This window comes from Rhinatrema bivittatum, chromosome 9 (genome assembly GCF_901001135.1).
Source record: "Rhinatrema bivittatum chromosome 9, aRhiBiv1.1, whole genome shotgun sequence".
NCBI lineage: Eukaryota > Metazoa > Chordata > Amphibia > Gymnophiona > Rhinatrematidae > Rhinatrema > Rhinatrema bivittatum.
In genome coordinates this window covers 32,736,479-33,313,194 of record NC_042623.1, presented here as the reverse complement: position 1 = coordinate 33,313,194, position 576,716 = coordinate 32,736,479, and the positions used below count along the sequence as shown (strand labels likewise).

Here is a 576,716-nt window from a genome sequence, read left to right as displayed (position 1 = left end):
ATGCCGCCGCTCAGCAGATTTCGATGGGAGACAGCATTCTAGCTTCCGCCCACAAGACTGCCTGAGCCCTAGTGGAATGAGCTTTAACCTGAGAAGGTAATGGCTTTCCTGCCTCCACATAGGCTCCTGTGACCACCTCCTTAATTCAACGAGCTGTTGGTAGCCCACGAAGCTGGTTCGCCCTGCTTCCTTCCACTGTGAAGGACAAACAGGCGGTCCGTCCTTCAGACTGTTCTGAAACTTCCAGATACGGAACCAAAAGCCGACTGACATTCAAATGGTGGAGGAGGCGGTATCTAGGAATGGCAACGAAATGGATTGATTCAGATTAAACTTTGAGACTACCTTGGGCAAGAAGGATGGAATGGTATGAAGCTGTAACGCTCCTGGAGTCATCCGGAGGAGCGGTTCCTGACACGACAATGCCTGTAGTTCAGAGATGTGACATGCTGAGCATACATCTACCACGGACACCATTTTGAGTTAATAAACACAAGGAAAGACTGCGCAGCGGCCGAGAAGAAGGGCCTGCCAAAAACTCCAATACTATATTAAGATTACACAAGGGAACCAGCCACCATAGGGGTGACCATAGGTGCTTCAACCCTTTCTGAAAATGGGCCATGTCCAGATTAGACAACAGGTGGGTTCCATTCACCTCGACCCTGAAACAGGAGAGAGCCACTACCTGGACTTTCAAGGAGTTAAGGGTCAAACCTTTATTCAAGCCGTCCTGCAAAAATTCCAGAATTGACCGTCCGAGGGGAAACGCACGTTCCTCACACCAGGCCTCAAATACCCTCCAGACCCACACATACGCTAGGGACATAGAGAACTTCCGCGATTGGAGTAAGGTGGCAATTACTGCCGCCGAATATCCTTGCTTCATCAGGCGAGCCCTCTCAAGGGTCAGACTGTAAGACAGAATCGAATCCTCGTGAAGAAACAGTCCCTGCTGTAGCAGGTCCCTGTGTGGTGGGGGTACAGGGGGGTCTCCACCAGGAGTCTCCGCATACCACGGATGACTAGGCCAATCTGGAGCTACTAGTAGGACTAATCCCCTGTAGTGCTCGATTCTGCGAATGATCCTGCCCAGGAGGGGTCACGAAGGGAAGGCATGTAGCAGCTCCTCTTCCGGCCAGGTCTGAACAAGCACGTCAGTCCCCAGGTTCAACCAATCTCTTCTGCGACTGAAGAATTGGGGAACCTTCGCATTGTGAGATGAAGCCAGCAGGTTGATGGATGGGAGACCCCAGCGACCTACTACTAGCTGAAAGACTTTGGCCAACAACACTTACTCTCTTGGATCCAGACTACAATGCTTAGAAAGTCTGCTCTGATATCTTTTCCTGTGATGTGGGAGGCTGAGATCATTGTATTTCCGCCCATTCCATAAGGAGATCTATCTCCTGTGACACTTGCTGGCTTTTGGTTCCACCCTGGTGGTTGATGTAAGCTACCATTGTTGCGTTGACTGACATTACACAGACCCCTTGACCCTGGAGTATGTGGCTGAATTGTAGACACGCCAATCTGACTGCCCGGGCTTCCAGGCAGTTTATGTTCCAGAGGGCCTCTTCCTTGGTCCAACACCCCTGGGCCATCAGTTCCTGACATGGAGCTCCCCAGCCCCAGAGGCTCATGTCAGGACCAGCCAGTTCGGAAGGGACAGGGATAACCCCCGCGCAAATGAACTTCCTGCAGCCACTTCTGGAGCCAAGAGCAAAATTTCATCAGAAAATGGAGGCAAATCGAATAGTCTTGAGACAGCGGATTCCAACGTGACAGCAGGGAGCGTTGAAATGGTTGCATGTGTGCCCTCACCCACGGCACTACTTCCAGGGTCACTGCCATCAAACTGAGGATTTAAAGATAGCTCCACAGCGTCAGGCATATCGGGTTCATCAACAGACACACTTGGGACATAAACTTCCTTACCTGCGTGGTCTGGAGGAAGACCTTACCCTGTTTGGTGTCGAGCTGGACTCCCAGATATTCCAAGGACTAGGAGGGTTTGAGACTGCTTTTGTCCAGCTTTACAACCCGACCGAGTTCCTGTTGGTCACCCGGAGACTCTCTTCCACGGATTTTGCCCGGATCAATCAGTTGTCCAAGTACGAGTGTACTAGGATTCCCTCTTTTTTTCAACGCTGCTGCTACGACCACCATAATCTTGGAAAATTTTCTGGGATTGGTGGCCAGACCAAAGGGCAGTGCCCGGAATTGATAATGGAGACCCAGTACCACAAAGCGTAGAAAACGTTGATGTTCTTGCCGGATTGGAATATGTAGGTAGGCCTTGGATAGGTCCGGGGAGGTTAAAAACTCTCCTGATTGAACAGCCATTATCATAGAGTGAAGGGTTTCCATGTGGAAATGAATCACTTGTAGATGTCGGTTGACGCTCTTGAGGTCCAGGATGGGACGAAAGGAACCTTCCTTCTTGGGTACAATGAAATAGATGGAATAATGCCCCGTATTTTCCTGAGGTGCAGGAACTGGGATTATAGCTGTCATCCTGAGGAGCCTTAACAGAGTAGTCTCCACTGCCTGCTTCTTGTGCTGGGAGTGACAAGGGGATATGAACTGGAGAAGGAGGGCTTACCGGCTGAAGTTCCATCCAGACAGGAGCAAGTGAGGTAGCAGACTGTGCCTGTATGAAGGCTTGAAGGCCTTGAAAGATTTATACCTAAGAGAAGGCAGCCGGGTCCATGCCTTGCCCAGGAGATACTGGAGTAGGTACCGCTAAATTTCCCTCTCTTGGATGACCCAGTTCTGGGATTACTAAGATCTGGGGTACTTCTGGTTAAGGCTGTGGCTGACCCATCCTCTGAATGGGAGGAGCCAGGCTTAGCAAAGTCCTGGGAAGGGAGGCCAATTCTCCCTGGGCTTCCTCACAGTGCTGACATAAGCAAGAATCTAGATCAGACTGTGCAGTCCTAATATGACAAGCAGTGCAGAGAGAAAGGCACTTATGTTTCTTTGCTGCTGGAGCCATTGGCAACAGTAACTTAGTGCTCAAATGGCTCGCACTTAAAATTCTATGTGCACAGATTTCAGGCACTTACACGGGCCTCAGTGAGGTGCACACACAGCCCATGTGAACGGCTTTACTTGTATTCTGTGCCTAGTAAGTTGTGCGTGTATGTACACATGTGTTGTTATGCGCACAGCCTGCACGTGGCGTTATGTGCACAGAGCCGACATGCACTACACATACTGAAGTTCTATGGTGGGTAATACAGGCACAAAAACACATGCAAGGTGGCTCCGCCGTGGCCTACTATGCGGTGTGCCAACCAAGCTTTAAGCGTGGCCTAGTCAACCGGGGGGGGGGGGGGGCGCTCAACTATCTCGGAAGCCCACTTCCCCCTTACCACAACAGGATCGGGAATGATGTCGGGTTTTTTTTTGTTTTTTTTTATAACTTACTGGGCTCGGCGCTTATCGGCTGAGTACAGAGACTGTCTCCGGCTAAGTGGGGAGAGGGCTTTGGCCATCACTGCTGCACTCGGCTTCCTGTACCCACTGCCTTTCAACTGCTTCAGCTGCAAAGTCCATGCTGGGAACCGGCTACTGGACCAAGACACACCTCTGAGGGATCTCTGTAATCACCTCAGGAATGCTCAACTGGGGAAGGGACCTTTAAGTATCACCGTAGGAGAGTGGGGCTCAATCTTTTCTCCAATTTAAAAGTAGAATCTCTTCTTCCGAAAGGTACAGCAATCCCCATAGGGAAGGCATGTCCGCATCTGCTGGAGATGGAGAAATACTGAAGGGCTGAGCTCACTGCAGGGGTGTGTCTAGAGTGAGGTCAGCTTTGAAACCTGACTCTTTATCTCCATCTGCTTGCAGGGGAGCATAAACCCACTGGTCCTGAGTCCATCTGGCTACAATCTAGGAAACCTTAGTTGTATATTAGCTTTAGTACATTGGCCATTAAGCCTGGTGTTAATGCTCATGTTAAAATTGGTACTTTGACAGCCAATTTTAATACGGTTTAGGACATAGACTCCTTGGGGTTTATAGTGGATCAGATAGAGGGTCCTGTGCATGAAAAGACTTGTCTGATCTGGAAGAAATGTTTCATAAAGTTGTTTTAAAAATTCTTATTACTGTTATCTTAATGTTAATTCAAAATTTCACATTAATTAGGAAATTGTGTACCAGCTCTGTCCATATGTGTCCAAGGTTAAGGAGCAAGAACTGCATGTTTAGATGTTAAGCATTTAAACCTGTTCTAATGTGCCTTCTGCCTTTCCTCTCTCACTCATGGTGACAATATGGCAAGAATAAGAAGTCTTGTCTGCGCCTGCTAGTCTAGCAATACTCTAGAAAGTCTTTCTTTGCCGAAAAGGTGATGAATGCATGGAAAAGCCTCCCCATGGAAATGGTGGAGGTTAAAACCATAGCAGAATTCAAGAAAGCATATGGGACAAACGGAAGATTATTTATTTTATTTAATTAATTTTATATACCGACAACCGTTTGCACATCGTGCCGGTTTACAGATAACTTACAATCAAAGGATATATAAGCAAAGCCTTTACAAGGAACAGTGTGTAACATAAACGCAGTAACAGAGCAAATAACTAGATAACTTAGGAGGGAGGGGTAGGGGTGGTCGAGACAAAGGAGGGGGCAGGGGGAGGGTGAAAACAGATACATAAGGAAAAAAGATGACGTCAAAAAGATGACGTTGGAAATCAAGTGGGGTCTGTTACTGCAATGGGGAAGGAAAACAGACTGGATGGGCCGTGTGTGGGTCTTTATCTGATGTTATATTTAGTATGTCAGTTTTATTGCACATAACCAAAGGCTTTAGAAAATCTGTATTTGTTTTGTGTGGAATGTGAAAAAGATCCACATTTGAATCTCCCATTTCAAAATGACTCAGAAGTAAGGCAGCACAGGAGGTGTGGCTAAACTGATGTATGAGGGTTTTGATGCTATTCAAATGGGAGCGGTTATTGATCTGTCTGGAGAAGTTAGAAGACCCCTGCCTTATGGGCTAATTTGGTATTTAATGAAAAAGGAATGAGTAAAAAAAAATATAAAATCTGGTTTCAAATGAATTTCCTTTTTTCTGTGGAGGAGTTACAGAAGGGGTTTTATAAAAGCAGTAGGAATACCTGGCTGTAGACTGAATAGGACGTCACCCATTAGGACAGCTGACGTGGACGCTACGTGGGGCATTGTACAGTAGGAGGAATTTCACTGCCTGGCACTGGGAGTAATTTGCCTTTGGGAAAGGAATATGGGGGGAAGGGAGGCAGACGGGTTCCGAGTGAAGTCTAAGCATGTTCTCTCTGTTTATAACTCAGTTCTCAGCAGGTGAATGACATGTTCCATGGCCTGGCAGCGGGAGTTATTTCTCTTGGGCAGCTCGGCCATTCTACCACGTAAGCGAGCCTTTCCCTCACAGCTCCTGTGCAAGGTGTGGTGGCACTTGCTCGGGCTGAGATTCTCACCGCTTAGGATGGGATGCTTTATCTGCCCTTTTCCAGACTTGGTCCCTGAAGCAGGTGGCCACAGTGTCTGCACTCTGCATGCTCTCAAGGCTTGGGGTACAGTCACTGCAGCACTATTCTAATGAGCCTGTTAAAGCAATGTTACTGGCTGGATTACCCCAAATATCAAATATCTATCTTTGCTTGGTTGCTTCCTCTTTTGACTTTAATACTAGATCATCTTCTTTCCTTTTTGGCTAATATATTCTTATGACTTTTTTTTTCCCAAATAAAAATATGCAAGCATTATGCCCATAACCTGTGTTGTAGTAAGAACTGTAGACAGCTCACCATGGCCTGAAACAACCATTGCTGGAATCTTATTTAGCTTAGTTAGTCATGGCTCATGTGAAAAAGACCAATAGCAAAGCCACTTACTCTGAAAGCTCAGGATGTAAAGTAGAACCTGGCCCAGCATCACTTCTGCACGCGAACTTTACATGTGCATCAAGTGAGGAAAGGATCATTTCTAGCACTATAGTGGCTGGTACAACCGTGCACTTGGTGTGGTGTGTGTTACACAAAGTATTTTGGTTCTATTGAACTGCTGTCTTAAGATTCCTTTGTTAGGTCTCATGATCTTGCTGACGTAATAAAAGGAATAGAAAGAAAAAGAAGTTAAACCCCGTGCTGCATGCTAGCAGCTGCTGCACTACAGGATGCCTAAAACCAACCAACTTTTGAATAAGCCTGAATCTGCTTGCATGAGAGCTTCACCAAGCATCAGGAGTGTGATGACAAATAAAAGGGTTAGGACAGGTCAGAGGCCAGACACCTGTTGCTTAGCCTCCTGAAATCATGGGAAATCTTCCTAGCTGCAGCAGAATCCTTTACCAGCTCATGCACTGTTAGTGGAAATGTGGCAGCCATGGCATGACACCTTCAGTGAGCACTGCAAAATGGGAGTGCTGAGGAGGACTGAACCATGTGGAGGTCTTTCAAGAACTTTTGAACAAGTCTGGACAGGTCAAAAGACAACATGCAGAAGGGTGCCTTCTCTGACGCAACGGAGCACTTGTTAGCGTGCCAGTGCCTGGAGGAATCTTGTACCATGAAAGAGCTTACTGGGGTCACGTGCTGAATACTAGAAAACCTTGTGATTAGGGTGGCAGAGCATGAGAAGACACATATCCCCTGTTAAAATTTAATGGAAATTCCTGTTCTTTGCCCAGGTTAAAGGATGCCCCACGAGTCCGAAAGGTTAAAATAAGTCTGTGTAGACAATGTAAAAAATAGTGATAGCATACAATTAGTTTTATGCACATACTGAGAATATCCAGGAGCTTAATGTTTTTTGTTTAAATGATGAAAGCTTCTTGTTATACAAAGTTAGGGGATATGAGAAGGCTGACCTGCTTGCCTCGTTCCCCAGCCAGCCCTGAGTTTCTGCACCCCTCCCTTTTTCACATTGACTTGCTGCAGATGGTGCGCATCTTTCCCTATCCACGCCTGAGGAGCTATGGAAGGCCTGCCTTTCTCTTTGTCCAGCTCTGAGAAGTTGCAGGTGGCCTGCTTGTCTACCTGTCTGTCCCCAAGAGCCATGGGAAGGCTGTGAGGAGCTCAGGGAAGGCCTGCTTCTTCTCCTACTCTTCTCGCCCCCAATGTATTCCATCCAGGAGCCAAGGCTGTCAGTCGTGACCCACTTATGATAACCAGGTGGCATTTAATAATTTAGATGAATTTAGCATAGACAGTAGATAGATATAAGTAAACACAAAGGTCCATATTCAAAAGATTTTGTCTGGTTAATTTTGGGAGTCCGTCAGACAGATGTTCAGGGTTTATATTATCCCTCACCCCACCCCGATGAGCGGATACATTTTGTGTAGGCAGATTATTGCTTACCAGCTCGGAGGAGTTTTCACGATGGCCCTCACACACTTTGTTTTATATATAGATATGCTTCTCTGATTCCCTTCTAGAGCTGATCTTACTATATTCTTCACCTGTGCTGCCTGCATGGGGTTCTGGTGAAGATCAGTATATCAGCCCTTCAATTTATTTTGATTCATAATGGTGAGAGCAGCTAAGTCTGAGAAGCGTTTAAAATGTTCATGTTTAAACATCTCATCGAGAGTGAAATAAATCAAGAGCAAAAAAAGAATCTTATGATTTTATGCTAACTCCCAACTGAATCATTTTTAATTTTTTTTTTTTTAACTTCCTAGTCCTGCTGTTTAACAGTGACCTTATATTGTAAAACTGGGTTTGAGACACTGAATAGTTCTCAGCCCTGAAGGTCAATGATACTGTTGATCTGGAAGAAGCAGAGATAAGTGACTCGGCTCGGGGACTGAATACCAGAGACCTGCTCATTGAGTGCTCTCCTGTTCTTTCCCTTCATCGCCCTTTCACTTCTGCCTCTTCCTTCTCTCCCCTTCCTTTTCCAATTCCCCCTCCTCCTGCCTCTCTTCTCTTGCAGGTCTTCCTGCCTCCCCCTCCCCTTCTTTTCTTTCATTGTCTGTTCTGTTTCCTTTTCTTCTTCTGTTAGTGGATTTCTGTCTCTCCAATGATTAGAGTGCTCGGGTGGAGTGAGAGTCTTTGTTGCAGGTGTAGTCCTGTTGTGTACGTGATTCAGGAGCAGGGGCCACGGGTCAGACTCCTAATGATGTGAATAGGCTTTCCAAACATTGCAGACAGCAGTGAAAATGTTATTTGGTAACATACACATCTATCCAGCAGGGAAGTATGCAGGAGACAAGTGTATCATTCACTACCTTTCAGACTGCTGTGCTTCTGTCTCTCTGCTTTATCCTTACTGCTTCACTTTAATAAGGAATGCTTATTGTTAACTTCTTAACCCTCTATTAGTCAATCAAATGGGACTGAAATTAATTTTGGAGGCAGAGGGACAATGGGAGTGTCTAAGATGTAGCCAACATGCCTCCTATGGCTGGGAAGAGAGGGGAGCTACCCAAAAACCTAGGTATGATTTGAGGGGGAGATAGGGGAAAGATCAGCTGTGAAAGCTGGGCGTTGGACAAGGATGCTGCTGCTGCTCTTAACAGCTGGAGGTCAGTCCTAAACCGTGTTCAGGAAGCATGCTGTTCTGATGGTGTCCTTTCTGGTGGTGGGAAGGTGATGGATGAGCAGTCACTGGCCTTGGAAGTACAGCTGAAGGCAATACATTTTTAATGGCAACCATGATTCTCCCAATTCTGGTGGTGGGAGTGTGATAACTGTAGGCCTGGTATTCTCACCCCTGTTCTTCTCTATAGAACTCTTTCCCGGAACCTGGTGAAGAATGCCAAGAAGACAATTGGTCGTCAGTATGTGACGAGGAAGAAGTACACAGCCCCCACATGGGAGTATCGTGGCAGTCAGCAGTCCCTAGAGGATAAAGAAGATGAGATTTCAGGTTAGAAAGGGCTAGAGGCCCTGGAACATGCATCTAATATATATATATATTAGTATAGGCTGTCAGGTTGCCTGCTAATAAGATCATTTATTTATTAAACATTTATAGGCTGTACTAAACTTTCTCTTTTTAGGTGGCTTACATCATAACATTTGAAAACTTAAAACAATATAGAAAAACACAGACCTGCTGTAATTGACAAGCTAATACCATGTCCTTCTATTTATGGTTCTCAAAAAGTGAATCCAGCTGCTTGGTTGAAAGTAGATGATATAGGAACATATAACATGATAGAGGACAGTTGGCCTACTATAAGTAATGATACAATGTCAACAAAATAACTCGCCTTACATGAAATAATACAATTAAGAAAATCCAGTTAAGACCAAATTCTGGCATCAATTCTCACTCTGCAACAATCGAGTAGAGTAGAAAAATACCTGTGAACTCATATTTTCAGTAGGATAATGTCCAAAGACTTCCATAAAAAAGGTCTTCAACTACTTAAAAGTGATAAATCTCTGTTCCTTTTGAAGTTGCTGGGTAATGAATTCCAGATCTGGGGGACCACCACAGTAAAGATTTTCTTGCAGTACACAAAGTTTAATTGATTGTATTGATGCATTTCTTAGCATGTAGCCAGATGGACTCAAAACCAATGGATTATGCAATCCTGCCAGCAAATGGAGACAGAGTAAGATTGCAAAGCTGATGTCACCCTACATATACCCTTGCAGTGACCTCAGCCGTCCAGTATTCTCAGTCTCCAGCAGTTGCGGACATGCTTTCCCTATGAGGATCGCTGTACCTTTTGGAAGAAGAAATTCTGCTTTTAAATTGGAGAAAAGATTGAGCCCCGCTCTCCTGCAGTGATACCTAAAGGTCCCTCCTCCAGATGAGAATTCCTGAGGTGATTTCCAAGATCCCTCAGAGGTGTGCCTTGGTCTGGTAGCTGGTTCCCAATGTGGACTTTGCTGCAGAAGCAGCTTTAAAGGCAGCAGATGCAGGAAGCTGAGCGCGGCAGTGACAGCCAAAGCCCTCTCTCCTCATAGCTGGAGACCGTCTCTATACTTAGTTGGTAAGCACTGAGCCCAGGTAATTAAAAAAAAAAAAAAAAAAAAAAAAAGAGAGAGAGAGAGGAGGATTTCCTCCCGATTCAGAGACGTTGGAAGGATTTTGGTAAGACTTCCTCCAGTCTCCTTGCTCAGCGTGCCATACAGACGTCGTTCCCGATCCCGTTGGGGTATTGGGAAGTGGGCTTCCGAGTGGTTGAGTGGCCCCCTGGTGGGCTAGGTCCCGCTTTAGGCTTGGTCAGCACACCATGTGGTAGGCCGCAGTGGCACCATCTTGCGCGCATTTTTGTGCCTGTATTGCCTAACATAGAGCTTCAGTACGCGCACAACTTTCTAGGTGCAGAATATAAGTAAAGCCGGGTGCACAGGCTGTGCGGGAATCTCACTGCAGCCTGCATAGGGGCCTGAAATTTGTGCGCATAGAATTTTAAGCGTGAGGGGGAGAGTTGGCCTCCCTGGACTTTGCTAAGCCCAGCTCCTCCCATTCAGAGGATGGGTCAGCCACAGCTTTAATCAGAAGTACCCTGGATCTGATTAACCCCAGGACTGGGTCATCCATGGGAGAGGGAAATTTAGCGGCACCTACCCCAGTACCTCAGAGACTAGGCATGGACCCGGCCGCCTTCTCTTGGGTGGAATTCTTTCAAGGCCTTCATACTGGCGCAGTCTGCTACCTCACTTGTCCCTGTCCGGACCGAACCTCAGCTGGTAAGCCCTCCCTCTCCCAATCCTATTGGCAGACCTCGAGACATGCTTCGACTTACCAAGTGTATTTCTGGCAGAGACCCGGATGGCATATGGACGAAGGAGAGGTACCAGATTCCTTGGAAGATGGGGAAATCCCCCCCTGTTTAGAACCATATCAGACCATGTTACGGTTTTTCCATAGAGATGAATTGCCGGCCTGGTTTCCCAGACCCTGAAAATGCTGGAAGATCCTGGGGCAGAGTCTATGATGGAACCAAAGAAGAATCCCATTCTGATTTCCCTACGGAAAGTCTATTGCTGTTTTCCAGTACTGGAAGCCGTCCAGGAGTTGACTGACCTGGAATGCAATGCCCCAGAAGCAAGTTTTAAAAATGGATGAGCGTTAGCTCTATACCCACTGGATCAGGCAGCGAGAGGATGTTTGCATTTCCCTGAAGTGGATGCGCTGGTCTGTGCCGTCTCTAAAGTGAACTACCCCAGTGGAGGGAGAAGTGCCCTTAAAGGATGTGCACGAAAGGGGAATGGAGTCCATCCTTAAACAGGCCTTGATGTAATAGCAATGACCTTACAGGTTGCTTCTTATTGTACCCTCGTAGCTCGTTCATGCCAGCTCCTCTCTCAGAAGGTGGATGACTTGGGGGCGAATTCCAGAGCAGTTATGGAACCCATCACCACTTTTTTAGCTGACGTGGACTCGGACCTAGACCATAACCTCGGCCAGAGGAGTGGCCTCAGTGGTGGCGGTCAGAAGACAGCTATGCCTGCGGAATTAGTCAGCAGATGCAGCCTCCAAGGCAAATTGCACAAAGATGCCCTTTAAAGGATTACTCATCTTTGGAAACGAATTGAAAAAGCTGGCCAGTAAATGGGGTGAATCTCCGGTACCCCAGCTACCAGAAGATAAGAGAAAGCAGTTACAGCACCCCTTGCCCATGAGGGTTGATCCCGGGGCTCCCAATGCTTTTGCCCCTAGAGAAACTCAACATTTCAGAGGTCTCGGTCCTTTGGAAGGTCTCAGTCCTTTCGAAGTCGGCAGCCCAAGAGAGGGTCAGGCCTGGATTCAGGTTCGTCCCAAACAACCCAATGATATTTTATGGACCCACCCTCGGAACGAGGAGATAGAGGGCCGACTGTCCCTCTTTTACCAGTGGTAGGTTGAGATCACTTCAGACAAATGCGTACTGGAGGTCATATGAGAAGGATTATGCACTGGAATTTCACAGCACTCCTCAAGACATATTCACGATGTCTCCTTGCCACTCCCAACACAAGAAGCAGGCACTGGAGATTACTCTTTTAAGGCTCCTCAGGATGAGGGCTGTAATCCCAGTACCTGCACCCCAGGAGAATATGGGGCGTTATTCCATCTATTTCATCGTACCCAAGAAGGAAGGTTCCTTTCTCCCCATTCTGGACCTCAAGAGTGACAACAGACATCTATGAGTGAATCATTTCCGCATGGCAATCTTACACTCCGTGATAATGGTTGTACAATTGGAAAAGTTCTTAACCTTCCTGGCCCTATCCGAGGCCTACCTACATATTCCAATCCATCAAGAACACCACCGTTTCCTACGCTTTGCAGTACTGGGCTGCCATTATCAGTTCCAGTGCAGGTAGCAGCGCTCTCCTGTTTCAGGAGTGAGGTGAATGGGGCCTCCCTGTCAACTTATCCTGACGTGGCCTATGGAGGCAGGAGGCTTCTCAGGCTAAAGCTCATTCCACCAAGGCTCAGGTGGTCTCATGGGTGGAAGTTAGACTGCTGTCTTCAGTTGATATCTGCTGAGCCACGAAGTGGTCCTCCTTGCACACCTTCTCCAAGTTTTATCGCCTGGACGTTACAAGTCTGAGAGGACCCAGCCTTTGCGCGGGCAGCCTCCTGCCCCAATCAGGAGCAGCTCTTGTACATCTCATTGGTCCTTAGTCTATCTGGCTACATGCTAGGAAATGGAGAAATTACCTGATAATTTTGTTTTCCTTAGTGTAGACAGATGCACTCAGCATACCGCCCTCAGCTGCCCGAGAACTGTGCCAAAGATTCGCCTGTGAGTGGGTCTCGAATCCCAGAAATTACAAGTAAGTGTTCATCCAGTCCCTAGATCAGGTCACCTATATTCTTACTGGAGTTCAGTGTTTATGGTTGCCTGTTAGTCATCCGTTTTTAATCATATTTTTAATCAAGTTTTTTTTTACTAGTATGTCCCCAGTGGCTTTTGAAGAGAATACTGAAGGGTTGAGGTCACTGCAGGGGTGTAGGTAGGGTGATATTAGCTTTGCAATCTGACTCCGTCTACATCTGCTGGCAGGGGAGCATAACCCATTGGTCCCGAGTCCATCTGTCTACACTAAGGAAAACAAAATTATCAAGCAAGTAATTCTCCAATATCAAAGAGACAGGGCCCAACTGATCTTAAGTCCTTAGTGATTCTGTAAATCTTCAGAAGTGAACTAATACATGACGGGGTATCATTTCAGAGGAGTTTGTGTGTTAAGGTTAGGTTTTGAACTTTATTCTCCATTGAGCAGGGAGCCACTGGAGGCTCTGCAAAACAGGTTCATTGGGGGCATTACCATTTAGGGTTCTGAACTGTTTGCAGTGCTCCTAGTACTGATATAGGGAGACCCAGACAGAGTAATCTAGCTTTGATAGTACAAGTTATTCTGGAATCTGACAAATTGAAGTAAGACTTTAGCTTACGGAGAAATCTTAATTTGAAAAAAAGTACTTTTTAAAACATTTAATTTGCACTTGAACATGATTCCCAGATTGCCGATCCAATTCACAATTGGAATCGAATTGGAAGCTGGTTGGAAGATTTTATTTTGGGAATCTACTCAGAATAATAACTTCAGTTTTGGGATGTCGGGCAGACAGTTTATTCCTCTTTAGCCAATATTTGATGATGGTCAAGTTAATTGCAAGTACATTAGACAGAGTTGAGGTGATAGGAAAAAAGGACTGTATGTTGTCTGCATATATTCTATAATAAAGGTTCAGATGTGATACTGAGTGTTGTGCTATGACATGCAGCACCCTTCCCTTGCAGTGGGCACTGAGATGCACTATGACAACATGAAGGATACTCAGTACCTCTCCTCTTGGTTGTGCAATGCCATGCTCCATTCCTGTTTGTATGTTCTGTGAGATACAGATTGTCATAATATCATAGTCTGAAGCCTACAGTGTAAGAGAGAGATGGTTCTGCTGATCTCTCAATCGAGGCTCTGCAACATGACAAAGATCAACATGACAATCCCCAAGTCTGGGCTTGGTTGTATGAGTTAGAGACTGTCTTACTGATCCAAGTCTGGGTTTTGCTGTTTGCAGTATCTGAGGAGCTGGACAGAAGCACTTTGACCTCCTCCAATACCATCAGACCAGTAGAGAAGATGACAACGAGCCATGTGGTGGAACGAGCTTGTTGCCGTGATTATCAAAGAATGGGACTGGGCACGCTTAGTAACAGCTTGACCAGGTCGAAGAATGAGCCATTTCGGATTTCCACGGTGAACCGCATGTATGCCATCTGCAGGAGGTAGGTTCCCCTGGCAGGGGGCATGTGAACAGTTTGGCCTACAGGCCATTCAGGTTTACTTATTTTTATGTATTTATTTAGATTTCGCTCATGCCTTTTCATTGGGATCTCATTTTGTCCTGGAATGAGGCTTGTGGCAATGTTTTGGAGTAGTGTAGTCTGCTTCTATTAATAGAGGGACTGAATGGATCAAGGGAACTGCCACAGCTATACAGATCCTCTCACCTCTAAGTCACCAATTCAAATCTAGTTCAGGCCAGTAGGGACTGAAGAAGGTAGTGTGTGTGAAATGAGTTGCTGATCTTAGTCCAGCTCAAGAGGGCCTTCACAAGGACACGAATAGAATGTTTGATCTGACTTTATGTAATTACATTGTATTTCTGTATTATGCATCACCTTGTAGCACAGTGGAAAAGAGGTGGTTTATAAATCTGAAATAAAGAAAAATAAAGGCAGGTCAGGTGACTGTTTCCAAAGACAAGCTTGCAAAGGGAAGATGCCTCAGTATGCAGGAAGCATATACACAAACAATTGGTCACCAGATGGGTGGGTGACTGTTCAGACTGCCAAGTGCTCACATGCCAGCCGCTGCTTCTAAAGTGTCTTGTGTAGGTGTGCAGTGATAACCAGAAATGAGGATATGGTGAAACATTCTCTCCTTGGCTGCATGCCCAAGCATTTATTCCCTGTACATACCCGGATCAGTCCAGACTGTGGTTATGCCTCCCTTCCAGCAGATGGAGACAGAGAAAAACTTGAAGGATACCCTCTCTTAACCCGAGGTGCCTTCTGTATTCCTTCAATCTTTCTCTGTCTCCAGCAGATGGAGGTGGTGCAAATCCTTGCTAATCCAGAGTGTGTGCAGACTGGATGTGTAATTTTGCTCTCTGCCCCCTGCAGTTATCCTGGACTGCTGATTGTCCCTCAGAGCATTCAGGATAACACCATTCAGAGGATATCCCGGTGCTACCGTCAGAACCGCTTCCCTGTGATCTGCTGGAGAAACTCCCGCACAAAAGCTGTGCTCCTGAGGTCAGGGGGTCTGCATGGCAAGGGTGTTGTGGGGCTCTTCAAGTCACAGAATGCACCTTCACCAGGTATGTAATGCCCTTCTTTCCTTGAACCCACCTCACAGGATATGTATTGCTCTTCTGTTTCAGAAAAATTGCTCTACTTGTTGTCTGTATGCATCTCAAGAAAATTTGCTAATGGAATATGTATTAACATTTACTTTCCAACTCAAGAACTATCACTGTGGACTCAGACTTAAAGTTGTATGTGATCACCTTTAGAAATCCTTTCTATCTCCCTTTTGTCACCGCTGAGTAAGACATGGAGCAGACCCAGGGTAGCATGCAGCTAGACTGAGATGTGGGATTTTGAATGTCTCTCCTTTTATGCTTGATTTGTAGGTCCTTCTCAGACAGACTCTATCAGTCTGGAGCAGGAGAAGTACCTTCAAGCCATTATTAACTCCATGCCTCGCTGCGCAGAGATGAGTGGACGAAATACTCTCAGTGGCTTCACGTCTGCACACATGAACAGCTCAGGTAGGCTGTACTCATTGGTGACTACCAGTAGTGCACATGATTCACACTTACTTTACTTCTCATCTCCTGTCCTGCTGGCTTTCCTCCTTTCCTTTCACCTTATGTTTCCTCTCTCCTCTACCCTCTGGATTAGCTTCATAAAATACCAGTTTTCCCTGACAGCCAGGCTGCTGTTTCTAAAGAACTGAATTGTAGCTTCTGCAAAACTTTATGAAGATGGCATTCTCATTAGGTGGTAGGAACTAGCAGTTCCTGTTCATACCCGGATCATTCGACTCTTGGGTTTTGCCTCCCTTCTAGCAGATGGAGTCTGAGAAAGTTTCACTGACACTGGCATGTAACTTGGTGTGCCACCTGCAGTCCCTCAGTATTTCTCTGTCTCCAGCAAATAGTACAGGTGTAATTCCTACAATATGAAAAAAAAACCCCCAAAAAAGATAGACAGGAATTTGAATAATCCTCCCAGGAGATTGCTAGGCCTGGTGGAGCTGTCCCTCCTGGAAGAACGAGTAGGGGTCGGGGACCCTTGCCTGGCTCAGTCTTTGGCCGGTGGGGTTGTGTAGCTGGTGGGGCCAACACCCCCCCTCTCCCCACCCCCCAGGAGAACAGTTTGAGTCCCGCAGCTCTTCAACCTCAGGGACGTACCCTTGGTTTTTGATTAATTAAAAAAAAAAAAAAAAAAAAAAAGGAACTGAAGGAGAGCGGCAGGGTTTGTAGCAAGCAGGTCGGGCCCTTGTGTTCGCTAGCAGCTGGGGAGGGAGTTCTTGGGCTGCAGAGCAGGTCTCCCACACAGCACAGCGACACTTGGCTTTCCACACGGTCAGGCCTTGTTTTAGTTGGCACGGTGTTTGTGGAGTTAGCGTGTGGAAGTGTATGACACTTGTTCAGCGATGCGTGCAGATTTTCTGCTGTGGGCTGTGCTCCCGATGCGACTCTAGTGGAAAGGGAGGATTGGGGCTGGCAGAAGTCATGTCGGAGCGGCTGCCTAAATAAAGCACAGACGTGGGAGTGCCTTTGAATTTAGCCGCCACTCCCCTGCCGAGTGCGGGGCTGTTTCAACCAGAGGACGCCCAATTCTGACAATGAGGAGGATCCTTCCAGGGATGCTTTGGAGGACCCCACAATGTTTTCTTTGGAGTTCATCGTCCTCATGGATGAAGGTGTATTTGGTGCAAAAGGTGGCTGGGAGGCAGTCAGACTGGGCTCGGGGGGGGGGGGGGGGGTCTCTGGTCCGCGTCCTGGAAAAAGGCTTGGCTGCTCCAAGGGTCTGGTTCTGCGGTGAGCGCCAAGGGTCCTCAGGATGACGGCCCCATGCAGTCCAGCTGTCTACTCTTGACAATTCAGACAGAACTCATCAGGTTTCTGACTCTCCCGATCCAGCTGTGCCTGACACTGCCCCAAATGTACCGGATCTGGACAGAGTTGAACCAGGTTGCCAGTGGCTGAAGGGAATGATTTGAATGTGGTGTGTCTTTTCTGTAAGGAAGAGTTGTGGCCCTTAATCCCGCATGTTCTCGAGTTGCTGGAGTTCCAGGTTCCTTAGGAGGAGTCTGATCAGAAGCTAAGGTGGCCGGCAAAAATATTCCCTTTTCACAAATTGATGAAAAGGTTGGTGGTTAGGGAGTGGGATACTCCAGAGACGGACCTGAAGGTGGGTTGGGCGATGGCAAAGTTATATCCGTTGTCTGAGGCCACGCTCGAGCTGTCTGCGGTCACTAAGAAGAACCCCATTTCTGTGGCTGGTTCAGCAGCGCTGAAGGATATCCAGGACAAGAAGTTGGAAATTCATCTGAAGAAGGTATTTGAGGTTTTTGTGCTTGGCATTCAGACTGCTGTGTGCAATAGCTTTATGCAGAGGGACAGTTTGTGCTGGGTTCAGCAATTGCAAGCTGCGAGAACACTATTGACGTCCAAAGCTAAGTAGGCGGACTGTCTTGAGGCGGCTGCTGGTTATGTTGCGGATTACCTGTATGATCTCATTAGAACTTCTTCGAGAATTATGATGTCTGTGGTCTCAGCCAGATGGCTCCTTTGGTTGAGGAACTGGTTGGAGGATGTGTGGTCTGTCTCGTTTAGGAGTGTTGCCTTTCAAGGGAAAGCTTCTGTTTGAAGAAGACTTAGAGGAGTTCGTGAGGCACCTTGGTGAGACCAAAGGTGCATAGGCTGCCAGAAGATAAGCTGAAAGGAAACAAAGGCTCCTTTTGCGGGGGCGTTCCCAGTTTCAAACAAATAGAAGGTTTCATCCAAGTTAGACCCTCAGCAGGGACGCAGAGACAAGGTACTGGAAGGCAGCAACCCTGGAACTAGCCCTTTAGAGAGGAAAGAAATCCAGGCAGGGAGGGTGTCAGCCATGGGTCTGGCGGAGCAAAGTCCTTACAATGAAATGAGGCTTGTCCACTCCTCTCTTCCTCCTGTTGGAGGGTGTCTGACTTTTTTTTTTTTTTTTTTTTTTTTTTTTTTTTACGAGTGGACCAAAATCACGACAGACCAGTGGGTCCTCAGCGTGATAAGAGACTGTTACTCATTAGAATTCTCTCACCCATTGCAGGACTTGTTTATGGTCTCCCACTGTGCTCCGATCAGCAAGAGAAAGGTGTACAAGGCACTGTGGAGCAGTTGCAAGAGCTGGGGGCCATAGTTCCCATTCCTATGTGGGAACAGTGGATGGGACGGTATTCCATATATTTTGTAGTGCCAAAGAGGGAAGGATCATTCTGCCCAGTTTTGGATTTAAAGAAGGTGCATATGTCTCTCAAGGTTCCCTGTTTTCGAATGGAAACTCTGAGTTCGGTGATTGCATCAGTGCGCAAAGGAGAGTTGACTGAGGCATACCTGCAGATACCAATCCACCCAGATCATCAGTGGTTTCTGCATTTCATGGTCCTAGGGAGACATTTTCAGTTTCTTACCCTGCCATTTGATCTGGCAACAGCACCACGTACATTTACCAAGGTGATGGTGGTTGTGGCAGCAATGCTCAGGAAGAAGGGCATCTTGGTTCATCTGTATCTAGATGATTGGCTCATTCGGGCAAAACCAGAAGCCCTCTGTTCTCAAACAGTGACTCAGATTATACAGCAATTGAGGTCTCTAGGCTGGGTGGTGAATTTGGCGAAGTCATCACACCCTGTTGCAGGTTCTGGAGTTCTTGGAAGTGCGCTTCGACACCAGGTTATGAAAGGTTTTTCTTAGAGAATGTCACATTCTCAAACTGCAGAAGCAGGGTACACAGGCTGTTGGATACAGTGGTGCCCAGTGTTGGGCTACATGCAAATGTTGGGCTCTATGCTCTCCCTTGGGCCTTTGCACATCTGAGGCCTCTGCAGAGGTCTCTCCTTTCCCGTTGGGATCCTTTGTTGGAACAGTTTCATCTTCTGCTGTCTCTGGAGGAGCCTGCCAGGTCCAGTCTTTCATGGTGGCTTGGTCAGGATCATCTGAGTTGCAGAGTGGACTTGGAGGTCCCAGACTGGTGGTAGTTACCTCTGATGCCAGTATTTCCAGCTGGGGGGCAGTGTTGCCAGAATCAGTTGGCCCAGGAGCAATGGTCCAAGGAAGAGGCATCCTGGTCTATTAGTTGTTTGGAGACGAGGGCGGTGCGGTTCATGTTACTTGCCTTTCTGCCTCTGTTAAGCGGCCGCTCAGTGCACATCTTGTTAGACAGTGTGACCACAGTGGCTTATATCAACCAACAGGGGGGGACCAGGAATCAGGTGGTGGTCCAGGAAGCTCAGGAGTTGTTTCTCTGGGTGGAATTGTATCTAGCGTCACTAGCAGCGTCTCATATAGCCAGAGTGGACAATGTTCAAGCGGATTTTCTCAGTTATCTGAAGCTAGACCCCAGGGAGTGGGAGCTGTCAGAGGAGGTGATGACTCTTCTGTGTCACAGGCGGGGTACTTCCCGCCTGGACTTGATGGCATTGTAGCGGAATGCCACCCTAAAGCTATTGATGACCTTGAGGTCAGTCGCAGAGGAGAGCACGGAGCTGAAGGAGTCAATGCCGTAGTCCTACCTTGGCCCCAAGGGATTGTTCTTTGTGTTTCCATTGTGGCCTCTGGTGGGAAAAGTGATATGGCGAATAGAAGGATGTCCCAGACTGTCCACGGTGGCTTGCCCATTTGCCAAAGCTTCATCACCAGGGTCCACTATTTTTGGATTGGGCAGTGCACTTTTGTCTCGCAGCTTGGCTTGGCTTTTGAGAGGAGACATTTGAGAGAGAGAGGATATCAGGAGGATGTCATTTCCACTTTGTTGCAGGCTAGAAGGACTTCTACTTTCTTGTCCTATGTGAGGATTTTTATTCAGGCATTTTTTTTTATATATAAACATTTTTTATTATCAGACCAAACAAAATGCATACATTCCATGAAATCCGTAATATACAGAAAACTCAAGGACATGATACAGTGTACAATATACCAAAGGCGCCTCGAGATAATGTGCTACGGATAACATACCCATACAGAACAATAGCAATAAGCATCTGTCTGCCCCAGTGCATGTTTTTATATGCAATAAATCCAAGAAGGATGAATTGCCCTCTCCCCCCGCCCACCTGCTGACAGCTAGAGCTCCTGCTGACACCTGCTGACAGCTAGAGCAAATCATTGTGTTCCCGACCCAATATGGTTTCCGAAAATCTTTAAGTACTGAATCACTACTCATATCATTTACAAACTATGTTACCGACCCTAAATTGGCACCTATGTAACTTAAGATACGTTAGACTCATTTTATGTGCCTTGATGTAAACCGTTGTGAAGGTTCCCACCAAACGACGGTATAGAAAATTGTTAAATAAAATAAAATAAAATATCCCTGACAGACTTACCTCATCATGGGCCTCGATAAAGGTCATGCTTACTTACTAATCCTCCTAGACCTCTCAGCTGCTTTTGATACGGTTAACCATTCCACCCTATTAAATCAATTAGCGAACATTGGAATAACAGGAACAGCCCTGTCTTGGTTCAAATCATTCCTTGGGAACAGAGGCTACAAAGTCAAAATACACAACAAAGAATCTCAGCATTATCCTTCCTCTTCAGGAGTACCGCAGGGCTCCTCCCTCTCACCCACGCTATTTAATATTTATCTGCTCCCCCTCTGCCAACTGTTAACCAAATTAAACCTTAAACACTTTTTATACGCGGATGATGTCCAGATCGTCATCCCCCTCAAAGAATCCTACAAAAAAACTCTAGAATACTGGGAAACTTGTCTGCTAGAAATCGACGGACTCCTCTCCAGTCTAAACCTAATCCTAAATTCCTCAAAAAGCGAACTCCTCCTAATTTCCTCGGAAAGCAGTAACTCCTACACAAACCCTCCACCCAACTTACATTCTTCACAAGTTAGAGACTTAGGAGCTATCATTGATAACAGGCTAAACCTAAAAGCATTTATAAAACAAACTACCAAAGAATGCTTCCATAAACTCCGTCTTAAAAAGAATAAAACCACTTTTCCACTTCCACACTACAGAACAGTTTTGCAATCAATAATCTTCGCTAAATTAGATTATTGTAACTCTATTCTATTAGGTCTCCCGTCATCTCACACTAAACCCCTTCAGATGGTTCAAAACTCAGCAGCGAGAATATTAACAAACACTTGGAAAAGAGACCACATATCGCCAATCCTCAAAGACCTTCACTGGCTGCCAATTCACCACAGAATCATATATAAGTCCATAACTACTATTTACAAAGCCATCCATCAATACTCTCCGCTTAACCTTCACATTCCATTCAAAAAATATACTTCCTCCAGACCCATCAGAGAATCCTACAGAGAATCTCTACAAGTTCCACACGCCAAATCCACTCAGCACATAACCGCAAGAGACAGAGCTTTCTCCACGGCAGGACAGACATTATGGAATTCCATCCCACCAGACTTGCGACAGGAACCCTGCCTTCCTACTTTTAGGAAACGTCTCAAAACGTGGCTATTTATAAAAGCCTTTCCAGACACCAACTGAACCCTAATCTCACCATTAACTATCGCTTAGACTTTTCTCAATATGATATTTAATAAACGCCTTAACAGAACAATTCATTAATATTGCAACTGCTGTAACTTAGTTCACAACATTAATTGGCAATTTTGTTCCTGTGTTTAAATCCTAGCTACTTTTCACTGCTCCAAGTTGTGTAATCTCCCTTGTTTTATTGTAACTGCAACCTCCTGTCAGCACCTTGTTAATGTATTATTATTATCTCATTTGTACTTTGTTCCTTCAACTTTTGTTAATTGTAAACCGGTATGATGCGATTTCCATCGCGAATGCCGGTATAGAAAAACTTAAAATAAATAAAATAAATAAATAAATTGTGTGAAGCAAATAACATCAATATGGACTAAGTATGGGTCAAATAAGAGAGGAGTAAAAAGGAACACACATTGGCCGCCGCTGCCCTACATTATAGGGCACCCAGTTGTGGGACAAACTGAGCATTACTGGTCTGCTAACCAAGTCTGATAGGGGGACCAAATCCTGAGGAAAGCTGGCAGACTATCATGATGAGTGCTTGTCAGGCGAGCCATTTGATACAGAAAATGTAGTTTATGTTGCATCATGGCAAGGCTGGGTGGCTTGTTATCTTTCCAATGCATAGCCAGAACTAGCCTCGCTGCAATAAAAAGCTGCTGAATAAAACGCTGGTTGTCTTTATTTATATTGTCTAGAGGTAGATTCAACAGCACATGCCATGGTTCTGCCTTAATATACAACTTAAGAATAGTAGACGCCCAAGACAGGACTGAGGACCAGTAGGCTTGTATCTTCGAACATTGCCACCACATGTGGTAGTACGTGCCGACCTCACCGCACGCTCTCCAGCATTGGTCAGAAGACCTTGGGGCAAATTTGTGAACCTGACTTGGGGAATAATGCCATCTGTATAAAAGTTTGTAGCAGTTTTCTTGTATATTCACCGAGATGGAGCACTTGAATGCCGCAAAAAATATCAAGTCCCAGTCCTTTTCGGATAGCTGTTGCGCAAAATCGTCTGCCTACATTGTTTGCTGCCTAAACAACATAGTACTTTTACCACATAATAGAATGTAAATTTTGGATATGACACCTCTAACACATTGGGCATTTATACATATAGTCTCAAACATTGTTGTGGTTAGGCGAAGATCGCCTCCCCTAGACCTTCGCGTTATAGCATGATATACACTAGAATGCAGTAAGAAGTCCACCTGCATTAGGCGATATCGAGTCCCTACTTCTTCCCTGGTCATAATAGAGTCTTGCCTTAGAATATCCTTTACACGCATAACACCAGCCCTCTGCCACTGCGATACCAAGTCATCCCGTGACGGAGATGAAATGAGTGCATTGCTGAATAGATGAGTTAGTGGTGTAAATTGTGCTGGGCCTATTAAGGCTACTTTCCACCGAGACCATACCTGCATGGTAGTTTCTAGAGCATAAGGCATGTAATCGGTCCCTTTCCAGGTGGATCTAGGTTGCCAGGGGAGGGCCAACAGAGATAGAGACCCAAAAAAAATTGCTCAAATATCGCCCATTGAGGTAAGGCAGTAGATTTATGCAGGGTTACTAGGGCTCTAAGTTGCACTGCTCCAAAGTACTTTGCTAGATCTGGTACACTCAGTCCCCCTGCACCTTTGATAAATAAAGGGTCAACCTACTAACACTAGGCGGTCGCTTCCTCCGAATAAATCCAAAAATGAGTTTCTGCCATTTTTTCAATAGTGTAGAAGGGAGAAATATTGGAATGGTGGTAAAAAAAAAAAAATATAACAGCCTAGGCAAAACATTCATCTTAATGATGGCTATACGACCCAACCATGAAAATGTTCCCCTAGCTCATCCTCCCATTTCCCTCTGAAGGGACTGAATTAGTGGGGTATAATTAAGAGCGAGGAGCTGGCTGGCCCTATTTCCAATGCGCACGCCCAAATATTTCAAGGCCGTGGCCGCCCATTTAAACTGAAAGTGCTTCGCTATGTCTACAGCCTTGGCCTGCGGTAGATTAATATTAAGAATCTCTGATTTGTCATAATTCACCCGCAATCCGGACACTCTACTGAAAGAGATCAGTTCTGTCGTGACACCCTGTAAGGAAAGAGGATGGTTCCGTTAATGTAAGCATGATATCATCTGCAAATAGGGATATCTTAAAGTGATGTTGATCTCTCACCACTCCCTGCACTGCAGTGGCGGCTCGGATGCGAGTCGAGAATGGCTCTAGAAAAATTGTGAACAAGAGGGGGGGGACAGTGGGCAACCTTGTCGTGTACCACGCCCTATGGGGAAAGCATCTCCATAGCTGCCATTGATTTTTACCCTGGCAGACGGGTGGTCATATAATTTCATAATCCATTGTACAAAATAAGACCCAAACCCCATCCTTTTGAGTGTAGCAAACAAAAAAGGCCATTGAACCAAATCAAATGCCTTTTCTGCATCCAGAGACAAAAGGACTGAAGGGATATCACGTTGCTGTACATATTCAATTAAGTCCATGATCCTACAGACATCAGCAGCTGGTCGACCAGGCACAAATCCCACTTGGTCAGGATGCACCAACTCAGGGAGCACCATGTTCAGCGTAGCTGCCAGGATTCTAGTCAAGATTTTTAAATCCAGGTTAATTAACTATATTGGCCTGTAAGAGCCACACTGTTCTGGATTGCAGCCAAGCTTTGCTATAACAGAAATTCCCGCCGTGTTTGCTTGACTATCCAACCAACCCTCCTTCCTTAAAGAATTAAACATGTCCATCAAGGGCCCCGTGAGGTTCTGCTGAAATTTTTTGTAATAAGCGGCAGTAAACCCATCTAAGCCTGGCGCTTTCCCCATTTTCAGCTTCTTAATAGCATCCTCTACTTCTAGAGTAGTAATGGGCTTATCTAGTAGGGTGGACTGCTCAGAAGAGAGCACTGGCAGGGTTACAGAATCCAAGTACTCAGTTATATTAGATTCTGCCACCGCTCCCCCCGAAGAGTACAAGGTAGCGTAAAAGTCTGTAAATGCCTTACGAATGTCCGTGGATGAAGTGACAAGTTTCCCTTGTGAGTCGCACACCTTAGCTACCATGGTTTGTGCCTGAGTCACCCTCAATTTATTAGCCAGATATCTCCCCGCTTTATTGCCACCTTCATAGTATTGTTGCTTTAAAATGTTTAGAGAGTGGCTGATGACAGTGTCATCAATTGCCCTAATGGAATCCCTGACCTTGAGTATTTTATGATAATCTGTCGAGGACAAAGATAACTGGTGTTGCCGGGTCAGAGAGTCCAATTCGTGCAAGAGGGACCTGCGAGCGTGTTCCCTTTCCTTATTGCAGTAGGCTGCCCTTGCTATAAATATTCCTCTCATTACAGGCTTAGAGCACTCCCACACCGTTGTAGAAGGCATGTCCTCAGTGCTGTTATTCTCAAAATAGGATTTGATTTGTGTACCCAAGTGACTCTCAAATGTCTTGTCAGTCAACAAGCTGTCATGGAGTCACCACGAGCGAAGCCCTCTATCAGGGTCCTGCAACTTTACTTCCACCCAAATGGGTGCATGGTCAGACCAGTTTATACTGTCTATGCCAACTTTGCCAACTGCATTTTGTGGGGTGGGATTAAGAAATAAATAATCTATACGAGAATAAGTGCAATGTGGCATAGAGAAAAAAGTATAGGCGTGCAACCTGGGATGCCTTTGGCGCCAAATATCTATTAAGCTCCAGTGCTCCAAAAAGGCTGACCACTCCCGCTGCATGCCGCGCACGGCTGTGCTAACATTAGAGGAATCGAGCTTGGGGTCTCGAACTGCATTAAAGTCACCCCCTATAATTAGTTCACCGAATGCATGTTGCTGCAATAATTTATCAATGGTGTTTAAAAAAAACCCTTGATTAGTATTTGGGAAGTATACATTGAGAAAGGTGAAGACCCTGGAGCCTATCCGAACATGGAGAAGCATAAAGCGGCCATTATCTGCCAGTTTAAACAGAACCTCGTGCACCAAAGCATTCGCTATAAGTATTCCCACCCCGGCATATCGGGATCCCTTTGTACTGGCCACCCAATGAGCACTTTGGAATTGGGTATTCTTAAGTAAGCGCTTGTGTCTCTTTCTTATGTGCGTCTCCTGTACAAAGGCCACCAAAGCCCTCTGAGATTGCAGATCTTTTTTAAGCAACAATCGTTTCCTGGATGAATTCAGTCCCTTTACATTAAGAGATATTATGCACGTGTCCATTATAAAAATATGCTGTAATAGGAAAGACCCATTGCTAAAGCCTCACCCCTATTGGAAATATGGGTATCCCTCATCCTCACCTGCGCTGCATCATACATCATGTGGCCCTCCAACTGTAATCTCGTTAATGACTTTATCATGTTTTACTGTTCAATGTAAAGCGCCATGCCGTGCGTTTGTTTTGCGTTACAATGTGAACCGATATGATATCCTGGATGAATGTCGGTATATAAAAATTTTAAATAAATAAATAAATAATCCCCTCCCCCAACAATGCCCATACACAGATAAAAAGAGCCCAAGCTGTCAGCATGAAAAAATGAATACCAAACACTCCTGTGTTACCGGGATTAGTTAATCTGGGTGCGCCCCGTACTCCTCCACAAGAACAGACATCTCCCCCCCCCTCCCCCCAGGCCGCATTTACTTATGGCAATATACAGATATACTATCATAGAGTGAACTAAGTAACAGTATACTGACATTTGAACAACCGTCAACCAACGTAACAAAGAACTCTCAACCTTCCAGGTATCTCAGCTTCATGAAATTCAAATAGGAGAAAAGTATTCTCCCTGCAGCGTTTATAATAACTTCAGGTTCCCAGGACCAAAACCAGGTCAAGCCTATCATACTGGCCAGCACTTAGATCCGGAATCTTCAGCCCTTGTCACTGGCCGTGGGTTGAGGAGCATCCGATTGACGCCGCAAGCGTTTACCTCCCTTCCCTGCCCTCTGCCACCTAGGATGCATGTCCATTTTAGTTGGGGCAGCCGCCATTTTAGGGGCCTGGAAGGATGTAGGCAATTGGGCCTGCTGGAATGCCTCCGCAGCTTCTTCAATCATTTGGATTTTGTATGTAATGCCCTTCACCTGGAACTGCAGGCTAAACGGAAATGTCCAGCGATAACGAATGGAGCACTCGCGTAGATTAGCTGTGACTTCACGTAAAGCATATCTTTTTTTTTTTTTTTTAATTCTTTATTTATAATTTTCAAATTTACAAAATAAAAAGAATCTATATGAGTAAAGACTTATAAGAAAAAAAGAGAGAAAAGTATATCGCAAATACATATTAGATAACAATGTCAGTAGTTAATTACTATAAGCTTGCCTCATATTATCTTAATTGAAATTCCAAAATGTACAAACTAATCGAAGTACTTTACTTTTATATAATTGTATATAATCATCCCTCAGCAATAATACAGAGGAGGGCAAGTGAAATCAAACTGAGAGACTCTATAGAAATTCCTTATCTTAACAGTGGCATATAACATGGACTAAAGTGGAACCTAATACAATTAACCCTCAATATTGACCGGGGAAGAGGTGGTTGGTCTTCTGGCCTCTATAAATTGGCGAAGTTGTTCTGATTGAAAAAAAATAAAACAGTCATCCCCTTTCTTGATTAAACATTTACATGGATATCTAAGCGTGAAAGCAAAACCAAGGGATACAACATCTTGTCTCAAAGTTAGAAATTCTCTGCGTCTTATTTGAGTGACTGGAGCTAAATCTGGGTATATTCTTATTGTTTGACCATAGAAATTCAAGGGAAATTTTCTAAAGAAATTACGCATAACATTATTTAGATCATACACAGAAATAAATGCTACCAGTAATGTTTTCCTTTCCAATACATCTGTTTCAGAGTTTTCCAGGAAACTAGTTAAATTTAAGGGAATAGCAGGTGTTGGCAAAGGCCCTGCAACAGCAGGTCTATTACTACTATTTAAGAACCTACAAAAATTTATAGACGGCATATTCTCTTCCGTAAATTCCAGTCCTTCTCTAAAAAGTCTTTTCAGAGTGGTAAAAGGGATTTCCCCAGCAATTTTTGGAAAATTCATAATGCGTAGGTTTAAATGTCGGATGTTGTTTTCCAAATTTTCCAAATGTTTAGAACAGGCCATTTGTTCTTTTATTACCGCTACATTGACAGCTTGCAGAGAGTGAATTTTATTTTCATTCTCTGCCATTTTATTTGATGTCTCATTTGCCTGTTCTTGTATTCCAGTGATTTTTTGTTGGACATTATAATTCAGGGAGTCCATTTTTTTCTCAAGCCGTTTTATAGCTTGGCCTTGACCAGCTACCAAATCCCAGAGTGACTCGAGTGTCACTACCCCCGGCTTAGATGTCGAAGTCGAAGGTATGTCTCCCACACCAATAGTTGTTAAAGACTGACCTCGGTCCACCGAAGCTCCCTCGATATCCTCTGCGAGGTTTGCCTCCGGAATCGAGGCCCCTGAGGCTCCAGCTCCCGCTGATGCCTCCGTTTCAAGGCAGGGAGCCCTCTCCAGCGTTTGCCCGCTTTCTGGATCGACCTCCACCTCCCCGGTCGCTTCTGCCGCGTCATCGACCTGCGACCAGGAAGTCTCTCCATCCGGGTCTCGCTGAGCCGGGGGTGGTCTAAAGTCCGGGCTGAGAGAAGCCTCGTCCGCAGGAGCTCCCCGTTCTCCCCCACGGGTGCTCACACCGGGTTCACCGGCGCTCTCTACTTGTTCCAATTGGCTAAGAAAGCGGATGATGTCCAATTGCCCGGTGGAAGGTAAGGTCTCCGGTGGGAAGATTCTTACCTTCCCCTTTCTTTTCGAAGGCATATTGAAGAAAGGGAAAAAAAAATCTTTCAAGAGAAATAACCGAGCACCGCCGTTCAGAGCCACGTCTATGCCGCCATCTTGCCCCCAAGCATATCTTTTAAAGAGGGTGAGTGGCGCCAAATCCTGGAAAATGGCCAGTTTATTATTTTGCCAATTAATCTCCTTCATTTTTTGTGATTGCTCATGTACCCTCATTTTTTGCGTGTAATTATGGAAACATATAATAATGTCTCTGGCTCCTGTGTCCCTTCGTGAGCCGAGAGCGCAGTGCGCCCTATCCAGTTTAATATCCTCCGGTGATACTTCCCCATCTTCCTGAGCTGATTCAGTCTGATTTAATATGAAGGCGCATACTTGCTGCGCCACTACAGCCGCATTAGAAAAAGTTTGTCAGGGGCACCTCGAATATGTAGATTGCTCCTCCTATTTCTATTTTCTAGGTCCTCTAATTTATCGGAGAGAGCCGAGACATCTTTACGGAGTATCGCTTGTTCAGTGCTCAGGTGATTAATGGAGTCACCGTGTTGGTCTGCTCGGAGGTCCAACTCATCTACCCTGTGGCCCAGTACGCCAAAATCTTCTTTTAGCTCCGCCATGACCACCATGAGGTCCGATTTTTGTTGACGCAGTTCGGACCTCAACTCCATAAACCAGCCCCTTATTTCATCCCGGGTCGGGAAGTTAAGGTGAGTATCGTCCCCTATCAGGGTTTCTCTCGGGAGCTCCGTTGTGAGTTCATCGGTGTTACTTGCTGCATTGGGCTGTGAGGCGGCCATGTTGGCGTCCATGTCCGCTAGCACCTTGCCATATGAAAACTGCTTCAAATCGGTTGTCTTTCGTTTAGAAGCCATGAATGGATCGCAGTTCGGTGTCTTCCAAGAAAAATAGCCAAACCTGGGGAGACTGAGGTCGTTAAATGCGCAATTTAGACAGTTGTTAGGCCTCAAGGGGACGGAGCTCCGCTCTCAGACGTCTGCTCTCATCGGCTCCCTAGAGCGCCCCCCCCCCCTTATTTAGGCATTTTATATATCATTCCAAAATAAAATCACAACGGTTTACAAAAGCAACATTCATGGAAAGTCTTCGAGTCCTGATATACAGGTCAAGGAGTAAGATCTACCTGGGCCTCAATAGCTCACAACTTAGCCTTTTTGCAGAAAGGATTGGTGAAAGGCTTGGCCTTTATCTCCCTTGCAGCCTGGGCTGTCTTAAGGGCAAGGTACATGGAATTTCTTTGGCTGCTCATCCGGATGTGGTTCGCTTCCCTTGGGGGGGGGGGGGGGACACACAAAACATCTACGTCCTCCAGTGCGGAAAATGTCCCCATGGAATCTTAATTTAGTCCTCGGAGGGATGTGTGTGGCACCTTTTGAGCCTTTGAAAAGGGCAACAGTAAAGGATCTCACTTTGAAGGTAGTTTTTCTGATTGCAATTTGTTTGGCCAGAAGAATTTTGGAGCTACAAGCATTGTCATATAGAGAGCTTTTTCTGAACATCTCTGATTCCTGGATCTCCTTGCGGACTATGCTCTCTTTTCTACCGAAGGTTGTCAGGTTTCCATCTGAATCAGACTGTAGAACTCCCAGCTTTTCCAGAATGCGTCGACTCCGCATGCTAGAGACCTGGGATGTTTGGATGTGAAGTGGGCTTTGTAGCATTACCTCAAGGTCATAAATAGCTTTAGGGTGTCTGACCATCTTTTTGTGCTATGGAATGGGCCTAAGAAAGGGCAGAAGGCTTCAAAGTCCATGATAGCAAGGTGGTTGAAGGAGGCAATAAGCTAGGCTTATAACTGTAAGGGGCGTCCTATCTCGGTGAGATTGAGGGCTCACTTGATTCAGTTACAGGCGGCTTCTTGGGCTAAGTGCCAGCATGTGTCGCCACAGGAAATTTGTCGGGTGGCTACTTAGAAGTCGATGTCCAGGCCCGAGAGGCCAGGAGTTTAGATGAGTGTTCTTCCAGTGGGACTCTCGCAGTCCCACTCTAAGAGAAGCTTGGTTACACCCCAGGATCTGGACTAATCCGGGTGTGAACAGGAAAGGAAAACTAGTTCTTACTTGCTAAATTTAATTCCTGAGTCCCATCCTGTGTGAGAGAGAATCCGCTTGTTTTTCTTTTGGATTCCTATTGTATATAGGCTGCAGAGCTGCTCAGGATTTCAGGTTTGTTCTCTTAGTTTGGAGTTGCAAAGGAAAGATTTTTCCAGGGCGAGGTACCGCCTTTACTCCTGCTTGTTGTGGGAGGTTGTTTATTTCGTTAAAATTGTTATAGGATGAATCTTGGCTTGGGTACAGGTCAATACTGAGGGACTGCAGGTGGCACACCAGGTTATATGCCAGTGTCCGTGAAACTTTCTCTGTCTCCATCTGCTGGAAAGGAGGCAAAACCCAGGAGTCTGGACTGATCCGTGATATTCCAGGAATGAAAATTAGCAAGTAAAAATCAATTTTCCTATCATGTGGTTGGTACTCTAGTGAATACTGGGCAAATTCCTGAAAGACTGAAACTAGAAGATGCACACTCAAACATACTGATGTGTACACTACTTCCACTGTCTGAAGGGTTACCTGATGAGATATGTTTGTTTAAAATTGTGATTTCAGGATTCACTCATACACATTATCATGGTTTTTAGTGTCATCTGATGGTAGACTTGTATCTCGGTTGCTAGGATACACAGAGCGAGAACACCTGGGAATAGTGTTGTGATGCATTATTTGTGGACAAACAGGATAAAATCAGCCACACAAGTGGGTGACGTTTTCTGACTGCACTGAGATGAAAAAAGCTCTCTCAGAGCTTAGAAAGACAGATATTTCTGAGCATTCATAGACCTTCATGCACAGCTGCCCACCGCATGAGTCATCTCAATCTTTTTTCTTCCGCTCATGCAAACAGATGTTTATTTTCTTTACCACTTGTCAAAATATTTTCCTCCATTCTCACTGTTTATTTTGTGTTTCTTTTTCATTTAAATTTTTTCCCCTATCACAAGTCTCCTTTAAAAAAAAAAAAAAAAAAAGAGTAGCTGAGTTAAATTTTTTTGGTCAAAATTGAGTTCGACCTAGATTCGGTCTTCAAAATGTTGGAGAAACCGCACTTCAAGTGATGTCCTTGGCTGCACCTGGAAAATGTTCGTAACAGACCGACATGACTGATCTGTTGGATGCCAAATTGTGCTGCTTGCCCTCTATTTTCCTCAAAGTCAGAAGGCTGAGGAAGATTTCAAGAATTTTTGGAGTCTCCAAGTTTTTATTTCAGGGATCAAGAGAACCAATTTTGACTGAGTGCCCTTCAAAATTAAAAAAGGCAGAGTTCTTGTATGGTTGGTGCCATGATTTGGCACAGACCATACCTAGGCATCATTTCCCCTCCAGTAAAGTAGCAGTCTTCAGACTTGAAGGATACTGGGGCCATATTGACATCGTCGCAGACAGTGGCGAAAAGTCGTCTATTCTGCATGGTAAGAGATTGACATGGAGTCCAACGCTGTCAACTGAAAATCTCTTCAGTGCACCATCCACTTGTATAGCACTGGAGTCTTGTTGGCGCGCCCATTCACATCTTTTGATACCAAAAAAAACAAAACAGATGGAAACTTTGCTGCAAAATGGAAAATCCCTTTGCCTATCCAGTTCTGGTCCCTGAATCAGATAGTTCTTCCCTGGCAATTCCTGTAGCAGGAGCAGATAATCATTCTTTTGCAGGAAGAATGTGGGTGGAACTTGTAAACAAGTACTTATTGATATGCCAAGCTTGCCTCCTCCATTGGAACAAATGTCTCTAATTCTGGGCATGATAGCTTTCAAATTGGACTGCCAGCCCACTATTTTGCCTTATCAATGTAGAGAGGAAAAATGTGAATCTCAGAGCCATGCTCAATCTCAGGACTCACCAAAAGATAGGACATCTCCAGTAGACTCCCCCCCCCCCCCCCCCCCCCATTGTCTGATTCACAGGAAGGCTCAGCGTCCTCTTACATCTTTCTGTCATACCATTCAGATGATGAGTTCACAGATCTACCTTCTGATCCATCCCCTCAGCATCCTTAGAATACTTCTCCTCCTGAGGACATGACATATACCCTGCATTCATACAAAGAATTGCTGAAGAAATTGCATTAAATTTACAAGAAAAGACAGATACTAGGGAGGATGTGTTCTGATTACTCAAATACATTCAATCACCTAAACAAGTATTTATTATTTAAAATCTTTTCTATACCGTCGTTTACTAATGCACCATCACAACGGTTTACATAGAGGCACATATATTTAGTTTGGTTACAAAAAGTATCTATGAAAGTGCCATTACAGAGTCATTACATGTTTATATAATATAAGGTATAAGATAGGTGGCATGGATCTAGTCCATTTATATGATTAATTAGAGTAATCATACAAGAATTGTAGAGCAGTTCTGCTGCACAGAATCCTTCAGGAGTTTCAAGCAAGAATGTGGCAAATGCCTTTGTCTAACCTTCCAGTGGCAACAAAGTTAGATCTCAAATACAGAGTTCAGCCATGTTCCAGACATTATAAGGACCAGTTCCCTGTACGTACCAGGATCAGTCCAGACACCTGGGTTGTGCCTCCGCACCAGCAGATGGAGACAGAGCAAAACTTGTCGGGCCCCCTACATTTAGTAAGGCGCCACCCACAGCCCGTCAGTCTTTCTCTGTCTCCAGCAGATGGGGCAGGTCCACCCACAGTCTTGATTGATCCTGGTTAGGGAATTAGCTAGTCAGGGGATTTTGATTTGAAAAAAAAAAAAAAAAAGAGTAGAAGATCAAGAAAAGAAGTCTTCAGAAAGCAGCGGAAGCCCGAGTCCTGTACGCCTCCCAGGGGGGTTGGAAGGTCCTGAGGGGACCATCCCCCTCTGGTTGAGGCCGCTGCTGGGGTTGAGAACCCGGCCAGGACTGGCAGCAGCATCAGGGGTGACACCGGGGAGCCCAGTTCACTCACCCCCGCTGGAGAGGAGGAATCAGGACCAGGGCCAGCGGCGAGTACAAGTAAAATAAATAAATAAATAAAAAATTAAGGTTTTGTGTTTGACTGTGTGGCTTGTCCTCTCGCTCCGTTTTCGTCGCGGGGGGGGGGGGGGGGGGAGTGGGGCCGTTCAGGGGCTGTCCGAATCGCGGAATTCGTTTTCTTTTGCCCTCCTTCCTCCCTCCCGTCCGCGGGCCTTAGGCAGACCGCCGCATGCCTAGGGGCGCTTTGTGCCGCGCGCGTCTCTAGGGAGGGGGTCTGTTCGAATTGTGTCTCGGGCGGCGAGGGGCCGTCCGAGGTCGGTCGGGGGGTTCGTCCCCGGCCGGCGCGATCAGCCTGTTACAGGGGGCAGTGCTGAGCCGTTCCTGCTGAGCGCGGGAACGGCGGCCATTTTGGCTTCGGTACGAGAAGCCACGAGGAAGGCCGTGGGGGATGCCAGATTGCCCCCCCCACTTTCCCCGCAGCAGCGACCCCCCGGGAGTTTCCAGTCAATATATGACATCTATGATACCTCTTTCAGAACTACTGAAGTTGCTACTGGGGCAAGGCTGTGCGCTTCAGGACACTGAAGATGTGATGGTGCAATTGCAAGTATTGAGCCCGTGAAGTCAGATCAATATCAAAGTCCTCCACTAAAGTTTGAAAGGATGCTATCCCATCCTCCTTCCCCTCCCATTGCCCCAAAGTTGTGCCAGTGTAATCAAACCATGCTCTCTCCAATCTTTAAACACAGGCAAAAAAGTGCAACTAGATATAAGTGAATTACAGAATATGGGAGATCAGGGAGAAGGTTCCTCTCAGCCACCTTATGAAATCAGGCCACCCTATGCCAGACCCACAAAGTGTGCACCAGAATGGGGCTACCCCTACACGTGACCACCAACCTAAATGTAGTTTTTGATCAGCTCATGAAGCTGCCATTCAAGTCTTTGGTTCTAGCAGATCTCAGATTCCTTTCTTGGAAAGTTTTATTTTTATTGGCAGCTATTTCTGCCTGAAGAGCAAGTGAATTGCAAATTCTGGTCTTATAATTCTCCTCTTCTTCAGTTCTATCACAACAAGAGTTATGAAAACTCAAATTTCTCACAAAAGTAGTTTCCCCAATTTAATTTAAATCAATCCATTGTATTGCCACCATTTGTTCCGAGACCACACGCATAAAGGTGAACTTGCTGTTCACACACGATATTGTAGAAGAGCATTACTCTTCTGTTTCTGAAGGAACAAAATCCCACAAGAAATCCCTACAGCTATTTCTTTTAATCCAATTAAGAGGGGTTTTTCAGTTACAAAGCAAACTCATTCAATTTGACATTCTGCATCTCTTACTGCTACATTTAGTTAGGACAATATCTTAAAGGTTAGGTAAAAGCTCATCAGGTTAAGGCTACAGCAGCTTCCTTAGCACATCTTTGCTCACTTCGATAGAAGATACCTGCAAGACTGCTACTTAGTCTTCTAGTTATACTTTCACTGTTCATTACTGCCTAGAAAATGCTTCCTGGCAAAGACAGCAATTTTGGACAGGCAGTTCTGTGAAGCTTGTTTAATTATTCCAACAGTATCTTCCATCCTCTGGCTGTAAATATGGGTTGCAATGATCTGTTACTGACATGCAAAACAAACTAATTGCATACAACCCTCATTTGTGTGGCTGACTTTATCTTGTTTGTCCACGGAAAAATCTAAGTTGCTCACTTGTAACGGGTGTTCTCTGTAGACAAGGTAAAACAGCCACACAGTCCCTCACACCTACCTGAGAGTTGAAGCTTAGCTTGCTAATGGCACATGGCTGCCCAGGAAATTCTGTACATACTTGGAAAGACCACCTTGGTCTGTCTCAGTTCTGAGAGCGCTTTTTCTGTCTCGGCACCATCAGATGATGATATTTGTTTGCATAGCTGATTTATCCAGCTGTCTATGGGGAGCACATGTTACAGGTGAGGAACTTAGCTTTCCCTACAGTACCGCCAGCTGGGAGACCCTGGAACTGGTGTTGTAAAGTACTCTGACAGTATTCTTACAGTTGCACTAGCTGGAAGAAACTGGGCCTGGTGGATGAGATGCTAATGTACTAATCCTACAGCAGTAGCTGCTGGAGAACTTTGTACTTATTCATGCTCTCCCCAGACAGTTTGTGCTTCTGCTTCTGGCAGAGGAGCTTTTTCCTTTCCTGTCCTTTGCTTATTTTTTCCTCTTCCTCCCTTTTTCTCTTGGGACTGGGGGGAGGAAGGGAATTAAATCTGAAGTGAGAAGAAAGCCAAAAGCTGCTGTTTTTGTGGTGCTGCAGATTCTTCCGACAAGCGACAACCCAAGCTGGGATCTCTCATGAAGCAGGTGATGGGAGGGAAGGAGGAAAGCCGAGGAGGTGAGGAAAGTTTTCACAACAGGGGGGGGGGAGGGTGCAGAACAGCACCGCCCATCCAGGATGATAGACCACATGAGTTAAGAGGATGCAGAGCACCAGCCATCCAGTCTGAATGAGGAGGGAGGAGAATCAGAGTACCACCCTGATAAAATGACATGAGTTGGGAAAATGGACAGCACCACACCCATCCATGTTCACACTGCTTAAATGAGGAACACAGCACCAGTCATCCAAAGTCTATCTGTATGAGTAGGAAACGTGCAGGGCACCACCAGTCCAAGGTTCAAACTACATGAATGGGGGAATGCGGAAATCACTTAACCAGGGTCAGACTGCATGAATGGGGGGATGCGGAGCACCACTTGTCCAGGGTCAGACTGCATGAGTGGGGGGATGCGGAGTACCACCCGTCCAGGGTCAGACTGTGTGATTGGGAGGAATGCGGAGCAACACTTGTCCAGGGTCAGACTGTGTGATTGGGGGGGATGTGGAGCAATACTTGTCCAGGGTCAGACTGCATGAGTGGGGGGATGCGGAGCACCACTTGTCCAGGGTCAGACTGCATGAGTGGGGGGATGCGGAGTACCACCCGTCCAGGGTCAGACTGTGTGATTGGGAGGAATGCGGAGCAACACTTGTCCAGGGTCAGACTGCATGAGTGGGGGGATGCGGAGCACCACCCGTCCAGGGTCAGCTGCGTGATTGGGGGGGATGTGGAGCACCACTTGTCCAGGGTCAGACTGTATGAGGGGGGGGGGGGGGGATGCAGAGCACCACTTGCCCAGGGTCAGACTGCATGAGTGGGGGAATATGGAGCACCACTTGCCCAGGGTCAGACTGCATGAGTGGGAGAATGTGGAGCACTCTTGCCCAGGGTCAGACTGCATGAGTGGGGGAATGTGGAGCACCACTTGCCCAGGGTCAGACTGCATGAGTGGGAGAATGTGGAGCACCACTTGTCCAGGGTCAGACTGCATGAGTGGGGGGATGGGGAACATCATTTAACCAGGGTCAGACTGCGTGATTGGGGGGGGGGATGCAGAGCACCGCCTATCCAGGGTCAGATTGCGTGATTGGGGGGGGGGGGGATGCAGAGCACCGCCTGTCCAGGGTCAGATTGCGTGATTGGGGGGGGGGGATGCAGAGCACCGCCTGTCCAGGGTCAGACTGCGTGATTGGGGGGGGATGTGGAGCACCGCCTGTCCAGGGTCAAATTGCGTGATTGGGGGGGATGCGGAGCACCGCCTGTCCAGGGTCAGACTGCATGAGGGGGAGATGCAGAGCACAAACCCTTAAGAGTACACCTGCATGAGTGGAGAGTGTGCAGGGAACCATTCAGCCAGAGTCAGTTTGCATGAATTGGGGTGGTACTACCCCCCACTTCCAACCCCAACCACATACTTACTGCATGAGAGGTGGGGGTTGTGTAGGACACTTCCAATCTAGGGTCAGACTTGCATGAGTTAGGAGGGAGCACGGCATCTCCCATCCAAAGTCAGACTGGGATTAGAACATACTTTTCTTATTGGAATTAGAGGCAACTGCCCATCTGGATTTAGCTGCACAAGGAGGCAGACTGCAGATGCTTATGAGGGTTATAATAGAGGGGTGTGTGTGTTTTTTTTTTTTGTTTAATTTCAATTTTGAATGCAATTAGATACTTACAGTGAAGACATATTTTAGGTAATTTGGGCCTCTCTCAGCCTCATGTCCTAATGATTGTGCATTAGTGTGTACTGAGTGTTCATAAAACTGATGCAGAGAAGTAAGAACTGTTCTTTGGACACACACACACACACACACACACACACACACAAAACTACCTGCACAATGTGTCACAGGTCAGTTCCTCTCCCACTTCTGGATCCCTACCAAATGTGCACACATCCCCCCCTGTCCCCACTTCCAAACCAACATACATGGCATTGCAGCCTCCATCTCCCTCATCCTCCAGAATCCTGCCAAAGGCACACATGGTATCTTGTTCTCTGTCCCTTCGAAAGCCCTGTCAAACTCACACATGGTGTCCAAGCAGCTCTTCTCACTCCTGCCCCTCTTCCCCACTTATCATCCCAACAAACCTGGCTTCTGTCCCTTCGGAGAACTTATTTTAGCCTTTATCCTACTTTGGGACCCACCAACACGTGCACAGAACATTCTAGCTTTGGTTCCTTCTGGGATCCCTGTCAAACACATGGCATACTAATCTTCAAACCCTCCTTCCATCTCCAACTCCTTACAAGGAACCCTGACAAAAACACATTGTGTTCCAGCTTCTTTCCCCCTTGGAGACTCTTGTCAGCAGTCCAGATATCTCCACAGTGGTGGGCTGTCATCATTTTCCTCCTCCCTCTCAAATCAAATGCTATTAATTTGCATTTTCTCAGACTGTATTAAGGTTTTGTTTTCCTAGCGTATAGCCAGATGGACTCAGGACCAGTGGGTTATGTGCTCTTTTGCTAGCAGATGGGAGACTGAGTCAGATTTCAAAGCTGACATCACTCTAGATATACCCCTGCAGTAACCTCAGCTCTTCAGTATCTCTCCGTCTCCTAGCAGATGCGGACATTATCCCACACACTAAAATGGTATTAAGAATTACAGCAAAGAAGAATCAAATTTTACCTTAAAGAAGATCGAGCCCCGCTCTCCTGCGGTGAAACCTAAAGGTCCTTCCCCCAGTTGAGAATTCCTGAGGTGATTCCGATATCCCTCATGGATGTGTCTTGGTCTGGTAGCCAGTTCCCGGCGTGGACTTAGCCCCCAGAGTGGCTGAAAGGCAGCGCCCTCTTCCCTCGCAGCTGGAGACCGTCCCAGCACACGATCGGTAAGCTCCGAGACCAGGTAAGCAGAAAACCTTAAATTCAGGTCTATGAGGCTCAGATTGCTGTAACGATTCTGGTTTTTCCTTCCGGCAAGGATAAAAAAAAAAAAAAAGGGAGCATTGACAGGTTGAGCAGACCTGGTTGGGCTAGGTCCCGACCCGGTGCAGGGGTCCACATGGAGACCCTCAGGGGCGCCATCTTATGCATGGGGGGTGTCTGCGCCATCTTCCCTTCTCGACTGGCAGTACACACGGGGCAGTCCAGGCGGCTGATGCGCCTAGCTTGTGCACGTCCAATACAGACACTTGCACAACTGAGCGCACCGCGCACACTGAAGCTCATTACCTGTGAGCCTAGACATAGAGGCTATGGCACCGCGTCCAAGAAGGCCAGAAAGCACTCTTTGCACAGCCTGCCACATAAGAGCCGCGCAGCCTGAACTGGAGTCCTGCCTGTGTCAGCATTGCGAAGAAGCCCAGGAGGAACCAAAGCCTGGACCCTTACTGTCGGGGGATGGGTCTGGAACTGCTGCCGACGATAGCTCCCCGGATCTATGCATCTCCAAGATGGCTTCTCCACAAAAGGGCACCTCTGGGGTCCCTACTGCGACTTCCCCTAGGATTAACAATGACCCAGGGACCTTCTCCTGGTTATAATTTTTCCAAGGGCTGCAAGCCTTCGTTCAAGCGCAATCAGCCTCGGCTGCGTCCCGGGCACAACCCCTGCCAGAAGCACAAGATCCTCCCTGCCCTGCTTGGATGCCTCGAGACATGCCTCCCCTAACCAAGAATTTCCCTGACAGGGACCCAGACACTTCAGATGATGATGGCGACTCCCTAGAAGAAGGAGAAATCCCTCCAGGACTGGAACCATGCTTCGCTTCTTCCACAAGGATGAATTACCAGCCCTTGTTTCCCAGACTCTGAAGACTCTGGATATTCCAGGTACAGATCCTATGGCAGAACCAAAGAAGAACCCCATCCTGGTGTCCCTTCGTAAAGCCTCATGCTACTTCCCAATAATGGAAGCCATCCAGGAACTGATTGACCTGGAGTGGGATGCCCTGGAGGCCAGCTTCAAAGGGGTCGGGCCTTGGAAGCCCTATACCCTCTGGAAACAGCGACCAAGGAATGCCTGCGTTTCCCGAAAGTGGACACCATGATCTGTGCCATCTCAAAGCGAACAACCATTCCTGTTGAGGGAGGGGCTGCATTGAAGGATACTCAGGGTAGATGATTGGAATCCATTCTTAAGCAGGCCTTCGACGCAAAAGCAGTGCAGATTGCTTCCTGCTGTGCACTGGTGGCATGTTCCTGCTTGCTCCTCTTGAGAGAGGCAAATAACTCCGGAACATATACTGGTAAGATGATGGAGCCTGCAGCAGCCTTCCTGACGGACGCAAGCTCAGATCTGGTGCGAACCTCAGCTAGAGGCATAGCCTCTGTAGTGGCAGCCAGAAGACAACTATGGCTACGGAATTGGTCTGCTGACGTGACCTCTAAAGCGAATCTCACAAGAATGCCCTTTCAAAGATTTCTCTTGTTTGGAAGCAAATTGAAGAAGTTAGCCAGCAAATGGGGCGAATCCCCAGTGCCTCTGCTACCGGAAGACAGGAGTAAAAGATCTCAGCGCCCCTCCCCCAGAAGAACCAAGGGCAGAGGCTCGCAATGCTTTAGACCCTAGAGGAACTCGCAGTTCCAGACACCTTGTCCCTCCGGAAGGTCCCAACACTTTGGAACCAACAGACCAAGAGAGGAACAGGCCCGGGGGGCAGGCTCCAGCAGTGCTCCCCAATGAGAATGAGCCGACCCATCCACAGGAAGAGGAAATAGGGGGTCGACTTGCCCTCTTCTACCAAAGATGGGTCGAGATCACGTCGGACAAATGGGTATTAAACATCATTCGAGAAGGTTACTTGTTGGAGTTCCGCAGCATCCCTCGAGACAAATTTATGATGTCACCCTGCCATTCCCACACCAAGAGACTGGCAGTGGAAGCCACTCTGACAAGACTACTCAGTCTGAAGGCAATAACGCCGGTTCCCACGCCCCAACAAAATACGGAACGCTATTCCATCTATTTTGTCGTCTCCAAAAAGGAAGGAAGGATCATTCCGACCCATCTTGGATCTCAAGAAGGTCAACAGTCATCTGCGGATACTACATTTCCGCATGGAGACTCTTTGCTCTGTCATAATGGCAGTACAGCCAGAAGAGTTTCTAACCTCTCTGGACCTCTCCGAAGCCTACCTTCACATTCCAGTCCATCAAGATCACCAGCGTTTTCTACGCTTTGTGATACTGGGTCACCATTACCAGTTCCGAACGCTACCTTTCGGTCTAGCAACCGCCCCCAGGGCATTCTCCAAAATTATGGTGGGTATGGCAGCAACACTGAGGAAGGAAGGGATCTTGGTACACCCTTACCTGGACCGACTGGCTGATCAGGGCAAAGTCTTCGGAAGAGAGCAGGCAGGTGACCAGAAGAGCCTACTGCAGGAACTTGGTTGGGTCATGAACACGAGCAAGAGCAGTCTGCAGCCCTCTCAATCTCTAGAGTACCTGGGGGCCCATTTTGACACCAAACAGAATAGTCTTCCTCCCACCCCCGAGGAGAAGGAAACTACTGGAACAATTACGACGATTGATGACCAATGCATGCCTCATGGCATCAACCCTGGAGGTCGTCCCGTGGGCAAGGGCCCACATGTTACCACTCCAGCGCTCCTTACTGTCACAATGGAACCCACTGTCCCAGGACTACTCAATTCACATCCAACTACCAGCAGAGGTACGTTCTCAGCTTCAGTGGTGGCTACAGGAAGACCACCTAAGCAGAGGAGTAAGCCTATCCCCACCAAACTGGATCTTGCTCATCATGGATGCGAGCCTGTGAGGGTAGGGAGCCCACTGTCAGGAACTGACGGCCTAGGGACAATGGAACAAGGAAGAGGCGGAATGGAACAAAAACCGCCTGGAAGCTCGAGCAGTCAGACTAGCATGTCTGCAATTCAGCCACAGACTCCGAAGCAAAGCGATTTGAATAATGTTGGACAACGCTACAATAGTTGCTTACATCAACCGCCAGGGAGGAACCAGGAGCCAGATAGTCTATCTCTGGAGATAGACTATCTCATGGCATGGGTGGAGATAATCCTACAAGGGATCTCAGCCTCCCACATTGCAGGAAAAGACAACGTCTCAGCAGACTTCCTCAGCAGAGAGAGGCCTGGACCCAGGGGAATGGACGCTGTTGACCACAGCCTTCCAACTGATAGTAAACCACTGGGGTCGTCTCCCAGCCATGGATCTACTGGCCACCTATCTCAGTGCCCAAGCCCCCAGGTTCTTCAGCCACAGACGAGAGCCATACTCCCAAGGGATCGACGCTCTCGTCCAGACTTGGCCAGAGGAAGACTTACTGTACGCCTTCCCCCCATTGGCCACTACTGGTCATCCGCAAGATAGAACATCACAGGGAACTAGTTGTACTAGTGGCCCTGGATTTGCCAAGACGCCCATGGTGCACAGACATGTAAAGACTCCTTGCGGAGAACCCTCTGTGCTTACTTCCAAACAGGGACCTTCTCCGGCAGGGCCTGATTCTTCACGAAAATCCATCTCTATTCTCTCTTACGGTCTGACCCTTGAGAGGACTTGCCTAAAGAAGCGCAGTTACTTGAAGGCCGTGATTGACACCCTACTCCGCGCATCCACGTTTTCAACATCCCTGTCATACGGATCTGGAGAGTATTCAAAGCCTGGTGCGAGGACCGCGGGATACTCCTGCGGATGGCCAAGATCCCCATGATTCTGGAGTTCCTATAGGATGATATGAAGGAGGTGTTGTCACTCAACTCCCTCAAGGTCCAAGTAGCCGCACTGTCCTGCTTCAGAGCCGAAGTGGACGGTATCCGGCTATCAACTCATCCAGATTTGTCCCGTTTCCTAAAAGGGTTAAACAACTCCAGCCACCCCTAAAATGGCCGGTGCTCCTATGGAATCTCAATCTAGTATTAGACTTCCTAGCAGGGGCTTCAGATCAACGCGTGGTCTGTCACTACGCCTCTTAACATTTAAGACTGTATTCCTGGGGGCAATATGTACATCTCGTCACATCTCCAAACTGCAGGCACTATCCTGTCGGGAACCGTTCCTTAGGTTCACTCCTGGAACCATACAGCTGCGCACCGTCCCCTCCTTCCTACTGAAAGTGGTCTCCTAGTTTCATTTGAACTAGGCCATCTCCGGATGAACATAAGGACTCGGAAGACTCCCGCCTTCTTCGTCATCTAAATATCAGCAGACTCCTGGTGCGATACCTGGAAAGATCAGAACCGGTGCGCAAAACAGGTCGCTTGTTCGTTCTTCACAGCAGGAAGAAGCAAGAAGTGGCCTCGCGGGTGACCATAGCCCGCTGAATCAAAGAAGTAATCAAGGCTGCCTACATAGAGGCAGGAAAGCCCTTACCACTACAGGTTAAGGTTCGTTCTACGAGGGCCCAGGCAGTTTTTTGGGCAGAAACCAAGCTTCTGTCGGACGGCGACGTGGTCCTCCCTACACACCTTCAGGTTCTACCGCCTGGATGTTCAGGCCCGAGAAGACACAGCCTTCACGAGGGCAGTACTAAGTGAGCCACGGGCAGCCTCCCACCCTGTCCAGGAGTAGCTTTTGTACATCCCACTGGTCCTGAGTCCATCTGACTACACACTAGGAAATGGAGAAATTACTTACCTGATAATTTCGTTTTCCTTAGTGTAGACAGATGGACTCAGCATCGTGTCCACGGCTGCCCCAGAGGAGCAGGATCTCAGAAAACGAACCTCGAGACTAAGCAAATACAGGTAATGTGCTGCCTACCCCTTGTTCAAGACACCCACAGTTTGTCCAGTGTCAGCGTGAATTGGTTGAGTGCAGAGTAGTTAAATCACAAGCGGACTGTGATACATTACAGGAGGACCTTACAAGATTGGAAGATTGGGCATCCAAATGGCAGATGAAATTTAATGTGGACAAGTGCAAGGTGTTGCATATAGGGAAAAATAACCCTTGCTGTAGTTACACGATGTTAGGTTCCGTATTAGGAGCTACCACCCAGGAAAAGGATCTAGGCATCATAGTGGATAATACTTTAAAATCGTCGGCTCAGTGTGCTGCAGCTGTCAAAAAAGAAAACAGAATGTTAGGAATTATTAGGAAGGGAATGGTTAATAAAACGGAAAATGTCATAATGCCTCTATTTCGCTCCATGGTGAGACCGCACCTTGAATACTGTGTACAATTCTGGTTGCCGCATCTCAAAAAAGATATAGTTGCGATGGAGAAGGTACAGAGAAGGGCAACCAAAATGATAAAGGGGATGGAACAGCTCCCCTATGAGGAAAGGCTGAAGAGGTTGGGGCTGTTCAGCTTGGAGAAGAGATGGCTGAGGTGGTATATGATAGAGGTCTTTAAGATCATGAGAGGTCTTGAACGAGTAGATGTGACTCGGTTATTTACACTTTCTAATAATAGAAGGACTAGGGAGCAAATTATTTTTCACTCAATGCACAATAAAGCTCTGGAATTTGTTGCCAGAGGATGTGGTTAGTGCAGTTAGTCTAGCTGGGTTCAAAAAAGGTTTGGATAAGTTCTTGGAGGAGAGAAGTCCATTAACAGCTATTAATCAAGTTTACTTAGGGAATAGCCACTGCTATTAATTGCATCAGTAGCATGGGATCTTCTTAGTGTTTGGGTAATTGCCAAGTTCTTGTGGCCTGGTTTGGCCTCTGGAGACAGGATGCTGGGCTTGATGGACCCTTGGTCTGAGCCAGCATGGCCAATTTCTTATGTTCTTATGCACTGGCGGTCTCCAGTTTTGAAATCAGTTGAACCAGTTCAATCAAGTTTTAATCAAGTTTAACCAAGTTATTTAAGCAAAGATATATCCACAATGGCTTTTCGAAGAGCATACTGAAGAGCTGAGATTACTGCAGGGGTATATCTAGAGTGACGTCTGCTTTGAAATCTGACTCTGTCTCTCATCTGCTAGCAGAAGAGCACATAACCCACTGGTCCTGTGTCCATCTGTGTACACTAAGGAAAACAAAATTATCAGGTAAGTAATTTCTCCATTATTTTGGACCATATATTGTAGTAATTTGACTCTGCTGATAGCATGAGTAGTGCTGTTCTCTCTGTGTAAGGTGGTGGCTCTTTATTGCCCTCTGGAGGGAAGGCAGTTCTTGGCCTTGAGACATCAACGCTCCAGGACTGGCAGCTGGTTGTGGTTTGTGGGGATTCTGACAGACCTAAGTGTATGCTTGATGCCCAGTGTAGCACCCTCTTTGGGTACTTACTATATAGCTAAGCACTTCATTCTGTGCTGTGAGCACACACTGGCACCCATGTTCTCCAGGAGATCCAAACCTCTGGCCAGGCAAAGGATCCATGCTGGTAGCATGCTATCTTGCAAATATTGCTTGATCAGTGCCTAATGCTGCACAGCATATTTAGCTTTGCTGGCATGAAAATGTAATGGGACAACCAGTGCCCTCTGGCTCACAGAAAGCTGGGCTCTCCTCCTCCTCTTTGTGAGAGAGTCCCTGAGATGCATACTATATTCTTACACCCCTCATTCTCCACTACCCCGCACTTGGTTCATGGAGCAGTAGCTTTGAGACTCTTTTCTGTCCTGTCCCCTCCCAGTACTAGGTCACAGAGCTAGGGTCATCACTCTGTCCAACACTAAATCCCCATCGGTGAAGGGCCGCGAGACAACACGAGGTACGGTACTGCAGCACGTCTGCTTGCTCTTAACCCCACTGAGTGCGCTTCCGCGAATGCTAACCATGAGCATCCTAATACTTACAATAACAGGAATCTTAACAATAATACACTTGGCGAAATGTGATTCTGGGATTCCATTGACTCCTACCTCTCACGTTAACTCTCTAGCCCACCACTAACTCTGATGCCTCCTTCACGTTAACAATGTTCCTTGTCAGGTTCTGAGTTTATGGTTTCCTGCAGCAGCTACCACCTCTTGATTTTTGCTCCTTCCCCTCCCACCCCTGTTTCTTCTGTTCTCTGGAGCTTTTCGGTAAGTAATATTCATAAAGCAGAGACATGGTCTAAGGTGAATTCCTTAGAATGAAAATGTAATTGATTCATTTACTGGTTTTGAGATCAGTCTGCATCATGGGATGTTCTCCCAACGTTTGTCCTTCAACCTTTGCCCTATTCATCTTGGTTCATAACAGCCATATGACAAGTCTTCTGATAGGCAGCAGTAAGTAAGTGTCTGTAGACATCCTGCAGGATGGTTTTGGCAAGTCAGTCTAGCCAGCAAAATATCTGGACTTTGAAGAGAGGAGAAGAGGATGAGGCAATAGAACAGACAATGATGATTCTGATGAGAGAGGGATGGAACTCGAATGGAGGACAGCATTAATGAAGGGAGGGGAAAAAGATGGAGATATGGTGATGGAATGCCTTACATGGAGTGTAAGACAGTGGAAAGGACATTATCTCCTGACTTAGTGTCGTATATAGTGTTTATAGTGATTGAGAGGGACCAATACTGCCTCTTGTGTGCAGTGTATAATGAGGTCCAGCACATTCACTAAATATAATGATGGGGTGAGTGAAGGGGGTCCAATTCCTAAGTGTCTCCTCTCCCCCAACCCCCAAAAGTACCCCCCCCCCTCCTTTTGTGGTGCCTTCCGTGCCTCTGCTTTGATTACCCTGCTTCTTTCCTCACAGGTAAGTGGGGAAGCATGCGTGGTGGTGGCGGCGGCAGCCGCATGAATTCCTGTGCACTGAATATGGAAATTGGAAGCCGCCTGGCAGGGAAGGAACTCCTAACTCCCCCACATAATGGGGGCCATTCAGAAGTCAACTTTCTGCGCCAGCAGAGGGCATCACTCTATATCATTGGAGATAAATCACAGCTCAAGGTAAAGGCAAGAGGATATACTTTTTTCTTTCATTGCCTACCAGCTTGCATCCCTTTGCCTTCCCCCAACTCCTTCTCATCCAGCCTGTGCTCTTCTTCCATCCCAGACTCCTCCCACTGGTTCTCCTCTGCCTTGCTTTTCCTCCTTCCAACCTGTTGACCGCCACCTTTCCCAAAGTGCTGCTGCCAGCTGCCCCCACTCCTACTTCAGCTACCTCTTCCTCCCCAACCCCTCTTCCCATGTGCCCCTTCTTAACCTTCTACCCACTTCCTACTCCACACAGTTTTTTCTTTGACTCCCTTTACTTGACTGTTGTCCCGTGCTGCCCAGTAACTATAGGATGACTGTAGCTTGTTTGACTTACTGAGACCACACAGTGGCTGTACCATGTGTATTTCCTCAAGGCCCATTTTCTCTCTCTCTCCCCTCTGGGGCTGATCTTTCTTCCCCTCAAGGCTATGTGTGTGGTGTTAGTCTCTTTCTCTCTCTCTCTTTGAGATATGGGTGGGTGGGACTGTAGTGTGTTGTAGGTATCTGTCTGGGATTGTGCACAGTGGCTGTAGTGTGACTAGCATATATTTCTTCCTAGAGCTGTCTGTGTCGCTCGCTTTCCCTGCTGTTTCTCATGGAGACTATAGTGTGCATGTATCTCCTCAGAGCTCTGCAAAGTGATTGTATAATTGTAGCAGTCCTGCTCTTGCTTTTCCCCTCTCAGGGTGTGAAGCAGGACCCTCTCCAGCTCTGGGAAGTGGTTCCTATTGAGGTATTTGACGTGCGGCAAGTGAAGGCTAGCTTTAAAAAACTTATGAAGGCGTGTGTTCCTAGCTGTCTTTCAACAGACCCCAACATGGCCTACCTGCGCTCCCTGGAGGAGTCAGAGTGGCTCTCTCAGGTGAGTCGTGTGTATCTCCTTGATATGTAAGCTGCCTGTACTTTGGGATAACTCTGTGTGCCTTGTACAGCTCTCAGCATTGGGACAGCTCAGGTTCTCATGTAAAATCCTCAGCCCATAAGCTGTTTCTGCTTTGAGATAGCTCACTCTGTCTTGTATGTTGCCGCTCTCACTGCATTGGGATAGCTCAGTGTCTCATGTATGTCCTTGGCAGATAAGCTGTGACTGCTTTGTGATATAACTCTGTGTACCTCTGTTGGAATATTAAGGCGCCTTCGCTCTTCTCTGTCTCAAAGTTTTAAGGCTTCACTTTGTTCCCTCTTGACTGTCTGTACTTGGCTAGTTAATCCTCGGTTTTTCACAGTTGCACAAGATCCTGCAGATCTCTGTTCTGGTGGTGGAGTTATTGGACACTGGCTCCTCTGTGTTGGTGAGCCTGGAGGATGGCTGGGACATCACCACCCAGGTTAGTGACAACAGTATGCCTGACTCTCCCCTTCAGCTGTCTGACCCGCAGCGCCCTTGCCCTCCTCACTGTTGGCCATCTTCTTGCAGGTGGTGTCCCTTGTGCAGCTGCTGTCGGACCCCTACTACCGGACGATGGAAGGTTTCCGGCTCTTGGTGGAGAAAGAGTGGCTTTCCTTTGGGCACCGCTTTAGCCATCGTGGGGCCCAAACGCTGAGCAGCCAGAGCAGTGGCCTTACCCCAGTCTTCCTGCAGTTCCTGGACTGTGTACATCAGGTGAGTGCCCTGGGGGGGAAGAGTTGTCTTGCCACCCAGTGTTGGACCTGATGAGAGATGACTGTTCAAGCTAAACCCCAATCGAAAGAAGAACGTTTGCAGTCAATGTTAAGGGTGCAGGATTATGACAAGAACATTAACAACTAGGCTAAAGGACGGTCACAATCTGCCCTGGTGGGGTTATTATAGTGCTTGTTCCATCCCCCAATGCTCTGTGTCTTGGGGGGCGGATGGGGGCAAGGTTTAATATGCTCCTGGTCCTTCCTTACCCTTTCTCTCAGGGACTAAGGAAGAGGTGCTTAATGTGACTCCCAGCCATTTTTACTCTTGATCCCTGTGTATCGGGTGGCGCAGGTGCGACTTGTACTGCAACAGGAACCCACCCGGTGTGCTCTGAGATGGCTTATTCTGATTTATTGAAAGTGTTTAAGTAACTCTCTTGTAGGCAGACTACTTAATTGTTACTCATGACCTCTTTTAACGGTGAGGTCTGCTGTGACACTTGCCAGGAAGTCTTCTGCCTTGAGTCTCAGAGTTGAAGAAAGGTAGGCATGCATGGAAAAGTAACCCCCCTTCTGTCTCATTGCAGATTCATCTGCAGTTTCCCATGGAGTTTGAGTTCAGCCAGTACTACCTGAAGTTCCTGGCCTATCACTACGTCTCCAATCGTTTTCGCACTTTCCTGCTGGACTCGGACTATGAAAGGATAGAGCTGGGTATGATTAGTGTAGAAATGGGGCAGTCCCAGGGGAGGGAGGATATGCAGGAAATGGGAGGGAGAGGCTGTCTTGTGGTTGAGAGTTGGCAGAGTGGTTTACCAGGAATGAAGTTGCCTTGGGCTTGAGAGTTGGCATACATATTCACTGGAATGAGGTGGTCTGGAGTTCAGCATATAGTCTAGGAAGGAGGTTTGTTTGTGAGTTCCTGTTGATTTCTGTACCTCTGGCTTGCTGTGTGAGACTCCTGTGCACACAGGTGCTGACTCCATGCTGTTTCTCTGTGCAGGTATCCTGTATGAAGAGAAAGGTGAGCGCAAGACCCAGCAGGTGTACAAGTCCATCTGGGATTATATTGAGCGGCTAAACAAGAAAACTCCCGTCTTCTTTAACTATATGTATGCTCCTGAGGATGGTGAGGTGAGAGCCACTATATGGATCAGATCTGGCACTGCGCTGAGCTTTCAAGCTCAGCGCAATGATAATGTCTTTGAATGAACAAACAGGAGATGCTGCCATTTGACCTGTTGGAGAAGTGTTTAGTAACTAAGCTTGAAATGAGGCTGGGCCTTTGGACCCTGGTGTATATTGAGCACTGGAAATACAGCAGGGCACTCTGTTCTAAGACACTCTGTACTCAACAAACTTTTTATGTTACTTTCTCTTTATCAGCTTCTAGAGCCCTGCATGCCTGTAGTTGTACTTAGCAGCTCTGGTACAATTATTTTTTTGAACATGCAGCAGAAAGTTGGTGTGTGCCAGTTTCTGGACCCTGTGGATGTTGGATCACATTCATTCCATGCTAGGGACTTGCTAGGCATATAACTGTTCCCTGTTCGTACCCGGATCAGTCCAGACTGTGGGTTATGCCTCCCTTCCAGAAGATGGAGACAGAGAAAAACTTGAAGGGCCCTGTGTCCTCCTCCCGTTTATTTGCTCTGAAGAAGAGGGGATAGTGATATTACCAGAGGGACTGACTGTGTCTGCAAACTGGTACATGCCAGCCTTGTTAAAATTATTTTCTCCATCAGAGATTTACCATAGAACAATGTAAAACCTGCTGCCAGCCTCCCCAAAGGTCACAAATACCTGTCAGGGTCCCAAAGAATAGATTCAATCCTTCTTGCTTATAACCAGTGGCTTTCCCAAGTCTATATGGCTAATAATGATTCCCTGTATGTACCCAGATCAGTCCAGACCATGGGTTGAGCCTCCTGTCCAGCAGATGGAGACAGACCAAAACTGAAAGGGTATCCTATATCAGGACAGAGCCTACCCTGTAGCCCTTCAGTATTTGTCTGTCTCCAGCAGGTGGAACAGCTCACCCTGTGGTTCCCTGTTAACTTCTGCTTGTCCCTTCTGGGCGTTTTTTCCTTCTATGTGTCGATCGTGTTTGGATCAAGCAAGTATTTGAGTTATTGTTTAAAAAAAAAAAAAGTGTGAACTCTGTGGATCCTTCACAGGAGACAGTCCCTGTCTTCTCACTCTTGCGGGGGCTAGGGGTTCTTGGCCCCTTGTTTTATATAGCCTAGGCTCCCTTTTCCCGGTGGTCTTTGGCTGCAGGGGTGAAAATTGGTGGTGCAAGTCACTCCCCTCTGTTCAGCTCTCTCTCTCCCTCTCTTCTGTACTGCTCTCCCTTCATTGGGATCCATGGTTTTGTAGCTGCTGACAGGGACCATTTAAAAAAAAAAACAAAAAAAAAACCGAAGACTAAATAAATGGGGATTTTACCCAAGAGGAGTCCCTGACAGGATTAATAGAAGGCTCCTGCCTTCCCTACTTACTTTTGCAGTTTAAGAGAGTTAATTGGGAGCGTGCACAGTTCATTCTGTGCCTCCGCTCCTTCAGCACCGGCAGCTCAGCTTATTTTATTGCTGCCCCTCCCCCACCTGGCAGCCATGCCACAATATCAGATGTGTTTAGCCTGTGGGGATTCCTCTGTCAGGCTTTCGCGGGAGGGGCTCTGTTCACACTGCCTACCGAATTGGGGGGGGGGGGGGGGGGGAAGGTACCTCCGAGGTCCCGATGCCCTCCAGGACCCTGACCAAGCTGCCAAAACATTTTTCCCCGCCATTCCCAGGCTGTCAAACCGCAGGAACGGCTGACATTTTGGGTTTTTCTCCGGTTTTTTTATCGGAGCTCCCTGAAGCCCCGACCCAATTTTTTTCGGTGCCCCCCCCCCTCGATTTGAGCCCCGCACACTCTCCTCTCCCGGACCCTGACACCCCCCCCCCCCCCCCCCGGGGGGCGTTAGGACCCGTTTTACCACTGATTTTGTGCTTTTGCTGCACAAATCCTATTTAGCAAGTTTCAGGAAGAAGCGCGCCCCCTCCCCCCCGCCCCTCCGGCCAAGGTTCCTCGTCTCTCTCTCCCTCTCTTCCCTGCGGCTCCTGACGTGCATGGGGCGACCCGGGTCCGCGTCGTTCAGGGGGCCCCTCCCCCCGTCTCCCCCACTGGCTCCTGCGGCTCCCCCACCTGCCCAGGATCCAGACCAGGACCCAGATTCGGCTGATGCTCCCCCCCTCCCCCCCACCCGAGGGGGATGACCCCCGGGTTCTCCGTCTCTTCGGCAAGGAGGAATTGAAGCCTCTTCCCCTTCGTCTCCCAGGAATTGGGGATTGACTGTCCCTCAGTGGACGAGTTCTCAGCAGCGATGCCAGCTTCCTCGGACCTGGTCCTGGTGGGGCTCAGGGCCCTGCCGTGCTATTTTCCCTTCCATCCCATGCACAAATTAATGCTTCTCAGGGAATGGCAGGCCCCCAAGGTGGGAGGCTCGGGACCTGGACTGTTAAAAAAAAAAAAAAAAAAAAAAAAAAAAAAAATATATATATATATATATATATATATATATATATATATATATATATATATATATTGCTTCAGAGACTTGTTATATTATATTATATATTATGTTATACTTTTTTTACTGTAATTGTTAACTATGTTATGATGCCTCAAAACTTCCATGATAAAATTGTCCACTTTGTAAACCGTTATGATGGCTGGAGAGCCCCTGGCGGGAGAGATCGCTTCTGGCGGGGGGAGGGAAGGGATTCAAGAGCGGTTCGTCTGGCGCTGAAGCGCTTTCTGCCTCTAGTCCAAGGCCAAGCAATCCGAATCCTCTCCGACGCAACGACAGTGGCATACATCAACCGTCAGGGAGGGACAAGGAGTCTCCATGTCACTCAGGAGACGAACAAGCTAATGCCGTGGGCGGAACTCCATTTGTCCAATCTGGCGGCGTCTCACATTGCAGGTGTAGACAATGTTCAAGCGGATTTCTTACGTCGCCAGCACTTAGATCCAGGGGAGAGAGAGCTGTCCCAGGAGGCAGGGTCACTCCTCTTCACGCGATGGGGACTCCCCATCTCGATCTGATGGCCACTCAAAAGAATGCAAAGGCTCCGAGCTTCTTCAGTCGCAGAAGAACAAGGTGCAGAGGGCATCAATGCCTTAGTCCTCCCATGGCCATGGGACCTCCTGCTCTATGTCTTTCTACCTTGGCCCTTAGTGGGAAAGGTGCTCCGAAGAATAGAGAGTCACCAGGGGCCCATGATCCTGGTAGCTGCAGAATGGCCTCGACGGCCGTAGTTTGCAGACTTGGTCAACCTAGAGGTAGATGGCCCGCTTCGACTGGGACATCAGCTGAACCTTCTCCGACAGGGCCCAGTATTTTTTGACCAGGTAGATCGCTTCTGACTAGCGGCCTGGCTTTTGAGCGGTGCTGGCTGAGAAGACAAGGGTACCCAGAGGCTGTTATCTCCACTCTTCTCAAGGCTAGGAAGTCTTCCACCTCCATGTCCTATGTCCGGGTCTGGAAAGTTTTGGAGTCTTGGTGCCAGTTCACACAACTTTCTCCACGTCATGCGACAATACCCCAGATCTTATCTTTCTTGCAGCGAGGTCTGGAGATGGGATTAGCCTACAATTGCCTCAGAGTACAGGTGGCAGCCCTTGGTGCCCTCCATCATCAGGATGGAACTACTCTTTCATCGAACCCTAACATAGTCCTGTCCTTAAAAGGAGTAAAGCATGTGAAGCCACCGATACGCAATTTAGGCCCTTCGTGGAGCTTGAATTTGGTCCTTCGAATTCTAGACGGTCCACCGGTTGAACCTCTGAAGAGAGCTACCCTCAAGGACTTCACTCTCAGGACAGTATTCCTGGTGTCTTATCTGTTCTGCTCGCAGAATTTGGGAGACCAGAGTCCCTGTGCCACTTGAGCCTGACACACAGCCCCCCAACCATATAGACTGGCATCGGTTGTGACCACTATCCAACTCGGAACCTCCAAGGCCATGCCACGGCTCAAATTGTCCTGACACAGCCAACAATTCAGACTCGATATGGCGCTTTTCGTAAAAGGCAGCAGTAGGTGAAATTGCGCTGATACTGGATCCTACCTGGACAGCAAAGCCGACTGAATTGGCTGCATATGAGCGATTGCCCAAGGGACCAATTCCAAGGTGGAAGCCATAGACCCAAGGACCTGCAGATAATCCCAGATCCTGGGAACTGCACTCTTAGCAAACTGCCGATCTGACTCTGGCTCTTGACAATCTGCTCTTTGATAAGAAAAACTCTCCTGAGCCCAGTGTCAAAACGCGCTCCCAGAAATTCCAGAATTTGAGACGTTATTACCTGGTTCTTGTGCAAATTCACAACCCAGCCCAAGAACCATAAGTGCTGCAACACTACCGCTGCTGCCCAGTGACAGAGGTCCTCTGACTTTGCGCAGATCAACCAGTCCAAATACGGATGAACCAGGACGCCCTCCTGCCGAAGAACTGTCACTACGACCATCACTTTGTAAAGGTCTTTGGCACCATTGCTAACCCAAAAGGTAGGTCGCAAAACTGAAAATGATCTCAGAGGATTATGATCCTGAGAAACCTTTGATGGTCTGGGCGAATTGGGATGTTGGAGATATGCCTCGGTCAAATCTAGAGAAGCCAAATACTCCCCTTTGCGCTCTGCAGCGATCACCGACCTAAACGTTTCCATCCAAAAACTAGGTACTTTGAGTGGCAGATTCACCTTCTTTAAATCCAGAATTGGATGAAAAGTGTCGTCCTCCTTTGGGACTACCAAATAAATGGAATACTTTCCTGTTCCCCGTTCTTCAACCGATACTGGAACGATAGCCCCCCAACAGAAGTAGACGATTGACAATTTCTCGAACGACCCGCCTTTTCTGTTCATAAGTGCAAGGGGACCTTACGAATAAATCTTTTAACTGCTGAGCAAATTCTAAAGCACTTTAGGACCTGCTGATTCTGCTTTATCTTGGCCCACTCCTCGAGAGAGGATGTTAACCGATCTCCGATTCTCGGAATGGAGGAGTGAGCCAGCCTCGTTTCATTGGGTGGACTTGGACCTGGAGGCTCCCTGACTGGAACCATTTTTGACCGGTCTACGACCTCGAAAGGATTGACTCCAAGACTGCTGCCTCCCGGCACCTTGTCTGTGACCTCTTCCTGAAGAACAAGTCTGCCAGGGATGCCGGTTGGACCGGAAACGAGCCCGTGTTGAAGAGAAACCTCTGCCAATCTTTGGCTTGTCTTCTGTCAGCTTTTATACATCTCATTTGTCCTGAGTCCATCTGGCTACATGCTAGGAAATGGAGAAATTACTTAACTGATAATTTCACTTTCCTTAGTGTAGACAGATGGACTCGGCATCCGGCCCACATATGCCCAAGAACAGTGCCAAAGATTCACCCGTGGAGTGGATATCTATTCCAAGAGATTATGGGAAAGCCATCAACCAATCCCTAGGTCAGGGCATCTATATTCTTACTGGGGTTCAGTGTTTGGTTGAGTACAGTTACAGTTATTCATTTTAAATCCTATTTTAATCCTATTTTAAATCGTTTTTTTCAATAATATGTCCACAGTGGCTTTTGAAGAGAATACTGAAGGGTTGAGGTCACTGCAGGGGTGTATCTAGGCCGATGTTAGCATTGAAATCTGACTCCATCTCCATCTGCTGGCATTGGAGCATAACCCATTATTGGTCCTGAGTCCATCTGTCAACACTAAGGAAATTAAAATTATCAGGTAAGTAATTTCTCCATTCACCATGGTGATACAAATAGGAGATATTCTGTCATTCTTACAGAAGAGTCTCGACAAGATCTTGGCCTTGAATTCTTTAAAGATACAGGTTGCAACAATTTTTTGTATTAAGGGAAAAGTTTAATGGGACATCTATATTGTTCTCACAAGGAGGTGTCACGCTTTTCGACAAGGAGTTAAACACCTTAATCCTACATTGTGGTCTATGATAAGGTTATGAAATTTGAATTTGGTAGTAAGTGCATTAGCGAGCCCTTCTTATGAGCCATTAGAATAAGCAATTCGGAAGGACTTGACATTTAAAACTGCATCAATTACCTCAGCAAGATGCATTTTGAAATTCCAGTTTTTGGTTTGCAAGGCTCCCTTTTTAAGGTTTAATAAGGATTTTGTAATGCTGAGACCTATTACATAAGATAGCTTCAGTGTTCCATTTAAATCAGTGCATAACATATATATTTAGCATGTTTTATATTCTGCAGTCTCTACAACAAGATAGATGCTGAGAACAGTATTATAGACACAAAACAGTAATAAAAACATTAAAACAATGCATATTTTGATGACTGCAGGGGCCTACAATATTTTAAGTTCTTAGATGTCAGGAAATGTGTAAGAATATTTAAAGATGACAAGTGAATTTCTTATTTCTGATAGATTGTGTTAAGTGGTGCACATAAAGGGGAGATGGCCTCAAAGGCAACCATCTCAAGATGAATTAAGAAAGCCATAGTGTTGGCATATTTGCTACAGGGGCTGGCACAGCCATAGATATCGAAGGACATCGAGCCGATGCCTAAGCGAGTCCGGGTACTGGAAACAACACGCCCTACTGTACCCGCAGAACCAAGGCGCTCTCCACTGGGCTCGGTGTTAGAGACTGTGCCACCACGCTGATAAGAACATAAGAAATTGCCATGCTGGGTCAGACCAAGGGTCCATCAAGCCCAGCACCCTGTTTCCAACAGAGGCCAAACCAGGCCACAAGAACCTGGCAATTATCCAAACACTAAGAAGATCCCATGCTACTGATGCAATTAATAGCAGTGGCTATTCCCTAAGTAAACTTGATTAATAGCCATTAATGGACTTCTCCTCCAAGAACTTATCCAAACCTTTTTTGAACCCAGCTACACTAACTGCACTAACCACATCCTCTGGCAACAAATTCCAGAGCTTTATTGTGCGTTGAGTGAAAAAGAATTTTCTCCGATTAGTCTTAAATGCGCTACTTGCTAACTTCATAGAATGCCCCCTACTCATTCAAGACCTCTCATGATCTTAAAGACCTCTATCATATCCCTCCTCAGCCGTCTCTTCTCCAAGCTGAACAGCCCTAACCTCTTCAGCCTTTCCTCATAGGGGAGTTGTTCCATCCCCTTTATCATTTTGGTTGCCCTTCTCTGTACCTTCTCCATCGCAACTATATCTTTTTTGAGATGCAGCGACCAGAATTGTACACAGATTCAAGGTGCAGTCTCACCATGGAGCGATTATAGAGGCATTATGACATTTTCCGTTTTATTAATAACCATTCCCTTCCTAATAATTCCTAACATTCTGTTTGCTTTTTTGAACTGCTGCAGCACACTGAGCCGACGATTTAAAGTATTATCCACTATGATGCCTAGATCTTTTTCCTGGCTGGTAGCTCCTAATATGGAACCTAACATCGTGTAACTACAGCAAGGGTTATTTATCCCTATATGCAACACCTTACACTTGTCCACATTAAATTTCATCTGCCATTTGGATGCCAAATCTTCCAGTCTTGCAAGGTCCTCCTGTAATGTATCACAGTCCGCAAATTTGATAACCTCACTCGTCGTATTCTTTTCCAGATCATTTATATATATATATATATATATATATATATATATATATATATATTTAAATTCTTTTATATACCGAAGTATAGCCGAAAGCCTTCACCCCGGTTTACATTGTAACAATTCATACATGTAACAGCGATTAAACTTGAAAGTAAGTACATAGAAATGTGAGAACAACTCAGAGAGTAACAATTTAGAAGTATACAATTTACATATAATATTACATTTACAACTTAATTATGAGAAATAAGTTTATTACAGAGGTATTGAAGTTCAAAATGAGTAGTGAGGTTATTCGAATCAGTCAGTGAATGATTGTCTAAACAACCATGTTTTTAATTCTTTTTTGAAGGATTTGGAATCACTGATGGAGCTTAGGTGATTTGGAATAGAGTTCCATTCTATGGGTCCTGCTATTGAGAAGGCTCTATTTCTAGTAGTGGATAATTTTGCAGATGACAGTGGGGGAATTACTAGTTGTAATTTTTCAGAGGACCTTGAGGAACGTGGAGATTTGAGAATTGCGATCATATTGTTTAGAGATGAGTCTTTGTAGATTTCATTATGTAGTAAAGTTAAAGTCTTGTATTTAATCCTTTGTGAGATTGGTAGCCAGTGAAGGTTTTTTAATGTAGGAGAGATATGATCAAACTTCCTTTTGCCAGAGAGAATTCGTGCAGCTGCATTCTGCAGTAATTGCAGTGGTCTTAGCGTGGATTGCGGAAGCCCTAGAAAGATTGCGTTGCAATAATCTAGACTCGAGAAAATAAGGGATTGTAGAATCGTTCTGAAGTCATTCGGGTAAAGAAGGGGTTTGAGGTGTTTTAGAATTTGTAGTTTGTAAAAACCTTCTTTCGTTTTTATGGCTATACAGTTTTTAAAGCTTATATATTGATAGATATATATATATAAGATATATATATATATATAAGATATATATATATAAGATCAAATAAAAGAGCCTTCTCCACAGCCGGCCCGAACCATTGGAACTCTCTCCCTTCAGACCTTAGGCTCGAACAATGCCCAATTACATTCAAAAAAAGACTCAAGACTTGGCTTTTCACCCTAGCCTTCGCCTAACTTTGACTTTAATCTTTCCTACCCACCCTGGTCAATTCATTATGTCTCCCACTGCTTAACAACCACAGATGCAATAACAAATCACTCAAGCCAAAGAATGTTCGCTTGTTACATGTTTGATTACTAATCTCTTGTATTTTTTTGTTTTCTGTTATTTAAATGAACTATTTCATATTGAGTTTTAAATGAGTTACATCCCAGTTCTCCTTTTCCCTGTTCTCTGTAAGACTCACATTCAGTCATTTCAATTGTTGTATGTAAACCGAAGTGTTTAGTAACTCTGTCACTAGAACCTCGGTATATAAAAATGTTAAATAAATAAATAAATAAATATATTGAAAAGCACCAGTCCAAGTACAGATCCCTGAGGGACTCCACTGTTTACCCTTTTCCACTGAGAAAATTGACCATTTAATCCTACTCTGCTTCCTGTCTTTTAACCAGTTGTAATCCACGAAAGGACATCGCCTCCTATCCCATGACTTTTTAGTTTTCGTAGAAGCCTCTGAGGGACTTTGTCAAACGCATTCTGAAAATCCAAATACACTACATCTACCGGTTCACCTTTATCCACATGTTTATTAACCCCTTCAAAAAAATGAAGCAGATTTGTTAGGCAAGACTTCCCTTGGGTAAATCTATGTTGACTGTTCCATTAAACCATGTCTTTCTATATGCTCTACAATTTTGATCTTGAGAATAGTTTCCACTATTTTTCCCGGCACTGAATTCAGGCTCATTGGTCTATAGTTACCCGGATCGCCTCTGGAGCCTTTTTTAAATATTGGGGTTACATTGGCCATTGATCAGAAATTTCATTTTTTAGTTCCTTCAGTACCCTAGGATGCATACCATCCGGTCCAGGTGATTAGCTATTTTTTAGTTTGTCAATCTGGCCTACTACATCTTCCAGGTTCACAGTGATTTTGTTCAGTTCATCTGACTCATCGCCCCTGAAAACCATCTCCGGAACTGGTATCTCCCCAACATCCTCATTAGTAAACATGGAAGCAAAGAATTCATTTAGTCTTTCTGCAATGGTCTTATCTTCCCTAAGAGCCCCTTTAACCCCTCTGTCATCTAATGGTCCAACCGACTCCCTCACAGGTTTCTTGCTTCGGCTATATTTAAAAATGTTTTTATTATGAATTTTTGCCTCTATGGCCAACTTCATTTCAAATTCTCTCTTCACCTGTCTTATCAATGTTTTACACTTAACTTGACAATGCTTATGTTTTATCATGGAAGTGCCAGTAGCGCCAGTCTTACCTTCCCCAGTGACAGTGGACCCAGTCCCAGTTTCCAGGGAAGAGGTGACTACCATGGTTCAGCAGGCCATTGTCGAGGCTTTTCGAAACTTCCAGCCTCCTTCCGTACCACCATACCGACACGACCCCAGCATCGACATCGGATCCGTTGATATTTCAGCCTTTGCTGAACAAAATCGACGCCTTGATCGGTATATTTTCTCCCCCTGCACCGACGACGCCGTTACCTCCAGTGCAACCATTGATGCCGGTGCATCCACCGGTGATTCCTTCCATTCCAATCCCAGGTTCATCGGAGGAAGATGACAGGGACTCAGATTCCATCCCAGGGCCATCGGGCCTTCCTCATCATCGAATACCGGCAAAACCATCAATGCCAGTAAAAGATCCTTCGATGCCAATGTGTCCCGGTCCATCAGGTGATACCTGGCAAACAAGGGTACAGGCAGCTTGTGATTATTTTGAAACATCTACTCGCCTATCAGCATCAGCAATTAATGCAAAGAGGTGGGCTTTGCTTAAGCCATCGGACCATCCAAGAAGTCCAGGAAAGACTGGCAGATCTCCCTTGTACTGGAGAGAATCTCTTCGGAGAAAAGATTCAGGCTACCGTCTCTCAGTTAAAAGATCACCACGAGACACTCTGCCAACTCTCCAAACTACCATTGGATCAGCCATCCTCCCTAAGAAAATCAACTAGAAGGGACACCAGGAGACCCTTCTATAGACCTAGAAGATATTATCCACCTGCTTCTTCAGCGCGTTCAAACCGTCCACCTCAAAGGGGACGTGCACGCCAATCAAAACAACAAAAAACCCAACCACCACCACAAACTGGTCCAGCAGCGGGTTTTTGAAGTCAAGAGAAACAGAGATCTTTCCATCAACCCTATGCCCCATTTACCAGTAGGAGGTTGACTCCATCATTTCAGATACCAGTGGGGTCTTATTACGAAGGACCAGTGGGTATTAGCCATACTAAATCGGGGATACCGTCTAATTTCAAAACAATACCCCCACATTCTCCACCCATTCCACTTTGGACAAGCATGGTCATCACACCTCAACTCCAAGTAGAACTCTCTACTTTGCTGACTGCCAGGGCTATCAAACCAGTTCCCTGGTCAACAAGGAAAAGGGTTCTAGTCCCGCTATTTCCTAATTCCAAAGAAAACAGGCAGCCTTCGCCCTATCTTAGACCTCCGCAATCTCAACAAATTTCTTCACAAAGAAAAATTTCGGATGGTATCTCTGGGAACCATCCTTCCATTGTTTCAACGGGGAGATTGGCTCTGTTCTCTAGATCTTCAAGACGCTTATGCATACATATCAATTTCCACACCACATCTCAAGTATCTACGATTCGTAGTGGGAAGAAATCATTATCAGTATCGAGTCCTACCATTTGGACTTGCCTCTGTTCCTCGAGTATTCACAAAATGTCTAGCAGTAGTTGCTGCACATCTAAGGAAAAACAGCATTCATGTTTTTCCATACCTAGACGATTGGCTAATCAGAAGTCCATCCAGGCAGGGAGCTCTGTCTATCTTAAGCACAATAATACTATTACACTCCCTGGGATTTCTCATCAACCATCAAAAATCCCACATCGACCCGTCTCAACTCACATTCATCGGAGCAGACCTTGACACCACAGTGGCAAAAGCTTTTCTTCCAAACGACCGTGCCAACAATCTAGTACGTTTGGCGAACTCTATAACCCAATACCTTTGGACTCCTGCACGTGAAACGTGGAGCATTTCTGAGAATGCTACCTCAAAGTTTCTGAATTTCAACTTCCTACTTAAAGCTTAAATTAGGCTTCCAGAGCTTCCCTCCCTCACTATGACTGTCATCTCCTCTCTAGCACTGTCTAAAATCCTAAGTAACACATGAGATCTTCCACCTTCACACAACACCTTGGATCCTCACACCCCCAGCAGCTCAGCTGTCTTTATTCAGGGACTGTAACTTTGAAACAGCCTTGTGGGCGCACATGTATGCGCATTTGCTGGCTTGTGCCAAAGGACGGGGCCATTTTCTAACATACAATCATACATGTGCACACAATTTTAAATGGACATGCACATGTGCACGCAAATGCTGCCTGGACCGCGTAAGTGGGGGGAATTTTATAAGGGGAGCGCACCAATGCAATTACGTTTCCCCGGTTTGCCCAGATAATTGATAGGGCTTCCTAACTCCCCCCCCCAGTTAAATAGCCTCCCTTTTACCCTGCTAGCACCAACTCTTAAAACCCTGCTCACTAGCCTATATTTTTTTATTTTATTACTTACACGCCATCCTTAGCAATAGTAAAGTTACGCAACAGGGAACCATGGCGTGCGTTTGTGCGTGTAAATACTTATGCACACGGTTCACTTTAAATGTCCCGGAACACCCCTGTCCTGCCCATGCTCTGCCCCTTTCAACTTCTTATTTGTATGCATACTGGGAGATACGTGCATACATGGGTGCCTTTTAAAATCCATGCGGCACGTGCTGGCCCGACTTCTGCGCATATCTTCTGGCTTTGGCGCAAGCCGGGTTTTAAACATTCACCCCCTAATGACTGAATCGCCAACTACAATGGATGTCCTAACCTTTCCCTCCTGAGCACGCACCCCGGATACACATTCTTGGTGCAAGAGGATATTGCATCACTTGGAGGATGGGTCCTAACTACTTCCTACCACACCAAGGTGATGCTCTCATTCCAGGTGACATTGCTGCACCAGAGCAGCACAGGGGCTGCTAGATTGGAGGTGGGTCCACTTTACTGTGTCTCTGACAGTCACCTCTGTATATTTCTGCCTCGGCTCCTTCAGGTCTTCCACTCTCTTCCAGAGATCAGACTTGTTCTCTGAGAGTCAGGAGCTCTTTATATTCAGTGTGAACATTCAGTTTCTCACCAGCTAATAGATAACCATATCTGTGATACTCTGTGAAAAAGACTGGGTAGTTTCCATCTCACTGTTGTCTGCATATTAATATTGTGGAGTTGTTAGTTATTTAACATTGCTAAGAGAGTAGGGATGCTTAATCTAATGCAAAAAATGTATTTGTATTTTGTTACTTGGGTAATCACCTGCAAAGGGGCAACAGTTAATCTGTAAAGGCAGGGTTACTCCCTTGTTCTGTCTAAATCCATGATTGACTCTTATTGTGAAAAATTTCCCTCTTTTCTTCTTAATTGGATAACATATTATATATCAAAGAATGTGCTTGGGGTAGGTGAGAGAGAGGGAGAATAGGGGGAAAAAGTCACAGAAATTAATCTAGCTTTCTCTTAAATCAAGCACACACAGAAATTAACCTAGTTCTTTTTTTTTTTTTTTTTTTATTAAGAATCCCATACAGAATTAATTTACCCTGCAATCTCTTCTCTTCCAAGCGTTGTCATAAAATTTCCCAGCAAGGCAATACTCTCAAATTCTGATCACTCACCAGTAGGACAGCTTCTACTCTCAGTTAAGAGCATATTGAGTATGTGGACAGTGTAAAATGCCAACTTGGGCTTTATCTTGCAGTGCCTGTGTAATTGCATTGTTTCATCATATTCATTCCCCTCACCCACCAGTCTACCTTTCATGTCTTTCTCTGTGTTCTACACATTCTAGGTTCTCAGGCCCTACAGTAACATTTCTAACCTGAAGGTGTGGGATTACTATATCTGGGAAACTCTCTCTGAAGTGCCGTCCTATGATTGGGAGCTGGTGCACGGCTATTACCAGCAGGTGGAAGATGCAGAGCGCCAAGACACTGGTGCACCACAGTCCAAGCGCAAGATCATCTGGCCATGCTATGATAATCGGAGCAAGGTGGAGCCTGATGCCATCACACGGCTTCTAGAGGTAAGAGCATGGTGGAGGTTTCGGCCCAGTGGAGGAGGCCACCAGAGCAGAGTGGTTCCATTACAAGGGTCTTGAAAGATACCGCAAGCCAGGCGGTCCAGTTCAGAGGCTGCACCAAGGGAGGTGGTATTCTATAGTAGTCTGAAGTTTGAGTATAAGTGTCAGGATACAGTATATGATACCACCATATGAGGCAAGAGACCAACAATGGGCCAAAAATTCTTCTTACCTCTTACTGTTACCACACTGCGGGGAGTTGGTCTGCAACGGGAGAGTAGAATCATAAGTTCTTCCTGCATTTTTTGTCCCTTTCACTCACACAGTCTTTATTATGTGCAGGTCATGGTAGCTTGAAATCAAGGCTCCTCCCCATTCAGAGCTCAAAATATTTCCACCTACTGATGCAAACACAGCTAGTGAGTGATGTCAGCCAATGGGAATGTCCCACTAGTTTTGTCAACAGCGATCACTCCCTTGCAGAAAATAACCTGTGAAATCTGAGCTAAAGCTGTTAGCAGCTTTCTAGGAAAAAACAGCAGGCTCAAGATTCTGAGCTTTTGCAGTTCCCTAGTAAAAAGTAGGCAAACCACTCAAAGGAAATAGCTACTTAAGAGAGGCTTTTTTTTTGGTAAGCAGCACCATCTAAGGTCATTTTCAGAGTAAATTGACTAGAAAAACACAAATCTTGTGTGCTGTTGCTGTTCTCCTGATGCTGTGATGTGTGCCAAAGGAGATGGAAAGCTATGCATCAGTCTGGGCATCCTCGCTTAGCCCTTCTACATTACTGAGCCACTGCGGAAAGGTCATTTTTAAACAGTCAAAATATGTTATGCTAGGTAAGGCCAGATCTGAGAGATGCCAAATGTCCTGCTTATTTGCAGGCTGCTGAAGCTTGGGTGCATTGCATTCTGTGTGAAGAAGAAACCACTCAAAGACCACTTTGGGCCATAATTTTATCTAGTTGCATAAATCAAATGATGCGTAGAAAGTCAGTCACCTTCAAAATTTGGTTGAACATCCATTAAGCATTCAAGCAATAAAACCATTTTATCGCCACATTTCTGATGACCTATTTCTTTCAGTGTCCCAAAGATGATTGTAGACTGGTGTTGGCCTTCAAAAGATTAAACAGATTTGTAGTCAGGAAGGTTTCAGAATGAATCTCTTCAAGCTATAAAACCAGATGACCCTGTTTGTTTCCTGAATTTACAAGAAACCTATCTACACATTCAATTAGGGTTGCCGATTTTCAATAGAAGATTCTGAACACTTGGAGGTGCCGAGGAAAACTTTTGCTATTTCCTTCGACATCCACACACGACTGTTATTGCCACCCCACTGTTAGTAAAATAGTAAATAACAGCAGATAAAGAGCAATCATTCAGTATCATCGTTCAGTCAATCCTCTTATTTGAGAGTGAGATCTGGGATCTATCATTAACCCCAAACTATACAGAATAGATCTGCAAGGAGCTTTGTTCAAACAAATGGTAATGGAACCCACAAGAGAGGGAGCTATACTCGATTTAGTGCTCACTAATGGAGATAATGTCTCTGAAGTCCCAGGTGGGTGCCCACCTCAGCACCAGTGATTATCAAACGGTATGGTTTAATATCACAAAAAGGATACGGAAAAGAAGCACACGGACCCAAGTTTTGCAGTTCAAAAACACAGACTGATGAAATGGGGAAGTACCTGGAGGAAGAACTAGTAGGCTGGGAGAACGAGAGATGTGGAACAACAGTGGACCTAAAAGGAGCAATTACCAAGGCAACTAATCTATATGTTAGAAAAGTAAAGAAAAGCAAAAGAAAAATGAAACCTATCTGGTTCTCCAGGGAGGTGGCTGACAAAATAAAGGCTAAAAGAACAGCGTTCAAGAAATATAAAGGGTACCAAAGGGAGGAGCACAAAGAAGAATATCTGGTAGAACTGAGGGAGACAAAGAAAGTAATCGAGACAGCAAAAAGTCAAGCGGAAGAAAGGACTGCCAAAGAGGTAAAGAGAGGTGACAAAACATTTTTCAGATACATCAGTGAAAGGAGAAAAGTTCAAAGTGGTATAGTGAAATTGAAAGGTGAAAAGGATCAATGTGTGGAGAGAGACGAAGAAATGGCAGAAATATTACACGAATACTTCAGTTCTGTGTTCACTAAAGAAGACCCTGGAAAAGGACCATCGCTAGTTAACAAGAAACTGGAGGGGAATGGAGTAGATGTAACTCCATTTACAGTAGAGAATGTATGGGAAGAGCTGGGGAAACTGAAAGTGGACAAAGCCATGGGGCCTGATGAGGTTCATCCCAGGATACTGAGGGAGCTCAGAGGTGTGCTGGCGGGTCTGCTGTGTGACCTGTTCAATAGATCCCTAGAAACGGGAGTGGTGCCGAGTGATTGGAGAAGAGCGGTGGTGGTTCCACTTCACAAGAGTGGGAACAGAGAAGAGGCTGGTAACTACAGACCAGTTAGCCTCACCTCGGTGGTGGGAAAAGTAATGGAGTCGCTGTTGAAAGAAAGAACTATCTACAGTCGGGAGAATTGCTGGACCAGAGGCAGCATGGATTCACAAGGGAAAGATCCTGTCAGACAAATCTGATTGACTTTTTTGACTGGGTAACCAAGGAATTGGATCAAGGAAGAGCACTCTGTCATCTACTTGGACTTCAGCAAAGCTTTTGATACGGTTCCGCACAGGAGACTGGTGAATAAAATAAGCTTAGGAGTGAGTGCCAAGGTGGTGGCCTGGATTGCAAACTGGTTGACGGACAGAAGACAGTGTGATGGTAAATGGAACTTACTCTGAAGAGAGAGCGGTGTTGAGCGGAGTGCCGCAAGAGTCGGTGTTGGGACCGGTCCTGTTCAATATCTTTGTGAGCGACATTGCGGACGGGATAGAAGGTAAAGTTTGTCTTTTTGCGGATGACACTAAGATCTGCAACAGAGTGGACACGCCGGAAGGAGTGGAGAGAATGAGACTGGATTTAAAGAAACTGGAAGAGTGGTCGAAGATATGGAAGCTGAGATTCAATGCCAAGAAGGTGCAGTGTCATGCATATGGGGTGTGGAAATCCGAATGAACTATATTTGATGGGGAGAGAAGGGCTGATGTGCACGGGGCAGGAGAGAGACCTTGGGGTGATAGTGTCTAATGATCTGAAGTCGGCGAAACAATGTGACAAGGTGATAGCTAAAGCCAGAAGAATGCTGGGCTGCATAGAGAGAAGAATATTGAGTAAGAAAAGGGAAGTGATTATCCCCTTGTACAGGTCCTTGGTGAGGCCTCACCTGGAGTACTGTGTTCAGTTCTGGAGACCGTATCGCCGAAGGGACAGAGACAGGATGTAGGTGGTCCAGAGAAGGGCAACCAAAAAGGTGGAGGATCTTCATCAAATGACTTATGAGGAGAGATTGAAGAATCTAAATATGTACACCCTGGAGGAAAGGAGGAGCAGGGGGTGATATGATACAGACTTTCAGATACTTGAAAGGTTTTAATGATCCAAAGACAACTACAAACCTTTTCCGTTGCAAAAAAATCAGCAGAACCAGGGGTCACGATTTAAAACTCCAGGGAGGAAGACTCAGAACCAATGTCAGGAATTATTTCTTCACGGAGAAGGTGATGGATGCCTGGAACGCCCTTCCGGAGGAAGTGGTGAAGACCAAAACTGTGAAGGATTTCAAAGGGGCGTGGGATAAATACTGTGGATCAATAAAGTCTAGAGGATGTGAATGAAGAGAAGAGGCAAGGGGGTGGCTTGCGGGAATGATGGCTACTACCTGGAGATGAATATCCTTATTCAATAAACATACACACGGTTAATGCAACTCCAACATTGCTCTATGCTTCAATGGCAAGAGGAAATGTGGAAAAAAGGATTTGCATCCACATAAAAGCAAGGGAGTAGCTTGCTTGTTACGGCGGTTACTACCCCAAACCACAAATACCTGATGCTTCACTTTCAATGCATATCCAGCATAGCTCTCTGCTTCAACAGCAGAGGGAATGAAGAAAAGATGTTTTATATTCAGACATCTACCAACAAGGACTGAATTACATAGTCTGGGTAAAACAAGCATTGGTGTAGCTTGCTTGCTACAGCGGTTACTACCCCAAATCAAGCCTGATACTTAAGTTAGAATACATATCCAGCGCAGCTCACTGCTTCAACGGCAGGGGGAATGAAAGGAGGATTTATATTCAAACAACCAACAAAGACTGAATTCACAGGCTGGATAAACAAGAGTGGGGACTAGCTGGCTTATTACAGCAGTTACTACCCCAAACCAATTAGCTGGATACTTCACTCATATGCAGCTCCAACACTGCTATCTACGATGGCGGGGGTGGAAGGGAAATAGAACCAAAAATGTATTTAAAGGGACAAGAGTAACAGAAAAGTATGAAAACAAAAAGTGTGAAAGCTTGCTGGGCAGACTGGATGGACCATTTGGTCTTCTTCTGCCATCATTTCTATGTTTCTGTAGAAATCCTGCACTAACAGTTCTGCAAACAAATATTCTGTGTCCATAGAAATACCTCTAATAAGAGTGCAGAGCAGAACTAGGATGTTTCTCCATCATACAAAAAAACAAAAATCAAATTTTGGCATTTTATTAACAGTGAGATGCCAGGCATTCTGTGAAGCAACACAAAATCTTGCAAAAAGTGCACTAAGCACAAATGTAGCAAACCTGCCATCCCCAAACAGCACTAACATCCAGAACTCAAACAGCAATAACCCTACCTATAAAAAAGTACTGCAAATATACAATATGCTCTAGAACCATCAATATAGCTCCTCCTAGGAAAACAGAAGAAAGACACCTATTTATCCCTACACAAAAACTACATATATATAGTATAGTTTCTCCTAGGACAAGCAGGATGGTAGTCCTCACAGATGGATGACATCATCAGATGGATCCTGGCACGGAAAACTTTTCAGTTTCTAGAAGCTTTGACTGGCACAGTGAGCATGCCCAGAATGCCTCGCGACCATGCGAGGTCTCCTTCAGTCTCTTTTTCCACAGTGCAGTTCTTCGCGGTTTGTTGGAGCTCTGCTTCATTCTCTTTTTTTCTGCTCATTTCGGGATTTTTTCCTTGTTCCATCAACGGGTCCCCCTTCGTGGTTGGAGCCTCTCCTCAGTGTGTGGTAGGAAAAACATTTCCCTGTACGTACCAGGATCAGTCCAGACTGCTGGTTATGCCTCTCTTCCAGCAGATGGAGTCAGAGAAAAACTGAAAAGCACCCCCATATAACCCGATGTGCCACCTGTGATCCTCCAGTATACTCTGACTCCAGCAGATGAGGATGGCATAACCTGCGGACCTGATCCTTTTAGAAAATTGTTTTTGATTACTTAGTTGTAGTCAGTTTATTTTCATTCTACCTTTGGCTAATCAACATTCTGTAAGTTACAAAAAAAAATAAAAATCTGAGCACTATTTAAGGGCAGGCAAGGCTGGGCAGTGCCCTAAAGCCTTTATACCCGGAGTTTTGCCCCTTTCCCAATGAGTTTAGAGGGGGAGATTTACCGGTGGGCTGGTCCCTCTCCCTTTCTCCATCCCCTCCTATACAGTTCCAGAGACGGCTCATTCCTCTGGGTGCTAGTGCTGTGTAGTGACAGCAGAGAAGTGATTCCCCTGCTTGGTGGCTGACAAAAATAAATAAATAAAAAGTAAAAGCAGTTTTTAAGACTTTGACGGGTAAAATTTTAAGTGCTCTCTACCTTTTCTTGTCAGCCCCAGCCTGCCAATTTTCTCCCGGGCCTCCGGAAGGGGTGGATTTTTCACCTGATTCGGGTTGCATTTTCGCGTGCTTTTTGCTGCCGCGCGGATCACATTGTGCAGCCTGTGGGGAGCTGGCACTCCGGGTCTCCCGCGAAGGCCTCTGCTCCCGATGCATTCCTGGGGGCGAGGGGCCTTCGCCACGGCAGATTTCGGGGCAAAAACTGTCTGTGCTGCGATTGCACTGCTCGGGGAGCAGGAAGGCAGCCAGGGGACAGGGCATTGCTCCGTGCCTGATTGCATCGGGAGCGGCGGCCATTTTGCCTGACCACGATGTGCAGGAATTGGAGGGAGGAGATACCCTCTGCTTTCCCCGCCCTCACTCAGTTCTCAAAGGCATCGGGTGTTGCAGCCTGACGTAGCTCCTCCTTCAGCATTACCTCAGGACTCCGCTCCTTCCGCAGGGTGGCCCTTAAAGCGACAGCACCCATTTTCTTCACAGTTTGTCTTGCTGATGCATAAAGCATATTTATAAGCGGAAGGTGTTTGGGAGGAGCAGCTCCCTCCGGCTAAGGTTTTAGGCCAGCTGAGGGACAGAGCGGGGCTGGTCTATGGCTTCCCCGTCCGGTTCCAGATATAGGGCTCCCAATACCCTCCTATCCTCTGGATCCCGTCGTCCCACACCCTCCCTTAGGGGATCGGGGTACCAATGTAGATGGGGCCGCTCCGCTAGAGGGGGATGATCCACAGGTGCTCCGTTTGTTCCGTAAAGAGGAACTGGACCCGTTAATCTCTAACGTGCTTCAGGAGCTGCAGATTTCAGCTCCGCAACAGGTGACTGATTCTTCTCTGGGAGACTCGGTTTTATCGGGACTTCGTGGTCAGCCTCAGACTTTTATCCCAGATTGATAGTCCTCACATATGGGTGACATCATCAGATGGAGCCCTGGTACGGAAAACTTCTGTCAAGAGTTTCTAGAAACTTTTGACTGGCACACTGAACCTGCTGAGCATGCCCAGCATGCCATGATATTCTCAGCCACAGGTATCTCCCTTCAGTCTCTTTTTTTCCGCCTTGCTGTAAGCAAAGCAGATCAAGAGCTCTGGGAAATTTTCCCTCACTTTTTCCTTAAGGGAAGAAAACTTTTTTCAGTCACATTTTCATCATTATCGGTTCTCCCTTCGACATAGTCTCGGTGAGTACATTTTTTGCTTAGTTTTCGGTCGATTCCGGTTACCTCACTAACGGTCCCCGCCGGTCATCGACCGTTATTAGGCCAAATTTTTTATCATGGCCTCCAGCTTCAAAAAATGACTGGATTGTAACCGGACTATGTCGATTACCAACCCACATTATGTCTGCGTTCTGTGTCTGGGATCAGGCCACGATGTCCGGGCTTGTTCAACCTGTGCCCAGATGACACTGAAGGGCAGGCTTGCCCGTTTGGACAAGATGGAAGAATTGTTTTAAAAAATCCCATTGTCATTGTCGACATCGTCCCCAAGAATAACACCTCCTTCGGTAACTAAACATCGAGGCGAAAAAAGGCCCGATGACCTTCCGTCACAGTCTATATCCTCGATAGCGTCTTCTTCGGCATCGAAGGATCATCGAGAGAAAAAACGACATCGCCATTGATCCATCGACCCATTGGATGGTAAGGCATCGACATTGAAGAACATCGAACCGATGCCAAAGAAAGTCCGTGTACTGGAGCCAACTCCACTGGTTGTACACGAACCGAGGTGCTCTCCACCGGGCTCGGTGTCAGAGGATGTGCCACCACGAGTAATCGTGGAAGTGCCAATAGCGCCAGCCGTACTTTCCCCAGTGACAGTGGACACAGTCCCAGTTTCCTGGGAAGAGGTGACTAGTATAGTCCAACAAGCCGTCGTCGAGGCTTTACGGAAATTCTAGCCTCCGACAGTACCATCGGTACCGGCACCGACTCCGGCATCGGACCAATCGATATTTCAGCCTTTGCTGAACAAACTTGACGCCTTAATAGGAATCTTTCCTCCGGCACCGATTCCACCGATGCAGCCATCGACTCCATCGATGCCGATGCACCCACCGATGACTCCTACCATCCCGATTCCAGGTTCATCGGATGAAGACGATAGGGATTCGGATGCTGTCCCAGGGCCATCGGACCTTCACCGACATCGAGTGCCGAAGGAATCCTTGATGCCACTCAAAGATCCTTCGATGCCAATGCGTCCAGGTCCATCAAGTGACACCCGGCATCAATTCCCACCGATGCCATCGAGGCCCATCGATTCTCCATCCATGCCCTCATTACCAATGAAGCCAAAACAGATTCCATCAAAATCTGCTTTTAAATCAAAGCATCATATACAGCCAGAGGACCCCGACTCGCCTTATCATCCTCAGTATACTCCATGGAAGGATGTCGATACCGATACAGAGTCAGAGGAATTGCAATCTGAGCCCTCTATACCAGAGGAAAGAAAAAAATCCCCTCCTGAAGATTTGTCCTTTACAAATTTCATTAAAGAAATGGCGGACACAATTCCCTTTGAATTGATAACGGAGGAAGATGCCAGACATAAGGCCCTAGAAGTCCTTCAAGTCGTGGATGCACCAAAGGAAATAATGGCAATTCCGATCCATGAAGTCCTTTTGGAACTACAACAATGAATGTGGGAACATCCCTGCTCAGTACAAGCAGTGAATCGCAGAACAGATGCCACTTATTTAGTGCAACATGCTCCAGGGTACCAAAAGCCCAAACTGCTTCATCATTCGGTAGTCGTGGAATCGGCTCAGAAAAAAGCCCGAAAACAAAAACCTCACTCATCTGCTCCACCAGGAAAAGAGCAACGGTTCTTAGATACCTTAGGAAGGAAAGTTTATCAAGGCTCCATGCATTACGGCATACCAGCTTTATATGACACAATACCAAAGAAACTTGTGGAAGCAAGTACAGGGTATTGTTGATGACCTTCCTCAGCAACAACAACTAGCTTTGAGTACACTAGTTGCAAAGGGATTGGAATCTGGGAAACAGGAGGTGCGAGCAGCTTATAACATAAGAACATAAGAAATTGCCATGCTGGGTCAGACTAAGGTCCATCAAGCCCAGCATCCTGTTTCCAACAGAGGCCAAATCCAAGCCACAAGAACCTGGCAATTACCCAAACACTAAGAAGAACCCATGCTACTGATGCAATTAATAGCAGTGGCTATTCCCTAAGTATAATTGATTAATAGCCATTAATGGACTTCTCCTCCAAGAACTTATCCAAACCTTTTTTGAACCCAGCTACACTAACTGCACTAACCACATCCTCTGGCAACAAATTCTAGAGCTTTATTGTGCATTAAGTGAAAAAGAATTTTCTCCGATTAGTCTTAAATGTGCTACTTGCTAACTTCACGAATGCCCCTTAGTCCTTCTATTATTCGAAAGTGTAAATAACTGAGTCACTTCTACTCGTTCAAGACCTCTCAGCTTCTCGAGCAGTCTGAGCCTGTGAAGAAAAGGAAGCAGCCAGACACAAAGCTGTCCTTGAAACGTAGGAAAGGAACCCCATCCGAAAGGATAACCAGATGAAGGCTGCCACACACCCTGACTGGAGGAGCCAAACGGGATCCCCATATCAAAACCAGACGACCAAGAACCAGCCGGGCTGCTCCAGCTACCCCCCAACTGGAGAAGGCAGCCTCCTTGGGAAACAAGCCCCTGACCAAGGCACCGTGGGACCTCCTCAGGAAGATAATGACCCAAAGCATCCCAAAAACCCCTTCTATTCACACTGCCTGATTTCCCCAATCGGCAGCTGCATCAGGAAAGATGGCCCACCTTTCCCCCATCATTGCCTCAGCACTGGGGCGCGAAGGCACCCACACTGGCCATAAGCTGCTCAACCTCCCTTGTCCCGCATCAGCAGTAGCACCCACACAAGCCCCTGAAGCCCGACCCTCTGCAGGAGTCAGCAAAGAGACACACGGTACAGCAGGAAAAGGTAATCCTGTCTGACCTGCAGCAGAGGCAGCAACCACAGGATGCTGAGACTCTACTGCCACATCACCCAATCCCTCATCAACACCTCCTCCCCCCCCCCCCCCCATGAGGCGAAAAAGAGCAGACCCGGACATAGCCCGTGCCACTTCAGCAGCCGCAGTCTTTCCCCCCCCGAAGTAGTCAATCCAGGGCTACGAGCTCGAGAACACGCTCCACATCCTCCCGATATGCCGCAGTAACTCCCACCCTCACCATTCGAATGCGCCGGCAGAACCAATTCTCCTCCCCCTCTGGACGCGCCAGCTGGCACACTCATCAAGAAAATTGCAGAGTCATCGGTAGGCCCCAGCGGACCACTCACGCCAACACTCATCAGACCGCTCCCACCAAAATCATCCGCTGCTGCAACTATGTTCATGCTGACCTCCGGCTCTGCCAACTCAGCCTCCTCTGACTCCATGGCTCAGCACAAGTAGGAAAAAAAAGACCTCCGATTAGAAAACAAAGCAACAAGGGCAAAAAAGATGCAGCGGCAGCACAGTGATGGCAGGCAAGGATGCTTGACTGTCGCGACTGACCAGAAAACCGCCCGACTCCTCCCCTTCCCTGAAAGCTCTGCACCCTGGGAGCCAATCAGCTCCCACCCCTGACTGGTTTGAATCCAAACCACAATAGCACACTATCCTAACGGACTGGAAATTCCAGTCCGCCATCCCCCAATAGCCCCCCCCCCCCCCGGCTTGCTCATAAAGTGAACCTGGCCCCCATATTACTACGGGCAAGCAGGTACAAGAACTGCCTGCCCATCCTAGACGGCTAACACATCAATACTGGACTTGTTCCAAGTTTGTATCTTTTGTAAAGCACTACAGATATTTGAGCTTTTTAGAGGAAGAGTTCTGTGTATCATAGTAAAATACGCTTCTGATTGTGGTTAATGCAGTTCATGTAGCTGGGATTAAAAAAAGATTAGTATAAGTTCTTGGAGGAGAAGTCCATTACCTGCTATTAATCGAGTTGATTTAGAAAATAGCCACTGCTATTACTAGCAACAGTAACATGGGATAGACTTAGTTTTTGGGTACTTGCCAGGTACTTATAGCTTGGATTGGCCACTGTTGGAAATAGGATGCTAGGCTTGATGGACTCTTGGTCTGACCCAGTATGGCATGTTCTTATGTTCTTATCTTTCCCCATGTCTACTTGGGAATGCTGACAATTTAGAATGGAAGAATTTCTTACCAAGTTAATTTTGGTTCTGTTTCTTTATCCACTATTTTGGTGTTTGGGTAATTTCCAGGTTCTTGTGGCCTGGTTTGGCCTCTGTTCGAAACAGGATGCTGGGCTTGATGGACCCTTGGTCTGACCCAGCATGGCAATTTCTTAAGTTCTTATGGACCAGCCTATCCATTTCTTTCATTGTAATTAAACTTGTCATGTTGGAGAAGACCTCAGTTTAACTGGCACAATGAGCAACAACATGTGCAATGCAGATTTAAAAAAAGAGAGAGGCTTATGGTGCTCTAAAATAATCTGTGGAACTTCTGTCTCCTCCCTCTGGTGGAAAGAATAAAGCCCTCTAATTCAAAATATGTGAAGACTTGCAGGACCAGAGTTAATAGCTAATTTTTGCTGTAAACCTCTTCTGCCACTGGCTGCTTAATTTGATCATTTGTGACTTACTTAAAAAGTTTAACTGAGATTGGCAATAGTATTCATAACAGATCTACCCTCTAACCAGTCAGATTTCATGCTGATTTTGTGTTTGCCCAATAGGAATTGCAGAATTTAGAAATGGAGCTGGGTCATGTTACAGACCGATGGAAGGACATTTGGGACAAGATCAAGGCTACGCAGCGTACAGAGTCAAAACAGGAGAGCAGGGTATGTTTTTGGTAACTGTATCTATATCGTGAAAGGACAGTAGGGCATGTTCTCATAATATAGTAACAAAATGGATGTCAGTAGATAAAAACTAATTGGCCCATCCAGTCAGCCAAGTTATTTCAGGCCACACTAGGGATGTGCATTCATTTAAAATGAAATAGGAAATATCATAATTTCCTATTTTGTTTTTTTTTTTTTTTAAGATAGAAAAAAATCACAATTTCATGGGTTTTTCTAATTTTTTTGTGCCCAAAAAAGCAACATAGAAAAAAAAAAAGCTAACAGGCCCCTCCCCCAACCTTTCCCATTTGTTAAAATTTTCACGCTCTTGACCCCCCCCAGACTCATAAAAATAAATGATCTAGTGGGAGCCCGGAAGAGGAGCGCTTCCGGCCCTGGCAGCAGCCATCATTCAAAATGATGCAAGCTGTCCTTTGCCCCTGTTATGTGACAGGGGTTATCATGTCACATGATAGGGGCAGCGGATGGTGAGTCCATTTTTCAGAATTATCTGTGGTTTAAGGAAGTACTGCATGCTATTTGCAAATAGTACACAATTTCTTCCTAAACCAAAAAACGAAACGAAAAAAACTTTTACAGGGGAAACCTGAAATGACACTCATGAAATGAAAAGCTAGACGAAACAAACATTTTTTTTTGTGCACACCTAATCTGCACTGCTAAGGAAATATCCCAGAAACAGCGGGTGCGTTCTGGGTAACAGTATCTACACCATAAGTGGAACATTGACCTTCCCTCATACTGCCTTATTGCTACATAGGTAGCTGTAATTGAAGCCAGACACCAAGTTCCTCTGTATACCATAGGTACAAAGAGATATGGCCAATAGTGGAAAGAGAACATAGACTGTACGCTGTCAACAAAACCTGTTTCTTCTTTTGTCACTACCTGTACAGCAGACATCCTCTTCCCTGCTTATGTCCTCTAATGTATCCCACCACCGACGTTCTTTGGGGGTTTACCTGCAAGAGAGTGGTGTGGGCTCCACTATTAACCTCAGCTTGGACAGTGACAATAGTACCAGTTCAACCCCAGCCAGTGGGAAGCTGGGAGGTAGAAAGAGCACCAGCACCCTCTACAGTCAGTTCCAGATGTCAGAGAGTGAGAACAGGTGAGAAGGCTGATTGTGTTGTGATACTGGTACAGTGTGTGTATGTATATATGTATATACTGTTACTGTGACACTGATTCCTTATAACATGAGTGGTACTGTGTGTGAATATATACTGTCAGGCTGTCAATGAACTCTTATATAGTGGGAGATACCAAGAATCTTGTAAACCTGATTTCCTGTACATACCCAGACTCCTGGGTTTTGCCTCCCTTCCAGCAGATGGAGACAGAGAAAGATTTGCAGGCACCACTTTTTTACTTAGTGTGCCTCCTGTAGCTCCTCAGTATTTCTGTGTCTTCAGCAGATGGAGGAAGTACAAACCTGCAGTTCTGTACCTAAGGGTTAACAAAAAAAAAAGGAAATTGGGGAAAAAGAGAGGATAGTATAGGAGGAATTCCCTCCCAAGACATTGGCAGGTTCTGGTGGGACCTTCCCTCCTGGTTTTAGAGGAGGATGAGCAGGGACCCTTGATTGCTCGCTGATCCATGCCTAAAAGTCTTGGGAGAAGCCTTTGCTACCCTTCAGATAAGCTATTGGGTTTGCTGTTTTTCTGTGCTGTAAAGTTTTTACAAAAAAAAAAGGAAAAAGGCAGTGAGTATTTTTTCTTGTTTGTGTTCATCGGTGGCAGAAGGGCTCCTGTTAAGTGGTGAACTCTTGTTGCGGCTCCCAGCATATTCTCCTGTTCTGGCATGTGCCACGTGGTCAAAATCTGGCTGGGCCATGCTGCATGCCTGCTGATGTGCCACATGTGGAGAGAGTGCTGCATGCCTCTCTCGAGCCAGCCGCTGTCACCAATGCCCTTCTGGTGGGGAGGACATGGGGGGACTGCAATGGTATCTTCATCGCAGCGCAGGTCTGGTGGGCCTACAGGTGCAATCACAGATAACAAAGAGCAGTGCTGCGAACCTATTCGCTCAAAACGCCAAAAAATCACAAAAGGTATCGCCAAATTTTCTTTCAGAATGCTCTTCACCTTTAGCCAGACTGATCATATGAAATACATTTTAGTGGAAAAACGGGACCGCATCAACAAGCCTTTGACGAAGTGCTCAGTGCCTCACCAAGCCGTCCGGTCTTTTCAATCATTTGCAGCCCGTCAGAAAATATTTTACCAAAGATGATACACCATCCGGTGCTCTTCAACACAGAAACATAATAATAATTATATGGATATTTGTATCAATGTTTAAATATGCCCTTTCAATAAATCTTATGTTAGTTGGGAAGATGACTCTTATGATTTCAATATAGATGACTCGACAGTGGCCGTGTTTCGCAGCCACTCGGCTGCTTCATCAGGAGTCAGATGTCACAAAGAGAGTCTATGAAAAAACCAAAATTATTTCACAATCTATTAGTAGAATAGAATTGTGAAATATTTTTTGTTTTTTCATAGACTCTGTTTGTGACATCTTTGACTCCTGAGGGGCTGCAAATGATTAAAAAGACCGGACGGCTTGGTGAGGCACTGAGCACGTCAAAGGTTTGCTGATGTGGTCCCGTTTTTCCACTAAAATTTATTTCATATGATCAGTCTGGCTAAAGGTGAAGAGCATTCTGAAAGAAAATTTGGCGATACCTTTTGTGATTTTTTGGGCCTACAGATGCAACATGGGAGACTTGATCCATTCCCGTTCGACACAGGAACGGCGGCCATTTTGGAGACCTTCGCGGCAATGGCACAGACAGCAGCAGGGGGAGGGGATCTCCCGCCTGCGCTTTCTCCGGTTGATCTTTCCGTGGAGGAGGCTCGGGGGCCCATGGTGGCCAGTCAGAGGAGGAACAAGATCCTCTGGAAGAGGATTGGGAGGGTTCCTCCCCTTTTTCGCGGGAATTTGTTTTGTTGCTGCACAAAGCCTTCTTGGCCTGCAAGGCAGTGGAGTGACCCTGTCCTAAATGGAGAATGGCAGAACCTCCCCCCAGAAAGAAGTCCAGATATTCAGGGGCTTCAGAGGCAAAAAAGATTCAGGGTGTCCTTGGTCCTTCTGGGTCAGTGGTCACTGAGGAGGTTTCCTCGGAGGAGTCTGATCAGGGCCTGCCATCTGGGGATGGTTCTCCTGATGCTGATCCTTCTCACTTTCCACAGGATCCGGAAAAGGACACAGGAAAGGTCCCAACAATGCAGGGTGATGATCGCAATGTAGTTTGCCTGTTTCAATGGGAGGAGCTTGGGGCCCCTGATCCCACTGGTCCTGGCAGAACAGGAGCAGGCTGACCTAGAGGAGATGGATCTGGTCATGACTGGCTTGAGGGGTCCAGCCAAGACTTTCCCCTTTCACAGGTCGGTTAAAGAGTTGGTGGTCAGGGAGTGGGAAGCTCTGGAGACTGGCCTTAAGGTTAGCAGGGCCATGGATAGGCTTTATCCTTTGCCTAAAGACACTCTGGCGCTCTCAAGGATGCCGAAAGTGGATGCTTCGATCTCTGCCATTACAAAAAGGACCACCATTCTGGTAGCTGGTGCAGCAGCTCTTAAGGATTTGTAGGACAAGGAAGCTCAAGGTGCATCTCAAGACTTTTGAGGTGTCTGCTCTTGGCATCCGTGCAGCAGCTTTATGCTCTGGGCTAGTTTGAGATGGGTGCAGCAGTTGCAGAATGACAGTTATGTCACCCTAGGAGTCCAAACAGATGGAACAATTGGAGGCTGCAGTGTTTTTGGTGCGGACGCATGTCTTTCAGGACTATGATGTTCACAGTCTCAGCTAGGAGGCTTCTTTGGTTATGACACTGGTCAGCAAAAGTTTCGTCAAATACTCAACTGGGAGTATTGCCTTTTAAGGGCAAACTTCTGTTCGGGGAAGACTTGGAGCAGCTGATAAAGCATCTGGGAGATAAAGTGCACAAGCTACCTGAGGACAAGCCAAAAGAATCCAAAGGATTTCTCCCTGTGTGCTATTGTTTTCGGGGGCAAAGGCGTTTCCGTCAGAGCAGGGCTCCAGCTGTTGGCGAACAGCAGTACTTAGGGAGGTCGCAGTCCTGGAATTTGCCATTTTGTTGGGTGCACGATGGCTCCGGCCAAGGTAGTGACGGAGCCAAGCTTGCGCAGTGAGGCGAGGCCGGCACCCTACTCAGTCCCTGTCATCAGGGGACTCTTGAGTCATTTTTACAAGGAGAGGGTCAAAATCATGTCAGACCAGTGAGTTCTAAGCATGATAGGACAAGGCTACGCTTTAGAATTTGCTCGGCCACTCAAAAACCTGTTTATGGTATCCCCTTGTGCCTTGGAGAAGAAGCTAATTGTTCAGCAGACCATACAGCGGCTGTGGATGCTGGGGGCCATTATTCCCATCCCCCCAGGACGAGCAGGGGATGGGGCGTTATTCCATTTATTTTGTGGTGCCAAAAAAGGAAGGATTTTTTTCGTCCAGTTCTAGATGTAAGGTGAATGTAGCTGTCCAGATTTCCCATTTTCGGATGGGAGAGTCTGAGGTCCATCATAGTGCGGTGAGAAGTGGGGAGGCCTGAGTGCCCAGGGTCTGGGATTATTTGCATGTTTTCGCTTCAATGGCCTCGACTTGGAGTTGGTCCCTTGAGTGTTTGCTCATATGAGACCTCTACAGAAAGCGTTGCTATCCCAGTGGGATCCGATTTCAGAGCAGTTTCATCTTCCACTATCGCTTACAGTGTCTGCCAGGTCCAGTCTTTTGTGGTGGCTTGGCCGGGACCATTTGTGCCATGGGGTGGACTTCAAGGTGCCTCAGTGGATGGTAGTGACTACCGATGGCAGGCTCTTTGGTTGGGGGGCTTTGTGTCAGTCCCAGTTGGTGCAAGGCTAGTGGTTGGCGAAGGAAGCGGCCTGGTCCATCAGTCGTCTAGAGACTAGAGTGGTGCAATTGGCTCTGAAGGAGTTTCTTCCTCTCTTGCACAATTGTTCAGTCAGTCTTGTCAGACAATGCAATGACGGTGGCCTACATCAACCACCAGGGAGATACCAAGAGTCTAGTGGCAGCTCTTGAAGCGGAGACACAGATGTCCTGGGCAGAGTGGCACCTGGCCTCAATAGCGGCCTTGCATATAGGGAGTCCAACAATGTGCAAGTGTATTTTCTCGACAGTTGTATCCCTGAGAACTGGAGCAATTGGAGAAAGCAGTGACCCTGGTTTCTTGCAGATGGGGCATGCTTCATGTGGATCTGATAACTCGGAGGAATGCCAAAGCACCGCATTTCTTCAGTCACAGAAGAGATCGCGGAGCGGAAGGTGTTGATGCCCTGGTGCTTCCCTTGCCACACGACGTTCTGATCTATGTATTTCCTCCCTAGCCTCTGGTGGGCAAGGATGCAAGGAGAATAGAGGCCCACCCAGGAAAGGTGGTTCTCATGGCTGCAGGATGGCCACGAAGCCCTTTGTTTGCAGATCTGGTCAGTCTAGCAGTGGACAGCCCCTTGAGGCTGGGCCATCTACCAAATCTTCTACGGCAGGGTCCTATATTTTGAGATCAAGTGGATCACTTTTGTCTAGTGGCTTGGCTTTTGAAAGGAGGCATTTAAGAAAGAATATCCTGAGGATGTTATTCCTACTCTGTTGCGGGCTTGTAAGACCTCTACTTCCTTGGCATATGTCTGGGTTTGGAGGGTCTTCGAGTCTTTGTGTACGAAGCAAGTGGTTGATCCTTGGCGAGCATCTGTGGTGCAGTTACTGGCCTTTTTGCAGAGATAACTGTCGAAAGGTTTGTCCTTTAGTTCCCTGCTGGTGCAGGTATTGGCCCTGGCCTGCTTGTGGGGCAAGGTTCATGGAACAACTCTGGTTGCGCATCCAGATGTGGTTCGTTTCTTTCGAGGGGCAAAGCATTTGCACCCCCTTATTCGTAAGGTGTGCCCTGCTTGGAGCCTTAACTTCGTCCTCAAGGAAATGTGTGAGGCACTGTTTGAGCCTCTTAAGAGGGCCACCATAAAAGATCGGACTTTGAAGGTGGTTTTCTTGGTGACAATTTGTTCAGCCAGTAGAGTATCTGAACTTCAAGCCCTGTCATGTAGGGAACCCTTTTTTATGGATTCCAGAGTCTCTCTGAGGACTGTTCATCTTTTCTGCCAAAGGTAGTTTCAGCGTTCCACTTAAGTTAGCCAGTGGAGCTTCTGGCCTTTACAAATCTGCAGTTTGGTGTGCCTCATGCAAAGGAGCTAAGATGTCTGGATGTCAGAAGGGCTTTGTTGTGGTATCTAGAGGTCACTAACAGTTTGATTGTCAGAAAGCGTCAAAGGCCACGATAGCACATTGGTTGAAGGAGTCTATTGGTTCCGCATATATCTGTCCTGGTCGCCCTATCCTGAAGGGGTTAAGGGCTCATTCTACCCATTCCTAAGTGGCCTCCTGGGTAGAGTGCCTACTGGTTTTGCTGCAAGAGATTTGCGGGGCGTCTACTTGGAAATCTTTACATACCTTTGCCAGACACAACCGATTGGATGTTCAGGCCCCAGACATCTGCAATTTTGGTGAAAGTGTTTTTCGAGCGGGACTCAGTCTCACCCCGGTTAGGGAAGCTTTGGTACATCCCAGGACTCTGGACTGATCTGGGTACGTACAGAGAAAGGAAAATTTGTTCTTACCTGCTAATTTTCATTCCTGTAAGTACCACAGATCAGTCCAGAATCCCACCCGGTGGTGGAGAGGACGTTTGGAGAGTCTGCTAGATCTGTTTTTTTTTTTTCTCTGATTCTGAAGAATGGCACAGGTTTCTCATTAGTCTTTTCAAGAAAGGTTCCAAATTTGGTTATAGTTCTCAGTTATGAATTTTCCTCTTTCCTCTGCTCATTCCGGGGAATATTATAGCGTTGATTTATTAGAAGTTTTGTTAACTATTGTATGCTTGGGTACTTAGTAATACTGAGGAGCTGTGGGTGGCACACTGGGTTAAGAGGCGGTGCCTGTGAAACTTTCTCTGTCTCCATCTGCTAAAAGGGAGTTAAAACCAAGGAGTCTGGACTGATCTGTGGTTCTACAGGAACAAAAATTAGCTGGTAAGAACCAATTTTCCTGTACTTTTCATAGGTCGTATGAAGGAACTTTGTACAAGAAGGGAGCCTTCATGAAGCCCTGGAAACCTCGGTGGTTCGTCCTCGATAAAACCAAACATCAGGTGAGTTAAACTGAGAAGTCAAAATTACTGGAGAGTTCTGTGATTTTGCATGGAAGAACTTCTGGTTTGTGCTCCCCTCCTTTTTGTAGGTGGGGGAGATGGAGAGGGTGGGCCTTCGTCCATTGACTCTCCAGAGGAGACTGCAGCTATTCCCTGACTCCTGGCAACAATACCATGGGGGTCCTAGCATGAAGTGAGGTGATGAAACTCCTTTACCAATGCTCATCTGGGCAGTAACGTAATGCTGTTAGTTGGAACTTGATTTCAGAAAATCCCTAGTCCTAAATCCCCCCCAACTAGTGAGACATCTTGAATTTGGTGGGTTGTAGGATCTGAGGCCACATGTCTTTGCCAGAAGAAAATGTTTTCAGAATATTCTGACCATTTCCTTTGACTAAGTGACTAGAGAATTGGATTGGGGGCAGGTGCTGGATGTGTGGTGTATATGAATTTCAGAAAAGCTTTTAATACTGTTCCACATAGGAGGCACATAAATAAACAGAGTAGTCTAGGAGTCAGACATAAAGAGGAAAACTGAATTAAAAACTGGTTGAGGATTAGACTACAGAGTGTTGGAGTAAGTAAAGTTTACTTTGAGGAAAGAAAGGTGCTTAGTGAAGTGCCTTAGGGATCCATCATGGTGTTGGTTGTGTTCATCTTTGTGAAGTGATATTGTGGAATGGTGAGGAGATAACACTGAAGCTGTGGTGGGCTATCAGAATAGAATTTGCAGACTGAGAAGCAATCAGAGAGATCTCTTGAGAAGTGGTTGACTACTTGATAGCTAAGTGTCTGTACTGAAAAAAATGCAGAGTGAGGCATTTAAATGCAGGAATCCAAGGAAGCAAAGCATAATGGGCTGTGAGATAGTGTTGTGATTAATCTAATTACTGGCCAGTGCACCCTGTCAAACGTGTTTTCAGCATCTACCGCAAGCAAGACTGAGGAAATATGGTTATATTGGGCCAACCAAATTTAATTTAGTGTACCCTATGGACATTATCGGATGCTAACCTCCCTGGCACAAATCCTGATTGGTCAGGGTGAATTAATGCTGGGGCTACCTTCCCCAATCTTAAAGCGAGCACTTTCATTAGAAATTTTAGATCTGCATTAATAGATATTGGGCAGTAAGAACTACATAGGGAAGCATGTGTACCCCTTTTGTGATAACCGCTCTATTAGTCGGGTGCAAGATGCCCAGCAGCTAATAAAGACTTAAACATGGATATCTGTGATTTTGAAATGACGGGGCTCAGAACTTTATAAAGTTTAGTTGAGAATCCGTCTATTCCAAGTGCCTTACCCAACTTGAGTTCTTTTGTCACATGGTCAATCTCAATTTCTGTAACCTCCCCATTTAGCATAGCTCGCCCCTCTTCTGACAACACTAGAACAGTTGCCTTCTCTGCGTAGACTTCTATCATGTCCCCTGATATGAACTCAGCAGGTGCACACAATTTTTCTTAGTAATGGATAAAACGATCACTTATATGCTGAGCATCATACACCAGTTTTTACCCTATCTTTAATTTTTAAGATTTGGTTTTGTCATTTTCTCTTTCAGCGATAGGATGGCTAGCTCTAAGTTATTCAATTCAGCCTGCAATATAACTAGCTTATCCAATACCAAAGGTATCTGAGACCTCTTATGTCTTAATTCCAGCTGGGCTATCTGTTGTAATTACTGTAACCTCAAAATCTTCCTCTTTCTTAATGAATGTGGCCCGAGAGATGAGTTTACCCCTAACAACCACCTTCAGACAATCTCATAGAGTAGCTAGAGAAACCTCCTCTCTCTCATTAATTTGCAAGTAATCCCATACCTTGGCTTGTAATTGCTCAGAGAAATCTTTATCATTCAATAGACTAGTAAGCTTCTGATATCACTTCCCCACAGGAACACCCGTGCATCCCACAGAGACACATATAGGGGCATAATCTGACCAGGTTTATTTAGCTATGTTTTGCTTTTCGTCACTTTGTCAGCCTTTGTCAGCATCTGTAACTTGTGAGACCAAAAATTTATTGACTAGAAAATAATCAGATCTAGAGTATGATGAGTGCACTTTGGAGAAAAAAGTATAGTTACAGGATGACTGATTAAGTAATCTCCAGATATCTATCAGACTCCATTCAGAGATTCGACTCTAACAAATCCTATGTTGTTGAGAGGGCCACTCTCAATCCACTGGAATTATCCAGGTAAGAGAATGTTGTTAAATTAAAATTACCCCCTATAATAAGATGCCCCTCCACCCACTCAGATAATACTTTCAAAAGAGAATGTTGGGTGCAAATAGATTTACCAGGGTGTATGTCTCACTATGCCACCCAGTTTTCACCGTTATATAGCATCCTTCTTGATCCCAAATTACAGATGTAATGCCTACCATCAAATTTTTAGAAAAAGAATGCCCACCTCGCAATATTTATTCTTGACAGAGGAAGAAGCAAAATTGCTGCAAAAAAGACCCAGACATAAACATCCTTTCATTTCTTTTACGCAAATGTGTTTCTTGGCAAAATAAGACATTCACCTTCAATGATCTGCTTCCTGAAGTGCCGACCACAGTAAATAAAAATTTCAACTTTAGCCCTAACCGAATGCATCATAAAATGGAACTGGGACACCTCACTGAAACCATCACAGGAAGAGAAAACTATGGAAATCGCCAGAGAACATTAAACACAAGCAAAGAAAGAATGAAAACCTGATCCCATCCCAAGATAAGTAACAACTCTCCTGTAATTTCTCCCTGCCTAATGTTAACTCTACTATTACTAAACGTCCAATCACTATAAAAAAAAAATCCCACTGATAAATGATCTACTAGAGGAACTAAATCCCACTATCTTCTGCATTTCTGAAACACGGCTGAAAGACAATGATAGTGTCCTCCTAAACCAAATGGATCACCCTAACTATGATATTTTTCACTTGCCTAGATAAAAATGAAAAGGTCTGTTAATCTGTTAAAAAAAAACAAAAAAAACCAACTTAAACTTAAGCCCTACAGAATTGAAATAAACCCTCCCTACGAGGTTGCAATACTAAAATCAACACTGCAAAATATTGGTTTGACCTACTGCCCTCCAGGAACACTCCAAAAAGACTGCTCACCTCTAATCGAAATCTTCACCAAAGTGTTTCCAGCTCCTGAATCAACTAAAATAGTAGAGGACTTTAACCTATATGTAGACAGCATACCTAAATCTACAGCATGTGAAATCTTTCTAGAAACTATGGAAGCGATAGGCTGGTCAGAATTTGTAACAAACCCCACCCATAATGCAAGATACATCCTTGACCTAATTTTCACGAATCGCAATAACTGTGTAACAACTCTCACAACATATTACCATGGTCTGACCACCAGCTAATTTATTTATTTACTAGCTGTACCCGGCCACGCGTTGCCGTGGCTCAGTCTGGTTTAATTTCACAATGCGCATTAGCTCTGCTCCGGCTGTCCCAACTCCCTCCCCCCTTCCCCAGCCCCTTCTTCTGCTAGCGAGTGGTTTATTATGGTTGTGATTATTGGGAGTTACAATGCTTTTTAGTGTTTTTAGGGCACTAGCAGGTATTGGGTCCAGTGGGTGGATAGCAGGTTTGAATTTAGTGATGAATTGGTTAATTTCAAATTTGGATACTGGGTTGAATGAGTTGCATTTCGCTTGACCAGAATTTTCTTTTGGCTCTTTTGTTGGTAAGCAAGTGAAGAATTGTGTTTTTAGATTATTGATTTTGTTTAACAATGAGGTAGTATATTCGTTGCATGAGTTCTTCCCCGGTCCCTGCTAGGGCAAAATAAGTTGTGTTTAAACCAATCCTAAAAAATAAAACTGGCAGAATTGATGATTGGGACAATTACTGACCAATATACAACCTAACTTTCATTGCTAAAGTCCTCAAAAAAGCAGTGTTATCACAACTAGAAAACCACCTAGAAGACAATAATATACTTTATCCAAACCAATTCGGATTCAGAAAAAATCACCAGACAGAAACCTTACTTATTTCCTTAGCCAACCCTGTACCACAAGGGTTTGACGACAATGAATATTATATCCTGGTACTAATTGATCTAACAGCAGCATTCGACACAGTTGACCATACCTTGCTATGTCACCAGCTGAGAGAAATTGGAATAGATGGAAAAGTTAACAAACTGCTCTCCTTCCTAAAAGAGAGAACATCCCAAGTCAAACTGATCAATCAAATTTCTGATACCTTCCCAATCGATATAGGTGTCCCCCAAGGATCAGCGCACTCGGCCACTCTATTCAACATCTGTTTGCTGCCTATATGCTCATTATAGCAAATCTAGGAATCAACTTCTTCCTATATGCAGATGACATACAGTTCTACATCCCTTTCGACAAAACATTTCAAAAAAACTGCATTGTCTTTATCAACACATATGAAGGCAATACAAAAAAGCTTTCTCAACTATAACTAGCTCTAAACCCAAAAAAACCTGAAATTGTGTGGTTAAGGAGGGGTACACGATAATCAAACCTCTAACCCTAGACCTAGGAGTCATTAACATTATGCCCTCAGATCAAGTACAGGACCTAGGAATACAGATCGATGAGAACTTCACTATGAAAAAAGCATATAAGCAAATTAATCAAAACTGGATACTCCAAGCTGAGAATATTACATCAGCTGAAACCTCTAACAACAACACAGGACTTGCGCACTGTCTTTCAAACTCTAATATTTTCTAGCTTAGACTACTACAACTCCCTATTACTAGGCCTACCCTCAGGACTTCTAAAGCCACTACAATTACTTCAAAATGCCTCTGCTAGACTCTTACTAGGGACAAAGAAATTTGACCACATCGCTGATAGTACTGCATTGGTTTTCTGTACAATCCAGAATTCATTACAAAGTATTAACTCTAATTTTCACTATCATCAACAATAACAACCCATGCTTATTAGGAGTGTCACTTCAACATTACACACCACAGAGAACCTTAAGATCACAAAACAAAGGACTTCCTTTTTTTTTTTTTTTTTTGTAATTAAAGATTTTTATTGAGCAAACAGTGAATCCAACATGATACATAAAATAGAACATAATAAAAAGAACACAATGTCATAATGATATAACTACTGTCACTTTAGTTGTAGAAACTTAATCCCATATTATCATGGTTAGTAAATGGGGATAGATTCACTCTTTTAAGATGCAATTGAGCAATATTTTTATGTCCCTCGCCCCCCCCCCCCCCCCCCAATGCCTCATGTATACAGCATAGATATCAGAACATTCGTGATATGTATGGGAGCAACCACGGAAGCCTGGGATCACAATAAATTCCAATCCCAGCAATGAAAGATAGCAAAAAGCCAGTGATAATTATCTACAGAGTGGGAATAGGTGCTAGCTACGAAGATTTCCATAATTGATAAGCTTGCCAAGTCTTTTCAAATCTTGGGATGTTATTATGCTTGTAAGCTGTGATATGGGACACTAATATATTTTATCCACCTTTTGTTATATGACTGCTTTTGTTGGTACTATAGATGATTTCCATGCCCTAGCTATTTCACATCTATTGGCTGTCAGAATAAAATGTACTAAACGATTCTGATCGTCTGTGATCCCTGGAATTTTGACACCTAACAGTGTTTGAGCTGGAGTGAGAACAGTTAGTCCCGGGATCATTGCCTTCAGCCATTGGAGTATTTCTTGCCACATCTTTTGTATGTAGGGGCAACCCCACCACATATGTAAAAACAAACCCACCTCTGCACAGGCCCACCAGCAATGTTCTGAAATGTGTGGAGAATGTATGTAGTTGAAGAGGACATACGTACCACCGATATACCAGTTTGTAAGAGTTTTCAATAAGAGAGGTAGCGATGTACCCTTTGCCCAAATTCTGAAAGATGGATTTCCAGAGTCTGGGTGACCAATCAATCTGTAGGTCCTTTTCCCAGGCCTTCTGAAAAGCAGAAATAGCCTCCTCCTGAGGTGCCAAAAGCCGTTATATCACGGAAAGGACCTTTTTAGAATTATTTGCTTTAAGGCAACCTTCTCAAATTCAGACATGCCCAAATTAATATGCAACGCTAGCATGCTGGCCCGTGCGAAGTGAGCAAACTGTGCAAAGGAGTAGGCAGCAGACTCAGGTAAGTCATACTTTTTGTTGCAGATCAGTAAATGAACGCAATCTCGGTGGTCCCCAAATATGCTCCCATTTTCTGATTCCCCGCTGTCTCCACACCCGAAATGCCGCACTTTCATAACCAGGCGGAAATGCTTTATTTGCATATAAACAGGTACTGGCATGATATTCCCGCCCCCCCTACTAGACTTGGCCTACGTTGGTGCCACAAATTTAAGGAGAGGAGGGAAGATGGAAGTGTTCTGCTAGGATGTACCAGCCAAGTCCCTTTAGGTTGCCACAAGAGACTACATAGTGGAACCTGTCCCAGCAATACTTGTGTGTTTAGTATCCATTGCTTAGGTTGTCTCGTAATATGCCAATCTATCAAGTTTTTAAATTGGGCAGTCCAGTAATATCTAGAAATACCTGAGTCTTAGATAGGAATAATACTCGTCGGGCCACCCGGGGCCTTCGCCCAGCCCAAATAAAGGCCATGCACTTCCTCTGCCATTGCTTTAAAAGTGTTGTAGGGATTAGAATCGGGAGAGTCTGAAATAAATATAAAAGTTTGGGAAGTATTGTCATTTTAAATACAGCCATTCGGCCCATCCAAGAAATATAACGACTCCATTCTTCCATATCTTTATTTAATTTGTGCCATAGGGGCATATAGTTTATGGAGAGCAAGTCCTGGGTAGCACTTAAGTAAACTCCCAGATATTTTATCTGTGAATACGCCCATTTAAATCTGAACAGCCCTTGTAAATGAGAGACCTCAGTGGGGGGGGGAATTAACATTCAAAATTTCTGATTTTTCCCAGTTAACACAGAAACCCAAATCTCGACTAAAAGTCTCCATTTCGCTAGTCATATGCCTAAGGGAGGATTCAGGATTAGTGAGCGTTAGGAGAATATCATCGGCATACATGGAGAGTTTGGAAGATGTCACACCCAAGCGTAACCCAGTTACCTCAGCATTCCATCGGGTATTGACCGCAAAGGGTTCAAGGAAAAGGGCGAAAAGCAGTGGGGACAGAGGGCATCCCTGCCTTGTCCCTCTGCCAACTGTAAACATAGGTGAATAGCCTCCATTTATCTTGAGGCACGCCTTGGGGGCACTGTATAACTGCCGAAGCCACTGAAGATAGGGAGCCCCAAATCCCATTCTTTCCATGGTATGAAAAAGATAAGGCCAGTGCACCATGTCAAATGCTTTTTCAGCATCTATGGATAGAGCTATAGCAGGGATCTTGTGACATTTCGAATACCAGAGAATGTCAAGAATCTTATGGACAATTATCAGCCATGGTTCTCCCAGGAATAAACCCCGCCTGTTCTGAGTGGACCAGCTGAGCAATAAAACAGTTCAAGCGGTTAGCAAGGATTTTTGCCAGCAACTTGACATCAATATTCAGGAGAGAAATGGGGCGATATGATCCGCAAAGTGTCTGATCTCTACCTGGTTTTACCAAAATGGTGATACCTGCGAATTGGCCTGTGATGAGAGAGTAGTCCCCTTTTGTAGCAAATTAAAGAACTTTTGGAGTACAGGCGCTAATGCAGTGGTGAAATGTTTATAGAACTTCAGGATATAACCATCGATGCCCGGTGATTTGCCAGATTTTAATGACTTAATGGCGTCATGGATTTCCCCCAACGTGATATCTTTATCCAAAAATTGCCACTGGGAAGTAGTCAACTCGGGGAGTGGTGTGTCAGATAAATATTCTATAATATTTCTGTCCTGAATATTCGGGTCCCCACTATATAACTTAGTGTAGAACTGGAGAAATTGTTATCTAATGGATGTATTGTTGGTGAGGAGTTGGCCTTCTGAATTTTTGATTTTAGGGATGGTGGCCAGTGCCTGCTGCATTTGCGCCAGGTACTTCCCGGCCTTGTTCCCCCCTTCAAAGAATTTCTGTTGAACCAGTTTCATCTGATGGGCGATTCGTGCCGAATCAAGTGCCGCTATTTTATTCCGGGTCTCCTGTATATCCTGCCATAGGTGGGGACTATCCTGTATATCCTGCCGTAGGTGGGGCCCACATATGAGCCAGTTCAAGCTGGCGCAATGTGGTCAGCAAACGAAGCCTATCCTTTTCCCTCTGTTTGTTAACAAAAGTGGCTCTTGCAATAAAGGAACCTTGCAACATACTCTTCAAACATTCCCAAACAGTCCCCGGGTTAACATCCCCTGTGTCGTTAATTCGGAGGTATTCCTGTATGTCCTTAGTTATCTGTTTTTGAAACATACTTTCCTCCAGCAGAGAGTCATTAAGTCTCCAGTATTGTTGGCTGGTGTCATAATTTTTTAGTTGTATTTGAAATCAAACCGGGGGGTTCAATTTCTACCGCCCGCACCATATTAATCCTAGTTTTATCTATTAAAAACATGTCTAAGCGGGAGTATGAATTGTGCGGATGAGAGTAAAATGAGTAGCATCTAGAGGTGGGAAAACGAGATCTCTATACATCAATCCAGCAATAAGTGTGATTATCTTTTTGAGGCCTTTCTGGTCACTGACTAATCTGAACTGTTCCCGGTGGAATTATCTATGTGCAGATTAAGAGTGACATTAAGTCCCCACCCAGAAGCACACTCCCTTCCGCCTTGTCACCTAAATAGTATATAGGGTGTCATAAAAGGCCTCTTTATGAGAGGTTGGGCCATAGATGGCACACAATGTCAGAGATTCCCCCCTGTCACATTCAATAAAAGATAGCGACCCTGAGGATCACAGTGCGAGTTCAGTAGTTCAAAATGCAAATCCTTATGAATTGATACCCACCCCAGAATATTTAGTATCTTTTGTCGCTGCTGCCCAATATTGATACAGATATTTGTCAAATTTCATGAGATCCTCGTACCGCTTCCGGAGATGTCTCCTGTAGATAAGTCACATCAGCATTTAAGCGACCTATTTCCTGGAAGAGTAACCTTTGTTTGTGGCCCAAATTCAAACCCTTAACATTAAGAGTCACAAATTTAACAGTAGTCATCATGACCATGATCATACACCCTCCGCAGCTTAGATCTCCAAATAATTATGGACCTCCAAAGCCGTTGTAGCCTATGATGACCCCCATTCCAAAACTGAGAGACATAATCACCCCATGTCACCCAGCTGGAAAGACTGCACAGATGGGTGATAAAGCTCCAAAAGCTCCCCAGTATGAAAGTGTGCATATATACGATGAGGCAAAATACCCATCTCTCCCCCCCCCCCCCCCCGACCCCACTGCAATCCCTTGGAAAGATTCCATCGTTCCCAATATCTACTGGAGAAAGAACCCATACTAGTACTAGGAGCCTCCCGCTCCCCAGGGCATTCAATAGCAAGTCATCATTGGTAAGTGAGATAAACTCTACCAATGATTACTCAAGTATCCGAAACATCCAACCTGGAAACAGTAATTATGGTGAACACAATTTGGCCAACTGACACTCCCCCAATCAGGGTATAGACCAAGAACTCTACAAAGGAGCTCTAACTAACATTCAATTCAGGTATGAGCATCAGCTTGTGCACTGTCACTGGTGCTCCGCCGGAGTCTGCGACCCTCCCCTTGTTTACTCGCTGCCACCGTGGCATCTCATATCTGGTGCTAGCAGAGACGGTAGCATTGGAAGCAGGGATCTCCACTGAGAGGCCCACTTCTTTCATGGCGTGCACTGCTTCATCTAGCATGCGATCCTTGTGGGATTTCCCGTCAATCTGGAACCACAGTCCGAAGGGGAATAACCATCTGTAGCGAACTTTCGCTGATGCCAACGCAGATGTGATGAGTTTAAAATCCAGATGTTTGCACAAGGTGGTAGTGGCGAGGTCTGTGTAGATGGTAACTTCATTCTCCTCCCAACTCCATAGCCGCCATTGTCTTGCTACTGTCGCAATCCGTTCCTTGTATGCATAAGAGTGGAAGCAGGCAATAATGTCCCGTGGCTTGTTCCCTGTCTTGGGTCCCAATGATCTGTGTGCTCTTTCAATTTGCAAGTTGTCTTGGGATACCATGCCATCAGTAGTTGCCTCGTTCAAAATCATGGTACAAATTTTCTGAATGACCACTGTACAATTAGTGTATTCTTCTCTTTTGGGTATGCCTTTAAAGCGTAAATTACAGCGCCTAGATCTGTTTTCCAGATCTTCAAGCTTATCTGCCAAGTCTGCCTGGGTAGAGTGCAGGTAAGTTAGGTCCTTTTGCTGCTGCTTCCAGTTTTCCTCGTGGTCCTCCAACCTGATGTCCGCTTCATCGATCCTCCGGCCCAGTTCTGCGTGATCGTCGCGCATTTCCTGGAAAGTGGCAGCGATTTCTTTTTTTTTTAAGTTTTTATATCCTGCCTTATCTCCATAAACCAGGAGCGCATTTCTGAGCGGGAGGGAGGTTCCGCATCCATTCTCCGCGGGTCACTACCTTCATTCCCAGGCTCTTCTATGCCATCCTCCTCCGCCATTTTGAGTGCCTCCGGATCCAATTCTTCTTCCCCTTTAGAGTAGGAGAATTTTTTTTAAATCCACTGCTTTTTTTTTTTTTTTTGTTCGCCATGCGCGCTGTGCATTCCACCATCGGGTGCAAGACAGGGCTCAAATTCTCTTGAGTATTCGCTCTTTTTTTCCCCAAATTAAGCCCCAAGAGAGGAGCCCCAGGAGACGAGGAGCCCATCTCAGAACTTCTAAAGGTACTGTCTATTTGGAACACACACCAAAAGCAAATAAGAGAACGAATGTTTTCCGTAGCAGGCCCCCAAGTTATGGAACTGTCTTCCACAGTCATTACATCAAATAACAGAAATAGTTTCAAGCATGAGCTAAAAACGTGGCTCTTTTGAATGCATACAATTTAATGTAAAATCCAGAAATAACTTCATTGTCAGTACCAGAGATTGTTAGCGGAATGAGCAATAAGGACCAGATGATGTTAACTGTATTGTTAGAATCAGAATCTGTAGTTGCTGATGTCAATCTAGAAAATGTATGAAAATGTACTAGATTATATATTTGCTGATACAGTGACCTAAAAGATGTATGGATATGAATGAGAATATGCTTTTGCTATTATGTTGACCTAGAATATGAAAGCTGATAAAGATGTGAATGCTGACGTTGTAAACCGTTGTGATCTTCTTTTGGAGCGATGGTATATAAAACACCTAAATAAATAAATAAATAAATAAATCTCCTCTTATAGGGAAAGTTCAAACCTTTAACATTTAAGGATACCATTTTCAACCGAACCATCCCAGTCCTTAAGTAAACATGGTATGGCACTCCATTTCATGAATCCCACACCACTCCCAACAGGTTTTCTCAGGCATCTTCTGATTTATCAGTAGAGCCTCCATTTCGTAAACCCATTAAACTCATGCCACTTACCAAGCAAGCTCCATTCCACCTGTTCCCCCATCTCCTGCCTTCCCCTCCCATATCTTCTTCCCATTCAGCTATCCAACACTGCATCCAGTGGACACACTCCATCTCAGGGAATGGTGTCAAGCCCAGTGCCCCCAAACCCAAGGAATCTAAGCCCCCCTATTGATGATAAACCGAAGATAAATTGTTCTTTAATATATTTCTTTCTAATTTAATGAATGTCAGCATAATACAAACACTCAACCTTTTAACTCTAAGCTCCTTAAAACTGTTGAGTATAAAGCCCCTCATTTATAAGCTTATCACTAAACTCCAGTGTCACACGGGTTAACCTTACTCCAACCCTCATGAGAGTGTATCCTTTGAGGATCCACCCAATTATCTTATTAGCCGCCTTCTTCCATTAGATACTAGTTGCCATTTATCTGGACCCTCCCTCATCATTGTTGGTGAAGTTCCCTTATCCTAGGCCTGCTTCTGGGATGAAAGTCTCACTGCATATAATATCTTGCCAGCCTCTTCCACCATGCTGACAAGTAATGAGATCTCATTGATAATGAAGTAAAGACCAAATGCTGTTTTATATTGCCCTTGCACAGGATTGCTATGATTTCTTTAAAGTCCCTGAGTTTCTGAATCGTTTCGGGTGACAGATCTTGAAACACCTCAATTTAATTTCCTTTCCATGTGAATGGCCCATCCTCCTGGCTTAATGTAAGATTTTTATTTCTTTTACAGGCCAATGCAATATTGGCTTGCGTAAAACGGGCACTCATGATTGAGCACCCACTCTCCTGACGCACGCCCAGCCACATCTCCTGGGTACGTGAAGCATTTAAATAAGGGGTTGCGCTAAAAGGATGTGCTAGGGATAAATTGTGTGTCCCTAGCATGTCCATGGCATTGGGTGCCCAGGAGAAGTAGCTGTATGTCAATAGGAAAACGGATGTTCAATTAATGAGCATACGTTTCCCTAACCTGACAGCCAGCAAGATTTTCTTTTTCATGCTGCTTCCTTTGGTTCCTCCTACTTAGTATCGGGACGATAATAAGGAGGAGCCACAGAAAAGCAGTATTTTGAGTGTTTTTGTGGCTTTGTGGGGGGGGGGGGGGGGGGGTTTCAGACGGTTCTGAGTGCATAAAGACTTGACATCAGCCCCAGGGCTAGCGTTAAATTTTCCATGTTAAAACATGCGCATTGGGCGCACGGTGATTTTTTTCATCGGCGGTAATAACTAATAACCATCTACATGTATTTACATGTGATGAGCGCAATTAGCTATGTGCTGGTTTGGACGCATGTTTTGGACACGTTAATCCCCTTATTGCATCGGGTATTATCCTAGCACGTCCAAAAGCTCGTCAGCCTGTGCGCTAGGCTCAACGCATGATATAGCATCAGCCTGTTAGTGAGAATTTATGAAAACAATATATAGTGCTGGATTTCCTCTAGTTGGATCAAGTGATCTGTGAGCTGTATCCAGCTCAATGCTGGGAAACTCTGCCAACTCTTCATTAGAGCCCAAAATCACTGGTCAGCACTTGCATACAATCCCTATTCTAAGGGTCTTCAAGGACCCCACAGAAATGAAAGTTCCTGCACCGAGACCTGTTCTTGAGGTCTTCTAGGCGCTTGCTTAAGACCATATTAGTCTTCACTAAAGCAATGGACTCCTTATGCCAGCGCACAAAGGCAGTGTCATGCTCATCTAGCCACGATTTGGCCTCTTCCACTCAGCTACTGAGATCTGTGATACTGCTCCTGAGCTCTGTAACCATGTTCAGGATTTCTTTTTTTGTTCCCAACATATCCTGTCTGAGTTCCTGACCCCACTTCTGGAAATCCACATGAGCAAGCGTCTCCAAGCTTGACATATTAAGTGCATCATTTTTATCATTGCAGCCTCTCCCCTATGCTCCTGCCGCCACTGAGCTTCTGCATCAGCACGGCCGCATTTGCATAAGAAAATTGCTTCAAGTCCACAGATTTCTTCCTTACAGACATTACTGGGGAGTTATTTATTATTCGAATGTCTGCTTTATGGGGTAAGCCTGCACTCTTTAGCTAAGGATGCCACTAGATTAATTCAGGAGCCTTGTTCCTAAGCGGCTTTTTGGCAGGATGACTTCACTTTCTGCCAGGCGCGTGAGTTTGTGTTTAGTATTCCCTATTTAAAAGAATTCAGTAACGAGTGTTGAGGCTTCCGGAATGAATGGCAAATTGGGTAATATGAAATCTTAGGAGTCCTAACAGAAAACCAGTCCGTCCCGTGGCTGTGTCTGGCAGGCTGTGATGACAGTTACATCTAACAGCTGGGTCCGTCTGGCAGACTATATAAGTACAGTAAAAATTGAAGTCGTACTGGGTCAATCTGGCAGGCTACAGGCTGTTGGTAGTGGGATACCATCAGGAAAGGCCATAGTTACCTGGGTGATTGGTTGTCTGGGCAACAGCCACAGTAGTCTTAGCAGCTATTGCAAGCTTTGTACATAGAAATGGGAGGGGGAGTACTGGATGTGATTTAAACAGAGGATGTTGTATATTCATCTATCCGAGAGAGTTGAGAACAATCCAAGGAGGAAGTCAATGAAATAATGTCTTGGATAAGGAGTGTTGTGCTGGGAGTGATTGTACTTCATGGCTGGTAGTTAGTCGGGTCAGTTGATTTTTTTTCTGCTGTTTTCTACTCTTACTGTTTGCTCAGACTTCTTTGTAAGATGTTCTAAAGACGACAGGTAAGGGAGTGCTTTGGTTCTCATCCCCGCTCTGCCACTGACTGCCTTGTTTTAACCACAACAGATGGTGATGTATCCTCTTTGCAGCAGAGGGAATGCATTATAATAAATAAGATCATGTATTCATTATAATAAATACAATCAATCATTTCTGATCTCTGGTCATTTCTTACAGCTGAGATACTATGATAACAGAATGGACACTGAGTGTAAGGGAGTCATTGACCTGGCTGAGGTGGAATCCATCACCCCAGGGACACCCACCATGGGGGCTCCCAAAACTGTAGAGGAAAAAGCCTTCTTTGATGTAAGTGCATCTCTGTTCTTTATAAGAGCCCTGACTGGATTCACAGGCAATAAGAGGCAGAACAAAACTTTCACTGTCCTGCCCTTTCACCCACTCTGTGCTGGGCAGGGGGAAGGGAGCAGAGGAGGAAAGCCAAGGAGGAGTTTAAAAGGGAATAGGCGATAGGAAAAAGGTATTGGGTGGAGATGGGAAGAACTGCAGCAGAGGTGGAAAAGGGATAGGCAGGGCCAGCAGGAAAGGGGATAAGAGCAGGCTGCCAGGGTGGGGGGAGGGGGGGCTGTAAGAGAATGGAGGTGGAGGATATGATACTAGGCATGTATGTATTATTTATTGCAATTGCCTATCATTTTAAATGATATTTTCTTGTCCTTTTTTCAGTTCACTTAGTATAGTAATATATCTCAATGCTTTTTATGGTAAAAATGAGGTAGGATCCTTGGGGAGAGGGTGGAGGAATTACCAGTATATTTTTATGGGGGTTATATATGTTCTAGCCAATCGCTTTGCAGGATTTCCCCTATCAATTCCATAATAAAACCTATGAAATAGTGTTAAAGAATTAGTACACCATCAGTCAGGTCTGTGACTGTTTGCTGAAGGTTCAGAGGGGCTCTCTCTATCCCAGTAGGGCATTATGAGTCAGGTGCACTTTTAAACTGCTAATAAGGACTGGCCACTGCTTGTTACCAGCAATAGTACCTTGGGATGTGTTTAATGTTTGGGTACTTGTGGCTTGGGTTGGCCCCTGTTGGAAACAGGATACTGGGCTTGATGGTCTGACCCAATTTGGCATCTATTATGTTCTTAAGCAAGATAACGGGATATCAGCATTTCTCAAATGGCCTCAGCAAACTCCAGCCTGCTGCTCTCTTACTGCTGAGTACCATCCGGGAGGGGTGTGGGATACCCTGCAGAGGGCTGGATCTTTCTCCCGCAAGGCTTTTGATGTAGGAAGTATGTTTATTCTGAGAAGAAGCAGTTTCTAAATGAATGATTTAGTTTTAGTTTAGCCAGGAAACCACAGAAGGTGGTCTTGGTGGATTGTTGCTTCCACACTTGACTGCTTGCCACCAAGGTATTAATTGCTAGAAAATGCCCTCTGGATTCTTAATTTTCTTAATTCCTGCCGAATTGTCATCTGGGAGAAGCAGCAACCTTCTGATTATTGTCCCTCTTCTGATGTGTTGCTGTGTCTTGCATCAAGGTATCTGGTTTCCTGTAGTGGTAATCTTGTTTCTCTATCCACAGCTGAAGACGACAAAACGAGTTTATAACTTTTGTGCCCAGGATGTACTGCATGCTCAGCAGTGGATTGACAGAATCCAAGGCTGCCTGTCGGACGCATGACTCTCACCCCTGCTGAAGGCCACCAGTCGCTTCCCATGGAGCCTGGGGAAAGCGGACACCAGTGACATACAGCGAGAGTCGGTGAAGAAATGTTTGGCATCACTGGTTGTTACAGTCATTTCATGGCTGCCGTGGTTAGAGACTGACACAGGAGGAGGAAGAGCCTGGGACAAGGCTCCCCTCGAGAAGCACCTAGCTGTTACACTGAGAGGCTGGTGGGCTTCGGTGTCAGCCCACTAGATTGTCTGGATTCTCTGTAAGCTTCTGCCTCCCCTACCATTTGCTCATGTCCTGGGACTGTTTTCGCCCGTGTGAGTCGCCCTGTGCAGTTTCCAGGCTCCCCCACCCCCATTGTATTCTCACCTCTGCATGCACCATAACTGTGGCAAGGCCGCTGGATGGGGCTGTGGGCCGCCTTCCCCCCCCCCCCCCCCCCCCCCCCCCCCCCCCCCATTGCAGAGGTCGAAGGTGGGAACAGCATTCAGTACGAGGCTAAAGCTGGGGAAACAGGGGCAGAGGCAAGAAGAGTTCAGAAACGTTTGTATGAACTGCAGCTACTTTAGGAATGCAGTACTCTGTTTAAAACCACTACGGACGCAGCTTGCACTGTGCCTGCCCCCACATCCACTCCCACTCCCTAAGTCACTTTGACAGCAGTGGTCCCTAGGAGTTACCTCTGCTGTCCACGGCCACTCACCCCAGGCTCGTCATCGGAGGCAGAGAAGGGCTGGCAGCGGGGAATCTGCCCTCATGGTTCATGGTGAAACACACCTCTACCATAGGACCTTTGGAAAGAAGTGGAAGGGGTGAAATAACACCATCATGTGTTCAACATTTAACTTATGCGAGAATGAGAAGTTTATATTTGAGATTTATTATTTCTGTGATCTGTGAGATACACTCACAGAACCTATGGAAGGGACCGTCTGGTTTAACTATTGCAGTCTAACCTTGTTTACAGTACGCAGCCGGGGTGGCTACCAACAGCTAGGATCAGTTGAGGCAGAATGGGCTGCTCCTTGCCCTCCCAAACCAGTGCCACCAGACCAGGCCATCCCTGCGGGACTGGGGAGGGTTAGATTCCCTTCTGCTGAGTTTGCTTGGTAGGACTTAGTGAGCACGTTCCTTGCTGTCACTTTCTTCCCCTGTTTTGGGAGGTTTTGTAAGTGCTGCCGTTGCAGCCCCGGCTGTGGGGGAAGGGGGAAATTCTGTCTCTTAGCAGTATTGCAGTTCTGTGGAGCTCATAGTCTATTTTTTATATAAACTTGTATATAATAAACTGTGTAGTACTGGGGAGAAGAATCATCAATAGGAAAGACGTGGAGAGAGGGCACTGGAGTTCCACCTGAGGACTGGAGGGGGCGTACCAGCACTTCCAGAGAGAGATTAAGGTAGCACTGGTAGGACAGAGGAACACCTTCAGGGTGTACAGCACCTGCTCCCTGCTTCCTGCATAGATCAAAACAGGTGGGCAGTGTTATCAGAACTCTTGGCACAAACTGAGTGCTCTTCGTGCTGGTTGCGGGTAGTTGCATAGGTCTTGTCAATACTATGCAGCACATGCAGCGAATGTTTGAAATCTGTTAGTTTTCCATTGAAACCATTTCTTGCTGACGTTGAAGTGGCAGGAGCATTGTTCAGGGCTTTGAGTTGGGCTCAAGGAATGAAAAGATTCCCTATGAAGGCAGAAAGCTGCTGCCTGTGTATTTGCACAGTACTATAAAACTTCCAGTATGGGATTACCTGGAAGGCTGCTCGTGCTACGGTTCTTGGAGTCCTGAAACAATCTTGCTGGTGGTAACCTGTGCCTCTCGCCATATTGTCATAGGAGCAGCAAAGATGTCTGTGAGAAGGGGAAGTGCACTAGTGTCTCTGTCCATGGTTGCAGCACTCACAGCCCCTGCATCTGGGATTGCATTTCTTGTTTCAGGGGACACTGGAAAGGAGGTGTGGAAGACTGCAGGAGGCCCCACCCACTAAGCTCAGCACCTCTCAAACACTCCCACCATCCATCCCTCATTGCTCTTGACACAATTCCCATGACATGATTTTAGCTGAACAAATGCATTGTGTGTAACTGCAAGTCTTTAGCTCACAGCACTCAGGGGAAGGACATGCCAGTAACTTATTGCTCTCCAAGCTCATATGAGCATCATGGTCAACCTTATTCATTGTGTAAAGGAACAAATGAACTTGATTTGTACTTCTCTCGCTCAGGAGAAGCGACCTCCCTTTTTAACAGCAAGAGAGAGCCATACATGCTCAACATGTCATCTAGCGATTCCAAAGATGTGTCAGAAGAACCAGAACCTCTTGCATCTCTCAAAGCAAAATTATACCAGTTCATAGAAAGACCTAGACCTGTGCATGTTATGCGCACTGTTAACTTTCAACTCTGAGACCCCCCCCCCCACACACAGCCATGCCTTCCACTCCCAAGCAGTTTAATTTCAGTCTAGACATTTAGACACGTCCCCTGCGCACACACTTTGTAATTTAGAGTCTAGAGAAAGAGACCATGAGGCTAGAAAAAGAGCGCGTCCTCCCCGCAACCCAGAAACAAATTAATCTCACAGCTAGGGGAGGACGGAGGATGTAAAGGTGACTACCTCCCCCCCCCCCCCAAACACACCCACACATTAATTTCTGATGTATACACGGATCCTGGTTCGGACGCAGTCGGGTTATTGGCAGGTGACACATGGGATGGAATTTTGTCAGATTTGGAGGGAAGGCTCCCCTTCCCCTTCCTTCTGTTGGACTGTGAATTTTGCACCTCTTTTTTGCAGACTGTCATGGCAACTGTTGGGATTGCGACCTCTGCCCTCCCCTGGGTTGCCATAACAGCTGTGACCTGTATTAATGTTCTACCTGTCTTGTTTTTAAGAGCTAAATGTTTTATTTCAGTATAAAGTATTTTTTGTACATAATCCTAATTACCTGGGTTTTTTTTTGTCCCCTTGTATAATATTAATTATAAGAGGATCCCTTTGCTGTGGCCATAGTTGGTGTAACATGGAGGGGTTGGTTATTTTTTTTAAACTTACCTGAGCAGTTGTAGATTCTTGAAGTTCTTGTACATTGTGTCAAATATACAAGTCATTGTCTTGTGCCTAGAGATAAAAACCAAACAAATTATATAAAGAGAAATAACTAACTTGTGTTTATTAATAATAAAATTCCATAGCTGTAAGCATGAAGTGTCTGTCACATCAGAAATTGGTGTGAAGGAGGACATGTTTACTGCCCATTCGTTCTCCAAAGTGCGTAGTCAATTGAATTATATTGCTTGATCCAATGCCTAGCCCTGACAGCGTAACTCAGCTTGCATCTTCTGCTACAGTTTCTCTTGGTTCCTTACAACAAACTGCCTGTTCTTTTGATTACCACTTTGCCCATAGGAGATCCAAACTGCCTCGTTTTCTGTTTGAGCTGTTATAAACAGAAAACAGACTACTTTTCGTGTCTCTGCTTTCTTGATGACCTTAGTCTGTTCGCTGAGCATTTTCTCTTACTCTCCCACTGCCTATTTTTTTTGACAGCAGTGTCACCAAGGCTCGTCGTCATAGTGGACAATACTTTGAAATCCTCTGTTCAGTGTGTGGTGGTGGTCAAAAAAGCAAACAATGTTAGGAATTATTAGGAAAGGAATAGAAAATATCACAGCGAATGTCATAATACCTCTGTATCACTCCATGGTGAGGCCACAGTGTGCAGTACTGGTCAGCACATCTCAAAAAAGATATAGTTGCATTGGAAAAGGTACAGAGGCAAATTAAAATGGTAAAGAGGATGGAATGGCTCTCCTTGAGAAAACACTAAAGAAGTTGGAGAAGGGATGACTGAGAGGGTCATTTTTCAAAGCGATCACACGCAAAAAGGGACTTTTTGCACGTGATCACTAAAAAGGGGCAGCGTCAAGACCGGAACAGGAGGAGTCGGGGCGAAGACAGTGAAAAGGTAAGGAGCCTTTAAACTTCCAATTTGGCACCCAATAGCACCACCTTTTATGAAGGCGCTATTGGGTGCAAAAGCCGGCAGCGATTGCAGGGCCCCCCCCCCCGGGTACCACGCAATTCACGCCACCGCGGTGTCTTAGAAAATCTAGGCCTGAGTGGGTATATGATAGAGGTCTATAAAATCATGAGTGGCATAGAACGGGTAAATGTAAATCTTTCAAAAAATACAAAGACTAAGGGCACTCCATGAAGTTAGTAAATAGCACATTCAAAACAAAATGGAGAAAATTCTTTCACTCAATGCACAATCTCTTAAATTCATTACTGGAGGATGTGGTTAAGGAAGTTAGTATACCTGGGTTTAAATTAGGTTTGAACAAATTCCTGGAGAAGTAGTCAATAAACTGTTCTCTGTACATACCCGGTTCAGTCCGGACAGTTCCCTGTATGTACCCAGTCCTGTCCAGCAGATGGAGACAGAGAAAAACTCGAAGGGTGTCCACTAATAACCTGGAGCGCCCTCTGTGTCCCTTCAGTATTTTTCTGTCTCCAGCGGATGAAGGTGGCAGAACCTGCGGTTCCCCAATAAAGTTTTGAGAAAAAGCAAAATTGCTTACCTTGTAATAGGTGTTATCCCAGGACAGCAGGATGTAGTCCTCACATATGGGTGACATCGGTAATGGAGCCCTATGTACGGAAAAACTTCTTTAAAAGTTTCCCTGAAACTTTTGAATGGCACCAGAGTGCCTACTGAGCATGCCCAGCATGCCATGATATTCCCTGCCACAGGGGTCTCCCTTCAGTCTTGTTTGTGCAGCAATAAGCGTTAGCCAAAAATAAAATAATAAAACGTATGAGGCCCAACTCCGCGGGGTGGCGGGTGGGTTTCGTGAGGACTACATCCTGCTGTCCTGGGATAACACCTATTACAAGGTAAGCAATTTTGCTTTATCCCAGGACAAGTAGGATGCTAGTCCTCACATATGGGTGATTAGCAAGCTAGAGGCTGAATCATTTTGAGGTGAGCAACACATGTATTGTTGTTGAAATGAATCAGCCGAAGTCACAGCAGGTTGGATGTAGAAGGAGTTGGGGTTACACTGGAAACAAGTTCTTTAAGACAGATTGTCCATATGCTGAATCTTGTCTTCCCTCTTTATATAAACAGTAGTGAGCTGCAAAGATATGAAGAGAACTCCATGTTGCTGCTTTGCAAATGTCCAGAATAGGTACAGAGCGAAGGTGTGCTACTGAGGTTGACATTGCTCTGACTGAGTGTGCTTTTACTCGCCCTTAAAGAGTAAGGCCTGCTTTTTCATAATAAAATTGTATGCAATCTGCTAGCCAGTTTGACAGAGTATGCTTACCCACTGCTTTACCTGGTTTGTTTGGGTCATAGGATACAAACAGCTGACTGGATTTTCTTTGGGCTGTAGTGCGGTTTAAATAGGACAACGCACGCTTACAGTCCAAAGTGTGTAAGGCTCTTTCTCCCTGGTGAGAGTGAGGCCTAGGAAAGAATGTAGGTAAAACTATTGATTGGTTCAAGTGAAATTCCGTGACAACCTTAGGAAGGAATTTTGGATGTGTCTGGAGGACTACCCTGTCATGGAGGAACTTTGTAAAAGGTTCGAATGTGACTAGCGCTTGTAATTCACTGACCCTTCTGGCTGATGTAATGGCTATGAGAAATACCGTTTTCCAAGTAAGGTACTTAAGGTCACAAGTATTTATGGGTTCAAAAGGAGAACGCATAAGTCTAGTTAATACGACATTCAGGTCCCATTGTATGCTTGGGGAATGAACTGGAGGTTTAATGTGAGTTAGGCCTCTCATGAATTTACTGACGAGAGGCTGTGTGGAGATAGGTGTATCTTCCAGCTTATTATGGTAAGCGGAGATTGCACTTAAGTGTACCCTTACAGATGATGTCTTAAGACCAGAGTCTGAGAGATGATAAAGGTAATCTAGTAGCGAGGTAGTGGGGCAAGTGAAAGGATCTAAATCTTTCTGAGTGCACCACAATGTAAACCGTTTCCATTTGTAGGAATAATTCTTTCTAGTGGAAGGTTTACGTGCAGCTATAAGAACTTGAGATATAGCGGATGGAAGGTTGAGAGGTTGTAAGATCAAGCTTTCAACATCCATGCTGTCAGGGACAGGGATTGAAGGTTGGGATGGCGCAACTGACCCTGTTCCTGAGTTATGAGATTGGGAGCTACTCCCAGGCGAATTGGATCCCTGACTGAGAGATCTAGCAGTGTGGGGAACCATACTTGTCGAGGCCAATATGGGGCTATGAGTATCATGGTCCCTTTGTCCTGTTGTAGCTTCACTAACGTTTTGGTTATGAGTGGTATTGGCGGATACGCGTATAACAGGCCTGAATTCCACCGGCGAGCAAACGCGTCCTTTGGTATGTTGCTCTGCTGTCTGAGTAGAGAGCAGTAATTGTTCACTTTGTAGTTGAGCTGGGATGCAAAGAGATCTATCGTCGGATGACCCCAGCGTTGGAAGATCTTGGATGCTATTGTTGGATCCAAGGACCATTCGTGTGGTTGGAACTGACGACTGAGGCGATCCGCTACTGTGTTGTGGATGCCTGCTAGGTAGGTGGCCCGTAGAAGAATTGAGTGTGTTAGGGCCCAGTCTCAAATCTGTGCTGCTTCTTGACAAAGAAGGTAAGAACCTGTCCTCCCTTGTTTGTTGATGTACCACATGGCTACTGTGTTGTCCGTTTGGATCAGAACAGTCTTGTGTGATAGGTAGTCCTTGAATGCATGCAGCGCATAGCGTATAGCTCGAAGCTCCAGGAAGTTTATTTGAAAAGAGGCTTCGAGCTGTGTCCACTTGCCATGTGTCTTTAGATGACCAATATGTGCTCCCCACCCTAAGGTGGATGCATCTGTAGTCAAAGTCACTTGTGGAACTGGTTGCTGGAAAGGTAGGCCTTTGAGCAGGTTGTTCATTGACGTCCACCAGAGGAGTGCAGATCTGAGCTCTGGTGTGATGTGAATAGGAGTGGACATTGGTTGAGTGACTTGTATCCACTGTGCTTTGAGTGTCCATTGTAGAAGTCGCATGGTCAATCTGGCCATGGGAGTTACATGAACCGTGGAAGCCATGTGCCCTAGAAGAATGAGGCACTGGTGAGCTGTTACCTGGAATTGGTTGCGAAGATTGTGAGTCAACAGGATAAGTGTTTGAGCACGGTCTCTTGGAAGAAAAGCTGTTGCTATGGTAGTGTTTAGTTCTGCACCTATGAACTGTATCAGATGAGTTGGTGACAGATGGGATTTCTGGTAGTTGATGAGAAATCCCAAGGAGTGAAGCACTTGGATGGTGAGCTTGAGAGAAGTGAGAGCTCCTTCTTTTGATTGACTTTTGATGAGCCAATCGTCCAGATAAGGGAACACGTGCACTCTTTGCTTGTGGAGGTGTGCCACTGCTGCAGCCATGCACTTTGTGAATACTCATGGTGCTGATGCAAGGCCGAATGGCAGCACTCTGTATTGAAAGTGCTGATCCAGTACCCGAAAGCGCAGGTATTGGCGATGAGGAGGAAAGATGGGAATGTGAGCGTATGCATCTTGAAGATCCAGAGAGCAGAGCCAATCTCCCTTTTGAAGAAGAGGCAGAATGGTGCCTAGGGATACCATTCTGAATTTTTCTTTTTTGAGGAATTTGTTGAGATTTCTGAGGTCTAGAATGGGTCGAAGGCCTCCTGTTTTCTTTGGAATGAGGAAATATCTGGAGTAGAATCCTCTGCCCTTTTGAGGCCCAGGAACTGGTTCTATGGCCCTGGCTCTCAGAAGGGTGGATAAGAATTATGGAGTGTTGATTTATTGTGCAAGAGTGAAGTGGATTTTCTATTGGGATAGTTAAGAAATCCAGCCTGTAACCGTGAGTTGTGATGGATAACACCCACTGGTCGGTGGTGATGGAGGTCCAATTGTTGTGGAAGTAATGTATTCAACCTCCTACTGGTGTTTCTGGGAATGGGTTGATCTGGCTGCTGCTCTCTGGGGCTTTTCAGAAACCAGATGTAGTGGCCGTTTGTGGAGGTGGTTGAGCCCTTGCAGGCCTTTGTCTAGGCTGCTGGCGTTGCGTTGGGCGGCTAGCTCTTGGCCTACCTGCTGGGGGGTAATATCGATGTGGGCGATAATAAGGCCGTCGAGTGTCACGCCTTGGAAATTTTCTGGCAGAAGGCTGAGTCTCTTGTGGTTGAGAAGACAACTGTTTCAAGGTTTCAGTGTGGTCCTTTAGGGTTGCCACAGCTTCTTTTATTTTCTCACCAAAGAGATTGTCCCCTAAGCAAGGTAGATCTGCCAAATGTTCTTGAACCTCTGGGCGCAGATCAGAGGCTTTGAGCCATGCCCATCTTCTTGCTGCAATACCTGATGCTGGTAGCCTTGCAGCAGTTTCTAAACAATCGTAGGTTGCTCGTACCTCGTGTTTACCAGAGTCAAGGCCTTTATGAACTATGTCCTGTAAGGATTCCTGATATTGCTCAGGAAGAGAGAGAGAGAGTTCCTAAACCTGTTTCCAAAGGTTCCTTTGGTACTGGTTCATATATAATTGATAGGATGAAATTTTGAAACCAGCATTGAACCTTGAAAGATTTTCCTTCCCAGGTTATCCAGAAGCCTACTCTCTCTTTCCCAGGTGGTACAGAGGAGTGGGATTTTTGCCGCTTTGCTTTCTTCTGCGCGGATTCAACGACCACTGATTGGTGGGGCAACTGTATTTTCTGGAACCCTGGAATGGGTTGCACTAGGTACGTTGATTCTGCTCTTTTATTAACTGCAGACACCGAACCCGGATGCTCCCAAATCCTATATTGCAGTTCCTGGAACACCTCATGGACCGGGACTGCTAGCATCTCCTTGGGAGGGTCCACAAACTGGAGGACTTCCAAGGTCTTCTGACGTGCATCCACCTCTGTTTGGATGGGAAAGGGAATGGTGTCAGCCATCTCTTTAACAAAGTTGGTAAAAGAGAGGTCCTCAGGAGGCGATTTCCTGTGGTCATCTGGCGGAGAAGGCTCTGAAAATATTTCCTCATCAGAAGAAAATTCAGAGCTGGTGTCTACAGGAATCTCATGTGTGTGATGAGGGATTGGCTGCATAGGACGAGATGGTAAGACTGGAGAACGAGGCCTTGGGGGTCTTGGCACTCCAGATGGGCCTGGAATCGGTTCCATTGGAATTTTCTTAGTGAGGATGTCCAGTAATGTGTCCAGTTTGGTGAAAACTGGATGTAATCCGGATACATCCTCCTTTGGCACCGGTGTTGGTATCGGAGATATCTGTGTGGGCACCGATGGAGGAATCGGTGGTACCGATGGAGGTATTGATGGAGGTACCTGTGGCATCGGTGGAGGTACCGGAGTAGGCATCGATACCGGTGTCCGTACCCTCGTCGGTGTCTGCGGCATCGATGGTGCTGGCTCTCTCAGTGATGGAACGGGCATCGGTGGAGTTGTCGCATCGCGCAGAGCCTGTTGCACTGCTTGACGAATAAAGGAGTCAAGTTCCACTCTCACAGCTGGTGATGATAGAGCAGCTGTGGAGGGAGGCGGTGTTGGCGATGCCAATACCTCCTCAGAGCCCTGAGGAGGTATGGAGCCCGTCACCGATATCGGAGCCTCAGTCCCCGTCCGGGGTTTCTTTGCTGGCGAGGCCGTGGCTTCCAATGGATTCTCGGTCATCGTTACCTGGCGTCTCCGATGCCGGTGGTGGTGCTTTTCTTTCTGCTTTTCGCTCCCCGAGGTCGATGCTTTTGAAGACACCGAAGGGGACGGCGTTGAGGCATCTCCCGCCTCCGAACGTTTCTGCTTCAGGATTAGTTGACGGTCTGAAGCGGATGGAGAAGATTGCGCTGAGGTCGAGGGCCTTGGAAGCAATTGGATGTTGAATAACTGCTCCATCTTTTCGGCCCAAAGACGATGACCTTTTGGTGTCATTTCCGCACATGATTTACATGTTTGGATAATGTGGTCTTTGCCTAGGCAAAGAACACATTCGAAGTGAGGGTCGGTAATCGACATAGTGCCCAAACTGTGTGAGGACTTTTTGAAGCCCGAGGCCATGGCGCCGGACAGCCGTTGACGGCGATAAGCCCAAAAATATCGTTCCCGGCTGGGAATCGAAAACGGAAAAAATTATAGGAAGGGAAACCCCTGCGGACGGAGTAATTTTTTTCTGAAAATACGAATTTTTTTTGCTAGGTGAAATTCACCTCAGGACTCCAATTATCCCGTGATGCTAACGGCTTCGCGGCAAAAAGAAGACTGAAGGGAGACCCCTGTGGCAGGGAATATCATGGCATGCTGGGCATGCTCAGTAGGCACGCCGGTACCATTCAAAAGTTTCAGGGAAACTTTTAAAGAAGTTTTTCCGTACATAGGGCTCCATTACCACTGTCACCCATATGTGAGGACTAGCATCCTGCTTGTCCTGGGATAAAAATGATTAGATTTATTTCTACTTATGTTACCTAGCTAAGGGTTATACAGAAGTGGATTTCAACAATTTGCTTTTTTTTAGTTCACATTTGGGACTAGGATTACAAATGAATGAGGTTTTTCTGAGGAAGACTAGTTGCCAGAGTTTTTTTTTTCCTCCTATGATGTCCCCTATAAGAGCACTGCTTAGTGATATGTTTCAGTAACTTATACTATTGCTTGTGTCTTTTCAAGAATGTTTGTATCGTGTAGAGGTTGTTTTACTTCACACAAATTTGTGTGAATAGGCATTGCTAAACTATTCCACACAACTGTACATTCTAAGGAACATATTACAAAGGTAATACACTATCCAAGTTAAAACAAATAATTGTCTTGGACATATTTCTACAGATAGTTGATCTGTATCTTTTGACTCATTTAGCACACCTGTTAAGCCAAATCTATTTTTAACATAAACCTATAGCAAATGTCATTATGTTTATCCCTCTTCTGGCCACAGTTTCATTTAAGGTTGGGTCATGTTTTTAAATATACTAGTAGTTTTTTTAAAATTCATTGTTTCAACCTTCTAAGTATATTGAAAGTTGTGGTAAGTACTGGGCCCCAGTCTCATAGCACCAACACAACCAGGAAGCTGTAGCACTGAGTGTCACAACAAAACTCCCAAGGAGGAAGATTCAGGAAAGATTTCATCAAGGAAAGTGTGGTGGATGCACGGAAGGCCCCTTCTAGCAAAGGTGGTGAAGACAGGCATGGTAGCAGAATTCAAAAGGGCATGGGATGAGCATAGTGGATCCTTGCTGGCTAGAGAATAGAAATGAAGAAACGGGGTAACTTTTCTATTACAGCCCTAGTTTACATTCAGGCTTGGGGCAACCTGCACAGAGCAGTAGTTGCTACTACCCTTAACAGACAGTCAGGCATGGAAGTTGGTACCACCCTCAAATAAATAATAAAAATGGGGGGGGGGGGGGGGCGCAGACTGGATGGACCATAGTTGTCTTTGGCTGCTGTCATTCCCTATGTTATTGTGTTAGCCTCTCGGCACATAATTTTGGCTCTTGCTCAGTCACGTCATCTTCACTGTGTTGTGAATTGTCCAGCTGAAATCCCTGTGTAATCTGAACACAGACTCATGTTCCCTGATGTCTGGTTTCTATATTTTCATTTGAATGTTGCAGCTTTCTAACAGAGACAACAGCTAGGAAATATCTTTTTGCATGATGAGGGTCACACTTATTTAAATATAAAACCCTTTCCCCTCTAACCTCAATGCTTCCTCACATCAACAATAAACTTTTCCAGAATACTACCTTTGCTCTAAAGAGGGCAAGACTGTTTACCCACTTGTCAAATCCTCTCATAGACCAAGAGATAAATATCCCTGAAAGGTCAAAACCATCATCCAAGTTGCTTTATGTCTCTGCAATACAATTTTCAAAAACTCTGGTTTTTCAGTCTAGCCCTCAGTAATATGCATGTCTGCTTATATTATTCTAACCAGATTTGCATTCTTTTTCCAAACAAAAAACAGGAACTGTTTGGGGAACCACTAGACAATGCAATTACCTAAATATGCTGTTGTTGAAATAGTCTCTTTTTCAAAATATTTCAGTTTCTAAGCTGAATTGGTTCTATAGAAATATTATGAAGGCATTCTATCCATTGTTACCTAATGATAGTATATTCTTCATTGAATTTATTATCGTCAATTAAATGCTAGAGCTTGGATGGCTTGCAGTAAAGCATATCTAGTGCAGGAGCTCAGCTTTTCTCTTCCTTTCTGCCAAAGCCTACCTTCAACCTCCCCCTAAAAAAACAAAACAGGATATTTGCCAATGGAAATTATACCACAAAAAAATTGACACTATATAAGGTAACAATGTACACAGTATGGCCTTTACACTTATCCCATACAGTTTTGCACACAGAACCATGAGCCGATTGTTGCATCCACAAGAGATAAAACTGAAGACGGGAACTGAGCCAGAAGGTGGGTATCTGACGGTGTGCCACATCTGAACTCTACATCTTGATAAGCAAACACAAAAGAACCCTAGTCCTGAGCAATATGGTGTTGTGCAGTGACTATTTATATATGGCCTTCCTATTCCTACAATCAGGGGGTATAGCATGCCACTTAAAGAGCAGATCTGCCAATGTGGGCTAAGGCAGAGCTATTCATTGTTTTATAGTGGAGGTTACCTAACAAAATGTAATTGGATCAGGCTTGTGTGTCTGTTGGTTGTATTTCATGCACACTTGTCGACAACAAAGTGATCCTAATGCAGTGATTGTACACCCGACCAATCACAGAAGCCATGATTCAAGGTGCCATCTCTTTTAAAATGGCTGCTGCAGTTCTGGGCTGGTGTTGGATTTGGCCTCTTCTAACTCAGATCAAACCCAGGATGATTTCTTCCTGGCCTTTTGGCTGACTGAAAACCTGTCAACTAATGGGAGTTATTCTGCCACAGCAACTACACTGGCACCATTAAACATTTTTTTAATTAGCCACACCAGTATTACACTGCCTGTTAAAAATAAAAAAGTCGGCTGAAGGTTTGAGGCTTGCTGGAGCCGGAACACCTCCCCCAACCTGAACGCCACCATGCAGCAGGGAGGAGCCCCAAGGCGACAGAAAAACCGGCGGAGAAGCGGCGCGCCGCCAAAGCCGCGCGCGCCTAAGGGGCGCGTGCGGCTTTGTCCGGCTTCGTCCGGAGAAGAGACGCAGCCCCAAACCCGAACCTTCAGCCATTGAGGGGGTGAAATAAGAAAAACATCCTGAGAGGTAACGTCCTTGAACTGTTTCTTTTTTTTCCAATCTTTTGAAGTTAAAGTTCTCTAGTAACCATGCCCCATAAGAGGAAAGGGAAGGTCCGAGTATTTCCACCTGACTCGGACCTTTCAATAGGACAGCGTTTAATATCTGACTTTGCCTCTTCTCTACCCATATTGAGTGTCTCAACCCCCGCTGGAGAACAGGCGAGAGGAGCGCTTTACTCCCCAGGGGAACTCTCGTTGAGCCCTCCTACTCCTAAAACATCGCTGAGAGCTTTGCCACAGGACTTAGTCGGAGGAGCCGCGGCTGAACCAGGAAATACAGGTAACGCCGGGCTAGGTGGCCCAGATGACCTAGTCCTGTCTAAAGATGATTTTCTGACCCAGAAATTTGCTTCTCTGCAAAGCGAAGTAGATACAGCAGGAGACACAACCCCTATAATAGATGGGGGGGAAGGTCGGTCTGCTGGAAGTGGGGCAAGGATGTCACTCTTACCGCAATGTATCAAACCAGCGGTAGTTACCCTAGATACCATCTGGGATTTCATGGTGAGGATGTCTAGCCAACTTGACAATCAGGCTCAGAAGTTGGATGAGATTGTTGCCAAATCTGGTATACAAGAACGGGAAAATCTAAAAAGATTCCAGGAACATGAAGAGTCACTAAAGAAAGTAAACGCTGAAATAAGTAGCCTCCGATCTACTAATGCCAATATGCTACTTGAAAGGACTAATATGTCAAGGAGATTAGAATCCATTGAAAACTTTATGAGGCACAATAATATAAGATTACTAAATTTTCCAATCATTATGGGAGAAATCCCTATAGTGACTTTTAAGAAATATGTATTGGAGACTTTAAAGATTCCACAGGATGAAATACCAGCGGTTAAAAAACAGTTTTTTCTACCAAAAAGAAACAACTCAGTCTCTGGGATACAAAATCCTCAAAGGTTGGATTTACAAAATCTAACAGATTACCTAGAAAATTCATCTCTTGAAATAATAGACAGAGCTGTACTTTTTGTTTCTTTATATGATGAAGCAAGTGTTTCAAAGATAATGAGAAGTTATTTTAGAAATATTAGCGAATTATATTATGGGGGCCCTGTTCAAGTCTATCCAGATTTAGCAAAAGCTACGCAGCAGCGTAGAAAAGCTTTTTTATTAATGAGAACTGAGACCCAAGCACTAGGAGCCAGTTTTTTACTGAGATATCCGTGTAAGTGCATAGTAAAACTGTCCAGGAATACTTATATTTTCTTTTTTCCTGACCAACTTAGGACCTTTTTGGATGGGAGGAGTCAACCTAGTGCAACATGAAAGGAGTAATTAGTTAGATAAAGGGTATGATCAGGACGATATTGAATTGTTAAATGGAATTTCCTTTGACTCCTTTATATTATAAATCCCCCTCATTGTTTCCTATGTAACAGGAGAATATCCTTCTTTTTGATATTTCTTTGTTTTGAAGAGTAAGTTACTCATTTTTTCTTTCTAAGCTCTGTATTTCAATGCAAAAGTTTATTCTTTTTGTATGTTATAAAAATTTGAATAAATATATAAATGAAAAAAAAAAAAATAAAAAAAAAATAAAAAAGTCATAATTTGTATGGGGGCAATAACGAAAAGTTTTTACATGGCTAAACAAATGTTTACTTGCATAAAACATGCTTTATCTCCCTCTCTCCCCTGCGGGTAAATGTGTGGGTGCTGTGAATAAAAATGTGGGTAGACTCAGGGTGGAGGAGTCTATTAACTTTTATGTATTTTTTTAAATTACAAATTGCTTTGATTTATATGGAGAAATATGATTAATCAAATGAAATAACTAAAAGCATGCACAGAGATTCCATTTTCAAATTTCTGCATGGACTTTCACATATGTACCTATATTATATACACCGGCCCCATTTTTAAAAGGAAACTCTACAAGGAGCTTCCTTTTGAACATGAGCTTGCAGTTCTAGGCTGCAACTTCTGCAGGGAGTCTGAATATTGCTCTCTGTGGGACCAACAAAAGTTAATATAGGACATGAGCTGTCAAGAACACACAAGTCCCCTTCTGACGTTGTATATTTCATACACTCGTTTAACGAAATGACTGTATCCCTGCCATGCTGGAACCATCACCCAGCCACTCAAAGGCTGAACCTTCTCTGTTATATCATGGCATTCCCTTCTTTGCTTTCAGTTCTCCAGGCTCTCTGGCCACCATGCAATGTTGCTTACCTGTAATAGGTGTTCTTCAAGTTTAATAGGATACCAATCCCTCAAGTGGGTGACATCAACAGAGTCCAGGACAGATCTAGAGCTTTCTTTTCTGTTCTACTGAGAATGTGCTGGATTGTCTCACATCATCATTTTGCAGAGCCCTCTTCAGTCCTTTGTGCACAGTTGTCAATAGGAAAATTGGTTCTCACCTGCTAATTTTCTTTCCTGTACCACCCCAGATCAGTCCAGACTCCTGGGTTTTGCAACCCTGCCAGCAGATGGAGACATAAAATTTTACTGACACTCTACATAACCTCGTGTGCCACCTGTGGTCCCTCAGTACTGGCCTGCACCCAAGCCAAGACAACCTTATCACTAAAAATCCTAAATGCAAACTCCCCCAACGAGCAGGGGAGTGGTGGTAGAAAGTTAAAGGTGAAGCTGCAGCCCAATGGAAACTCGGAAAATCATGTAAGTAAATAGCTTTGAAAAACCCCAATATCTCTGGATTACACATTACATACCAGTACGAGCATAATTCTCCTATGAGTGGGGCACCTGACCAATCTGTAGTACTACAGAACTACAATTAGCAGGTAAGAACCAATTTTCCTTTCCTGTTCTCAGATCAGTCTAGATTCCTGGGATGTACCCAAGCTCCCCTAAACTGGGTGGGACTTGGTCCTGCTTGCAGAGCACTCTCCTCAAAGCACATGGAAGCCGGAGCCCAGACATCCAAGAAATGTCTGGCAAAAGTGTGTAGCAGCTTCCACTAGCTACCATGTAAATCTATGAAACCAGTTATGATTCAGCCCATGAGGTCGCCTGAGAATGCATAAAGTGAGCCCTTAAGCCCTCAGGCACAGGACTACCCTGAGATATAAGGACTCCATTGCCTCCTTAAGCCACTGCACAATGGAAGCATTAGAAGCCTTACACGCCTTCTTTGGACCAGTCAACAGAGTAAAAAGGTGGTCAGATCTACGAAAATCAATGGTGATTTTCAGATACCCCAAGAAAACACACCTTACAACCAAGAGGTTAAATTATCTCATGTGAAGCATGGAGGTAACCAAATCCAGAAAGGCTGGAAGTTCCACAGTCTGACCACAATGGAATGTCGAAACCAACCAAAATTAAGATTCCAAGATGAATAGATCTTTTGCTCTGGAGGATGCAAATTTGTAGCCCAATGAAAAACTCATAACATCTGGATGTGCTGACAAAGGATATCCCTGAACCTTACCCCAGAGACAGCACAAGACCGTACTTGAGACAGTACTTTAACTCATTGCCTGGACTCTCAATGAGTTAAAGGCCAGACCCTTGCACAAACACTCCTGTAAAAAGACCAAAATATGCAACACCATAGCCAAAGTAGGCTGTATTCCATTGACTGTACAGCAGGCCTTGAAGATCCCCCAAATCTTCACGTATGCCAAGGATGTGGAAAGTTGCCTGGCCTGCAATAAAGTGGTAAAAACCGCCTCAGAATATCCCTTCTGCTCACAGCCATCGCCTCTGAAAAGCCAGGGCACGAAACAGAGTGAGCTGCCTGATCCAAAAATACTGAGCCCTGCTGAAGATTTGACAGATGGATGACCCCAGCAATCAGTCTATGGCCATGCTGACCAGATCTGCGAACCATGGATGACAGGGCCACTCTGGAGCCACCAAATCATGCCTGCCTGGATACTTCTCTATACAGAAGAATGTCTCAAGGCCATGGCAGAACTAGAGCATCAATGCCTTCTGCCCCATGTCCTCTCTGATGGCTGTAAAAATGAGATACCTTGGCGATCTGCCTGGTCTTGACGATCTACCTGGTAGACATCAAGTCAATGAGGATATCTCCATGTTCTGTGGATGAGACGCATCACTATCTCTGACAGCTCCCACTCCCCAGGGTCTAATTTTCTTTGACTGTGAAAAATTGCCTAAACATTGTCTACCTCGGTGATGGAGAAGGTAATGGGGTCTCACAAGTGCTGTTCCGCCCAAAGAATCAACTCCTGGGCCACTTGGTTACTCCCTGCCTGTTGAGATAGGTCAATATCCATGCATTGTCTGATAGGAATCACACAGGATGGCTGCATAAGCGAGGCAGAAAGGCAAGCAAAGCATCATGCACCACTCTCATCTCTAACTGATTTATAGACCATGAAGCCTCCTGCTTTGACCAATGGCCCTGTGCCTACTGATTCTGACATGCTGCTCCTCAACCGGAAAAGCTGGTATCGGTGGCATCACTCAATCCGGAACTTCCAATTCCACACCATGCTCCAGACTGGCCCGAATAAGCCACCGCGAAAGACTGTCACTGCTTTCCCTCTGGAGAGGAAAGGGGAGTAGAAACTCCTTTGATAATGGATTCCAGCAGGAGAGAAGATCCCTCTGAAGAGGCTGCATATGTGTGAACACCCAATGCACTAGCTCCAATGTTGATGCTATTGAATCTAGGACGTGTAAATAGTCCCAGACCTTGGATATCAAAACAATGTAACAGGTGTCTAACTTGTCCTTGACACTTCAGCAACCTCACTTCTGTGAGAAACACTCTCCCCTCCAAATGTGTCGAATCAAGCTCCCAGAAAATGCAATGTCTGAGAGGAAACGAGATGGCTCTTCACTCAATATGCTACCCAGCCCAGAGACATCAACAGCATCAGTTCTTTCTGAACTGATGCCAACAGAGGTCCTCTGATTTCTGAGAAACACCTTGGCTAGCCTGGTATCGAATTGGATTGCTAGGCATACCAGCGACTGGGCTGGACTCTAGTTGCCCATGCCAGATTTTCCCCACAACCCAGGGTCCATAAACCCTGCATGATTAGAGGAACAGCCTGCTGACCTAGTACCTTTGAAATCGCCTGAATTAGCCAAGCGTCCATAGAAGGATGCACTAAAAGGCCTTTCTTTCATCGTGCTGCAGTCAGGAACTCCATTACTTAGGTGAATGCCTGTGGTGCTGGCCTAAAGTAAACAAGAGTGTGAGAAACTAACACCCTCTCACAGCCACATGAAGTGAAGGAATCCCTGATGCACCTTCCTGAAGGGAATAAGTATTTATGCTTCTGTGAGAACTAGAACAAGAAACTCTCTCCTTTGTGGATGGCTGCAACCATCAAGCAGAGAGACTTCATCTGGAAATGTGGCACTCACAGAGCCACCCGCATGCACCTCCTCAGACATAGAAAGTCTTCTGCCTTCAGGCCTCGAATTGAAATACCATCCCCTGCCCTGCTCCTCCAGGTAGTTGAGCAAACTACCTCTAGTTTGGAGAGGCAGCGCATGGAAAGCTCATGTAGGCTCCACAGACCTCCTGAGAAAATTCTACAACATAGCACCTCCGATGAGCATAAGGACCCACTGGTCCGCTGCTATCCAGATCCCCGCCTCAGAAAAGTGGACCAACTGCCCAGCCATGCTGCCTTGAGCAGCCTTACTCTAAGCTGCCACAGGAATCTGGAAAGCATAGCAGACGCTTCCCTCCAAGAGGAGGATCCTGTGTCTAGCCGATATGGAAGTTCTAATCAGTCCTCTTGGATCACTTCAGCTTTTCCCCGCCAGCATTCACCAAACCAAGGCCTGCTCATGAAGGGAAGACTGCCAAATTGTGACTTGGAACCAAAGAGACTTCTGTTGAAAGCAGCGAACATTATGTCCCTTGTCGACATATGCAGCTGAATATCCAAAGTATCCGCAATGTATGCCACTCTGGCCTGCACTCTCTCTGACTGTTGCATATCCATGGATGGTGCTGTCTGTGAACCCTGGAGCTATTGCACCCCGCACAGACGTCCAGTATGAATTGAGACATCAAACATCTTTGGAGGATGGATTCCCACAACCAGTCCTGGGTATTCTTCAGCACTGTTGACCCTAACACCGGAATGAAATTGATGCATCTTCCTTAGGAAGGTTGAGCAGCTCTAGAATCCTTAATTGCAGATAAAACTTAGCTATGGCCCTGCCAACCTTTCCTCCTCAAATGATCATCTCAATTGGCCAGTAGCAAAGAGATGTTCTAGCCAGGCAATGGGGACCCTCTATGTATGCCACCTTCCATAAGAGCTAAGTCTCCTGGAGGACATTCCCATTGGACTCCCATTGACCTCTGAACCATTGCAGCCTTACAATGACCCTGCCATTTAGGGAAAATCCTGGATTTATCCTGCATCTGAGAACTGTGTGGCATCCCTTGTGCCAGAGAAGGCATTGTGCAATACCAGCAAACTCTGCAGATAAAAATCCTCCCAGGATCAGAGCCCCTTTCTGGTGACTCATTCTTTCCTGGAATCTGCCTGTGGAGCTAAACGGACACAGTGAAGTCGGGTCCTTCCCATATCCTCCAGCAACGCAGGAGCTGCATCTAAGATGGCCCTCGTTCCCATGCTGCAGGAAAGGCCCTGCTAGCTGCCGTCACTAATTCTCTCTCTGTTGGCATGGTCCCTGTGGCTGCTGCCACTTTTCAATTCTCTCTCTCAGCATGGTCCCTGCAGCCCTGTCTGTGCCACCCAACCAGCACCTGCCACATCGGCCACCTGCAGACAAGCCTGATGATTCTACCGGCATGGTAATGCTTGACGCAGACCCCGAATACCATGCCACTTTTGTCGCACAATGGTCCTCCCCGCACCCATGGCACCACCAGCACCTCAATGAAAAGCAGCCCTTGATGCCACGGAGCCAACATCCAGTCTCCTCTGCAGGCAGAAAAGCTACTGAAAACCCTCATCATTGAGCTACCCAAACTGGTATGGTAGCTCCTGCCCTCCGGAACCCCAATGCTGCACAGATTCCTCTAACTAGTTCCATGTTCTCTCTTTTTTTTTTTTACTCTGAGAACAAAAAGATACACAGAAGCCAAGAGGTTCCAGTTTCAGGAGCACAGGCCACATGGCAGATCAGAAGAGAGCCAGACCACTGGCTATATTTGTCTCCACTCCTTTGGACAAACTTTAGCAACCCAGCCCAGGACAAACTGTATAAAAGAAATACTTGCCCGCTCCACTGGACTTGCAGTGCAGAACCATCAGCAGGTTCCATGTCTTGTGGGGAATGAAGGATCTGGACCACCAGATGTCCACCCCATGGACCTCTAGACTGAGTTATCAGAAGAATCACCAACTCCTTGCTCGTCTGCCTCAAATCAGGGGGGATGGCCCCACGAGGACCTCACAACCCCCTGGGGGGGGGGGGGGGGGAACTAGAATTTTTCTTTTATTCTTTTTTTTTTCTCTCCAGTCTGCAGATTTTACACCATCTATCAGCTGCTGGAGACAGAGAAATACTGAGGGACTGCAGGTGGCACACTGGGTTATGTACAGTGTCAGTGAAACTTTCTCTGTCTCCATCTGCTGGCAGGGAGGCAAAACCCAGGAGTCTGGACTGATCTGGGAACGAACAGATTTCTCATCTCTTCAATGTTTTTGCGCCTTTTCTGTTGTCTTTTCATTATGGGTCTCCTTCAGTCATCGTCTCCGGACTGTAACAGTACCACTAGTTAGACTTTTCAGCGTGTTAAGTCTTCCTTATTTTTGTGTGGCCATGAGGGACAGCAATGGTAGCATCATTTAGATTTTACTTTTTAAGGCTTGTGTTTGATTTCACCTTGATTATCCTTAACAGAAGATCTGTCCTGGACTTTTCTGATGACATCACCTACTTGAGAGGACTAGTTCTTCTGCCTGTCCTTGGAAAAAGTGAAGATCCTATTGGTGAGACTAGGATCCAGCAAAGAGGTAGGGTGTAACAATTGCAACCTAAAGCATAATACGTCAGAGAACTTCTGAACAAAAGGAGCAAAGTAAATACCCACAGATCCGTGCTTTCCCAGTGACTTTTCATGGCACACTTACAGGGGTAAGGATAGAGGCGCTGTCACTCAAACTATTTTCCTCTTTTATTGATAGTTTGAATTTTACAGCCTAAAATTGACAACAGTTAAAGAGATGCAGACTTGTTTTTACAAAAAAAAATAAAATAAAATAAAAGATTAAAATAAGGGAAAACAAAATCCACCAGCATCAGTTTTACAATATAAAATGTTCTGATGGGAAAGAAACAAAGGAACACATCTGGCATTAATCAGGAGAAAGAAAGCATGATGCACAAAATTAAAGAAAAATAAAGGAGGAACGGCAGTATCATCTGCTATATATACACACACATAAATAGCCATACATTGCTTACAAAGACTCTGGTTCAACAATGAAGAAAAGTGGCACTGCAGGAGACCAGGTTCCATGTCGTGTTTGTGCTGAATGCCTCCTCTCTGACTCCTTTCACTAGAAAGAGAGCAGTGCTATACTGGATTCTAGAGGTCCGTGCTAATGTTTTATTAACCCTATACTGTCCCAAGATGAAAGTTCCCAACTGCAACAGCATATTCACACTAATAGAAGGAATGCCGAAGCTGCAAATCCAAGTCTGGCCCTAGTGGGGGGAGGGGCATTCCGACTAGTAGCTTTAAGTCTCCTCTCCATGTATGCAACCTTCTAGGATGTTTGAAGGCAATGCATGTACCGTGTGAGGAGCTGGAGTGGAGTAGTCGTCTAGGGGTTAAGCGCAGCAGACCGTGAAGCCAGGGTTCAAATCTTGCTGACAAACACTGTGACTTTGGGCAAGTCAATTCATTCTCCACTACCCTCAGGGGAATTTTCAAAAGATGTGTATATTTGTCTTATTCGATTATAAGCTCTATTGAGCAGGGACTAGCTTGATTCACTAAAGCTTTTCTCTCATTCTGTGGCTATGGGAAAAGACCTTGATGAATCAGGCCCTTATTTACTAACCTTTTTTTCCCCCCTAGACATAGGAGGGGGAAAAGCTTTAGTAAAGGAAGCCCTCAGATTGTAAACCTTCTAGGGACAGGGAAATACTTACAGTACCTGAATGTAATCCACTTTGAAGTGGCTGACCTGTCACAAAAGGTGGAATATAAATATAAGAAAGAGCCTGGGGCACATGTGACTGAAGAAAACCAAGTGCTTCTACTCCCCAAGAATATGAGGCACCCAAGATGCACCCTGGGAGCACAGAAAACAGGCTTACTAGCTTTAACCTTTTTACACTTCCAGGCAACTTGTACCTACATCCCAGTCTCTAAACACAAGAAAGCCTCACATCTCTAACTTCCAGAGCTAACGTTATTGGAATTAGGATTATTTCAACCGTATTCCTTCCTTCTTACTATGCACTGCTGCACTGCACAAGGCACCACTTTGGATACCATTCTGGAAGACAAGGTCAGCAGACCATGCACAGTCTGAACGTGTCCTTATACTCTGCAATACCATTGAAAATTATGCAAGATTTCAGCATAGTGGGCGAGTTATAAGCAGCACAGAATTCATGTACTGGTTAACTCTGTTCCATTAATGGCTGACTGGAGACAGTTTCTGTACTTCTAAGTAACGAGAGAGTCACTTTACCTTGATAGTTATATCACCAACGAGGACCCCGTATTAGTCCTTGGCTAACCTCTCAATCCACTCCCCTTAAAAAATAAAAAAAAAAATACAGAACTACAACAGAAGCAATACTAGGCTCTAGCTTGTTCTCCCATGGCCACAGCTGCCCCTTCTTAAAGTACCACTGGCTAGGTATATTCTCACCCATGTACATATTAAGGCAGATACTGCCAGGCAATGCCAGTTCCGCTATGACCAGAATCAAAGTTAAAAAAATAAACAATCTATATGTACATTAACATACAGGACAAAGGATTTTGGCCTGCCCATTCTTTTCCTTTCCTCGGATAAGTGGAAGTTAAAAAGGGGAGAATAAGAGATTACACACTGGAATCACGGGCAAGCTGGCATGCAGTATGGCTAAATAAAATGATGCACTTTGGGAATAACATCTGTAGAGTCCTTTCATTTTAAGTTTAAACCAATCTTTACGGAAAAGGTCCTGGGTTTTACCAATTTTCACTTTTTTTGTAGCAGCATGCAGAATTTTGTTTTCATCTTGCTGAATTTATGATTGGCTCAGGCTCCCTCCCCACTAATATCAATCTGTCCACCCACACCCCCAAGCATGATTCCTGGTCTTTATCCCCTTCCACCAGCACAGGAGGAGAGGCTGAGCAGTGTTTTGTACATCTGTCCACCAAAATAAACCCTATTTTTGCGATAATATTTTTCTTGTTCTTATAAACAGTGACATTTCTGGGGGGAAAAAAAAAATCCAAAACGAAATAGATCCGGTAAGACCTCTCTCAGCATTCTGAATGACTAGTTACTGGTGTCAACATGCAGCAAGCAAGCCATCAAGCATATCTAGCTGCAGAGAAAGAGGAATTACATGCAGGGACTGTGCGCTGCTGTTCCCTGTACATACCCGGATCAGTCCACACTCCTGGGTTTTGCTCCCCCTCTAGCAGATGGGAGACAGAAGTTTATCAAACAAAACTCCGCCTTAACTAGGCTGGTGCCACCTACAGTCTGGCAGTATTCTTCTGTCTCCAGCAGATGGTAGGGGTGCCAAACCTACAGTCTGTGTTAGGGCCTAATAGAGATTTAAGACATGTTAGTTTTAGGATATTAAAAAAAAAAAAAAAAAAAAAAAAAGAAGAAATTCTAGGAGCAGGACCGCAGTGACTTCCTGTAGGTCGAAGGTTCCCGCCTCCCAGGGGGTTGTGAGGTCCTGAGGGGGCCATCCCCCCTGGTTTCAGAGGCAACTGAGGTACAGGGTGGAAAGCCCATTTTATCAGCTCATTCTTCTACTGGGGGTGATACCGGAGAGCCCGGCTCACTCCTCCTAGTAGGTCCAGGACCCAGAGGCTGTCGGGCAAGCATTGCTTATACTTTTAAAACTTTTTTTTTTTTTTAATTTGATTGTACCTCGACTCTCCCTTCCCTTCCGATCGCGGTGGGTGTTCGTTCGCGCCGTTTTGCCGCGTTTTTCAGGGGGGAGGGGAGGGGAATGGCCACAGTTTAGTTAGATGTTATCTGCTGCAATGCCACATTGGGTGTGCCTGTCGCGAGATGGGCTGTGTGCCCATCTTGCACACAGCGGAGGATTGTTCGAGTGCAGATGGTCGCCGGAGCTTTTGGGGACCTCCCACCCTCGGTCTTCTGGTCCGTTCCCGCAAAATGCAGGAACGGCCGCCATTTTGGATCTGCTGGGGTAGGCAGCTTCTGGAGCGGGTGCCATTTTGGCACCGCTGATGATAGCAGCCTCGGTAGCACGTTTAGCGCAGAGGGAGGAGGAACCCCCACCGAGTTTATCGCCCCAGCGGAGAGTCTCTGAGGGGGACAGACCTGCAAGTATGGACAATGTCAAAACTGGAGAAGTCCCTGCAGGGGATACAGACGATTCGTCCTCTGACTCTTTTTCTTCTGACTTTGTCCTTTTAATGCATAAGGCCCGGAAGTCGGGAAAAAAAGAGACCTCTTAATTTGGACTCCCAATCCAGGCCCCAGAAGAGGGCCAGAACCGCTCAGGACCCGGGTCCTTCATCCGGACCCCTTTGGTGGATACGGATTCTTCCACAGACTCGGATACCTAGGATGACCAGGAATTGCCTTCACAACCCCCGAGGGGGTTTGAGGGGGGAGTATGATCCTCTGCAGCACAGTATTTGGGGGTCCCACTGGGCGGAAGGTGATGACCAGAAGGTGGTCCGTCTTTTTTGAAGGGACGAACTGGGTCCCCTCATTCCAGCTATTTTGGGGGGAGTTAGGAAGCGAGACTTCTGGAGGCAGTGATTGCCTATAGTGCGGAATCTTTTTATGATTTGCTTCGCACATCGGCCAGGACCATGGTTATCAGCTGTTTCAGCCAGATGTCTGCTATGGTTACGCAATTGGTCGGCGGACGTGTCGTCTAAATCCCAACTGGGCTCTTTGCCGTTCAAGGGAAAGCTGCTTTTTGGGAAAGAGCTGGAAGATCTCATTCAGTCCTTGGGTGAGAATAAGGTGTATTGATTGCCGGAAGATAGACCGAAGTAGAGAGGTTCCTTTTCTTCCCGGTTTCGATTCCAGGGAGGTCGGAGGCCTTGGACTTCTCGGGGGTCAGTGTCTACTTTTTGTCATAACGTCAACAGACAGCAGACGTACACTCAGTCCTTTCGTGGGCGCCAGTTCGGTAGACCTGGCTCCAGCCAGGGTGCGCCGGCCAGAATGCCTTCGCAACGATGGGTGGCCGGTCCATTCCTTGGTGCTCGTGGTGGGAGGCAGATTGTCTCTGTTTCATGAGGAGTGGACCAAAATCATTTCAGATCAGTGGGTGCTGGCAGTGATAAAACATGGTTACGCATTAGATTTTGCATGCTGGCCCCGCCAACGATTCCTGATCTCTCCCTGCGGTTATGCAACAAAGCGGCGTGCAGTAAAGGAGACTCTACAGCACCTTCTCAACCTCGGTGACGTAGTCCCAGTTCCTCCGGCGCAGCTTTGAAAGGGTCGGTATTCCATTTACTTTGTTGTACCCAATAAAGAAGGAACCTTTCGGCCCATCCTTGATCTCAAGCGGGTCAACAGATGTCTTCGTATCCCTCGCTTCCGGATGGAAACATTACGGTCAGTCATTGCGTCGGTCTGACAGGGAGAATTTCTGGCATCTCTGGATCTAACTGAGGCGTATTTACAATTCGGAATTCAGGTTGATCAAAGGTTCCTGCGGTTTTCCGTCTTGGGGTCTTACTACCAGTTTCAGGCTCTGCCGTTCGTGTTGGCCACCACGCCCAGGACTTTCACCAAGATTATGGTGGTAGTGCAGCTCCGAAAGGAGGGGCTGTTCGTACACCCGTACCTGGAAGATTGGCTCATTCGAGTAAAATCAGAATTGCTTTGTCGGGAAGTGATAACCCAAGTACTGCAATTGTTGAAAGCTCTCGGCTGGGTAGTCAACATGGTCAAGAGTCGTCTAGAACCATCCCAGTCTTTGGAGTTTTTGGGAGCTTTGTTCGACACTCGTCGGGGGTTAGTGTCCCTAACGGAGGAACGTATGATCAAGCTTCAGGGTCAGGTGCGGGCCTTGTTATCCAAGCAGACCCCGAAGGTTTGGGATTACTTGCAAGTCTTAGGATCCAGGACTTCCATCTCTCGATTGGTTCCTTTGGCTTTCGCTCATATGCGGCCTTTACAATCCGCCTTGCTTTCCCGATGGAATCCGGTGTCGGAGCAGTTTCACCTTCCTTTGCCCCTGATGGAATCCACTGATGCCAGCCTGGATTGGTGGCTAATCCCGGACAATTTATGACGGGGTGTTCTCTTGGTAGTCCCGGACTGGACAGTGTTCACAAAGGATGCCAGTCTGTACAGTTGGGGAGCGGTCTTGCCTGCGGTAATCTGTGCAGGGACAGTGGTCCCCAGGAGGAGGCTCGCTGGTCCATCAATCGTCTAGAGACCAGAGCAGTGCGGTTGGTGCTACAGGCGTTCCTCCCAATTCTAAGAAGCAAGTCGGTCAGAGTCCTTTCCGACAACGCGATCACAGTAGCTTATATCAATCATCAGGGCGGAACCCGGAGTCAGCCGGTGGCGTTGGAAGCTAGTCTGTTGATCATGTGGGCGGAGCAGAACTTGGTCAGTATAGTAGCCTCTCACATTGCCGGGGTGGACATCTGGATAGATCGGATCCCTTGTCTAAGGATTTATGGAAGCTGGATGTTCAGAGGGCTTTACTACGCTATCTGGAGTTTACTAATGGTTTTCGGGTCTCGGATCATCTTTTTGTGCTCTGGAGTGGACCAAGGAAAGGTAACATGGCATCTAAAATGATAGCTTGGTGGTTAAAGAAAGCTATAAATTCTGCTTATTTGTTGTGCGGCTGGACTTTGCCTGACGGTCTTCAAGCTCATTCTACTTGTTCTCAAGCGACATCGTGGGAGAAATGTCAACAGATTTCGCCTGAGGAAATTTGTAGAGCGGCTACCTGGAAGTCGTTACATACCTTTGCCAGGCATTACCAGCTGGATGTTCGAGCACCGGGGGCAGGCGGTTTTGGAGGTGTGCTGAGAACAGGCCTCTCCAGATCCCATCCCAAATAAGTTAGAGCTCTGGAACATCCCAGGAGTCTGGACTGATCCGGGTATGTACAGGGAAAAGAAAATTGGTTCTTACCTGATAATTTATTTCCTGTAGTACCATGGATCAGTCCAGAGTCCCGCTCATTTTGGCATTTGAAGGTAAAGGAGAGTCCGCACAGTTTTCGATATTTGTCTTTTTCTTTCATTGGCTGCATACTCAAGTTTTTTTCCCCGAGTAGCACGGGTTCAGTACCCATTTGGGGGTTAAGAAGCCGGTTTAAGGTTGTTAGGCTACTGTAAATAGTTAGTTTGGAAGTCCATTCTGCTTTGACATTAAGTAATACTGCTAGACTGTAGGTGGCATCAGCCTAGTTAAGGCGGAGTTTTGTTGGTAAACTTCTGTCTCCATCTGCTGGGGAGGGGGGGGGCAAAACCCAGGAGTCTGGACTGATCCGTGGTACTACAGGAACGAAAATTATCAGGTAAGAACCAATTTTCTTTTCTACAGTTGTATAAGTCCTAAGGAATACCTGAAGTCTCTGATAATAGTTTTGGTCTCCATAACTTTGAATGGATACAAAAAAGATAAGATATTTTTGGTTTGATTTCGGCCTGCCAGTTTCCTCTAACTCACTCTGAACCAGCTTCTGCCGGGACTATGTCATCATAAATCTTGATTTGTAATTACCATTTTTAAACCACCCCTCTCCCGTCCCGCCAGTGCATGGCCAATCCTTGGCAATGAGCCACAGATTATGATTCTCTATAGAGACTGGTATGTGTAAACTCTGAGCCTGGGCACTGAGTGCTGCCTTTGAATGGTGGCTAGTACCATCTTCTGGTAGTCAAGGGCTCTGAACACTGCCTCCACAGCATCGGTAGTCCCAGCAGGAGCCAGATTTGGGAATTGACCTAGTTGTCCGGGAAGGAGAATAATTTTACTTTTTGGATAAATGGATTATGGAATCTATTGCCAATTGAGGATTTCTATAATGCATGATAGACATATTTAACAATAGAAATTAAGATTATTATTAGAGTGAATACCAATTGTTTAAAATGTAATTTTAAATTAGCTGTTTGCTCTATATTTTATTTTGCTTGTTATGAATTTATGGCTGTAGTATTGGAATCATCACTGAAATGTCTGATTGGAACTAATGAAATATAAGTTTTTATAATTAAAGAAAATGTGAATAACATCATGAGTTAGTTGCATTAAGCAACCAGAAGGCTTAACCTGATGGACATAAGTTGTTTTTGTCTAAAAAGCCCAAATGGGTTTAAAACAAAGAGTATGTGTGTGTGCTGCAGTATACTGCTCACCCACTGCCTAACGCACGACAGCATGGGCATTTTAAACTGTGATTATACTCTTCCCTCTATGACTTGGCTATGGCTTCTTGCGAGTGCTCTTCATATACCTTCCTACTTCTGGACATAGACTTTGTGTTTTGAAATGTGGCCAGGAGCAGTGTCCATCAGTGTCACTGATGATTCCCTACCTCGGTTCTAAAGTTAAAAGCTGTAGAAAGGCTCATCCAAAGGTTGACCTTCAGGACAGCTGATCTGAATTAGCTTAACCCCCTTTTCTTCTTCACTATTCCATTACAGAACCACACTACATCAAGGAGCTTCGGCGGCAGCAATGTCGAGTGAACCAAGTGCAAGTCACTCATCTTGAAGTCAGCATTATTATTCTGAGGTCTTGCAGTGCATGCCTGTATACAAAGACTTGGTAAAGAACAGAGAACAGAGCATGATTCCTCTTGTCTGCCTGTGTTCAGCACATCCCTACAGAGACAGAAGCCATTAGCCTCGCTATATACAGTCTGCACTGTACCAGGCTTCCTATAGATTCTGATTATGCCTGTGTGTATACATAAATACATATCGTATCTTTATATATTGTAAATACATATCTATCTATATACACACACATGAAGATACTTGTACTCACAAACATATGTAAATATATACAAAGATATTGACAGGTTTATAAATACAGAGGAGGAAAACGTGGTAAAAATAGGAGGTAAGGCTACACGTAGCTTTGCTTTCTTTCAGACATTTCTTTAGAGTACCTGCTATAGCATGTTACAGTCAGGACTATTTAGTAACAAAGTAGATGACAGCAAATAAAGACCAATTGGCCTGTCCAGTCTGCCCAGTAATCCTGGTCCACACTACGAGAACAGATCCTACTTTCTAACCAAATCAGTTTCTGTTGTCTTCTCATAGGTTCACCACCATCCTGGGTATACAAGTCTGCATACTTAATCCCACCTCTGATGTCTTACCACCAATCCTTGTAATAATCTAAATAGCTACCAAAGATAGTGAGGTTACTGACCTAACTGAAATCTCCGTTACAGACCTAGGAGTTATAGAACTAGGGGTCATGATATGAAACTCCATGGGGGACTCAGAACCAACATCAGAAAATATTTCTTGGAGAGGGTAGTGGATGCCTGGAATGCCCTTCCGGTTGAAATGGTGTGAATGAAAACAGTAAACAAATTCAAAAGAGCATGGGATATAGGCTGTGGAGCCCTGAAGACTAGGGGCTGGAAATGAAGGAAAGGGTACATGGGGTAACTTGCATAGAATGGCAGTTACTACCTTTAACAGGAGGCATGAGGATTACTACCCTTAACCAATTAGTCTTGATGCTTTTGACACAACTACCTCTAAAACACCAAAAGAAATTTTTAAGGAAAGGGTGGAAAGTTTCATATATTTTTCATCCTCATTACCTCCATGTAATGTACTGCTTTTAATCATTAATGATCCACCTCCTTCTGTTTTGGAGAACAGAATGGGAACACAACGGATTTCATCTGCATTCATATTACAATTAACAGAATTAATATTACAAAATAATTACTTCATTTTTGAATCCACATTTTATCAACAGATACACGGGGTCCCCATGTGTTCACCCCTGGCACCAACAGTGGCCAACTTGTATATGGCACAATTTGAGGAACAAGTCATTTACAAATCAATGTGGTGGCAATATATAGTGAGTTGGAGTCGTTTCATAGACGACATCTGTGTGTTGTGGCAGAGGACGCAGGACATGTTGAGACAATTCTGCTGTTGGATAAACACAGTTGATGAAAAATTTGCAATTTTCAGTACAATATTCAGACTCACAGGTATCCTTTCTGGATGTACAGGTACAATTAATTGAGGGACAATTTCACACAACAGTATTTCGGAAAAAGATAGACCGCAATAATCTACTCCGATTTCATAGCCACCATCCGTATATGTTCAAATGTGGGCTGCTAGTCAGCCAATTCTTCCAAATTAGACATATTTGTTCCAATATGACAGAGTTTGAAAGACAAGCTGATATCTTAAGCAAGACATTCCTGCAACGTGGTTATCCAAAACATGCGATAAAAAATGCATACAAGCGAGCTAAATTCTCAGACACTCTTTACTCTCCTACAAACCCAAAAAAGATACATCCGTATTGGTTTGTGTGCTAAAACAAACCACATCAACTGTGATAGCAACAGCGATTCGCCAGCATTGGCATCTTTTGAAGCTACATGATATCTTTCAAAATCCCCCATTAATTGTGACCACCAGAGGGAGCAATTTGAGAGACAAGTTAGTGCACGCACATTCACCAATCAATAGGAATGAGGAACAACCGGGACATTACAAATGTGGCCAATGTCCACATTGCACAAATTGCATAGAAGGGGAGGTTTAGTTGGATCCAGTGTCTAAGTATAACGTGTACCGCAAATTTAAAACAAGTTATGAATCGACGCATGTAGTGTATGCAATCATTTGCCCGTGTCAAAAAGTGTATATAGGCAGGACGACCCGTAGTATGAGACCGCGTTTGAATGAACATAAGTCACGGCTCAATACACAGACAACTATGGCACCGATAGTCCCACACTGTTTACAACATCAACAAATTTACACACTTATAGTGGATGATTATAGATCACATAAAGGAGTCCCCACGGGGAGGAAATCGCTTAATCATATTAAATCATCGGGAATCATTCTGGATATTCACTTTAAAAACTCAAACGCCACATGGTTTAAATGAAGAGTTAGACTGGAATGCATTAGTCTGACATCAGGAGATGACAGCAATTTACATAAAGAGGGATTGGTTGGTTTTGAATGAAGGGGGCGAGCATAAAAAGATCAGCTAAGGTGTGCATCTAGAGCATTCTTAAGAGAAGTCATGAACACCTGAGATCTTCAACTGAGGAGGCGAAGGGAAAACCATGAGGAACCCATCGTTTGGGAAAGACACAGAGAAAACCGCTACAAAATTCATCAACTAGCGAATCCGACTTTCTGTAAACCAGGCACAACCCTTTAGGAAAGACTCGTTCCGGGTCCGAAACAAGGTCTTGTCAGGTGGACAGCGACAGACTCTGAGATAAGTCGGTTTTTTACATTTATTACAAGAAGCATTTTTGCCGCGATTTATGGAGTAAAGAAATCTGAAGACAAGTCAGCTATTTCTAGTCGTTAAAAGGTCAGACTGAACAATAAAACAATCGACAGATAAGCAGTTGAAGGACTTTTTAAAAAAATCATTTTGACACACGTCTTATATAAAGCAATTAAAAAAATCTAGGAAGGAGGTGGATCGTTAATAATTAAAAGCAGTACATTACATGGAGGTAATGACGATGAAAAATATGAAACTTTCCACCCTTTCCTTAACAAAAACTTTTTTTGTGTTTTATAGGGAGTTTATTTAAATTGATTAAAAATTCAATACACAAAGGACTACATTTTCCTGATATTAAGTAACAAATATAAACAATTTAAAAAAAAACCATTCAGTGGACAGGGATATTTTTGGAGTTGGGAATGATTGAGTGGTAATATCTTATCAATAAATTTATGGTGCACGGTATTTTGACACAACTACAGCATCACTTTCTGCTTTGATAGTATGGGGGGGGAAAAGGGGAACTGGATTCAGATGACAGTCAACGTTGGGCCCAGACTTTTATGATCCAGAGTTCTGACACACAGACATTAGGGTTAAAGCATAGGTCTGCCAAGTGCAAAAGCAAAGCACATTCAAGCAGCATTGTATGAATTATCAAGAAGGCTGCTCATCCCGTAAAAATGTTGCTAGCAGTAATTTTGTTATGAGTTTGACAGTTGCTTGGTTTTGATTGTAAATATTACTACCTTTAACATAAGACTTGGGGGTAGCCAGCACGGACTGGCAATTACTACCCTTAACAGAAACATGGGATTAATCTGCACGGAGCAACAGTTACCACAATAAGAAACTTGCTGGGTAGACTGGATGGTTCATTTGGTCTTTTTGTGCCATCATTACTATGTTAACATTCACCCACCTATGCCCAATGGCCAAGTTGGATGTTTCCTGACCACTACCAACTGTGGTCCTGGTATTGGTAATAAATCTACCTTAGTAGCTAGAAGCTACTTGGTCTCTGTGATTCTAATGGAACATCACCTTCATCTGACATACTGGGGTACTGCTTTTGGAGATGAAGATCCGCACACTTCTCAGACTGCTGAATGAAGGGACTTTTTTTTTTTTTTTTTTTTAAATACTAACTTAGTTGCTCTCATCTAGCTTGTTGCCACTGTCTTAGAAAGTTTCTCTCTCCCACACTTTCACCTATTTGAGGTCAAAAGGAATATTTCACTCTGGAATCTCTTATAAAGGTGGAATATGGAGAAGCCACACAGCACAACACAGCAAGGACATTTCCTTGTAGCAGACTGCTGTCCAATATACAACAAACTATGAGAGAGACTGATGAAAGACCCTTTGAAATCATCAGTAAGGAAATGGCAGGCCCAGACATTCAGCAAAGAAAGGAGCAACAAGGACAAGAAAAACAAAGGAAACCATCTGTAGGGGCCATTTTAATCTATGTGCATGTGGCAAAACACCACAGAAGTGTGGTCACTGCCATACCTTTGTGCATCAATTCACCAATCAAAGCAAACCTATAACCAATTTGGCTTTTTATCACCATCAGCAGATTATGAAGAGTCCCTCTTCTATGTCAGGACACTGAATAACCCAACAGAGGTGCTGCTGGGTCAAGGACATCAAATGATTACTGGCGTTTTATTTTCATTGCGCTAAAGATGGATGCTGGGTCTGCACTGCACAAAGCAGATTTCCTCAATGTGGCATCCCAAGCTTCTACACAATACAGAGGCAGGGTGGGGGAGAGGAGCCATAGGGCATACGTTCTAAGCTTCCTAAATGCTGAATTCTGCACATACAGAAGTGGAATCTCAAAGCCGAAGTGCTGCCTCCCTCAGTACAGCCTTAACTCTGTCATGCTCTGTCACAGTGCACAACAATGGCAACCCTGGCACCTCTACAAGCAGGAGTCATCTCCAAGCGCCCTGCTTGAGTAGGCTCGCTTTGCAACACAGACTCTCGGCATGCCATTCTCCTCACAGAGAAAGGCTCTGTACCAGAGAGCTCTCTCTCTCTCTCAAACCCTGTCACCAGATAGCAAAATACAAAATGTATCCCTGGAGTTCCTGTATTCACTTCAGAATGAAAACAGAAAAAAAAAAGCATGAAAATTATAAAGATAAAACATTTCCATGTGATTCTTGAAAAACCCAGCAAGCACCTGGTAAGAACATGTTTGTGCGACATATCTTCTTGTCCTGTTGTGGCAGTAACTCTGCCACTGGTTGCCCCATGGAGGAGGTACATGCCCCAGCAGGTGTGCAAATATATATATAATGGTCCTCCCTCTCCCCCCACCCCACCCCCCACCTCCACCTTCCCTGCCAAACTGGTTTCAGGGGGATTGTAAAGCGTTTGCCAGTATTGTTGACACACTTTATCACTGCCTCAACACAGCACCAGTTTCTGCAGGCAGGAGAAGAACAGGACACCAGTGCCAAAAAAAACAACCCCCCCCCCCCAAAAGCTCCCATTCCCTCATCACATGTTCCTCCTGAAACGTCTCAGATAAGGCTTTTATTGCTATACAGAAAGCGCTGCAAACACGGACCAGCTCCAAGCAGCAGCTTCCTCGGGAATACTCCAGCCACAGAACAGCAGTATATTGATAGCATGTGTTTCCCATGCACAGGCCAAATCCTTCCCATGAGATCTGCTACTGAGGTGTGAAGAGAAAAAGCAAATACTGAGGGCAAAAGAAAAACACATAAGAGGACTGAACCAAGGGGGCGAAAGCCACAATAGCAAAACATTGTGAAAGAAGGCAAGGTCTTTCTTGGTGGTGGTGATGGTGGTGGTGGTGGGGCCTCAAAGGACACAATCAGCTCCTGCGAAAGGCAGGCAGGATCACTGCTACATCTCTTTTCTTCGATGCGATCTGTTTCAGAACTTGCTTAAAATATAAAAGTTTGATTTGTCTCTGTGGACTTTTTCTTCGTTTAAGTGGTCCGGCCTGCCAGCTCTCATATTAATGCAGCATTTATTTAAAAAAAGAAAATAAAACAAAAAAAAAAACCCAAATAGAAACAGGAGACAGATTGCATCACCAGGTAGTTTTCTCAAGTAACTGGAAGCAGTTCAGCTTGGATCCAATATCCCAGGCATCTGCAGGGTCTCGTCAGCATCACGCAGGGCCATTTAACGTGGTCTCCGGGCACGTCACCGCTTCTTCTTTGCTGCAAGAGACACAATCTATGAGACCCTGGTAGTGGCAGCCCCAAAGGGTTGAGACAAGGATGGATGTATTAGGCCTAGTTACCAAGGGCATGCTTTATCAATAATTAGGAAAGGACTTATGCCAAATTGCTTTAACAAGGTGGTCTTAAAACCTTTATTAAAAAAAAAAAATTAAACAAGAACTATTTGGATCCAACAACAGTTAGTAATTATAGCCCGATTTCTAATTCACCCTTTTTGGATAAAGTTGTAGAAAAACGTTCTAGTTAACCAATTACAGGATTCTGTACAGGATGTGAATGTGTTGGTTTAGTCTACAAATCAGGATTCAAGACTTTTCATAGTACCAAATTAGTCTTCTCCATTTTGGATGGCCTACGTGTGGTCTTAAATAAAGGCGAGGATTCATTGCTTGTGCTGCTTGATTTGAGCTTAGCATTGGATAATGTGGATCTTAAAATCTTGATTGGCTCAGGAATGTAGGAATTAAAGATACAGCCCTTAAGTGACTACAGTCATTCCTTGCTGGATACTTGCAGTATGTTAGTGTTAAGGGATGTTTGTCAGAACCGTGTTCGTTATCTTATGGTGTCCCTTAGGGCTCAATTTCTCCACTGCTACTCAATTTGCATTACAACCAGCAACAAGTAGTTTTAGGATATCTGAGCTAAAATTCCTTCTCTTTGCAAATACACAACTCTATGCCTTCTTGGGCTGGAGGCGAGGAGAAATAGAAAAACATCAGTCTCCACTTGTCTGAGTTGTACCGAGCCAGCATAAATGTGAGGTGTTGTTGGTCAGGATGCCAGCTTTTCACAACACTAGCCTAGGGATTACATTAATGATGTTATCCTTCTAGCAAAAGAGAAGATGACTAGTGCGCGGACACAAATCAATGCTAGCCTCACCCTGGAACCTCATTTATCTCTTATTCAAAATTGCTTTTCTTCGCCAAGGCAACTGCTCATGATATGTCCATTGTTTTTTTAAAATGTTAAAGCCATTCACCAGGCTACGTGGCACATCTGGACTAAATCTACAGCTGAGAGCAAATAAGATGAAGAGCTTGCAGTTGATTTAAATTCAGTTGAGGCCGGTGGGATCACATTTTGTCTTTATTAAAGAAGCTTCCCTTGATGCCTATTGCAGCTAGAATGAAGTTTAAAGCCCTTACTATGGCCTTTAATGTTGACATGGCATTGGCCCCGATTATTTGGCTTGTTGCACGAGTAATTATGCTTCAGGTTGCGCTGTTTCTTTAAACAAGGAATTTTTTTTTTTTTTGTATTCCTTCACAGAAGACATCTAAGTTTATGGCGATCCAAAATCAGTGTTTTTCCCTGGCTGCTCCTCTGTTGTGGAAGAAACAATTTAATATAGAGGTCCCAGAGAAAACAGACATGCAGAAACACTGTTGTCCGTTAGATGACTCCTGAAGGTGTGATTGTTTTAACCTTGATTTTTACTGTTGTGCGGGAAGGGCTTTGTCCTTTGTCCAGGATTTCTACTGAAAGCATGTTTATGTGCTGATGTTGTGTTTTCTTGTAATTAGTGATTGCAAATGAGTTTATTAATGTCATGGGATATTTTGTATGGGCATACATTAGATGTGTGTATATTCCTGAGCTGTTATATTTGATTGATCTGACCTGTGTGTAAAATGTTGGTCAGGTTTCATTCAAATTTTTGGAGTCCATTTTGAGTCTGAATTGGTAAATTGGGTTAGACACTGAAATAAATAATGAATAAATAAATTGTGCTGAAACACTGATAGGTTCCACATTTTTGCAACTCCAAAGAAAAGAACTAGGCTGTGCTCTCATTCTGGAAGAAAGGTTGAAGAAAACTAATTTGAATAGAATGTGTGACATATGGGAGCGCGGCTCCCATATGTCACACATTAAATACCTCTTCAGGTCTATGAATGGGTAAAGTGATGGGGTATGGAGGAAAGGTTGAAGTGATATATTTGATAGGGATGAAAAGGGACAGGACACTGTGGAGGTCTGAAAACGCTGCGGCACTATGACAGTAGGTTTGATGGGCTGAGGAAACTTCTGCAGGGTAAGTGGGGCAAGGGAATGTTGCAGAATGTATTATGATTAGGAAGCAAAAATAACACAAAGGGGAAAACCATACAAAAATGTTAAAATTCAAAAAATATCCTTCACACAACTTCTATGAACTCGGCATCAGAATAATGGTCTTTGCTAATTTGCATCCACCGGCCTCTCGCCACACGATGGGCCCCAAGCGGTATCAGAGACGTCCACCTTAGGTTTCATTCATATGCCAGGTCAATAACCACACAAAACACTCATTTTACACAAAATTGTCTATGTCTTTGCTGAAGTAATTTATAGTACTATATAAAACTAAAAACATTTTGAAAAAGAAAGAAAATTAACTCATCTTAAGATGACACGCCGTTTACCTCACAGCTGGTTCCAAAATGAAACACCCGACACGAGCTCACGTTTCGGTGGACAACAAAACAACCGTCTTTGCGATGAGGTCTAATTTTTCAGATGGGTATTGAACCTAATTGTACTTGGAATCCATTTCAGTTTGAGTAGTCACCTCAGAGGCAGGTGGTGTTGTCTGCTGAAATGTGAGCTCGTATCGGGTGTTTCATTTTGGAACCAGCTGTGAGGTTGTAAACGGCGTGTCATCTTAAGATGAGTTAATTTTCTTTCTTTTTCAAAATGTTTTTAGTTTTATATAGTACTATAAATTACTTCAGCAAAGTTATAGACAATTTTGTGTAAAATGAGTGTTTTGTGTGGTTATAGTGACCTGGCATATGAATGAAACCTAAGGTGGACGTCTCTGATACCGCTTACTAAAGTAATTTCTTCCATCATACTGATATATTTTTGCCAGATCAGCTTTGTACTACAATACTGTTATGTAAAGTAAACTTTTCTACTGATCTGTATCTGTTAACGCCTTCCTCACATGATTTACGATTAGACAGCTATTACACAGAGGCAATGTAGGGCAGGAGAGAGACCACCACTCAAACTCCCAATGGCTGCAGGAAGCACCTCTTGAAAAAAAAACAAACAAAAAAAACAAACTAGGGTCAGCAGCAAAGCCCATTAAGGTTTTCAAAGGTGAGAGAGGGCATAAGATAAGAATGCTCCTTGGAAACATCCTACCTTGAACAAAGCTTGACAATGCCCACTGAGGACACTGCCCATAGCAGGACTCAATGGATACATACAGCCCTGGATGTCCACAATGAATATTTGGATAGAAACTGGCTTAATTTGCATATTTTCCTTACTATGAAAATCTGACCTGTTTGTAGTCCTCAATGACCAGGAATTGAAAACCTGCTGCCTAGAGCATAGCATACTCATTGGAAACATGCCTAAAGCATAAAGCAGTAATCCACATAAAAACAGAGGTTCTTAAACCTAGTCCAAGGGATACACCAAGCCAGTTAGGTTTTCAGGATATCACCATGAATATGCATGAGATAGATTTGCATAAAAAGGAGGCAGTGCATGCAAATCTCTCCTGCCTATTCATTGTGGATATTCTGAAACTCAGACTGGCTGGGTGTGTAGACTAGGGGATGGAACCACTGACATAGAAAAGACTACGTACATCAAGATGTGGTAATGCCCCCAGCAAACACTCCTTCAGAGACTGGATATGATGGGCCTTGGGAAATGTGATATACAAGTATGATAAAGTAACTCAGGTGGCAAATACAGTGCCTAGTACAAATCTTCATATCCCTGTATATTTTGCTGCCTAAAAAATACAAACCAAAATGCATTGAAGTAGGAGTTTATTTTACCGACCTACAGAACATACTTTGCACTTTCATCATGAGAGAATTATGGAAATATTCTAAAAGCAATTAAGAATTTAAAAGTTTTGATTGCATAAGTCTTCACACCATTAGTCATAACAAAGGAGAAATTACTACTTACCTGATAATTTCCTTTTCTTTAGTACAGACAGGTGAATCCAAAATCAGTGGATTATGCACCTCTACCAGAAGATGGAGATGGAGCAAAGATAACATCAGGGGTGTATATATACCTCTGCAGTGACATCAGCCCGCCAATATTCTCTGCAAAAGTCAACTCTGGACAAACTTGATTATTAACAGATTACCATTGCAGCACTCAGCCAATAGGAAAACACTGAGCTCAGACAAAGAATGTAACAACACTAGTCTAGGGACACACAACCATGTTGGAGGACTATAGTACAACCATTCAGCAGTCAAGGGTGGGAAGTTGGATTCACCTGTCTGTACTAAAGAAAAGGAAATTATCAGGTAAGTAGTAATTTTTCCTTTCTTAGCGTTCAGACAGGTGAATCCAAAATCAGTGGGATGTACCGAAACTACTCCCGAACACAGCGGGATGCTGCCCATGGTCCAGTCAATGCAAAGGCTGCGTCTTCCCAGTCCTGCACATCCAGGCGATAATGCCTGGAAAAAGGTGTGTAAAGAGGATTATGTCACAGATAGGCAGATATCAATGGGAGACAACAAACTATTCTCTGCCCATGACACTGCCTGAGGCCTAGTGGAATCACTCTAACCTGACTAGGCAATGGCTGCTCAGCAACCACATATGCGGTGGTGACTACCTCCTTAATCCAGCAGGCTATTGTAGCCTGTGACGCCAGCTCACCCTGTTTACTCCCACCATGGAGTAGAAACAACTGGTCCACCTTCCTGAGAGGTTCACAGAAACCTCTAAATACCTCAAGATATACTTCTTGACATCGAAGGGCCGTAACAGGCGATATTCCTCCACATCTCTTGCCCTGTCCAGAGGCGGCAGGGAAATAGACTGATTCAAGTGAAAATCCAAGATCTTTTTTGCCAGAAATGAAGGAACAGTACACACAGCTGTATCACCCCTGGAGTCACTTGTAGAAACGGCTCCTGGCAAGGCAAGGCCTGTAGTTCAGATAATCAACGTGTAGCCGCTATTACCGAAGCATCCCTCTGCCTGAAGTGCAGACCAAATTGCAGCCCACATCTGCCAAAAAAACGGCTGCTGGTTCTATCACTGCCCTGGAATTCACAGCAGAATCATCGATCTCCTGAGAGAGCAGTAAACAAGAGCGAGCCACCAGGGAACAACAGGAAGCTATCTGCAAATTCATTGCCATTGCTTCAAAAGCCTGCTTAAGGATAGCGTCAATTCTCCTATCCTGTGCATCCTTCAAGGCCGCTCCCCCGTCTATGGGAATAGTCATCTGCTTCGTAACGGCTCACACAAGCGCATCCACCTTCAGAAAACACAATTGCTCTCACGCAATTGGATCCAGGGGGTACAGTCCTTCCAAGACTTGTTCCCCCTTTAAAATTAGCTTCCGGGCACCCCATTCAAAATCAATTAATTCTTGAATGGCCTCCACTCTAAGCTTATCCCTATCCTGTCCCTCCCCCCTTTACCCTGTCCCTCCCCCCCACCCACCTCTCCCTTTCACTGCCATCAATGGTCTGGTACCTACCAGCCCACCTGTACATACATTGTCTATTGTTAATTTATATTCTTTGAATGTTCCTATCAAAATTTCTCTTTCCCTATCCTTCCTACTGCTGTCCTCTCTCCTCCTTCATTACTGCTCCCCCCCCCCTTCCCTTCCCTGTTTATTGTATTTCATTCTCTTGTTAATTTGTTACAATGTAAACGGCATGATGTTCCGACGAATGTCGGTATATAAAAACCAACAAATAAATAAAATAAATAATAAGGAATAAACTTGAGGCTTTATGCAAAGAAATCAAAATGGGATCTTTCTATGGCTCAGACATGGATTCAGCACCCTGTACTGCCAGCATCTTCAATTTCTGGGAAATCAGAGCCGGTAACTCATCTCTATGAAAGAACCGCAACATAGTTCTATGCAGCTCCAATCCTGGAGGAATTTCCCCATCCTTCAAGGGAGTAAGGATCGGCTTCATCACCCATGCCATCTGGGTACCTATCGGGAAGACCGGCTCCAGGCATACCCCGACGCTCACCTGCAGCACCAGGTGTGTGGACTTCACTGCCTGCGACCCTGACCTATTAAGACTGGCCGGGGCCAAGGCCTGTGCCAGAAGGAAAGACTGCAGTCCTCGAAAAACATTCTACCCAAGAAAAGGCATGCCAAAACCAGGGGGCACCAGTCCTGTACCCACTGATGAACCAGTTAGGGGATCTCCAAAGTCAGGTGACCCTTCTGGCAGCTCTTTTTCCATTCCCGAACCAGGCTTAGTAAAACGAGACTGAGGCAATTATCACTGAGTCTCCAAAACAGCGCTGACACAAGTTAGAGGGAACGCTAGGCTGAGATGCCCGAATATGACAAGCAACACATAGGGCAAGGTGCTTAGGCTTCCTTGCTATGGGTGCCATCACCTGTTAATACCCCCTAACAGGTGTCAGACAATAGTGCACCCAAAATGTTAACTGCACAAAAATTAGGCATTGCACTCTGTGCCTACACAACTGAGCTCCCCAGGATGCTCGGATAGTGCGCGCAAAGAAGCAGGTGTGTATGCACACAATTAGGTGCCCTATACACCTAATTAGGCACCCAACTAGGTGCACAACAGGCTGCACAGCCAGGCGCACAAGCACAACCCAATGGAACTGAAGAGGGCAGTTTCTGGCGTGCAAAAACGCCATCACGGCCTACCATGTGGCGAACCAGACGAGCCTGAGAGCCGCAAAGGCTGCTCAACCCGCCAGGCTGCCCAGGTCCCCTGATCTCCTCCGGAGGTGGGAACAACTGTCGGATTGCACACCGAGCACAGAGACCCACGGGGGGTGGGGGGGAAGAATCATTACTCAATTCCCCTTGTTCTCTCTTTATTTTTAATTACCCTTTACCTGAGCTCAGCCTGTTCCAACTGAATATGAGGTTGGTCTCTGGCTGCAGGGTAGAGAGGGCCTATACCTTCACTGCCGCACTTGGCTTTCTGCACCCGCTTGCCTTTCAGTTTTTTGTTTTTTTTTCCAACAGCTAAGCCCACGCCAGTTGAAAAACCAGCTACCAGACCAAGGCACTTATCTGAGGGACCACGGAAATCACTTCATGTATTTTCAACTGAGGGAGGGACCATAAGATATCACCACAGGAGAGTGGGGTGAATAATCCTTTTTTTTTTTTTTTAAAGCAATCCCCAGTAGGGCGATGCACGTCCACCATCTGCTGGAGGTGGAGAATACTGGCACACTGTCGTCATTGCAAGAGTATAAACACACAGTAATGTCAGCTTTACTCCGTCTCCATCTGCTGGTAGAGGTGCACAACCCACTGGTTTTGGATTCACCTCTCTGAACACTAAGAAACTCAAATTAGCTCCAGTTCAAAAAAACGGACTTAAAAAGGCCCATAATAATGTAAATAGAGTCCACCTGTGTCTAATCACAGTAGCTGCGCTGATTTGAATACTCCTGGATCAAGAATCAAGCTGCTTTTGTTGTATGAAATGAATTTGAAGCAAAGAGCAAAACATGTCGAACAAGTAGCTGCCGAAAGATTTCCTGGATGATGTTATCCAAAGGTACAGACTGGGGAAGGTTATTAAAAAATGTTAATGTGCTTGAATATCCCTTTGGGCATTGTCAGGTACATCATTGTAAAGTTAAAACTGTTAGGCACCACCAAGGCACTGTTCCAATCAAGTTGTCCTTCCAAAGTCAATAGCCATGGGTTAAGGAAACTGCTACAGGTCACCGTGAGGCCTAAGATTACTTTGAAAGGTCCCTGGCTGAGACTGAGCAAAATGTTGACAATTTCAAGGAAGTCACTGCTGAAGAAAGAAACTCTTAGGCAGGGCCGATGGAAACAATTACTGTGCTGCCTCTGCCAAACTCCTGAGGTAGGGGCGGATTGGAACCAGGCATGGCCCCTGTTTCGGGATGAGGTCTTCCTTGGCTTGGGAAGGGGTGGGCTGCGAGATCTCCTACTTGTTTTGTTTTCTTTTACTGCGGCCTAAGGATGAAGCTGTCGGCAGAGAGCAGTATGGGGTTTTAAGACAGCGGCTGGAGGTGTGTTATCTGCCTCCTGCTGCGAGAGGCAGAGTTCATGCAACTGGAGGCATTTGAATGTTTCCTGCCACCGCGCTGACGTACAGCAGCAGGAACAGGCTGAGAGAGCCACGGAGAAAGTGAAAGTAAATGCAATCAAGCATAGACTGAGTCGCTGCGATCAACACCAGGTCCCTGCAGCAGCTCTTCTTACAGAGCAGGAGTCTCTCCTGAGGGTCTATGCTTGACTGCATTTACTTTCACGTTCTCCACGGCTCTCTCACCCTGTTTCTGCCGCTCTACTTCAGCGCGGTGGCAGAAAACATTCGAATGTCTCCAGTTGCATGAGCTTTGCCTCTCGCAGCAGGAGGCAACTAATGTCTTAAAACCCCCTACTGCTCTCTGCTGACGGCCTCATCCTTGGGCTGCAGTAAAAGAAAACAAAACAGTAGAAGGTCTTGCAGCCCACCCCTTCCCAAGCCAAGGAAGACCTAATCCTGCAGCATTAATTAGCAGCCTACCCGTTTTCCAGGGGCCATGCCTGGCTCCCCCACCACCACTAATATAAGCTAAAAAAAATTTTTTTATTTTTAATTATGTCAGCGAGTCACTGAGCTGTATGCGAGAGTGTGTGTGTATGTGAGCCTGAGTAAGAGAGAGCATGTGTGTGTGCACACATGTGTATGAGCGAATGTGTGTATGAGAGAGAAGAAAGTCTATGCACACACCCCTCCCCCGTCCAACCAATCCTCAACAATCTCAGGTTGACTGGATTCAAAAGTTCTCAGGTATGGAGAGCAGGGGATTTAAAATCCTTATTGGTTTTAACTATTATTTGATGTGCCTACAGTTTGGAAACATTTTACTGGCATTTGGGAACTTTTGAAAATTTGAATGTGTCTAAGTATTGGATATTGATATTATTCATCAGCTGTTTTGAAATATTTATTTTTGTAATATGCTTTTACTATTATGATTGATGTTTTATATTTGATTTTATTGTTCAATGTTTTGAGGAATGTTTCTGTTTTTCTACTGTGGCATGGCCTACAGAGTCTGGCTTAATGCAGTTTCAAGTTTGATTTTTGTCTGCATAATTATATTTATGCATTATGTTCTCTTTATTCTGTATTTAGTGAGGGTCTATTTGTGTTCTGCATATGACCGAGATGCAGTATTCTGCTAGGGTGTAGTGTCTTTGTAGATATCTGTCGCAGTGCAGTTTATTCTCTTTTCCCAGTAAGAAATACATTGGCGTTCTAGGGCCTGGTGTAATATTTGCAGGGTTGCCTTTTCCATAGTTAGGGGTATTATTGATTGAATGTTGGCAGTTTTTGTGCTGTTTTGGAATAGGTGGTTTATTAAGCTGTAATTGTAGTTCAGTTTATTCATGGCTTTCTGAGTTCCAAACCCACACACACCACACATTAAATTGGGCATAATACCATATAGCAGAAGTGACCAACTCTGCTCCTCAAGAGCCAGAAACAAGTCTGGTTTTCAGGTTATCCACAAGGAATATGCATGAGATAAGATATGCATGCACTGCCTCCATTGTATGCAAATATACCTCAAGAATATTTTAATCTGGAAATCTTGAAAACCAGACCTGTCTGTGGCTCTTGAGGATCTGCTATATGGGTTCCAAGTATCTTTATTGCAGGGTTTTCTGGTTGGCATTATAGCAGCACACACAAATATAATGTGCAAGTTGTTGTGATATTTTTACCTCAGAAGACCTTACTCTGTCCTTTTATGTGTAAAAACTATTATAAATGCATCAATTTTAATTTATGTGGGGAGGGTGGGATTCAAGTGGTGGCTGCAAGCTCTATAGAGCACCTGTATCTTGCACTGGCTCCATGTGGGAAAACAGGACTCCCATCTGGAGCTATGCTGCTCTGGGTCAGTAGCTCTCTCCAATCTCAGCTGCAGATGTGCAGTCTCAGCCAAGGTTTAAATTCTCTCTCTCTTTTTTTTTTTTTTTTTTAAGCTTCAGAGGAAGCTGGTCAAATGGATTCCTTCTGGCCCTCATTCCCCTGCAGCAGTTAGACAGAGCATAGCCTGTGGTACCATAAAAGGAACAGAGACTGTGTAGCACACAGTCAACGGGGAGGCGGTAGAGGCAGAGAAGTGGAGGCAAGCTACAGGCACAGAAAGGGAAGGGGTGAGTGAGGAAGAAGTGCTTGGGCATTGTTAGTGTCTGAGGTGGCTGGGCTGAGCTCTGAGAGGGGGGCAAGCTGCCTATGGAACCAGTAAGTCTGCTAGAGAGTGGGAATGGGAAAGGAAGGGTGCTGCTGCAGACTGGGGAAGGTCTGGCAGCAAGCAAGAACTTTACACAATTATGTGGCAGTGCTGGGGCAGGAGGCACAGAATGAGCACATAAGCAGCAGCAGCACATTAGTAGAGAGTGTGTGTGAGTGTGTGTGTGTGTGTGAGAGAGAGAGAGAGAGAGAGAGAGTGTGTGTGTGTGTGTGAGAGAGAGAGAGAGAGAGTGTGTGTGTGTGAGAGAGAGAGAGAGAGAGAGTGTGTGTGTGTGAGAGAGAGAGAGAGAGAGAGAGTGTGAGAGAGAGAGAGAGAGAGAGAGAGAGAGAGAGAGAGAGAGAGAGAGAGTGTGTGTGTGTGTGTGTGTGTGTGTGAGTGTGTGTGTGAGTGTGTGTGTGAGTGTGTGTGTGTGTGTGTGTGTGTCTATCTGATGCTGGCTGGCAGGCAGTGTGGTTGCCTCATTGCTTGCCAGTTCGTTGGAGAGAGAATTTAACGGCATGCCAGGAATCCAGGATAATATATGATAGCTTTTACCAAATTAGGGGGAAGGGGGCCTAACAATTGAATGGATGGAAGTAGCCTGGTCTAGGATTTACTTAGTTAGGAAAAATATGAAATTTATGTTGGAGATATTTTGGCTCATTTCTGCCAGGTTCTAGATCAAAGTCTGGCTGGACATTCCTTCTGGGTGCTGTTGAAGCATGTGCTGCACTGGAAGTGCATGAGGGAGTCAGACAGTGTCAACAAATTTGACAAACTCCTCCGGGCTGACAGTTTCCTACAATCCACCCCTGCCCTGAGGATTCTAATGGAGCCATTCACAGGCTTCTCCTTTTTCCTATTAACGTTTTGTGTCTGAATATTGTTTACAGGTGCAGTGAAGTTATAGTAAGGTGACCAAATTTCTGGTGAGCAGATCTGGGACACTTGTTTCTCATAGTGCCAATAGTAGGCAAATAGTTCATTTGTGAGGAGAACTGCCCCTATAGAAAACTGCAGTAATCTAGTCTCACAATATACCTAAAAGCACCTTTGAATTTCGAAGCCACTAAATATTTCAACCTAATACAAAGTCTCAGGGCTGACAGATACAGTATATCCAACATGCAAGAGAATCAATTATGTAACACAAAAATTAAAATCAATCAACAAGATTAAGTTATACAAATGTAAATTCAGAAAGAAAAGTCAAGAATACTTTAACCCCTTCCACCATGAACTCCCCCCCCCCCCCCACACGAAAATAATGCAAAGTCTGTGTGGGAGACATATCCCAGTTATAGACTTTGAACTGGATCCCAGGATATATTACATCAGGGACACTGCAAGAGTATTAGGAGCTCTAAGTGAAACCTACAGCCTTGGACTCCCTGCTTCCCATCCTCTCACAATTCAAAATTATGCATTTATAACAGATTTATATGAAAAAGGATATAACTTACAACATGTATACTATATTTACATGCACAGCTGTGGTGCCAACCAGCAAACCCTGATAAAAAACAAAACAAAAAAGACAATTGGAGCCCATTTGATATTACATTTATTGTAATTTTTGTTGGGTACGAGCTTGGTCCTCAAAGCCCTGAGTAAACTGAATTACAATACCAATATAATAAAACTCCCACACCAAAACAACTCTAATTGTCAACAGTCAAACAATAACAACCCTACCTATGAAACGGCAACACTGCAATTATTACACCAGGCACTGCTATTAGGAAAACAGAACAAGCAAGGCTACTATAGATCCCTACACAACCACTACATGCTAGCAGACTGTACCTCCGTGGTCACAAATGCAGACTGACCCTTAACCAAATACAGAACAGCGAGATCATAAAGTATAAATAGAAATGTGTAGACAAAAACTGAACTGGAAACTTCAACAAGCCAGACTCTGTATGCAGTACACCAACATAAAAGCAGAAACATCAGTCTTCATAAAACATCAAACCACCATAATAGTAAAACCATACTAAGAAAACTATTTTAAATCAGTTAAAGAGAACATAATAAGTAATGCATATAATTTTTTTTTAAATTTCCCAATCAATAAAATATTTTAAAACAGTAGACACAACCACCACCCAATAGTTAAAAATAATATGAAGAAAAAAAAAAAATCACCCACTCTCTATACCTGAGAACTTTTTATTTTCAGTCACCCTGATATTGTAGTGGGGGGAAGTGGGGCACACAGCCTCTGTTTTCTCTCTCTCTCTCTCACACACACACACACGTTTTCACTCAGGCCCAGACTCGCCTTCTCTTCTTTGGCTGCGGGCAGGATGAGCTCCAGTGGCACCCTGAGGTCTCTTCTTCTCTTCGGTCACCAGCAGAGTGAGCTCTACCAGCAGCCCGGGGCCTCTCCCTCTTCAGCCACTGGCGGGTTGGGCTCTTCTGGCTGCCCCTGGACCTCTTCTTACTCTTCGGCTGCCACCTCTTCTCAGCCACTGCCTTGTGTAAGTGTACGGCTTGCATAGTGGGTCCCACTGGCCCTGCACACGTGTGGGAGATTTTGTGGTCCGATGAGACCAAAGGAGAACTTTCTGGCCTCAATGTTAAGCGATACCTGTGGCGTAAAACAAACACAGCACGTCACTCTGCTAACACCATCCCTACAGTAAAACATGGTGGTGGCAGTATTATGTTGTAGGGATGTTTTGCAGCAGCAGGGAAGCTTGTGAAGACTGAGGGAAAGATGGATGGTACCAAGTATAGGCAAATCCTGGAGGAAAACCTGTTCCAGTCTGCCATAGACCTGGAACTGAGAAGAAGATTCACCTTTTAGCAGGAGAATGATCCTGAGCACAAAGCAAAAGCAACAGGTGGAGTGGGGCTCAGCAAGAACAACGTCAATGTCCTCGAGTAACCCAGTCAAGCCCAGAGCTGAATATAACAGAAAATTTCTGATCAGACTTAAAGACTGAAGTCCACAGACAATCCCCAGCCAATGTGAAAGAGCTGGAGCTCTTCTGCCAAGAAAGGGCAAAACTAGCACTATCCCACTGTGCTAAGTTGGTAGATACTTATCCTAAACCACTCATGGCGATGATTGCTACAACAGGGGCTTCCACCAAGTATTGAGTCAAGACTTATCAAAACTTTGTGTGTGTGTGTGTGGGGGGGAGGGGGAGTTATATTTACTTACTTTTGGAATATTTCTATAATTGCTCTCTCAATGAAAACATATAGTATGTTTTGCAGATCAGAGGTAAATGCTATGGTAGATATTCACTAAAGAGTTCAAAGATATATATTTATGAATAAGCAAGGAAAAGAGTATGACCAAACTTTTAAATCTATGTTAACCCTAACTTCAAACGAGTATATAAGAAAATAAAAAAAAAAGATTATTGGGAAAAAAAGAGAGAAGTGAAAAATTGGTACATTCATATGCTTCTATTGTTCAGCACCAGCTATAAAAAGCTTTTAAATTTTATAATCACTAGGTACCATCAAAAAACACATCCACGAATTGTGTCTTATGTGAAAAACTATTCAACCTGATTGTATAATTACAAATCACTAATTTGTTTCTTATATTGTTTCTATGTTTTTATAGTTATATCCCAATATTTTTTCCTGACGCAGGTCACATCAACTAGTTCATGATACATGATATCATTACCTCCTGTACACATCTATAAAACATTCCAACAAAAGCCTTTGTTTCGCCCTGGTTTTTTTTTCTAAAAAATGTTGCCTGATGTGGTGTCAACATCTGCCCTCTCTTTTCCACCATATACTCAGTTACCTCTAAAACAAAAATATTTATAAAAATGTATTTGAAAAATGTGCACAACAAAAAAAACCCAGACTAACCCAGCTTGGTATATACTTATCTATCTTACTGATTACTTCATTAATTGCACGGGATCCTTTTCTTGTCTGAAGGCCGAGTTAACAATACTCAACGTTACTCTTCATTTAAATATTCAAACCCAGAAGTAATCTTACAAATTGTTCATTCATAATTTACAAAAAAATACCTACCACCAAAGAAACTAATGTCAAAAACTATCAGCTCCCACGTTTCACAAAAGAGCTTGCCACTCTAAATCATTGTTCAACCCAATGGGTAAAGAGTCCACCAAGTGAAAATCTACTGTTGCTCCCGATGAACCAATCTCTGGATAACACGCCCAACTCTTAGTAAATTAACTTCCTTAACTACAAAACATTTTTAATCTTCAACCGAATGACTCAGTGTACCTCACTAGTCAACTAAAGGAGCTTCATTCTGCTTAGTGTGAATGCAGTTGCTATGTTCAGCCATCCAGACTTAGTTGCCCCTTTGACCAATGTATATCAATGAACAGGGGCAGACAATAGCATAGATCACGTGCTGTGAACAGCAATCAAAGTAGCCAGGTAGGGTGTAAGGGATTTTCAAGTGAGGGTGTGTAAAACTTTCAACTCCCTTACAGTGTCATAAGATACAAAATTACCACATTTAAAATGTCCATGTTCACTGGCATTATTTATAGTGGGAGAAGATTACAACACAGGTGTGACCAAATAATCCCTCAAACTCCTACTTCTCTGAAATGCAAAAATTAGTGGCTTCAGAAACATTGAATATGTTGTCAAAAATCTTCCAGTGTCTGAGAATAATCTTCTTAACCTATCTTGCTAAAGACAAATACGGGACCATGCACATATATCTCCTCAGAACTTTTTCCAATCCCCAATAGCAGATTTTCCCTATTAGGCCATGGGCATGCTTAAAAACACATTTGATACTGGATAATTCTTCTAAAGGAAACACCTGGTCACATCATTTGCTTGATGTTATTCCTGTACTTAAAAGCAAAAAGATATCCACTGCAATAATAACTCAAAGTTTCTTCAGACAATGGCTATAATAATGTAAAATATTTTTATCTGTGGGTTTTCTAAAATAGATGCCCCAAATCGTTCCTCCATTAAAAAAAAAAAAAAAATTGTTTGTCAAGAAATGAATCTGAGGAGGTGCTGAATGCAGAAGCTGCACTGGCTGATGGGTAAGTTGGACTTGCTGGGAAAGAGTGCTTAAATCTCGGAAAGAAATTTGCTAGCAGGTTAAACAATTGCTATGTATTTGTTTCTGTGCTATTAAGTAGTTTAAGAGCTTGAATTAATCTTGTCTATGGTTTAATGTTAGAATCAAATTCTATGTTTATAATTGTAAGTTTCCCAAAGGTCACTTGCTTGATTTGAGGTGTGAGAAACTGGTTTCTGGGCAACCAGACATTAGTATTTTATTCCCCCAGCTTACCCGTGTCATATTTTCAGATGTACAGATTATTTTGTCCATCTAAGAGGAACATCTTCAAAATAAAAACTATTAGAGTTTTAGAACTTGTAATTAATCCTGATTTTAGTAATTGACTAATTTCGGTCTTATTATTGGTCACTGACAAACATAAACCATGACTAATTATCACACTTTATAAAACCCTTAGATTTGACCTCTCAACTGTTTTAAAAACTAACAAGTGAACAAAAATCAAGATGCAGAAAGAACTCCAGCAGTGAGATGGGACCTGTCTAGTGGGAGTCCAGTGCAAAGAGCTCCTAGCTCTCAGAGAATGAGTCTGATCCCTGGAGGCCCAAGATTTACAGAGGAGACCTTCAGAGACATAACAAGCACTCCCAACTCCAATCCAGCAGCCCCTGTGCTGCTTTGGAGCAGTGAGGTCCCCAGGAAGGAGACTATCACCTTAGTGTGGCAGGAAGTATTCCTGTAGCTAGGGCCTACCCTTAAGGTGATGCCTTTAATTGTCTCATACTGAAGATGGGTCTCCAGGGGCATGCGCCCAGAAGGAAGGGGTTAGGACTGCAGTTGTAGCTGGTGATTTAATCATTATAAATGCAGAAAGCTGGGTGGCTGGCAAGTATGATGATTGCCTGGTAACTTGTGTGCCTGGTGTACTTCACATGCCACCTAGAGAGGATATTATTGTGCTAGGGAGCAGCCAGCTGTTGTGTATTAATGACATAGGAAGGAGGCTCTGGAGGATAAATTTAGGTTTTTAGAAAGGAAACAAATTCAGAACAAATGCTCCCCATTCCATGCACAGGACCTCAAAAACAGGATGAACTCCCGAGTTTCAACGAGTGGATGAGACGAAGGCACATGGAAGGAACCTTTAAATTTGTTAGGAAATGGAGAACATTCTGGGGAAGGTGGAGCCTATTCCGATGGGATAGGCTCCATCTTAACCATGCTGGAACACAGCAACCGGTGCTAACATTTAGAAAGGATATAGAGCAGCTTTTAAACTGACCATCACTTAGAAGTACATGGTATGGAGGGAGGTATCCTTCAAGATAGTCACAAAACAGGGAAGTTAGACTATCCTAGTAGAGAGGTTGTGTTTAAGGCTGAAGTAGCACAAAAGGATGCAAATGAACAGCCTCAGATGTGAATAACTCTATACTTCCTGCTTCTTCTGTAAATTTTACTGGTTATGCAATTACATAACTGTTTTAAATAATAAGCAGGCTGTGAATACAAATAAAAATAACACACTGTATGCAAATGCCAGAAGTCTGAACAGTAAGATTGATGAGTTATAATGTATTGCATTATATGAGGATATGAAAATTATAGGATTCTCAAAGACGTGATGTACGAAGGATAACGAATGGGACACTGATACCAGGGTATAAATTATACTGACGTGACAGGGCACATAAAATTGGTGGGGGGTGGCACTATATAAAAGGATGGTATAGAGTCAAGCAGAATAGAAATCCTATAGGAAACAAAATGCACTATGGAATCCTTATGGATAGAAATTCCATAAGTAATGCTAGGAGTATAGCAATGGGTGTATATTACCATCCACTTGGGCAAGATAAAGAAAGCAGAAATTAGAAAGGCAAATACATTTATTAACACAATAATAATGGGAAATTTCAATTATTCCAGTACTGATTGGGTCAATAGCTCATCGAGATATGCTAGAGAGGTTAAGTTTCTTGATGCCATAAATGACTCTTTTATGGAGCCAATGAACCAATTAGAGGGGCAGATAATTTAGATTTAGTCCTCTGTGGAATTCACAACCTGATGCAAAGGGTTACTATGGTGGTGTCACTTAGCAATAATGATCCTGCAATCAAATTTGACATAATCACTGGAAGAGAGACATTAAGTAAAACTACTTCAGTAGTGTATAACTTTAAAAAGGGAGACATTCAACAGATTTTGGTGAGGGCAAGCAGGGAAATACTGAATTATTAATATGATAGGATCAGAAGGGCTTAGCGAGAAGAAAGAAGAAATTGAGGAGGGAAATGGGGGAGAAAAGAAGAGGAATTAGAGAATAAAGGATGTAAGACAGGTAAGAGGATGGGAAGGAATAGGTAAGAAATGACATTGGGTATATGAATACATCCTGTGGTGTCTATTCTTTTCAGTGTTTCTTTTTATCATTTTAACAAACACATTTAAGTCTTAATGAATTCTGATGGGAGAAGAGCAGGGATATTCTTTACTGTCATTTTAGATTCCACTATATGTGGCGAAAACATTATGGAAAATACATAAACGGTCTATATAATGTTGTCTGGTGTGCAGAAGAAAATGTATACTGGGTGCTTTTTGATCATTCTTTATTTCAGTAAGAATTTAAACATAAAAAGGCTGACTATGATAGAATGAGGAAATAGAAAAAACGAAAACGAGAGATTGCAAAGGTTAAAAAGTTTGCATGAGGCATGGACATTGTAAAATACCATCTTGGAAGCACAGATAAAATGTAACCCGTGCATTTAAAAAAGGTTCCAGGAAGAGCAAACAATATAGTTTAATGGCGATGTGAAAAAGGCAGTTAAAGCCAAATGGGAATCTTTCAAAAAATGAAAGCAAATGAAGCAAACAGACAAAAACATAAGTACTGGCAAGTTAGATGTAAAAGAATTATAAGACAGGCCAAAAGAGAATTTGAGAAGAAGCTTGCCATAAAGGCAAAAATAAATAAAACCTTTTTTCAAGTTTTTGAAGCAAAAAGCTTGTGAGGGCATCAGCTAGGCTACTAGATGATCAACAGGTAAAAGGGGTGTTCAGAAAGACAAGGAAATAGCAGAAAAAATGAATTCTCAGCAAAACAAATATCTATGATAATGAAGGATGTAATAGATCAAATTGACAAACTAAAGAATAACAAATCACTAGGACCAGATCTATCCATCCCTCCCCCACAAGTATACTGAGAACACTCAAACATGAAATCTGTATTCTATCATTTTAAATAGCCAAAATACCTGAAGACTGGAGGGTGGCCAATGTTACTTCCAATTTTTTAAAAGGGCTCCAGAGCGATCCGGGAAAACTCAAACCAGTGAGCATGATGATGGTGCAGGGCAAAATGGTCAAAGCTATTTATAAAAAAATAAAATCACTGGCTATATAGATATAGCTTAATGAGGAAGAATCAACAAGGTTTTAGCAAAGGGAAGTCTTGACTAACAAACCAAGTATATTTTTTGAAGGTTATAAACAAATATGTAGATAAATGTGTGCTGGCTGATACAGTGTGTATTTAGAATTTCAAAAGGCATTTGACAAAGTCCCCTATGAGACATTACTCATGATATTGAAAAATCATAAGAAAGGAGGCAGTGTCATATTGTGGATTAGTAGCGGGTTAAAAGACAGCTAGAACTACATGTTACGTTTTCCAAATGGGGAAAGGTTATTAATGGTGTACCACAGGGATCTATATTGGAACCTGTGCTGTTTAACATTCATAAATGAGCTGGAAAAGGGAACAAGTGAAGTGATCAAATTTGCAGAGGATACAAAATGACTCAAAGTTGTTAAAACAGAAGGAGTTTGAAAGACTAGGCATCTGAATGGTAGATTAAATTTAATGTGGAAAAGTGCAAAGTGATGCACATAGGAAAAAATAATTCCAACCACAGTTTCAGAATGCTGGGTTCCATATTAGGAGTCGCCATATAGGAAAAAGCTCGTGGAGTTCTTTTGGACAATACATTGTAATTCTCAGCACAGTATGCGGCAGTGGTCAAAAAAGTAAACAAGGATAGGAATAATCCAAAAAGGAATAGATAATAAAATGGAAAATATCATAATTTCTGTCCATGGTGCAACCACACCTTAAGTATTGTGTGCAGTTCTGGGGATGTCATCTCAAAAAAGATATAGCAAAACTAGAAAAGGTACAGAGAAGGGCAACAAAAATGATAAAGGGAATGGAACAGCTTTCATTTGATGATGAGAGGCTACCCAGGTTAGGGTTCTTCAGCTTGGAAAAGAAATGCCTGAGAGAGGATATGACAGAAGTTTATAAAATTATGAGTTAGGCAGAACTGATAAAGGACAGTTATTTACCCTTTCAAAAAGTATTAAAACAAGGGAACACTCCATGAAACTAATAACCAGTGTATTTAAAACATATTGTAGAAAATAATTTTTCACTCAACACAGAATCAAGCTGTGGAATCTATTGCCAGAGGATGTGGTCAAGGCAACTTGCATAGCAAGGGTTTAAAAAAAGGTTTGGACAAGTTCTTGGAGGAAAAGCCCAAAAAACTATTAGCCAAGTAGATCAGAGAAAGCTATTGCTTATCTGCTTTTTAGGATCTGCTGGGTACTTGTGACCCAGACTGGTCTCCAACAGCAGGATGTTCCTGTCTCCAACAGCAGGATGTCTCCTGTCTCCAACATCCTGCTGTTGGAGACAGGATGCTGAACTCAGTGGATCTTGATCTGACCCAATATGGCATTTTTTATATACAATGTAGATCATTCTGTAGTGTAAACTGTAAATTTGGATCCTTGCTATTCAGCCATTAACCAAATTTCAATAAGCAGTCTAAAGAATTTTTTCAAATGAAAAATATATCAAAGAAGCAGTTCCATAATGTAATCCGTGACCAATATGGAGATGTATAAATATGGTGAACTTCAAACACAGACGCAAACAAACACGCAATAGAGGGCAACATCGTTGTGCCCATAGCAGTCCCTTTTATTTGCTGAAAAACTGGTCACAAGGAAACAAAATTTGCCACTTAAACAATGGATGCAAGATCACAAACAAATTGTTTAAGTTTCTGTGAAATTTCCAGTGAATCTAGACTCTTCTTTATTACAGCAATTGCTGCATCTTGAGGAATATTTACATATTATAATATCGGCAGTAGCCAAAATCCAACTAAGGTTCACCTTTTGATCCTCATTTAAAACTTAAATGAATTGTGCACTCTTTAATATAGGATGATTTATCTCCTACTAGTGGTCACACAAAAGTATCAGCAAATAGACAGACAACTACTCCAAAACTGAGCCAATGCTTGACACTATCAGACATCTTGGTGGATCTTCCAATGATTTAAGCATCTTTGGAACCAAACGAAATACAAGAATGGTGGTTTTTTTCTTCATTAGAAAGTCAAACTTTGTTTTAATTTGTAGCATGTGCCTCAAGTATCTGCTGTATCCAAAGCAATATCCGAGAGGTGGGATTCTCTGACAAATGTATTTAAAAAAAAAAGCATAAAAAAACTGATAGGAATTAAAGAAATGCATGCTGATCAATCTAACACCACACCTTTCCCCCTTTATCAGCAGGCTTAACAATAGACAAATCTTGCTGTAAATTGACCTTTGCTGCCAATTTTGACTTACAGAAATTTTTATATTGTTTGGTAGGTATTTTCTCCATAGTAGCCAGATGCTGCAACATTAAACTCTCAAACGCTATAATTAATGGATCAACAGGACCTGATGGCATCCACTTCAATTTCTGAAGCACTCTAGGTATATCATGAGGAGATGCCAGCTGAATGGCAAAAAAAAAAAAATTGCAACTTTTATACGTTGAAGTCTACTCACATAATAAAAGGATTATACTTACTAATTGAAGCAAATAAAGCCTTTATTTAGCACATTAATTTTATCCTTTATCAAAATCCGTAACGATAAGTTAAATACTGAAAGGGCCTTTTATCTCGAATCTGAATCATTTTCTTCTCCCACTGCTGACTGTGATGGCGAGTCTGAAGGCTCCGTGCTTCTGGTAGTTGCTGTTGCCGGTGTGTTCGTAAAAAAGGCTGAGTACCTTCACTACGGGACTTATTTGCAGAGCTGTCAAATGAGGCTTTTTTCCATGTAGTAATATGTTTAGCATTTTTACTCATCCATGGGTAAACACAGTTACTACTATAATCTAATTCATCTCGATGAAATTTACGTACTTTAATCTTCCTAACCTTATTCTTGAACAATTCCATTTGCTTATTAAAATCTTCTAGTTGTACCTCAAAGACAGCTGCAATGGTTTTTTTTTCCAAAGCAGTTATCTTCTTATCAACCTCATTCCTCAGTACAGCTGCTGACTTCTTCGCTGTTTCAATAATTAACAACATCAAATTACGCGAACAATTATTAAGAATCGCATTCCATCGATCAATAAACGCCTCATCATCACGAAACAAATGGGGCTCTTTATATATTCTCAATCCCCGTGGAATTCTTTTAGCCCTACAATATTCAATCATAGTGGCTGCATGCAATTCAGTCCGAATAAGGTGTTTATTTTCCAACACCACCTCTGACCAACCTACTCCTGCTGCAACAGCTGTATTAGAATCAAAGAGTCTTGATCCTGACAGCAACGCAGATGCTGCTTGTTCCGAGTAACTAAACAAATTGTTCCAACCATGCTGGGAAATCCTGCCAAAAATAAAGATAAATACAATGGGAGATATTCACAAAAAGATTCAAACTATATAGTTATGAATAATCAAGGAAAAGAGTTTGACCAAAAATGTTTAATCTACAAAATTAACCATAACTTCAAACAAGTATAATTGAAAAATGTAAACAAACATTTGTAGAAAAAAAAAGCAAAAAAAAAAATAAAAAATGGTACATTCGTATGCTTCTATTGTTCAGCACCAGCTATAAAAAAAACTTTTACATTTTAGAATCAGCACACACCAAACACTTCATACTTGGCCAGCAATAATCTCTTATGTGAATAACTGCTAAGCTTCACTGTATCATTAAAAATCAATTTGTTTTACTGTGTTTCTATGTCTTTATATTTATATTTCACTGTTTCATATCGTACCACAAACAGTTCACAATCAATTAATTCATGGCATGTGATTTCAAACACAAACCAAAGCTCACATTTGTAAAATCTTCCCACCTCCAACAAAGGCCTTTGGTTTTGCCCTGTCAAGGAGGTATTAAATCCCTCCAAAGATATTGCTTGATGGGGCATCATCACTTCTGGGTTTGAATATTTAAATAAAGAGCGATGTCAAGTGCCATTTACTCTGTATTTGGGCAAGAGTTGGATTCCCTGCAAGTAATGAAGTATCGAGTAAGGTAAATAAATGTACACCATGCTGACTTGGTTTGAATGGCTTTTTTTGGACTGTGTGCACTTTTCAAATACACTTTTTAAAATATTTTATGCTTTAGAAGCAACCAGGTTGTAGGGGAGCAAAGTAAGATGGCAGATATGTGATGTGTGTGCCTGAGTCTGAGACCAACTTGGCGACTGATTGACCCAGAATCCTCTGCTGCCTTGGCCTGTTTGCAGTTCTGGCCATGTGAACTCTAAATACCCTATTGAACCTGATTTGGAGAAATTACAGGAGACATCTGGACAGCAGCCGGAGCTGTCAAAAACTTGTAATGGGTGGTCATAGGGTCACAATAAGCAGAAAGAAAGGGTCAGAATCTCAGGCTGTAAAAACAGCCTAAGTCATGCCGATTTCCCTGAGGGTAAAAAAATGACAGGACAAAGGATTAACAGAAGATTGAAGTGAACACCAGGCAAGTAGGCCCCAATTTGGGAATCAGGGTAACATAGGTCTAATTTATCTTCTTTTTGACATGAGAAATTGTGTACATGATACTCCCATAGGTTCATGCAATTTAGGGACTTACCTGAGATCGCCTGTTCTATCTATAAAATAAGAATTAACTGATGTACAGATTGAGACAGATAGTAGTGCTTCTCCTGGCTGGCTTGCCAGGGAACTCTCTATATCTCCCAGGGATATAGCAAATGTTGCTTACCTGTAACAGGTGTTCTCACAGGACAGCAGGATGTTAGTCCTCAAATATGGGTGACATCACAGGATAGAGCCCAATCACAGAACACTTTTGTCAAAGTTTCCAAAACTTTGACTGGCCCCTACTGGGCATGCCCAGCATGGCACTAACCCTGCAGCCAGCAGGGGTCCCCCTTCAGTCTTATTTAAAAGCTATAGGCAGTGCCGAAAAATAAAATAATAAAACATTACGAACCCAACACCGCGGGGCGGCGGGCAGGTTTCATGAGGGCCAACATCCTGCTGTCCTGTGAGAACACCTGTTACAGGTAAGCAACATTTGCTTTCTCACAGGACAAGCAGGATGGTAGTCCTCACATATGGGTGAGTACCGAGCTGAGGATGTCCGAGCATGCACCAAATGTACCCAAAGGCGTGCAACAGGCACAACAACTGGGGTGGAATTTGGTAGAGGGCATCCTGAACCCCACCGGGCAGGCGGAAGGGTGTTGGTACGTCACGTTGGAAATAGGTTACGCAGGACAGACTGGCCGAAGATGGAATCTTGTCTTCCGGCTTTGTCCAAGCAATAGTGGGCTGCAAAGGTGTGGCGAGAACGCCAGGTGGCAGCCCTGCAAATGTCAGGAAGCGGCACCGTTCGCAGGTGCGCTACTGAAGTCGCCATGGCCCTCACAGAGTGTGCTTTAAACACGGTCTTGAAATGGAATACCTGCTTGCTGATAGCAAAAGGATATGCAGTCCGCTAACCAGGAGGAGAGAGTCTGCTTACCCACAGGATGTCCTAATTTGTTAGGGTGGAAAGAGACGAACAATTGAGTGCTTGTCCTGTGGGCAGCTGTATGGTCTAGATAGAATGCTAGAGCCCGTTTATAGTCAAGGGTATGCAGAGCTTGCTCTCCTGGACTGGAATGGGGCCTGGGAAAAAAGGTAAGTAGTATGATGGATTGATTGAGTTGAAAATCCGAAACTACCTTAGGTAAGAATTTAGGGTGAGTGCGGAGTACTGCCCGGTCCTGCAGATGTTTAGTGTAAGGCGGATAGGTAACTAGGGCCTGTAATTCACTAACTCTGCGAGCTGAAGTGTTTGCCAAAAGGAAAAACACTTTCCATGTGAGATAAAGTTCACAAGAGTGAAGATGCTCGAATGGTGGTTTCATGAGCCGACCAAAAACCAGGTTAAGTGTAAAGTAAGTGTAAAACATTGATAAGACAGGCGAAGAGAGAATTTGAAATGAAGTTGGCCATAGAGGCAAAAACTCATAACATTTTTTTAAAATATATCCAAAGCAAGAAACCTGTGAGGGAGTCGGTTGGACCATTAGATGACAGAGGGGTTAAAGGGGCTCTTAGGGAAGATAAGGCCATTGCAGAAAGACTAAATGAATTCTTTGCCTCCGTGTTTACTAATGAGGATGTTGGGGAGATACCAGTTCCAGAGATGGTTTTCAGGGGTGATGAGTCAGACAAACTGAACAAAATCACTGTGAACCTGGAAGATGTAGTAGACCAGATTGACAAACTAAAGAGTAGCAAATCACCTGGACCGGATGGTATGCATCCTAGGGTTCTGAAGGAACTAAAAAATGAAATTTCTGATCTATTAGTTAAAATTTGTAACCTATCATTAAAATCATTCATTGTACCTGAAGACTGGAGGGTGGCCAATGTAACCTCAATATTTAAAAAAGGCTCCGGGGCGATCCGGGTAACTATAGACCAGTGAGCCTGACTTCAGTGCCGGGAAAAATAGTGGAAACTATTCTCAAGATCAAAATCGTAGAGCATATAGAAAGACATGATTTAATGGGACACAGTCAACATGGATTTACCCAAGGGAAGTCTTGCCTAACAAATCTGCTTCATTTTTTTGAAGGGGTTAATAAACATGTGGATAAAGGTGAACCGGTAGATGTAGTGTATTTGGATTTTCAGAAGGCATTTGACAAATTTCCTCATGAGAGGCTTCTAAGAAAACTAAAAAGTCATGGGATAGGAGGTGATGTCCTTTCGTGGATTACAAACTGGTTAAAAGACAGGAAACAGAGAGTAGGATTAAATGGTCAATTTTCTCAGTGGAAAAGGGTAAACAGTGGAGTGCCTCAGGGATCTGTACTTGGACCGGTGCTTTTCAATATATATATATATAAATGATCTGGAAAGGAATACGAGTGAGGTTTTCAAATTTGCGGATGATACAAAATTATTCAGAGTAGTTAAATCACAAGTAGACTGTGATACATTACAGGAGGACCTTGCAGGACTGGAAGATTGGGCATCCAAATGGCAGATGAAATTTAATGTGGACAAGTGCCAGGTGTTGCATATAGGGAAAAATAACCCTTGCTGTAGTTACGCGATGTTAGGTTCCATATTAGGAGCTACCACCCAGGAAAAAGATCTAGGCATCATAGTGGATAATACTTTAAAATCGTCTGCTCAACTACGACAAATCCTCTTTAGTCCTATCTCAAACCTTATCGTTCATTGGGGCATATTTGGACACCTTGCAGGCAAAGGCTTTTCTGCCTCAACAATGAGCTCTCACTCTCGTGTCTTGTGCACACCAGCTGCAGTCTCAGCACTCCGCGACTGCACGCCACTTTCTCATCCTCCTGGGACACATGGCGTCCTCAGTTCAGGTCACACGAATGGCCTGTTTGGCCATGAGAGTCATGCAGTGGGACTCTAAGGTCTCAATGGACTCAAAGCATTCAGCCCCTGTCGACCATTGTCCACGTAACGGACTCACTCTGCCAGTCTCTTGCCTGGTGGAAATCCTAATGAAATTAGAGTGTGTAAGGTTAGATTGAGGGACGACAGAGCAGCTTGCTGAGTGGAAGCCCTGACTAACCAAACGTCTAGATAGGGGTAGACGTGAACATCCTGAGTTCTTAGGAAGGCTGCAACCAGTACGAGGCATTTCGTGAAGACTCGTGGCACAGAGGCTAGGCCGAATGGAAGTACTCGATACTGATAGTGCTTTGGGCCTACTAGAAATCTTAAGTATTTGCGATGAGATGGAGTTATCGCAATATGAGTGTATGTATCCTGAGGTCTAGAGAGCAGAGCCAGTCTCCTCTTTGTAGGAGAGGAAGAAGCGAGCCTACGGTTACCATCTTGAAATTCTCCCGCTGGAGGAACTTATTGAGGGCCCTTAGGTCCAGAATAGGATGAACGCCTCCCGACGTTTTGGGGATTAGAAAGTACCGGGAATAGAACCGTAGGCCGTGCTGAGAATAGGGCACGGGTTCTATTGCCTTGGATTGGAGAAGGAGAGAGGCCTTCTGATCCAGAAGGATGGAGTGATCGGATGTTCTCCGGTGGCAAGGAGAGAAAATTCAGATGGTAACCTTGGGCAATTATCGCCAGTACCCATTGGTTTGAGGTAATTGAGTGCCATATGTTGTTGAAATGGCACAGTCAGCCTCCCACTGGTATGTGAGGCAATGGTGGCTGGCTGCTGCTCTCTAGGTGGAAGTCAAAAACCTGAAGCAGGACCTGGTTGAGGAGCTGTTTGCAGTCCTCTGATTACAGTCCGGGCACAGACGGAATCCCGACGCCATGGCAAAAATTCGAGCCGCGGTACGGTCGACGGCCATTATGCCGCGAGGGCGAAACTCGATGGTAATCGACGGAAAATGGGTAAAACCTTACCGGAGTACCGCGGTCTGAAAAAAGTTAAAGAAGGGAAACCTGTGGGGCAAAGTAACTTTTAGCAATTCTGTGAGGAAAATTCCTGTCCGGAATCTCTGCAGAGCTCCTTTACCATGAGGCTACTGCTGCGCGGAAAAAAAGAAGACTGAAGGGGGACCCCTGCTGGCTGCAGGGTTAGTGCCATGCTGGGCATGCCCAGTAGGGGCCAGTCAAAGTTCTGGAAACTTTGACAAAAGTGTTTCGTGATTGGGCTCCATCCTGTGATGTCACCCATATGTGAGGACTACCATCCTGCTTGTCCTGTGAGAACTGTATTGCTTATTGATATGCAATAGAAAATTGATATTTGTTTCTACAAAATTTTGGTGTGGTATCCTTGTGTCAGTGGAGAAGTGCCTTAAACGTATTTGGCGCTTAACACATGCTGAATACACTCAGAGTATTCCACTGTGTTTTTCCCCCCTTCTTTGCTGGCTGTATCCTGCTACAGTGAAACAGAAATGGGGAACGCACAAGCATTTCCAGTTGAGGAGTCTTCAAAGCTGGTGGGTGGTATGAAGCATTTTGTTACCGGATCATAAGATGCTTCAACTCTCAGTGAAGAACCTTTGGAGGCTCTGACAGGGGAAGGAAAGCAGACTGCTCCCCCCTTCACTTGAGATCTCCTTTAGCCCATAGATGAGGACTCCCCCAAACAGATCAGCCAAAGGGATGAATTGAAACAGACAGGCAGGTGCCTGCTCATGACTCTGCTGCATCAAAGGGCTCCCCCTTCTTCTCCAAGTGACAGGAGCAGCGATGATAAAATGCAAAAGCTTTTTATAGATGGTACTGAACAGAAAATAGTAACTATTGGCTGAAAAAGAGCAATTGGCCAATCCGGTCTGTTCATTTATCTGTCTACTGCAGCTGTAAAAGCTTGACCCCTTATAGGACTTCACTGCTTTACCAATCAGCTTTGTTTCCTCACAGGTTCTCCACTATCCTAGATCGATAACCACAGAAGATTCCATCCACAGTCCAACACCCAGATCTCCAACCCTCACACTCCATCCCTTACCCTGCCTTACTATTAAGCTTCATAATAATCTAGAGAACTAGAAATCTAAGCAACCAGCTGTTTACGTCAATGTGTCTTTAACTAGACAGTACTCTGCCTCCATCAAGCTGTGCCAGCACTGACATTGTTTCCTAGGGAGTTGTAGCCTGCTGGCAGCAACCTGATCACAGGTTGTGGATTGGTAACCAGATAAGACAGGAAACAGGGTAAGATTAAATGGTCCATTTTCCAAATGGAGAAAGGTCATTAGGGGAGTGCCCCAAAGGTCTGAATTGGGACCTGTGTTATTTAGCATATTTATAAATGATGTGGAGAAAGGAACAATGAGTGAAGTGACCACATTTTCAGATGACACAAAATTGTTTCAGGTCATTAAAACAGCAGCAGATTGTGAAGAGCTACAGAAGGACCTTGTGAGACTAGGAGACTGTTTCTAAATGGCAGCTGCAATTAAACATGGACAGATGCAAAGTAATGACACAGAGGGATTAACAACCCCAACTACAGGTACACAATATTGTGCTCTCGGTTAGGAGTCACCACCGAGGAAAAGGACATTGGAGTCTTTGTGGACAATACCTTGAAATCGTTGGTTCTGTGCTCAGCAACAGTCAAAAAGGCAAACAGAATGTTAGGAATTATTTAAGAACATAAGAAAATGCCATACTGGGTCAGACCAAGGGTCCATCAAGCCCAGCATCCTGTTTCCAACAGTGGCCAATCCAGGCCATAAGAACCTGGCAAGTACCCAAAAACTAAGTCTTTTTTACCATCAGTAGAAAAACAGGATAGTATTGAAGTGTTAATAAAAACGGATTCTCAAATTAAAAAACCAGTAAATATAACGTTAGAAAGTTTGTGGAACTATTTAGTGAAATTAGATGACTCAATTAATAAATTAACTGGTGCAGTTTTGAAAACAACTTATTCGGCAGTACAAAATACCCTCGAACTGGAGAAACAAAATAAAGAAATTAACACACTGACTACACGTGTTTCTCAGATTGAAAAAGTTCAGAGCTATCAGGTTACAGCAGAAGGAAATATAAATAAGAGATTAGAAATTCTTGAAAACTCTATAAGATCCCTAAATTTAAGGGTAAATAACTTTCCAATTTTAAATAAAATAGACTCGGTGGAATTATTTAGGGAATATATGTTGCAGATATTAAAAATACCAGAGAAATGTTTACCAGTGATAGTGAAAGCTTTTTATTTGGGGATCATGAAGAAAGTGTTAAGAGAAGAACAACTTGTAGAGAGCGCTAAAGAAAAGGAAAAATTAGAATTAGAGGTAGTTCAAAATAGTTCTATAAACTTATCTGATTTACTGCAAAAGTCTCAACAAGACTTGGTTGTTAAAGAACGAGGAACATTATTAATCCAGTTTGCTTTTGCAACCGATAAGGAAAACGTTTTGAAATCCTTTTTTCGAAATCGATCAAGTACTTTCTATGGGGAAAGAGTATGGATCTTTCCAGATCTAGTTAAGACGACTCAATTACGCAGAAAGAAATTTCTATCTTATAGGAAAGAAGTAATAGATAAAGGTGGATATTTTATTTTAAAATATCCATGCAAGTGTACTGTTAAGTTAGAGGGGAATACCTACACATTCACAGAGCCAGTAGGTCTTAGGGATCTCCTAGCAGGAAAATGATCGGCTTATATGATTAGTAGAGTATTGACAATGCATTTTTCCTTGACTAATGTTTTTTCTATATCCGTTCAAATATCTTGAGACTCACTTGAATTTCCTTAAGTATAATAATGACTGAATTGTATGCTAAATGTTAGGTTGAAAACAATATTTTTCCTGTTTCTTATTAAGGACTCAGTCATTATGAGATTTCTTAAATGTTTTGTTTATTGTAAACATTTTGAAAAAGTAATAAATAAAGAATTAAAAAAACAACTAAGTCTATTCCATGTAACCATTGGAAAGGAATAGAGAACAAAGTTGTCTAGATCCATGGTGTGACTGCACCCCGAGTAGTGTGTGTAGTTCTAGTTGCCCCATCTTTGAAAAAAAAGACATAGTGGACATAGAAAAGATACAGGGAAGGGTGATAAAAATAATATAGGGGGTATAACAGCTCCATTATGGAAAAAGACTAAACAGGATTAGGGATCTTTATCTTGGAAGAGAGACGACAAAGAGGATATTCATTGAAATTTATAAAATCATGAGTGGGGTGCAACAGGTAAATAACACTAGGACTAGAGGACATGCCATGATACTAGCAATCGGGAGATTTAGAAGCATATGAACATACTGGTTTTTCACTTTCCTTTTTCGACAATTGTTTTTAAAAAATTTCATATATACTTGTTTGAAGTTATGGTTAATCATATAAGTTGGTGAAACAAACTCCTTTTTTTTTTAAAGCATTTTGATTTATATTTTTTAGACAGCAGAATGTGAAAAATGTACAAGGATATGAAGACTTTTAGAAGGCACCGTGCAGTGAACCAACTGGGGAAATGTAGAATCCCAGAGCCCAGAACATCAAGCAGCTTCTTACCTCTTGCTTTTCACGCTGGTGTCTGTAGCAGTGGTATCCCTGATTGCAGCGCTCTGGGACTCCTCTGACTTGTTCAGAGTTTTGGCTGATTTTGCCGGCGTCATGTCTGTGATGGTTAGCTTGTCGATTACTAGGCAGTCTGCATCACTGTGGGAGAGCAGAAACTAAAATGACATATGCCAAAATGGCAGAGGAGTAAAAGATGAAGAAAGGAATGCCGGGCCTCCCATTTCACAAATACAGAAACATTGAAAATTCTGTCAAACTGCAACCTTCATGCCATTATATAAAGAAAACACAAGTACTCTGTGAAAAATAAGCTGAGAAACAGCACTGAAGGTTACACTGGTGACCACAGGAAATATCACCACTGTGAGACCCTACAAGAACTAACAGAAACCTGCATTACCTATAATGGAGAACACAGTCTCCTATTTAACTGAATGGAAAGCAAATGAGGTATGTGCTAGCCAAACAGTGGGGGAAAGGATTGGGGATAGGATCCTAACCAGGAGTCAGATGAGTAAAAAGAAGAGAGACCTTAAGATAAATGTACCAACCAGGGATCTACTCAACATATTTATACTTTCATCATACAAGAACAATTACAGAAATATTCCAAAAGTAATTAATATAAAAAAAATTAAAAATCTTAATTGTATACATTTTCACACCCCTTGATTCAATACTCAGTGAAAGCCTCTTTTTCAGCAATCATCGCCATGAGTCATTTAGGATGTGTCTCTACTAATTTTGCACCGCAGGATGGTACCTTTTTTGCCCATTCTTCTTAGCAGAAGAGCTCAAGCTCTTTCAAGTTGGCTGGGGATCATCAACTTCAAGCCTTGCCACAGATTTTCTACTAGATTCAGGTCTCAGATTTGAGAGGGCCATTCCAGGGCATTAACTTTCTTCTTGTTTAGCCACTCACACTGTTGCTTTTGCTTAGAGAGCAGAATCATTGTCCTGCTGAAAGATGAAACTTCTCCTCAATGCCAAGTTTATGGCAGATTGGAACACATTGTCCTCCAGGATCTGCCTATACTTTTCTCCAACCAACCTTCCCTCGATCTTCACAAGTCTCCCTTACCCCTGCTGCTGCAAAGCATCCCCACCACATAATGCTGCCACCATGCTTTTACTGTAGGTATGGTATTAAGTAGGGTGATGTGCTGCGTTTGTTTTTTTGCCACGCATATCACTTAGAATGGAGTCCAAAAATGTCCACCTTGATCTCATTAGACCACAAATCCTTCTTCCACATGTGGGCGGTGTCCCCTAAGTGTTTCTTTGCTGAGAGGCACATATGGCTTTTCTTCAGCAGTGGCTTCCTTCTTGCCACCCTCCCCTATGAGCCATGTTTGTGGAATAATCTTTAAATTATTAAAGTCAACGTTTTACCCAGCCTCAGCAGCAGTTTCCTTAATCAATGACCACTGATTTTAGAGGGACAACCTGATCGCGGCAGTGTCTTGATGGCCTCAAACTATTTCTACTTTACAATGATGGACCTGATAGTGCTCCAAAGGACACTGAAATTTTTCTTATAGCCTTTCCCTCAGCCTATCTTTGAATAACATTATCTCGGAATTCTTTTGGCAGCTACTTGTTCAGCATGTTTTGACCTTTTCTTCATATTCACTTCATACAACAGAAAACAGGTCGATTCTTTATCCAGGAGTACTCAAATCAGCTCAATAACTGTGATTGAGCATTAAGGCAATTTTTTGAACCGAAGTGAATTTGGGTTTGCTATGGCAAAGGTTCTGAAGATTTACGTAACCAAGACTTTGTTTTTTTATTCTCACGTACTTTTGGAATATTTCTATAATTGTTTTTTCACAACTAAAGTGTAGAGTATGTTGTGTAGATCAATTAAATAAACTACTACTTCAATGTATTCTGATTTGCGTTTTTTAGGCAGCAGATAGTGAAAAATGTACAAGGGTGTGAAGACTTTTACAAAGCACTATAGCTCTGGTAGGATACTTATTGTTGGACAATTCACCCATGATGGTTCAAAACATCATATGCAGGATGCACAACACTGGAGTAGATGAAACACCAAATCACAGACTCCCCTGATGAGCTGCTCCCTACCAGGTTGCTGATAGATATAATCCAGGTAATCACAGACAAATACAATCAGTGATGCAATGACAGCCATGCTTAATGTTTTCTGCTCACCAGGCTAGCAAAATTTGTATTAGTAACTGTACAAGTTCAAAAATTCTGTTATAGCAGAATGCCATGTCAGCTGCACGTACTAAAGCAATGTCAATTTACATCATTCTCCATTAAAAAACTGTTCTATACTTTTGAACAAAAATATAAGAAATTGATTACCTGTCTCAGTCAATCTGCTGCAACTTTGAATAGGCTCAGATAGCCAGCTGGAACCCACAATAGAAGCACCAATTTTAAAGTTGGTTTTTATGCTGAAGGAATAACCCACTAGAAATAGGCATGTCTTTCCCTTACCATCCCTAACCTGTCAGCCACCTTTACTTTTGTCTCAGGTCACTGAACTCTGGGCATGAGTAATTTTCATCATGTTCAGAACATCTCATCACCCTAATCACTTCCATGGTGATGACTAAAGAGAAGCAGGCTGGAGGTAAGAGGAAATGGGATGCATCGTGTGTATTTTTCTATATTTCCTTCTTTATAGTCCTCCATTCAAAGATCCCCTCTCACTTGGACTGCATTTTTGGAAATTGCAAGAACCTTGCCAGTCTATGGACCAGAGAGGCATCTTCAGCACTGCTTGTTGGAGGTCAGGGATCACTGCTGTAGTGGGAGCCCCAAGGAATTCCCAGGTGCCATCTGGATTGTTTTAATCCTAGAACTATTTGCGTGCATAAGCCTCACAGGAGCAGACTTACATGCAGGGCTGTTTCAAGGCAGAGGATATATATGTAACACACAGACACAACTGATCGATGCTACAGCCTCATGTTTGTACGTGGCATAGATGGGAAACTGGCTACAAATTCTGCTCGCCCGACATCCCATCAGCACTCATAAAACAAGGTGTTTCCCCGGCATATTTATTTTTAAAAAGCATTGCCCAGGAAGCCTACTATTCCATAATCTGGTCCATTAATGCAATATTCATTATGCACCATGTCATTTTTCTTTTTTAATTCACCCCTCTCGCCTCCAATTTTGTATTTTAAAATGCTGCAAAGAGAAGCAGGCCATCTGGATCTGGGGCTAACGTCTGCCAGAAATGATACAATTCAGGCTTATTATGAACGTTATTCACGTGGACTCCAAAGAACCTGCTGCTAATAGGAAAAGGCATGGAAGAGAGCGGTGCTACATGTAGGAACACTGCACTGAGGGTTCAACATGTGGGGCACTTCTTTCTCTTTCTCCTCCACAACCCAACCTACTTTATTTCCCATTAAGCCCCCGCCTCAGACAACGTACCAGAAGCACTGGGAACCTCTGCCAAGTTGGAGGGATCTCTCTAACAAGATAATTCCTCAGCACCTCTCTTTTCAGCTGGTAGAGACTGTCACAGTAACTGCAGCCATCGTTCCCTCTCTCTGGGATTGAATGCATCACATCTGTCCCCATTCAGCTCTACTGGATAGCAGTGCTAAGGCCTGATAGGGCTGCCCCCTTTGGGACTGTGCATTAAGTTAAGTACATACAGGACATTTTATAAGTTGGCAGGACATTTTTTTAACAATGGTATGTAGGGGGTTATGGTTCTAACAAGCATAGGACAGGCATGCTAAATGCAGAATAAGTGTATAACCTGTTCCTAGAATGAGGCAGGTTTGCAGAATGTGAGATGGATCAATAACTAACAGGTGTATTAAAAGTGGGGCAGCAGGCATGCCTTTTTCTTCTTGGGACCTGTGGTGATGAAAATTATCTAATAGTGATTTGCTCTAGGATTGTTTTGCAATTGTGGAACTCGTCAACTTTGGAGATTCTGCTGGCAGAGACCTTACTAGGTTTTCAACTCTCAAGACCTGGTCATATTAATACTGTTATATAGTAGATTTTATTGACCTTGTTATTTGCTTTCCTAGATGTCAGATTGATGTAATGGGTGGGAGAGTAGTCACTATGTCGTTTAGCTGGGGATGAATTACAGTTACTGTTTTAATTACGTATTGCTGGCTACAGTTACCAATTCTTTAGTATTTTGATTTTTGTGATTTTATTCAATGTTCTTGTTAGTACATAACATCTGTGAACCACTTTGACTGAATGCAGAAAGGAAGTATTTAACCCATTATGTTCCAAATTTTTTTAAGAGGCTGTCCTCTAAATAGGACACTGGGACATAATAGGTTAAACACCATTAAATAATAACTACAATAATCAAAGATTTTTGTTGCCTGTAACATCTGCTAGGCGGCTTTCAGATGATATTTTTTCAGTTAATGGCAATCATCACAATTTTATTCAACAGAATATAGACCTGAGCAGCCACTCACAGGCAACCAGAAAGGTAAATCTGCACAGTCATTGGTGGGGGAGGCATTACAGATGATACTTACCTACAGGGTAAGGAAAACAAAGAAAGCAAGGATTTACCAAGCTCGTTTTCTGTCCCTTCGTCCTCACTTAATAAGCACTGCTTATGTTGAAGGTGTATTATAATGTGGGGTGTAATACCTCTGAAATTTGCATACAACCCTTTCCCTTGCACCCATGCCTACTGCTGAAGTGAGAATTGCAGCTAAGACTGAGCAGGCTATCAGCTTCTATCCAGGCTTGTATCACATGCTGGGAATGAAAAGGAGAGAGAACCCATAGCTCATGCAGACAGTTCAGCAACAAACACATATGCACTATCCCACCCCAAATGACAGTCCCAAAGATCCACTGACAGTGTAACACCACCACCTACAAAAGACTAGAAAGAGGCAATTACTACAGCAGGGGAAAAAGCAGGAGAACAAGCACTATTGGAGATGCTGTAAAGCGGAGAAATTCATTCTTACCTGATAATTTCCTTTGAGTCCAGCCAGAGCAGTCCAGATGCATGGATTTATGCCTACAACCAGCAGATGAGGACGGAGACTACAAGGCTTGCTGACGTCATCCACTATTTAGGCTCCCTGTCTGAACTCGGCCTGCCAGTATTCTAAGTAACAAGCTAAGATAAACTTTTAAATACACAATCTTTTGATCACTCCCTATGTAAAAACCAGAATGCTTCTAAGGGAGAACAAATGGAAAACAATCCTAAATATCCTACATTTCTTGATAAGGTTTATTACCTTAATATCTGTTGTGCTGACCAGGAAATACAAGCAGTTATTCTGAAAATGAATAGGAAAATTAGTTCTTACCTGTTAATTTTCGTTCCTGTAGTACCACGGATCAGCCAGGCCTTGGGTTGAGCCTCCTGTCCAGCAGATGGAGACAGACTAAAACTGAAAAGGGTATCCTATATATCAGGACAGAGCCTACCCTGCAGCCCTTCAGTATAACCATTGTCAAAGCAGAAAAGAACTAATATAACCCAGGAATGAGATCAAGCAAGTAAACAATACTCAAAAGAGTAACAATCGAAACAATTAACAAGGCATGGACTCTGTAGAATAGCGCTCTTGCATATCCTTGGTCATCAACACAGATGCTTCCAGTGTCCGTAAGATAATGATAGGTGACATTCATCCATAGACTTGGAAGAAGAGCTTCGAGCGGACGGCAGAAAGGAAAGGAACCAGGGAAGGGTGTCTGGACTGATCCGTGGTACTACAGGAATGAAAATTAACAGGTAAGAACTAATTTTCCTTTCCTGTATATACCCAGATCAGGTCAGACCTTGGGATGTACCAAAGCTTCCCTAAACTGGGTGGGACCAAGATAGTCCCGCTTGAAGCACCTGCCGCCCAAAAGAACCAAAAACTGGGGCGTGCACAAATAGATGGTAATGCCAAGCAAAGGTATGCAGGGAAGACCATGTAGCGGCCCTGCAGATTTCTTGCGGAGAGACAGAGATTCTCCGCCCACGAAGTAGCCTGAGAACGCAAAGAGTGAGCCTTCAAGCACTCAGAAACTGTCCGGCCCTGGCAAAGATATGCCGAGGAAATGGCTTCCTTCAACCAAGCAATAGTAGTCTTGGAAGAGGACAAAAAGATGATTGCAAAGTTGAAACTCATTGGTGACCTAAAGGTAGCGGATTAACATGTGTTTCATATCAATCCGGCGCAGATCGCTCCCAGAGGGACCCGCGCCGTCCACCGAAGAGAAAGCAGGAAGCTCCACTGACTGATTAACATGGAAGGAAGAAACGACCTTCGGTAAAAAGGAAGGGACTGTCTTGAGAGAAACTCCTGCATCAGAAAAACGCAGAAAGGGCTCCCAACAGGACAGCGCTTGAATCTCCGAAATCCGTCGAGCGGAACAAATAGAAACTAAGAAAACCGCTTTAAGCATAAGATCCTTTAGAGTAGCTCGACAGAGAGGTTCGAATGGAGCCACACAGAGAGCCCAGAGGACTAAATTGAGATTCCAGGATGGACATGTGGAACAGATGGGCAGTCTCAAATGTTTGACGCCCTTCAAGAACCGAACCATGTCTAGATGAGACGCCAAGGTGTGCCCTTCTACTCGACCTAGAAGAGAACCGAGAGTGGACACTTGGACGCGCAACGAATTGAAGGACAGTCCCTTGGATAGGCCAGTCTGAAGAAAAGAAAGAACCACGGGAACCGGTGCCAAACGCGCCGAGACACCCGATTCCGAACAAACATTCTCAAAGACTTTCCAAACGCGAACATAAGCCAAAGTAGTATTTATTTATTTAAATTCTTTTAATATACCGATGCTCAAGACCAGGTCTTATCATATCGGTTTACAATAAACTAGGGGGTAAACCAGTTAACACTGAAAGCGAAAGTTACATTACAACAGGGAATGTGGAACAAGGCTGTTAGAAAAAAAGGGATAGATTAACAATTTCTAACTGGAGAGCAGTGCATGTAAGCAGAGAGTAATTGCTTACATAGTAAGAATTATATACAATTTACACAGTGGAGTCGATTAGGCAAGTTATATGAGAGCGCAATTAGCAGAAAAACAGTTCCTTTGTGCGGCGGAAAGAGGATGCAACCGTGGGGTGTTGGTCCGTGTGGGTTACCATAGATGGCTTTCGCGCCCGGAGGAGCGTGGTAATCACCTCTTCCTTATAGCCCTTACGCCTCAGACATCTCCGTTCAAAAGCCAGGCTGCTAGACAGAAGCAATCCGCCTGGTCGAAAAATACGGGACCCTGCCGAAACAGATGAGGCAGATGGCCGAGACGAAGAGGCCCGTCTGACGCCAGGTTGACCAGATCCGCAAACCACGGTCTGCGGGGCCATTCAGATGCTACCAGGATGACTGGCCCCTCGTGAAGTTTTATTCGTTGCAGAACTTTTCCCACGAGAAGCCACGGAGGAAACACGTAGAGGAGGACATCCGAGGGCCAAGGGAGATCGAAGGCATCCACTCCCTCAGAACAGTGCTCCCTCCAATGGCTGAAGAACCTGTTGGGCTTTGGAGTTGCTCAAAGTCGCCATGAAATCCAGGTGCAGGGGACCCCACCTGCTGATGATCAATTCCATGGCCTCGTCCGAGAGCTCCCACTCTCCTGGATTGAGACGCTGGCGACTGAGGAAATCAGCTTGCACATTCTCCTTGCCCGCTATGTGGGAGGCCACCAGGCAATCCAGGTGACGCTCCGCCCAGGCAAGAAGCTGGCTGGCTTCCAAGGCCACTAAGCGACTCCGCGTGCCCCCCTGTCTGTTGATATAAGCTACCGTAGTGGAGCTGTCGGAGAGGACCCTCACCGCCTTGCCTCGGAGCAGAGGTAGAAACTCCTGTAGGGCCAGGCAAAACACCCGGGCTTCCAGCCGATTGATGTGCCAGTGGGATTGGACTGGGGACCAATATCCCTGCGTGGTCAGGGACTGGCAGATTGCACCCCAGCCGGAAAGACTGGCATCCGTAGTGACGATGATCCACTGTGGAGTCTGAAGAGGCATTCCCCTCAGAAGATGTGGAAGCGAGAGCCACCACTGTATGTCGGCGGAGACGGTAAAAGCTGAAAGCGGAAGCCCCATTTGAAACTGTTCCGAAACCAGTTGCCAGCGGGATAGCAAAGCTCTCTAATGGTCGCATATGCGCAAAAGCCCAGGGGACCAGGTCGATGGTGGAGGCCATAGTCCCCAGGACCTGGAGGCAGTCCCATACCGTCGGGAGCAGGAGCAAGATAAGGTTGCCCACCTGCTCGATAAGCTTGAATGCCCGAGCATGGGGCAGAAACACCTTGCCGAGCATCAAAGCGTGCCCCCAGAAATTCCAACCCCTGGGAAGGCTGTAAATGGCTTTAGGAGAAGTTGACTATCCACCCTAGGGGAGGTAAGAAGAGCAAGGACCTGGTCGACCGCCTGCCAGCAGAGAATCTCCGATTTGGCCCTCACGAGCCAGTCACCCATGTAAGGATGGACCAAGATTCCTTACCGGCGTAGAGCAGCCGCTACCACCACCATGACCTTGGTAAATGCGCGCGGCGCGGTGGCGAGACCGAAGGGCAGCGCCCGGAACTGAAAATGCTGGCCCAGAACGTGGAAACGAAGGTACTTCTGGTGTTCGGGGTGAATCAGGATGTGTAAGTACGCCTCCGTTAGGTCGAGAGAGGCCAGGTATTCACCGGATGAACAGCTGCTAAGACCGCCCTCAGGGTCTCCATCTGAAAATGGGGCACCTTGAGGGCCCTGTTGACACTTTTGAGGTCCAAGATCGGGCGAAAGGAATCTTCCTTCTTTGGTACTATGAAGTAGATGGAATACTGGCCGGCGCCAAGCTCTTCCGCTGGAACTGGAACAATGGCGCCCAGCTGCTGGAGCCTGGTAAGGGTTTGGGCCACCGCATCCCGCTTCAGACGTCTGCAAGGAGAGACAACATAGAGGGGTCTGGCAGATCGAGAAAATTCTAAAGCATAACAGTTTCGGATGATCTCTAGGACCCACTGGTCCGACATGATCTTGACCCATTCCTCGAAAAATAGGGAGAGATGACCCCCTAAGGTTGGGGACAGAGAAATGGGTTGACCGAATCTCATTGGGAAGTGGGCTTCGGGGTGGTACGCTTAGAGGCCCCCTCGCGGAAGGGCCGGCGACCTCGAAAAGGCTGAGACCAAGATTGAGACCTGGAAGGGTAACCCCTAGAAGAAGCACCTCGCCCTCGAGTCGCATAACTACGTTGACCCCGAAACCGGGAACGGGAAGGCACAAATGCTCGGGATTGTTTTGGTCGGTCCTCAGGCAGCTTATGAACCTTGTTCTCACCCAAGGAATTAATAAGCTGCTCAAGGTCCTCGCCAAAAAGCAACTTACCTTTAAACGGCAGAGTGCCCAACCGCGCCTTGGACAATGGGCCCGCTGACCAATTGCGTAATCAGAGGAGCCGCCTGGCGGAAACTGCCGAGGCCATCAGTTTTGCCTGAACGTGGAGAAAATCGTACAGAGCATCTGCCCCATACACTATAACACCTTCCAACCGTTCAGCCTGCTCCGCCTCTGCGGGCGGGAGGTCCTGGGTGCCGAATAATTGCTGAACCCACTTAAGGCCTGCCCGCTGCATGAGACTGCTGCAGATAGTCGCCCTGACTCCCAAGGCAAGCACCTCGAAGATACGCTTAAGGTAGTATTTGAGCTTGCGATCCTGCACGTCCTTCAAGGCTGTAGCACTCACCACCGGACTAGTGGCAGTGCTTGGTCACAGCGGAGGACTGAAGAATCCACCGTGGGAATTTTCAGCATTTCCAAGCAGTCCTCCAGGAGCGGATAAAGTTTGTCCATGGCTCTCCCGACGCGGAGCCCTGCCTCAGGAGCTTCCCATTCCTGGAGGCGTAGCAATTTGTGCATAGGGTGAAAAGGAAAAGCACAAGCTGGAGCCCTAAGCCCTGCCAGGACCGGGTCCATATGCTTAGGTAGCGCGGCAGTAAGGGAATCCGCCGGGGGCCCCTCAATCCCTAACTCCTGAAGGACAAAAGGAATGATGAGCTCCAATTCTTCCTTCTGAAATAGACAGAGAACCCTCGGGTCATCCCTGTCCAGAGGAGGGAGTGTCTCCGCTAGGTCTAGACCCTGATCTGGGTCTGAGGTCTCCGGGGGTGCTGGAGGGTCCGGGAGAGGGGGGGGCCCCCGGGACCACACACACCCGGACCCCTGCGCTTCTGGAGGCGCAGGGGAGAGTGTGTGGGGGGGCCATCCGTGGAAGTTTGGCTGGCGGAGGACCAGGTGAAGGATCCCCTCCTGCAAGCTGGCCAGATAGAATTTGTGCATGAGAAGCACAAATTCTGAAGAAAAACGTGGCCTAGACTTGCCGGGGGGGGGGGGGGGGTGGTGGGGGGTGTCAGGGACCACATCCTGAGGACTCACGGGACTCAAATGGGGGGGGGGGGGGGAACCTAAAAAATTCGGATCGTCAGCGCTGAGCAGCTCTGAATCGGGAGCTGCTGAAACCCCCAAGCCAATTGCCTATTCTTTTTTTTTTTTTTTTTTTTTTTTAAACTGAACAAAAGAGCAGTACTTGCTTGATCCTGAGATAGAAACTACCCAAAACTGGGAAAACGCTAACCAGCCAAGATCAGGGAACTACAGGGTGAGCTGATCCATCTGCTGGAGACAGACAAATACTGAAGGGCTACAGGGTAGGCTCTGTCCTGATATAGGATACCCTTTTCAGTTTTAGTCTGTCTCCATCTGCTGAACAGGAGGCTCAACCCAAGGTCTGGACTAATCCGGGTACATACAGGGAATAGGAGATTAATATACTTGGCAGAACAGGAAGGGTCCTGGACTGATCTGGCTGGACTCAAGGAAAGGAAATCATCAAGTAAGAACTAACTTCTCCATTCTTTTCATCTGGCCAGATCAGTTCAGATGCATGGGGTGTACCCAAGCTATCCCTCTACTGGATGGGACACTGCCAAGTCTGCTCTCAAGACTTCCAAACCAAAGGAAGCTCCTTCCCTGGCTCGAAGATCAAACCAAAGGAAGTTCCTTCCCTGGCTTCAAGAAAACATGCAAGGAAAACTAGGTCACTCTGCAAATCTCCAAATGCAACACCAGGCTAAGTTCTGCCCACAAAGCCTCCTGTGCCCTAGCAGAGTATGCCCTAAATTTCTTGGGAAGCAGGAATTCCTTGGATATGTAAGCCTCCCCTTACATATGAGGGGAGGCTTACATATGAGCTATCAAAGCCTTTGAAGCTGCTTCACCCTTTCTAGAACTACTAAACAGAACATAGTGATGTTCTGAGGTTCTGAAACTAATAGAGATCTATAAATACCGCAAAAGTACTTTAACATCTAAATGAAGCCGAGCATACTCTTCTCCACTCAAGTTCCTTTGAAAGCAAGGGAGGCATACTATCCAGTTAAAATGAAAAGGGCTAAACCACCTTAGGGAAGAATTCTAAGGAAGCTGGTACAGAAGCTCCTCTCGCCAAGATCTTCCTAACTGAGCACCAAACTTCAAATAACTTCCAGACTCTTACTTACACCAAGGATGTGGAAACTTTCTTGTACCACATAGGGTATTAACAACCTTCTGAGAATATCCCTTCTCTGGCAGATGAACTAATAAGGGCCAATCTGTAAGACAAAACTGAGACTGGCCCCTCGAATAGCAGGACCCTGTTCTGAGTCAACAACAGTGGATTCTGTTCAGTATTCTTAGGAGATCCGCATACCAGGGACAGCTTGGCCCATTGCCTGAGAATCTTCTGCAAGACTCTGTCTACCATAGACCACGGATAGAATACTTAAAGATCCTGAAACAGCCAATCTTAAATCAGGGCCATCCAAACTGGATGATCCTCTTACCTTTCTTTGGCTGAAAAATTTGTGCCACTTATGCGTTGCTGCTGACCACCAAATCCGCCACTGGTTCTCCCTATCTGAACACAATCTGGGAGAATGCCTCCTAAAATAGATGCTTCTCCAAGGTCTACGCTGTTGCAAATGAGGAAGTTCACTTGTAAAATTCTCTACTTCCGCTATATGAGCAGCAGACGAACCTTTTACATGATTCTTTGCTCAGTCTAACCCCTGATCTACCTCTTCTTCCATATACTGACACCTGGTCTCCCCTTGGGAAAACACACATGCCACCACTGTGGCATTGGCTGACAAGATCCTTACCGCCTGACCCTGAAGAATGGGAACAAACTGAAGGAATACTTCCCTTATCGCTCTGGTTTCCAACCGATTGATGGACCATTTGATTTCTTTCAGATTCCAAGTGCCTTGAGCCACTAGGTCTTGACAATGAATGTCCCAGCCCCAAAGATTGGCATCCAAGGTCACATTTATACAAATGGGAGATTCAAGATTCCAAATCTACTACCATGTGATGGGGGCAAAGGCCAGTTGGTGCCATTTGAAAGATGTTCCGGGCCCCACTAGACATCAGGGATTTCTTCTAGAGATGGGGGGGGGTGGGGCCACTAGACTGCCAGAGACATTTCATAGAAAAGGGGGGCAGGCGTGACCACTAGACTACCAGGAACTACTACTATTGTTTAAGGAGGGTCTGAAGACGGGGTAGGATGCCTTTGGGGAGTTGGAACGGGGGGGCAGATTAGAATTGGGATGGGGTTATTTTCTTCAAAAGGGAGGCATTTGGGCAGGGGGGCCGGGTGTTGCCATGCGATTTTAGTTTTTTTTTGTTTTTTTTTACTTAAGGGTGTGCCACCTCAGACAGTGGAGGGTGGGGGGGGGTGTCTACATAGACCCCTTGGAGGGATTTTGGCCATATGACCCTTTAACATGATGGTGGTCCTGGGTGAAGTGGGCCACTGTGTGTTTTTACTCATTTTTCTGTGTATTTTTTCATCACAGGTTTTTTCCGTGACAAAAAAATATTGCTGTGAAACAGCCATAATATTTTATCGGGGAGGGGCGAAATATCACAGGGAATGCCACCCCTCGGTGGCTCGGCCGGCCTAGGGGGAGCTTCCTCCTCCGAGAAACTGGCCACGACCACCATATTGAAAGGGGGAGGCTGCGGTGCCATGATGGGCATCGGCACCATCCCAGTAACCAACACTGGGTGGGTCGGTAACATGCCAATGAGCGCATGTAAGGATTATAGCAGTGGCTCCAAGATGGATGGTGCCGACGCTCCACATTACCCACTCGACAGCCAGCTGCACACACTTCTCAAGCTTCTCCTTGAACATTGCCCTATGCCAAAACTGACTGGGAGGGAAGAGGTGTGACCAGATCCTCTTTGGAACTGAGAGAAGGATTGGTGGCTGGCACTGGGACAGATGGAGTCCATAGTGCACCCCCAGCATTGGTGGAGTAGTGGCTATCCTTGCTGCAGGGTTGCTTTGCGGATATCACAGCATGAACTGGTGCATCCCCGTACCCGGTACAGTATCGATAGGGACCGATGCTTGTTCGGCTTCCCTCGATGCTCTACACTGCCAGTGCCTGTGCCACTGCCACTGCCAAAGCTGATGGTGAGGAACTAGATGTCCTCGGCCTGGAGAAAACTCCACAATGGTCTGACTCTGGTGCCCTTCTCAGCTGACAGCACCGATGCTCCACTGTCTCTGTGTCCATCTGTGCAGCTCCGTGGTCCCTCGATGCCTCAGATACCAATGGCTCAGACTTCAAAGAGGCACTCCATCTTATCAAGTTGAAGCCGATATCCTTTTGGAGTCATCTGGATGCATGTGGCAACCCCGGATGTTATGCGATGCCCTCAGGTATAGGACACAATCATCATGGGGGTCCATGATGAACATGGTCCTTGGGCACCAAAGGCATCGCTTAAACCCAGAAATGGCCATGACAGGACAAAAGAAAAGGGACGCTAGATCAAACTCAATGACAACAGCCATTCATGGCCAGGAAGCACTGACCATACTGCTACCTCAGGGTATCCCCATGAAAGGAAACTTACCTAGTAACGTTGAAAACCCTAACACGATAAAAGGAGATCGAGAGGGACCCAGTGCTGATTGTTACACAGCAAAAAACACAAAACCACAAAAAAAAAAAAACCCCCACATGGAAAAAACCTTTCCAAAATAGGCCAAAATGGCCCAAACCATACAAGGCTCACCAACTGTAATGCTGCAGCTCCGCAGAAAAAGAGATTGAAGAGGGACCCTGCATGGATGCGTGATATAGGGCATGCTCAATGTGACTAAGTCAAAGATCTAGAAACTTTGACATACGTTTTCATGTTGGGGCTCCATCTGATGTCACCCATGTGCGAAGACTACCACCCTGGTTGTCCTCAGAGAAAACCCATTAACCTCAACTCACCCTCAGATGGCAAACTGTTCTGTTTACCTTCATTTTTTTTTTTTATTTAGCTTTAACAAGAAGGAATCAGGTACAGCCACAGGGCTCAAGCGAAGGGAGTAAAAGATAGTGAAGGAAGACTTGTTTAATTTTTTTTTTTTTTTTTTTTAAAGAAGGAGAAAGAATAGGGAGGGAGGAGGAAGAGGGGTAGCCTCCTGATCCACTGGCTGTGCTCAACCGAGGGAGAAAGTACAAGACTTTAATCTCTGGAGATGCCCATCCAAATTTCTATCTTCTTCATCTGAGCTAACCAGGCCTCATCTCACAGCATGGGATGCCTGTCTGCCATCTGTTGGAGTCAGAAAATCCTGACAGGATGAGATGAGCACACGAGGCTAGACAGGGTGATGTCACGGTCTCCATCTGTTGGTAGGGTGGCATAAATCCATGCATCTGGGCTGGTCTAACTGGATGAAGAGAAACTAATATGGGTTGGTCTTGCAGGACTGGGTGTGTATTTGTGTGGGTGTGTGACATTAAGGCAGACTCCCTGCAGGACTGGGCATGAAGCAGTGCATATAGGCCAGTGGTTTTAATGACATTACTACTGTAACCACATTTTCTCAAAGTTACTCACTGCTGGATTTGTCTGTGAGATTTCCAACTCTAAGTGGTAGATAATCATAAAAGCATGATGAGGTGTGCGTGCATGTGGACAGACTCTACACCGTTCAACATCACTTATTAAAAGTGAAGAGGCTTGGGTTCCATGCATGTCTCTGCTGAGGTATCTCCTAGTGTGCTCTGTGCCTTTTTTTCCTGTGTAAAGAGATTGTTCAAGTTTAAGCTGCATTCTCCCCTGCCCCAACACAGGATGACAGTGAGACGGTAATAGACAGATGTCGGAAGCAGGGTCACCTGCAGCCAGGTCATACTATCCCCTATCACCTAGTGGGCAAAGATCAGTCATACACAGATCTGAACCAAAAGTGCAAGAGGATGACAACACATGGAACCTGAGCATCATCCTCAAGAAATAACTGCAGCAATATCAACACCTGCCAGTTAGTGTACTTTATACCTGTAGACGCACAGCATCACAATGCAGAGCTCACCTGCCACCAGCAATTCAAGGCTGGGGCTGGTGAGGGGGCAGAATAAGCTGGCTAGCAATTTTCTATTTCCTTACTATTGGTTTATTGTTCTCAATTGATTTCATGGGCAAATTCTCACATTCTTGCAATTGTTTTCCAAATTTGGCCATTTGAGATTTTTAAGAGTAACTTGAAAGTGACCTAATCAGAGGGAAACACTGTCAGATGGATGTTTGAGAAGGTTTGAAATCTTTAATCATTGCATACAGTACATACCCTCTGACTGCAGGTCTAAATATTCTAAACAGCACCCACAGCAAGAAAGAGACAGAGGAAGGAAGACCAAAAGACAAAGACAGAGAAAGAAAACAGTAAAGACTGCTGTAAAAACAGACATAAGAATTAGCATTGTGTAGTGCATTACAATTCCTGGTATCCAAGCAAGAAGTCTGTAAGAGGCTTCTCAAGCATTCATAGTGCGCTGCTGTGCTGTGGACCACTGTTATATGTAGTGAGACTACCACAGATTGCACCACTAGTTTTGACCGACATGCAAAACATGAAACAGCAAACCCCACAGTGTATATACACCACCCTATTTCAAGCCTGAAATACTGAAGACTGGGGCAGGCTTTTACTTCAAATGGGAAAACTGAAAGGCAATGACTGCATCAGATAACAGCTGGTGAAATGCTTACCCATTGTGATGCAAGGAGGAGCAAATGTTTTGATGCAAACCTCTCCTTTATTATAACTCTGCTATCATAGCACTATACCATGAAGCTGGATTCTGAAGAAATGACAGGAAGTCATGCTGAGATGCTTAATACACAACTGTACTACTATAAAGAGAGCCCAAGGAGTGCCTTATATTTGCTCTTCTACTGTATGTTTATTCAAAGCGCTATAAAGACTAAGAGCATACAGTGCCCAGTTACAGCAGGTCCTCATTTTATCTAATCCTGGAAATAAAGCTTAGTTAGCTATACTGGAATTTTAGCCTTTGCCCCATCAGCTTATAGCAATGTTATAAGCTAATGCTTTGCTCAAAAAAGCTGTTTTTAGTTTGCAAAATTTTGATCAACAGAAAAATAACAGCAAAGATACACAACCAAAAAGATGGCAGATGTTACACCAAATGTTGTGTGATGTCATCTATTACTGTTAAAACTGGCTTCTAATTGGCCTGTGCCATGTGGTTATAATATGCTGTCAACCAGGGTTGGGTCTTTGAGGGCTGCAAAATGGTTGGGGTTTCAGGATATCCCTAATATATGTATGAGATACATCTGCATAAACTGAAGACAGTGCATATATATTAATGTGTCTCCCAAATAGTTTGTGGCCCTTGAGAACTGGAAGTTCCCCACCCCTGTTAGGGTTAGTACAGAGTTGGGTGGTCATGAGCATTAGCTTAACATTGGTCAGCAAGGCCTAATCAGTTAGATTAAGGATGGTAAGCCTACTCCTCTGCTTTGTGTCAGTAAGCAGAAACAACTTCTGGAAGACCTCATGAACACAGTTACACGTTCCCACAGAGGAGGAGAAATATGCCCAGCAGATCCAAGGAAATCTGGCATGGAACATGGAGCTCTGACAACCACCTGTAAAAAACATACTTCTTTCAATCCGCAAACAAGCTACATGAATAACTCAAGGATTGTGTATTCTCCAGTAAGAGAGATGGTCTCCCAAATACACCTGCATAGACATCTCTTCCCTGTTCTACAAGAGATATCCTGTTAATGGAACAACTTAGCCAAGCATGGATTAATGAATCTCTACTGCCAATAAGAAAGATGAGATAAAAACTGTGGCCAGGGACACAGTGCAGCCTGTGAAATAAAGGGCTATAATAATGTGTGTGTGAAACAGCACACAGTATAGCAGCAGCAGCAGCAGCACCACCACCAACAGCAAGCAACTACTGACCGACACCAGCATCTTGTTCCCTTCACTTCTAGCCAAAGTGGAGAAGAGACTGGTTTAGGTGAGAAAACTCCTGTTCATTTTAAGAGCTGGGTATGAAAAGACGTTTCTGTGTGGAGTTGGCATACCATAGGTTCTAATTTTGGGCTTTATGTACCAGGGTTATAAAAACATTATACCACCACTGGGTGGTCTCTCCTGAGTCTATATACCACACGTTTCCTGTGAGTTACATCAGTGGCTGAGGGGAAGGGAAGGATGTTAATCAGGAGAGAGACCTGAGGTGATATCAAGGTAGCAAAACAGTGCATAAAGGGGTGACCAGAGCCACTGAAATGCTATGATGCCCCAGGAGAGGCATAATTAGTAGATAAAAAAGGTGATAATGCCTTTCTGTGGGTCACTGGTAAAATCTCACCTGGACTACTGTGTTTTATTCTGGGGTCTGTATCTAGGAAAGGATACAGAAAGAGCAGAGGTAGTCCAGAGGCACATTTTCTTGTGTCAATGTGTATCAGACTTGCACAAATTTAAATAAATTTTCTTCTACTCATCCACACATCATACTTTAGGGCAAAAAATGCTTTACTGGAGGACAAATTATACATCCAAAGACCAAAACTGGAAACCAATGAGTGGGTAAGTCTGCACCCCTGAGAGTCAGTATTTGGTCTACGCTCCTTTGGCAGCAATTACAAGTGTGAGTTTGTTGGGATAGGCCTCCACCAACTTTGCACACCTAGATTTGTCAGTATTAAATCATCATTCTTTATAAAACTGTTCAAACAATGCCAAGTTCCTCAGGGGGGTTGAAGGACAACAATCTTCAAGTCATGCCACAGATTTATTGACCAGATTGAGGTTGGGGCTCTGCCTACTTGCTCCTTAGCCACTCCAGTGTAGTTTGGCTGTGTGCTTCTTGCCGAGGGCAATAGGCTTACCTCAAGGCCTTTTCTATACATTCCTCCACCCACTGTCCCTTCTATCTGAACAGGTGAGAAACAATCCCCGTAACGTGAAGCTGCCACACCACGCTTCACAGCAGGGACAGTGTTCTCTGGGTGATGTGGTGTGTGGGGTTTGCACCAAACCACTCATTTTGCATCAAGCCAAAAAGTTCCAGTTTAGTTTCATCAGACCACAAAACTTTTTACCACATGCCTACAATATCCTGAGTGTTTCTCTCTATACTTCAAATGGGATTCAAAGTGGGATTTATTGAGCCATGGCATGGTTTTTTGCCACCCTACCCTAAAGGCTAGATTTGTAGAGTGCTTGGGATATTGTTGTCAAATGTACAGTTTGGAAAAGAGGGGGGAAAAAAAAAAAAAAAGAGGCAAATGACCACAAATATAATCACATCAGAGCTACTGGTACAAGTATGAGAGGTATAAAGAGGGCACTAAGTAGATTGAATGATATAAATTATACAATATAAAAATAAAAATCTAGAATTTTATATTTATTTTATATAATATATTTATTTTATTTAGAGTTTTTCTATACCGGCATTCATGATACAATCACATCATGCTGGTTTACAGTTAACAAGGGGTGTTAACTGTAAACCAGCATGATGTGATTGTAAAAAAATGTAAAATAAATATTAAAAAAAATAGTAACATTTAGTTATGAACAGGGCAGTAAGAGTGATTATGGGATCGCACCCCCTTGAGCATATAACCCCAATTTTGCATAATTTACACTGGTTGCCGGTGAATGAGAGAATACATTTTAAAATGATGGTATTGTTGTTTAAAGCATTGCATACTGAATATTATTCATTGTCAAAGTTAGTCCAACCTTATAGTAACACTTGTATTTTACGCTCGATGGAGCAAAATCTTTTAAAGGAACCAAATTTTAAGGATTATAATTACCAGGAAAAGGAAAATTAGTTTCTTACCTGATAATTTTCGTTCCTGTAGTACCAAGGATCAGTCCAGGACACCTGGGTTGTGACTCCGCACCAGTAGATGGAGACAGACTAAAACTTGTGGGCGGAGCATATATGCCCCTGTGCCAGTCACAGCCCCTCAGTCATACGTAATGTCAAAGTAGAACACAACCAGAGAACTAAACTAGCTAGAAACCGCTAAGAGAACGGGGAAACACCCCTCCTGGAAACAGACTCTCCAACCGAGAGAGTTAAACAAGCGGAACAAAATAATTCAGAACAAAGAGCGGACTCTCCATTACTTCAGCGCAGCACTGCGGGCGGGATCCTGGACTGATCCTTGGTACTACAGGAACGAAAATTATCAGGTAAGAAACTAATTTTCCTTTCCCTGTACGTACCAGGATCAGTCCAGGACACCTGGGATGTACCAGAGCTAAATTACCGAGGGTGGGAAGCAGAGAGTCCCGCTCGGAGTACCCTCTCTCCAAATCCCCCGGGATCGGTAGCCCGGACATCCAACCGGTAATGCCTGATAAAGGTATGTAACGACTTCCAGGTAGCCGCCCCGCAAATCTCTTGAGGCGATACCAGAGAAGCCTCCGCTCAAGATGCCGCCTGCGCACGAGTCGAGCGAGCCCTCAGGCCCACGGGAAGCGGTTTTCCCCGCACCACTTTCTTAGGACCAGAGAACAGGACAAACAGATGATCCGTGACCCGAAAAGGATTACTGACCTCCAGATATCGGAGGAGGGACCTCCGCACGTCAAGCTTCCGCAATTCTCTCGCTTCCGGAACAGAGAACTCCCCGCCCGCCAAAGCGGGCAGTTCCACCGATTGATTCATATGAAAAGATGACACCACTTTCGGTAGGAAGGAAGGAACTGTGCGCAAAGAAACTCCGGAATCGGAAATACGCAAAAGGGGTTCACTACAGGACCGGGCCTGCAACTCGGAAACACGCCGTGCTGAGGCGATCGCTACCAAGAACGCCGTCTTAAGAGTAAGATCCTTAAGAGTCGCGCGTTTCAAAAGCTCAATAGGCGCCGTGCATAGGGAGGAGAGAACCCAGTTGAGGTTCCAAGCCGGACAAGGAAGACGCAAGGGAGGACGAAGGCGTTTGGCACCCCGGAGGAAGCGAGCAATGTCCGGGTGGAGCGCTAGGGACGTACCACGGACCGTACCCCGCAAACAACCGAGCGCTGCCACTTGAACCCGAAGGGAACTGCACGCCAAGGGAACTGCACGCCAGGCCTATGGCCAGACCAGCCTAGAGGAACGCCAGAATGTCGGAGACGGAAGCCGAAGTGGAGACCACCCCACGCTGCACGCACCAGTCCTCAAAGACCACCCAGACACGGACATATGCCAGACGGGGCCCTGAAGGAGCAGGCCCGCCATTCCGTGAAACCGAAGGGGCACCGTTACCGCCAGCTGGGCGAGGTCTGCGAACCACGGCCGGCGCGGCCACTCCGGTGCCACCAAGACTACCTTGGCCGGGTGCAATTCTATGCGCCGTAGAATCATGCCGATCATCGGCCACGGGGGAAACACGTAGAGCAGCACATCCGTCGGCCAGGGAAGCACCAACGCATCGACGCCTTCTGCCCCCCGTTCTCGACATTGACTGTAAAATCGTGGGGCCTTCGCGTTGTGCCACGTGGCCATCAGATCCATGTGGGGAACCCCCCACGTTTTGCAAATGAGCAGAAAGCTTCGTCCCCCAACTCCCACTCTCCGGGATCCAGACGATGACGGCTGAGAAACTCCGTCTGCACGTTGTCGACTCCCACAATGTGAGACGCTGCTATGTTGCTGAGATGTAGCTCCGACCAGGCCATCAAGCGCTGAGCCTCCTCCGCCACCTGGGGGCTCCTTGTCCCGCCCTGGCGGTTGATGTATGCCCTTGTGGTCGCAACACTCGAACTGCCTTCCCCCGCCGCAACGGCAGGAAGGCTTGCAGGGCCAGACGGACCACTCTGGTCTCTAGGCGATTGATAGACCACTGGGCTTGCGACACGGACCATAGGCCTTGGACCGAGCTCCCCAGGCAGACCGCTCCCCAACCGAAGAGGCTGGCATCTGTGGTCACCACTGTCCAGTTGGGCACCTGAAGAGAGACCCCGGATGACAGATGCTTGGGATCCAGCCACCAGGACACCTGGGATGTACCAGCAGGCTGGACCTCGCGTGTCCCTTGAGTGGAAGCGGTAGATGGACCTCGCGTGTCCCTTGAGTTGAAGCGGTAGATGGAATTCCTCCGAGACCGGCTTCCAGCGGGATAGTAAGGATGACTGTAATGGACGCAGATGAGCGAATGCCCCGGGAACCAGTGCCAGCGTTGAAGCCATAGACCCTAGAACCGTAAGGTAGTCGCAGACCCGCGGTTGGCGGAGAGACAATAAGCGACATACTTGAGCTTGCAGTTTGCACCTCCGTTCGTGTGACAGGAACACCTTGCCCTGCTTCGTGTCGAAAGAGCTCCCAGATATTCCAAGGTCCGCGCGGGTGTCAGATGACTCTTGCTGTAGTTGACCACCCATCCTAGGGACTGCAGAAGGTGGAGGACCCTGGCTACCGCCATCCGACACTGATCCTCGGACTTTGCCCGAATCAACCAATCGTCCGGGTAAGGATGGACCAGGAGACCTTCTCGGCGCAGCTGCGCCGCCACCACGACCATCACCTTCGAGAATGTACGTGGGGCCGTCGCGAGCCCGAACGGGAGCGCTCGGAACTGGTAATGCCGCCCTAGAACGCAGAACCTGAGGAAGTGTTGGAACGATGGAAGAATGCCTATGTGAAGATATGCCTCCGTGAGATCCCGGGAGGCTAGGAACTCGCCGGGCCTTACCGCAGCGATGACTGAACGAATCGCCTCCATTTTGAAGTGAGGAACCCGAAGGCATCGGTTCACCCCTTGAGATCCAGAATGGGTCTGGACGTGCCGTCTTTCCTTGGGACGATGCAGTAGATGGAGCAACGGCCCTTGCCGTGTTGGCTGACCGGGACTGGGGAAATAGCTTCCAAACCTTCTAAGCGTTGGATGGTGTCGAGCACCGCCGCCTTCTTCTCGGGAGCTTTGCAAGGCGAGACAAGGAACTTGGCCGCTGGGGTATGAGCAAAATCTAACGCGTAGCCGAGCCCTATGACCGTGAGGACCCACTGGTCCGACGTTACACCGGCCCATCTCTCGTAATGACATCAACCGTGCCCCGCCGTTGGGAACGGCATGCCGAGGCTGCGGCGAGAGATGGGCCGACCCCCTTTCATTGCGAAGACTTGGGCGCCGTGATTGCCAGAGCACCTCCTTGTCTACCGAAGCGCCTACCTCGAAGAGACTGTTGCTGCCACTGCGGAGTACGGGAGGAGGAAGACCTATACGAGCGCCCGGACGACCTTTGAGGACGCGACCTCCTGGGACCCCGAAAACGAGATCTGGCCGAAAAACGAGGACCTCGCCCAGGATCTATCCTCGGGAAGCTAGAAGGCCCTGTTTTCCCCCCGGGAAACATTAACTCGTCCAATTCCTTGCCAAACAGCAAATTCCCTTGAATGGTAGTGCCCTGAAATGAGCCTTGGAAGAACCATCCGCCGCCCAGTTGCGCAACCACAAAAATCGGCGTGCCGAGACAGCCGCTACCATGGACCTAGCCGACGTGAGCAGCAAATCGTGCAGCGCATCCGCGCCATATGCTATTGCAGCTTCCAAACGATCTGCCTGCGCTGCCTCGTCTGCGGATAAATCCACATTGGCTTGAAGAACCTGGGCCCAGCGCAGACTGGCCCGCATAGCGAAATTCGTGCAGATGGCGGCCTGCACTCCCAGCGCGGAAACCTCGAAATCTTCTTGAGCTGCACTTCCAGCTTCCTGTCCTGAAGGTCCTTGAGAGCTGCCGCGTCCGTGACCGGAATGGTAGATCTCTTTGTTACCGCGGAGACCGCTGAGTCCACCTTGGGGAATATGAGAAGGTCCAGCGCATCCTCCGGAAGCGGGTACAGCTTGTCCATGGCCTTACTGACCTTCAGACCTAACTCCGGGGTGTCCCATTCCCGGGACAGAATATTCGTCGAGGAGAAATGAAACGGGAAAGCCACTGCCGGACCCGAGAGACCTAACAGGACCGGATCCATGTTTGCTTCCTGACGGACTACCACCGGAGGAGCTTCTATTCCCAGCTCCTGGAGAATGGCCGGAATTAAGGGTGGCAGTTCCTCCCTGCAGAAGAGCCGGACCACCTTGGGATCATCACCTTCCACTGCTTGGGATCCCTTTCCGGCGCCTGGCTGAGCGGATTCGTCCGTCCCATCTCCGTCGGCCCCTTTCAGGGGCTTCTCTGGGGAATCAGAGTCCACCCCAGGGGGGGAATCGGCTTCCCGTGGGACGCCACGAGGAAGCCGCGTACTTTGGGAAGGGCCCTGGGACCCCTCCGCAGCGCCCTTAGGATTGCATGACGTCTTCCCTGGGGGGGGCCTTGCGGGGTCCCCCCCGGCCGCGCTTACTGCGCTTACACTTTAGGACTTTGCGCAACAACAGCGCCAAATCCTCCGAACAGGACCCCGAGGCTGAAGAATCATTCTCTGAAACCCCCGGGGACCAAGGGTCCCCCGAGGGGACCCCCCCTGTATCAATCTGCTGAGGAGAAAGCGCTGGAGGCAGGCCCGAGGCTCCTGTCGTTTCCCGCGCCATTTCACGGTCCGAGGCCAAAATGGCCGCCACTCCCGCGCTCAGTGGGAAAAAGTCTTGGGGCCGCTCTGCCGAGCCCCCCCCCTGCGCGGCGGCGATCGTGCACTGCGGGATCGAGCCCCCCGAGGTGCCTCGGATGACCCCTCTCTGCCCGGGAAGCAGGCCGCACACAGAGTACCGCGCTAAAGCCGCGCGCGCGCCGAGCCGCAGGCCCTACAGGCCGAGCCACGAGGCATGCCGACGAGCCGCGGCGAAGAGCGCAACGGGAGAAAAATTAAATTTAGCGAAACCGGCCCCCCCCCCGGCCTCCCCCCTGCCAGCGGCGCCCCCCCCCGGAGACCCCACGGAGCGGCGACGCAAAGCAGCAGAGAGCTGAAGCCAGAGAGAACCGAAAACAAAAGTAAAACATTTTTTTTTTTTTTTTTTTTTTTTTTACAAACAACGCTTGTCGCTGTCCACGGTCCTGGAGCCCTAGTCCAGCAGGGGTGAGTGAACCGGGCTCCCCGGTGTCACCCCTGACGCTGCTACTGGGAAAGCCGGGTCCTCGACCCTAGCAGCGGCCTCAACCAGGGGGGGGTAGTCCCCTCAGGACCTCACAACCCCCCTGGGAGACAGGGCGGACAGGACCTCAGGGACAATTTAACAAAAATCAAAATCCCAATTAAACACACTAAAACTGGCCTAAAACCAAGAAAAGAAAGAACCGACCCTGACGGAGTACCAGAACCAGGGCAGGAAGGAGCTGTGACCTGACCTGCACCACCTACTGGAGACAGAGTAAGACTGAGGGGCTGTGACTGGCACAGGGGCATATATGCTCCGCCCACAAGTTTTAGTCTGTCTCCATCTACTGGTGCGGAGTCACAACCCAGGTGTCCTGGACTGATCCTGGTACGTACAGGGAACGCAAAATAGAGCCTTTCCATAAGAGGACCAAAGATGTGGAATAAAATTACTAATGATTTGAGGAAAATGAGGATTTACATTTTTTAGGAAATCTTAAAAAAAAAATTTTTTAAACAAGCACAAGCAGTATAATTTTAAATTATCTTAAAAATTGTTTGTTTGTGATATGAGAAAAGATTATGAATGTTTAATGTTGTAAGCCACACAGATCAATGGGTTTGAATGTTGTGGATTATAAATGTAACAAATTAATTAATTAATTGAAGTAAAAATGTTATAATAAAAAGGCACACAAAATATAAAATATAAATTATAAATACAATTTAATATGGTCCTTAAAGCACAAAAAACAAACATGTCTCATATTAAAAGACTCATATGCATAACATATTCAAAGGCCCAACATAGCCAAGTTTAGGCTTGCTGCCTGCATCACGGATACAGCCAGATAAAGTATGAACAGCAGTTTAGATGTTTAAAAGTGCAGGAAAATAAAATAAAAAATACCTTCCTGTTTTGGTAATCTGTGGACCCGTGTTTCACAGACCAGCCTCACATGTGATGTTAGAGGTAATCATTCCCTTGTCTTAGGGGTCCCAAATGTTGGACATTAGTGTGTTCTCAGCTGCCTCTGTACAGGGGCATGCAGCCACGCTCTGTCCCCATGTTGAGTGTGTATGCCTATACTTTCTGTTTGCTGTTAAAGACTGAATTTAGGCCTATGTATCTGAAGAGAGGCCAAAGCGTGACTGCATGACCCTATACAGAAGCAGCTGCTGCTAATACACCAATGTCCAACTTCTGGCGCACTGCTGCCACTTTCCTACGAAAAGGAAATGCGATTGCCTCTAACCTCTCATGAGAGACTTGTCTATGAAACACAGGAAGCTGTCTTTATTTTATCCTCCTCCTCTCTGAACATATAAGGCACTTTTTAAAGAACATCACAAAGTTCATACATTATCTGGTTGCATCCCTGATGCAGACGGCAAGCCAAAATATGGCCATGTTGGGTCTCTGATTATGTTACATATGTAAACTATGATACATATGGGTTTTTTGTGATTTAAGGACCATATTTCTTATATTAAAACTAAACATTTCTATTTTGTGTGCCTTTTTATTATTGTATTTTTACTTTTAACAACTTAATTACTATTTTTATATTTTATTCATATTATAGCCTATATTTATTTTATGTCGTATTAGATTTTTATAGTGTATAATTTATATCATTCAATCTACTTATCTACTTCCTCTTCATAATCTCACATGCACACTTTGACCAGAGCTACAGGCTTCCATGCCACTGACTTCTTGGTTGCCTCCCTGATCAGTCTTCTTCTTCTTTTAGGATTTAGGCAGGGTCTTGGCAGTGCCATACATCCACTTCTTAATAATTGTCTTGACTATTCAAGACTTTGCAATTCTTTAATACCTATCTGCAGATCTAAGCCATTCCACAACTCCACAAAGTCAATTGGGCAGAACAGATATGCCCTATAGTCCTGAACGGCCATCAAATTCTGTTTCTAGGTTCTGAATGACGAAAGGTTAGAAAATGCTGCGTGCTGACTCTTCACTACCCATATTATGATTTAATTGTTTACATTCCAACTGAGATTTAATGGTTGTAAACACAAATCAGAGGCCCTTCTCATCTTGCACACAGGAAAAGTTGTAGTGCATGTTAAAAGCCTTTGCAGCTGGTTGTTCAGGGAGAAACGCTAAGGACTGATATGTGCTCATCCACAGTGCAAGTCTGATTTATGCTGAAGCATCAATGGGGAACAAACTGCTGCACAACTCATGACATTTTGACTAAGAAAAAATGAAAAATATAAAATAGCTGCAACTGCAAGGCAGTTTTATTTGTAGTGACAACATTATAGACTACTGTAATTATGTATGTGAAAGATAGAGCAGGGGAACACTCTACCAGTAACAGAGTGTCAAGTTATTAAGCTATTCTACCACCTTTATTTGAAAGTAAAATGATGCCCAAAAATTGCAGGAATACTATCCCTAGGGAATACTACCACCAGCACTTCTAGTTCACCTGTCCCAGTTCCAGTAAACAGCTATCATTCAGACAGCTTTAAGATAGCTCTTCTGGGGACACTTAATTCCAACTTTGGTTCTTTTGTTATCAATGTGGGCAGCCTCATAAGGAAGGTAAGAGCGAGCATAAGTCTGGTATGAGATGGAGGGAGGTAAGAAGTGAGATGAGGGTTTGTGTGAGGGAGGCAAAAAATAGTAAGAGGAAGATGCATGACAGGAACCTAACAGTGAACAAGAAACTGTCATGTGAAAGAGGCGAAAGCTAGAGGAGGCTGCATGCAGAGCAAGATGGGAGGGAATGGTGAAGTGCAGTGAGAGGATGGTACCTACAAGCAGGTAAGAGGCTGTAAGAAAGGGTGCAATGGAATTAGGCTTTCTTCTTCAGCTCCACTCCATGTCTGCCTTTCTTTTCCAAGTCCTGCTCTCATGTCTGTCTCTCTTCTTTCCCTTATAGCCCTATATCCATATCTCTCTTCTTTCCTTGAATCCTGCTTCCAAGTCTTTCTCTTCAACTATCCTTTGAGTTCTACTCTCAGCCCTGCTCCCATCTCTCTCTCTTGGGTTCAATTTCCAGGTTTGCTTCATCCCAAGGCACACAGCTGACAGACAGGTCTGTCTAGTCCCAGTATCTCTTACCCCTCCCTCTGATTATTCCTTTCGCACCTGGTAAAAACCGCTTTCTCATTCTTGGCATCCATGGTGAGTTTGATAGTTTCATGGCCTGCACCCGTACTGATGGTTTCCGTAACAATGTCAGTTTTCTCTCCTTCATCCTCACTGTCGGAGCCACCAGAGGAACTGCTATCTGATGCCACCAGGGGGGCCTTTCTTGCTACGCACACGTTCCAAACACAAGGCGAGGCTGTACTGGCTGTAAGGAAGAGGGGAAAGAAATCAGGATATCAGCAACACTTGGAATACATATATCAAGAGGAAGGGGCACTATCTGGGCGATAACATCTGCTGCAAACCTCAACAGGAGACCCAATAGGCATAGCATAATTACTGGGTGAAGCAAAGCTGCTTACCTGTAATGGGGGTTCTCCATGGACACTAGGATAAATCAGACATAACCAGTGGGTGACATCATTCAATGGTGCCGACACGGACCCAACTTTCAGAGCATGCACAGGAGTTCCTATGCACAATTACTGCCATGTGAGCTCCTCAATTTCTTGCAGAGCTTAAGCATAACATGAGTATCTGACGCTCCAGGGAGGTAGGTGGGTAATATACATCCAGGTGATTTATCCCGTCTTTGGAAAACCACTGCTACAGGAAAGCAAATTTGCTTTCTATCGACAAGCAAGATTAAATCAGACATTACCAGTGGGGAATCTCAAGTAGAGGGTTGCCTTGTGGAGAAAGCAACTAACAGACAACTCAGAACCCCCAAGTGGTAAGTGGACTATTAGATGAACATATTGTGAAGAACTGCTTGCCCAAAAGAACAATCTCTTCAGGACATACTATCCAGACAGTAGTGGGTCATGAAGATATAAACGGATGACCTAGTAGCAGCTTTGCAGGTATCTTCAATGGAAGTGGCCCTCAGATGAGCCACTGAAGTCACCATCACCCATATCAGACTCCATAAACTGTGATTCGGCCAGAACATAGCCATGTACTATACAACTCATCAGCCAATTAAATAGAACTAATTTGGCTACTGCTCTTCTTAACCTGTTGGGAATCAGAGAAGCGTGACGGTGAGGTTGAGTCTTCTTGAAGAAATATTTTAGGGCTCTCTTACAGTTGAAGAAGAGAAGAGTCCATTCCCCTTTGTGCGCATGTTTGGGAAAAATGTAGGCTGCAAGACTGATTGTCTGAAAGGCAGATATCCTAAATATCTTCCAAAAGTGATAAGTGAGAACAACAACTTTGTTATGAAAAAAAAGCAACTCTGTTTACTTGTAAACAGGGTTCTCCTTAGATAGTAGGATGAATTAGCCATTACGCATTAGTGACATCAGTTGGCACCAACTCAGACTAGTTCTTAGAGTTCAGTACTTTACTGAGCATGCATGAGAGTTCCTGTGTGTGAAAACTAATTAGTGAGCCCTCAGTCTCTTCCAGAGCTAGAGCTTAAGCTTCAGTTTCAGCTAAGTAGTCTGCTTGCCAGGGAGGCAGGTGGGTATTAAAAATTGTAATTCATCCTCCTGTTAATGGAGAATCCTGTTTATAGGTAAGCAAACTTGCTTTCCTCGGGCAAGAATTAGCTATTACACGTAGAGAGTCCCAAACTGAGGGTTGTACAGGGGTAGCACTTACTAAGGACAACCTAACCCCACCTGGTGGAGAGTAGACTACAGGTGAACAGGCTGTGCAGAACTGTTTGTCCATAGTTACTGTCTCCTCTGGACATGCTGCCCAGACAGAAGTGGGACATGAAGGTGTGAACACAGGACCAAGTAGCAGCTTTGTCTTCAACAGAAGCGGTCCTGAGAGGAGCAACAGAAGTCACATAACTAACTTGATGGGATAGGCAACTTTGGTCCTGGAGGGCCACAAACAGATCAATTTTTCAGGATGTCTTCAGTGAATACGCATGAAATATATCTGCACTGAACTCCGCACTGAGCCCTGCCAGTACAAATTTAGGAAAAAGCTAAAGACCTGGCTCTTTAAGGAGGCATTCCCAGCATAGGTCTTCCAGCTCCTCCTTTCGATCACTCCACCATGTTATTATTATGTTAATTATTTTGTTATCATTAAGTTAACTTCTATTATGTTATTATTATGTTTATTATTATTCTACCTCCATTAGATAATTTTATATTTCATGTTATTTGCATCCATTGAACTATCTACTCGTTATGCCTTTTGCCTTGTTAATCCCACTCATCGTTGCTGCTCCCCTCCCTCCTCTGTTCACTGTATTTCTCTTAGTTCCCTGTAAACCGATATGATGTACCCACAAATGTCAGTAGAAATAAACCAAACTCCATTCTCTGCAAGTCCAGTATAGGTCTTAATCCCCCTGACTTCTTGTTGGATCAGGCAATACTTGGATTAAAATCCCTAGCCTCACTCCTGAGGAGGGATCAGGTTGACTGCCTTCAGCTGAAGAAATGACTCCTTCCAGATGCAGTTAAGTGAGCTAAGAAGGGTCGAAGATAAAGACTGAAGATAATTGGGCCAGAGAAGGATGAGAGAAACACAAGTAGTAGCCATATGCCACAATTTTCAGGGCCCATCACTCTTTGGTGATATGGAGTCATTCTGGGAGGAAGGACTGATCCCTTCCCCCCACTGGAGGAAGGAGATACTCTACTTTCTAAATGGGTTTCTCCAATGGAGAACAGGTTGTCTGTGACCCTCTGATCTAATAACTATTCGTACAGCTGAAGGAGTCTGCTGGGCCAGTTCACAAGCATATTTTGGATGCTAGGGAGATAAGCCACCTGAATATAAAGCTGTGATGACAGGACCACGACCAGATCCATAGGACCTTTTTTACAGAGGGTATATGAGCCTGTGCCTCTTTGCTCATATATGTAAAACATGACTATTTGATTGCACAAGACTCTTATCCAAAAGCACGTGGGAGAATGCTCTTAAAGCAAATCAAATGGCCCATAACTCCAGCAGGTTGATCTGTAAATGACTTTCCACTCTGGACCACACTCTTGGGTCCATGAAGCACCAGTGTGCGCTCCCCAAACTCTGGTAGAAGCATTGGTAGACAGCATAACTTGATGTACTGGGATTCTCAATGGAAATTCTAGGGCAAGAACCTCTAGCTTCATCCCCTCTTTAGAGATGTCCACATCTTAGGAGACATGGATAGCTGATGAGTCAGAGGTTGAAACAATTGATCCCACTAATCCTCGAGGACCCACTGAAGGTCATGCATGTGAAAGAGCTAAAAGAAGGGGGGGAAGTGAAGTCATCCCTATAGCATGGTTGCATAAGATGATAGCTCTTCTCCCATCCATCCTAATTTCAGCTTTATCGGTGCAATCAGGGCTAATTTTTACTTCTGGAGAGAGTTAGAGGTTGGTGGATACCACTGTAATGACAACTAGGAAGAAATCGCTGGATTTGAAAACTTTTTCGTACGAACCTGGAGGTTCATGTTTTGTGGCCTTGAGCGAGGAACCCGGCAGGGAGACCACGAAATGGCGGATGGGCCCCTGCAGCCAGATTCGGAGGGCAAAAATGCCGACAACGCTGGAACGGAGGTAGGAAGGCTGGGAAATACGTCGGAACCAATTAAAGATGACTTTAAGCAGTGGTTTATGGAAATTCAAAAAGATATAAAATCTATCAAAACGGATATGCAGGAGGCGTTGACTGAGTTCCGCTCCGAGTTGGGGGATTATCGCCGGCGGGTTGAAGATGTGGAAAACAGTTGAGGGGCAAGTTGTGGAAGTCTCACACATCCGCAAAGATCTTACTGATTTGCAAACAGCTAATGAAGAGATATTGCTTAAAATGGAAGACCTTGAAAACAGATCAAGGCGCGCCAACAGAGTTCGGGGAGTACCTGAAACACATGCATATGCAAATGTGGAACTGGTAGCTCAAAAAATCTGCCGGGCAGTGCTAAATGAATGGTCTGATCAACGTGAATTTCTTGAGGGCGAAATTGTACTGGATCGAGTACACAGAGCATTGCGAACCACAAGAATGAACACCCCCAGAGACATTATCGCCTGTATACATAGCTGCTATATGAAAGATGCAATTATGCAGCACGCTCGCAAGATGGGCACCATCACTTGGGAAGGACAGAGTATTGCTATATATAAGGATCTGGCGGCGGCTACGTTACAAAAAAGGGGAGACTTTCAACCAGTGACTGCGTTTCTCAGACGGGAAAATCTGCGGTATAGATGACTGTATCCGACCGGCTTAGCTTTCACCAAGGATGGCAGCACACACTACATCAAGATGGCGTCAGAGGCAACCTCAGTTCTGGCGGGTGCAGGTCTGGTTCTCCCAGAGGCTGGAATCGATGTCCAAAAATTTGCAGGAGCAGAACGCCCACGATGGCAGTGGGTGGGGTGATCCAGACTGCGACGTAAATCCAACGAGCACAGCGGGTTTCCAGAGGGCGTGGAGTGAACAGATAACGCTTGACGTTGGAATACTTTTGCCCATGCTATTTTCAATGGTCCAATATGGCCATTTCTGACTTTTTCAGGCAGGATTAGCAGTTCTGTTTTGGGAATTCACTTGCCACATGCCTTGAGCTTGAGAATTCTGAAGGCTTATACTAATCTATATAGCCGATGTTATATGTTATGAGTATTTCAGGTTGGAGGGATGATGGGGGGGAATTTCACTTCTACCTCAAGGGTTCCCTGCCGATGCAACGGTGGTATTCATGGGGGAGGAGGTAGGAGGGGATGGGAGAGATGGATGGGGGGGGGAGGGGTTAGAGGCTAAAGGAGACTGAGGAGAACTGGATATTGGTCACAGTGGTGGATTGTATATGGCATTTGGGTTAGGTTTTTCAGATCCAAGGCAACACCTTAAGAGTTACAGTATAAATAGAGTTCAGTCTTCAACCATTTCAGATCCAAGCATGAAGTAAATGTGAGACATACCAGTGCTTCCCAACCCTTTCCTGAAAGCACAACTACCCAGTCAGGTTTTCAGGATATCCACAATGAACATGCATGAGAGATTTGCATCCACTGGGACTCCACAGCATGCAATTTGTAACTTATCATTAAAATCATCCATTATACCTGAAGACTGGAGGATAGCAAATGTAACCCCAATATTTAAAAAGGGCTCCAGGGGCAATCTGGGAAACTACAGACCGGTTAGCCTGACTTCAGTGCCAGGAAAAATAGTGGAAATTGTTCTAAACATCAAAATCACAGAACATATAGAAAGACATGGTTTAATGGAACAAAGTCAGCATGGCTTTACCTAAGGCAAGTCTTGCCTCACAAATCTGCTTCACTTTTCTAAAGGAGTTAATAAAAGGCGTTTGACAAATTTCCTCATGAGAGGCTTCTAGGAAAAGTAAAAAGTCATGGGATAGGTGGTGATGTCCTTTCATGGATTGCAAACTGGCTAAAAGACAGGAAATAGAGAGTAGGATTAAATGGACAATTTTCTCAGTGGAAGGGAGTGGGCAGTGGAGTGCGTCAGGGATCGGTATTGGCCCCTTACTTTTCAATATATTTATAAATGATCTGGAAAGAAATACGACGAGTGAGATAATCAAATTTGCAGATGATACAAAATTATTCAGAGTAGTTAAGTCACAAGCAGATTGTGATAAATTGCAGGAAGACCTGGTGAGACTGGAAAATTGGGCATCAATATCGCAGATGAAATTTAATGTGGTTAAGTGCAAGGTGATGCATATAGGGAAAAATAACCCATGCTATAGTTACACAATGTTAGGTTCCATATTAGGTGCTACCACCCAAGAAAGAGATCTAGGCGTCATAGTGGATAACACATTGAAATCGTCGGTTCAGTGTGCTGCGGCAATCAAAAAAGCAAACAGAATGTTGGGAATTATTAGAAAAGGAATGATGAATAAAACGGAAAATGTCATAATGCCTCTGTATCGCTCCAAGGTGAGACCGCACCTTGAATACTGTGTACAATCCTGGTCAGGAGAAATTCCATCATTTTCTCTCTGGTCTTCAGGAAGCAAGGAGGTAAAGAAATTCCTCACCATCTTGGACACCTGAGGGGCCCTTTTGTACAGGAGTACACAGGAAAGCATGCTCTTCTGATACCTATATGGGCTCATCCTTTTTTGAAACCGCAGTAGCCGGGGGCACCAAAGAGGAGTTTGTTGGAGCAGACACTTGGGCCTGGGACACACACAGCAAAGACGCACTCCGCACTGGCTGCACAAATGCATTCCCACTGACTGGAGTTTGGACAAACTGTAGGAGATACCAGAAGTTTCACTATTATACAGCAAAATATGAATCCTTACTTTAAGATGGACACTTGTCCTGTATTTAGCAGAAATATGTAGATGATGAACTTTGGCCAGAATAGCAAGACGTGACTAAATTATCTGATCTGCTTGTTTAACTGGGCCTCTCTGAAGAATAGCAACTTCTCTCTGTAAACACCGACCTAAGACAATGCAGATCAGGTGTCTATGTGTAAGGGTAGTTCCAAGACCTGCAGCAGAGTTCAGATCTACCTGGAAACAGGATACACCAATCCTGAAAGGCAGACTTCTCAGACAGAACAGCTCATTGTTGAACTCTGGCACACAGCAAAATCAGTTCCCTGGTCAAGATGTCACAAGACCCAAGATAAATGTGCCTTGGTCAGGAGCTGTCATGTCACAGAGGAAGGTCCAGCAGTCTGAAGTGAAGAAGAAACAACATTTTGTGGTCCTGTTTGACTATACATGAGCACTTGCATATACATATCCTGACTTTTAAAAACAGCATATAAAACAGGCTCAGGACGGTGGCAGTGAAGATGATGCATTAACACCACCAGAACATGACACCCAAGCCATAACTCTCGGCCCCTTCCTACAGCCCAGTGGACAAACTTCAGCATACCGGAGGTCACTGCATGAAAGTCTCCTACCTGCTGCCAAAAAGCCCAAGGCGAACTTGTCTTTTCTTTTCCAGGGATCTGATAAGTTCTTGTGGCCCAGCCAGCAATGGAGCCACCGATGTGGGCCTCCATCACAACAGTGTCCTGAATTTCAGTTTTCTCACAGCAGTCTACAGTGGTGAGGCTGATAATAACCTTCTTTAGTTATGGGAATAGTTAGCTAAGTTTATTAATAACATCCTAAGCAGGTCAAGGTTATTTTGACATATATTGCTCTGAGTTTACCTATAAATGCTAAACTTTATTCATTATTAGTATATGCTGTGTTAAGAATTGTAGTATAAGTTTTTTACCTAAGTGGAATAAGTTGTGTGTATTATTCTGAGTAGCAAGTCTGATATGTCTGAGAATAATGGTCTAATTCTGAGATAAATAGTTGTCCTTTCCTGGTGTTTTCAGATTGCAAATAAAGGTAAATAAGTGGTAATTTTCAGTACCACTGCTACTCACCAGAGACAGAAAAGGAGAGAGAGAGAAGAGGGAGGAAAACAGGCTGTAACCCACAGGCTACAGGATACTCATATTCTTTACAGAATCATATTCATCAGCAAAGCTTTTTCTTGCCAAGGCCATAATCTGAATTGTTGATGGCTGCTTTTCTCTCAATATTAGATGCTCCATGCCAATGCTCTCTATGCTGAGAAAACTGGCTGCACCCTGGTTGGTGCATTCTTTGCCAAGGCTGCTGAAGGTACCCGGCACAGTGCTGAAGTTCGAACATCTAAGAACAAGCTACCTGGTACCTTGGAAGCTCTCCGTATCATGGAGGACAACATCAGCTACACAGAAGAGCCCCTCATTGAGCAGACTGAAGGCAGCCTTCTGGACATTGAGTTGGGGCCTGCTTCAGTGGAGCCCTGAGCTTATGGTGCTGCCTTTGGCATCAAAGGAGACAACCTCCAGAGAAGATCCTACACATTGCTTAGGTGCTCGTTTTAGGACCTTAGGCTTCTCTGCATCAGTGCCGAGTATGTCGACCTCTCACCTGTTGCAGATCTGTGAGACAGCGTCAATGGGTGAAGACTTTCTAAGAGATTTATGGAAAGAAGGGGAGACAGACTACAGAGAAGCTATACTGCCCATCCTTGCGCCAAGGCTTCGAAGCTTTACCTATCCCACCTTCCACAGGTTTCTATCTTCCAGCAGTGGGTCTGAATGCCCACAGAAACATTCTGCTACAGCCAGGTACATCATTGTCTGGACTGAAGCAGCAGATGGCATGGGTGTTTGTGATGGATACACTGCACCTACACTCGCAGGTCTTGAACTTGCTAACCGAGGGTTTCTTCGATTTACATGTCTCCATTTTGATATACTTTTTTCTTTTAAAGATAGAACTTAAAAGTTCTGAGGGGCTACTGAGGCAGCAGCACAAAAAGAAAAATTTGCAAATTAAAAATAAATAACAAAAATATCAAGTGAGGGAGGGAACTCGTCTGTGTGGCAGCTCGGACAAAGAAAGACTGAGGGGCTCACAAGGCAGTAGCCAAGGGATGGAATTCCCACACATGCTCAGAAAGACGTCTGAGCTCTGAGAGCTGGGTCTGTGTTGGATGAAGTCACCTACTGGTTATGGCAGATTTAATCATTCCTTGAACAACCTGTGTTCAGGTTACATTGTTACAGTTAATCTTATTATGTTACCTTGTTTGATATCTGTTTATACTATACCATCTCCTTTTATACTATGAGGACATGTTATATATTTATACTATGATCTCATCTTATTCTATTCCATCTTAGTTAACCACCAGCTCTGCCAGTTTACAGTATTGCGTTTCTATATTTCTTCTCTTGTACTGCGTTATTCCAATTGTAAACCGGAGTGAAGGCATCTAGCTAAACTTCGGTATATAAAAACGACTAACTAACTAACTAACTAAATAAATAAATAAATAAATAATCCTGCTTGTCAATGGAGGATCTAGGCTAACAAATGCCCAATCAATCTGCTTTTTCCCTTCAATACTAAAGAAGGTAGTTGTGACTATTTCAAGACAACTAGAATTTTCTACCTTTACAAAGAACGATTTGTCATTTTTTTGTTTTTCATTGGCAGCTCAAGGCAAGTTACAATCAGGTACAGTAGGGTATTTCCCTGTTTCCAGATGGGCTTACAATCTATGGGCCGGAGGTAATAAGATGTGCTGGGCTGTGCACACAGTTTTACCTATGAATTCATGTGCACAGATTCTACTCCTATTGTATCAAGGGTGCAAAGAAAGTGTGCATAAACCTGTGGTTAAAACATGAGTACTAATTAGCGCTCCTCCATTTAAATATGATAATGAAGGCATTAATTATTATTTTCTGATGAAATAAGATGAGTAAATTTAATGCAGTGTTTCTTAATGCTAGAAATGTAACTCCTGGTCAGAGATGGAATAAAGTTGCTTGGGCTAATGTTAATCTCTGGAGTTGATGTGGGGAGTCCTGTACTAAGAATTTATGTGCCATAAAACAATTTGTTCACAAATCAAGTTTTCTGTGCATAAAGCTTGTTTTATGCACATAAAAACTGTTTTGTGGACAGATTGTATTCTCAGAAGACAAAATTTGTGCACACAAAACATGCTTTCTATGTAGAAAACATGCACACTAAGCATGTCTTCTGCAACACATTTTCGGGGTAATATGCTTATATATATATATATATATAAACTTCTAATGCAATAGCATACCACTAACTTATGGCATTAGGAGTTAAACTTTTTTTTTTATAAAGAGTGCATTTAGAAACACACAGCTTATTAGATTAGCCCCTAAGTTTGTACCTGAAGCAAAAAAGTGTGAAGCAACTTGACTAGAGTCACAAGGAACATCAGTGGAAGAAGTGGGATTTGAACCCTAGCTCCCCTGATTGTCATCCTACTGCTCTAATACTAGGCTGCTACTCCAGTAATATTGGCCCCTTTGTATTTTCTTCCACTTTCCCATGTGCTTGTGTGATGATCACTCTGTCTCAAGGACATCATCCTGTGAGTGAACAGAGTTGAAAAAACTATTTGACCCACAATAAATTAAAATAAAAATACTTTGAAGGTTTAATTGTCAAACATGTTGACCAGAAACTGAGAACTGAACGAGTAGGGGCATTTCTGTACTAGCTTGCTCTCAAAATTCATAACCTGTACTACACTTCTTCTAAACTTCATCTTCAGAGCTAATTGGGTAACAGTTTTACTGTATATATACCTGAATTGTTAACTAGTAGGTTTTTTTTTTAACTAATTTAATATCTACAGTGATTACAACATGAAATGTATATGTACTGTCATTGTTTAATACTCCATATAGTTTTGTTCTTATTTTGACTTACTTCAAGCCTGCATATTTCGATTCTAACTTGAAAATGGTCACCTTTATCAAATCTGATAGCAACTGGTGTTTGCTAAATTTGCAGTCTGAGTATATATAATTTATTCCATTTTTGACAGCATTTAAATTGAGGGTCTAGAGCCCAATCAAAAACTCCAGTTGTGGCAGCAGCATGTGTGTGGCTTAAGGTCCTCTGGGAGAAAGCAAATCCAACCAGAAGTCCTATAAAAAACCCTCACTTATAGATAAGTCTGTTTCTTTGCTCAGGGGTGTTACCACATTACCGTTCCCTGGTTGTGACAAATGCAAAGCAAAGAAAAATTAAAAAAAAAAAAACCAACAAATGCAAATGAACTGCTCAAAGACAGCTTGGATTTGGCAGTAGATCTGCAAGTTTCATAGCTCAGAGCTCCCTCCAATAGACTGGATTGCAGTCAGCCTTTAGGTATTCCCAGGCACCAGGAAAACAGGATCTCAGAGTCCTCAGGAAGCACAGATGAGAGGAACCAGAAATGTTTTTTCAACTTACAGCTCTTTTCATGACTTTGTTTGGGAGGTCCCTCAGAGTCGCAGCTTTCTGTATCCACAGGGGAACTGCATCTGGGACCAGACTCTGAGCTGTAAGAAAAAAAAGACGAAAACAGTATTTTCAGAAATAAAAACAAAATAAATCCACCTGAATGAGCGCATCTACACGTTAACATACTGTTGAACAGTTTTAAGGAAGCTGAGGCACTTTATTTCTGCGGTAATGGAGGTCAGTATTCATACTGAAGTTAATACATGCTTATATTTCTGGTTTCCCTGACTATAAGTAACTATATAAAAGTTAAAGCATGAGTAATGCTGGATTCTCATTAGTATCTACATTAAGGTTAACAAATGCATACACCATTGGATAGTTCACTGATATCTGTCATAGGTACATATAGATGAATTCCCCCTTTTCTACTCATGTTAATATGTACAGTATTGCATTCCCCATTAGTATTAGTATTAAGGCTAACTAGTATAAGCCCCGTCAAAAAAATCCAAACAATCCCTCCCCCACCAATGAAATTCACGGAAATAATGTGTGTATGAATTATTTTTTTTTTTAATTTTTACATATTTCTAATCCAGCCCTACCCTCCCATAATATTCATCCACACCAAACCTAAGAATATGCCAATCACTACCCACCCACATTTGGTGCTAATATTTGGCCCTTGACATCAAAACTCCATCAGCTTTTATTTTGATTCATTAGCTCTCAAAGTTTGCGAGATGTACAGTATTGCTCAATCCAGATAAAACACTGTGCATGCTAGAGGGTGAGGAGGCGGAGAAGGTAAATTAATCAGAAAATGAAAACTTTTGTAACATGCTCAGGTCAGGCATTTTCATTTGATCCCTAATTTGCAGCTTAACATTTTATAGTTGAAAAGCCTTTGCAGTTAAGACTTGTGTGTGCATTATCTATATATAGAGAGATAATTTCTTAACCTCTTTTTCCTTTCTGTTAATAGTCAGGACTAAAGGACACACTTTATTGGGGAGTGTTAAGAAGCAATTCTGGTCCTTGAGTGCTGCAAGCCGGTCAGGTTTTCAAGATATCCACACTGAATATTCATGAGATGTCTTTGCATGCACTGCCTCTACTGCATGAAAGCGCATCTCATACACATTCAATGTGGATATCCTGAAAAGCCTTCCAGCTTGCAGCACTTGAGGGCCAGAGATGCCATCCTCTGTAATAGATCAACCACAGGAAGTAAAGGAACTCTTTGAGTCTCTCCTTCTGTACATCATTATCCTTCCCACCAGTTTGAGTACTTTTGCAGCTCAATCAGATCTGAAAAGCATCTCAAATATAATTTACTTTGAGAAGCCTTAACTAAAATCTACTTAAATTAGGAGTGTACCTCACATTCTGAGCAGAATACTAGCTTGAAAGGGTTAGTACTGTCTGCTGTAGGAATTAACAGAAGGGAAATAAAAGGCAAGAAAATTCCTATTCTTTTACACACAATAGTCAGTAGCAGAACCTTATAGGGTGGGAATGTCGGCAACCTGGAAGAACCCTCCCTCTCACTGGCTGCATCTTCTAATGCCCATTTCTCCAGTTTAAAGTCTTTTGTGAAGGTATGATTAGACCTCCATCATAGCTGCCTTCCAGCTCTCTTCTAGTGATGAGTATTCCTTTTATGCATACAACACAAGACACTGTTTTAGTAGAATTGATATTAGGCATGAATCTAAGTTGCCTGTCCAGGTAAGTGCTTTCTTGAAAAAGGATGAATCATCTTGAACCATACTGTTCAAAAACTGTCCAGTTTCTCAATTCAAAGAATTTCTCACCAAGACACCCTTGCTCAGAAAGAATCTGTGCTGGAAAATTACCTAGATGATCCTACCTCTGACTAGGATACAACCTGGGGTCGTCCCACCGCAGGAGCACTAGAAAATTTCTGGGATTGGATGGAAACCAAGATGCTGTGCAAAGCCTCTCTCTTTTCTGGCAACATTAAAACAAGCAAAGGATGGAAGGAAAGTTGGCCCACACAGTTTAACTGAAGAAGGTGGGACATGGGCATTCCCATCGCCCAGAGTGATAATTAGGACCTTACGAAGAACTAGGCATTATCTGGCCTGCTTTACACGGCCCTAAGAACATTGGTATTCTGCCAAAATAATCAACTGCGTCATTAAAATTAAGACTATATAACTTGCCTACTCATAATGGATACTGCTGGATTTACAATTGGTATCTATATTAAAGGTTAATGCTAGCAAAAAAATATATATATATATTCTGTAGCCTACAGTGATGACACTGAGCATCCATTTATCAGAGGTGATTTTGGGTCAATAGTTACAAAGATCTTCATCTACTCTGTTTGGCATGTCTCTGGAGTTTAGTTCTGAACATTAGCTATGGCTTCAGAAACCAATCAAAAATGTGACTCTGGTTTTCATTGTAAGGCACTGTGAGATAAAGCCTTAGTCTTACTTTTCCAGGTAAACAAAAATTAGTTCTTTCTAAAAGGTCTTCTCAAAGGACTGCTTTTAAAGATTAAGTTTCACATATTTCTGCACACTAAGCCACCCATAGAACTAGTACTTAGCAATACAGACAGTTAATACTGGAGATTAATAAATCCACCTCTAGTTTGGTATTATGGTTGTTTCCTACCCAAACAGGAAGATGACAAGTTCTAAAAAAGCAGGTCTCCTGAAGGGTTGGCAAATGGGCAAGTAAAGAAAGTAGAATTACTTAGCTGTAACATGTGTTCTCTGAGGACAGCAGGATGTTAGTCTTCACGCTTGGGTGAAATCATCAGATGGAACCCTGATGTGGAAAACTTATGCCAAAGTTTCTAGAACTTTGATTTGGCACATTGAACATGCCCAGCATGCCCTAAACCATACGTCCATGCAGAATCCCTCACCAGTCTTATAACACAGAATTATATATAAATGAAAATATAGGAGAAACCCAACTCTACGGGGTGGCGGGTGGGATTCGTGAAGACTAAGTTCCTGCTATCCTTGGAGAACACATGCTAAAGTTAAGCAACTCTGTTTTCTCTGAGAACAAGCAGGATGGTAGTCCTCACACAAGGGTGAATCCCTAATTACAGGCTGCTCCCCAACATGAAAAGGGACCAACAGACACCCACTCAAGTGCTCTCGGGCACATCAACAATGGTGCTGTTAAGAACAAGAGACGGAGACAGCCTGACCCCAACAATGGGCCCTAGGTGTGAGAGAGTTGGGTTCTACACCTCAAACAGCTTCTAAAAGACAGACTAACCAAACCTACTGTTGTGTTGGCCATCCCTACCCAAACAATAGTGGAATGTGAAAATATGGACTGGTTAAGATGGAAGTCCGTCACCATCTTAGGCAGGAATTTAGGGCACAAGATCACACTGTCATGATAAAACAGTGTAAAGTGGCTAAGTCATTAAGGCTTGGAGCTTGCTGACCACCACCAAAAATGACCTTCCAGGTCAGGTACTTCAGGTGACAGGTGTGCAGCAGCTCAAAAGGAACTTTCATCAGCTGAGCTAATACCACACTGAGGTCCCAAGACACAGAGAAGGCCTTAGGGAAGGCTTCAATTTAAGCAGGCCCTGCATGAGTCATACAACTATAGGCTTTATAAGAGATGGGCATACCATCTACACCATGGTGATATGTGCCAATTACACTGAGATGAACTCTAACGGAGTTGGTTTTTAAGTCAGCTTCCGACAGATATAGAAGGTAATCTAGCAGTTTTTGTTTGACAAAGGAGAATAGAGTTAGGGCCTTCTGCTCACACCACATGGAAAACCTCCTCTACTTCAGCCCATAGGACTTTTTAGTGGAAGGCTTTCTAGAAGCCACTCAGGACCCAAGACACATCCTCCGAGAGATTAAGAGGTTGCAGAATTAACCTCTTAACATCTTGGCTGTGAGCGACAGTGCCTGGAGATTGAGATGTCGCAACCTGCCCCGATCTTGCGTGATGAGATCTGGGAAAGATCCAGACTGACTGGTTTCCGGATGGACAACTCCCATAGGAGTGGAAACCAGACCTGTCTCAGCCAATAAAGGGCTATAAGGATCATAGTCCCCTTGTCCTTGTGAAGCTTCAAGAGAGTCTTCGCCATTAAGGGAATAGGAGGATACACATACAGAAGACTCTTACTCCACTGAAGGACAAGTGCATCCAAGGCTGGCTTGCTGTCTGACCTGTAGAGGGAGCAGAATAGAGACACCTTCCTGCTGCAAGGGGATGCAAACAAATCCACATCCGAGCTCCCCCAGAGACGGAATATCTGATTCGCCACCCCCTGGTCCATGGACCATTCGTGGGATCTGAAGGCATGTCTATCCACTGCCATGTTCTCTATCCCAACCAGGTACAAGTCCCTGAACACCATCCCATGGGACAGAGCCCATGACCAAATCTGGGCCGCTTACTGACACAGGAAGTACAAACCCGTACTTCCCTGCTTGTTGACATACCACATCACTACCTGGTTGTCTGTTTGGATCAGGACAACTTTGTTGGACAGCCGATCTCTGAAAGTCCATAGCACGTACCTGATCACCTGAAGCTCCAGGAAGTTGATTTGACATCTTTCCTGAGCAGACCAGAGATCCTGGGTGCTGAGCCCATTTACATGAGTTCTCCAGCGCAGGGTGGAAGCATCCGTGATTAGGACAATTTGGGTAGGAGGACTTTGAAAAGAGATCCCTGTTCCAGATTTGAAAGTACCCATCACCAGGATGAGTCCCAGAAGGACAGGGTGACTTGGATACAATCCTGGAGGTTCTGCATGGTCTGGCACCACTGCAACCTCAGGATCCATTAGGCTCTGCACAGGTGTAATCGTGCCAAGGGAATGACACGAATGGTTGTGGCCATATGGCCCACCAACCTGAACATGTTCCAGGCTGACACCTGCTGGCTCTGCTGAATCTCTGTCACAAAGCAATGGCCTTTTGACAAGGCAGGAAGGCCTTGGCCTGAGCAGAGTGTAGCAATGAAGTCCAATTGAGGTGATTAGCTGAGATGGGACTTCAGGTAATTGATGACAAACCTTAGCAACTCCAACACCCAGATTGTCAAGCGCATGAATCTGATGGTCCCTTGATATGTGCCTGATCAGAAAACCAACATGGAGGACGGTGACTGCCCCAGAATCCTCTGCTCTCTTAGCCTATGTGACCTCAAAGTGAATTGCTGAGAATGACTTGCAGAACTCAGTGGACAGGCACAGTCAAGCTGGCTCCAAGATGATGCATATTCATAAGGTCATACAAAGAAGAAACCAATGGCTGGAGCTTCAGGCACTATTCTCAGGAGTATCTATAAACACAGCCAAAGATGTGTTAATTACCTTGACCAGTAAGATTTTAACAGAACAAAGGACTATCTCGAGAGTCATGGTAAATGGGCCCCACCTCCTGGGAAAACTAATCAGGGCAGTTCAGAGATCGTCACATCATGCTGTTGACATGACAACCTATGTAAATGATTCATTGGGCAGTCACGCAAATCTCTAGAATCTTCTACCCTTGTTCAATATTGAATGTTATCTATATTGGAAGAATCACTTCCTGTATACGATGAGATGCTGGTAGTCAGTTTGTCAGAGGCATGGCATCAGATTCTCCCAAGAATACTTATACTGAATAATAAAAAATTATGTTTTCTACCAAAAATCTAAGTGTTGTTGTCTCCCTGGCCATAAGCATCATAAAAAATGGCGTGGCGCTTAACATTATGGCATCCCAGATGGGACCTGATAGCTGAGGCTATCTATTGGACAGTCTTATGTCTGGCTCTGCGGGACAGGATCAGACCTAACACTAGTACTCTGACTTTAATTGGCTTTTGTCCGAAGTTTTGCTTATTGCATGGTAATTCCTAGGAACAGAGGTTTCAGATTTCTGGATGACTGGTTATTGAAAAAGTAGTACCCGGAAGACAACAGAAGTGAGTGCCCCCCATGGGATGACAGATCTGTAAGTATCCCTATATAATTAATTTGCAAATTTAATTAATTTAATTTTCTAGTTAAGTAAGTGAAAGAGTTTTTCGCCAATTATAAATAACAGTGTACTATTTCTTTTGATCTACTTTGGGGACGCCCATTTGTAGACTATTATACTTAATGAACATAAGAACATAAGAAAATGCCATACTGGGTCAGACCAAGGGTCCATCAAGCCCAGCATCCTGTTTCCAACAGTGGCCAATCCAGGCCATAAGAACCTGGCAAGTACCCAAAAACTAAGTCTATTCCATGTAACCATTGCTAATGGCAGTGGCTATTCTCTAAGTGAACTTAATAGCAGGTAATGGACTTCTCCTCCAAGAACTTATCCAATCCTTTTTTAAACACAGCTATACTAACTGCACGAACCACATTCTCTGGCAACAAATTCCAGAGTTTAATTGTGCGTTGAGTAAAAAAGAACTTTCTCCGATTAGTTTTAAATGTGCCCCATGCTAACTTCATGGAGTGCCCCCTAGTCTTTCTACTATCCGAAAGAGTAAATAACCGATTCACATCTACCCGTTCTAGACCTCTCATGATTTTAAACATCTCTATCATATCCCCCCCCCCTCAGTCGTCTCTTCTCCAAGCTGAAAAGTCCTAACCTCTTTAGTCTTTCCTCATAGGGGAGTTGTTCCATTCCCCTTATCATTTTGGTAGCCCTTCTCTGTACCTTCTCCATCGCAATTATATCTTTTTTGAGATGCGGCGACCAGAATTGTACACAGTATTCAAGGTGCGGTCTCACCATGGAGCGATACAGAGGCATTATGACATTTTCCGTTTTATTCATCATTCCTTTTCTAATAATTCCCAACATTCTGTTTGCTTTTTTGACTGCCGCAGCACACTGCACCAACGATTTCAATGTGTTATCCACTATGACACCTAGACCTCTTTCTTGGGTTGTAGCACCTAATATGGAACCCAACATTGTGTAATTATAGCATGGGTTATTTTTCCCTATATGCATCACCTTGCACTTATCCACATTAAATTTCATCTGCCATTTGGATGCCCAATTTTCCAGTCTCACAAGGTCTTCCTGCAATTTATCACAATCTGCTTGTGATTTAACTACTCTGAACAATTTTGTGTCATCTGCAAATTTGATTATCTCACTTGTCGTATTTCTTTCCAGATCATTTATAAATATATTGAACAGTAAGGGTCCCAATACAGATCCCTGAGGCACTCCACTGTCCACTCCCTTCCACTGAGAAAATTGCCCATTTAATCCTACTCTCTGTTTCCTGTCTTTTAGCCAGTTTGCAATCCACGAAAGGACATCGCCACCTATCCCATGACTTTTTACTTTTCCTAGAAGCCTCTCATGAGGAACTTTGTCAAACGCCTTCTGAAAATCCAAGTATACTATATCTACCGGTTCACCTTTATCCACATGTTTATTAACTCCTTCAAAAAAGTGAAGCAGATTTGTGAGGCAAGACTTGCCCTGGGTAAAGCCATGCTGACTTTGTTCCATTAAACCATGTCTTTCTATATGTTCTGTGATTTTGATGTTTAGAACACTTTCCACTATTTTTCCTGACACTGAAGTCAGGCTAACCGGTCTGTAGTTTCCCGGATCGCCCCTGGAGCCCTTTTTAAATATTGGGGTTACATTTGCTATCCTCCAGTCTTCAGGTACAATGGATGATTTTAATGATAAGTTACAAATTTTTACTAATAGGTCTGAAATTTTATTTTTTAGTTCCTTCAGAACTCTGGGGTGTATACCATCCGGTCCAGGTGATTTACTACTCTTCAGTTTGTCAATCAGGCCTACCACATCTTCTAGGTTCACCGTGATTTGATTCAGTCCATCTGAATCATTACCCATCATTACCCATGAAAACCTTCTCCGTTACTTATTAAGAGTGATTTTGAATTATTTGTCTGTATATTTGTTAATAAATGTGTACTGGAAAAAAATATACAAGGAGGTTTAAAAACAGCACCAGTTCACCGGTGGTTGTAAGCCCTTGCCCTGCTTGCGAGGCTGAGAGATTATTAGAGGAACATAAAAAATGGAAAGTTTTTGGGAAAGTATAGTTTGCAATCCGGTTTTTTATTTATGTCTGAATATGCCATGGTGTTACACATTGCAGTGATTGGGGTCTGACTTATAACTGTTATGGAAGTTTCAGAATATGAAAGGGCACTGGGAGCTGGAGAGTTAACTGTGTTGGCAGGTAAAGAAAGGAAGGTATGTAAAGCTCCAGGCAGCAGGGACACAGTGGGGGAAGAACTGGTTTACCTGACTTGTTTTTGTTTGAAAGGTATAAACAGATTAATGAGGAATTTAAGTAAGCGAATTTAATTTAATTTAGTAGATTCTTTCAGAAAGTTTGGTTTCGTCAGCTTTCTCTGGCTGGCTAACATTGAATTTGGGTAGAAGCTAATAATATATTGGGTTTGCAAGCAATAAACTTAGAAGATTTTAGGGCAGACATAGGAGATATATTGCATTCTTACATTTAGTTTTTTGTGGTAACAGGGAGTCATCTAGTAGATAATAGGAAAGCTCATGGAAACCAACCCTCTTGTTAAATTGGTTTAAGTATGTAAAAGGACAATTGTTAGATAAACATTTACAAGTCTTTGATTTATGGTATAGGTAAAGGGATTCTGTTCTTGATGACACTGAATGGAGTAAGATGCCCCCACCCTATGCTCCTGCTATGGCTGCTCTGAATTCCTATTTTTTCAGGTGACCTTAGTATGCCCGATTATATCCAGCTTTGCTGCATGCTTGTAGTCAGGTCACTATCCATTACACACTGCCCCGACTGAATTAGGTCCAGTTGATCCAAATGATGTTGCTCCAGGTTATAAACCATTGCAGTTAGACCCTCTGCCTTTAATTCCAACATCTGTTACTGCAGCTTCAGGAGAAGGAACTCCCAAACTACCTAACAGGCCGATACAGTAAGGACGTGTAAGAAAGAGTGCGGCAGTGCCGGGTGCACCCTTGTTTGCCGCGCGCACAATTTGGGTCACATACTGCCCAATACAGTATTCAAATGAGACGCAAATGCAAGCGGCGTCCAAAGCGCGTCCATGAAGCGGTAGGCATGCGCAATCCATTTTACTGTATAGAGCGGTATACAGCGCCTATACAGTATCCTGGGTGCGCTGGTACCTATCATTTCAAATGCCTTTCCCTCAAATACCACCCTCCCATGTGAATGTGCTGTAATTTACCCCACTACGTGCTGTAAGTTACCATTCTTGATCTAATATCCTCAAATTTTTCATCAACATGGTATACTTTCAAACTTATGTACTTATCTCTGTATACTTCTGAACTTTTTATGTAATTTTCTCCCCTCTTATGCAGTAACCTTGCCCTTACCCCCCAGCTTTTTTTGTTAACCCACACCCAAGATTCTTCTTTAAACCCCCTAACCCCTCCCTCTTCTACCACTTGAAAATCACCTTTCTGATTTAACCTCCACTGTATATATTGTACATAGAAATTCACCGTTCCCAATTTTCCTACTCTTTACATAGTTAACCTTTTACCTAGCTAATTTCTTTAACTTTATCATGTAGTTTTTCTGTTCTTTGTAAAGGCTATGCCTGTGTGACAGATTCCCTGTCCGAGTTTCAAGTTATATGTAAATCGATACGATGTGCAAACGGATGTCGGTATATAAAAAATGTTAAATAAATAAATAAATAAATAAATAAATAAATAAATAAATAAAATAAATGTCATTTGAAATGTCATTCCACCAGGAAAGTGGATGGTTCTCCTACAGACCCGCTGCCTTGAGCGCCCGGCTGGACGTCCAAGCCGGAAGTCCGAGGTTGCAGCTTGGACGTCCAGCCTGGGCGCTCAAGGCAGGGGGAAGGCCCAAGAACATCTGTCCGCACTGAAGCAAGTACCACACACTAGTTACTCACCAAAACACTCTTTCTTCATGTGCAGCACCAGCTCCTTCTCCAGTTCCAGGGACTGACCGCACAGGCTGGAGCGTGGACTGGCCTGCGGCGGGCCGGCGCAGTCAGCTTCAGGGTTGCCCGGGGCCCCATAGCTCGAGTCCGAGTAGCTGGAGCGAGGGCAGATGTGCCGCTGGTCGAAGCCCATGCTGATGCCGCTGTACCGGTTGCTGCTGGGCTTGCTGCCGCTGTCGTAGCCGGTCAGGGTGCGACATGCGTTCATGCACCTTCCCGCTACCTCGAGCGCCTGCCTGGATGTCCAAGTCGGGCGCTCAAGGCAGCGGGAAGGTGCATGAATGCATGCCGTGACCTCGGACGTCCAGCCGGGCGCTCAGGTCACGGCGTGCGTTCATGCACCTTCCCACTGCTTGAGCGCCCGCCTGGACATCCAAGTCGGGGGCTCGAGGCAGCGGGAAGGTGCATGAACGCACGCCGTGATCTGAGCACCCGGCTGGACGTCCGTGGTCATGGCGTAGGGTGTGTAGGGATAGGGCCTGATACAGGAGCTCATGCCCACTGCAAGTCAGCGACGACAAGGAGCCCAGATCCACGAAAAGGCCAGAGGAGCCCCCGGAAACGGTGTCTGTTCTTCCCTACGGAACCGAAGTACTCTGACGTTAAGCGCGGTGGTGCCAGGTTGGATTACTTTTTTCCCCCTTGTGCGAGAAACATTTTTTTCTGTGGATTGGGTTGGTTTGGGACTGGGTGGACTAGCAGTCCTTTTTGTTGCTGGCATGTGGTGCTTTTTTTTTTCTTTGCTGCGGGCAACTCAGCCAGCAGTTAGTGATGACTCTTCGGCCGGAGCCAGCGGTGGCATAAACTGCAGCGCGACAGAACGGATTCAGATTCAGAGAACTGCTGCTGGGCTTCAGCCGGCGCTCAAGGCAGCGGGAAGCTGACTGAACACCACACTAACGCCAAGGTCAGGGTAGGCGGTAAATTTGCAGGTTAAAGACGCGGTAAAATAGCAGGTTAAAAAGGCGATAATCTGGGCGCACGGTACTGTATCGGAGGGAATAGCTAATCCAATCATTAACATATCATATACATGCGGCGGGCGGAAAGAGATACGCGTCGATTTCAGTAGGCGGTAAGGATGCGTAAAACCGGATACTGAATCGCGGGTTAGACATACGGGTCCAAAATGTGCGTACAAAGCGGATTAAAAACAGGGTAACCGCGGCCGCGCTTTATTGTATCGGCCTGCTAGTTAGTCTGAACTCTGGTTACTCCATTGCCAGCAGAAACCCGATCAGACCCAGATGGGTCCTGCCCCCACAGATCCCCCACATCTGAAGCGTCCGCGGTAGTAGTTAGTGCCGAGACTCCTGGGACCCACCAGACTCTCGTAGCCCCAGCAACTCAAGAGGGTCCTGGCCCTCTTTGCCGGTATTCAGCGCACCGAAGCCCCCTAGGCTTTCCTAGCCTCATAAGCTTTATATAACAAGAAAAAAAATTCAGATGAGAAGGAAGAAAAATCTGAATCCTCCCGGGAATCATCCTCGCCTGTTGCATGATTCCCCTCAGCCTCCTGACCTCCCCCAGAAGCCCTAACCACAGGGGAGAGAAATCCTCCTCCCCGGCTCGCGAGGTAGCTGAGAATGTGGAAAAAATGGCCACTGTTCCCTTGCTCAGTGGGAAGGAATAGTCCACCGGCTGCTCCGCTGAAGAGAGACTCCCAGGCCCATGGTGCCTGGCCGAAGCACCTTTCATCTTCCCCGAGGTGTCTTCTCCTCCAGAAAGACACCGGCAGCATCAGCCCTTGTGGGAGAGACACATGCGCATCTCCACAAACAGAACAGCACAACCTGCACGGCATGGAAAACGTGGCGCTGAGCCACGGCAAAGCAAAAACAACTCCAGAAGTAAAAAGTAGAGCCATCCAGTTGCCTGCAATGAAAGAATGTGGGCAAGCTTGCCATCCCACAGCAACCCCTTCTCTTTCTTTAGTCTTTAAAAAAAAGGAAAAAGAAAAGACTAAACACAAAGCTTTAAACAAAAACTTTAAACAGGGAATCAAAGACAATTAGCACTTTCCTTGACAGTAGACCAGCAGCAGGCTCTGTTCCTCCTTCAGGGTGAGGCAACTGGAACCTAGAGCTTTCCACCCTGTCCGGCAACGAAAGACCGAGCAACCAAGGGTCCACAACCCCCTGCTCGTCCACCTCACAAACCAGAAGGGATGGCCCCACCAGGACCTAACAACCCCCTGGGAAGCAAGCAAAACTGGTGTTTGAGGTTTTTTTCCTTTTTCAATCTCAGACTGCAGGATTTTTACCTCCACCATCTGCTGGAGACAAAGAAATACTGAGGGACTACATGTGGCACCTCGTGTTAAGTGTCAGTAAAACTTGCCGTGTCTCCATCTGCTTTCTTAAAACTAGTATCTTCTTCATCAAGGGTCCAAAGTGATTCCTCCTCAAATCTGCAGGCAGTAAGATTCTCCTAATATATATCATCCTTTGATGTACTTTCATTGGGTTTGGACCCCTGCACCTTCACTCATGTCTTGACTGCTTCAAAGTAGACAACTATTTGAAATGAAAAAAGTCCTCATTCCTGGCTCTAGACTAACATCGCAACAGCTAAGGACTGCTTTGCTAGAGGTAGGAAAATTGGTTCTTACCTGCTAATTTTCATTCTTGTAGAACCACTGATTAGTCCAGGACAGCTGGGTTTTGCCTCCCCTCCAGCAGATGGAGTCAGACAAGATTTTGCGGACTCTGTCCTATACTCCTAAGGTGCCACCTAGAGTCTGTCAGTATTACACTGAACCCAAGCAGAAAAATATATAAACCATAACTGCAACCATAATAACTTCATCCCCCCCGAAGAGCAGAGGAGATGAAAAACCTGAACTCAATGAAGTAATGAAACATGCCCAAAAACTCTTACCCTGAAAAAGGGGGCATTCAGTAAACTTGCAGAAATTTTGAACAGGAACTGGCCTCTCCATTCTCTCCCTGGGTGGGCGTCTGGACTGATCCGAGGTACTACACGAACGAAAATTAGCAGGTAAGAATCAATTTTCCTTTCCCTGTATGTACACAGATCAGTCCAGGACAGCTGGGATGTACCAAAGCTTTCTTAACCAGAGTGGGACTGAGAGAGTCCCACTCGGAGTACACTGGCTCCAAAAGAACTGGGCTCTGGGGCCCGGATATCCAGCTGATAATGTCTGGCAAAGGTATGCGGAGATTTCCAGGTAGCCGCCCTACAAATTTCTTGTGGCGATACTTGCTGATATTCAGCCCAAGAGGCCACCTGACACCGAGCAGAATGAGCCTTGAGACCAGACGGAATCGGACAACCCTGCACCAGGTGAGCAGAAACTATAGCCTCCTTCAACCAGCACGCGATCATGGCCCTGGAAGCCTTCTGCCCCTTTTTGGGCTCACTCCACAGGACGAAGAGATGATCCGAGAGATGGAAACTGCTCGTCACCTCCAAGTAATGCAACAACACTCTCTTCACGTCCAACCTCCGCAGGTCCCTGGCCTCAGCCGTCGAGGAATCTAGACCCGCAAAGGAAGGGAGCTCAACGGACTGGTTCAAATGAAAGAAGGATACAACCTTCGGAAGAAAGCCATCTCTTCTCCAAGCTGAACAGCCCTAACCTTCAGCCTTTCCTCATAGTGAGCTGTTCCATCCCCTTTATCATTTTGGTCGCCCTTCTCTATACTTTCTCCATCGCAACTACATCTTTTTTGAGATGCGGCGACCAGAATTGTACACAGTATTCAAGGTACCATCTCACCATGGAGTGCTACAGAGGCATTATGACATTTTCTGTTTTGTTAACCATTCCCTTCCTAATAACAACAACAACATTGTTTGCTTTTTTGACTGCTGCAGCACACTGAGTCGACAATTTCAAAGTATTATCCACTATGATGCCTAGATCTTTTTCTTGGGTGAAAGCTCTTAATATGGATCCTAACATTGTGTAAAGCAAGGGTTATTTTTCCCTATCTGCAACATCTTGCACTTTTCCACATTAAATTTCATCTGCCATTTGGATGCCCAATCTTCCAGTCTCGCAAGGTCCTCCTGCAATGTGTCACAATCCGCTTGTGATTTAACTACTCTGAATAATTTTGTATCATCTGCAAATTTGATAACCTCACTCGTCACATTCCTTTCCAGATCATTTATAAATATATTGAAAAACACCGGTCCAAGTACAGATCCATGAGGCACTGTTTACCCTTTTCCATTGAGAAAATTGACCATTTAATCCTATTCTCTGTTTCCTGTCTTTTAACTGGTTTGTAATTCACGAGAGGACATCGCCTCCTATCCCATGACTTTTTAGTTTTCTTAGAAGCCTCTCATGAGGGACTTTGGCAAATGCCTTCTGAAAATCCAAACACAGTAACGTTTACCAGTTCAACTTTATCCACGTTTATTAATTCCGTCAAAAAAAAAAAAAAAAGAAGATTTGTGAGGCAAGTCTTCCCTTGGGTAAATCCATGTTGACTGTGTTCCATTAAACCATGTCTTTCTATATGCTCTGTGATTTTGATCTTTAGAATAATTTTCACTATTTTTCCCAGCACTGAAGTCAGGTTCACTGGTCTATAGTTTCCCAGATCGCCTCTGGAGTCCTTTTTAAATATTGATGTTACACTGGCCACCCTCCAGTCTTCAGCGGTACCATGGATCATTTTTGAGTTCCTTCAGAACCCTAGGATGCATACCATCCAGTCCAGGTGATTTGCTACTCTTTAATTTGTCAACCTGGCCTACTACATCTTCCAGGTTCACAGTGATTTGGTTCAGTTCATCTGACCCATCACCCTTGAAAACCATCTCCGGAACTGGTATCTCCCCAACATCCTTATTAGTAAACACAGAAGCAAAGAATTCATTTAGTCTTTCTGCAATGGCCTTATCTTCCCAAAGACCCCCTTTAACCCCTCGGTCATCGAACAGTCCAACTGACTTCCCTCAAAGGTTTCTTGCTTCGGATATATTTTTAAAGTTTTTATTATGAGTTTTTGTGTCTACGGCCAACTTCATTTCAAATTCTCTCTTTGCCTGCCTTATCAATGTTTTACACTTAACTTGACAATGCTTGTACTTTTTCCTATTTTCTTCAGATGAATCCTTCTTCCAATTTTTGAAGGATTTTTTTTGGATAAAATAGCCTCTTTCACCTCACCATTTAACCATGCCGGTAATTGTTTTGCCTTCCTTCCACCTTTCTTAATGTGTAGAATACATCTGGACTGCGCGTTTAGGATTGTATTTTTAAACAATGCCCATGCTTGTTGAACACTTTTAACCTTTGCAGCTGCACCTTTCAGTTTTTTTTCTAACTATTGTCCTTATTTTATCAAAGTTTCCCTTTTGAAAATTTAGTATTAGAGATGTAGCTTTATTGTCCCCCTTCAGGTTATTAGTTTAAATTTGATCATGTTATGATCACTATTGCTAAGTGGCCCTTCAACCATTACCTCTCTCACCAAATCCTGCATTCCACTAAGAATTAAATCTAAAATTGCTCCATGAAGCAGTCGCTTATTACATCCAGGAACTTTATGTCTCTAGCATGTCCTGATGTTACATTTACCCCGTCAATATTGGGGTAATTGAAATCTAAAACAGAACGTGTAAGGATAAAACTTAAAGTTCCACCAAATTTCAAGTGTATAAATCCAAAGTTTATTCTCACAATCAGTAATGAATGGCAACTCCACATATATCTCAGTAAATTTGTATCAGTCCCCCGACACGGTCCCGTGTTTCGCTGGTGGCTGCATCGGGAGGGACCACAGTAACAATAGAATCTGCAATATATAAATACATACAACCTCGGTGAAACTAACATATATATGGCTACAACTACATCGTAATCATACTATATATACATACCTTTTAAATGAAACATGGAGCGCAATCGCCCTCACCCTGTCAACCTATTTAAAGAAGCGGACTTGGCGCCAAAACAGATGCCATCGCGAGAGCTTTGAATCTAGCCCCGCCTCCACCATTTAGCCAAAAAGGTGCCATTCGATGTCTTTATTGAGACCACTAGGATGAATGGTATTGAGCGTAAAGATCCACCTTTGCTCTCTTTTACCCAACAATTCAGCATAATCTCCTCCCCTCATAGAGGGGGGGACGATCTCCAAAACTAGAAAAGTGAGATCAGAAATAGTATGACCCGAGTGAGTCCAATGGGAAACTAATGGTTCATCAATTCTCAAGAGTCTAATGTTAGAACAGTGTATATATAGTATGATTACGATGTAGTTGTAGCCATATATATGTTAGTTTCACCGAGGTTGTATGTATTTATATATTGCAGATTCTATTGTTACTGTGGTCCCTCCAGATGCAGCCACCAGCAAAACACGGGACCGTGTCGGGGGACTGATACAAATTTACTGAGATATATGTGGAGTTGCCATTCATTACTGATTGTGAGAATAAACTTTGGATTTATACACTTGAAATATGGTGGAACTTTAAGTTTTATCCTTGCACGTTCTGTTTTGGGTTACTTGCTTAGGTGCAAGGTTTGCTTCTTTTGTCTCATTTGGGTAATTGAAATCTCCCATTATTACTGAACTGCCAAATTGGTTAGCTTCCCTAATTTCTCTTAGCATTTCATTATCTGTCCATCTATTTTGTCCAGGTGGACAGTAGTATATGCCTATCACTATACTCTTACCCAACACAAATGGGATTTCTACCCATATAGATTCTACTGAGCATTTAGTCTCTTGTATGATCTTTATCCTATTGGACTCTATACCCTCCCGGACATAAAGTGCCACACCCCCACCAAGTTGATCCTCCCTATCACTGCGATATAATTTGTACCCCGATATAGCACTTTCCCATTGGTTCTCCTCCTTCCATAACTGACATCCTCTGTGATGTCAATTATGTCAATATCATTTACTGCTATAAACTCTATCTCTCCCATCTTACTTCTTAGATTTCTGGCATTGGCATGTTTGTATTAACAACCTGCTTTTCAGTTGATAGGGATAATTTGGAAATCTTTAGCTCAGGTGATTTTTTACATATAGGCACATGGACTACGTTTGCTTTTATTGGAACCTCTCTGTTGGGATGCCCTAACCCTCCTGTTTTATTAGTATCCTTCAAGAATACATTCCTCCTAACTATGCACTGCTGAGTGACTGTCTGCTTTCCCCCTTGTTCTAGTTTAAAAGCTGCTCTCTCTCCTTTTTAAAAGTTAGTGCCAGCAGCTTGGTTCCACTTTGGTTAAGGTAGAGCCCAGTATTTGTAGATAGAGTGGGTAATAAATGGTTTTCAATAAAATAAAAAATAAAGGAACAGATTATGAGTGGCCTTGATGAGTCTGACGAACTTTAGAGTCTGAAAACTTGAAAGGTCCTTCCGATGATACAAGTAACAGGCCATATGAACCATCAGACTCTTGCCACTGAAGAAAATTTAATACCAAAATGTGTGGGGGGGGGGAGGGTTTGGGGGGGGGGTTTAAGATAGAGGATGACTTATGCCATTGTGTAATGAAGACGTGTTTCTGCACCACAAGATTATAAAGGCATGCAGAAGCAGGACTGGGAGATATATTTATATACCAGGACCTTTATCGTACAAGGAATTTAGAAGCCACGTCATCTGACTTCATTTACCAACAAAATGGTTGGAAGTCCGTAAATTTGGCCCATCCTTTCTCTTCTGGTGTGGACATCTCTGGAGCTGCTGAGTCCCACACACTGGAACCAACATCCATGGCTACGCAGGGAGCTGGCGGCTTTGAATTCACTGTTTCATCAAACACAGCTGTCCAGCCAGAGCCTGGAGAGAGAAAAAGATCAGTTTTGGTGATTACAGGTGATAATGCAGGGCAGTGCTACACTAGAGAGGGGGAGATTCAGGATAGCACTATAATCAGAGGTGGACATGCAGGACAATGCTATAAATAAAAAAAGGGAGCTGCAGGGCAGTGCTATATCGTGAATGGATTCTTTCTAGAATTTTTTCACCTTCTCAAATGTATGTTCCCCAGCCACTATACTCAGAAAATGTACAACAGTATTGCCTACCCTCTATACTCTTTATCCCTTCTTGTCCATGGAGGTACATACGTTTTACGTTGAGACTACTTCAGCACCAGCACAAAATGTACTATATCCCTTACCTGCTCCCATCCCAGAACAAACCTACCCTCTACAATCTTAGGGGGTAATTTTCAAAAGATTTACACGCTTAAAACTGGGTTTTACATCTGTAATGAAGAAAATACTTACCTGATAATTTTGTTTTCCTTAGTGTAGACAGATGGACACAGGACCAATGGGTTATGCTCCCCTACCAGCAGATGGAGACAGAATCAGATTTCAAAGCTGATGTCACCCTACATACACACCTGCAGTGACCTCAGTCCTTCAGTATTCTCTTCAAAAGCCACTGTGGACATGTTAATGAAAAAAACTTGATTGAAAACATGATTAAAAATGGATAACCATAACTGTACTCAAACAAACACTGAACTCCGGTAAGAATATAGATGCCCTGATCTAGGGCCTGGATGACAACTTACCTAGAATCTCTTGGAATTTATATCCAGTCCATGGGCAAATCCTTGGCACTGTTCTTGGGCAGCCATGGGCGGGATGCTGAGTTTATCTGTCTACACTAAGGAAAATGAAATTATCAGGTAAGTAATTTCTCCATTTCCTAGCGTATAGCCAGATGGACTCAGAACCAATGGGATGTACAAATCTACTCCCGATTGGGGCGGGAAGCTGCCTGAGGTCCGGTTAACACCGCCCTTGCAAAGGCTGCGACCTCTCGGGCCTGTATGTCCAGGCGATAGAACGTGGAGAAGGTGTGCAAGGAGGAACACGTCATCGCTCGGCAGAAATTGATGGGAGACAGCAGTCTAGCTTCCGCCCAAGAGACCGCCTGAGCCCTTGTGGAATAAGCTTTAACCTGATAAAGTAATGGCTTTCCTGCTTCCACATAAGCTCCTGTGACCACCTCCTTAACCCTGTGAGCTATGGTAGCCCGCGAAGCTGGTTCGCCCTGCTTTCTTCCACTGTGAAGGACAAACAGGTGGTCAGTCTTTCAAAGGTGGATTCTTCTGCATCCTTGAGCTTATCGAAGGCTGACAACAAAATGGACAGATTCAAATGAAACTCCAAGAAGGACAAGGAGCAAGAAGGGCAAGAAGGATGGAATGGTACGAAGCTATAATGCTCCTGGAGTCATCCAGAGGAATGGTTCCCAACACGACAATACCTGCAGCTCAGAGATGCGACATGCTGAACATGGGAGAAGTCCATTTTCTGCTATTAATTAAATTGACTTAGAAAATAGCCACTGCTGTTACTAGAAACAGTAACATGGAATAGACTTAGTTTTTGGGTACTTGCCAGGTTCTTATGGCCTGGATTGGCCACTGTTGAAAGCAGGATGCTGGGCTTGATGGACCCTTGGTCTGACCCAGTATGGCATGTTCTTATGTTCTTAATTAGCCACCAGGAACACCGTTTTCAAGGTTGATAAATGCAAGGAAAGACTGCGCAGCAGCCGGAGGGCCCTGCCAAAAATTCCAATTCTAGATTAAGACTCCACAAGGGAAGTGGCCACCATAGGGGTGGCTGGAGGTGCTTCACCCCTTTCAGAAAATGGGCAATGTCTGGATAAGTTGACAGGAGAGAGCCGCTACCTGGACCTTCAAGGAGTTAAGGGTCAAAACCTTTATTCAAGTTGTCCTGCAAAAATTCCAGAATTAGTGGGATTTTCACTGCCCGAGGTAGGACATCACGTTCCCCGCACCAGACTTCAAATACTCTCCAGACTCGCACATACACTAGGGACATAGAGAACTTCTGAACGCAGAGGAAGGTGGCAATTACTGCCATAGAATATCCTCATTTCATCAGGCAAGCCCTCTCAAGGGCCAGGCCATAAGACAGAAAGAGTCAGATTCTCGTGAATGACCGGTCCCTGCAGTAGCAGGCCCTTGTGTGGTAGGAGGCACAGTGTGGCTCCACAAGGAGCCTCCGCATGTCCACGTACCACAGACGCCTAGGCCAATCTGGAGCTACTAGTAGGACTAATTCCCTGTGATGTACGATTCTGCAAATGACCCTGCCTAGCAAGGGCCACGGAGGGAAGGCTTATAGCAACTCTTCTTCCGGCCAGGTCAGAATGAAAGCATTGATCCCTAGAGACTGCTGATCTCTTCTGCAACTGAAGAATCAGGGAACCTTTGCAATGTGAGATGTGGCTAGCAGGTCGATGGATGGGAGACTCCAGAGATCTATCAGCTGGAAGGCTTTGGCCAACAATGCCCACTCTCCTGGATCTAGACTCTCCCTGCTTAGAAAGTCTGCTCTGACGTTGTCTTTTCCTGCGATGTGGGAGGCTTAGATCATCTGTAGATGTTTTTCTGCCCATTCCATAAGGAGATATATCTCCTGTCACACTTTCTGGCTCTTGATTCCACCCTTGCGGTTGATGTAGGCTATGGTTGTTGAGTTTTCTGACATTACAGAGTCTGTGGCTGAATTGTAGACATGCCAATCTGACTGCCAAGGTTTCCTTTTCCTCGGTCCAACATCCCTGGGCCATCATTTCCTGACAGTGAGAGCCCCGGAGGCTCGTGTCTGTTGTGATGACCAGCCAAGTTTGGGGAGTACAGGGGTACAACCCTTGCTCAGATGAGCTTCCTGTAGCCACCACTGAAGCTGAGAGCATACTCCCATTGGTAAGTGGAGGCGAATCGAATAGTTTTGAGATTGAGGGTTCAAATGTGACAGTAATGAGCATTGGAGTGGTCACATATGTGCCCTCGTCCACAGCACTACTTTCAGGGTTGCTACCATCAAACCAAGAATTTGAAAATAGCTCCACACCGTCGGGTGTATCGTACTCATCAACTGAAGCACTTGGGACATTAACTTCTTTATCTGCATGGTCGGAAGGAAGACCTTGCCCTGCTTGGTGTCGAAATGGACTCTGAGATATTCCATGGACTAGGAGGGCTTGAGACTGCTTTTGTCTAGGTTTATGACCCAGTCGAGTTCCTTAAGCAAGGTGGTCATCTTGTTGGTCACCCAGAGACTATCTTCCATAGACTTGGCCCGGATTAGCCAATCGTCCACGTACTGGCGTACGAGAATTCACTCTTTTCTCAATGCTGCTGCTATAATCACCTTAATCTTGGAAAATGTTCTGGAGATGGTGGCTAGGCCAAAGGGCAATGCCCGGAACTGTGTTCAATTACCGAAGGGCTGCCATACTCCGGGAGTTCAAAGGATCATTATCTGTGTTCTTCACGCACACAGAGAGTTCAATTCCGGAGTCTATGCTCTGGGGCAAAAGGCCAGCCCCTCTGTAATAACTCACAACCTCTTGTCTTAATGAATAATCTTTATTAGTAAAAATGCAAGAAATGAATATATAATTAATCTTTCATGGAAGCGTAGTGCATCTAACAGCGAAGTACTACCTAGCCTGTTCTGCTCTCTCACTTCCCCCCTAATACAAGATACATTATATATACATGTATGGCTGACAGCTTTTTTTTCCTTTTTTTTTTCCCTCTTTTGTTTTGGGATGGCTCCCTTATTTTGAGTGGAGAATTACTGAATCTTTACCTAAACTAATGATGTCAAAATACCGTTATCTTGGTACACTCCCTCCATTCCATGGTAGCTAGGCCTTGAGCTGGAGACAGTTCTCTATACAAACTGCTTCTGTCCAAGGTCTGTTTTGCCTGCTCATAAAGGCAAAATATATTCTTTTCTCTTGTGCAAAACTGTTCCATTAATTTCATTATTTAATTATTTAATCCAGATTATTATCATTCCCCTCTTGAAGAATTAATGCTACTAATTCTTCACTCCGGATGGCCCATACCTGGCATTACCTATCCAAGGGGCTAACCAAGTCTTATACAAAGAAATCAAGATAGTGGAAACCAAAAGAATGAGATTGTGTTTCCTTATGGGAGTAAACATAGCATTGTTTTAAATTTGCATTACCCTCTTTTAGGCTGTTAAACATGGCTCTCATATTCTCTTACGTTGCTGGTACATTTCCCTCACGCGTCTCTCAGACATCACACATTCTGTTCAGGCCTTTTTGTTCCAGTTACTTGTTAACATGAGGTAGCTTTCTCCTAAAGCAGCCATTAACAAATAACCCACATCTTCAACTGATAATGGTGACCCAGTACTGCAAAGCGTAGGAAACTGTGATCTTGATGGACTGGAATATGAGGGAGGGCCTCGGATAAGTCCAGGGAGATTAAGAATTATCCCAATTGTATGGCCATTATCACGGAGTGTTGGGTTTTCACGTGGAAATTATTCACTTGATTTCGGTTAACACGCTTGAGGTCCAGGATGGGAGCGAAAGGAACCTTCCTTCTTGGGTACGATGAAATAGATGGAATAAGGTCTCGTGTTTTCCTGGGGAGCAGGAACTGGGATTATAGCCCTCATCCTGAGGAGCCTTAAAAAAGTAGTCTCCACTGCTTGCTTCTTGTGCTGGGAGTGGCAAGGAGACGTCATATGTCCCAAGAAGTGCTGTGAAATTACAATGCATATCCTTCTCTTATGATCTCCAGTACCATTTGTCCGAAGTGATCTCAACCCACCGCTGATAGAAAAGGGACAGTCAACCCCCTATTTCCTTATTCTAGGGGTGGGTAGGCAAAATTTCATTGGAGGGTTCAGGATGAACCTGAACCCAAGCCTGCCCCTCTCTTGGGCTGTTGACTATGAAAGGACTGAGACCTCCAAAATGGCCGAGACCTCTGAAATGTCGTGTTTCTGTAGGGGCGAAAGCGTCTGGAGCCCCTGGATCGACCTCTCATAGGCGAGAGGTGCTGTAACTGCTTTCTCTTATCTTCTGGTAGCTGGGGAACTCGAGATTTGCCTCATTTATGGCCAGCTTTTCCAATTCGCTTCCAAAAAGGAGTGATCCTTTAAAGGGCATCTTTGTAAGATTTGCCTTAGAAGTTACACCTGCTGACCAATTCCACAGCCATAGCTGTCTTCTGGCTGCCACCACTGTGGCCACTCCTCTTGCTTGACAGAATACAGGTAAAGCCTGGCACACGGGCTGTGCATGCGCCTTGCCAAGTCCCACCTAGGCTGTCACCACCGCGCTCAGCTTCCTGCACCCGCTGCCTTTCAGCTACTTAAGTAGCAAAGTCCACTCTGGAAACTGGCTACCAGACCAAGGCACACCTCTGATGGATCTTGGAAATCACCTCAGGAATTTTCAACTGGGAGAAGGACCTTTAGTTATCACCGCAGGAGAATGGGGCTCAATTTTTTCTCCAATTTAAAAAGAAAATTATTATTTACCTGCTAATTTTCGTTCCTGTAGTACCATGGATCAGTCCAGACAGTGGGTTATGTCCCCAATCCAGCAGATGGAGTCAGCACAAGCTTTGAGGGGGCGTATCCATATATACTACTACCCCCTCTGCAGGAGTTCAGTATCGAGTATATCAAAGCCCGAGTAGAAACCCCCGAAGGATCAAGTTTGTGGAAACAGATAATGAAAACAATTGTAACCGCAACAAGTAACTGCAAACATCCTACCAACTTGTAGGGAGCTGTGAAAAACAGCGAAAAGAAACAACTGTGAAGACACAGAACACTGCGAGCAAGAAGCAGCGCAGAGCTGAGCAGGATCAAGAACCCAAACGCGGTGGGCGTCTGGACTGATCCATGGTACTACAGGAACGAAAATTAGCAGGTAAATAATAATTTTCTTTTCCCTGTACGTACCTGGATCAGTCCAGACAGTGGGATGTACCCAAGCTTCCCTAAATCGGGTGGGGTCCTGCGAGGCCTGCTCGGAGAACCTGCTCGCCAAAGTGTCCAGAGACCGAAGAGGCGAGGTGCAGACGATAGTGCCTCGAGAACGTGTGTAACGATTTCCAGGTGGCTGCCCTACAAATTTCCTGCGAGGATACCGAGCGAACCTCCGCCCAGGAAGCCGCCTGAGAACGTGTAGAATCAATGCGCTACGATTCCGGGTGGGGGAGTCCGACCCGCCCCAATGTAAGAAGCAGCAATGCCGGCCTTCAGCCATCTGGCAATGGTAGTCTTCGAGGCCTGAGACCCCTTCTTAGGACCGGCCCAGAGTACAAAGAGATGGTCAGAGGTTCGGAACTCATTTGTAGCCTCCAGATAGAGGCGCAGAGTGCGCTTGACATTCAAGAGACGGAGAGACTTCGGCTCTGAGGAAGAGAAGGACAGCAACTCCACCGTCTGGTTCACATGGAATGCAGAAACCACCTTCGGAAGGAAGGAGGGAATGGTGCGAAGCGAAACTCCAGAGTCGGAGAAACGGAGATAGGGCTCTCTACACAACAGAGCCTGCATCTCCGAGATGCGTCGAGCGGAACAGATGGTCACAAGAAATACAGTCTTGAGAGTGAGATCCTTTATCGTTGCGCTGCGCAGCGGCTCGAACGGTGGTCCCGACAGGGAGCAAAGCACAAGGTTAAGACTCCAGGAGGGACAAGGGTCCCGTAACGGAGGACGCATATGCTTGACACCCTTGAGAAAACGAGCAATGTCAGGATGCTGTAGAAGAGAGCCCCCATCGCTCAACAGCGAACCAAGGGCGGCCACCTGAACCCGTAGTGAATTATAGGTGAGCCCTTTTTCCACCCCCGCCTGTAGAAACTGAAGGATCCGAGGTACAGAAGCCTTAGCGGGTCTCGTGGCCTGGCTGGTACACCACAGCTCGAACACCTTCCAGACTCGAACATAGGCCGATGTCTTTCGTGCCCGCAATAGCGTGGATACTACCGCCTCCAGGTAGCCCCGACGCCGGAGGCGGCGCCTCTCAAAAGCCAGGCTGCAAGACAGAAGAATTCTGCCTGCTCGAAAAATACCAGGCCCTGATGTAGGAGCTGGGGGAGGTGCCCCAGCCTGATTGGCCTGTCGATCACCAGCTGTAGCAGGTCCGCAAACCAGGGTCGCCTGGGCCATTCTGGGGTGACGAAAACCACGGTCCCCTGATGGCTTTCTATTCTGCGGAGCATCCTGCCCACCAGGGGCCATGGTGGAAAAGAAAGATATGGCGGCCACGGGAGGACCAGGGCATCCACTCCCTCCGCGCTCTCTCCGGCGACTGAAGAAGCGTGGAGCCTTGGCGTTGAGAGCGGACGCCATCAGATCCAAGTGGGGGGCCCCCCACCGATGGACGAGAAGTTGCATTGCTTTGTCGGAGAGAGACCACTCTCCGGGTCCAGCAGTTGACGACTGAGGAAGTCCGCCTGGACGTTGTCCACACCGGCGACGTGCGAGGCCGCTAGCCGGACGAGATGACGCTCCGCCCATTGCATCAGCAGCGCCGCCTCGAGCGCGACCTGCGGGCTGCGCGTGCCTCCTTGTCGGTTGATGTAGACCACGGTGGTAGCGTTGTCCGATAGGATTCTGACTTCTCGGTTCCGAAGAAGCGGGAGGAAATGTCGCAGAGCTAGCCGGACCGCTCTGGTTTCCAGACGGTTGATTGACCACTTCGCCTCCACCGTGGACCACGTCCCCTGCGTGGCGCTTCGATCGCAGACTGCACCCCAGCCTGCTAGACTGGCATAGGTGGTCACCACCACCCAATTTGGCAGATCGAGGGACATGCCACGGGCCAGGTTCGGCGGATCCAACCACCAGCCCAGACTGTCCCTGGCATTCTGTGGGAGCGGGAGAATCATCTGATAGTCCTGCAATACTGGTTTCCAACGGGAGAAGAGCGCCCACTGTAAGGTCCTGAGGTGCGCGAAAGCCCAAGGTACAAGGTCGATGGTGGACCCCATCACTCCCAGGAGTTGCAGGTAGTCCCAGAGGTGGGCTCTGGTAACGCAGAGAACCGTCGTGTGTGATCCCGCAAGGATTGAGCTTTGTCCTGGCGCAGAAAAACTTTGCCCAGTAGGGTGTCGAAGGTCGCCCCCAAAAAAAACCCAAGCGTTGCGAGGGCATGAGGGAGCTCTTGGAGAAGTTCACTACCCATCCCAGGGAATGTAGAAACCGTACTACTCGAGTCACCGCTGAGCGTCCATGATCGAATGACTTCGCCCGGAGGAGCCAATCGTCCAGATAAGGATGAACCAGGATGCCCTCCTTCCGGAGAGCTGCCGCCACAACTACCATGATCTTGGTGAAAGTGTGCAGCGCCGGCGCCAATCCAAACGCGAGAGCCGTGAACTGAAAATGCTGGTCCAGAATTTTGAAACGAAGGAAACTGTGGTGGTCCGGGCGGATGGGAATGTGCAGGTAGGCCTCCGTTAAGTCCAGGGAGGCGAGGAACTCCCCCCGATGCACCGCCGCAATCACTGACCGGAGCGTTTCCATGCGGAACCGAACGACTCGAAGGGATTTGTTGACTTCCTTGAGGACTAGGATAGGCCGGAAGGAACCGTCCTTCTTTGGTACGACGAAATAGATGGAATAGTGGCCCGAGCCCACCTCTCCAAAGGGCACGGGCGCAATAGCGCCTATCTCCCGGAGTCTGTCCAGAGTCAGCTGCACCGCTCCTCTCTTGAGGTCCGAGCCACAGGGGGAAAAGATGAACCTTCCCTGCGGGGGGCGGACAAATTCCAATGCGTAGCCGTGTTTTATGGTATCCAGGACCCACTGGTCCGAGGTGATCCATGCCCACTCCGCTTAGAAATACGTTAGTCGGTCCCCAATCCTGGGGACAGGGGAGTGGGCGAGACTGGCATCATTGTGAAGACTTGGTATAGGGGTTCCCGGTTCCGGGAGTAGTGCGTGCGGGCCGATGCCCGCGGAAGGCGCGCAACCAGGGCTGAGACCTGGGGGCGGATGGCCGGGAGCCCGTCTGTCTGTAGCCCCTGTAGCGCCGTTGCGCTCTGGCTCTGGTCCGAGAAGAAGAAAACGCTCTGGATGGTCGAAACCTATCTTCCGGCAGCCGATGAACAGCGTTCTCCCCCAGGGACTTGATGATCTGGTCCAAATCCTCCCCGAAGAGGAACTTGCCCCTGAAGGGAAGAGAGCCCAGACTGGACTTAGAGGACGTATCAGACGCCCAATTGCGTAGCCACAGTAGTCGTCATGCTGCCACTACCGAAACCATGGATCTTGTGAGGACCCGAAAAAGGTCGTACGAGGCGTCCGCCCCATACGCCACTGCGGCTTCTAGCCGATCTGCCTGGGCAGCCTCATCGGACGGCAGGTTCTGAGACGTGAGGAGTTGTTGCAACCCAAAGGAGACTAGCCCGCTGGGCAAGCGAACTGCACATCACCGCCCGCATACCCAGAGCGGAGACCTCGAAAACCCGCTTAAGGAAACTTCCAACTTACGATCCTGTGTGTCCCGCAACGCCGCACCTCCCGTCACTGGGATAGTCGTCCTCTTCGTGACCGCCGACACTGCGGAGTCCACCTTTGGGACCTTGATGAGGTCCAGAAAATCTTCGGGGAGCGGGTACAGCTTTTCCATAGCCCGGCTGCTCTTCAGGGAGGCCTCCGGGGTGTCCCATTCCCTGGTGAGAAGTTGTAAAAACGAGTCATGAATGGGAAAAGCCCGAGCCCTCGGCCGGAGTGCCGCCAGGACAGGATCTCCCTTCCTTGAAGAAGTGATGACAGCGGGAGCTACTGGGGCAGGCGGGTCTGGTGGCGGATCCAAATCTAATTCTTGGATGATCTGCGGGATGAGGTCGTCCAGCTCTTCCCTCTGGAAGAGGCGTAGGGTACGCGGATCATCCCCCTCCTGTGTGCCGTCCCCTTGTCCCCCCCTCCGGGAGGTCAAGTCCATGTCCCGCTGGGTCTGGCACCGCCCCCACTGCCGCGGGCGTGGATCGGACCCGGGTAGGAAGGCGGGAGGCCCCCACTCCCGGAGGGTCGGGGGGGGCCGGCGTCGAGGGCGACATCAGAGGGATCTTAGGAGGGGGGGGGGTCCCACAGGTGCTTCCAGCCCCTGCAGATAAGCGGTATGCATGAGCAGGATAAACTCCGGAGAGAACCCCGGCCTGCTCGGGTGCGCTTCGGGGGCGGCGTGGTTCCTGCTCCCTGGCTCTGGGTGCTTGGTTCCTGCACCAAAATCGGGGGAACACCCCCGCTGGTAGAGTCCTCCAGGGATCCGTTCTCCCTCGTGGCCTCCAGGGATCAGTGCCCCCTCGTGGCCTGCGCCTCAGGGCGCTCAGAATGTAAAATGGCCGCCGTTCCCGCCAAAAATGGCGGAGTGGCCGGCCCGCACCGCCCGGGCAAAAAAGAGAAATCAGTCAGGGACTGTGAGGTACCTTCCCCCCCGGGAAGGCATCGTGCACAGATGCCCTCCCGGGAAATCCGGGACCCCGGGTCTCCGCAGGCCGCACAGCGGGACGGCCGCGGCATCGGGATCGCTGCAGGAGAAAAGAAAAAGCCATGGGGGGGGGCCACGCGCACAAAGGCGCCGCTGCGGGGGGGCCCGGTCGGCCCGCACTGCCCGTTGTCTGAAAATAGAGGAGGGTGCCGCGGGGGGGGGCCTTCCTGGCCACACGACCCGCCCCAGACATCTTTCCCTAAATGGCTCAGCAGCCCATGAGGAGCTGTAAAATGGCCGCGGGTGAGGGAGTAAAGAGCAAAGAGGCCGGCTCCACCGGCTTTCGCGGGCACCGGGGGCTGAGCTGTAAAGGAAAAAACTACAAAGGAAAAACAAACTTACCCCTGGCTGCAACGAGAAATAAACAGCAAGGCCGCAGAGAAGAGACAAGGAAGAGAAGCCACTCCCCAGAAGTTGAAAGAACTCTGCCTTTTTTTTTTTTTTTTTTTTTTTTAAACTTAATACAAACTTGATACAAACTTGATCCACAGAAAAAGACAACAACAAGCCATAATCAAGCAAGAAAGTGAAGGAAAAGGAGGGGAAGCCTGATTCCCCTACTCGCATCTGCTGGAGTCAGAAGATACTGAACTCCTGCAGAGGGGGTAGTAGTATATATGGATACGCCCCCTCAAAGCTTGTGCTGACTCCATCTGCTGGATTGGGGACATAACCCACTGTCTGGACTGATCCAGGTACGTACAGGGAATGTAGAATTTCTCCTTCCAAAAGGTACAAATTTCCCCATAGGGAGAGGTATGTCCACCATCTGCTGGAGACAGAGAAATACTGAAGGGCTAAGGTCACTGCAGGTGTGTATGTAGAGTGACATCAGCTTTGAAATCTGACTCCGTCTCCAACTGCTGGCAGTGGAACATAACCCATTGGTCCTGAGTCCATCTGGCTACTCGCTAGGAAAATGCAGTTTACATGTGTAAGTGCGCTTTTGAAAATTGTTACAATACATGCCATTGAATTGTCAATAGGTTTTACATGTGTCCGTGCACTTTAAGCACATAAATGGACTTTGGAAAATTGCCAAGATAGTATGTTACATTTACACATGTAACTCCTTTAAACATTACCTTCAGAGTGCACACCACCATTGTTTATTACTTATACTCTTTAATCCGTCCCATTCATGGGGGTCCCAAGCATTTGCTTACTTTCAGAGTCTGTCTCTTTTCGTTCAGACAGGGCGCTAATGGTAGGACTTCCTGCAGGAGGTGTCACTGGTTCTTCGGTTTCCTCCTCCTCTTCATCCGATTCCCCACTGCACTCTTGCTCCCCATTCTCAAGGTCATTTTTGCAGGAGCCTTCAGAGGTTTGAGACACTCCAAACCTGCAACCAGAAGCAGAGAACAAATAAATGCTGAAACAGCATGACTGATGGAGACTGGGGGAAGGATTCTGCTCATTGGCTTATCTTCTAGTGAAATGCATAGTGTCATTCTTCAGATTTTTCCTTAGGACTGGGTTATGCTCAGATCCTAACTAGATCTCTCCATGTAGTAAGTAGACTCAAAGATACTGGAGAATTTTTATTTTTTTTTTAATATCTTTATTCTCATTTAGTCTGGAATACGTTAATACTTGTGTTAAATTATAAATGTAAATAAATAATTAAAAGCATACAGTGAAGAGTTTAACGAAAGAAAGAAAGAAAGAGTAATAACTTCTCTGTAATTGCTATTCTCCAAAACCAGTATGTTCGAGTCATAGTGAAGTCATGTGACCTGTCATGTGGTGCATAAGAAGTTTCTAGTATGAGGATCTCATCTGTATTCAGCGTATAGCACCAAATATCCACTGTTCATCTCAAATGCTAATTCTATTTTGACTTAGAAAAGTTAGGTCTTTCAGAGTGAACAACTAAAGGGGAAGGGGAGGGTTGTGTGCATTCTTGAAATACTACTTACTTCTGAAGAACAATTAGATGTAATCCCATTTCTCTAAAATATACTATTTTAAAGTATTCACAGTGCTGGGAATTAGTATTTAAATGTCTTCCAAACTGAGATACAAAAGGAAACTGTGTATGAAGCAAGATTATAAAACAGTTACTGAAAATGTACTAATACAGGCAAGTGATTAGAGGGCAAAAACAAACTGGGTTTGATAAAAAGTCCTGAGCTGAAACCACATAAAGATCATAAAAAATACCTTCTAATGACCTAAAATCTAATGGCCTGACTTGTAAAAGCATTTACATGCTTAAAACTGGGTTTTACATGTGTTAATGCACTTTACCTAAGTAAGTGGGCTTTAGAAAATTGTTACAATATATGCCATTGAGTTGTCAATAGATTTTGCACAAGTGCATTTTACATACATAAATGGGCTTTTGAAAATTGATACGATAGTATTTTACATTTATACACGTAACTTTTGAAAATTACCTCCCAAACGTGCAGTAGCACATTCTTCCAAAAAGAGAACTCTGCTATGTAGAAAATTTCACCTCACAAGTAAGAAAAATCTCCTAGGAATATATTTGAAAAATACACCTGCATTAACTAGAAAGGGAAGATATGACAAACAAAATACGAATAAATGTTACATATGTACAACTGTGAAAAAACTGACCAATAAACCTTGTGGTTGATTAAGTCAGTCATGTTTCTTGGCAGTGAAAGGTGATAAAGAAAACCTTCCAGAACATTTCTTATGGCTAATGATTGTACACATATCTATTCAACGCTCAAGAGGGGGCATTTCATTGCTGTGCAGTAACATCATATACAACAGACAGTTCCTGTGATAAACAGATGCCCACTTCAAAATTAAACGCTTCCTCTCCCCCCACATTTGCCAAAGTACATGAGCACAATAAGTCTTATGCAACATGGTCAAAGAAGGAGAAATGATGATTCTAACAAAGAATAAGTAGAGTACTGAACTGTGAACTCTTAGACTAAAAATGAAAGTTAAGGTTAGAAAAGTCCGAAAACCTTGCTTGATTATAAATAATGGCAAGCTAAGAGATCCAAGAAGGGAAGAAAGTTAATCAGGAAAAATAAATCAAAGCATGAAGAAAGCATTACAGATAGTCAGTAATTAACTGCTGAAGAGTGCCATCAACACGAATCGTTGGAAAATACTTTTAGAGAAATTATGGATAGATTCCCAAGATGTTTGCACGAATTTGGGTCCAATTAGCAAATTATCTAGGTAAGAATAAGCAGGATAGCTCTCTTTGTGTAGAGATGTTACCCTTGATGATGTGTGTGTGTGTGTGCGGGGGGGGGGGGGGGGGGGGGGGGGAGGAGGGACAGATTAATAATCCATGAGCTGATAGAGTTTACCCTAGCCTGCTGCTCCAGCTTTGCACCGTCTCCACCTGTGCTTCAAAAGAAAGATCTGTGGACTGCTATCAGCTTTTGAAGATCTGTTGATAGAGACTGTCTCTCAGCTATCTTGCCTCCCTTGATGACATGTGGGGGGGGGGGGGGGGGGGTCGAAGAATTAAAATCCAGGAGCTGACACTGGAGGAGCGCACGCCTCAATCGTGTGCATGAAGAAGCTTAACTAAAGAGCACTTTCATGTGCATCTTCAGCAGTGTTTGGAATTGGGCATATTTGGGGTTGTTTGCTAGGTGTTTAGAGTAAGTTTTAGTTATGACCACACACATAGGGAGATGAAGGTGAAATTAGTTCTTACCTGATAATTTCCTTTCCTCAAGGACAGACAAACCAGTCTACGTAAGTGGGTTATGCATTCCAACCAGTAGATGGAAATGGAGATAAACTGACTCGCTAAAGTCACCTTATATAGCACTGCAGCAGCCTGCCAGTATTCCTAAAAAAGCCAACTATGGACAACTATATAGCACAACTAAAACAGAACATTTCCTGAATCTAAGAATTATGTTTCCTCTTCCAGAAGACCAAGAAGCATTGGACTCAAGAGTAGGAACAAAGTATGAAAAAAACCCCAAAACAGAGTGCTCATTCACCAGTATCTTGCTTGATCAGCATTTCCTTAATTGTCTCCGATCACTCGGTTTAGCTATGCCCCTGAAAGCATCAAACAGTAGGGCAAGATAGCTAGCCCCAGGTAGGAGTGTGGACTGGCCTGCCTGTCTTAGAAGAAAGGAAATTATCAGGTAAGAACTAATTTCACCTTCCTCTTCATCGAGGCAGGCCAATCCACATAGGTAGGATGTACCAAAGCTACTTCCTTTAAGGGTGGGAGGCTGCCTGCACTCCCCTTAAGACCGCACTTGCAAAAGACGCATCTTCCCACACCCAAACATCCAGATGATAATGCCTGGAGAAGGTATGCAAGGAAGACTACATCGCTGTTTTGCATATCTCCAAAGGAGATAACAATTGTAACTCCACTCAGGACATTGCCTAGCTGAATTCGCCCTAATTTGTTTGGGCAAAGGCTTCTTGGCTGCTATATACGCTGTTATTATAGCTTCCTTAATCCATCTCGCCACTGTGGCTCTTGAAGCAGCTTCTCCCTTTTTCATTCCACCATGGAGTACAAACAGACAATCTGTCTTTCAGATACTGTAACAGATGTTGCCTCACATCCAAGGGACGCAAGGCCCGAAATTCTTGTTCATCCTGAGACCTGTCCAAAGATGGAAGAGAAATGGAATGATTCATATGAAAGTCCGAAACCACTTTCAGCAGGAAGGTAGTCCTGAGCTGTACTGTCTTGGGTAATCAACAAGAAAAGTTCTTGACACGAAAGTCTGCAATTCCAAAATTCTCCTTGCAGAACAAACTGAGATAAACGCTATTTTTATAGTTAGCAAGTGCAATGAATGCTATCGGAGAGGATGAAAGGTGGGACCAGCTAGAAAAGTCAAAACCACAATAAGATCTTAGAATGGCACAGGTATTCGCAATGGCGATCTAATGTGCTCGACTCCCCTCAAAAATATAGTAACATCCAGATGAGAAGAAAGAGGTATACTCTGAACTCGACCTCCTATAACAAGCTAAGGCTATGACCTGCACATTTAGAATATTAAGGGCTAAACCTTTAACCAGGTCTTCCTGAAAAAAATCCAAAATCAAGGCACTCCTGGCCTGGAGGGATGACACTACTGTTCAGAGCACCAATTCTCAAAGTCTCTCCAGAATCTTACATAAGCCAGTGAAGTAGAAAATTTTAGAGCTCATAAGGTGCTCACCACTGCTGTTGAATACCCTTGCCTCAACAGTCTGACCCTCTCAAGGGCCAACCCGTAAGACAAAACTGACCCTGATTCTCGTGAAGAATTGGTTCCTGATGCAGAAGATCCCTTTGTACTGGCACTCGCAATGTTCTGTTGACCATCAGAAGCCGGAATTCTGCGTTCCAGGGTTTGCACCGCCAATCAGAGGTCACCAGAAGAACTAACTTTGGATGCCTCACAATTCTCTGCAATAGGCCTGTCAATCATTGGCCAAGGGGGAAATCCATAAAGCAATAGATCCCAAGGCCATGCCTGCACGAGAACATCTTTTCCAAGAGCTTGAGGATCTCTTCTGCAACTGTAAAACCACTGCACTTATGCATTGTCGCTGCTTGCGATCAAATCTAAGAACGGCCGACCCCATCGAGAGATGAAAAGCTGAAAGGTCTCATTCGCCAATTCCCACTCTCTTGGGTCCAAGGTGCAGCGACTGAGATAATCTGCCAGAACATTGTCCACTCCTGCAATGTAAGAAGCTGACAGTGCCTGAAGATGCCTTTTCCCCCATGGTAGCAGCTTGTCCATTTCCAGGGAAACCTGATGATTCCTGGTTCCCCCTTGATGACTGATGTATGCCACCCACTGTGGTGTTGTCCAACATCACTCTTTCTATTCGTCTGCTTAACTGGCCTACAAACTTCAAGAATGCCACCGAATTACCTGAGCTTCTGGGTCACTATGGGCAGTACTTTACTTCTAGCCTGTCTAATGAACACTGACGCATTAATGATTCACATATGGTTTTTACTGATTTTTTAAATTTTGATAGGAACAAAGTAAATCACTTGAAACCCCTGGATTCCAGAGGCTAATGAGCCCATTTACAGAGTAGATTGGCAGGACTTGCATTCCCCTCGCTCCAGAGAGGAGCAAGAGTGTTTGTTGGGAGCTTTTACCCTTGGATTTAGAGAAGAGGACCTGCAATCTCTGTAAGGAACGAGCGTTCAATATTTTTGGGAGTTATTAAATTTAATTTTGGCAAATGTCCAGTGTATAAATATGATAGACTTCTTTACAAATTAAAAATAATTAAGAGAATAATGCCTCTGATTGGCAAATAGGGGAACAAAGACATGATTGACAAACGTTTTTGAAGTGATGGGCCACTAACTAAACTCCACCAGTTTAAATAATGGTGGACTGGGCTTAGCATTACCTTGTCCTGGATTTGACTTGGGCTGCATAGGTGATCTCCTTCTCCTCCCATATATCTTCTTCATCTTCATTGTCATCAAATGGCTGGATGCGCTCATTGCAACATGCTTCAAACAGGGAGGCATTAGGCTGATAAAGGAGTTATACTGATGTTAGACTCACAAGCTGCAGTACTAATTACCAAAATGTAGAGTTTAACACACTTTAGTGACCCCCTTCTCCTTCTTAATGTCAACTCTGGCACTACATATATACCCACTGTCAGCAGAACTATACATGCAACTAAATCAGACACAGATGTTTGTAAAAAAATAGCCAAGAATCACAGCACAAGTTACTCCACAGAAAGTACATATGAAAAAGAACAAGAATGTTACTGAAGCTTGATTAAACAGACAACAAGACCAGAAAACATGGCTTGTGATACATTCATATTTCCCCAGGATTTTGGCATTGGCCACTTAGCCTAAAGGTTCAGAGGCTGGCTTCCTAATTTAGTGCTGCAGTGTCCAAGCTGCCATAATTAGGGCTGACCTTAGGGTCAAAAATGCCCTCCCCGCCCCTCAGGTCTGGGATTAAAACAGTCACCACTATGATACCCTGAGGCTGAGGGCCCCCCATATTTCCTGCCCATCCATCTCCCTTATACCCAGCACAATCCTTCCCTGCTGGCAGGAGGACAGCAGTTCTTACCTGTTGTTCGCCTGTGAAGTCTAAACCACAGTGGGGAGGAAGGGGAGGGGTGGCGTTGCCAGTGGGTCCTGCAAGACTATGGGGACCTGTGTAGTTCTGAGTTCACAGTGCAATCAGCAAAGGGGGATTCAGTTATAAGTTAAAAAAAAAAAAAAAAAAAGCTACTGCTATTTTCCTTTCAGTTGGAGGTGGAGAGCAGAGGTACGGGGAACCGCAGGGAGCGGAAGACAGAGCCAAGCCTTGCTGGAGATTTCTGATCCCTGCCAAAAACAGCTGAAATCTACAGGGGAGAGCCTCAAGGAACTGGAAAGACTGCCAATTCTTGCCAGAGACACAGGTGGACCAACTGGCAGCTAAAGACTGTAATGGTTATGTACAATGCTGGCAGAGGCTCCACTTCCCCGTGGTGTCCCCTGCTTCATGCAGGTCTGATGCCAGAAGCAACTACTGAGACTCCCCCTAGTGTGAGGCTATGAGATGGGGCAAACGCAAGGGGTTCCTACTGCAGATACAAAAAAAAAGAAATGCTGTAATGAACGTTTCTATTGTGGCATTAGGGGGATGATTGCATCTGTGGGGTGAGGGGGAACGGAAGAGGCTGCCAGCCGTGAAACAGGGAACTCCTGCCTGGTTGCATATCCTAAAAGTTGGTCCTGGCCTCTTAATTAAACTTTACATCACTAATGGTGTGCATGCTTTCTTTTATAGGTCTCCACTTACGCTATCATCATCTGCATCAATGTTGAAATTAATCTCTGCGATCCTGTCAAAAGGTGCACTGAAATACAAAGGGAACAACACATTGACATAATGGAAGAACAGGGACAATGCAATTGCAGAAAAAAATTATTCACCATAATGCAAAGTGAAAGAACTTGGTGATAAATCTCACAACCACAAAGGCCTTGAACTAAATGCTTAAAGGTTAAGTTTCAAGCATAAGATAAGCGACTTGTTAAAGTCATACCATTTTACATGAGGAGGAAATTGGAACATGAGTCCCAGGCTTCATAACTCTCCACCCTAATCACTAGGTCACACTGCCCATCCCAAGGAAAATAAGTCTCCAGAAATAGCTCGAGAATGATACAAATGTTGGCCCACTCAACAGATAAGGATTCATTACTAGAGAAATTCCCAAACTCCTTTCCACAGGGTTACATGGGCTCACTGTGCAAGGCGACGGTGAGTCCTGGAGTATAGGAGTCAAAGTGTCTAACTCACTTGATGTTGTCATCCTGCTCTGCAAACTCTTCATCATTAAAACCAAATTGATCCACAAAGGTGGCTGTCATCTGCTGTATCTGGTATTCTGAGAAAGCCTATGGATACAATGGCAAAAAAGTGTCATAGACTGAGGACATCACAGAGTGCTTCAGAGTCCAAGCTAGTGGGGCACACAATCACATACACCGCCAGAGTCAGAGCTAGTGGGTGGGAAAAACCTCCAGTCAGAAATCATGGGGATTAGAAGGTGGGGGAGGGGGGAGAAATCACACCCCTCCTGATTCAATGCCCATGGGGGGGAACACATACCCCTTCAGAGTTAGAGCCCATTTAGGGAGCAATCATATACCCATCCTAAATCACTTCCCACAGCAGGAATAATCAAACATCTCTCTTAAATCAAATCCTAAAAGGAGACTACTCAACCACTAGAGGTAACATTCTGAAACCCCTCTAGAGTCTGAGCCTGCAAAAGGAAAATCTCACAAACACAAAGAGCAGCACATTCTGGCCATGAACCAGACCCATAATCTCTATCATTCTGCATTCAATTACAGTTAAAGACAAGAAGTTGGCTTCTCAGGCAGCAACAGAAGTGAACAGACCATCTCTCACCTGCTGCAGAGATAGCTCATTAGGGAAAGCACCATCAATATCCTCATCCTCACTGGAAGAGTGCAGGTGATGCGTGCTCACCTAGAACAAGCCAGAGATCCACAGACTGTTAGTAGAGAGACAGCAGCAGAGTGTCATGCTGTGCAGACATACAGCATTCCAGCCAAAGGAAGTAAGACAGGAAGAGAACACGAGAGAGAGAGAGAACAGCACTGCTCAGCACAGAGTCCATCGCCTCATTGTTAGCACAGACAGGAGAGCTTCGGATACATGAAACAGGTTTAAGCTCCTGGATCAGGGTTAGGTTTCTCTTTGGAATTTATTTATTTAGTTTTAACAATTGTGGGAAACACTCCAGCACTCTTACTGCACTGGCTGACAGAGAGAAAACAGATATGTAGAAACATTACAAAAACACGTTAACAAAAGTACAGGGGGTCTATGTAATGAAGGTTAGCATGCACATTAAGACTGTTTTGCACACAACAGCATGCCTTAAAATAGTCTGAAAAACATGAATGGGAGTGTGCTAAAATTAGAACACTCCCATTAATGCCTTAAAATAATGCCTTAAAATAGTCTGAAAACATTAATGGTAGAGTGCTAAAATTAGCATCACACCTGTAAATGAAGAAATGCCACATGCAAGTGAGGCTATAAAGTGTATATAGGAAATAGCATGATATGCACTTCTCCATATGCCATTTACTGTGCGCTCGCTCATTCCAAAAATGTAACGCCTGCCTCAGACCAGGTGTTAACTTTTTACCATGCAAGTTATTGCAAGGGCTTAGCTGCCAGAAAGCACTGTGGCGGAAAGAGGAAGGTCATGTACAAGTGATGACATTGTAAAAGTTTGCTCACAGATTCTTGAGATACATCTTCCCACACTTCTCTTTGGGAATCATAAAAACACACACACACACACACACACATTTGGGCACTTCGTATACAAATATACACTATTCACACCACAAAAATGTTTTCTCAAAGAAAAGGGCAAGGACAACATACGACAGCTAGTGTTTAAGCAGTGATGGATTCCTTACAATTTAGCAGGCAATGTTTTAATCAAGCTAATGGCATGTTTGTTATGATCCCTGTTATCGTTGCCGTGGCCAAATACCTTGGCAAGCATTCACAGGCTTATGCCAGAGCTGTGGTTTTCTATGGGGCCCCTCTCAGACAAGCTAATAATTTATACAGGTGAACTCCATAAACTTGCCTTTATCCATTTGGTAGCACCCCCCAATATCTAACAATAGCCTGCACAGCACTCCACCAGGGATCCAGAAAACCTTGATCTCAACACTACAGGGCATATTCTTTGAAAGAGCTCATATAACAGGATGCATTGGGGTTTAGAGAGGGAAGGTAGATGGCTGATGCAATAGGTCTTATGGGAAATGGGGTGCCCAGGTGAGGGAAGCACACGGAGAGAAGAAAAGGAGGCAACGGAAAAGATACAACCACACAAACCGGAGCACTTCATTTATTTACAGAGCACAAATGTATAAGCAAGCAAAAGCTTAACAAGGGACAATTTTCATAAACTGTTAACAGCACGTATGCATTTGTCCTGTAGGGTCTGGTTTCATAGGACAGATGCTGCAACAGATAGGTCAGGCGCTGCATGCACTGCATCCTCTGATAAAGCTTCAGGCGTCAAGTGCTAAGTTCTACCTATTAAGAAGTTCTTTGTTATGGAGGGTATTGAGAGAATGATAGATATCAATATTATCTAGATATTTGATTCATTTTTTATTGATTTTATTGTAGTAGAAGCTTATAATTGATTAGAGATTTATATGATATGATACAATCACAGTATCAGAATAATTGTATGTTTTATTGGACTTTTGGCTATTAAAGATGTTAAATTTAACATTATTTTACGATGTAAAGATGTGTATGATACTGGAATCAGCCTTGTATGACCCAGTGTTTGAAAAGGCAGAATGTAAGTATTTGAATTAAAGTCATACAGGTGGACCTAGTCGGGAGGGGAAGAAGGTAACCTTTTGGCCCCATAACTGATGGCCATGTCCAGTCCTGCCACTTCCGAAGCAGTGAGTAGAATGGAAAAGGAACTCAATTCACTGGCTGGGATGGGCGGAGGGTCTGGGTCTGAATAAAGTCTGTCCCTGCAGTGACATATCTATCCACTGAAGCCTGCAGGTCGTCAAAAGCCTTTAGTAATTACATTGCTCAAGTCTTCAGTGTATTTGTGGACCCAGTGCATCTTTTTTGCGACAATTTTCAAGCCCCATGTCCTCCAGACGTTGATGCCCCAAAAATTACAGGGAACCCATGGAGAGGGAAGGGTTGGCTACTGGTGCCCTCCAAATTCATGCCTGCCATATTTCTGCCAGGTGCACAGGGTTAGCTCTGCTAGGCATCTGCAGACTCTCTTGGCTGGGTATCCTCCGAGGGCATGGATTAGACATCCTGGGTCTTCATGTTGGAGTCTGTATCACCATGACATCACCTCCTGCTTGGATGTGTGTTGCTCTGTGGCAGCTATAGGGTCAACAGGCATGGATCCCGAGTAAATGGCAAATCTGGGGAAGATCTCTGCAAACCCACTGAATATTGGAAAATACTCCTAAAAGAGTAAGTGTTATATGAGTACATGCAACCTTTTAGATCTGGCTCATCTGCCAAAAGGCCCTCCACCGCCCAACTCTCCAGCACTGAAATATATGTATGTCCCATAAGGTCTCCACCCCTCCACAGATATCAAGGTCACCTGCTAGGCTCCCAAACCAGTCAAAGGTTCTTCTACCCCCAGGTCTTAACAGATAACCCCATCAGAATGTTACTGGACTCTTATGTTCTCCTAATGGGTGATTTTGTTTTGCAGGTAACTCACCAGCATGCCCCTTGCTGTGATGTCCATGCTGTCTGTGGGGACTCAGAAAGATCACTCATGACACCCGACCCACTGTTTGAGCAAGGTGAACTGAGCAAATGCAACCACTTGCCGTCTTCCTATAACACTCACAAGCACACATTTTGGCACTTCACTGCCAAATTCACTCTTTGGCTGTTTCTGGTGCAGTTTTTGCCAAAGAGCATCACTGAGTGCTGTATAACTAGCTAGGGAATCATATTGCTCTCAGGTTGCATGAATTGCAACATGTGTTGTGTGGTCCTAAGGCAGCCTCCACCGAACTTTCTGCATCCCCCAGCTCTGATTCCTCCTCATCCTTTTTTAGTACTCTCTCTTCCTCTTCCATCTCCAGCTCTTCCCTCTCTTCTAGCTGCTAATGTGAGATGAGATGTGCCTTTGTTTTGTTTTTTATCTCAAGTTTTATTGGGATACTTACCATATACATGCTAAAACTTATTGTAAATACCTCATTAAATGGTGTTTCAGCATGCACGTTAAAATTTTACCAAACTGCATGCTAAAAATAGTTTTGTGTAAGTTTTATTACATACACCCCTATATGCGTTAAGGACAATAGTCCAAGTAAGCTCTAAAGTGTGTATTTTATGTTTATATCAGTGTACCTTATCCAAGTACAAAGCTACCGTCCCACAACACATCAGCCAACCCTCGTCATAGAGGTCACATTTGACTCTGGTGCACAAAAATGTGGTACTTTTAACTGCAGCCCTAGTGAATTGTAAGTAAACAGGAGAGGGTTCATGTTTTTCTCACCAGATCAACAGTATTTCTGCGGTTAGTTTCTGTCAAAGTCTCTTCCACAAAGCTCTCCCACCTTCCTCTGCAGTCCTCAGGTAGCTCTGAAAAAGAGAAAGCATATGCTTATACTTTAAAATTCAAAGCCATGGTGCAACCTCCAACTGCTCAAATCCAGTCCTCCCCTCAAAACACAGAGCAACTGATTATTTCTTTCTGGTGTCTAATGAAAAATATAGCTGGAAAAAGCTATCTGCGGAATTTTAAGAACCACTACAGATCTTCAACAAACTTCCTGAACAGTACCCCATCCTCCTTAACTGCCCAAAAATGTAAGCAATTGCCATTTAACTTCTGCATTATAAAATGCAGAATTTAGGCATAATTTGAGAGTCAGAGTATCCAAATTGGGGGGGGGGGGGGGGGGGGGAGGGAGATCATTTATAAATTATCACTTTTCGCAGATGACCTTATGTTTACTCTGATGGATATGGAGTCCTCATTGTGAACCCTCATACATGAGACTCAGCGATATGGAGCTGTGTCGGGCTTCAAAGTAAATAAAGACAAATCTGAAGTTGTAAATATTTCAGTAGCTAAGGATAGTGTCAAGCATCTGAAGAATCAATTTCCCTTCAAGTACGCTTGGGAACGGTTGAAATATCTAGGAATTCGAACCGGAACTCAAGCTGATCAACTCTTTCAGCTAAATTATGAACTTCTCAAAGATATTCATCTGGATCTAGTTAGGTGGGAGAGTTAACGTGGATAGGAAGAATTGCCATGGTAAAAATTAATCTCCTGCTCCAACTGTTATTTATTTCAGACATTACTTATGTCCATTTCAGATCAGACTCTCAAATACTGGCAGAAGAGGATTTATAATTTTATTTGGAGGAGACGACCTCAGGTGGAAAACAAGGTATTATACCAACCTAAATACAAAGGGGGATTGGAAGTAACATCTCAGTTGGTACCATGTGGCATCACAGCTTAGGCCAGTGAGAGTGGCACAGATCATCTATACTTACACCAGGACATGGTGGGGAATATTCCATTACAAATAAGAGATTGGTACTACAAAAGATGGTCCGACCCCATGTAGAGATATCCCCTTACACCAGATTGACACTGGATATTTGAAAGAAATGGAAGCGTTTATTAGTAAGAGATAGGGCCTATACTTTTTAATCCAAAAATAAATATTTCCCACTGGGAAGCTTGTTGGCAGTGAGTAGAAGATGAAGGAAGATGGTACTGACTAGACTGGAACAGATATGGGATGGGAAGTGTGTGATTGCTTTTGATACTTTGCAGCAGATATATCCCTTAAATATACAGGATAGGTTTCACTGGGAAACAAATTTCTGGGAACATTTGGTTTTCTTCACAACCTTCGGTGAAACAAGTAGATTTTTAACAAGCTGAACACAAATATGCATTTATTATGTCTGTATCACGTACCGTTTGCCAGAAAAGTGCGATATACATTAAGTATTGTTACATGTCTGTAGCGGCGTAAGCTATAATGGCAATGTTGGCACCAGAAAACAAAACTAAAAATGTTTTGCTGCAGATTTTCGTTTGTAATCACTGTCCGACGCTTCGCAGATGAGAGTCCAACAATATTCACCCAGCATGGAGGAGTTCCACTTGTTTTGATACCGTTTCTCCATTTTGACAATGTCTTGATGAAACCTTTCACCATGTTCGTCACTCACAGTGCCAAGGTTGTCTGGGAAGAAGTCCAAGTGGGAATGAAGAAAATGTATCTTCAATGACATGTTGCACTTCATCAATTTGTATGCCTCAAGCAGATTTTCAACCTGTTCAACATAGTCTGCTGCCTTATAGTTGATTAGAAAGTTAAACGAAATTCTTGAAGGCTGTCCACACAACACGTTCTGTACCTTGCAGAAGACCATCAAAGTGGCTGTCCTTCATCACAGCTTGGATTTGTGGGCCAACGAAAACACTTATGCGCGGAAACATTTGCCGTAAATAATCAAAGGCTTTGCTTGTTCATTGCCTTAACGAAGTTTTTCATCAGCTCAAGTTTGATGTTGCAGTAAAATTGGAAGGACACACGTTTCTCTGTGACCCTCGTGACACTAAATCAAAGGAGTGTTTTAATTATTGAGGAGAATAGTATTTAAGAATGGCTGTTTCAATCACAAACTAAGTCAGGCTCTTAGGCCTACGAGAGCTGACTTCCTTATGCATAAGAAATAAAGGCTATTATTCATAAGAAATACACTGTCTATGTTGTCCTCTGTGTCCTTAGTAAACTTTTTTATTGCAATGTGCAAAGGTGAAAGAAATATCTTACTTGGATCCACCAATGGGTCGTGCGCAACATTCTTCTGCCCTGGAACCAACTTCTTGCTGAGAGGCCAGACTTTTCTGATGTAATGCGAATCTCTTGCTCGACTGTCCCACTCACAAAGAAAGCAACAATACTTGGTGTAACCAAGCTGCAGACCCAGTAAAATTGCAACTACCTTGAGATCATCACACAAATTCCAGTTGTACCTCGAGAACTCAATGTGGTTCAGCAGTAGCTGCATGTTCTCATACGTTTCTTTCACATGAACGGCATATGTCCGACAGGTATTGATAGGTAGATATTGCCGTTGTGCAGCAAAACAGCCTTCAAACTTAAGACTGATGAATCAATAAACAGTCGCCATTCTGTTGGGTCGTGGTTACATCCAAGAGCACAAAACAATCCATTGATGTCACAGCAAAAAGTCACTGTCTACTTGGTTGAAATATTTTGTCAAATCTTCATGACAGCTGCGAAATACTGAAATTTTCGTATCAGATGACAAAAGATTCCAACCTTGCAGCCTTGACCCAAGCAGCTCCGCCTGACTCTTCTATAAAGCCAAATCTCTGACCAGATCGTTCAGCTTTGACTGAGATATTAAATGAGGATCGCTGGAGGTTGATGGCACAAAGTCAGGATCAAACATCATATTATCGTCAATTATGCATTATAATTCCTCCCCTGTTTTTTTGGATTCCTGCTAATATTATTACCCATATTAAGTGTTCCAGGTAAAGCCTGTTGCTGCATTATTTTCTCTGTAAACCGATAAGATGTTCCCAACGATTGTCGGTATACAAAAAGCTCAAATAAAGGATCAGCCGTAGCTTCCATCTGCGTCGGCTTGCCATCATCGCCTACCTCCTCATCATCAAGTGTCCACACCTCTGGCGGTTTTGGAACAGGAAGACTGTCGTCATGCAGCACTGGTCTCTTTGCCGATGCAAGGTTAGGGTACTCAAACTTCCTGTTCTTTGATGAGTATCCTGACACATTTGTCATGCAGAAGTAACAGTCAGTTATATGATCTTTCTGTTCCCTCCATATCATTGGGATGGCAAATGGCATGGATGGTTGCACACCTTTCAGCCAAGCTTGCAGACTACTGGCGCAAGATGCTCAACATATATGAGGAGCCCATGCTCTGTCCTGGTCACCAATTTTGCACCCAAAGTATAACTTGTATGCCCTTCTTAATGAGTGCAGTCATACTCCTTTTCTGTGCTTTCAGAGTAAACTTGCCACAGATGTAACAAAACGTGCCACGGCTATTACAATATTGACGCAACATTTCATAAAGTATATGAAATTAAATCCACAAGCTTTAAACAAGTTTTAGCGATACGATTCGCTCACACAGACGTTGCAAAGGAGACTATTCATTGCTGATGCTTATATAAGGCTGCATCATCATGGAAACAAATTGGAATCTTGCAGCCGAGCTAGGGCTTGCCTGAGCAAGTTCTGGCATGATCAGGCAGAGTTTCTTGGTGTGTTTTTTAAAAAGTTAGTCTCTGTTACATGTTACGTTGCTTATGGCCATCAAAAATAAGACACGAATTTTAAAAATCATAAAAACTATTGTCCAGCAAGAAAATATATATACACGAGATTATGTTTTAAAATTTCACAATTATTGTAACACAAATTTGGCCATTAGATTAGTTGATTTTCTCATGGTTTGAGTTAATAAATTATTTTGCATGATTATTTAAATTAGGTGTGCATCTCTCCTGGCTATTTGATTATCATTCTGATGCATGTTTTTGTAACCATTTAGTTTTTTTCTAGGGAATCAACTAAGCCATAATGATAAAATAATGCTTAGCGTTCCGGGATTACTCGGCACTACTGTCAGCACAACGCTGAGATTTTGCACTACTTAGTACAAAACTTCCCTTGGTGGGCATTTGATCAGCTCTGCTTTACCTGGGTGAAGCTTTGAGCCCACAATGATGCACTTAAAATTGTTTGTGAATGTGGTGCATGCAAAGAAATTCGTGGAGGAGATTGAAGATACTGCAGGCAATGGTCGGCAGCAATCCACAGGCAAAGCTTAATTTACTGTGTTCCTATGTTTGTCGTTCACTATTGCTAGATCTTAAGAAGCAAGGGCAAAGGAAACCTAATGTTGCTGTTTTTGTTTCCTGGTTATTATTTACTGTTCCATGCCTACATCTTTACAAGATATTTTTGTGCAAGGAGATGACTGGGCCTTTCAAGACTTCTGAGTTATCAAGTTGGCTCTTGTCTGTGTCTCCTTCATGTTTACATAAGATCTGCCATACTGGGTCAGACCAAGGGCCCATCAAGCCCAGCATCATGTTTCCAACAGTGGTCATTCCAAGTCACAAGTACCTGGCAAATACCCAAACATTAAATAGATCTCAAGCTACTATTGCTTATTAATTAATAGCAGTTTATGGATTTTTCATCTAGGAACTTATTGAAACCCAGTTACACTAATTGCTGTCACTATATCCTCTGGCAATGAATTCCAGAGCTTAATTATGCACTGAGTGAAAAAGAATTTTCTTCAATTTGTTTTAAATTAGCTACTTGCTAACTTCATGGAGTGCCCCCTAGTCCTATTACCTGAGAGAGTAAATAACAGATTTACATTAATTTGTCAAGTCCTTTCATGATTTTGTAGACCTCTTACCATATCCCCCCAACAGTTGTCTCTTTTCCAAACTGAACAGCCCTAACTTCCTTAGCCTTTCCTCATAGGAGAGCCATTCCTTGCCCCTTATTTTGGTCGCCCTTCTCTGCACTTTCTCCAGTGCAACTATATCTTTTTTTGAGATGCAGCAACCGGAATTTCACTCAGTATTCAAGGGTGGCAGATACAGATGGGGAAGAGGAAATTGGGAAGAGGGATGCATATCTGACACAGGTGGTTCCATAAATACAGGCTGTCACATACTCATAGTATCAGGGAATAGCAATCTTGATTCTGTTCCAAGTCGTAGCCTATGCTGGGAGGGCTCCCGCACAGTTAGATTTGTATATTCTGCTAAGTCTCCTTTTTTCTTCTTTAGTGGGTTAACCAGATGACTAGTAATGCTGTGCAGATGTCATCTTGGAAGTGGTATCAGATTCGGTGGTCAAGAGAACAAAGGTTCTCATGTCTCTGAAAGAGCTATAGATCTGGTATTGTTGGCAAGAAACACACTTAAAAGATACAGAGCATCAACAGTTGAAAAAATGATGGGTTGGAGATATAAGGTTTGCTTTGGCATCCATGAAATCATCTGTGGGAGTAGCAATTTTAATCCATAAAAATTTATATCTGACTATAAAACAAGAAATTAAGGATCTTGGTTGCTGAGCTGTATTGCAAACCTTTGGAAATCTGCAATGTATATTCTCCCAATAACTACGACCATTCCTTCTTTGTGAAAATAACAAAACCGCTAATCCCTTTCAAGGAAGAGAGATCGCTTGTAGGTGGGGACTTTAATTTCATCTGCAATTCTATACTAGATAGATCTAATCCTGTCCCAGGAGAGAAGGTCCTTTCTGGGAAAGGGATTGCCTTTCTAGAAGAGGGTTTATGCCTTCTGGAGAAAGATTTTATGCATTTATCCAGAACACATTCCACTTACTCTAGAAGAGACTATATTTTGATCTCCAGGAGTGCATTTTCTCAGATCACTGACACAGGAATAGGGCACATATTGCTTTTAGACCATGCACCAATTTGGGTTCAGTCAGCATGCCAGGAATGAGATCAGCTCCCTTGATTAGGGGAGGTTCCCATATTATCTCGCAGCAGACTTACAGTTTCAGGAATACCTTAAAAGGAAGTGGCTGGATTATGTAAGTCATAATGGTATTCACAAAGATAACCCTATTCTCTTCAGACATACTGCCAAGGTGGTTTAACAGGAAATATTTCATATGTTATAAAAAGAAGTAAGGATATTGATAAAAGACTGCTAGCACTGGAAAGACAGTTAAGCAAAATTTAAAAATCCCTTGCACTCTCCAACACAAGGGAAAATAGGGAGGCCTATTTAGCTGCACGACTAGTGTTGAATTCACTTATACACCAGAGAACTAAAAAATGCATCATATGTTAAAAATTTAAGTTATATCAGTACAGCAATAAAACTGGAAGGTTAATGGCCAATATGATTTTAAATTAATTCTGGCCCCAAATTTATTGCTATGCTTAGGTCAAAAGCAGATACCCTAGTTAATTCTAATAAGGAGACAGTCCAAGTACTAGAGGCCTTCTATAAGTATTTGAACTCCTCGGAAGGCTGCGATTTTGGACAATTTAGACATTTCCTGGAAAATATAAGCCTCCCAAAGTTCACTGAGGAACATATAACTTTGTTAAATAGGCCTATGACTGAGGAGGAGATATTAGCTGGTATCTGAAAAGCAAAAATGTTAAAGGCCTAGGGTCCTGATGGACACAATGCAGAGTTTTATAAGATATTATCAGAGCACTTGGTAGCTCCACTTTGTTTAGTTTACAAGGATCTAATTGATAAAGGACAATACCCACTTGGTTCTTTCTTTTTTTTTTTTTAATTCTTTATCAGTATTTTTCCAATTCTTACAAAGCAGATTGGTTTACATTACTACATTTTGCAAAAACAATTAATTCCTAAAGAAAAAAAATACAATAAACCATACATTCTTCTCTCTCTCTCTCTCTCTCTCTCTATATATATATATATATTTAAAGAAGGAAACAAAAGAGTCTAACTGTGGGATATAGGAACAATATTCAAACAGAGTAGACTCACAAGGAGGATATCATCAACCTTTCTTACCTCATCTGACATGGTATAGGTTAACTGATCTCTGCTTTATTTTTATCCAAGTAATTTCTCATGTCCACTGGATCATAAAAAATATACCTATTTCCTCTATGCCTCATTAGGCATTTGCAGGGATACCTAATATTAACCTGGGCACCTAAATCTCTGGCTTCCTTAGCTAGACCCACAAAAGCTTTCCTTCGAATCTGAGTATCTTTCACTATGTCTGGATAGATCCATAACTTTTGTCCGTAGTACGGTTTACCACGGTTCTTCAAAAAGATCCTAAGAACTAGGTCTCTATCTACTGAATGAATAAAAGATACTAATAAAGTTCATCTTTGGTCTAATTGCTCTTCAGTTGGAGCTTCTAAATATGCAGTGAGGTCTGTTTCCAGATTCAAATTTTGGTCTCCTATTTTCGCCTCGTCCCCACTTTTTAATGGTGGAACAAAATAAATTTTAGATATTTCTGGTAATTTATCAGGGGACATCAATAGAATATCTTTAAGGTATTTTTTAAATTGTTCCTTAGGCAAAATCAACTTTACACTGGGAAAATTGAGAACTCTCAAATTTAAGTATCTTAACTTATTTTCCATATCTTCTAACCTCCTCTTCAAAATATACTCAGATTGTATCAATGTAGACTGTACCTCTTGAACTGATGATATCTTATTCGTCATTTCTTTAATTTGTTCCTCTTGGATTTTTACCCTCGGTTCTATCAATTGTATCACATTTTGTGAGTTGTTCATTGACGCAGCTAGCATAGAAACAGATTTCTCTAGAACTACTATTGCTTGCCATATAGATGCCAAGGTTATAATATTAGGTTTATCTAATTTAGGCAATGTGAGATCAGATTTCACCAACCCTGTTCGGCAAGCCTCAGAAATCAATTGCATTTTGCTTGCCGAATCTCCCCTTCTCACTTGATCTTTCATCGAATCCTTATTTTCATATAAAGATTCCCCAGTACTCTCACCAGTTCCTCCCTCTGCACTCTGAGTCCTCTGGTCATTTGACTGGTTCTTCTGAACGAGGTCTTGGGTTTTTCCTGGGTTTGGAGGTGGGGGTACTACAGGTGCACCTGGGCTTAAAGATGTCTGATTGTCCATGAGGGATAGAATTTGTTCCCCGCCTAATCCCTCCGCGGACTTCTCACCAGGTGTAGAGGCTGCAACCAGGGAGAAAAAGCCCTGAGTCTTCAATTGAGCGGGGGTGTTTGAGGCAGTGGCAGAGGACTCTTGCCTCAAACGTCCTTTCCGCTTTGTATGAGGCATTATTTCGAAGAAATATAATAGATGAGGGCTTACCTCCTCGAGTCCTCCTATTTCAAACACCAACTCTTTTGAGGGAGAAGTGAAAGAGGAAACTAGTCCAAATCAAAGTCTGCAGCAAAGTCGAAGTAAGTCGCACGCACCGGTGGACACGATGCGCCGCAGCGAATCCGGCTTTCAAGGACCCACCGGTCCACGTCACAGGGAGGGCGTGGTTAAGCAGCACCGTCGGGGCCAGAAACAGCCCTTACCCCGGAATGCCTGGTGTTTCTCAGCTCTCCAAAGCTCTTTCTCCTCGAGAATTCAAAAAAAACAGTTCTGGCTTCACTGGTCCACGTCACAGGGAGGGCGTGGTTAAGCAGCACCGTCGGGGCCAGGAACAGCCCTTACCCCCGGAATGCCTGGTGTTTCTCAGCTCTCCGAAGCTCTTTCTCTCCTCGAGAATTCAAAAAAAAACAGTTCTGGCTTCACCGGTCCACGTCACAGGGAGGGCGTGGTTAAGCAGCACTGTCGGGGCCAGGAACAGCCCTTACCCCTGGAATGCCTGGTGTTTCTCAGCTCTCCGAAGCTCTTTCTCCTCGAGAATTAAAAAAAAACAGTTCTGGCTTCACTGGTCCACGTCACAGGGAGGGCGTGGTTAAGCAGCACCGTCGGGGCCAGGAACAGCCCTTACCCCGAGAATGCCTGGTGTTTCTCAGCTCTCCGAAGCTCTCTCTCCTCCCCCCCACTTGGTTCTAATGTAGCTCAGAATACACTAATTCACAAATCTGGGAAAGATCCTACGTTGCCTGCATCATAGTGTCCAATTTCTTTATTGAATTTTGATAAATTATTTGATAAAATAATGCAAACAGGCTGGCTAATTTTATTGGAGATTATTAAGTCAGGACAGATTGGTTTAGTACGAGGAAGACACACATTGACAAATAAGCGTCAACATGCCTCTTTTTTGGTAGTCAGTTTTCATGCCAAAAAGGCCTTCTACAGGGTCGAATGGCATTATCTATTCCAAATTTTGGATCATATGGGCTTGGTAAGCCTCTTTCGAAATGTTGGAAAGCTGTTATAGAAAAATCCAATGGCGACTATGAAAGCAAACGGCACCCAGTCTGATTCTTTTCATATATGGTGGGGGTGTCCCTTATCTCTCCCCTGTTATTTCTGTTAGTACTAGAACCGTTGCTCTGTTATATTCAAATGGAGAAGGGGATTGCGGGGATGCAACTGGGCTCTCAAGAATTTAAATGTGGCATTTGCTGATGTTATTTTGTTTTTTCTTACTAAACCAGAATCTTCCCTTGGGACTTTAATGAGCCTCAGAGATTTAGGGAATTCTCTGGATTTAAACTCAATATTGGTAAAGCAGAGGCACTAGTTTATCTAGATTCAGCTAGAATGCTGGATCATTCCCCTCGAAATGGGCTGATAGAACATTCAGTTACCTGGGATTACAGATATCTGCTGATTTGGGGGCTGTATATGGCCTTAACATATCAAAGCTGTTTGAATATACCCAACTTAAATTCCATATTTGGCATCCTAGTCTCTGCACCCCTACCAGTTTCCATAACTCCATCCATTTAACCTTTATCCTCCTAACATTCCTATAGCTATCTCTGGTAAACCCAAACATTATACATTGTCATAACAATTTGCTGCAACCACTAGGGCTTTTGACTGTCATACAGTTTTTGTAAATATATTATGTAATATAGTTGCTATCTCAACAAAGTTGTAAGTTTGCTGTATCCTTCCTGCTATTACTCTCACTTGGTCCCTTAGACCGTTCCGAATTCTCTCCCCGTTCCTTATGATCCCCTGTTAATTGTAACTTTATCCTTCCTTTCTCCCTACTAGTTTTTTGGTTTCCCAGTTGTATGTGAACCGATGTGATATTCATTTGAATGTCGGTATATAAAAGTTATAAATAAATAAATAAATAAGGTTTGCTTTATCACTTGTGGGACGGATTAATTTTTAAAATTGTGCTGTTTCCAAAATGGCTATATGTTCTTCAAAACCTCCCTTCTCTGATTATTAATAGTGGACTCAAGGAAATTAGGTAAATTATTATTAAAATTGATCTGGTGAGGGGGGAAGCCTCATATCTCACTTGCATGGCTGAAGGAGGACTGGTCCCATGGGGGCTTGGGACTTCCAGACTTGGAGGCTTATAGTCTTGCTAGTATCCTGAGGATGCTTCAGGACTGGCTTTATGAGGGGTCCCATATGTTAACTTAATGGGAGAAAAAGCACTGACTGCACCGCTTGATCTGAGGTACATCCTGCATGCTCCATTCAGTAAGCTGCCTAAAGAATGGTCAACGTTTATAATACTTTCTCCCCTTAAAAGGGTTGGCAAAGGTTGACAAAGTTTCTGAAGAGTTCACCGCACTGTTCACAGATGCTATCGATCCAGGGTAACTCAGACTTTTCCCCTGAACCCATACTGCAGACTTTAAGCTAAGGGCTTTACAAGGTATAACGCAATTAAAGCATGTTCTGGAGGATGACATTAAGGGTTGTGGCCTATCAGAAGTTAAAGGAGCAATACGCTCTAGGTGATAAGTTATTTTTCTTACCTGCGACTAAGACACTATCTTTCCACACTGTCGTTAGAGGATCTGGGCTCATCCTTTCTGGGAACTCTTGCTGAGTTGGTTTTTTTTGTATGGAAAAGCTCTCTGTCAAAACTATGCAAGGCCTTGCAGAACTTGTGTAAAGAGGGAGAGTTAGATATAACAGTTACCAGATGGATCCAGGAAAGTGGATTTGTACTTTTGCAATGAATATTGAATTCTTGCTTTAAACATCTAACGGAGGTATCTTCAAATATATGTCTACGAAAACCAACAATATAAATTTTTAAGATGGGCTTGTGTGTCCCAATCTCTTGCGTTTAAAGCCAAGATCTCCACTATAGAGGTATATAGGTGTATATCATTTAACCATTTATTCTTTCCTATTTCTTCCTCCTCACCAAGTTTTGCTACCCTTGTTAATTGTAACTGTACCTTCGGTCACCTCAGTTCTAGTTTGATGTATTTAATGCACTCCCGTTTCATGTAAACCAGCAAGATATGTTCTCATGATTGCCGGTATATAAAAACCTTAAATAAATAAATAAATGTGAGAAATGTAAATAAGGAGTGGGCATACCTTGTCCCATACTTTCTAGATATTCTCTCAAATTCAGTCGTTCTGGGCAAAGATAACATCTTGTGTATCAAAAGGGGTGCAATATTCTATTTCTTCCACACCTGAATTGTTACTTTTGACAGTTTCCCTCCACTGCAGTTCAAGAATAAGGGAGAATGTCTGTCTGTTAAGAAGGCATGTATCCTGGGGAAAAATCAATTTTTCTAAATTGGAGAGAAGATGGTATACCTTCCTATTTGGCAATGGTAAAACTCATTACATGAAAAGATGCAAATGGAAAATATGGCTTCTAATTCTACATTTAAAGCTATTTTTATCTGTTTGGGAAACATATATGCAAACTGTCTTCTCGAGTGAGGCATCTAATTCTGAATAATTGATTTTTGGGTTCTATTAGTGAGTACTGGGCTGCTTTTCTGAACTACTTGTTGTTTCTGTTATTCCATCTAATATGTGGATAGGGGAACTGGGAAGGGAGGGGTTTAGGGTATTACGAAGATTGGGGGCATGGATCTTTATGTAACCTAGGATGGGGCATTGTATCTTATATTGCTGCGAGCTATAGGGGGGAAGGGAAACAATTGTAAAATATAAACTGTTCTATATCGATACTGTGTTACTGTTGGAGTGCATAAGAAACCAATGTACATCAAAGGACTGTATGTAAACTTTATTGTGTTTTAATAAACAGTTGAAAAATTGGAAAACAAAAACAAATAATATTGGGCATATTAAACCTGGTTGCATCATTGGAAAAAAAAAATCACTGTATTAAAATTGGGAGAGGCCAACCAACTGCATGTTTGGACGGGGGGATATATGCATTCAAGAGTATGCTGGGCTTGATGGACCCTTTGCCTGACCTTGTATGGTAGTTCATATGACCCCCTGACCCATAGAACACTGCATGGCAGTGCTTCACAGGCTAGGAGTCACAACAGGTGAAGACCTCAGCTGATACCCATTTGTCCATGCTAGTGTTTAATAGAAGCATGAATGGCACCCTATGCTGCTGCTTTGGACAAACCGTCTCCAAATAAAAAACAGAATTTGCTCTAGTTTAGTGTACATATTAAAAAAAAACAAAAACCCGGGAGGCAATCTCTAGACTTTCTTATAAGATTCAGTGAAACAATCTAAATCTTACAAATTGAATAATACAAAGCTGAATTATTCAGGTCTCCTGAAGAACTTAATTTTTCTCAAGTGGTTCTTTAATACCCTTGAGATTCAGAAATTGAAACATCACCTCTTTAGATTCTTGGACTTTGCACACAAAGTGGAAAAACACTTTTTTGGTTAATATAGCTCAGAATCTATAAGTAAAGGCCAGCAGAAACCACTTTATAGTATGAAGGAGACTTTGTCTTCTAGTAATCTAATTAGTCCTAAATTAGTATAGAAGCTCACTCCTACATGAGATAGATCATGTGACAGGCCCAAAGAACTCGACTCAACTTTGGAACGAGGCAATCACTTTGTTACTGGCTTTGCAATGCTCCAGTATTGGTCTTTCTCCCCTGCCGTTGAAGCAGAGAGCTATGCTGGATATAATATCAGACTTATTTGGTTTGGGGTAGTAACCGCCGTAACAAGCAAGCTACTCCCTGCTTTTTTGTGAATGCAAATCCTTTTTTCCACATTTCCTCTTGCCGTTGAAGCTTAGAGCAATGTTGGAGTCGCATTAACCGTGTGTATGTTTATTGAATAAGGTTATTATCTCCAGGTAGTAGCCATCATACCCGCGAGCCACCCACTCTTCATTCATATCCTCTAGACTTTATGGATCCACAGTGTTTATGCCACGCCCCTTTGAAGTCCTTCACAGTTCTGGTCTTCACCACTTCCTCCGGCAGGGCATTCCAGGCATCCACCACCCTCTCTGTGAAGAAATACTTCCTGACATTGGTTCTGAGTCTTCCTCCCTGGAGCTTCAAATCATGACCTCTGGTTCTGTTGATTTTTTTCTGACGGAAAAGGTTTGTGGTTGTCTTTGGATCATTAAAACCTTTCAAGTATCTGAAAGTCTGTATCATATCACCTCTGCTTCTCCTTTCCTTCAGGGTGTACATAGTTAGATTCTTCAATCTCTCCTCATAAGTCATTCGATGAAGACCCTCCACCTTTTGGTCGCCCTTCTCTGGACTGCCTCCATCTTGTCTCGGTCTCTTCGGAGATACGGTCTCCAGAACTGAACACAGTACTCCAGGTGAGGCCTCACCAAGGACCTGTACAAGGGGATAATCACTTCCCTTTTCTTACTTGATATTCCTCTCTCTATACAGCCCAGCATTCTTCTGGCTTTAGCTATCGCCTTGTCACATTGTTTCCCCGACTTCAGATTCGACTAAAGGATAGCCAGATAAGCCATTATCCAGGTAAGATTTAGCTGAATAAGAAAAGGGTATGTTGGGGGGAGTTCCAGGGCAGGGTTCAGTTAGCTGAATAACTATCTGGCTAATTCCAATTTTTGGAGTTAGCTGGATAAGTTATTCGGCTATCTCAAGATATGCCTGAGAGCAGGTCTAAACTTACCCAGAACCATGTTGCCAGATAACTTTAGCCTTAACCAGCTAAATTTAAAATAATATCGCCTATTAAGTGTTGCTGCAGTACTAAAAATAAGCAAAAGCAAACCTTGCAGGCCTAATGGCCCCAATAACCTCCTTTCCAGCTACGACAACCAGCCCTGCTGGGCCTAGCATCCCCATCCCCCAAACTTCCCTAAAGGGGGGACCCTATTCCACATCTTTAATATGGAAAAACCCCTCCTCGGGCTTCCCTCTGTATCCCTCCTAGACCTTCACCTCAACCCTGATTCTCCGAACCCTCCTGGCACCATTAACTTTATAATTCTCATGAACAGACTGTGGTACGCAGCGACCGCGACCCAGGCCTGGCGCTTTCTGCATTGCTATGGGAGCAATGCAGAAAGCGTAAGCTACATTCTTCCAGCATTGCTCGCTTGTAATGCAGAAAGCGCTGGGCCTGGATTGCGGTTGCTGCATGCCGCAATTCCGGCTGAAGAATTGCAAAGTTAAAGGTACCAGGGTTGGGGTGGGAAGATGGGAGGTTTATTTTAACATTAAAGATGTGGAACGGGGAGCAGGCCAATGCATGATCACTTCTATTTTTAATTTATTTTATCCCTTTAGAGGGGTTGGGGAGGTTATCATTTGGGCCACTAGATCTGCAAGGTGGTAGTTTTTTTTTTTTTTTTAGTACTGCAGCACCATTTAACCAGTTACATTCTTTTGAATATAGCCAGTTAAGGCTAAAGCTATCCAGCCACACAAGGGAGAATGGCGTAGCCGGATAACTTTAGTTGGGGATATTCTTCAGGACGTTTATCCTGCTGAATATCTAACAACTTATCCAGCTAAATTTATCGGATAAATTATCCATTCTAGATTTTTTTAATACAAAGCCTCTCAGATGGTGAAGACAAAGTTGCCTGAAAATAATCCTATATTCATCATGCTGTTTGCCTAGAGAAAACCTAATGACACAATCAGGATGTACAGGCACACATCCTACAGGTCCAAAAAGCACATGAGGTACCCTAGTCCAACTGTCTAATTTAGAATATAAAGGGATTCTACACACAAAGATCCTGAATAAGCCTGAAGACCCTGAACTTCTGAGAGACTAGAAAAAGGATAGCAAACCCCCGATACCCCTTTATATCATGGGAACAGGTACTACAACCCACATCCTCCTAAGCAGCGCTGCAGTTTTTCCCCTTTCCCAGGGAATTCTTGAAAAAGCATCTTGTCAGGCTGTCTACAACGGATTTTTCTCAAACTGGGATCTCTGTAGCTTGCAATATCTTTTCAAGGCATACGCACAGAGAAGTGGCAAAAAGCCACACCATTTGATACAGTAGGTGAATCAGAAGAGAGGTAATTATGTATCCTCAAGCAATCAGCCAATAAATGTTCTCAGACAAATTATTTTATTTTTATCTTTTTTTTTTTTTTTTTAAAGACTTTTAAAAATTATGAAATGATTTAGAAAAATCTCAGATAATGGTTCTCTCACATAGGGATTGATAAGGGACTGAAAAGATGTCTAAGCATTTACCACAAAAATTAGTTTTTGTCTAAATGTGTGCACAACACCACCAAAGCAGACAACTCAAATCTTCTGCAACACAAATATAAAGTTTTAAAAACATGCTAGGATTGCATAACAGAAACCTGGCTGACAGACAAAGATAAAGTAATCCTAAACCAAATCTCTCACCCTAACTATTAGGTAGTTCACGTACCTAGACGGAAACAAAAAGGTGGGGGTTTATTAGTAATCAGTAAAATAAGATCTGAAACTAGCACATTGCAAAGTAGGCATTGTCCCACCCTATGAAGTGGCAATACTAAAATCTCATCAGCTATACACCGGGCTGGTCTATTGCCCTCCAGGCATACTACAAAAAGATTGCTCACCACTAATAGAATTATTCCCCAAGGTATTTCCTTCTCCAGAATCTAAAATAATAGTAGGAGATTTAGCCTACAGGTAGACAAATCTCCAAGATCCTTAGCACGTAAAATGTTTCTAGAAGCAATGGAAGCCATGGGAATGTCTCGAATGCAATGCCATGTCTCGAATGCAACGCACAAAGCGGTCCACGTACTAGACCTAATATTTGCTAACTCAAGTGACTCCATAATCAATACCTAACATACTATAATACCATGCTCCGATCACCAATTAATAGAAGCGGAAATAGCTCTCACCAACCAAATATGCAAGAGAATGGATAATAAGCATACATTTACCTTCAGAAAAAAGATAGAGATAGAAGTACTAGCAGAAGCAATAGAAACTAATATACATGAACTAAATCTAATTCAACACCCGACAGCTGTTGACTCCTGGGACAACATAGTCAATGACATAGCTTAAAACCTAAACCCAGTTCATACAAATCCATCAACAAAGATAATAGCAACTACAAACAAAAGAAACTCTGGTACAATGATGAACTAAGAACCACAAAACAGAACCTTAGGAAACTAAAGAAACAATGACGAAAATGTCATTCTACTGAATCCTTAGGAAAATATAAATCTCGCTTCACAAAATACCGAACACTAACCAATAAAGCAAAAAAAGATTACTATGCTAAACAGATTCACGGGGCTATTTTTAATTCTAAACTTCTCTTTGAGAATGTCAGACATCTACTTAAAGACCCAACAAACATTTCAAGAAACAACAACTTCACAAAGGCCTCTTGCAATGAATATGCCACTGCACTCAGACAAAATAGACAAACTGAAAACACAATTCACAATCTATTCCCCGAGAAAAGCACGTGAAGGCTCAAAGGACACAGTCAAATGGTCCTCATTTGACATATCATCAAAACTGAGAATTAGTCAAATCATTAATAAAATTAAAACTGCTACTCACCCACATGACCCTACACTGGCCAGTTCATTAAAACAGGTACACCAAGTTATCACTCCAACAATCAAATCCCTGATGAACCATTCACTAACAGAAGGAATCATACCTCAAAGTTTAAAACAAGCAGTGACAAAACCGATCATAAAAAATAAGTCTGGTCGAACAGACGATTGGGACAATTATCGTCCAATATCAAACTTGCTATTCCTAGCAAATGTTCTTGAGAAAGTAGTGTTATCCCAACTTGAATGATCCCAATATCCTATACCCTAATCAATTCGGATTCAGGAAACATCACTCACCGGAGACATTACTCCTCTCATTAACGGACTCTGTTTTACAAGGACTTGAATCCTATTCCCTTCTGCTAACTGATTTAACAGCTGGCTTTGATACGATCGATCATAAACTATTATGCCATCAGCTGAGAAACATTGGGATCGATGGTACAGTTAGCAAATGGTTCTCATCATTTCTAACAGAACATTTCAAGTCAAACTGGGCAACCAGATATCTGACACCTTCCCGTGTGAAAAAGATGTCCCTCAAGGCTCAGCCCTCTCAGCACTATTCAACATAATCATGCTCCCACTGTGTAAATTATTGACTAATCTAGAAACTAAACTGTCCCTGTACACAGACGACCTACAATTCTACACACCACTCATCAGATCATTTGAAAATACAACATTGATAATATCCAAATACATGAAAGCAATATAACAAGAACTTTCCCAACTTAAACTGACACTAAACCCTAAAAAGACTGAAATAATTTGGCTAAGTAGAAGCTCATCAATAGTTAAACCACCCGCCTTAGATCTCAGCAATTTTCAAATTAATCTCTCAACTTAAGTATGGGATTATAGGTGTACATTTGGATGAGAACCCAACAATGAAAATGCACATCAGAAAACTGATTAACTGATGTAAACTTTCAAGTTTTTCTCTGTCTCCATCTGCTGGAAGGGAGGCAAAACCCAGTAGTCTGGACTGATCCAGATACGTACAGGGAAGAAACCATTATTAACTAATGTAAACTTTCACAGTGTTACAAACTCTAATATAGTCTGGACTGATGCGGGTACGAACAGGGAACTCTAATATTCTCGAGCCTAGACTATTGTAACTCCTTACTTCTAGGTCTCTCAGGAAGCCACTTAAAACCATTACTTCAGAATGCTACAGCAAGACTATTAATAGGATCTAAGAAATATGATCACATAACACCCTCACTGATGGAGCTGCATTGGCTACCAATACAATCCAAATCTACTATAAAGTAATAACGATAATACTCAATATCATTCATTCCTATAACACCGGACTATTAGGAGTGACTCTACAGCCATACAACCTTCAACGAACACTACAATCCCAAAATAAAGGACTACTAATTATTCCCATAATATGGAGCACACACTGTCACAAACAAGAGAGTGAGTATTCTCCATAGTGGGTCCAAAGCTCTGGAATTCCCTACCTAAAACACAATGTAACCTACCAGATAGAAAGAAATGTAAAAATGAACTAAAAACATGGCTATTCATAAACAGGGATTCAGTATTAAAGCCAAGATGACTTTTAGAAAGTATGGAAAAGACCACCCCTCTTTTAACAGGTCTGGGCTTGGAAAAATATTGATAACCAGGTGGGCAAAGTTGATTTAAGGGGGTAGATATTCAAAAGCCATTAGACGGATAACATAATAGTTATCCAGTACTCGGCTAGAATTTATCCAGATAAAAAGGGGCGTTCTGGGGAGGAGCTGTGTTAAATGGCTAACCTAGCCAAATATTGGGTATATCTGGCTAGGTTATCCGGCCTCATGTAGCCAAACAACATGCTACTTAACCAGGTTTCTAACGATATCCACTAAGTAGCGCTGTCGAAAGTTTTAAAGTATTACATAAAGAGAGCATGGGCCATTCCCTCCCTCAGTCCTTCTCCCAAATATTTTTATAGGCCCTTTCGGGCCATGCTTTCTTCACCCTCTCACTCCTAAAAATGTTAACCAGACCCCCTCACCCCAACCCCTGTCCCAGAGCATTGGCAATGTTGACATCTGGCGGCCGCCTCCCATCCCACCCACCCACAAGAGTATACTAGATAGCCGGGCCCCTTCCCTGACCCTTCCAATTCCCCCACCCCCTGATACCTTTAATAAACTGCCAGGAGCAAGGGACCCTTTTGACCTGCTCCCAGTGCCTCCACGCTGCTTTAAGACCGCACTAGAAGTGTAAATTTACGTTACGCTTTCAGTGTTAAAGGCAACACTAATCATTCTATCTGGAAAGGCCCAACTTCTAATGAGCTTCTCAATAGCTGAGCATACCAGCAATATTCCTGCTATTCATTAGCCTTCGTGCTATGCAGGAGTCCTTAGGTTTCTCAGTCTAAGTTAAGTTATGATTTCCAGAATGAGAGCTCGAGTGACTTTCCTTGTGAAAGATCTCATGTAGTACTAACTGACGAGTACAAGCCCTTTTTGTGGACCTCTGCACCAGTTTCTCATTTTAATCCTTAGAAGATTCCAGCCTGCTTTCTGCTCACGATAAGCTATGAAAATATTTCTTGGACATACAAAAATTCTTACCTGAGGGGAAAACACCAATTCTTTTTTTTAATTTTTTTAATTCCTCTGACTAAATGTGCAACTAGTTTGACAAAGGAGGGGGATATATATATGTATTGATTTCTCCTAGCAACCTGGACATGTTGCATTTTTGACTCTGAACATGGATGGAGACCTTATTCTGCTCCTTTTCTTTAGTATATAGATTCTTTGTCAAATAGTTCAGGTCTTCTTGGATTATCTTCAGGCTGACTCGAGTTCTTAAGAAGAGATTTTTAGAATTATGATCATGAGTTACTTCGGAGGAACTACTTTCTGAAACATACCTCTAAATATATAGTTATGTATCAAAGGAATAAGTATATATTTTTGACCCAGAGCATTTAAAAGTCTTTATTATGAATAAATCTACTGGCCGCCTTTTTGTTCCACATGAGGAGAGTACTCCAGTTCCTAGGTTCCCTGCTGATTGATGCAGTATGAATCACTGAGTTCCTTCTGCAAATTTATGTAATGCTGCTTCCTATGAGGTCTTATTTGTTATTTCTGGATTTTCTGTTTTTCCTCTTAGGACTCTACCACATTAGCGGATTAAAAGTTACACTGGTTTGACTTAGACTTAATTTTAATTTTTTTCTTGTTTGATTTCTTAACTATTTGGCTATTTGTAACCTTATAGCATCTTTAAATTCTGGTTTCCTAAATTTATTAATAATCATTAATAAACTAAGTTAAAAAAGAAGATTCTCAGACAAAAGCACATAGGACTCCCTCAGTACCTCTGATGCCAAAACTAATAGAGGAGCCACCAGGACTTTCTCTTGGGACACTTATTTTGCCAGCAGAAGCAGCCTCGAGAAAGCAAATGTTGCTTATCTGTAACAGGTGTTCTCACAGGTCAGCAGGATGTTAGTCCTCACATATGGGTGACATCACAGGATGGAGCCCAATCACGGAACACTTCTGTCAAAGTTTCCAGAACTTTGACTGGCCCCTACTGGGCATGCCCAGCATGGCACTAACCCTGCAGCCAGCAGGGGTCCCCCTTCAGTCTTGTTAAAAAGCTATAGGTAGTGCCGAAAATAAAATAAGAAAATGTTACGAACCCAACACTGCGGGGCGGCGAGCGGGTTTCGTGAGGACTAACATCCTGCTGTCCTGTGAGAACACCTGTTACAGGGTAAGCAACATTTGCTTTCTCACAGGACAAGCAGGATGGTAGCCCTCACATATGGGTGAGTACCGAGCTGAGGATGTCAGAGTATGCACCAAATGTACACAGGCATGCAAGGCACTAGGCCTGGATGAAATTTGGCAGAGGGCATCCTGAACCCCACCGGGCAGGTGGAAAAGAGTGTTGGTACATCACGTTGTAAATAGGTTGCGCAAGACAGACTGGCCGAAGATGGAATCTTGTCTTCCGGCTTTGTCCAAGCAATAGTGGGCTGTAAAGGTATGGAGAGAACTCCAGGTGGCAGCCCTGCAAATGTCAGGAAGCGGAACCGATCGTAGGTGTGCTACTGAAGTCGCCATGGCCCTCACAGTGTGAGATTTAACACGGTCTTGAAGCGGAATGCCTGCTTGCTGATAGCAAAAGGATATGCAGTCCGCTAACCAGGAGGACAGAGTCTGCTTTATCCACAGTCTGCCCCAATTTGATAGGATGGAAAGAGACAAACAATTGAGTGCTTTTCCTGTGGGCAGCTGTACAGTCTAGGAAGAATGCAAGAGCCCGTTTGCAGTGAAGGGTATGCAGAGCCTGCTCTCCTGGATTGGAATGGGGCTTGGGAAAAAAGGTAGGTAGTATAATGGATTGATTGAGATGAAACTCCGAAACTACCTTAGGTAAGAATTTAGGGTGAGTGCGGAGTACTGCCTGGGCCTGCAGAAGTTTAGTGTAAGGCGGGTAAGTAACTAGAGCCTGTAATTCACTAACTCTGCGAGCGGAAGTAATTGCCAAAAGGAAAATCACTTTCCATGTGAGATATCGAAGGTCACAGGATTGAAGAGGCTCGAATGGTGGTTTCATGAGCCGACCCAAAACTAGGTTGAGGTCCCAAGAAGGGGCCAGAGGACGCAGAGGAGGCTTGAGGTGAAGCAAGCCATTCAAAAAACGTGTTACAAGGGGTTGTACTGAAATAGGAACATCCCCAACACTTTTATGGAAGATGGCAACCGCATTGACATGCATTCTGATGGAGGAAGGTTTTAGACCTGACTCTGACAAGTGCCAGAGATAGTCCAGAAACTTTGTGATTGGACAGATAAAGGGGTCAAGGGATTGAGAAGAGCACCATGACATAAACCTGTTCCATTTGTAAGAATAAGATTTTCTCGTGGAAGGCTTCCGTGAAGCAATCAGGACACAGGAAACTGGTTCAGAAAGGTTAAGTGGCTGAAGGATTAACCTTTCAACATCCATGCTGTCAGGGACAAGGTTTGAAGATTGGGGTGGCGTAGGCACCCGTCGTTTTGAGTGATTAGAAGTGGGTCCTTTCCCAAGGGAATGTGCCTGCGAATGGAGAGATCCTGAAGTATTTGAAACCACACTTGGCGCGGCCATTGGGGTGCTATCAGGATCATGGTTCCCTTATCCTGACGTAACTTCACGAGAGTCTTCACGAGAGTGGAGGGGATACGTATAGGAGACCGGTTGCCCATGATAGGGAGAATGCGTCTCTTGGCTGATAGTGTTGGCTGCGAGTGAAAGAGCAGAAGCTGTCTAATTTGCGGTTTTGAGGTGACGCAAAGAGGTCTATTTGAGGATAACCCCATTGGTGGAAGATCGAGTTCGCTACTGAGGGGTTGAGAGACCACTCGTGCGGTTGAAAGGTGCGACTCAGCTTGTCTGCCAACACATTGTCCACTCCCGGCAAGTAGGTGGCCCTGAAGTACATGGAGTGGGAGAGGGCCTCCACCCATATCTGTGCAGCTACCTGACACAGAAGGTAGTAGCCCGTCCCTCCCTGTTTGTTGATATACCACATGGCCACCCGGTTGTCCATCTGGATCAGGATGTCTTGACTGGAGAGGTGATCCTGAAATACCCTGAGCGAATATCTGATTGCTCGCAGCTCCAGGAAATTTATTTGGTGTCTGGCTTCCTCTGGAGACCAAGATCCTTGTGTCTGCAGATCGGCCACGTGGGCTCCCCAGCCGAGGTTGGAAGCATCGGTGGTGAGAGTTATTAGAGGGTCTGGAGCTTGGAAGGGCAAGCCCTGGAGGAGATTGATCTGAATTTTCCACCAGGCGAGAGACAGATGGAGTGAGTCAGTGATGTGGACAATGGTCGACAGGGGCTGAATGGATTGAGTCCATTGTGACCTTAGAGTCCACTGCATGACTCTCATGGCCAAGCGGGCCATTGGGGTGACCTGAACTGAGGACGTCATGTGCCCCAGGAGGATGAGAAAAACGGTGTGCAGTCGTGGAGTGTTGAGACTACAGCTGGTGTGCAAGAGACACGAGAGTGAGAGCTCGCTGTCGAGGCAGGAAAGCCTTTGCCTACAAGGTGTCCAAGTCTGCCCCAATGAACTATAAGGTTTGAGATTGGACTAAGTAGGATTTGTCGTAGTTGACGAGAAATCTGAGTGAAATTAGAGTGTGTAAAGTAAGATGTAGGGACGACAGAGCAGCTTGCTGAGTGGGAGCCCTGATTAACCAATCGTCTAGATAGGGGTAGACATGAACACCTTGAGTTCTGAGGAAGACTGCAACTACAACAAGGCATTTGTGAAGACTCGTGGTGTAGACGTAAGGCCGAATGGAAGCACTTGGTACTGATAGTGCTTGGGGCCTACTAAAAACCTCAGGTATTTGTGATGAGATGGAATTATTGTGATATGAGTGTATACGTCCTGGAGGTCTAGAGAGCAGAGCCAGTCTCCTCTTTGTAGAAGAGGAAGAAGAGAGGCCAAGGTTACCATTTTGAACTTCTCTCACTGGAAGTACTTGTTGAGGGCACGTAGTTCCAGAATTGGATGAACGCCTCCCGATTTTTTGGGGATTAGAAAGTACCGGGAATAGAATCCTAGGCCTTGTTGTGAGTATGGCACTGGTTCTATTGCTCTGGACTGGAGGAGGAGGGAGACCTCCTGCTCCAGGAGCAGTGAGTGGTCGGATGTTCTCCACGTCGGTAGAGGTGGGGAGTCCGGTGGAATGGAGAGAAAGTTCAGACGATAACCTTGAGCAATTATCACTAGGACCCACTGGTCTAAGATGATTGAGTGCCACCTGTTGTTGAAATGGCACAATCGACCTCCCACTGGTATGTGGGGCAATGGAAGCTGGCTGCTGCTCTCTATGTAAGAGTCAAAAACCGGAAGCAGGGCCTGGCTGAGGGGCTGTTTGCCGTTTTTGTTTCCATGCAGACTGGGCTTTTTGAAACGGTCTCGTAGAACTGGTTCTAGTTGGTGGTGGGTAGGACTTCTTCAGGCGGAAGAATGACTTCTTAGAGTCTTTCCTAAAAGGCTGTTTTGTAGAGTATTCGGAAGGCATGAGAGAGAGCTATCTCAGGGTCTCATGATGGTCTTTTAGTTCCACCACCATCCGTTGAATCCTCTCGCTAAACAGATTGTCTCCTACACAGGGGAGGTCGGACAATCTGTCCTGAACTTCAGGGCGAAAGTCGGAAGACTTGAGCCAGGCCCATCGTCTTGCTGAGATAGCAGTTGCAGATACCCTGGCTGCAGTGTCAAAGATATCATAAGATGATCGTATCTCATGCTTGCCTGTCTCAAAACCCTTGTTGACTAGGGTTTGGAGTTGCTCTTGAAATTGCTGAGGCAGGGAGTCTGTTAAATCTTGTATCTGCTTAAATAAGACCCTATTATATTGTGTCATATAGAGCTGATAAGAGGCAATTCTGGAGATGAGCATTGATCCCTGAATGACACGGCGACCAATGGCATCTAGAAATTTCTGTTTCTTGCCTGAGGGAAAGGAAGTGTGAGGTTTTGCTCTCCTTGCTCTTTTCTGGGCAGATTCGACAACCACAGATTGGTGATCCAATTGAGGTTTGCAAAAACCTGGAGCTGACTGAACGAGATAGGTGGTGTCAGCTTTCCTGTGGACTGGAGCCACAGAGCCAGGATGTTCCCAGTTCTTTTTGAGGAGACCTAGAAGAACCTGGTGGATAGGGATGGAGGTTATTTCCTTGGGAGCATCCAGGAATTGTAATAGCTCCATCATTTGATGCCTGTCATCTTGTTCAGTCTGCAATTGGAAGAGTACCAATTCAGACATCTCCTTCACAAAATCTATGAACAAAAGGTCCTCTGGAGGAGAACACTTTCTACTTTCAGTAGGTGAAGGTGGTGAAGGCAAATCATCAGTGTCTGGTGAAGAATCATCAGTCCAGGTGTCTTAGGGATCAGCACCTGCTCCTCTAGGGACTAGAGGAGGACGGGGCAGTGGGATCCCTGAAAGTCCTGGTCGAGGCTTCGAAGGACTCGAAGGAATAACTGGAGGCAACGATAAAGGCATCGAAGGCACCGGTGCAGGCATTGATGGATGGCTCGATGGTGCCGATGGACGCGTCGGCACCGATGGGTGGATCAGTGGCACCGATGGCTAAGGTATCGGCAGAACTCCGAAGGAGGGATGCGGAACAGTGTTTCTCCTCCCGATGACAATGCAAGCGGGGAGGGTACCGGAGCCATTGGTGACCCGGGGTCCATCGGTGGAAAAGCAGCCATAAGCGCTTCCATCCTGGAGAGCAGCAGTGCCAATGCTGCTGGAATCGGGTCAGTGGTCGGTTCCGCAATCGGTACCGGTGGCGGAGGAACCTGGAGTCGATGCATCGCCTTGTCGATGGCCTCCTGAACCATCCGATCCAGTTCTTCTCGGAGACCTGGAGCAAGCAGCCCCGGCTCCGGAACAGAAGGAGGCAGAAGCATAGCCGGAGGGACCACAGTTAAAGGCGGAGTCGCAGCTCCCGATACCCTGTCGGGTGAGGGTCGCCTCAGTGACCCAGTCGCGGAAAGGGTCTGTGACTTTTCTGGACGGGGTTTCTTCGACGGCAGCTCGGACAATGGCTCGGTCGATGATTTCGCTCCGTCAATGGTCCGAGTCTTTTGATGCCGGTGGCGATGTTTCTCTCTACGATCCCCTCGGTCCTAAGGGGGAGTAGAGGGTGACAAAGGCCGAGAAGTCGTCAATGCCGGACGGTCACCGGCTGGAGGTCAATGCTGGCGCGAAGTTGACATGCCGGTTCTGATGATGTCGATGCAATGGACGGCGTCGGGGTTTGAGCCTTGCAACCTTTTGGTGTCATAAGGGCACATTTGGTACAGGTTAGGACATCGTGCTCACTTCTGAGACACATTACACAGACTTTGTGAGGGTCTGTGATGGACATGGTGCGATTACAGTCCGGGCACCGACAGAACCCCGACGCCAAGGCCATGAAAAAATTGAGCCGCGGTACGGTCGACGGCCAGTAGGCCCACGAGGGCCAAACTCGACGGTAATCAACGGAAAATGGGTAAAACACTTACCGGAGTACCGCGGCTTGAAAAAAGTTGAAGGAGGGACCCCTGCTGGGTAAATTAAATTTTAGTAATTCCGTGAGGAAAATTCCTGTCAGGAATCTCTGCAGAGCTCCTTAACCACGTGGCTACTGCTGCGCGGAAAAAAGAAGTCTGAACGGGGACCCCTGCTGGCTGCAGGGATAGTGCCATGCTGGGCAGGCCCAGTAGGGGCCAGTCAAACTTCTGGAAACTTTGACAGAAGTGTTCCGTGATTGGGCTCCATCCTGTGATGTCACCCATATGTGAGGACTACCAACCTGCTTGTCCTGTGAGAATACAAGAATGTTTCTGATATACCAGAGTGAGCCACTACATCATTTTCTAGTTTGTGTGCCAGTGCAAATACTCTGTAAGATCCCAGAATCTCAGCCTACACTTGTTTCCTTAAGATTCAGAAGTTCTCTTGGGTTCTCCTTATGCAGTACACTTTCTGAACACAGAAGACAAAAACACCCAGCTTTAGAAATTTGAAGCATGGACCCACATAAAATGAAGGATCTCTCTCTCTGAGACAGTTTGCCTTAGTCCCATTGGATAGCTTTAGGTGGGAACCTTCAAGGTACAATCATTAAACAAAGGTACAACCTGGAATACCCAATGGTTCAGAGTACTGTTCATCTGGGAGGTTAAACCTTGCTGAGGACTGGTCAAAAACATATCTTAACTTAAAATCAAAACAAAATCACCAATTTCTCTTTACACAAATTGTAGCTCTAAAATGAACTCACAGGGTCAGTCTGCCAAGATGATGGACAAGGGGAGCCTACATGTGGGTGCCCTTCTTTCATCCCTGTGAATACTGGCAATATAACTTGGACTCAAGGAAATGCTTCTCCCCACTCCTTTGGAGCCAAACAGCAGCCTTATAGGAAAATTGGTTCTTACCTAATTTTCATTCCTAGAGTACCACAGATCAGTCCAGATTCAGGAAAATTAGTTCTTACCTGTTAATTTTTGTTCCTGTAGTACCACGGATCAGTCCAGACCGTGTTGAGCCTCCTGTCCAGCAGATGGAGACAGACCAAAACTGAAAGGGTATCCTATATCAGGACAGAGCCTACCCTGCAGCCCTTCAGTATAACCATTGTCAAAGCAGCAAAAGGCATAAGATCAAGCAAGTAAAGAGATAAATATTAACAAAATTGTTGAACAATCAACCAATAGAACAATTGCATAAACTGTGTAACTAAATGCTCTTGCATGACTACCCCTGATCATCGTAAGAGATGCTTCCGGTGCCTTTAATGAAAATTCCAGATAGCCATGCAGAGACACTCCTGTAAAAAGGAGAAAACAGAAAGGAAGTCGAGCGGACATACGAGGAAAGGATATGGGAGGGCATCTGGACTGATCCGTGGTACTACAGGAACGAAAATTAACAGGTAAGAACTAATTTTCCTTTCCTTGTACGTACCCGGATCAATCCAGACCGTGAGATGTTCCAAAGCTTCCCTATAAAGGATGGGACCGAGACAGTCCTGCTAGAAGTACCTGCCGACCGAAGGAACCAAACACTGGTACCTGCCAACCGAAGGAACCAAACACTGGCGGTAATGCCAAGCAAAAGTATGCACGGATTTCCGCATAGCTGCCCTGCAGATTTCTTGAGGAGAGACAGACTGACTCTCAGCCCAATAAGTAGCTTGAGAATGCAAGGAATGAGCCTTGAGACCTTCCGGAACCACCCAGCCTTGGCAGATATAAGCCAAAGAAATCGCCTCCTACAACCACAGAGCGATCGTAGTCTTAGAAGCTTAGTTACCCCGATTTGGACCACTCCATAGGACGAAGAGGTGGTTGGAAACCCTGAAGTCGTTGGTAACCTGAAGGTAACGGAGCAAAACGAGCTTCACATCGTGCCGACGAATATCACTCCCCACAGGGCCAGCTATATCCTCAGCGGAGAAGGCGGGAAGCTCTACCGACTGGTTGACATGAAAAGAAGAAACAACCTTCGGCAAAAAAGATGGTAAGGTCCTGAGAGAAACTCCCGAATCAGAAAACCGCAGAAAAGGCTCCCGATAGGATAGCGCCTGAATCTCCGACACCCATCTAGCGGAGCAGAAAGACACCAGGAAAACTGCCTTGAGTGTCAAATCCTTGAGGGTAGCCATACGGAGAGGTTCGAATGGAGCCGCACAGAGAGCCTGAAGGACTAGGTTAAGACTCCACGAAGGACAAATGGCCCGGACGGGGGGCTTCAAATGTTTGACTCCATTGAGAAAACGGACAACATCCGGGTGAGAAGCCACCGCATGGCCTTCAACGGTCCCCAAGAGGGAACAGAGAGTGGAGAATTGGACACGCAATGAATCAACGGAGAGACCCTTGGCGAGCCCCTTCTGCAGAAATGATAGAATGAGAGAAACAGACTGCGAGTGGGCCGAGACACCCGATTCCGCGTAGGTATTTTCAAAGATTTTCCAAACGCGGACATAAGTTAGGGAGGTAGACTGCTTACGAGCCCAAAGCAGGGTGGATATCACTTCCTCCTGATAGCCCTTTTTCTGCAATCTCCACCATTCAAAAACCATGCCGTTAGACAGAAGCAAATTGCCTGGTCGAAAAATACGGGACCCTGCCAGAGGAGGCGGAGAAGATGGCAGAGACGAAGCGGACTGTCGGTCACCAGATTTACCAGATCCGCGAACCACGGTCTGCGGGGCCACTCGGGAGCTAGGAGGATGACTGGCCCCCGGTGGAGCTCTACTCTTCTGAGAATCTTTCCCACTAGAGGCCACAGCGGGAACACGTAAAGGAGAATGTCAAGAGACCACGGCAGTACCAAGGCATCCATACCTTCTGAGCAATGCTCCCTCCAGCGACTGAAGAATCTGGGGGCCTTGGCGTTGTTCAAGGTTGCCATCAGGTCCAGGTGAGGAGACACCCACTTGCGAACAATCAGATTCATCGCACCTTTGGACAACTCCCACTCGCCGGGATCTAGGCGCTACCAACTGAGGAAGACGGCCTATACATTTTCCTTGCCCGCTATGTGGGAGGCCGCAAGACAATCCAGATGTCGCTCCGCCCAAAGAGTTTGCTGGCCTCCAGTGCCACCGGACAACTTCGAGTTCCCCCTTGCCGATTGATATAGGCTGTGGTGGAGTTGTCGGAAAGAACGCGTACCACCTTGCGGCGAAGCAATGGCAGAAAAGCCTTGAGGGCCAGGTGTACTGCCAGAGCTTCCAGGTGATTGATGTACCAGCTCGCCTGAATTGGGGACCAGCAGCCCTGCGTCATCTGGGATTGACAGACCGCTCCCCACCTGGAGAATGGCATCCATCGTGACTATGACCCACTGCGGGGTTAGCAGGGGCATTCCCTTCACGAGATGCGCCGGTGACAGCCACCATTGTAAGTCTGAGATGGTAGAGTCGGAGAGTGGTAAAATCGTCTGGAACTGTTCGGACACCGGCTTCCAGCGGGACAACAATGTTTTCTGTAACGGACGCATATGTGCAAAAGCCCAGGGGACCATGTCGATAGTGGAGGTTATGGTCCCCAGAACCTGTAGATAATCCCATGCCGTGGGTAGCGGGAGAACAAGCAGGCTGTTCACTTGTCGATGAGTTTGAGCACTCGAGTGTCCAGGAGAAACACTCGTCCGACTCGAGTGTCAAAGCGAGCTTCCAGGAATTCCAAGACCTGGGAAGGCTGAAGATTGCTCTTGGGGAAGTTGATGATTCAGCCAAGTGAAGTGAGGAGAGCAAGAACCCTGTCGACTGCCCGCCGGCAGAGAGCTGACGACTTGGCCCGCACGAGCCAGTCGTCCAGATAAGGGTAAACTAGGACCCCGGCTGCCACGACCACCATGACCTTGGTAAATGTGTGAGGCGCAGTGGCGAGGCCGAAGGGCAGACGTGGAACTGAAAGTGCTGATCCAGGATGTTGAAACGGAGGTACCGCTGATGCTCGTGGCGAGTTGGGATGTGGAGATAAGCCTCTGTCAAGTCGAAGGAGGCCAGATATTCGCCTGGACGCACCGCACTATCACCGCCCTCAGGGTCTCCATTCGAAAATGGAGTATCCGGAGGGCACGACTGACCCTCTTGAGGTCCAGGATTGGGCGAAAGGAATCATCCTTTTTTGGAACTACGAAGTAAATGGAATACTGGCCGGTGCCTTGTTCCTCCACTGGCACTGGGACTATTGCTCTCAGGAGTTGCAGCCTGTCTAGGGTCTGACAGACAGCGGGTTGCTTCATCCAACCGCAAGGGGACACGAGATAGAGATCCGGCAGGTCCCTGGCAAATTCTAACACGTAGCCCGTGTTCTATCACCTTGAGGACCCACTGATAGGGAAAAATGGCAGTCTGTTTGGGACGGTCCTTTGGTAGCTTATGGACCTTGTTCTCACCCAAGGACTTAATAAGCTGTCCTTGAGTGTCAAATCCTTGAGCAACTTTGGTCCTCTCCAAAGAGCAACTTACCCTTGAAGAGCAATGTGCCCAGTTGGGCCTTGGAAGAGGAATCCGCAGCCCAATTACGCAGCCAAAGGAGGCATCTGCCGACACCGCTGGAGACCATAGCCTTGGCCTGAACGTGAAGCAAATCATAAAGGGCATCCACGCCATAAGCAATGGTGCCTCCCAAACGCTCCGTGTGCTCAGCCTCCGCCACCGGAAGATCCTGGGTGCTGAGCAATTGCACGCTGCATGAGACTGCTGCAGATTGTCGCCTGGACCCCCAAAGCTAAGACTTCAAAGTTCCGCTTAAGGAAGAATTCAAGCTTGCGGTCTTGGACATCCTTCAGGGCTGTGGCGCCCACCACCGGAATCTTGGTATGCTTGGTGACCGCAGATACGGAAGAATCAACCTTGGGAGTCTTCATGTCCAGGCAATCTTCAGGGAGCGGATAGAGCTTGTCCATAGCCCTACCGACCCGGAGTCCTGTCTCAGGTGCTTCCCATTCCTGTAGAAGAAGTAACTTGTGCATGGGATGGAAAGGAAATGTACGCGGAAGGGCCCGAAGTCCCGCCAGGACTGGGTCCGCGTTGGCCGGCATCGCAGCAGTCACCGTATCCTCCAGGGGAGCATCAATACCAAACTCCTGCAGAATGAAGGGAATGAGCGGCTCTAGCTCTTTCCGCTGAAAAAGACAGAGCACCAGGGGATCATCCCCCTCTGGGGGGGGGGGGGGGGGGGCAGTAACGGAAAAATCCTCCTCCGGATCCTGGAGGGGGTCCGCTGGAGGCTGCAGAGGGTCCGGGGGTAGCGGCACCCCAGGGATAAGCTGCATGCAGACGGACCCCGACGCCTCGGGGATCCCCGTGGGCAGCGGAGAAGATAACCGGGGGAGGGAGCCCACAGGAGGGTTCTCCTCCTCCTGTAGGCTGGCTAGGTAGGAGTTGTGCAGTAAGAGCACAAATTCTGAAGAGAATCGGGGCCGCAAAGTTTTTCCCGAGGGGGGGGATGGGGGTCCGGGCCACCCCCATGAGAACTCACCGGGCTCAAATCAGGGGGTAGAAGCTGGGAATCAGCGCCATTCTCTGCCTGGAGCTCTGAATCGGCATCACTACTGAAACCTAAGATAGCCGTTGTTCCCGTGGTTTGCTGGGTCGGGAACGGCCTGGCCATGCGTCGGAGAGTGAGTCCCTGGGCTAAATTTTTCGGTGCTGCCGTGGAGGGGCCCTCCCCACCCAGCAAGCAGCCGGAGCATAAATTACCGCAGGAGAGCCGGCTCTCCACAGGCCAGGCAGACATTAGACCGCGGCATAGCTGCAGGGACTGAAGCCACAAGTAAAACCCAAACAGCTGAGAAGAGAATCCCCCGGGGAGAAGTGCAGGCGAACGAACCCTGCACTCTCCCGCTCCTAAGGCACAGCACTCAGAGAAGGTTCCTGCCTGCAGATGATAAAACGGAGCCCCAGTACAAAATAAATACTTTTTTTTTTTAATTCATGGGAATAACACCTCCCTGAGAAAGCCTGAGGAATAAACGCCCCAGGTAAGGCAGGAGCCTGAGGGGGAGTGACTGGCACCACCAGTATCGCCCCCTCGGACTTAAGGACACCGGGGAGGGAGCCTAGGTGTTATGAATTGCGCTGCCCGCGGGTTTCCCCCGTGAGCAGGCCACTTACCCTCGCTGCCTTTCTTCACCAACGCGGCAGGATGCCGCCGTCGGCCTGCCCACGCGGCCTGGAGGCCGCCCGTGCTCCATCTTGTCTTCCGCGGCCGGAGCCGTGGCCTTCCTCGGGGCTGGGACCGCCCCCGATGCTGATTTCCTCTTCGCGGCATTCAGGCCGCAGCCCCGGGCTGGAGCCGCCCCCGGGGCCTCCTGCAGCAGCTGGAGCCGCTGCCAACGTTGGAGCCTGCGCTCAGGCTCAGCTCTGCTGACGTCTTCCGCAAAGACGCTGTGCAGGCCGCTGGCCATGGTCCTGCACAGCCTCTGTTTCCTGCTCCTAGGCGTGCGGCCGCGTCTCTTTGCAATATTTAAAGGGCCAGACACAGGAAGTGTCTGGGCCCCACCTTGATGACTGTTTCCTGTACCAGCCCTATAAAGGGCAGCTCCGTTTGTTGTTCCTGGCCTTGCATCATCGTGAGTCTGCGCTCTGGAGGCTCTGGCCTGCCAGAGTCCATGTAAGGTCTTCCAGTCTTCAAGGAGCTCCTTGTTTCGTCCAGCTGTTCCATGTCAAGTCTTCGTGCCTGAGGTCCATGTCCAGGTGTCTTCGTGATCTCCTACATCCTGGTGTTTCTGCCTTCCGTGATGTTCCTCCCTACGCCATGCCTTGTCTTCGCTCTCGAGCCTTCTGGTCCAGTAGGCCGGGGGTCCCTCAGATGCAGTACTCCTGAGAGGACTAGCCTGCCGGTGGACGGTTGTCCTGTGCTCCTGAGCCATGAAGTCCCGGATGTGTGTTCCTGTGCTGTCCCGCTCCCGTCGTGGTCCGTGACCAGCCTTGGGGATGTGTAGGGCGCGTAACGGACAGGGTGGTCCGCGACTCAGTCCCGCGGGCGGCCTGAGTAGGGCGCCCTGAGAGACAGTGCCAATGTCCATGCCTCGTGTTGCCTTCATGGATGTCAAGAGTCCCATCCTTGGATGCCGTTGCATCAGCCATGTGTCTTCGTCCCTGGATGCCATTGCATCAGCCATGTGTCTTCGTCCGGATGCCCTCGCATCACTCCATAGTCATGTCTTCATGTCAAGGCCCATCTGTCCTCAACCTCAGGCCAGGCCTGCTGCTCCATGCTGCTTGCAGCAGGTCCGAAAGGGCCCGGAATGGTCGGAGGACCATTCACTTTCCAACATCCTTGGATGTTGGCCATGGGAGCTTGCCGGTCTGGCGGAGGGTAGACTGTCAGCCTAGCGGAGCCACCGTCAACCCTTTGCACGGCCCTGAAGGTCTGGGTCGGGCTGAGGCCCATGGGCACACGAAACACCGTTCTCAACACTAGGCTAACAAAGTCAAGGGACAAGGCCCCCCCCCCTAGGCTCCCCAAGAGCGAGGGCGACAGCACTGTCATCCTAACACAGACCAATGCAAAAAGTGAGACGTCTTTCTTTTTTTTTTAAACTAACAATTTAGAGAAGTACTTGCTTGAGCTTGCCCTACGAAAGAAATAAAAAAAAGAAAATCCCACAGGAAAAGGGCAAGCTAACAGGGAACCACAGGGTGAGCTGTCTGGCATCTGCTGGAGACAGACAAATACTGAAGGGCTGCAGGGTAGGCTCTGTCCTGATATAGGATACCCTTTCAGATTTGGTCTGTCTTCATCTGCTGGACAGGAGGCTCAACCCACAGTCTGGACTGATCCGGGTATGTACAGGGAACTGGGTTTTGCCTCCCTGCCAGCAGATGGAGGCAGAGCTTATGCGCACAGGATCCAGCACATGCAACCACCACGTGGTGAGAATGAGCGCACACGCCTACAAGTGCAAGTAAAGAACCGCTGCAGTAGCTTACCACATGACTAAGTTAAAGCCTGCCTGCAACTTCAGCATGTTTAGGCCCAGATCCATTTAACATCCAGCACAGAAAATCATCGGCCTGAAGAGCTTTTCAACAGCTCAGGCCTCTTGACTGGTCGAAAATCCATGGAGACTGGGGTCAAGAGCCAGCATCTGGCTAAACACGCTTTGCGCATAAGCAAATTGAAACCAGAACAACAACTCTTCTCCTCCTCAGTGCAAGTGCCTCTCTGCCCCTCTGCGGGACAGGGAACTGCCAGCGATAGTTGAGGAGGGGATTCCACTGCCTCTCTCACAGACACTGCTAGGGAATCAAAAATAGCTGCTGTTTCCGAGCTGACAGGGGAAAGCCTCAGTGCTAGACCCCATCATCCGTGAGGCTTGTTCTACCGGCGCAGTCATGCTTGACGCAGAATCTTGAATGCTTTTCCTGCACGCACATGATATTCCTCCTCACACCCTCGGCAGCACCAGCACCTCAAAAGCAAGCAGGGAACAGTCCCTCAGTGCCATGGAGCCAACACCTAGTATATCCACAGGCAGAGAAGCTGCTGAAAAACCCCATCGCTGAGCTCCATGAGATGCTATGGTAGCTTCCCCCCTTGCAACCTCGCTGCTGCACAGATTCTTCTATTTAGTTCCTTCTTTTTTTTTTACTCTGTGAAAACAAATAAAGATACCTAGAAACCAATACTTTCCTTCGGTGCAGAGGTTCAGGTTCCAGGAGCACAGGCCACATGGCAGATCAGAAAAGTGCCAGTCTTACAACACCTACTCGCTAGAATGGAACACAGAGCTGCTAGCAGAAAAAAAGAAAATCAGCCAAATTTAAAAAGGGACCGACTGAAAGAAAACAGCCGCCCTGAGCCTGTAACTGCCTCAGCAGCCTCGTGAAGGGGAAGGATCTGGGCCACCAGATTTACACCCCACGGAAGAAAGGAATGAGCGGACAAAAGGGTCATCAACCCCCAGCTCATCCACCACGACCAGACAGGGAAGGTCGAACTAGGACCCAAAAAACCCCTGGGAGGAAGGCTCATAAATCCAAAACAGTCTCCTGACTGCAGAACTGCAGGTTCTGCACCATCTACCATCTGCTGAAGACAAAGAAATACTGAGGGACTGCAGGTGGCACACTGGGTTATGTACAGGGTCAGTGAAGCCTTCTCGGTCTCCATCTGCTGGCAAGAAAGCAAAACCCAGGAGTCTGGACTGATCTGGGTAGGTACAGGGAACAAATGTCCACCCCATGAACCTCTGGGACCGAGCTATCAGAAGGGTCACCAACTCCCTTGCTCATCTGCCTCAAACCGGGAGGGGGGGGGGGGGGGATGGCCCCACCAGGACATCACAACCCTCTGGGAGGATCCAGAACTTTTCTTGTCTTAATATTCCTTTTTTTTCTCTTCTCTGTCCAGACTGCAGGTTTTACACCATCTACCATCTGCTGGAGACAGAGAAATACTGTGGGACTGCAGGTGGCACACTGGGTTATGTACAGGGTCAGTGAAACTGTCTCTGTCTCCATCTGCTGGCGGGGAGGGAAAACCCAGGAGTCTGGACTGATCTGGGTACATACAAGAAAATGGGAGTAGCTGTTGTCCTTTCCTGCCTAAGACCAGCAGGAGAGTGGGTAGGAAAGACCACTACATGCAGAGATGGAACAAGAAGTGCTATGGATGCACCTTCTGGTTTGAAGCTGTTGGGTTTCAATCATATTCTCCTAGGCATCAGTGTCCACAGATCACAATGGCTAGGGGAGGTGCAACAGCACTTCCTCTTCTTCGATACTTTTAGCGATGTCCCAATATGTTTGTGAGAACTTTTGAGATTAAATGGCTAAAATAAAGGATGCAGGGAGGAAGGGTTCAATAATGGGCAACATTCAAAAAACGTTACAGGCACTGAATTTGAACATGGTCATGACCCCATTGCTGTAACTGTGTGTGATCAGAGAAACCCTGTATTGCATAAGGGAGAGGCCAAGAAATTCTCTTAAGTATGCCCAAAACAGCAACAGGAACTATTTCTATTAGTGACACTTCACAACACTTTTAATGGGGACAAGATAGTACTGCCACTTTTAAATACACAGTTGATAGTCTGAAAGAAGGCCAGAGTAACAACAAGTTCAACCTCTGGCATCGTGACCTTTCAGAGATATCCTTGCTTTTCTATATAAACAAACTATGCTTTTCCTCTACCTGCTCCTCTCTTTAGTAGTTCCTGCTCTTCTTGTACATATGGCTGGAGACATTCTACATGGCATCTGTTACTCTGACCACTGCTGTAGCTGGAGTTATTTTCTGTTTAATCCATCAAAGCTCTATTCCCACAAACAGTAAAGAATCCTGCCTGCAGCAGAAATCAGAGAGAACACCTTAAGAGCGTACAAAGAGAAAGCGAGAGTGAGCAATAAGGCTGAGGGGAAGGAGAGGTGGGGCTGTAAAAAAAAAAAAAAAAAAAGTGCTGTAAACTGAAGCAGGGCTACAGCTAACCCATGACACTGATACTTCATGACTTAAAAAAAAACAACTGTACAGAAGTGGAGTTATAAAAGAAAATCAAAGCACACTAAGCGCCAAGAATACACTTGATGGCTCAAATATTTTAACTATCCACTTTACAGTTCCAACATGGGGTCAACCTGATGGCTTGGCAAGAGTACTGTACTCTACAATGAGGAGGACTCATATTTGATCTCATACCTGTTCTTTAGGCCAACAGGTGCTATAGAGGCAGTTATCACAGATTCTGAGGAGGGACCCCCAGTTAATGCTCAACAGTGACACCAACTGGACGGCCACCAGTTTTGACATTTTTGGACAGCTTAAGGGTACACCTGTCATCTTCAGAAAGGAAATGTGATTCGTGATTGCCTCTGTAATCACAGAGGAACAGGATTAAAAACGTGAAAAAACCCTGGCAGCCAGAACTGAGGGCTATGGTGCTTGAGCCTTGGATGCCCTACCTTTCATTAATGGCATAGTGGCAATCCAAATATGCTGGAAGCCTATGGAGGTGGTGGCAGCTGCCCATTCTTTGCTATAGAAGAGCCTCACAAAACCTTATTAATTGCTTATTTGTTTTTATGTTGATTCAGATCACAGTGTGATGGACACAAGGCTGCCTCAGATGTTGCCATCTAGCTAAAATACCTTTAATGAATTCACTGATTTGTGTTTGCACAGGACCCTTCTCCAAGTTCTGCACCACAGCATTGGCGATCCGAGTGAGATGGCCCATGTTCCCTCGCCTCATTCCTCCTTCTGCTCTGCAAAGTGAAACAAGGCAAATTAAACAGCAGCAGCAAAGTTTCGTAGGTTACTTGTAACACTAGTACGCAGTTCTCTATAACCTTCTCTCTCCATGCTTGGTAAATTGCAGTACTGTATTAAATATAGCTGGTGGATACTACAGTGCTTATTCTATCTATCATAACAGACTTCTATGGTTAGGTCTCTAGGTACTATAAGCTTTTCACTATGCAAGTCTGACTGGCATGTTATGACTGTTATCATCGGTACACGACAGAGACGGTTAGATGCTGTATGTTTGTCAGAAGGGACTTTTCAGTCCATTTGTGGGCCAGCACTGTGTGCATGGTTATTTTCTTTGCAGCATCCTTTCCCATGGTTTCTTACCTAAAATGTAAAAGCACCACCACTGTACGGAACTCTCATGTATAGACAAATAGAAAGAATTATTTTTTAAATACAGCAAAAATGTTCTCAGGCATGTGTCTTCACCATCCATACCAAAAGAAATTAATGCAAATTACGATCTTTCTCAAAAGGAAATCTGAATGTCTATAATCTCCTTTACTGATCTGGTTTTTTTTTTTTTTTACTTCAGTATTTATACTACTTTGCACATTTATGCAAGGTAAGAGTCCAACAGCCTATTTTTAGTGCAAATTCTCACATCAACTGGGAATGCTTTGTGGCCAACTGTAGAGAAAGTTATAAGGCATCACTTTTTAATCCCTGTCGCTTACTGCTGTTAAAAGCAGATTTAGTTGAGAGCTCTAAAGTGAACCATTCATCTTCACTGTTAGGTAATAGTATCCTCATAAGCCCTGATTCTTGAAGATAATGACCCAGATAACATGAATAGGGACTTATGGTGCCATCATTTAGGACATAGCCTGTTTTACAGCATCTCTCTGATCTTACATGGACTCTCTCTGCCTTGGAAAGGAAAATCAGAAAGGGCCGAAAAGCATCAAGAACGAACAATCAGAAATAAAATGTGAACTATCCTGCTAGCACTGATCCCACTAGTGATCTCTCTACAAACCACCTGAAGGACAGTGATGGGTGAAGGAAGAACTGATGACAGACAAGTATCCCTTAGTCCAGTAGCTCCCAAACTGTGGTCCATGGGCTGAATCTAGCCCATAATACTTTTTTTTTTTTTTCAATGGCTGCAGGTGCAGTACTGGAAGGCTGGTGGGGATTTCGCAAGTCCTGCCAGCAGTAAGAGAGCTGCTGGTGGGAAGGCCAGGTTCCACTAGTAATAGAACCACTAGACTACGGCATCAGCCTCCGGTGGGGATGCGCCAGGCCCTGCCTGTGGCTGAAGAGAAAAGTCTCTCCAGCTGAAGATCAAGGCAGGCAAGTCGACGAGAGGAGGAGGGAGTAAGGGATGGGGTAAATAGAAGGGAGGAGATAGGTGGGTGGGAAGGGGTGAAAGCAAGCATGAAGGGAGGGAGGTGCGGGAAGGAGGGGGAGGTGAGGAGGTTAAAGAGTGAAGGGAAGGAGGTGAAAATGAGGGAAGGAAAAGGGATGAGTGATGAAGGAGAGGGGGAGGGAAGGGAAGTGTACTATACATACCTAGGCGTACACACACACACATATATATCTCCCCCCCCCCCCCCCATTCCTCAGGGGCAGATGCAGGAGACAGGGTTTCTGGGAAAGTGGCATATTTTGACAGCTGTCAAGATATGTAGAAAATGTATTACTGACAATCTTGGGAACCCTGCCTCTTGTTTTCCCCCTTTTCCCCAACATTTCAAATCAACAAAAGGGCAAAATATGAGGTCCCTCTGCCCAGCCTGCTCCTCACCTCAGTAAACTGAGAGGAGGGAGGAACAACCAGCTCCTCCTTCAGTGATTTGAAATGTGTTGTTGCCCTGCCTCTGAAAAGTTTGGGGACCCCCTGCCTTAGCCTTCAGTATTTGTCCCAGGAATAAAAAGAGCCCTGGAATCCTTGCAGAATACCTCGCTATATCTGCACAGGATATTAAAAAAAAAGAGTTGGAATTGTCACCCGTCACACAACGCTCTTTGCCACTTATTTTTCCATCATTGTAAGGAACTAAAATAGGAATTTTTTTCTGATTGCTATCAACTCCCAATCTATTAGTTTTCCCACCAAACCTTTTTAGTGCTTCAGGCTAGAGATCAATTAAATCACAGATCTCATAATGGTTTCATTCCTGCTGTTGCTCTCCCTCTGCCTGCAACTAAGAAACTTTCAAACTTTCATAGCAGAAAAATATTATTAAAACATATGATTGGAAACTCCAAGCTAATGGACATTTTGAAAAGAAATACTACGATTAATTCTAGTGTGGGGTGGTCCAGACTAGTAAAAGAACAAACAGAGCAGCAATTATAGAAGGTAGGACAAAATTCTCATTTTATTATATCTTACCCCAGTTTTGGATCCTAAAAGGGCAAGCAGCCCCATATTGGAAGGAAAATAATGTGGTTGGAATTATTCACTTTCCAAAGGTTGCATAAAAAGGCATCAACTTGCCAATTTTGTCAGGCTTCTAAAACGTACAACTCATTCCACACTAGTGCCTTGAATACTGAAACTGTTAACTCCCTTGCTGCAATTAATACAGAATAGAAAGTTTGCAAGCACGAAGTCCAGGGGCATCCCCTGAATCCCGTCCTCAGTGCCCCGAGTGTCAGCCTTAGCACCTCTTAAGGAGAGGACGGCAGCACCACTGTATTGGCCAGGCCTGTGCAGCATGAGGAGGTAGCGGCTGCTTTATCAGTTGAGCCACGTGGTGGATTGCTGCACTGTCTTGGCCCACGTGGTCTAAAAAAGAGAAGAGGCAACTGTTGCATGGCCCAAGGAGGAAAAGATGATTGCTGCATCATCTGGGCCCGAAGACGAAGAGGCAACTGCTGCGTTGGCCGGACCCACATGGCCCCAAGGAGGAGGAGAAGGTGACTGCTACATCATCTAAGCCCAGACAGACTGAAGACTGCTGAATAAAAAAGACTGCAGTACTCCTGCCTGTACCCTGCATGCTCTGGGAAAAGAGAGACAGAGTATTTGTGCATACATGTGAGAGCACCAGTGCCTTTGTGTAAAAGAGAGACAGAGCGCATGAGTGTCCATGTGTGTGAAACAGAGAGCACGTATGTGTATGTATGTGTGAGACAGCATGAGGGTGCATGTGTGCATTGTGTGAGTGCAAGAGGATACATGTGTGAGAGTGCTTGAGGTTGCATGTGTGAGAGAGAATGTGTGTGCATGTGAGACAGCATAAGTGTGTGTGTGAAAGAGAAAGCATGAGTGTATATGTATGTGTGAGAAAGAGCATGTGTGTATGTAAGATTGAGACAGAGGACATGTATGTGTGTGAGAGTGTGCGCAAGCACATGTGAGAGAGACAGAGCATGTATGAATATGTTTATGTGTAAGAGAGACACTGTGGAATCCAAGGAGGTGGCTGCTGTTGCCTGTATGTTCTAGAGAGGGAGGGAGAGAGGGAGAGAGAGAATGTGTGTGTGCATGAGCAAATTAGTGTGTGTGCATGTTGGAAAGTGTGTGTATGCGAGCAAGAAAGAAGGAAGTTTGCGTGCCCCCTTCCCCCATTAATACATGACAATTTCGAGAAAACCAAAAGTTCCCAGGTATGAAGAGCAAGGCATTTTTTCATCTTTATTTGTTTTCATTATTGGGTGTTATTTATTGTGTCGCTGTTCTGAAATATTTTATTGGTACTTGGGAAATCTTTAAAGGAAAATTAAGTCTTACCTGATCATTTTTGTTCCTGTAGTACCACGGATCAGTCCAGACCATGGGTTGAGCCTCCTTTCCAGCAGGTGGAGAAGGACTAAAACTGAAAGGATATCCTATATGAGGACAGAGCCTACCCTGTAGTGCTTAAGTATAACTATTGTCAAAGCAGAGGAAGAAAAAACATCATGGAACAGGCAAATAACAACAGAACTCACAACGAGAGAACTCTGAAAGAATACTTGAACGAGATAAAACAGTGAATGAATTCTGTGCGTGGACACTCTTGCATAAATGCCCTCAATCATCCCATGGATGCTTCCGGTGCCTCATATAAAGCAACACATAGAACAATGTAGGATAGCATGGTAGGTACAGGATAAGGATCTTCGAGCGGACAGGAAGACAAGGAATGGGAAGGGCATCTGGACTGATCTGTGGTACTACAGGTACGAAAATTATCAGGTAAGACCTAATTTTCCTTTCCCTGTACGTACCCGGATCAGTCCAGACCATGGGATGTACCAAAGCTTCCCTAGACAGGGTGGGACCTAGACAGTCCCGCTCGAAGCACCTGCTGCCCAAAGACCGGCGCCTGAACATCAAGGCGGTAATGTCAAGCAAAAGTATGCAGGGACTTCCAAGTAGTCGCCCTGCATATCTCCTGTGGAGAGACCGACTGGTTCTCCGCCCAGGAGGACGCCTGAGAACGCAAGGAATGGGCCTTAAGGCCTTCCAGAATCGGACGCCCCTGGCAGAGGTAAGTCAATGAAATCGCTTCCTTCAACCAGCGAGATATTGTAGTCTTAGAGGCTTGTTTTACCCCATAAGACAAAAAGGTGATCTGATACCCGAATGTCGTTTGTGACCTCCAGATAACGCATGAGGACGCGCTTGACATCCAGATGGTGTAAGTCATCCCCGCCGGGGCTCACAGTGTCCGCCGGAGAGAACGCGCGGAACTCGACCGACTGATTGACGTGAAAAGAAGAGGGGACCTTCGGCAAGAAAGACGGAACCGTCTTAAGGGAGACCCCGGAATCCGAGAAGCATAAAAAAGGCTCGTGGCAGGACAGCACTTGGATCTCGGACACCCGCCTAGTGGAGCAAATGGCAACCAGAAATACAGTCTTGAGCGTGGAACGGCGAAGAGGCTCAAAGGGAGCCTGACAAAGCGCCCGAAGAACCAAATTCAAACTCCACGAGGGACACATGAGATGCAACGGGGGCTTCAAATGTTTGACCCCCTTGAGAAAGCAGACAATATCAGGATGGGACGCAACCGCATGGCCGTCAAGGCTTCCCAAGAGAGAACTGAGGGCCGACACTTGAACACAGAGCAAACCAAAGGAGAGACCCTGAGAGAGACCTCGCTGAAGGAAAGAGAGGACGAGCAAGATAGGGGCTGATCGAATCGAAAAGCCCGTGTCCACACAGGCCAGCTCGAAGACCTTCCAAACCCGGACATAGGTAAGGGAGGTAAAAGTTTTGCGGGCCCGCAAGATAGTGGAAAAGACGTCCTCGGCATATCCCCTCTCCCTTAGCTGTCGCTGTTCAAAAGCCAAGCCGAAAGACAGAAGCGATCCGCTGACCGTCCGACGCTAGATTGACCAGATCCGTGAACCACGGCCTGCGAGGCCACTCGGGAGCTACGAGAATGACCGGGCCTCTGTGAAGCTCTGTCTGAGCAATTTCCCGACAAGGGGCCATGGAGGGAACACATACAGAAGAATGTCGCTCGGCCACGGAAGGGCTAGGGCATCTACCCCTTCCGCGCAGCGTTCTCGCCAGCGGCTGAAGAACTGGGCAGCCTTGGCATTGTGCAGAGTCGCCATCAAGTCGAGATGTGGGGGCCCCATCTGCCGATGAGGGCCATGGCGTCTTCGGACAGCTCCCACTCACCTGGGTCCAGGCGCTGGCGACTCAAGAAGTCGGCTTGGACGTTCTCGTTGCCCATGATGTGGGAGGCACGAGGCAGTCCAGGTGCCGCTCCGCCCACGCGAGAAGGCGACTTGCTTCGAGGGCCATCAGGCGACTCCTGGTGCCCCCTTGTCGATTGATGTATGCCACAGTGGTGGAATTGTCCGAGAGCACCCAGACCGCCCGGCGGCGGAGGAAGAAAAGCCTTGAGAGCTAGACGAACCACCCAGGTCTCCAGGCGGTTGATGTGCCAGCGAGACTGGGCTGGGGACCAGTGCCCCACGTGACCTGAGACAGGCAAACCGCTCCCCAACTGGACAGGCTGGCATATGTCATGACTACCCATCCACTGCGGGGTCCGAAGGACATTCCACGGAGAAGGTGCTTGAGCGAAAGCCACCACTGTAATTCACTGATGGTAGATGCTGAGAGAGGGAGCTGCATCTGAAACTGCTCCGATACTGGCTTCCAATGAGCCAACAAGGCTCTCTGTAATGGATGCATATGTGCAAACACCCAGGGGACCAGGTCGATCATGGACCCCATGGTCCCCAGGACCTGTAGATAATCTCACGCCGTGGGAAGAGGCATGGAGAAGAAGCCCTGGAGCTGATCCATCAACTTGAAAGCTCTGGAGTCCGGTAGAAAGACCTTGCTGACGCGGGTATCGAAGCGAGCCCCCAGGAACTCAAAGACCTGAGACGGCTGTAGGTTGCTCTTGGAGAAGTTGACTATCCAACCGAGGGACGAGAGGAGCGCGAGAACGCGGTCCACTGCCTGGTGGCATAGGGACTCCGACTTGGCCCAGATTAACCAATCATCCAAGTACGGATGGACCAGGACACCGTCCTTCCGAAGGGCTGCTGCCACCACAACCATCACCTTGGTAAATGTGCGGGGAGCTGTGGCGAGGCCAAAGGGTAGAGCCCTGAACTGGAAGTGCTGTCCCAGGATGTGGAACCGAAGGAACCTCTGATGCTCGTGACGGATTGGAATATGCAAATAGGCCTCCGTCAGATCGAGGGAGGCCAAGAATTCTCTGAGGTGTACCACCGCAATCACTGCCAGAGGGTTTCCATCCGGAAATGACCCTCTTGAGATCCAGGATGGGACGGAAGGAGTCATCCTTCTTCGGGACCACGAAGTAAATGGAGTATTGGCCAGTGCCACACTCTGTCCACAGAACCGGGCAGATGGCCCCCAGCCCCTGAATTCTGAGAAGAGTCTGGGTGACCGCGGCCCGCTTCCAGTGGCCGCATTAGGAGACCATGTACAAGTCCGGAATGTCGCGAGCAAACTCTAAAGCGTAGCCTTTGGCGATGGTTTCGAGGACCCACTGGTCCGACATGATCTTGGCCCATTCCTCCACAAACAGGGACAAACGACCACCTAAGTTGGGAATGGAGGGATGGGCCAGCGGATTCTCATTGCGAGGCGGGCTTAGACGCCGGACGATGGGAAGCGGCATCTCGAAAAGGTTGCCGGCCTTGAAAGGACTGGGGCCAAGACTGGGCCCGAGATGAATTCCCCCTGGAGAAGGCGCCCCTTGCACTAGGGTTATAGCGGCGTTGGCCCCCGGGACCACCCAGACCCGCATTGCTCCCTGCCCACCCTGAGGCGCAGGAGAAGGAACGGAGAGCCGAGGGACCTTAGCCGGGGGAGGGGCAGGGGTCTGTTTCCTCCTGTAAACTAGCCAAATAGGATTTGTGCAATAGAAGCACAAATTCAGTTGAAAAACGGGGTGTAACACCCCCAGGTGGGGGGGTGGCTCAAAAAAAAAAAAAAAAAAAAAAAAAAAAAAAATCGGATCCTGTAGCTTAGGCTGCTCAGAAAAAGAAGAAGAGAAACCTAAAATGGCCGTCGTTCCCGCCTTTGAACGGCCCGGGAACGGCGGGGCAGAACGCTTGGGAGGTCTGGCTGGGGGTCCTGAGGGCATCGGGACATCTGAGGAACCCTCCCCCCTTGGCAAACATCGAGAGCAAAGTCCCTCTCTTGAGAGACGCAGAGAGGAGTCTCCACAAGCCAAGCACAGTGGGGATCTCGGCATGGCTGCAAAGAGGGGGGAGGGACAGCAATTAAAATCAGCTGGGCTTTCGGGGCTGCAGGAGCGGAGGCAGAGAGTGAAGTCTGCATGCTCCTGAACTCTCTCAGAGACTGCCAAAAGTAAGTTAGAAACTTTTCTCCTGATTAGAACTCAAAAGCCCCCCCTTTTTTTTTTTTTTTGTAAAGAAGACAGGGAAAAGCTCCCAGCAGGCAGTCTTAAAGAAATTCAAACCCCGTGAGGGGAGAAAATTATGGAGGGAGCGGGAGAGAGCTGCTGAACAGGGGGAGTGACTGGCACCACCAATATCCACCCCTGCAGCTGGGGAACACCGGGAATAGGGAGCCTAGGCTATATAAAACAAGGGGCAAAGCCCCCCTAGGCCCCCACAAGAGCAAGGAGACAGGAACTTTCTTCCTGTAGAACAGAACACAAAGTCAAACACAGTAGAAATTTCTTTTTTTTTTAAATGAAGAGGAAATACTTGCTTGTTCCAGTCAACGTGAGAAGAATAGGTATAAAGAATCCCCAAAGGGACAGAGAATAAGGAAACCAGGGAACCACAGTGTGAGCTATTCCACCTGCTGGAGACAGACAAATACTGAAGGGCTACAGGGTAGGGGCTGTCCTCATATAGGATATCCTTTCAGTTTTAGTCTGTCTCCACCTGCTGGAAAGGAGGCTCAACCCATGGTCTGGACTGATCCGGGTACGTACAGGGAAAGCTTTTTATATGAGCTATTAATTATTGGATATTCTTTTTGCCAGCTGTTTTGAAATGTTTATTCTTTCTCGGAGTATGGTTTTATTGTTATGACGTTTTATGCTTCTTGGTTTTATTTTTAATGTTTTATGTGGAATAATGATGATTATGTTTTTCCATTGTTGCACTGCATACAGAGTCTGACTTGTTGTTGTTTCAAGTTGAATTTGTTCGCATGTTTCTTTTTATATTTTATGGTCTCTTTAGTCTGTGTTTGAGGAGGACTTGTCTATAATCTGCATATGTGACCGAAATGAGGTATTTTGCTAGAATGTAGTTTCTGTGTAGAGATCTATAGCAGCTTGGCTTGTTCTATTTTCCTGATAGGAGGGTGTACTGGTGTTGTAGGATCTAGTGTAATGTTTGCCATATTGCCTTTTCATAGGTAGGGTTGTTACTGTTTGAGTGCTGGCAGTTAGTGCTATATTGGTATGGAACGTTTACTATACTGTAATTCACTTTTTTCACAGGATTTACTGCCAATTTGTTGTCCACGTCAAATAGATTCATGAGCGCACTCATCACTGATAGCTCTGTTGATCCATTGGTAGACTGTCCATTGCCACTGTGGGGTTGCTAGAACAGAAGGATGGGAGAGAGAGGGGATGTTCAGAGGCAATGTTCAGGGGCAATGGTGGCACATTTATGCAATTGAGGGTTGGGACGGGTGTTTCTTCTCTCCCCATACTCAAGTGTCCAGTTCTCACCTGTAGAAACATTGGCAACCGGGTGGGAGGAAAGGACCTGTGGGCCTCTGCCCCCAGATCTTTTAAGTACCTAGCAATGCCCCTGACAAAGTCACTGTCACCGTGGCTGCAGCTGCCCTTCTAACTAAACATAACTGTCTAAAATTCTGAACGGAAGCAGGGATTGCTGGTAATCAAGGCTGATGTTATTACTAAAGCAACTTTAAACAGTCCTTATGGATTTTTGTCCCCATTTCATTTTTGGGTCTGGGGAGGGCCATTTTGGTCCACTCCCCAGATCAGAAAACTTTTATCGTTCTCTTTCTGGGAAAAAAAAAAACCCCCCATCCCAACCCTTTAAATTTAATTAACTACAACCCCCCCCCCCCCACACACACACACACACACCCTCCTGACCCCCCAAGACCTGCCCAAAGTCCCTGGTCCAGCGGGGGTCCGGGAGCGATCTCCTGCACTTGGGCCGTCGGCTGCCAGTAATCAAAATGGCGCCGACGGCCCTTTGCCCTTAGTATGTCACAGAAGTTACTGGTGCCATTGTTCAGCCCCTGTGACATACTAAAGGCAAAGGGCCATCGGCGCCATTTTGATTACTGGCAGTCGACGGCCCAAGTGCAGGAGATCGCAGATCGCTCCCGGACCCCCGCTGGACCACCAGGGATTTTTGGCAGGTCTTGGGGGGGGAGGGGGTTGTAGTTTTTATATATATTCGCTCCATAAGACGCACAGACATTTTCCCCCCACTTTTGGGGGAAAAAAAGTGCGTCTTATGGAGCGAAAAATACGGTAAGTACAAATTTGTCACTCTTTCTATTGATGTTGGAGATTGAACTCTTGTTCGATACCCTTCTGTTAAGATCCTTAGTTTACAGGTGCATTAGGCAATATGTATTTATGTCTACTTACTTATTCTTTGCTATTATAGGACCTACTGTTTTGCTATCTAAAACAAAATTTCCATTCCTGGTCTTTTTCAGCATTGCTTTATGACCTACTACACCTGTGAATAACTCATATTTTCTCCACTCCCCTCTACAATAAATTGTCAACCAGTAAGCACACATTTTTGGTTTTGCACCCAGTATCGAGGTGTTCCGGACCAAGAGAGAAAAGTAAGTTGCTATTCTATAAGAGATTTACACAAATACATTAGGCAACTTATTTGTATAATTTTATGACTGCTAATTAACTAGCATAACTGATACCAGACTGTCTGTTGTCTGCTACTTTTGGGTGAGAGGACTGGGTGAACTGGGGGGAGTTTAGTGTGTAGTATTAGAAAGGTCTTGATGAAATGGAGATGGACTAGGTAAACTGGTGGAGATATTAGCAAATTGGTGATTTTAAGTATATGCACATATTTAAAAATATATCTATTTCTACGTAGAAATCAGGGTTTTATGCAAGTTAGATTTTCTTTTCCAAGTAAAATATACTCGCATATGTTTATAAAATAGGTAAAGTATGCACTTTCAATCTATTGCGAATATTCATGCGTTTATTGAGGTGCAGATATATGCACATTTTATAATCTGCGCGATCAGATACACGCAGATTCTAAAATACTACAGACAATCTCTGCACGCCCATCCATATACGCGTGCATGGATCTTTAAAGCTATCCTAACTGAATAGTCATTTACATAGTGTGATCTGTTACACACTGTCCTCCAACAGCCTCAATAATCCATTCTCAACACTCTCCATCACCCAACGCATCATTCTTCTAGCTTTACCAGTCAATCCTCATCAGCATTCAATTACCCAGGAGAGACCAATTGTCCAAGTCACCCTTCACCTGTTATTAAAACAAATGATCTGTCACACAATTTCTCAATCACTCAGACCCATTACCTGATGGCCTCCAGCACCAATAAACCAGGCCTTCACAGTAATAAATATAATGACCAGTAAATCTCTGTTCTCAGTCACTTAATTAACCCATTAATTTTCTCCAGTGCCACTTGTCATCCAATAAACTACATGGCCCAATTATGCAGTCACTGTTTTCTATTCTCAATCATCAAACATTATCCAGTATTTTAAATGAATCTTCACCCATGTTTTTTTTTTTATCCTATAACTCAGTGATTCTCAAGCGGTGTGTCACACACTCCTGCTGGCCCGGCTGCTCTTCTCTTCCCCTCCTTTCACCCCAGCGAGATACTGCAGGCATCCTTGCACTGCTAACGTTGCCACCTGGGCTGTCAGCACGTCGAAGCCCAGACGGGAACAGCACCAGTGTCAGTGGAATTGGCAACTGCAGCATGGTCTTTTCTACTCCCCCCCCCCCCCCCTCCGCAGCCCGGAAGAGGAAATGATGCTCAGTGGAGCATGCAGGAAGAAGAAAGGGCCATGCTGCATTCAAAAGCAGCGGCAGCAGCAGCGGCCCGAGGAGCAGCAGGACCCAGAGAAAAGCAGCTGACGATCCGCCCTGGGAGACAGCAGCGTTAGTTCCTGCAGCTGTGGGGATTATTTCTTGGGCCATGGCGGCTGGAGGAGGCTGCTGCAGTTCCCATTTGTTTTCAGCAGGATGGGAGGAATAAGTGAAAATGAGAGTGAGCCACAGCGTGTGTGAGAGACTATGTGTGTGTGTGTGTGTGGTATGAGTTTATAATTATTGGATATTATTCTATTCAGTTGTTTTGAAACATGTATTCTCTTTATTAGTAGTTTTACAATTATTTTGCATTTCTTGAGGAATGTATAAACAGAAACGTGCAGACAAAAACTGTGCTGGAAACAGCAAGAAGCCAAACACTGTATGCAGTGCAACAATGGAAAAACAAAATCATTAGCTTTATGGTCACTTTATTCTGTATTTGGTCAGGGTCTATCTGTGTTCTGTGTGTGTTACCCAGGTAAGGGTATTCTGCAAGCTTTTAGTTTCTGTGTAAGGATCTATAGCAGCTTGGGTTGTTCTGTTTTCCTAATAGTAGGTGCATTGGTGTTTAGGGCCTAGTTTACTATTTGTAGTGTTGCCATTTCATAGGTTGGGTTGTTACAGTTCAAGTGTGTTCTATAAAGGTGAAACTCTGTACAGATTAGCTTATGTGCATTACTGCAGATCCTGGGAGTGTGTTAGGTGCTATATTTCCTTTTCTATTTCTCCAGATTTGCAATGCTTGCAGAGTAGCTTTGTTTGGCTTTCCATTCCAGTTTGTGATTTCATTTTTTGTAATTTGTGGTCTTTCTGTATTTGGTGAAGATCTGTTTTATGTGTACGACCGAGGTGAGGTATTTTACTAACATGTAGACATTTGTATCAGTCTTATTTGTTGTGTTTTCTCAATAGGTCATGCATTGGTGGTGAACTGCTGTCTTATCATAAGAGTTATTGCACCTAGTAGCAGGGAGAGTTTGTGTTGCTGTTACTGAGATGATACCAGAATATTATATTTTTTACATGGTGAGTTGTAATGGAATGTCCTAGTTCTGCTCTGCACCCATTGTTGGGTGTCAGGGGGGTTCCTGTGGAAGTAGAGTGTATGTGTACATTTTGCCCCGTGACAGTTATGTGATCAGTGTGTCACATGTGAGAACTGTCTTTCAGCTGTGTCCAACAGATAAAAGGTTGAGAATCACTGCCATAACCAATTACTCCGCATTCTCTAGTACTACCACCAGTGAATCACGCTCCACGACTTCCTGTCATCCAACATTTTTGGTCATGTAGCATACTCCTTTAGCTAGGGGCCCATCACCCAACATTATCAGTCACCTTTCTAACAGCCCGCTGGACAGGACATCCAATAGTGCTTCCCATGCCCCACCATATTAGCCAATATGCTCAGCAACCCACACTAGTTAAAATTCTTCATCACACAACTTTTCCCAGCATTCTCCTGTAATCCAGTGCCCCTACTGCCACACATTTCCCGTTGCCCTGCTATATCAATATTCTTCATCCCAGTCTGAAGGGTCAAAACGCATAGCTCTTTATAGCTGTGTCTTGTAACCCAGATCCCTCCAGGCTCCCCATGATTTGCATAGTGTTCCAGAGACTGTACAACCAAAAGCCTTACTGTATTTTGTCATTGGCTTCCCAGGCATCCAGTATCCTCTGGACTAGGCAGCACTTCTGAAAAAGCTGTAAAGAAAGAACATGATGGTGACATTTTCACAGCGAGGAATCTTGGTCATCAGGAAATGACTATCTAAGCAGGTACAAAGCCGAAGAGGCTGACTTTTCACCCAGAGCTTATGCTATTAGGCTGTAAGTACCTCAGATGATATTGACTAAAAAAGATACCTTCTTTCTAGGTAGGGACTTTCATTTTTCACAAAAAGAGAATTTGCTAAGAGCTTTATCACTTTGCTATCGGCACTAAAGATTGCCCTGGGTATAAGTTGTTTTTCCTTTTAGAAATGGGATGATTTATTATAGCAAAGAATTATTTGATTCAGAAGCTTATCGTAATTTCCAACAGTACACTGAAATTCCTCTCAGTTATAAGGATATGCTGATATCACAAGTAACAATTTACTATAAACATAGTAATAAGGAGACTGATACACAGTTAAGATTGGCTCATTTAGAGATTCTGAGGGTACTATTTTTTAACCTATCACTTCTACAGAACTACTACACATATGTAGCACAATCTATCACACAGGCCGCAGCTTCTCCTGCCCATCATTCTCCAAACAGATGCCAGAAACTGAACTACTGCTGCAGCATGGTTATCTGTGCTGGGTCAGGAGGTACATTACACCCCCACCACAACATCTCAGAAGGCAGGGGGGTTGGACTTCACTTTCTCTGCTCTTCAATCTTTCGTGAGGGGGAGGGGGCTCTCCAGCTGAACTACTCTTGGTCCCAAACTCCCTTAGGGCAAGCCCTGGCCACAGATGCCAGAACTAGATTTATTTATTTATAAAACTTATATTCTACTACATCCAATTAATACTGTTCATTATAGATCCATTACTATTTATCATCATAATAAATAAATTAGGAATATATATATATATATAACAATCTTGTTAAATGCTAATCTTGCACGTACTGTATATTAGTCCATGGTAAACCTGATCCCAGACAGGATATGTAAAAGTCACAGACTGACTTAAGAACATAAAAACATAAGAACATAAGAAATTGCCATGCTGGGTCAGACCAAGGACAGAAAAAAAAAAGGAAAACTGGCTCTTACCTGCTAATTTTCATTCCTTTAATATCACATATCAGTCCAGACAAGTGGGTTTTACATCCCTACCAGCAGATGGAGGCAGAGAACAAAACTTTGAGGCACTGCTACATTACAGATAGCGCCACCTGCATTCCTTCAGTATTGACCTGTACCCAAGACAAAGATTAGAACTTAAAACCCTCTCCAGGGTGAACAGGCATAGCAGGGCTGGAACCCCCTGCACTGGAGCCTGTCACCTTCAGTAACCCAAAAAACATACGTACAAACTGCAAAAAACTCTTTGGAATATATTACATCAACTATCAGGAAATGCAGACTTTCGGCAGCGAAGGGGAGGGTTCTCTGGACTGATCTGTGGTATTACAGGAACGAAAATTAGCAAGTAAGAACCAATTTCCCTTTCCTGCTCATACGCAGATCAGTCCAGACAAGTGGGATGTACCCAAGCACCCCTAAACTGGGGGGGAACCCGAAAGATCTGCACACAACACACTCTCACAAAGGACGCACCCTCCTGCACGTCCAAACAGTAATGCCTGGTGAAAGTATGAAGCGAAGACCACACTGCTGCTCTACAAATCTCTTGAGGAGATAGCAACTGACACACTGCCCCTGAGGCCACCTGTGCTCTTGTAGAATGCGCTTTCAGCCCCACTGGAATCTTGCGACCCTTACAAATATAAACAGAGCAAATGGCCTCCTCCAGCTAACGAGCAATCGTGGTCTTCAAGGCCTTATCACCTTTCTTCACTCCACCGAACACAAAAAGGTGATCTGAGTGCTGAAACGAATTAGTGATATCCAGATACCGCAGCAGAGTCCGTCGCACATCCAAAAGATGCAGCTGTCTTGAGGAGAATCCTTAGAATACTCTGGAAAAGCTGGAAGATGCACCATCTGACATAAAGAGAACATCATCTTCGGCAAGAAAGACGGGACTGTCCGCAATGTGATCCCATCATTAGAAATTGAAGACTATGGCTCAGACAATGGCTCAGACTTTGGTTCACTCAACTTACCCAGAACCCTTTGCGGCCTCTACCCTATTTGAAACTCTGGCCATAAAAAACCTCAAACTGACCTTAGAATGGAGACTCTGGGAGACATCTGGACTGCATTTGGAGCTGCTCAAAACTTATGATGGAGGGTCATGAGGTTACAAAGGGCAAATGGCTGAGGTCACATTCTCACAGGCTAATGTCTCCACTTGAGGAGCCCAACTGAAATCAGAGTTTTCCAATTCCCCCTGAGGATGGAAAAGATTGAAAGGTTGACAGGACAAAGGACTATCAGAGGATTGCTGCTAACATCTGGCTTAAGCAAGGGAGGCCCTTTGGGTGGAAAGGATCAGGTTAACATAGGTTTAGTATTCATCTGATTTTAATATGACAAAACTTCGTAAGTGATGATCAGTCATAGGCTCACTGTATATTTTAAACCTATAAAACGCAGCACTCACTGACATATTACGAGAGACAGGAGTTAGTGCTTTACCTGAGAAGAGGTCTGGCTGCCTGTAACTCCCAAGGATATGCAATAATAAATTTATACTTGTTCCTACTAAATTGTGTGATATCCTTGAGTCCCATATGTGTGGATAATCATCTTTAAGAGTAAATTAATACTCAAAATACGCAGAAAAAGATCCCTGCATGATCCGCCTGGAGGAACATATAGCCACCAGAAACGTTGTCTTTAACATCAGGTCCTTCAATGTCGCCCTTCTCAAAGGTTCAAAGGGTGCATCACAGAGCACTCACAGAACCAGACTGAGGCTTCAATCTAGACACAACTTCCAAACCAGAGGCTGCAAATGCTCTACCCCTTTCAGGAATCAAACCACATCAGGATGAGAGGCCAAACACCTCCCCCACACCTTGCTCCTAAGGGAACCCAAAGTGGATACCTTCACGCGGAGGGAATTATAGGCAAAACTCTTAGACAATCCCTCCTGCAAAAAGGCTAAAATCTGAGGTATGTCAACAGATAGAGGAGCCAGTTCCGAATAACCCTCCAGATGCAACCATCGCCTCTCAAAAGCCAAGCCACGAGACAAAAGTGATCCTCCCCACCCAAAAATAAGGACCCCTGCCACAGGAAGCAGGGCAGATGGGCCAACCTGAGGGGTCCCTCTACTGCGAGATGCAGATGATCCGCAAACCACAGGTGCCGCGGCCACTCTGGCGCCACCAGTACAACTGATCCCGGATGCGACTATGTGCCACAGAACTCGCCCAACGAGTGGCCATGGGGGAAACACAGCAGGATCCCCGTCAGCCCTACTCTACCCTCCCTCTTTTGTGAGATTGAAAAACCTTGCCATCTTTGAGTTGGCCCACATCACCATAAGATCCAACTGGGGGACGCCCCATCTGGCACAGATGCAATCCCAAGCTTCCAGAGACAACTCCCATTCCCCCGGATCCAACTGCTGCCTGCTGAGGAAATCCGCTTGCACATTTTCCGCACTCGTGACATGAGACGCCACTATTCCCTTGAGATGAAGCTCCGCCCAAACAAACAATTGCCGAGTTTCCAGAGCCATTACTTGAAACTGTTTCAATATTGTAGTAGCGACCAAGACAAGGGGAGTTCTTTATTCTGCACAAAACATCATAAAAAGCCCGACTCAGGCAGAGTTTCGCTCTTTGAGCTGCTTCACGGGCTATTACATCTAATGCCGGTGGTTTGTCTCCATACAGCAGTTCAGCCTCATTGAGAATGCTTAAACAATTGCCACCACAATTTAAATGCCAGCGCAGACACTTCACAAGAGCAACTAGCTCCGTATCATCTGGACAGAAATTCAATGTAGAGCCACCGTATTGAATACCATACCAGCCTTCAATTGGTCAACGCGATCAAAGTTACAGTTTTGTGCAGAATAAAGAACTCCTGGTGTTCACTGATCCCTTTTGTCTTGGTCGCCAAAGCCATTACTTGACTCTTCATCCCTCTTTGCCGGTTGATGTATACCACTGTCATTGCATTGCCCGAGAATACCCGAATTATCCTGCCTCTGATCTGGGGAAGGAATGCCTCCAGTGCCCGAACCTCCCCTGTTTCAGGGCAATCGATGGTCTAGGCCCTCTCCTCCACTAACCAAAGCCCTTGGGCAGATCACCCCAGGCATACTGCTCCCCAACCTTTGAGACTGGTGTCTGTGGTAACCACCACAGCGTCCAGGGTCTTCAAATCCATTCCCTTTTCCAGGTTGTGACACGACAGCCACCATGACAGATTGGACCTGAATTATTGTAGAAGAGGCAAAGGCAGATGATACTCCACCAACAAGGAATTCCACCTGGACAAGAGCGCGTTCTACAATGGTCTCATGTGCACAAAGGCCCATGAAACCAAATCCAATGTGGAAGCCATGGAGCCCAGAACCTGTAAATAATCCCAGACTGTTGGCACTGACAGCTGAAGCAGACGTCTCCTGCGCCTGTAACTTCGCCACCCTGTCTGAGGTCAAAAACACCCTGCCCGTCTGGGTGCTGAAAAGGGCTCCAGATATTCCAAAGACTGGGAAGGCACCAGGTGACTTTTCACCACATTTATCACCCAACCCAGAGACCACAAAGTGCCTATGACTCATTGGAGAGATCACAAACACTTGTCCTTAGTCTTCGCATGAACGAGCCAATCATCTAGATACAGATGAACCAACACCCCTCCTCTTCAAAGGACTGATGCCAGTACCACCATCACCTTTGTGAAGGTTTGTGGCACTGTGGCCAGTCAGAAGGAAAGAGCATGAAACTGGAAGTGCCCCAAAACCATGAACCAGAGAAACTTCTGATGATCCCATCAAATGGGAATATGGAGGTATGCCTCCATTAGGTCAAACTATGCCAAGAACTCTCCTCTGCGGACCACCGCAATCACCGTTAACATCTCCATTCGAAAACCTCAAGGCCCTGTTCACCTTTTGCAAGTCGAGAATGAACCGAAACATTCCTTCCTTCTTGGGAACCACAAAATAAATGGAGTACCTTCCCCATCCCTGTTCCTCCCTCGGGACGGGAACTAATGCGTTTAAGCTTAGCAACCTCTGCAGAGTTCCCTACACTGCCTCTCGCTTACTTACAGAAACGACATAGGACTCCAGACAGGCTTCCCTGACAGGGCGAGAAAGTTCTAGCGTGTAGCCATCTTGCACCACCTCTAGAAACCAGTGGTCTGAGGTAATCTTGGCCCACTCCTCATAAAAGCTGGACAATCTGCCCCCTACCGCTTCTCCGGAATAATGGGCGATGCTGGCTTCATTGCGATGACTTTCCACCACTGACCTTGGCCGGCACCATCCCTGAAAGATCTGCAGGTGCCTTGAAAGAACTGCTGCCATCCCGCTGACTGCTTTGCCCCCGCACCAGAGTAGGACTTGCCTGACCAGAATCTACACGATTCCCAAAATCAGGAGAGGCGGAAACACCTTCTTGCTGGTTTTCCTATTCTCTTAACAGCCAGAGCGGACAAGCCTGTACCACCAAGGCAAAAGAGGGTGGGGATTCTACTTCAAGTACTTCCAGATTCCAAACAGAACAGGAGGACTTCGTCCCATCCTAGATCTAAGGGCCTTGAACAAGTTTCTAAAAAGAACAATTCAAGATGGTTTCCCTAGGCACCCTGATCCTTTTGCAAAATGGGATTGACTATGCTCCCTTGACCTAAAGTACGCATACATCCATATCGATATCTTCCCTGGTCATAGGAAGTATTTCCAATTTGTGGTGGGAACACTGCAGTACCAGTACCAAGTATTGCTGTTCGGGCTCATGTCCGTCCCATGGCATCCCTATCCATCAACACCACCGATAGTCCCGCCAATGTTGATAGTGCAATGTCCATTAGTGTGGTGCCAAGGTCCATCATTGCCAATGGCTCAGATTTCCTTGACCTGAAGAGCTGATCTTATCAAGCCGAAATCTATGTCCCTTCAGGGTCATTTGGGCACACAAGTGACAACCCTGGACATCATGCGATGCCCACAAGCAGAGGGCATATATCTCATGTGGATCCATAATGGACATGGTTCTTGGGTTCCGGGGGCCTCGACAAAAACCGGACAAGACCATGATGGAACGAAAGAAAAGGACACATAGGCACTAAACTATGGCAGCGGGCACCAATGTCACAGAAACCAACCAGAAACGCCGAAAACCCCGACTACAACAATACAGGGAAGCACAGAGGGATCCAGTGATGGAATGATACTGAAAACTGCAAAAAAACAGCGATTTAAAAAAAAAAAGAAAGAAAAGAAAAGTTTTCCACTAGGTCAGAAACAGCCAAAATGAGCTCAATCAGACCACAAGACTTACAGCTCCACAGAAGAGACTGAAGAGGAACCCAACGTGGACCCCTGGTATAGGGCATGCTGGGCATGCTCAGTGCATCTAGTCAAAGTTCTAGAAACTTTGACATATGTTTTCTGCATAAGGGCTCCATCTGTTGATGTCACCCATGTGTGAGAACTACCATCCTGCTTGTCCTCTGAGAATTTCAGTTATGGATACTAAATGTAAAGGAAGGATGACAAAGGGCCATGGCTCATCTGTGAAGGGACTTACATGCGTTACCATGACGTTCTCTTGGCCACCTTCTGGCTCCTTGCTTTGCTCTGTGCTGTTGACTGTTTCATTGTGCTTCTCCTCTTTTTGTCCCTCCTCACCGTCAGCAGGTCTCCCTTCATGCATAGAGTGGGAGAGGACAGCAGCTATGCACAGCTCTACTTGGAAGTGCAGAAAGTTATTCCAGGTATATTTAAAGAACAAGTCCTGGAAAGAGAAAAGGAAAGCCCATCAGATCTCAGATTGTAACCAACCTTCCTCTATAGATCTGCATGACTTGGAAGCGTTGCCACAGACACACATAGTAAAACCCAGTTAAACTTTTATGGAAATCTGGATATTTTTTTTCTTTTTTAAAAATATTTAAATTGACATTTGAACACAAAACAATATTTTTTCATCTTGTAGAGCAGATCATAAATATACAAAGCTGTATATTTTTCTACATTCCCTGTCCCTTCTCTTCTACCATGCTTTGCTATCCATCCAGCTACATGAGATGCCAGATAGTCGAAGCTGTTTCCAGCAGTTAGAAGTATAATATGCATACAACTTATTTCGGACCATTCAGGTTTTTTTTATAAAGTTGGTTACTATAATTTTGTGATTTGCCTAAATACCTAGATTCCAAGTCCTCCTCCAAGTATATTCCTACTTGGATGTGTGGATCCTGCTCCATCTTGGCCCATGGCATACACTACCTTCTACATAATTTTTCTCCATCCTGTAGCAAGCTTAATTACTGTCATACCACTCCCTTAAATCTTCAAATAAGAACCCAAGCAACTTTGTTCTTAGTCTGCTTGAGTACAGTAAGGATTCCATTACTATTTTGCATTTACTCCTCTCCCTTGTAATGGGGGGTCTCTACCATAAAACAATGCATCTTTCCATTATCCACCTGAACAATGAAGCAAGTTCCAGTACCATTCTCTCTCTTCCACTGGATACTCAGAGTGCCAGTGAGTAACTGCCTCAAGTCCCCACAGCACTCTTTCCTTAGCTCAACACTACAATAGGAAGAGACAGAACAGGAAATAGGCTGCTATAGCTTCCTGATATTCAGGACAGTCATCCTCCTTCCACCACCCCAGGAAAATAATTTTTGACCTCTATCCTTGCCTTCCCCTGTCACCATAGGAAAAATGACTGTCCTTAGCACCACCACCATAAGAAAAGCTCTTATTCTTGCCCCACATTATAGATTAAACCTTAGCCTTTGATTACCCTCCCCACCATGGGTCAAATCCCTAATCATGTTATCTGCCCTCAGTGTCGACTGTTATATGTTTCTGACTGTCTCAGTGACAGACACTCTGTGTGTTACAGTCCGTCCTCCCCAGTGATACAATCACCCAGTTTCTCTACTAACCCAATGCATTGTACCATGGAAAAATGTATGAATTTACAGCCTGTGGTACTAATACAGCTGAAAGAACAAACGCTGATTAAAAGGCAGAACAATTATGAACAATCTTCAACAATCAATCAATATAGGAAAAAGGAACCAATGTCACAACTGTTTCTGGATTAAACATAGTGATATCCATGCTCATATATGTAGGATTATTCCATTATTTAGGAATCTCTCAAAATTCAGACAAATTCACTATCACTGTAGCAGACAGCACTAATCAGTTACATGTGCATTGCTGAACTCAAAGTAAGGTGACCCATAATATAGCAAATACACTATAGATCTTTTTTGTGGAGAGGAGAGAAAGCTTATGTATCTATTTCTGTCTGTATTTTCTAATATGCAATATCCCGAGCAAGACTAAAAACTTCTTCCTGAAGGCACCTCTATGGAAAATATATAATACGCTCTGCTGCTCACAAGTAATAGGTCCATAGTGCTGAGGCGGCACAGCTCCTGGTTAACACTGGCAGTGTTGGTGTGCAGAAGAGCTGCGATTAATCGAGCGACGTGAAGGCGGGCATTCCCCAGTGGTTCCTCCAGCACCCCGATTGTAGTCAGGATTGGCGTCTTCTGAAACCAAAGAAGAGGGAAAGCAGGTCAGCCCAGATAGCAGAGACTTCCCTTTTTAGCACCATAAAGGATAGAATTCAGTCAGAAGTCGCGCCTAAAAACATTAGCAAGCTTCACTCCAGTTTTGTGAAGAGGAAGAATTTGGCAGGGCCTAATCATTCCGATTCCAAAGGATTTGTGAATATTGTATTTTTTAAAAAGCCAGTAGAGGGTATCCTGCCGCTGATGCAAAACCTTGGTGGTTTTCCTGCATTATGCAGGAAAAGCAGTCTACAATGTCTTTCAGATAAGCAGCAGTCAACCCAATATCCATTTTTACTGGCCTCAGCAATAAATAAAATGTTTTGCATTCATTGCTTCCCCTCTATTAAATGTACAATTATCTACATATACAAAATCTGTAACCCTTCCAACTTTCAAAGTACATTTGCTAACAGTTTAAAGCAGCAGTAAACTTAGAGGTAATTTTGTTAAAAACTCGATATTCAAATGCTACTTAGCTAGATAAGTAGGAGCTACTTTCCTCTCACACTGCTGCTGCCACCTCCTCTCCCTTGCCACTGACATGAGACGGTCACTGCCTCTCTTCCTTCCCTCCTCATTCATCGCTGATATGATCCAGGTGGCTGACTCCTCCCTTTCTCCCTCCTCAGACTTGACTCAAGCCACTGTATCCTCTTCCCTCCTCCCTCCCAACTGACATGATTCAAGTTGCTGCTGCCTCCCCGCCCTCACCCACCCCCAACAGGACTCTGATTGTTTTGCGACGGGAATTAACTGTAATGGTGGTAACAATGCCAAAACATGAAACAAGACAAGAAAACTTTGGAGCCATCATCATCACCATCACTAATCTGAGCTACAGGAAGCAGTTTGGCTATCTGCCAGTAAATCCGCCTGTACTGCTTGAAAGGATATTAAGTAGCAGAACCTTGCTTCTTCTTTACATATTCTAATAATCCCTAGTGAATGCAAAAGAATTACATTTCTTCACAATCATATGCTATAAGATGATTAGTGTTGTAATTTTTGGCATCTGTTGTCTTTATATAGAAACACAGAAATGACAGCAGAAAAGGACCAAATGGTCCAGCCAGTCTGCCCAGCAAGCTTATGGTGGTATCTGCTGTGCCATGTAGGTTACCCCCATGCTTATCAGTTTCCCCCACCGTAAAAGTCAGGGCCCTCGTTGGTTGCTGTTTGAATCCAATTCCCCGTTGCAGAGAGCAATGCTGGAGTTGCATCAAAATGTCAAGCTTATTGGTTAAGGATAGTAACCACCGCATCAGCAGCCAGTTACCCCCATACTTAATTGTTTCCCCAGACCGTAAAAGCTGGGGCCCTCGTTGGTTGCTGTATGAATCCAATTCCCCTTTCCCCCCTGCCGCTGAAGCAGAGAGCAATGATGGAGTTGCATCAACAGTATGAAGACTTATTGGTTAAGTGTAGTAACCGCCACACCAGCAAGTTACCCCCATGCACTCATATTTCCATCCTTTAGCCTTTGATAAACGAACCTTGATGGAGAGGCCAAACTCTGAGCTCAGGGATATTTGTACATTTTCAGGGCACTAAACCTGCAGCCAGCAGGGGTCCCCCTTCAGTCTTGTTGAAAGCTACAGGAAGTGCCGAAAAATAAAATAAGAAAACGTAACGAATCCAACACCGCGGGGCGGCGGAAGGGTTTCGTGAGGACTAACATCCTGCTGTCCTGTGAGAACACCTGTTACAGGTAAGCAACATTTGCTTTCTCACAGGACAAGCAGGATGGTAGTCCTCACATATGGGTGAGCTGAGGATGTCCGAGAAATGCACCAAATGTACCCAAGATGTGCAATAGGCACAAGGACTGGGATGGAATTTGGTAGAGGGCATCCTGAACCCTAACGGGCAGACGGAAAGGTGTTGGTACATCAAGTTGTAAAAAGGTTGAGCAAGACAGACTGGCCGAAGATGGAATCTTGTCTTCCGGCCTTGCTAAGCAATAATGGGCTGTAAAGGTATGGAGAGAACTCCAGGTAGCAGCCCTGCAAATGTCAGGAAGCAGCACCGAGCATAGGTGTGCTACTGAAATCGCCATGGCCCTCACAGAGTGTGCTTTAACACGGTCTTGAAGTGGAATGCCTGCTTGCTGATAGCAAAAGGATATGCAGTCCGCTAACCAGGAAGAGAGAGTCTGCTTACCCATGGAATGGAATGGAAAGAGACAAACAATTGAATGCTACTGTTCTACTGGATTGGAGTGGAGCCTGGGAAATAAGGTAGGTAGTATAATGGATTGATTAATGTGAAATTCCGATACTACCAGGTAAGAACTTAGGGTGAGTGAGGATTACTACCCAGTCCCTGCAGAAGTTTAGTGTAAGGTAACTAGGGCCTGTAATTCACTAACTCTGCAAGCTGAAGTGATTGCCAAAAGGAAAATCACTTTCCATGTGAGATATTGAAGGTCACAGGAGTGAAGAGGCTCGAATGGTGGTTTCATGAGCCGCCCCAAAACCAGATTGAGGTCCCAAGAAGGGGCCAGAGGGCACAGTGGAGGCTTGAGGTGAAGCAAGCCTTTCAGAAACGTGTTATGAGGGGTTGTACCGAAATAGGAACGTCCCCGACACCTTTATGGAAGGCGGCCACCGCACTGTCATGCATTCTGATGAAGGAAATTTTTAGACCTGATGCTGACAGGTGCCAGAGATACTCTAGAAACTTCGTGGTGGAACAGGTAAAGGAATCAAGGGATTGAGAAGAACACCATGACTAAAACCTGTTCCATTTGTATAGGTAAGACTTTCTCGTGGAAGGCTTCCGTGAAGCAATCAGGACACGGGAAACTGGCTCCGAAAGGTTAAATGACTGAAGAATTAATCTCTCAACATCCATGCCATCAGGGATAAAGCTTGAAGATTGGGGTGGCGTAGGCAGCTGTTCTGCGTGATCAGAAGCAGGTCCTTTCCCAAAGGAATGTGCCTGCGAATGGAGAGATCCTGAAGTATTGGATACCATACCTGGCGAGGCCAGTGAGGTGCTATCAGGATCATGCATCCCTTGTCCTGACATAATTTCACGAGAGTCTTTAAGAGAAGTGGAAGTGGAGGGAATGCATATAGGAAACCAGTTGCCTATGAGAGGGAGAACGCATCTCTTGGCTGAGAGTGTTGGCTGCGAGTGAGAGAGCAAAAGTTCTCTACTTTGCGGTTTTAAGGTGACGCAGAGATCTATGCGAGGATGACCCCAACGTTGGAATATTGAGTCCGCCACTGTGGGGTTGAGGGACCACTCGTGCGGATGGAAAGCGCAACTTAGGTTGTCCGCCAACACATTTTCCACTCCCGGCAAATAGGTGGCCCTGAGGTACATCGAGTGGGAGAGGGCCTCTGCCCATATCTGTGCAGCTTCCCGACACAGTAGGTAGGAGCCCGACCCTCCCTGTTTGTTGATGTACCACATGGCCACCTGGTTGTCTGTCTGAATCAGGATGACCTGATTGGAAAGGCGATCCTGAAACACCCTGAGAGCATATCTGATTGCTTGCAGCTCCAGGAAATTGATTTGGTGTTTGGCTTCCTCTGGAGACCAAGTTCCTTGTGTTTGCAAATCAGCAACATGGGCTCCCCAGCAGAGGTTGGAAGCATCGGTAGTGAGAATTATTTGAGGGTCTGAAGCCTGCAAGGGCAGGCCTTGGAGGAGATTGATCTGAGTTTTCCACCAGGCTAGAGACTGACGGAGTGAGTCGGTGATGTGGACAGTGGTCGATAGAGGTTTGACGGACTGAATCCATTGTGACCTTAGAATTCACCGCATGACTCTCATGGCCAAGCGGATCATTGGGGTAAACTGTACTGAGGATACCATGTGTCCCAGTAGGATGAGGAAGTGGTGTGCAGTGCTGAGACTGTAGCTGGTGTGCGAGAGAGGAGAGAGATGAGAGTGAGAGCTCGCTGTCAAAGCAGAAATGCCTTTGCCTTCAAGGTGTCCAAGTCTTCCCCAATGAATGATAAAGTTTGGGATGGGGCTAAGCAGGATTTTGCATAGTTGACAAGAAATCCTAGTAAAGTTGACGAGAAATCCTAGTAAAGTAAGACGTAGGGACGACAGAGCAGCTTGTTGAGTGGGAGCCCTGATAAACCAATCATCTAGATAGGGGTAGATGTGAACACCTTGAGTCCTGAGGAAGGCTGCTACTACTACGAAGCACATGGTGAAGACTCGTGGTGCAAATGCCAGGCCAAATGGGAGCACTCAGTATTGATAGTGCTTGTGGCCTACCAGAAATCTCAGGAACCTGCTATGAGATGGATTTATCGCAATGTGTGTGTACGCATCTTGGAGATCGAGAGAGCAGAGCCAGTCTCCTCTTTGCAGAAGAGGAAGGAGGGAACCCAAGGTTACCATCTTGAACTTTTCTCGGTGGAGGTACTTGAGGGTATGTAGGTTCAGAATTGGACAAACGCCGCCTGATTTTTTGAGGATTAGAAAGTACCGGGAATAGAATCCTAGACCTTGTTGGGAGTAGGGCACTGGTTCTATTGCTCTGGACTGGAGGAGGGAGACCTCCTGCCCCAGGAGTAGTTAGTGGTCGGATGTTCTGCACGTCGGTAGAGGTGGGGAGTCCGGTGGAATGGAGAGAAAGTTCAGGCGATACCCTTGAGAGATTATGGCAAGGACCCACTGGTCTGAAGTGATTGTGTGCCATCTGTTGTTGAAATGGCACAATCGACCTCCCACTGGTATCTGAGGCAGTGGAAACTGGCTGCTGCTCTCTATGCAGGAATCAAAAACCAGAAGCAGGGCCCGGCTGAGGAGCTGCTTGCGGCTTTTGTTTATGAGGTTGACGAGACTGGGCCTTTTGGAAAGGTCTTGTAGAACGAGTTCTAGACGGTGGTGGATAGGATTTCTTTGGATGGAAGAATGACTTTTTAGTATCCTTCCTGAATGGCTGTTTGGAGGAATACTCAGAGGGCATCAGAGAGAGCTGGTGAAGTGTCTCATGATGCTCCTTGAGTTCCGCCACCGTCCGCTGAATCTGTTCACCAACAGATTGTCTCCGATGCAGGGCAGATCAGGGTGCAAGTCAGATGATTTAAGCCAGGCCCACCTTCTTGCCGAGATAGCAGTTGCAGACACCCTGGAAGCAGTGTCAAAGATATCATAAGAGGATCTTATTTCATGCTTCCCTGCCTCAAAACCCTTGGGTACCAGGGTTTGAAGCTGTTCCTGGAATTGCTGAGGCAGGGATTCTGCAAAGCCCTGTATCTGCTTGAATAAGACCCTGTTGTACTGTGTCATATACAGCTGGTAAGAGGCGATCCGAGAGATGAGCATTGATCCCTGGAAGACACGCCAGCCAATGGCATCCAGGAATTTCTGTTCCTTACCTGGGGGAAAGGAAGAGTGGGGTTTTAATCTTTTTGCCCTCTTTTGGGCAGATTCTACAACCACAGATTGGTGATCCAGCTGAGGTTTCTGGAATCCTGGGACTGACTGGACCAAACAAGTGGTATCAGCTTTTCTGTTGACTGGAGCAACAGAACCCGGGTGTTCCCAGTTCTTTTTGAGGAGATCCAAAAGAACCTAGTGAATAGGGATGGAGGTTATTTCCTTGGCAGCATCCAAGAATTGTAACAACTCCATCATTTGATGTCTGTCATCTTGTTCAGTCTGCAATTGGAAGGGAATCAATTCAGACATTTCCTTCACAAAATTTATGAAGGATAGGTCCTCTGGAGGAGAATGCTTCCTGCTTTCAGTAGGAGAAGGTGGCGATGGCAAGTCATCGGTGTCTTGAGAAGAATCGTCGGTCCAGGTGTCATAGGGATCAACACCTGCCCTTCTAGGAACCTGAGAAGGACAGGACGATGGTATTCCTGAAGGTCCCGGTCTAGGCTCCAAAGGCATTGAGGGAAGTACTGGAGGCACCGATGAAGGCATCGAGGGCACTGGTGAAGGCATCGAGGGATGGATCAGTGGCACGGATCAGTGGCACCAATGGGCGCATTGGCATCCATGGTTGAGGCATTGGCAGGAAACCCTATGGCGGAATGCGGAATGATGTTTCTCCTCCCAATGACAGAATAAGTGGGGAAGGCACCAAAGCCATCGGTGACCCAGGATTCATCGGTGGAAAAGCAGCTATAAGTGCTTCCATCTTCGAGAGCAGAGGTGCCAATGCTGCCGGAATGGGATCGATGGTCGGTTCCGCAACCGACACCGAAGTCGGCGCCAGGGGACCTTGGAGTCTGTGCATCGCCTTATCGATGGCCTCCTGAACCATCTGGTCCAGTTCTTCAGGGAGACCTGGAGCAAGCAGCCCCGGCTCCGGAAGGGAAGAAGGAGGCAGAGGCATAGCCGGAGGGACTACCGTTAAAGGCGGAGTCGCGACTCCCGATACCCATCCAGGTGAGGGTTGCTTCGGTAACCCGGTCGCAGAAAAGGTCGGTACCTTTTCTAGTCAGGGTTTCTTCGATGGCAGCTCAGACGATGGCGAGGTCGATGATTTTCCTTCCTCGATGGTCCAAGACTTCCGGTGTCGATGCCGATGTTTCTCTCTACAATCCCCTCGGTCCTGAGGGGGGGGGGGGTAGAGGTATTCGAATGCCGAGAAGTCGTCGACACCGGGCGGTCACCGGCCGGTGGCCGATACTGGCACGAAGTGGACAGTGTCAGTTCAGATGACGTCGATGCAATCGATGGCATCGGGGTTTGACAACGGAAGAAGTTCCATTTTCTCCATTCTGGCCTTGCAACCTTTTGGTGTCATTAAGGCACATTTGGTGCAGGTCAAGACATCATGCTCGCACTCAAGACACATTACACAGACTTTGAGGGTCTGTTAACGACATGGTGCGAGTACAGTCCGGGCACCGAGAGAACCCCAACGCCATGGCCTCTGAAAAAAATTGAGCCACGGTACGGTCGACAGTCAGTAGGCCGCGAGGGCCAAACTCGACGGGAATCGACCGAAAACAGGTAAAAACTTACCAGAGTACTGCGGAGTCAAAAATTCGAAGAAGGGTCCCCTATGGGGTATGAAAGTTTCTAGTAATTCCGTGAGGAAAATTCCTGTCAGGAATCTCTGTGGAGCTCCTTAACCCACGTGGCTACTGCTGCGCAGAAAAAAGAAGTTCTGAAGGGAGACCCCTGCTGGCTGCAGGTTTAGTGCCATGCTGGGCATGCCCAGTAGGTGCCAGTCAAAGTTCTAGAAACTTTGACAAAAGTGTTCCATGATTGGGCTCCATCCTGTGATGTCACTCATATGTGAGGACTACCATCCTGCTTGTCCTGTGAGAAACTTTTATCTATCTATTTATTTATTTATTTATTTAAGGATTTTCTTTACCGACATTTGTCAGGGACATCATGCCGGTTTACATCAAACCAGGGAGAGGCTAAAGGTGAAAGCAGTTACAATAAACAAGGAGCAGAAAAACTGGGAGTTATGGAAGTAATATACGTAAAAGCAAAGCAAACAGGCATAAATAAGAAGATATCAAATTAAACAGAGAATATAACATGAAGCAATATGAGGGAACAAATTACAAATAATGTGACATTGTCTTACGAAATGAATATCTGCAGCACTTATGTGAGTGAGAAGGGGTTTCGATAGTTTTGTGCAACTTAGCTGACGTAGGAGGGCGGGGGAAAGGGCGGGCAGGAGGTACTAGCTGGGGAAGGTTGAGGGGGAGTGTGATGCGCGGGAGGGATGTGGCAGTTTAAGGGTAGGCTTCCTTGAATAGCCATGTTTTGAGATTTTTTGTTTTTTTTTAATTTCTGTGCGCATTGCTCGTCTGAGTTCGGGTGGCATGGAGTTCCAGGCATAAGGACCAGCGATGGATATGGCATGATTTTTTGCTGGCGAGGAGGTGCAGTTGTTTTGGAGAGGGGGTGTGGAGGGTGCCTTTTTATGATGACCTGGTGGGTCTATTAGATGTGTGGAAGTATATGTGGTCTTTCATCCAGGGCAGGTTCTGGTTGTGGGGTGTTTTATGTATGATGGTGAGTGCTTTGGATGTTATACGGTGGTGGATGGGGAGCCAATGTAGTTCTAAACACCAATTTTAATAGGATTATACAATTTTATACAAAGCAAACAAAGAATTTTTATTTATAAATTTAACAAATGTATTATCACTGGTACATCCCTAAACCTTTAAAAATCTTCCTACCATATATCATACAAGTACCTACAAACCAATCACTCATACACATACTAATAAATTACAAAGGTGAACAATGTCACACACAATTATGGCTAAAATAAACACAAAGTAAATCTTAAATCTAATCAAAAACAAGATATTTAAATCAGTTAGGTGATTAACAACATTTTTCATTCGTCTGGGATTTTCAACCTGATAAAAAAATCTCAGTGAACTACCCTCATTGTATTTTTTTTTACTGCTAGTTCTTCCAGAGTGTTCTGTGTGATTTATACACAGATTTCTCTAAGAGTTTCCCTCTTCAATCTCTTTAACTATCATTCATCAGGTTTCTACTTGTTCGAGCAAAATTATTTATTTATTGACCACGTAACGCTGAGTTGTGTACATGGGTACAGTCACTTCCAGTTATAAGTTCATGGCTACATAGTTGGATTGGAAATTGGATCTGCTTAAATACATTTAAATTGTATTGAAACATGCTATGCCGATGGAGTGGGGCATTAGTTCCATTTTGAGCCTATTTGAATCAAACATTTGGGAGAAGTTGTATTAAGGAGTAGATGGGACATACAGTTTAATAGTTTCCCCTAATGAAGGCCTTACCATAAAGGGTGAAACAAAGAATTCTTTGTCGAGAATAGCATAAATACAAAATTTTGCTTGAACAAGTAGAGGCTCGATGAATGATAGTTAAATAGACCGAAGAGGAAAGCTCTTAGAGAAATCTGTGTATAAATCACACCGAACACTCTGGAAGAACTAGCAGTAAAAGAATACGATGAGGGTAATTCATTGAGATATTTTTATCAGGCTGAAAATCCCAGATGAATGAAAAATGCTGTTAATCACCTAACTGATTTAAATATCTTGTTTTTGATTAGATTTAAGATTTACTTTGTGTTTATTTTATCTATAATAGTGTGTAACATTGTTGGTTTGTAGGGACTTGAATGAATGTGTATGATATATGGTGGAAAGATTGTTTAAAGGTTTAGGAATGCGACCAGCGATGATAATACATTTGTTATTACATTTATAAATAAAAAGTCTTTGTATGCTTGGTATAAAATTGTAAAATCTATTAAAATTGGTGATTAGCTAGTAGACAAAGGAAAATTGGTTCTTACCTGCTAATTTTCGTTCCTATAGTACCACGGATCAGTCCAGACTCCTGGATTTTGCCTCCCCTCCAGCAGATGGTGACAGAGAAAGCTTTGACTGACTCTACCCTATATCCTGAGGTACCACCTGTAGTCCGTCAATATTAATCGGCATCAAAGCAGTATGCCCCATAAAATTCAACTATCCAATACAACTAACTGTCCCTACTCTCCACTTGGGCTAGGAACGGACACATCCCGCTTATCAACCCCAAGTGGAAGCAGAACCCACGATAACATTCAATAACTTGCAAAGTGAACGAGCGGACTCTCCGTTACCTCTAGGCAGAAATGGGCGGGACTCTGGACTGATCCATGGTACTACAGGAATGAAAATTAGCAGGTAAGAACCAATTTTCCTTTCCCAGTATGTACCCGGATCAGTCCAGACTCCTGAGATGTACCAGAGTTCTCTTACTCGGGGGATGAGATCTTGAGAGTCCCGCTCGATTACTCCTTCTCCAAAGCCTGCCGAGCCTGGGGCCTGGACATCCAACCTGTAATGCCTAGCAAATGTATGCAAAGAATTCCAAGTCGCTGCCCTACAAATCTCCTGTGGCAAAACTTGACACTCCACCCACAATGTTGCTTGCAAACAAGTAAAATGAGCTCTCAAACTGACCAGAAGCGGCCAACGAGAAAGAAGATATGCCGACTCAACAGCCTCCTTCAACCAACAAGCCATAGTAGTCCTAGACGCTTTATGCCCTCTTCTGGAACCACTCAGGAGTACGAACAGATGATCCGACATATGGAAACTGTTAGTTAACTCCAAATAGCGCAACATTACGCGGCGTACATCTAACTTCCTGAGCTCCCTAGAGCAGGGATCAGAACAGTCCAAATCTGGAAATACCGGAAGCTCCACCAACTGATTCAAATGAAAGGAGGACACTACCTTTGGAAGAAAAGAAGGAACAGTCCGCAAGGAGAAGACTCCAGCTTCTGTAATCCTTAAAAAGGGTTCCCTGCAGGATAATGCTTGAAGCTCAGACACTCAGCACGCAGAAGAAATAGCCACAAGGAATTCCACTTTCAACGTGAGATCTTTCAAAGTCGCCCTCTTTAGAGGCTCAAAGGACATAATACATAGGGCTTTGAGAACCAAGGTCAGACTCCACGAAGGGCAAGGATTCCTGATCGGGGGGCGCAAATGCTCCCCGGAGAAAACGCACCACGTCCAGATATGCAGCTAATGACACACCGTTTAACTTGCCACGGAAGCAACCAAGGGCTGCAACCTGCACCCGTAAGGAACTGCACGACAACCCTTTAGCTAACCCGGCTTGCAAAAAGAACAAAATATCCGACACCAAGGCTCCGGTAGTGTCTAACTTGTGCTCCACACACCAAGACTTAAAAATTCCCCACACCATGACATAGGCCACGGAGGTAGAAGTCTTACGCAAACTCAAAAGAGTAGCCACTATAGAGTTTGAATAAACCTTTGTTCTTTAGGATGGTGCCTCTCAAAAGCCATGCTGCTTGACAAAAGTAATCTACCTCTTCCAAACAAACGGGGTCCTGACGGAGGAAGTTTGGGAGATCCTGAAACCTCAAGGGGTCGTCCACCGCCAGAGTGACCAGATCCGCAAACCACGGACATCTTGGCCACTCCGGCGCCATTAGAATGACCTCCGCCTGGTGAGCCTCTATTCGTCTCAGCAATCTGCCGATCAGAGGCCAGGGTGGAAAAACGTATAGAAGAACGTCCTTCGGGCAGGGAAGCACTAGGGCATCCACTGCTTCCGCTCCCAATACTCGCCTCCGACTGAAAAAGCGAGGGGCCTTGGAATTCCGAAAGGTAGGTTGCCATAAGGTCCACCACCAGCCTGGACCACTTGAAGCCTTTCATCGGATATGCGACATCGGATAATTCCCACTCTCTGGGTTCAAGGCGGTGATGACTGATAAAGTCAGCTTGAATGTTGTTGACTCCGGCGATGTGACAGGCTGTATGCTGACTAGATGTTGCTCCACCCAGAGTATCAGCTGCTGTGCCTCGAGCGCCACAGGTTGGCTTTTGGTTCCTCCCTGCCAATTGATATAAGCCACTGCGGTCGCATTGTCAGACAGAATTCAGACCGACTTCCCCTGCAGGAAGGGCTGGAGAGCCTGCAATGCCAACCGCACAGCCACTGGGCCTCTGACATGGACCATTGACTTTGAACCGTTGTTCCCTGACAAACTGTTCCCCAGCTGGAGAGACTGGCGTCCGTGATGACCACCGTCCAATTGGGAACTTTCAGGAACACTCCACGTCTCAAGCTGTCCGACAGTAGCCACCAATCCAGACTGGAACGAGCCGATTCCATAAGGGGAAGGGGAAGGTGATATTGTTCGGAAACCGGGTTCCAGCGGGCAAGCAATGCTGACTGTAGCAGTCTCATATGAGCAAAGGCTCAAGGAACCAACTCCAGGGTGGAAGTCATCGAGCCGAGGACCCTCAAATAATCCCATACTCTTGGAGTATGACTGGACAATAAGTCTCAAACCTGTCCCTGCAACTTGAGAAGGTGGTGTTCGGGAAGAAATACCCTCCCCTGACGAGTGTCGAACAGGGCTCCTAGGAACTCCAGCGATTGGGAGGGAGTCAGATGGCTCTTGTCAAGGTTGACCACCCAACCCAGTGATCACAAGAGAGAAAGTACTTGGTGTACCGCCGAGCGGCAAAGAAACTCCGACTTCACCCGAATTAGCCAGTCGTCAAGATACGGGTGGACTAAAAGACCCTCCCTTCCGGAGTTGCACCGCCACCACAATCATCACCTTGGTAAAGGTCCTGGGAGCCGTGGCCAGCCCAAATGGTAGAGCTCGAAACTGAAAATGTTGTCCCAGGATGCAGAATCTCAGGAACCTCTGGTGATCGGGCCGAATGCCGATGTGCAAGTATGCCTCGGTCAAATCCAACAACGCGAGGAATTCTCCCTTGTGTACCGAAGCAATGACCGATCTGAGGGTCTCCTTCTTATGTTCTTAAACCTCGGGACTCGGAGACAGCAATTGACTCTCGAGGTCTAGAATGGGCCGAAACGTGCCTTCCTTTTTGGGCACAACAAAGTAAATGGAGTAACGACTCTTTCGCTGCTCTGCCCGAGAGACCGGAATGATGGCCCCAAGATCGTGCAGGCGCTGCAACGTGTCTCGCACTGCTCGACGCTTCTCCTTGTAGGAGCACGGGGAGACAAGAAACCAATTTCGCAGTCAAACAAAATCTAAAGCGTAACCGTGCCTTATTACACTGAGGACCCACTGGTCTGACATCCACTTGGTCCATTCCCTGTAAAACAGAGACAGCCTGCCTCCCACCACCAGAACCGGGGATTGGACCGGCCTCATTTCATTGGGAGGATTTAACTCCTGCTGAGTGGGGGATCCCAAGTCTTCCAAATCGACATCCATGAAAGGACTGGGACCAAGACTGCTGTCTGCCTGAAGGTTGTCTCGAGATCGAGAGGCGAAAGAGCCTCTAGCCCTAGGGCGATCCTCCGGCAGCTTATGCACCTTGTTCTCCCCCAAAGACTGTATCATATCTTCCAAGTCTTTTCCAAAAAGAAGCTTGCCCTTGAAAGGCAGAAAGCAGAAGTTGCACCCTAGAAGATACATCCGCAGACCAGTTTCTCAACCAAAGGAGTGTACGGGCAGAAACCACAGACACCATGGACCGAGCCGAAGTCCGCAGCAAGTCGTATAAGGGATCAGCGCTGTAGGCCACTGCCACCTCTAAGCGCCCAGCCTGCACCACCTCCCCCTCCGAGAGGGAAGGACTGCTTTGCAAAAGCTGTACCCATCGAAGCCCAGCCCGCAGGGCAAAGCTGCTGCACCTCCTCCCCCTCCGAGAGGGAAGGATTGCTTTGCAAAAGCTGTACCCATCGAAGCCCAGCCTGCAGGGCAAAGCTGCTGCACAAGGCAGCCCGCATTCCCAGGGCTGAAACTTCAAGCTTGCAGTCCTAAAGATCCTTAAGTGCCATGGTTCACGTCACCGGAATGGTAATCTTTTTGGTAACTGCAGACACAGCGGCATCTACCTTTGGGATCCTCAAGACATCCAAAGCGTCTTCTGGCAACGGGTAGTTTGTCCATCGCTTTACTGACCTTCAGACCCAAATCCGGGGTGACCCATTCACGGAACAGCAGGTTGGTGACAGAAAGGTGAAAGGGAAATGACGGAGTTGGACCCCTCAGGCCGGGAGTTGGACTCCATCCGGGAGTCCTTCTGTGGGGTTTCAATGCCCAATTCCTCTAAAATCGCCAGAATAAGGGGACTCAGCTCGTCCCTTCGAAAAAGGTGGACCATCTTGAGATCACCCCCATCCACCACGTGAAGATTAGGACGGCACTCCTGATCATCCCTGAGATCTGCCCCTGGCGGGGGTTTGTCTCGGGGTCCCTGGTCCTCCGGATTGGACTCCTCTGAGGTAGCATCAGCTTGAGAATGAGATGCGCTGAACCTAAGGGGACGCTTACCCGGTGGACCTGACCCCTGCTCCAGGGGTCTCGACCATTTGGAAATATGGGTACCAGGAAGCGCCGTGGAATGAACCCCGCCCCCCTACCCCCCGGGCATCTTATGTGCTTTCCTCGTCTTATAGGCTTTATGCAGCAGTAGAATAAAATCCGAAGAGAAAAAGGATGAGGAGGAGTCTGAAGCCTCCTCAAGGCCGTCCTCCCCGGTGCCTGCTGCTCCTGTTTATTTTAAAGAGCCAGTCCTGAAAAACCTAGACTAACCCTAAACTTTCTACCTCAACTTCGTCATTTTTCCTCTCAACTAAACTACCAAAGACTGCAGGATTTTGCACCTCCACCATCTGCTGGAGACAGAAATATTGTCAGCCTGCAGGTGGCACCTCAGGACATAGGGCAGAGTCAGTCAAAGCTTTCTTTGTCTCCATCTGCTAGAGGGGAGGCAAAACCCAGGAGTCTGGATTGATCCAGGTATATACAGGGAAAAAGTATTTTCTCTCTCTGTGTATATTCTCTCACAGTAAACAAAGCCACAGAGTGTCAAAAGCAAGAAAGAGACACACGAAGGAGTTGCCACAGAGGGAGAAAGGGTCTTGCAAGAAGATCACAGGACAGGAGACAAGAAAGAGAAAACAGAGGGGAAAGAAAAGAGGACAGAGGAGGAGAGACTGGAAGAGAGGGAGGCAAACTGGAAAAGAGCAAACGAATAAAGAAAAAGGGAGAGCCTGTGGGAAGAAAGATTCAAAGGACAGACTGGGGAAATAAAGGCACCTTTTGAGAGGGGAGAACACCTTCAGCGATGTAGGGGAGCATAAGAGGAAAGCAAAAGCAGAAAAATAAAAGAACATAGCAGAAAAACTGAAACTGCAAAAAGTAACAAAAAGTATCCATAATCAAAGCCTGGAAAACCTATGCTCAAGTTGCCACAGGAAACTCATGCATTTGTATGGGGGGAGGAGCGGGAGTGGTTGCGCTTAGGTGAGTCTTAATTATAGCTCTTTTTCAAAAACATCTGTCATCAGCATGTGCTCAGCACACAAGCTCAGAGGGGCTGACCTGGGGAGGGTGCAGTAGGAGCTGGTGGAAGTCCCTCAGCCGTGGTTCAATCCCCTGCAAGATGCTGCTATTGACAGTGTAAGACCTTTCAAATCCCTGAGCAAACGAGTCCAGTAATGCCTCCACTCTGCAGAGGAGAGAAACAGTATGAGTTTTATGCAGGGGCAGAAGAATTTTAGCTTACCTTGTCAATACCCCATCTATAAAGCACTCTGCACAATGCAAATCCTACCTGTTAGCATGGTGAAACCACTGGCATTGACTTTTCACGGGTTTCTGCACTAGCCAGCTAGCACCATCTCCCTCTTATAAACACACTACTAAGCCACCCTGGACACAACATATGTCCCCAAAAGCTTACTCCCAATACAGTAATAACCCCAATTTCATGCTTTTTTTTTTTTTTAACATTTGGGGTTTTTTTCCTTTAAAAAGTGAATTAGTATAGAACGCAATGATGATTAACAAAAAGACTAGACAGGGTAAGCCAAAATTCCTCTTTTCCTAAATGATTCACAGTCTGCATGACAAGGACAATACAAAGGCAATACATTATCAGAAAGGAAATAGTACAGCTTGGACAATACTTCTTCCAAAGGATGAATCCGAAGATTTTTTTTTCCACTGAGGCCTTTGCTTTTTCCATGAATAATATAGAACGCGTTCTTCTACAATGTGTCGCTATAAAATCTAGAGTCTCTCTCAGTGTTGATGTGTGCCTTTCTGACAAAGAATCCATCTGGATACTGAGGTTTTTCATGCTGAAAAACTCTTTACTTGCACCAAAAGGAACAAACATTGTTTCGGTTTCCTAAACTGTTTTGTCATCCATAAAAGGTTACCAAATCTACAATACAGCACTGTCTCCAATCTAATGACCTTCCAATTTCCTGAGGAATCTCTCACGAGGGACTCTGCCAAATGACTTCTGAAAATCCAAAAATACTATTTCAACTGACTCACTTATCTCTGCATGTTTACATTTTCAAAAAATTATATTAAATTGGTACGTCAAGACTTCCCTTTACAAAAACCATGCAGACTCGCCTCCATTAAACCATGTCTACTTATGTGGTCCATAATTTTGTTTTTAAGAATAGCTTCTACCATTTTGTCTGGAAAGGTCAGGCTTATCAGTCTATAGTTTCCCGGATCACGCTTGGAGCCCTTTTTAAACATAGGCATCGCGCTGGCTACCCTTCAGTCTTCTGGTACCATTGCTGTTTTAAATGATAGCTTGCAAATCACCATAAACAGATCTAAAAGTTCCTTCAGAACTCTGGGATGAATCCATCTGGTCCTGTGATTTGCTATTCTTTAATCTGTCAATCTGATTTATTTCATCCTTCAATATCACAGTAATTTTGTTTAGCCACTCAGTCACCACCATCCGACTCCAGTGTGGGTATGACCCAGATATCCTCTTCCATAAGGAGAGGGGCAAATAATTAATTTAGTTTTTCAGCTGGTTTCTTGTCCTCCCTGACCTCATCTTTTACTCCTTGGGTCATCTAGCAGCCCAACCAACTTCCTTTCAGGCTTTTTTCTTTGAATATACTTCAAAACGTTTAACCAGTAGAGTATTCCTCCACTTCACTTCAAAATGCTTACGTTATTAATTTTTGCCTCTATGGCAAGCTTCTTCTCAAATTCTCTCTTAGCCTGTCTACTAATGTTTTGCATCTAACTTTATAGTACTTATACTCTTGCCTATTTTCTTCATTTGGGTAGGCTTTCCATTTTTTGAAAGATGAAATCTCACCAATGACTTGTACAGAAGAATTACAGGAGTCTCTGTGCACCTTAGTATTTCTCTGGCTCTAGCCACTGCCTTATCTCACCTTTTCTGCAATCTTGAGTTATCAGATAGGATCATCCTGAAATCTATTTGGTACATATCTGTATCAGTCATCATATGAAACAGAAGGCAGGGAGGCTCAAAAGGAATTTAAAAAATACATTTTTCCACCGCAAGGGTAGTGGACACCTGGGACAAATTTCCAGCAGGGATTAAAATAATGGCTGAATCCAAACATGACAGGACAGACATAAAGGACCTTGGGGTAGAGCAGGAGAAAGAGTTGTTTACCTGTAACAGGAGTTCTCCAAGGACAGCAGGATGTTAGTACTCACTCATAGATGACATCGGAAGGAGCCCAGTCCAAATCTCCAAGATTCTAGAACTTTCAAACATGCCCTACTAAGCATGTGCAGATGTGGTTATCACCCTGTCCCCTAGGCAGAGTCCCTAAGTCCATGATATAGTTCGACAATGGAGAAACCAACTCCTAGGGGAGGCTGGTAAGGACTAACATCCTGCTGTCCTCAGAGAACATCTGTTATAGGCAAGCAACTCTGCTTTCCCAGAGGACAAGCAGAATGGTAGTCCTTACACTTGGGTGATTTCCAATCTATAGGCTTTCCGAGCAGGACAAAGCACCAAACTGCACAGTGCTGAAAGCACCACCTTGCTCCCTTTTGCCTGTGAGGCAGTCGACCCCACAAAGGGGTCTAGGTGGGAAGAGTTGGGTTCTACAAAGATAAAACCATAGAAAAGACTGAGACACAAAACCCCAATGCATAGCAGAGGCATCTAAGGCAGGGGAGTGATGCGAATGCCAACGAGAAACTTACTTCACATCACGGAAAACATTACATGCAGCGTTTCGGATGAGTAAACCCTGACAATGACAGTAGGTCTAGAACCTCCTGGATACAGGAAAAAGTCTGAAGATGTAAACAAGAGAAGAACTCTTGGACAAAGATCACATAGTTTCCTTGGTGTTACAAGACAACCGAAAAACCAAGTGGGGCCAGAAAGGAACTGTGGGCCACTGGCATCTAAAGGACAGAATGCATCTGTAGAAGTGTGCCCATGTTTAACTGATAGGCACAATGGACAGAAAAACCCAAGGAATACTTGGAAGAATAATCAGCAACAGCAACAGGATCTATGACAGTCCTTATATGCCAAAGTATCAGACATAGCTGACCATGCAGGACAGCATCAAGAGTTTCAGGGGATGAAAGGCAATCCCTGAATGGAATCGCTAACCCTAACCTCTGAGCAGGGAGATAAGTTAGGCCTGAAGCTCACCCACATCCTGTCCTTCAGACTAATTCAGATGAGCAGGAAGGCACTTTGGGAAACCTAGTGAAGTGAGAAAAGCTAAAGGCAGTACTAGCCAGAACTTGGCGAAAAATATAGGGAAAAAGTGGTGTTATCTTTTCCTGCAGGTATACACTAAGATATCCACGAATGCTCTAGCTTTTCTTCCCTTCCCCTCCCCTCGACATTCCAGCTGGAAGTCGGAAGGAGCGAAGAACTCAAGGAGGCAGACCACTGGACCGCAGGGGTAAAAACAAGTGGCTAGGTTGTATAATCTCAACTCCACCGAGACAGAGCCCTTAAGCCTGCTTGGAACAGCTGAAACAGAGCGAATCCCCCAGGGAAGAAATCCAGAAACACTCCAAAAGACAGGAAGCCGGGGTGCCGCAAGTGCAAACCCCTGAAGAACAGGATTTCTTCACCGGCTTGGAAATCCTAAGGGTACCAGGGTAGGGTCAGTGTGATCACGGAACAGACTGTTCACCAACCTGGTTTTTGTATTAATACCTCAGCCATGATTACATAAACTTTCTCCAAGGACGCACGCGATCCAGTAAATGGAACAAGGGTTGCATGAACCAGGACTCTCCTGTCCACATATAGGATTATCCCTAAAATGGGGAAGAATAGCTTGCAGGCCACTGCAACTAAGAGTAGCGCCTCTGTTCCAGGCCTCATCTCCCAACTCCCTCAGCCAAGGACATGGCAATAGGTTGAAAGGCATACTTGCCAATTAGATGGACTAGAACCTTCCTCACTGACAATAGGGTCCTGCAGGCAAGAATGACTGATAGTAGTGGTCTTCCACGAAAAATGCCCATTGAGCTCAGTAGGTATCAAAGATGACTCCCGGAAGGGAGAAACCCCTAATCTTCACCGGGGAGCTTCCCCAAAGAGGAGACTCCTAGTATGATGAAGAGACTGAATCTGGAATGTCTACCTCGCGAAATAGGCTGTGCCTCAGGACGACTTAAGGAACGTGCTACTGCCCGACTGGCTCTCAGATCCCATGAGGAACATAGAGCGACTGCCAGTCAGAAGCAGTGCATCCTTTCTCTGGGAAATGGAGAATGAGGGACACTCACTAAACAATGCTGCACCCATGGCTCTGACGGCATATGACTGTGTCTTGAACAGTTCGACAGTAGATAGCACCATCCCCCGGTGCCTGCAGACATCAACCGCCTGATGGCACCGATACAGACCCCAGTGCCTGAGGCATCGATGGACTTGCGATACCGAGCATGCCAGGAGCACCTCCAGGCAGAGGCTCTGCAGCTCCAATACACTTCATTGGTGCCCGTAGGAACGGATAACTGCTGGGACCATCACAGTTCCCCTCAGCTCACCTATACGTTCACGGGCATCAATGCTGCAAGCTTGATGGCGTCCCTCTGCAGTGGCTATAGCTAACAATAACTTCAGTTGCAACCCTAGCACTCATTAGCACCAAATGGTGCACGAAGCCAGGCAGGGACTCTGATGCTTCCCAATCCAGAGGCTCAGGGCCCCCGAGAGCATGATGCCTGATAGCTATGATGGGACAGCACGATGCCCCTCGGTGTCCCATCTGGACACCGCAAAGGAGCCTCGAAGGCATCGGATCACTATGCCTGGATGCCTCTGTGTTCCAGGGTACTTGAGTTGATGGCAACTCCAGCACTTGACAGCACCAAGTTTGCCAAAACCCCTGTCACTGGAGGGCTTCAGTGGTGCTCGAGGGCTCTCAGGAGCCCCGGCAGTTGATGGCGTCAAGGGCAGCCACGCATGCACCTCAGTGGTGGCTCCGATGGCATTGAGGGGGACCACAACATTTGATGGTAGTCCTGGTCGCCGACACCAGAGGTCTGTGCTGCTACTCCACTACATCAAGGCCCAAGGTGCTCGATGATGCTAAGGTAGATGTCATTCCTCTGGTGCATCGATACACTACGGCACCCGCAGTCACCTTTGGTACAGAAGGCCCAATCAGCGCACTCAAAGCGTGGTACTTGCTGGCGCACGTGGCTCTTATGGGAGTCACGCACCTTGATGGTATCGAGGGCACCCTGGCACTTAGACGGCATCAAGGATGACCATGGTCTGAGGGACTCTGCCTAGGGGATAGGGTGATAACTACAGCTGCACATGCTCAGTAGGGCATGTTTGAAAGTTCTAGAATCTTTGAGATCAAAGTTCCGGACCAGGTTCCACCCAATGAGGTTACCCATGTGTGAGAACTAACATCCTGCTGCCCTCGGAGAAAACCATAGATCAGGTAAGGCCTGTGACATCACAACAGGCAGGCATAAATGGATAGACTAGGTAGACCAAGTAATCCTTATCTGCTATGTTTTCAAGACAAGGAAAATAAAAATAAAAATTTTCAGGAACACCATGAATGCAGATAGCATGAAGGATCATGAACAGAAAGACGACAGCAAGCAATTCTGTTAGCATTGCGCTAGTATGAAGAATGGGCAGAATTAGGAAACTCCTCCTAATTTATCTTTATTGAGAATTTATGACTTGCTTAAGCCAAGAAACTAGGTGATGTATTAAACTACATACACAATCAAGACCAAATAATTAACACTATGATTGCAGTAAAACAGGGTATCGAGGGCTGCAGCACTATTTTGTCATTAGGCTTTAGGAAAGAGGAAAATATTTATTTAACACTTTTCTATACCGACCTTCATGAATAAATTCATATCAAATCGGTTTACCTGTAACAAGGGGTATAACTTAGTCAACCATTTAACAAGAGGCGAAAGTTACATATAACAAGGAGGTAGTAACTTGGGTTTATGCGCTTATACATGGTAAACTACATAATATGCGCTTATACATGGTAAACTATTATTATAAAGAAAACAAAGTCTTGGAAAAAACACTGGTGCAGAATTAGATGAACAGGGAAAGTAAATGAAGTGAGAATAAGTATTACATTTATAAACCGCCTAACACTAAAAAGGCCTAAGCGGTGACAAAAACATATACAAGTTAAATCAAGAACAACATGCATTGCTAGCAGTATCATGTTATAAAATGCTACATTATCTCCTAAAGGACAGTGTGAGGGTACAAGGTAGAAAGGCAGTTCTGCTGATTCAAACAACACTAGCGTAGACTCAAGCAGTCATTTTTCTGAGGTGAACGAAATAAGAACCAGCACTAACTTGGTATTAGATCTGTGACTTGTCTGTAAAATGTTCAGAGATTCTTGGATACAAGGCTCCGTAGAAGCTTATTATTATTATTATTATTATTATTATTATTATTAATAAACATGAGCTTCAAAGAAATGGATGATCTTACCCTGACCTCCTGGTCTCTAACAAGGTTAACAAAATCTGGGTTCCATTCACTATACAGTTTTCTGTCCTCTCACCATCAAACATGTTCTTGAGGAGTTGCTCCACACACTCCTGTCTGTGAAACAAATACACAAAGCACAGTACTTATTGCAATGTGACTGCACAAAGCGGAAAAATACTGCTAAATTACTTATGCACATTAAGCATGCATCAGGCAGGGTCACAATTTAGCATCAGGTGGTCAAGTTCTCACTTTATATCCAAAAGGAAAACATTTTAGTTCAGGCACAGGGACATGAGCTCTCAACCACTGCTGACACTGCAGTGTACTTGCCCGGGATGAAACATGCCCAGCTTAGTTTGCTTCTAGCTAAACCTTTACCAGCTACTAATAACTAAAGGTATCATTACTGCTTTGGAAATAAATGTATACCCAACTTCCTTCCTGGAATACTCCACTCCTCCCCCAATCCCTCAGAACTAATGTCATCTCTGTGCATGTTACGCTGACTGTAGAGATTTCATGAGATTAAGTACCCTGGGACAGCTTCGAAAGCATAAAAACGAGACCTGGACAGAATGGCTTTTCAGCTCTGTACTCATAAGCATTGGAATGGGTGGGCCACCCAGGCCACCATGTGAACAACTTTGGGCCACGGGTCTCCCGCGATTCTGCCTCAGAATCTGGTCCTTGCTGTGCAATTAAGGTTCCAGCCGCAGGCGACCAGGGCCTGGGTTGAGTGGCAGCAGCAGTAGTGTTGTTGGTTGGTGCATTTTTCTCTCCCTACTGGCTGCTGATCCAGGCACACTAATCTATCAGCAGCAGTAGCTTCTTGAACCCATTCCCTTGCACATGGGCCAGCAAGTCAAGCTTATAGCCAAGTAGTTCAAAGCTATCAGTGCAACATTCCAGCCCCTCAGCAGGGGAAGGGGAACAGGAATAGATACAAGAGAGGTGTGTGTGTCTGTGTGTGTTGGGGGGAGGAGATGGTCTGTGTGTGTGTGTGTGATTGAAAGGGGAGTTACAGGAGGAGTGAGAGAGTGCATGAAAGGGACCTGGGGGTACTGGTGGATTGAGGAAATTGGAAGGAATGTGAAAGGAGTGAGGAAATCAGAGGGCGTGTGTATATATGAAGGAACTGGAATTGGGAGGACATGTATGAGTGGATCCACCTTCTTTCTCATCTCCTCCATGCCTCCTCTTCTTTCATCCCATTTCCAGTGGAGGAGTAGCTGAGAACCAGGGAAGCTATGATTCAAATCCCACTGCTTCTCCTTGTGACCTTGGACAAGTCGCTCACCCTCCATTGCATCAGGTATAAACTTATGGCCTGATTTACTAAGGCTTTTCTCCCATTCTATGTCTATGGGGAAAAAAGCTTAGTAAATGAAGCGCTTGGATTGTAAGCTTTCTGGGAACAGAGAAACACCTACAGTGTCTCTAATGTACTTTGTCTTAAGCTAACAAAGAAAAGGCACAGCTCCCCTATGAGGAAAGACTAAAGAGGTTAGGAGTGTTCAAGCTTGGAGAAGAGACGGCTGAGGGGGGATATGATAGAGGTGCTTAAAATTATGAGAGGTCTTGAAAGAGTAGATGTGAATCAGTTATTTACACTTTCGGATAATAGAAGGACTCCATGAAGTTAGCATGGGGCACATTTAAAACTAATCGGAGAAAGTTCTTTTTCACCGAGCGCACAATTAAACTCTGGAATTTGTTGCCAGGGGATGTGGTTAGTGCAGTTAGTATAGTTGTGTTTAAAAAAGGTTTGGATAAGTTCTTGGAGGAGAATGCCATTACCTGCTATTACAGGCCGATACAGAAAAACCCGTGGAAGAGCCGGCGAGTGCCCGCTCTCCTGGCCGCGCGATTCAGAAAGAAAAATATGCAAATGAGGGCCCGCAGTAAAAGGAGGCCCTAGGGACACTAGCACGTCCCTAGCGCCTCTTTTTTGACAGAAGCGGCGGCTGTCAGAGGGTTTGACAGCCGACACTTAATTTTACAGGTGTCAGTTCTCGAACCCGCTGACAGCCACGGGTTCAGAAAACGGATGCCGGCAAAATTGAGTGTCCGTCTTCCAACCCGCGGGCAGATTTAAAAATTTATTTTTTTTTTGGGGCATCTGACTTAATATCATTATGATATTAAGTCGGAGGGTGTACAGAAAAGCAGTTTTTTCTGCTTTTCTGTACACTTTCCTGATGCTGGCCGAAATCAACTCCTGCCTTTGGCAGGCGTTAATTTCTGAAAGTAAAATGTGCAGCTTGGCTGCAATTTTACTTTCTGTATCGTGTGGGAATAACTAATAGGCCCATCAACATGCATTTGCATGTTGCGGGCGCTATTAGTTTCGGGAGGGGGGGGGGGGGGAAGGGGGTTGCCCGCACATTTTCCACGCGCTATTACCCCTTACTGTATAAGGGGTAAAAATAGCGCGTTGAAAACACACGTCCAACCGGGGGTTAACAGTGCACTCGGCCTGAGCGCACTTTAGTGCATCGGCCCGTTAGAAAATAGCCACTGCTATTACTGGCATCAGTAGCATGGGATAGGCTTAGTTTTTGGGAACTTGCCAGGTTCTTATGGCCTGGATTGCCCACTTTTGGAAACAGGTTGCAGGGCTTGATGGACCCTTGGTCTGACCCAGTAAGGCATGTTCTTATGCATTAGCTAAAAAATCCCCTCTCCTCTCATTCCCAAATGCCCGCTCATTCTGCCTTTCCTCCCTGAGATTCCGTGCTTGTCTCCCTCTTCCGAGATCCCTTTATTTCTTCCCCTACCCCTATTCTTTATGCTGCTCCTCCCCCTTCCCAGCACTGATCACTAAAAACCCTGTATCGGTGCATGGGGTCAGAGGACGACAGGCGAGGGGCGGGGGGGGGGCAAGAGTTAGGGAACAGGTTGGCTGGTTTGTTCCCTCCCAACCACAAAGGTGTTCCACTGCCCTGTCACTATTTACATACTTGCATTTCTCCTCTGCTGGCCTCACTCAGCACTGTCTGAACAAACATCTCCTGTGTCTCTAGCAATCACTTCTCAGAGCAGGACCCGTCCCCAGACTTAAGCATTTCATCTTCTTCTCTCCCTCTCCAACAACAGACACTCAACATAGCCACTGGAAAGTAACCTCGATCTGGCTGAAGTTTCAAACCTCCACAACAACGTGTGAAATGACGAGCAAACACACTAAATATTAATCAATCCAGCAGGTGTGCTGCGACAAGGGAGAAAAGGTCCAAAAATAAGTTTCAAACAATCAATTAAATAGCAGAGAAACATTAATTCCAAGTGTTTCAATAAATATTTGACCATTAGTCCCCCAACACGGGACCGTGTTTCACTAGGGCTGCATCGGGAGGGACGAGTAACACAGAACATCATTGGCAATACACCATTGAAAGGAATCTCTGCAGAAACAAAAACACGAGGGTAAAAATAGGATAGGACCATAATCCGCATGGCCAAATTAGCAGAGGAGAATTGAATGAATAAAAATATAGAAAGTATACACACCCCATTTAATCATATAAACATTACAAAAGTATAGGAGGGTATATGAATAATGAAGAACTGAGTCAAAAGTTGAACTGTGTAAAGCAAATTGCTTTTGTAATGTTTATATGATTATTTTTGGACTTTTTCCACCTTGTCGCAACACACCTGCTGGATTGACGAAGTTTCAAACACACATGTTATGTGGCCTAATTGTAACCGAGAGCCAGTTCAGTTACTGGTAAGGCCTGGGACATGCCAGCTAGTGCAGTTAGAAGAAAATTATTCCTTACCTGCTAATTTTCGTTCCTGTAGTACATAGGATCAGTCCAGACCGTGGGTTATGTCCCCCGTCCAGCAGATGGAGTCAGAGCAAACTTCCGAGGGTGCTGACATAAGCAGGTGCACCCTCCAGGGATCCTCAGTATCGAGAATATCAAAGCCTAGCGAAAAACAACACTAGACAGAAAGTAGAATGGATCAAGCGCCAATCAAATTGTAACCACAGAACATATAACCAATGCAACTTGCAAGGAGAACTGTGAAGAACTAGGCAACCACAACAAAACATCAGAATGCAGGAGTTGGAGGGACAGGAGATAGAACGTACACGAGCAGGCGTCTGACCATTACTGAAGAAAAGAAACCCGGGTGGGCGTCTGGACTGATCCTATGTACTACAGGAACGAAAATTAGCAGGTAAGGAATAATTTTCTTTTCCCTGTACGTACTAGGATCAGTCCAGACCGTGGGATGTACCAAAGCTTCCCTAAACCGGGTGGGTCCCTGAAGACCCTGCTCGGAGGACCCTGTCCCCAAAGGAACCCGCCTCATCTACCGGCATTTGCAACCGGTAATGCTTCGAGAAGGTGTGTAGCGACTTCCATGTAGCCGCGCGACAGATTTCCTGAATTGGAACATGTTGAGACTCCGCCCGGGACATGGCCAGGGCACGCAACGAATGAGCCCAGACCCCCTCCGGGGGAGCCTTCCCGGCGCCTATGTAGGCCGAGGACACCGCTTCCTTGAGCCACCTTGCGATGGTAGTCCTAGACGCTTGCAGTCCCCTCTTGTTCCCGGACCAAAGCACAAAGAGATGGTCGGACGTCCGGAACTCATTGGTCACTTCCAGGTAGCGCAGCAGAGAGCGCTTCACGTCGAGGCGCCGGAGGGCCTGGGGCGCATCTGCCGGGAAGGCCGGCAGTTCCACCCACTGGTTCAAGTGGAAGGAGGACACCACCTTAGGTAGGAACGAAGGAACCGTTCGAATGGAAACTCCCGAGTCCGTGAAGCGTAGGAACGGTTCCCGGCACGAGAGCGCCTGAAGCTCGGAGATGCGCCTTGCCGAGGCTATGGCCACCAGGAACACCGTCTTAAGGGTGACGTCCTTAAGGGAGGCCTGTCGCAGCGGTTCGTAGGGAGCCTTACCAAGGATCCGGAGCACCAAGTTGAGATTCCAGGAGGGATAGGGATGTCGCACCGGCGGCCGCAGGTGCTTGACTCCTTTGAGGAAGCGCGAGACGTCCGGGTGAGACGAAGGATTTGGATTTCCCGTGGTACGAGCCAGGGAGGCTAGAGCAGAGACTTGCACACGCAGGGAGTTGTAGGAGAGACCCTTCTCCAAGCCCTCCTGGAGGAAGGCCAGGACCTGACGGAGCGAAGGCGCCGTTGCGGAGGCTCCATGTCCAGCACACCAGACCTCAAACACCTTCCAGACCTGTACATAGGCGACTGAAGTGGAGGTCTTACGTGCCTTGAGAAGAGTGTCTACCACGGTTACTGCGTATCCCTTGCGCAGGAGACTCTGCCTTTCAAAAGCCAGGCCGCGAGACAAAAGTGTTCCGCCTGGTCCGAAAATACCGGACCCTGATGGAGTAGCCGCGGAAGGTGTGACAATCACAGAGGTCCGTCCACTACCAGGTTGAGCAGGTCCGCAAACCACGGGCGCCGCGGCCATTCCGGCGCCACCAGAATGACCTGCCCTGGATGATCCTCTATCCTTCGCACCACCTTGCCCACCAGAGGCCACGGCGGGAAGACGTACAGCCGAACATGAGGAGGCCAGGGTAGCACCAGGGCGTCCACTCCTTCCGCCCCGTGATCTCTCCTCCGACTGTAGAACCGCGGAGCCTTTGCGTTGCCCGACGTTGCCATGAGGTCCATGGCGGGAGCTCCCCAGCGCCGAGTGATGAGTGACATTGCCTCGTTGGAGAGAGCCCATTCCCCCGGGTCCAACGTCTGCCGACTCAGGTAGTCCGCCTGAATATTGTCCACGCCTGCGATGTGGGAGGCCGCCAGGCGGTCGAGGAACCGCTCTGCCCAGGCCATGAGACGGGCCGCTTCGAGGGCCACCCCCGGGCTCTTGGTGCCTCCCTGTCGGTTGATGTAGGCTACCGTGGTCGCATTGTCCGAGAGAACCCGGACCGCACGTTGCCGGATGAGAGGCAGGAATTGAATGAGCGCCAGACGGACTGCTCTGGTCTCCAGGCGGTTGATCGACCAGGACGCCTGTTCCTGTGTCCACTGCCCCTGAGCTGAGCTTCTGAGACACACGGCCCCCCAGCCGGTCAAACTGGCATCGGTTGTGACCACAATCCATTCCGGCGACTCCAGGGGACAGCCCTGCGCCAGGTTCTTGGGGTCTAGCCACCACCGAAGACTGAGTCTGGCCGCCGGCGGCAGAGGTAGTATCGCCTGATAGTCCTGCGAGACCGGTTTCCACCGCGAGAGTAGCGCCCTCTGTAGGGGCCTCAGGTGTGCAAAGGCCCAAGGTACCAGGTTGATTGCGAAGGCCATCGAGCCCAGGATCTGCAGGTAATCCCTCGCTATTGGGACCTGGAGAGCAGCAAAATGGAGGATTTGCTCCCTCAGCGCCTGGGCCTTGTCCGGCCGCAAGAAGACTTTGCCTTGAGCGGTGTCGAAGCGTGCTCCGAGAAAGTCCAGCTGCCGAGACGGAAGGAGACTGCTCTTGCCGAAGTTGACTACCCAGCCTAGAGACTGCAGAAATCCGACCACCCGGTCGACCGCCTGCTGCCCCTGAGAGAGGGACTTCGCTCGGATGAGCCAATCGTCCAGGTAAGGATGTACTAGAATGCCCTCTCGCCGGAGCGCAGCCGCCACCACCACCATGATCTTGGTGAACGTCCTGGGTGCCGTCGCCAACCCGAAGGGGAGGGCCTGGAACTGGAAGTGTTGTCCCAGTATCTTGAAGCGGAGGAGCCTGTGATGGTCCGGACGTATCGGAATGTGTAAGTAGGCTTCCGTCAGATCCAGGGAAGCTAGGAACTCCCCCGGATGAACGGCCGCTATTACCGAGCGGAGGGTTTCCATGCGAAACAGGGGTATCCAGAGGACCTTGTTGATTTCCTTGAGATCTAAAATGGGACGAAAGGATCCATCCTTCTTGGGCACCACGAAGTAGATGGAATAATGACCCGAGCCCACCTCTCCGGAGGGGACGGGAGAGATGGCCCCCAGGGCTAGGAGCCGGTCCAGCGTGCTTTGTACTCCCAGGCGTTTGTGACTTGCCCCGCAGGGCGAGAAGACGAATCTGTCTTTGGGGCGATGCCGCAAATCCAACGCGTAGCCGTGCCTTAGAATATCCAGGACCCATTGATCCGTGGTGATGTTGGCCCACTCCTCGTAAAACCCGGCTAGTCGTCCTCCGATCCTCGGGAGGGGGAAGTGGGCCGGCCTGACATCATTGGTTGGACTTGCCGGAAGCTCCCTGCGCCGAAGAATCCCTTGGTGGTCTGCGGCCACGAAAGGACCGGGTCCAAGACTGAGACCTGTTCGAGGGGTTTCTCGGACCCTGGGGCTTGGCGCTCCGAAATCGCCGTTGAGAGCGGGACCGATTCCTGGAGAAGGAATTGGGCGGACGATATGACCTCTGGCGGTCCTCGGGCAACCTATGTACGGAGTTTTCCCCCAGGGAATTAATGATCTGGTCAAGATCCTCGCCGAAAAGGAACTTCCCCTTAAAGGGTAGAGAGCCTAGGCTGGACTTGGACGAGGCGTCCGCCGCCCAATTCCGAAGCCACAGCAGTCGCCTGGCGGAAACAGCCGAAACCATGGTCCTCGCCAGGACCCGCAGCAAGTCGTGGAGAGCATCGGCCCCGTAGGCAATGACGGCTTCCAGCCTGTCCGCTTGCGCCGCTTCCTCAGATGGCAATTGCTGTGAAGTAAGGAGCTGCTGCACCCACCGTAGCCCCGCACGCTGGGTGAGTGAACCACAAATAGCTGCGCGGACCCCCAGCGCAGAGACCTCGAAGATCTTCTTGAGGCAGACTTCTAACTTCCTGTCTTGGACATCGCGGAGGGCCGTTCCCCCTGTAACGGGAATCGTGGTCCTCTTGGTGACGGCAGAGACTGCCGAGTCGACCTTGGGTACTTTAAGCAGGTCCAAGAAGTCTCCGGGGAGAGGGTAAAGCTTGTCCATGGCTCTGCCCACTCTGAGCGACGCCTCCGGCGTGTCCCATTCCCGTACCAAAAGGTGTAGGAAAGACTCATGAATCGGGGACGTAGGCCCGCCAGGACAGGGTCCCCTTTGGAGCTTGCTGAGGCTACGGAGGGAGCCGGAGGCCCAGGCGGTTCGACGGGCGGGTCGAGATCCAATTCCTGGAGGACGTGTGGGATGAGGTCAGACAGCTCCTCCTTTCGGAAGATCCGGAGCACCCGTGGGTCGTCACACTCCAGGTGCGCTGCCAGGAGCGAATCCTCATCAGCCGAAGCCGGGTCACTCCCAGGGTCCTGCGGTGGGGTCGCTCCGCTGGGTGGAAGAGCCAGGAGCGTCTTCTGTCCGCCCCCCAAGGGCGCTGGATTGGCCCCCCCACCCCCACCAGCCGGGGCATCTTCGCGGGCGTGGGGTTCGCTTGACCACCGCCGGGCGACCCCCCCCGCCGGCTGCAGGCTCTGGCGGTACGCCTGGTGCATTAGGAGAACAAAATCCGCCGTAAACCCCCCTGCCGGTGGAGGGACGGCGAGGGCGAGGTCCGTGGAGGGGCCCGAAGCGATGGGGGGGGAGGATGAGGCTCGAATCGGCCTCAAGCGCGGCGAAAACCCATGCTGTGACTCCTCAGCTTCCGAGTCAGCAGCGCTCTCTAGCTCTAAGATGGCCGCCGCTCCCGCCAAAGAAGGGGGCGGGGCCTTTCCCCTCAAGCCGCGGCGCTCTGAGCCTGACGGCGAAAAAGGCGGGGAAGCCGGTCCGGACTCCCCCCCGGGGAGAGCGACGCCGGAGGAGACATCCCGCGATCCGCCCTGCCCCGGGTCGGCGCCGGTAGCCCCCTGAAATCGCTGCATGGCGTCCGGTCGGGAGGGAGAACCCCTTCAGCGACCGCCCCTGGGGCCCGATCCGGGGAAACCGCGCCGCGGGAGGAGCGGGCTCGTCCGCCCAGGCTCAACTCCGCGAACCCTCCCCTCAGGAGCAGCAGGGGAATGGGACTTCCCTGCTGCCGTGGCCCCGGGGAATGAACACGTCGCAGGGCCGAGGGGGAGGGGTGCGAATCGCGGCGCTCCAAACAGGGGAGAGGCTGGCTCCACCAGCGTGCCCCTGAGCCGTCCGACGGCGAAGCTGTGAAAGGAAAATAACAGCAACAGAAACTTACCGCCGGAGAGAGGAGGAAAAAACAGAAGAACAAAGGGCAGACAAATGAGAAATTAGTCCTGCTGGCAAGCTAACCAGGGCTGCAAGACCCGGGCAGGGGCTCAGAGAGACTCCCTGAGGAGAAGAGAAAATATATATATATTTTTTTTTTTTTTAAACTCTATTTAATAATTTAGAACCCAGGCCTGCTTGATCCTGTCCTGAGAAGAAAAAGATAGAAATAGTGGGGCAGAAGCCACCAACTGGGGAAGCAAAGGTTCCCCCACTCGCATCTGCTGGAGTCAGAGAGATACTGAGGATACCTGGAGGGTGCACCTGCTTATATGTCAGCACCCTCGGAAGTTTGCTCTGACTCCATCTGCTGGACGGGGGACATAACCCACGGTCTGGACTGATCCTAGTACGTACAGGGAATGAGAGATAATTATTTATTATTTATTTGAGGTTCTTTATATACCGACATTCGTTTAGTAACATCATGTCGGTGTACATTCAACAAAACTTTAGCAGCAGCGCTGGAGGATCCATGCAATACAGCCCCTCCCCATTGAGGGTGCTGGGATGGACAGTCCCCTCCTGTGATGTTACATAGCAGCTTTCTATAGACAGCTTGTGGCGGGGGAGGAGGGGGGGGGGCAGTATAGTTTGCTGTTTTGGAGGAAGGTTGGAGACTTTTTCCCTTGGTTGATTTCTGGCCCACCTAGAGGCCTGGGCTCCATCCTGCCTGGGACCCTTTTGGACGGGTCGAAGACTCCACTGCTGTATCCCTCTCCACTAGTGCACAATGGTTGTCCTGGGACTAGTTTTGGGGATTTTGGTCTTTGCTTGGCAGGAGCCTCACAAGACACCTGGGGCCTTTCCTGGATTCAGGGCACAGGGAAGCCCAGGGATAGGGAAGATCTGCCCATCTGAAGTGGTGACCCACTACAACTCCAGTGGTAGTATTTTTGGGGGATAAGAACAATTTTGGTTAGCTGCCCAGGAGGAAGATTTTTGCCCTCTTTCCTGCCTGGAGCGAAAAGCAGCCCAAGTTGCTGATTGGAAAAGGATTCCTCACAACTGGGATCCCCACAGGAAAAAGAACGAAGAAAAGATGTGTTAACTGTGAGGAAGAATCTAATTACACCATTCAGGACACCCATTTGATTTTTTTCACCCTGGAGAGAAAGAGGTTTGGACTCTCTGTCTAAGGACAGGATTTTGGTCATCATTGGAAGGGATTTCCTGACCATTTTAGGGTTACCTTGCCCACTGGGGCCTCCACTTCACCTAATCCAGGCTCCCTTGCCTGAAAACAAGACTAAATAAACGGAGATTTGTTTAATTGTGCCATTTCATCTGCCTATTGAACTCCAAGTGACTCTAGCATGGTTATTGGGCACACAGCGAGTACGTGTATCCCTCTCCCAAGGGATTCAGACTGAGAAACAAAGGTCGTGAGGCCCTTCTCCCAGGGACAACACAAAGAGAGAAGTCACTATCATTTGGGCCCTGAAAGTTAACTCTTCCCCCCACCCCATAAAAAGGATCCACATCCTGGGGAAAGAGTCTGCAAGAAGAGTTAGTCAGGTGTCCCTGCCCCAAAGAATTACAAACAAGTTTATGGCCCCCATCGAAGTGCAGCCTGCCTCGCGAGATGGGGTTACACAGTCATCATCGGCAAAGTGTACATCATCACTCCTCTTTCTCTACTGCCAACCACTTCCTGTTATGAACCACAGACTTACGATTCCAGTGCAGTGAGGAGAGGGTCAGGCTCAGGAACCTCTTGTAGCTGGTTGCTCTGGTCACGGCTCACTCTGATAACATCACACAGAGTCTGAGAAGCATTGGATTGCCTCTATAAAAAAAAAAAAAAAATATTAACAGGGAATTAACTATTTATTTATTTTAGCTTAATATTTAGAAGCATTGATATTTTGCCTTTTCTTAAAGGTAGGCCCAAAGTGGATTACATAAAATAAGGCACGGAGTACATATATAATGGATACATACAGACATGAGCAGACTAAGTAAACAGGTAAGAAGCAGGGTACATTAGGTAGGAATAAGGAAGTAGGGGCACTGGCTAGAAGCTGCACAAAATTAGTTACAGACGGGCCGATTCAGTAAAGTCCGCAGGAGAGCGGGCGAACTCCCGCTCTCCCGGCGTGCGCACAGGCCACTCGCCTGAGAGCGCAATTCAGTATTTAAATGAGGCTCAGTGGTAGAAACAGGCAAAAGGGGGCGCTAGGGACACTAGCACCCCCTAGTGCCTCCTTTTTGCCCGGAGCGGCGGCTGTCAGCGGGTTTGACAGCCAACGCTCAATTTTGCCAACGTCGGTTCTCGAGCCCGCTGACAGCCACGGACTCGGAAACTGGACGCCAGTAGCTTTTCCATTGCTCCTTTTTTTTTATGAACATTTACTTGAACAGCAATCTTTCCTGTCCCACGCCAATATGGCCCTGATTAGACTCACCCCTAAAAAAAGGTAAAGACCCTCTTCAGCCAAGTTCATATAGGCCAATATCACTGTTGAACTTTGATGTTAAATTACTTGCTAAAATCTATGCGGATCCCTTGCCCTGTGTTATACCCGAGTTGGTGGGGGATCACCAGGTGGGTTTTGTGCAGGGGCAGGCACCCTGTGTTTAATGTGAGATGGGCGTTAACCTCTATGGCGTAGAGCACCTCTCGCATGATGCCTTCTTTACTGATCAGTTTCAACTCTTTGATCGAGTAGCTTGGGATTATCTTTTCTTTGTCTTGGAGAAGTTTGGGTTCCGCAGCGCATGGATGCAGGGGGTCCACTTACTTTTCTCAGCAACCAATGCTCAAATTTTAATAAATGGCTCTCTAACCTCTGAATTTTCACTATAGCACGGTATGCAGCAAGGTTGCCCCTGGTCACTTTTTATTTAAATTAATCGCTGGAACCGTTATTGAGGGCTATCTAACAAAATGCGGATATATCTGGTATCTCGGTCAGTGCCACCACATTTAAAGTTGCGGCTTTTGCGGATGATCTGCTGGTGCATATTAGCAATCCCATGAACTCACTGCCCGCTCTGATGGAGAAATTTGCGCTATTTGGCTCCTTTACGGACTTTAAATTAAACGTGAGCAAATCTGAAGCGATGGCCTCGCCGGTGCATTATCAGGTGGATAGGGAAAAGGAAATTCCTCTTAAATGGGCCAGGGACTCCTTTCGTTATTTGGGGGTAAGACTATCTACATCTTTAGCCAAGATTTATGACAAATGTCCTCCCCCTTTTAAAATCTCTAAAGAACAAGTGCTTGGCCTGGAAGGATTTACCTTTTTCGGTGCCTGGCAAGATGAAATTTAAAATGCTTATTATCTCGCAAACTGTTCCCCTGAGACTTCAGATGAGGGATGTTAAGTTAATTTATGCTATCTTGCCTTGCTTTGTTTGGAGGGGGAAGAGGGCTTGGGTTTCTATAGAAAATTTGATAGGACCTTGTCGCCAGGGGGCTTTGGGGATACCGGATTTAGAGGAGTATAATATGGTCTGCTTGTTGAGACATGTTAAGGACTGGGTGTTTAATTAGTCACATTTTACCCTATTGGTGCTAGAGAAGGAGCTGATTAGGCCTCTTGACCCTCTGTATGTGCTTCATACGCATTTGGCTCATTTACCTCTGTCTATACGTTGCAATTTTTCTTTAATTGCCTTACGTAAGGCGTGGAAATACCTTTGCTACAAGTTGGGATAGAGTTCGAAAGTCTCAGTCTATTTACCTAAACAGGGTAATTTGGATTTTACGACTGGCATACAGGTCTCTACCTTTTCTCAGTGGGCTTTGCAGGAGGCGGTTTCTCTGTCCGATGTGGTAGATGCCCACGGTATCATGGAGACGTATGCAGAGTTACAAATGCGCTTTGCTCTATCTCCTACTTCCTTTCTTGCATATTTACAACTTTGTCACTATGTTTTTTCCCTGCTGAAAGCCCACCTTGGTGGTATTTTTGTGGAACAGCTTGAGGATTTTTTTCAAGTGGATAAACGTAACAGGTTGGGCATAGCATGTATTCATAAATCCTTAGTTTGGCTCAAGCCTGAGGTTTCTTGTGTTCAATTACATGCTAAAAGGAAGACAGAACTACCAGATTTAAACGACTTCCATTTCCTCCACACTATAAAGCACATCCCTGAGTTGACGGAAGACACTACTCTGCGGGAGATACAATACAAACTCTTGTGGAGAGAGGGGGTGCTCTTGAGCAGCGATCAAGATGGCTGCTTGACCTAGCTGCTCTCCAAGATCCTTTTCTGATTTCTACCCTATGCCCTATAATTTGTCACGACCAACTTTGACCTCCTTACTATTAGTGCCTGGTAATGTCAGGGATGAAGTTGGGCAAGATAGAAGCCGCTTTCACAGCGGCTGCTGGCATGAAACGTGCGAAGCAAGATCTCCCGACATTGGAGAAGGTGATGCATACAAAATCAACGGTGTCGGCTGAGCTCATGCTTATGGAGCTCCAGCAGCTCAAGGAAATGATACAGGTCAATATAGATGCGATGTCTGTGATCCAGCTGGATTTGTCTGCGACGTCCCAGAAAATGTTCACATTTCAAGTGCAGCTTGATGATATCGAATCCTAAACAGCGTCATTGCTGTTAGCAACCAGCCCGCTCCCTCAACTTACCCAAAAAGTGGAATGCTTACAGAGGGACATGGAGTACCTGACTAACCAGAATCGCTGGAACAATGTTTGGTTTTGCGGCATTCCTGAAGGATCAGAGGGGTCTTATCTGATAAGCTTTCTAACAACTATGGTCCCAGCCTGCTTTGGCTCTCCTTTGATTTGCCCTTCCAAATTGAGAAGGCGTACTGGATACCATCTAGGCCGCTGAAATCTTCTAGATTTCCCAAACTGATAATTTTTAAAGGTACTCGGATACCCGCAAGCTCTGGCGATCCTTTCAGCGGCATGCTATCAATCGCCAGTTATATATCAAGGGAACTCTCTTCTTTTCATTCCGGATTTGGCCAAATCTACAGTGGTGAAGCGCAAGGCCTTTTTGGCCCTACGTCCCTGTCTACAATTGTTGGGGGCCTGTTATGGCCTCCTTTACCCTGAGCGAATGAAAGTGACTTGCCACAACCAGACCAGATCCTTTGACATGCCAGAAGATCTTGCTTTGTTTCTTACCTCTTTGGAGACTATGCAATACATGGTGACATGAATATATGGTCTTTGCCTATGATCTATACTACCTCATTTTTTCTGCTGGGAGCATCATTTTTATTTTTTCAATAATTATCTTGATGTGCCAGCTTAATTCTTTGCTGATGCGGACTGCAATGTAACAGACAGTTTTGATAGTGGTCGAAGTTCCTTTTTGGATTTGATGGTCTTTTTATGCACTATGCGATTTTTTTGTGTTTTTCTTCTATAGGCGAAGCCTCATTTTCTGCTTTCAGCTGGCTCTTGTTTAGCTACTGGCCCTGCCCTGAGGCTCATTTTATACATGTTGCCAATCATTTGGCTAAGGATACTCTTTTCGCACTCTCTCTGTGTTTATTCTTCTTTTTTTGTTATGTTCCTCACCAGGGCTGTTTTCCCACTGTTATTTTGTCATTGTTCTTTCCTCATGTCCATTTATCTCTGCATGTTGTGCTTCCTATGTCTCCATGTCTTCTTATGGCTACTATTGCTTCTTCCTTGCAGATAATTTCCTTCAATGTTAATGGCCTTTCACACCCTATCAAAAGGAAACAGATTAACATTTGCAGCCCTTGCATGCTGATGTGGCTCTGCTCCAGGAGACTCACCTATCTTCTGTAGAATCCCTTAAGTTGAAACAAGCTTGGGTGGGTGAGGCATTCTTTAGTCCCGCACAACATTTGAAGAAAGGAGTGGCCATTTTATTTCACAAAAGGTTGGGGGTTCATGTCACTCATCATATGGCAGATCCTGAGGGTCGCTGGGTATCCATGCAAGCAATGCTAGGGACTGATTCTTTTGTATCTTTATGTGCCCAATACTGATGACCCTGATTTTTTTCATGCAATCTTTGCTCAGGTTTTGGGAATGGGATCCTCTAAATTGATAATAGATTACTTTAATCAGATCTCCTTTTAGACAATCTTCTGTCAGAATATCTTACACCAAAACAGATAAGGTCCTAGTCAATTTCATTGATACTTCTGGTATGGTGGACCCATGGAGATTATTATACCCCACTGATAAAAATTAAACTTTTTTCTCCCCTCCTCATTCCACGTATCCCTGTATTGATTATTTTTTGGCATCTGGGTCCCTGGTTTCCCAAGTTTAATCTGTTGCCATTCATCCTATTTTGGTTTCTGACCACGCAGCAATCTCCCTTAGTATCACACTGACATCCCCATCTGCAGAAGATCACTTATGGAAGTTCAATTTGGCCTTGCTGGCTGATCCCTCATTCACTTATTTCCTCTGTGACAAAATTGCTGAATGTTTCCTCTCCGATACTATGGGCTGCCTTTAAAGCTACTATCAGAGGTGAGATAATAAGCTACAGTAACTGATCTAGGAAAGAGCAGTGTGTAGCCCTTTCCTCTTTACAGACAAAGGTGGCTAAATTGGAGAATGATCATATTTCTCGATCCACTCCTACTACATGTTATAAATATAATAAGCTTTAAAGTTCTCATGTTGGCAAATTTCTATTCACTCAGCATGCCCAGTATTATGCGGAAAACATTAAGTGTGGTCACTTGTTAGCCACCTACCTTAAAAAGAAAAAGGATAAAATGCATATTCAAGCAATTAAATCTCCCTCTGGTGATGTTTTACTCTCTGACACTGATATTTTACATGCTTTTTGTTATTTTTATAATGATTTTTATCAGTCTGGATCTTCTCCTCTCCCACAGATTAACCAGTTTCTTTCACAGTTCTCTCATCCCTCCCTTACTGAAGAACAACGGATGCTCCCGGATGGCCCTACTACTACTATGGAAAATGCTACGGCATTGTCAACTCTGAAGAGAAGGGAAGATTCCTGGCCCTGACGGTTTCACTGTGGATTTCTATGGGGCCTTTCAAAAACAATGTGTGCTTCAATTGCTTGACTTTTTCTCTAATTTAGTGTCTAATCCCTCATCTAATTCTTTTTTTCACAGATGCCTTCATAGTGGTGCTTCCAAAGCCAGGTAGGGATCCCCAGTTAGTATCCAACTATAGACCTATCTCTCTTTTAAATGCGGATGTGGATTATAAACTGCCAAAACTTTGGCTTTCAGTATGTCGGGATTTTATGCGGCATCTTGTTCACCCTGACCAATCTGGATTTATTAAACACCAACTAATTTCTAATAATGCACGCCTTTTTCTTCACATTCAAGAAGCGGACAAATCCCCATGTTATCATTTTAATAAACAGTCAAATATAAAAAAGGAGAAAGTTGAATGATGAACTATCCCAATGAAAGGCCTCTAATATAGTTGATTCAAATCTGCATTATATATGTGAAAAGGTATTTCGTATACCAAACAAGGGGATGGATGCTCGTACTTTGAGAAGGAAAGGGTTATGAATATTAGTGGGTAGAATGTTTCATTTAAGGGGGTAATTTCCAAATAGCCCACAGAGCTGCACAGAATGTGGATACTTTTACAATGTGTACTTGCAGCTAATTTTCAAGAAGAAACTCCCAGACCAGCCAATTTACCAAACAAATGGCTTTGAAAAGTGCCCTCATTGTGACCAAGTTGAAAAAAGATCTGAAAAGTTTTATTTTAATTAAAGGGAATTTGAACCAAATTGTCTATAAACGCTATGAGAGACTCATTTTAATTTCCTCACATCATGGGATAGGATGCAGAGTCCTATTATGGATTGAGAACTGCTTAAAAGATAAAGACAGTGAGTCACGTGATGTGTTGAGCTAGAGCAGATGTGTTTCCCTGAGCTCTGTGTACCATCCATCTTTCATCCAAATGTTGCAAAGCCATCCTTGCACCAACAGACTCAACATTCAACCTACTTTACGATCTTATGTCAATTGACAAATACATGTACAAATCTCTGAAATCCATGGTCCTAAAAAGTGGAAAAAAGGAGAAACAAACCTGAGGCCAACACAGGAAAAGATGCCTGCTGAAGGAGGAAATCTACAAGAGGTCTCTCTGCTTCCCAGATCTCTCTGGAGGCCCTTACCAAGAAAGTCACAGCTGCAGTGGTTGCTGCTTTAGACGGTAAATTTACTAACCTCTCATCACAATTAACAGCGCTCCAGAACTAACTAGAAGAAATATACCCACGGCTGGATATCGTAGAAGGTAGGATCAATACTACTCTGGAAGATGATGCTAACTCCATAGCCAGGCAAATTTCTACTCTAGAAAAGTTTGAGATGGAACTAAGCAGGATTTCTCGTAGTTGACGAAAAATCCTAGCGAAATCAGAGTGTGTAAGGTAAGATGTAGAGACGACAGAGCAGTTTGCTGAGTGGAAGCCCTGATCAACCGATTGTCTAGATAGGGGTAGATGTGAACACCTTGAGTCCTGAGGATAGCTGCTACTACTATGAGGCACTTGGTGAAGACACGTGGTGCAGATGCCAGGCCGAATGGTAGCACTCGGTACTGATAGTGCTTGGGGCCTAACAGAAATCTCAGAAATTTACGATGAGGTGGAGTTATCGCAATGTGTGTGTACGCATCCTGGAGATCTACAGAGCAGAGCCAGTCTCCTCTTTGCAGAAGAGGAAGAAGGGAACCCAAGGTTACCATCTTGAGCTTTTCTCGGTGGAAGTACTTGTTGAGGGCACGTAGGTCCAGAATTGGACGAACGCTACTGGATTTTTTGGGATTAGAAAGTACTGGGAATAGAATCCTAGGCCTTTTTGGGAGTAGGGCACTGGCTCTATTGTTCTGGACTGGAATAGGAGGGAGACCTCCTGTTCCAGGAGTGGTGAGTGGTCCGACGTTCCCCACATCAGCAGAGGTGGGGAGTCCGGTGGGATGGAGAGAAAGTTCAGGTGATAACCCTGAGAGATTATGGCAGGACCTACTGGTCTGAGGCGATTGTGTGCCACCTGTTGTGGAAATGGCACAATCGACCTCCCACTGGTATCTGAGGCAGTGGAAGCTGGCTGCTGCTCTCTATGCAGGAGTCAAAAACTGGAAGCAGGGCTCGGCTGAGGAGCTGCTTGCGGCTTTTGTTTTCGAGGTTGACGAGACTGGGCCTTTTGGAAAGATCTCGTGGAACGAGTTCTAGAAGGTGGATAGGACTTCTTTGGATGGAAGAATGACTTTTTAGTATCCTTCCTGAATGGCTGTTTGGAAGAATACGCAGAAGGCATCAGAGAGAGTTGGCGAAGGGTCTCATGATGCTCCTTGAGTTCTGCCACCATCCATTGAATCTATTCACCAAACAGATGGTCTCCTATGCAGGGCAGATCAGACAATCTGTCTTGTACTTCAGGGCGCAAGTCCGAAGACTTAAGCCAGGCCCATCTTCTTGCAGAAATAGCAGCTGCAGATACCCTGGAAGCGATGTCAAAGATATAAGAGGATCTTATTTCATGCTTCCCTGCCTCAAAACCTGTGTGTACCGGGTTTGAAGCTGTTCCTGGAATTGCTGAGGCAGGGACTCTGCAAAGTCCTGTAGCTGCTTGAATAAGACCCTATTTTGGGTCATATAAAGCTGGTAAGAGGCGATCCGAGAGATGAGCATTGAACCCTGGAAGACACACCAGCCAATGGCATCCAGGAATTTCTGCTCCTTACCTGGGGGGGGGAAGGAAGAATGGGGTTTTGAGCGTCGTGCCCTCTTTTGGGCAGATTCTACAACCACAGATTGGTGATCCAGCTGAGGTTTCTGGAACCCTGGGGCTGACTGTACCAAATAAGTGGTATCTGCCTTTCGGTTGACTGGGGCTACGGAACCAGGGTGTTCCCAATTCTTTTTTAGAAGATCTAAAAGAACCTGGTGAATAGGGATGGAGGGTATTTCCTTGGGAGCATCCATGAATTGTAACAGCTGCATCATTTGGTGCCTGTCATCTTGCTCAGTCTGTAATTGGAAGGGAACCAATTCAGACATTTCTTTCACAAAATTTATGAAGGACAAGTCCTCTGGAGGAGAACGCTTCCTACTTTCAGTAGGAGAAGCTGGCGATGGTAAATCATCTGTGTCTTGAGATGAATTATCAGTCCAGGTGTCATAGGGATCAGCACCTGCCCCTCTAGGAACCGAAGGACGAGATGATGGTATTCCTGAAGATCTTAGTCTAGGCTCTGAAGGCATCGAGGGAAGTACTGGAGGCGTCGATGAAGGCATTGAGGGCACCGGTGCAGGCATCAAGGGCATCGATGGATGGATCGGTCCCCACTGATGGGCACATCGGCATCGATGGTTGAGGCATCGGCAGGACTCCCGATGGAGGAATGTGGAACGGTGTTTCTCCTCTCGATGATAGGGTAAGCGGGGATGGCGCCGGAGCCATCGGTGACCCAGGATCCATCGGTGGAAAAGCAGCTATAAGCGCTTCCATCTTCGAGAGCAGCGGTACCAATGCTGCCGGAATGGGATGGTCGGTTCCACGACCGGCACCGATTTCAACGCCGGGGGAACTTGGAGTCTGTGCATTGCCTTATCGATGGCCTCCTGAACCATCCGGTCCAGTTCTTCACGGAGACCTGGGACAAGCAGCCCTGGCTCTGGAAGGGAAGAAGGAGGAGGCAGAAGCATAGCCGGAGGGACAGCTCCTGATACCCATCTGGTTGAGGGTTGCCTCGATGACCCAGTCGCAGAAAGTGTCGATGCCTTTTCTGGACAGGGTGTCTTCGATGGCGGCTCGGACAATGGCGAGGTCAATGATTTTCCTTCATTGATGGTCCAAGACTTCTGGCGTCGATGCAGATGTTTCTCTCTACGATCCCCTCAGTCCTGAGGGGGAGAAGAGGTACTCGAAGGCCAAGAAATCGCACGGTCACCGGCCGGTGGCCAATACTGGCAGAAAGTGGACGGTGCCGGTTCAGACGACGTCAATGCAATCGATGGCTTCGGGATTTGAGAACGGAAGAGAAGTTCCATTTTCTCCATTCTGGCCTTGCGACCTTTTGGTGTCATTAAGGCACATTTGGTGCAAGTCAGGACATCATGCTCACACCCGAGATACATTACACAGACTTTATGAGGGTCTGTTATGGACATGGTGCAAGTACAGTCTGGGCACCGACGAAACCCAGACGCCATGGCCTTTGAAAAATGTAGCCACGTTGCGGTCGACGGCCAGTAGGCCACGAGGGCCAAACTCGACGGGAATCGACCGAAAATGGGTAAAAACTTACCGGAGTACTGCAGAGTCAAAATTTCGAGAGGGACCCCTGAGGAGTATGAAAGTTTTTAGTAATTCCGTGAGGAAAATTCCTATCAGGAATCTCTGTGGAGCTCCTTGACCCATGTGGCTACTGCTGCGCGGAAAAAAGAAGACTGAAGGGGGACCCCTGCTGGCTGCAGGTTTGGTGCCATGCTGGGCATGCCCAGTAGGTGCCAGTCAAAGTTCTAGAAACTTTGACAAAAGTGTTCCGTGATTGGGCTCCATCCTGTGATGTCACCCATATGTGAGGACTACCATCCTGCTTGTCCTGTGAGAAACTCAGATTCGTTGCTGGAGATTGTGGAAAAAGCAGTTAGTGTAGCTGGGTTTGAAAAAAAGGTTTGGACAACTTCTTAGAAGAGAAGTCCATAAACCATTAAGATGGAGTTGGAGAAATCCACTGCTTAACCCTAGGATAAGCAGCATAGAATCTATCAACATTTTGGGATCCTGCCTAGTATTTGTGACCTGGATTGGCCAGTGCTGGAAAAAGGATACTGGGCTTGATGGACCACTGGTCTGACCCAGTATGGCAAATCTTATGTTATGTTCTTATAATTGCAAAGCAGTCCCATTCCATGATAGATCCACCACCATGCTTGACAGTCGGGATGAGATTCTCTCTTTGGAAAACAGTATTTAATTTGTGCCAAATAAAAAAGGTTTATTATGACCAAAAGTTCAATTTTGACTCATCTGTTTAGAGAACATTACCCCAGAGATCTTGTGGGTCATCCAGATGTTTTTCGATGAACTTGAGTCAGGCAGCAATGTTCTTTTTAGAGAGCAATGGTTCCTTTCTAGCTATCCTCCCACGAACAGCAAGCCCATTCAGTATTTTCCTAATGGTTTATGCATGAAGCCTCATATCAGCCGCATTGAGATAAGCCTGTAGATTTTTAGATGTTACTTTGGGGTTCTTTGTGACTTTTTGGAAGATTTTCTGCTTTGCTCTTGGAATGATCTAGGCAGGATAGCTGCTCTTGGGTAAAATTATTGTAGTCTTCAACCTTTTCCATTTGTAGACTGATTAACAGTACATGAACAGTCCCAGCCTAGTGGTTAGAGCAGTGGACTATGAACCAGGAGACCAAGGTTCAAGTCCCGCTGTTGCTCCTTGTGACCTTGGGCAAGTCACTTTACCCTCCATTGCCTCAGGTACAAACTTAGATTGTAAGCCCTCTGGGGATAGGGAAATACCTACAGTACCTGAATGTAAACCGGTGTGATATCTCAATTGAGATGAATGTCGGTATATAAAAATAATTAATAAATAAATAAATATTTAGAAATGGTCTTGTAACCCTGTCCAAACAGGTGAGCACCCACTACTCATTTTCTTAGGTCCTCCGAAATTTTTTATTGTGGCATGATGAGTTCCCACTAATTTTTATGGTGAAGACAAACTCAAAACCTTTCCACTGTGCAGATTTACTCTGCAGGGTGGTTTGTTACCCAATTATTTGAAAACCTGATTCAAATTAGTCAATTAATTGTGCTAACAAAACTAGGGTTTCACCATTTCTCACAACCTGATTATAAATTAGTCTTGTTGTTCCTACTCCCTACATTATTCCCAGAGAATTAGCAGGAAGATGAACTTTTCATCATTTCTGGACCATATGCATAGGACCTGGCAATACTTTTCTCCAACTTTTTTCCCATCTATACTAAATTCCTGTGGGGAAGAACGCAGGGTTCCCAAATTCTTTTACCTTGGTTAATTTTCACAGATGGATAGAAACAAGTATCTGACAGGTAGATCAACTATTTTAGGAAGTTAACTTTTTGTCCATCCCAGAACTCCAGGATAAATTTAATCTGGATAATATCCTTACTTTCCAGTATTTGCAGGGTTTTTTTTTTTATTTTATAGCTCCTACTTTATACCACCTGTTTTAAAATAGCTCCAGATGGTGTACAAAATACATAAATACAATTACTTAAAAACAAAACAATTATACAGCTGAAAGGAATTTTACACAACAAAGGAAAATTTGCTCGAGCTTTTTCTGTTGAAAACTGGAAAACAAAGGGACAAGCAGTAAGGGTTTAATCTCCAGAATCTAGTAACTTATTCTGCAGGAGTCTGGGAAGAACAGACCTGCTTATATGGCCCGCTAAGAAAGGGAGACTCAGGAGTAATCTTAGGAAATATTTCTTTACAGAGAGGGTGGAAGATGTGTGGAACAGCCTCCCAGTGGAAGTGGTGGAGACAAAAACAGTATCTGAATTCAAGAAAGCATGGGATAAATACAGGGGATCTCTAAGGAAGTGATGGGAATTATAATGCAAAATTAATTGGATGGATGGGCAAGCTGGATGGGCCATACAGACTTTTTCTGCCATGTTTCTATGGACGTTGGGCTAGATCCATATGTTCAATAGGAAAAAGTCTTGTTTTTTTCAATTTTGGACTAGATCCATAAATTATAGAGGAAAACTATCTTGATTCTAGCTTTTATATAGATATATCTAGCCTCAAAATGTGGTTGCTGTGGTGGTTCAGGAGACAGACAGACAAAATGAATACATAAGTGATTTTTTTTTTTTTTTAAACACTGGAGAGGAACATATAATAGAACTCTGTATATGAAATCAACAGTGCATTGTTACTTCCAATTACATAATACTGGTGCATGAGATGGTCATTAAAAAAACACAAGGGACTGAGTGATAAGCATGCACGTATTCATTCAATTTGAGGGCCAAATTTCTAAAGCCAGGAATGAGACAAATGAAAACCCAATGTTGGTACACAAAGGTTTAATTCAAAAACACGAATGCTACTTCAGAAGAAGTGTTGTGGAACAAATACCTAATGTTGATGGAGAAGGGACTTCCTTGAAAAGAAGAGCAAGTTTGGTTTTTTGTTGTTGTTTTTTTTTTTTTAATTAGATTTTAAGAAAAACTGGATGCGAGGAAGACATCCTTAAAATAAAGTGTCATCATTTCTACAGACTTCTTGTGTTAATGATCCCGTAGCAGAAGGTGAGTGATACTTACATCTTCATCCTGGTTAGAATGAATCAACTCAACAAGCCTTTGAATGAGTTTCTCTTCGTTAAGCCACTGAAAAGGAAAGAAGAAGCCTTAATTACAGCAGCTGTCTTGTAGCCCCATAGCTGTTTTTCCTCTAACGATAGCATCCTCATGAGTTTGTCGTCCCCAAAATTCGACAGCCAGTCAGTGCTGGTGGAGACACTGGAATCAACTTTCCTCAGTTTCATTTCTGAGTGTGGTTATGAAATAAGGGAAACCACAGGAACTCGCAAACAGGAAAACTGAGGAGGCTGTATGACTATTAGAATGACAGGAAGGTAATTACCCTCTCTAGATTCACATTAACAGGTTACCCAGTTCTCTGGCGAAAACAGGGTGCAAGTGAAAAACAGAACACATAAATGGAACTTATTTTTCAAACAAGAAAAGGAACAAACGCACAACTCTGAAGATAAAACAGCAAAATTGTTCTTATAGGGGAGTTGGTCATTAAGCCATGAATAATCCCTGTAGTATCACAGAGCCACAGCTAGAGTCCCACTGAGAACCCACGACTAGAAATCATTGTGCTGAGCGAATGTGCAGACTGAACTCCATGCTGTAGTTCTGCAGATCTTTTCAATCACGGCTGATCTTGGCACTGCCCTAACATTATGGCTCCAGGCTGAAGCCTGCCAGAATTGCAATCTGCTAATCAATTAGCGTTTCTGGCAAATTAAGAGGGACAGGGAATGGAAGCTGGCATGCAGAAAGATGCCCTTGTTCTGAGAGATCCAGATCTAGCAAGATCTGGTAGCTGTGGCTCCCAACCTGATGGGATCTGCTAAAGCTATCTCCACAGCCCTTGGTGGAAGAAAATAGCTTTTCCACCACACACAGCATTGCTGCACTAGAAAATAGGTATGTGAAATAAACAATTCAGCAATTTGACTGGCTGAATTCCCCCCGAAGAAAGGCAGTAGGCACAAAAAAACATTGGAGCAAGGGGAAAATTAAACCGGTTCCTGTCCATGGAGGCAATTGCATTTTATTGATCAACTGAGGATGGCTAATCTTTGTATTATTCAGATCAACACTTCATTTTGTGCTGAAATGCAGTAACCACATGCTATTATTATTTCTTTTTGTCATATTTTCCTGGCGTATTTGTTCTATTTGGATATGGGCCTGGAGGCTTTAGGTGTTAGGTTTTTTTTATTCATATTTTATTAATTTTTCTCAAAGTATTTTCACATACTTTGACAGGAAAATAAAATAAGAAAGTATTATAACCTTAATAAACAAACAAAGAAACCAAAAGGCTAATACATTTCTTATATTGTGAGGTAATATTTGGGAATCCTAGCCAGGAATTTAAGGGAGTTTACAATAATGTATTAAATATTAAGAAAACTGGCCTAAAGCTTATGTCGGTTCACATTATCATGATTGTCTTAATAGTCTTCTTCGATAGTACTAGTCACATTCCTGGCATACAAAAAGGATTTACGTTGTTCTATAATTGTGAATACATAGCTCTCATCTTTACGGCCAATGAGGCAACGACAGGGATAGCAAATGTTGCTTACCTGTAACAGGTGTTCTCACAGGACAGCAGGATGTTAGTCCTCTCATATGGGCGACATCACAGGATGGAGCCCAATCACGGAACACTTTGGTCAAAGTTTCTAGAACTCTGACTGGCACCTACTGGGCATACCCAGCATGGCACTAAACCTGCAGCCAGCAGGGGTCCCCCTTTAGTCTTCTTTATAGCTACAGGAAGTGCCAAAAATTAAAATAATAAAACGTAACAAACCCAACACCGCGGGGTGGCGGGCGGGTTTCGAGAGGACTAACATCCTGCTGTCCTGTGAAAACACCTGTTACAGGTAAGCAACATTTGCTTTCTCACAGGACAAGCAGGATGGTAGTCCTCACATATGGGTGAGTACCGAGATGAGGATGTCAGAGAAATGCAACAAATGTACCCAAGATGTGCAATCAGCACAACAACTGGGGTGGAATTTGGGAGAGGGCATCCTGAACCCCACCGGGCAGGCGGAAGGGTGATGGTACATCAAGTTGCAAAAAGGCTGCGCAAGGCAGATTGGCCGAAGATGGAATCTTGTCTTCCAGCCTTGTCTAAACAATAGTGGGCTTTGAAGGTATGGAGAGAACTCCAGGTAGCAGCCCTACAAATATCAGAAAGCAGCACCGAGCGTAGGTGTGCTACTGAAGTTGCCATGGCCCTGACAGAGTGCGCTTTAACACAGTGTTGAAGTGGAATGCCTGCTTGCTGATAGCAAAAGGATATGCAGTCCGCTAACCAGGAGGAGAGAGTCTGCTTACCCACAGGCTGCCCCAATTTGATGGAATGGAAAGAGACAAACAATTGAGTGCTTTTCCTGTGGGCAGCTGTGTGTAAGGAAAGATGTAGGGATGACAGAGCAGCTTGTTGAATGGGAGCCCTGATCAACCAATCGTCTAGATAGGGGTAGATGTGAACACCTTGAGTCCTGAGGAAGGCTGCTACTACTACGAGGCACTTGGTGAAGACACGTGGTGCAGATGCCAGGGCGAATGGTAGCACTCGGTATTGACAGTGCTTGAGGCCTACCAGAAATCTCAGGAATCTGAGATGAGATGGAGTTATCGCAATGTGTGTGTATGCATCCTGGAGGTCTAGAGAGCAGAGCCAGTCTCCTTTTTGCAGAAGAGGAAGGAGGGAACCCAAGGTTACCATCTTGAACTTTTCTCGGTAGAGGTACTTGTTGAGGGCAAGTAGGTCCAGAATTGGACGAACGCCGCCTGAATTAGAAAGTACCTGGAATAGAATCCTAGGCCTTGTTGGGAGTAGGGCACTGGTTCTCTTGCTCTGGAGTGGAGGAGGAGGGAAACCTCCTGTTCCAGGAGTGGTGAGTGGTCGGATGTTCCCCACGTCAGCCGAGGTGGGGAGTCCGGTGGAATGGAGAGAAAGTTCAGGCGATAACCTTGAGAGATTATAGCAAGGACCCACTGGTCTGAGGTGACTGTGTGCCACCTACATAGAAACATACATAGAAATGACAGCAGAAGACGACCAAATGGCCCATCCAGTCTGCCCAACAAGCTTTCGCACTTTTTTTTCTCTCTCACATACTTATCTGTTTCTCTTGGCTCTTAGTAACCTTTTTTATTCTATTTCCCTTCCACCCCCGCCATTAATGTAGAGAGCAGTGTAGGAACTGCATCTAAGTGAAATGGCTTAATTAGTTAGGGATATTAACCACCGCAATAAGCAAGCTACACCCATGCTTATCTGTTTATCCAGACCATGTAATTCAATTCTTGTTGGTCGTTAACTGAATATAGATCCACCTTTCTTCATTCCCCCCTGCCGTTGAAGCAGAGAGCTATGCTGGATATGCGTGAAGTGTCAAACTTTCTCCCCTGCCGTTGAAGCAGAGAGCTATGATGGCTTTGCATTGAAAGTGAAGTATCAGTCTTGCTCCCCTGCCGTTGAAGCACAGAGCTATGCTGGATATGCGTGAAGTGTCAGATTTTCTCCCCTGCCGTTGAAGCAGAGAGCTATGCTGGATATGCACTGAAATGAAGTATCAGGCTTATTTGGTTTGGGGTAGTAACCGCCGAAACAAGCAAGCTACTCCCCGCTTTTTTGTGAATGCAAATCCTTTTTTCCACATTTCCTCATTGCCGCTGAAGCTTAGAGCAATGTTGGAGTCGCAGTAACCATGTGTATGTTTATTAAATAAGGGTATTATCACCAGGTAGAAGCCGTCGTTCCCGTGAGCCACCCACTCTTCATTCACATCCTCTAGACTTTATGGATCCACAGTGTTTAGCCCACGCCCCTGTGAAGTCCTTTACAGTTTTGGTCTTCAACACTTCCTCCGGAAGGTCATTCCAGGCATCTACCACCCTCTCCGTGAAGAAATACTTCCTGACATTGGTTTTGAATCTTCCTCCCTGGAGTTTTAAATTGTGACCCCTGTTGTTGAAATGACACAATCGACCACCCACTGGTATCTGAGGCAGTGGAAGCTGGCTACTGCTCTATATGCAGGAGTCAAAAGCCGAAAGCAGGACCCGGCTGAGGAGCTGCTTGTGGCTTTTCTTTACGAGGTTGACGAGATTGGGCCTTTTGGAAAGGCCTCGTAGAACGACCTCTAGACTGAGGTGCATAGGACTTCTTTGGACGGAAGAATGACTTTTTAGTATCCTTCCTGAATGGCTGTTTGGAGGAATACTCAGAAGTCATCAGAGAGAGTTGGCGAAGGGCCTCATGATGCTCCTTGACTTCCACCACCGTCCGCTGAATCTGTTCGCCAAATTGATCTGTCTTGCATAGGAGACAATCTGACAATCTGTCTTGTACTTCAGGGCACAAGTCCGAAGACTTAAGCCAGGCCCATCTTCTTGCTGAAATAGCAGTTGCAGATACCCTGGAAGCGGTGTCGAAGATATCATAAGAGGATCTTATTTCATGCTTTCCTGCCTCAAACCCCTTGTGTACCAGGGTTTGAAGCTGTTCCTGAAATTGCTGAGGCAGGGACTCTGCAAAGTCCTGTATCTGCTTGAATAAAACCAGATTGGGTCATATACAGCTGATAAGAGGCGATCCGAGAATGAGCATTGATCCCTGGAAGACACACCGGCCAATAGCATCCAAGAATTTCTGTTCTTTACCTGGGGGAAAGAAGAATGGGGTTTTGAGCGTCGTGCCCTCTTTTGGGCAGATTCTACAACCACAGATTGGTGATCCAGCTAAGGTTTCTGGAACCCTGGGCTGACTGTACCAAGTAAGTGGTATCTGCCTTCTGGTTGACTGGGGCTACGGAACCAGGGTGTTCCCAGGTCTTTTTGAGAAGATCCAAAAGAGCCTGGTGTATAGGGATGGAGGTTATTTCCTTGGGAGCATCCAGGAATTGTAACAACTCCATCATTTGATGCCTATCATCCTGTTCAGTTTGTAATTGGAAGGGAACCAATTCAGACATTTCCTTCACAAAATTTATGAAAGACAAGGCCTCTGGAGGAGAACGCTTCCTACTTTCAGTAGGAGAAGGTGGCGACGGCAATTCATCGGTGTCTTGAGATGAATCATCAGTCCAGGTGTCATAGGGATCAGTACCTGTCCCCTTTAGGAACCTGAGAAGGACAGGACGATGGTATTCCTGAAGGTCCTGGTCTAGGCTCTGAAGGCATCAAGGGGAGTAGGGGAGGCACCGATGAAGGCATTGAGGGCACCGGTGCAGACATCGAGGGCATCGATGGATGAATCGGTGGCGCTGATGGCCGCATCGGCATCGGCAGAACTCCCGATGGAGGAATGCGGAATGGTGTCTCTCCTCCCAATGACAGAGTAAGCGGAGAAGGCACCGGAGCCATCGGTGGAAAAGCAGCTATAAGCGCTTCCATCTTCGAGAGTAGCGGTGCCAATGCTGCCGGAATGGGATTGATGGTCGGTGCCGGGGGAACTTGGAATCTGTGCATCACCTTATCGATAGCCACCTGAACCATCCAGTCCAGTTCTTCATGGAGACCTGGAGCAATCAGCCTCGGCTCCGGAAGGGAAGAAGGAGGCAGAGGCATAGTGTAGCTGGGTTCAAAAAAGGTTTGGATAAGTTCTTGGAGGAGAAGTCCATTAATGGCTATTAATCAAGCTTACTTAGGGAATAGCCACTGCTATTAATTGCATCAGTAGCATGGGATCTTCTTAGTGTTTGGGTAATTGCCAGATTCTTGTGGCCTGGTTTTGGCCTCTGTTGGAAACAGGATGCTGGGCTTGATGGACCCTTGGTCTGACCCAGCATGGCAATTTCTTATGTTCTTATGACCACCATTAAAGGCGGAGTTGCGGCTCCCAATACCCATCCAGGTGAGGGTTGCTTCGTTGACTCAGTCTCAAACGGTCGATGCCTTTTCTGGACGTGGTCTCTTCGATGGCGGCTCGGACGATGGCGAGGTCAATAATTTTCCTTCCTTGATGGTCTGAGACTTCCGGTGTCGATGCCGATGTTTCTCTCTATGATCTCCTCGGTCCTGAGGGGGAGTAGAGGTAGTCGAAGGCCAAGAAGTCGTCGACGCCGGACAGTCACCGGCCGGTGGCAGATACTGGCGCGAAGTGGACGATGCTGCTTCAGACAACGTCGATGCAATCGACGGCGTCGGGGTTTGAGAACGGAAGAGAAGTTCCATTTTCTCCATTCTGGCCTTGCAACCTTTTGGTATCATTAAGGCACATTTGGTGCAAGTCAGGAGATCATGCTTGCACCCGAGACACATTACACAGACTTTATGAGGATCTGTTATAGACATGGTGCGAGTACAGTCCGGGCACCGACGGAACCCCAGTGCCATGGCCTTTGAAAAACTGAGCCGCGGTGCGGTCTACGGCCGGTAGGCCGTGAGGGCCAAACTCGACGGGAATCGACCGAAAATGGGTAAACATTTACCGGAGTACCGCGGAGCCAAAAATTTGAAAGAGGGACTCCTATGGGGTATGAAAGTTTTTAGTAATTCCGTGAGGAAAATTCCTGTCAGGAATCTCTGTGGAGCTCCTTAACCCGCGTGGCTACTGCTGCGCGAAAAAAAGAAGACTAAGGGGGGACCCCTGCTGGCTGCAGGTTTAGTGCCATGCTGGGCATGCCCAGTAGGTGCCAGTCAAATATCTAGATATTTTGACAAAAGTGTTCTGTGACTGGGCTCCATCCTGTGATGTCACCCATATGTGAGGACTACCATCCTGCTTGTCCTGTGAGAAATCTAAGTACAAAAGTGTATCCAAAAGCCAATACTTCTGGCCTCAAATCTAAGAACTCCCTTCCAACCTGTGTCGGTCTGGATAAATCCGGAAAGATTTTTACAGCCTGGCCATAAAATTCTACACCATATCTAGAAAATAGTTTTGCATTACTTTACTAACGTCTCTTTCTATGACGAAGGAGACCAGCAAGGTTCCTCTATCTATGATTTCTACTGCAGAACTTTCAATAAACTGAGTTAAGTTTTCCGTGGCTTCCAAACGATTTCCTGTTTTTTTCATCGACCTAGTCAGGAAGTAAGCTTTATTGATCATAAGTATTTGAGATTCTTCAAACTTCAAACATTCACAAAGAAACTTTTTCAATGTGCTTTGGGTATTCTCTCGCACAGCCCTAGGAAAATTAAGGAACCTCAAATTCAAATGTCTTGTAAAGTTCTCAAGAAATTCCAATCACTTTGATTGCATACCAATATCCTTTATCAGGTTCACATTTACAGTTTGGACTTGAGAAACTTTCTGTTCAATATCTGATATCTTATTTCCCATGTCTTATTTATCCTTCCAGGTTCTGATTAAGGGATTGTATCTTCGTTTCCACCTTAGAGTATTTGCTTTCACAAACATTGACTAATTTCCCCAAACTGGCCACTAAGTCCCATAGAGTGTCCATGGTGACTACTGCCGGTTTAGGGGGTAGTTGAAATAAGTCACCTCCCTGCCTGGGCAGTAGATGTTCCTGCTGGTTCCAGCGCTTGGACTTCCTGAATCCTGCGTTCCTCTTCTACTGGATCAACTGGGGATAAAGATGAATCCAATCCCTCCATCTGCCAGGCCGCGTTGTTTCCATCGGGCATGAGAAGAGCTGCAATGCAAGCGTGGTTTCATTCTCTCGGCGTCCCTCTCCCTTCCGGCAGATGAACTCATCTCCCTGCGCCGCTTCGAGAGGCTTCACACCAAAGTCGCTGGAGATGGCCGGCATTCAGGGGGACTGAGCGTGGTCTCCCCAGGCAATGATGGAACTCCCTCTACGCTCACTGCAGCGGGGCTGTCACACCCCCCCCCCCTTCACTTCCGACATCAGGGCTGCATAGGCTATGATTGTGCTCTGGCCGCTAGGTAAGACGGGTTCAGGGGGATATACCCGTAGTTTATCTTTCCGCTTTGCAGGCATTTTGAAAAGGAAAAAAAATTTGCTCTCAGAGGAGCAGCTTCTCCATGCAACCTCTCACGTCGCCATCTTGGCTAGGTCCTCTAGGTGTTAGTTCTAAGATATTCCCTCATCATTATTTAAATTTGATGATTTAATATGGTCATTATTCATTTATTGGTAAAGTATCATGAAATCCTTGTTAACTGTTGGTGGTTAATTTAAATATTGTGATTATTGGTTTAATTGATCATTTGGTTGATGTCATATGTGCTAAAAGCCATAGAATATACATGTATTTTGTTTGTTCGTGGTCTGTGTTAATCATTAGAATGAATTTTCAATAATTTATTGATTTGAACTATGTAATTATCATGTTTTACATTTTTGTAGGCATTATTTAGATATGATTTTGGAAAAGTTGGTTAAAAGTTGGTTAATAAATAAATCAATCTTTTCATTTTCAAACCTTCACCACATTGCAAACAGTACAAGCAGTGTTTTTTTACTAATGTACAAGTGAAAGTTAAAGTCCCCCCATTATATTAGTACAGGTACCAAGCATTCAACTTCTCCAGCACAAACCCGATGAAAGGCGGCCTCGGGCATATCATTATCAGCTGGAAACAGGAGTCCCTGGAATAAGTGCACCAGTTCTACGACAAGTATGGAAAAGGGGAAAACCTGGATTTATGGCTCACCGTCCTAATTCTATACCACACAGTAAAAAGGGAAGGTCTCAAGTTAATTACTACTGCACTAGGAATACATGTCTATTGGAAGAAGAATCCCAGCAAGCATGAATACTTCATCAGTATGCTGGCTCTTCCCATCCATGATGAGAAAACTCTACCCATTCAATGTTCTTTCTAATATATATTTGGGTCTGGTGTCCTAGGGATATCACCAGGAAATCAGTGTACTCAGTGCAGATGGCAATCGCGCGTCACTGCTCTTTCCAGCCACAAAAAATACATATAACAGCATCATCTTCTTAAGTCATGTGCCTTGTGGTATACTCACATTTAATACTTCCTGACGCAGCGGTGCTGGCTCCACACAGCTAATAAGGCGAAGCAGCAGATCCATCATGGCAGATGTGTCAATGTGTTTTAGCACCAGGCTGAGAAACTGGTCTTTCTTCCTCAAAAACACAATCACCTATAGGGAAACAGGGAGGCCTCTGTAAATGCACTAAAGGTGGTTGCAGTTTCCCTCCACTGACTATACAGAGCAAACCTGCAGAATAAAACCACTTCAGACACACATTTTGATACCCAACAGCGAAGCAAATCTATAAATCATCTATGTCAAATTCTGAGCCACAATTGCATGACATGGAAAAAAAAAAAAAGAGGTCAAATTCTGAACCCCTATTATAGTTATACAGGTAACCAGATCATCAGGAGAAAGAAAGAAGATTCTTCATGGTGTATCTCCCACTAGGGAGAACAAGTAAATTTTCACACTAAAACTTCTCTTTGCTTTGTATTAAATAATAAAAACAAGATGGTGGCTTTGATGCACTTCACTGTCTTCCAAATTCTTCACCACCACCACCACAGACTTGGTGCCACCTGTAAACACTGTCAAGCCCCATTCATAATGCAGATTATTTTCACAATGAGTACAAGAAACAAACATCAAGCAATGACATTCTTACTAGTGGCAGCACAACTTAACACAAAATACTCCATACTCTGCCTATGTCCCTGAAATGCAGCATATCTGAAGAAGTTTCAAACCTGTGCCCTTGTCTTACTTTCCCTGGGATAGCACAGAAGTTGGCAGGATTGCTATCCTCCCCTAAGAACATAAGATAATGCCATACTGGGTCAGACCAAGGGTCCATCAAGCCCAGCATCCTGTTTCCAACAGTGGCCAATCCAGGCCATAAGAACCTGGCAAGTACCCAAAAACTAAGTCTATTCCATGTTACTGTTGCTAGTAATAGCAGTGGCTATTTTCTAAGTCAACTTAATTAATAGCAGGTAATGGACTTCTCCTCCAAGAACTTATCCAAACCTTTTTTAAACACAGCTATACTAACTGCACTAACCACATCCTCTGGCAACAAATTCCAGAGTTTAATTGTGCGCTGAGTGAAAAAGAACTTTCTCCGATTAGTTTTAAATGTGCCACATGCTAACTTCATGGAGTGCCCCCTAGTCTTTCTATTATCTGAAAGCGTAAATAACCGATTCACATCTACCCGTTCTAGACCTCTCATGATTTTAAACATCTTTATCATATCCCCCCCTCAGCCGTCTCTTCTCCAAGCTGAAAAGTCCTAACCACTTTAGTCTTTCCTCATAGGGGAGCTGTTCCATTCCCCTTATTTTGGTCACCCTTCTCTGTACCTTCTCTCCATCGCAATTATATTTTTTGAGATGCGGCAACCAGAATTGTACACAGTATTCAAGGTGCGGTCTCACCATGGAGCGATACAGAGGCATTATGATATTTTCCGGTTTGTTAACCATTCCCTTCCTAATAATTCCCAACATTCAGGCCGATACAGTAAAGCGCGGCCACAGTTACCCCGTTTCTAACCCGCTGTGTACTCACAATTTCGCCGCGTAAGTCTAACCCGCGATTCACTATCTGTTTTTACCAATCCTTACCGCTTCTTTAACTCGACGCGTATCCCTTTCCGCCCACGGCATGTATATGTATGTAAACGATCCGATTAGCTATTCCCTCCCATACAGTAAAGTGTGCCCCGACTATCGCCTTTTTAACCTGCTATCTTGCCGCGTCTTTAACCTACTAATTTACCGCCTACCCTGACCCTTGCGTTAGTGTGGTTCACTGGTTGCTCAGCATATTCAATTTAAAGCTTTAACCTTGGTATTTAAGGCTCAGCATGAGCCCATACATTCCATTGCACTGTCTGTATTCACAAGAATGTAATTATCTGATTCTACCACCAAAAGCCGCCCAGTCCCAAACCAACCCAATCCACAGAAAAAGAAATGCTTCTCGCATTTAGCCGCCCAGTCCCAAACCAACCCAATCCACAGAAAAAGAAATGCTTCTCGCATTTAGCCGCCCAGTCCCAAACCAACCCAATCCACAGAAAAAGAAATGCTTCTCGCATTTAGCCGCCCAGTCCCAAACCAACCCAATCCACAGAAAAAAAAAATGCTTCTCGCACTTAGCCGCCCAGTCCCAAACCAAACCAACCCAATCCAATCCAAGCAGAGAGAGACGAAATTTCACAGTCCCAAACTTTCCCCCAGCCCCCACTCACCTGCCCTGTCCACGGCCACGCAAGCCCCCAGCAGCAGCAGAAGGGCGGCGAGAGAGAGCGGCTTCAGCAGCCCTGCCGGCGAAGATGAATACGTGCACGCCTGTAGGTCTGATATGGGCGCTCAAGGCAGCAAAGGCACATGCGCACACGCCGTGACCTCAGACGTCCAGCCGGTCACGGCGTGTGCGCATGCGCCTTCGCTGCCTTGAGCGCCCATATTGATGTTTAGAACACTTTCCACTATTTTTCCTGGCACTGAGGTCAGGCTAACCGGTCTGTAGTTTCCTGGATCGCCCCTGGAGCCCTTTTTAAATATTGGGATTACATTAGCTATCCTACAGTCTTCAGGTACAATGGATTTACCCAATGTAATGATAGGTTACAAATTTTTACTAATAGGTCTGAAATTTCATTTTTTAGTTCCTTCAGAACTCTGGGGTGTATACCATCCGGTCCAGGTGATTTACTACTCTTCAGTTTGTCAATCAGGTCTACCACATCTTCTAGCTTCACTGTGATTTGGTTCAGTCCATATGAATCATTACCCATGAAAACCTTCTCCAGTACGGGTACCTTCCCAACATCCTCTTCAGTAAACACTGAAGCAAAGAAATCATTTAATCTTTCCGCGATGGCCTTATCTTCTCTAAGTGCCCCTTTAACCCCTCGATCATCTAATGGTCCAACTGACTCCCTCACAGGCTTTCTGCTTCGGATATATTTTTAAAAGTTATTACTGTGAGTTTTTGCCTCTACGGCCAACTTCTTTTCAAATTCTCTCTTAGCCTGTCTTATCAATGTCTTACATTTAACTTGCCATCATCTGCAAATTTAAAATTCTGCCGCGAGAAATTTACAATGCTTGGTTGACCTACATGAGCAGACATTTTTTTCACTTTTTGTTTCTAATGGTCATAATTTTTATTCTAAGGAGGACTGAAATGCTCCAGAATTTGCTAACACCATAAAAATATGATAAATCAATTAAAAAATATATAACAAGAATGTGCATCAATCACTGTGTTTCTGAGGATGGAGGGAAGTTGTTGCTATAATACCAACCTCCCTCTTCCCAGTATTAACAAAATCCCAATGCATTTAGTTGTATCTTTCAGAGTCATCTTTAAAATGTTCTTCTGCTGACAAAAATTACAGAATAAAAGATTTTCAAATTGACTTTTCTTGGGGCCTTTGTGACTTCAGCTGAACTCAATTTATTGGTTAAACATCACTTATTCAGTTATACAGCAAACAAAAAAAGAGACAGAAAGCAGAGGATGAGATCTTGTATACATGATGGCACCAGGCAATGGGATAGTGACTGTCTCGTGTCGTCAGCAGAGGTAAGCAACTCTGGCTTACGAGTGCCACAAGCTGGTAGTGTTTTCAAGACATCCACACCGAATATTCATGAGAAGCATTTCCAAGCACCACTTCCACTGCACGAAAATGCATCTCATGCATATTTATGGTGGATATTCTGAAAACCCAATGGCTTACAGCACTTAAGGACCAGAGCTGCCACTCTCAACACTACAGAACGAGCATCTCTCTATCACTATGAAGGTAAACTGAGCAGACATTAAAAGACGGCAGCCCAAAGTTCTCATATGGAGTAGAGGAGCAGCCTAATGGTTAAAGTAGTGGGCTGCAAGCCAGGGAAGCCAGGGGTCAAATCCCACTCCTGCTCCTTGTAACCATGGGTGAGCAAGGCTGATTTTACCTTTGGGTAAAATGGGAAGCTGCCCCAGGCCCTCCCGCAGGGAGCCCAAAGCGCAAAGCCCTTAAGACCATGCTCATGTCAGACTGCACAGGGCAGAAGTAGGACAACATATGCTGCGCTAGCATGGGCCCATACAGGCCAGGAGTCAATACAACATGCAGCTGCCAGCACAGATGAGGAGGAAAACTGCAGCAGCGGGCTGGACGTGAGATGAAGCAGAGAGGCAGGGCTAGTTAGAGGCTTGTGGAGCTGGCCAAAGAGGGGAGGGAATGAGGAGAAATGGGTGGGGAGGAATGAAGGGGAGGGAGATCTGAAGGAGTCAAGGAAGGGTGGCAGTCAATATGGGGCAAAATAAAAGGGGACTCAGCCAAAAATGTCTGCACAGGACCCTTAAATACTGTGGGCAAGTCACTTCACCCTCCAATGCCTCAGGTACAAACTTATAGGGAGATTTATCAAGTAGTGACTGGGCTTATAAAGCGCATTAAACAGCATGTATCACACAATAAATGCTGTATACTGCGTGATTTCGCCCTATTGTGGTGATATCGTGCGTTGCATTACCCTAAAATCTGTCCCATTATAATTAGCTGTTTTGTATGCATAAAAATCACATAATACATACAAAGCAGCTAATGAATAGTCAATTCTATGTAAATAAAATAACATGGCTGAAAATGTTCTTAGGTCGGCTGCGTTATTTTATCTACAGCTTCTGTGGAAATGTTATTGTAGTGCAGTAGCATCAGGAGCCTACTGCGAGTCCCGATGCTCCCGTGCTAGAATAAGAGGGCCATGCTACCCAACTCAACCTCCCCTCCAAAGTTTAGAGGAGTCTGCCATTTGAGGCAGCCCTGCAAAAACGGGGAGGGGTTTGGGCAGGAGATCAGGAATTGCCACACGGCAAATTCTTTATTTTTTTAAAACTTTTTTTTTTGCGGGGCTACCTTGAATGGTAGCCTTGGGGTGGGTGGGGGGGGAGGGGTCTAGTAAGATCCCCAGTGATTTTTGCTAAGCTTTTTTGGGGGGTGGGGTTCAAGTTGGGCTGCATGGCCCTTTAAAGTAGTGATGATGGTTCTGCATGTTGGGGGCCACTATTGCGTGTTTTCTAGGTCTCAGCTGCTTTCTTTCGTCTCGCTGACTTTTTCTGCGGAAAAAAAAAAAGAACACGGCGATACTGCTGCGATATTTTGACAGGGAAGAGCAAATTATCGTGGAAGCGCCACACCTTAATTTAAAAAAAAAAAAAAAAAGTCGCAGCTTAGTGAATCTAGGCCTTAGGACTGTGAGCCCTCTGGGGATAGGGAAATATAGTGCCTGAATGTATTCCACTTTGAAGCGCCTGAAAAACTGAACATAAATCATTGAAATCAAAGAAATAATTAAAATATTTCCACAGTGATGTGTCACCGGAGGAACTCTGAACTGTACATGTTTAGCAGAAGGAAGAATATACCACTGTACCTGTTCTGTTTTTCTTGCAATGAGGTTGCCAATAGTCTTGCTGAAGAAACTGGCGAGCAGTGGATTCAGGGGCGGCTCATGGTCCAAGAAATCGTAGAGGATATTTAACAGTTTCTCATCCCCTCCTAGCTTATCATTGATCTGTGGCACATCTGAGGTCAAGAGCTCACAGGCTGTGTTAGGATACCTAGAGAGAGACAGGGCAATTGAATGTGCTGTAAGATCAGAATGTAAAGGATATGCATCCTAGGATACTGTGATCCAATTCACCATAATCGGAGACGGAGCCACAGATTTCCTGTAGTAAAGAGCAAAGATGCTTTTTTAGCTTGGCTGTCCCCAAATCCCCTATTGTACACCCCTGCACTACTGCAGCAAAAAAGTCTTCAGACTCTCCTATCCATAAGCAAACTACAGAGTATCAAATACAGCAGTCAGTGCTCTGTATTACAACCAGCATCTAGACAAAATAACCAAGGCTGGTCAACACTTCGAGGTACACAGAACACATCCATGCCTGCTTGCACACTTGTACTGCAATTATCCGCTGCACTGAGAACTTGCATGTACCACTAGTATGTTTCCAACCCTTATAATCAAAAACTGAGGAAGTAGGAAGAACAGCAGTAAGGCAGGAGAGCAGGCAGATCCAGAAGGGAAAGAAATTTGTCAATTTTAAAATCCCAGTTTTCATTTTAATATTATATGACTTTACAACCCTGCAGTACATTAGAAGTAGCAGTGCAAAGCTTGGCTATTTTCCTTAGCTTTTAACTGATTTTATATGAGTTTTTTTTCCTCTTCTGATTTTGATTATGGTATATGCTTTGGCAATGTCAGATTTAATTTACTGTTTTGTTTTATTTATTGTTAAATTTACAATTTGTGTTTTGTCATAATTAGTTAATAATGTTTATTTTGGAAGATATTTTATATTGAATGTATTTTGGCCCACCTACGGCCTCTGACTGGACAAGCAGTCTAGAAATATAATTAATTACATAAATTCTGTGAGGAAAAAAAGCATTAACATCTTTACTTTCTGGCAAGCCGCCTTGGATCTTAAATGTTCATAGGGTTGACAGGATCTTGGCTCCACTCCTCATCAGAAATGTGTACTTTTTTTTGTGGGGGGTGGGGAAGGGACATTTATTTTAGCCACTGGCTGAAAAGGAAATATTCTCACTAACTCCATGCTGGGCCCTCTACCAGCACCAAGAGATGAATGTTTCTTAACACCAAGTACTGACTCACAGAAAATGTACTTATCACCACTATACTAGAACAGAAGTGCCTCCCCAGGCAGGGTTTTGTTGGGCATGCAGACTAGAGGCTTTGGCAATGCTGTTTAGTGCAGGTGGGAGCCGGAGGAGGGCTTCATCACAACTTAAACTACCCAGGAGGAGAAAGAAACAGGACTGACCACCAAGGGAGAATAAGGCTGTTAATGCAGCCCAGCCACCTATCCACCTGGGAGGTGGCAGATGGCCTAAGACAGGGGTCAGGAACCTATGGCTCGCGAGCCAGATGTGGCTCTTTTGATGGCTGCATCTGGCTCGCAGACAAATCTTTAATAAAAAAGTAAAAATCTAACAAAACCCTCCACCCTCCTGACGCCCCCCAAGACCTCCAAAATTAATTTACTACAACCCGACCCTCCTGACCCCCCCCCTCCCCCCAAGACCTGCCAAAAGTCCCTGGTGGTCCAGCGGGGGTCCGGGAGCGATCTCCTGGACTTGGGCTGTCGGCTGCCCGTAGTCAAAATGGCGCCGACGGCCCTTTGCCCTCACTATGTCACTGGGGTCGACCAATAGCAGCGGTAGCCCCTGTGACATAGTAAGGGCGAAGGGCCGTCGGCTGCCAGTAATGAAAATGGCGTCGACGGCCCTTTGCCCTTACTATGTCACAGGGGCTACTGCCGCCATTGTCGACCCCAGTGACATAGTGAGGGCAAAGGGCCGTCTGTGCCATTTTGACTACTGGCAGCCGACAGCCCAAGTCCAGGAGATCGCTCCCGGACTACTCCTGGACCCCCGCTGGACCACCAGGGTCTTTTGGCAGGTCTTGGGGGGTCAGGAGGGTGGGGGGTTGTAGTAAATTAATTTTGGAGGTCTTGGGGGGTGTCAGGGGGGTAGGGGGTTGTAGTAAATTAATTTTGGAGGTCTTGGGGGGGCATCAGGAGAGTGGGGTGTTTTGTTAGATTTTTACTTTTTTTATTAAAGATTTGTCTGTGAGCCCTGGACCCCCGCTGGACCACCAGGGACTTTTGGCAGGTCTTGAGGGGGTCAGGAGGGTGGGGGTTGTAGTTAGTATGGCTCTCACGGAATTACATTTTAAAATATTTGGTGTTCATGGCTCTCAGCCAAAAAGGTTCTCGACCCCTGGCCTAAGACCCCCATAAAAGAAAATGGCCAATGGCCCTGTCTGGCTCCTGCGAGCGAATGACACCATCAACGTGCGTCAACCTGTACAGGAGGAGAAAGCCATCTACCTGTTCTGGAGACTGCTGCTGGTCTAGTCTCCACAAAACAAGGTCATCGACGGGACCTGGCCCACACAGAAGGTGAACAATGGGACAAACAAGGCTATTAGTACGACTTTCCCCTTGTGTGAAGGAAGAAAGCAGTCTATCAGTATGTGAGAAGGCGGCCCCCTGCCTGACCCCAGGAAAGGTGGCGGCCACAAGCCAGAGCCAGTTGGGCTAAAGGTGAAGGAGAATTGCAACCATTGCTGCCCTGGAACCTGGGTGGAGACATTAAAAGGAAAAGATGGGGGACAGGAGAAACTGAGAATTACAAAGAAAGGAATACAACAATGAGACAGGAGGGCTGTGTTGAGGAGGAGGAGAGTAATACAGAGAGGAAATGGAGAAGTGTGTGTTGCGGAAACGGGAGAAAGAGGAAAGATGGAGGGATGGGTTGCAGAAATAAGAAAACATAAGACTATGGGAGGAAGGATACATGGAGAGACAAGAGAGAGGGATACAGAGGGTAGGGCAGATTCTGTTGATCTTCTGAGATCAAAGCCCAAGAAAGTATGACCAAACTGTAGGGGTGCTAGTAAGCACCGATATCTTATAAGGCGCAGGGCAGCTTACCCAGCAACATAGAGAGAACGCTCAGCTCAGGCTTCCGGAGCCAATAAATAAGTCAATGCCTCTAAACTTGCACACCAATGGGTTAGTTTGTTTGCATAACATTTTCCTACTTGTTGGTATTATTTTATCTCCTATGTGCAAATAAAACTGCATTCTTGTAAGTCATATGATTTCTTTTAAGTTGAACCCAGAAGGCAGAAGTGAAACTTAATGCTGACCTTTGGCGTGCTTTTAGCATTTCAACAGCATTAGTTACTTCTACAAGTCTGATCGGTGCAATATCATTGTGCTGTTATCTTTCTGTTTCTTTACCACCATCAACTGGTCTGTGTCCACAAAGCACCCTTACAACATGCAGGGAAGCAGAATGAATAATAACCCGGAGACAGTAAAGTTTCTATATTTCAGGACAGGTGTGCCACAGACTAGTCTTGCAAAAAAATGCCAACTATAATAGCTCCCCTCCCAGAAATCAGGCTTTAGGACCAGCCTCAACTGGAAAGAGAAGTCCACTGGGTGAGGGTATTTAATGGTAGCAGTGCTACTGGCTGGTAGCAGCAAAGAGAGAGAGAGAAGGATTTCCTATTTATTTTTTTTATGATGAGCTGGTGGCTGCCTCACAGGGGGAGGGGCTTCCCCCCTCCCCAAAAATGATCAACTGCTAGCTTGCTGGGAGGGAGAGGGAGCTTTCTTTTCTAGAGGACAATACTATTGGCTGGCTGGGAGAGGAAAGAACAGAAAGAGAGGACTTTTTTTTTTTTTTTTTTTTTTAAAGAGAACTTTTATTTTATTTATTTATTTTTTTTAGAAAACAGTTTTCTAAAACTGGATAGCTCCCTTCTTAAAATGATACAAACCAGATGCAGGGCTGATTCATGAGATTAAAGACCAGGTCGGGGGGGGGGAGGGGGGAGTATTATCCTCTCCACCCCTACTTTTTAAATTTCCTGTGGGACCCCCATCCTTATCACCGCTCACGAGTGCTGCAAGCAGTCCAGTAATTTAAAGACGGTAGCTAGCTGGTCCCTGGCAGACAAAAGGTTGACAAGCACCGAGATAAGGCATCTGCTGAAAAAGATGCAAATACTAAAAAGCATGTGGGAATATGCTTTACAAGAAATTATGTTTGCTTTAACCCGCCAAGTATTTTTGGATTGTGCAGGCTATAAATTCATTAAATAATGTATTGCTATAGATACCTCTTAGGTTAATGTCTTTAAATGGTTTGTTTTGCACATACCATAACAGGAATAAATCTCATTGCTAAAACAAGACAAGTGGGCACAATCTCAGTCTTTTACATTTACTGCTAGTGCTCTTCAGAAACACTTACATTGTGTCAAAAAGTTTCCTTCTGACTCATAAGGTGCAATATATACTGGCACTACATCAAGGTGCGCTTTAATCAGGCTGGTGGCACCAAAGGCAAATGTTACTAGCTCTTCATCCATCTGCCACATTTTTTGGTTCTTGGAGCACATGTCCTAGTACTTAATAATCTGCCTCTCCATACGTAGTACAGAATAGTCACTTGGTACGGATTCTTCTATAAGTAAAGTCATTCTCATATTTTCCTCTCTCACTACTACACATGTTTTTCTGACATGGAGTTCTTTTATCAGCTGGCATGGGAATGTCCCATGTGATAACATCTTCATTCTCTGCAATTCTGTCTCTCTCATGATCCCAGAATATCTTTAACACTAGGACATTATCATCGTGTTTACAGTATCCAGTGGATGATTCATGCTGGCTTTCCGACATCGGCACATCACACCCAGCCATAAGATGGGAGACTGTCTCCAGTTCTGTGCTGCAGAATCTGCTCTTCTCTTTTGTTCCCAGCATTTGCTATGCTTGCAATAAGCCATCCGGTACATAGTCCATTATCCAGTGCTGCAGTGAGCAATCTCTAATCTACAGATTTAAGTTCACCTCTCTTCAACCATTTGTGCATCCGCTCTTGGTCTATATGTAGCTGAAGCAACTTTTTGAGTTTGAGCTCTTTCAACATACTCTCCCTTGTTTTTCAGTTTGCAAACTCTGTTGCTTTCTTCCCCACCTGTGCTAGCGGGTTCTTACTTATTCCTTCTCCACTTGGGAAGACTTGTCCAAGGTGGATGATGGAAGTTGTTTACGGCTATTGATTGTCATACTATATATACTTGCAAGCCTACTGCAGACAGACCTATAAGTGTGATTATTTTATTAGCTTAGAGGAGCTTTCCTGTTTTTACATCCAGCTGACGGAGGGTTTTTCTGGGACCTCCAGCCCTCGCCACCCTTCTCCCATTTGCTGCTTGCCTCGCTCCTTTTTTACGTACCTATATTCTGATACATTCCAAGAATATCTCATTAGGGAAAGTGTGAGAAGGAATGAATATTTTACAGGGAAAACCCCCCACAAAAGCATTTCCAAGAAAATCATTAATTCAGCACATGAATCCACCATAAAAAGGAGCACGGCAATCATAGAAATCAAGGAAAAATAGGAAAGGGGGGGAAGGACAAAATTGTAGCCGACCTGAACACCCATCTCTCTTCCAAGGAGGAATACTGAGTTACATAAACATTTTCTGCACCTTCATCTCCCTTTACTTCTCTGCCTAGACTACAGCTGATTTCTTCTATGGCAGAGTTCACAAAATTAATCCTGAATATTTTATTTATTTATTTATTTTACCAGGGCCCTTCCTTGTCCTTTCCATCTTTTCTGAAACCACGGGTGCCCATCTTCTCTTATCCTCCGAATTCACTACTTGCCACCCAGCTCCTCAATTCTATCACCCCTGAAGTCCCGACTTCAGGGGTGATAGAATTGAGGAGCTGGGTGTCAAGTAGTGAATTCGGAGGAAGTCCCGACTTCAATCTATCACTTTCCACTGCAACTGTTCCCCTCAGCCTTCAGACCTGATATGATCAAACCAATCTTCGACATATCTCCCCCTTCCATCCTTTGCTAACCATCATCCCATCTCTCTCCTCGAATGTGCCCAGGCCTGTGCCTAGGGCAGCAGGCTGGTTGAGGATTTGCTGCATCACATTCAGCAGCCCAAGTCCTAATCCAGCTCCTCCCCTCCCAGGCAATATACAAGCAGCGAAAGAGGAAGGGTGAGCCTGGAGCAGATAAAGCAAAGGGGAATCATTTTGGGCAGGTTAGAAAGGGCTCAGGAGAGTAGCTGCAGGATAAGAGGCACTCAAGCTGGGGTTTGTATGCCTGTATGTGAAAGAGCAGCATGTGTATGTGTGAGAGAGAGAGAGAGAGAGAGAAGGAACTGGTGCCAGGTATGCGTATGTATGCCAGAATTGGTGGGCGTTCAGAGATGGGATGCAAAGGACAGCAGGACCCAAGCGTGACAGACACACCTGGCCTTCTTACCCCCTCTCCCATGCCTGCAATTCACATCCTCTCTCCCCTGACCTTTAATTCGATTCCTCAAATCTCAGACCTCCCTTCCTTCCAGATCTTGGGACCCACCCTTCTCTCTTTCCCAGAACCTCCCTCCCTCCCCCTCCTTGATTCCTGATATTCCCAATCTCCCATTCCTCAATTTTCTCCTCCTCTCCTCCCCCATCCCTGAGATCTCCTCCTTGTACTGATATTTGGCATATCTTTTCCTCACTCAGTAGAAAAGAAAAAAAAAAAAAGAAAATCTATTTTTAGAATGTAAAATAAAAGATGGAAATGTGCCTCAGAATTCTCTAAGTTTTGCCACAGACTCTTATCCCTGAGCTGCCTCAGGAAACTGTAGACCTTCTGCTCCTTATTATCTGACCTTACTGGGGGGGGGGGTGGGGGACAGGCAGCATCAACAATGCCAGGGGCAGCAAAATTCTAAATTCGTCCCTGAATGTGCCATTCACCTCTGCTGTCTTGACTTTTTCTTGTATCTCACGATTCCTCTCAGGGCTGGTACAAGAATACTTAGCCTCGTAAGTGAACTTTTGGTCATGCACACCTCCTCCCCCCAATGCACCGCCAGCACAGCACTCCCTCCCAACCAGCAGCAGTGGCTCCAGTGCATCTCTTCCTCCTTTGATGATATTGGCTCTGGGCCTCATGCTGGTGGGATTTTGCTGCCCCCAAAACCATGGCACTCCAAGAGACTGCTTACTTTGCCTAATGGATGCTTTGGTTCCGATTCCACTCCAAACTGGCTATATTCCACAGAGACAGCCCTTGCCACTTTCCAGTGAACGCTTCATGGTAAGGCCAGGGGCCTACGTAACCCTCATTCAAGATCTATTTGCTGCTTTTAACACTGTTGATCATTCCTTGATCGAGTCTTCATCTGGTTTTCAGAAGTTTAGTTCTTTTTCCTCTTCTATCAAACAAACAGGCAGACGCTATACCGAGCGCTGGCTGCAGCGCACAGATGATGCGCATCCATATCCCACCCCCCCCCCTCCCCGATGCAAAAAACAGGGGTTAGCGCGTCCAAACTGCGCGTCATTCGCACGTGTAGGTAATAGCGCTCAACACATGCAAATGCATGTCGATGAGGATATTATCAATTCTCCATCCATGCATAAAAACGTGCGCCTCCAGTGCTCATTTTTACTAACAAAAATTTACGCCAGCTCTGGAGCCGGCATTAAGTCTTGAGGAGCCCCAAAAGTGTAGAGAAAAGCAGGAAATATTACTTTTCTGTATTTCCTCCCACATAATATTGTGATGATATCAAGTTAAAGAAAAAAAAACAAAAAAACCTAGAAATGGTCCCCCCCCCCAAAAAAAAAAAAAAGTGTGCCTGCGGTCAGGTTAGGAAAAATGGATGCTCTAAAATTGAGCATCCATTTTCCTAAATGCCTGATAGCCACCTCTCCCAGGCACCCGCTGCTAAGGAGGTGCTAGGGGTGCGCAATTTCCCCTAGCGCCTCCTTTTTACCACAGCAGTCCATTTGCATGTAAGCTTTGGGTGCCCCGGAGAGGTGGATCACCGCACGTTAAGGGAGCAGGTGCTCAATCATGAGCGCCCCTTTAACGCACGCCGATATTGCATCAGCTCGTAAATACATTTTCTCTACTGGTCTATTATCCACTGCTATTCCACAATTGGTGTGCCCCAGGGCTCCTATGCTTGGTTGCCGACTCTTCTCTCTCAATAGTTTATATTTTAGTTTTATTTTTATGATTTGATTTGTTTTTAATACCATTGTAAACCGTTTTGGTCAATTTTATATTGTTAAAGACAGTATAGAAATGTCTTAAATAAATAAATACCTGCTCCCCTGGTGTTCTGATCTTATCCCACAGCTTTCAGTACCATCTTTATTCCAGCGATTCCTAGATCTGCCTCTCTTCACCAGAAATTTCACTAAGAATCTAATCCTAAATCTCCACCTGTTTCTCAGACATCACTGCCTGGATGATTCAGAACCATCTTAAGCTTAACATGGCCAAGATAGATCTTCTCATCTTTCCTCCCTTCCCCATTCCACCTTTTCCTCTCCATAGATAACACTATCATCCCCCAGCCCAGCCCACAATCTTTAACTTTTCTGTCTCTTTCTCTGTACAAATTCAAAACACAGCCAACTTTGTAATTTCTTTCTCTATAGAATTACTGAAATCTGTCCAATTCTTTCTGAACACACTTTGAAAACCTTTGTCTGCTCTCTCATCTCCTGCTTAGACAACTGCAACCTGCTTCTCACAGATCTTCCACTGAACCATCTAGCTTCATGACTGTGTATTCAAAACTCAAGGGCATGACTTATCTTCTTGTGGTTAACATGGTCAGTCTATCTTTTTCTCTGCATGCACTCAGAACACTGCCTCCACGTACAGTTTAAGCTTCTCCTATTCACCTAGAAGTGCAATTACTCTGCAGCGCCTCGTAACATCTCCTCTCAACTCTCCCTACAACCTTCCTTATAACCTTCCCTTCATTAGGCAAACCGATCTTATTTGTGGCTTTCTCCAAGACTCCGGACTTTCTACCTTGCTCACAGTACGCCTGGAAAGCTGTTCTGAGTTGCTGTCAGCTTCTTCTCTGGCCATATTTAAGCTCTTCCTAAAAATTTACCTTCCTGAGGTTGGTTTAAATTTTTAAACAGCAGCTGTGCTGATCATATCCTTGTTGATTTTAACTATGTTTACCATAATAAATACATTTCCTGAAGCCTATTTTTCTTGTTTGCCTCTTGATTATATTTTATGTTCCACAAGTGTAAGGACCGTCTCTTGAGTGTATCAGTACAACACTGCGTATAAGTGGTAGCACTACAGTAATAAAGCTTGTCTGCTTACTGTAAATGGTGTTCTCCATAGACAGTAGGATAAATTAGCCATGTCACATGGGTAATGCCATCCAATGGTGCCGACCAGACCCTTCTCTCTAAGCATGTGAGGGAATTGTTGCCTTGTGTGTCTCCCCTCAGTCAATATTAAGGCTAAGTCTAGTAAGTAGTCAACTCTCCAGGGAGGCAGGCTGACTATGGAGAATACCATTTATGGTGAGCAAACTTGTTTTCTCCAACAAGCAGGGCTGAATTAGCCATGACATATGGGAAGTCCCAAGCTGAGGGTTGCAGTGGAGCATTTACTAAAATAAGTAACCTGGACCCCACCGAGGAGAGTAGACCATTAGATGAACAGGCTACACAAAACTGCTTGTCCAAATTTACTGTCATGTTTTGATAAATTGTTCAACCAGTAATGGGATATGAAGGTGTATACCGATAACCAAGTTGCAGCTTTGAAGATGTCGTCAATCGATACTGCTCTGAGATGAGCCACTGATGACCCTTGATAGAATCTGTGATCTGGATGCCTGCTAGGGCAATGCAGTCTGGTAGCCAATTGGACAATGTTTGCTTGGCTACTGCTATGCTCACTTGGTTAGCACAGTAGGAGAATAGTTGTGAGGCTTGCTGATGCGGCAGAGTTCTTTTCCTATAATTAGCCCAAGGCTCTTTTATATCTAAGGAATGAAGAGCCATTTTGTCTTCATGTGCATGTGACCTAGGAAAGAAAGTGGGTAAAACGATGGCTTGATTAATATGAAAAGCCAATACCATCTTTGGTAAATACTGTGGGTGTGTGGGGAGCACCACTATGTTGTGAAAGAACTGCAGATTAGGAGAGTAATGAACTAAAGCCTGAAGCTCACTGACTTCTGGCTATGGTGATTGTGACTAGGAATACTTCTTTCCATGTGAGAAATCTGAGAGAAGCAGACTCTAATCATTCAAACAGAGGCTTCATTAGTCTCAATGAACAGGAGGTTTAGTATGCCATAAGCCTTTCATGAACTTGGATACCAATTGATGATTCGAGATTGGCCTGCCTTCAATTTGAAAGTGGTAGGACACTATGGCACTTTCACTGACAAAGTACTAAGACCTGAAGAAGAGAGAGGATGTTCTTAAGCAGGTTTTTTGGATCACTTGTGAATGAGTCCAAGGAAGCCTGTAGACACCAAGACGAGAACTTTCGCCATTTCTAGGTAGACATTACTATATCCTCAATCTCTTTGGCTAAGGAAACATATACGATCAGTGGGCATTTAATATCCATATTGTCAGATTGAGGAAGGGAAGGTTCCTATGATACAGACATCCATCCTCTTGAGTTAAAGGTTGGATCTGTCCTGAGATGCATTGGAGAGGTGCTGGACAGCTGTATGAGGCACACACACACACACTTGTGGGCCACACTAGAGCAATAAATCAGTCATGCCCGATCCTTGAGAACTTTTTGTATTGTCCCGGCAATCAGAGGAATCTGTGAAGAAGCATACACGAGATCTGCACTCCAGCTGAGCAAAAAAGCATCCTGAGCAGATCCAAATTCACTGGGCAGAATGGAGCAAAATCTTTCCACTTTTCTGTTTTCCTCTGCATGAAGAGGAAAACTGCATTTGACTGCTGCACGGACCACACATGTGGGTGGAAAGCAGATTGCCTCAGCAGAGTCTAACGTGTTGGAAATTCCTGGAAAGTAGGTTGCTTGCAAAAAAACACAGATTTCAGGTTGAATGACTGTATCTTATTCCACACACTGTTAAAACACTTTTCAGTATCAGGTTTAGTCTTCTCCTTACTAATCTGCTTTTTCACTATTATATATGCTGTGCCTTAATCCATTCCCAGTTACTCATACACATCTTCCAGGCTGAATTATTGTATCCTGCAGTGCTCAAAGAGATGTTTTCATTTTGATTAATTTTCCTCTAAATACAGTTGCTTTTACCTGTTTGTCCAAGTCATTATCACAGTAAGTTTTTTTTATTCCTCAAAATTGTTTACCTAAAAGACAATCATCTACTAGAGATGTATGTGCACGGCAACATTTGCTTTTTTCTTGTTTTATTTTAGTGCATGTTCTTTTGCAATAGCACATATTAAAGGAATATTGTGCTGCTAAGATGAAATAGCATGCACTATTATTCTATTTCATTTTAGCATGTGCTAAATTGAAACTGGCCATAAAGAAAATGCACATCCTATTATTTACAAATCATAAATAAGGTCTTTTCTGTGCATCGTCTAGGTTTCTGATATTGATGCTACATCTATATAAGCATGAGCTAACAAAACAAGGGGACATGAAGTTGCACGCTTGCAGAGTGAGTGGTACCCACAAAATGCATTAACTTACAATGCAGTTCTGGAAGAGAGTTTGCAGAATACTGAGCAAACGTATCAGGCTTCAACCTGTGTTACTTTTTCAAATTAGAAAGCAAAGAATTTTTCTTGCCTAAAGGGTCACCAGTTCATACATTCTAATTCTGGCACCTGTGAACTTAAGGGGATTTCCAGTCATTATGCCTACAGGTAGAATTTTGTAAAACTTGGCAAGCACAGACTTCTTTTTTTTTTTTTTGTAAAAGCCCCCTCATTTGAGACATTTAAAGCAGATACTGCTTGCCTGTACAGCTAAACTATCCAAAAACATCAAAATGGAATCCTTAATGAGTGAGGCACAGGAGGACATTTTGAAAGGCTCCTTTCCCTGAGAGAACCGGTGAACACTGGGACAATTAGGAGGCTGTAGCAGAGGTAGTGAACATTCTACAACGTTACCTGAAGCCCTCAGTCCTGTGCGTCTAAAAAGCATGGGTTAAAAATCTGATATAGTAACAGAGAAATATAAAAGTGCATTTGAGGCACATCTAAAGTAATGAAACATGGACTGACAAACAGGGCTACCATGAAGTCACAATTATTACCTTTAATTATCTTTAAAGACTTTCTAATCCTAGAGAAAGAAAGAGCCTGCATTATTTATCTTTCCTGACACTACAAAAAATATCTATCCAACAAGTCTCTTTCTATGTGAACTTCATCTATGAAAAGCATTTTCACTTTAAGGGTTCAAATGAAGTAAACCAAGTATTAGATTGTTTGACTCTCTGATAATGCCAGTATCTTCGTTTTTCTCTCAAGACTGGACTTTTTTTTTCCTTTCTAATTAAGGGCTGGATTTTCTAAGATCGCACTGGTTTGTGAATCGCACGGTAATGGGGGGGGGGGGGGGGGGGGGCCCGAAGCGGGGGGTAGGCCTGCGAAAGCTGGCAGTGAGCGCACCACCGCCGGCTTTCGCACCCAATAGCACCACCGTGAAAGGTGATGCAATTGGGCGCACTACTGGTGACGATAAGGGTCTTACCTTTTCGCCACCAGCGAAGTTTCTGCCGCGTCAGTCCCGACGCGCAGACTCCTCCTCTTCCGTGCCGACTCCGCCCCTATCTAGCTATTGCATGCGATAGGAATAGAAAATGACCCCCTAAATTATCTATTTTGTATAAATTTTGCTGTACCCTGGAACAGAAGGAAACATTGCCAGGCCTAAACCATACATACCAGATTTTAGCACCAAAACAAAGTCTCACCATATATGTTGATTGAAAGTGAAACTATGTATAACGTTCTTTTTCTGATAGAAGCTTAGTAGAATTACACGTGGGAGTCATGAACAAAGTCACAAAGAATGTTTGGGGAGCTTTCCAAAAGAAGGATTCTGCCAGATCCACTATTACTCAATTAATAAAAAAAGACAGTGATAAAGAGCTCCTTAAAGAGTAGGAAGACAAATTGTGTGTCGCCACTGAGCTGCTGTTATCAGATAATGAGCATTACAGGTAACATTTTATTTTCTCTAATAACAATCTTCAGAGACATAAGGGTTGTCTTAAAATAAAGTAGACAAAAATGTTAACAGGTGACAAAAACGACCTTACAGCACTAGTAAGTCAAATCTCAAATTCTGACAAAAAGTAATATTGCAGCTATAATGCTTGATAGCCTAAACTCTATGTCATGCCTTTGGAAATTTCTAAGGTAGTTGACCTTAGCCTGGCAACAAACATCATCATGACCAAACAACAAGAATTCTGGCATGCCCTTCTGAAGTCAGTCCTACAAGGGAGTAACAATGAGAACTGCTGACTGCTAGCCAATTAAAGATGATTAGAAACATCTTTTTAAGCTAGCCCTCCCAGATTTATGCGAAACACCATCTCTATAAGCTTAATTCGTTTCTTACTCCTACTATACAATCTATTTTATGTTTTTTTTAATTTTGTTTATTGAAGTATGTCTTTCGTTCTTTTATCTTATGTATTTTATGTCCATCTACCAACTATGTACGTTTTATTTGTAACCCGCCCCGAACATCGGCGGGCGCGGGAAATAAATACATAAATAAATAAATAATGGCATAAAAAGACTGTATGACCTATCCGACCAAATAAATTAGCATTCCTAAGAGACCACTGGGTCTGTTGATGCCAGATAATACAAAGCAGGGTGGACTGATAGAAGGCTATAGTTCTCTTGTAATCCAATAAATGAAGTACAATTTACCCCTTATGGAAAAACTGCTGGGAAAAGAAGTGACTGATTAAGGTGGAAGTCCAATCTCACCTCAAGCAGAAATGTATGATGTCTGTAACATACCACATCTGAAAGTAAGGTAAGATAGATAAGTTACCAAGGTCTAGATGTCACTGACTATAGGCTGAAGTGAATTTCCTGATCAGGTATTAGAGAGCTGTTCATCAGCAGCTTAGTGTCCTAGGACAACGCAGGATCCCTTATGGAAGATTCCAAAAGGAAAACGTTCCACATTAACCTGGGCAGAAATCAGGTTCCCTTCTACAAACAGATGGGGACTGACAGGTATAGTAGGTAAATGAACCCTAATGGAACTGATCTTTAAACCCGACTTCAAGAGATGCAGAAGCTATTCAAGAAGTTTTTTGTATGGGAGGAGTAAAGGAATCTAGAGACTTGCCTTTATACCCTAGAAGACAAAACCTCCTCCATTTAAAACCAAAAGCAGATACTGAAATGCTTTTCTAGAAGCCAGGACATACGACAATTCCTGAAATGCATCAGACTTACTTATCAATACCCTCACAGCAATCTAGGAATTTAGTACTGAGATGAAAGAGTGCGCTTTGGCTCTCAGTAGCCAGGAGGATGGCAGTTCTCACATATGGGCGACGGAGTCCGGCATGGAAGTTTGCTTTCAAAGCTTCTATTTATTTATTTATTTTATTTAAAGGGTTTTTTTTATATACCAATTGCCATTTGCACATCGTATCGGTTTACAAAGAAAACAGAGCAAAAAAATGGAGCATAATAGATACAAGCATCGTTTCAGTTTACAACTAACTTTCAGGTCTATCCAGTACCGAGCGGTAGGAAGAGCTGCGTTAGTGCCTACGGCACCCGCGGTTGCCGCACGCACAGTGCAGCTCACCTTCCGCTCGATCCTGAACACTAATTTTATTTAAATGTAACCGCGTCCGAAAAGCCTTAGGCCCGCGCAACCCATTTTACTGGATAGAGCGCCTATACAGTATCCTGGGTGCGCGGGCCTAAGGCTTCACGCCACGCTGGTATCTGTCATTTCAAATGTCATTTGAAATGACAGATACCAGGAAGCGAAAAAAACCAAAAGCAAAAAGTAAGTCGCTTCGCCGCTTCACTCTTCCCTCCTCCCGGAGCAGGGCGCGAAAAGCAGCCTTGCTCCGGGAGGAGGGAAGCAGCGAAGCGACTTACTTCTTGCTTTTGGTTTTTTTGCTTCGCCGCTGTCAGTGTCTTCCCTTCCTCTTGGAGCAGGGCGCGAAAAGCAGCCTTGCTCCGGGAGGAGGGGAGAATAGACACGGACAGCGGCGAAGCGAAAAAAAAACCAAAAGCAATTTTGGTTTTTTTTCAAAAAGCTAAAAGTAAGTTGCTTCGCCGCTATCAGTGTCCCCCCTCCTCCCGGAGCAAGGCTGCTTTTCGCGCCCTGCTCCGGGAGGAGGGAGAAGAGATGACAGCGGCGAAAGCAAAAAAAAAAGCGTAAAAACCAAAAGGGGACCCGACCCGACTTACTTTTGCAGCCGTCCGGCATCGTTGCTCCCCCGCCGGGTCCGGCATCGTTGCTCCCCTGCCTCGTCCGGGAAGATGGCTGCCAGCACGGGGGAAAGCGGCCCCTGTGCATTCAATTGGCTGCCGTGACGCCAAACGTCGTGACGTCACGTCTTGAGCAGCCAACTGAATGCACAGGGGCCGCTTTCCCCCGTGCTGGCAGCCATCTTCCCGGACGAGGCAGGGGGAGCAACGATGCCGGACCCGGCGGGGGAGCAACGATGCCGGACGGCTGCAAAAGTAAGTCGGGTCGGGTCCCCTTTGGTTTTTTCGCTTCGCCGCTGCTTTCTCTTCTCCCCTCCTCCCGGAGCAGGGCGTGAAAAGCAGCCTTGCTCCGGGAGGAGGGGGGACACTGACAGCGGCGAAGCAAACTTACTTTTAGCTTTTTGAAAAAAAAAACCAAAATTGCTTTTGGTTTTTTTTTCGCTTCGCCGCTGTCAGTGTCTATTCTCCCCTCCTCCCGGAGCAAGGCTGAAAAAGCAGCTCCGGGAGGAGGGAAGAACTGAAGCGGTGAAGCAACTTACTTGCACGGGGGAAAGCGGTCTCCGTGGCAGCCCAGTCCTCTCCCCTCCTCCTGAAGCCAAAAAAAAAAAGCGAAAAAACGTTGCAGCCCCCTTCCGGACATCAGAGGGGGGGCTGCAACGTTTTTTTTGCTTTTTTTTTTTTTTTTGGCTTCGGGAGCAGAGGAGAGGACTGGGGCTGCCACGGAGACCGGCACCCACGATCGCGGCCGGGGCAGGTGAGCGGGGGCTGGGGGAAAGCTTGCCATCTACCCTTACCCCTGCCTCTACCGCAGGGGTCAGGGTAGGCGGTAAGTTTGCAGGTTAAACGCGCGACAAAACGGCAGGGAAAACTAGCGATAGTCGGGGCGCGGGTTACGGGATGCTAGGGAATAGCTAATTCGCTCGTTTGCATGCAATATCGAGCTAATTCGCTCGTTTGCATGCAATATACATGCCGCGGGCAGAAGGGGTTGCCCGGGGAATTTAGGACGCGGTAGGAGTAGGTTAAAGGGGATTCGGGATCGCAGGAAGGGCTAACGCGGCCGGAATGTGAGTAAAAAGCGGCTTAGGAGCAGGGTAAACGCGGCCACACTTTACAGGATAGGCCTGATAGCAATTATAGTATGAGGCATAACAATTGCCTGGAGCAGATTGGCATAAAGTAAGTATAGTGTAAGAAAGAAGTATTTAAGTCAGCCAACTTATGAAAATGTACAATTTAACGGGTTTACCAGGAGCATTGAGCTTATTATAATGAGGTATAAACATACCATGGAGTGGTTGGAATCATATGGAGACATCGTCAGAGAATGCGTATGGAAGCGGCATCAGGAGAGGTAAAAGAGAATAGAGCTCGCATCAGAGATAGCGTATAGAGGTTGCATCGGAAAAGATGCATGAATCAGACAGATAAATTAAAACAGGGGAGTATGGACAGGACGTGAGAGGGGGCCAGAGATGTAAGCTAGTTAAATTAAATTCTTGACGGTTGGGAAGTAGATGAATATGAATAACATGTAGGCGAGTAACAAAAATGCGGAAAATCAAGAAAGGTGGTGGTAAAAAGAGTAGAGATGAATTCACAGGGGGGGAAGGGTGGGTGGTGTTAGTTGAAGGCTTGTTTGAAGAGCCATGTTTTTAATTTATTTTTTTTTAAATTTCTGCATGCAAGGCTCTATGCGGAGATCAGGGGGCATTCTGTTCCACAATGGGGGACCAGCTAAGGAGAATGCTCAGGCCCTTGTGAAGGAGAGATGTGTGAGTTTGGGAGAGGTATGTATAGGATTCCTTGGTAAGCTGATCTAGTGGGTCTGTCATATTTATGAAAGCGGATAGAGTCATGTAGCCATTGTATATTTTCATGGAATAGAGTCTTGTGTATGAGAGTGTAGAAGTTTTGAGCAGGCTCTACAAACATGTGCCACTGTGGCCACTTCCCTGCCTCCCTGGCAGGGAAGTGGCCACAGTGGCACATGTTTGTCAGTCCATCATAAAGCTGACAGTGGTCAGTCCATCATAAAGCTGACAGTGGTCAGTCCATCATAAAGCTAAGCCTTGGAGAAACCAACTCCAAGGGGAGGCAGGAAGACTGATATCCTGCTGTGCACTGGAGAACTCCCTGTTACAGGTAACTTCATTTTCTCTGAGGACAAACAGGGTGGTAAGTCCTCACATATGGGCGGTTCCTAAGCTGCAAACTGCCTCAGACAAGAGGAAGAAAAACATACATCAGCAAAGGCACTGCTGTTTGTGTTGGCAACAGACCAACCTTATATAATCTGTTTTCCCCCCCTTCCTTATTTATTTACTTTTTTAGGCAGGAGGGAATGAAGTTGAGTTCTACACCTCAGAGAGACTCAGTAGGACAGTGATTGAAAATACTGTTTCACAGCAGGAGCCCCTGCCAAAATAGGGGCGTGTTGTGAATGAGTGGTGAAAATCCCACTTTGCTGCTTCAAAACATGCAATAAGAGCTCCAGTACAATCTTTGGCATGCCCCACTAGACCCAGGTCCTCCTCGGTGAAGGAAAGAGTGCAAATCATTAACCAAGAGAAAATAGAACTCTTAGCAACAGATCTTACAGGTTTTTTGATGTCAAGAAGAAACCAGAGTAGACTAACTGGGGCTTTAGAGCTCCCCAGAAGGAAGCTGCAGATTACTAATATCCAAAGATTAACAGCAAAATGCCTGTACAGATTTATGCACAATGTTAGTCAATGATGAGCAACCTGCCTAGAACCAATGCTCTTGGGAAAACTGCGAAGAAGCTGAGAAAGGCACCAGGGTCAGTGGCAGACCACTAATAAAAATCTGACCTTCCAGATCAGATAGTTTGGTAAACAAGATTGCCGAGACATGAAAGAACTGCCAACTATTGGGAGCACCGTACTGAGATCCCATAACATAGTGGAAGGGTCAGCAGTGATCTTAAACTGAAGCCCAGCCCATATAAAGCACATGTAAGGCCATCCTTTGACAGACCTACAGTGGCTTGCAAAAGTATTAGACCCCCTAAAAAGTCAGATGTGTGGATTACAAATGGCACACAATTTGTTAAAGACAGTATGTTTATTGTAAACCAGTATGCTCTTGAAGTACATTTTCAAAGTCACAATTCATTATTTATCTGCATTTTTTGTAAAATAAAATAAACTGAAAAATGCTACTTGCATAAGTATTTAACCCTTTCAGACTACTACTTGGTAGAACCACCTTTTGCTGCAATAACAGCTTTAAGTCTGTTGGGGTAAGTTTCCACCAGCTTTGCACACTGTTGGGAGGGATTTTTGCCCCTTCTTCCTGGCAGATTTGCCCCAGGTTGGTTGGATGCAGCTTATGGCTTCTCTCCTGAAATCCATTCTGGATGCCAGAGGAAAGCAAATGTTGCTTACCTGTAACAGGTGTTCTCTCAGGACAGCAGGATGTTAGTCCTCACATATTGGTGACATCATCAGGATGGCGCCCAATCACGGAAAACTTCTGTCAATGTTTCCAGAACTTTGACTGGCCCCTACTGGGCATGCCCAGCATGGCACTAACCCTACAGCCAGCAGGGGTCCCCCCTTCAGTCTTATTTGAAAGCTATAGGCAGTGCCGAAAAATAAAATAACAAAACGTTACGAACCCAACACCGCGGGGCGGCGGGTGGGTTTCGTGAGGACTAACAACCTGCTGTCCTGTCAGAACATCTGTTACAGGAAAGCAACATTTGCTTTCTCACAGGACAAGCAGGATGGTAGTCCTAACATATGGGTGAGTCCCGAGCTGAGGATGTCCGAACATGCACCAAATGTACCCAACGGCATGCAACAGGCACAACAACTGGGGTGGAATTTGGTAGAAGGCATCCTGAACCCCACCAGGCAGGCGGACGGGTGTTGGTACATCACATTGGAAATAGGTTACGCAGGACAGACTGGCCGAAGATGGAATCTTGTCTTCTGGCTTTGTCCAAGCAATAGTGGGCTGCAAAAGTATGGAGAGAACTCCAGGTGGCAGCCCTGCAAATGTCAGGAAGCGGCACTGATCGAAGGTGTGCTACTGAAGTCGCCATGGCCCTCACAGAGTGTGCTTTAACACGATCTTGAAAAGGAATACCTGCTTGCTGATAGCAAAAAGATATGCAGTCCGCTAACCAGGAGGAGAGAGTCTGCTTACCCACAGGTTGCCCTAATTTGTTTGGGTGGAACGAGACGAATAATTGAGTGCTCGTCCTGTGGGCAACTGTACAGTCTAGATAAAAAGTTAGAGCCCGTTTGCAGTCAAGGGTAGGCAGAGCCTGTTCCCCTGGATTGGAATGGGGCCTGGGAAAGAAGGTAGGTAGTATGATGTATTGATTAATGTGAAACTCCGAAACTACCTTCGGTAAAAATTTAGGGTGAGTGCGGAGTACCGCCCGGTCCTGCAGGAGTTTAGTGTAAGGCGGATAGGTAACTAGGGCCTGTAACTCACTAACCCTGCGAGCTGAGGTGATAGCCAAAAGGAAAATCATTTTCCAAGTGAGATATTTTAGATCACAGGGGTGAAGAGTCTCGAATGGTGGTTTCATGAACCGACCAAGAACCAGGTTAAGGTCCCAAGAAGGGGCCGGAGTACGTAAAGGTGGCATGATGTGGAGCAAGCCCTACAGAAAGCGTGTTACAAGGGGTTGTACTGAGATAGGGACATCCCCGACCCCCTTTATGGAAGGCGGCTACCGCACTGACATGCATTCTGATGGAAGATGTCTTGAGACCCGACTGACAGATGCCAGAGATAGTCCAAAAACTGTGGGATTGGACAGGAAAAGGGATCAAGGGACTGAGAAGTGCACCATGAGGTAAACCTTTTCCATTTATAGGAGTAAGATTTTCTCGTGGAAGGCTTCCGAGAAGCAATCAAGACAAGGGAAACTGGGTCTGAAAGGTTAAGTGGTTGAAGAATTAACCTTTCAACATCCATGCCGTCAGGGACAAGGCCTGAAGATTGGGATGGCGTAGACTCCCGTTGTTTTGAATGATTAGAAGCGGGTCCTGTCCCAAGGGAATGTGCCTGCGGATGGAGAGCTCCTGTAGTATTGGAAACCATACTTGGCGTGGCCAGTGAGGTGCTATCAGGATCATGGTTCCCTTGTCCTGACGTAACTTCACGAGAGTCTTCAAGAGAAGAGGAAGTGGAGGGAATGCATAAAGCAGACCGGTTGCCCATGAGAAGGAGAATGCATCTCTGGGCTGAGAGCCTTTGCTGCGAATGAGGGAGCAGTAATGGTCTACTTTGTGGTTCTGAGGGGACGCAAAGAGGTCTGTCTGAGGATGACCCCATTGTCGGAAGATGGAGTTTGCTACCGAGGGGTTGAGAGACCACTCGTGTGGTTGGAAGATACGACTCAGCTTGTCTGCTAGAACATTGTCCAGTCCCGGCAAGTAGGTGGCCCTGAGGTACATCGAGAGGGAGAGAGCTTCCGCCCAAATCTGCGCAGCTTCCTGACACAGAAGGAAGGAGCCTGTGCCTCCCTGCTTGTTTATGTACCACATGGCCACCTGGTTGTCCATCTGAATCAGGATGACTTGATTGGAACGGCAATCCTGAAAAGCTCTGAGAGCATATCGCATTGCTCGAAGCTCCAGGAAACAGGAAATTTATCTGGTGTTTGGCTTCCTCTGGAGACCAAAATCCTTGCGTCTGCAGATCGTTCACATGGGCTCCCCACCCGAGGTTGGAAGCATCGGTGGTGAGAATGACTTGAGTATCTGGCATGTGAAAGGGCAAACCCTGGAGGAGATTGCTCTGATTCTTTCACAAAGTGAGAGACAGACTGAGTGAGTTGGTGATGTGGACAATGGCAGACAGAGGCTGAACAGCTTGAATCCATTGTGACTTCAGAGTCCAATGCATGAGTCTCATGGCCTAGCGGGCCATCGGTGTGACATGGACTGAGGATTCCATGTGACCGAGGAGGACGAGAAATTGACGTGCAGTCGCAGTATTTTGAGACTGTAACGGGTGAGCGAGAGACACAAGAGTTAACGCTCGTTGTCGAGGTAGAAAAGCTTTTGCCTGCAAGGTGTTCAAGTCTGCCCCAATGAACGACAAGGTTTGAGATGGGACTAAATAGGATTTCCCGTAATTGATGAGAAATCCTAGTGAAATGAGTGTGTAGAGTCAAATCGAGAGACGACCGGGCCGCTTGCTGGGTTGGGGCCCTGATTAACCAGTCATCCAGATAGGGGTAGACATGAACACCTTCTTTCCTGAGAAAAGCTGCGACAACTATGAGACATTTGGTAAAGACTCTTGGTGCAGATGCCAGGCTGAACGCAAGCACTCTGTATTGATAGTGCTTGGAGCCTACTAAAAACCTCAGATATTTGCGATGAGTTGGAGTTATCGCAATGTGTGTGTATGCATCTTGGAGGTCCAGAGAGCAGAGCCAGTCTCCTCTTTGTAGAAGAGGCAGAAGCAATCTCAAGGTAACCATCTTGAACTTTTCCCACTGGAGGTACTTGTTGAGAGCACGTAGGTCCAGGATTGGACGAACACCCCCTGATTTTTTGGGGGGGGGATCAGAAAGTACCGGGAATAGAACCCTAGGCCTTGCTGCGAGTACGGAACGGGTTCTATTGCTCTTGACTGGAGAAGGAGGGAGACCTCTTGTTCCAGAATGGAGTGGTCAGACGTCTCTACATCTGCAGTGGTGGGGAGTCCGGTGGCAGGGCGAGAAAGTTCAGATGGTAACTGAGCAATGATTGCCAATACCCATTGGTCGGTTATGATGGACTGCCACATGTTGAGAAAATGGCACAATCGAACTCCTACTGGTATGTTTGGAAGAGGAATCTGGCTGCTGCTCTCCAAGCGGAAGTCAAAAACCTGAAGCAGGTCCTGGCTGGGGAGCTGCTTGTGGTTTCTGCTTTCGGACTTGGCAAGGTTGAGGTTTCTGATAAGGTCTCGTAGTACGGGACCTTGCTGGTGGTGGGTAGGCCTTCCTTGGACGGTAAAAAGACTTCTTAGAGTCCTTCCTGAAGGGCTGTCTTGAGGAGAAGTCTGAAGGCATCGAAGAGAGCTGTTTAAGGGTCTCATGATGGTCTTTTAATTCAGCCACCATTCGTTGAATCTGTTCACCAAACAGATTATCTCCCACACACGGCAGGTTGGACAACCGGTCTTGCACTTCTGAGCGAAGGTCAGAAGATTTAGGCCAGGCCCACCGTCTTGCTGAAATGGCAGCTGCAGACACTCTGGTAGAGTGTCAAATATGTCATAAGATGTTAGAATCTCATGTTTTCCTGCCTCAAAACCTTTGTTAACAAGGGTTTGTAGCTGGTCTTGGAATTGATCAGGCAGGAACTCAGATAGATCCTGTATTTGTTTAAAGATGACCCTATTATATTGGGTCATATAAAGCTGGTAGGCAGCAATTCTGGAGATGAACATGGCTCCTTGGAACACTCGTCGACCAATGATGTCTAGGCACTTTTGTTCCTTAGCAGGTGGGGTGGATGAGTGAGGTTTTGACCTTTTCGCCTTTTTTTGAGCTGACTACCACAACTGAGTGGTGGTCAAGCTGGGATTTTTGAAACCCTGGGGCTGACTGAACTAAGTAAGTAGTGTCAGCCTTCCTGTGAACTGGAACAATTGAGCCAGGATTTTCCCAGTTCTTTTTGAGAAGATCAAGAAGTACTTGATGAATGGGAATGGAGGTGATTACCTTGGGGGCATCCAGGAATTGGAGTAACTCCATCATTTGGTGCCTGTCATCCTGTTCCGTCTGAAGTTGAAAAGGAACCAACTCAGACATTTCCTTCACAAAATTTATGAATGAGAGGTCCTCTGGAGGAGAACGCTTTCTACTTTCAGTAGGAGAAGGTGGTGAAGGTAAGTCATCGGTGTCTGTTGAAGTATCATCACCCCAAGTATCATAAGGATCAGCAGACTATCCTGTAGGATGAGAAGGGGGTTGGATACCTGAAGGCCCCGGGCGAGGCTCCGAAAAAAATCGAAGGAATCGCTGGAGGCACAGATGATGGCATCGAAGGCATCGGTGCAGGCATCGATGGCGCCGATGGACGTATCAGCACCGATGGATGAATCGGTGGCGAGGGACGTATTGGCATCGATGGCTGAGGTAAAACTCCCGATGGAGGAATATGGAACGGTGTTTCTCCTCCCGATGAAGCAGTCCTCGGGGAGGGCATCGGAACCATCGGAGACCCGGGATCCATCGGTGGAAGGGTGGCCATCAGCGCCTCCATCCTGGACAGCAGCAGTGCCAGCGCTGCCGGAATCGGGTTGATGACAGGTTCCACAATCGGTGCCGGAGGAACCTGGAGACGTTGCATTGCCTTGTCAATGGCCTCCTGAACCAGCCGGTCCAGTTCTTCTCGGAGAACTGGAGCAAGCAGCCCAGGCTCCGGAACAGAAGAGGGAGGCAGAGGTACAGCCGGAGGGACCACCTTTACAGGTGGAATCGCGGCTCCCAAACCCCGATCGGGTGAGGGTGGCCTCGATGACCCAGTCGCAGGAATGGTCTGTGCCTTTCCTGGACAGAGCTTCTTCGAAGGTGGCTCGGATGGTGGCGAGGTCAATGACTTTGCTCCCTTGACGGTCCGAGTCTTGCGATGTCGATGACGATGTCTCTCCCTGCGATCCCCTCGATCCTGAGGGGGAGTAGCAGGTGTTGATGGCCGTGAAGACGTCGATGGTGGTCAATCAGGTACCACATGGCTACTGTATTGTCCGTTTGAATGAGAACAGTCTTGTGTGAAAGGCAGTCCTTGAACGCATGTAGAGCATAAAGTATAGCTCGAAGTTCCAAGAAATTGATTTGAAATGTTGCTTCGAGTGTTGTCCAAGTACCCTGGGTTTGGAGCTTGTCTATCTAAGCTCCCCAACCTAAGGTGTATCCATCTGTAGTTAAAGTTATCTGTGGGACTGGTTGTTGGAAGGACAGGCCCTTGCGCAAGTTGTCCTTGTTCGCCCACCAAAGTAGAGATGAACGCAGTTAGTGGGTTACTTGAATTGGAGAGGACAGTGGCTGAATGGCTTGGATCCATTGTGATCTTAAAGTCCATTGGGTTATTCTCATGGCTAGTCTTGCCATAGGAGTGACATGAACTGTGGAGGCCATGTGACCTAGTATAGTGAGAAACTGATGAGCTGTTGCTTGTTTCTTTGAGTGTAGCGAGTTTGCCAATAGGGAAAGTGTCTCTGCCCGATCATCGGGTAGAAAGGCTTTTGATAGGATGGTGTTCAATTCTGTTCCAATGAATTGAAGCAGATGAGACGGAATGAGATGGGACTTTTGATAATTGATGAGGAATCCCATAGAGTGAAATAGAGCAATTGTTCGATTGAGAGAAGTTATTGCTCCTTGTTGAGATTGACTACTGATTAGCCAATCGTCCAGATAAGGGAAGACGTGAACATTTTTTCCTTGTGTAAGTGTGCTGTAATTACTGCCAGGCATTTGGTGAATACTCTGGGAGCTGAAGCCAGTCCGAATGGTAGTACTCTGTACTGGAAATGTTGATGACCCACCAGGAAATGCAGATATTTGCGATGAGAAGGGAATATTGGAATGTGAGCGTAAGCGTGTTGTAGATCCAGAGAACAAAGCCAATCTCCTGTTTGAAGAAGTGGAAGCATAGTGCCTAGAGAAACCATCCTGAACTTTTCTTTCTTCAGAAATTTGTTGAGGTTTCTGAGGTCCAGGATGGGACGTAGGCCTCTGGTTTTCTTTGGAATAAGGAAATAACGAGAGTAGAATCCCTCTGCCCTGCTGAGTCCGGGGCACCAGTTCTACCGCCCTGGCTCTCAGAAGGGTGGATAATTCTGCTTGTAGATGAATTATGTGATTTTCGCTTAATGGAAGAGGTTTTGGAGGAGAATCTCTTGGAATTGAGACAAAATTGAGTTGGTAACCTCGAGATATTATTGAGAGCACCCATTGGTCTGTTATCTGTACCCAATGGTTGTAAGGAGGAGAAAACTCGGCCTCCTACTGGTAGCTCCGGTTGTGGGTTGTGGAGATGGCTTTGGTCTTTGGTGATGGCCTCAAAAGCCTGCAGCCGGTCCCATCTACGGCGGAGGCCTAGCAGCTCTAGGTTGCCTGGGCTGAGATCTTTGCTGTGGTCTAGAAGATCTGCCCCTTGTTGCTGGAGGGTAGTAACGCCGCTGCCTGTAGAAAGGCCTTCGAGATTCCTTCCTAGGAGGGCGGCAAGATGAAGATGCAGCAGAGTCCTGCGGAACTGACGACAGTTGACGCAGGGTTTCGGAATGTTCTTTTAACTGGGCCTCAGCATCTTGCACCTTAGAGCCAAAGAGGTTGTCCCCTACACATGGCAAATCCATCAATTTTTCTTGGACCTCAGGCCTGAGGTCTGAGGCCTTAAGCCATGCCCAGCGATGTGCACTTATGCCGCTACCCTGGAAGCAGTTTCAAAATTATTCTAGGCGGCTCTGACTTCGTGCTTGCCAGCTTCAAGTCCTTTATGTATTATTGATTGAGCTACTTCTTGATATTGCTGTGGTAAAGAAGTTGAAAGATCTTGCATCTGTTTCCACAGGTTTCTCTGGTATTGCATCATATATAACTGATATGATGCAATCCTTGTACTTAGTATGGCTCCTTGATAAATTTTCCTGCCCAAGGAGTCCAGGAATCTGTGATCCTTGCCCGGAGGCATGGAGGAATGAGGTCTTATGTGTTTTGACTTCTTTTGTGCAGACTCCACAACAACTGATTGATGTGGCAGTTGTGATTTCTGGTATCCGGGGACTGATTGTACCAGATAAGTGGTGTCCACTCTCTTATTTATAGATGGCACTGAGCACGGATGCTCCCAGAGTCTGTGCTGTAAGTCTAGGAGAACTTCGTGGACAGGTATAGCCAAGACTTCTTTTGAAGGGTCCACGAACTGAAGGACTTCCAGTGTTTGCTGTCTTGTGTCCTCCTCTGATACCAAAGTGAATGGTATGGTGTCTGCCATATCCTTAACAAAATTTGTAAAGGATAAATCCTCCGGTGGAGATTTTTTTCTGTCTTCTGGAAGAGAAGGATCAGACATAAACTCTTTCGAAGAAGTATCTGTATGTCTTTCTTCCCAGGTATCGTACGGATCATCGTGACGTGGAGACGTGGGAGAAGACCTTGGTTGTCGAGAAAGCCCTGAAGGACCTGGCTGTGGATCATCGAATAGTATCCTTCCAGGGACATCTTCTTGTGGTTTGGTGAGAATTGATGGTAAAGCACAGACTATTTCGTCGAATCTGTTCATCAAACGCTGGAACAGTGCTAATTCCGGCTGACCTGGAGCCCCAGGTGGCATCGATGGAATCGTTCCGGTATTGGGCCGGGCATCGGCGATGGAATGGGCATCAGCATCGATGGCCCCCTCGGTATCCGTGCAGACTTTGGTGATGGCATCTGTGCAGGCACTGGCATTGGTGAAGGCACCGGTATGGACGTCGGCAAAGGAATCAACGGTTGCTGGTCCTTTAAAGCTTGAAGCACTGCTTGACGGATGAAATCAGTCAATTCCTCCATGATAGCTGGTGGATGCAGAGCAGCTACATGTGGTGGCGGTGGAGGTGTCAATGATCCTTCCATAGGGCCCTGTGGAGGTTCGATGATCGGTGCATCGATGTGCAGTGAAGGCCTCTGTGTTTCTTGGAGTCTAGGCCTTTTCGCGGTCAACTTTTCTGGGGAGAGAAGCGCCTCCGGGATCGATGGGTGTCGGTGCCGATGGCGATGCTTTGGTCGATGTTCCGCCGCTGACCTCGGCGATGCTACGGAAGGGGGTCGGCGATGAACGATCCCCCAAGCCTTACGGATGACGCTTTTTAAGGATTAAACGCTTCGAGACTCCGGCTGGAGACGATTGCGTAGACGTCGATGGGGAAGGCAAAAGTTGTAGATGAAATAAATGCTCCATCTTTTCTTGGCGGGCCTTTCTACCCTTCGCGGTCATCTCAGCACACTTGGGACAAGTTGTTACGTCGTGTGTTTGACCTAAGCAAAGGACACACTCTAGGTGCGGATCTGTAATGGACATTGTCCAATTACAGTTGGGACATTTTTTAAATCCCGTGGTCATATTTTCGCCGACAGCCGTCAATGAAAAAGAGAAAATTTGAGAAAAAATTGTTTACACTCCAAGGAGTAAAAAAAGAGACTAATTTTACTCACCGGCCAGTGGTAAGATGAGAGACCCCGATGTGGGAGAGAATAAATTGCTTTTTTAGTCAAACTGTGAGAAAAAACTCACACAGGCTCCTGCTCCGCGATGCCAACAGCAGTGCGGAAAAACGAAGACTGAAGGGAGACCCCTGTGGCAGAGAATATCATGGCATACTGGGCATGCTCTGTGGGCTCAGAGTGCCAGTCAAAAGTTTCTAGAAACTTTGACAGAAAGTTTTCCGCAATAGGGCTCCATCAATGATGTCACCCATATGTGAGCACTAGCATCCTGCTTGTCCTGGGATAATGTTGATGCATTTAAGCCTCTGCATTTCTTGGGTGCTTCCTCCTCTAGTGGTTCTGCAGAGTGGCGTCTCCTTTTCTTTGATTAATGGTGCTATGTTTATTTGACCTAGAGGATTCGGCCTGTTCCAACGACACAGGAGATATTTTAGAAGAGCTAGTGCTCAACTCTACTCCCGGTGAGGCAGATGAGGTTGTGTTTTGGAGAGAGGCCCAACTGCTGCTTCTCTGAGATTTATAAAGTTCCTCTATTTTCCAGGCCTTGGGCCTTTGTGTTCACAGGGACATCCATCCACAATTACAGCAATTGACAGAAGAAATGCTGATGAAAAAATATTTTTTTATTTTTTGTTTTTTTGAGAAAGATAGCACTGAAAGATAGCACTGTTTGAAGGCTGCTGAGGTAACGAGTTAACTTTAAAAATAAATGTTTTTAAAATGTTTCAAAACAGAGAGAGAAAGGAGGTACACGTCTGTGCCAGTGCTTGGACGAAAACAGACTAAAGGGACTCGCAGGGCAATGTCCGAGTGGAAATTCCCACACATGCTCAGTAGAGCTAAAGTTCTACTAGCTATGACAGAGTGCCGTTGGATGTTGCCACCCACATGTTATGGCTAAAATTCAACCCTGCTTATCAAAGGAAAACAAGTTTCATTGTAACAAAGCATCATACCTCCTTGCTCTCAGCTGTCTTCTTAAGTAATGATATAGATCAGAGGTGACCCTTTTCATTCCTTAAGAGCCACAAACAGGTGTGGTTTTCAGAATATCTGCAAAGAATATGCATGAAGTATTGCTCACATTCATCTGATTATGTCCTGGTAAAGAGGGTGGAAGAGCACTGCCGCCAACATCTTAGGAACAGTCAGGTACTGCAAGTTCTCCTTTGGCCTTCAACTTAATTAGCATGTAACTGGACAAATCTGCCACAAAATCTTAAAAAATATATATATATATCTTCAGAAGGGGACCTGCTCTTTGCCTGTGGAGGAGAGGAGTCTGAGGGGTAGACAGATGAGTATTCCTCCTCAGAACCCAACTTCTCCGACCTGTAGGGGGAACTCCATGATTACTCAGTTGCTGCCTGGAGATGTCTGAGCAATGCTGACTCAAGTTCGACTCTTGGAGTCAAAGAATACAGAGGAACTGAAAAGGTTTCTCAGACTCAGTGTGCTCAGTACCACACCAGACTTTCACTACCAAAAGCCTGACATCAGCATCAAAGCACTCCATGCTGAAGAACAGGCAACAGATGGGGTGCTGGATACTCCAACAGGGGTGCAACTAGCTTATACCCTGTGGCAGACAACACTATTCGCCTTTGCAGTACTCCTCAAAGAAAAGACTGCAAATTCAAAAATTCTATGGGCTCAGCAGAAAGTCTAATGCAGTTAAGACTTTGACTGTATGATATGTAAACCTTCAGAGGCACAGCTGCTTTAGGGGTCAGAGAACAAGTTCCAGAATCCCCCTGTCAAAAGGAAATTAGTGCTGATGTTTCTTTGCCTTCGCTGAGACTTCAGCATCATATACTTTTGGTCCATGTTTGAGTATTCCAAATCCAATACTTGGCTCAAGTTCGGAAAGAAGTCTTTCATGTGTCTTAGGTCTATGCTTTGGCATGAGCGCTGAAGGCGTGTCTACTTTCACTGGCACCTCCATGCCAACAGTACAGCTCCTTGGTCCTTCTTCAGTGACTCTTGATGCCAATTTACTGGATCTGATCTTCAATTCTTCAGGATAAGACTGTAGACTCATTAAGTAAAACCTGATTGTCCTTGGTGATGACATTATGGCATCTGCTCAAACAGCAACAGTAAATGTTGTGATAGTCCATGAAGAACATCATCTGCCCACAGCTGGCAAAAAACTTGAAAGCAGTAGATTTCTTTGCAACTATTGTTCACAAAATCGATGAGGCAAAATCAAAGGAAGACACTTTTTGTAGAAGAGAAAGATGACCTGAGAAGTAAAAACTGACCAGGAGGCCTGAGGGGCCATAGCCTAATTTGGGCCCACTGCAGGAACCACCAAAAAAATAATTAAAATAGTCAAAAAAAATCCTAACTAGGGAACTAGAAGGAAAGGAAACAAAAAAGCCCAAGGTACACTAAAGGCAGCTGAAAAGCACTTCAGAAGTAAATTTTGCAGGGGATCACATATACCAACAAAAATAAACCAGTTTGACCATGCCAGAAAAACACAGACTGAAGACGCACTATAGGAGTACAGGAACTACCACAAATTCTTAGGGATGCTTTTCACAAATTATTAGAAAAGTCTGAAAACTTCTATTTGGCGACAATATAACCCACAAGTATGATGGACGATCCACTTAAATAACAGGTAAATCTTATTGTCTGAAGATGTGTCCCTAGGCCTCCAAAACGTTTAACAATCTAAGATGATGGGTCAATGTTAAGCTACATTAAGAAAGGCACAAAGTGCACAACAGGGAATTACAGGCAGAGACCATGGTGCCATTGTATAACCAAATAAGAAAACTGAGATGACAATCCATATGCAATGTCTTATTAGGTCTGATAGCTACTGACATCAGGTATAATATTTCTTTACAAGGCAGCATTTTAAAGTACCTTGTGTACCCAATTAAGTAAACAGAGCTCTTATCTCTCATGTCAGTAAGTGCACCTCAATGTCATTTACCATAACTCAATATACAATTTCTATTTGGATTAACCTCCACCATCAGATAGGCAACATGGTACACAAGTCCCTTCGGCCCCTCTCTCATCACAAATCAAAGCCTAGCATGCACACGTACTTGAAGCGGATCTTCTCCTCCATGTCCATGGGAGGCTCATGAGTGATGAGGTGAACCAGCTCCTCCATGCTGTCCTGCTGACAGATGAACTCCAACAGTCTGCGGTTCTGTGCCTTACACTCCTGTAAGATATCATCTTCATCCATCAACTCTCGCAGGGTCACATCCTCTTTGTCTAACAGCTTGTCCACATGTGAGGTTGTGTTCAAATCAAACTTCCAGAACATGATGATAGGACACACCTAACTACAAAAGATACGAGAGGTGTGAAAGAGGGAAAAAAGGAGAGAAAATTTAAAAGTTAGTGCTACTTCCAACTCATCTTTGTCAACTACTTGTCAATCTCTGCCAAACTTGCTGAAGTGTAACTGCAAACACCATAGGGCAGTCTCCAAATCTCACTCACCTATTTATTATGCCCCGACTACTGTGCAGCCCTACATCTCGTACTATAAACACAAACCTCAATATTCTCTAATGCAAAATACTTTTTTTTTTAATGTTTCATAGTTTCAGCTGCATGTTTTCTGTACCTTCACCTTACAGCTGATGTACAGCACCACATAAAACTATGATATTTATAGATAGAGCTGGAGAAATCCTGGCTGCCAGGTCACCATGGTTCCTAAAAATGATCTCATGACACCGAGGATTTGCTGCTGCTGCTTCATCTCTCCTACCTCTAATGCCCTTCCCCCCACTCCTCATCCCTCTGCAAAAGGAGAACCGAGCAACATATCTCCCTCCTATCAGTCACCATCTGCCATTATTGTTCAAAGCTTTAAAGTTTAAATATTGCATGCTCAACAGAACGGGGCAGGCACAACCGATCTAAGAGCATGCGCTGTTCAGAATGTAAAGCTTAAAACAAGATTAAAAGAAGCAATAGATGAAGGCAAGCAGAAAGAAAGCATGCTGCTCTGCTCTCTTTTTGCCAATCAGAGAAGTGGGCAAGTGCAAGGAGGGTCTAAGAAAAGGAGGTGGTCAAGAGCAGGGGGAAGTGTGTCCGGAGGCCGTATCTCCATCCTCTCTGACCCCACCAGCCCCAATATGCACTTTTATTTTCTAGGACTAGGTTTGCTCAGAGGCTAGCAAGATGAGTAACCACACATGTTGGAGACATTACCCAATGGTGCTGACATGTACAACATTCCTGGTAAGCTGTAGAAAAATCTAGAAGGCTTTTCAAGGCATGTATGGGATTTCCCGCTCAAAAGGTTGGGTAGACTTTCCAAGGGTTGTGAGTCTGCTCCAGGCAGAATGCAACAGCTCTTTGACAATCCAGACTGTACATGGCTTGGTCAACATTATGACCATGTGGCCTGGGGAAAAATGTTGGAAGGAGGATGGACTGGTTAAGATGGAAATCTTCTACTACCCTTGAGCAAGAACTTGGAATGGGCGTGCAACACCACTTTTTCTTTTTTTTTTTTATAATGAAACTTAAAGGGTGGATTAATCACTAGGGCAGGGTTTCCCTAGCTGTGGTTTGGACCCCAAAGGGGGTCATAGAACCTTCAACTGGGGTCCACAAGTGCCTCAAATGGCAGCAGTCTTCAATACCAGAAGCAGCAGCATTAATAATGGAAAGCTGTGCGGGGCCTGTGAGCAAGCACAAATTCTCAAGCCTTTCAGTAGCCCTCTCTGTGCATAAATTTCAGTGGTAACAGGATGCCCCATATGAGGAGGAACTGGGGCTGCTGCTGCTGCTGCTTGCACTGGCTCACAGGCCCAATGCTGACCTTCATTATTAATGCTACTGCCGCTTGGATATCACCATCAGAGTTGGGACCAGCCAAGATAGGAAGGAAGGGCTGAGTGTACATGGGACCATGAAAATTGCCATGGCTCCTCTCTCTGCAACTACCACTGAACCTACCCATGAGAAAAAGGTTGCCCCTATCATCAGTCGGCCTTCTCTTTACACCAGTTGTCATTCACCTTTGGCCAGGGGCCCAAAGGTGAATGATGTCGCTGGCTCTGGGCCCAGGGTGGGATGTTTAGAGAGAGGGCTGCTTGAAAGAAGGGATCAGATGCAGAAGGGTTTTGAAGATTGGATCGACTGGAGAGAGAATGGCTGTGGAGGTTGAGAGAGGGAGAATGAAAGACGATTGACTGGAAGACGTAAGAGAGGAGCTGGGAGGTGAAAGCTCGGCTGAGAGGATGTGAGAGAAGGGTTGGAGAGGAGTAGATGAGGTGGGGATGTGATAGAGAGGGAGTAGGAGATGAGCGAGTGAAGGGATGACAGGAACAGTTGGGAGAAGATCAGCTGGGGATGCAAAAAGGGCTGAAGGAGGAGGGCTGGGGAGGTGAGAGGAGCTGAGGAATGGAGGCTGCAGAAGGGAAGACGGTTAAGAGAGGAGGTCCTCTAAAGGGGGTAGAGGTTGAAAGTGTATCTGCTGGAGTGGGGTGAGGGTAGGAAGGCAGTGATTGCTGGAGAGGGATAGGAAAATTATGTTCTTACCTGATAATTTTCGTTCCTGTAGTACCTAGGATCAGTCCAGACTGCTGGGTTATGCCTCCCCTCCAGCAGATGGAGTCAGAGAGAAAACTGAAACACCCCCTAGATATACTGGGGCGCCACCTGCCATCCATCAGTATAAAGTATAACAAAGCAGAAGAAAACAATCCTCCGCCAATTTAGCCACTAAGAAACCCGGGCAACTGTCTAGATCAAAAAGTTAAACACATCTCTGCCAAAAAATTTGCAACATTAACAGAACTGCCCACAACAGGAACACCCCCTAACCCCGGAGAGAAAGAGGGGATAGATACCTACCGTGCTGAAACGTGGAAACAGAGCCGGCCAAGGAAGCGGACTCTCTGGACAGATAAGAACGGGCGGGCATCTGGACTGATCCTAGGTACTACAGGAACGAAAATTATCAGGTAAGAACATAATTTTCCTTTCCCTGTACGTACCAGGATCAGTCCAGACTGCTGGGATGTACCCAAGCCGCCTCAAGTAGGGTGGGACCCAGAGAGTCCCGCTCGGATGACACTGCCGCCAAAAACCTCGGCAGAGGGTCCCCGAACGTCAAGCCGATAATGCCGAGCGAAGGTATGCAAAGACTTCCAAGTGGCTGCACGACAAATCTCCTGGCTGGAAACAAAACGACTTTCCGCCCAGGAAGCCGCCTGAGCCCTTAGCGAATGCGCCTTGAGCCCGTCAGGGACAGGTTTACCACAGCCAATGTACGTGGAAGCGATGGCACTCTTAAGCCAACGAGCAATAGTCTTAGAGGCCTGTAGGCCCTTCCTGGGCCCCTGCCACAGAACAAACAAGTGATCCGACCTGCGAAACGCATTAGTGATCTCCAAATACCGCAGGAGCACACGTCGGACATCCAAACGCTTGAGATCATGTCCATGCGAAGACCTCAGGTCCGCCGTAGAGAAAGACGGCAACTCCACCGTCTGGTTGACATGAAAGTCGGACACCACCTTCGGTAAAAAAGAAGGAACCGTACGTAGAGACACACCAGCCTCTGAGATACGTAAGAACGGCTCTCTGCACGATAGAGCCTGCAACTCCGACACCCGCCGTGCAGATGCAATAGCCACGAGGAACACGGTTTTGAGCGTGAGATCCTTCAGCGAAGCCTGCTTGACAGGTTCAAAGGGGGCTTTGACAAGACCCTTGAGTACCAAATTCAAATTCCAAGAAGGACACGGAGCCCTGAACGGGGGACGCAAGTTCCGAACACCCCGCAAAAAACGAGCTATGTCCGGGTGAAGTGCAAGAGAGGACCCGCCTACTGTACCCCTCAAACACCCCAGAGCCGACACCTGAACCCTCAGAGAGCTAAACGCCAAGCCCTTCGCCAAGCCCGCTTGCAAAAATTGAAGAATATCTCCCACAGAGGCACGGCGCGGCGGAATCTTAGAAGCAGCGCACCAGACGTCAAACACCTTCCAAACTCTGGCATAGGCGAGCGTCGTGGAGGGCCTGCGCGCCCGCAAGAGGGTGGAAATGACAGATTCCGAGTATCCCTTTTTCCTTAAGCGCCGCCTCTCATAAGCCAAGCCGCTAGACAGAAGCGGTCCGCTTGATCGAAAAATACGGGTCCCTGCCGCAGCAGGTTCTGAAGGTGACCGAGCCGCAGGGGACCGTCCTGCGCGAGATTGACGAGGTCCGCGAACCACGGTCTTCTTGGCCACTCCGGTGCCACCAAAATCACCGGTCCGCGATGAGATTCTATGCGTCTTAGCACCTTCCCGATGAGAGGCCACGGCGGAAACACATAGAGGAGGATGCGCCGAGGCCACGGAAGCACTAGAGCATCCACTCCCTCCGAGCCGTAGTCGCGCCTCCGACTGAAGAATCGCGCTGCCTGCGCATTCTGTCGAGTCGCCATCCGATCCAGATGCGGTATTCCCCATCGACGAATGATGAGAGTCATGGCTTCGGCCGAGAGCTCCCACTCTCCCGGATCCAGGTATTGACGACTTAGATAGTCCGCTTGTACGTTGGCGACGCCCGCTATGTGGGTGGCCGCGATGCGAGACAGATGACGTTCCGCCCAGGACATTAACAGCGCCACTTCGACCGCGACCGGCCGACTTCTCGTCCCTGCACCAACGGAAGCAGACTGCGCAACGCCAGACGGACTGCTCTGGTCTCTAGACGGTTTATGGACCAAGAGGACTGAAGCGGCGTCCACATGCCTTGTACCGCTCGAGACTGACAGACCGCTCCCCAGCCTGTTAGACTGGCATCCGTCGTTACCACGATCCATAGGGGCGGCTCTAGGTCGACCCCCTGCAACAAATTGTCTGGGACTAACCACCAATCTAGACTGGAACGAGCCGGCTCCAACAGCGGTAATTGGACGCCGTAATCCTCCGATTTCTGGTCCCAGCGTGATAGCAGAGCACGCTGTAAAGGACGCATATGCGCAAAAGCCCACGGTACCATTTCTAGAGTAGACACCATATGACCAATGACTTGTAAATAATCCCAGGCCGTAGGCAACGGAAGAGCTAGCAAGTTTCGGACCTGGCCCATCAGGTTTTCCAGGCGCTGCTGAGTGAGGAATACCTTGCCCTCCAAGGTATCGAAACGCGCCCCCAAAAACTCCAGTTGCTGACTCGGGTTCAACTGGCTCTTCGCGAAGTTGACCACCCAACCTAGAGACTGAAGTTGTTGAACCACCGACTGGATCGCTCGTCGGCACTCCGCCTCCGACTTCGCCCGGATGAGCCAATCGTCCAAATAGGGATGCACCAGAACTCCTTGGCGTCGCAGATGAGCAGCAACCACTACCAGAACCTTGGTAAACACTCTCGGGGCCGTGGCGAGCCCAAACGGAAGGGCGCAAAACTGGTAATGTTCCCCCAAGACCTCGAAACGGAGGTACCTTTGGTGACGTTCCCTGATCCCGATATGGAGATACGCCTCGGCTAGATCCAAAGAAGCCAAAAATTCTCCCTTGTGGACGGCCGCAATGACAGACCGCAGCGTCTCCATCCGAAACCGGGGAACCCGCAAGACCTTGTTCACCCTTTTTAAATCCAAAATCGGGCAAAACGTACCTTCTTTCTTTGGGACCAGAAAGTAAATGGAATACCGCCCTGTTCGAGTCTCCTCTGGAGGCACCGGCATAATCGCTCCGAGCGACCGCAACCTTTGCACGGTGTGAGCGATAACCTGCCTCTTCTCCTGAGGCCCGCAGGGAGAAACCATAAAAAGATCCCGGAGGGGCCGAGCAAACTCCAACTCGTAACCGTAACGAACAACGTCGAGGACCCACTGATCCGACGTGACTTTGACCCATTCCTCCCAAAACTGGGACAACCGGCCTCCGATGCAAGGGAGGGAGGAACGGGCCTGCGTACCTTCATTGCGAAGGCTTGTTGGTGGACGGGTTCTGCGAGAATCCCGGACGCCTACCTCGAAAGGACGGAGACCATGACTGGGACCTAGGGCCCTGCTGTTTCTGCGGGAAGGAAGCTCCCCTTCCCATACGAAACCGGCGTTGGCCTCGGAAACGGGACCGCACATTCCCAAAGGAACGAAAGGAGCGGGGCTTATCCTCCGGCAACTTATAAACCTTGTTGTCTCCCAGGTCCTTAATGAGTTGATCTAATTCATCTCCAAATAGCAATTTGCCCTTGAAGGGAAAAGAGGCAAGGCGTGACTCAGACGAGGCATCCGCCGACCACCATCTAAGCCAGAGCAACCGCCTTGCCGCGACCGCCGATGACATCGTGCGGGCCGAGGTTCTCAACAAATCATACAAGGCATCCGCTGTGTAGGCAACCGCCGCCTCCACACAGTTAGCCTGCTCAGCCTCAGCTGGCGGAAGCTCCTGCGTAGTAAGCAACTGTTGTACCCAGCGGAGGGTAGCCCGCTGAACCATACTGCTACAGGCCGCCGCCCGGACTCCCAAGGCCGCTATTTCAAACATGCGCTTCAGGAGCACCTCCAACTTACGATCTTGGAGATCTTTCAAGGCTATCCCCCCGGTAACGGGTATGGTGGTATGCTTGACTACGGCAGTCACCGCAGAATCCACGGAAGGGACCTTAAGGATATCCAAAGACGCAGCAGGCAGGGGATACAACTTATTCATAGCCCTGCTGACCCTCAGGGATGCTTCTGGCACCTCCCATTCTTTGGATATGAGTTGCAAAACCTTGGCATGTAAGGGAAAAGTCTGCGGGGGGGCCCGTAGACCTGCCATAGCTATGTCCCCTGTAGAAGTGTCAGTGTCCTGCTGCGGGGCTGGGATCTCCAACTCCTTCAAAACATGAAGGATCAAAAAATTAAGTTCGTCCTTACCAAACAGACGCAGGATCTCTGGGTCATCGCCCTCAAGCATACCCAGACCATCAGTGACATCTGTCCCTGTGTCTTCATGAGATCCTGTGCCATCCGGAGATCCAAGTGGGGGATCCTGATCCCCGGAATCCCCTTTTTCCACCAGGGAACACAGTCGGGACGCCTCCGAATCCCCCTTCTTGCCCCGAGGACCCGAACGGCCCCGTTCCGGCGAGACCCTAGGGACCTTAGTGGGAGGGGGTTCATCCGGCTCCCAACCTGCCTCTGCGTCTAAAAAAGCTTGGTGCATCAGTAAAACAAATTTTGACGAAAAAGGCACTTTTCTTTTTGAACCCCCCGAAGGCTGATCCCGAGGGGGAGGGGGCCGAGGGGCCTCCCCCTTCGATCCACTGCGCGGGCTGACAGCCGGAGGAGAAATAGCCGAAAAATCATCCTCCTCCGAAGCTGAATCAACAGGCTGCCGCGTGTACAAAATGGCCGCCGGCTCCCTAACAGTGGGGGGCGGGGCCGCAGAACGCGCGGCAGCCAGGCTCCCCACACGCTCCGAAGAGGACCGCGAAACGGGACTGCGGGCTGCGCTCGGCCCCCGGGAGGGTCCCTCGCCCCCTGGACTGCAATGGGAGCAGAGACCCTCCCTGGAGAGTCGCGCCCCCGCCTTGCCGCAGGCCGCGCAGGCCGAAGATCGAGGCATCCGGCGACCGGAAGGTAAGTAGTTGACTGAACCCAGCCACTGCGCGCCAAAATATCGCAAACAGAAAAACGCTGGGTGAAGAAACTTCACCCCCTCCGGAGTCCCTGGTCAGCGCGCGGCAGGCTAGGGCTAGACCAGATCCCAGCCTGTCCCCAACAGGACTTACGGGTCTTGTACAAGAATTAAAATTAAAATCTTTTTTTTTTTTTTGAAAGAAAGTAGCCCTCGTCAGGCACAAAACCTGGAAACAAACAGACAACGATGGGGGAGGGTGACCGGACCACCGGTAACTTTCCCCCCGACCAAAGGGACACAAACCCGGGAAAAGAAAAGGAGAGCCAAGGCTCTCACAGCCTGCCTTTATGCACCAAAGCACACGCTGCGCTGAAAACAGGGACAGAAAGAAAACAGAAACAGACGCTGTCACACGAAAACTTAGTTATCTAACTTTCTAAATTTTTTTTTTTTTTTTTTTTTTTTTTAAACTAGGCAGAATTAACAAATTGATCTAGACAGTAAACTTAAGAAATCAATAAATGACACCTGAGACAATTTTGTCAGGATCTAGACAGGACTGCAGGTTATGTCTCTCAATCTGCTGGAGTCAGAGAAAATACAGACGGATGGCAGGTGGCGCCCCAGTATATCTAGGGGGTGTTTCAGTTTTCTCTCTGACTCCATCTGCTGGAGGGGAGGCATAACCCAGCAGTCTGGACTGATCCTGGTACGTACAGGGAATGCCAGCCCCCAACCCCCAAATGTGTTTTGGTCATCCTCCGAGATCATGTGACTATTCAAATGCTAAATGGGGTCACACTGGCTAAACATTTAGGGAGCCCTGGAGCTCACCGACTCTGCATGCAGAAATGACTATCACCAAAAATATGACTTTTCAGGTCATCTCCTTGAGCTTGCAAGAGTTTGAAAAACTTCTTTGAGCTACTAATCAGCTGGGTAAGTACCACATAAGGTCCCATGACAAAGCAGATGGTTTGATGGGAGGCTTCAGCTGAAACAAGCCCTACACAAATCTGACAACCGAAGGTGTACAGAAAGTGTTTCCTTCTACACAGTGCTATTAGCACTAACTGCACTGAGACAAAAACCAATTCTCTTAGGATACAAGTTGGACTCGAAAAGATGCAGAAGGTAATTAAACAGTTTGTGTGTGGGGCAAGAGCACTAATCTAGGGACTTGCCTACACACCGGATGACTAACATCCTCTATTTAAATCCATAAGACTTTCTGGTGGATTCCTTTCTAAAAGCCAGAAGAATCTAACACTCTGCCTCAGAGAATCCTAAGGAACTAATTAATTCCTCCTCAAAACGCAGGCTGTGAGGGCCAGAGATCCGAGGTTTTGTAAATGGAAGTGTGATATACCCAATACATAATGAAGCAACGTGTCGCTTCTGCATGATCGGACCTGATGAATATTCATATTCATTCTCTCTCTCTCATATATATCTATATATATGTCACACCATGTGCAAGTTGGCTTGCTACTTCTGTAGTAAGTTATGATCTGGCTTTTTTTCCCCCAGTTCTTTTTCTTTGTGGTGAAGTATAAAATATTTCAGTAAGCCATTTTTTCAACACTTGAATATTTCTGGAGTCGGGAGAGACAGGAGTAGTTTTGATTGACATCTTCATTTAGCGCTTCTCACCTTACAATTTCAATATAGCCACTTATTTTTCACATCTCTCTGTCTGTCCACACACACACAAAAAAGGGGAAAGTTTCGGTGAGCTGGGCAGGTAAAAAGCACCCATATAAATTCAAGTGAATTTTCAAAGAGAAATGTATTTCTCTCTTTTTTTTACCACTATCTGCTCTTTAATTTTGTGGCCCATGTCCCTCTCTCCTAGCTTTTTCTTTCCCCATGACGCTGTAACCACTGGCACTTCCTCTCCTCAACTCGGGTTCTGCTAAACAGCTGCCCCTACCTTACCCTCTCTCTGGCTTTGTTTCTACCAGCGGCAGCCGCCAGGACGTTGGCTCTCTGGACCGTCAGAGGCAGCTGCCGCAATTCCTGCCTCCCAGCCTTACGTCTGTGAGAATGCGTACCCGCACCTCTCTCTCAGATACAGATGGATGGAGAGATCCTGAACTATTTGTAAGTGTAATACCCACACACATATATACACGGCAATTTACAAGAGCAAAAAGCATTACAAAACTAAGGAAGATGGCCGGACCTTCTGTAGAAATCTGGCTGGTTTCAATGAAGAAATCTTCTCCTCGGACGCGCACACATTTGGGGTAAGGATTGCAGAGTACACGCAGCTTGTAAAACTTTTTCATTCAAAGCAAGTGGGTTCCTTCACTTCCTTTACTGAAAGACTGCATATGTAAAACAAAGAAAAAGAAAAAGGCAGGTTAACAAACGCCATGAACAATAAAATATTATCGACTGCCTGTTAAATGTTAAGATTTCTGCCCATCGATCCCATGGTAACATTGCCTAACCAACCTGACATCCCAAAACAACAGCCCATGTTAGGAAGATACCAAGCAGACATAGGAACCATCAGCTGAAAGCAAGTTGCATCATACCCTTAGTGTCTTCTTTCAAAGTAACGGGACCAGGAGGTCAAAAGCACTCTAATGGGGATAGCACTTCACCAAAAGTAGTCTTATTTTCCATAACAAAAAGGTCAGTACTACAAGGAATTTTTGCATCAAATTTCCATTAAAATTGTACTATTTCCAAAGTCTATTAAAACAGACCCTATCCAAGTTTCATAAAATCAATTTTCTATCTATCTATATAAATATGTATACACCAGGGCAGGGATGGCAAACTGCAGTCCGCGAGGGCCGCAAACAGGCCAGGTTTTCAGGATATCCACAATGAGCACACCTGAGGAAGATTTGCATCCAATGGAGGCAGTGCATGCAGATCTTTCTCATGCATATTCATTGCGGATATCCTGAAAACCTGGCCTGTTTGCGGCCCTCGAGGACTGGAGCTCGCCACCCCTGCACCCCTGCTCGCTAACCCTGCCAGTGAGACCTCTTCTTATGTTCCTGCCAACATGGAAAATGCAAGGAACGGCAAGGTGGAGCAGCAGACTGGAGAGAAAGCTACAGAATTCCTGGGCCTGCCTCCTTTATTTTTCCTTAGACTGTACGCGCTTGTACGTTAAGGGGAAACGCCCAAAAAAGACGACTTTAGAATTGCTCGCATGCCAACTTCCATGCGCGCATTTTAGGACTCCAAGACCTGCAAGTATGTGGGTGCCTCGTATTCCCTCTACGGGGGTGGAGGAATGGGGGTAGGTGTGCGTGTGTTTGTGGGGCTCAGTGGGGAAGGCTTGGTAGAGTATGTGTCAATAGGCTTACAGCGGGAAGTGGGGGCCAGACCGCGGGTACATGTAGTGCAAGAGTGAGGGGATTTTCCCGCTTACACTCTACAATTTGTCCTGCTCCCCTTTTCCTCTTCTCCCCCATGTGTGCGGGAATTGTTGTGCTGTAGGTGAGATGTTTATTTATTTATTTAACAGCTTTTTTATACCGATATTCGTGGGAACATCATATCGGTTTACATCAAACTAAGGGAGAAGATACATTTATTTATTTATTTATATAGGGCTTTTTTATACCGACACTCATGATACCAATCATATCGTATCGGTTTACAATAAACAGCGGTGCAATAACATTAACATCAACATGAGCAATAGGCGAAGAGAGAAAAAGTGAATGAAAGTTACAATAAAACAGGGGCACTTGAACTGGGAGGAGGGAAAGCCAGAGTCATGGCTAACATAGAAATAAATAATATTTAGTCTCAGAAATAAATAATATCTAGACATATACTTAGGACTATAATAATCACTTGTACTCAGGACTGAATATTATCAAATATATACATGATATCCTATACTTAGGGCTGTGGAATATCAAATGTTCCTGACTAAATAGTATTAGTTCATAAAACTCAGGACTGATTAATATAACGTCAGAAGCCATGTCAGTGATGGGGAACGTCGACTGGCGGACCAAGGTGAGTTGTAGCAGTTGGGGAGGTCATAGACATAAAACAAGGGGGGGGGGGGGGGGAACTGGAGAATAACGAAATAGGACAAGGGGGTAGTATGTAGGTGCAGCTGTGTGGTGGAGGTATGAAGAGGTAAGTGGGTGTCGAACAGGGTTTCCAGCAGTGTGCGTGGTGTAGGGGTTTGTGGAGGGGCTGTGTGTAAGGGTATGTTTGTGTGGTGTAAGGGGGGGGTAAGCTACCAGGGGGAAAGTAGGTTTGGATGGGAGCGGCTGAGTATTACAACTGGGTTTGTGGCAGTGTGCATTATTTTTCTTTTATTATTTATTTATTTTTATTTAAACTCTTAATATACCGATGCTCAAGACAAATATCTTATCGTACCGGTTTACAGCAAAACAAGGGATAACCAAGTAGAAGAAAGTTAAAAAAAAAAAGTTATATGGAAATATGCAGAGCACTGTGGTTGGTAGCGATGCCGTCACAGATACGAGGGGATTATTGTCATGACAGGGTTTATGGTAGTGTGGGTGGTTGTGGATGGTGTGGAGTGGTGGTGTGCAGCGGGAAGACTGTTGCAAGTGGCTTTCTGGTGGTATGTGTGGAGTGAGTGGCCGTAGGGGCTGCATGTGGGTGGAAGTACAGGGAGATGTGTTTCAGGAGATGTATTCTGTGGGATGTGGTGGTGGTGAATGGTGTTGGGTGGGGGCAGAGGTGTGTTTGTAGGTTGCATGCTTCGGGGATGTGGGGTGGGAGAGTGCAGGAGTATAGGCCCTCTCTTCTCATTCTTCTCTCCACTTTGTCTCCCTTCTTTCCTCCCTCCCGCCTGCACACTCTCTGCTCTCGTCTTCCCTCCCCCTTTTAACCATCTGACTTTTGGTTTTCCAGTTCTGATTGCAGGCTCCCTGCTTCCCCTCCCAGCAGCTGGCCTGTTCGAGATCCGGGGCTGGAGTCTCTGTTTTGTTTACGTGCCTGCTCTCCCCTTCTGGTCAGGTCACTGACGCGCTGGTGTTTGCTTCCAAGCTGTTGCAACACTCCTGCGTTTTTTGCACGGTCTCTGGGACGCACTCTGCACGCTTCTGCCACTGGAGCCTGCCCTCCCACGGTTGTTGCCAATCGTGCATGCAGTGGTGCGGGCGCATGCAGCGTTGGGCTGCAGTAATTACCCGGAGCCCCCGAATATTTTTATAACAGAGAGATATGTCTGTGGCAACCTCTGTATTAATCAAACAAAAGCAGTGCATGAGTTTAGGAAACTACCGCAGAGCAAGTGCAAGTCAGCTGGGTGTAAAAGTGAAGAGGCAAAATCAGCATAAACAAAAATGTGGGAGGGAGGAGATACTACAAAAATAAGGAGATGCTACTGGGGCACATGGGACACTGAGCAAGATGGACATCTGAGCCTCAAGCTCCTGATTCCCTCCCCTTTGCCCCACCTCTCCCCAACACCAAGTTTAATTTACCTTTATCTACATTAAACTGCTCCCCATAGGTCCAATGTAAAAAGGCGCACAGTCAAACTGTGGGGCCGATGCAATAAAGTGAGCCCAGCCTAGCGCACAGCTGGACACGTGTTTTGGATGTGCTAAACTAGCACCCGATGCAATAAGATTAGCACATCCAAAACGCACGCCCAAACAAACCCGTAGCCAATAGCACTCAGCACATGTAAATTCCATGTAGATGAGGCTATTAGCTATCATCCCCCAATACAGAAAATCGCTGGGCGCCCAACACACACTTTTTAATGCAGCAAATTTAACTCCAGCCCCGGAGCTGGCGTTAAGTCAATTAGCGAGTCAAGGGCTCAGGAGAAATTTTAAAAATACTGTCCTCTGTGGTTCCTCCTAATAGTATTGTTGCGACACTTAAACCTACTGCTTGCCATCTTTAAGAATAACCATATAATGTAATGGCTTGATGAAAAAAAATAATTTGGACACTCTACATGCACAACAGATACGCTCCAGGCCGATTTCCGCGTTATATTGGGTGAAATCACCCTGAAGTGGGATAAAACGGATGCTCATATTGAGCGCAGTTGCACAATTCTTCCCCAGCGCGTCCTTTTTAATGCAGCAGCTCATTTAAATATTGCACTGGGTGCAGAGGAGACGTGGCTGTGTACGCATTAGGGAAACGCACGTCTTATTGCATCGGTCTGTGTCTGCGTTCGGTTTTTCATAGTGTCAGCACACATTTTAACCCAGCAGGGAGGGGAGGGGAGGAGTTTATATGCATACAAGAAGTCTCCAGTCACCCACAACCACTCAAGCCCTCGGGCCCACATAGCAGGGGCAAGGCCAGTTCCCGGCAGCTGGCAGAGCCCTCTGCCTGGGGAGGACGAAAGATCCAACCTCTGGCACTACAGGAAAGGCAAGCACAGGGGCAGAAAAAAAGGCCGCCTTCCCCTCCGTTTCATGCACAGAAAATGTGTGCTTTGTACACACAAAGCACGTTTTCTGCATATGAAATATTTAAGTGCACAAAAATAATTTTCAGTATAGAAAACATTTTTGTGCACATAAATCATTTTATGTGCAGAAAACGTGCTCTGTGTGCACAAAGCATGTTTTCAGTGTATAAATCCTGACTATAGGTCCAGCACCTGAACTCCAGCTTCTAACCATTAGCCCTACAAACTTTAACTAGGAGTTAAGAACATAAGAAGCTACCATACTGGGTCAGATCTAGGGTCCATCAAGCCCAGTATCCACAGTGGCCAATTCAGGTTACAAGTACCTGGCAAGAACCCAAACCTTAAGTAGATCCCATGCAACTAATGCCAGTAATAGCAGTGGTTATTCCCTAAGTCAACTTGATTAATAGCAGTTAATGGACTTCTCCTCCAAGAACTTATCCAAACCCAGCTACATTAACTGCCCTAACCACATCCTCTGGCAACAAATTCCAAAGCTTAATTGTGTGTTGAGAGGAAAATAATTTTCTCTTATTTGTTTTAAATGTGCCTCTTGCTAATTCATGGAGTGCCCCCTAGTCCTTCTGTTATACAAGAGTAAATAACCGAGTCACATTTACCCGTTCTAGACCTCTCATGATGTTATAGACCACCGTTAAAGGCGGAGTCGCGGCTCCCGATACCCATCCGGGTGAAGGTTGCCTCTGTGACCCGGTTGCAGGAAGTGTCGGTGCCTTTTCTGGACGGGGTTTCTTCGATGGCGGCTCGGATGATGGCGAGGTCGAAGATTTTCCTTCCTCGATAGTTCGAGACTTGCGGTGTCGATGCCAATGTTTCTCTCTACGATCCCCTCGGTCCTGAGGGGGAGTAGAGGTAGTCTAAGGTCGAGACGTCGTCGACGCAGGACAGTCACCGGCCGGTGGCAGATACTGACGCGAAGTGGACATTGCCGGTTCAGACGACATCGATGCAATGGATGGCGTCGGAGTTTGAGAACGGAAGAGAATATCCATTTTCTCCATTCTGGCCTTGCGACCTTTTGGTGTCATTAAGGCACATTTGGTGTAAGTCAGGACATCATGCTCGCACCCGAGACACATTACACAGACTTTATGCGGGTCTGTTATGGACATGGTGCGAGTACAGTCCGGGCACCGACGGAACCCAAACGCCATGGCCTTTGAAAAATTTAGCCACAGTACGGTCGATGGCCAGTAGGCCGCGAGGGCCAAACTCGACGGGAATTGACCGAAAACGGGTAAAAACTTACCGGAGTACCACGGAGTCAAAAATTCGAAGGAGGGACCCTTGTGGAGTATGAAAATTTTTAGTAATTCCGTAAGGAAAATTCCTATCAGGAATCTCTGTGGAGCTCCTTAACCTGCGTGGCTACTGCTGCGCGGAATAAAGAAGACTGATGGGGGACCCCTGCTGGCTGCAGGCTTAGTGCCATGCTGGGCATGCCCAGTAGGTGCCAGTCAAAGTTCTAGAAACTTTGACAAAAGTGTTCCGTGATTGGGCTCCATCCTGTGATGTCACCCATATGTGAGGATACCATCCTGCTTGTCCTGTGAGAACAAGGACTCTTATGTTGCTGAAAATTGTCCCTATTCTGGGGGCTTATGTCATTATTTTGTTTGAATTTCAGGAGTCACTTTTCTGTCCCTCTTTATATATTGAAATTCACTCAGGGATATCTGATAAATCACTTCGTTTCAAGGCTATTAATAGACAAACTAGTTGTCATTACATTTCAGCTTTTAAGTATTGTAATTAGTCATGTCAACTAAAGGGTCATATTTAAAAGTTTTGTCCTTGTATGTGAAAGACCTGAACCATTCATTCAAAGACAAGAAAAGTTTGAATTATCTTAAACAAAAACAATGTGCTGATGTTTGTTACAAGAAACATTTGCCAATTGGAGAAAGGTGACTGAACTGGGAAGCACATTTTCTCTGTTGCTTCTGTAAATGAAGTTAGCATACATTTAAAGTCTCATTTATGTGGGCAAATTGAAAAGGGAACTTTGTACTAGATTAAATGAGCATTGCATCGCAACTGTTTGAAGAAGATGAGAAGTGGAGGTGTAGCCTAGTGGTTGGAGCAGTGGGCTAAGAACCAGGAGACCAGGGTTCGAGTCCTGCTGTTGCTCCTTGTGACCTTGCGCAAGTCACTTTACAAACTTACGGGCCGATACAGTAAGGGGCGGTAGAAAGAAGTGCATTAGTGCCCGGCGCACTCGCGCCGGGCACTAATGCACTAATGCACTAATGCACTAATGCAAGCCGCGTCCAACGCGCATCCATGAAGCGCAATCCATTTTACTGTATAGGCGCATACAGCGCCTATACAGTATCCTGGGTGCGCTGGCACCTGTCATTTCAAATGAAATTTGAAATGACAGGTACCAGGAAGTTGATGGCTCTCCTACAGTCCCAAAGCAACCCAATCCAAGCCCCAGCAGAGAAAGATGAAATTTCACAGTCCCAAACTTTCCCCCAGCCCCCGCTCACCTGCCCTGGCAGCGGCCACGCAAGCCCCCAGCAGCAGCAGTAGAAGGGCGGCAAGAGAGAGCGGCTTCAGCAGCCCCGCCGAAGATGAATACGTGCACGCCTGTAGTTCCAATATGGACGCTCAAGGCAGCGAAGGCGCATGCGCACACGTCGTGATCGGCTGGACGTCTGAGGTCACGGCGTGTGCACATGTGCCTTTGCTGCCTTGAGCGCCCATATCGGACCTACAGGCGTGCACGTATTCACTTTTTGCCGGCGGGGCTGCTGAAGCCGCTCTCTCTCGCCGCCCTTCTACTTCTACTGCTGCTGCTGAGGGCTTGCGTGGCCGCGACCAGGGCAGGTGAGCAGGGGCTGGGGAAAGTTTGGGACTGTGAAATTTCGTCTCTCTCTGCTTGGGTTTGGATTGGATTGGGTTGGTTTGGTTTGGGACTGGGCGGCTAAGTGCAAGAAGCATTTTTTTTTTTCTGTGGATTGGGTTGGTTTGGGACTGGGCGGCTACGTGTGAGAAGCATTTCTTTTTCTGTGGATTGGGTTGGTTTGGGACTGGGCGGCTAAGTGCGAGAAGCATTTCTTTTTCTGTGGATTGGGTTGGTTTGGGACTGGGCGGCTAAATGCGAGAAGCATTTCTTTTTCTGTGGATTGGGTTGGTTTGGGACTGGGCGGCTTTTGGTGGTAGAATCAGATAATTACATTCTTGTGAATACAGACAGTGCAATGGAATGTATGGGCTCATGCTGAGCCTTAAATACCAAGGTTAAAGCTTTAAATTGAATATGCTGAGCAACCAGTGAACCACACTAACGCAAGGGTCAGGGTAGGCGGTAAATTAGTAGGTTAAAGACGCGGCAAGATAGCAGGTTAAAAAGGCGATAGTCGGGGCGCACTTTACTGTATGGGAGGGAATAGCTAATCGGATCGTTTACATACATATACATGCCGCGGGCAGAAAGGGATACGCATCGAGTTAAAGAAGCGGTAAGGATCGGTAAAAACAGATAGTGAATCGCGGGTTAGACTTACGCGGCGAAATTGTGAGTACACAGGGGGTTAAGAAATGGGGTAACTGCGACCGCGCTTTACTGTATCAGCCTGTTAGATTGTAAACCCTCTGGGGATAGGGAAATACAGTACCTGAATGTAATCCAGTTTGAAGCGCTGAAAAAAGTGCGAAAAGCGGAATATATATCTAAATTAAAAAAAAAAAAAGAGAGAGAAGCACACTTTGTAGAACAGTGGTTCTCAACCTTTTTTCAGCCGGGACACACCTGACAGATGGTTCTCACATTCATGAACATGTGCCATCACAGGGCTAAATGTAACGATACATTTTGCATACTCAGGAACCCTCTCAACCCCCAACAATGGGTGCAGAGCAGAACTAGGGCATTACCCATACAACTCACCATACAAAAAAGATATTCTGGTTTGATCACATCTCAGTAAAAGCAAAATAAATTGCCTTTACTGGCAGGCACAATACCCCTCCTTATGAAAAGTCAGTAATTTACCACTAATGCATATCCTATTGAGAAAACACAACAAATAAGTTTGATACAAATGCCTACATGCTAGTAAAATACCTTACCTCGGTCACACACACAGAACTGACCTTCACTAAGTACAGAAAAAACACAAATTATAAATATGGAAACAAACTGGAATGGAAAACCAAAAAGCCACTCTGCATGCAATGCAAACCTGGAGAAATGGAAAGAGAAATATAGCACCTAACAGTACCAGGATCTACAATAATGCACACAAACTAATCTGCACAAAGTTACACCTGCATTATGGAACACACTCAAACAGTAACAACCCTATCTAAGAAATACAACTATTAAACCAGGCCCTAAACACTAATACACCCCGTGTTAGGAAAACAGAACAAGCCAAGCTGCTATAGATCCCCACACAGAAATAATTGTAAAGCTATACTAATAAATGTTACAAAACAGCTGATGAACAGAACATCCAACAATTAAAAACTCATAAAATTATAAAACAAATTGGCCAAATATCAATAAACTATTTCAAAACAGCAGACATATCACATAATACCCAATAAATAAAAGGTTAGTCAATCAAGAAAAATAAACTTAAAAGGCCACCTTTAATTACCCGCTCCAGCAACTCTTCTACTCCTTTCCCTTGCAGGCCGATAGCACTCACCAGAAGCAACAGTGGCTGCTGAAGCTCTGTCCTCACAGTCCTCTTCCTTAGGGCCCACAACCAGTCACTCACACACAGTCTCTGTCTCACACACACACATACCAGTCACCTCCCTGACCAGTCGCTGTCTCACACACGCCAGTCACCTCCCTGACCAGTCGCTGTCTCTCACACAGAAATACATCACCTCGCTGAGCAGTCTCTCACTCTCTTACAAAAACACGCCACCTCTGACCAGTCTCCCTCTCAATCACACACAAATGCTCTTGCTCCCATTCTACCACACACAAAGCTGCCACCCAGGCACCCATTTGACCACACACACACACACAAAACTGCCACCCAGGCACCCCATTCGACCACACACACACAAAGCTGCCACCCAGGCACCCCATTCGACCACACAGACACACACAAAGCTGCTACCCAGGCACCCCATTCGACCACACACACACACAAAGCTGCCACCCAGGCACCTATTCTACCACACACACAAAGCTGCCATTCAGGCACCCAGGCACCCATTCTATCACACATACATAAAGTTGCCACTCACATACCCACACAAGCAAGTTTCCTCTCTCACATGGAGCCTCTTCTCATTGTTTGGCCCAATAAGTCTGGCCTCTGCTCTTCAGCCGCCGCTGGCCTGGCCTCCAGCGGCGGCATGTAGCATTACTCTGCTATTAACTGCATTGGCCCACTGGGGGCTGATCAATCCCCTGATAGACCATTCCGCCCCTGAGAAGGGGAGCATACCTGGGGCACGGGGATGCTGGGCACCGCAACACACCTGCCGGTGCTTGGCGACACACTAGTGTGTCTCGACACCGGTTGAGAATCGCTGTTATAGAACACTACCTAATAAAATATCATCTCTTGGAAGACTTGCATTGTTTCTCTATTGATCAAATTCTTAAAGATCCAAGAAGGGGGAGACTGTTGATGCCACCTACTTCCTGCAGAGCAGCGCTGGATTTTTTGTAACAGACTCCGTTACTTCCCATAGCCTAAATCTTGATGTCAATTTTTCGTTGACAAATTGACAATGATAGGTTAACTGTATTGGCCTGTAAGTGAGCTGGGACCTCCCCAGACACCTCCATCCCCAAATAATTGAGCCACCACCTCTGCTAGTAAACCATTTTAGGCCTTGCCATCTAACCCCTATTATACTTCTGAGGGAATTCTGTGCTTCTGTGGAGCGCAGAATTTCCCTCCAGCACAAAATTTCCATTTCCTGTGCATAACTTGGAGAAGGCCCATTTACACTTATTGGATTTAGGAATCGCTCAACACAAGATTGGCCTAAGCGATGAACATCAGAAACATACATAATCATAAAATTAACGAAATGAGACAAGGTTAAAACAGAAAAACAGACATAAAATCATAGAATTCTTCAGTCTCAAATTAAAATAAAATTAAAATGAAAAAAAAGAGAATAAAAAAATGTACAAGATAAAAGAAAACTAAAATTTAACCACAAGCCCATCCCGCTTGTGACGAAAATGAAGACTCTGGCGGCCATGAGCGGAGCCCATCCCGCTCACGGAAAAGATAGAGCAGGCTCCGGTGAGAGTGAGTCTATGTGGAGAAGTGTGTGTGTGTGTGTGTGTACATGAGGGTGCATGTGCCAGAGAAGGGAGCCTATGTGAGGAGATTGGGGTGGGTGTGTGTGTGGGGGGGGGGGGGGGGGGGATGAGAGTGAAAAGGAGCGTGTGTGTGTGTGAGAGAGAGAGAGCGAGAGAGATTGAGGGGACAGAGGTAGCCTGTGTGAGGGGCAGTCCTGAGAGGGAGGGGGGGTCAAACTCGGAGTGGAGATATATAGTGGAAGGTAGAGGGGAGAGATAGTGGAGATTGCCCTCTCAGGCCCCAACTCCTCCAAAGTGAAAGGAGACTTGCCAGGGGAGAAGAGAGAGAAGGTGAAAGACACTTATGGTCTACTTCTAGGGAAATTCTGATCAAAATATTTAAAACACTGCATCTTTAAGTAACTTTTTTCTGTATTACATTTTAAATTACTTAAAGATTAATATGTATATTGTGTTATTTTGACCATATAAAATAGACCCCTGGAGTACTATAATTTCTTTCACCAACATTCCACAATAAGGTACCTTTAAGAACTCAAGCCTTTTGCAGAAACTCTACAGTGCCGCAATAAATATTTTATTTTATAATCTCTAGGAATCATGATTTGGAAGAGTTTTATTCCCTGATGCAGATTTCCAAACAAACAGGACCCATGTTGGATGCAAGAGCTCTCCTTGGACTGTTTTGAAAAAAACTTTGTATTTGGATAAAAGATTGTGAAATATGGGGTGATAATATTCCTTTTTACAAAATTCCATAAATCATATGGACACTACTGCAAAGTAAAAAGAATATTAAAATAAGCATATTAATGTGACTCAAGGCAAATGATTAATTCCACTGGAGGCAAATTGTCATACCAAGTTCCTTTTTGGGACCATAAGTGATGTAACATTACTATAAGGCCGTATAAATGCTAGATAATATAAACTTTTTTATTTCAAGCATTTCTAGTGATATTGCTATGGGGTATTCTGTTTTGAGACTTCAACTGATGCAAATCCTGCACGAATCTGACAAAGGCTGTATAAAATTAAAGTACTTTTTAACATTGTCATGATAAGCCCCAATCACACTGGAGTAAACCCTAACAGTCAGTTTTGAGACTGGACTCAAAAGTAGAAGGTATTTATGGAATAAGAGAAGGGACCTATGGCCTTCTTCTCTCAACAGATGGCAAACTTCCTCCATTAAAAGCCATAAATGTATTCATTTCTAGAAGCCAGGAGGATTTGAGAAACCTCATTTAAAAAAAAAAAACCTAAATGATAGAATTCTATCTCCTTTAACATTCAGGCCATGAGAGCTAGGGAGTGGATGTTATTACAGAGCAACGACCCCTGACTTTGCATGATTAAATTTGGGGAAAATAACCTGGCTGGTTTCTTGAGGGATTAATTCCTGCAGAGCTGTAAACCAAATCTTTCTTGGCCAAATATGGGCTGTGAGCATCAATACAACTACTACTACTTGACATATGCAACACTGTACAGATACACATAAGAAACGACGGAGATTACAATCGAGTCAAGACAATGGTACATGACAAAGAAGAATGTACAGGAAATGTATTTACCATACGGAAGTGGGTAAGATAATCAATAAAAATTGTTTACTCTTAAAAGCAGCCTCAAAGGGCTAAATATTGTTTGCTTTTGTAGGTGTCTGTGTTTTTGCCAGGGATTTTTCGACCCTGAGAGACATGTGGTCAGCTATTAGCTGATACTAGTCAAGGAGTTTCAACATTTCAGGAGTTAAAAGAAAAGTATCAACTGAGTAATAAGGATTTCTATGCTTACTTGCAACTTTGTCACTATATTGACTCAGTACTGCAAGAAAATAAGGATTGCTTTTTGGCAGGTTAATTTTGAAAAAGAGGTAATTTGACCAAGCTCAAAGGCCGGGATACTTTCTAAATTTTATAGGAACATGGTGGGAGAGTTGAGCTTGGATCCCCGTTCTGAAATAATGGCTAAATGGTCTAGACCTGGACACTCCTCTGCAGGAAGCTGATTTGCACTTTGTAAAGGGAAGATTGGTACAGATGGCTGAAAGTGCTGACCTGCGAGAGATGCTACTCAAAATACTACACAGGCTATATTTTTCTCTCAAGAGCCTACAAAGACCACACCATTCCAGCCAAGAAGTGTTTAAAATATGCAGCAGAGGGTATTTTTTCCTATTGTTTTTGGTCCTGTCCGTTTATTCAGCAATTTTGGAAGGAGGTATTTGCAGGATGCCCAGTACTGGTGGATGTAAGGTTGGGCTTGTTAGATATTTTGGATGATTATGAGATAGCAGATGCAAATTTGCTAGTGTTTGTACAGAAAGCAAGTCCAATGATAAAAAAAAAAGTATAATTTATTGCAATGGATAAGCAGTAGTTAGTTATGGAAAAAATAACTGTGCTCAAAAGTTATTACAAGGCAACATCTGAAATTTATGAAGATTTGGGATCCATACCTGAAATCAATTTCTACTAGCATCCACAGTCTGACTGTTAAAGCATTAAGTGTATAAGGGCCATCTTTTTTGGACCAGTTAGGGTGGAGGAGGAACGAGCTAAAGGTGTTTTGATGGGATCATATGTGCTCATTTGATGTGGCTATTATTGTGCATTATAGTGGTAATAATGGTTAAGCTTTGTTAAGTCCTTCTGCTCAATAAACAGATTTTTCTTACAAGCAGCCTCAAAACCCATCTTTCTTCATTGCATTCAAAATTTGGTTGCATGACTTAATCTTCCTTCAGCGCTGCTGGCCATGTCACCCTCTTCTCAAGTCATTACTTTGGCTCCCCATCTGCTTCCGCATATATTTCAGTCAAGCTTCTCTTACTGGACTACAAATGCATTCACTCTGCAGCATTTCATTACCTATTTTCTTTTCCCTCTCCGTACACCCTCTCTCATTAATTCTGTTCCCAGGGCAAGTTGCTCTTATCTGTGCCTTTTCCCTCTACTGCCAATTCTCTGCTTTCCACCTCGCTGTGCTGTATATGCCTGAATAGACTACTTGAGTAGATGCACCATGCTCCTCTCCTCTGGATATATTCGGAAGTAGACAAAAAACTAACTTTCAGTAGAAGACCCGCAAGGAGCAAGCTCTCAGGTCTCTTCTGAGTTTTATCAAGGTTTTCACTACTAGGAGTATCAAAGCATACTAAAATAGTAAATGAGAGCAGATAAACATCCAAAACAGTTCACCCAATTTGCCCAGCAAGTAGCCTGGGTAGCAACTGCCGATCCATGCAGGTTATTCCCTGTGCGTTCTGTTAAGGGTGGTAGCTGCTACTCCGTGCAGGTTGCCTTCACCATCTATCTTTTCCAGGAAGGCATTTCCATGTATCCACCATCCTTTCCATGAAGAAATATTGCTTGACATAGTTGCTGGGTCTACAATCTTAAGAGTTTCAAATCATGACCCCCTAGTTCTACAGCTTCCTTTCCATCAGGAAAGGTTAGATTCTTGTGCATCGTTTACATCTTTAGGATATTTAAATGTCTATATCATACCCCCCCCCCCCCCCCTTCTCTAGGATATACACATTTAGCTTTTCCAGTCTTCCTCTCTCATAAGTCTTTCGGTGCAGACCCGACACCATTTTGGTTGCCTTTTGTCTGAACTGCTTCCATCCTATCTCTATCCTTTTTGAGATACAGTCTCAAGAGTTAAAATACAATATTTATTTATTTTTTTTTTATTTTTTTTTATATATATACTGACATTCGATCTCAATCGAGATATCACATTAGTTTACATTCAGGTACTGTAGGTATTTCTCTATCCCCAGAGGGCTTACAATCTAAGTTTTTGTACCTGAGGCAATGGAGGGTAAAGTGACTTGCCCAAGGTCACAAGGAGCAACAGTAGGACTCGAACCCTGGTGTCCTGGTTCATAGCCCCCTGCTCTAACCACTAGGCTACTCCTCCTCCAATACTCCAGGTGAGGCCTCCCCAAAGACCTGTAAAGGAGAATTACCACCTTTTTTCCTGCTGGTTAAAATATGCCCCTCCCCCCTTCAAAAAGCATAGGGGTCTGCAGATCTGTCTCCTGATCCCTTTTCTGGAGCATCATACTTACAGGTATCCTCTTTCTTCCATACTATTTTTGTTACTTTCCTTTTTTACATCTTTCCCTTCTCCCCCTCTTTCACCCCACCATCCTCCTCTACCTATCATTTCACTATTGTTATTGTTTTCTTCTTTTGCAACTATGTATAATTTATCTGATTGTTGTTTTGATTCTGTAAACCGTTGTGATGGCTAAACCGAATGACGGTATATAAAAACCGAATAAATAAATAAATAAATAAATAGATTTAATCCTGTAGCCTGCTCTGAATGTTGTAGAGCAATGATGGCGAACTCTGGTCCTCGAATGCCACAAACAGGCCAGGTTTTCAGGATACAATGAAGGCGGTGCATGCAAATCTCTCTCACTCGTATTCATTGTAAATATCCTGAAAACCTGGCCTGTTTGTGGCATTCGAGGATTGGCGTTCTCCATCACTGTTGTAGAGTATAGTTATCATGGTATACATATCTACATGTGCTGGACTTGCCCAAGAATTAGGACTGTTTATTCAATATATATAACCAGCAAAATATTTACTACTATAAACTTTATGATTGTTCTCTCTGCAGAATTACACTTGGTAGGCTGGTGGGAAGGACTTAGGTTCACGTCTAACCTAAAAAAGCTGATTTCTCAGATGCTTTTAGCAGCTCAGTTTACCACTGCAGTCTATTGGTAATCTACTCCCAATATTTCTTATTGGCATAGCCAGCTCTTTGAAATGGCACATATTTAAAAAATGGACATATTTGATCAAGAAAGAATAAGAACCATTTTGTTTGGAGAAAAATCTGAGTAAACAGAGTTGCTTACCTGTAATTGGTGTTTTCCTAGGTCAGCAGGATGTTAGTCCTCACACATGAGTGACATCATCAAATGGAACCCAGCACGGAACACTTATGCTAACATTTCTAGAAACTTTGGCACACTGAGCATGCTTAGCATGCCACTATCCACGTGTCCACACGGGGTCCCTCTTGTCTCGTAACATAGAATTACAAAAATAAAATAAACATAGGAGAAACCCAACTCCAAGGGGTGGCAGGCGAGTTTCGTGAGGACTAAGATCCTGCTGTCCTAGGAGAATACCTGTTACAGGTAAGCAACTTTTCTTTCTCCTTTTACAAGCAGGATATTGGTCCTTACACATGGGTGAATCCTTAGCTACAGGCTGCTCCCTAGCATCAAATCAAATCAACAGTCACCTAACCAGGTGCCAACCGGCACAACAACACAGGTGCTGTTGGTAAAAGAGGGGAGACAGCCTGAACTCTAACAATGGGCCGTAGGTAGGAAGAGTTGGGTTTTTACAGCTGAAAGATTCCGGAGGACCGTCTGCCAAAACTGATACCCCGGTCATCCTTGTCCAGACAGTAGTGAGCGGCGAAAGTGTGGAGGGAACGCCATGTCGCAGCCTTACAGATCTTGTCCACGGGGACTGCTCTCAAGTGGGCCACTGAAGTTGCCATGGCTCAAACAGAATGAGCCTTGACATGGCCCTCAAGATGCAGTCCCACCTGAGAATAGCAGCAGGAGATGCAATCCGCCAGCCAGCTGGATACCATCTGGTTAGTCATCGCAATTCGCAATCTATTTTTATCAAAAGAGATGAAGAGTTGCATGGACTGCCTGTGGCCTGCTGTCTGCTCCAGGTAGACGGCTATGGCTCTCTTGCAATCCAAGCTGTGCAGAGCCCGTTCACCCTGGTGCGAATGAGGCTTGGGAGAAAAGGCAGGAAGGACAATTGACTGGTTAAGATGGAAATCAGTCACTATCTTAGGCAGGAATTTGGGGTGAGTACACAGAACCACCCTATCATGAAAGAATTTTGTGTAAGGTGAGTACGTCACCAAAGCCCAAAGCTCGCTGACCTTGCGCGCTGAAGTGACCGCAACCAAAAACATGACCTTCCTGGTCAGGTACTTCAGGTCACAGGAGCACAGTGGCTCGAAAGGAGTCTTCATAAGCTGGGCCAATACCACATTGGGGACATAGAAGGAGGCCGCAGGGGAGGCTTCAACTGAATCAAGCCATGCATAAAGCGCCCCACTATGGGTTGCAAGGAGATGGGTGAGCAGTCCACACCATGGTGGTAAGCCACTATTGAACTCAGGTGCACCCTGATAGAGTTGATCTTTAAGCCCCATCCGAAAGGTGCAGAAGGTAATCCAGAAGTTTTGAGGTGGAGAAGGAGAATGGATCCAAGCCACGACTCGCACACCACATTGCAAACCTCCTCCACTTCAGGCCATAAGAGTTCTTAGTGGAAGGTTTCCTGGAAGCTACTAGGACCAGAGACACATTGTCCAACAGGTCAAAGGGCTGTAGAATTAGCCTCTCAGCATCCAGGAATTTAGAGACCACGCCCTGAGGTTGGGTTGGCACAGCTTGACCTGATTCTGCATGACAAAGTTGGGGGAGGTCACCAGACCAAACGGGTCCCTGATAGAGAGATCCCGCAGAAGCGGGAACTAGATCTATCTCGGCCATTCCTTAAAAAATGTCGTGTATGGGAACAGCCACCACCTCCTTGGGGGCATCAACAAACTGGAGTACCTCCAGCATCTTGTACCTGGCATCCTCTTCTGTCAGAAGCTGAAACAGAATAGCCTCAGTCATGGCACAGACAAAGCCCGCAAATGTCAGATCCTCAGGTGGAGACCAGCACCATTCCTCTGGATGGGACAGGTCTGTGGGAAGGTCCCCCAAGTCATCAGAGGAAGACTCTGAGGAATCCTCTCCCCACAGGTCATAAGATATATCTTCCTCACTAAGATCACCCAGAGACACCAGTGGGGGCCTCCTGCCCAGGCCCCTCAGCTTGGATACCGGGAGCATAGAGGGCATCAAAATCCCTGAGGGACAGGGAACCAGACCTGGTAATGCCGGTCGCGGTACCAAGGACCCCCCAACAGTGCCATGGGCTGCGCCAGTTCATCCTCAGAGGAACCCATAATGAGAACTGCACTGGAGGGAGGAGGCAACAGTGGCCGTTTGGGTATCGAAGGACCCCCGGACACCGGGCAGTGGCCGTATAGGCAGGACACAGAGGAGGACATCAAGGCACTCCAGCAGCGGTGCCAACACTGAGGATGCAGGCTCCGGCACTGGTGGGGCCAGTGGCTCGATGCCCTGTAGGACTCGGACCACCACCAGTTGCACCCTTTGTTCCACTCCTTTTGAAAAGCTGCTTAAGACAGGACAGGAGGAGGAGGTGAGGCATCACCAGATCTCCCTCGGGGCTCCGAGGGAGATCGGTGTCCTGCACTGGCATCGGTGGAGAATGTCTGGCATTCCCGGGTTCAATGCTTCCTCTCTACAGGGTTGCTTCGGGGGCATCACAATGGGCACCGGTGCCATGTGAGGACAGCAACCAGTGACTATGCTTTCGGGACTTCCCTTAGTGCTCGGCCCGGTCTTTCCCCGGTTGCTGAGGGTAATGGAGACGATTGACGTCCTGGAGCACGAAGACTCTGATGACTGCCGATCCCCGGCCCCTCTTTCCTTAGAGGACCCCGGTGGGGGAGTAGACAGTGAAGGCTCGGTGTCCATAGGCTCTCAGCGGCCTTTCGGAGTCTACGCCCCCGATGCCGGAGTTGAGGGTTCAGATTTCTTGGAACAGATGAGCTTCTTCATCTTGTCTACATAGCCGTGACGGCCTTTTGGGGGGGTCATCTGGTCAAAAAACAACACCCCCTGATGTCATGCAATGCCCCCAGGCAGAGGATATAAACCTCATGCAGATCTGTGAAGGACATGGTCCGCAGATACTGGGGGAAACAACAAAACCCCAACGCCATTACAAAAAAGACCCGGCGAGCGGTCGATGACCAGCGGCCACCGAGCAAGGGAAACCACTGGGAATCGACCGCACAGAAGGCAGAAAAGCTTACCGTGCCGCCGACCTAACTAAGCCAGTAGGAAGAAGAAGGACCCGACGCAGGAAGAGTTGGAACCGACCAGGAATACTTTGAAAAATATTTATTTATAGCTTTTTTATACCGGTATTAGTGGTTACATCATACCGGTTTACATCAGAACTGCAGGTAGAAAATACATCAAACAGGTACTGTGGATGGGACTACAGAGAAGAGGAAGATAAGAAGTTGAGGCTGGCAAGCAAGAACAGCAAACTGTATAAGATAACAGGTGAACAATGTAAACAATGTAAAAATAACTTTAGACATAGGTTCAGGTCAGGTACTGATGCAGGATAGGGTCAGCAGTGCAGGGGGAGGACTAGTCTGGGTAAGCCTGCTTAAAGAGCAGAGCTCCACAACTGCGAGACGATAGCTCTGTGGAAAAGAAGAGACTGTAGAGGGACCCCGCATGGATGTGAGGATAGTAGCATGCTGAGCATGCTCAGTGTGCCAGTCATAAGTTTTCCATGCCGAGCTCCATCTGAAGATGTCACCCATGTGTGAGGACTAACATCCTGCTTGTCCTAGGAGAATGATTATTTTCTCAATTGTACTAATATGTGAGCTCTTGCTTTATGTAATTATCTTTTGCTGCCACACCCAACTATAGTGGTTCAATCTTTTTGTTTATCAGCATTGCCAACATGGCATACAGTCTCTGCTTTTGTCAGTCTATATTTATTAGAAATAAAAAGTTAAAAATGTTCCTAGTATTGCTTTGTTTTAAAGAAATAAAATAATTTGTATTTACAAACACACAAAACAAGTGCTGTTCTGGCACTTAACGTTGGAAACATTTGAGAATAGCAATGTACTTCCATTCAAAAATTTTAATTGAAAGGAAACAAAATACTATAAAAATAACCCTGCAGTCCTTTAAAATTATAGACTACGCTTTGCAGATCCCTAATTACAAGTTTTAGTCTCTGAATGTCTCTATAAATAGCAGATGACTGGTGTTCTCAGAACTGGACTTCTCTCTGTTAGTCTATTAAAACCATGCCACCAAGAGTTAATAATGTAAATCCCCTCACCAGGGGAATAGTAATCAGTTTTCTCATGTCTCCCGGCAGATTAAAGCTTTTCAAATACCAAAAGAGGTGATCATCTCTCCTTATTACAAGACAGAGGGAGGAACAATAGGCTTTTTTTTCCTTTACACTTCTCCCCTTTTATATCCTCCAAGTCCAGCTACACCCGTCAGCACTATTTGCTGGCTGACAGATGCAAAAGCATCTGCCTTCATCTCTGCCCTCCTATGGGTCTAAGTACACCAACTCTGTAGCAATCCTGGGCCTAACTGGCCCCAGCAGATAAGGGATCTGAACCTTTATCCCCTGCACTGCAGTGCTGCAGCCTGAGCCAGCTGGTCTGTGTCCTATTAAATATGGAAATCTTTCAGTCATTTTAAACTGAGGCACATCATTCTGCTTCAGGCAGAGGAAGCAAAGTGTCCTACTGACCGGCAGGCATGTTCAAGCTGCCCATATCCAAATTATTTCAAGCAAGAAAAAAAAAAAGGGGGGGGGGAATGCTTTATAAGCTCTCTTCATCCATTCTCTACCTCATGCACTTGTAACTGTGAGCACTGTGAACTGTCCTTTGGCTGGCACTCTTTACCTTCACTCTGTATCTCCATTACCCTTTGTCCCTAGCGCCTTGTGGGATAGTGCTATATCAACTTCTCTACTACCTTTTATTCTTGCTCACTCTCTGAGAGTGATTGAAAAATGCCTTTTTCTTCCCCAAAGTGTGTATATGTATATACTTAAGTCTTTTTTTGTCATCTAATGATTTTAGGATTGTGTTGCAGGCATTAGTCATATCCAAGTTGGACTACTGTAACTCGCTATATTTGAAGCTGCCACTTACAACTTCTGTAACCCCTGTGATGGTTAAACTCGTATTAATTTCAGAAACCATATCCTAAATTTCTATTTCAAGAGGAATATTGCCCAAAGATGGTTTGTTTTTTTTCAGGATTTCCTACATAGGGGATTTATCAGGGTGATCTCTCTTACTCCTCTTCTTCATATCTCCAGTAGATGGATTCCTTCCAGGGCCCACATAAATCTTCTCTCCCCCCCTATCTTCTTCTTCCTCTCAAGATGGCTGGAAATCATCCTCTCCTTGGATCTTGATGATCACAGGGAACCTCTCCATTATATTGAAGAGTAAGTTAAATAAGCTTAAGAGAGTCCAAGTGATTGGGCACTCCAAACTTAAATAAATTCCCATCCACATAAAAGAGCTCCATGGAGGCTTTATGTTAATAGAAAAACCAGAGAATAGTCAAAACTGTCTCTGCAAAAATCAGAGGAATCCACACAGCAAAATGGTGATCTGGCTTTATGAACCAGAGGGGCACCTTCACTGCAAGCTTCCACATGGGGGAGCTGCAAACCCACTTGGTTACTATTGTGTCTCTCCCCACACCAATGGAATATTCTTCTAGCAATATATTAGTAGGGGACTAACAGAATCCCTACACATTGAAAGCACTTCAGACAGAGCAGCATGCTGCTGCCTGCTTTTTGACAGGTTCACCCTTAAAAGATCATATAACCATATAACTTTTCAAAATAATTGTGGAGAGGAGGGGTGCTAAATTGAATACAAATTACCTTTAACTGGTCATAGTGAATGAGATTGCTCAATACTGGGGGTCCTCAAGCACTCACTGCACCCACAGAGCTGGCATCTATGCAAATACAGTAACTCTGGTACTGTGTGAACTGCACTGGCTGCCTACTCAATGGCAGATCCATTTTAAAATCCTCATATTGATCCATAAGGCGCTAAGTGGGAATGTTCCTATTTTATTTATTTTTTATATACCGACATTTGATCAGAGATATCAAATTCGGTTCACAGTAAACAATAGATGAAATAAGACAAGGGCATCTAATTTCTTACAAGAAAACTTAGTAACATTATTAACGCAATAGTGGGCTAAGGTCTTACAACATGAATTGAATTGGAGTTAAAGAGGGTAACTTGGAAATTTAAAGAATAGAATGGAGAAGTTAACAACATCATGAGGGTAACATTGCACGTAGGGGAAAAAATTAAACTACTTACTTGTTTAAATGTTGTGCTGAAAATGTATGGACCCCCACACGTTCTTTGAGATCAGCCAGGCACAATTTATTGGATGTGCCATCTAGTCACCTAAGTAGGCTCTCAATCTCGAAATAGGAGGTTGTGTGTGGCAGGATCGCTGTTGTGAAATTATCTGACAGTTTCTTTGAGAGCTACAATTTGCAGCCGCACTTTTAGGAAACAACTGAAGGCTTCATTATTTAATCAGACTTTAGGCTTTATTTTTTAGTCAGGCTTTCGGATTAACAATAGCTTTATTATTTATTTATTTGAAAAATATTTATATCCCTCATCATCTGAAGTCCTGGGCAGGTAACAACGCTCATATGCATAATAAACTGCACTGAATTAACAATAAATGACAGCTTACACTGCATCACATACTGACAAAACCAAAATGAAAGGCAACCATCTGCAAACCAAAGACGCCTGCTCCTTGGATCAAAACACGCAGACCCCCTAAAGCGTTTTTCTGTAAAACCCCATCAAAGTTAAACTCTAACATGAGTTTTAACTAACAGTTTTGTGTGGAGCCTCTGTTTCCTTAATGCTGTATAGGGGGGAGACGGTCACACGATGCTGTGAACAGTGTAGGATGTGATGCTACTTTGCTCAAGGTGCAACTCTTCTCTATCCTGTCCCACTGTCAAAAATCAAGACACTGAAGCATTGAGTATGTAAACTAAGCTTAAGCTGCATATCCCACAAACAATTTGAAAAGGATCGCACAAAAAAAAAAAAAAGATAAAGGGAAGATGGGGACCCCAAGACGACATGGACTCAGGCTGAAAATGAATATGGGCCCTTGAATCTGTTGGCAGTGTCGGACTTAACAGCAACAGTTAAAGCTCTAAATTGTTAGGGCCTCATTTACCAAGTATTTTTTCCATAGACACATAATGAGAGAAAAGCCTTCGTAAAGCAGGCCCTAAGTTTGACAAAATCTATGATAAAGTAGAGGAAGTTACCTCTACCGTCATGGCGTTTGGAAAATGGGCGTCTAAGATGGAGCAAAAAGTTTTTCAGCTTGCAGGATGATCTACAGGGAGCCCCGGGAGAGCTGATGAATTTGAAAGCGGCAATGCTGAAAGCTGAAGAGATGCTTGAGGACTTGGAAAAAGGATTGCAGAACAGTTTTCAGTTTGCAGGCAACCTGGAGAGTCCAGAAAACAAGGAGCTTCCGGGGTTTTTGGAAACATGGCTCCTGAAAGAACTGGGCCTGGTGATTCAGTGGCTGCCTGAAGTTTGAACGAGCGTATATATTAGGTCAAAAGAAGAATTCAATGGGAAAGTGATTACCCTTATTATGAATTTTCCACACAAGACTGCACGCCTACAAGCTGCACATAGTGAAAAACAACTGAGATAAGACAACAAAAATTGTTAGTGTTTCAAGATTATTCAGCCCGACTCTCCACAGCACAGCAAGAATTTGCGTCTGCACAACCTAAAGATCTGCTGAGCACTGTTTTATCCAGCAAAACTGTGGCTGGTTCATAATGGGGAAGTTAGGTGGTTCATGGCAGTAAGAGGTGCAGAACTTTGTCTCACAGTTGGAAATGGCAGCTGAGAACTAGAAAGATCCCAGAAGGCAGTAGCCCAGTACAGTGTGTAAAAGAGGGTCTGCTTATGCTAACTTTTGCCAACTTAACTTCCCTTACCTTTTGTGCCTTTCCTCTCATTTTTTGGATTTAAATACAGACCAGTGTGGGACTCCTGAAACATCCTGATAACTATGGGTATCTGCCTTAAGTTTCAAGTGGGCATGATTTTCTTTCTGTATCTTGCTTTTTGGCTACAACTCCTTAGCATCCATTCAATACCCCTCCTTCCTCATCCTCAAACCCATTCTACAGTCACATGAACATAAGAAATTGCCATGCTGGGTCAGACCAAGGTTCCATCAAGCCCAGCATCCTGTTTCCAACAGAGGCCAAACCAGGCCAGAAGAACCTGGCAATTATACAAACACTAACAATATCCCATGGTACTGATGCAATTAATAGCAGTGGCTATTCCCGAAGTAAACTTGATTAATAGCAGTTAAGGGACTTCTCCTCCAAGAACTTATCCAAACGTTTTTTGAATCCAGCTACACTAACTGCCCTAACCACATCATCTGGCAACAAATTCCAGAGCTTAATTGTGCATTGAGTGAAAAAGAATTTTCTCCGATTAGTCTTAAATGTGCTACTTGCTAACTTCATGGAATGCTCCCTAGTCCTTCTATTATTTCGAAAGTGTAAATAACAGATTCACATCCACTCATTCAAGACCTCTTATGATCTTAAAGACCTCTATATCATATCCCCCCTCAGCGGTCTCTTCTCCAAACTGAACAGCCCTAACCTCTTCAGCCTTTCCTGATAGGGAAGCTGTTTCATCATCTTTATCATTTTGGTTGCCCTTCTCTGTAATTTCTCCACTGCAATTATATCTTTTTTGAGATGCAGCAACCAGAATTGTACACAGAATTCAAAGTGCGGTCTCACCATGGAGCAATATAGAGGCATTATGACATTTTCCATTTTATTAACCATTCCCTTCCTAATAATTCCTAGCATTCTGTTTCCTTTTTGGACTGCTGCAGCACACTGAGTCAACGATTTTAAAATATTATCCACTATGATGCCTAGATCTTTTTCCTGGTTGGTAGCTCCTAATGTGGAACCTATCATCGTGTAACTACAGAAAGGGTTAGTTTTTCCTATATGCAACACCTTGCACTTGTCCACATTAAATTTCAAATGCCATTTGGATGCCCAATCTTCCAGTCTTGCAAGGTCTTCCTGTAATGTATCACAATCCGCTTCTGATTTAACGACTCTGAATAATTTTGTATCATCCGCAAATTTGATAACATCACTCGTATTCCTTTCCAGATCATTTATATATATTGAAAAGCACCGTTCGAGTACAGATCACTGAGCACTCCACTGTTTACCCTTTTCCACTGAGAAAATTGACTATTTAATCCTACTCTGTTTCCTGTCTTTTAACCAGTTTGTAATCCACGAAAGGACATTGCCTCCTATCCCATGACTTTTTAGTTTTCTTAGAAGCCTCTCATAAGGGACTTTGTCAAACGCCTTCTGAAAATCCAAATACACTACATTTACCGGTTCACCTTTATCCACGTTTATTGACCCCTTCAAAAAAATGAAGCAGATTTATTAGGCAAGACTTCCCTTGGGTAAATCCATGTTGCTTGTATTCCATTAAACCATGTCTTTCCATATGCTCTACGATTTTGATCTTGAGAATAGTTTCCACTATTTTTCCCGGCACTGAAGTCAGGCTCACTGGTCTATAGTTACCTGGATCGCCCCTGGAGCCTTTTTTAAATATTGGGGTTACATTGACTACCCTCCAGTCTTCAGGTACAATGGATGATTTTAATGATAGTTTACAAATTTTAACTAATAGATCAGAAACTTCATTTTTTAGTTCCTTCAGTACCCTAGGATGCATACCATCCGGTCCAGGTGATTTGCTACTCTTTAGTTTGTCAATCTGGCCTACTATGTCTTCCAGGTTCACAGTGATTTGGTTCAGTTCGTCTGACTCATCACCCCTGAAAACCATCTCCGGAACTGGTATCTCCCCAACATCCTCATTAGTAAATACGGAAGCAAAGAATTTATTTAGTCTTTCTGCAATGGTCTCATCTTCCCTAAGAGCCCCTTTAACCTCTCGGTCATCTAATGGTCCAACTGACTCCCTCACAGGTTTCTTGCTTCAGATATATTTTTAAAAGTTTTTATTATGAGCTTTTGCCTCTATGGCCAACTTCATTTCAAATTCTCTCTTAATCTGCCTTTTCAATGTTTTACACTTGACAATGCTTATGTTTTATCCTATTTTCTTCAGATGGATCCTTCTTCCAATTTTTGAAGGATTTTTTTTTGGCTAAAATAGCCTCTTTCACCTCACCTTTTAACCATGACTGTAATCGTTTTGCCTTCCTTCCACCTTTCTTATGTGTGGAATACATATGGACTGCGCCTCTAGGATTGTATTTTTAAACAATGTCCATGCTTGTTGAACACTTTTAATCTTTGCAGCTGCACCTTTCAGTTTTTTTCTAACTATTTTCCTCATTTTATCAAAGTTTCCCTTTTGAAAGTTTAGTGCTAGAGCTGCTGATTTACTTATTGTCCCCCTTCCAGTTATTAGTTTAACTTTGATCATGTGATAATCACTGTTGCCAAGTGGCCCCACCACTGTTACCCTCTCTCACCAAATTCTGCATTCTACTAAGAATTAAATCTAAAATAGCTCCCTCTCTTGTTGGTTCCTGAATCAATTGCTCCATGAAGCAGTCATTTATTACATCCAGGAACTTTATGTCTCTAGCAAGATCTGATGTTACATTTACCTGTTTAAACTGCACAAAAGATCTCCCCCACAGCAACTCAACAAGTAATAATCTGCATCAAGTGACCATGTTCCCCCATCATTCTTAGCAATTTACAATTTCACTATGAGATTGACAGGAAGCCCTTCCCAAATTGTCAAAAGGGACTTTCTTCATTTAAAAAAATGGTTCTACTGGTTGTATCATATAAAGGAAGATGTTATGCCAAATACTAATAAGGAGGGGCAGTTTCTCCTAGGTGATTAATATAGTATTTTCCCATCAAAGAAAGCCTCTTACAAACAGCTTCCCCTGTTACCTTTACTGTTTAACCCTGAAACATCAAATAATATAGCTTCTTCTTCTGCATTTACTAAGCTGTGATATTGCATGATATTTTAGCCTAAAAACTGCTCCTACTGAAAGCTTTATATGTACTTGAATGCAGAAAATTTACTAATGCATGCAAAGCAGCTAATGAATAGGTGATCCTATGCAAATAATGTGGCTGGCCTGGAAAGGAAGTTGTAGCTAAACTTCTGCGGGAGCATTGGGACAATAATGCACATCCTGATGCTCTCACCCTGCTTCTAAAAGAGCCATGAGGCATAAAAATAACAACACTCCCCCCCTCCCGAATGTGCAAAAATCCAAAGGGGTCCGAGTGACCCCCACCCACCTCCAGTCAATGTGGCATAGCTTAAAAAAAAAAAGTTTTAAAACCGAATTGAAAGTCACATGGCAACACCTCCCCCCCTCTTCCCAAACCCTCCACTTTGTTTAAAATTGGCTCCACAACCCAAATACCCCACATTCAAACCTCTCACCCCAACCAGCATCAGCACTTCCCAGACCCTGAACCCCCCAACTTAAAACATAATCCCTGATAGTCTAGTGGCCCCACCTCCACCCCTCCCTTTCACAGAAAATAAACCCCTGGTGGTCCTAGGGACCTCCCATCCACCAGACTCCCCCTTATCTATAAAAAAAACAGTCCCTGGCAGTCCAGCTGTGGCCCTGGAGTGCCCCTTACATCCCTAGCCAGTCAATTCCATTTTCCAAAATGGCACCAGTCAGTCTTTGTCCCATCCCATCAAGGATTCCTTTTCTGTGAAGGGGGTGGGGCCCCTAGACTACCAGGGTTGGTTTTTGTTGGGGGGGGGGTGGCAATTTTAAACAAAGGGGAAGAGTTTAGGAAGGGAGGCGGGGCTTCACCAATAGACTTTCAATTCTATTTTTTAAACATTAAGGCTACCACCTCGACAGGTGGGTGTGGATCTAAAACCACAGGAAGGGATTTCACCCATGGGGGGGGGGGGGGCAGGCATTTTTGGGCCACTTGGCCCTTTAACATCATAGTGGCCCAGGCTACTATTGCACATTTTTCCCTGTTTCCCCATTTTTTCCCTTGATAAAAAATATTGCAGGGAAACTGTTGTGATATTTTACTGGGGAAGGGAAAAATATCACAGGAATATTTTCCCCCCCCACCCCCACCACAATTCCTCTTCTCCCATGTAAATATAGCACTATAGTAAATGACACACGCACACACTCAAAGGAAGCTTGTTTTGTGCCAAAAAGCTCATTTTTGTGTACATGACCAGAAAGCATGAGGAAAGATTGCTCTTTCTGTCCAACATTTCACACACACGTCCAAGCCCATTAGCTTAGCTTTATATGTCTCTCAAGATGAGGCAAATGGTCTACATAAAAATTGATAATGCATTTCCCTTAAAGACATTCCCTGTAATTCCATTAATTCTCTTAACACAGTTCTATAAAGTCCTCTTTGGTCCTTTTCTGCCATCATTACTAGAGTATGGAAGAAAGGAAAGAGAAAGAGGGAGAAGAAAAGAAGAGAAGGGAAATTGGAGGAAGGGAAATCAAAGAAAAGCAATTAGTAAAAAGAAAGAAAAAGAAAATGACTCCCCATCCCAAAATATAAGCAAAAAAACCCCCCAAAAACCCCAACATGTATTAAGCAAGAACGTGAAAAAGAAAAAACCAAAGATTTCCTGGCTCCTAGAAACATTTTGGCTGGTGCCTAAGATTTCTAAATATTTTTTCCAGCCCTGTGGTAGACTGCAATATTTCACACTCAACGTGTTTTCTACCCTGATGCTGTTTCCTGTCACTAGTAACATTTGCACAGCCGATAGGATACTGTGTTTCTATTCCAGTCCCACAGTGCCAGCGCTGCTTCTGTGCAAGGTCAGCAGCGTAACCGGAGAGAATCATATGATATTTTTAGCCAATTCACAGCAACACTGATATCATGGAAAGTTTGAAACATATTAGGTTATGTAAAGCAAAGACATGAGGCTAGTAATCAATAAATCTGCTATAAATACCAACGCTACCCAAACATGACTTGCAAACCACAGCACCAGCTTGGGGGGGGAGGGGCAGGGGGAGTCTCTCACACTTACATTAAAATGTATCATCAGAATATCTTTTTTAAAATTATAAAAATTGCAGGATCCACAGTACTATAATATCCTCTGGGTTTTTTTTTTTAAACCAGTCTGCCATGCCAATGGCAACTCTAGCGGGGAGCTGGCGATCATGATATACCTGGGAAATAAATGCTCTATCGATTCCTTACCATTGGATACCGTATCACTAACACCACTAACATCTTCATGCCTTGTACAGCTTTTCTGATTGCTGTGGTGACTGAACTTGGGCACAATAACTTTCCTCAGAGTGCACTGGATAGGATCAAATTTGGGGTGAAGGTCAACCCTAAGCCTGGGATTTACCCCATCGATAATGGGTTGAATTACTGAGAATTACCATGTTTTGACTACAAAGTTAACAATGCCATACACACAAAATCACCTAAAACTATATAATGGATTTCTTTCATCAAAGTATAGATTACCGTGCACTGGGAAAAGGACGTCTGCTGTCCGTTTTATGGTACAGGCCCAAGAGATAGGGGGGTCAGTAATAATGTGCAGCAGTTAACAAGCACGCTAGATTTTTATGTAACACACAGTAACTGGAAAGCAAACAGAATTCTCTGTCACCCACTAAATGTAAGCATCACAAGGCTATCATCAAAACAGGACTAACATTATGACTAGTGATGTGCAGCCCACCGCGGGAAATATCGTATTTCCTGTGGTTCGGGCCTTTGAAATTCAGGGGGCGGGGGGGGGGGGGAACGACACCCGAATTTCGGGTTAGTGCGCACTAACATTTTAACCTTAGCGCGCACTAACCCGAAAATGAATTTTTCCCAAAATTTCGTGAAAAATTCATTCGGGATTAGTTGTCCCCGAAATAGGATGAATGCACATCCCTATTTAAGACTAGCTTTATCACATCAGAGAAGAAAGAACATGGTTCCACTGGGTTTAAACAGTACAAAATGAGCTAGACATGAGACTTCCTATCCCAGCAAGTTGTAAAATTATAGCTTAGTAAAGGGATGGGGTCAGGATTTGATAAAGGTGACAGATCTGGATACATGGGCAAAAGCAAGCAAAGCTGGGTGCAGCAAACTGGCACAACAAACTTAGGGCCTCCCTTATGATGCATTTTTCCCCATAGACCCTGAATGGGAGAAAAGCCTTAGTAAATCAGGCCCTTAAGATTGTGAGTCCTCTGGAGACAGGGAAATCCCTACAGTACTTGACTGTAATCCACTTTGAGGTGTCACAAAAGGCAGAATCTAAATACAAAATTATTATAAAAATGTCAATCAAAAATAGCATGCGACAACGACCAGGGCTGGAAAAACGGCAGCTGCCTAATGTGGTGCCTGCTGCCGGACCCAGGTAGAAGAGCTTTGCTGGTGCAGAGAATGGGTTTGGGACAGAACCAGGCTGAGGAGCCGCCACTGGGTTGCAGAGGAAGGGAGGCTGGGGACGGAAAGGAGAAGAAAGGCTGAAGGGAAGAGCAAACTGTATCAACAATAAAGAGAAATAAGCACAACCCCCCCCCTCCCCCACACACTTACATAAAAAGCAATTGGTGGAAAAATACTGTAGATAAAAGTTTTTGCCCTGGCTCTGAAGAATTTTGGCTGGCACCTAAGGTTTTGTCTAATAAAAAAAAAAACAATTTTTCCTTCCCAGTTGGGAGAACGATGGTAGAGACAGTAAAACTTTACAGTTTCGAGGAGAGTAGGATAATGGCTGGGGAAGCCACTGCCCTTAGTAAGACGTTTTGCGTTTTGTTCATCTTAATTTAGAACGTTGCGTGTTCTTGGGTAGCTTTGAAGCTCCCTCTAAGTATCCTGATTATAAGGTCATTAAGGGAATGATATCCCCTTGAGAAATATTCCCTCCACTGAGGTGCAATATGTCCTATGATGTCTGTGAGGTTTATTCTTCTCCTTAATATTTGGCTCGTTTCACTTATGTAACATCTTTCTTCAAACTGGGTCATTTATACAACATTCCTAGAGGGGCATCAATGTGAACCTTTCATGTTCAATGTCTTTCCCATGAGAGTAGCTGTAGGGCCTTGTGACGTCCTGGCACCATGTAAAATGTTGTGGCATATTCTTTCTGAATCCTGGTTCTTGCTAGTCTTTGCTTCAGGTTAAAGTGGCTGCCAGAAATTTAGAACTATAACAGGAAATATTTCCTCCAGTAGTAGAGATTGTACATCTTTTATGATTTTTGAGGTTTGTTGTTTTTTGGGTTTTTTTTCGCTCCAGGTTGTAGAAAATGAGTACACACTCCATAGCTCTCCTCTCTTTGTACTGGAATAGATTTTAACCTTGGTCTTTTGAGCAAAGATGTAATTTTCTTGGTGATAATTTTGGGGTTACAGTTGTTTTTTTTTAACCAAAGGACTTATTTAGAACTCCAAGGTGATTATCTCTGTCTTCAGGACTATTTAAACCCAGTGAAACTACAGCTTTTTCACTGGCTAATAAAGGAAGTATAGCTCTCAAAAGCTAGTAACACATGTATTAAGTTAGCCAGCTACAAAGGTATCACCAACAACTTATTTCTATGTATTCAAGTGGACTAACATGGCAACCGCACTACTTTAAAGTGTTGGCACTTAATCCATCCCATCTGCCCATTTGTACCCATCTACTGTGCTACCAGAAATTGTACTTGATCATTGGTTCCTTCCATCCTTGTCCTGCTACTTAGGTCCCATTGTATCTGTCCCAAGCATGCTTAAAACTCTGTTATTGTTTTGGCTCCCGACACCTCTGTTAGAAGTCTGTTCCAGGGATTTACCATTCCTCTTAGTGAAAAATCATTTACTTACATTCCTTTTAATCCTCCTTCCCCTTCAGTTTCTCAGTCTATGAAAAATGCTACCATCTGGTGGTATCCTATTGAAGTCTAGATAGTTGAATGTTTATTTTTTATTTAATTTTTTTTTTATTTGCAGCATCTTTCTACTTTCCTCTAAAGAACACATCTTTAGCTTCCTAAGTCTCTCCATGCACGGCTTCTAGTGTAGACCCTATACCATTTGGGTGGTCCTCCTCTGAACTGTCTCCACCTCTCCAATGCCATTTTGTAGTGGTCTCTACAATTAGCCAAAGTACACAGAGTAAGCTTTCCACCAGAGATATTTTCCTCTTCCTAATAATGATACCTCTTCTTTAAGCACCCAAACCTATTATTAGCCTCCCAAACTGCTTGGTCACACTGCTGACTACTTTAACGTCAATAGAGATTATGACCCTTCAGATCCTGTTCTTGTTTGCTAACTACTAATTCTTTCCCTTGAATTTCCTCACTCTTAATGCTCAATTTTACAATTTTTTTGGATTAAAGTATAGTTGCCAGATCCTTGATTATTCTAAGGTACAATTCATTTCATCTGTTCCACCTGCATGTCTATTCTACATCCACACACACCAGCAGTATACTACATAAGGTGCATTTTATGCCAAGAAACTAATGATGCATGCCATCAAGACAAAGACTGCCCAACAGCCTTCAGGAAAATCTGTGCATTTGTATGCTGTTCTTGACATGGAAAGGACAGTATCTTTGGCCACATTGTAAATTAGCTTAGATTCTTCTGACATTTGGTCTTCCCCAGTCCTGTACTCTACTCTAGGGAGAGATGGGGTGGGTAGTAGGAGAGAAAAGGATTAAAAAACACTTTCATCTGCAGCAGCTAGATTTGTCTTTCATCTAGCTCACCTCCCTCCACAAACGCACATACTGCTTCCTACAATATAAACACTGCAGCAAAATCATCCCGAAGAAGTATATAGACTATGGCTTCCTTCTGATCTCAGTTCAGGTGCATCCCTTATCCAATCCTGCATGTCCTTTTGTGGCACTGGGGGCTCCTTCTCACCTTGTTCAAAATCCAGAAGTCACGTTAGGAACAGAAACCAGGTCTGCTGTGTAGCAGCATGGATGCTGGGCAATAGGCTCAATACTGATTTAATCGTTAACACATTATAAAGCTAATTAATTCACTAAACTGGATTCCAGAACACTAAAACTGCAAGAACTATTCCAACTGACCTCTGGATCTTATGGAATGTGTGCTGTGACCAAGAGAGCTTCATAATACACATTTGCCTTCACTCAGTACACTGCAGCAATAGGGGCCAGCTAATCATTAGTCTCCCTTATGACGACATGTGACAACTTGGAGAGAAAACCAAAGCCCCATGCTACATTTCAGCTTGTAACCTAGTCGTTATCAAGGAAACCAACATTTCTGTACACGCTTTAAAATTCTGAATACTTTAATTGTCCACATAACATAGTATTTTCACTGTCTGAGTAATAATTACATTTAAAATGCAATATAGAAAACCGTTAAAGAATTTATAATTTTTTTGTGCAAAATCCCCCCTCAAAATGCCCAGCTTTCCCTGCCCTAGGCCTGCTCCCCCATATTCACTCCACAGGCTTGACCCTCTCCAGCTCTCTCCTCTCCCCAATCTTAATCTCTTCCTCTTCTACCCTCTTCCGCCACTAACTCTTCCCCTCATCCCCGAGCCCCCAGCTTTCTCTCTTTATGCGTCCCAAACTTGAACCATTCCTCAGCTCTTTCCCTCTTTCTGCTCCTCACTCCTAAACCCATCCTGCTCCCCCACCCCCCTCGAGCTCTCTCTGCTCCTCCCAGCTAGATCTCCAGCTCTCTCTCTGCTTTCCTCCCCCACCACACCACTTAACTTTCTCTCCCCCATCCCTGCTGACAGCCGTTGCAATCTTTTCCCTCCATTGCAAACTAGGGCCAACACCAAGGCTGCCACCGCATCCCTCCTTCATTGTGAGCCAATGCTGATGCTAGCATGGAAGCCTCCTCTGTCTTCCGGCTTATGAGGCAGACAGTTTCCTCCTTCTGGCTCTGCAGCCTAATGCTACTTACTGCAGGCTCCTCTGTCTTTTGGCCTTCACAGTTGACACTGCTCCTTCCTCCTTCCAGCCATATAGGCCAATTTCTGGCTTCTGGGCCCCAGGCTAAATTCTGTAGGGCAGAAGGGGAATTTGTCACTAATTCTGTTTTGTGCTGTTGCACAGAATTCCCCCAGGAGTAATCTCATGAAGGAGCCAACCGGTGTGGCTCAGTGGCAAGCACTGTGTGCACAGAGGCACTGAAAGACACATGCGACTCCCATCGCGAATGCCGGTATATAAAAAATTAAAATAAATAAATAAATAAATAAATAAATGCAGCTCATCCAACAGAAATTATATAAACACTAACATGCTCTACAAGAAAAACAATAGGATCAAGACTGACCGAACTGTAGAGAATGAAGTTAAGGTGTGATCGTCTGGGACATTCCCATTTTGACAGATAGAAAGCCGGATGCTAGAAAACCAGACATTGCGATAAAGAAGAGCAAGAGAACAGAATTACTAATAGGTATCCGTGCCAGATTACTATTCTATACTATATATGGAGAGATAGAAGATCATCAAGTATCAAGAGATGTGATCAGTAACCAATAAAATATGACAAAGATATAGAAATCATCCCAAATGTATTGCATGCCAGTGGCTCCTGACTGCGGCTCATTTCTGTAATGGTATGCACAAAACAAGCCTATTTGGAGTTGCTACCCTGAAGACATGGGTTTGATTTCCAGGCCAGGTCTCTGTTCTCATGACTGGCTCTGTCTTAGTGTTTGATGAGAACATTAAAAAAAAAAAAAAAAAAAAAGGATGACCAGAACTCTTTTCTGCATATACAGCACAATCAAAAGGAATAAAACAGCTTGCACATTTACATAAAACTTTGAAAAAACAGAAAAAAAACTTGAATAGTTTTTGGTTTTACCATTTAGCTTGCAAGGATTTGTGGGACAGGGACTGTACTATGTAATTACCTTCTACCATGTCAAGTATATTGTTGGTACTTGATAAATAATCATAAATTTTGCTTATACCCATAAAGTGTGTTGATGTGGTTAAAATCCTTAGTGATCAGGCTTTAACACTCTTCTGTAAGTTTATAACCATGGAACAAAAATGGCCGTTTGGAACTAGGACCATAAGCTGTTGCTTTCTGAGCTGACATCACAAAGCAATTATTTCTACAAAATTAGAATTAATAATAGATTCTGAAGGGAGGTCCAAGATGACCACTAAGTGAACTGCATCAGTGCTGCTCTCTTCCAGCAATTTTTACTCATATTTTTAACTAAGTTTTTTCCATATCATATATTTACCTTTTTTTTTTTTACCCCAATTTTGAAGTTTACTGATACCCAGCTGGTTTGTGGTGACAGTTTGTGTTGGAAATGCGTTTCATGTCATTGCGCTGGACCGTATTGTATTAGCTAGTACTGAACTGTTTTCAGCTACTGGGGCTTCCATACTGCTCTGTATCTGTGCTTTCTAGCTTCCTGTTTCTGGCTTAATTGAGTTGCTGGCTGCTTACAGCTCCATTTAATAAAAGCAGTGCTGTTTTACTGCTCTTGCAAAGAGGAAGCTTCTCTGACCTGTTTTGTTTTTTTTTTAAGAAGGCATTCTCTTATCTAAAAATCAACCGTGCCACAAATTCTAACAAAAAATGGGTTCTGGGCCCAGGCAATGCAAAAGAAAAAGAGAAATCCAGAAAAGAAAAAGATATCCCACAGCCAGAACAGAGTGAGATAAGCTCCCAAACAAGAAAAACAAAACAGGAAAGCAAGCTACAGAGAGAAATTCAGAAATAATTTGTTAAAGAGCAGCCTGTACAGAAAAGATTTTCTGTGAACTGAAAATGAATATAACTAAAAAAAAGTCTGAAAATGCTACAAATTTAATTGAAATGATGAATTTCAGCAGTTATCCAACCTGAACATTTAAAATGATTCTTATATAAAGGGACTTTGGACAGTCATATAATCTGATACACCTGATATGACAGAAACATAGGAAGTAAAAAAAATGCCTGAAGAAAAATAATCAGGATGCCAAGAAAATACTGCATATAATCATGTATAAGTCAAGAAATGTATGCAAGAAAAAAGGCACAAAAAGGCTGGCTCGACTTATACCCGCATATTACACAGCCCCCACCCTCCCAACTCCCCCAAAACTCAACGAAAGCAGGGGGGAGGGAGGGAGGGAAGGATTGAACAAAGTTATAGCAAGACGACATGTTATACTAGCTCTTCATTAAAAATCAGCAAGAACAGAAATAACTCAAAGATACTGGATTCTAATCAAGTCTATCATTATTTCTCAGGCCTTCTAGTGTACCTGGTCTACATAAGCAATTTGATATCAGGAAGCATTTTCAGCTCTCTTAGTAATTGTTAACTTGTTGACAATGAACCCTTATCCTCGACTTATCCATGGGTGTCAGATAAATCTTGATTTTTGGGGCCCAAAAATTACCCTCAACTTATACATAAGATCGACTTATACACGGTTATATACATTAGTTGTTCAGACATTAAGCACGTCAAACAAATAAATTATGTTATTAACTAGACTATGGCCAAACACATTTAGGCTATTCACAGGTAAGACATTTAACAGTTTCATCAGATTATAAGGAGTTTATCAACTGAATTCACGATACCCTGATTCGGACCGTGTTTTGTAGAATGCTTCGGGAGCAACCAATCTCACAAGCAATGCTGTTCATTCAACCTTTTGAGAGTTGCTTGGGAGATTCATCCCTCCCAAAGCAATCTACCAAACACGGTCCGTGCTGGGGGGACTGTGAATCCAATTGATAAGTAATCTCCTTAGATTCTGATGAAACTATTAAATGTCTTATCTGTGAACAGCCTAAAAGTGTTTGGACATTGAAGGTCCTTGCCAAGTCTCTTTGTGTTTTCCTATTGGACTTTAGAGATGTGTATCTTTTTATTTTTCATATTGTGGTTCGGTTCAGGTCCCCTGAGGGTAATTTTATTTGTTCCGCGGTTCCTGAATCTCGTATTAGTGCGCACTAACTCCCATTTGTGTGTATTAACCATAGTTAGTGCGCACTAACACGAAATACGAATTTTTCAGAAATTTCAAAAAAATTTCCTTCGCTTCAGTGTTCCCGAACCATGACAAATTAGACAATTTCGCTGAATTTGTCTAATTTGTTTAAAATAAATGCACATCTCTATTAGACTTGCAATTTGACTCTCCACCTTTCCTCTTATGCAATAACCAGACTACGGCAAAAGGCATCTGGCAATGTTTGTAATGGGAAAATAGAGCATAAGTGAGCATACTTTTCTAGTCAGGATCCCCCCCTTCCATCCCTACAGTTGTTTGAGGGCCCCCTATATATATATACATATATACACACACATACATACATACACACACAAATTCTATCTTGGATTCCTGGCCTGGTGTCAAAATCTTTTGTCAACCAATCAGCTCAACCAGTGGCTCAAAGTTCCCATTTTGTTTTTCTTCCAGTTGAAGGGAGTAAGCACGTGCACACACACAGAAATCTCACTCCACTTCTTAGATTGCTCATTGTTTTTTTTTGCTTTGATTTGCTTATTTAACTTTTTGCCTTTATTCTCCTTCCCCAACTCCACTCCCCACCTCACTCCTCTTTTCCCTCCACTTCCTCCCCTCTGTCTGGCTTCTCTGCCTATTTCCCTCTCCTACTTCACCACATCTTTATCCCTGGACAGAAAGGAGCTGCGATTTTTCTCCCTGGGTAGGAAGCAGCAGCAAAATTCCTCCATAATTGGGATCTAAGTGTGGCAACTCTGCCTGGGTTGTGAAATACCACAGTAGTTTCTCGCATATTCAGGCCCGCTACAGTACAAGTGGCTCTTATTTATTTATTTTTATTTTCTATATTCTTCCTTTTGGCACTTCAAAGCAGATTACATTCAGGTACTGTCGGTATATCCCTATCTCCAGAAGGTTTATAATCTAAGTTTATACCTGAAATAATGCAGGATTAAGTGTCTTGCCCAAGGTCACAAGGAACGGCAGTAGGATTTGAATCCTGGCTTCCCTGGTTCGCAGCCCACTACTCTAATCACTAGGCTCTTCTCCCGGGCTCACTGAAAGAGATGCCCAGCTAAGTCATATAGGCTTATGACATCGCTATACTCCATCCCTCCCTCTTGACCTTGCAGTGATTCCACTGTGCCAAGAATGGACAAAGCAAGCCATTTTTTATATTCCTTGATCAGCCAGCACATCCCCTGAAACAGAGGACACATCCTTGAAATCTGAAGCATGAGATAAATATTATCAAGTGGGAAAAAGAGGAGTCTGCTGCTATTACAAACATGCAGTATGTGGAATCATTAGCTGATCAACTTTGAACTGTAAGAGATCAAATAGAGGAGGTAGAAGTTGTAGCAGTAACAAATTCAAGGATTCCTCGAGCATACTACAGAATGACTAGAAGTTTTGGTGTGTGCAATATGTCTAAGCTAACTTCAGAAAAAAAGTTTGTCATGCACTTCTTCAAAGAATAACAATGACATAAAAAGGATCCTCCAGATACTGAATCAGCAACATATAGTGCAGTGCATACAGAGCATGGAGAAATTTTAAAGAAAATGACAAATAAAATAAAATGCAATCACTGCAAGAAATTTGAACATTTTATTTTTTATATACCGGTATTCGTGTGGCACATCATATCGGTTTACAAGTAACTCAAACACAAGAGAGAAAGTACATTAAACGAGGGGCATGCAATTGGGGGGGGGGGGGGATAAACAGAGTTTAAAGAAAAGCAATATAATGTGGTTAATCACTAGAGTAAGTGATTAAGTGATTAAAAGAGAGATACATTAATTTACAAGATACATTATTTACAATTAGGAGGATTAAGACTAGACATTGGAATTATTATTTACATGTAGAGGAAGCCACTGTATGGTTGTTGGGTGGCGGTTAGATTGGGGGGGGGAGGGGGGGCTGGGGGGGTAATGAGCTTGCGGTGAGGTGGTGGAGGGGCAAAGATGTTAATCTGGGAATGCTTGCTTAAAAAGCCATGTTTTTAGTTTTGGGTTTTTTTTTAATTTTGGGGTACATGTTTCAAGACGAAGGTCTGGTGGCATGGAGTTCCAGTGGGTGGGTCCTGCTATGGAAAAAGCACACTCTTTTGTAGATAACAGGCGATGTGACTCGTGGAGTGGGATGTGGAGTGTGCCTTTATAAGCTGCTCTGGTGGGTCGCTTGGGGGAGTGCAAAGGATTACTAGTTTGCACCCATGGGAATAAAACTCCTCAAAATATAAAAAAGGATTAAATATTTTTCAAGCAATAAAAGAGTCAAAGAAGAAAATAATCACAAAGCAAAAACAGCCAGAGTCAACTAACACAAGAACACCACTGAAGCAATATGTATTCCATGTAAAAAGAAACCATACAGATCAAGAGACAACAGACAAAGATTAGATTCTAGTAAATTCTGGTGCCTCAAGACATTTAACTGAACAGCATAAATTAATAACTACACTGCAGTAAAGGACAGATCTGTAACAATGGCAGATGGTACATTCAAGGAAGCAGTGATAGGAGGATGTATTCAATTCAAGCCATATGGACACAGCAAGAATGAAAAGTCTGAAGATGCACCTGAATTAGCTAGCAACCTCATATCAGTTTCCAAATTAGATACTGATTAGAAAGTGATTTTGACAGTCGCAAAGTCAAAAATAGCAAAGAACTTTTTTTGCTGTATCAAAAGTCTGTCATTTTTCAGTTTTCTGATGAACACCAAAGCTATGATCATGCAAATATTGCACAAGTAATTAATGCCAAGTTGTGGCACAAAGAATTGCACATTTGAACTATGAGACACTAAAAATCTGTGCAACAGTGAGAAAATCAAAAGGTATTCACTTGAAGACAGGAATTCAAGAAAGACAAGAAGACTGCATCAAAGGTAAACATTCAATATGGCCAACTGAAGATTCCCCTAATTCAGATGTATGCACTGGAAGATATCACTGATGTAGATGTGATTGGGGATATAACGAAACATGGCCCATGCTGGAACTTTTCGAACAATTTACCAGGATTGTATGACCATGACACTATGGTGTCAAAGACAAGTACTTTTGATGTTTCTCTGGATTTTTTTTAACCTGTTTGCAGCCTATGAAATTGGTTTAAGATATGACATTTATTGCATAAGAAAATTACTTGAACAATTTAGGGCTTTAGTTAGAATGTTTCCTTGACCTATGATTAAAATATTTCATGGCATCAACTATACAAATGTGTGTTATGCAGATAAGAGGTCTACCTGATAATTTATCACAACACTAGCTCAATATATGAATGAAGATTCTGGTAAGAGAATAAGGTAGTATTTGGAACTTTCCCCTGACCTGTTTGTACTATTTTTGTGTGTTTAAACATTCAAGATCTGACCTAGTATGGCAAATCTTATAATAGACACACACAGTAAAACCTCATTAGAACAAGAACAGAAATGTCATTCAGCTTGTAAGCTGCAACCCCCTAACTACTACCTAAACAGTATGCATGCAACATAAAGTCAAAGATCCTAAATGCACGTAGATGAGATGAAGACTGGCCAGCATAATGAGCAGGTGGAGGCTATTCCTGAAGAACTTTCATCTCACAATCAGATGAAAAAACTTTGGAACTAGTGCCAAGAAGGAAGGACATGAAAGTTATTAAGCCCTAAAGATGATGTGAAGCAATATAAAGCATGATTAATGGCAGTTGGTTATGATCAGCAATAGGAAATAGACTATCAAGAAACATTCACCAATGATAAAAATGACAACAAATTATTATTCATTTTAGCAAATGAAAAAAAATGTAATTATGTGACAATTTGATGTGAAAACAGCATATATTTATGGAAAACTACAAGTCGTCGCCTACATGGAGCAGCCTCCATATCTGATGAAAAGGAAAAGATGATAATGGCTTGCAAACTCATAAGTACATAAGAAATGTCATGCTGGATCAGATCAAGGTTGATCGAGCCCAACATTTGATCTGACAGAGGCCAGTCCTGGTCACAAGCACCTGGCAGATTCCAAAAAGGCAATATTTTAATCCATATAATCAGAATGTGCATGGTATAAGACATTAGATCACATGTGACGCAACAAGGACTATCGCCAAACAGAATCAGATCGATGCATCTATATACCATGACAAGGAGAAGAATATACGTTACTAGTTATTTATGTAGATGACATACTAGTAGTAATAAGTGACAAATTTCTACAAGGGGAAAGGTGCAATTAGGTTCTTACCTGCTAACTCCCTTTCCTAGAGAGATGTTTGGAGAGCAGCCATGGTTTCGAGAAGTTAGCATTCGCATTTCCTTAAGACCTGACAGACCAATCTAAAAAAGTGGGCTTGGTCCCTCCTACCAGCAAATGGAGGCAGAAGCAAGTTGTTTTGTCCCGACATCCCTCCCCACATAGCCTGGTGAAGCAGGGAAGGCAACAGTAGTCTCTTGCCCAAGCTAAAGGGAAAGGTTCTCCTGGAAATTTGACAAAATTATATTATACAAAGCATGCTACAAAAAAAAAAAAAAAAATTAGGACTGAGAATAACTGAGCGTAACCTCTGCTCTTCTCTCCCCAGATTGCATTTCCCTCCTGGAAACATAGCTCTATAGTTGCTTCCTTTACTATTCCCTAGATCAGTGGTTCTCAACCTTTATTTGGCCGGGACACACCTGACAGATGGTTCTCACATATGTGACACACTGGACATGTGACCATCACGGGGCTAGATGTAAAAGTACAGTTTGCATACACGGGAACCCCCCTGACCCACAATAATGGATGTAAAGCAGAATTATGACATTCCCCATACAACTCACCCTACAAAAAAGATGTTCTGGTGTCATCTCAGTAACAGCAACTCAAACTCCTTCTATTTCCAGGCTACTTATGAAAAGACAGTAGTTTACCACCAATGCATGTCCTCTTGAGAAAACACAACAAATAAGACTGATACAAACGCTTACATACTAATAAAATATCTCATCTCGGTTACAGACACAGAACCGACCTAACATACTCCCAGGTTCTGTAGTAATGCACATAAACTAATCCTCACATAGATATGAAAAGGCAACACTACAAATATTAAATCAGGCCCTAAAAACCAATACACCTCTTATTAGGAAAACAGAACTAGCAAGCAGCTATAGATCCCCACACAGAAATAATTGTAAAACTATACTAATAAGCAGAATAAATGTTTCAAAACAGCTATGAACAGAATAACATCCAACAATTAAAAACTCATAAAAACTATTAAAACTTCTCCAAACACCAATAAAATATTTCAAAAAAAGCAGCACATCACATAATATTAAATAATTAAAATGGCAGTCAATCAAGAAAAATAAACTTAAAAAGCCACCTTTACTTACTCCCTCCAGCAGCTCTCCTATTCATCTTCCATGCAGGCCGCAGGACGCACCAGAAGCAGCAGTAAGCTCTATACTCATGGTCCTCTTCCTTAGGGCTCATGTCTCTCACACACACACACCATACCAGTCATGTATGCCCCCATGACCAGTTTCTGTCTCTCACACACCAATCATCTCCCAGTCTTTGACACACACACCAGTCACCTTCCTGAACAGTTTCTCTCATGCCATACACACACACAGGCTTCCCACTTCCGTGTTCTACTTACATATACGGGCTTCTCACTCTCATAATCACTTTCTCTGTCTCTCACACACACACACACACTCACCAGTCTCTCACTCCCCATGCTTGTTCTCTCCACATGCACAGGCTTCTCATTCCCATAATCACTTTCTTTCTCTCACACACACAAGTCACCTGATCTCTCTCATGCATACACACACAGACACAGGCTTCCCACTCCCATGTTCTCTTTCAGATATACAGGCTTCTCACATAAATGCTGTGTCTCACACACACCCAGGTTTCTCACTCCCATGCTCACTCTTCACATGCACAGGCTTCTGATTTTCATAATCACTTTCTTTCTCTCTCACTCACAAACACACAGCGGTCTCTCTCTCATTTCCATGCTCGCTCTCCACGTGCACAGGCTTCTCATTCCTTGAATCACATTCTCTCTCTCACATTCACACACGCCAGTCTCTTCCTCTCACATACACTGTCACCTTACCAACCAGTCTCTCTCTCATGCATGCATACACACACAGGTTTCCCACTCCCATGCTCTCTCTCACATAATCAGGCTTCTCACTCCCATGCTTTCTTTCACACACACCCCCACACCAGGCTTTTTACTCCCATGCTTTCTCACATACCCAGATTTCTCACTTCCATGCTTTCTCTCTCTCTCTCTCTCTCTTTCACACACACACACCAGTCACTTTCACTGTCTCACATATACACACACATCAGCTCTCTGACCAGTTTCTCCCAATCACACACATGCTTCTCAATCAAATACATTCTCTCACTTACACACAGGCTCTCAATCACACACACATTCTCTCATGTACACACAGGCTGGCTGCTTCTCTCTCTTTCTCTCGCTCACTTCCTCCCCCCACCGAGCACAAATGGTAGCTGCAGCAGCCTCCTCCTCCAGCCCCCGCAGGCCAAGAAAAAAGAATCCCATCGGCCGCGGGAGGCTCATGCTGCTGTCTCCTTTCCCGATTACAGGCTGCTTCGATTACACGGGGGCCAATGCTGCTGCCGCCACTGCTACTTTTCCACGCGGCACGGCTCTTTCTCCTTCCCGCGCACCGCACTGTGTATCACTTCCTGTTCCGGGTCACAGGGGGGAGGGGGGGGCAGGCGCGGGAAGAAGAGGCCAGCTGCAGGTGCCACAGCTTCTTCTAGCACCACTGCCGTTCCCACTGGGCTTGAACGTGCTGATAGCCTGGCGGCAACGGTAGCAGGGAAGGAAGAGCAGCGGGAGAGACTGGGAGCACGGACACACCTGCCAGTGCTTGGTGACACAATGGTTGAGAAGCGCTGCCCTAGATAATTGACTATATCAGAACTCAAAGACAATTGGCAGGTAAGAACCTAATTGCACCTTCCTTGTCATCCTGACAGAACAGTCCAGATAAGTGGATACTTATAAGCATACTTATCCCAGGTGGGAGTACTGTAAAGTTGCTTCCACTATCCCTGTAACAATGACCGCATCCCTCCTTTCCTGAAAGTTCAGTTTGTTTCGTAAATGAATGTAGGGACGCCATGTAGCTGCCCTGCAAATTTCTGCTGGGGCCATTCTGATGCAATGCCCTACTCCAGCATCACTGAGGGCACTATGGGGCCAATGCAATAAGACATGTGCAAAAACGTGCTTCCAACATGAGTGCCTTTTTTTTTTTTTTTTAAACACACGCACAGCCACGTCTCTTGAGTGCCCAATGCAATATTTAGATGAGCTGCCACGCTAAAAAAAGATGCGCCAGGGAGAAATTATTCATCCTTAGCACTCAAAAGCATTGGATGCTCAGGAGCCGTGGCTGTGTCTGTACTCCAAGAGATGCATGCAATCTCCTCACCCTCCATTCAACTTTGTTTAAATAGAAAAAAAAATAGAAAAGATTATTCTTGTTTGCAATAAGCAGCTCTCTTCCTGCCTTTAAAACTCCATCGTTCCCTCCTGGTCAGCCCTAAAATATAAGGAGATTATACCAAGCTGCTCTGACCTTCCTGAATGCTTAATGGGCCTTTTCTTTTGTTTTACTACAGTGAAGGGATCTTTTTTGTTTCAAAAGTAGTTTTTTTCATGAGCCCTTGACTCACACGGTGACTTAATGTCAGTTCCAGGACTGGTGTTAAATTTGACATGTTAAAAAGTATGTGATAGGCACATGGCGATTTTTCACATCGGGGGTAATAGCTAAAAGCCTCATCTACATGGCATTTAAATATGATGATCGCTATTAGCTATGCTTTTGTTTGGACGCGCTGAGCCCTTTGCTGCATTCGGTGTTAGTCTAGCATGTACAGGTTAACCTGTGCACTAGGCTGAGCGCACTTTATTGCATCGGCCTGTGTATTAGGGAGGGCCCACTAACCTAAAGGAGCTGCTCTAAGAGGTGCCTGCCTCCTCTCCCAGTGCCACCTTTTTTCTGTTCCACCGCAGCTCCTACAAAAGAAGCCTGCAATACTCAATGCAGCGGATCCTACACCTCCCACATTTCCTCCCATACTCTATACCTGCTGTCTGGAGAAGATGCTTGAAAAGGTTGTAGCATATAGTAACACAGTAATGATGGCCACCGGGAGGCGACACTATCTGTAATCAACCGCAATCTACCTTGGAAACTTACCGACTGAAGAGAGACCCCATGTGGATAGTGGCATGCTCAGTGTGTCATTCAACATTTTTCACTATGAAAACAACTTTCACCCTTCAAATTTTGAAAACAAAATGGTCGAAAGTCACTGTCCCAAAACTCTCCTTAATAACCCAGCCCCAACTCATATAATTGAAACAGCTACTTTTTCAACTTAACTTGCCATTAATGAGAAACTGTCTCCAGAAGTCTGAACCACGGAAATCCATTAAAGAGAGGCGCTATGTACCCGCTCGACACTGCCAGTGTTTCAACACCCGGTGCATACTTCAGGGGCCGGAGAGCTGACTAATGATATAAAGTTTAAAAGAATAAATATTTTTATTTTTCCCACCACAATAGAAGCGAAATTAAATGAAAAAAAAAACGTTCGTAGCATGACTAGTTTATGAACACCACCTTGCTTGTGGATGGCATCTATATTATCCTCCTATGATTTTTAAAAAGACCCGGGATCAATAGGACTCTTCTTCTGGGAGGCAACTCTGCCCTCAAATTACCTGGTATAATCTCCATTAGCAAACAAAGCTATAAATCTTCATGTTGATGTATTATAATAGCCAATTACATTCGTTTACCCATCCTTGTTCCATTGATGTTAGTGGTCATTTTCCAAGGCGAACATAAGACGTGCGCATTAAAGTCTATTAATGGGTCCAAATTCCCTGTATCAAATGTGGACACCCAGTCTTCTAATATGTCAAACGCTTCTCATTATATAGAGGTACAGCTCAATGAGTTCTCTTTCAGGTCCTCTTCTCAATCTCTACCATTCTTCAGTTCTCTTTCAAGTCTTAATCGCACATTAGGACACTTATTGTGTAAAATACAGCAATAACATTTAATGCTCTGAAATGCGATCACAGAGGAAGACGGGCATGTAAATATACAATGTTAATCCTAGAGATATAAAAGATTTGTATGCCCTTTAAAAGCATCGCTAGAGTATAATATAACTGTCATAACGCATGTATCTGTACGTGATGAAATAAAGTTATATATTCTCGTCAGGTGATTACTGTCAGGTCTTGTATTCATCGAACAGACATGTTACCTGTCAGTATTATTCCATATTCATGTTTTTAAATCCAGTGGGTATATTTTCTAATAATGTTATATGGCAGTCATAGTGGGCTGGGTATAAATACAGAAAGATACGTGTGATCAGTAAAACACTGACCACTCAATCTCCTTATTCAATCCTGTTGGGGACACAGTGTCCCAATTAAAGATGAAACGTTATTCCATTTGAAGGAGTCTGAGGCTGTGGCCTCCCCCTCTAATGGAATGGGAGAGTTGGAGTGTATAGTAGCAAATGATGAGATTGACATAATTGTCATCACAGAGACTTGGTGGAAGGAGGATACCAATGGGACAGTGCTATATCAGGGTACAAATTATATCGCAATGATAGGGAGGATCAACTGGTGGGGGTGTGGCCCTTTATGTCCGGAAGGGTATAGAGTCCAACAGGATAAAGATCATACAAGAGACTAAATGCTCAGTAGAATCCTATATGGGTAGAAATCCATGTGTGTTGGGTAAAAGTATAATGATAGGAGTATACTACCGTCCACCTGGACAAAATGGTCAGGACAGATGATGAAATGCTAAAGAAATCAGGGAAGCTAACCAATTTGTAGTGCAATAATAATGGGAGATTTCAATTACCCACATAAACATGGTGCAGGACAAAACATATAGTTCCATTGAAACTTCAAATGTATTTTTATTATAGCGTCAAGTATTCAAAAGGTGAGGCAACTCCATTCCAGGTAATCAAGTGAAACAACAATTGATTACCTGGAATGGAGTTGCCTCACCTTTGAATACTTGACGCTATAATAAAAAATAGCATTTGAAGTTTCAATGGAACTATATGTTTTGTCCTGCACCATGTTTATGTGAGTACTTGCTTACGTGCAAGGTTGGCTTCTGTTGATTTTGGAGATTTCAATTACCCCAATAATTGACTGGGTAATGTAACATCAGGACTTGCTAGAGACAAAGTTCCTGGATGTATAAATGATTGCTTCATGAGCAATTGTTTCAAGAACCAACAAGAGAGGGAGCTATTTTAGATTTAATTCTTAGTGGAACACAGGATTTGGTGAGAGAGGTAACAGTGGTGGGGCCACTTGGCAACAGTGATCATAACATGATCGAATTTAAACTAATAACTGGAAGGGGGACAATAAGTAAATTTGCAGCTCTAACACTAAACTTTCAAAGGGAAACTGATAAAATGAGGAAAATAGTTAGAAAAAAACTGAAAGGTGCAGCTGCAAAGGTTAAAAGTGTTCAACAAGCATGGACATTGTTTAAAAATACAATCCTAGAGGCGCAGTCCATAGGTATTCCCACATTAAGAAAAGTGGAAGAAAGGCAAAACGATTACAGTCATGGTTAAAAGGTGAGGTGAAAGAGGCTATTCAGCCAAAAAAACATCCTTCAAAAATTGGAAGAAGGATCCATCTGAAGAAAATAGGATAAAACATAAGCATTGTCAAGTTAAGTGTAAACATTGATAAGACAGGTGAAGAGAGAAATTTGAATTGAAGTTGGCGATAGAGGCAAAAACTCATATAAAAACTTTTTAAATATATCCGAAACCAAGAAACCTGTGAGGGAGTCAGTTGGACCATTAGATGACTGATGGGCTAAAGGGGCTCTTTAGGGAAGATAAGGCCATTGCAGAAAGATTAAATGAATTCTTTGCTTCCGTGTTTACTAATGAGGGTGTTGGGGAAATACCAGTTCCGGGGATGGTTTTCAGGGGTGATGAGTCAGACAAACTGAACCAAATCACTGTGAACCTGGAAGACGTACTAGGCCAGACTGACAAACTAAAGAGTAGCAAATCACCTGGACCGGATGGTATGCATCCTAGGGTACTGAAGAAACTCAAAAATGAAATTTCTGATCTATTAGTTAAAATTTGTAACCTATCATTAAAATCATCCATTGTACTGGAAGACTGGAGGGTGGCCAATGTAACCCCAATATTTTAAAAAGCTCCAGGGGCGATCCGGGCAACTATAGACCAGTGAGCCTGACTTCAGTGCCGGGAAAAATAGTGGAAACTATTTTCAAGATCAAAATCGTAGTGCATATAGAAAGACATGGTTTAATGGAACACAGTAAACATGGATTTACCCAAGGGCAGTCTTGCCTAACAATCTGCTTCATTTTTTGAAGGGGTTAATAAACATGTGGATAAAGGTGAACCGGTAGATGTAGTGTATTTGGATTTTCAGAAGGCGTTTGACAAAGTCCCTCATGAGAGGCTTCTAAGAAAACAGAAAAGTCATGGGATAGGAGGCAATGTCCTTTCGTGGATTACAAACTGATTAAAAGACAGGAACAGAGAGTGGGATTAAATGGTCAATTTTCTCAGTGGAAAAGGGTAAACACTGAGTGACTCAGGGGGATCTGTACTTGGAACGGTACTTTTCAATATATATACATATATATAAATGATCTGGAAAGGAATATGACGAGTGAGGTAATCAAATTTGCAGATGATACAAAATCATTCATCATAGTTAAATCACACAGTGGATTGTGATAAATTGCAAGGAGGACCTTGCGAGACTGGAAGATTGGGCATACCAAATGGCAGATGAAATTTAATGTGGACAAGTGCAAGGTGTTGCATATAGGGAAAAATAACCCTTGCTGTACTTACACGATGTTAGGTTCCATATTAGGAGCTACCACCCAGGAAAAAGATCTAGGTATCATAGTGGATAATACTTTAAAATCATCGGCTCAGTGTGCTGCAGCAGTCAAAAAAGCAAACAGAATGTTAGGAATTATTAGGAAGGGAATGGTTAATAAAACAGAAAATGTCATAATGCCTTTATATCACTCCATGGTAAGACCGCACCAGGAATACTGTGTACAATTCTGGTCGCCGCATCTCAAAAAAAAAAAAAAGATATAGCTGCAATGGAGAAGGTACCGAGAAGGGCAACCAAAATGAGAAAGGGGATGGAACAGCTCCCCTATGAGGAAAGGCTGAAGAGGTTAGGGCTATTCAGCTTGGAGAAGAGACGGCTGAGGGGAGATATGATAAAGGTCTGTAAGATCATGAGAGGTCTTGAACGAGTAGATATGAATCGGTTATTTACACAGTCAATTAATAGAAGGACTAGGGGCATTCCATGAAGTAAGCAAGTAGCACATTTAAGACTAATCGGAGAAAACCTCTTTTCACTCAACGCACAATAAAGCTCTGGAACTTGTTGCCAAGAGGATTGTGGTTAGTGCAGTTAGTGTAGCTGGGTTCAAAAAAAGGTTTGGATAAAGTTCTTGGAGGAGAAGTCCATTAACAGCTATTAATCAAATTTACTTAGGGAATAGCCACTGCTATTGATTGCATCAGTAGCAAGGGATCTTCTTGGTGTTTGGGTAATTGCCAATTTCTTGTGGCCTGGTTTGCCTCTGTTGGAAACAGGATGCTGGGCTTGATGGACCCTTGGTCTGACCCAGCATGGCAATTTCTTATGTTCTTATGTTGGAGACCTGCTGCTCTGACGTCTTCTACACCGGCTGTGATGCATCCAGCCAATGTTTCACCAGAAGCGCTCCTTCCTTCTGGGTTCTTATGCAGCTAAGATGCTCTTGTAAGCATGTCTTTAGCATATGCATTGTCTTACCAATGTACACCAAGTTAGAAGGAACCAAATGGTATAGATAATATTCACCGAAGTGCATGATATATTTTGGTGGAAATAAAAGGGGTGACATTCCTGATAGCTGATGAAATTGACATTGGAATATCAATGTGCAGATTATAAGCCAGAATCAACACCATTGAGCTAAACTATAAGGAAAATGAAGATCCACAAAAAAAAGAGATCGCCCAGATGTGTCATGCCAGAATCTATTGGAAGTTTTGATGCATTTTGTACCAAGACCAGATATTACATTTGCAGTTCATTTGAACCATTTCAATATTTTCTATATTAATTGAACACTGGAAGATGGCCAAACAATTGTCAGATATTTTTAAGAAACAAAGATAATATTTTGTGTTGTGAAGCTTCTGGAGAAAGAATTGAAATCTTCTCTGTTCCATGTCATCTCTTATAATAAGTATTTAAGATCAATGTGTTTTGTTGTTGAGTTGTACTCTCCATCAGTTTTTCATTGCAGATTGACTGCCAGTTTTTATGTCAGGTAGGTTTACAGTACTTGTTAAATCCAGGTTCTTCCAGAATTTATTTAACCACTTCCTTTTTTTATAGTTTCACATGGAGCGATGTATTTAAGCATGCCATCTGTTTAACAGCTTTAGTGCTGCTTGCAAGCTTGAATATATAACTTCTGATCTTCCATTCTGAGTCCAAGAGTTCCAGCTTGCATCTGAATAACCAATTACTGATCTACATCCCAACAGAAGAGCTGATCGCTGATGCCTTCTCCAAACCACTTTAGAAGACTACGAAACAATTCTGTATTAAAAAAATTGGAACTACAAAACAAACAAAAAAAAAAACCACATTACCACAGCAAGTGACATTCACACGAGTGGGAAAGTGTGGAAACGTTTCATTTCACTGTGCTGTATAATATTGAGTTAGCTAGTACTAAATATTTTTCAGCTACTGTGGCTTCAGTACTGCTCTGGGTGCTTACTTGCTTCCTGTTTCTGTGCAAGTTGAGTTGCTGGCTGCTGATTGCTTAGTTTTACCTTGTTTTATTGCTCTTGCACAGATGAAACTTGCCTGGTTTGTTTGTTTTTCTTTAGAAGGCACTCTCTTATCTAAACAAATTCATACCACAAATCTCTTAATTTGAAATGGGTGTTGCCTCTTGTTTGGTGCTCAGCTGCTCAACTGTGCAGCGTATGTATTTCGAGCTGAGGAGGAAGCAAAAGGACCCTGTGTCACTCATCAGCAGTACAAGCAACTGTAGGTGCAGAGGTGGCATGCTGGCTTTTGGACCAGGCACTTGACCAATGTGAATTTTTCTTGTTGCCTGCGAGGTTCAAACTCAAAACCTACTAATGTGGAGCCTCCTGAAGCTGTAGAGAAGTTGGTGATAGTTTTGCCTTGTTGGTTGGTATATGCAGTGTGCTTTTGGTTGGGAGTGACAGAAGAGCAGCAGGGGCCATGTTGGATTCCAGAGCAGTAAGTATGCTGCTCTACATGCTACATGGCATTTTTAGGTCAAGAGATGAGTGCTTGTGAAATTTTGCCACTGCAGAGAGGCTTCAGCCTGTGGCCCATTACTAGCAGAATGTCCTACAGTTGTGATTTCTGGTGGATTCATTTGCCATAAAGTTTGTGAGGACGGCAATGGGATGTTGGGCTCAGTAGGGTGAAAGTTGCTGTGTGGGGTTTTATTTTCCCTCATCAGCTTTGGCTGGCCTGCCACGTGATGTTCTCAACTGAGACCCAAGTGAGAGGGTCAAGAGCTTATATCAGATGTCATTTAAGGGACGACATTTTTTTTTTGAGCACTGAAGAAGCTGTTGGGCTCCAGTACTATTAAGGAGTTACTCTGACTTTAATATAATAAATGAGGTTGTTATTCCATTTTGAGGCTTTCACTGTTCAGATGCAGTGCTGCAGGCAGGTGGCAGCTGATGAACGCTGCCCCAGTCTCGGGTTCTATTATAAATGTACCACGGGCATTACTGTGTCGCTTCCACACTGGACAGATTTGTGTTTCATGGTTCGATTAGAGATATAAAGCCAGAAGGGGTAGCAATTTACTTCAGAAAACTTAACTAAAAACTATCTTCCTGTTTCCCCTCAGTCAATGGATATACTGCAACTGCTAACCTTCAAGTTATTGATTCAAATGTATTACTGACCTAGCCTGAAAAATTACTGTTGGATTTACAGAAAAGCATAAATAAGATGGATTATAAACTTCAGGCTTTTTACTTTAACACACTGTTTGCAAGATGTGATGTAAACAAATTTAGCACACAGCTAATACTGCAGTAATTAGGGTTCTGATCAAGAAAAATGCAATGCTTCAATGCCAGCATGACAAGCTGCTTAACGAAGCACATTTGAGAAATGTTTGAATGGTCTTCCAGAGAAGACTACAGATGGTTTGATTGATTTTGTGAAAAAATGTCAGTCTTACTAACAAAAATCTTAGATAATCAGTTTGATCATTTATTGCATACAGATAAAGCATATTGTATTTCTATGATCAATTCCCCAACAGTTGCCTGAGGATTTCAAATGTTTTTATTGAAGACAATCATGCAATAATTTATTTTTTGGAGCTGTCAGATCGTATGATGGGGCATCTTCTCCTGCAGAGGATTCTAATGGATAAAGTTTTACTTTATTTACCAGAGATATGACTTTTGACAATTAAGAGTGAGATTTTCTTTATTTGATTAATTTCTCAATCTTCTTGGATTTTTTAAGGTGTAAACTGGATCTTAAATATTCAATGATGCTTAATGATATGGAGTAATTCTTTACTGTTTTCTATTTGCTTACTTTAATTTTATTTTCTGTTTCATTATGATTATGTATTTGAAAGTATATTCATATTTTCATGTTATTTTGAACATAAAATTGAAAATGTAATAAGTAGTAGATAGAAAATTTATTAAATGCATTCACCACAATTAAAAAGAATATACAACTGTTACATAAAATGTATTGTCTAGTATAGCTTAGATCATAAAAATCAATTGCTCTGTTTGCAAGCTTACATGAACTCCAAGAACATCCATCATCATTCTGATGCAGGGCCCAGAACAGGATGAAAGCCAAGAGAAAAATGGCACAAGTCTGCTGTCTAATCACAGATGACAGCCATCAATATCTAGTAAACTGGGGTAATTATCTAACCAGAGTGAAGACATGGTTTGTAATATTCAGTTAAGCATAGCATTACAATGTTCCCTGTGTTCAGTAACAGCCCTTCTAAGGTACTTCTCAAGAGTTTTAAAAAGTATTCATGATACCTAATAGCAACCAAAAAAAATAGACAATTTTTAATATCTGAGGATTCCGATGATACATGGGGTACCTAAAGTACATAAATCACTGTTAAGGCCACCACGATAGCAGATAGTAACTGGTAAAAGGTCATTTTAGATCCACTTTCAATATTTGTGAATTCGTTTTTAAAACTTGAACCTCCAAGATACTATATACAGGTCAAAAGATATATACTTTAAAAAAAAGTTTTGTTTTTTTTAAACTTTAAAAAAAAAGATATATACTTTTCAAAAGATATATACTATATACAGGTCAAAAGTACTAACCATAACCCACAAGACCATTTATTCCCAAACGTCGCTAGATCTAAGCGACCCACTTCATCCTCACGCTTCACTGAGACCTATCAGAACCAGCTACTTAGGCACCTTATATGCACCTCCAGCCAAATCACTGCTCAAGAAACGAGCATTCTCCACCGCCAGCCCCTCTCACTGGAATACTCTCCCCACGGACCTTCGTCTAGAAACTTGTTGTCGAACATTCAAAAAGAAGCTCAAACTTGGCTTTTCACAAAGGCATTCACTTAAAGGTCTCCGATTCATGCTTTTCTTACTCCACGCCAGATATATGATGCCGTAACCATAATTTCGCCAGTTAATTGGACTAAAATCGGATTAACTAAAAGCCTTCTTAAACCTGGCTTAAGAAGGCTTTTGTTAATCCGAGCTTGACTGTTATTTACTATGTGTTTTTTGTAATAATAATTTTAAATCGTTCTCACCTTTTCTATAATCTCTTACAAGTTAGCCCTGTTATTTGCCCTGTTATTTGTAACCTCTTGTTCGATGTAATTTCCAACTTTGGTTCTATGTAAACCGACATGATATGTACCAGTACATGAACATCAGTATATAAAAGCCTTTAAATAAAATAAATAAATAAATAAATAAAATAAAAGATCACAGAGGAAATTGTATTAGTCACAATGGATGTGGAAGCACTATGCATTAATATTCCTCAACAGGGAGCCTTGATGATAAGGTCATCTATACTGGAAAGGGGGCCCTGTCCTCAACGTAAACTGACCATCGGTGACCTCCTCATTCGGCGGCCATCACGAGCGTGTCACGGGGGGGCAACAGCAGTTCACTCATGATGGCCGTTGAATGAGAAGCTCGCCGAAGTGACAGCTCTATCTGGATATTTAAATCCCTGATGGACACATGCACAAGTTGGCATACTGATCTGTGATCCAACCCCGAAGCAGCACTTCCAAAACATGGTGCCATGTCGAGCCAATATTTATTTATTTATTATTTATTTATACTTTTCTATACCGAAGTTTCAAATAACAGAGTTAATTATCACTCCGGTTTACATTGCAACCATAAAACAGTGACAAAGTTGTCTTACATAGAACAGGGGGAGAGAAAACTTTGATACAGCTTAAGCATGGGGGTAAAAGAAGTAACGTGTCAAAACTGGTAAGAACTGATAAGAGTTGGCTTTTTGGGCGGGTAACAAGGTATTCCGAGGGAGGGGGTAGGAATGAGGGATTGGAAGGGGGTTGGAAGGAGGGGGGGGGAGGTAGCGGAGGGTTACCATAGATTTAATGAAACTAATATACATATATTAAATAGCTCAGTCAGCGGAAGAAAAAGTGCTTAGGGCATCTGAGCTTAGGAAGAGAAGGTCCGTGGAGGATGAGGCAAAGGACAAGTGTTATGGGAAGGCTTGTCTGAATAGTAGCGTCTTAAGTCTCTTCTTGAATGTAATTGGGCATTGTTCCAGCCTAAGGTCCGGTGGGAGCAGGTTCCACTGTTTGGGGCCTGCGGTGGAAAAGGCTCTTTTACTAAAGGAGGTTTTGAATGTAGGTGTTCTAAGAGTCCCTCTTTGCGCTAATCTCAGAGGACGGGTTGAAGTATGAAGCTGCAGGGGGGGTCGATAGGTCCAGCGGAGAGATGTTAAGAATGGCTTTGTGGGTGATTACTAAAAGCTTGTAGAGGATTCTGAATTTGACTGGGAGCCAATTGAGCTTCTTAAGGATCGGTGTTATGTGGTCCCTTTTGTTAGACTTTGTGAGTATCCTTGCAGTTGCTTTCTGAAGCAACTGGAGAGGTTTAATGGAGTTGTCTGGAAGGCCTTGAAGAAGAGCATTGCAGTAATCGATTTTTGAAAAAATGATCACTTGTAAGACAGACCTGAAATCTTGAAAATGAAAGAGGGGTCTTAGTCTTTTTAATACTTGAAGTTTGAAGTAGCACTCCTTTATTGTGTTGTTAATGAAGCCTGTGAAGCTCAATTGAGTGTCCATGACCATCCCTAGGTTTCTGACTTTGGGAGAGATGGTTGGGAGAGTTGTAGGGGGTAGGTTGTTTAGAGAAAAGTTACCATCCTGTGTGATTAAGAGGAATTCGGTCTTGTTTGTGTTGAGAATCAGGTTAAGATTTGAAAGGAGGTTAATAATGGAGCATAGATAGGTGTTCCAACAACGTAAAGTACTGTCCAGAGAATCTATTATCGGTAGGAGGATTTGGACGTCGTCTGCATATACGTAATGTGTTAATTTGAGCTCGGAGAGGAGTTTACAAAGCGGGAGTAGATAGATGTTAAATAATGTTGGTGATAACGACGAGCCTTGAGGGACTCCGAGGGTGGAACTGAATGGAAAAGATTCTTTGCTGTTGATCTTGACTCTGTAATATCTGTTCTGGAGGAAGGATTTAAACCAGTTTAAGGCTGTGTTTTTGATGCCAATGTCAGTTAATCTGTCAATGAGACAGTCGTGGTTAACTGTGTCGAATGCGGCGGTTAAGTCCAGAAGGATGAGCAGGCAGGGCTGTTTTTTTTTCAAGGTTCATGAGGATGTTGTCTGACAGTGATAATAGCAGAGATTCTGTGTTTCGGGATTTTCGGAAACCAAGTTGTGCTGGGGAGAGGATGTTGTTGATTTCAAGGAATTCTGAGAGCTGTTTGTTGACTATTCTTTCGAGGATCTTCGCAATGATAGGGAGATTTTCAATGGGGCAAAAATTAGCAGGGTTGTCTGTGGAGAGGTTGGGTTTTTTTAGTAGAGGTTTCAAGATGCAAGTTTGAGAGGGTCAGGGACGTGACCCTGGGATAAGGAGGCATTAATGATCTGGGCGAAGGGCTTAGCGAAGTTTTTGGCAGAAGCTATCAGTAGGTTGACTGGAATAGAGTCCAGTGGGTGAGCGGATGGCTTTAGTTTTTTTTAATATGGCTTCGATTTCTAAGGCTGATGTGGATTCAAAATTCTCTAAGATGTCTGCCCGTGGAGGTAGGACACCAGATAGTTGTGTGTGGTTGGGGATGGGAGGCTGAGAGGTGGAGACCGGATGTGGTTGGCTTGTAATATGGATGCAGTTTGGCTTGTAATATGGATGCATAAATACCACAAAGAATTTCTACTATCTTGGGGGAAGTATCAATTTCTACAAGCATTGAAAATATACCAAAAAAGTTAAAAAAAAAAAAAAAAAAAAAAAAAAATTGGACCAATGATTATAGATGAACGGTAAAGCGGTAGAAACATCGTGAGACAAAGTAACTGCCTGGTGGTATAATAGTCCTTTAAAATTGAAAAAGGAACTCAATTTAACAATAGTAGATACTGAGTGCTTAAATGATAGAAACTTGTTATACAAGTGTTTTTTCTAGCGAAAGTGGTTATATACACAAGTTTAGGACCCTTTTTTGTACTCCATTCTTCTTACCATTTGTTTCGATCTCTCGTTTATCTATACTATATTCATATATTATGTTTACTTACTATGCATCACAGATGCAAATTATTCAATAATCTGGTATCTTACTCTGAGTACTTCAGTAGGAGAGGGAGTAACAAAACCTTATAATAAATTCATATAATAGTAGGCACTGCTAGTAGTCATATTGGTCCTGGATTAAACTGATGAAGGGACCCGTTTGGTCTTTTTTTGCTGATTCCTTAAAAAGGTATCACAGCCTACTAAGACTCTGCTGCAAAGTTTGTTATTGAATCACTCTAGGGGATTACAGTCTTGAAATTAGCAGATTTCAAGGTAATGCTGTTCTCCCACATATTGGAACTAGCCGAAGACAGATGACAGAGCTTGGGCCCAAGAATCTCTTTGCTGAAGCATGCAGGAATTAGAACAGAGGAAGTGCAGCAGTATAAGCCCAGGGACCACCTTCTCAAGGGCTACAGGATGGTAGTCCCGGATTTGGGCTACCACGTCCTTCACCTTATCCCCAAAGATATTCTCTCCAGTGCATGGCACATCAGTAAGTTGCTCCTGCACCTCCTGATGGAAATCCAAAGCCTGCAGCCAGGAGTCTACAGGCACCAATCCCTGCTACAGAGACTCTCTATGCCATTTCAAAAACATTGTAGATGAAACTGACTCAGTGTTTCCTGCACTTCAGACCCTTATGCACCAGCGAATGGAGTGTATCCTGCTGCTGAGGCAATTGCTTGGCCACTTCCTGCACCTGCTTCAAAATGTCCCACATATATTGGCCCATTTAGATCTGGTAGGCTGCTTTATGGGCAATAAGCTTAGCACCCTGCAACACCCTTTCTCCCAAGAGCATCTATGGTCCTCTGATCCTTTCCTGGGGGCACCGAGAAATGGGTCAGAGTGCATGTGGCCTTCTTGAGAGCAGATCTGACTACCACCAAATCGATGGGGCAGCTGACGCTTGTCAAATCGGAGAGTCTTCTGGACAAGATAGTCTCCACCTTCCTAGTGACAGATGGCATTGAGAAGGGGTTTTTCCCACATCCTCAACATTAACTCCATAAGGATTTCATGCACTGGGACTGCCATGATCTCCTTGGAAGGCTCTACATACTGGAGAATATCCAGCATTGTTGCTTTCCTCCTCTGTAACTAAAAGGGGATGACCTCCGCTATCAACAGGACAAAACCTGCAAAGGAGAAGTCTTCTGGTAGAGACTTCTTTCTGTCACTGGGAGGAGATGGTTCAAAAGGGAGGCCCATGATGCATCAGAAACCAAAATATTGGAAGAGCCATTCATCCAGGGATCATATAAGGAACCTCGTCCACACTATAATAGGCAGGGGATAGAGCCCAAGGCACTCAATCCCTGATCAGCAGTATGGGAACAGACTTGGCTGACTATGGTGCCCAGATCCCGAAGCCGCCCCCCATCATTGAGTGAGCTTCCACCTCCAAGGAACTGGCGACGACCACCGGATCAGCCTGTGGCTGCCCAAATGCCTCACCAAGTATCAATATAGCCCCGGGTACCAACACCAGTGACTGTGTCTGTAGCACCCCAATGAGTGCATGCAGGGATTCAAGCAGCGGCTCAAGGATGGACAGTGCCAGCCCTGGTGCAGTCTGTGCCACGACTCAGAGGCCACTCATGGCCATCTGCACATGCCTCTCCAGGTTCTCCTCAAAGATTGCTGATGCCAAGGCTGGCTGGGATTCAGGAAATATAATCAAATCTTCTTCAGAACAGAGAGGAGGATCAGTGGTGGGCATTGGGACTGGTGGAAACCATGGCAAACCCCTGGAATCAATAGAGGATCGGCGCTCCTCAATACGGGGTCACTTCAGGGACCATCACAGCTAAAGCTGGTGCATCCCCGTGCATTGATGCAGATGCTTCTTAAGCTTCCCTTGTTGCTTGGACTGGTCCTTCCCTGGTGCAGAAGCCAAGTATGGTGAACCCGATGTCTTTGACCTGGAAGAGGCAGGCGATGGCCCTGCTGATGTCAATCGATGTGGCTGCAAGGTCCCTCAATGCCGATGGAGTGATTTTGTCCAGTTCAAAGAGACACTCCATTTTATTAAGCCAGATCTTATGCCCTTTAGGGATCATCTTGGTGCACTTGCTACAACCCCAGATATCATGTGATGACCCCCAGGCAGAGGGTACAGCTATCATTGGGTTCTGTGATAGACCTTGTCCTCATACCCTGAGGGTTGTACGAGGGTACCGCTTAAAACCAGACAAGGACATGGTGTCACAAAAGAAATGGGATGCAATATCGAAATCTATGGCTGCGAGGTTGGATGACCAGCAAGCACTGAGCACACTGCTACCCTGGGGAACTGACTGCGAAAGGAAACTTACCAACACAATTGAAAACCCTAAAACCCTACCTAAGACTATATAGGAAGAACCAGAGGGACACCTCATTGACAACACAAACCAATACAACTAAAAAGCTGAAAAAACATGCTTTATTTCTGAGAAGCTGCAAAAAACAGGAACTCACTAACCGAGAGACAAAAGGATCTGCGGAAAAGAAGAGACTGAAGGGACCCTGCATGGACGCGTGATATATTGCATGCTGGAGCATGCTCAGAGAGGCTCAGTCAAGCTCTAGAAACTTTGACATAAGTTTTCCAAACCAAACTCCATTGGATGATGGTACCCATGTATGAGAGCTGCCATCCTGCTTGCCCTTGGAGAAAAAGCAATTATCAGCATCATCAAAAAGTCTGCATCTTTCTTCCTGACTACTGTGTCTCTCTAAGCACAGCTCTTCCTTAAAATCTGTTACACCTTTTTATCAGGTTCTTTACTTCCACTAAGCATCAAAGAAGCAGACTACATGAATATCCTATCTCACTTCTGAAAACATGCCCTGGTTCTAGCCCATTGGAGGCTTCTGTGAATCCTCGGTAAACCTCTTATTCAGCCAAATTAGTAACTAAAGCTTCAGCAAATGAAGCCTGCAACCAGGCTCCACCCACTGAACAGCAGTAGCAGCCCTTTTAGATTGATTCTTGCTCTTTTCTGCCATTACTCATCTTGTCATCCTACTTGCTGATTCCAGCCTCAATTTGTCTTGCAACCAATGCTCCTCATGCTTAACCCTAAGGGTCATGACTCCTGGGGTACTCTGCAAAACCAGTACATTACTAGGTCTATTCAGCTACAGTACATGATATATAAATGTCATCCCACCAAGATCACCAAGGAGACTAGGGCGCAAGGCATGCTTGCAAAGAAAGAAAAAGTAATTTGGATGATGTCATGAGGCAACACAGGTTACTGCTACTTCACTAGTCTCATGCCTGCCAGGAAAATGTATTCTACTGGGTTATTCTCAGAGCATTAGTATTCTACAAGCTGCATAGTCTTTCTAAGATGAAACTGTAAACATTTAATCAATCTGTGCCTAAAAACATTTTGTTGGTATTATAAAACGTATTCCAGAACACTTTACAGCATACAGTAATTACATAAAAAATAACAGATTAGGATGAGAATTAGTTCTCAAAGGCAAGGGATAAGAGGTGAGTCTTGAGACAGATTTTGAAGAGAAAACTTTCAGCCCCACTGGTGGCTGCCTTCCATGTACCTCATCCTTTGAGACTCTCTCTCTCTTCATTAGTGATCAATATTAATCGCTTAGGTTATTCTTTTGTGGTAGCAGGAAAGAGAGAGAGCAAACCTCTTGCTCACTGAATAGTCTGGCAGTTATATAAATTTATGACTGAAGAACCATACAATCTGTCATTCTTAAAGTTTAAACAAATAATCATGCTTCATCTGGAATCATCTATATTTGCCCCAACACACCACATCACTTCCGCTAGAGGTGATATTTTCAGGGCTGTGTAAGAGTGAGACCTGTCCATTATAGAAAAGATCATCCCTGCTGGCTAATCAGGGGTGGAATTAGCTGAAAACTATGGGGGTAATTTTCAAAGGAGTTACGCATGTAAATGTGACATACTATCGTAGCAATTTTCAAAAGCTATTTACTCGAGTAAAGTGCACTTACTTGAGTAAATCCTATGGACAATTCAATGGCATATATTGTAGCAATTTTGAAAAGCCCACTTACTTGAGTAAAGTGTATTTACTCGAGCAAAAACCAGTTTTGCTCGAGTAAATGCTTTTTAAAATCAAACCCTTAGAGAATTAGATTTGTAACTATACAGTTCTAAGAAAACAAAACAAGTCTGTTTTCTAGGCTAATTTCAGAAGCTAAATTGCACTAGTATTATTGCTATGATAGAACAAAAATAATTCTTATTAAATGATGATTGTTAATATAGGAACAAAGTGAAAGAGGTTCCTCAAAAAGTCAGCAATAAATAAAACAAACTGGAAGCAATTCAGCTAGATATCTATTATTTGGCAGAGGGCATCCTTATGAATGTACATGAAATGGAATATGACATCTAGATAAAAGGAAAAGTAATGTAATATCAGTGAGTGCTACCTACACTACAAGAGGAAAACCAGATTACATAACGATTTGAAAAGAGACTCAAGACAACAAATCCATTGTGTGGTGTCACAAGATTGAAGAAGGGTGGTAGCGCTCCCCCTCCCCCCCTTCACAAAAAAAGTGGAAGCAGAGAAGAGGCTGGAAACTACAAGCCAGTTAGACTTACCTTGGTGGTGGAAAAATTAATGAAGATACTGCTGATGGAAAGGATAGTCACACTGTTAACATAGAAGAAATATTCAATTTATAAACTAAATCTGTAATCTAGAATGAAACCTGTATAAAAGGACATGAGTTATCACTTTCACCAAATACGGATCATAAAATTATGCTACCGAATCTTTATGGCACCTATGTAGAATGTATGCTCCAATACATTAACCAACCTTAATTTATGTGCCTTCCTGTAAACTGTTATGATGGTATTTAACTCAACAACGGTATAAAAAAGATTTTAAATAAATAAAATAAACAAACTATTTATAATCCAATGGATTGCAGAAGATCATGTCAAACGAATCTGATTGACAAGAGCTCAATGCAATTTATCTGGACTTCAGTAAAGCTTTGACACTGTCCCGCATAAGGCTCAAACAAAATGACAAGACTGGGAGTGAAACCCAAAGTGGTGGAATGGGTTACAAACTGGTTGGCTGACAGACAGCAAGTAGTTGTAAATGGAACCTACTCTGAGGAGAGAAGAGTGAAAAGTGGAGTGCCTCAAGGACCGGTTCTGGGGCTGGTTCTGTTCAATATCTTTTTTTTTTTTTTTTAACTTTTTATAACTTTTCAAATTATACAAGACAGAATTACTTGTACATGGAAATATGAAGTTCCCACAAAATAAGTGAACACCTATCCACCAAAAAAAAAAAAGGGGGGGGGGGGACTTTTACATGTGAAGACCTCACATCTTGCTACAATAACCAGAGGAAGGGGCAGAACAAACAGGAGAGAAAGGTTAAGAAAAAAGTATAAAAGAAAAAGACTCAACATGTGCTACCAACACAAATTACTGTGCATCTACTGAAAGGGTAGTGTGTCTACAGGAGATCTCTTGTTATCCAAAAAAGTACTTAATTGCTCAGGAACAAAAAATATGTAACAATCATTCTGAAATTTAACAATACACTTGCAAGGGTATCGTGAAGTGAGAGAAGCACCAACAGCTATAGTTTCTTGCCTTAAACTAAGGAAACCACGTATTCTATCTTGTGTGGAACATGAAATATCAAGGAAAATTCTGACCACAGAACAAAGTTTTAAATTTCTGAAACATAGCTTCATAATTTTCTCTATCTCGCTCAATAAAAGAGGCTATTAAGGTGCAGCGCTCGATCACTTCATGTCCAGAAGTTTCCAGAAAGTCCATCAAATTAAATGCATCTGCAGAGGTCAGAGACTGACCAGGCCTTGATATTCTTGAACAAGCTGGAGTAGGCAGGAAAAAAGTCTTGTTAGAGGGAACTTGACCTTCAGGGATAGAAAGTATATCAAGGAAATATTTCCTCATTATTTTGTATTAATTAATCTTTAATTAAAATGTCTATTCCAATTCTCAAGAGATTTCATTCTTCGAGAAAGAAAATCTCTATCCTTGGAAACTAAAGCATTCAAAATTTTAATATCTTTAATGTCTGATTCTAGAGATTGAACTTTATTTATTTATTTTTCTATACCGATATTAGATTCAAAATATCACACTGGTTTACATAGAACAGGATGCCTCAATTCCCACAATCTGTTCCTCATGCCTCTTCACAGCAGGCTCCAGATGCAGGGATAAAGAATCTACCTTGGCAGTGTCCTCTTTAATGGACAAACCAAGACGCGCTATTAATTCACATACCACCTCCAATGTAACAACTGCTGGCTTGACTGGAAATTGATGTAACTCACCCAAAAGAGAGGGTTGTTGCAATTGGAGAGGTGTCAGAAGAGAGTCTCCTACAACACCCACCATTTGCAGAAGGCAATCCAGCGGAGAACAAGGCAGGAATCGCTCTCTCCATCTGACCCATTGCCAGTAACGAAATGGATAGTCACTGCTCCAGGGGTGTGCTCATGCAGGCCCCCTCCACCTCCATCGCAGCTGTGACGTCATCTAGCAGCGATGGGAAGAACTCACTGAGCAGGTCTTCCCTCTCTGCCGGCGAAGGATGTACATCCATGGGGCTGAGGGAAGCTCTTCCCCTAGCAAATGCAACGATCCTTCGTTGATGCTCACAATGGGGAAATCCCCCTCCCGAAAGATAACTCCAGAGGACATGAAAGAAATGATCAAATGCTCATTGTCCAGGTGAGCAAGAGTAGAGGAAAAACCCTTCACCTTTCCTTTTCAATGGCCTTATGAGGAAAATTACAAACAAACAAGTGAAGGACAAGGAGCAATCTTACATGCCCTCTCTAGATGCTGCCATCTTTCCCCCCTCCTGTTCAATATCTTTGTGAGCAATGTAGCAGAAGAGTTAGAAGGAAAAGTTTATCTTTTTGCAACAGAGCAGACACACCTAAAGGCATAGAAAGAATGAAATTTAATCTAAGAAAGCTAGAGGAATGGTCAAAGGTTTGGCAGCTGGGTTTCAATACCAAGCAGTGCAGAGTCATGCATCTGGGAACTCTATGATGTGCACAGAATGGGAAAGAGACCTCAGTGACTGTGTTTCTGACAATCTGAAGGTTGCAAAGCAATGTATCAAAGTAGTGGCTAATGCCAGGAGGATGCTGGGCTACAAAAAGAGAAGCATATCCAGCAGGAAAAAGGAGGTGAAAATGCCTTGGTGAGGCCTCATCTGGAATACTGTTTCAGTTCTGATAGAGACAGGATGGAAGCGATCCAGAGAAAGGCAACCAAAATGGAGTGTGATCTGCACTGGAAGACTTATGAGATGAGTCTGAAGGACCTAGATATATTTACCCCGGAGGAGAGAAGGGACAGGGGAGATATGATACAGATTTTTAAATACTTGAAGTGTATTAATGATGCACAGGAATAAAGCCTTTTCCAGAGGAAAGAAATCTGTAGAACTAAGGGTCATAATATGAAGCTCCAAGATGGTAGACTTAGGAACAACATCAGGAAATATTTTTTCACGGAATATGCATAGTGGTTCTATGGAATGTTCTCCCGGTAGAGGCAGAGAAGATAAGAATGGTAATGGAAGTCAAAAGGGCGTGGGATAAACACAGGGGAGCCTTAATGGATAAAAATGAAGAAACGGGGTTACCTGCGTTAACTGGGATAACTTTCACAGAGCGGCAGATATTACCCTTAACAGAAGGAACCGTGGGGGGGTTGTAACCTGCATGGCATGGCAGTAACTACCCTTAAAAGAAAGTCAGGGAAGAAGGGGGGATGTTACTTGCACAGAATGGCAGTTACTACCCTTAACAGAAGGTATGGGGAGGCAGACCGGATGGATCACTTAGTAACAGTAAATGATGGCAGAAAAAGACCTGGGGAAATTGTTAAAGTGGTCGAGAACGTGAATAACAGCACTATCTTGAGCCAAGAACAGTGAAGGCAGCAGCCGGGCAATCTTCTTCTAACATGGGGTACCCAACTCTGACCTCTGAGGTTTCACAAAACGCAGAGGTGGAAAACCTTTTAGAAAACTTAGGAACCAGCCAAAATTCTTAGGAGCCAGAATACTCTTTATAGCTTTCCCCCCCCCAATGTTTTGGGGCTTCTACAATTTTTTTTTTGCTCTCATTTCAGGCTCTCTCCCTTTTTCTGAAGCATAAAAACTGCTCCCAGCCCTAGCCTCTGCTTTTCTTCCCAGCCCAGGCACACGTTGATACTGCATTTTGTGGCCTGGATGACGACTATTGCTGCTGCCCCTCCGCAAGCCCCACGCATCAAATTTTAGGCACTGGGTAGACTTATCACCTGGATTTTAGGATATTCATGAGGTTTTTGTATGTTTGCTTTATGAACTCAGTTAATAGGCATGTTTTAGACTACTATTATGGAAATAATTTATTTTTGGGATTCAAACATATGTAAAAGGGGTTTTTTTTATTGCAGAATGGGATAGATTTATTAACTAGTATTCTGATATTGCGTGAAAAGAGTTATGGTTGACTTGGATTACTAATACTGTAAATGGAAGTGGGAATAAGAACATAAGAAATTGCCAAACTGGGTCATGCCAAGGGTCCATCAAGCCCAGCATCCTGTTTCCAACAGAGGCCAATCCAGGTTATAAGAACCTGGCAAGTACCCAAACACTAAGTAGATCCCATGCTACTGATGCCAGTAATAGCAGTGACTATTCCCTAAGTCAACTTAATTAATAGCAGGTAATGGACTTCTCCTCCAAGAACTTATCCAAACCTTTTTTAAACCCAGCCATACTAACTGCACTAATCACATCCTCTGGCATCAAATTCCAGAGCATAATTGTGCATTGAGTGAAAAAGAATTTTCTCCAATTAGTTTTAAATGTTCTACTTACTAACTTCATGGACTGCCCCCTAGTCTATTATCCAAAAGAGTAAAGAACCAATTCACATTTACCCAACCTAGACCTCTCATAATTTTAAAAGACCTCTATCATATCCCGCCTCAGCCATCTCGACACCAAACAGAAAAGTCCTAACCTCTTTAGCCTTCCCTCAGAGGAGCTGTTCCATTCCCTTAATCATTTTGGTCGCCCTTCTCTGTACCTTATCCAGTGCAACTATATTTTTTTTGAGATGCGGCGACCAGAATTGTACACAGTATTCAAGATGCGGTCTCACCATGGAGCGATACAGAGGCATTACGACATTTTCTGTTTTATTCACCATTCCCTACCTAATAATTCCTAACATTCTGCTTGATTTGTTGTTTGCCGCAGCACACTGTACCGACAATTTCAATGTATTATCCACTATGACGCCTAGATCTTTCTCCTGGGTGGTAGCTCCTAATATGGACCTAACATCGTGTAACTACAGCATGGAATATTTTTCCCTATAAGCAACACCTTGCACTTGTCCACATTAAATTTCATCTGCCATTTGGATGCCCAATCTTCCAGTCTCGCAAGGTCCTCCTGCAATTTATCACAATCCACTTGTGATTTAACTATGCTGAATGATTTTGTATTATCTACAAATTTGATTATCTCTCTCATCGTATTCCTTTCCAGATCATTTATAAATATCTTGAAAAGCACAGGTCCAAGTACAGATCCCTGAGGCACTCCACTGTTTACCCTTTTGCACTGAGAAAATTGACCATTTAATCCTATTCTCTATTACCTGTCTTTTTAACTAGTTTGTAATCCACGAAAGGACATCGCCTCCTATCCTATGAATTTTTAGTTTTATTAAAAGCCTCTCATGAGGGACTTTGTCAAATGCCTTCTGAAAATCCAAATACACTAACATCTACTGGCTCACCTTTATCCATGTTTATTAACCTCTTCAAAAAATAAAGGAGATTTCTGAGGCAAAACTTCCCTTGGGTAAATCCATGATAACTACATTCCATTAAATCATGTCTTTCTATATGCTCTGTGATTTTGATCTTTAGAATAGTTTCCACTATTTTCTACTATTTTTCCCGGTATTGAAGTCAGGTTCACTGGTCTATGGTTTGCCCCTGGAGCCCTTTTTAAATATTGAGTTACATTGGCTGCTCTCCAGTCTTCAGGTACAATGGATGATTATATGATAGATTACAAATTTTAACTAATAAATCTGAAATTTCATTTTTTAGTTCCTTCAGAACCCTGGGGAGCATACCATCCAGTCCAGGTGATTTGCTACTCTTTAGTTTGTCAATCTAGCCTACAACTTCTTACAAGTTCACAGTGATTTGGTTCAGTTCATCTGACTCATCACCCTTGAAAACCAACTCCGGAACTGGCATCTCCCCAACATCCTCATTAGTAAACAAAGAAGCAAATTCATATAGTCATTCTGCAATGGCCTTATCTTCCCTAAGACCCTCTTTAACCGACTCCCTCACAGGTTTCTTGCTTCGGATATAATTTTTAAAGTTTTTATGAGTTTTTGCCTCTAGGGCCAGCTTCATTTCAAATTCTCTCTTAACCTGCCTTATCAATGTTTTCACTTAACTTGACAATGCTTATGCTTTTTCCTATTTTCTTCAGATAGATCCTCCTTCAAATTTTTGATGGATTTTTTTTTCTTTTGCTAAAATAGTCTTTCACCTCACCTTTTAACCATGACAGTAATCATTTTGCCTTCCTTTTTTTTTTTTTTATTATTTCTTTATGCACTTTTACATAAGTTAAACAATACAAATCTTGATAGGAAATACAGAAACAGAAATATCATTCACATTTAGGTAAATAATTTTCTGAAACAAAACAATCATTCTGTCCTGAATCAAACCCTCAAATACGGGGGGCAGGAGTAGGTAGTGTAATTAACATTATCAAGGAAATACAGACTGCTCAGTAGCTCAAAGATTTATATAATTCAGGAACTTAATACGTTGTCCCTGGGCTCTGTAGGACTTGGGAGTACTTTCCCTAGTAGAAATTGAGACAACTGTGGGGGGTCAAAAAACACATAGGAAATTCCTTCGTGCATTACTAAGCACTTGCAAGAATACTTCAGGAAAAAAGCCCCCCCCCCCCCCCCCCCAATTGCAATACCTGCGGTCTCATGAAGAGAAAGGCCTTTCTCCTCTTCTGTGTCTCCCTTGCAACAATCAGCAAACACCCTGACATTGCATCCCAAAAATAACATTTCTTTTTCTAAGACAAAGCTTCAATAGCCACTCTCTGTCTGGCTCTAAAGTTAAGCTAACAATCAGAGTTGCAGGTGTTGCAAGTTCAGTATTCGAAGTCTCAAGGAACGCAGATATATCCAAGGGTTGTTCATTAACAGGAACCAGAGTCGTCGTCCCTCTATCTTGTTCAAGAGATCTCTTAAACTTGGGAAGAAAAAATAACTTTGATATTGGTGGCATCTCAGTGTCTTCTATACTTAGTACTTCTTGAAGGATTCTTTTAAAAATATCTCGAGGAGGTATCATTGATATTTGTGGAAAGTTAAATCTCAGGTTTTTATTCCTGGTCACATTTTCCATATGTTCCAATTTCAGTGATATGTTCTTTCTTTCCTTTATAGAAACATTCTGGACTTGTTGTATATTCCTTATCTGATCTCTGTTATTTATTATCTGCTGCTCCAACTCAGAGTTCGAATGAGTCACCATCTTTACTTTTCCTTCCAATTCTTTAATTGTATCACTTAAAGGTTTCATTTGAGCCAGTATAGATGTTTTCATTTCTACTATTGTCTCCCATATAGTCTCAAGTGTAAATATAGCTGGTCTTACAGCATTTAACTCAACTCTTTCGGGAGTTCCTCTGACAGCCCCCTTTCAGCTTGCTCCAGCAACGCTTCTTCCTCCTGCCCAACCGGCTCCAGTGGCATTTCTGAGCCTTGAATCGCTATTTCTCTTGGGTCCTGTCCTGTCCTGCTGAGCTCTGCCGCGAGACTCGGTCTAGCAGCGTCGTTTCAGTCTCAAAAGAGTTCCAGCTAACAGCCGGATTGCCAGAGGGGGTTCCTTCCACAGGACTTAGGAGTGAGAATGAGCCTGGGAGTGAAGGTAGCTCATCTTCCCCTCCCCCTCTCTCCAACTGCAATCCTGTGTTGGAGTCTTTGTGGCCTACATATGCGTCCATCGGACTGGCGACGCTAGCTGTCGGAAGGGCTGCAGGATAAGGCTCACCTCGCAGCTTCCTCTTGCGTCCCATAATTAAGGAAAGCAATTCGCAGGAAATATTTCAAAAAGTTTCGTCCTCTGGAGCACACACGCAGCGTTCTGCTACTGAGCAGCCATCTTGCTCCACCCCCCCACCCCCTGTGAGACTTCAATTGTTTTGCCTTCCTTTCACCTTTCTTAATGCATGGACTACATCTGGACTGCACTTCCAAGATTGTATTTTTAAACAATGTCCACGCCTGTTGAACACTTAACCTTTGCAACTGTACCTTTCAGTTTTTTTCTATTTTCCTCATTTTATCAGTTTCCCTTTTGAAAATTTAGTGTTAGAGCTGTAGATTTATATATTGTCTCCCATCCAATCATTTGTTCAAATTTGATCATGTTATGATCACTATTTCCAAGTGGCCCCACCACCATTACCTCTCTCACCAAATCCTGTGTTCCACTAAGAATTAAATCTAAAATAGCTCCCTCTCATTTTGGGTCCTGAACCAATTGCTCCATGAAGCAGTCATTTATTTCATCCAGGAACTTTGTGTCTCTAGCATGTCCTGATGTTACATTTACCCAGTCAATATTGGGGTAATTGAAATCTCCATTTATTACTGCACTACCAAATTGGTTAGCTTCCCTGATTTCTCTTATTTCATCATCTGTCTGACCATTTTGGCCAGGTGGATGATAATACACTCCTATCACTATACTCTTACCCAACACACATGGGATTTCTATCCATATGGATTCTACTGAGCATTTACTCTCTTGTATGATCTTTATCCTGTTGGACTCTATATCCTCCTGGGCATAAAGTGCCTCTCCCCCACTAAGTTGATCCTCCTGACAAACATATATAATGTGTTCTGCCTGTGGGTGGGATTTATTTTTGTACTATGACTGTTTTATATACATACACACACACAAAACAGTCATAGTAAAAGCAACAAGATTCGCATTCAAAAAGTACAAAAACTAAATAATCTCTTACAGTGGATGAACAGACCACAGATTTATCAAAATGACAAAAGTGGTGGATCAGGGGCCTGTGGAAGACATTGCCCATCTGAACTTAAAAAAAACTTATAAGCATGCTGGTCACCATAGGAATGGGTCAAAGGGTTGTAAACTGGGTGAGGAGCTACTAAAGCAGCAGTATACAGAGAGTGCTGGTAAATGAAGTCCACTTTGCTAAAGGCAAAATTATCAGTGGGGTTCCCCAAAGTTTGATACCGGGACAACTTCTTTTCAATATCTTTATTAACAGCAACACTGAAGGACTTGAGTGAAAAATATGCTGGTCTGGAAATAATACCAAAACCTGCAAAAGAGGAGACACACCAAAAGGGGTGAAAAAAATGAGGGGACCTGCAGAAAATGGTCAGGGTTTTAGAAATTGATCTTCAATGCAAAAAAATATAAAATCACGAATTGGGGGACCCATTTAAAAAGAAAAAAAAACCCACCTAGCAGCCACCTATAATTTAGGACAAGACCTGGAAACCATCCAACAAGAAACTGATCTATGAGTAGTCATCTCAGACTATGTCAAAGTAGCCACTCAATGTAATTAAAAAAAACAAAAAAAAACTGGAAATGCTTATAGTATTCTTGGCTGCATAAGTAGTGTTACTTGTAAGATCTTACCATGAATACTGCTGCCACAAGGAGGGGGACAATAGCACCTTACCACTTCCTTGCTAGTCTGCTACAGTGTTTTCAACAGCTGAATGAAGGTTCAATTAGGTCTTACCTGCTAATTGGCTTTCCTGGAGTCCTGCCAGACCAGTGTACTGATGGGATTCTCCCTCTAACCAGCAGATGGGGCAGAGTGCCAGACTTCTTCCTGTAAATGGAAACTTATATCATCTTAATTTATATAGCGAGTAGACACATCATATTTTATATTTTTATATTTTTTTAATGGTCTCCTCTCACTTTATAAATTAAGATATTATAAGTTTTCATTTATATGATGTTTTTCAGTATCTAGTGTGTCGATTGGTTACATCATATTAAGCAGTTCTGTTAATAGTATAAGACTTCTTCCTGTGACATCAGCTGGCCCAGCAGAGAGACTGTCAGTAGTCTTGCCAAAGCTTGTTCTCTCTCTTTTTTTATACTTTCAAAGATACAAGGAAAACTACCTGTTTCGCTCACCAATTTATCATTCCTTAAATAGCATTCTTTAAATAAACTATTTCAAATTTATAAACTCTAAATACTGGTCACATTATTTTCACATATTTAAATTAAAACATACACACCTCATTCATACAACTCATACATCCTCAATATCCCCAGCACACCCGCTAAAAATGTACATATTTTTTTTAAAGATTTCACACTTGTCTCATCACAAAAATAGACCCACATGTGCAATAATACCCCTAAACACATTAAGGTCCCATGGTATATCAAACCTGAGAAAAAGTCCTAACTTCTTTTTTCACAGCATTCAATTTCCAATGGTGGAGATATCACATTTTTGTTTCTCAAGATAGCTCAATATTGTTTCAAGAGCCCAATTCAATTTCCAATGGTGGAGATATCACAAGGTACCGCAATATTGTTTCAAAAGCCCGACGCCATGGCGTTTCGGCTGTGTCCCGCCTGCATCAGGTGCACTTAAAGGAGATGTTAGTATATTCAGATCCACCACTAAATATCTCTTCCAAGCCTTTTGTATCAACAGATGCTTCTGTCCGGGCTATCATTGAATATTGGAGTTCCCAACTATGTGCCAACACTTGATGCCAGCCACAATTCTCATTCAGAACTGTTGTATCAATGTTGTACTTCCAATGTGGCACAGCTATGCGTGAAAATCTGTATCCGCTGTTTCCACCCTAGTAGTACACTCCTTCAAAACCATTTGGTTCTTATTGCTCTCTCTTGCCTTCTTCACCAAGTGACGCTATAATTCAAGACTATTCTCTCCCATAGCCTCTCCTTCCCCAGGGCCTGTTACCTTCTGACTCCCTGGTCTCCTCTGCTTTCCCCACTACGGGGGGATGCCTGCAACTTTCAGGCATTTGGGTGAAACTTCAGCCTAAAAATGAGAAACGAATTGGCCAACTAAAAAAGTTACTTGCCAGTCTCTCAACACAATGAAAAGGCCACAGGGGATACAAAGCAAACAACCAAAGAAAGAGAAATGATGAAGCTAAGGAGGAGAGTAACTCTCCATTCACACCTCATGGAGCTCTCCTCCACTGTGCTCCTGTCCTGCCAGTGCATCCTTTTATTAGAAAAATTCCTTCTTTTCTTTTTTTTTTTCAATTATGGGTGGGATATAGACTGGTCTGTCAGGTCTCCAGGAAAGCCAATTAGCAGGTAAGACCTAATTGAACCTTCATGATTGTCCTGCTAGACCAGTGTGCTGATGGGATATGCCAAAGCCTTCTTACTTCAGGTGAGAGATATCCAGAGCTGCATCGAGAACCCCCATGGTGAAACTAGTCTCTCTCCTTTCCTGAAGATGCAGTCTATAGTGCTTTGTGAATGTATGCACCAATGCCCAGGTGGTTGCCCTGCAGATATCTATTGGTGCTACTGCTCTAAATGCCGCCCACGATATGGCCTGCACCCTTATGGAGTGCGATTTTAGCCCTGCTGGTACAGGCTCTCTTATGCAAGTTGTTGCTATTGCTTCTTTAATCTGGCAATTGAGGCTTTGGTCACCATATTACCTTTCCTCTGGCCTGAGCTTAGTACATAGCCTATCTAACCTTCTGAACTCATTGATCACTTGCAAGTGTCTTAGCAAGACCCCGCGAATATCCAAGAACCTCAGGTCTCTGCGTTTCCCTATGAACTCTGACTTCCTAAAACCTGGTAATGTAATGGGCTGGTTGTTATGGAAATCTGACACCACTTTCAGTGGTAAGACTGGCACTGACCTAACTGTCACCTTCTGCTTGCAGAAAGACAGGTACGGGTCTCTGAATGATAATATTTGCAATTGAGATATTCTTATAGCTGATTCTAATGCTATGAGTGTGACAGTCTTAAGTGTCATGTCCTTCAGGGAAATATCTTCAGAGATTCGAAGGGAGTGAGGTGGATTTTATTTAAGGTTTTTATATACCGGCATTCATGATAAAATCATATCATGCTGGTTTACATTAAAACAGTGGTGCATAGAAAGAAAAAACAAACTGGAACTGTAGTGCGGAAGAAAGCAGTTACAAAAAACAGGGATGCTTAAACTGGGAGAGGAAGGAAAAAGAAAAGGTTAATAGCATTTTAAATATTTGATTGGATTTTAAATATTTTAAATATCCATTTTAAATATTGGATTGATGCACTTTGCCTCCTTTAGGAAGTGTCCCACATCTGGATGGGCTACCACAGACTTGCCTTTAAGAAAGCATCTAAACCAAGCTATTGCTGCTACTTGGACCCTAAAGTATTTACTGCTAGGCCCTTGTCCAGGACTTCCTGTAAAAATTGTAGGGTTTCTGGCATTTCTACCTTTTTAAGTACTAGGTTTCTTCCTTTGCACCACCTTTCAAATATTTTCCAAATCCGGCCATGTTAGTGACGTAGTGTTCTTTCCGGCCTTCAGTAATGTTGTGATAACTCAGCTGAGTATCTTCTGGCTGAATCATCTCCTCTCAATAATCAGGTCGTAAGTGAGAACTTGAGCAGGTTCCTCTATCTTCCTTCTCACCAGGTCCACATACCATGGTCTCCTAGGCCAATCTGGGGCCACTAAGATGGCTAGGTCCGGGTGCTATGCTATTTTTTCAATGACCCTGCCCACCATTGGCCAAGGTGGGAACACGTACAACTCGTTCTTTGGCTGATGCACTAGCATGTCTATGCCCCTACAGCCTACTGCCTTCCTGTAACTGAAGAATTTTGCTAAGCTGGCATTTCTTCTTGTGGCCATCACGTCCCACGACTAACACTAGCCTCCTCCGCTAGCTCGCATTCCCCTGGGACTAGTGCCTGGCGGCTGAGAAAGTCCACCTGAATATTCTTTCCCTATGTGCATTGCTAATATTTCCAGAAACTTGGCCTCAGCTGTTGCCATTATTAGAGAGGTTTCCCTTACCAGTGGCTTGCTTTGTTCCTCCTTGCTTTTATATGTAGCCCACAACCATGGCATTGTCCGAGAGGACCTGTACTGCTTTGCCTTGCAACTGTACCAGAAAATAGTCTAGAGCCAACCTAATGGCCCTCAGTTCCAACTGATTCATTGAGTACACCGATTCCTGGCAGGACCAGGTTCCTTGTGCTACCTGTGCTTCATAGTATGCACTCCATCCCTGGTGGCTTGCATCCACTGTCACTGATATCCATGGAAGGGACTGTAGGCTGGTTCCTCTAGTCAAGTTGCTTGAGGTCAGTCACCAGCGCACGCTCCTCCCAACATGCTTCTGTAACTGGATCCTCTAGTTGTAATTCTGACTTTGCAGAGACCAATCTCCCAGCAACTGGGCCTGCAAAGGTCTCATCCTGACTCTTGCTCATGGTACTACTCCTATTGTTGAGGCCATCGAGCCTAACACCTGCAGGTACATCCAGGCAAAAGGGCTCACAAAGCCCAGTAGGTCCCTTCTATACCCTTAGATCATCTTTATTCTGTTTTTGGTGAGATACACCTGTCCCCTCTTCATATCAAACTTAACTCCCAAGTGGATCAGGGTTGGTGTAGGGTGCAAGTGCCTCTTTATCTTGTTAACCACCAAATCACCTTCCAAGATCTGCATGAAGCCTGGCTCCACACTTCCTGTCCTTCTCCATCAGGCCGCTCCTTTGGGACAGCCTTTTTTTTTTTTTAAACTTACTGTGGCTCCAGGGAGGTCACAGCTCCGGAACTACTAGCTACCCTGGGGAGAGAAGAACAGACCTTCGGAGGCTGTCATCCCGTGAGTGCTCCCGCACCCGGTCCAAGCTTCCAGGGAAATCGACCTTCGGGAAGGCCGAAGACCTGGAGTCTCTCATTCTCGCCTGCTGGATCAACGTCTATGTCCCTCACCAACTGCTGGAGGTAGAGACAACTGACAGACTCCCTGTTGGGCCAGCATATATACAGCTGACGTCATAGGAAGAAGTCAAGCACTCTGCCCCCATCTGCTGATACGAAGGAGAATCCCATCTGTACACAGGTCTGGAAGGATGATCAGGAATTGCCAAGCTAAATGTGTCCAATCCTGTATCTGTGAAGGGTATGCCATCTGCAGCAAACTCTTGCATGCCCTCATGAATAATTTTCATACAACCCAAAACTCTCAAAAGTTGCTCAGTTTCCTATTCATTTTCTTTCTGCTTCCTTCGAAACCAGCCTTGGCATAACATGAAACCAAATTATAAAGTGCACTTGGCCATTATATTTTTATCCATATCATGTATTGTTATTTTTAACTTTATGATCTGACTGATGCTTTAAGGGAAACTAGATCATTACCTCCTAAACGGATGATGATATCATCTGGTGTGGGTTGTTCCCTTGCCTTCTGCTAAAGCACTGGTCATACTTCAAAGCTCTTACCCATTCTCCTCATCAACACCCAGTTCCTCAGTGTATGCTCTAGCATGGTCTCTTCCAGGCCCAAAATTTAAACACCCTATGATCCAAATACATTTTCCTGGCTTGCACTACACTCTTTCAGAATCTACACAGATAGTAACGACAGAATTTGCCCCAGTTTTGCTCCCCTGTCACCAGTCCTTTAAATCTGTTGGACTTCCAACCTCCAACTTCTAATTTGCACACCCTACATACCTAACTCCTTAGCAAATGAAGCTGTCATTTTAAATAAGCGTGTGCAAAATTCTAGAAATCCTCACCCGCTGCCTACAGGCATTTTGGCATCATCCTCTGAAATTCAAAGTAGGGCAGCACCTTCCCATCTACATGCTTAAAATGTATGTTCTGCCCCAATGACCTGAGCCAAAGAGATAGCATTACCACCCTAAATGGGAACAGATTCTTCTTCATAACCCTGAACAAAACAAACTTTTTCCCCACTGACCTTTTATATATCATGGAATAATTCAGTCATAATGTTAACTGATTGCCCTTTACTAGCACATTTTCTGCAAATAATACTGGACTGTGTACCATGTTTCTCACTTCTGCCACCCCTTAACTCACTCTAAAGGCCTTGAAGAATGTGATCAAGGTGGTTATCTTTCACATCTTCTCACAACTGTCCCTTGCTACTTTTGGTAATATTCCTGTTATCCTTTTGAGAATATCAACCATTATCAGTTTCCTCCATTTTTTCTTTGGGCTTTGTTTTTTGTGATTTTTTTTTTTAATACATGAAATGTTTTAGTTAGGTAGGTCTTGAACTGTTAATCTTAAAAAGGAAAGCAATTGGTCTATGCCCACACAACACTTTTTTTCCCTTTGCTCAATTATGAACTCTACCATACTCCCATATCCTAACACTTGTATCACATCCAAGCCTCTTTGTATCATAAATTCACTTATTTATTTATTTATTTATTTAATGTCTTTTTTATACCGATAACCGTTCACACATCGTATCGGTTTACAGTTAAACAGGAACCATTGGGCAGAACCCTTACATATAACATTGCAAACAGGTTAACTTTTGGGCAGGGCCCTTACATAAAAATTGAGAACAGCAAAATCACTATATACATATCACCAAAACTATATACAAAAGATAAGTACATAAATAGCCGAGTCAAAGTACAAAATCGATAGGCATACAACGTAATCCGAGAAATAAATCATAAGTCGCGTATCAGATTCTAGGAGAATCACTTATTTAATCAGTAAGGATTTATGTAATGGGAGGTGATGTGTGGTAAGCTTGCTGGAAGAGCCATGTTTTCAGTTTTTTTTTGAAAGTGGGTGTGTATGATTCCAGGCGTATATCAGGAGGCAGGGAGTTCCATATAGAGGGGCCGGCTAGGGAGAAAGCTCTGTTTATAGTGGACGATAATTTGAAAGATTTGATAGGTTGTGCACGTAGGGTTCCTTGGAGGGCAGTACGTGTGGGTCTATTCGAGGTGCGGGGGAGGAGTGGGGGGTTAATCCAATTCAGGTTAGAGTTCAACAGACTTTTGTGGATGATGGAACAGGCTTTATAGAGAATTCGAGAGTGTATAGGGAGCCAATGAAGTTCGATGAGTGTAGGGGTGATGTGATCTCTTTTTTTCGTGTTTGATAGTATCCTGGCGGCAGCGTTTTGTAGTAGTTGTAGGGGTTTGATATGGGTAGCGGGGATGCCTAGAAAAAGTGCATTACAATAGTCTACCTTAGATAAAATGATAGACTGTAGTACAGTGCGGAAATCAGAAAAGTGTAGCAGTGGTTTGAGTTTTTTTATGGTTTGGAGCTTAAAGAAGCATTCCTTAATGATAGATTTAATGAAAGGTTTGAATGTAAGATGGTTATCAATGAAAACACCAAGGTTGCGAACTTGTGATGGGAAAGTTGTGGAAGAGTATGCAGGTGGGATGTCTGGGAGCGGTGGCCTGTTAGATATAATTAAAAGTTCAGTCTTGCTGGGGTTTAGCGCTAGTTGCATGTCATTTAGTAATTTGTTGATGGCTGAGAGACAGGATTCCCAGTTGCGAAGGGCAGTAAGGAGAGAGTCAGAGAGTCAGCCTTTCCCATAAATTTTTTGACAGTGACTAACATCATAAGTGCCATGCTATGTCAGATCAAGGTCAATCAAGACCAGCATCCTGTCTCTATCAGTGGCCAGTCAAGGTCACAAGTACCTAGTAGATACCAAATAGTTGATCTATTTCTTGAACAGTATCTCACTACCAGGGATAAGCGCTGGCTTTCCCAAGTCTACCTGGCTAGCAACTGTTCATGGATTTTTCCTTCAGGAACTTGTCCAATCCTCTTTTGAATCCCATTATGTTAGTTGTCTTGACCACTTCCTCTAAAGCCATGGAATCTGTTGCCATTGTGCATCAAATGAAAAAATACTTCCTACAATTTGTTTTAAATTCTCCCATTGATAGTTTAATGGAATGTCCTGTAGTGTAATGTTTCCCAATCGTTTCAAGTACAAGTCGCACCTAAATTAACAAAAATGTTGTGTGGCACACCAACCTTCACAGGCAGGTAAGGTGGACATAGAGAAGACTAATATGGTCAAAAGAAGAGCTAGGGAAGCACTGAAAGCCCCATCAGTCTCTCTTCCAAATTATTTTTAAACTTATTTTTATTGATTTTAAAAAATATCAAATACAAATATTATATTTAACAGAAATAAAAGTGCAATACAATAAAGAAAATAGAAAGAGAATCAGGAAGAGAGAATTTGTATGCACAATTTAGACCACTATAACATGAGGGAGGAAGACTTCTCTTCCAAATTTTAAAATTAAGGGAGAGGGAGGGCAGAGATACCCATGGACTTGTCACAATAAATCAGTTAGCTCTAGATTCAAGTGCAGAAGGAAGAAGCTGGTGTGATGCAGGCAGCCAGCTTGGGTAATTACCTTGAATGCCACATGTGGCTGCCAGAGCTCTTCCACTGCTGCTACTTCGAGCACACAGAGTGTGTGCTCAATGCACTCACTCACAATCTCGGTCAGTCTGGGGATAAGACAAAGGCTGGAAGGACCCAAAGACAAGCAAGATGAGGAGGTACTGTGTGTGCACCTTGTGTGCTACACAAAGCAGGACCCAACAATTTGTGCCTTGCGTGCTGCCCATTACCAACCATACTCCAGGACTCATGCTGTAGCTAGAAAAAAAATGCATGCATGATTATCCATGTTCTTTGAAAGGAACTCCTACAAGTTTAAGAGTCACTGCTGGTGACATTTGTAAGGTGTTGAGAGCAGAACTCAGGTGCTGGTCTGGATCTGAGCATCAGACAGTAGTGACTTTTCCAGGGCACACCTGATCAGGACTGAAGGCACACCAATGTACCAATGCACACTGGTTGGGAAATGCTGCCCTAGTCCTAGTGTTCTCTGAAAGGGTAAATAACCATTCCCTATTGACTCATTCCACCCCACTCATGATTTTATAACTCTCTCAGTCATTTCTTTTCCAAGATGAAGAGCACTATCTGTTTATCCTGTCTCCATAAGGGAACTTTCCATCCTCTTCATTTTCTCCACCCTTCTCTGTATGTTTTCTATGTCTGTTATGTCTTTTTTATAAGAACATAAGAAAATGCCATACTGGGTCAGACCAAGGGTCCATCAAGCCAGCATCCTGTTTCCAACAGTGGCCAATCCAGGCCATAAGAACCTGGCAAGTACCCAAAAACTAAGTCTATTCCATGTTACCATTGCTAATGGCAGTGGCTATTCTCTAAGTGAACTTAATAGCAGGTAATGGACTTCTCGTCCAAGAACTTATCCAATCCTCTTTTAAACACAGCTATACCAACTGCACTAACCACATCCTCTGGCAACAAATTCCAGAGTTTAATTGTGCGTTGAGTAAAAAAGAACTTTCTCCAATTAGTTTTAAATGTGCCCCATGCTAACTTCATGGAGTGCCCCCTAGTCTTTCTACTATCCGAAAGAATAAATAACTGATTCACATCTACACGTTCTAGACCTCTCATGATTTTAAACACCTCTATCATATCCCCCCTCAGTCGTCTCTTCTCCAAGCTGAAAAGTCCTAACCTCTTTAGTCTTTCCTCATAGGGGAGTTGTTCCATTCCCCTTATCATTTTGGTAGCCCTTCTCTGTACCTTCTCCATCGCAATTATATCTTTTTTGAGATGCGGCGACCAGAATTGTACACAGTATTCAAGGTGCGGTCTCACCATGGAGCGATACAGAGGCATTATGACATTTTCCGTTTTATTCACCATTCCCTTTCTAATAATTCCCAACATTCTGTTTGCTTTTTTGACTGCCGCAGCACACTGTACCGACGATTTCAATGTGTTATCCACTATGACACCTAGATCTCTTTCTTGGGTTGTAGCACCTAATATGGAACCCAACATTGTGAAATTATAGCATGGGTTATTTATCCCTATATGCATCACCTTGCACTTATCCACATTAAATTTCATCTGCCATTTGGATGCCCAATTTTCCAGTCTCACAAAGTCTTCCTGCAATTTATCACAATCTGCTTGTGATTTAACTACTCTGAACAATTTTGTGTCATCTGCAAATTTGATTATCTCACTCGTCGTATTTCTTTCCAGATCATTTATAAATATACAAGCCGTAAAGCCCGTTAAAACGGGCTACATCCCTCTGTCTCTCACCTCCCCCTCATTCTCTCTCCCCTCACTCTTCACCACCCCCCTCCCCCACCCACTCCTCTCCACCCTCCCTCTCCTCTCACTCAGTCCCCCCTCCCTCCCACTCACTCAGTCCCCCCTCTCCCTCCCACTCACTCAGTCCCCCCTCTCCCTCCCACTCACTCAGTCCCCCCTCTCCCTCCCTCCACCTCCATTTCCTCCCGGCTCCGTAAGCGCGACTTCCCGCAACCCTCACCCGGCTCCATTAACTCCTCCCGCTCCTGCCGGCAGATCTCGGGGGGGGGGGTGTCACTCCCGCGCGCGCGCGGCAGTGACCCCCCCGAGATCTGCCGGCAGATCTGGGGAGGAGAAGTAGCGGCACCGCGCGCGCGGTGCCGCTACTTCTCCTCCCGCTCCTGCCGGCAGATCTCGGGGGGGGGGGGGCGCGGGAGTGACACCCCCCCCCCCGAGATCTGCCGGCAGATCTGGGGAGGAGAAGCAGCGGCACCGCGCGCGCGCGGCGCCGCTGCTTCTCCTCCCGCTCCTGCGGCCCCACCGCCATTTTTTTTCTGACCGACGTCCTTGCCCGCACATGCGCAGTAGAGCTGGTCTCTACTGCGCATTTGCGGGCCGTCGGTCACAGGCCATTTATAAGGTAGATTGTAAAGTAAGGGTCCCAATACAGATCCCTGAGGCACTCCACTGTCCACTCCCTTCCACTGAGAAAATTGTCCATTTAATCCTACTCTGTTTCCTGTCTTTTAGCCAGTTTGCAATCCACGAAAGGACATCGCCACTTATCCCATGACTTTTTACTTTTCCTAGAAGCCTCTCATGAGGAACTTTGTCAAACGCCTTCTGAAAATCCAAGTATACTATATCTACCGGTTCACCTTTATCCACATGTTTATTAACTGAAGATGGAGCAACCAGAAATGCACACAGTACTCTAGGTACAGTCACACTATGGATCTATACAAAGGCATGTTCTCAGTTTTGTTCTCTGTTCTTTTCCAAATAATTCTCAACATTCTATTTTCCTTTCTGACTGCTGCCACACACTGAGCTGAAGATTTTAAGGCACTGGCATTGACCACAAGGACTCCAAGATCCTTTTCCTGGGTATTGACTCATAACATGGAATCCAGCATCGTATTCCTGTAGTTGGGATTATTTTTACCTACATGCATGACTTTGCACTTGTCCACATTTAATTTCATCTGCCATTTAGATGCCCAGGCTCCTCGTCTCACAAGGTCCTTCTGCAGTTCCTCACAATCTGCTGCTGCTTTAAAGTCTCAGAACTATATTGTGTAATATGCAAATCTGTCACCTCACTCGTTCCTTTCTCCAGATCATTTATAAATATGCTAAACAGCACAGGTCCCAGTACAGGGAGCATTCCACTAATGACCTTTCTCCATTCAGAAAATGGACCATTTAGTCCTACCCTCTTGTTTCCTGACTTTCATCCAGTTTCCAATCCACAATAGGACACTGCCTCTGATCCCATGACCTCCCAAATTTTCTGAGAAGTCTCATGAGAGATTTGTCAAATGCCTTTTGAAAATCTAAATACACTATATCACCTGGCTCACCTTTACCCACAGTTATTTGTAAACCGGCGAGATGTGACCTACGAATGTCGGTATAGTAAAAGCTTTTAAATAAATAAAATAAATAAATATTTAATTTACAACTTGAAAAAATATAGTAAATTGGTAAGGCAAAATGTCCCTTTGCTAAAAGGGCCTCTCCCCTATTAAACGATGCTTTATCCATGTAATCGGTAATTTTGCCCGGGACAGATGTCCATTCACTGGTCTATAGTTTCCTGGATCAATCCTGGAGCCCTTTTTAAAAAACTGACCAATTCTGCATGCTAGATAACAGGTCTACCATGCCTGGAACCCAATCTCCCAAAAACTTTGCCAGGGTCATTCCTCAGCTTCCTGTGCTTGCCACTTCCAACATCCTCACTGGAAGTGAGGATGTTGGAAGTGGCAAGCGGAAGTGGATCTAGGTAAAACACTGTTTTCTTTGGGCTGATTACCCTTTTGGTTCACACGGCAGGAAGCTACAGATTTTTTCCAAATACAAACATTAAATAAAGCAGACCATAGGGAGGTATTTATCAAAACTGGAAAAAAAAAAAAAAAAAAGCAGGTAAAAACTACTTGGATACATAGGTAAACTAAAAGAAAAACTGAATGCCTTTGTCATTCATACTCACTGACCCCAATGCCTAATCAAATCAATTTTGTACTCAACTGATGAATAAGCTTCTGAGGACAAGGCTGGATCTAGAGAATCATTAACAGAGCATGAACATAGCTATGAGCAATGGTTTGGGTTTCTGCGTCTCTCGCATTCGCTTAGTGGCCGCTCTTCACTCCCCTCCAATCCTGGGATGGGGATCCCGAGTCCACTATTGAAGCAGGCTTCTGCACTGCGCAGAACGAAGTCTGGTGAAAATCCTGAATTGGCAGGCTCCCATCAGGCTCCTCATTGGATCTAGCCCTATGTACAGCCCATCCTGCTGCTTGGGCCTTCCTGGGGGGGGGGCTCTTTTCCCTAGGGGGAGACAATGGCCTTGGTTGTCCTGAGGGCAGCAGCTCTTCCTCCCCAGGAGAAAGGTCAGCTGCTGGTACCATCACCTACTGCGGTCCTTCCCCCGCTGTCGGAAGAACCTCTGTGGGACCTTCACTAGAGGCCAGGCTTGTATCATCATTTCTGGGCAGGCAAAACGAACCCCGCCATACTAAGGAGCTTCCTGCCTCTGCAGGAGAGGCATTTGCAGGCCTGCATCATTTTTTTCTTCCTGTACCATGAATGCAGAGGCTTTTCCATTTATCTTTACAATCTCAATTACAGCCATCACTCTTCTTCCTCAAAAATGCAATTTTAAGAATTTTTTTTAAACTACTCTTGTATTGTATTGTGGCTGTGACATGACCACCCAATGACCTCATGGTGCAAACATATTCTACTTACTCTAGGAGCTGCTGCCGGATGTTCCCAACAGCCCCTACCCCATTCACTTCAGTGTTCTAAAGTCATACGATCCCACCAGGTGCTTTATATCAGGTCTGCCCACTGGGTACTTTATTGTCAAAATGAGTTGCCACTCTAATGTATAGCTAAATGTAAGCACTAGCACAAGCTTCCAAGTTCTTGCCCCCTGTTGATTGTAACTTTGACTTATTCCTACTTATTGTTATCTTTCGTTTACGTGAATTTGTTACTCTAGTTTTCTTTTTTCCCTTTGTTAAACTGTAAACCGATCCGATATGGTAATTTACTATGAAGGTCGGTATAAAAAACTGTTAAATAAATAAATAAAGTAATATGCAAGTGGTTTTTATTCATTAGATTTGTAGTATTTCACTACTTTATGAGCTGTAATATTAATTCATAATATAGAGATTTAAATCAGTTATAATAATTTGTGTTAAAATGATTATACAGTTTCTCTAAGCGTATAATTACTATAGCAACACAGAGTAAATGCTAGCATCTTTATTCAAAAAAATCAGTTCTAAAATGCAAAACGAAGAAAGACGGCATGAATTACCCCATTCTGTTGTATTTTGAATGGGGTAATTCACGCAATCTTTCTTCATTTTGCATTTGTATGCTGCTAGCTTCTATCTGTTCTCCTAATTTTCCTTCCCCCTCCCCACTTTTCTTTCTTATAAAATGAGAGAAAATGTTTTCTTAATGCTTTTTTTTTTTTTTTTTTATTTCTGTATTGGTTTGTTCATGTTTTGTTTCATTATTCTCTCAAATTGCTGTGCAAAGTTTACTCTCTGTATATTTGGAAAATTCAATAAAGAGTAAAAAAAAAAAATCTGTTCTAGAATAATAGAATTCAAACTTATTTTAACAAAAATAGCAAGAATGGGAGAAGAGAATGTTCTCTGGCCCCAGTAGCTAGCTTAAGCAATAAAGTCTTAATGTCCCTATTTTATCACATTCACACCATCCATGGCACTGTGGCTGGCCAGAGCTAGCCATCGACTCCTTCCAGCTGTCTACATCTTTCTACTTTGTAATTTTTCCTCTCAAATCTAGTGTTGAATTGGGTACTCTTTTATATACATTTATCCCAGCTCTGTTCCTTTTCTCTGGCACATGCCTACTGCATTTTCTCACAATTCCTCTTTTATTTCCTTTTTTTATATATATTAAGAGTTGAGGGGCTCATTCTAGTAGGTCTGGGGGTGACAGATAGATGCTTGAGAATTGCACATTTCACTTAGAAAATTATTTCTGCAATATGTGGAGTATAAACTACCAACTCAGGATTACATGTCTTGTTTCCCTACTTAAAGCTCCGATTAGTGATTTGCAGTTACTCCTTGGTGGCAGGCTCAAGCCTATGATGCTTATGACCCAAATTGGTACATAATCTATCTAAAAACATTTTTGAATTAAGACATAGGTCCCAGACAATTTGCAATGTTCTCCTATTTCCATGAATAAGGAACTGGAAACCACAACAATTTTTCCAATGTGTCAAAAAGCATCTTTTTACCAAAATACATTTTATTGCCAATTTACTCTTTTGCCCCCTATATTTGCTGCTATTAGATCATTTGGGGTTAACTCAATATTTACCTGAAGGTCTTATATATCTTTTGCCTGTATTATCTGCAGACCTTATATACTGTAAGCCCAGGGATCAGTAAGAGTTAAATACAAAAGCTCTCTCATGCAATTATTCACACTTTACCTAAAATTTGCCATAATCCAGGATCAGGGTAATCCTTCTAGTGATAAAAGGAAAAACAAAAATGAACAGATACAGATGATTTGGGGGAGGGTGTCACTCCAAACACATAATGAAAGCAAAAGTGCTTAGCAATGGGCATAGGAGGAAGAGAAAGAGAAAAAAATCAAAAGGTGAAAGAAAAAGTGTGGGAACTAGAAGGATGAATTGTGTTTGAAAAATGTTGCTTACCTAAGAAAAGTACTTGTATGTGAAAGAAAATACCTTTAACAAGCTGAAATATTACGAAAAACTGACTCAGACAAGATGGAGAAAATAAGGAGCAATTGCTACAAAAAGAAATAAAATAACCTTTCCCCCCCCACCACCACCCCCCAATTCTGATTCATAGTAGTATTTTAGTCCTTTTAAAGCATTCTCTTATGTTTGAATTGATACTTTTGTCTACTTCTAAAGTTAAGATCATTGTTTCTGTCTTGACATTACGACCAATGCCTTTGCTATAGTATACAGTAAATATAATGCAACTTTTTTAAATCATTGAAGACTTAACATTTTGATCATACGTGTCTAAAGGAAAAAAAATTAGTATGTCTGGTCTTCTATGAACATATTCTTCTCAAAATTAACAGTTTTGGGTTTTTTTTAAGATACAAATGAAGTATAATCAAACTAGAAAGAAATCAGACACCTGTGCAGCTATGGGCAAAGACAGAATGACAACACAGACTGCAGAACAAAATGGATTGCGGTTCCTCCCCCATACACACCAGCAAAAAGAACATTGTTACAGTGAAGGGAGTGGTTTCTATGTTAGCACCAAGGCAAAACCCTGAATAAAACAATCAAGGATACTATTACAAGACAAACTTCCAGTTTAAAGATATTCTGCTTTACTCGTTGCATCTGCAGTGCTGAACTTTGTCCACCTCTGATAGCGTAACTGTGGGCTCAAAACAGCATGACAAATCTATTTAAACAGGCTAAAATGATGTCAGAACTGAAAACACATGAGACGGTCATTTATAGGCCAACATGCAAACACAAAACTAGACCTAGACATATCCCGATGACATGGCAACATCACTGGTCATTTCCGTTCATTTCTTGCACTCCTTGTTCTGTCAGACTGGCACGGAGGTCAATATTGTGCCCAGCATATAAACCCTACATCCCCTTGCGTGAATTCTTTGGAGCTATTCAGCATGCTAAGTAAATTCATGATAGCAGGAGGAGGATGTGCAGGGTTTCCCAGAATCTTAAAGCACTGTATTCTAATAGCTTAAAATATGAAACTACAGAGACTGGAAGTAAAAAACTGATCATTTCAGCATCTCGTTACCAATTTACCTGATAATCTGATTTACAGCAGAGAAAAGAAAATAGATACCAAGACATCAAATACAGAACTATGTAAGACAGGTATGCAGAGGGCAGGATATGTTGATATGAAAGATGCAAGAACAGCATCGAACAGAACTGACAGAGTAGAGAGGATGGCATAAAGACATTAAAGCACATTACACAATTGTTCCATAAACCCCAGGAAGGGACACCAAACATCCGACAACAGTAAAGCTCATCTTTCAAATGGTGGGTTTAATGGTTCCATTACAAAACTGCAGTGATTTTATCGATTTGTCATTATTACCTGCCTTCCTGAATAACAAATTCACCCAAGGCAGGGTACAACATAGTAGAGTGGTGACAGACAGTCAGAGACCTGTGACTGTAGCAGCTCACTATGCTGGTCTGAAGGAGCCTTTACTAAGAATTTAACATGAACTAACAGGACTAAACTACGGTAGATAAAAATACAGAAAGGACGAAACAAAATTAACTCAAGCAGAGGACTAAGCTCAGTGAAATACAAAACATTGCAGTAAAACAACAGGTTATAGCAGCAACTTTCAAGGCATTCACAGAAGGTGCCAAGCGGTTTATACGAGCTTTTACCTGCTTCCAGATGGGGGCCGTTGTGGGTTCGGAATTAAAGGCCTGGCAGAAGGAAGAGCCAGGCTTTCACTTGCTTCCTGAAGTGAGTGCAGACATGCATTTGGTGCAATTTTTCTGGGAGAGAGTTTTACAGAGGTGTTGTTCCTGAGAAGGTTCGTCTACGGGAATCCTGTTTTGCTTTGTATGGTTGGGGGTTTTTTTTTGTTTTGCTTTGTTTTTTAATTTATTTGGTCAACTGAGCAGTAATGGATGCTCCCTGCGAGTATCAGTGAGGTCTGGCAGGCTTCTACAAAGACTTTTCCCTTGGATCACTATGTCCGTGGTTTCCTCTTAGCACCTTAAAACTCTGCATCAACATTTTGAATTTGGATCTACAGGGGGAATGGAAGCCAAATTAAGTTTTTATAAATGAGTGTGATTATGATTGCATCCCTAAGTCGTACAGCAGAGTTTTGTTTATTTACTCACATTTATGAATCACTTTATGAAACAGCTGGAGTTTGGGAAGGGCCTAATCTGTTAAATGAGTTTTATCCAAATATTAGTGTACACAAAATCTTGTGCTCTGTTCACTCAATTCCATCTCTCCCTCCACCTTCTGCCTCTTTTCCCCATTATCTTTTCATTTTCCTCTCTTCCCATATCCTCCCCTTAATTTTCACTTTGGACCACTCTGATCAAGTTAGTGATTTTATTTTTTCATGTTTTGTTTTTTTTGGGGGGGGGGGGGGGGGAGGGGTTTGCAGTAAAGAGGTAATTTTACAGTGACTTTCTTGCGTACACTTGCTGATAACATCATATTACCTTGCTAAAAGCAGTACAGAAATCAACACTTGTCAGTTTTAGTTTTTCCTTCCCCCAGCTTTTCATGTCTCTGTTATTCCAGTACTTCACGGTACCATTTCCAGGCCCCTCCAGTTCTTGTGGTGACAGCGAGAGCACTTTGCTATGGTTTGCATTCAATTTAACCAGCTGTAGATGTGCTGTGGAAAGGCTGCAATTACAGCTTGAGTGCAGCAGGCTAATGCTTTAGCTGCACAGCATTGCTGGTCAGGGCAAGGTTACTTTTTAAGCAAATTTATTTTCTCTATTTATTGAACGATGTTGCACCAGAAACTTTTTTTTATCTGCTCTTTTTCATTGGTTTCTAATTCTTCCAGATCTTGGCAGACAGCCTTGTTTTTGAGCTGTTCACTGGTATAATTACCACTGGAGAATAAACAAAAGGCGCACCTCTAAATTAAAAAAAAAAAAAAACTCTTTATTGTGCAAACAATTTTTGGCTAATTGGGTCCCAAAGTGATGGAATAATGAAATCCCAACATGCCTTTGAGATTTCTCAAAGACTGCTGGAGCCACCAATCCACCCCAGTTAACTACAACCATAAGAATCAGATGTTCTGACAAATTATATGTAATTATGGGTTATCAGTTGTTAATATCTAAATATTATACAGAAATTGCTACTACAAAAGAAAAAAAAAACACAACTTATAAATATATACTGGGGCTTCATTAGTCTGCCACTTTGTCACTCCATTAGCCAAAAATTGTTGGCATAATAAAGTCTCTGTAAATTTAAAGGTATGCTTTTGGTTTGCTTGTGGATGTATTTTTTGCTTGTTGCACTACTTGCAGTTTTGCCAGTCTTGCTTTGTGTCCATCTGCATTTTATGGCTCCAATTTCTCTAAGGAAAACAGGGCTACAGGTTAGTAGGTGCCCTGGGAGCACATTCCTATTGTGACCTTGAACTGCTGGCCTCCTGCCACTGTCCCAGCCAGGGCCACGGGAGAGTAGTGCAGCAAAGGTAAGGGAAGAGAAGAACCTGAAGGCTGGAAAAGAGGGTTGGGGAAGAGAGCAGGGCAGCTTGAGGGAGGGAAGAAAGAGCGAGAGGCCAGAAGGGGAAAAGCAGTAAAGAGAGGAACATGATAGGCAGGGGAAAGGAGGACTGGAAGCAAGAAGAACCTGGAAGGGGAAAGCAGAATGGTAAGAGAACCTGGAAAGAAGAAATTGTATTATTTTCTCACTGGCACACCTCACCTAGCAATATTTTTTAGTTCTACAATAAACAGTCAATTTACCAAATAAATAAACCCACACAATAGGAGAAAAATTAATCAGAATCACTATCCCAAGAGAGGCCAAAGGCAAACATAATAAACAAGCAGAATTTATCTTGATTATATTGTACCCAGCAAGATAAGGAAAACAACGAAAAGGTGAAACCAGGAGAATCCAAGATGGCCACTGCTGCTGCTGTTTCTGAACCTAACCTGCTCAATCCTGGAGCCGTTACATAATCAATGGCAGTTGTGGTAAGCACTGGACTCTAAGGGAGTCAGTTATCAAGCTGTGATATTTTCTTGCAGGAGGGGCAAAATATTGTGGGGGGCATTCCTGTAATATTTCACCCCTCCCATGAGAAGATACCATGGCTGCATCCCTATGATATTTTTTCTCTCAAAAAAAAAAAAAAATACTGTGAGAAAAAGATATCAAAGGAAGGGGAAGAAAAACACAATGGTGGTCTCCTCAACCCAGGGCTGCCATCATCTTAAAGGGAAAATGTAATACACACCTCTGAGAGTCTTGGCAAACTCCCACCCGCTTCCCACTCCCTGTCAAGGCAGCTCAACAGGCCCAAAAATGTATTTAAAAAAATTAAAAAATAATCATGTGGCAATGCCCCATCCCCTGCCCAAAACCCATTCCATTTGAATAAAATACAACCACCACCCCCAGCATTCATATCCCCAGCTGCACGTCGCTTCCACAGAACAGCATCCCTATAGTGTCATCTCCCCCCCTTACATAGAAAATAGACCCTTGTGGTCTAGGGAGGCCCCAAATCCCCCCCATCCCTGGTGGGCCAGTGGCAGCTGGAGTACCCCCCTCCCCCCATTTTCCAAAATGGTGCCAACTGGCCTTTGCCTCTATCATGTGATAAAGGGGGAGTGATATTTGTAAGGAAGGCCTATCTGATAGAATTGTTTTCTTTCCTTTATGTTTGGAAAGAGGATGTGTTGCCCTGGTTGTGGCACTGGCAAACATAATACATAATATGATGCATGTGGAGAGCTATATTCAGAGCCTTCCTGCAGGCTCCTGCACAGTTTGGTTAAAACTGTTAGAAATGCTTAATTCTTTACATTGTTTAAGTTGCTCCTAATACAATTACAGGTGGAACAGAGGCTTTAAAGTAGTATAGCTGATTTCTTGTTTAAAATGTAACTGAAAAATGGGGGGAGGGGTTATTTTATTTTAAATTATTTGTATCCCACCCCTCTGACGTTCGGGGTGAGTAACAGTATTTATAAACAAACATAAAATAATTGTTTTACATATAAGATAAATACTATAAAATATAACTGAACAGTACACAAATGGCAAAAATGCCATTAAATTTATCATTCATTGCCTTGATAATTTAAATTGCTGCCATAATGTTATTACCCAAGATAGGCACTATATGTGGATACAACAAGAGAGCATGATTTACTGAGTGGCAAAGAGAATGCAATGGAGAACAGATGGCTTTTTAAGGCAAGTTTGAAATCTTTTTGATTTGTTAGGGACCTTATATATAAAATGGCAAATAATTCCAGAACAAGGAACCTGCAAAGGAGAAAGCTTTTTCATGGGTGAAGAATAGTCTAGCTAAACGTAGAGATGGGACTTCAAGGAGTGATTGAGATGCAGACCGGAGGGACCTGTTTGGAACATACATTTTTAGGGTACTATTGACCCATAGAGAGTGAATATAGTATAACAAATTATGAACTAATAGCACCAGTTTATATTTTATCTAAAAATCAATCAGAAGCCAATGTAATGTTTGAAGGTCTGGAGTAATGCGGTCATGTTTATGAGTAGCCTAGCTGTTGCATTTAGTACTGGCTGAAGTAGTTTGATGGTAGTGTGCGGGAGACCTAAGTATAGAGCGTTAAAGTAATTGAAATTAATATTAAAGATTGGAATACAGTGTGAAAATTTTGTATATCTAAACAGAGGTTTTAGATGGCAGAGTTAGCACAATTCGTAAACTGCAGAAAGGTAAGGATTTTGAAGGATTTCATAGATAGTGTGTGATTTGGGGAGTGGGGATAGAAGGAAAAGGGCAGGTACAAGGAGGTGTTAAAAAACTGAATATAAAAGGTGTTGTACATTGGGTCTCAAGGAGCAAACGTGCCTTGAAACTTTTTTTTATACTGTTTTGTGCTTTAATAAAAGTTAAACATACATCTATCCTTGTATGCTTTAACCATTTTAGTTGCCACCCTCTGGACTGATTCCACCCAGGTTATATCCTTCTGAAGGTACAGTCTGCAGAACTGTAAGCATTCCTCCAAACGAAGCCTGACTAGGGACTACAAGGGCAATCTTGCCTTCTTTTTGCTCCCGACTATTCCTCTCCCCGTGCGCCCAAACATTCTTCTAGCTTTTGCCATTTGCTTTATCTACCTGTTTGGCCACCTTAAGATCATTAGATATGATCAACTCCAGATCTCGCTCTTGTGTTATGTACAAAAGAACTTCACCCCCTACACTGTGCTACTCCCTTGGGTTTTTGCAACCCAAATACATAATCCTGTATTTTATTTTTTTTTAAACATTAAATCTTAGCTGCCAGAATCTAGACTATTCCACAAACTTCAGTAGATCTCTTCTCATGTGCCTGGCTTACTGCAGATTTTGGTATCATTTGCAAAAAAAAAAAAAAGTCAAACCTTTCCCAATAGCCCTTCTGCAAAAAGGCAAACTTTTCCCAATAGAGCTTCTGCAATATTGGTTACGAAACCCTGTTTCCCCGAAAATAAGACATCCCCCGAAAATAAGACCTAGCAAAGTTTTTATTTGGGAGCATGCCCGTCGCACAGAACACCAGAGCATGCAGCTCTGGTGTTTTTTTACCCTGCAGGATTCACAGTTAGTTGTCATCACAAACCAGCATAACCAGACAACTATTCAGAATATAATAAATGTTCATTTTTTTGTTCAACAATATATGTGAATTCTTCTTCATGGAAAAATAAGACATCCCCTGAAAATAAGGCCTAGTGCATCTTTGGTAGCAAAAATTAATATAAGACACTGTCTTATTTTCGGGGAAACAGGGTATTACATGAATTTGCAAGTGCTAATCAGTTTTTCAACATTGTATACATACTACTGCAAAATGACATGTCTCTACATGTAATGATGAACTTACAACATGATTCTACTTGGATGTAAAAGATAACATGTTATAAAAAGCACAGTTTTTCTTAAATGTTTAAATATGCACATGAATTAGTAAGTGGAGGAGGGAGAGAAATAGGGTTAGGCTCTTTGGGTCTTATTACTATGTCTTACTTTTATGTCCTGTTATATAGAATGCATTCCTCATTTAACATTCATTCAATGCATAGTAAAATGTAGTCTTATTTGTTAATTTCCTTTCCTCGAGTCCTGCTACACCAGTCCAGACTAGTGTGTTCTCTCTGCTTACTAGCAGATGGAGATTTATTTATTTATTTATTAATTTTTTGTATACTGACATATCACATCTGTTTAGATTCAGGTACTGTAGGTATTTCACTATCCCCAGAGGGCTTACAATCTAACGAGCCGATACAGTAAAAATCGCGGGAGAGCGGGTGAGTGCCCGCTCTCCCGGCGCGCGCACAGGCCACTCTCATGTGCGCACGATTCAGTAACTTAATTTATTTAAATTAGGGCCAGAGGTAAAAAGAGGCGCTAGGGACACTAGCGCGTCCCTAGCGCCTCTTTTTTGACAGGAGCGGCAGCTGTCAGCGAGTTTGACAGCCGACGCTCAATTTTGCCAGCGTCTGTTCTCAAACCCGCTGACAGCCATGGGTTCGGAAACCGGACGCCGGCAAAATTGAGCGTCCGGTTTTCAACCCGCGAGCCCATTTTAAATTTTATTTTTCTAATTATTTTAAATTTTTTTATTTTTTTTTTTTAACTTTTGGGACCTCCGACTTAATATTGCCATGATATTAAGTCGGAGGGTGCCATGATATTAAGTCGGAGGGTGCATAGAAAAGCAGTTTACACTGCTTTTCTGTGCACTTCCCCGGCACCGGCAGAAATTAACGCCTACCTTTGGGTAGGCGCTAATTTCTTAAAGTAAAATGTGTGGCTTGGCTGCACATTTTACTTACTGTATTGCGTGGGAATGACTAATAGGGCCATCAACATGCATTTGCATGTTGCGGGCGCTATTAGTCTCGGGGGGGGGGGGGGGTTGGGGGGTAAAGCTAGCTCGTCAAAAACGCACATCCAAATGCCAGTTAACAGTGCCTGTAAGTTTGTACCTGAGGCAATGGAGGTTAAAGTGACTTGCTCAAGGTCACAAGGAGCAACAGCAGGACTTGAACCCTGGTCTCCTGGTTCATAGCCCACTGCTCTAACCACTAGGCTATTCCTCCTCCCAACTTAGATAGAGGACGTACCCTTTTTCAATGACATCACTTTGTGTATATAGGGTAGTGCTACACCAGCAATAAGCACATGCAATGGAAAATACCAACTGCCCCTAAAACTCAATTAACTTTAGGAATAAATAGAAAGTTCATAAAACAGCTTAGTTTTCCCAGCTTAGAAAGCAAATTCAGTTCAGCGGAGACCACAGACTATATATCTCTGTATAGCACTGTGTATGCCAAGCAGTAGCTCAGGAGAGAGAAATGGCATAAAAGTAGCAGTATCGGGTGCACCTCAAAAGCAAAACCAAATTTTTCTTCCAAACTTGCCCACTGCCAAGGACTTCCCAAGAAGTGGGAACTGGTAGCAGGATTCAAGGAAAAGAAATAAACAATAAGACTAAATTTCAACTTCCTTTTTCATTCTGTTACATCAGTCCAGACTAGTGGGATGTACCCAAGCCCATTCCAACAAGGGTAGGAAGAAGATAGGACTACTCCAAGAATGCCTGCCCTAAGGCAGTATCTCCTTTGATTTGCACATCTAATCCATAGCGTCCATGACACAATGTAAAGGCTGCCTGAAAGATGTCCTCCACAGAACGCACTGTAGACTCTACTCGAGAGGAATCTTGAGCACTTGTAGAACGAACATAAAGTTCCTTAGGAACCTGCTGATCCTTCAACAAAGGCTGAGGTGATCATCTGCTCAATTTACATGACAATGAAGATTCTGAAACTGCCTCACACTCAGGCCTATCCTGTAAAGTGCAGCCGCGTTTACCCTGCTCCTAAGCCATTTTTAACTTCGTTTTCGGCCGCGTTAGCCCTTCCTGCGATCCCGAATCCCCTTTAACCTACTCCTACCGCGTCCTAAATTCCCTGGGCAACCCCTTCCGCCCGCGGCATGTATATTGCATGCAAACGAGCGAATTAGCGCGATATTGCATGCAAACGAGCGAATTAGCTATTCACCTGCAATCCCGTAACCCGCGCCCCGACTATCGCTACCTTTCCCTGCCGTTTTGTCGCGCGTTTAACCTGGAAACTTACCGCCTACCCTGACCCAGGCGGTAGAGGCATGGGTAAGGGTAGGTGGAAAGCTTTCCCCCAGCCCCCGCTCGCCTGCCCCGGCCGCGATCATGGATGCCGGTCTCCGTGGCAGCCCCAGTCCTCTCCCCTGCTCCCGAAGCCAAAAAAAAAAAAGCGTAAAAAACGTTGCAGCCCCCCTCCGATGTCCGGACTGGGGCTGCCACGGAGACTGCAACGGCAAAGCGACATTTCAGTGTCCCCCCCTCCTCTCGGAGCAGGGCGCGAAAAGCCGCCTTGCTCCGAGAGGAGGGGGGACACTGACAGCGGCGAAGCAACGGCGAAGAAAGCGGCAAAGCGACATTTCAGTGTCCCCCCTCCTCTCGGAGCAGGGCGCGAAAAGCCGCCTTGCTCCGGGAGGAGGGGGGACACTGACAGCGGCGAAGCAACGGCGAAGAAAGCGGCAAAGCGACATTTCAGTGTCCCCCCTCCTCTCGGAGCAGGGCGCGAAAAGCCGCCTTGCTCCGGGAGGAGGGGGGACACTGACAGCGGCAAAGCAACGGCGAAGAAAGCGGCAAAGCGACATTTCAGTGTCCCCCCTCCTCTCGGAGCAGGGCGCGAAAAGCCGCCTTGCGCCGGGAGGGGGGACACTGACAGCGGCGAAGCAACGGCGAAGAAAGCAGCAAAGCGACATTTCAGTGTCCCCCCTCCTCTCAGAGTAGGGCGCGAAAAGCCGCCTTGCTCCGAGAGGAGGGGGGACACTGACAGCGGCGAAGCAACGACGAAGAAAGCGGCGAAGCGACTTTTCAGTGTCCCCCCTCCTCTCGGAGCAGGGCGCGAAAAGCCGCCTTGCTCCGGGAGGAGGGGGGACACTAGCAACGATGAAGCAACTTACTTTTCTGAAGCCATCATCAGGAACACATGCGATCGTAGCTCCTCCCGATGAAGACAAAGATGGCCGCCTGCACGGGGAAAGCGTGCAATTGGCCGCTCAAGACGTGATGTCGTGACGTCACGTCTTCAGCGGCCAATTGTACGCTTTCCCCGTGCAGGTGGCCATCTTGTTGGGAGGAGCTACGGGAGCCAGATCGTGTTCCTGCTGATGGCTGATGGCTGCAAAAAAGATAAGTTTTGCTGGCGTCCAAAAGCGACTTACTTTTGGGATCTTGACAGATCCCAAAAGTAAGTCGCTTTTGAAAAAAAACAAAATTTGCTCCCCTTTTTTTTTTTGCTTCGCCGCTGTCACCTCTTCTCCCCCCTCCCGGAGCAGGGCGCGAAAGCAGCCTTGCTCCGGGAGGAGGGAGAACAGACTGACAGCGGTCAGGTCGGGTCCGGGTTGGGGGTCCGGGTCCGGGCTGGGGGAAAGCTTCGCCGCTGTCATCTCTCTCCCCTCCTCCCGAAGCAGGCCTTGCTCCGGGAGGGGGGGGAGAAGCGCTGTCGGGTCAGATCAGATGGAAAAGTAAGTTGCTTCGCCGCTGTCATCTCTCTCTCCACCTCCCGGAGCAAGGCCTGCTTCGGGTGGAGAGGAGAGAGATGACAGCGGCGAAGCAACTTATTTTTGCATCCGATCGGACCAGACTTCCTGGTATCTGTCATTTCAAATGACATTTGAAATGACAGATACCAGCGTGGCGTGAAGCCTTAGGCCCGCGCACCCAGGATCCTGTATAGGCGCTCTATCCAGTATCCTGGGTTGCGCGGGACTAAGGCTTTTCGGACGCGGCTTACATTTACATATAATTAGGCTTCAGGATCGAGCGGTAGGTGAGCTGCACTGTGCGGGCGGTAACCGCGGGTGCCGTAGGCACTAACGCAGCTCTTCCTACCGCTCGGTACTGGATCACCTGTGAGGTACATTAAATAAAGGTCTATTAGCCAAAAGGGATCAGCCATCTTTTAAATAATTGAGGAAGGTTCAAAAGATCTTTAATAAAGGGGAGAAACTACCTTTACTATCACATTCCCCTTTATGGAATACTGGAAGAGATACTGCCTGTTTCACTGAAGGCAAAAATGACCTTGAATAAGAAGGATGACATTGGTTAAAAAATGACCAACTCTAGGGAAAAACTAGCAACAATCACTGCCCATAAAGGTCTGTAATTCTTGGCATTCGCCACCAGACACCACCTTCCCTTTAAGAAGTATCTTTTAATAACACTTAACTAAGCATCTCAAAAGAAGGATGCAAGCGTTCTAAGAACCAGATCAGATTCCACTGGACGCCAAGGAGAGGGCAAATATGCTTAAATATGCTTCCCTGAATCTGATGTTTGTATCATAAAATAGCTGTAACAGGGACCCCCAGAGAATTAAGAGTTCAACCCATCTCAAAAACACTTTTGCAGGAAGGTCATCATGGGCAGGATGTCCTTAAATCTAGTGAGACTCCGGCAGAAACAGAGTCACTGTGGAAGAATATTCCTCTCTGAGCTAACATGCTCCTCAAGGTTTAGTTTGATAAACAAAAAAGCTGGTTCCTGGTGTACTAGGCCATGAGGAATCACCAAATTCTTTTTCTCTCCTGAATAATCTTGTCGGCCTTGAAAACTTGCTATTTGCCCTCAGTTCAATTGTGGGAGATCCCCACAATCTATCCTGTTTAGGAAATCTTCCAAACTGAGCTCACACACTCTGGGAGGGATCAACTTATTGCTGTTGAGGAAGTCAGTTTAAATGTGTGCTACCTTTGCAACATGATTGCTAAAAACTGCAGAAAGTTCTGTTCTTCCTACCAAAATAACTTGCTTGCTTTCTGGGCTTATCATTGGTCTCCAAGCGTCCCTTTGTCTGTTCACATAAGCAACCATTAAGAGCAGGAATTGCAACCAAGCCAGTCCAATAGCCTTGGTTTCCAGTCTGTTTATAGACAACATGCTTCTTCTTTGAACCAAATCTCTTAAACTATCGAGAGATTACAGAATGCACCCCAGCACATCAAGCTTATATCTATTGTGTCCACAACCAATCTAGGAGGATCCAGATCCATTCCTTTTGATAGATTGGGATACCTGCCATTCCTGGCTGAGTGGAAGAGGAAGATGCACCCTGCAGTGCTTTGACTGCGGGTTCTAGCAGGACAAAGACATCTGAAGCTAAAGGTGAGCCCTGGCTCGAAGGAATTAGATCCAGAGAGGCCATCACAGAACCTAGTTGCTAGTGATACTCCTACACTCTGGGGGACTTCTGTGGGATAAGTCTCACACCTGAGCTAACCATTTAGTGACTCACCTAAGTCAGGAAGCCTCTGCCTATGCTGGTATCAAGACAAATCTCTCCCCCACCCCCATACCCAGCAAACCCAGAAACTTCAAGGGTACCACACTTCCTGCGCAGCTCACCACTCAGTCCTAGACTCCAAGGTCCTGAGCCCCTTTGGACAAGCTCGACAGGAATGCCTTAGCCTTCAAACGCTAGGTACAGATCAAATGATATATTCCATCCTTCTTTTAACTCTGGAGTAAGGATTCTGCCACAGGCATAAGTCAGAATTAGGCTCAAATACAAACACAAAAAAGACAAAGAAAACCTCTAGTGATCTTCCCAGATAGGAATTTGACAGAAGCTTCTAAAAGGTCTAGGGAAAAAGGAACTCTTCTTGCCTCACTGTCAGAACAAGTGCTTCCATACTGAAGATATCTGACTCCTCCCTTCTGATTAAGGGAGCACAGGAGAAAGGGGGGGGGGGGGGGGGGAGGCCCACATCCACACACCTCAGATATAAGAGGACCTGCCAAAGGCTTCCCCTATCAGACCTCTCAAGTCTCAACCAGGCTCAGTTGAAAACTTAAGAGAGTCACCCCCACAGGGTCCTGAGCCATTTACCAGGCCCTTTTCAACCAGGCCCCAAAGAGAACCTGGGAGTCACGATCAAGGCTTTTGCTCTACCAGATCCCAAAGGGAACCCTGGGATCTATAATCCAGGACTGCTCTATGAGGGGAACAATCACAAAAATCGTTGCCCTAGAAGCTGAGATCCTGCTCCACCAAGGAAAACAGCATGCAAGCTGCTGCCCTGGGAACAAACTCCACCAGGGACTGAGACCGAAGGCCAGAGGCCTGGGAACCAAGAAATCATACTGTGCCAGTTCTGCATGTGTCCACCATCTGCTGGAGACAGAGAAATACCAGGGCAGTAACAGCCTATATACACCAAGTGAAATATGTCACTGAAAAAGGGTGTGCCCTCTGTCTCCATCTGCTAGCAGGCAGAGATAACCTACTAGTCTGGACTGGTGCAGCAAGATAAAGAATTTCAATTAGTGTTAACTCACCGGATTTTCTATGACAGATGGAATGAATTCACTTTGCAGTTTAAAATCAGCTTTCACATTTAAGGATAAAATATTTTATTTTTTTTTAAATTAGGTGATACTTTTTACTGACCTTTGTTTAAATGGACTAACACAGCAACCATACTGCATTTAAGGGTGGAAGAATATAAAGGGAACTATACCGTATTTTATTTATTTATGTTTTTACACTATTGGGCTAAACACTGTAGAGATTTTGCTAGAGCCATGCTTCTGCCAACTCCACTTTACTCAATGCTAGAGTCATACATTTCATGCTTCGGGGTGAAGTTTGTATAGAGCTTTGATAAGCATTAGTACAGCAGCAGAGCAGAATTGCCTCACTTTCATAAAATGGTGAGAATGGCTAAGGAGGAGGGATTTTTAAAAAGACTTGAAATCAAAAAATGCTTTAGCACATGATCGTTCTCATAGGTCCCTTCTTCAAATGTGACTGCAGGACAGAAAGAAGGAAACATTTATAGTTCAAGATTGTTGTGGGACAGGAATCCCACTGTAGTGGAAACTAGATCAGCATCAAATAATATCAATTAGCAGAAACTCAACTCAGTCACTAAGAGGTGTTAAATATTTGTGGACAGGGTGTGAAGGTTGCACTTGATCCATTTCCTGCTAGATAACTTAAATATTATATAAATAGAGCCCCACTGTTTATGGATTTTAAATTTCTGCATAACCATCATACTTGGAGAAATAAATCATAGTATCATGGAAAGTGTTTATACTAGAAATAGACAACAATACTTCTGACATGTTTTCAAAACCCTAATGCTGCTCAGTCTAAATTTATAACAGCAAGTCAGAGCTCATCGTCACAGTTCTATTAGCTCCAAAGAATATTAAAGTCAATGGATTGTGATAGCCATTAAAAGTAAACTGACTATACATGCCAAAAGGTCTCCCACTTCAGGCTATTCCAGGCCTGACCAGAGGGAGGTAAAACCAGTTCACATTGTACCAGAGCTCCAAGCCCAGGAGGGGGCAAACTTTCAAGCTGATACAGAAAAACACGTTTGCGCTCTCCCGGCCACTTTCCTGGGCGCGCGATTCAGGAGGGTGGCCTATGCAAATTAGGGCCCGCGGTAAAAGGAGTGGCGGCTGTCAGCGGGTTTGACAACCGATGCTCAATTTTGCCAGTGTCGGTTCTCAAACCTGCTGACAGCCACGGGTTCGGAAAACGGACGCCGGCATAATTGAGCGTCCGACCTGCGGGCCGATTTTTAATTTTTTTATTTAATTTTTTTTTTTTTTTTTTTTACTTGGCTTGGCTGCACATTTTACTTTCTGTATCGTGCAGGAATAACTAATAGGGCCATCAACATGCATTTGCATGTTGCGGGCGCTATTAGTTTCGGGGGGAGGGGGTGGATGCGCGTTTTCGACACGCTATTACCCCTTACTGAATAAGGGGTAAAGTTAGCGAGTCGAAAACGCGCGTCCAACCACGGGTTAACAGTGCGCTCCGGAGCACACTGTACTGTATCGACCTGTTGATAAGAAAATATTTAGAAAAATAAACAAACATGGTGTAGTAACAATTTCACACAGTATCTGTGTAAATAAGATTACCTAGCTATACCCAGAAACTGATTTAAAAAAATTTTAATTTGGAGTAATGAATGCAAATCTCATAAGTACAAGTCAAATATCATCACATACACTGACACCTCTTCGTTTAAAAATATTCTGGCAAATCATTCAAATATATCTTCTTATTTTCCTAGCTTTGATACTCTATTCTTTACCTAGTATGAACATACACTCATTTGTGCTTAGGTTTGGAAAGAAGGCGGATACAGAGGATAGCACAATTGTGTGTGTGAAAAATGTAGCTCAATGGTCACAAAATGGGGTACACCAGGGCCTCAGATTTGTATAGATAGATAGACAGAATGGTCCCTACAATATATGGGTCCTGCAACCTGAGACAGAGATGCAGGAACAACACTGGGACTGGTTTCTGTAGCAGGATTCAATTCATCAGTTTCCCAAGTAAAGAATCCTTGCAAGCTGCCACAGAAGAGCTCTGAGTCATTTCTGCTCCATAAGCTTTAAACTTATTTCAAAAAGAATATGAAGTTAAACACCATAATTGAGTGTCTTGCTAAGACGACATTATAGTTTTCCAGTATGATTATAGCCCTACCATCCCCTGATGCAGTTCACGAAACACAGACTCATGTTGAGGTTATACAGTTGTTCATTAACTGGTGGATTTTACAGATTCTGATCTTCATAAAGATAAGTTATCCTTTTACTTGCATTATAAAAAACTACAAATATTGGCCATTTAGTGACCAATGACTGATAATTATCTATAAAGCAATGAAGGCTTATTAAGCCAGTAATGCCTAGTATGACTAGTCACTAGTCTATCTGGTCAAAGAAGGGTTTGTGTGTGTAATCATGTACAACTTTATACCATACAGAGGTTGTGTCAGCTTCTGTTCACTTACAGCCTCATTAAAACAAAGTTTGACCATGGGTTCCTACAAACTTTAGCACACAGCTGTATATGAAATGGCTTTAGATAGCATCACAAAAAGTATGAAATCTGATAGGATGTAGAAAATTCAAAACCTCCATTGAAGAAAAAGATTCAGAATGAAGTCTCTTCATAGATACAATAGAATGTATATTCAAAAATGTCTAAAACAAAGAAAAAATTGCCTCAAAAATTAAGCAGTTTCACACTTTTATTGTATCCCAATTAAAAAAAAAAAAAATGAAAACTCAAAAACAGAACAAGGCATTTCATACAATCAGGCAACTCCTCTGAAGAACAGAGCAACCAATAAGATGACAACTTCAACTTCCCTTGGTTTCCACTATTCTCATATTTGAAAGATACATTCTTTGTTATACTGCGACAGTGAAAAACACAACTTCAAACTTTTTATTATAATCAGACCTTTCCTTCATATCCTCAATCATGGCATTACATGTCACTAATACAACAACCCAGAATAAACCGCTTGATCTTCAGATGCAATCTCTTGGGCTCCTGTTGGTCATATTTTAGATTTGTTTCTTTATTCTGCTAATTGTCTGCATTCTTTAAGTATCCTTGATATTGGCCTTAGTCCTGTCCCACCCTTTAGTAAGTTGTCTTTAATCCAATTCTCCTTTATTTGATGGTCTTCTAATTCAACATAAAAATACAGCAAGGTAGAGCCTGCCAAATTTAATTGAAAGTCTCAAGGGGTTTTCTCTTAAGAGCAGGCCTGAGAAGCAATGGAATTCTAATCTGAGTCATGTTTTTAATTTGTTCGCTCTAGAAAGTACTCGGCTGTTTATTCATCTAAAATCAGCTGCATGGTTCACTTCTGAATTAAGACATATGAAATGTACCAGTAGAGGCCTGGAAAGGAGTTGAGAAACAAGATTAGAAGTAGATAAAGATAAATAGTCAAAACATATGTACTAAAACGGTGCCAGAAGACCGGGTGCCTGCGCACAGGGCTGCCACACACCATCACCTCCAGGCTCCCTGAAATAAGTGATGAGAAAGACAGAAAGAAAGAAAAAAAAGGTGAAAGAATCCATCTGGAACTGAGAGGGGAGGGGCGGTGAGTGATCCTCGATCGGGAGACCCACCCCCTCTGACGTCACTGAGGACTGTGACGGACGTTAAACGGCGCCAGAACACCAGGCATCGCACGCTGTGCGCCGAAGGGGTGCGACAAAGGGGCACTCCCCTTCGTGCATCCCGTAGTGTTAGCCATTCCCCATGTTCTTTTATATCCCTTGTTAACAATCCCCATATTTAAATGTTTAATGTATTTGACAAAGGTAATGCATGAGTTCCTGCAAATTTTGTTTAAATGTAAACCGCTGTGATATGTATATAAAAATAAATAAATAAAAGAGCAGTGGTAGCTTGCAAAATAACTTTTTCTCTAAAACTATAATGCAAGCTGACAGTAGTTCTAGAGAAATGTTCAGATTTAAGGGAATGCTTAGCTCAGTAACTGCTTTGACAACCATCCTCAACTCCTCCCTTGACTGTACTCAAATTGCCCAATTTTTTGCAGACAAAATTGAGGTGATTCAACAAGAATGGGCTAATGAGGAGGAGGAGAACGTAGAAACTGGACTATGTCCTGTTAAAATTAGACCATGAAGGTTGAAAATTATTTTAATTGATTTTACAAATGTACAAATGGGAAGCTGCTCTTACATAGTATTAAACTTTCCTTCTGTTTGCTTGATCCCTGTCTGCAAGACTTACTCAAGTCTGCTAGTCAAGGGCTATTGATTGATTAAATTAAAACATCCCTTCTTAATGGAAGGAGACCTATTTTAAAAACATAAGAATGTAAGATATGCCATGGTGAGAGAACAAATATCTGCAACACTGGCCACTCCTTGTCACAAGAACTTTACAGAACCCAAAAAGATTAGAATAGATCTATTCCTTATTGCTGGGTGCCAGGGATAAATGTGTCTTTTCAAATCTATCTGGCTAATGTTTTATGGACCTTTCCTCCAGGAACTATACCAAACCAGTTTTAAACAGCTGATAATCAATGCAGCTGTACAGTTTGTCATGGGATGCAATTATTGTGACCATGTTAGTCCAATTCTTGAATAACGGCACTGTGTACCATTTTCTGGCATGCCTAATTTAAAATTTTGAGCTTGATATTTAAGGCATAGCCTAGTCTTGGTCCACCTTATTTAACTACACATTTTAGGAAATACGGAGTTTAAATATAAACCGAGTTCAAGTATCAGGAAGTTACCTTTAGCCGTAATACTCAGAAGCACTTAGCCAAGCAGGTCTCCCACTGAATATACTTGGGTAACATTAGTCAGGTGACTTTAGGACAACCTTTCCTTCAATTAGACTTACCAAGTTAAGCTTAGCTGGATAATGCTCAATATCGGTCATGTCCAGCTATATTTAACCCACAACCCTGAAATGTCCCCCACACTTCCCTCTTTTATGAGGTAAAATGTATCCAACCTCTGTGTACCTATCCCTCTGTGCTCTTCACCGGGACCTCATCTTTGTATTCCATCATTAAATAAGTTTAATTTGGCAAAGACTACAGCATATGTTTTTACTCATGAGCCGCCAACTCTCTGGAACACAGTTCTTAAGGAAGCCTGTATAGAAACAGCATACTTCCCCCCCCAATATGTTTACTAAAAGAACAAGATTTCACAACAAGACTTCAAGTTGTATAATAAATCAATTATAAACAAACAAATATGAGCCCAAAGATAAAACTATTGGGTCTTTTTTTCCCCTCCCCATCTCACCCCAGCATACCTCCACAAATATCAGTAAAGGCAACATCTTACACACAATCATCCCACTGCCATCCGATATAACCAAAGAGAAAATAAAAGGGTTAGACATTAGACAAGGGTCCCATCACAGGAAAGCACTTACAATCCCTGAGCACAAGTCAAGTGGTCTCCAAATCTCATGGAACTCAGTCCAGAATCATTTTTAAATGTCATTAAATGGCACATAAAATGCACGCTCCATATCTGCCACTGTAAAGATGCCTGCCCAGGAGGCCTAGAGCTTTTCCCAATCTATCTGCTATAATTATTTGGAGAATCAACTGCCAACTTTTCTTAGGGATATCCAAACTCTGATCTGTAATATCTAATAACAGCAGCTTAGGTTCTTAAGGTAACCCCGTTATTTCAAAAATCATGGAGAATACCCTCTCCCACTAAAATTTGGAGCTTAGGACACTCCCACCATAAATTTAAAAAGATCCCATACTCCCACTGTGTCTTCTCTTCTCCAAGATATATCTGATGCAACCGATGAGGTGTCAGATACCAAGTCGATAAAATACTTATATCCATTCTCAACAATCAAAGAAGAAATAGAACTCTTTTTGATGCCCACAAAACAAGCCACCCATGGATCTACATCCATTTCCATCCCAATATACGGCAGTTTCCCAACCATCTCCTGGAAGCACACTTAACCAGTCAGGCTTTAAGATATCCATAATGAATATTCATAAGAACATAAGAAATTGCCATGCTGGGTCAGATCAAGGGTCCATCAAGCCCAGCATCCTGTTTCCAACAGAGGCCAAACCAGGCCACAAGAACCTGGCAATTATCCAAACACTAAGAAGATCCCATGCTACTGATGCAATTAATATAGCAGTGGATATTCCCTGAGTAAACTTGATTAATAGCCGTTAATGGACTTCTCCTCCAAGAACTTATCCAAACCTTTTTTGAATCCAGCTACACTAACTGCACTAACCACATCCTCTGGCAACAAATTCCAGAGCTTTAATGTGCGTTGAGTGAAAAAGAATTTTCTCCGATTAGTTTTAAATGTGCTACTTGCTAACTTCATGGAATGCCCCCTAGTCCTTCTATTATTCGAAAGTGTAAATAACCGAGTCACATCTACTCATTCAAGACCTCTCATGATCTTAAAGACCTCTATCATATCCCCCCCTCAGCCGTATCTTCTCCAAGCTGAACAGCCCTAACCTCTTCAGTCTTTCTTCATAGGGGAGTTGTTCCATCCCCTTTATCATTTTGGTTGCCCTTCTCTGTACCTTCTCCATCGCAACTATATCTTTTTTGAGATGCGGCGACCAGAATTGTACACAGTATTCAAGGTGTGGTCTCACCATGGAACGATATAGAGGCATTATGACTTTTCCGTTTTATTAACCATTCCCTTCCTAATAATTCCTAACATACTGTTTGCTTTTTGACTGCTGCAGCACACTGAGCCGACGATTTTAAAGTATTATCCACTATGATGCCTAGATCTTTTTCCTGGGTTGTTTATGTTCTGCTCCTCAGGTTTACCACTAATTCTTTATTAAAGTATAGAGTAAAGCTTAGAACTGAGGCCCTTGGAGCAGAGTTTCCCCAACCCTGCCCTGGCACACTTAATCAGTTAGATTTTCAGGACTGCCACAATGAACATACATAAGTTAGATTTGTATACATTGAGCCTCCAATGTATTGAAATCTCTCTCATGCTTTCCCCTTATTAAGGTCTCCCAAAATCTTTCCACTCAACAAAAGTGTCATATTTGGAGATAATCTCTCTCTCTATTGTAAGAGAAAATTTGTCCATTAAGTCAGCAAAAGTCACAAAATGACCCTATGCTCATAGCTGCCCCAAATGAGAAAGGCCCATTTATTCTCATCTCTTGGACACTAAACAAACAATTTAGGCCAGGAAAAAAACTTAATGGAGTAATGAAAGTTAAGAGAATAATCTTTCTCCCCAATCAATAAAGACTTCCACCGATCCCACATTTTCAGAGAGAAGAGGCCAGTCAATACTATAGTGGTACGAGCATGCCTAGAAAGCCATCACAGAATCTTTAAAGGAGTGCCACCTGCCAATATTTGTTCAATAACTACCCACTGTCCAACTGCAACCTGAGTATACCAGTCTACAAATATACACACTTGTGCTGCTATATAAAATGTAATATTAGACACACCCAGAACCCACAAAGCTTATTCTGAAACACTAATCTAGCCATCCTGAGCAACCTGCGTTTCCATATAAATCTGAAAATGCAAATGCGCAATGGTTTAAGAATCCTATCAGGAAACTCAATTAGGAGAGCCTGAAAACAGCAGCATAATTTGGGCAGCCAAGACATTTTAATTGCCTATATTCTCTCTAGCCAAGACAAGTGAAAATCAAGCACATCTCTAACAACCGGAACAAATCCTTAAATAATGGTTAATATTTAGCAAGTAAATTTGTGTTATGTACACTGGAACTTGAACTCCCAAATATTTTATGTGCTCTTTAGCCCACTGAAAAGAAAATCATTGTTTCAAATGATCTACCAAATGTAGAGGAAGACTGACATTCAAAATCTGATTCGTCCACATTCATTTCAAGTATTGGTTTGTGGAACACATATTTAGGTTTCTAAGATTCTTTGATATTGCAGTTAGCTATTTTTTGTTATGTTTTCATGACCTGATATTTAATAAATTGTACTTTTGAAGTTTTGCCAGTATAGCTTATTTTTCTATAACTGAAATTAGAATATTTTAGCAAACTTTCATTCAATCTCCACAAGAGTCTACCTAGTCTTCTTGAGAAGGATTAAGATCAAACCAAACTGGGGCGTGATCAGAGCAAGAAATAGTACAGATGATATCAGCCTTGATGACATGCGAAACTAAAATCCTATTAATGAGAAAAAAAAAAAAATCTATACTGTAGTGTGAACCATAAGCAGAAGAGAAGAAGGAATCAGTTTCCCTATGTCAACCAAATCATAATTTATAACCAAGTTTTTTAAAATTTCAGTCTAGGTAAACACCTCCCCAACCCTGCTCCCAAAAAAGTATCTAAAGAAGGGTCCCTAGCAATATTAAAAATCTCCAGCAAGGGGAGGAGCCAAGATGGCAGCGTGCTAGATGCGGTAGTTCGTGCCCATGGTTTGTTTGCTGAAAAATTGTTTTAACTTCAAAATAAATGCCTCCTAAAAGAAAAGAACGTGTGAGGGTATTTCCCTCTATACCTCCCACACTTCCCGGGCAACGGACAATCCCCGAACTTACCGCGATTTACCCTGGAGGGGTGGCTAAATTCCCCGCTGACGATGCGGCGTTGGGAGCGTTGCAGGTGCCTGGGGAAACAATTTTAAGCCCTCCTGACCTGAGGAAACCGACCGCTCCAGGTTTAATTTCACAACCAGCGACCACGGTGTTGGACACAGAACTGGAGAGTCCAGTGAACAAACCGGAGGGAGTGGAAGCGGTGTGTAGAGGTTTGGAGACATCTGAGGAGCGGGGAAGGTCAGAAAAGCTGAACATTGCGTCACCTAATCTGCCAGGCCTCTGTGGAGGCAGTGAGTCACCTCGAGTGGAGTCTGGGGTGTTCGCAGCAGAGGAAGATCTTTTGGGGGCGCAGGGTGGCTCCGTGGCTATAGACCTTACAAAATTGGGCCCGGTGACTCTGGGATCCCTATGGGAGTTGGTAGCCTCTTATGGCCCATGTTTTCAAGGGCTGACGAGGCAGTTAAATTCAATGTCTGAGAAGTTGGACAAAGTATCCCAGGAACATGATGTTAATTAAGATTTGTGAGAATACAAAGATTACAGAATTACAAACAGCAGTAAAAATCGACACAGAATGTTTGTCATGCTTTAATCCAGGATAAGCAAGTGGTTAGCAGAAGAGTGGAACTCATTGAAAATAGACTGAGGAGATTAAATTTAAGACTCTTGAATTTCCCAAAAATAACTGGGGAACAACCTCGAGTGACATTGAGGAAATATATGATAAAAACACTGAGAATACCATCTGATCAGATCCCAGATATAAATAAGGTCTATTTCCTCCCATTTAATAGAAATAGGGAAGGTAATCAGCCACAATTTGATCTGAGTAATCTGACAGATATCTTGGAATCCTCCATAAAAATATGAGAGAGCGACTTTACTGGTTTCTTTAATTACTGAAACTGATGTTAGTTTGTTAATGAAATTCTATTTTCAACATATGAGTGAGAGTTTCATGGGTCAAAGGATCCAAATATTCCCAGACTTATCAAAGGTAACGCAGGAGAGGAGGAAGGCCTTTCTTTCTACGAGGCATGAGTTAAATACAATGGGGGCTAAGTTTCTTTTAAGATACCCCTGTAAAGGGGTTGTTACCTTAAATCGAGATGTTTATATATTTTATGCCCCAGAACAGCTTAGGGTATTTATAGACTCTAGAAAGAGGGTTTTTGTAATCTCTCCAAATAAGGAACCGGGTTGAAGTTAAAATCAGGCTGATGATGAAGAGGATAAATATTTGCTAGCATAAGTTATTTCAATTGAAATGTTTTTCTTTTTAAATTGACTCACAAAATTTTCTGTCTCCTCCCTCCAATTTTCCTGAAATAAGATTGTGGTCTAAATTATGGATGATGCTTTCATTATTGTATAAATGTTGGAGAAAATATGTTTCAGAATTTCTGAGCAAAGTTTTTCTTTGTAAATTGTATAAAAAGCAATAAAGAATAAATTAAAAAAAAAAAAAATCTCCAGCAAGTAAATTTCTGGGCCAATTATTAACTTCAAATCCTTTCAAGACCTTGGAGAAGAATTTGATTTAGAGAGAGTGTCATTCTGACGTTTTCTATCAGAAATTGATAGAAGAATTGGAAAGCTATATGAGAAAAAGGATGGCAACCCTTAGCACCAGACCCCATTGAACAGATCCTTATTCAGGAAAGCATCCTTATTCAGGAAAGCATTCCTCTATTTCTTATAAAGCCCTGCAAAGCTGTCAAATTAAGTATGACCCACCTCTAAAATTAATACAGCACTGGAATAGGGATCTGAAGAAAGACTGGGGTCCTTTGCAGTGGCAACAAATTTGGAAAAGAGCACAGAGTTTCTATTTGCATGCACCAAGTAGAAGTGATGGTCAGACTACTTCACAGGACATATAGTTATCCCCTTTTTTATTCTCGATTTTCTACAACCTTGTCGGGTCTCTGCTGGAGGGGTTGCGGCTTTCAGGGTCATACATTCATGTATGGTGGTCATGTACCCATGTTGCCTCCTTTTGGCAACTATCTGCGTTAGAGTGCTGCAAAATATTACCAAAAGCGATAGATATGAAACCAGAACTGTGACTGTTGGGTGTGTGGGGAGAGCATAACCTCACTACTTCGCAAAGTCATCTGGCAGATCTTCTTAACTGTTGTACTAATGTGGAAGTCAATCCCCACATTAAGTTGTTGGCAGAAACAGTTACATGAGATAGCGATGGTAGAAAAGCTTTCCTATCAGCTTAAAACTCTCTACAAAAAAAAAAAAAAATCTGGTCCACTTACTGGAAATACCGGAGTAATCAAATCCCTTGATTCATGACCACTAATGCATGATTTGACACACTTTTTGTATCCTTCATCAGAATATGGTTAGTACTGAACAAATACTGTATATTGTTCTCCTATGTGATTGTGCTCTCAAAACCCTAAGAAGGGTTTGGGGATCGGGGTCATGGTTTTCCCTGGTTTTTTTCTATTGTATATTATGCAAAAGTTCATAAATAAAGAGTTAAAAAAAAAAAAATCTCCAGCAAGTATACAAACCCTGAGTGGTTGCTCAACACTGAATTTAGGGATTCAAAAAAAGGCACCCTGATCAAGATTTGGAACAGCTATTAACCAAAGAATACAATTGTGAATCTAACTGCAATTTAACCATTATAAACATCATCTTTATTATGAATGATCTCAAGAACAAAAACCAAAAGATCCTTGGAAAATATTACCCCCATCCTCCCATATTTAGTTTGAGTAGAACAGGATGCTTATAAAATAAGAGGAAAATATTTTATTCTCTAACAACCACTCATCTTTTTTCCTAAGGTGGGTTTCTTGCAAAAGTACAATTGAAGCTTCCAATTTGACTACTTTCTTAAACAATATCTGCCTCTTAGCAGTATATTAAGGTCCTTAATATTAACAAAACTGATTCTAATAAATCAAGCCATCAGATAGTAGAAATAAAAGTGACCACTATCCAACAAACCAAAGGCTATCCACAAAGTCAGCAGCAATAAATGACCCCAGAACAATTTTCAAGAAAAAAAAAAAAAGCCATAAGCAGCCCCCAAAGTTCCCCTTCCCACCCACCCTCTCACCCCACATGCCCACCCATACTCCCAAATAAAGTACAGATCTAGAACTAAGTATGAGGAATGGTGTCCGAAAACAGATGCCCCTCAAAACTATTAATAAACTATGTCCAAACCCTCTTGAACCTTCCTCTAAAAGGAAAACAAAAACCCGCATGAGAGTCCAAAGGAAACCACTGTGTTAAATCTTTGCACATCAACTCATTATCCTTAGGGGTAGCAAAATCTCCCAAGTATCTCTGCAAGTGTTTCCCTCTCCTTTGCCATCTCACAGAAGTAATCTTCATTGGAGAATCCCACATGGAACACCATCAGGTCACCTGCTTTTAAAATAGGGGCGGCTTCCTCAGCAATCTTAATTCGAGATGTAACTTCACTCACTCCCCTAATAGATAAGGCTAAAGCAAATGGAAAAAGCCAGCGACAAATATTTCCCTGCATAAGAGTGGCAACTTCTCGCAGATTTCTCCTTCTCTGCAGCATAATAAGAGATGTTATTAAATATTTCAACCTTATGTCCTTCCCAGTTCAGAAATCCTAGAGCTCTAGCATGCTGTATTTATAGCTTCCTTCACTGGAAAGACATGTAGGCATGCTACTCTCTCTCACTTGCAGTTTAGGCCTAGGTGCAAGCAACATTCAATGGGCCCGTTCTATTATGACTTCATTATCTGTATTAGGGTAATCCTCTGCTAGTAAAATAGCCTTGCTAATCTGTTCACTAGAGGCAGTCATATCCGTCAAGTTGAGGGACTCCTCGGATTCTATGATTTCCCCCTATGGGACTTGTTATTTTTTCAGATAACTTGAGATTTTTATTTTCTAGATAAACCACTGCTGACTGTAACTGCAACTTCATTTCTGCCTGGTCCTTCAATTCACTGATCAGTATCTTTGATATCTTCTTGGAGGTCAGTTACAATTTCTAAAAGTTCAGCTTTGATCCCCAGAATATAATTTTTTTTAAACTCCTTGAAACAAGATCTAAGTTTCTCCTTAAAAGCAACATCCCCAGAATTCACATCAACAGTGTCTCTTCCTAGGCTCAATAAGCTTCTCTTGCACTTCAGCAGCGCCACTCCATGCCACACTGTGTCACAAAAATCACAATAAAGTCACATATATACTATGGTGCTTTTCAATTAGGTATTGCCCCGCTCTGCTAGCTTGCTGCTAGCTAGCAGAGCGGGGCAAGCTAGCAAAGCGGCGTGCAGTTGAGCTTTCGGGACTACTGCTAGTCCACTGAAAAGATAAGTGGATTCACTCTTTTAACAAAAAGTTGAAAAAAGAGACTTGTTTGAAAATTTGAAAAAAGGAAAAAAGAAAAAAAAGCCCAAAAGGGCGGTAAAAAAAGAAAAAAAAATTTTCCATGCAGCGCTTAATCTGTGCGGCGTAAATATATGGACTTTTCTTTAAAAAAAATGGGTAACCCTATGATCGTACTTTAAATGGGCAGCCAAGTTGGCAGTTGTACCTGAAAGCAAAAAACGCCAGTAGGCGGAAGTGTACATCAGCCTATAAATGAGGGTATACCTAATTGAAAAGCACCATAGTATATATGTGACTTTATTGTGATTTTTGAGACTAGTTGTGTCACATTTTTCCAGTTTTTTGTCTATTATAATACTATATGTCACGCCAGACAGACTGCTGCTGCAGGAAAATTGCTTCAGATCAACAGTCCTGTGTCTTGTAGACATGCAAAGATCCCAGTTCACTCCCAAATGTGCTCTAACTGCAAAACTGCTTCTCATTCAGGTTCAAATGGGGCAATTTGCAAAACCAAACAGGGAGCTCAGTATTCAGGCTGCCATCCTGATTACTGACATCACTTCCTCCCCCAGAAACTATACTTTATTGAAACATGGCTTTTAAAATCAGCTTTTACTTTTTATTTATTTATTTATTTATTTGTGATTTTTCTATACCGGCATTCACGGAGTTTGTATCATGTCGGTTTACATAAAACAAGGGGTGAGCAATACAAAACTATAACTTGAATGTATACATTACAACTTATAATAAATAACAAATTTTTAATTATATCTGCCCTGGAATTTTCGCTAGGAAATTATTTTGATGTCCTAAAACATTTTTTTTATATTGGTTTTATTGGGGGGAGGGTATCTTTCAGATCTTTTCTGTGATTGTTTTTAATTTGGAGTTTCATTTTTATGCTTACTGTTAAATATTTTAATTAAGATTTAGTGTTTTTATGATGTTATGAATATTTAACTATGTACTGGATTTGATATTTATGTTTTTAAGGCCTGGATTTATTGCCTCGCTTTGTGATCATTAGGACTGTTTTATGGCACTAGTTAGTATTTCTTACAATCAGTTCTTGTGGTCTGCTTTTCATTTTTGTTTATGTACATTGCCTTGAAAATATCTGGAAAGGCGATTTAAAATCAAACAAACACCAAATTAAATAAACATACTGAGTACCACTGAGTATGGGTATAGGTTCACTGCAAGGAAAACTCCCAACATGATTAGACAAAATTCTTTAGTGATGACCATGTCTAATGAATCAAAGAACCATATTATACATCCTAAGGAGGCATTTAACTAACTAAATAATAGCATGACAAAGATCCAAGGCTGTGAGTCATGTAAGGAGAAAGACAGACTACTATATCCAGCATAAGTATAAAAAAAAAAAGAGGTAGTCACATACAAAAGGCTTCTGTATAGGATGAATCAGCAAAAGCAGATATATATGTAATATACACAGGAAAAGCACAATCTCCTCAACATATACAGAAACATATCACAGTGGAAACCGCTGGAAGCAGCAAATCGCCACTGCTATAAGATCTCATTTTAAAAAGGTAGCCCTGTTGAACTCAGCATTAAGCCCAAAAGGGTGATGGTCAGAAGCTTAAAAAAATCCAACATTGATTCAGTTTCAAAGGGGCAGATTTTTTGTTTCCCTCACACCATTCAACATACATCAATAAAAAAAAAAAAAAAAAAAAATCTTTAAAAAGATATGCTCTCTCTCCATGGCTGGAAAAATACCACATGCCAGGATACCCGGAAGCTTAAAATTCAGGGCCTGGCACCCGCCAAGAGAGACACTGGCTGGGCCTGGGTGAGTCCGAGTGGCTGCCAGTAGGGCCCGGGCCATAGGCGAGTTGCAGCAGCTGTTTATAACAGCATCCTACTGCTGGTCCAACAGGCAGAAGCTGGAAGGGAGAGGAGGATGTAGGGGGGGCAGGAGAGTGCCTGGAGGGAAGAAGAAAGATAGAGTGCCCAGCAGAAGAAGAAAAATGAAGAACGTAGGATTGGGGAGGTAAGGGGGGGAAACAGTGCTAAGAGAGAGGAGCATGCTTTTTAATTATCTTCTGCATCCTTGTGATTATGTGCCTGACAAGCAGAATTTTAAAAAACACACAAAATATGTATTTGCATTTATTACCTGCTTTTTTTGAATACACAATAGAGCAAAACAAAAGAAAAAAAAAACAAAAAATGTCCTGGTTCCTAAAACTTTTCATATGGCACCTACATTTTCTAAATTTTTTTTTTTATTTATTTAGATTTTTTATATTCCGCTTTTTACACTTTTTTTTCAGCGCTTCAAAGCGGATTACATTCAGGTACTGGAGGTATTTCCCTATCCCCAGAGGGCTTACAATCTAACAGGCCGATACAGTAAAAGTCGCAGGAGAGCAGGCAAGCGCCCGCTCTCCTGTGCGCGCGATTCAATAACAAAAAAATATTCAAATGAGGTCCCTAGTGCCTCTTTTTTGACAGGAGCGGCGGCTGTCAGCGAGTTTGACAGCCGACGCTCAATTTTGCCAGCGTCTGTTCTCAAACCCGCTGACAGCCACGGATTTGGAAACCGTACGCCGGCAAAACTGAACGTCCGGTTTTCAACCCGCGAGCCCATTTTAAATTTATTTTTTATTTTTAATTATTTTTAACTTTTGGAACCTCCGACTTAATATCGCCATGATATTAATTTGGAGGGTGCACAGAAAAGCAGTTTTTACTGCTTTTCTGTGCACTTTCCCGGTGCCTGCAGTAAGGGGTAATAGCGCGTGGAAAACGCGGTTCCAAATGCGGGTTAACAGTGTGTGCACTGTACTGTATCGGCCTGCATGTTTGTACCTGAGGCAATGGAGGTAAAGTGACTTGCCCAAGGTCACAAGGAGCAACAGTGGGACTAACCCTGGTCTCCTGGTTCATAGCCCACTGCTCTAACCACTAGGCTACTCCTCCACTCCCATTTATATTTTCACCCCATCCATCTTCGTACAATGTGAGACTAAGGGAGCTTAATTCTCCTATTATTGATAACTCCACATTCAATCATGCTAGTTTTCACACCTACCCCAAACAGAGGCACAGCTGGTAAAATAAATAAATAAATAAAACCTTGAAGAATTAAAGACCTAGCACAAACTCTACAGCTTAACTGCACGCTGACTATAAAAATACTTTCTTAAATGTGTTTTATATCTGCTACCATGGAGAAAACTCCAGTAGTAGTGTTTAGACTCCAAGGCTCTCTCATTGTCCCTCTGTAAGAGACAGCTGACAGAATGATCTTCACATAAGAGGCCTCTAATGCATGAATTTAGTACATTAAGCCACTGAAAAAAATCCCTATCACCTTTCCACAACATAGTATCATCAATGTAGTGTTTCCAAAAGAAGGCTCTTTAGAAAAGTAGGAGAAACAGATCATCTTCTAATAACCTTGACAATTCATATGCAGTCCTTAAAATACTTTAAAAAAAAAAAAAAAAGAGCCAGGAAGCAGACAAAAATCCAAATCTTTTTTAATTCCAAGAATCTTCAAATCACTTGGACTCCTCAGTAGACCCACAGAATGTGACATGTTTCTTATCTGTAGGTATGCTGGAAGGGTTATTCCATACATACATAGAACCCTTTTCATAATTGTGTTCATCCCTTCTAAAAACTCGTCCAGTTCAAATCCTTTAATTTTGAACCATGACCATGGATTCATTCTAATTGGCTAAACCGAAATCAAAGATGTATCGATGGCAGGTAGATTTTTCAGTTTAACCAATGTATCATCCAACTAAGTTAACACAAGCAATGCTGACTGATCAGGCTTTATGTTCAGAGGCCATGGATTTTATTTGTTTGGGAGACTTTATTCTCCCCACAGCACTGGGGTCTTGTTGGACTCTACGTTGTCTATGAAGTCATAAGTCAGGATTGTTGCCAAAAAAGCCTTTATTAAAAGGAAGACTGCCTGCAGATTAAAGCTTTTTTTTGCCCTCTGCTGATTTTAGGTCAGTTATGTAATCATTGATACTATTATCTGGTATCAATTACAGCAGTTCAATATAGTGAAGTTTCTTACCTGTAACGATGATTAACCAATGGACAGCGAGATGTCAGTCTTCACAAGTGGGTTACATCATCCAATGGAACCTGGCACAAAATTGATTTCAAAGCTTCTAGAGGTTTTGATCATGCTCTGAGCGTCTGCAGCCTTAGTCACCTCTCTACTTCCCAGACAGGGCCTTCAGTCCAAGATAAAGCAAAGATCTGGAAAAAGACACCAACTCCAAGGGGAGGTGGGAGGGTATCTTGATGAGTGCTGTCCATCAGAGAACCACTATTACAGGTAAGTAACTTCCCTTTCTCCAAGGACAGGCAGGATGGCAGTCCTCACAAGCAGTGAGTCCCAACCTACAGGCTGCCTCAAACAAAAAGGAAAAAAAAAACTAAACCGTGCCAAAAGCACTGCTGTTTTGGATGGATATGGTGACCAACTTTATATAATCTAGACCTCCCCCTTTTTTATTTGAAGCAATCTGACCAATAATTGGCTCTAGGTGGGAATGGAGTTGGGTTCTGCTCCTCAAAGAGACTCCATAGGACGACTTTTTAAAAATTCAGTTTCACGTCAGAAGCCCCTGCCAAAACAGAAGTGCATGGTGAAAGTGTGGCGAAAATCCCATTTTGCCACTTAGAAACTGATGCAATCAGAGCTCCAGCACAGTGAGCTTTGGTACAATTCATTAACCAAGAGAAATAAAGCTCTTGGCTATATACATTGTGCGGGGGGGGGGGGGGGGGGGGGTTATGTCAAAAACCCTGACCTGACTATCTGGAGCTTTCAAGTCTCCAGGTGGAAAGCTGTGTATTATTAGTATCCCAAGAGTAACAATGGACTGCCTGTACAGGCTTATGCACATTAGCCAGTGACTAGCAACACGCATAGAAATAATATACCGTACTTGGGAAAAAAACTTTGAAAGAGGTGAGAAAGGGACCAGGTTCTAAAGTAGACCCCTACCTGCTGAGTGAGCACTAATAAAAACTGAACTCCCAGGACAGATATATTAAGCTAACATGAGTGCCAAGGCACGAAGAGCTTTGCTGGGGCCTACCCAACATAAAGCATATTTAAGGACATCCTTTGACAGCCTTATCTACAACACAGAGGGAAAAACACCAATTTCACCCAAGTGAAAGCGAAATGCATTGGTTACTCAAGCAACATATAAAAATGCAGAAGGCATTTTGAACAGGATGGTATACATCCCAGGGTCTGAAAGAACTAAAAAATGAAATTCCAGACCTATTACAATTAATTTGTAACCTATAAATAAAATCATCCGTTCAAGCTGAAGACTGGAATGGGGCCAATGTAACCCTGATATTTAAAAAAGGCTCCAGGGGTGGTCCGGGAAACTATAGATTGGTGAGCCTGACTTCAGGAAAAAATCATGGAAACTATTCTACAGATCAAAATCACAGAACATTTAAATAGGCATGATTTAATGGGACACAGCTAGTCCTGGGGAAATTCTGCACAAAAAAACTGAAAATTCTGCACACACATTTTCTAAATTCTGCAAAATTCTGCACATTTATTTTTCAAAACAACACAATATTTTTTGCAAATTATTCTGTGCAATGAGTGTCCCTGGCAACTTGGCTCATCTGCCAGCAGTGTCAATTGCTGCTGCTGCTGGCAGATGGGTCAAGCTGGCAGGGACTGCTGTAGTTGTTGCTAACATCTCCACCTGAGTATCCCTGCTCACTGTCTCTCTTACATGATATCAGACATATGCTTTCTCTCACATGCCATCTGTCACACACGTTCTGTCTCCCCACATACAACACACTCTCTCTCTCTCTCTCTCTCTCTCACACACACAGACTCCCAGGTAGACACCTACCCACTGGCTCACAACAAACACAATGGCTCAAACATACACTCTCAGGGCCAGGGACTCTTCTTTAGCCCCTCTCTTTCCCCCTCCCCCCTCCCCTCTGTTCCCCTCCCTTCTCCTTTCCCTCCCTCTCTCTTCCCCCTCCCCCTCTGTTCCCCTCCTTTCTCTCTCTCCGTCTTCTCCTCCTTGCTGCTTGCTCCTCGAGCCGCCGGTACCGTGCTGCGATGCGATGCCCACACTCTCCATGCGCCCAGGGCCAGTGCAAGGGGATTGGGCACCCTAGGCACCTTCAGCCTTGCACTGCCCCCAGCCGCAGCCCCGACTCCTCCCCCCCACCCCAAAAGAAAACTTACAAAATACCTGGTGGTCCAGGTGAGGGCCTGGGAGCAATCTGCCGCTCCCGGGACCTCAGCTGACACTAACCAAAATGGCGCCGGTGGCTTTAGCCCCTACCATGTGACAGGGGCTACCGGTGCCATTGGTTGGCCCCTGTCACATGGTAGGGGCTAAAGGCCACCGGCGCCATTTTGCTTAGTGGAAGCAGAGGCCTCAGGAGCGGCAGATCGCTCCTGGGCCCTCCGCTGGACCACAAGGGAGGCGTCGGGAGGGTGGCACGGTGCGGCGGGGGCTGGCAGAATTTTGAAAGGGCACTTTTTGCCCTTTCAAAATTTTGCCGCCTGCCGTGGCGCCCCCTAAATCACAGTGCCTTAGGCACAGGCTTAGCTCACCTAGTGGTTTCTCCGGCCCTGCGTGCGCCACCTGACGTCGCTGTCACGGATTTGCCACTGTCCATGAGTGGCATGCTTCCGGGGGGGGGGGGGGGGGTGGTTATCCTTTTCCAGCACGTAAGAAAATCGTGAGGGCAACGAGGGAGGAAATCTGCGCAAAGAAGGAATTCTGCAGTAACGCAGAATTCCCCCAGGAGTAGACACAGCCAGCATGGATTTACCCAAGTGAAGTCTTCACTTGGGTAAATCCATGGCTTCACTTGGCTCACAAATCTACATTTTTTTTGAAGGGGTTAATAAACATGTGGACAAAGGTGAACTGGTCGATGTGATGTATTTGGATTTTCAGAGGGCGTTCAACAAGGTCTCTCATGAGAGGCTTCTAGGAAAACTAAATCATAGGATAGAAGGCGATGTCCTTTTGTGGACTGCAAACTGCTTAAAAGACAGGAAATGGAGTAGGATTAAATGGTCTGTTTTCACAATGGAAAAAGGTAAATAGTGGAGTGCCCCAGGGATCTGTATTCGGACCAGTGCTTTTTAATATGTTTATAAATGATCTGGAAAGGGGTACAATGAGTGAGATGATCAATTTTGCGGATGACACAAAATTATGCAGAGTAGTTAAATCTGAAGAGGATTGTGATAATCTGCAGGAGGACCTTGTGAGGCTGGAAGATTGGGCATCCAAATGGTAGATGAAATTTAAGGTGAACAAGTGCAAAATGGTGCATATAGGGAAAAATAGCCCATGCTGTAGTTACACAATGTTAGGTTTCATATTAGGAGTAACCACCAGGAAAGAGCTCTAGGTGTCATAGTGGATAATACATTTAAATCGTCGGCTCAGTCTGCTGTGGCGATCAAAATAGCAAGCAATGTTAGGAAATTTTAGGAAGGGAATGGCAAATAAAACATTGGATATCATAATGCCTCTGTATCGTTTCATGGAGAGACCGCACCTTGAATACTGTGTGTAGCTCTGGTGGCCACATCTCAAAAAAGATATAGTCATACTGGAGAAAGTACAGAGAAAGGCGACCAAAACGATAAAGGGGATGGAATGGCTGCCCTATGAGGAAAGGCTAAAGATTAGGGCTGTTCAGTTTGGAGAAGAGACAACTGAGGGGGGATATGACAGGTCTACAAAATCATGAAAGGACTTGAACAGGTAAATGTAAAATCGGTTATTTATTCTCAGACAATAGGAGGACTAGGGGGCACTCCATGAAGTTAAGTAGTTAATTTAACAAATCGGAGAAAATTCTATTTCACTCAATGCATAATTAAGCTCTGGAATTCATTGCCAGAGGATGTGGTTACAGCAGTTAGTGTAACTGGGTTTGAAAAAGGTTTGGATAAGTTCCTAAAGGTGAAGTCCATAAATTGCTGTTAATCAATAAGGAATAGTAGCTTGGGATCTATTTAATGTTTGGGTGACTTGGATTGGCCACTGTTGGAAACAGGATGCTGGGTTTGATGGACCCTTGGTCTAACCCAGTGGCATGTCTCATGTTCTTAGATTTCCGGCAAAAAAAAAACAAACAGGGGAACTTTTTGTGGATCTTATCCTCAAAGCCATATATTAAGACAGTTTCTTTTCACACCATTGCTTCTTCCCCTGCTCCCGAAATCTTTTCTGAATGCCAGAGACGTAGACAGATTTCAGGACTGCAGGGATAGAAAAGCAGCCCCTAAACTGTAGAGATCAAAGTTAATAAGGTTGGGGAATTTCCTAACTCCCTGATGAATATTCATTGATTGTGTCTTAACAGGGTCCCGTTTCTTCAGTATACATTTAGCCATGTAAACTGAGTGATTCAATTAAAATCTAACAAAAAACCCAGACTTCAGTCTAAGGTAAGATTATCCTGCGGCAGAAGTCAAGAAACCTTTCTATTAAAAAATGGAAAACAGCAATGTCACAGGGTTTTGTGGAAATCTGGACTCTGCCCTGACCAATAATCAGACAGGGCTCTAGACCCAGCTTCAGTCTGACCATCAGGACAAACTCTTCACCCACTTGGCAGAGGACTTGAAGTCCTACTGCTAGAGATGGCCTCATTCTTCAAGAGAACAGTCTACTATAGATTTAATATCCTTATGGACAAGGACTATTTTTGTCAGCCAACAACCCTCACAACTTTCAAGTTTACCCTTATTGCCCTCCCCTGAAGGAGGAAAAGGACAATCCCTAAGCTACCCCACATAGGGTATGGAACCTCTTATGCAGGATTCCAAATCCACGATGCATGCAGCCATGGTTAGGGTAAGTTGTAGTAGACAACTTTAGAATGAAATCAACCACCAGAACAATGTGTCTCTCATGGCTGAAAGTGTAAATGTTGCTTAAAATATACAGTGGGTGGAACCAACTATTTCTTAGGGATCAGCGTATGACCCCTAAGGAATGGTCAAAGTGACACATTCATAATTTTTCACAGCAGGTATTTCAAATATGCTCAAATCCTGCTCGGGAGCGGATTTGTACTAGAGGAATCTATTGCCAGTTCTGCAAGATGCCACATCTAGCAACAGACCCCGTATGCTTTGTGCTGGGTTGTGCACCAGTGCGCAAAGCAAAGGTGTGCATTCTCCTCCCCCAGATAGTGCCATGAATCCAGCAGGATACTGAAGCTGGACAGGGTAGAAAGCAGCTAACTAAAAGCAAATTCTTCACGAGAAGAAAGAATAAAACACCTTCTTCCCTGAGAAAGAAGTAAAGCACTGAGAGGAAAACATACTAAGGTTAAGAACATAAGAACATAAGAAATTGCCATACTGGGTCAGACCAAAGATCCATCGAGCCCAGCATCCTGTCTCCGACAGTGGCCAATCCTTAAAATTACATCCGACTTCCTGCTGCTCACCCCCTATGACAAGAAGCGAGGCTCTTGCGTCAACCGGTTAATAACTATTTAAGGATTTTTCTTCCTCGTTTCCTTAGTAGGCCTTAGGTAACACACTTACATTCAGGATGGGACTAAATTTTCAACTTTCAGAGGATCAGACCCCTTTCTCTACCTGTGATCACATTGTTTGAAATGGCAGGTGACTCTGAGAAGCTGTTGAATATTTTCTCAGAGAGCGAATGGAAAGAGTATCGAATAGGGATACTCTGCTTTTGGTTTGGATGCTCCAGTTTTTAACTAAAACTCTCAGCTCCCCAAATACTAGAAGTAATACAGTGGCGAAACTCAGATCGGGGTAATGCATCCCTGATCCAGTGAGCCCTCTACTCTCTTCATGAATGTCAGGAATAGCTGCTGACCAGTGGAGAGATGGAAAGGTGGCCCTCCTCTAATTTTCCACTCACCAGCTCCATATAAAAAACCTGTAAGGAGCTGCTCCGTTCCCATGATTGATCAAAGACTACACCATTATCAACCATAGCCCCCGCAAAAGAACAGATAGAATAAATCCTGGAAGCTCCCTAGTGACAGGGAATCCAGGTCACAAGCTATCAGAAGAGGAATTTTTTTTTTTTTAGGCCTTTCTCCTCTTCATAGGGGAAGGTAAAAAAGGGCTCCAAACCCTAACTTTACTCTTCAGGTACCCACCCCAATGGGTGGGCCAACCAAGAATGACTAGGAATTCACTCATGTATGTAGGGGGCTCGCCCCAAAGACATTTGGTGCACCAGTGACACTGCTGCGCTCACCTTCAACACAGTAGTTGCATCACGTTGCAGTCATTGGCACAAGTCTGCCCAACAATGCAGAACCAAACACTGGTTCAAAGTCAGCTTTGCTGCCTATGCCCATGCTACGGCATGTTCTATCACCTACATGATAGCGGGAACCGATGTTGATTCGGCCAGAGTTCATGGTGTTGCTCTGCAATAGCACCAGCAGTGCCCTTCACCTACTATGTATTTAACCCATACAGATTCCCTTCCCGCCTAGGGCCCTACAATGGTAACAGGGGTCCAATGTCACTGGATTGTGCTCATTGGCCCCCATGGCAGACGGCGCCCAATTGCAACAAATCCTGCTCAGAAGTACTCTGTTCTGATACAATATTCGATGCGCTCCATGGTGCCCCACTCCACGCCCACTGTGCTTGGTACCAACAGTGTCCACAGTACCCAATGTGGTTAATAGCTTTCAACAATGCCAGATGGTGCACAGCACTGGACAGCACGCGATGGCAACTTACTTGAGAGATATGATAACTCAGTGTTGATTCCCATCAGTGCTCTGGCACTTGAATGTGAATGGGCATCCCAATATCAGGGCAAGGCACCATCAGTGCTTCAGCAATGCTGATTGCCCATTCTCAGGTTCTCCCACTCCTCTTTGGAGACTGCCCTGCTAGGAGCATGCTGTCAGGTAGCAAGAGAGGTTTCATCATTCAGCGCACTAGAGGTGATGATTAGCCTTGAACCCATGAAGACTAGTATGATCCCAGGAATGAGAGAGGGTGGGAAGGGTTCTGAGCATTTCCCCCATGAGAACATTCCTTTATCTGTTATCCCCCTCCCCCCCGACACACAGTCCCATGTGTGTTGATGCCCAGCGGTTGGACAAAGTCATGGAGCTCCTGTCTGAATGAGAACTTAGGCAAGTCCCCAGTCTAGAGGCCTAGCTTGACCACACAGGGACCCTGCAAACTGCAGATCCTATAAGACAACCAACAAAAAGTACAAAAAAAAACCAAAACCCACAAAGATTGAGAGAAAGAATAAAACTCATAAGCTGCTGGGCAGCATTATTCATTAGTGTAAAAAAATTTCAATCAGGCTGTGCCGTGTGGTTAACAGAAGTAAAGTATTAAAAAAACAAGAAAAAAATGAAACAAAAAGTACATGAAGGAGAAAACAAAACCAGCAAGGCCCTGTGAGAACAAAAACCGCTTGTGCAGTTCCAGAAACTTTCACCACAGTAGTTGTGAGAGAGACAGCAAAGAACTTTGGATTGTAGGCTCTGCGGGGGGGGGGGGGGGGGGGCCCTGCCTGGGAAGAAGGGAGGTGACTAAGGCTGCACATGCTCAGTAGAGCACGCTCAAAACTTCTAGAAGCTTTGAGATCAAAGTTCCGTGCCAGGCTCCATCAGATGACATCACCCATACGTGAGGTGCTCATAGAAACCTTGGCCTTCCTAATACCACGACCCCTGTTTTGCAGATTATTCAGAATACAGCAGCCTGCATAATCGTGTTAATTATCAAGACTATATTTCCCTAACTCTTATGAAACTACACTGGCTACCTCTGGGTTGACGTAGCATAATCACTTGAAATTTGACAACTTTCAAAGCCAATAAAAGTGAGGGAGCAGCCTATTTGCAATCTATTCTTTGGCCCTGTGAGCTATCCCAAGCACTAAGATCATCTGAACTGCCAGAGTGTGCGTGCTGACACTAAAAAAGATCCATTTAGCTGGGAAACAGAACAGGTTATTAAATGGCCCTCGTCTTATGGCATGTACTCCCTTCGGAGCTTCGTCAGAAAGTTTCTTTTATGTTTTCAGAAGATGACGGCATTTAAATAGGCCTTTGAAAGGTTTAATTGAAAATATTTTTAATTAGCTGCTTCAATAATAAGAATTATTAGATCCAAGAAATACTTATTCTACTTATAAAAAGAAAAAAAATAGTCAGATCCTCAGAATATAATTTTGGTTAAGGACTAGCATGACAATACACTACTTTATGCAACCCTCAAGAAATTATATTAATGTCCTATGGTACAATTCAGTGTAGCTGTCTTTATACTCATATAGCTTCACACCACTGTAATTCCTTGGTTCTGTTATTCTCTCCAAATAAAGGAATGTTGCTCAAAAGTTTCTGTAGATCCCTTTCGGAATAACAAAGTACGGTTCCCGCTTCTTCAAATGACATATTACCTCACCAAATTGCAAATAATCAAAAAGCATCAATAGGACATGTATTCTGTGATTTTTTTTGTTAATATTTTCAACTCGATAATGGGATTTTCTTTTTAAAATTGAGTACACAGTATTCTATGTATAAAGGGGGCTTCACTCTGGATCTTACCTGAATGAAGATTTTGAATCTTCCACAACTTACTAGATTTCGTGATGGTTGTTACCTCAGGCTATATTATATGTTGCCAGCTGACAAAGTATGCTTTGTGTTACATATGGAACTGGAGGGTCCATTTGTTTTAGTGAATGAAATTTTCAGGGAAGACATGGACGATGCTAACTATTTGGTGGTGTTTGTGTTATATTCACTGTATTGGTTAATTCACATTTTCTCTTTTATAGAGTGTATTTTCAAAACATTTGTGAGACAATTTATATGAAAATAAAGGATTGTATCTAAAGATATATACTTATACATATTGAGACATGTGCTTCTGTCAGGTTGCAGCCTGGAGCTATTTTACACAACTCTTTGTAGAATGAACTCAGAGTTTATTCACATATAGTAGAGTTAAAGAAAACACAGGTTCAAGTCACGTTTGGTAACAAAACATCTATGTAGCATAGATATTCACATTCCTGAGCATCAAATCCAAATACGTTAAGCAGGTCAGGTCCAGCCCAGAATTTACTAAACAAGGTCAGAAGGCACAGGTTTGGGCAGGGTGACAGATCTCCTGTTCCCGTCTCCACAAAATGGTGCACATTTCACTAGTTCTGGGGAACAATGTGTTGTGAATCCCTGAAGACCAATCTGGATCCTCAGGGGCATAGCTGCATATCTGGGCTTCAGGAAGTATATAACCCTTTCCATGTTTGGTAAAAAGGAAGGAACTAGCCAAATGGTGACCAGGTCCTTCAAAAACACTAAGGATATCTACCTGACACCACCTGGAGCTCCAGAATTTCTTTTGGCTGAATAGATGGACACTAGGAATACTATCTCCAATAGAGATGTGAATTGGAACCGGTTCCAATTCACATCGTGATTTTTTTTTCATCCGGCCCAATCGGGTTTTTTTTAATCGGCTGCGCTCGAGCCAATAAACAAAAAACCCACCCCGACCTTTTAAAACTAATCCCTTAGCTTCCCCCCCCCCCAAAAAAAAACCTTTTACAGGTACCTGGTGGTCCAGTGGGGGTCAAGGGAGCAATCTCCCGCTCTTGGTCCATCGGCTACCACTAATAAAAATGGCGCCGATAGCCCTTTGCCCTTACCATGTGACAGGGTATCCGTGCCATTGGCTGGCCCCTGTCACATGGTAGGAGCACTGGATGGCCCGCGCCATTTTTAAAGATGGCGCCGGCCATCCAGTGCTCCCTCCATGTGACAGGGGCCGGCCAATGGCACGGATACCCTGTCACATGGTAAGGGCAAAGGGCCATCGGCCCCATTTTGATTAGTGGCAGCCGACGGCCCGAGAGCGGGAGATTGCTCCCGGGACCCCCACTGGACCACCAGGTACCTGTAAAACGTTTTTGTTTTTTTTTGGGGGGGGAGCTAAGGGATTAGTTTTAAAGGGTCGGGGTGGGTTTAGGGGTTATTTTTGTGTGACTTTTTCCCGCCCTCCCCCAAAACGATAAGAGAACCCCATGAACAATTTCGTGGGGTTTTCCTATCGGTTTCGGGGAGCCCCCGATTTCTGATGACTTTGAAAATATCAATCGTCAGAAATACGATTCACATCCCTAATCTCCAACATCAAGTCTTTCACTGATGCCTCCCTCAGTTGCTCAAAGGAGGCTGCTATACTAGGGATCTTTGCACTAAGTTCAGATCCCAAAACATGATCATCTGGTGGACTTAAGACCACACATATACCCCCCATCCCAAATAAAAACATGCTACATTTGGGTGAAAGGCCAAGAGACCATCCCCAATTTGCCCCTTTGTAGCATGACAGGGCTGCCACCTATACCTTTAAAGAGTTTAGCATTAAATCCTAAACCCTTCTCCAAACCAATCTGCAACAATTCCAGGATTGAAGCCAACTGGGTTTTGAAGAGAGACAGTCCATTGACACAGTACCAGGCCTCAAAAATCTTCCATGCTCTGATGTATGCCAGTGAAGTGCATATCTTCCTTGCCTTCAGCATCATTCCAGTTACTGCTTCTGAATAGCCATTACTTCTCAGCTTCTTCCTTTCAATAGGCATGCCATAAGATAAAATGGAGTCAGATGCTCCATTGTTGCCAGACCTGTCAAAGAAGCCCCTTGTCCGAAGCAAACAAGATTGGTTCCTCTTTCTTTAACCATATCAACTCTGCAAATCTAGGAGTGTCTGGCCCATTCTGGAACTACCAGAATGACCAAGACAAATTTGGTAGAAAACACCTGTTCCACCATGGAATCCTGGGGAAGCCCTTCGTTTAGTCCGGAGGTCTGAGGCTGCTTGGCTGTCAGGAGACAGGGTATTCTCTCCACCCCCCATTGCTTTCCAGGCACACCGATGTTACCAATGCACAGGGTCCGTGCTGGGCCTGCAGCTCCTCCCCTTCACGCACTGTGATAGCTCTAACCACCTCCCACAGAGCCTGACCAAACACAGACTCCTCCGGTTCTTGCAGTTCATGTAAATGAAACCTGCGACTGTACTTTCTTGCCTGCTGTTGCATAAGTAGACACCTTCTCCCTCTCTCCATTGGCTTTCTGTAGCTGAGGGGGAAGCACAGGAGAAACCAAGGCCTTCTGCAAGCCCACCACAGGAATCTATAGATTTACTTCTCTTTTTTTTGGCTTGGTTTAGGCTATTCCAGGAAAAATCAACCCACCGAGTCATCATCCTGTGAGCTCTGCTGCAGGCAGAGAATTATTGAGAGCCCTTCCTGCTGCACCTAGCAGAACATATCAGAAAAGGCTTATGTTCTCTGCCTCCACCTGTTGGTGAACAAGGATAACCCATTCATTTGCACTATTCTAATAGGACAATAAGAAGTGGGCATACACACATCACAAAATATACATATATTTTACCATCTCAAAAAGAAGTGCTGCCTGATTTTGGACTACAATCAGCAACTGAGATACATAAAAAAAAAAATAGAGTCTACAATATTCACAAAGCAAAAATCTTATTGCATAGTTATTTGAGAATTTTGGAGTACACCCTATTTGGATCAAATCCCACCTCATTGGATCATCACCACCAAAATTTTAAAAAATCAGTAACTCTTGCAACTAAAGAGAATACTAAAATCCCTAAAACACTTCAGAAATGAGGTACATATAAAGAAAACTAAGTCCTGTGGAGCTTCATTTCAATGACCGCCTCCAACAAAGAAAAGGGAAAAAAAGGAACAAAGTAATGACAACCACGACAAGATTAGAATGAGAAACAAGACAATAAGTTGGCTTGCCTTGATCACAAAGTCTGACAGAGTAGGGACCAAAAGTAACAAGATCTTGGTCTGACCAGACCTGCAGAGAAACCTGAGCTTGATTCCCAGCTGAGTTCTTCCACTCCTGGAGTCAGCTGGGGAGGCAGCATTCACAGGACTTTGGGGGGGGGGGGGGGGTTTGGAAGTCATCACACAAATGATTCCCGGTACTAGATTTAGGGCCCATTATTTTCCTCCTGCAGGACCCCTAGTGCATGGCCCTTAGCCCAGGACTGTTGCTACAATGACGAAACTAAAATAAATTGGGAGGATATTTAAAATTAGAGTGAAAACTCCAGGGCAGCTGCACCAAATTCAAGCCCTGGACCCAACTGAGCTGGAAGCCCGGAGGAGGAGGAGGAGAAGGAGGAAACTGCTGGGTTAAAAAAAAGTAACATTCTTTCAAGCTCACTTCTCTAACCACTAGACCAATGTTTTTCAAATTCAGGGTCGTGTTGCAGCAAGCCCGTGACTGGGTCACAGTTCCGCCCCCACAATGTTCCTTCTACAAAGCCATACTCTGGTTAGAAGGATGGGGGCAGAAGAGGAGAGAGCAAGAGTTACATGTGCCTAAACTCTGTGCAGACTCATGGCTTTGCATAATTCTCAAACTTAATTCATAATACCACCCGGATTCTTGTGCTGTTCCCACAATGATAACCAAGGGGTGGAAAAATATTTTGAAAACTTAGGCACAAGTCAAATTTGTTTGGGATTTTTTTGGGGGGGGGGGGGGGGGGGTTAAGCAGCCAAACCAAAATGTCATTTTCCGGTTTACTTTTTACTTTTTTTTTTTTGTTATGATTTATTCATAGACTTTTTTTTTGCTATGTCTATATGTCAGATTCATTTTGTTTTGCTCGGTTTGTTTTATCTATATTTTGTTTTCTTATATTTTTTTTTTATATTTTTTGCCTATTTGTATTCTTTTACTTGCATTGCTTTTTCTCTCTCTTCTGGCCTCTCCTCCTTCCTTCATACTCTTCGCTATGCTTGCAGGGAGCAGCCCCGGGTCATGATGGTCCATCCAGGCCCTCCACAGTAGCAGTCACAGCAACAGCTCTCTTTCAACCTAAGTTCTCCACAGTGGGTCTCTTCCAGGCCAGGCCATCAGCAAGTGCTAACTTTTAGATGGTAAAGAACTTTACACTCCTAATGAACACTAAGAACAGCAAGAGTACGAACACACACAGAGCCATAGCATAAGGTGAGAGGAATGGACAGAGAATGAGCAATGGGATTAGGCAGTGAGCAAATACAATGGCTATAGAAAGTCTATATACCCTTCCAAAATTTTCACCTTGTTAAGTAAAAGGCATTAAAAAAAAAACACACAACAGTGTTTGTTCCATGTAGTCACACATCCTACCCCACAACTTCAAGAAGCAACTGAAAACCTGGCTATTCACCAGCACCTATCAAAACATACTCTGACAACCCGACTTCGAGACACCTACCTCTCTCACCCAGAAGAACCTTGACAACCTAACCCTCACCATATGAACCTCACCCCCCCCGGGCTCACAGCCAGAAGAATATGAATATAAACATATCCTTTTCAATAATTTAACTGTTTTTTATCCTCAACGTATATGCTAACCCGTAACATGCTCTATCCCATCGAATATTCCAGAATTCCTTAGAAAATTAAGTAGAAATAAGAATATGGATTAGCTTGGTGGTTAAATAGGTCTACACTCTTCTTATATTTCTGTAGCAAGCCTAAAAATAAAGATCTACTATAACCAATTGTCTTCAAAAACATACACCAAGTGAATTGGCCCCACCTATGTTAAACTGAACTGATATATGAGGACAGTATAAATTCAGCAGTTCTTATTGGTTTTCTCTACTAAATAGTGCATTTCAAAGCACCAAGCAGTTGTCCAAAGAACACCAGGAAAATGTTGTGGAAAGGCGCAGATCTGGGGATGGGCACAAAAAAAAAAAAAAGTAAAGTCCTTGAATATCCCATGCAGCATGGTCAAGAGAAGTATTAAGAAATATAGGTGTATAGTACCACCAGGACCTTTCCTAAATCAAGTTGTCCCTCCAAACTGGATGATCCAGCAAGGAGGAAACTGATCAGAAGCCAATGACAATTTTGAAAAAGCTACAGGCTTCCATAGCCAAGACTAGTCAAAGTGTGTTTGACAACAATATCCCAAGCATGCCACAAATCTAGCCTGTATGGTCGAGTGGCAGAAGAAAGCAATTCAAGAAAGCCCACTATGAATCTCATTTGAAATAAGCAAAGCAACACTTGTAGCCATGTGGCAAAAGGTTTTAAGGCCTAATGAAACTAAAACAGTTTTTTGGCCTGAATGCAAAGCATTACATTTGGCACACATCTAAAATAACCCAATGCCTAGAGAACATCACCCTTATCTGTTAAGATGAATTCCTAAACTTAAATGCTCACCTTGTGTGGGACAATAATTTTTGAATAGCGGTCAAATATATCTTAACCAATTTCTGAGCATGATCAATGGAGCCATCAATTAGTTTAAAAAAAAATGCACATCATCCACATATATATGGAAATTTAGTCCCAGTTCTGATAGTTTACATAATATTAACAAGTTCATATTGAACAGTATTCATGACTAGACATGTAGATGAGTCTTGTAATATGTATATGCTTTGTCCCCTGAAAAGTGTGCAATATAGCATATGGGTGAAAAACAACTAATTTAAATGTATGCAAGTCTGAAGCACTGACACAGTAAAATGAAAAATATTCATGGGAGTGTAGACATTCTATAGCCAATGAATGTCTTACATTTACCTTATGAATGAATTTAAGCTATAGTTTTAGATAATTTTTATGTATTATTTAAGATAACTGAAGCAAACAACTAAAGTGTCACACATAAGTAGTCTATTCAAGCACTCTCCACACACACTATTGTCAAAGTTCGGATCCAGGCTGACACCTACTGCATCATATTTCAATACCTGCTGCTAGAAATCACCATCCTACCCTGAACTGAGCTCGGTGAGCTTTGGCAGTCAGTCTTGCTGTTGATCAGCTTTCACTTCCTATAAAAATACAGGCAAGAAAACTGGGCCGCAGTATAGCACTGTACATCACTTTTCAAATAGTATCTTGTTACCTCTAACTCACTCTACAAAGCGATGCACAACATAAAGTTGAACACATGGCCAATCTCAATAATAATAAAAAAAAAAAAAAAGCAAGCAAGCATATTAGTTCAATCAAGATCAGTTTTCACGTGATAGACAAAATGACAATCCAGAAAGCACATAAACATTCCAGGAAGTCAAACATGAACGCGAACAGAAACGTGGACCCTTTTCTTCCCTTTATTTCTGCATATACGAACCCAAACAAGATGCAGTAATTTAAAATATGAACCCTTCAGACCGTTCAATGGTTAGAGAAGGGTCAGGTACCTACAGACTGTATAAGTAACAAGAGCAAAAGCTGCAGCCTGTCAAAGGGCTGAGCGGGGATCCCAGTACTGTGGCTTGGATAGGCTGCCTGGGGCCCTCCACCATCCGCACTCTTTAAAATGCAAGTCTAAAAACACCTCTACTGACAAACGTTGCTCATGCATTAAAGCGCTGCCCTTTGTCGGAACAGGAAATCTTTACAGCTTTAAATTTTCACTATCATACAACTATGCAGTGGCGTCGCTACGGAGGGATGGAGTGAGGACAAGTACCCCCTCCCCCCCCGAAAAAAAAACCTAGTTACCCCTCCCCTTTCGCCACCCTAGTCAGTACCTTACTGCATTCCACGGCGGCTACCGCCCCATCGGCAACGACTACCACAGCCACAGAACGGGCGCCAACAGCAGCAGCTGTGATAATGGCTGCCCCGCAATCTCTCCTTTGCTGCGCCGCGCAGGTGACGAGCGAACTTGGCGTCAGGACGCAGTCGCACGTAGCACGTCACCGACACGTTCAAGTCCTACGTCTCTTGCCGCCGGAGCGGTGAGGTAGCTTCCTTGCTCCACTCGATTGGGCCGGCAGTCTAGCGCAGTGTTTTTCAAATTCTGGGGTCAGTCCGCCCGTTAAAAATAGGCCAGCTTCTGGATCGCGGCTTTGACCCTGTTCCAGTTGTTCGGGGAAAGAAAGAAGCAGCAGCACTAAAGCAAGCGTTTCATGGCCTAGTCCCTGGGCTCCGCGCAGCACTCAGGAAGTTTGAATCGCGGGGAAGCCGCACTCCCGCGGTGTTCTCGCGATGATGACGGAGTAGCGCGTGCGTGCGAGCGAACACTGCGCGACGCAAAGTAAAGGAGAGCAGTGAGGAGTCCGTCATGAATGAGAGCGTGAAGTGGGGTTAGGGAAGGCAGAGAGTGAAATCGAGCAATGAGGGCTAGGAAAAGGAAGGGGTAGGCGTGAGCAATGGGGGCAAGGGCTGAGTGAGTGAGGAGTGCCCATATCTTACGACGTCAATATACCCAACGCGGGCCGTATTTCGACTGAGGAATCTGCAGCCGGGTATTAAAGTCCCAATATTGTTTACATATAAATGTTTGTGATTATCTTGAAGTTAAGGCTGATGCTAATTATAATCTTGTTAGTTCTTATGTAAATAATAGTGGGACGGGAATTTATTCTAAATTTAATAACCCATGATGGAGATTCATCACTCGAAATATGGCCTCATGATTTAACATAATGATGGCAGAGAAAGACCAAATGGTCCATCCAGTTTGCCCAACAAGCTTATTGTGGTAGTAACTGCTGCTGCGTGCAGGTTACCCCTGCCCCATCCCCGAGTCTTCTGTTAAGGGCAGTAATATTTGCAATCAAAACCAAGCAACTATAAAACCCATAACAAAATTGCTGCTAATAACTTTTTTACTAGGTGAGCAGTCTTCATAATAATTCAGATAATGATGCTTGGACGTGTTTTCCTTATGGACTTGGCCATAGAAGCAGGGCTGTGCTTTATCCCTAATGTCTGTGTATCAGTACCCCAAACCATTGAAGTTGGGGCCCAGCATTGACTGTGATTGGTTTCCTCCTGTCCTTAAACCAGAAATTGATGTAGTTGGACTCTATTGGATTTGAACACTGAAGAAAATGTTTTTGTAGATTTAGACTTACTCTCCTTTCCAAATCTGAGCTCAAGATAAGTTACAGTTAAGATCCTGTAGTTATTTCCCTAAGAGGATTTATAATTTATCTTAAGTACTGGAAAGTGAAGTGACTTGTGCAAAGTCCAAGGAACATCAGGTGGAAGAAGCAGGATTCAAACCCTGATTCTCAACCTGCTGGTCTAAGCACTAGGCTACTCCATGTTCAAGATCTATGAGATGTGGCTATAAGTGAATTCATTTGTGCTCCCTGGGACCTGATAGATTCAGTTTGTTGTGAAATATTTTTATTGCCCTTTTGAAAATTTATTTAAAAAGTTTGGGTTTGTGATGGGGACTGACTTATACCCAACTTGTATGAGAGTCCCAAATATCTTTTTTGGGATTACAGGAAAATTTGCACCCCCATCTCTGTGATAGTTAATCTTTAGGTAGTATAAACTGGGAGATAAGTAAATCTTAAGGTGAGTACTAATGCATGGATGAGATGATGGTGCAAGGAAGAGGGATTCAGTTGGGTAAGGAACTGGGGAACCTTTTGGGGAAGGGGGAGTCTTTTCAGAAAGGATGGACTCCACCTTAACCAGGGTGGAACCAGACTGCTGCCACTAACCTTTAAAAAGGAGAGAGAGCAGCTTTTACACTAAATCAAAGGGGGAAACTGACAGTCAATCAGCAGTGCATGGTTCGGAGGGAGGTATCTGCAAAGGATACTAATGAAGCATTAGAGTCAGGACATCCCAACAGAGAGGTTCCGATAATAAGAAAAGTAGTCCAAGTGCCTATAATTAAAATTCACCTGAGCTAAAAGATTCCAATCTATCTCTGTCAACTGAAAAGCAGAATGTTAATACAAATAAAAACACACTTTGAAATGTTTGTATGCTAATGCCAGAAGTCTAAGAAGTAAGATGGGAGAATTAGAGTGTATAGCAGTGAATACTGATATAGACTTAATTGGCATCTCAGAGACTTGGTGGAAAGAGGATAACCAATGGGATAGTGCTAAACCAAGTTATAAATTATATTGCTAGGACAGAGAGGAGCATCTTGGTGGCAGGGTGGTGCTTTATGTCCGGGATGGCTTTGAGTCCAACAGGATAAAGATCCTGAATGAGACTAAATGCACAATCAAATCTTTATAGGTAGAAATCCCTTGTGTGTTGGGGTAAGAGTATAGTGATAGGAGTATACTACCATCCACCTGGCCAAGATGGTGAGACAGACAGTGAAATGCTAAGAGAAATTAGGGAAGCCAACCAATTTGGTAGAGCGGTAATGGTAGATTTCAGTTACCCAAATATTGATTTGGGTAAGTGAAACATCAGGACATGCTAGAGAGATAAAGTTCCTGGGTGGAATAAGTGACCGTTTTATGGAGCAATTGGTTCAGGAACCGATGAGAGGGAAAAATTTAGATCTAATTCTCAGTGGAGTGCAGGATTTGGTGAGAGTGGTAATGGTGGTGGGGCCGCTTGGCAATAGTGATCATAATATGATCAAATTTGAATTAATGACTGGAAGGGGACAATAAATAAATCCACGGCTCTAGCACTAAACTTTCAAAAGGTAAACTTTGATAAAATGAGAAAAATAGAAAAAAACTGAAAGGTGCAGCTATAAAGGTAAAAAGCATACAACAGGCATAGACATTGTTGAAAAATACCATCCTAGAAGCACAGTCCAAATGTATTCCACACATTAAGGAAGGTGGAAAGATGGTCGAACAATTGCCAGCATGGTTAAAAAGTGAGGTGAAAGAGGCTATTTTAGCCAAAAGGTCTTCATTCAAAAACTGGATGAAGGATACATCAGAAGAAAATAGGATTAAGCATTGGCAAGTTAAATGTAAGACATTGATAAGACAGGCTAAGAGAGAATTTGAAAATAAGTTGGCTGACGAGGCAAAAACTCAAAAACGTTTTAAAATATATCTGAAGCAGAAAGCCTGTGAGGGAGTTGGTTGGACCGATAGATGATCAAGGGGTTAAAGGAGCACTTAGGGATGATAAGGCCATCGCGGAAAGATTAAATGATTTCTTTGCTTCGGTGTTTACTGAAGAGGATGTTGGGGAGATACCCGTTCCTGAGACGGTTTTCAAGGGTGATGATTCAGATGAACTGAACCAAATCATGGTGAACCTGGAAGATGTGGTAGGCCAGATTGACAAACTGAAGAGTAGTAAATCACCTGGACCAGATGGTATACACCCTAGGTTCTGAAAGAACTAAAAAATGAAATTTCAGACCTATTTCAATTAATTTGTAACCTATCATTAAAATCATCCATTGTACCTGAAGATTGGAAGGTAGCCAATGTAAACCCGATATTTAAAAAGGGCTCCAGGGGTGATCCAGGAAACTATAGACTGGTGAGCCTGACTTCAGTGCCAGGAAAAATCATGGAAACTATTATAAAGAATAAAATCACAAAACATTTAGATAGACATGGTTTAATGGGACACAGCCAGCATGGATTTACCTAAGGGAAATCTTGCTTAACAAATCTACATTTTTTTGAAGGTGTGAATAAATATGTGGACAAAGGTGAACTGGTAGATGTGGTGTATTTGGATTTTCAGAAGGCATTTGACAAAGTCCCACATGAGAGGCTTCTAAGAAAACTAAAAAGTCATAGGATGTTTTGTACTTTTGTGGATTACAAACTGGTTAAAAGACAGGAAACAGAGAATAGGATTAAATGGTCTGTTTTCACAGTGGAAAAAGATAAACAGTGGAGTGCCTCAGAGATCTATACTTGGACCGGTGCTTTTTAATATATATATATATATATATATATATATATATATGATCTGGAAAAGAGGTATGAGATGATCAAATTTGCGGGTGACATAAAATTATGCAGAGTAGTTAAATCTCAAGAGGATGGTGATAAGTTGCAGGAGGACCTTGCAAGACTGGAAAATCTGGCTTCCAAATAGCAGATGAAATTTAATGTGGACAAGTGTAAAGTGATGCATATAAGGAAAAATAACCCTTGCTGAAGTTACACAATGTAAGGTTCTATCTTAGGAGTTTCCACCCAGGAAAGAGATCGAGGTGTCATAGTGCAAAATACATTGAAATTGTTGGCTCAGTGTGCTGTGGCAATCAAAAAAGCAAACAGAATGTTAGGAATTATCAGGAAGGGAATGGTGAATAAAACTGTGGCTGTCATAATACCTCTGTATCGCTCCATGGTGAGATCACATCTTGAATACTGTGTGAAATTCTGGTCACCGCATCTCTAAAAAGATATATTTGCACTGGAGAAAATGTAGAGAAGGGTGACCAAAATGATAAGAGGCATGGAACAGCTGCCCTATGAAGAAAGGCTAAGGAAGTTAGAGCTGTTCAGTTTGGAGAAGAGATGACAGGCGGGGGCTATGATAGAGGTCTACAAAATCATGAAAGGACTTGAACAAGTTAATGTAAATTTGTTATTTACTCTCTCAGATAATAGAAGAACTAGGGGGTACTCTATGAAGTTACCAAGTAGCTCATTTAAAACAAATCGAAGAAAACTATTTTTCACTCTGCGCAGAGTTCAGCTCTGAAATTCATTGCCAGAGAATGTGGTTACAGCAGTTAGTTAACTGGGTTTAAAAAATGTTTGGATATGTTCCTAGAGGAAAAATCCATAAACTGCTATTAATTAATAAGCAGTAGCAACTTGAGATTTATTTAATGTTTGGGTGCTTGCCAGGTACTTGTGACTTGGATTCGCCAATGTTGGAAACAGGATATTGGACCTGATGGACCCTTGGTCTAACCCACCAGTATTACATATCTTATGTTCTTATGAGGACTCTTCAGTTATGGAGTCCTTATCTCAGGATAGAGGCATGATGGAAGCGGTCTAGAGAAGGGTGACCAAAATGGTGTAGGGTCAGTATCGGAAGACTTAAGAGGAGATGCTGAAGGATCTATTTATTTATTTATTATTTATTTAACATTTTTCTATACCGACCTTCATGGTTAAAATACCATATCAGGACGGTTTACATCGAACAGGGGTAAAATAAATAGATAAAGGAAAAAAAAAACAAAGTTACATTAAAACGAGGACTGTGAACTTGGAAGCTTAGGAAGCTAGAAGAAAAATATAAAGTTAAGTTAAAGGGAGAGAAACAAATTCCGGACTAGAGATAGTCCACATGTTAGAGTCGGTATCCATGCTATCCAGGTATTCAGAGGAGGGGAGGATCCATTAATCATGAGTAGATAACGCCTAATGTGTATCCCAGGGTTCTGGGAAGGCTTGGCGGAACAGCCACATTTTGAGTTTTTTTTTTAAAGTTAGCAGGCAAGGTTCCAGCCTAAGTTCTGCAGGGAGGTTGTTCCAGATGGCTGGGCCTGCTGTCGAAAATGCTCGGTCCCTAGATGCGATGAGTCGCGTGGCTTTGGTTGGAGGGGCTTGTAGCGTTCCTTTGGATATTTCTCTCATTGGCCTGTTAGAAGTATGGAGTTTTAACGGAATTTCAAGGTCGAGATAAAGGAGATTATAGATGAATTTGTGTATTAATGTTAAAGATTTGTGAAGGACTCTGTAGTTGACTGGTAACCAGTGTAGATTTTGGAGGATGGGTGTAATATGATCACTCCGGTTGGTGCTTGTCAGGATTCTAGCTGCAGCATTCTGTATCATCTGGAGAGGCCTAATGGATGAGTTGGGTAATCCTGTGAGGAGCGCGCTGCAGTAGTCTATTTTGGCAAAAATCAATGATTGAAGAACTGTCCTAAAGTCGTGGAAATATAAGAGAGGTTTGAGTCTTTTTAATACCTGTAGTCTGAAGAAGCAGTCTTTGGTTATAGTGTTAATCATACTCTTTAGGTTAAGACGGTTATCAAGTATAACCCCAAGGTCTCTAACTTGAGTATGAGAGAGGGCGTGGTTATGTTGGGCCTGTGACTGGTAGTTGTCTTGGATGGCGGGAATGAGGAGGAGTTCGGTCTTTTTAGCATTGAGGACCAAATTTAAACTGTTGAGGAGATTAGTGATAGAATGTAGGCAGTTGTTCCAGATCGAGAGTGATTTGGCCTGTTAGAAGTATGGGGATCAGGATCTGCACATCATCAGGATCTGCACATCATCTGCGTAAATGTAGTGAATAAGGTTGAGACTTGTTAACAGTTGGCACAGGAGGAGGAGGTAGATATTAAAAAGGGTGGGGGACAGGGAGGATCCTTGAGGTACTCCTAGTGATGAATTTGTTGGTGGTGATTCTTTATTATTTATTCTGACCTTGAAGCTTCTATCGCTAAGGAAAGACTTGAACCAGTTGTAGACTTGTCCTGAGATGCCTATGTCTAATAGACGATTCAGGAGGATGGCGTGGTTGACGGTATCGAACGCCGCTGATATGTCTAAAAGGATTAGAAGAAAAGAATGTCCTTTGTCTAGTCCCATAATAATATGGTCAGTTAGGGAGATGAGCAAGGTTTCTGTGCTGCGTGATTTGCGGAAACCATACTGTGAAGGATATAGTATATTGTAATCTTCTAAATATTCTGATAGCTGGGTGTTAACCACCTTTTCTGTGAGTTTGGCTAAGAATGAAAGATTCGATATAGGGCGGAAATTAGCTAGTTCACTAGGGTCTAAGTTGTGTTTCTTAAGGAGGGGTTTGAGAGAGGCGTTTTTTAGGTTGTTAGGGTACATTCCTTGGGTTAAGCAGCAGTTTATGATGTTGGCCAGTGGTCCGGAGATAGTGTTTGGTATGAGTAGGAGTAGCTTGGTTGGTAGGTTGTCTGTGGGATGGCTGGATGGTTTCTGCTTCTTGAGAATGGATTTGATCTCTTTAGATGAAGTTAATTCGAAGTTTTCTAATTTGGCTCCCTTAAGCATGTGGGTATTGGTAAATGAAGCGAGGGTGTTGGTATTGGGTGGGAGGAGGGAGATCGTGTTTGATATCTTCTACTGAAAGAATATGGCTAGCTCGTTTGCCTTGGATTGAGCTTGTTTGTCTGGGATCGGTGGTGGTAGTGACTTTGTGATTTGAGACACATATGAGAAGAGAGCCTTCGCATCATATTGGAGATCATGGATTTTATTGGCGTAAAAAACTTTTTTTGATTTTAAAATTGATGATCTGTAATAATGTAAGGTTCCTCTGTATGATGAAAGCGTGGAGGGGGAAGGGGCTTTACGCCATTTGTTTTCTTTGTGACGTAGTTCTTGTTTTATCTGTTTGAGTTCATAGGTGAACCAAGGTTGATTTCCTTTTTTTGAGGGGTTAATTCTTTTCGAGATAGATGGGCAGAGCTTATTTGCTACATCTTCTGTGATCTTGTGCCAGGAGAGCACCGCTGTGTTGGGGTTGGATAGATCTATATTTTTGAGATCCTTAGTGAGCTGTTCATTGAGTGTCTCTAAATATGTATATCTAAATATGTATATTTAGATATACATATTTTTATATATACATATATAATATATATATATATACATATACATATATTTATATATGTATACATATCTAAATATGTATACCCTGAAAGAGAGCAAGTGCAGGAGAAATATAATACTAGACCTTCAGATTCCTGAAAGGTTTTAATAATGTATGAATTCCGAACCTTTTCAGATGGAAAGGAAACAGAACTAGGGGTCACAAAATGAAACTCCAAGGGGGATGACTCAGAACCAATGTCAGGAAATAGTTCTTCAACAAGAGGGTGATGGATGCCTGGAATACCCTTCAGGAATTCAAAGGGGCATTTAAACACTGGATCCCTAAAGGCTAGAGAATGGAAATGAAGAAAAGAGTGCATGGGGTAATTTGCTGGTGAGGAGGTTACTACCCTTAACCGAAAAGCTTTGATGCTTTTGATGCAACTGCAACATTGCTCTCCACTTCCACGGCAAAGGGAAAGAGAAATTGGATTTTCACATCAACCAACAAGGGCCCTGACTTTTACAGTGTGGGGAACTGATAAGCATGGGGGTAACCTGCACGGAGCAGCAGTTACTACCCTTAACAGAAGGCATGGGATTAATCATTCTCCACTTTAAAAGCAGGGGAAGAGAAAATGGATTCAGATGACAACCACCATGGGGCCTGACTTTTATAGTCTGGGGTACTGATATGCAGACATAAGGGAAAAAGCGCGGGACTGCTTCTACGGCCAAGTCCATAAGCAAAGTATGTCAAGCAGCAGTGTCTGAATTTTCAAGAAGGCTCATCACCCAGTAAAAATGTTGCTAGCAGTAAATTTGTTATGGGTTATTATAAGACTTGGGATAGCTGCACAGAAAGTCTGTTTCTGCTCTTGACAGAAAAATATGGGTAACTTGCACAGTGCGGCAGATGCTGCCATCTGGGCTTGCTGGGCAGATTGCATGGACCATTTTGTCCTTTTCTGCTGTTGTTACTATGTTTATATGATGTTGGGAGGATACCACACCCCCAAACTGTCTATATTTTCTTCCTTATTTGGATTACTGAATGAGGATCCCATGCCATGGCAGCGAATCTGTAGGGGGAATAATCTGGAGGGTTGAATCTTGAATTGAGTACTTTGGGAGGAGGGGAGTGAGGGAATTTTTATTGATTCCTTTTTTGCAAATGCATGGTTAACATCTTTTGTATGAATTGTTATTGTGGTAATTTGGTGACAGGATACAACACATCTTGCTGCTATTTTGTCTGTTTTACCGATTCTTCTTTGTAGGAATCCTTTATGTTTTGTACTTTGCACAGTATAGGAGGAAATGCTTTTCTATTTTTTTATAGCCTTTATTGAGAGATATAACAAACAAGTTGTACTGAATTAACTGACCATATTTAAGAAACAGTCCCTTAAGAAACCTCCACCACCCCCTCCCTCCCCACCTTTACCTTCTGTTACAAAAACACAGTCTAAACCTCTAAAGTTAGCAGCATGCAGAGAACATTCAATAGCAAATTATATCTCAAAATTATTCCTTGCTAACCAGGATCAAATTTGTTTCTATATGACTTGAAATTTAGAAAGAGTATTGTGCTTTAGAGCCGTCAATTTCCACATATAATGCACAGGTTTTAAGCACTGGCAGCCTTTTCTAAGAGCTGGGATTACAGGTTTTTTCCACCAGGCCGTAAGGGTACATCTAGCTGCAATAGCAATCTGTATAATTAAACATTGTCTGAAAGGCATTATGATAAGCAAAGAAATACTTAAAAATAGTTTTCAGGGCTTTCAGAATGATAATAACAGTAATGAAGTTAACAGTCCAATCCCGATACACCTGAATAGAGGGACTCTGCCACCAAATATGAAATAAAGTGCCCCTTTCACCACGTTGACACAAGCAGCCATCATTAATAGGTAGATTTTTTGCAAGCATTCAGGAATAAGATACCAACAAAGGAGTAGCTTATATCTCTTCTTAACAAGAGATGAAGATAGAACAATGCCCTATAGACGTAAAACATGGATCCCAGGTGCTTTCATCCAAAATTTCCCCCAGATCAGTCTCCCGCAAAACCATATGTTTGGACTATTGGATAACGCTTCATTCAGTATAGCATACAGTTTAGATATCACTCTTTTAAGGCCATCCACCTTATCACAGTACCCTTGTGTGAATGACACTAAGATCTGCAACAGGGTGAACACACCTGAAGGAGTGGAGAGAATGAAACTTGAATTGGTAGCTGGAATTCAATGCCAAGAAATGCAGAGTCCTGCATCTGGAGTGCAGAAATCCAAAGGAGCTGTTTGTCATGGTGGGCAAGAGACTGATTTGCACAGACCGGGAAAGAGACCTCGGGGAGATAGTGTCAGATGATCTGAAAGCCGCAAAGCAATGTGACAAGGCGGTGGCTAAGATCGAAAGAATGCTGGGCTGCATCAAAAGGCTTAAGCAGCAGGAAAAAAGGAGGTGATATTGCCCCTGTATAGGTCAGGGGTGAAGCCTCATCTGGAGTACTGTGTTCATTTCTGAACAACCATATCTTAAAAAGGATAAAGACAACATTGAAGCGGCCCAAAGAAAGGCAACCCAAATGGTGTGGGGTCTGCATCAAAAGCCATATGAGATGAGACAGACCTTCAGATACCTGAAACGTTTAAAAGAAATCAGTTGGAGAGAACTAGGAGTCATGAAATGAAACTCCAGGGAGGACTACTCAGAACCGATAGGAAATATTTCTTCACAAGAGAGAGTGGTGGATGCCTGGATTGCCCTTCCGGTGGAGGTTGTGAAGACAAAAACAGTGAAAGAATTCAAAGGGACCTGGGATAAACTCTGTGGATGCCTAAAGGCTAGAGGATGGAAATGAAGAAAAGAGTGCATGGGGGTAACTTGCTGGTGTGTCGGTTACTGCCCTTAACCAATAAGCCTTCATACTGTTGCTGCAACTCCATTATTGCTCTCTGCTTCAACGGCAGGGGAAAAAGAGGAAAAGGGGAATTAGATTCAGGCAGCAACCAACAGGGACATTGAATTTTACGGTCTGGGAAAATAAACAAGTATGGGGGTAACTTACGGATATGGCTGTTAGGACCCTTAACCAATAAACCTGGTACTGTTGATGCAACTCCAACATTGCTCTCTGCTTCAACAGCAAGAGGTAAAAGGAATTGGACTCTGACAACAACCAAGGGCCCTGACTTTGATAGTCTGATAAGTATGGGGATGACCTGTATGGTGTGGCAGATGCTACCATAAGCTTGCTGGACAGACTGGATGGACCATTTGGTCTTTTTCTGCCATCATTTCTATGTTTCTATATGTGTACCCCTGAAAAGAAGAGGAACATGGGGGGATATTATACATTTAAATACTTAATATACATGATGCATGGGAATCAAGCCTTTTCCAATGGAAAGAAAGCTGTAAACCTAGGGGTCATAATATGAAATTCCAAGGGGCTATACTTGGGAACGTCAGGAAATATTTCTTCACAAAAAAGGTGGATGAGGTTGATGTTACCCAGGTAGAGAGTCCATCAAGCTGGGTTGCGAGAACATTGCACAAATCTCATCTTTGTGTGAGTTTCCTCACTCTAAAGGTCATCAAATCTTCACAAGAGTGCACTGTTCTGTTCGTATGTCGCACTCTGAATGTCAAAGTGGCCCCTAACCCCTACACTAATACCTAAACCTCCCCTCGAGTAGCTAGGTGGGCCTCCTATAGAGGTATAAATACCTACCTAGTATGAGAGCCTTATAGCTTCTCGCTCTCTCTTTCCCCCCTCCCCCCCTCTCTCTCTCTCTTCCCCCCCGGTGGTGGTAGGCTAGGCTCTCTCTCCCCTAGCAGCTTAAAATACTGAAAACGCTATTTGTGAAAACATCGCAAAGTGCGATAAAGCCATATTGCACAGCTTAACGCAAATGAAAAAGGTGTAGTTAAAACTGTGCAATATGGCTTCCAGCCCACTTGGCCAGAAATCCCGCCCCAAACTCCTCCCCTTTTCCTAATTGCATCGCACCATGCGTAATGGAGCTTTCACATGCGTTAAAGGTGCTTTTCGCATGCGAACATGCCATATAGCACTTTGATAAATGACCCCCTTAGGGGCGGATTTTAAAACCCCTGCGCGCCGGCGCACCTATTTTGCATAGGCCGCCGGCGCGTGCAGAGCCCCGGGACGCGCGTAAGTCCCGGGGCTTCGTGTTGGGGGCGTGTCGGGATGACGTGGTGTTTAGGGGGCGGGGCGGGGCGTTTCGGGGGCGGTGATGGGGCGTGGTTTTGGCCCGGGGGCGTGGCCGCGGCCTCCGGAACAGCCCCCGGGACCGGACCACAGAGCGGGGCAGCCGGCTGACGCGCGCAAAGTTACGCCTGCTTTCAGCAGGCGTAACTTTGCCGACAAAGGTAAGGGGGGGGTTTAGATAGGGCCGGGGGGGGTGGGTTAGGTAGGGGAAGGGAGAGGAAGGTGGGGGGAGGGCGAAGGAAAGTTCCCTCCGAGGCCGCTCCGAAATCGGAGCGGCCTCGGAGAGAACAGGCAGCGCGCGCTGGGCTCGGCGCGCGCAGGTTGCACAAATGTGCACCCCCTTGCGCGCGCCGATCCCGGATTTTATAAGATACGCGCGTATCTTATAAAATCCAGCGTACTTTTGTTCGCGCCTGCGCAAGTATTTAAAATCTGCCCCTTAGATTGTAAGCCCTGTGGGTATAGCAAAATACCTACAGTACCTGAATGTAAACTGCTTTGAAGTACCAAAAAGTGAAATATATAAATAAACAAATACTACAGGGGTTTGACAATGACAAATCATATATCCTGGTTCTAATAGACTTAAAAGCAGCCTTCAACCCTGTGGACCATAACCTTCTACATCATTAGATGAGAAAAATTAGAATAGAAGGAAGTGTCCTTAAATGGTTCTCTTCATTCCTAGCAGACAGGACATTCTAGGTAAAACTGGGCAACCACACCTCTGACACATTCCCTATCAATAGAGGTGGCCCTCAGGGTTCAGCAATACTTATATGCTTCATTTTAAGTACATTTTAAAAGCTATGTGCGAGTGATTTACGGGGTTACGCATATGGCCGGGCCCTGCGCGCACATTTTCGGAAGGGCCGGTCATGTGCATAACGCCTGATACGCGCCAAAGTGCCAGGCCTTTGAAAAGGGGCTGGCCAGGGGGCGTAGTCTGGGCAGGGAGGTGCAGGCCAGGACAATGCCATTTGACGACTGGGCAATTTTCAGATTACACCCTCCGAGACCTAGGAATACAGATCGATGAGAACATCACAATGAAAAAGCACATAAACAAATTAATTAAAACAGGATACCCCAAGCTGAGAATGTTACATCGGCTGAAACCATTACCAACATTCCAGGACTTCCGCACTGTTCTACAAACACTAATTTTCTCAAACATTGATTATTGCAATTCCCTATTGCTAGGCCTTTCATCAGGACTTCTAAAAACACTACAGTTGCTACAATATGTCTCTGCAAGGCTTCTATTAGGAGCAGGGAAATTCGACCACATCACCCTCTCACTGATAGCTCTGCACTGCTACCAGTACAAGTCAGAATCCACTATAAAGTACTTAACACTATTTTCTAACATCATCAGCGATGGAAACCCTTACTTAACAGGTGTGACTCTCCAATCAATCACACCACAGCGAACACTAAATTTGCAATCCCGATCTGAGTACCAATCTCAACTGCAGCTGAAAATTTAAATGTGAGTCAAAAAGAACCCCCACATTTCTGGTAACTGTTTTAACTGGGATTTTAATTCTGTTAATTAAAATTGGAAATGTTTCAAGATTTGGAAGGGGCTTACTTTTGTGAAGAAAGCATAATACTTCTGTTTCAATAAATGTAACACCTAATTGTTCTCCTTCATGTAATGACTAACAAGGGAAAGACATTTTGAAATTTGATCCACTGTTGAGGACAAAGAGCCTTTCACTAGAAAATAGAGCTGCAATCATCAGCATACAATCCAGGGCTTAATTTGTGGGGGATTGGGGTGGAACACGGTTCCAGCCTTCTTTTCAGGCTTAAGAGGCAGAACAGCAGGGGAAGCTCTGCTCCAGCCTTTCCTCTCCAGGCAGCCTGCAGGGAAGAGGAGTGTAGGGGCTGAGCCTGGAGCAGACAGGGAAGAAAACAGCCACTCTGCTCTCTAATCCAGCCTCTCCTCTCTTGTTTCTCCCCTTCCTCACTTCTCCTCCTGTTTTGCAGAGAACAGAAGGGGAAGGAGTGACAATGATGCAGACACTGCAGAATAAAAAATAGACATGAAAAAAAAGGTTTGAATTGGCACAAGTTTGAAAGTTGTGAGCAGTAACACCAATTGTCAAGGCTTCAGCCCTGGCCTTGATGGATGGCACTACTGCTCACAATTTTCAAACTTGTGCTAATTTAACCCCCTTTTTAGTCCATTACTAAGGGCTTAATTTCTGGCAGAACAACCTAGAACAGTTTTGTTTTTTTTTTCGGGAGCAGAGCTGGCAATATATCAGCTCTGGCTCCCCTAAGGGAGCAGAACAGAGCCAGTAGTTGCATGGATCATTCATGATCTCCCCCCGGCCCTTGGAGGAAGCAGAGAAGTACAAAGAACCTTGGAGCTGCTTACTCTGAGACAAGGGCAGCCACATGACTTTGATTCAGTATGTATATATGTATTGTGTATGTCTATGTGTCTGTATGAGAGAGAGAGAGTTTACACCTGACCCTGGGCCTCTCCCTTTGCACAGGCCAAATTGGCCTTGGCCCCGCCCATTTAAACCTGCCTCCCCCCCTCCCCCCCACACACACACAGTTCCACTTCCTTTCTGTCTTCAAATTAAGCCCTGATACAATCCGAACTCCATTCCAAACTGTTAAATTAAAATACAAAGCGGAATCAAGTAAACATTAAAAGGGTAGCCGATAATATAGAACCCTGCGGAACTCCTCAACTTAAATTATACCAATCAGAACAATTTCTTTGGAACCGACCCTGTTGTTTCCTCTCTCGCAAATATGATTTAAACCATTTATAAACAAGTCTATTTATACTCAATTGTCTTAGACAAAATAATAACACCTCATGATTTACAGTTTTTTCTGCTTTTCTGTACTAGTTTCAGCAGTGCTCAGCTAACGCCTGCTCCGGGCAGGCGTTAATTTCTGATTGCTAAAATGTGTGTCCTAGACACACATTTTTGTTTTTGCATTGGGAATGAATCGCTAATAGCCTCATTCACATGCATTTGCATGTGATGAGCACTGTTAGAGTCACTCCACGTTGGACGCACGTTGTAGAGGTGCTAATCCCCTTATTGCAACGGCCCCTATGGGTTTTTCAGAAAATACACTGAAAATGATGCAAAACATTATTGACCAAAAACTCATTAAACTGTTTATACCCCAGCTATTCATGCAGTTTATCCAAGGTGACCAAATTCGAAATTGGTCTGTAGCTCAAGGGATCGTCTATTGGCAACTTACCCTTCTTAAACACAGGGTGCACTGAGCACGGTTTAAGAGGAGATGGGGGCGAAACCTTCAGAAAGAGATTGATTAAATAAATAAGTTAATGTATTCACAAAAATATCTTTTAAAACGAATTACAGAGAAAGGACATGAGTCAAGGGTTCAGTCCCCTGACATGGGCCATGTTTCATCAGGAAGGACAAAATAGGCATACACCTATTATATCTGTAATGCCGTGTCGGAAGTTTATTTACTCCTAAAACTGATGTTCCCTGTACGTACTAGGATCAGTCCAGACCGTGGGTTATGTCCCCCGTCCAGCAGATGGAGTCAGAGCAAACTTCCGAGGGTGCTGACATAAAAGCAGGTGCACCCTCCAGGGATCCTCAGTATCTCTCTGACTCCAGCAGATGCGAGTGGGGGAACCTTTGCTTCCCCAGTTGGTGGCTTCTGCCCCACTATTTCTATCTTTTTCTTCTCAGGACAGGATCAAGCAGGCCTGGGTTCTAAATTATTAAATAGAGTTTAAAAAAAAAAAAAAAAAGAAATATTTTCTCTTCTCCTCAGGGAGTCTCTCTGAGCCCCTGCCCGGGTCTTGCAGCCCTGGTTAGCTTGCCAGCAGGACTAATTTTCTCATTTGTCTGCCCTTTGTTCTTCTGTTTTTTTCCTCCTCTCTCCGGCGGTAAGTTTCTGTTGCTGTTATTTTCCTTTCACAGCTTCGCCGTCGGACGGCTCAGGGGCACGCTGGTGGAGCCAGCCTCTCCCCTGTTCGGAGCGCCGCGATTCGCACCCCTCCCCCTCGGCCCTGCGACGTGTTCATTCCCCGGGGCCGCGGCAGCAGGGAAGTCCCATTCCCCTGCTGCTCCTGAGTGGAGGGTTCGCGGAGTTGAGCCTGGGCGGACGAGCCCGCTCCTCCCGCGGCGCGGTTTCCCCGGATCCAGCCCCAGGGGCGGTCGCTGAAGGGGTTCTCCCTCCCGACCGGACGCCATGCAGCGATTTCAGGGGGCTACCGGCGCCGACCCGGGGCAGGGCGGATCGCGGGATGTCTCCTCCGGCGTCGCTCTCCCCGGGGGGGAGTCCGGACCGGCTTCCCCGCCTTTTTCGCCGTCAGGCTCGGAGCGCCGCGGCTTGAGGGGAAAGGCCCCGCCCCCTTCTTTGGCGGGAGCGGCGGCCATCTTAGAGCTAGAGAGCGCTGCTGACTCGGAAGCTGAGGAGTCACAGCATGGGTTTTCGCCGCGCTTGAGGCCGATTCGAGCCTCATCCTCCCCCCCCATTGCTTCGGGCCCCTCCACGGACCTCGCCCTCGCCGTCCCTCCACCGGCAGGGGGGTTTACGGCGAATTTTGTTCTCCTAATGCACCAGGCGTACCGCCAGAGCCTGCAGCCGGCGGGGGGGTCGCCCGGCGGTGGTCAAGCGAACCCCACGCCCGCGAAGATGCCCCGGCTGGTGGGGGTGGGGGGGGCCAATCCAGCTCCCTCGGGGGGCGGACAGAAGACGCTCCTGGCTCTTCCACCCAGCGGAGCGACCCCACCGCAGGACCCTGGGAGTGACCCGGCTTCGGCTGATGAGGATTCGCTCCTGGCAGCGCACCTGGAGTGTGACGACCCACGGGTGCTCCGGATCTTCCGAAAGGAGGAGCTGTCTGACCTCATCCCACACGTCCTCCAGGAATTGGATCTCGACCCGCCCGTCGAACCGCCTGGGCCTCCGGCTCCCTCCGTAGCCTCAGCAAGCTCCAAAGGGGACCCTGTCCTGGCGGGCCTACGTCCCCGGGCGCGAACGTTCCCGATTCATGAGTCTTTCCTACACCTTTTGGTACGGGAATGGGACACGCCGGAGGCGTCGCTCAGAGTGGGCAGAGCCATGGACAAGCTTTACCCTCTCCCCGGAGACTTCTTGGACCTGCTTAAAGTACCCAAGGTCGACTCGGCAGTCTCTGCCGTCACCAAGAGGACCACGATTCCCGTTACAGGGGGAACGGCCCTCCGCGATGTCCAAGACAGGAAGTTAGAAGTCTGCCTCAAGAAGATCTTCGAGGTCTCTGCGCTGGGGGTCCGCGCAGCTATTTGTGGTTCACTCACCCAGCGTGCGGGGCTACGGTGGGTGCAGCAGCTCCTTACTTCACAGCAATTGCCACCTGAGGAAGCGGCGCAAGCGGACAGGCTGGAAGCCGTCATTGCCTACGGGGCCAATGCTCTCCACGACTTGCTGCGGGTCCTGGCGAGGACCATGGTTTCGGCTGTTTCCGCCAGGCGACTGCTGTGGCTTCGGAATTGGGCGGCGGACGCCTCGTCCAAGTCCAGCCTAGGCTCTCTACCCTTTAAGGGGAAGTTCCTTTTCGGCGAGGATCTTGACCAGATCATTAAATCCCTGGGGGAAAACTCCGTACATAGGTTGCCCGAGGACCGCCAGAGGTCATATCGTCCACCCAATTCCTTCTCCAGGAATCGGTCCCGCTCTCAACGGCGATTTCGGAGCGCCAAGCCCCAGGGTCCGAGAAACCCCTCGAACAGGTCTCAGTCTTGGACCCGGTCCTTTCGTGGCCGCAGACCACCAAGGGATTCTTCGGCACAGGGAGCTTCCGGCAAGTCCAACCAATGATGTCAGGCCGGCCCACTTCCCCCTCCCGAGGATCGGAGGACGACTAGCCGGGTTTTACGAGGAGTGGGCCAACATCACCACGGATCAATGGGTCCTGGATATTCTAAGGCACGGCTACGCGTTGGATTTGCGGCATCGCCCCAAAGACAGATTCGTCTTCTCGCCCTGCGGGGCAAGTCACAAACGCCTGGGAGTACAAAGCACGCTGGACCGGCTCCTAGCCCTGGGGGCCATCTCTCCCGTCCCCTCCGGAGAGGTGGGCTCGGGTCATTATTCCATCTACTTCGTGGTGCCCAAGAAGGATGGATCCTTTCGTCCCATTTTAGATCTCAAGGAAATCAACAAGGTCCTCTGGATACCCCGGTTTCGCATGGAAACCCTCCGCTTGGTAATAGCGGCCGTTCATCCGGGGGAGTTCCTAGCTTCCCTGGATCTGACGGAAGCCTACTTACACATTCCAATACGTCCGGACCATCACAGGCTCCTCCGCTTCAAGATACTGGGACAGCACTTCCAGTTCCAGGCCCTCCCCTTCGGGTTGGCGACGGCACCCAGGACGTTCACCAAGATCATGGTGGTGGTGGTGGCTGCGCTTCGGCGATAGGGCATTCTAGTACATCCTTACCTGGACGATTGGCTCATCCGAGCGAAGTCCCTCTCTCAGGGGCAGCAGGCGGTCGACCGGGTGGTCGGATTTCTGCAGTCTCTAGGCTGGGTAGTCAACTTCGGCAAGAGCAGTCTCCTTCCGTCTCGGCAGCTGGACTTTCTCAGAGCACGCTTCGACACCGCTCAAGGCAAAGTCTTCTTGCGGCCGGACAAGGCCCAGTCGCTGAGGGAGCAAATCCTCCATTTTGCTGCTCTCCAGGTCCCAATAGCGAGGGATTACCTGCAGATCCTGGGCTCGATGGCCTTCGCAATCAACCTGGTACCTTGGGCCTTTGCACACCTGAGGCCCCTACAGATGGCGCTACTCTTGCGGTGGAAACCAGTCTCGCAGGACTATCAGGCGATACTACCTCTGCCGCCGGCGGCCAGACTCAGTCTTCGGTGGTGGCTAGACCCCAAGAACCTGGCGCAGGGCTGTCCCCTGGAGTCGCCGGAATGGATTGTGGTCACAACCGATGCCAGTTTGACCGGCTGGGGGGCCGTGTGTCTCAGAAGCTCAGCTCAGGGGCAGTGGACACAGGAACAGGCGTCCTGGTCGATCAACCGCCTGGAGACCAGAGCAGTCCGTCTGGCGCTCATTCAATTCCTGCCTCTCATCCGGCAACGTGCGGTCCGGGTTCTCTCGGACAATGCGACCACGGTAGCCTACATCAACCGACAGGGAGGCACCAAGAGCCCGGGGGTGGCCCTCGAAGCGGCCCGTCTCATGGCCTGGGCAGAGCGGTTCCTCGACCGCCTGGCGGCCTCCCACATCGCAGGCGTGGACAATATTCAGGCGGACTACCTGAGTCGGCAGACGTTGGACCCGGTGGAATGGGCTCTCTCCAACGAGGCAATGTCACTCATCACTCGGCGCTGGGGAGCTCCCGCCATGGACCTCATGGCAACGTCGGGCAACGCAAAGGCTCCGCGGTTCTACAGTCGGAGGAGAGATCACGGGGCGGAAGGAGTGGACGCCCTGGTGCTACCCTGGCCTCCTCATGTTCGGCTGTACGTCTTCCCGCCGTGGCCTCTGGTGGGCAAGGTGGTGCGAAGGATAGAGGATCATCCAGGGCAGGTCATTCTGGTGGCGCCGGAATGGCCGCGGCGCCCGTGGTTTGCGGACCTGCTCAACCTGGTAGTGGACGGACCTCTGCGATTGTCACACCTTCCGCGGCTACTCCATCAGGGTCCGGTATTTTCGGACCAGGCGGAACACTTTTGTCTCGCGGCCTGGCTTTTGAAAGGCAGAGTCTGCTGCGCAAGGGATACGCAGTAACCGTGGTAGACACTCTTCTCAAGGCACGTAAGACCTCCACTTCAGTCGCCTATGTACGGGTCTGGAAGGTGTTTGAGGTCTGGTGTGCTGGACATGGAGCCTCCGCAACGGCGCCTTCGCTCCGTCAGGTCCTGGCCTTCCTCCAGGAGGGCTTGGAGAAGGGTCTCTCCTACAACTCCCTGCGTGTGCAAGTCTCTGCTCTAGCCTCCCTGGCTCGTACCACGGGAAATCCAAATCCTTCGTCTCACCCGGACGTCTCGCGCTTCCTCAAAGGAGTCAAGCACCTGCGGCCGCCGGTGCGACATCCCTATCCCTCCTGGAATCTCAACCTGGTGCTCCGGATCCTTGGTAAGGCTCCCTACGAACCGCTGCGACAGGCCTCCCTTAAGGACGTCACCCTTAAGACGGTGTTCCTGGTTGCCATAGCCTCGGCAAGGCGCATCTCCGAGCTTCAGGCGCTCTCGTGCTGGGAACCGTTCCTACGCTTCACGGACTCGGGAGTTTCCATTCGAACGGTTCCTTCGTTCCTACCTAAGGTGGTGTCCTCCTTCCACTTGAACCAGTGGGTGGAACTGCCGGCCTTCCCGGCAGATGCGCCCCAGGCCCTCCGGCGCCTCGACGTGAAGCGCTCTCTGCTGCGCTACCTGGAAGTGACCAATGAGTTCCGGACGTCCGACCATCTCTTTGTGCTTTGGTCCGGGAACAAGAGGGGACTGCAAGCGTCTAGGACTACCATCGCAAGGTGGCTCAAGGAAGCGGTGTCCTCGGCCTACATAGGCGCCGGGAAGGCTCCCCCAGAGGGGGTCCGGGCTCATTCGTTGCGTGCCCTGGCCACGTCCCGGGCGGAGTCTCAACATGTTCCAATTCAGGAAATCTGTTGCGCGGCTACATGGAAGTCGCTACAACACCTTCTCGAAGCATTACCGGTTGCAAATGCCGGTAGATGAGGCGGGTTCCTTTGGGGACAGGGTCCTCCGAGCAGGGTCTTCAGGGACCCACCCGGTTTAGGGAAGCTTGGTACATCCCACGGTCTGGACTGATCCTAGTACGTACAGGGAAAAGAAAATTATTCCTTACCTGCTAATTTTCGTTCCTGTAGTACATAGGATCAGTCCAGACGCCCACCCGGGTTTCTTTTCTTCAGTAATGGTCAGACGCCTGCTCGTGTACGTTCTATCTCCTGTCCCTCCAACTCCTGCATTCTGATGTTTTGTTGTGGTTGCCTAGTTCTTCACAGTTCTCCTTGCAAGTTGCATTGGTTATATGTTCTGTGGTTACAATTTGATTGGCGCTTGATCCATCCTACTTTCTGTCTAGTGTTGTTTTTCGCTAGGCTTTGATATTCTCGATACTGAGGATCCCTGGAGGGTGCACCTGCTTATATGTCAGCACCCTCGGAAATTTGCTCTGACTCCATCTGCTGGACGGGGGACATAACCCACGGTCTGGACTGATCCTATGTACTACAGGAACGAAAATTAGCAGGTAAGGAATAATTTTCTTTTAAGGTGTATACCTATTTTGCCCCTCCTGACACAAATATGGCCCAAGTTGGGGGACTGTACCTTTGTTGAACTGTTCTCTTTTTGGAGTGTTTTTGAATAAAAATAGCCTTTGATTGCAAAAGACTGAATTCAAGTCTGGTTCTAATGCAAGGAACAGTAAAAGTATCTTGCTGATTACCATCCTATTTATCGCTATTATCTATTGCCTGAATTTTCAAATGCCAGCACATGTAAAATCCGGCAGATACACGCGTGGCCATGCGTGTGCTGAGCGCATTTTAGAAACGACCCAGCCGCGCACGTATCTGCCAGTATGCACAGAAGTGCCGGCAGATCAGAAAGGGGCGGGCCAGCGCCATTAGATACTGTCTTGGGGAAGCTCGCGCCAGCAGCTGGCCGGCACGTGGAAGTTAGTTCTGCTCCAAAGGAGCAGGAAGTATTAAAACAAAAAAATTAAGGATAGGTAAGTAGGGGTTAGGGGCCGGGGAGGAGAGGAGAGGGGAAAAGGGAGGAAGGTTAGATAGGGGGACAGGAAAGTTCTCTCCCAGTCCACTCCAATTAAGGAACGGGAGGGAACTGGGGAAGGCCCTATTGTGTCACCGCTCGTTGTTTTTTTAAATTCCCCCCTGCAAGAGCAAGTCGCGACCCGCCCGCATATGCATGGCAGATATTAAAATCCAGCATGCATGTGTGTGCGGGAACTGTATTTTATAACATGCATGCAGCGACATGCCCATTTTATAAAATAGCCGTGTCCCTGGGCGTGCACCAGGAACCGCGAGCACATGGACGCACACTGCTTGTTTTAAAATCAACCCTTATATGTGTAACCTGCGATTACTGCATCTCCTGCCAACTCCAACAAGACACGGACTTCACATGTTCATATCGTGCATGTCAACAAGATGCAGAACAGTTAGCCTAGGTTTGGAAGGCTTGTAGTCCTTGTGAAAGTGTATAGAGAAAACTCCCTCAGACTACCTTAAAGGACTGGGCACTGCTGTCTCGCCTGCTTCCCCTTAAAATCCAGACCCACAGGGAATCCTGGATGAAGGGAGGAGCCCCTCACCAGAGTTTAAGAACTCAGGGCCTGGAAGGATTAAATAGGCACTGGGGAGCATGAAGGAAGCCAGCCTGCACTAAAACCTCCTATGTTTGATGGGTGTACTATCTCAACTTAAGGTGAGCTGCATTTTTTGTTTTGATTTGCTTTCAACTGTAGCTAAATTGCACATAAAGGAAACAGCCAGAGACTGCCTCCTTATTCCTCCTGTTTCCCCAAACCGCTATTGCCCAAGTTACCACATTCCTCAAAACAATACTTATACTTTTATTTTATAAAAACTTTACAAATAGATTGCACACTCATTATTAAGTTATTACAATACTTCTTTCTTTTGTGTAACCCAAGAAGGATAAAAGGACTGAGTTGATCATTTCAGGATTTATCCTTGCAAATCCAGGTCTACAGTTGATAAAGGCCTTGGACTGCAAAACTAAACCTCCAAACTGGTAACTGACTTTTAAAAACTGTTCAGTTTTCTTTAATGAGGAGCTTCAGCCTGGTCAACTCAAACATTGGCTAAACTGAAGGGTCTCTACTTCTTCTTCCCCTTTGGGAGCGGATGGCAATATAAAAGGAAAAAGAAGTTTGAAATAAAAAGTAATTTTTGATAACCACTGGATTTCATGTTATTGCTTTTTTATTAGTGACTCATATATTAATTTTTGCTATTTATCTGTTTTTTCTGTAAACTGAATAAAGATATTGTACAAACAAGTAATTTTCTATATGATTTGGGACCTGGAGCCGCCATGCCAGGTGCTCCCAGTGCAGCTCTCTGATAGGTTCAGGTGGGAATCAGACTGCCCTGAGGTGTATAAGTGGAGGGCATCTAGAAGAAATCTCCTAACTATGCAATAGTTTTATTCTCTCCTTTTGGGAATTTATAGTAAAATAATTTAATGCTTTGAGTGAATAATATTTTTTTTTGGGGGGGGAAGACACATTCTGTTTTGCTTAAACTGATTCCTGATAATGCAAGCCATCCAATTGTATTCATAACCTTACATAATCAGATTACTTAGAAAGATTTCATCATCATGGGCCACTTCAAATGCATGAGTTTTGTTTATGTAAAGGTTTCCCCAAAAAGGCTCCTTTACTAATTGAAGTATAATGTAAAGAGGGTGTAGGGATTATCGGATGCTCCCCATTGGGAGGTGTCTTGTAGGGAATGCTGATCTATGAAACGGACGAGCTCGTTTTAGTTTCCTGTTCTTTCTTCTATCTGCTGTCCTAGATAGGTGGCTGGGACTCAAGGAAAGAGTTCCCAGGCCTCCCCAATTTGGGGATCCCGAAAGGTCCAGAAGGTGACTAGTGGTACAGGGGAGTTAATCCCATACACCACTGGCAACCCTAGGATTACCTTGTCCATCCTAAAAACTGCAGGTTGGCGTCAGAGGAAAGGACTGGCAGGCTTGGGAGCCGCTTCAGACTTGCTACTTACAGGAGAATCAGCAGGAGTTCACCTGTAACCGTTTAGGAGACTTTTCCAGTTCCATCTACTGGAACACAGAGATCTGCATGCCACTGAGCAGGTGACAACACAGGGGAAATCCCGGGGTTGGGAACGTCGCTAAAGAGTGCACTGGGAGGGAGTTGGGAGGAAAGGATTCCTTACTGCAAAAGATTTCTGAGATTGTGAAACTATTGTCTGCGATTGGATTGTGATTCCTGTCTGTCTGCACCAGTCAAGTTTACCATCTGCCATTTGCAACAGGTATCCCAGTATTTATTTACAAAATGTGTATACTGTAATTTACATTGATTGTTCAATCCAGTTTACAGAATTACACAGAATTACACAGTTAATAAAACTGATTTATTTTGAAACAACTCCAGCCTTACATTGATTGTTCAATCCAGTTTACAGAATTACACAGAATTACACAGTTAATAAAACTGATTTATTTTGAAACAACTCCAGCCTTGTGTGATCATGTGTTTTGTTTTGTTTTTTATATTGGGAGTTGTCGGATACTCCACAAGCCTAGGGACCTTGAAAGACACACATGGGGTGTTTATTTATTTAAAAGGCATTTATGAATCACTTTTCCCAATTAAGAATTGCTCAAAGTGATTCCAGCAGTGCCCCTGCTGGATATTATGGAGGTCATTTTGTAACTGCCCGCGTTGGTGCAAGGTCTGCAATTACCTTTTACTTGCAGACTACGCCAACTTTCAAAGGGAAAGTTTCCACATGCATTCCCTTTGAAAATTATCCCACCAAAACTACTCTCACACATTTACAGCGGCTACTGGGCGTGCATGTTTTTTAGGGGAAAGATACACACATACTTTTTTGAAAATACAAAAGTACGTGTACACTTCCAAGCCTCGCTCTCAAAAATGTCTCTTCAACCTACAGGGAAAAGTGTGCACATCCAGGCCCTTTGCCTGTTGGGTGGACAGTTTTGTACCAGGCCATTCCTGTGGAAAAAGCACAGTTTTATGTGCAGAAATGGCTTTAAAAATTACCCTCTGTAAGTCCATTCTACCACTGAAATGATGTTTGCACTCAGTAGTCTTTTCTTTATCTTTAAATCTAAGCTCTTGGTGTTTGAACTCATTCTATAGAGCAGGGATGGTCAACTCCAGTCCTCGAAAGCCACAAACATCTGCTTTTCAGGATATCCACAATGAATACGCATGAGAGAGATTTGCATGCATGCTATCCGTTGCATGCAAATATATCTCTTGCATATTCATTAGGGATCTCCTAAAGATCAGGCCTGTTTGTGGCTTTTGAGGATCAGAGTTGGTGGCCACTCCTGCTATAGAGCTAACAGGTTATACTTTATCATCTCTTGTAGGTCTTCTTTCTTAGATGCCAGCGGTCCTGTATCATCTGCATATCAAGTATTCACATTTATGCTATTGATGGCTATGCCTTCCCATTCTTTCAGAGCTTCTGAGATTACAAATTCAGAGGCCGATGCAGTAATGAGCGCTCGTTATCCTAATTCTCGCACAACCACAACCCCTGGGCACCGAATACAGTATTTAAATGAGAGGGAGGTGGGAGCAGCATAAAAAAGGCATGCTAAGGGAGAATTGTGCCTCTGTAGCACTCAAGTAGTTATTGCATTGGGGGCCTACCTACACTTGCAACGGGTGCTCAATACAGAGCACCATATTTTACTCATGAGCCTTTGATTGCAAGTTAACTGTACTCTACCTCAGGGGCTGGAGTTAAATTCCTGGTGTTAAAAAGTGTGCATTTGGGTGCCCAGCCTTTGGGCGCACTTTCCTGTATCGGGCAGTAATAGTTAATAGCCTCATCTACATGGAATTTAAATGTGGTAGGCACTAGTCGTGATGCGTTTGTTAGCACGCACATTATGGACATGGTAATACTCTTATTTCATTGGACACTGGTCTAGCGCACCCAAAACGCGTATCCAACTGCGAGTAAAACTCACTGGGCTGAGCACACTTTATTGCATTGGCCTGTCAGTTTATAAATTGAATGCAAGTAGGGGCTCCAGTCCTCAAAAACTAAAAACAGACCTGATTCTCAGGATATCCTTGATAAGCATACATGAAATATATTTGCATATAACAGATTTATATGCACTGCCTCTATCCCTGTTCATGTCTGTTCAGGCCTAAAATTGGTCACTGTTGGTTTACTTTCTGTATTTGCTGCTAATAATATTAGCCAAAGCCAGGTTTACCTATCAGGTGGCCCTAGGTGCAGAAGTCAGAGAGAGGCAGATATAGCAGTTTCCCTCTGAAGATGTGCCATGATCAAGAGTGCCTCTTCATCTGTTCCAGTAGTACTGCCTAAACAGCATCATCCCATCGGACCCACCTCCTTAAAAGCTCAGAGGTGGACTGGCAACAACGCTGTTGTACTGTGCTACTGGCACCAGACCACCCCTTTGCATTTAGAGGGTGGAATACAGCAGGACACTGCTGCTTAGAAAGTGCTGCCAGGCTGGAGGAGCAGATACCCCTTTTCACTATGGCAGCCCTAGGCTGCTGCCTGCTGGGAAATTCAGGTCTATTTGATTCCAATATAAATTAATGATAACCCAATTTCATGTTTTAGTATACCAGCACTATACAATATTTTTACCTGCTATGATCTACTCTAGCAAATGCCTTGGCATAGTCAAAAAGATATATCTTTCTTTTTTTTAAATCATTCTTTTCCACTATCATTTGAAATAAGTAAGTATCAACTTTTCCTTCTAAGTTCTAGTCCTGACTTGTCTAGATGCTGGTCAACAATTAGCATGATTGTTTTTAATGATTTGTAAAAGTAAGAGGTATGTGGTATCAAATTTACCACCCTGTAATATCATCATTTCAGCACTTTGCAGAGTAAACAGATCCTACAAAACTACTCCATGTGCAGTTGTACCTTCTACAGGCTTATAATGTTGAATTGTCTTTCTGTAATTGATTCCCTCTCAGGCAGAATACAGCAAAACATAGGTACTGGATAATATCAGACACCAAAAAACTACAGAACAGAGATTGAAAATGCCACTGATTTCAGCTGACGGGAGTGCACAGGGGCTGAAAATGCTGAAGATCCCAACAAAATTACAATGCCGGTGCCAAAAATGCAGACTCCTGCTAATATGCAGAAGATGGGATGAAAAGGCAGGTGACTCCAGCAAAATGAAGAAACAGGAGGAATGGGCTGGGAATGCCAGAGGCTTCTGCCCCCTGTTAAAATGTAGATGTTGGAAAATGTGGTTCACATTCATTGCATTTGCGTGAAAATCTTTTGTTTGTGCTAAATGATTAGCTCATACATTTCCAAATATTAAACATGTAATTAACACTTCTCAAAATAAATGACGTATTCTGAAATGCAGCCATCACCCAAGACAGATCCCAAAATCCAGTAATATGGGGAAACCCAGGCTTTCTCTATTTCAGATTTATCTTCTTGCCCACATTAAATGGGGCAGCCTGGTTTACCATGCACGCCAGGGACTGACCACTGTGCTATTTTGCAGTCCGATGTCACCCGAGTTCTGACTGTACCGTCATGTTGGCCGCTGCTTCTGGAACTGCAGGTTCTGGGACAGGCAGTGGCACTCTGTGCAGACAGCGGTGCGCTGCACGGCAGATGTTTCCAAGCTGCTTGGTAATGGGAGGAGGGATGGAGGAGGATGAAGTGAAGCAGCCGCCGTACTGAAAGGCACTCAAGGACCCACAGCCCCAGCTGAAGCTCTGATAACGTAAATCACTTCTGGGTTAGGGACTCCTGCTCATGGCATCGAGGATGAAAAGAAATGGTAATACTGGTGGAAGTGACGTGTCTCCCTTTTCTAGAAGGATTCACACAAAAGGGGCCGATGCAATAAATGTACACAGAAAACGTTCGCTCAGTGTTGAACACCCGTTATCCTAATGCACGCCCAGCCACCTCTCCTGGGCTTCTGATCCAATATTAAAATGAGAGATCACGCTAAAAAGGAGGCAATAGGGACAAATGTGCATCCCTACTGCCTCCTTGGAATCGGGTGCACAGGAGAGGTGGCTGTCAAGGGGACTGTCAAGCTGGTTGGTAAAATGGAAGCTCAATCTACAAGCGTCCGTTTTCTCCTGCTACGAGCATATGCACGCACAAGATACACGGCCTAGAACATGTATCTTGTGTGTGTATTGGACGTCCAAAAATTGTTTTAAAATAAATACTGCTTTACTTGGTTCCTTCTACATAGCATTGCTATGATACTATTAGGAGGAATCTTAGAAAGCAGGATTTCTCTTTTTTTTTTCAATGTGCCCTTGAGTGTGGCAAACCTTTATGCCAGCCCTGGGCTGACGTAAAATTTGCTGTGTTGCAAGGGTACATTGACGATGCAGAAAATTGATTGGATCACAGGGGTTAGTTAATAGCCTCATCTTTATGGATTTCCATGTGATGAGTACTATTAGCTACATGCGTTTTGGACGCACTAATCCCTGTATTGGATCGGCGCACGTCCAATCATGTGTTAGGCCAACAATTCAAACACCTGACTGTCATTTAGCAACTGGGATCCAAAGTCGCACTCGGCCAATACATATCCCAGAGGTAGGGAGGGGGAGCTAAGATGGAAGAAAAATACAAACTATAGGTTTGAGATCTGCTAAATGGTCAATTACTGTAAACTTCTACCAATAAAGACACAGAAAACAACATAAAAAGAATAAAATTAATATTTTGACAAGGTTCTTCTGCAAGTGGACTGGAAGAATATTCTTTCCAAAACAGGTAAATGAATTAAAACAGGTTAAACAATATACTATTAACTACTGTGTTATGTTAGGAAAGTACTTATCTTCTGCAGACACTTTTTGTATATTCATATTCTCTACAATTCAACTACTGTTATTTCGCCAAAGGTTTTCACCTTTATCCTCCAGTGTTGTGCTCTGCCATTTCCCATGCTGAACTCAATGGGGTCATTTTCAAAGCTATCCACGAGTTGTGCATGTAAAATTGGCATTTGCACACACATAAGCAGCCTCGGTGTGCAATGACAATTTTCAGAAGGCAAGGCCTACTGTTGTGGCCATGCAAAAAAGTATGTGCATTTACATATTTTATAAATGGAGTACACATATGCATCATCAGCCATGTGTACGAGCTTTTATGCTTGCTAATCAAGCATATTACATCTGACTTCTCTTTTGTCTGCAGTATTTGGGTGGATGGTGTGGTGAACTGGTGAAGGTCTGGGTCAACTGGTGGAAGTCTTGGCCAACTGGTGCTAGTTAATACTATTTTAAATCAGTTAAATCGCCCCAAACTATTATGGCATGTGCATTAAAATCAAACCTTATCAGATTTAATGAATACAACTTCTCTTTCAGTTCTGACGTGGCAACAGTTGTCCAAGTTCAGGTGTGCAGATTGTTTGTTTTCCAGTTGTCATCTTGGAACATCAGGGTTTGCTGGCCAAGTCTTCTAGAGCATCTTCTGCCTGAAATAAAACCTGCTTCTTACCTAACGAATACAATAAACCTAATTATACCACCATCCTTTCTTCTGTAGTTTGTCACACTGAAATTTCCTATCTCTATTGTGTGTACTACTTTCAAACCATATGTTTCCACCCTATTCCCTATCCCACCCCAGGAGTCTCTGATCCGGAATAGTTATCTTCCTATTTCCTATATGTCTATAAACTCACCCCAGGGGGTCAGGATTTATACACACCTGGTAGCTTTGTGGGTGTGCTTGGATTTCATTATTGAATACCTGGATAACAGTTCTCCTATCATTGGCTGCACCCTAGCTTTGTCCAGCGATGTGACACATCTGTTGCTTCAGACTCAAATTCACTCTCTCCCAAACAGTACAAGGCTCTGGCTTTGATGCACAACCATTTGATTGGGCATTTTGGATTATTTAGAGACTATCAGATGAGAAGTATTCACTCATTTGTAATCAAAATGATCCATTTTTTTCTAAAGATCACCTCATTGGACAGGCTAAACCAGACCCTGCCAAGCTACGACCCATGGGCTAGATCTGGTCCTGGGAGCTGATTTGGCCAGCCTGCCAAGCTTTTCCTTCACGCAGCTGGATTCGATGAAAGATTCCACTGGTGGGGAAGGCCAGATCCCCACCAGTGAGAGAAGAGCCCCAGACCTGTACCAAGATAAAGACGCTGCTGGTAGGGAGGCCAGTGGAAGAAGAGCCCTGGACTGCACTGAGATAAAGACGCTGCAGGCAGCCATGTCAGAGGGAGAAGAGGAGCGGGAGCCATGCTGAGATCAAAGAGCTGCTGCCGGGGAGGCCAGGCCCTGCCAGCTGGAAAAAAACTCTAGGACCGGCAGTGCTGAACAAGGCCCAAGAGGCCAGGTCCAGACAGTGAGGAGGGAAAGGAAAGGGGGCTGAGAGGAAATGGAAAGGAGGGAAGGGAAGGGAAGGGGAGGGGTGAGTGAGGGAAGGGAAGGGAATCAATTAAAAAGGAAAGGCAGGGGGGGGGGGTGCCACACACACACACTCCCCCTCCCTCCAGGGGGGACAGATGCAGGAGAAGGAGAAGACAGGGAGCAAAGTTCTTGCGGTGCAGCAGGGAAACCTAGAAATTATTACTGGTGTGTTATCACCAACTCTGAGAGCCCTGTTCCCTTCTTTTCCCAGTATTTCAAATCATCATAGGCTAGATATCTCCCCCCCCCACTCACCCAGCAAAGTCTGAGGTGGACCATCAGTCCCACCCCACTCCTCAAAAATCTCCAAGGGGGATGCCCTCCCCCGGTCCTTGTGACGATTTGAAATTCTCCTTCCTTCAACAAGTTTGGGGCCCTTGGACTAAACCATTGATCAATCAGAATCATTTCACTATTTCCCGTGGCACTGTGTAAAAGTCTCTCGAAACAATAAAGTAATTCAATCTTCTTTTTACTTTACCATTTCAATTTAGTCCTGAGACATCTCAGTTTCATCTTTTATATGAAGTGATTTTTAAAATGGGATTCCATAACGTCTGTTCAGCTTGGAGAGGAGATGTCTGAGGGGGGATTCGATAGAAGTCTATAAAATCATGAGAGGACTAGAATGAGTAAATGTAAATTGGTTATTTGTTCTTTAAAAAAATGCAAAGACTAGGGGAAACTCCATAAAGTTAGCAAGTAGCACATTTAAAACAAAATGGAGAAAATTATTTTTCCCTCAATGCACAATCAAGCTCTGGAATTCATTACCAGAGGATGTGGTTAAGGCAATTAGTATAGCTGGGTTTAGAAATGTTTTGGACAAGTTCCTGGAGAATTCCATAAACTGTTATTAACCAAGTATGGAATAGCCACTACTTATCATTGTGAAATAGCAGCATGGGATCTATTTACTGTTTGGAATCTTGCCAGATATTTGTGACTTGGATTGGCCACTGTTGGAAACAGGATGCTGGGCTTGATAGACCCTCGGTCTGACCCCTTATGGCAAGTTTTTATGTTCCTATCCATATAAATAATTTACTAACATTTGTATATTTTTCATTCTGTCAGTCATGCTGGAAAACTCCTATTCCAGGTATTTTGAGGAGTAATCTAGCATTTTAGTTTAGGTCCTTAGTGCCACTTAGGGCAGATCTTAAAACATACTCCTGATTTTATAACATGCGTAGGTCTTTGAAAATCTGCCCCTTAATGAATTCCCAACCAAAATGGAACTGTGGGGATATAAACTTAGACTATATATATATATATATATATATATATATATATATATATTTATTTATTTATTTATTTATTTATTTATTTAAAAACTTTTTTATACCAGCATTCGTAGGACACATCATGTCGGTTTACAAATAACTGAGAAAGGAAAGGAAGTTACAATGAACAGGGGAGGGGTTAACTGGGTGATATACAAAGAAGAGGAGAAGAGAGTCAAACAGGCAGCGTTACAAAAAGAACCAATATACAAGGTTAATTGGCATGTGCACTTGAGATCTTTAGTATATGAAACTTATTTACAGTAGGACAGGGGCCGGTGCACCTAAGAATGATTAAGGGGGGGGGGGGGGTAGGGAGGGAGCGGACTGACTAATGCAGACTACATACAATATCATATAACAAATACATTATAAACATGGATCAGTTCAAACTGCATAAAATTTCCTACAAAAGAAAGCTATAAATTGTTTTCTAAAAATTGTATAATCTTCATGCAATCTTAAAGAAGAAGACAAGTTATTCCAAAGAGCCGGACCTGATTGAGAAAAAGCTCCATGTTTTAAGGTGTCAGTAATTAGCATGTTTCCTGTGAGTCCAGGGTTCAAACTGCAAACACCAAGTGCAATGGGACAAAGATCACCTGCCTGGAGATGGCCCTTGGCAAATTCCACATTCTTGTAAGTGCGGGGAGTGGCGTGCGACAGTGCAAACTTTCTCTGCCATTTTTACTGCCAGCTGTCTCTGTATCATACGCTCCCTCAACATAACAATCTCTCTCTCACACACTCCGTGTTACTTGCACATGCTCAGTCTGACCCTCTCTGTGACACACACTCACATACTCACCCACTCAGTCACTCCTTTATAGAAAACCAGTCACCAAGTCAAGGGGAATGCAAAAAACAGCCTTTTTCACCTGTCATTTTTGAGGGGCCCCCATCTACTTTCTTATTAAAATGATTCCAAAACCCAATTTAAATTGCTTTGATCGTAGAAGACTTTTCTGTCATCACGTGGAAATGTTTGGGGTTTTTTTTTATTGTTTTCCCCTTTTCCTACTCTCAGACAAATGTTAAAACATAGCAATGTAACTGTCCCGTTTTCATTCCCATTGGTCTTCATTTTCTCCATTATGTTTCCTTTAACTTTCCTTAAAAAGTGCTTCCCTGGGAACCAACGTGCAAGCTGATGCAGAAAGGTGCGTTTTTTTCAGCGCGCACTTTAATTCTCATTTGCCGTGTGAAAAACCTACTGCCCACGCAACAAGGAGTTTTGCATGCAGAAAACGTGCATTTCCAAATAGGAATAGTGCTTAGCGCCCTTGCATGGAAATCCCATGCAAATAAGGCATTAAGCCTAAGCAGTACCCCCATACCCCCACCCTCTCTCCAGTGCAGAGAAACTGCATCTGGCCAGTGCACCATTTTTTAGCACTGGAAACGTAACTCCAGGTCAGAGCTGGAGTTAACTTTTCAGTGCTACTGCGCTAGCACTTAAAACCCCTAAAAAAGGGGAAACTTGTCTTTAAAAAGTTTTTAAATGTCCACAAATAAGTACTGACTTATCCAGGTAAATGGCAGCTGCTGCCACCGCTTACCGAGATAAGTCAGTACTTATCCGGCTAAGTAGCAGGAACCCACCATTCAGCTGGAAAGTACTGTCTTCTGTTATCCAGCTAAGTGGTGGCAGCTGCCATCACTTATGGCCCTCAGGGATGCCTCCTCCCACTTCCCAAGTTAAAATGTGCGTCGGACCTGTTCCCAATGCAGTTTACTCACAATGTGCTTTTTTTTTTTTTTTTTTTTTAGCTCCCAATGCATTTGCATTTCATTAGCTTACTGCATCGGGAGTTAAAAATAAATTAATCGGGGGAGGGGAGTTAAATGTGTGCATTGGCCTGCTCGATTGTAAGACCTTTCAGACTTTCAGACACCTACCTACTGTTCATGAAATGTAACTTGTCTTGAGCAATGGGCTTGGAAAGGTGAGTAATTAAAATCCAAAACCCGATGACAGCAAATAAAGACCAATTCCTCAGGACTATACTCACAATATCAATTTTACTTTAATTTTTAGTCGAAACTAACTTTTTAGGAGGTGAGCGTCTGAATTTCATGTTATGAAAGGCGATATTCAGAATCCATTGATGTAGCAAATTGGCTGGCTGAAAATTGGGGATCAACAGCTTGCACACTTGTAGTTGGGTAAAAAGTAGGCAGGCCCAGGGGTGGCAATAACTTGCACTGACTACATTTTCAAATCGACACGTGCTACTTTCAACTGAAAAAGTACCTTTGGAAAAAGCAGTTGCAAATCTCTGCAGATTCTTTTTCTCATGGCAATTTTCAAAGGGAGCATCTGTTCATCCTGATGCAAAGCCCATGAGTAGAAATCCCCACGGTTTGCATAGGCGCGCTCCATTTAATAATGGGAGTCTATGGCAGCCCTGCCAAGTCATTCCCCCCTTCCCCACACACTCCCTCTGGGCCAGGCTCATCTACCACTGTCCTCAGGTAGCAGAAAGCAGCTGTTCTGTTTACTGTTCCAGCCATTTCCTTCAGGTGGCTGCAGGGAACATGAGGGGAGAATGAAGCAAAGCAATTGTCTTCTGCTCTGCATATCTTCTCCAGCTTCACCCTTTCCCCATCTGTCTGTTCCCATGCAACAGGCAGCATGTGGGGAGACAGGAGGAAAGAAATTGTTTTCTGCTCTGCTGTAAACCACTTCATCCTCACCCCTTCCTCTCCTGTTACTTTATGAACAGGCGGAGGCAGGCCTGACATGAATACCGGGCATTTGCATAGGGCAGCACACCTGGGGTGGGGGCGCAGCAACAGGAGAGGCCACAGGGCCACCAGCGGAGCCAAACCCACTGGTGGCTGAAGAGGAAGAGAGGCCGCCGGCCACCAGCAAAGTTCAACCCACTGGTGGCTGAAAATACGGAAATACTGTGCCGCCTCAGAGTTCCCTGTAATCTGTGGCATGTGTACCTGTGCACTTTTCCTGTGGGCACACACAGCTTCAGCTCCAAACCCGGCCACCACCCCCCACCAGAGCATGAAGGTCAGCGGGGCATGGTGGGGCTTATCCCACCAGGCTCAAAGAGGAGCTTGCAGGACTGTGGTGGAGCTCATCCCACCACGGCCCGAAGAGATCAGGGGGATCATGCATGTGTGTATCTGTGTGAGAGCTTATTTATTTATGCGTTTTATATACCGTTGTTCCAAAATGATATCACAATGGTTTACAAAATCAGTGTTCATCTTATCTATGTGTGTATGTCTGTGTGCGAGCCTGTGTGTATCTGTGGCTGTGTGAAAGCTTATGTGTGTGTGTGTGTGTGAAAGCTTGTGTCTGTGTGACAGCCTTTTTCTATACCGACGTTCATGAAAAGACATATCACATCGGTTTACATCGAACCAGACTGGACATTACATCGAACAGGGGTCTGTGTAAAAGCTTGTGTGTGTCTGTGTGACAGCCTGTATGCATGTGCGTAGCTGAGAACTTGTGTGTGTGTCTGTAAGTGCCTGTGTGCATGTTATGTGTCTGTGCGAGGCCTGTGTGCAATATATGTGTGTGTCTATTAGACAGCCTGTACGTGTCTGTGTGAGAGCCTGTGTATATGTGTGTGTGTATTACATATAGGCTCTCACAGGCATGCATGCACCCACCCACCCTCACATTATGTGTCTGTGAAGGAGAGAGAGCCTGTGTATGTGAAAGAGGAGTATATGTGAGAGCATAGGCATGTATATGAGTCAGCGAGTGTGTAAGAGAATCAATGTGTTATTGTGTGTGTGAGAGAGAGAGAGAAGATAAAGTTTGTGTGGCCCTACCTCCCCAAATCCATGACAATCCTAGGGCAACTGGAAATCAAAAGATCCCAAATATGGTCAGCAGATCTTTTTTAATCCTTCTTAGTTTTTTTTTGTATAATAATTTTTATTCAGTCATAGTCCCATAATAACAGTGCACGATGTCTAAACCAGAAATACAATGTACAAAGAACACATCGACAAGTCGATCCAAACGTAACAGAGGAAGAATACAAACGAAAATGGAACATGACATGGATTAAGTAACAGTAGAAAAATCTGACTCGACTACCATCGGTCCAGGCTAAAAAGCATCAACATATGAGTATATAACCGGTTCAAAAGGCTGAGCCTGGGGTAATGTAGTTGTCGACTAGTAACTGGTTTTTAATTGTATTCTCGGATCCACCCCCCCCCTTCCCTTCCCCACCCTCCCAAAAGCAGCAGTAGCATCCAAAATAAACAACATACATAGCATAAAAACACCTTGGGACATACAAACAGGCACCAACACAATTTTGCAATATACAATTTGCAAGCTGATAGGAGGCAATCTAAAAGATCCAGAGCTCAATGTCGTGTAAAATGGGGGCAATGATCAGACACATGAAGCAACATAGCATATCAGATCAGTGTATGACCCATCCCGACCCACAGGACATCCCCATCCTTATGAACCCGTTCTGACCGATCAGTATGCCAGGATTGGCTAGCCCCGAGAGGCGGAGACAGTTCAAAAGCACCTTGTAATAAATGGAAATATCATCGTGTAGCAAGCAAAGTCTTCTCGGTATCGGGGAGCAGTTTAACATACTGCTCCCAAGTTCTCCAGACCTTGTCATACCGCGTAGTTGAGTGCTGCTTCGCAGACAGCAGTTCCCAGTGTAGTAATTTGTGAAACTTCCCTCTCCAGACCTGAGAGAACGACGGTGCGGGATTTGTCCATTGGGCCAAGATAGAGTCTCTGGCAATTAGACATAGTTTGTCAAAAAACAACAACTGATTGTTCGTGAGAGGCATAACTTGTTCAGGGATTTCACCCAATAGCCAGATTGTCGGGTCCAAGGGTAATACATAGCCCCATAATTTGTGGATCAAATGTTGTAAAAATCCCCAGAATCGTTGCAGGTTGGAGCACGCCCAGAAGCAATGGCTAAAGTCTGGGTTCTGCCGTCCACATCTGTCACAATTGCTATTCTGTGCGACGCCCATGTAGAAAGCCTGTTTTTGGGAACAAAAGGCGTGATGAAAAAATTTGTAGGCCTTGTCTCGTAGCAGAACATTTTCAACAGAATTTGGTATTCTCAGGAAGCATCTCTTGAAAAGAGGACGAGCCACATTCAGCGAAAACATGTGATTCCATTTAGCAGCCACTAAGTCCAAGACGGGCCACGGGTTTAAGCATTGTAGGGCAGCATAAAATTGAGAGCATGAACTTCGTTTACCGTCTGCACCCAGTAAGAAGATACGAACAGCAGTGTGATGATGGAGAAAATCCGGGTGCAGACCTTGTTGTTGAAGCAAAAAATGTCTGATTTGTAAATATCGAAAGAAGTCTGCACTTGGTAAGGAGAAACGGGCTTGCAATGTCAAGAAAGAGTGTAGCTGTGGAGGTTGTATATCCTCGTCAAATAGCTGGTTCATGAACTTTAGCCCTAATTGATGCCACCGTTGAAAGAGGAAGTATGTCATACCCGGTGGGAACAGCATACAGCCTCGAATAGGCAAATTAGCGTGCGGCCCTGGGGATATCTTCATCCTGCGACATAGATTTTTCCATGCCAGTCTGATAGGGCGCACCACCACGCTTTTTGCAATATAAGTTGGAAGTTGGGCATCTTGAAGCTGCAAAACTGCTCCCGGAGCATGAGGCGAAAACCAGTTTTTGTAAAGGTCCAAAGGAGAATAGGAAGAGGTGTCACAGACCCAGTCTTTAACATGACGAAGGAGGCTAGCTTGATTGTAGCTTTCTAAATTGGGACAGTTAAGACCACCATCTTGTTTAGGGGCCATGAGCACCCGCAGCGGGATGCGAGCCCTTTTACCAGACCACAAATAGGAGGTAATACCCTTTTGAATGTCACAGACATCCCCTTTCTTCAACCATATAGGCATCATATGAAACAAATACAGCCATTTCGAAATTTCCATCATCTTAAGAAGTAAGATTTTCCCAGATAAAGATAACGGCAAACCTTGCCAGGCAGAGAGATTCTTGAGTAATTTCAGTTTTAGCGGGAGAACATTTAGCATATAAAGTTGTTTAAGATCCGCCGGTATGTGTACCCCTAAATATTTAAGGGAATTGGTGACCCAACGCAACGGGAATACCCCTACCCACTTTCCCTGCAACGTACCCAAGACATCTAATGTCTCTGACTTATCCACATTTACTTTTAAGCCCGCGAACTTCCCAAATGCAGATTGAATTTGTAACACATGCGGCAGAGACACAGCAGGGTCACTAAGGAAAACCAGCATGTCGTCTGCAAAAGCAGCCACCTTAAAGGAGTTATTATGATGCAGCAGTCCGCGGACCAGCGGTGTTTCCGCTAGTTTACGGAGCAGAGGGTCTAACGACGAGATATACAATATGGGCGATAAAGGGCACCCCTGGCGGACCCCTCGTGTAATCTGAAACCCATTAGAGAGAGAATCATTTACCACTATCTGAGACACTGGGTTTGTATAAAGAATGGAGATAGCCTGGATAAGATGTTCCGGGAACCCAAACCGGCGGAGAACCGAAAACATATATTCCCAAGAAACCCGGTCAAAAGCCTTCTCTGAATCAAACCCCACAGCCATTGATTCAATTTGACAGTGGTGGGAGGATTCGATAGCAGAGATAAGCCGGATGACATGGGCCCCAGCGTTTCTGCCACTCACAAAACCGGCCTGATACGAGGATATTATGCTCGGCAGGACCGAGTTCATGCGAATTGCTAAAATTCGGGCATATATCTTAAGGTCCGTGTTTAAAAGGGAAATCGGACGATAGGATGAAGCCTGAAGAGGGTCCTTACCCGGTTTAGGTAATACTGTGATATACGCCCGGTTAAATTGGGCAGGGAAGCGTTTGACATCCCAGGCATGATTAAAGAAAGATGCCATAGAGGTAGCAAGAGAGGGACTTAAAATTTTGTAATATTCAGAGGTAAGGCCATCAGGGCCTGAGGCTTTGTGGTTCTTACATGTTGTAATTACGCCCTGTACCTCTCCCACTGAAATAGGTCTGGTCAAGAAATCTGCTTGCAAAGGCGTAACCTGTGGCAAAAGTAAACCTTGAAAAAACAGATCTTCATCTGCCTGCCCACCTAATCTATCTTCGCTGTATAATTGTTCATAGAATAAGCGAAAGATTTCGCAAATATCTTCGCTTGTGTGGGAGGTTATGCCTGTCGAGGATGTGAGACTGCCAATGAAAGTTTTTTTCCGTTTGGTAGCCACTAGCCGGGCTAACAGTTTACTGGACTTATTGCCATAGCGAAAAAAGAAATGCTCTGAGGCCTTCAAAGAGCGTTGAGCTCGAGCATGCAGATGTGCATTTAAAGCGTTGAGACATGCTCTATAAGTTTCCTTATTGGGAGCCGTAGGAGCCATAGCCAGTACATGCTTAGCTGCCTGCAACTCAGTGTCTAACTGCAATATAGCTGCATTTAACTTTTTCCGTTTCAAGGCCGAATAGGCTATCACCTCCCCTCGAAGGACAGCTTTACTGGCCTCCCAAAATAAAACGGGGTCACCACCATGCTGAGCGTTGTGCGTGGCATATTCCATCCATTTGTCATTTAAATAGCGGTGGAAGTCTTGATCACCCATTAATTGACCCGGGAACCTCCAAAATTTATGACCTGTACGCGTTGGGGATAGCCATAAATCCACCCAAATAGGGGCATGGTCAGCGATGATGATAGATCCTATGTCCGCCCCCGCAATGCTGGAAAAAAGGGTGGTAGGAATAAGAATATAATCGATGCGGGACATAGTGGCATGCGCCCTAGAGACATGTGTGTATTCCCTTACCTCGGGATTTAAAGTGCGCCAGACATCAATGAGTTCTAGGTGCTGACACAAGTGCCGGACATACGAGTCTGAAGTAGGTCTGAAACTGGTAGGCAGTAATGATTTGTCCAAAGCGCTATTAATGAAGCTATTAAAGTCTCCGACTAATAGCAGTTCCCCTCGTGTGTTTGTCATGAGTGTCGTAACTAAATGGGTGAGAAAAACAGGGTCATACATATTTGGGGTGTATAGGGAGCATATGGTCACTTGTTTCCCTGCTAAAGTGCCCGTCACCAAGATAAATCTGCCCTCCGGGTCTTTAAGCTCCCGTTGAAAGGCAAATGGCGTATTTTTATTCACTAAGATGGCCACTCCCCCCTTTTTCCCCTTGGCCGCCGAAAAGTAGCAAGCAGAAGCCCATTCCCTACACAATTTTTTACTCTCAATTTCGGAAAGGTGTGTCTCTTGTAAACATGCTATATTAACTCGTAAGCGTTGTAAGTGTTGAAAGATTTTTTTCCTTTTTACAGGGGTTCCCAAGCCATCCACATTCCACGATATGATCCTACATTTACTCCCCATGACCATCATAGTAGAGCCTTAGAAAAGAGAACGTCACATATTTAGGGTAGAGGACCGGCTCCCAGCTGACCAAGTCCTCTAAGTCCCTATTACCTCCTAACATTGAACACAAAGAAGTGGTGCAGAATAGAAAAGTACATACAGAAAATCCCACAGTTTGCATGCTACCAGTGCCCCACCCCCCTTCCCCTTCCCTCTTCCCTCGCCCCTGAAGCATACCCTAAGAACCCGTTCAGAGCCTGGTTCTGAACAAAGATCAATATGAGTGTTCAGTCGGCTCAGAGCCGACTCCCGACCTCCAAATTACAAAAGAGAAAAAAAAAGAAAGAGAAAGCACCCCCGTAACAGACCTGCAGCATAGTTAGAGTCACTTGTTCAAAGAGTCCATAAACTTAGTGGCTTCTTCCACACTGTTGTACAGTTGCCATTTACCGTCATAATTAATGCGCAACTTTGCTGGGAACTGCATTCCGAAACGGATATTTTTAGCAATCAATGCACTGCACACAGGCGCGTACGCCCGTCGTTGAGCCGCCACTTTCGCCGAGTAATCAGGGGCTAAACGCACAGGAGTGCCCTGTAATTGCAGATTATCACTCTTCCGTGCGGCTTGCATGATAAGCTCCTTATGTCTATAGTTCAAAATTTTAGCAATAACAACCCGGGGCCTAGTTTGCGCCGGACCCCGAACTCCGATTCTATGCACGCGCTCTATCTCCAGGGACCCCTGTAACTCTGACAGGCCTAAAGCCTCCGGAAGCCATTTTAAAAAGGTAGAACGTAGGGAATTATCTTCTAAGGTTTCCGGAACGCCCAGGAATCGGATATTTGATCTTCTAGCACGGTTTTCAAGATCTTCAGCCTTGTCCGTCTGCTCCTGAAGCTTGTTTTCAAGGGTAAGTACTTTCCCTTGTAACCGCGTCTTCTAGGGAGGACGTACGTTCTTCGACTTGGGTGAGACGGGGTGCATATTCTTGAAAGGAGTCTCGTAGTTCTGCGAGATGGTCGGAAATCCCGGTTAATTTGCCCTCCAGAGCCGCAAGCACCGCATCCTTGATAGCCTGCACCGCAGAGGGAGACAGGGCGTTCACCCGTGAAGGCTCTCCCGTCCCTGGGCCTGGGGTGCCGGGCGCCATTTTGGGATCCGGGCCCTTAGGGAGTTCCTTGTCCTTTTTGGCTAGCTTAAGTGCCATATTCGACGGCGATTTGGACATAAAAGAAGTGATGGACATGTGGGGGTCCAAATCCGCCGGGTAGAGGTCTGCTCCTGGGGTTTTGCAGGTTTTAGAGGCCGAGAGCAGGATGAGCCGTCCGGAGAGAAGTCAGTTGCGACCGACCGCTCTCACCACATCACGTGATCTCAATCCTTCTTAGTTTTAATGATGTAATTTGATGTTTTTGCTGTTTTGAAATATTTTAGTGTTTTTTTGGGAAATATTAGAACATTTTTTAATTATTGGATTTTCTGAAATATTTTATTGGTGTTTGAGAAATTTTGGATATTCTATATAACTGGTTTGAAATATTCTTTTTATGAATATGATTTTACTATAATTGATGTTTTATTCTTCTTGGTTTTATTATTTAATGTTTTATGAAGAATGGTAATGTTTCTGTTTTGCCATTGTTGCTCTGGATATAGAGGCTGGCTTGTTGTAGGTTCTAATTCAGCTCTTCTCTGCACATTTCTGGTTCTACTTTCTGGTCTCTTTATTCTGTATTTGTTCAGGGTCTGTCTGTGTTCTGCATAGGTGACCGAGGTGAGCTATTTTGCTGGCATGTTGTTTCTGTGTAGGGATCTATAGCAGCCTGGCTTGTTCTGTTTTTCTAACAGGAGGGGTATTGGTGTTCTAAGGCCTGGTGTAATATTTACAGTGTTGCCTTTTCATAGAAAAGGTTGTTAATGTTTATGCGCTGGCAGTTAGGACTGTTTTGGAATGAGAGGTTTACTATATTGTAATGGTGCCATTATAAATTCCATAGGAATTCCAAATGGGTTTTTTTCCAGTTTTCTGGTTGGCACCATAACAGTGCATGTAAATATAATATGCACATTACAAGTAATATTTTGTCTCAGAAGACTGTAGTTTTGAATATTCTTTTTCATGTAAAATATAGGTGCATAATTATATTTTGTGTGACTGTAGATGGTGTGGGAGTGTTGGGGGAGGGGAGGTGGTGTGTATGCAAGGCTGTAAAGTTTCCCTAGGCCCTAGGGTATGCAATACCCTTCCCTTGACCATGGGTTCTGTGAGTGGGTGGGTGTCATTTATTTTTAAATATAGATTGCTGGAGGGAGCTGGGCTTTATTTGATGGGCCTGGGATAGAGACAGAATTAATCATGGGGGAGGGGGGGGCAGCACAGTAATTATTCACAGGGCAGCAAAAAAAACTAGCACCGGCTCTTGGTGCAGTGGGGGAGGGGACAAAAGGAGCAGTACTGGAGAAGCTACCAGCATCTCAGGACTAGGATTCAGGTGAGGAGGAATGAAAAATCTAGGAACACCAGTCAGCAAACTGTGAATGATTTATGGGGGAAGGAGGGAGGGAAGATACATCTTGAAACTGGGTGAGGTGTAAAGAAGTGTTTGAAGGGAAGGGAGGGGTCCAGTAAATGTTGGGAGAGGTGAGAAAGCATAGGCATCAGAATGGGATGGGCCAAAGCCCAAGCAACTTTCCCAACAGCAGCATTCCTGCTATAGAGTACGCATCGTGGCTCCGGCACCCGTCTCTGTGCCGGCCAGTGCAAATGCAGCAAAAATCTGGGGAAAGAGACACATGCATAGAGCTGCCGCTGCCTGATCCCGCCACCATCGCATTGGCGGCTGGCCAAAGGGGAGAGCTGTGGCTGCCATCTCCCACGGCTATTGTGATTGATGCTGGGCCGAAGGGGAAAGCTGTCACCTCCTTCCCCACCACCCCCGCTTCTTACTCTCTGACACTACCGGTTTGAAGGCAGAGAATTCTGCTGCTGCAGTGAGGAGTTGGCAGGGGAGAATGGAGCTGCTGGGTGGAGAGGGGGATCAGGGAGCTGCTGGGTACAGAAAGGGGGGTCAAAGAGCTGTAGGGTAGAGAGGTGTGAGGTGTAAGGAAAAAGGTGGTAGCTTGGCAACCCCCCCCCCCTCAGCATCTAACAAACGGGCCGATACAATAAAAAATGCGGGAGAGCGGGCGAGTGCCCGCTCTCCCGGCGCGCGCACAGGACACTCTCCTGTGCGCGCGATACAGTAAAAAAATGTATTTAAATTAGGCCCGGCGGTAAAAAGAGGCGGCTGTCAGCGGGTTTGACAGCCGATGCTCAATTTTGCCGGCGTCGGTTCTCGAGCCCGCTGACAGCCACGGGCTCGGAAACCGGACACCGGCAAAATTGAGCGTCCGGTTTTCGGCCCGACAGCCGCCGGCCCATTTTAAATGTTTTCTTCTTTTTTTTTTTTTACTTTTTTTCGGGACCTCCGACAATATCGCTATGATATTAAGTCGGAGGGTGCACAGAAAAGCAGTTTTTACTGCTTTTCTGTGCACTTTCCCGGTGCCGGCAGAAACTAGCGCCTACGTTTGGGTAGGCGCTAATTTCTTAGAGTAAAATGTGCGGCTTGGCTGCACATTTTACTTACTGTATCCTGCGCGCATACCTAATAGGGCCATCAACATGCATTTGAATGTTGAGGGTGCTATTAGGTGCCGCGGGTGGGCCGCGCGTTTTCCTCCCCTTACTGAATAAGGGGTAAGGGAAAACGCATGTCCAAGAGCAGGCTAACAGTGCACTCCGTCCGAGCGCACTGTACTGTATTGGCCTGAAAATGTTAAGGAGATGTGAATTCTTGGGCTGGGGTGAATGTTGGGAAAATGAGGAAGTTGCATACTAGGAAGCATGAGGAGGGATAAATGCTGGTAGGGGGAAAAGTACAGAAAAGTGATGAATTCCATCTTCCTAAAGTCAGCAATGCAAACATAGGCTATCTAACTCCTCTTTCCTCCCAGAGGTCATAAGAACATAAGAAATTGCCATGCTGGGTCAGACCAAGGGTCCATCAAGCCCAGCATCCTGTTTCCAACAGTGGCCAAACTAGGCCACAAGAACCTGGCAATTACCCAAACACTAAGAAGATCCCATGCTACTGATGCAATTAATAGCAGTGGTTATTCCCTAGCGGGCCAATACAGTACAGTGCGCTCTGATGGAGCGCACTGTTAACCCGCCATTGGATGCGCGCTTTCGATGCGCTAGGGTTACCCCTTATTCAGCAAGGGGCCAAAATTGCGCGTCCAATCCCCCGAACCTAATAGTGCCCGCAACATGCAAATTCATGTTGATGGTCCTATTAGGTATTCCTGCGCGATTCAGAAAACAAAATGTGCAGCCAAGGGGGCACCGGGAAAGAGACACATGCATAGACCTGCCGCTGCCTGATCCCTCCACCATCGCATTGGCTCCACTTTCCCGGTGCCCCCTTGGCTGCACATTTTGTTTTCTGAATCGCGCAGGAATACCTAATAGGACCATCAACATTTATTTTACTTTTTTTACCCTTCGGGACCTCCGACTTAATATCATGGCGATATTAAGTCGGAGGTCCCGAAGGGTAAAAAAAGTAAAATAAATAAATAAGTAAATTTGAAGTCGGCCCACGGCTGTCGGGTCAAAAACCGGACACTCAATTTTGCCGGCGTCCGGTTTCCGAGCCCGTGGCTATCAGCAGGCTCGAGAAATGACGCCGGCAAAATTGAGCATCTGCTGTCAAACCCGCTGACAGCCACCGCTCCGGTCCAAAAGGAGGCGCTAGGGACGCCTCCCTTTGCCTGTTTTTGCCACCGGGCCTCATTTAAATACAGAATCGTGCGCATAGGAGAGTCGCCCGCTCTCCCGCGGACTTTACTGTATCGGCCTGTAAGTAAACTTGATTAATTAAACCTTTTTTGAACCCAGCTACACTAACTGAACTAACCACATCTTCTGGCAACAAATTCCAGAACTTAATTGTGCTGTTGAGTGAAAAAGAATTTTCTCTGATTAGTCTTAAATGTGCTCCGTGAGGCCATGTATTTTCCAGCAGGCGTGAGAGGGGGTGAGAGTCAGGGTGGGGGATGCTGAGTATGAGACAGGAGGGAGGGGCTCAGGGGTGTGTGGGTGGTCTGCGCGCGCTGAAAATGTCCCTCTTAAAAACTGCTCCCCTTCTTCGGAAGAAACTTCTGCGACCCCTTTCTGGAAAGCCCATAAAAGT

The 576,716-nt window shown here is 44.7% G+C and overlaps 2 protein-coding genes across 6 annotated transcripts in view; one reads left to right on the top strand and one right to left on the bottom strand.

Annotated features, from left to right (window-relative positions):
• The window catches only part of SBF1 (SET binding factor 1), a 342,170-nt gene extending 241,126 nt beyond the window's left edge, over positions 1–101,044 (top strand). The window contains exons 25-41 of the mRNA XM_029615648.1: positions 8,729–8,868; positions 13,978–14,185; positions 15,086–15,282; positions 15,598–15,735; positions 35,846–35,923; positions 46,491–46,684; positions 47,400–47,576; positions 47,941–48,042; positions 48,132–48,317; positions 48,907–49,033; positions 49,323–49,453; positions 62,914–63,147; positions 74,644–74,751; positions 75,675–75,886; positions 81,874–81,961; positions 96,373–96,504; positions 97,753–101,044. Coding sequence (XP_029471508.1) covers positions 8,729–8,868; positions 13,978–14,185; positions 15,086–15,282; positions 15,598–15,735; positions 35,846–35,923; positions 46,491–46,684; positions 47,400–47,576; positions 47,941–48,042; positions 48,132–48,317; positions 48,907–49,033; positions 49,323–49,453; positions 62,914–63,147; positions 74,644–74,751; positions 75,675–75,886; positions 81,874–81,961; positions 96,373–96,504; positions 97,753–97,851 — 2,551 coding nt within the window. The 3' untranslated portion in view covers positions 97,852–101,044. The remainder of the gene's footprint in view (positions 1–8,728; positions 8,869–13,977; positions 14,186–15,085; positions 15,283–15,597; positions 15,736–35,845; positions 35,924–46,490; positions 46,685–47,399; positions 47,577–47,940; positions 48,043–48,131; positions 48,318–48,906; positions 49,034–49,322; positions 49,454–62,913; positions 63,148–74,643; positions 74,752–75,674; positions 75,887–81,873; positions 81,962–96,372; positions 96,505–97,752) is intronic.
• Positions 101,045–132,225: 31,181 nt separating this feature from the next.
• PPP6R2 (protein phosphatase 6 regulatory subunit 2) lies at positions 132,226–532,173 on the bottom strand. Of its 5 annotated transcripts, XM_029615592.1 has the most exons (26): positions 531,665–532,120; positions 401,036–401,180; positions 391,361–391,606; positions 360,649–360,835; positions 355,232–355,369; positions 346,317–346,382; positions 333,715–333,827; positions 322,894–323,007; positions 316,485–316,611; positions 301,493–301,645; positions 299,656–299,862; positions 292,955–293,019; positions 279,673–279,788; positions 242,555–242,640; positions 238,888–238,968; positions 238,270–238,367; positions 237,766–237,823; positions 236,354–236,481; positions 231,169–231,344; positions 219,334–219,499; positions 201,739–201,827; positions 190,989–191,196; positions 179,122–179,145; positions 163,466–163,612; positions 145,440–145,748; positions 132,226–132,904 (listed from the first exon to the last, which is right to left on the bottom strand). In XM_029615592.1, exons 3-26 carry the CDS (start codon positions 391,585–391,587, stop codon positions 132,853–132,855), a joined length of 3,135 nt encoding a protein of 1,044 aa, XP_029471452.1. In that variant the 5' UTR covers positions 391,588–391,606; positions 401,036–401,180; positions 531,665–532,120; the 3' UTR covers positions 132,226–132,852. The 5 variants fall into 5 exon arrangements, with proteins under 5 accessions (XP_029471452.1, XP_029471453.1, XP_029471450.1 ...); XM_029615593.1 differs by lacking the exon at positions 145,440–145,748 and having other exon boundaries at positions 531,665–532,110; XM_029615590.1 differs by lacking the exons at positions 132,226–132,904; positions 145,440–145,748 and adding an exon at positions 154,048–154,868 and having other exon boundaries at positions 301,493–301,642; positions 531,665–532,173.
• Between the last annotated feature and the right edge of the window lie 44,543 nt (positions 532,174–576,716).

Bases quoted from the DNA above. Each gene is read 5' to 3' on its own strand.
- PPP6R2 (XM_029615589.1), bottom strand. From the start codon at position 391,587: ATGTTCTGGAAGTTTGATTTGAACACAACCTCACATGTGGACAAGCTG. The intron at 231,345-236,353 runs GTAATGCTAAGC...TTCTGGTTGCAG, and splicing joins CAAGTCAAATCCAGGACAAG to GTTTGGAGTGTCTCAAACCT. The intron at 163,613-179,121 runs GTATGTACTGTA...GCTCTCCCACAG, and splicing joins TTTAGACCTGCAGTCAGAGG to TGATGCAGACTGCCTAGTAA.